General features: G+C 42.0%; 1 protein-coding gene across 1 annotated transcript; it reads left to right on the top strand.

Annotated features, from left to right (window-relative positions):
- Nucleotides 1–13,466: 13,466 nt before the first annotated feature.
- LOC117357880 (collagen alpha-1(XXI) chain-like) lies at nucleotides 13,467–395,380 on the top strand. The gene is made up of 33 exons (XM_033939103.1): nucleotides 13,467–13,588; nucleotides 84,501–84,621; nucleotides 103,254–103,805; nucleotides 110,720–110,888; nucleotides 140,166–140,382; nucleotides 143,717–143,890; nucleotides 154,448–154,525; nucleotides 157,744–157,752; nucleotides 158,084–158,167; nucleotides 160,632–160,685; nucleotides 187,159–187,212; nucleotides 187,930–187,983; nucleotides 229,862–229,915; nucleotides 231,771–231,824; nucleotides 237,624–237,677; nucleotides 240,805–240,858; nucleotides 242,904–242,957; nucleotides 244,306–244,350; nucleotides 252,538–252,591; nucleotides 257,232–257,243; nucleotides 266,969–266,986; nucleotides 283,534–283,537; nucleotides 294,280–294,299; nucleotides 299,160–299,213; nucleotides 316,543–316,614; nucleotides 318,073–318,108; nucleotides 326,089–326,133; nucleotides 340,649–340,681; nucleotides 357,099–357,245; nucleotides 357,339–357,393; nucleotides 365,925–366,125; nucleotides 382,581–382,658; nucleotides 391,024–395,380. The coding sequence occupies exons 2-33, from the start codon at nucleotides 84,534–84,536 to the stop codon at nucleotides 391,209–391,211; spliced, it is 2,865 nt and encodes a 954-aa protein (XP_033794994.1). The 5' UTR covers nucleotides 13,467–13,588; nucleotides 84,501–84,533; the 3' UTR covers nucleotides 391,212–395,380.
- The last annotated feature ends 153,168 nt before the right edge of the window (nucleotides 395,381–548,548 follow it).

The following is a 548,548-nucleotide window of genomic DNA, read 5'->3' on the forward strand; positions in this document are numbered from 1 at the left end:
AGCATGTTTACAGTGCTGCGGCGGCTGCTGGAGGCAAGAGTTTTGTTGACTGCGGGAAGGGAAGGGAAGGGGGTGGCGGCGGCGGCAAAGGACTAAGGTAGCCTGCCAGACCGCGAGAAGGGTGGGCTGAGAGGAACCCGGGACCGTGGCAGAGGCTCGTTGCACAGTGTAAATACAGTTGCTCAGTGTGAGGCTTCCTTCACTCTTCCGGGTCTGCATTCCGACTCCTCAACGCGCCAGCCTGAGCCGGCTTAGGCGGTTGAGGGTGGAAGGTTGTGGTCGGAGTTGCTAGGCTGCAGCGGATGTGTGAGTTGCGAGTGTGGGGCCTGCAGCGGCGCGAGGTGGAGACGGAGAGCAGGCTGTGGTGACGTTGTAGGCGCGCATGCGCACTCGTATTTTCGCGACGGACCAGGGAACACGTTTTTTTTTTTAGTGCGCATGCGCGGCCTATCATTTTATAATATTAGCTTTAGTAAGCAAATTACCTGTTGAATCTTTGATATGTATAATCAAATCTCTTTGTTTTCTGCCTTTGAGATAGTTAGCTAAAATTCTACCAGTCTTATTAGATGCTTCATAATAAGATAATTTTTGTAAGAATATTTCTCCCCTAGCCTTTATGCATAACACCTCATTATATGTAAATTTCAGTTTAAACAGCTCATTAACAGTATCAGAATTCTACTTCACAATTAATTTGTATTCAAGATCCTTAATGGGTTTTTCCTGCTGCATAATAAGAGCTTCATTTTTCTTTCTAATTTTAGCAGTATATTGAATAGCCTCCCTTCTGTCTTCCCCCCCTAAGCAAAATGATCTGCCTCCCAGCACACTCCTCCCCCCGAAGCAGCTCCCTTTCCCTCTACCCCTCCAATTCCTCCCTGACAGTGTCTCCGTGGTCCCCCTTCTGTCTCCCCTCCCAAGCAAAGCTGTCTGCCTCCCAGCACACCCCTCCCCCCAAAAGCAGACCCCTTTCCCTCTACCCCTCCAATTCCTCCCTGACTGTCTCTCCGTGGCCCCCCATTTTTTCTCCCCCCCAAGCAAAGCTATCTACCTCCCAGCACACCCCTCCCCCAAAGCAGACCCCTTTCCCTCTGGCCCTCCAGTTCCTCCCTGACTGTGTCTCCGTGGCCCCCCCTTCTGTCTCCCCCCCCAAAGCAAAGCTGTCTGCCTCCAAGCACACCTCTCCCCCAAAGCAGGCCCCTTTCCCTCTCATGGTTGCCTTAAACACATCCCAAAGTACAGGTGTGGATGACACCGAACCAGTATTAGTGTGAAAATATTCATCAATAGCGGTGTGCATGTATTTAACAAAGTCAGCATCCATCAATAAGGCAGCATTGAATCTCCACAGAGGGGGAGGGTTAGTGGAAATATTAAGAGCTCCTTTTACTATGCTGCATTAGGGCATTAATGCGCGGAATAGCGCACGCTACAATGCCACGCGCGCTAGATGCTAACGCCAGCATTGATCTGACGTTAGTTCAAGATACGTAGCACAGGGTTAGCGTGCGCTAATCTGCTGCATGCATTAAAAACGCTAGCACACCTTAGTAAAAGGAGTCCCAAGAATAAATTCAAACAAAATATCACCATGATCAGAAATTAGAACACCTTCTTTTTTTTCAGTTCAATAAGTTTTTATTGAGGTTTTGAGTATAAAGGAGTACAAAAAGGTAAACAGAACAACAAGAAGAACTATCACGTTTTCAAAGTTACAAGCATACAGTACGCAATCGGTAAATAAGCAGGCAATTTATAACAAGTTATACATCGTGAATACGTACATACTACACTACATCAATGAAACTGTTCAGCATATGACAACACATATGACCACATTCGCTTAAATGATGATAGAGACAAGCTATCTTTTCCCGCAATCGATTTTTCATATTTAGCATACAAGCAGACAATATTCCACCATTCATGGTAATTAAGAGTGGAAAAGTCTTTCCAATGTGATAAGATGGTTTTGATAGCAATCAATAACAAACAGTGCATAACTTTGATACCACCTTTATCTAACTTTGAAGTTAAAGCCACACCACCCAAAACAATAATGGAATAGTCAAGTGCATCCGTAATAGGTAGTATGTCACAAATGGTGGACCAGACTTTGGACCAATAAGGTTGTAAGAAACTGTAAGAAAATAACATATGATTTAAGGTACCTACATGAGAGGAACAAGACCAACATAGATTAGAAACATTGGATGAGACTTTAGACAATCTATATGGGGTCCAATAATAATAATAATAATAATAACTTTATTCTTCTATACCGCCATAATCTTGCGACTTCTAGGCGGTTTACAATCAAGAGAGCTGGACATTCAGCGAGTTACAGTGTGCAGATAGTCAGAGGAAATACAGAGTGCAGAAACAATTAGGAAGCAAAATTGTAGATATACAATTTGCTGAGCGAGAGTATAAGGTATACAGATTGGAAGAAATTTCCAAGTGGGCCTGTTAGGAGAAGGCCATGCAATTCAAAAAGTACAGCAAAAATTACGATAATAACAATTTATATATGTCACAAAACCAAGAGTTCTATGTACAATTCTGAAAATACAGCGAAAATTACGATATGATAATAATAACAATTTGTATATATCTCAGAACCAAGAGTTCTATGCGGACTTAAGAGGGGAGAGAGGAAAAGGGTAAGAGGTCGGGAGGACCGTTATTGAGGAGAGAGGGAAGAGCAGGTCAGTTGTTTAGGTATTTCAGGAACAGGTGTGTTTTTAGGTGCTTCCTAAATTCCTCGTAGTGTGAGAGAAGGTGATCATGGTGTTTTTTCAGTTTGCAACCTTTAATTGGAGGGGAAATGAAGTTTGAATGTGTGCTTCTCTTATGTTTGTTGGTGGAAAAGGAGAAAAGGTCAGTTATGTATTTGGGGGCTAGTCCATATAGCACTTTGAAGCAGAGGCAGGCGAATTTAAACTTTACACGTGCTTCCGTCGGCAGCCAGTGCAATTGTCGGTAATAAGGTGTCACGTGATCGAATTTTTTCAGCCTGAAGATGTCTAAGCGCAGCATTTTGCATCATTTGAAGTCGTCGTATATTCTTTTGGGAGATTGCTAAATAGGCTATGTTGCAGTAGTCAAGTTGACTTAGGACGAGGGATTGCACTAGGATTCTGAATGCTGACGTATTGAAATAAAATTTAATGGATCTGAGTTTCCCAGAGAGTGAAAAAACCCTTCCTGATTACGGAGTCCACCTGGTCTTTCATGGTTAGGCATTGATCCAAGTATCTTTAAGGTGGGATGAATAGGGTAATTGAGTTCGTTGATACATAGTGAGGTTTTGTTGTCAAGCGAGTGAGGAGAGGCAATAAAGAATTTTGTTTTTTATGGATTAAGTTTGAGCTTGAAATCTATCATCCATTGTTCCATCTCATTTATGGCATCGGATGCCTTGAGAATGGTATCCGAGATAGAGTTGATGAATGGGATGATGATCATAAAATTATCTGCGTAACTGAATAATTTTATCCCCAGTTGGGTTAGTCGCACGCCCAATGAGGACATGTAGACATTGAAAAGCAATGGGGAAAGTGGTGACCCTTGTGGCACCCCGGATGAGTTGCTCCAGGTATCGGAGTGATCATGGTTGAAGCGTACCTGATAGGTACGGGAGGTAAGGAAGCCACGGACCAGTTTAACACCTCATCCCTGATTCCGATGGCGTCTAGGCATTGTAGCATTTTCCCGTGGTCTACCAGATCGAATGCAGAGCTCATATCGAATTGCATGATCAAGGCGTTGTGGCCCTTGCTAAATAATAGCGCAAATAGTCTAAGATAGCGGCAATAACTGTCTCTGTACTGAATAAAGGTCTAAAGCCGGATTGAGTTTCATGCAGGATGGAGAATTGATTAAGATATTCCATCAATTGGGTGTGAACAAATCCCTCCATGATTTTTACAATAAATGGGATAGAAGCTATAGGTCTGTAGTTGGTTATTAGAGCTGAAGATTCTTTTCGGTTTTTTGGGATTGGGATTATTATTATGTGACCATTGTTAGTGAGGAAATTCCCATTTTTTAGGTTGTGGGCTAGGTAGTGTAGCAGTGATAGTTTAAATTCTAATGGCGCCGCTTTCATAATCTCCGGGTAGGCAAGTGTCCAGGACGCAGTGAGATTTAGAGTATTTGTTGTATAGTTTGGTGTAGTTATTCCATTCTAAATCATGAAAGGAACTCCAGATCAGTGGCGTACCTAGGGGGGGGCGTGGGGGGCGGGCCGCCCCGGGTACCAGCCCTAAGGGGGTGTTCCCGGCCTTGCCGTCCAGTCCCCCGCCACCCCCGAAGGACCGCTCGCCCCCCTGGCCTCCCCGCACCACCTATGAACAGCCGCAGCAGGATCAAAGAGTCAGCGTCAGCATCCCTGCGCTGCTTCCTGCGCCGCGATCCCGCCCCTCCTCTGACGTCAGAGGAGGGGCGGGACCGTGGCGCAGGAAGCAGCGCAGGGATCGCTGACGCTGACTTCGCGATCCTGCTGCGGCTGTTCATAGGTGGTGCGGGGAGGCCAGGGGGGCGAGCGGTCCTTCGGGGTGGGTCGGGGCATCAGGCCTTCAGGGTGGGGCGGGCGGGCAGGCAAGCAGAAGGGGTGCAGGCCTTCAAGGGGGGCAGGCAGGCCTTCAGGGGGGTGCAGGCCTTCGGGGGGGGGGTGTAGGCCTTTGGGGGGGTGCAGACCTTCAAGGGGGTGCAGGCCTTCAAGGGGGGAAAGGCAGGCAGGCCTTCAAGGGGGGGACAGGCCTACAAGGGGGGAAAGGCAGGCAGGCCTTCAAGGGGGGGGGGACAGGCCTACAAGGGGGGGGACAGGCCTACAAGGGGGGGACAGGCCTTCAAGGGGGGGTGCAGGCCTTCAAGGTGGGACAGGCAGACCTTTAAGGGGGGACAGGCCTTTGGGGGGGGGACCATGATTTAGAAGTACACGGAGGGAAGGGGGTGTTCAAAGAGACATGCATATGCCAAACTTTGGGGGGGGGAAGAAATAATGGGTCTGAAAATAGAGGAGAGGGAGAGAGATGATGGACCATGGGATTTAGGGAGGGAAGGAACAGAAAGGGAGAGAAATTGGACACAAGGGATGGTGTGGAGGAGGGATAGAGATACTGGATAGGAGGGTAATTAGGAAAAGAAACGGAGAGATGGTGGACTCTGGGATGGTGGGGAAGGAGGGAGAGATGCCGGATGAAAGGGTATTTAAGAAAAGGTGGATCTGTGGAGGGAGATGAAAAAAAGGAAAGATACCAGACTTCCTGGGAAGGGAAGGGAAATGGAAAGGGAGGACAGAGTTGGCAGATGGATGGTTAGCATGCAGAAAGAAGGAGACCCTGGCAAGCAAGTTATCAGAAGAAAACCAGAGCCTTGGACCAACAAGATTTGAAATATAACCAGACAACAAAAGGTAGAAAAATTAATTTTATTTTCTGTTTTGTGATTATAACATGTCAGATTTGAAATGTGTATCCTGCCAGAGCTGGTGTTGGACTGCAAACGTGAGCTAGGATTTAACAGAAAGAGGAAAAGTCCTTTTTGTTTCTTTATTTTATTTACACCACAGCGCCAGTGTGGTTAGGAGAAGCCAAAGGGGGTGAAAAAGCTATAAAACCCACCAGGAGTTTTGAAAAAAATCACCCAACTGGGCAGGAAAATCGAATTGAAAAACCAATTCAATAGGGCTGAATCGAATCAAAATTTTTTTTTCCTGTATCTGGCAGCATTAGTTTGCGCTACTGTCTTAGACTTTAGGACCTGGGATTGGGGAGAGATGGCATCCTCAGTACTTTATAATGCAAGTGAAACGAGGATTTGGTCAGACTTTTGAAGGGTCTGCAGAAAAAAAATATTGTATAGGCCGGGGACATGAGACAGCAGGAAATGGGAACTTTTCTTCCTTCTATTTTTGTGAATGGAAAGGCTGAGGATGTCAGAGAGGTCAGTTAAAATATGTGCTTTATAAGAAAATATAATAATGTGTTTTATAAAGTTTATAGCATAGCTGGCCTACCCAGTGAGGTGTTCCTAGTGGTGATGGTGGCAGCGTGTCAATGTGTTGAGAGGAAGAGGTGGTCTGGGAAATTCTGCTGAGCAAACTCCGGGTCCATTTCCACCCCCCAGTTAGTCCACTCCACTCAACTGATTCACACACTGAGTGGGTCTTTGGATGTTGTTTTGGGATCTCTTCCAGTGGTTTATCTCCTTCTGGTCCAAGGAAGGAAACTTTGTTATCCTTAGCATTGACCTACAGAATATGTTTGTAACAGCGCTGCTTGTGTGGCATTAGGCTATGTAGTGATCGAAAGAAAAAAAACAGACCTTTGCACATTTTTGCACTATATGGTGGGTGTATGAGGAGATTCACATTTCCTGCACAGCTAAGTCCATGTGAAGTTACCTTGTGCTGTATTTGACATCTAGCAAGGTCTCTGTTTGAAAGGAAAGATCTAAACTTAAAAATGAAGTGGCCAGAAGTTATGGTAAAAGCAGATAGTGTAGCTGGTTTTAAGAAAGATTTGGACAAATTCCTGGAGGAAAAGTCCATAATCTGTTATTAAGACATGGGGGAAGTGTCTGCTTGCCCTGGATCGGTAGCATGGAATGTTGCTACTCTTTGGGTTTTGACCAGGTATTAGTGTCCTGGATTGGCTACCATGAGAATGGGCTACTGGGCATGATGGACCATTGGTCTGACCCAGTTAGGCTATTCTTATGTTATGTTCTCATCTGTAGGGGCCTTTGTTTTCACTTCTTATTTTAATGTATTTTTTTTCTGGGAACTTATCAGTGTTTTTTATAATGGGAACAAAAATGGAAGAGAATTAATGTGTGTGGAATGGGGGGTAACTAATTTCTTCAGCTAAATAATTCAATCCACTTCAAACAGACATAGGAGAACTTGTGCACCATTCACACACCCTCCAACCAAAAACGTCAAAAGAAAAAAAACTGTTCGACAACCTCCTAGCCATTCGAGCTGCAACACTCGACCCCCAACTCTACAACCAATTGATATCAACCACAGACTGCAAAACCTTCAAAAAGAAATAAAAACCCTTCTATTCAAAAAACACATAAAACCGAACTAACACAATCAGAACTGTCCCAAGCATCACCTGCAACTACTCCATATGTACTTCTAATGTCATGACAATTTAGACATAATTTATGTTATGTTATGTTTGGAATAATGGTTACATATATGAGGTTCAATAAAAGAAAATTTTCACTGCCTGTATATATTCTGACCATTTATTCCATTTCATGGTTATTGCAAAAAAAAATAAAAAAAATTTTTTACATGGGGGGGGGGGGGGGGGTGTCAAAAAATGATGGGCCCCGGGTGCCACATACCCTAGGTACGCCACTGCTCCAGATCATGTCTGTTGGTATTTCATTGTCTTGTAAGTTAGCTATTTGGTGAACACTAGGGGTGTTTATTAGGCAGTTATTTCTTACACAGTTATTTCTTAGGTTTTTAATTTTAAAATCAAAATGTAGCGCTAGGTCTTTCGCAGAGGGTGGTTTCATGTTTTGCATAGGTATGGTGTAGCGGGTGGTGTCAAATAGATTTGTGATTAGGTTGAACAACTCTTTTGTGTTGATTCCTTATGAACCAGTGCAAAATAGGTTGATTTTGGTGGAGTAGAACGCTTTATGTTTGTCTTTTATCAGTTGTTTGTAGGTTTTTATGTTGGTTCTCCATTTGTTTGCGGTTTGCCAGTTCTCCTGTTTTTTTCCAAATTCTTTCTAGTCCCTTCCAACTTAGGCAGACTATTATAAAATACCTTCCACATGCCTGAAGGGCCTTCTTGATTCGCCTGCACTCAAATTCTGTCCAGTCTAGTCAATCACGAATTCAATAATATCAGATTTCATGAAATGTCTTGTGTTCTATGTATCTTTGGATTGGTTATAAATTTAGAAAAGCAGGGGTTTCTCTTATGTATATCCCTCTCATTCTATAATCTATCTATCTAGCCTTGTGTAAAAAGAACATTAAAAGGATGTAAATTATTTAGAACAAAGCAAAAGAAACTCGGATATGTGAAATACAATAATATTATAATATGCTACACTTTCACAAAAAGTATGTAAATGTCATAAATCAGTGTAGGCAGCGCTGCTTTAGTTTCAGGAGATGTGTGTTTCAAAGCCATTCAATATTATTAGATATTGCATTGACTTCCATTCGAGGCAAGATTATTATTCAAACTTGGCTGCATTTGTTATAAGGCATTATACAGTCTTGTACCTAATTATCGCCCGGGGTTCCTCTGCTGTATTGCTGATGATGTAATCAGCAACGCAGCCGAGGAACCCCGGGCGATAGAAGGCTACGAAGCAGCCTGTCTAGATTGCTGCCGACACTGCTAGTTTGTTATAAGGTATTTATTTCAGGCTCGTGGTTCGAATGGGAGAGAGAGATGGGCCGGGACAGGAGGGGGGGAGCACTGTGTTCACAGTGACTAGGGCTTATTTTCAGGGGTAGGGCTTATATTAAGACCTACCCCAAAATCATGCTAGGGCTTATTTTCAGGGTAGGTCTTATTTTCAGGGAAATATGGTATTTGCATCCCCTACTGTAAAAGGCTGTATACAAGGACTGTTCAAAAAGTATCAGACCTTAATTTTTCTTGCATAAATGAATAAAGCTAGGGAGGTGTGGTTTGGTACATGTATGTAGGCAACCCTAATGTGCATGCTTGAATTTTTTCCCACCTACAGAAGCTGTCAGTCGCCGGCAGACCACCGATGAGTGAGGAAGTGTAAGTGAGCGCCGTCAGATTTTCATTTTTGACAAAATGACAGAAAAAGTTGAACAATGCTACTGCATTAAATTTTGTGTAAAGCTTGGCGATTCCCAAGTGGAAACAATCTGCAAGATTCAACAGGTCTTCGGGGACGAAGCAATGGGCACCACACATATAAAAGAGTGGTTTAAGCGCTTCAGAGAAGGCCACACATCAGTGGAGAGTGAAGCACTTTCTGGTAGGCCCTCAATATCCACAAATGAGATCATCATTGACCAGTGAGACCCCTGGTGATGCAGGATCATGAAATCACGATCAGAGAACTTGTAAATGAGGTTCTGCGTCACCTTCGTAACGCTGTGAGATGCAAACTGCCAGACCTATGGGCAGCGGATAATTGGCAGCTCCATCATGATAACACACCTGCCCATTCTGCACATTTGATACGGAGTTTCCTGGCCAAACACAACACGTCTGTGATTCCTCAGGCTCCCTACTCTCCCGACATGGCTCTGTGTGACTTCTGGCTTTTCCCCAAGCTAAAAATGCCCCTTAAAGGGACCAGATTTCAGTCAAGAGAAGACATCATGCAGAATGCGACGGACCAGTTGCAAGAAATCTCAAAAGAGGCGTTCCAGCGCGGCTTCCGATTGTGGAAGAACCATTGGAAGAAGTGTGTGGCAGTCCAAGGGGACTACTTTGAAGGAGATTAATATAAGATTGTTGTCTCTGAATATGAGTATTTTTAATGAATAAAGATCTGATGCTTTTTGAACAGTCCTCGTATATAAGTGATTTTTCCATAGAATTCTTATCAGATATGTGGGATAAGAGCTTCATAAACAACAGGAGTTAACACAAGTGTATTACACTGAAGCAGTAGCTCGGCTCGACACTGACAAAGTTGTTGAAACATGGATTCATGTTGGAAGGGTTGTAATTAACTTTACAAAGAAATTTAGTTAAGTCATTTATAAATTTTATCTCAGTAGAAGTTTATGTTTTATAATTGTTATTAGTTTTATAACTTACATCAAGTGTAACAAGAAATAACATTTGATTTGGAAAACATCACTTGATTTGCTATTAATATAATCTAAAATTCATTAAATTTAACCACCCTTCCCCTCCCTATCACATCAACAATATTCATTTATTATATTACAATATACATGTTAATAAGATATCAAAAAAGACCATCCCACCCACCCATTCCCATCCCCTCATTTAAATTATCTTATTAAGGGAAAATGTTTATTATTCATTGCAAAAGTCTGTTAATGGTCCCCAAACCTCTCAAAATATATCAAAATATCCTCTCTGTATGGATAATGTTCTTTCCATTATATATATATGACATACAGAACTCCACCAGAAACTGTAATTTAATCTGCTCTGATTTTTCCAAGAATGTAATCTGTTGAATGGCAACTCCAGTCATAACAAGTAAAAGCACATTGTTTTTTGAAGAAATTTGACTTTTCGCTCTCATTGACATGCCAAATAAAATATGTCAAGGCCACCGGATTTTCTAACAACCTATTTATTTGGCCCCATATCGATTTCCAAAATGTCAATATAAATGGACAATAGAATAAAAGATGATCTAAAGTCCCAGCCTCAAAAGACGGTGCCAACATCTATTCGAATTAGAGCTATCTAATTTTTGTAAACGAACAGGGGTCCAGATAGCTCTATGTAAAAGAAAAAAACAAGTTCGTCTCATAGATGCAGACACTGTACATCTCATCCTCCAAGACCAAATTCGTGTCCATTGAAACGCAGTAATTTGATGCTTGATCTCAATGCTCCAAATGTCCCGAAGATATTTTTGGATTTTTTTCACAAATCTAGATATTAATTTATACCACTGTGTGGCCTGGTGTCCCAGAAAATCTACCTGAAAGCATAAGAATTCCAAGCTATAGTGGTTATTGAGATTTCTCCATTCAGGGAACCCCGCCTGAATGGCCTGCTTCAATTGCAACCATCTAAAACTTTGTGATTTACTAAGTAGAAATTTAGATGATTTATTGAAAAACCACATTACATAAGTAAGCTAATAAGATGGACTGAAATTGAAAAATGCTGGATCAGTGAAGAGCCAAGCTGTATGAGTCAAATTTTATTGTCTCTAACAGCATTCTGAAGATCCTGGTAAACTGCAAGGATATATTTTATTGTTATAAAGTGTTTGTTAATCTGGTATGATATGAAATTACTGTCTATTTGCGGTGCATTTGAAGGTATTCAATTGTTTATATGCACAATTTCCATTGCATGCAACTGTGAGGGGACATGGATCTGGGAGAGGCATGGGTGGTTTTGGAGCATGCCTGGCACTTTATGTGCACGTCTTACTTTTGGTTAAGTGTGTGGGATAGGCACAAAGGATCCCTAAATAGAAAGAGGATAGTATCGACACAAAACTCAAAAGATTATCAGACAAACAAGTATAATTTCATTTATGATACGCAGAAGAGATGCTTACGTGAGCCCCAGCAGTGGGGGAAGTAAAGTTGATGCCGGATGGACTTCTAAGGTCTTTGTCCCATATGTGGCAAGACAGATCAGGGCGGGCTGGAGTTACTTTTAATGGTGTATCTGACATTGGATCAATGTGGCTGATGCTGGAAGAACTTCTATGATCTGTGTCCTGTATATGAAAAGATGGATTAGGAGCAAATATGCATATTTTATACTACATTCATATCAACTGAGTGCAGGTTTTGCTTATCATGGGGCGAGAGGAAGGGAGGACATCTTATAGAGGAACTTAGCAAGTAAAATGAATACTCATAATTAAAAGAAGCCACCGCTGCCAATTCCTCCCTACCCCACTCCCGAAGCCTACCCGGCCACATGGCACACTCCATTCCCTCCACCCCTCTCCCGCCGCAGCAACAACAGGGACAGACCAAGCCAGGCACATGCAGCGACTGCACGCAGCCAGCCCACAAGCCTTCCCCCTGACGTCAATTCTGATGCCAGAGAGAAGGTTCTGAGCCAGCCAATTGCTACCTGGCTGGCCTAGAACCTTCTCTCTGATGTCAGAATTGATATGGGAGGAGGAGGCTTGTGGGCTGGCCGGTGCAATCGCTGAGTGTGCCTGGCACATCCCTGTTGCTGCTGCGGCGATGGTGAATGAAGCATGTTGGGTAATGGAGCATGTCGGGTGGCAGGGTCAGCTTCGGGGGCGGGGCATGGAGGAATCGACGGTGGCGGTAGCTTGAGCAGGGGAGGGGCAGGTATGGAGAGAGGAAGAAAAAGTTGGGGGGAATGGAGTGTGTCGGGTGGCAGGGTTGGCTTCTGGGGTGGGGAGTGGGGGCAGGCAGGGAGAGAGAGGAAAAAAATATTGGGGGGATAGTGTCGGGTGGCAGGGTTGACTTTAGGGGTGGGGCAGGGAGGCAGGACAGAGATAGATGTTGGTTGGGGAATGGAATGAGGTCTGGAGGAGAGAAAGCATGCAGGAGGCAGAAAGAAAGAAATATTGGATACACAGTCAGAAGGAAGTGAAATCAGAGACTTATGAAATCACCAGACAACAAAGGTAGGAAAATTATTTTATTTTCAATTTAGTGATCAAAATGTGTCAGTTTTGAGAATTTATATCTGCTGTCTATATTCTGCTCTATATTTGTCTATTTTTTCCATAGTTGTTACTGATTGCATATTTTAAAGTCATCTGCCTTGACCTGTTTGAAAACCCCCTCAATATAAATGATAATTAACATTTTCTCTTTGTACAGTATGCTTTGTGGTTTGTTTTTTTTAAATTTTGTGGTTACCATTATGTATTAATAAGATTATATTGTGTGAATATAAAAATTGGATGGAAGAAACTGCATTACAATTAGTGCTATTATTATGGGGGTGGAGTCAGGGGTGGAATTTTGGTGGAGTCGGGGGCGGAGTTTGTGCAGTTCTGGGGTGGAGCTTGGGTGGGGTACTCAGTTGGTATTTGTTAGGCTTAGGGGGTACTTGGCTTGAAAAAGTTGAGAAACACAGATTTTTACATGTTACTAAGTTAACCAGTGTACCTGCTTGTGTCTACTACTACTATTACTATTTATCATTTCTATAGCACTGTACATTTAACAAGTAATAGACGGTCCCTGCTCAGCAGAGCTTACAATCTAATTTGGACAGACAGACAGGACATATACAGTAGGGTCGTGGAGTTAAGCGCGTGGAGTTAAGAGCATCACTCTGACTTAATGGGGTGGGACAGTAGAGTGGGCAGACTTGATGGGCTGTAGCCCTTTTCTGCCGTCATCTTTCTATGTTCTATGTTTCTATGTTTCTAACTGAGAACATATACTAGTATTCTATAACAGCAATTCCACATGTAATTTCCACTATAGATTTCACGCTCAGTATGTATCATCCAGCTGCCCAACTTTGGAGAATTGCCTGCTGTAGTATTAGTACTAGTAGTAAACAATTTCATGCTTTACAAAAGAGGAAAAGAGTCAGGCTATTTTCTAGTACAGAAGCAATATTTGGAGTCAAAATAATATTTAGCCAAATGTTAATATATCTATTCAGAAATACACAGCAGAAGAAAGGAAGAATTCTAATGTTGTTCTTCTATGAATTAGAAGCACTAGATGGCGCTAATGATGTATTTTGAAGTTGATGGATAGTTTTACTCTGCTATAAGAAGAAGGAACAGGAGGGAGAGATTCCCAGAACAGGCTGATGAGAGACAGGCTCACAGCACTGGAGGGGTTTCAAATTTGATTTTTTCTATCCATGAACAAACAGAAAGCCATCTCTGCTGCAAAAGCAAAACTTCTATTTAACAATAAGTTTACCAGGTAAGGATATGATTTCTTCAGCTTCATCAAAACTTTACATATAATTGGGTTTAAGCTGTTCTTAGACATCCTGAAGCCAGAAGAATCAGAGAAAGTTGCCCTGAAGTGCTTGGTTTTTTGTTTTTTGTTTTTTGATAGTTTCCTTTAATGGCCAGCAAACTGTATAACTCTGCAGTGCAGGACCGGAGCAGGTGTTCTCCATGTAACCTGGGCTGCAATAATTCAATTTTTGCAGTGGTGAGCATAGAGTAATTCTGTGAACAGTATTTTTTCCCCCTTGTTTCCTTATCTGTGTTAAGCCTTACAAGCTCATACTCCTGAAATTTTCCTGAGTATCTGGATTAGTGTAGCCTCTATTCATTTGGGGGAGTTTGGGCACCACTGTTTTGTACTGTGGCAAATCAGTTTTTCTCAGGTCTAATGAAAACGGAAGAAAAGATATTGATGTGCATTTTAACTGCACATAGGTCCTTTGTACTGCAGCAAGATGCAATTGTAATGGTTTACAGCTGCTTATGAAAAAGAGGAGCCCAGTTGATAAGTGCTTGATTTTAGCATGGTAGCAGAGAAGTTTGACATCCTCCTGCAGAACAGGAAAAAACAGAATCATCAGTATGGAGAACAGTTCTCTTATTTCACAAATTCTCTTGTAGATGATCAGATTAATTTAATGGAACCAGAGTCTCTATGCTGCTAGGAAATGTGTTTATACTAACTTGAAAACTTTGCTGAGGAATGTGTTGGACAAATAAACTATTCCCCTCAACCTCCCATTAGAATATATTAGGTGAGAAATAAATGTTCTACAGGACAAAGCAATACACATCATCATTTTAATTTAACTTTGGTACCTTCCCTGGGAATTATATATAGCTGACTGGTTCCCTAAAGCATCTCCATAATCAGTCCAGCTAAGCCCAAGAAGACTCGATAAAGAAAGAGTGGAGAGTGCATGGGTTAGATATATTATTTTAAGCTTTTGGCCAAAATTTGGTTACTATGTTGCTAACATAAACTAAAAGGAAAACAGTGTCATACTGTTTCAAAATCTGCTCAAGTGTATAGCATTAGATTAGAAAACACAGAGCAGGCACTAATCCCAGCATAACAGATCTGAGTTCTGGTGAGTGCAGAGACATGCTAATAATTTTCATATACAAACAATTACTACATCAGAAGAGGCTATCCAAACTATTTCTCTGTTTCTTAGTAGATCTGGAGAACTGTTGTCATGAAAAAAGTTGTATCTCTTAATCCTGTTGTCTTAGTGTTTTCCCCTCAAAAGGCATGTTTGGATAGTTTGATGAGGGCTGGAGATGTGCCTTTTTCAAAGTGCTCCTACAGCACTACTCATTGTCCAGCAGAGGCCGCCATAGTAGTAGCAGCATCTGTCTTTTCCTCTTTGGGCTATGAATGCACCATTTACACAGTATACTCAAACTGATATAATTTTAAAATAAAAATGAATTGTCTTAAAAATATATAAGCAAGGCTAACCCCCCCCCCCCCCAGAAAGTACTTAGTGGTCCATTGCCTGCCACAATTGACTCATGGTGCACAAGTATTAACAAAATGGCCCAGGCTCTGCACACCTCAAATGCCCAATTGGATCCCCAGATTCTATATAGGTTGTCAACATTTGTGCACCCAAATTTGACCATGCGGGATAGATGCGTGCAGAAATTAAGTAACAAAGTGTTAACTATCAATAATTGAAGATGATTGGAGTACCCTACTTGCTATTCTATAGCATTGATCAGTGACGTAGTAAGGAGGGGCGGGGGGGGGGCAGATTGTCCCAGGGGTGCCCATATGGGCACACTGATGTGACAGCTGGTGCATCAGGGGTTGTGTAATCCCTGTTGCTAGCTGTGTGACTGAGAACTCCCCGCTTACTACACACCACACTACACATATTGATTGATACATTTTGCTACTTCTTGTGGCTACAGTGTCTCTCCCCCGCATCCTTTTTGTAGGGTCAGGGAAGATTGTTGTTTTTTTCTTGTTTGGGTTTCTTCCTTTTTTTGAGTTTTTGTGATATCGATATATTGCATATGTGGCAGAGGACAGGTGTTTAGTGAGCCTATAGTTTCTGTACAGGGATTTGTACCATTTTGATTGTTGCATTCTTTTCTTAACCAGAGATGTGTTCTAAGGGCTGATGCAATATTTATAATGATGCCTTTTCGTAGACTCTGGCCAGTTGCAGGGGCATGGCTATTGTGTGCTCACCCTTAAGGATAGCTCTGTATGCACTAGCACCTTTTCCTAGAAAAGGAGACTGAGAGGGGACATGATGAGAAACATTCAAGATAATGAAAGGAATAGACTTAGTAGATAAAGACAGGTTGTTAACCCTCTCCAAGGTAGAGAGAACGAGAGGGCACTCTCTAAAGTTAAAAGGGGATAGATTCCGTACAAACGTAAGGAAGTTCTTCTTCACCCAGAGAGTGGTAGAAAACTGGAACGCTCTTCCGGAGTCTGTTATAAGGAAAAACACCCTCCAGGGTGTCAAGACAAGGTTGGACAAGTTCCTGCTGAACCAGAACGAATGCAGGTAGGGCTGGTCTCGGTTAGGGCACAGGTCTTTGACCTGGGGGCTGCCGCGTGAGCGGACTGCTGGGTGCGATGGTCCACTGGTCTGACCCAGCAGCGGCAATTCTTATGTTCTTAAAAAAAAAAAAAAAAAAAAGCAACTCTACATGAAAATAATATGGGAAAATATAATATTGTCAGTATTGGGTATTTAGTTAGGGTTGCCAGATTTTCCAAATGGAAAATATGGACCCTAGACCTGCCCCCCAGGCCCACCCAGTTCCATCCATCCCCGCCCCATTATGCCCCAGTCCCACCCCCAATCCTGCCCTAGCCCTGCCCCCTGCTGCCTTCTCTCATCAGGCAAGAGGGCAAACGGTGATTTTTTGGAAGCTTTTCAAAACCTGGACAAAGTGCTGGGTTTTGAAAAGCCGTCTGGACTCCTGGACTTGTCCTCATAAGGAAGACATGTCTGGGGAAATCTGTCCGTTTGGTAACTGTAGGCTTAATGTTCATTGAGAACTTTTATTGGGCTAATAATCGCTGGGTTTTACTAGACGGCACTAGAGGCTTTTAGTGTGGGCCGGTGAGGTAAATGCTCTGATACTCATAAAAATTCTATGTGTGGGAGCATTTGCCTCACCAGCCTGTGCTAGAAACCTCTAGCGCTGTGTAGTAAAAGCAGCCCAGTATTAGGTGAGAACATTATCATGCATTTTTCATTTTGTGGCATGCATAAGAAAAGCCATGCTAGGTCATACCAGTGCTCCATCTCGCCCAGTATCCTCTTTCCAACAGTAGCCAATCCAAGTCACAAGTACATGGCAGAAACCCAAACAGTAGCAACATTCCATGATACTGATCCACGGGAAAGCAGCGGCTTCGCCCATATCTGTCTCAACAGCAGACTATGGACTTCTTCCTCCTGGCAATTGTCCAAACCAGAATTACAGATTTTCAGAAGTTTGCAGTAAACAACATTTTTGTTTTATTTCATTTATTTCCTAATCAACTTTGCCCAAATTATTAGCAGTTGTTACATGAGATTGCTTTTTACCAATGATCCAGATCCATTTCTGTTGTTTCAATGACCTTATGGAATCTGTGCAATGCATTTCATGCTTCTCTCTTGATGAGCTGTCCGGTATTATTCACTCGCATTCATTTCTGTGGAGATTTTAATCTTTAGTAATAAATGTATTACTCTGGTAAATATAGACTTTGGAATACATACTGTGTTTCCATTTACCCCTGGACAATCAAAAAGACAGGTCATCCAAACCGATAATCAAAACTGGTTTTAGACGTACAGTATCTAAATCCAACTTAGGTCTTTTCACAGCCTCTGTATGCCCAGAGTGAAAAGGGGTATTTTTGGAGGAGTGGATAGGGCAGGAGGTGGGCCGACCTAGACTTAGTCATCTGGCAGCCATAATCAAAAATGTTTGACAGGTTGCCAGACAGAACTGATACGTTTTGATTAGACCAAGTCGAAACAGGTATAAGTTCCGAATTGGGCTGCTGAGCTGTTTGTGGCTGCCGCAATCAGCTCAGCGGCCCAGTCAACCCGTCTCCCCGCACCTGTAATGATCCCTCCCCGAATATTCCCCCAACAGGAGGAATGCCCAATCCCTCCTGCCAGACACCCCCCTGCGAACCCCCACATTATTGATCACACTCTTCAGCAGCAGGAGGGACGCTCAATCACTCCTGCTGCCCATCCTCCACCCCCCCTCCCCAAACACCCAGCACGATTAAACTCTTCACTGGCAGGAGAGATGCCCAATTATTCCTGCCAGCCACACCTCTGAACCCCTGCCGGACCTCCCAGCCCACCTCCATACTAAAGATCCAAGAACCGTTAAATTTCAAAATTATTGTGTTAGGAGGACAAGGCCTCACACAACCCCTAACGGAGCCCAACACTCGTTTACTTAATATTCTACTGTTTCTGACTATCCAAAACATTTTACATTGCTGGAAGAATTTATCTATGGTAGAATTCATAGTATGGTGGAACACAGTTTGTATTACTAGCAAATTTGAAAGCGTAAGAGCAGAAAAACTTCACTCCAATAGATCATACCTTTAAATCTGGAGTTTGGTCCAATCTTACTGTAATTTAGACCATTGACAATCTGTATTTTAGATCGTATGTTATAAAGATTATACTGATCATCTCTTCTTAATTATTATGTGTTGCTCATTGGAAGTTCTCTTATATGTTTGTATGTCTGCATGCTTACCATTTACTGATAATGCGTGTACTGGTTTTATATATCTGCTATATACATTTTATACATATAATATGCATGATTTGTACAGTTGATTTGTTTTATGTTTTAGCCAATATTTGTATACTTTGTTTATCTATTTTAAACTTAATAAAAATACTTGAACTTAAAAAAAAAAATTACAAAGACTAGGGGACACTTGATGAAGTTACAGGGAAATACTTTTAAAAACCAATAGGAGGAACTATTTCTTCACTCAGAGAATAGTTAAGCTCTGGAACGCATTAGCAAAGGTTGTGGTAAGAGCGGATAGCGTAGCTGGTTTTAAGAAAGGTTTGGATAATTTCCTGGAGGTAAAGTCCATAGTCTGTTATTGAGAAAGACATGGGGAAAGCCACTGCTTGCTGCTTTTTGGGTTTTGGCCAGATACTAGAGACCTGGATTGGCCACTGTGAGAATGGCCTACTGGGCTTGATGGACCATTGGTCTGACCCAGTAAGGTTATTCTTATGTTCTTATGACTAGAGATGACTGTAAAAAATATAGGAGCTCTTTTACTAAATTGTGGTTAAATTTGCAGATTCTGTGGCAAAACATGGGACTTTACTGTGTGGAAGCTGCATATGTAATGCATTTGGGGATTAATAATAGGAAGGAAGCTGGGAGGAGAGAAGCTGATATGCACGGACGGGGAGAGGGACCTTGGGGTGATAGTGTCTGAAGATCTAAAGGTGAAAAAACAGTGTGACAAGGCAGTGGCTGCTGTCAGAAGGATTCTGGGCTGTATAAAGAGAGGCGTAGTCAGTAGAAGGAAGAAGGTGTTGATGCCCCTGTACAGGTCATTGGTGAGGCCCCACTTGGAGTATTGTGTTCAATTTTGGAGACCGTATCTGGCGAAGGACGTAAGAAGACTTGAAGAGGTCCAGAGGAGGGCGACAAAAATGATAGGAGGCTTGCGCCAGAAGACGTATGAGGAGAGACTGGAAGCCCTGAATATGTATACCCTAGAGGAAAGGAGAGACAGGGGAGATATGATTCAGACGTTCAAATACTTAAAGGGTATTAACGTAGAACAAAATCTTTTCCAGAGAAAGGAAAATGGTAAAACCAGAGGACATAATTTGAGGTTGAGGGGTGGTAGATTCAGGGGCAATGTTAGGAAATTCTACTTTACGGAGAGGGTAGTGGATGCCTGGAATGCGCTCCCGAGAGAGGTGGTAGAGAGTAAAACTGTGACTGAGTTCAAAGAAGCGTGGTATGAACACAGAAGATTTAGAATCAGAAAATAATATTAAATATTGAACTAAGGCCAGTTACTGGGCAGACTTGCACGGTCTGTGTCTGTGTATGGCCGTTTGGTGGAGGATGGGCTGGGGAGGGCTTCAATGGCTGGGAGGGTGTAGATGGGCTGGAGTAAGTTTTAACAGAGATTTTGGCAGTTGGAACCCAAGCACAGTACTGGGTAAAGCTAAGAAGAAAAAATTAAAAAAATTTAAATTGAATCAGGTTGGGCAGACTGGATGGACCATTCGGGTCTTTATCTGCCGCCATCTACTATGTTACTATGTTACTATGTAATGCTGCACCATGTTCAATTTGCAACTACCAAACAATACTTTTCTTGGAACAGCAAGGAAGCATTTAGCATCTCCTGTTCCCACACTAACTGCAAAAGTTCTGATTAGCGTGCAGTATTTTTCAGTGTAATAACCATAAAGGCCCTGATTCTGTAAATAGCGTCTAACTACTAGGCAACGTTTGGCATGGTTGTCAATCAACCGCTAGGTGCTGTTTATAGAATCGCTCCTAGCGGCACCAGGAGGCACTGAATCCTTAGGCACGCTGCCATTTAGGCCAGGGTTTTCTTGGCCTAAATGAGTGTGCATAAGGACGCCTTCCAGTGCCTAAGTCATTCCATGCCCAAACTCTGGTCTGAATCTACCCCTAACCGTGCCTACTTGCCATGTAGGCACTGGTAGGCGCCTCAAGGTAGATGTCTACCTTGAAGTGGTAGGCGCCTACTGAGTTAGGCACCTACTAGCAAATTAATTTTTTAAAATTGTGTTTAATTGGCTTTTAATGGTGCTTTCAATTAGCAGCACTCTAAGCCAATTAAAAAAAATTAAGTTAGGTGCCAAGGTCGGCTAGACATACCAATCTAGGTGCCTAACTGTAGGTGGCTTTTATAGAAACAGGGTCAAAATGCTTTCCAAACCCATTCTCTGTCCATTAAATGGCCCCTAAAATGGAAAGCACTTAGCCCTGGTTTACTATCCGGTAACTGCAAAACTATTGCAAAGGCCCTTAATACAGTTATATATACTAGCACAGGGCTGCCCAATTCCGGTCCTCAAGATCTACAAGCAGGCCAGGTTTTCAGGATATCCACAATGAACATGCATGAGAGAGATTTGTCTGTACTGCTTTCTTGGTATGCAAATCTCTCTCATGCACGTTCCATTGTGGGTATCCTGAAAAACTGGCCTGCCTGTAGATTTTGAGGACCGGAATTCTATAACTTTCTGCACCCAGATTTAGGCTTAATGTACAAATTTGCACATGCAATTTATAGAATAAGATCAGTTGTGCACAAAACTTAATATAGTTCTCTCAATCTTTGACTACTGCAATGCAATCCTGCTGGACATTCCGAAGTACATGATCACTCAGATTCAAATGGTACAAAATGCAGCAGCAAGATTTCTACTGCGAAAAATCGATGCCGATGAGCGCCATCCCACTACTGAAAGAGTTACACTGTCTCCCGATCGACAGCAGGGTGAAAATCAAGATCTTGCTGCTGACACACAAAATCATTAATCTAGCAGTCAGACTACATTGCCAAATGCCAGCACGTACCCTGTGCTTAAGCCAAGAATACCTGCTGGAAGTATCCTCCTTCAGAGACATCAAATACAAAAGCGTCAGGAGAAGAATATTCTCAGTAATGGTTTAAAGGTGGTGGAACTCCCTTCTGAAGGAATTAAAACTAGAAGAGGACACCAGAAAGTTCAAGAAAGGGATAAAGACCATCCTCTTCAAAGACTACTCTAACTAATAATTCAACATAGAAGAGATAGCTGGATAGTCCCCACTAGGAACATGATAGGGTGAACACAGTAGAGACACCCAGAATTGCTGATGATATGATAAACAAACAAAATATAGATAACTAGAATTATCAGGATGCATGTAAATCTAAGATGAACATAATACACGATACTAGTATTATAAGTGTATATACATAGGATGATTAATTAGTTTCTATTGAAAACCATCTCAGAAAACGCTAACTCTGTATTGTAACTCCATTACAGAAGCTCATGTAAACTACTCTGAACTGATTCCCCAATCATTGGTAGTGGTATAGAAGCTTTCAATAGTCAATTATCAATCAATCTAAAAATTTGCTGTTATTTGAAGTTAACAACCAATTATTGGCTTTAGGTGATTTTAATCACTCACAACTTCTGGGGGGCAGGAACATGGGAGGGACATGGGCACCTTAGGGACATGATTGGAATGAGGCATGCAGGTTATAGAATAGTAGGAGTTATGTGCCTAACTGCGAACAGTTAGGTGCCAGAACTTAATCCAGCCTTTGACATGTCGTAGAAATATGACACTTAGGACTCCTTTTACTAAGCCGCGTTAGGGCATTAACGCGTGGAATAGCATTGAGCTGGCGTTAGTTCTAGCCATGTAGCGCGTGCACTAAAAACTGGTTGAAGCTGAATTTCTTTATGGGTCTGATATAAGGTATATATCAGTATTAATCATCAAACCCATCTTTTTAGTCAAAAGCCGCCGTGATGTGGTCGTGTTTCCTCAGTGAGTAGATAAGTCTTAGCGCTATGTTTTGAATTGTTTGTAGTTGTTTTGTCATGGTTGTGGGGCAGTAGTTTAGAACAGTGGTTCTGAACACTGTCCTGGAAGACCACCAGACCAGTCGTGTTTTCAGGATAGCCCTAATGAATATGCATTGAGCAGATTTGCATGCCTGTCACTTCCATTATTTGCAAAACTCTCTCATGCATATTCATTAGGGTTATCCTCAAAACCTGACTGGCCTGGTGGTCCTCCAGGACAGGGTTGGGAACCACTGGTCTAGAAGACCTAGGACTAGGAACTGGACCAAGAGCTGGAATTGTGTTCTTTTGAAAAATTTTCGAACTTGCCTCAAGTTTCTCAAGACCGCGAATGATTTTTGTATTGTTTTGTTGATTTGTGGTTGCATAGTACAGCATCTGTCTATTGTTTTAGAGTAGGTTGTATGGGGTATGTGATTGAGTTTATTACTAGATTTGTTATGGTTGGGTTTTTATTATTTTCGAGGAGAATGAATTTTGTCTTGTCTGGGTTCAGTTTCAGTTTGTGATTTTTCATCCATGTTGCTACTGCTTCAAGTGTCCTGTGTAGTGTGTCTGTCATGGAGAATGTTGTCTGCATAGTTATAGGAGGTTAAGCCTAAATTTTCCAGGCAGGTGCCGAGGAATGCAATGTGGAGATTTAAGAGAGTTGGGGGATAGTGGAGATCCCTGGGGTACACCACAAGGGTTGGACCATGGTTCTGAATTTTCTTTGTTCAACTTTACTCTGTAAGTTCTGGATTATAGGAATCCTTGAAACTATGTGTGAACCTTGTCTGTGATTCCTATTATATCTAGTATTTGAGTAGGATGTTGTGGTCCACCAGGTCAAATGCTGCAGTGAGATCCAGTTGTATAATTAACATTTTTCTACCTGTGCTGAGGTGTTGTCCAGCTGTGTCTATGAGGGAACCCAGTAGTGTCTCTGTGCTGTAGTTGGTTATGAAGCCAGATTGTGTAGGGTGGAGTATGTTGTGGTCTTCTAGGTAGTTAGTGAAGAGTTTGGCTACCAGGCCTTCCATTAGTTTGACAAAGTGGTATTGAGGCTCTGGGTCTGTAGTTGGATGGTTGATCCATTGCTCCTTTAGGCCTAAATTCTCTATTACTGCGTTTAACTTAGGCGTGCTTTGGACGTCGGATATAAGTGAATAATCATGGAGTTAAGGGTCTTAATTAATGTTAATTGGGTAATAGACGACACATAGACGTCCCTAGGTAGTACATAAGGAACTAACGTCTATCGAAAGCATAGTCCCGTCTGCAGCTCTGGACGTGGGCGTTCCGTGGGCGGTCTATGGGCGTGCCAAGTGGGGACGCTGGATAGGCGCTACTTGGGCGAACGCGTGCGTCTAACTCTCGTGAATTATGTAGACGTAAAAAACCCTGGTCTAACTTGGATTTCAATGCCGTTTCAACTATCGTAATTGCGGCTCTTTGTTACACGCGAGGCAGACGTCTGCTGTATTTTGTATCAATAATTCCAATAGTAAATTTCAATAGGTATGTTTCATCTTTTCTCTGTCCTAATAAATAGAATGACACCATAACAATGGAACACATTATATTGCATGGATAACAAACCACATTTCAGCCCAAACCATAATATAATATTCCCATGGCTTTTACAACCCCCTTTTTTGTCTCAACAAACAGCACTGCAATCGGCTCTCTTTTGAAAGCAAAGAAAAACCAGCACACATTATCAGCACTTAAAAAGAGAATAAACAGATACACACCTTAACATTCCAGCTTCCCTCATTGCAAAATGGAGGTGTTCAGTTGCACAAAACTGACCTCATTGTGACCTCATCAATCTGCATCTTCCAAAGTAATATGCCACAATTAAAAGACGTGGTGGGTGTTGAACCCACAACCTCTGGATGTTAGCAGCATAGGCTGGGCTCCTAACTGATAGAGCTACAGCTGTTTGACTGAGCTGTCTGTGCTTCATTAGGTATCATATCAGGATGAACTCAAATAAGTTTAAGCAAAGGAATGCCTAAAGATTTGGAACGTTTTCAAGTAGAAAACAAATATGAAATATGTATTAAAGAATTGCAGCACAAATAACGCCTAAACGGAACAGATTATTTACAGTCCTATATGCATTAGTACAGTGCTCAGAATGAAGATTAGCGTGTAAGAAAAACAGAGCTCCACCTCACATGCATTCAAGCACACTTGGGAATATGGGTTTGGGGCTCAGTGAAAGCAGCGCTTTTAGCCATTGAGCTAACACTCTTTTGTCTCAGCCTACTATGACATTATAGCTAAACTCCTTTTCCCTTAGCACTTCACTAAGATATGATATGACAAGGGAATGAGAGGAATTGGAGGTGTGGGTCAGTGAGGAAAGGCACTCTCTACCAATCGTGCGGCCTTTAAGGGTTCAAATCCCAGCCTGTATTTTACTTGTGGCGTATCAGCTTTCCAGGTGCACTTTGATGATGGTTTCCACTTCTTATAGGAGTTGAATATAACATTTCTCCATTTAAACATGGCATACGTTGTTAGTTTTGATCGTGGTAAAGTATACATTTCTGAAATGGTGAAGAAACAATAAGCGGTATAAGCAAATCCAAACTGCTATAAGCGCAAGAAAGCATTTGTAGCTCAACACGCTAATGCTCCTTTTCTGAGCTTTGCCATCTAAAACTCCCCGGTTTGACTCCCACCTTTGCTCATTTTAATAAGGTCCTCGTTTTTTCCTATTAGATCTTATAACATTTCCCTTTGCAGGCAAACCTATTTTCAACTTACCATGGCTCGGACATCCTACGCAGTGATGAGAGCACATTAACCAGGCGATCCACAAATGTCATCTTGCTGCTTATCACTGCTTAGGATGTCCGAGCCATGGTAAGTTGAAAATAGGTTTGCCTGCAAAGGGAAATGTTATAAGATCTAATAGGAAAAAACGAGGACCTTATTAAAATGAGCAAAGGTGGGAGTCAAACCGGGGAGTTTTAGATGGCAAAGCTCAGAAAAGGAGCATTAGCGTGTTGAGCTACAAATGCTTTCTTGCGCTTATAGCAGTTTGGATTTGCTTATACCGCTTATTGTTTCTTCACCATTTCAGAAATGTATACTTTACCACGATCAAAACTAACAACGTATGCCATGTTTAAATGGAGAAATGTTATATTCAACTCCTATAAGAAGTGGAAACCATCATCAAAGTGCACCTGGAAAGCTGATACGCCACAAGTAAAATACAGGCTGGGATTTGAACCCTTAAAGGCCGCACGATTGGTAGAGAGTGCCTTTCCTCACTGACCCACACCTCCAATTCCTCTCATTCCCTTGTCATATCATATCTTAGTGAAGTGCTAAGGGAAAAGGAGTTTAGCTATAATGTCATAGTAGGCTGAGACAAAAGAGTGTTAGCTCAATGGCTAAAAGCGCTGCTTTCACTGAGCCCCAAACCCATATTCCCAAGTGTGCTTGAATGCATGTGAGGTGGAGCTCTGTTTTTCTTACACGCTAATCTTCATTCTGAGCACTGTACTAATGCATATAGGACTGTAAATAATCTGTTCCGTTTAGGCGTTATTTGTGCTGCAATTCTTTAATACATATTTCATATTTGTTTTCTATGAGTTAAATCAAACTTCAGAGGGCTTGGACAGGTGTTGAAGAATGATCCAGTTAGGGGGGGATGTTTTTGGTGGGGGGAGGGTGTTCAGCATGAGAGAGAACAGGTTGCATTAACTATTAGACAATGGGCTGCACATAATAAAAGCTGAAGCAAAATATTGATATGTAAAGGCAAGGCTAAAGAGTTACCAGGTGTCCTGGCTGAGAAATGAATATAACCTATTTGCTAACCTTACTCAAGACTTGAACCCCCTGATGTATGGACGATGAAAAAAAGCAATGCCTTAAGGCATAGAGCTATAGAGGTAACTTTGTTTAGAACATAGAGCTTAGAGATGTGAAGGAAATGACTACAACGTCACTACAGCTGTATATTGCAAAACCACATCCAATGCACATCCAATTAGATTTGAATCCTAACGGTTTCTATGACGTCCGCCGCTAATGAGGCGTGCTTAGTATATAGAAAGCTTTGGCACAGCCATTTTGCCTATGTAAGACCCCCTCATGTGAGTTGGTGTTTGTGGTGTTCTGTTTCCTCAATGATGAAACTTTGTGCTATGACTTGCCTGTTCTCCTTTATACTCCCTTCTGCCTTTGACACTCCTCCCCTCCCCCATTATCTGTATTTCCTTAGTTTATGGATTTTTCTGGGTGTTGGTGTGAGGGATTGTTGGGGACTTAAATTTTGTGTTAAGTGTGGAGGGGAATAAATTGTTAGGGAAAAGAAGGGGCCAGGTCAGGTTACACACAGATGCCCACACCCACCACTCTCCCTGCTTTCATAATGTCATTGTCTGCCCCACCTCCATTTTCCATAGTAGCAGAGTACACCAAAAAGAAAGAGCAGAGGGGGCCTACAACATTCAATTAACTCCATGTGGAATGGATGGGAACCTTTGTTTAAATATGGGAAATATGTCATCAACCAAGGCAGCTACTGCACCAGATGGGATACATATTAATGAGATTCTTAAGTTGAATGCAGGAGAGGTGTCTAGATATGGCCAGACTTGGAGGAGGGGGGAGCAGAGATATGCTGGATAGTAGTCTTGAATGAGAAAAGATAAAAGCAAGAGGTGGAGGATGTCATGGAGGCAAGGAGAGATTAGGGATGCAAGGGTATTTGCTAACAGAAAGGGTGAAAGGTTGCCACTGGGGATGGAAGGAGATTAGGGAGTAACACTAGGTTTTGAGGTGGAATGGAGAGATGGCATGTAGGTTCCAGCCCTCTCCTCCCCTCCCCTGGTATGCATCAAGGAAAATAACAAAAGAGAGGGACAGATGTTGATGCATAGGGAGCTAGGTTGTGAAAGGTGGGATAAGAGGATTGTAAGGGATAGCGCTAATGAGCATGCATGAGAGACCTGCATCTAATGGAGGTGTCAGCCATCAAATCTACCACGATGCATATCCATTAGGGGTATCCTCAAACCCTTAACTGGCCTAGTGGTCGTTCATGACACTGTTGGGACATACCTCTGTAAACCACATGATACAGCAATGTAGCTCTGGGAAGCACCTAACGAATACAATATAAGCTGAAACACAAACACACTGTCAGCTATATATGTTTCATTTATTTGATGGATTTTATTGTAAAACATAAATCCATTGACTTGCTGTTGTACATAATAGATGGAAATATGCATAATATAGGATGCAACCACAAAAAACAAAAGGGAACAAGCCTGAAGAAGTATTTAATACCTTATTTAACTCAGATGGTGCTCAGAATCCACGGATGGAATACAAAAAACTCAGGATGGGGAACAAACCCCTAAAGAGATTGGTCATTGAAAGTGCTTCATTCTGTTTAGCATGTCCATAACATAGGTGAGTATTCAATGATTCCAAAAAATATACTTTCAAAACGTGCAAGCAAACTTAACTTAAAAGTCCATACAGCGATGGTCCGGCAGGGTTCAGACGCGTTTTGCCAAGGAGGCTTCTTCAGAGAACCCGCTGTGCTGTGTGCAATTAATTATTAAATGCTTCCTGGTTCAAAGAAAAAAGTTTTTCATTTCCTGTGACAAGGATGAAGTCAGGCAAATGTCCAGGCTGCCAACAGATGGCAACGGGTTGCACCTTAAGATGAAGTCAGGCAAATGTCCAGGCTGCCAACAGATGGCAACGGGTTGCACCTTAAGATGAAGTCAGGCAAATGTCCAGGCTGCCAACAGATGGCAACGGGTTGCACCTTAAGATGAAGTCAGGCAAATGTCCAGGCTGCCAACAGATGGCAACGGGTTGCACCTTAAGATGAAGTCAGGCAAATGTCCAGGCTGCCAACAGATGGCAACGGGTTGCACCTTAAGATGAAGTCGGCAACATGGCTCCTGGAGAGCTACAGATCCTTGGAAGGGTGTAATAGTTATTATCCAACTATGATGCCCTCGATGGGAGTTGAAGCTGATGAAGATTGGCACTCAGGCCAGGATGCTATCTGGATGAAAGATCTGCAGTGACTGAACCGTGATATAGAGGCTGTGGCGTGTACATGCAGAGGAGGTCCAGCGGAGCCCCAGGGTCCATGCGGCATGACTGGCCTGGGAGTGTTCAGAGGACATAGTGGGTCCTAATGGCGGTCCTTTCCTTTTCCCTTTCCCCGGCCACGGCCTCGACTCCGGCCACGGGTGGCCGGGGGGGAACCTTGCCTGGTGGGAGCCTGGCTGGAGGAGGTCTGGGAGGTGGATTGAGGTCCAGGATCCCCATGGGAGGCAGTCTGGGTGATGAGCTGGGGGAGAAGTTGTGAAAGAATGCCACACATGTTCTCCAGCGCCCGGCGAGTCCCTGCCTGTTCTTCCAGGATTGCAGTCTGCACAGCACGTGTTGCAGACTGCTCGGCCACCAGGGAGGCCAGGTGCTGGTTCATTACATGTGTGGCTTCTTTTATCTCAGCCACCTCCCTGATGAGCAAAGTTTGTCTTTGGTGGAGGTGGTTACCCACCTCCACCAATTGACGGTGGAGCTCATCAGGGGGGGCCTCCAGCTCATCACCCTGATGGAAGTCTTCCTCCCCCAGGGCTCCAACCTCATCCACCTCTTCTTCCCCCTCCAACTCTTCCCCCTCCTCTACTGCCCTGTTGTCATCGTGGGGATGAAGGGGGGGCGCCGGTGCAGCTTGTGTAGCAGTGTTCTGAGGAGGAGGGGTGGCGTATGATGTTCCAGCCACTGCTTCCTCCTCCTCCTCCTCCTCATCCCCTTCATCCCTAGCAGCAGCAGAAGGAGGATGGGACGCCTCTGCAAAAAGACAAGAAAATACACATTGGTATTAGTTGAAAGCGGTAACATCTGAGAACATCATTTGAATTGCATCACAGGTCACAATACTGTACATCTGGTCATTTACAAGGTATTATGCAGGCTAACATATGGAACATTAGCAACGTATTCCACATGTTAGGCTTCCAAGAGTATCAAAACAGGCAATGGCTTTTATTATATTACTATGAATTGCATTGGTTGTATAGTACTGTTGTAGTTTAGAAAGATATAAAATATGAGTAAAAACACCAACAAGTCAATGGCTTCTATGTAAAGTGATGTTACCTTGGTGCCCCAGGGAAGTATCAATGGCTCCCACAACAGGACCTATTCCAGGACCCACTATGTCCATCACCTCACTCTCCAGGACAGTCAGCTGGAGGTTGCCGCAAGGACCCTGCGCATTAATTCGTTCCTGCTTCCGCCGGACCTCTCTCCGCAGGGCACGCCACCGTTTTTTCAGAGCCTCTATATCACGGCCCTGATGGTATACAGCATCTATGTCACTGCAGATTCTTCTCCAGATAGCATGCTGGCCTTCTATCCCAATCCTATCAGCTTCCCTCCCAAAGAGGGAATCATAGTTGGCCCCAACTTGGGCCACAAGGATCTGCAACTCTCCATGCAAGAAATTCGATTTTCGCTTTGAAGCCATGTTGCAAGGTGTAGCCATCTTTTCAGGCTACTTATAGAACACGTTCAAAAACACCCCCTGTACAACACCCAATGAGGTGTGATGGGCGTGGTTAGGAAGCGGGCTAAGGAACCGCACCCGAACGGCGCCCAATGGGCATAGAGAAAGTTTTCCCACCATGATGACGTCTCACGCTACATAGGCGTGCATGAGTATAAGAAGGTCCAGGTGAGCAGCGTTTCCTTTCTATACTATCCTATCGCTTATGCAGATGTTTCAGACTTTACTCTGTCTTAGTCTTTTACATTTCTTTCCCTATCTCTGCCTCCCATTTCCCTCTATTCCACAGAGCCATTAATACTGGCCATTCTAATATGTGGTTTTATCTTTTCTAGAAGCAGCTCAGATAGTAAGTCCAGGTGAGAATGATATTTTGTAAGCTACTTTGAACTATCATAGAACTAAAGAAACTAACCAACCAAAAGTGACTTCTCTTTATGGCCTTTCATTGTGTGCTATTGTTTATACTAGTTATTTTATTTCTGATATCTCCTACTCTCCATTCCACAGGGCTGATAAAAATGACTGAGAAGACTGATAAAGACCATACTGGTATATATTTTGCTGGTACACAAATGGATATGTAAGTAAAATGGATGTGTTCATACATCTGAGAGGGTTTACTCAGAGTTAAAGTTAATTCTTTGTAGAATCTAATTACAGGCAAATTAAAATCAGGTGAGGAATGGTTCTGTGTACTAACTCATTGATAAGAATAGGTCGGGTATGTTGGGGGGGGGGGGGAACACTGCCATTCAATGGATATCCAATCAACATGGTTCAGGTGGAAAACTCCTAATGAGTGCCTAATGGCTGCCATATTTAATAAGGATTCTAAAGGTATGTTAGCAGCTCTGTTACTTCTAGGTGTGTGTTCTGCCACAACTTCAGTGTTTAATTTAGGAGACATAGGTCTTTGTTAACAGTTTCTCTGTATTCTTCATTTCAGACCAGAGCAGCAGCTCAGCACACCAGTTTGCACCTAGCCAAACAGTTGTAGGTGAGAATGATATATGGTAACCTTTATTTGCTTACTCTTGAGTCACTCTTCACACAGGTATCCTTAATGACTTTCAGGAACAATAGTAAATTGATAATGTTGGCCTCATAGAACACCATGGCACGCATTCCTGCTGTTATATGCACACAAACTTTTTGTTTTCAGTTAGTCTATTCCCTCACATGAGTTCTAAACAGTAGCAGTGGAGGATTACAGGTGATACTAACCCACACCATCAGCAAGTTAAGGTTATTGCCTTAACACCTATACCACAGTGACATCTAAACAGCTCAACATATATGAGGTTAACACATTGCTTCAGGGAAGGGAGGACCTTGGGGGTTGAACCCCCCTGTTTGTGAACGTTGTGTAAACCAGCTTCTCCTCTTTTCTGTTTTCAGGTGTCTTAGACAGGCAAGTGCAGTATTGTCAGATGGAGTTTTTATAGTACTGAGAGCAGTGCAGCTGTGAGCATCTTTGTGGTTTCCACACCTGAACCAGGAGGATAGATTGAGGTATCTGGCCTTTACTTCCATCACCTTCCGTGAAATGAAGAAAAACCCACATGTCTCATTTGGATTCTCCTGGTGTGGAGCCAACTCTTACTAGAAATAACCCTATTCCTTAACAACAAATCTACCAGAGTGACTTATATTCTCTTCCTTATGTAGCCATTTACTTTGGAACAGGGACTGGCTTACTTTGCACATCATAGCTGAGATGTTGTCATCTACCTACAGTTGCATATACCCTTGCATTCACTTACTTTTTTCCTAGATTCTGCAATGATTTGACATCAAAGTGGCTAGCAGGTAATAGAATGAATGACAGACCCCAATAAAGATTGTCAAACTTTCTATATGTCACCTTGTTGTTATATTGAAAAGGGCCCATTCAGCAGTCCCTCCTGAACCCCTATCTACCTTGGACTCTGTCCACTAAACTTCTGATGCTACAAGGTTAAAACCACACAGGAAAGTTTAAACCATAACCAACTTTTTAATTAAAATATAAACTTTTTAAAACTTGGAAAACTTTTTTTTTAAATAACTATTTACATACACATAACACAGGGAAAGAGGGTGGGTGCCCCCCAAGAGCAGCTTGAGCTACCTCAGGCGAGGGGGGCAGAAGAGGTGCAGTCATTGAGAGGGTGTATGGCTGCTGGCACCATGCCCTCTTTCGGCTATCAGCCGCAAGAGGGCATGTTCCATCCTCTCCACACACCCTCTCAATACCTGCACCTCCTCCAAGATGGCAGAGTAGGCTGCCATCTCCCTGGCCACCCCCTCCTGAGGCTGGTCGGGCTGCTCCTGGGGGGGAACAGCAAGGAAAGGGGGTGGGATGGGAACAGGAAGGGCAGGAGAGTGAGGGGAAGGGCTATGGGTGGGGGAAGGGGAAGGTCCAACAGGGGATGGTGGTGGTGGTCCTGGAGGTAGTGGTGGGGCAGGCGGTGGGGGTCCAGGGGGCAGTGGTGGGGCAGGCAGTCCAGGGGGCAGTGGTGGGGGCAGTGGTGGAGGTCCAGGGGGCAGTGGTGGGGGCAGTGGTGGAGGTCCAGGGGGCAGTGGTGGTGTGGGCGGTCCTGAGGGCTGCCAGGCCTCCTCCTCCTCCTCCTCTATCTCCTCCTCTATCTCCTCCTCTTCCTCCTCCATCTCCTCTTCCTCCTCTTCCTCCTCCATCTCCTCTTCCTCCTCTGCCGAGGACCAGGGTGGGGCTCCCTCCATCACCTGCGGGGCCTCCTGAGGGGGTGCCTGCGCTGCTGCTTGACAAGAGAGAAATAGGATACAGTCAGATATGTCCACAACACTTTTGAACATGACATTATTTACTACGTTATTTTCTTCAAATGCTAATAACAGGATGCAAAGCACCTACTCCACTGTAAACATCAAAATGTAGCGTAAGTAAGTGAGGCAAGTAGAACACCATAAAGCCATTGTGACATGATATCACAATAGCAGCTTTACTGCAGATTTTATGATTAAGAATGGTTTACAGCTACTCAAGCATTTTCATCTATTTATTCTGGTGATCACAAAGAAACACACACTGGACTCATTACTCACCGGCTTGTGCACGCATTTCCTCCCTCACCCCCTCAAGGAAGGCCCGCTCCTGGCGCCTCAGCAGTCGCCCCCTTTTCCTGAGATCCTCAACCTGGATAATAGAGAGAAAGAAAGAACAGAGAGGGAGGGATATGATGAGTGCCATCTAGCACTATGGCATAACATGTTTACTTAAGTATTGACCTCTATAAGCACAAAAAATGGAGTACACTGCCCTCCAAGAGCCCCTATCCGCTTTGGTGTCTGCCTCCACCCCCTTCTGCCACATGTTTTACATGAATTTATTCACCTACACCAGCATTTCCCCTTTCTGTGCTGGAGGCATCGCTATCTCTCTACTGTACCTGGGACAGTGGGGGGGGGGGGGGAGGGGGTGTGTGAGGTGACATGGACAGCATCACAAGGAGGAGGTGGGATTGAACTCACAACCCCAGGGTGCTGAGGCTGTAGCCTATCAGCACTGCCCCACATTACAGCATGTCCTGGTGAGCTTACAATCATGCAGCAGGGGCAATAAAATAGTTTGGTCAGAAGGAGCAGCGTGGCTTGAAACCCCTGACGTCAGGGTACTGACGCTGTCACTTTAAACGTCATGCCACTATCTCCCTAGACCAGCAGATTGATACAGGAGTGTTTAAGGTATTTGAAATGACATAGCAGCACTTTGGGAAAGTTGATGTCAAGATGTTTCGATTACAAATGTGAAGCTTGTGACCCAAAAATTAGTTGTGTGCATGTTGTGAATGGAATAGATGCCTTCTAGGAGCTGAATTTGTCATTTGAAATCCTACTACTGCTCCTTTGGGATGTGCTTTAATTTCAGTATTCAATGTAAAAGATTTATTATGCACAATTGTAGTTTTTAAAAGGAATCAAAATTTACCCACAAAAACATGAACAATTTGATTGAGACAGGTTTCCATCATTACATTTTACATGATTATTTGTGAGGGCCTGACTTGGAATACTTACTTCCCTGGGACAGGAGGCTCTACGATTGTAGCGCCGGGTCAGGCGGCTCCAGGAGTCCCTGAACTGCAGGTATGACCTGCGATGGCCTGCCACTCTAAAATAGTGGTGCTCATGTACCAAAAAGAGCCTGGCCAGCAGCCTGGAGTCCTCTGTTGAGAAATTTGGCTGTCTCCTGGCAGCCATTTTAGGAGAAATAACTGCGTATGAAGAACGGGCGATTCTATGACGTCACAACGCATAAAAACGCGATGACGTGTTTGTGCCGCTTGGGCGTGCTTGCAGCAGCCGCTCCGCGTTACATCAACACTATAGATTATATCCTAAACCACGCCGATATAGCTGTTATACAAAAAAGTACAGCAGAACGCTTAGAAGCTTACCATGTAAACCTAATGAAACTTCACCTCCCCCAAACACAATGACAATTTGTAAATTAAATAAATGAAGATTGGGAAGTGAGGTTCACATATTTTAGCTTAGCTATGCATGGGTGGGTGGAAAAACAAAATCATATTCTGTTTTTGGTAACCTTAGTCAGGACTTGAACCCCTGACCTTTGGGGAAGATACAAGCAGTGCTTTTAAGCACTGAGCTATGTTGGGGACTTGGGAATGGGTGTCTCCAGAAATGGCTATAGGTACAAGCTTTGAGAAAGGGTAATCATTGCAAGTATTTACAGGTGTATTTGATCTATGCACACCCAATGACTGTGCAAATAGATTTCAAAATTGTAACGGTTATGACGTCAGACGCTACATCGGCGTCGAGAGTATATAAGGATCTTTAAAAAATCATTATTTTGTCTCCTTTAGACTCCCGTGCGTTCGTGCTTCTGGTGGTTGATTTGTGATAGTGTGACTTTGTACTGTGATTGTATTGTTTCTCCTTTCCCCCATCTTCTCCCTTTTGTTGTGTACTTGTCAGTTGTGTCTTTGGTCTGGTATTGGTTTGAGAGATGATTGATGAGTTTGAGTTTGTCTTACATGTGGTGGCCCATGATAGATTGCTGCGCAGAGGAAGGGGTCTGGTGGCGGCCCCGGCCCCAGCCCTGGCCCTGGCCCCGGCCCCGGGGCGTGGGCAGGTTAGAGGTAGAGGAAGAGGTCCGGCTGTGGCCCTGGGGCGTGGCCAGGTTGGAGGCAGAGGCCCAGGCCGACGCCGACGCCAGGCCCCCAGGGTATATAGGCCCAGGGCAAACTTCCTTGATATGACAGATGAGCGGTGTATTGGTCTCTTTAGATTTAATCGGGAGACCATAGTTCATCTCTGTGAGCAACTGCAGGTGGATTTGGAGCGCACCACTCTTAGGGGACATTCCCTTCCAGTTTATGTACAAGTAACTACAGCCCTGGGGTTTTTGGCTACAGGAACCTTCCAAAGGCCCCTGGGAGCTGGGGCTGGCATCAGTCAACCGTCTGTATCCAGGATAATCAATAAGTTTTTGGAAGTCTTTTTAAGGCGTATTGCTATGTATATCCAGTTTCCAATGAGTGAGGCAGAGCGGCAACGCACAATGAGGGGTTTTGCTCAACTGGCACGTTTCCCCTCTGTCCTGGGAGCTATAGACTGCACACACGTAGCACTCAGACCACCTGCTGAAACTGAAAGGCAATTTAGGAACCGGAGGGCATATCATTCCATGAACATGCAGGTGGTCTGTAGTGCTACCATGGAGGTGACAGATGTGTGTGCCAGCTTTCCAGGGTCCTGCCACGACGCTTATATCCTGGCCCACTCTGGCCTAGGTGGCAGGTTCCAGAGGGGTGAAATCCAAGGTGGATGGCTGGTTGGTGAGTTAACGTACTACTGCAGATAAAGCTTTGCTACATTAACCGCCTTTCTCTCATTTTACCACAGGGTCATGGCTAACTTTGGAGGTGATGCAGAACAATGGACAACAGATATGTGCCCCTTTTCTAATATTGTTTCTCCTTGCAGGTGATCGTGCCTATCCCCTGAGGACATGGTTGATGACCCCAATTGTGCGTCCCCAACAGCCAGAGGAGGAGCGATATAACCGGGCCCTGAACACCACAAGGACCATCGTGGAACGTGCGTTTGGGTTGCTCAAGTCCCGCTTTAGATGTCTACACCGCTCAGGAGGGCAACTGCTGTACAGGCCCGACAAGGTGTCCAGGATGTTTGTTGCCTGCTGCATGCTACATAACCTAGCGCTGAGAAGACGGATGCCAGACCCTCCTGAGCCGGTCCAAGACAGTGACGATGATGAGGACATCCAAGCTAGACGCAGGCCTCTACCTGAGCAAGAAGAGCGTAGGAGAGGGCAGGTGGTCAGGGACAACCTAATAAGAGCCCATTTCTTGGGATAATGGTGAGTATATTTATGTGAACCCCAAACAGCTTCTCTCTCTCTGTCTGTCTCTGTCTCATGTGAGTGAATGTGATGATGCCTCTTTCTCTAGGCTGAAGTTAAAGTTCAGATGTCCCTGACCAGCAAAGCAAGAAGTTATTGGTAGCAGCTCAAGTATTAAAGGTAGAATAATAGGTAAGCTATCTTTGTTTTTGGCCTCATTCACTATGTTGCTCCTGTATATCATTCCATTAGCAGGCTTTATGATGAATTGCCCACATGTCAAATAGCTAACAGCTTTCATACTCTTGTTGCAGGTTGGATGTCCAAGACTTTCATCGTCACCATACAAGGGCATCGTAATGTGCTTCTCGATGGCCTGGTATGAGCTAGCAGTTTAGGACCTCTTGGTTTTTTGTTGTTTTACCAACAACAAATTGTATATCGACACATGCTGGTGTTAGGTTAGCATGTGTGTTGATTGAACACCCCCTTAGTTTTAGGTATAAATGACATCTATATTGGGAGCTCAGAGAAAGCAGATTGGATGAGTTATACTGCTAAAATGTTAAAACTATGGCTATCAGAAGCCTATATGCTGCTCAGCTTTCCACACCTTGTAGGAGTTAATGATGGTATGGGTCTACAAGTTTCTGTGTAGAATAAGACTAGCACCCCCCCCCCTCCCTTCTCCATGCTGGTACTTCAAGTTCAACTGAAGCTATAGGATAACTGTAGGTATTGTAACAGTTTGAGGTGGGGGACTTTTCCAATGTATTAACATGCTTCCCCTCTTTGCAGGTGTTCGGGCCCAGCTGATCTCCTCCTCCTCCTCATGTGGCTAGCATCTCATCGTGAAGCTGTTCCTGTGATACGGGCGGATCCTGTGACGTATTCCTGATACTTGTGCATAGGTAGGTATGAGACATTTGTGCTCACTTCTACTAACCTTCAACATTCCAACCAGTGTGTGTAGGTTATTAGCTCACATATGGACTCTGTAACAAGGAGGATGGCTTTTATTTCCCTTGCTTCTCTGGCATAAACCTCTGGCCTTTATTCTCTGACCTCCTTACTTTCCTGTCTTTTTCCTACATCCTGCCTTACCCTACCATGAGCAAATCTTAATATTTCACATGCACTGACATTGTACCCTTTCCTCCTGTAGGCTGGGAGTTGATTTGGACCTAGGAGGGGCTTACTCTGTATACCGGTGTAGCTGTGATCCATCTCAGCAAACTGCAGTTGCATGTGTTACAATTTCACACTGCTTTTCTGGACTTTTGAGTGTCAATGAAATGACATAATATTCTACAATAAAAATCTTAAACCACTTAAGGATGTTGTGATTACTTACCAAAGGAATGCCATTATTGTAGCATATAGGACGGCGAATGTTAAGCGCCTAAACGGAATAGATTCATTCAGTAGTACAGTTCGGTTTTAACACCCTCAACTCCTTCAGCTGACACAATACTCATTTGAATAAAATTACAAGATACACACCAATCACATCTCATTTTCATCTGAAACAGCACATTAGCAATACCAGATACAAAACATTTGAAAAGTTGAATTTGTGTGTGATCAAGACAGCACTTTTGAACTATGTATTCAACCATACTTGAGAATATGGATTTCGAGTCAGTGAAAGCAGTGCTTTAAACCATTGACCTACCACTTTTTTGTGTCAGCTAATTGTGATATGATAGCTAAGCTGATTATACCTTGGCACATCACTAAGGTATGCTATGACAGGGGAACCAGAGACACAGGTGTAGGTCAGTGAGTAAAAGCACTATATCGATCATCTGTAGGTTGTGAGTTCAAGTCCCGGCTTGTCTTTTACTTGTGGCATATCTACCTTCCAGGTGCACCTTGATGATGTCACAATGAGATCAGCATTGTGCTGCTTGCTACTTCCTCTTCCTGTGAACTGGAAGCCACATTCAGGTTGAATCAGTGTTTTGATTCTGTTTCTTGTTGTGACGAATGAGCTGATTGTTGCAATGTTTTAAGACCAGGAGAGTCTTCTTTTAAGCAACCTCTCTGAAATAATGTCTCTGGCAAATCGAAAGAAAGCTTATTGCATGACTTAGGTGCCTTTTCTACCAGTCTTTGTGGAACCTAAACGAAGTTTATATGAGGTCTATATGGTGTTCAAAGTCCTATCCTTTCCACTTCCCTGGGACATGAGGCTCTTCTGTTATACCACCAGGTCAGGCAAATCCAGGAGTTTCTCAATTGCAGATATGACCTGTGATGGCCAGGCACTACAAAGTAGTGATGCTCGTTTGGTAGGAAGAGCCTGGTTTGGCTGTGTCCTGGCTGCCATTTTATAGGAAATAACTGCATGTGAAGAACAAGTATAGAAAAAAACATCGATGACGTATATATGCCTCATGAGCGTACTTGAAGCAGCTACTATACTCTACATCAATACAGTTCATTACATGCGCAACGACGCCGATATCGCTGTTATACAAAAATGTACAGCAGAACGCTTAGAAGCTTACCATGTAAACCTAATGAAACTTCACCTCCCCCCCAAACACAGTGACGTTATAAATTAAATAAATGAAGAGGTTCACATGCTTAGCTATGCATGGGTGGGTGGAAAAACAAAATCATATTCTGTTTTTGGTAACCTTAGTCAGGACTTGAACCCCTGACCTTTGGGGAAGATACAAGCAGTGCTTTTAAGCACTGAGCTATGTTGGGGACTTGGGAATGGGAGTCTCCAGAAATGGCTTTAGGTACAAGCTTAGAAGCTTACCATGTAAACCTAATGAAACTTCACCTCCCCCCCAAACACAGTGACGTTATAAATTAAATAAATGAAGAGGTTCACATGCTTAGCTATGCATGTTTGGGTGGGTGGGTGGAAAAAAAAAATATTCTGTCTTTGGTAACCTTAGTCAGGACTTGAACCCCTGACCTTTGGGGAAGATACAAGCAGTGCTTTTAAGCACTGAGCTATGTTGGGGACTTGGGAATGGGAGTCTCCAGAAATGGCTTTAGGTACAAGCTTAGAAGCTTACCATGTAAACCTAATGAAACTTCACCTCCCCCCCAAACACAGTGACGTTATAAATTAAATAAATGAAGAGGTTCACATGCTTAGCTATGCATGTTTGGGTGGGTGGGTGGAAAAAAAAAATATTCTGTCTTTGGTAACCTTAGTCAGGACTTGAACCCCTGACCTTTGGGGAAGATACAAGCAGTGCTTTTAAGCACTGAGCTATGTTGGGGACTTGGGAATGGGAGTCTCCAGAAATGGCTTTAGGTACAAGCTTTGACAAGGGGTAATCATTGCAAGTATCTACAGGTATATTTGATCTAAGAACACCCAAGGAACGTCCAAAACTATTTCAAAATTCTAACGGCTTCTATAATGTCAGATGCTACTTTATGGTTAGGGTTAGGGCTACAGTTAAGTAGCTTGGTAGCTCAGTTAGTAAACAAGCTGTACCAGTTATCCATAGGTTATGAGTTCAACTCGCAGCTTGTCTTTTACTTGATTATAACATGAGGGGTTTATGCTGCAGGAGGGTGTTGCAGGGGTGTCTAGGATGACACAGAATAGTCACTTGCATTTTCTACAATGCATTTGAATTTCTTAAGATGAAACCTTAGTGAGCCGGGGAGCAAGGTCACCGCAGCCTCACACCTCAGATGAAAAGGTTAATTTATGAGCGATCTGGGACAGTCTTCAGCGACTCGGAGCCCTCCTCCCGCCTGGCCAGAAGGAGGAAGCTTTGGCGGTGGTGATTTTGGTGGTGAGGGAGGGAGGGAGGGAGGGAGGGGGGGAGTCACCTGGCTGCTGCATCTGCACTCCTGCTGGCCACAGACCTACTGATCACAGAGCAGAGATCACAGAAGCACGCAGGTATGTGCGCATGCGTGGCTAGGGTTTATATATATACACGTATCACATCTAATTTTCATCACAAACACATTAGCGAGACTATACACAATACATTAAAAAGTTGAGCTTGGGTTTGATAAAATAAACAGCATAATTTTGACTCTGTATTACATTTATTGAACCATACTTAAGAATATGGGTGTTGCATCCGTGACAACAGTGCTTTACACCATTGAGCCTCAACTGACTGTGATATGATAGCTAAGTAGAGTATACTTTAGCACATTACTAAGGTATGCTATGACAGAGGAATTAGAGACACAGGTGTAGGTCAGTGAGTAAAAGCACTATCTCGATCATCTGTAGGTTGTGAGTTCAAGTCCCGGCTTGTCTTTTACTTGTGGCATATCTACCTTCCAGGTGCACCTTGATGATGTCACAATGAGATCAGCATTGTGCTGCTTGCTATTTCCTCTTCCTGTGAACTGGAAGCCACATTCAGGTTGAATCTGTGTTTTGATTGTGTTTCTTGTTGTGAAGAATGAGCTGATAGTAGGAATGTTTTAAGACCAGGAGAGTGTTCTTTGGAGCAAGATATCACTTCTAAACTATCCTCTCTGAAATAATGTCTCTGGCAAATCGAGAGAAAGCTTATTGGATGAGTTAGGGTGCCTTTCCTGCCAGTCTTTGTGGAAGTTATACGAAGTTTATAAAAAGTCTATATGGTGTTCAAAGTCCTATCCTTTCCACTTCTAATAGGAGGTGAGTATGACATTCCTGTATAGCTTTCTGTATAGCTTTCTGTATAGCACACATCTACTGGTTCCCACCTTCCATTACTGATAATGTAAGTTCAACACCCACTCGGTACGTTTCATTTTCTAGTTTTCCTTTGAAACATAACATATTTCTTTTCCTTGTATTAATGGTAAATTGTACAATTCTGATACAGTGTTTTAGTTATGTTTTTCATCATCCTATACTTATCAATGCTGAATGTGTGATAATAAAGAGTATATATAAAGTATAATTTTTAAAAAAAAAACAAATAACAAAAAACAAACCCGTACTCACGTCTATCACGGGTCCATGAAGGACGTCTATTTTGTGCGACGAGGGACGTCTATTTTGAGGGACGTCTATTTTGCGCAACGAGGGACGTCTATTTTGCGCACGTCTATTTTGCGGGACGTCTATCTCACGCCTAAATATAGTTAATTGTTATTTACGTTTACCGGACGTCCAAAGCACGCCTAAGTTAAACGTACTAATAGAGAATTTACTCCTTAGGGTCTTTTAGGATCGGGGTGACAACGATTTTGCTGAGGTCTTGCAGAAAAAGGCCATCTGCGAGCATGGTTTGTATCCATTGTAAGAGGTACTGGAGGATTTTAATAGGTATGGAGGACAGTGGTTGAGGTTGCAAGCTGCGAGGCTGTATTTTTGTAGAGCTTGTTAAGGTCGGACCATTGTATAGTGGGGAAGTGGGACCAAGTTCTGTCTGCTGCAGCTGACTCTTTTTCTGGGGGGGGGGGGGGGGGCATTGCGATCTCTTCTAGGTAGTTGGGGTTCCGGTGATTTTGTTATTAAAGTATTAGGTTAAAAGGGTGGCTGAGGGGGGAGGGGTGTCGTTATTGGCCAGATAGGGTTTGGAGTCTCTGAGTTCTTTTAGTATTTGGAATAGGTTTTTTGTGTCTTGGGTTTCTTTGCCTATTAGGTTGGTATAGTGTGTCTTTCTTTTTTCTTTTAGTTGTAGCTTGTACTGTTGGTTTAGTTTTCTCCATGCTGTTTTCGTGGGTTTTTGGTTATTCTTTCTCCATTTTCTTTCTAGTTGTCTGCATTGTCTTTTGAGTAGGAGTAGTTTGTTATCGAACCATTTGTCTGATCGTCTGCTAATTCTGGTTTTTTGTTTGTACTGGGGCTAACTTGTCTAGGGTAGCTGTGCTTAGCCTGCACCATTGTGAGATGAAGTCCTTGGGGTTGCATTCTTGGATTGTTGCGTCTGTTTTAGTTCAGAATTCGGAGGGGTCGATGTATTTACATGAGTTGTAGGTTGATCTTTGGGGGTTTTAGTTTGGTTTTGTCTTGGGCCCAGTTGATGTTGAAGGAGTATGCATAGTGGTCAGACCAGAGGGATCGAGACCACTTTCCATTTGATGTTTGAATCTCTGGCAGTAAGGGCTGTTGGGTCATGAAGGCTGCGATGTCTAATTAATACCATAGAGATATTTGAAAAGTCTCAATCATATCCCCCCTCTCCCGTCATAAGTGCTCATGCCTGCATATGGGCCAAACTGTGGACTTATAATAGTATTCTATGATGCCAATTCCATATAGAACTGCAAAGATAGAATTCATGCTTAGTGGGCATCAGCCTCGTGCCTACATTTTTAGTACAGTACTCTTTCTTGAATCTATCACTACGGGGAGAATGTGAAACAGTGGTTAAAGCTACAGCCTCAGCACCCTGAGGTTGTGGGTTCAAAGCCACGCTGCTCCTTGTGACCCTGGGCAAATCACTTAATCCCTCCATTGCCCCAGGTACACTAGACAGATTGTGAGCCCACCAGGACAGACAGGGAAAAATGTTTAAGTACCTGAATAAATTCATGTAAACCATTCTGAGCTCCCCTAGGAGAACAGTATTGAAAACAGAAATAAAAAGTGCTTAATGTGGTTTAGTAATAAGGTGTTCAAAAAAACAAGAAAAGCTGTTATGCTAATAAAGCAAACTAAACAACCAGAGCAAACCCCCAAAATATTCCCCAGATTGGAGAGAAATGTGTTAAACTTAGCTTTGTAGACAGAGGAGTGATTTATCAGTCTGGTCCCACTGACAATGGCCAGTATTTCGCTAGGGGACACTCAATGAAGTTACAGGGAGATACTTTCCAAATCGATAGGAGGAAATATGTTTTCACTCAGAGAATAGTTAAGCTCTGGAATGAAGCTACTATTTGGGTTTTTGCCAGGTACTTGTAACCTGGTTTGGCCACCGTGAAGAGGGGCTACTGGGCTGGGTGAACAATTGGTTTGATCCAATAAGGCTCTTCTTAGTTGCTGAATCAGGGTGCACGAATGTCAAATATTTTTCGGAGCACACAAACTCCTTTACTCTTAGGGCTCATTTTACTAAGGTCCGCTAGCGTTTTTAGCGCACGCAGGATTTTAGCATGCGCTAAACCCGCGCTACACTTCTAGAACTAATGCCAGCTCAATGCTGGCATTAAGGTCTACGAGCGCGGCGATTTAGTGCACGCTATTCTGCACGTTAAGGCCCTAAAACACCTTTGTAAAAGGAGCCCTTAGTGTGAGAACCAATAAATATTTGGTCTCTGTACACCCTGATGCAACAACTAGCAAAACGCTAGCCACCATTGGTAGTGGGACCAGACTGATAATGAACCAAATCAACCAAATCCCTCCTTTGTCTACAAGGCTAAGCGCTTGTTATATGGTTTAAGAATGACATATTATGTGAAATTGGTGGGGGTTTTTTTCAGCCAGAGAGCATAATTAGCACCAATTAGAACAAAGCTCTGGAATCCTTGGCTTTGCGTTCATGATTGCATGTTCATCAGCCAATACGTGCATTACGGTCCACAGATAAGATGTGCTTAGATGTGCCATCTTTGGGTGTGGTGAGGTTATCAGGGAATCTTAAGACCATGTTAACGGTGCAGGGGTCGATTTGTTGGAATGTGCTACCATTTGACGTAAGTGAAGCGTCGAGCATTCTACAGTTTAGGAAGATGTTAAAAACTGTGCTGTTTGAACGTACTTTGTTAAATGAGCTTGAGTTCTGGAGATCTGTTTGCTCGACAGTTACTGAGAAGATATTTGGGCTAAGGTTTTATTGTGTAGCTTATTCTTGATGTTAAGTTGTTTTTTTTTCTGTGTGTTTTTGATTATTTTGTGTTTTTAAAAAAGTGTATGTTGATGTTCGTTATTTAAACGTTTGTATAAAATTATGAATGTGTATTGTTTTGTTATTTTGTACTGTTTTGCGTGTGTTCTTGATGGTCTTCTGAGACTTTTCCGCCTCCCTTATTATGTAAAAGATGATTCATCTAAAAAGGGAGTTTCATTTTCAGTCCTGTGCGGTTTGGCTGCTCTTTAAAACCACCATCACTTTGGTGGTTTTAAAGATCGTTTATTGCAATACTTGGACATCTGGATTAATACAGCTAAGGTTTTGTCATTTAATAACAAGGCTCCTGAGGCAGGCCCTCTTGGGCCGAAACACGATCGTGTCGAGTCTGTATTTTAATAAAAGGATTGAGTACCATCTAGTTTCCTTCGTTGCTGTTTTCGTACCCTTCAAAGATATGATTCAACACATTTCTTTCCAGTCTGGAGAATTATTTTGGTGTTGGTTATGGTTATTAAAAGAGCCCCATAAAGGGTAAAAAGAAAGTTGTTAGTATAACACAGTGAGGGAAGGTCTCTATAATGTGCAATATATACTGTATAATACCATAGCAGTGCAAAATGACTAATGTGTAGATTATAGCAGTCAGGTTTTGCATAATGTTTTATGACAATTTCTTCAGGGATGAGTGCCATTTAAAAATTAATTGGAGGAAACCATTTGGCATTTAACAGTCATGTTGGCATGGAAATATAATAATACTGTAATTCTAAACAGCTTTGGGGGCTCACAGTATTTGTTAAATATGTAAGAAATATGAAATTAATCTGCAGTGACGGGAAGGCCATGTAACCACAAACTTTGATTTCTTCATTAGAACTGTAGGCCACCATGAAAAAGGTTGTTGTTTTTAGCCTGAGTGAGCTCTCTTTTGTGAGTCTGTCCTCTCCACTGGAAAATATGTCTCAGGATGAGTGAACCAATACCTTTCTGTAGGTGTGTTTGGGTTTGGTTTTTTTTGGGTTTCTTTTTCGGGACGGGGGGGGGGGGTGTCATAGCTCATTACATATTGCAGTGGTCTCAAACTCAAATTCTTTGCAGGGCCACATTTTGGATTTGTAGGTACTTGGAGGGCTGCAGAAAAAAATAGTTAATGTCTTATTAAAGAAATTAACTTCAAGTTTTTCATCAAGGTTATCTAAGGTTATCTAAGGTTATCAAGGTTATCTAAGCGGTTTAACAATCAGGTACTCAAGCATTTTCCCTATCTGTCCCGGTGGGCTCACAATCTATATAACATACCTGGGGCTATGGAGGACTAAGTGACTTGCCCAGGGTCACAAGGAGCAGCACGGAGTTTTGAACCCACAACCTCAGAGTGCTGAAGCTGTAGATCCAACCACTGTGCCACACATTATTTTTTTCTGCGGCCTTCCAAGTACCTACAAATCCAAAATGTGGCCCTGCAAAGAACTTGAGTTTGAGACCACTGCAATAGGTAATGAGCTATGAACCCCCCCAAAAACCCCCCAAAACAAACCCCAAAACACACCTACAGAAAGGTATTGGTTCACTCATCTTGAGACATATTTTCCAGTGCAAAATTGTCATGTCTTATTAAAGAAATGACAATTTTGCATGAGGTAAAACTCTTTTTTTTTTTAAATTTCTTTATTGATATTTTGAACTTGACAATGTATACATTTGAAAAATCGAAAAAAAAACCAAAAACAACTATATGAAAATACACTATTAACATCAGAAATATTACAATAAAAATTTTAAATCCCTTCTTAACCTATAACAGTAATGATATTATATTATACTCATCAATATTATAGAATATTATGAAATTTATACCTCTAAATAAATAATACACCCCCCCACCCTGGATGTGCAAAGGAATCTAACATAAAGAAAAAGGAATCACTTTAATTATAATGTGACAAAATTAGTTAATGGACCCCAAATCCCCTTAAAGGATTTAACAAACCCTAAACGCTCTGCTATAATCTTTTCATATTTATATGTTGCACATACAGTTGCCCACCAAAAACTAAAATTAATCCTATCATGATTTTTCCAATTAGATGTGATCATTTGATAAGATCATGAATAGGCGACTATTATTTCTATCCAAAGTGGGTTTATCATGCAGAATCGTTCCAAAAATTATTGCTTCATATGTCAAAGGAATAGAGGATTGAAGAATATTATTAATTTGCCCCCAAATCGACTTCCAAAAGCCAAGTATCAATGGACAAAAAAATAAAAGATGATCCAAAGTCCCAATATCAATATGACAATGCCAACATCTATTAGATTTAGAACTATCTACTTTATTCAACCTTACTGGAGTCCAAAAAATTCTATGTAATAAAAACAACCATGTTTGTCTCATAGATGCTGACATTGTACATCTTAATCTCCAAGTCCAGATTCGTGGCCAACGAGAAACAGAAATATGCTGTTTTAACTCGATACTCCAAATATCTCTAAGACTATTTTTTGGTTTTTTATTTAAAAATCCAGAAATCAATTTATACCACTGGGCAGCCTGATGTCCTATTAAATCTGTTTGGTAGCAAAGGATTTTCAAGCTAAAATAAGTTTTTAAATTTTTTCATTCAGGGAACCCCATCTGAATAGCCTGCTTCAACTGCAAGCACCTATATTGTTGAGTGTTTGAAATACCAAATGAATGCTGCAGTGGTGAAAACTCAAGCAGATTACCATTAGAAATAAGATCATCTAATGTCCTAATATTTGCCTGCATCCAATTCTTCCAAACGATTCCAGCACCGCCTATTTGAATCTTGGAGTTTAACCATAAGGACTGTAAAGTAGATTTCATTATTGGTACCTCTGTTAATTTATCAATAAATTTAATAGTTTTCCAAGTATCCAATAAAATTATATTGTCCTTAGCATATTTATGAAATCTGATACTTAATACATGTGGAAGTCTCATAGGGGACACCAAATTCCGTTCCAAATATAACCAATCTGGTTGATGATCAATAAGCTCAGGGAGGATCCAATACATACCTTGACGCAATATATAGGCTTGATGGTACCTATAAAAGTTTGGAAAATTTACCCCACCCTCCACAATTGATTTTTGCAATGATACTAAAGCAATTCTTGGTTTTTTCCCAAGCCAAACAAATTTTGTCAAAATATTATTTAATTTTTTGTAAAAGGACTCTTGAAAATAAACTGGTAACATACTCATTTGGTAACAAACTATAGGCAAAATCATCATCTTTACTATTTGCACTCTCCCCCACCAAGAAATATGCAAAGGATTCCATTGCTCACACAATTCTGTAACTTTTAGTAATAAGGATTTTTCATTTACCTTCATTGTTTCTTCCAATGTACTTTTTATCCAAATTCCTAAATATTTTATTCCATCTTTCTTCCAACTAAACTGAAACGAATCAAATAAGCCTTTTATACAATGTACATTTAGTGGAAGAATTTCTGATTTATTCCAATTTATTTTATAACCTGAAAATTTTCCAAATTTATCAATCAAATCCAATAAATGTGGAATGGTTGACTCCGGATTTCTCAAATGAATCAAAATATCATCTGCATAAGCAGAAATTTTATATTCCCGACCTGCATAAGGAACACCTTCTATCTCCTTTGATTGTTGAATAGCTAAAAGTAGAGGTTCCAAAACAATATCAAATAACAAAGGAGATAATGGACAACTCTGTCTAACTCCCCTTTCTAAAAAGAACCTTTCTGAAAAAGTATTATTTATATATAATCTAGCAGATGGGGAGCTATACAGGGATTGAATCATTTGTATAAATCGAGAACCAATACCAAACCAATCCATTGCTTGATACATAAAAGTCCATTCTACCCGATCAAATGCTTTCTCTGCATCTAAAGAAACAGAGAAAGCCGGATCTTTCATATCCTTTGTTAAATGTAAAATATGAAAAGCTAATCTGGTGTTATTTGAAGAATGTCTTTGAGCAACAAAACCTGTTTGATGCATACCAATAATATAAGGGAGAGCCTTATTCAAACGCAAAGCCAATATTTTAGCTAACAATTTCCCATCAACATTAATCAAAGAAATAGGCCTATAGTTTGAAACCAACATGGAATCTCTGTTTGGCTTAGGCAAAACTATTGTTAAAGCTTCTGCCATAGTACCTGTAATACAACCTTTATTTAGTTGAAACTGATATAATTTGAAAAGATGGGGTAACAAAATAGTTTGAAAAGAGTTAAAAAATTCTACCGTATATCCATCACTTCCTGGAGCGGATCCAACTCTAAGGGACTTTAAAACCCTCTGAATTTCTTTTTGTGTTATAGGTGCTTCGAGATTTTCTTTCATATGAACAGGAACTTTAGGGCCATTAATCAACTTTAAAAATTCAAAACCATCTTTCTCTTTATTAAAATAATGCTCAGAAGAATACAAGCTTTCATAAAATTTCAAAAATTGTTATAAAATATTTTTAATTTGAGAATGAATTATTCCATTATCATCTGAAATAGCCATTATATTAGCTTTCCTTTTTTTTGCTTTTAAATAGTTAGCTAGTAATCTTCCCGCCTTATTTGAGGTTCCATAATACAATGCCTTATAGGACACAAACTCCTTTCTAGCCAATTGTGATGATATCTCATTGTATCTAAATTTTACTTTTAGCAAATTCTGATAAATACTTTGTTCCCATTTTTCCTTTAATTTAATTTCCAATTTTCTAATATTTTGTTCTAAAATTAAAAAATCTTTATTTAGTTGTTTTCTAACATATGCTGAGTACGAAATTATGTGTCCTCTCAAGGTAGCTTTAAAGGCATCCCATAAAATTTCCTGAGGCGTTTCTTCTGATTCATTAAACTGAAAAAATTCACTTATTTTTAACTTAAATTTTTCTATAAAATTGGAATCTGCTAGCAATGTATTATTAAACCTCCAAACAGGTCTATTATTTTCTTGTTCATCTATCTCAAAATCAATCCAAATACCCCCATGATCTGAAAGTATAATTGAATCTATATTCGCCTTCTTAACCTTCTGTACTAAATTATCTGAAATGAAAAAATAATCAATTCTAGAAAATGATTTGTGAACATGGGAATAAAATGAAAATTCCTGATCATTGAAATGAAAAATCCTCCAAATATCTTTTAAACCACAAGAATTTATCAAATTATCTAATCCTAAAGATTTTAAAATTTTACTAGGCTTTTTATCTAAAATAGGGTCCATTACTGCATTAAAGTCCCCTGCCAAAATTAAATTGGAGGAAGATGATGGTAAAATTATTTGTTGAAGGTTTTTAAAAAACTCAGATTGATTCAAATTAGGTGCATAGATATTGAACAGTATCAAGGTATCTTTCCCTGAGCTCATTTTTACTTGGACCCAACTTCCGAAAGGATCCATAGATAACATAGTAAAAGTAGCCATACATTTTTTATGTATCAAGATAACCACACCAGCTTTTTTGCCTACAGCAGGGGCAAAAAAACACTGTTTAACCCAACCCCCTTCCAGCTTACTTGATTCTAATGCAGATAAATGAGTTTCTTGCAGGAAATAAATATCTGCCCCCTGTCTTTTAAGAAAAGATAAGGCTTTCTTTTTCTTTATAGGGTGATTGAGGCCATTAACATTCAACGAATACATTTTAAAATACATTTATATTTATATTTATTTTAAGGAACCAAAGAAAATGACCTGAAAAGATTTTAATTCTTATATATAAATTATCCCAATTATACATCCAATTACCCTCCCTTAAAACCCCTATATACCCTCCCACACCCATCCCCCATAACAAATATAAGTGAATGACAGCACACATAAAGACCAGGAAATCGAAAGAAATCCCCAACCAGCAAACTATCAATTCATACTATAATAAAATCTTAAAATAATGAATTAAATTAAAATCATTACTTAAAATTACCATAAAATGAAATCTTGAAAATAATAAATTATATTATATAACTAATATCATTTTTCATTATAGACATTAAAACTTATTATATAAAATTTCCAACTTATCCAAACAAAACAAAAATCACAAAAATTAATAAATACCAAATATAAAAAACTAAATGAATAAATTACTGCTGTTTTCTTACTTTAGCTACAATTTAGTGAGATGTTTACAAAGTTAAGCATGATTTCATTTTCCTTACTTTTTCACTCATTAAGATTTTTGGATCTATGACTTTGGACTAAAGTATTGATTAAGAAAAGTATTGCTTTATTATTTTTACATATGTCTATTACATATTGTAAAGTCTTTATCAATATTCTATACAAGAAGTTATTTCTTGATCTGTTTAGTGTTAGATATAAATAAAGAATTTTAAAAAAACAAACAAAAAAAGAAAACAACAAAGTTAAACATGTGATGTTTTGCCAAAGTTTGATGCATAATGATTACTTTTGTTAGTTTTTCTTTCCTTATGATGATGATTTTACAGATTCTGAATTTGTGCACACTTATGGTCAGTTCTCTTTTTTGATAAGGTCATAGGAAAAATTTATTTCCGGCAATTCTCCCATGTAGATCATCATGGTGTAAGCAATGCCACTCTGTGAATCTGCTGACAGCTATTCCATTGACAGCTAAACTTTTCTACAAGTAATTTGCAGTGATTTGTGACTTCCGTTTTAGAGATCTGACCAGTTTTCAGACAGTTCTATACAGTTTTTCTCTCGATCTTTCAGATCTTGCCTTGACTTCAAAAGTTCCATGTAATGTTTACCCCCTAGTGTTTCTGGCACTGAAATGATAGCAGGAAATGTTTAGAGCTTCTTTTTTTTGTGGCCTTTCCATACTTCATTAGTGTGAATTATCTTCATTTTCAAAAGCTTGGACAGAAGCATAAGGAAGCTTATAGTTGTTGAAAATAGACGGAATAATCAGAACCTGCAACATTGAAAAGAAGGGAGTATTTCTACAACTATAGCAGAATTAGAAAACGTACAGAGAAGGGCAACAAAAATGATCTAATCTAATCTAATATTTGTGCATCGCTCATTACCATGCGGGCTCAAGGTGACTTACAGAGAGAAAAGGGTACATTAGGACATGGTAGGGTCTTGAAGGGTGGAAGGAAGAGATTTAACATGAAAAGGAGAGAGGAAGGGCCTAGTCATTAACAGAAAGAGGGTGCTGAAGGTTCAAGTAGAGTTCAGTTATTAAAGAGAAGGGTCTTCAGTTTCTTCCAAAACAAGGTGTGGTTGGGTTCTGTTCTGATTGTTTCTATGAGGTCATTCCAAGTTTTGACTCCCAGGAAGGTGAGCATAGAGTGGAATATTCACCTATATTTGAGATTTTTGATTGAGGGGAGGTTTATTTGTTTCCTGTTAAGAACCATGCCTCAGAGAAGAGTTGGGTAAGAGGGTCGGCTGAGTATCCATAGAGTATGTGATGTATAATGCAGGATGTTTTGAATGATAAAAGGGATGGGATGACTTTCCTGTGAGAAAAGGCTAAAGTAGTTAGGGCTCTTCAGCTTGGAGGACAGATGGTTCAGGGGAGATATGATAGAGGTCTATAAAATACTGAGTGGAGTGGAAAGGGTACATTTGAATCACTTGTTTACTATTTACACAAATACTAGGCAAGGGGGGATACGATGAAGCTACTAAGTAGTAAATTTAAAACAAACCAGAGAAAATATTTCTTTACTCAATGTGTAATTAAACTCTGGAATTCATTGCCGGAAAATGTGGTAAAATTAGCACTGCAGGATTTAAAAAAGTTTGGATAATTTCCTAAATGAGAAGTTCATAGGCCATTATTGAGATGGCATCTACTTTAGACATCCTTTATAGAATTTGGCCCTTGGTTTCTTATATACTGTACATGCAAAATTGATTTATGTCCATTAATCTATGAGATGACAAAAGTAAAGCCAATTTGTGCATGTCAGTGATTTCTAACCTGCATAATTTTTTTTAACAAAATCATGTGAAACAAACAGGAAAAAAAAATGTTTCAAAACGGGAAAGGTTTCCACATTGTTTCCTCTGTGCACATCGTGGCACAAACTAGTAAAATACAGACAATAATAATCTAATCTAATCTAATCTAATCCTTAGGTTTGTATACCGCATCATCTCCACGTTTGTAGAGCTCGACGTGGTTTACTCCTCCTCCCACCAATAATCATAGAAAAATACCACAACTGTCTTTTACATATCAATAACATATCTACCATCATTCTCTAAGGACTTCGCCAATAGGTGCCCCCTTGGCAAACATAGGCTGTGCTTTATGGAGAATCATGATGACATCAGCAGAAGAGGAGAGGTTTCATTTTGGCATGAAGGGAAATTCTATAGTCTAGGCATCCACATTTAAGAGCCCCATGAGCACATAAATGTCCAGAATACTAGCATTTATGTGCATAAGTGTACACGTACCTGGGAAAGTGCCAGCGGGATACCTAGAGACATAGAAATATAGAAAAATTAAGACAGATAAAGACCATGTGGCCTATCTAGTGTGCCCATCCATGCCATATACTATCCCTTTCTCTCCCTTAGCGATCCAATGTTTTTGTCCCATTCAAGTTTGCTCAAATTCAGATACAGTCTTCATTTCCACCACCTTCACTGGGAGGCTTTTTCCACAAATTCACCATCCTTACCATGAAGAAGTATTTAGGTTACTCCTGAGTCTGTTCTCTTTCACTTTCATCCTATACCCCCTTATTCCTCAGCTTCCTTTCAATTGAAACTAACCTGATGTGCACTTATGTCACAGAGGTATTTAAACATCTTTTCTCATCTCTCTCCCCCTCCCCCTCTTTCCTTCCAAAAGTCATATCCAACTGCTGATTAGATTGTAAGCTCTGTTGATTAGGGACTGCCTCATACTCGTTTAGGGCTGGATTCTGTTTAAAGCCTGTTTAAAGCTTAGCCCTGTATGATATTAAAGAACAGAAACTTAGGGCTCCTTTTACAAAGGTGCGCTAAGCTTTTTAGTGTACGCCAAAGATTAGCACGAGCTAACCATGCGCTAAATGCTAACACGTGCATGCTAGTCTATGGACGCATTAGCGTTTAGCGCACGGGTAGATTTAGCACACGCTAAAAATGCTTAGTGCACCATTAGAATTTTATTTTTACAGAGCAAATTTATTTATAAGATTATTCAGGCAATGCAATACATTTTAATTACAATTTAGGAATCTTTGAAATGTGCCACAAGATAAAATATTGTTATAGAAGTGCCTAAACAGTGCCTAAGTTAAGTGTTTTAATTGGCCATTAATAGTGTGGTAATTGATGTGCCATTAAAAACCAATTAAAAACTAATTAAGACAAAAACGTAGGCGCCAATAGGTGCCTACATAAAAAGGCACCTGAATCGTGTGTATGCAGACGCTTACTGGCGCCAAATGTCAAAAGAGGCATGGTTATCGGTGGGGTTGATGTTCGGCACTGCTAAGTGTGATTCTATGTTGAAGATAGGCGTCAGAAATGTAGGCCTGAAAAACTCTGGTCTACATTTCTGGCGCCTATCTTCAATGTAAACTGCGATTCTCAAAATGGTGCCATAGTTTGAGTGACTGTTTTTGAGAATCTGGGCCTTACTGCTTACAAAATAGATGGCGGTAAGAGCTTACACGGTCAATTTTTTTTTTAACAGCTGCACACTAATGTCAACCTTAGCTCATGGCCATATATTCAAAAAGTGGGAAATCAGCCATTTACTGCTGCAGTAAAAATGGCCTTAGTGTGAACATAAGAACATAAGCAATACCTCCACTGGGTCAGACCTGAGGTCCATCGTGCCCAGCAGTCCGCTCACGCGGCGGCCCAACAGGTCCAGGACCTGTGCAGTAATCTTCTATCTATACCCTTCTATCCCCTTTTCCAGCAGGAAATTGTCCAATCCTTTCTTGAACCCCAGTACCGTACTCTGCCCTATTACGCTCTCTGGAAGCGCATTCCAGGTGTCCACCACACGTTGGATAAAGAAGAACTTCCTGGCATTTGTTTTGAATCTGTCCCCTTTCAACTTTTCCGAATGCCCTCTTGTTCTTTTATTTTTTGAAAGTTTGAAGATTCTGTCCCTCTCTACTCTCTCTATGCCCTTCATGTGTAGGAAAAACTGATGCAAGGATGCACAAGGTCACTTTCTACCACAGCACAGTAAAAAGACCCCATTTTTATTTAATTGTTAGAGTTCATATGGGAACAATTGATTTCAAAATATCATAGCTATAATAAATAGGATGAAGGTAATTTTTTTTTTTCATAAAGATATACTGCAATTAGAAAAACTGACACAGCCCACTGCTTTGATCCACCTTTTGTTTTTATTGTTTTTTTTTTCACACCCATATGCTTCACAACCTTTGTTTAATTTACTCAGGATCCAGTACATTAGTTTTGTTGGAATGGTAATGTTGCCTTAGTTGCCTTCACAACAAGAAAAAAAAAATCCTTCTCTGTTTCGTAGTTAAGGATGTAGCATATTTATCAGCTCAAGAAAATGAATGAATAAAAAGTCATTTCCCCCCTCCCCCCCTTTTACAAAGCCATGCTAGTGGCTGCCGCTGCAGTAACTTTCCTGAAGCACATAGGGATTTAAAAGGCTTCAGGCCTTTTGCCTTATGGCAGCCGCGAGAGTTAGTGCCTTTTCCTTTTGTAAATTCTGATTTTAATCAATTGTGATTGCTGCAGAAGATTTTAGTGAACATACATAATTGGAATGCAAGGAAAAGATAAACCTAACAGAAACTTGTAAACTGTTTATATTCTTTGATGTCTTTCTCGGTCACTCAGTGGATACATGAGTGATGTCAGAGAACAGAAGAAAGGCAGATGTAGCCCTTTTCACAACAGGGAGAAGCAGGACAAAACTTTGCAGCCATAGATGATCCTAAACTAACATGATCCACATTTGTAATACTTAGATTAACATTCAATATGTGGATTTTCTGCACAGGAAGTATTCCTCCCCTTTTATGAAGCCATAGTAGGTTTTTTTTTAAAATCGCAGGTCGCAACGGTAAAAGTTCAGACGCTCATAGGAATTCTGTGAGCATTGAAGCCTGTGACAAAAAACCTTAACGTGTCTTCATAAAAGGGGGGGGGGGGGGATAATGAGATTTTCATAATCTTCACATTACAAAGAATGACAAATGAGTGGAAATATGTCATAGTCCTCCATGATATTGTGGATTGCAATTTGTTGGTCCATACTGGTTTTGTGCCCCTGGTTTTAATAATGGAGAATCAATAGAATCAATCTTAAAATAAATGCTAAATCTTGAATCTAATGTGAATTGGACTTTTTTTTTAACGTTTATTACTCATCTTTTCAAAATCTAAACTCAAGGATAGTTACGTATTTAAGTCTATGAGTTATTTCCCTGCTCTGTAATTGAGACATGAGGGTGAAATTACTTGCTTAAAGTCATTGTGGAGAGTTTGTGACACAGTGGTTAGAGCAGTACACACCAACGCCAGAAAAAGTATTTTAAGGCAAAAGAAAAGCCTCAGACACGGAGAGGTGTTCCCACTTTCTTCCACCCAAGCGTCATTGGCAAAAACTTTCACATATAACTTATTGCTGGCAGGTGGGAGCCTCAAAATAGTCAGAACTTACTAGAAAAAAACAGGCTAGTTAGAAAAGAGCCAGACCGATGATCGTTTCGTGACTTTTAAGCCACCGCTTCAGTTCTGTGACACCAACACTCCAGACTATTGATTCGCAGAGTAAAACTCCTGCCTGCTACCACAGAGTTTTACTCTGCGAATCGATAGTTCCAAGTTTATTAAATATTTGATTAATCACTTATTAACATTCTAAGCGATGTACAAAGTATAAAATATTAAATTACAATAGTTGAAGGGAAACAGACAATGTAAATACAACTGACAAGACAAATTAATGATACAGAAGGAAGGGAGTAGGTAAAGAAATACAATTTTTAAAAAACATATATGGGCAAAACATATATGGAAACATATATGGAAACATATATGGGCAAAACAACATTAGGGAGGGGGAAGAAATAAAAAACAGAAAGTTTAAAGCATAGGGCTTAGTCTGGAGCATTGGTGTCACAGCCCTGAAGCAGTGGCATAAAAGCCACAAAATGATCGTCAGCCTGGCTCTTTTCTAACTAGCCTGTTTTTTCTAGTTAATTTTGACTATTTTCAGGCTCCCACCTGCCAGTAACAAGTTATATGCAAAAGTTTTTGCCAGTAATGCTTGGGTGGAAGAGAGTGGGAACACCTCTCTGTGTCTGAGGCTTTTCTTTCGCCTTAAAATACTTTTTCTGGCGTTGGTGTGTATTGACCTAATGGAGTGATTCGTTTTCTAGTAAATTGTATATTTTCCCTCCATTCCTCTTTTTTGTTATTTGTGTTCTGCAGTGGTTAGAGCTACTGCCTCAGCACCCTGAGGTTGTGGGCTCAAATCTCTTGCTGCTCCTTGTGACCCTGGGCAAGTCACTTAATCCTCCCATTGCCCCAGGTACACTAGATAGAGTTTGAGCCCGCCGGGACAGATAGGGAAATATGATAAAGTACCTGAATGTAAAACCACTTAAGATATAAGTGGTATAAAAAGAAATAATGTCAGTGGGAGAAACTAGGTTTTCCTAGTTTGTAACCCGCTTTTCTAACCATAAATCCTCTCTATCAGTAAAATGGATTTACTGTATTAGGGCAGGATCATGTCTAAGGTCCCTTTTACAAAGCTGCGTTACCGATTTTGCTGCAGGCCAAAAAGGGACTTAGATATTTTTTTATTATGCCCTTCCACATGTTTAATAATTATGTATGTATTTTGTAAGCGCTATTCCGGTTTATGCAGGTTAGAAATGTCATAAATAAATAAAGTAAAGCTTTGCAAGAAGAAGATCATTAGAGACCTCCCAAAATATGACATTGAAAATATTCCATCAGACTATTTGATAAAACTAGAGAACAGATTTGCCTGTCTTGATACAGGAGATAGAGAGCCTGAAGAGTTATGGAACGACATGAAAACCGTAATTAGTGATGAAGCTAAAAATAAACCTCAAACACTCCAGAAGAGAAAGAACGCCAGAAATCACCTTGGCTCTCAGAAGGGAGAGTATGGCACAGTAGGTAAAAGCTACAGCCTTAGCACCCTGAGGTTGGGGGTTCAAACCCATGCTGCTCCTCGTGACCCTGGCCAAGTCACTTAATCCCCCCATTGCCCCAGGTACATTAAATCAATTGTGAGCCCACCAGGATAGACAGGGAAAAATGCTTGAGAACCTGAATAAATTAATATAAACCATTCTGAGCTCCCCTGGGAGAAAGGTATAGAAAATTGAATAAATAAATAAGAAACCAGAAAAGTAGCAGAACAAAGAAGACAAGCAAAACTTTCTGGTGATAGAGAAAAAGTATCACAAATGAACCAAGTGTTTTAACATCAAGTTCAGCAAGACAAAGAACAATATCTAAAGGATATTTGTCAGAAAATCGAATTGGAACATGTAAACAGAAAAACCAGATTAGCGTGTCAGGAGGTTAAGAGATTGTAGCAGAAATTCCAGCCTCAAGTGGGGATGCTTAAAGATGCCAATGGAATGAAACTGAATGATCCAGAAAGCATTAAAAAGAGATGGAAAGAATATACAGAAAATTTATATAAAAAACATTGGGGAAATTGAACCAGAAACTGATGCTGAAGAAGAATCAGATATTTAAAAAGAAGTCATAGCAGCAATTAAAGCTTTATTAAAAAAAAAACAAGTCACCTGATATTGATGGCATTCCAACTGAATTAATCAAAGGCTCAGAAGACACTATCATGGCCTTCACCTGACTGTGTCAACAAATTTGGAAGGAAAAAACATGGCCAACTGATTGTAAAAGATCACTGTTCATACCCATACTGAAGAAAGGGGATGCCATGGACTGTAACAACTACAGAACAATTGTATTAATTCCACATGCCAGCAAAATATTGATGAAAATATTACAACGAAGGCTACAATCATACATTGAGCAAGAATTACCCAAAGTTCAGGTTGGTTTTAGAAAAGGTCGAAGACAAAGAAACATTGCCAATGTTAGATGGATATTGGAGAAGAGCAAAGACTACCAAAAGCCCCTATACTTTTGCTTCATCAACTACAGCAAAGCTTTTGAATGTGTGGTTCACAATAAACTGTGGAGAACTCTAGCACAATTGGGAATACCCAAACACATAACTCAGCTGATAAAGAGCCTCTATGAAAATCAAACTGCAGTGAGAGCAGAATATGGCAACACTGATTGGTTTCCAGTAAAACATGGCATCAGACAAGGATGCATTTTGTTACCTTACCTGTTCAACCTTTACAGCGAAGCCATCTTCAGAAAAGCAAAGTTTGAAGAAGAAAGCATTGGTTTCAAAGCTGGTGGTTAAAATATAAACAACCTGCACTATGCAGATGATACAATGCTCATCACTAGAAGCAAAGAAGAATGCTATATCTACTGAGAAAAGTCAAAGCTGAAAGTCATAACATGGGATTAGAACTGAACATAAATAAGATGAAGATCATGAACACAGAAAATAATGAAGATTTTGAGCTTGAAGGAGAAAGAAGTTGTAAAGGATTGCAATCTCCTGGGCTCTTTCGTAAACAAAGAAGCAACTAGCAGGGAAGAAATACTCCATAAAATAGTGCTTGGTTACTCTTCAATGAAGGTTCTCGACAAAGTATTCAAAGGCAAGGAAATATTACTCCACATGAAGATCAGACTTGTCCACACACTCATTTTCTCAGTAGTCAATTATGGATGCGAAAGCTGAACACTACAGAAACAAGACAGAAAGAAGATTGATTGACTCATTTGATTTTTGGTGCTGGAGAAGGATTGTATGGATGCCACAGACTACCAGAAGAACTAACAAATTGATTCTGGAAGAGATCAAACTGGTTATGTCACCCAAAGCCCAAATGATGAAGTTACGACTGTCTTATTTTGGTCACACTGTCAGAAGAGAAAGATCATTGGAGAAGGACATCATGTTTGGGAAGATTGAAGGACCCAGGCAAAGAGGGCAACCTGCAATCAGAAGGCTGAACATATTGAAAACAACCATGGGGATGACGCTGGACCAGACTAGCATAAAACTGATTTCTTTTTAGATCTGCAATTCATCAAATTGCTAGGACAATAACATGAGTTGATGGCACCTAATACATACAAGTTTATAGTAGAGGTCTGTATGGGAACGGGGATCGCGGGAATCCCCTCCTAACCCATGGGACTCCCATGGGGACCCCCCTCTAGCCAACGGGACTCCCATGGGGATGGAAGGCTTTGAAAGCAGGCTTCGTCCATATAATATAATGGACACGTCAGCCTTAGTAAAAGAGGGGGTTTATAAGTTAATTACCTGAACAGAAAACAAAAAAAGGGTTTCTCCAAAGAGATTCCACAAGGAAAACAGCAGCGCAAACACAAAAGAAACTGTGGAATTGATGATCTTGTCAGAAGTAATTGCTGCTTTTTATGGGGATGGGCGGGATGGAGATAATTCCTTGCGGGGATGGGTGGGGACGGAGAAGATCCTGACGGGTGTCGGGTGGGGACTGAGAGGATCCTGACGGGGATGGGTGGGGACGGAGAGCATCCTGGTGGGGATGGGTGGTATTTCTGTCCCCGCGCAACTCTCTAGTTTATAGCCCTTGATGGAGACTGCCCCAACTTTGTTAGTTGGGCTGAGAACTTTACAGCAGCTCCTTGTATGTATTCATATCTCTGTCTGTTTCTAGATAGGTATTTGTTGCTATTTTTGAAGTTGTCTTGTTCATCTTTTTAACAACTAAGTTTTCTAAAAATTAACTTGTTTTTCTGCTGTATCAAGATATTTTTTAACAGCTGATTAATGGGTTTGTTGGTCTTGGATATAGAAATCAGAGGGAACCCTTGTAGACTCTTAAATTCCCTGACAATGAGAGCAATAAGGAATTTATGTAAACTAGCTTGAGGTTCCATTTTCCAAGCAGTATTTGAATTTGAATTCCATAATTAGATCCTTGAATTGGCAACTTTTCCAGAATCTATCCTTGTCGTGATGAGCTGTCTGGTTTCTTAATTTGCCCAATCTATCTTTTCTTGTACAGCCAGCCATACGTTTCTTACTAATGTAGCATTTCATGCAGAGTTCTATACTATTACTGCCTTCAGTTTTGGCCCTAGTAACTAATTGCTAGAGCTATCTGGCAGAAGATCACTTTGAACTGGGAATAAATCCAACAGGCAGTGGAAGGTGCCAGAATAAACGTACAGACCTTTCAAATGCTGGAGCTAGCCTTGAGAGTTCGTCTGCTGAAGAGCTGAAAGAGCCGATGCGTATGTTTACTGAGCCGTGAGCCTGAAATTATCCAGTAGGCACCCCACATAAAGAAATTACGCTTTTACTTCTGAGGTATCACTTTGTTGTACGTCATTCTTTCATTGTATTTGACTTTTACAAAAATTGTAAGGGGTTCATGTGCCATGCTGACTTGTAATTTTTCCAAGTCAATTGTGCAATATCCTTTACTTTTGATAGGGTTATTTCTCTGAACAAAATGTGGATTTCTACGGTGCTTTTTTTAGTCAATGCAATCCACTTAATGGTGCTATCCACTGCAGCTGAAAAGATTGTGCAGCTCAGCCATTACTGCAAAAGATTTGCATACTGCAAATCATTTTATATTGAACCACAGAACTAACAGCTTCCACTTTTGGATTTCATTTAATTCCCACTAGGCTTTTAAGGCTGTTACATTGGTTGCCAGTAGAATATAGGGGCAGGGCCAGATTAGCAGTTTGGGCCTCTTTTATCTAGCAAATTAGCATGGGCTAGCGTGGCATATACAGGCGGTCGGCGGTGCACAGTCCCAGTCATTCACGGTATTTTCCGATTGTGACCGCTGACCAGAAGAGGACAGCTGGAGAGAGCAGCCGGAGCGCCGGCGAGTGAAGGAAATCACTTTCTGTATACTCTGACCGCCTCTTCCTGCACTAAAGTCAGGCCTTACCAATCAAGAGATGCTTTGACATACAGTATTTTTTGGGACCAAACTTTTCAAACCACCCTCGTTCTTCTATCACTATATGGAGGAGAATCTTGTGGATGGAGGAGACCTGCCCAGTGTGATGAATATCCATAGACCTAGGTTCTACCTCTTTCAGTGGTTAAAATCTGATAATGCATTAATGATGCCGTTTAATCTCTCACTTTTACACATCTCTATTCCACAAGAAAACATAACAAATCACATTACTGCTATCTCAAATAAAAGAAGACACCAACGAACCCTTAAAAAAAGAATAAGGCAAGTAAAACCCATCAAAACCAATACCGCTACCAAACCTATCACACCCACATCTGTCCCCTGTGCATACCTTAATACTAGATCTGTCAGGAATAAAGCCTTCCTAATTAATGATTGGATCATTAACAAGCAAATAGCCTGCCTTTTACTAACTGAAACATGGTTACTATCAGAAGATGATCCAATAATAATTGACCTCCTTCCAGACAATTTTAAAATCCTTACGCTAAACCGCGTGGGAAAAAAAGGAGAAGGTCTAGCAATTATTCTTAAAGATGGATTTGAGTTTGAACTATTAGATTCCAAAATGAGTGACCAACTAGAAATTCTAGCCTGTAAAATTAGCAACCGTCATCTAGAAGAATCCCTATCATGCATATTATTCTATGTCCCACCAAAAAGCTGGCCAAAAGCCAAAGAAGACTTCTATGCATTTGTCCTAAACAATTCACTCGGTTCTTCTTACAATATCATCGCAGGAGACATAAACTTACACCTAGATGAAGAGTACAATGCAAACGCGAAAGAGTTTAAAAACTTTCTATCCCTACTCAATTACAACCTCCCTCTACCCACACAAACACATGAAAAAGGCCATCAGTTAGATTTGGTAGCCATGTCCACAAAGGACATCCCAAACCCTGCCATCTCTATACGTAAAGGCACTTGGTGTCATGATATCTGGTCTGATCATTTTACTTATTATTTCAAGCTAATCTGGTCTTATTCTAAATCTAAAACACGCCCAATAATAAAAAGAGAACATCACACCAGAGGCTATATTAATCCAATAGATTTCTGGTCACAATATGAATTGCAATCAGAGATAGAAGAAGGAATCGATTTCTGGGATCACTGGATGACAACCAGTGATCCCCTATACGCAATAGCAAAAGCAATGCAAATAAATATAACAAATGGTTTGACACCGAACTTCTAAAACTGAAACAACTAGCTAGACGACTAGAAAGAACTTGGAAAAAAACAAATGGAGAGCTAACATAAAAATCTACAAACAAATGATAAAAGACAAACATAAAGCATTCTACTCAATTAAAATCAACTCATCTTGTAATGGTTCACAAGGAATCAATACAAAAGAGCTATTCAATCTGATCACAAATTTATTTGACACCGCTCGCTACACCACACCCACACACAACTCTAAGTTACCCTCTGCAAATGACTTAGCACTACACTTCGATTTGAAAATTAAAAACCTTAGAATTCATTGTTCAACAAACGACCCTAGTGATCATCCGATACCTATCACCCAAGGAAATGATACACCGGCAGACATGATCTGGAGCTCCTTTCAAGATTTAGAGTGGAACAATTACAACAGACTATATAACAAATACTCTAAATCCTATTGCGTTCTGGACTCATGCCCCCCAGAAATCATGAAAGCGGCACCTTTAGTATTTAAACTATCGTTGATGCAATATTTGGCTCATAACCTAAAAACTGAGAAGTTCCTCTCTAATAATGGCCACATAATAATAACCCCAATTCTAAAAAATCGAAAAGAATCTTCAGCTATAATGTCCAACTACAGACCAGTAGCATCCATTCCATTTATTGTAAAAATTATGGAGGGATTGGTACACACCCAACTGATGGATTATCTGGATCAGTTCTCTCTCCTACATGAAACTCAATCCGGTTTTAGAGCGTTATTCAGTACTGAGACAGTAATTGCGGCTATTTTAGACAATCTGCGCCTACTGTTTAGTAAGGGCCTTAATGCCCTGGTTATGCAATTCGATATGAGTTCTGCCTTTGATCTAGTAGACCACGGGAAACTGATGCAATGCCTAGACGCCATTGGTATCAGGGACGAGGTGCTGAATTGGTTCCGTGGCTTCCTTACGTCCCGCACTTATCAAGTACGTTTTAATTATGAACTTTCAGATACCTGGAGCAATCCATCTGGTGTGCCACAAGGGTCTCCGCTATCTACATTGCTCTTCAACGTCTACATGTCCTCACTAGGCATGCAGCTAACCCAGTTAGGGATAAAACTATTTAGTTATGCAGATGATTTTACGATCATCATCCCATTCGTTAATTCTATCTCTGAAACTATTCCTAAAGCTTCAGAAGCCATAAACGTGATGGAGCACTGGATGACAACCTTTAGGCTCAAACTTAATTCAGAAAAGACAACTTTCTTTGTTGCTTCGCCACATCCGCTTGACACCAAATCACCACTATGTATCAATAATCTTAATTACCCTATCCAACCTACCATAAAGATACTAGGTGTAACTTTGGATCAGTGCCTAACCATGAGAGACCAGGTGGACTCCTTGATCAGAAAGGGATTTTTCACTCTCTGGAAACTCAGATCCATTAAAGCTTATTTCGATATAGCGGCATTCAGAACCCTAGTCCAATCCCTCGTACTGAGTCTACTTGACTACTGTAACATCACCTATTTAGCAATTTCCCAAAAGAACATGCAGTGTTTACAATTGATGCAAATTGCAGCGGTCAAACTGATCTTTGGGCTGAGGAAGTTTAACCACGTGACACCCTACTACCGGCAGCTGCATTGGCTGCCAATGGAGGTGCGCATAAAGTTTAAATTTGCCTGCTTCTGCTTCAAAGCACTACACGGACTTGCCCCTAAATATATAACTGACCTTTTCGTGTTCTCAGCCAACAGACACAAGAGAAGCTCACATTCCAACTTCGTTTCCCCCCCAGTGAGAGGTTGTAAACTGAAAAAACATCATGAACATCTTCTCTCGCACGAAGCAGCATCATGGGGTAAAGACCTAGAACAATTGCTTTCGCCCACTACTTATGAGGAATTTAGGAAATGTCTGAAAACACACCTGTTCCTAAAGTATCTAGACAACTGATCCTCTCTTCTCTCTCCCCTCTATAGCGATTAACTTGTTCTATTGATCACTCTCTCCTCAAAAATGGATTTCCTGTCCTATTAACCCTCTTTCTTCCTCCCCTCTTAAAGTCAATCAATTTGTACCTTTGATTAATCTTTGTAAACCACATAGAACTTCACGGTATTGCGGTATATAAGCTGTTATTATTATTATTAATGATGGCATATTTCAGGTGAACTCATCATTTGCAGCCAAACTGAGGAGTACCTGTTGACTTACATGATGAGGACAGGATTTATATATTTATTGTGATTTCGACAATCTTCTGCCTGATAACACTAGAGAAAGAAAGAAACAGTGAATAGAGAGGAGGTCCTAGGGATAGTTGACAGCACAGGGAAGCAGCACCAGAGCCAGGGAATAAGAAGATTAGAAAAAAAATCACCAAAGTTTCCAAGTTTCCAAGTTTTATTAAAATGTATTTAAACGCCTATCAGAAATTCTAAGCTTTTTACAATAATTAAAATAGGAGGGACGAACTAAGACAATTAAACAAGACATAATAATGACGTACAATAAAAATGAAAGGTAAGTAGGGAGAATTACAATGTTTAAAAGTAAAGTAAAGAGGAAATATTCCTATTGCTTTAATAACAGAAAGGAAAGATAAATTAATTTAATTTTAGTAATTGAAAATACAGTAAAACCTTGGGATTGCAAGTAACTTGGTTTGCAAGTGTTTTGCAAGACAAGCAAAACATTTGATTAAATTTTAACTTGATATGCAAGCAAGGTCTTGCAATACAAGTACATACATTATACACACATCACATCATCACAACTGAACCGATGGTTCTCTCTCTGATGCTGCGGGAGTGTAGGGACTGTTCTAAACGAGTCGTCTGAGTTTCCATTATTTCTTATGGGGAAATTTGCTTTAATATGCGAGTGTTTTGGATTACAAGTATGTTTTCAGAACAAATTATGCTCTTAAACCAAGGTTTTACTGTATGTCAGTTTTGAGTATTTACCTCTGCCGTGTCTATATTGCACTGTACAAGGGGTATTTTTTAATCATGATTAATCGTGCAATTATAAATAATGGAGTGCTTTTCTGCTTCCACATTATACTTTTATTGTTAATCTACTTAGGGCTCCTTTTACTAAGGTGCATTAGGGCCTTAACGCACGGAATAGTGTGCGTTAAATTGCTGAGTACGCTAGACCTTAATGCCAGCATTGAGCTGGCGTTATTCTAGAAGCGTACCATGTGATTTAGTGTGCGGTAATTTTGTGCGTGTGCTAAAAATGCTAGCACACCTTAGTAAAAGGAGCCCTTAGGCTCCTTAGCCCTTAGGCAAATTAGGCAGTATATAAAATGTTAATAAATGATGAACAATAATTGTAGAATTAGAGTTGTATTGTTCTCTCTTTTATTTCCCATCCTCTTCTTCCTTTGACATCCCTTTCCCTTTCCCTCTGTTTTTCTCCAAATTTTTTCATTCTGTTTCTCTGTTTCCTTGTCTGTGCTTGAACTGCCCTATTCTCTGTTACTACTATAAACTGTTTAGACTTTTACTTATATAAGGGATATATCTAATAAACTGAACCTCTTGATACCTTGAGCTTAATTAAACCTGTTCACTTTGTGGTAATTCTGTAAGGAGGATGATAGTAACATAGTAACATAGTAGATGACGGCAGATAAAGACCTGAATGGTCCATCCAGTCTGCCCAACCTGATTCAATTTCAAGTTTTTCTTCTTAGCTATTTCTGGGCAAGAATCCAAAGCTCTACCCAGTACTGTGCTTGGGTTCCAACTGCTGAAATCTCCATCATAACCTACTCCAGGCCATCTACACCCTCCCAGCCCTCTGCAGCCCATCTTCCCCCAAACGGCCATATACAGACACACAGACTGTGCAAGTCTGCCCAGTACTGGCCTTAGTTCAATATTTAATCTTATTTTCTGATTCTAGATCCTCTGTGTTCATCCCACGCTTCTTTGAACTCAGTCACTGTTTTCCGCTCCACCACCTCTCTCAGTAAAGTAGAATTTCCTAACATTGCTCTTGAATCTACCACCCCTCAACCTCAAATTTATGTCCTCTGGTTTTACCATTTTCCTTTCTCTGGAAAAGATTATGTTCAACGTTAATACCCTTCAAGTATTTGAACATCAATATTTATCTACCAAGAACATACATAAATGATTGGAACATTAGCAAATACATGCCCATGTGTGCATATGCCTCTGCTCAGATAGCCACTAAAATGACACCGGCCTACAATGGTGTGTACTTTGAAGGTGGGCATACATATGGTTGGAGTATGGGTGAAATACACAATTATGCAATTGAATTCTAGAATACCGTAATATAATTTGTGCACATTTATTATAGAAATCTAGGAGTGAGAATTTATACCAGCTCTACGACAGATTTAAGTAAGTCCAATAAATACTCAATAAAAAAAAATCTCTATGTAAATATCTATAAAAACAAAATACTCAGTGAATAACAGTGAATAATAGTGCTCAGTCACATTAACACCAATTAGCACCGGCAACAGTGAATCAAGTAAGGTGTTATGAGATGCATCATAGCAGTCCCTTCCTGCCTCCTAAAATGTTTAAAACAAATCGCTTGAAAATCAAAAAGAAAATACTTATCTTGTTATGATCTGATCATGTATAGTTCAGCTGGAGTGCAAGCTTCGTGAGGGTAGCGCTAACGTCATAGGCAGCAGATTCCATTGTCGGAGCTCACCCAAAAGTGAAACTCAGTATCCAAACTCAATCACCCAACAGGTCAAAGTTCACAAATCCCAACTTCAAAAACAGTCATTCTTCCTATGGTTTAAGTTAGTGCCTAAAATTAGAGAATGACATGGTGACAAAACTCATCACCGTTCCGTCCCTGCGGATAACTGCGGGAAACCATCTTCATGTCATTCTTTAAAGAGAGAGGGAAGAATCAGAGTATGAATGGCCACAGCCACTGGCCCACAAGCTTTGCTTTGAAGAATGCTGGTGTAGAAGGACTGAGGTTGAACCAGACACTACAGAATGACAGTCTCTGGTATCCAGAGCAGATATTGTGATGTCATAATGCCTCATTCCACCAGTGCCTAAGAGCCAATCACATCAGTGATGTCACAATGGCTTCATTATCCTTGGCTCACATAAGAATCAGAGTATGAATGGCCACAACCACTGACCCACAAGCTTTGCTTTGAAGAATGCTGGTGTAGAAGGACTGAGGTTGAAATAGATACTAGAAATGGGATTATGGGATTATTTCCCGCGGTTATCCGCGGGGACGGGAACAGTGATGAATTTTGTTACCGAGTCATTCTCTACCTAAAATGTAAGGATATGCTTGCACCGCTATACATATAGAATGAAAAGTAGGTACTACTTTATAGAACTGCCTTCTTTATGCTGAGCACTATTAAAAGTTTCTATTATACGACTACAAGCCTTATAAACCATAAAGCTGATATTCAAGGCTTATAAACCATAAATCTGATATTCAAAAGAAATTATCTCTAAATTCTATATATGGCGTTTTGAGTTGTGCGCGCAAATTTGGGCATATCCTAATTTGCAGGTGCAACTTAGTTGAGCAACGAGCCAACTAGCGCCCATAATTCACTTCTTAACCTCAATTATTAGCATTAATTGGATTTAATTTAAATTTATGCATGTAAGTTTAGGCACAGGATCTGCATGTAAATAGTATTTGCAGCAGCAGAAAGTAGCCAAGGAAATGGGAGGGCGTGGGCAGATCGGGGATATTCCTCACATTTACAGGCATAATTACAGAATAAGTGGCATGCATGCCTATCTTTCAGCACAAAGATTTATTCCATATTTCTGTTGGTGCAAATGGCCACACCTAAAGTTAGGTGCGGTTTCTGGGCATAAGTGCTATTCTATAAACCATACCTAGGGCTCCTTTTACTAAGCTGCGTTAGCATTTTTAGCACACACAGCATTTTAGCGGGTGCTAAACCCGCGCTACATGGCTAGAACTAACGCCAGCTCAATGCTGGCATTAAGGTCTAGTGCGGGCGGCAATTTAGCGCACACTATTCCGTGCATTAAAGCCCTAACGCGGCTTAGTAAAAGGAACCCCTAATGTTAGATGCTATTTATAGAATAGTACTTAAGCATTTTTTTTTTTGGGGGGGGGGGTGATTTTTTTAAGTGCTATTATGGAATTCAGTCCTATACGTTCACTGTGTTCACTGTTTTTCCAAAATTTGTAAGGATAGTATTAGGCCTAATATCAGATTGAACAGCCTGATACTATTTATATATGAATGGTGTGCTGACTAAATCACACTACACAACTAAAGCTTACTGTATAAATCTCAGGTTTTTGTGCTGAAAGCAAGGACTCCTCTGTAAGAGGTTCCTAGTCAGCCAACCCCTAATTCTGTAATCTTGGTGTCATCAGCCAGGCTCAGAATTGATTGAACAGTTTCTTTAATAAATGAAGCAATAGAAACAGTCAGATGGATTCATATCTTCTTACTCTACCAGCATATCAGAGTTACGTTGGGAGTGTCCACCTTGTGGAGATGACACCGTTCTCCAGACTTAGAAATAAACCTAAGCTGTGTTAGACGTTAGAACTAAAGGGTGAAAAAAACCTGGTGGGAGAATAATGCTATACTCAAGTTCTCATCTTGCCATGTGCTTTGCAATATGGTCACTGCTCTCTCCCAGACTGGAGAAGAAGGAAGTAGGGGTAGGGTACAAAATAGCCATTTTGCGGCTACTGTATATGTGTTGATTGAACTCTTGGTATATTCAGTGCAAACATCTATATTGACAACAGCACTGAATATATGAGTTAGGTTAAATGCCACAGCCAGTGTTTATTTTGGTCACTGCACCTGATGAAAATTGGGCCTCTGGGCACTGCCTAGCCAACCTTTCGTGTTGCACATAAGGCCTGAAGTGACTTCTATTACAAGGCACTATGGACTTGTCACACCAGTTTCTGCCATGCAGCTGTATGTGAGAGGTCAGGGACTATATATTTAATTCCCTACTGTGTACTGGTACAAACTAAGTTACAACTTTGTACATGAAGTTATTTCTTATCTAGGAAGAGCATGACAATTATCTATTCTTTAGTTTCTCCATGTTGGAAGCAGCTGAAGTCTCTGCTTTAGTCTTTTCTACCAACCAGAAAACCGAATATGGCAACAGTTGTTTTGTTTTGATTGGCACTGTCCATCTCTGTTTGGCAGTAGCATTAAAAAAACAAAAACAAACAAAAAACTTACAAGCATAAGAGCTGGCAAAGCCATAAACAGCCAACATTATTTGCATTTTTTTTAAATTATCATATGTGCCATATTTACAATACTTGATGTCCAGGAAGAGGTAAGCAAAAAAGCTTTCTGCCAGCTAGCTGTTCAATTGAATATCCATGTCTCACTGGACTTCTCCTGGCTATCAGAAACTATGTGGATTCCGGCTGAATATCAGCTGGGTCCTGCAAAAATGGAGGCTACAGCTCCTCCTTCTCACTCTCCCAAACATAGTCTGACCACCCCTCTCTTCCAGTCCTTTCCCCTCTAGCAAAGCTCAATATTCCCTCCTGGCCCATCCACCAAGCCATAGCAGACCCTCCTCACAGGCCTAACTGAAGAGACCTGGTGGTCCATTGGTGGTTAGGACAAGAGCAAACCCGCAACTGTTCCCACTAAAAATTTGTATTGAAAATGGGTTATTACCTCTAGCAGTAGCTATGTGTTATTATGGCTAGAGGCTGACTCCTACCACCTATCATGGGACTACTACTAGAAGTTGTGGCCAACAAGAGCCATGAGGGGCAGAAGTGAGTTGAGTATGCTTCTGCCATGACCACAACTAGACCACCAGGCCTCTTCAGGTAGGCCCAGATGGGCCTGCTATGACTTGGTGGATCAGATTATGATGCTATGATGGGGATTCAGACTATGTTTGGGGGGGTGGGTGGAAAGTTAATCAGATGTCTTAGGGAGGGCCATGATGGGGGATCAGACTATGTATGGGGATGGGTGGAAGGGGAATCAGACTTTGCTTGAGGGGGTGGAAGATGTGGGCAGAACAGCTTCAGGCTGGGACCAGGAAGTTATATAAGTGCCAGCTGATATTCAGGGCCAGCTCCCATATAGTTAACCAGACAAAGTTAGGACTACTTTATATATGCTTTAAAAAGGAGGATACCTGACTCTGCCCCATTCTGCCCCCCCCCCCCAGCTGAACCTTCTGTCTCCTTCCCTGAGGTCTGGAGAGCCTCTGTGCATGCACTGTCATTGATGTGATGACATCAAGTACATTCGCACGTGCAAATGATGTCATCTTGTCAACATTTGCACATGCACAGAGGACCTCTAGATGTGGCTCAGAGCATGGGTACTTCCAAAACCCCTACAAATAGCTGGGTTTTGGAAATCCCTTCGGGCACCAGGACAGTCCTCTAAAAAGAGGACATGTCTGGGTTTTCCTGGATGTCTGGTAACTCTAGTTTTATATGACATCTTATATGCCTGGCTAGCTATACAGGTATTGGCACTAAATACGCTGGCATTGCATAACTCCCAGCAATTCCACTGCCCCTCACCTGCCCACTTTCTGTCCAGTATGACCAATTAGTGCTATTAGTGGCATTGTCCAATTAAGGGAAAGAGATTGGGACTTGTATACTGCCTTTTTGTGTAGTTACACTACCGAGGTAAGCCCAGTCCTCCTTCTTTTTGTGTAAACCTCGAGTCCAGACGAGCAGGTAGCTAACACTTAAGCTTGCCTCATGACAAGTGTAAATGCCAACAGCCAGTTTATCGTAGGCATTCATGTATTACCATAGTAAGATTGGAGATGCACACACACTTTTCTGACATTGCCCAAAACTCCTCCACAGCGTTATCATCTTGATAACTATACAATGTGGATCTACACCAGGGATCTCAAAATCCCTCCTTGAGGGCCGCAATCCAGTCGGGTTTTCGGGATTTCCCCAATGAATATGCATGAGATCTATGTGCATGCACTGCTTTCAATGCATATTCATTGGGGAAATCCTGAAAACCCAAATGGATTGCGGCCCTCAAGGAGGGACTTTGAGACCCCTGATCTACACATATATGAAGCAGCTTTGCAAAACACCTATTTATACACATTGGTCATTCACATATGGAAATGCTACTGTTTACATATGAAAAAGCTGCATAAAGCTTCTAAAATGACTTCAGTAGCATATTTGTGTCTTACCATGTGTACTTACTGCTAATTTACAGAGATATAACTAGCTGGCAAAAGGTGTCCATGTACTTTGCACCAAAGTTCCAATAGGCGGTGGAGGAGGAATCACACAGCACAAAATGAGAGGTTTGAAAGACATTTTAGTGTAGGCGGTATTGAAGAAGGTGGGGAAGAAACGCAGATGAATCTGGGGGTTGTATTTTGCCCTCAGTTTCTTTCTTTCTGTTCAGCAAACATAAGAAAGACATCTACATTGAGTTAAACATTTACCCTCCCTTTTCCAAAAGCATAGATAGGTTTTTAGCGCCGACCTTGGTGGTAACAACTCCTGCACTCATAGAATTTCTACGAGCATCGGAGCTATTATTGCCGTGGCTGGAGCTAAAACCATACTATGGTTTTGTAAAAGGGCTAGGGTGGGGGGTGGGATTCATTTCTAACATTAGGGGATGTTTGTTCTTTTCCTGCTGAGTCTATTTGATTATTTGTAAAGAGTTGTAAACTTGTGATGTATTTTTGCTATTTTTAATCTGAATTTGTGTATGAGAATATTGTAGTCCGCTTAGGTTATAAGTGGAATAAATTTTTTTAAAGAAATAAACAAACATACAGTTAACAAAACAGATTAACTACAAAAGATTTAAAGTATGTTTTGAATAGCACCGGGGGAGGGAGGGGAGGGGTGGAGGGGGTCTTCCACTCAAGCAAACGATTATGCAGTGGTTCCTTTGTAGAAATAACAGAAAGTTGATCTAGAAACCAAATATTACACTCCATAAATATAAAGTGCCACATTCAATGCTACAGGTCAGATATTAATGAACTTGCATTGCCATTCTACATTTTGCTTATCATTGTATTATGGTAAATCTTTAACTTCTGGATAGCTGTTTGTTTTCCAGGCGTGAAGTTGAAAGGGTACAGCACTTTCATTATAGCATTTTCCACATATATTATAATGAAAAACAGATGGTAGTCTTTCCACTTCTATTATCCATTACAAATTACAATCAAGTTACTTGGATAGTTTTCAATATAGCTGCTTTTAAACTTTTTTATCTGGCCTCTGTAGATCTTCCTAAGGGGCCAGTCATAGTCCCGATTTATACTTTCTTATGAAAACTGTTAATTCTATCATACTTTGTGGAAAAAAAAAGAGAGAAACCGAAGCCACTAGAACGTGGGTTGCTCTGTTTGTCAAGGCTAGAGACAGCGAAGGAATTGCCAACTGGTACACACCATTTCACTTCTGCTGTTCTCACACGGAAGGACCAACATTTTATGATCTCGTCAACGGAGTGTGATTTTCAGGGGAAATGTTCATTAGGCAAAGAAGTTTCGCAGTTCCAGTAAAAGCAGATCTCTAACTTGTAAGGGAAAACCCACAGACTTTGCAGCTTACCATGTGTGCAGGAAAGATCCACAAGGAAAAGCACATGGGGAGATTAAAAATCAACACCCCTGCAAACTTCCCTTCCCACAACTGCTGGAAGCTAAGAAGCTAAAAGTACTGTGCTGTGAACAGTGGCGTAGTGAGGGTTGGGGTGGGGGAGGCAGTCGACCCCGGGCACCATCTATGTGAGGGCGCAGGCACCCGCCCCCTGCTCCTTCCCCACCTGCCACTGCCATGCGTGCACGTCGCTTTCCTTCCCTCGTGTAAGGTGTTGTAGGGGGGTATTGCAGCAGGTGGAGGCCTTACAAACCGCCAGGTCCCAGGTTCAATGCCCTCATAGGAGGTTCAGAAGGAAGTGAAATTAATGACAATGAAAGCCAAGAGTGGTTGTATAAATAATACATTGTGCAGAAATAGGCTTAATATTACAGAAAGGCAATGTTTAGAAAGATACATCAAGCAAATGCTGGGTTACTAGTGAATAGAAAGAGATAGAAATAAGCTTTAAAAATACAGAGTGGATTTAGAGACTGCTTCTGTGTGTGTGTGTGTGTGTGTGTGAGAGAGAGGACAGTTTACCTGCATTAATGTGTGTCTGGATAGGTGAGAGGCTGTGTGTATGAGAAGACAAGGAGATGAGCAAGAATCCAGAGAAAATAGAGAGAGAGAGGGAAGGGAAGGGGTAAAATGCAACCTTGCGGATCTCAACCGCTCGTCCTTAAAAATCTTCATTTATTGACAGCTGAGGTTTCAGATTTCATGTCTGCAGGTTCACATTTTAGCCCCTCATTCCACCGCTGTAACTGCTGCCGTTTATGACCCCACAGATCTGTGCTGACAGTCTTATTAATAATAATTAATCTGAGGAAACACTTCAGCTAAGGGAGGTCTGAGTTTTACCCCCAGAGCTGTGACAGGAAAATATATTTCTGCTTGAACCCAGCTCAGCAGGCTCAATCTTCCTCCCTATGCTGAGCCTATAAGTGGCAAAACTTTTGCTATGAAGTCCGTGCCACTTATAGGCTCAGCATAGGGAGGAAGAAGCATTAGGGTCATAGAAACATAGAAATAGACGGCAGATAAGGGCCACGGCCCATCTAGTCTGCCCACCCCAATGACCCTCCCCTACCTTTTTCTGTGAATAGATCCCACATGTCTATCCCATTTGGCCTTAAAATCAGGCACGCTGCTGGCCTCAATAACCTGAAGTGGAATAATAATCCAACGATCAACCACCCTTTCAGTGAAAAAGAATTTCCTGGTGTCCCCGTGCAGTTTCCCGCCCCTGATTTTCCACGGATGCCCCCTTGTTGCCGCAAGATATCTTCTTCCACCTCGATGCGGCCCATGAGATACTTGAATGTCTCAATCATGTCACCCCTCTCTCTGCTTTCCTCGAGTGAGTACAGCTGCAACTTATCCAGCCGTTCCTCGTATGAGAGATCATTGAGTCCCAAGACCATCCGGGTGGCCATTCTCTGGACCGACTCCAGTCTCAGCACATCCTTACGGTAATGCGGCCTCCAGAATTGCACACAGTATTCCAGGTGGGGCCTCACCATGGATCTATACAATGGCATAATGTCTTCAGGCTTACGGCTGACGAAACTCCTGCGTATGCAACCTATGATTTGCCTTGCCTTGGATGAAGCTTGCTCCACTTGATTGGCAGTCTTCATGTTCTCACTGACGATCACCTTGTTCTGCTTCAGTTCTTGTTAGGATCTCGCCATTAAGGGTGTAAGTCTTGCATGGATTTTGGCTGCCCAGGTGCATGACTTTGCATTTTTTGGCATTGAAGCTGAATTGCCAGGACCTAGACCAGCGCTCCAGTAGGAGTAGGTCGTGCATCATGTTGTCGGACATTGAATTTATGTCTGTTGTGCTTTTGCCCACTACATTGCTTAGTTTGGTGTCATCGGTGAATAATGTTATTTTACCTCGCAGCCCTTCTGCCAAGTCTCTTATAAAGATGTTGAATAGGATCGGGCCCAGGACCGAGCCCTGCGGCACTCCACTGATTACCTCCGTCATTTCGGAGGGGGTGCCGTTAACCACTACTCTCTGAAGCCTACCTCCAAGCCAGTTCCCAACCCATTTCGTCAATGTGTCGCCCAATCCTATAGAACTCATCTTGCTCAGCAACCTGCGGTGTGGTACGCTATGGAATGCTTTACTGAAGTCCAGGTATACGATGTCCAGGGACTCCCCAACATCCAGCTTCCTCGTCACCCAGTCAAAGAAGCTGATCAGGTTGGATTGGCAGGATCTCCCCTTAGTAAATCCATGTTGATGGGGATCCCGTAGATTCTCCTCGTTCAGGATCGTATCCAATTGGCGTTTGATTAGAGTTCCATTAGTTTGCACACTATTGATGTGAGACTCACCGGTCTGTAGTTTGCTGTGGAGTTTCTTGTGGAGTGGAATGACGTTAGCCGTCTTCCAGTCCAACGGGACATTACCCGTACTAAAGGAGAGATTGAAGAGCGCGGATAGCGGTTCCGCCAAGACATCACACAACTCCCTGAGCACCCTGGGGTGTAGGTTGTCAGGCCCCATTGCCTTGTTAACCTTAAGCTTTGACAGCTCGCAGTAGACACCGCTGGGTGTAAACTCGAAATTACTAAACGGGTCATCTGCGTCAACCCTTGTCTGTAGCTGAGGGCCGAGTCCTGGCGCCTCGCGGGTGAAGACTGAACAGAAGTATTCATTTAACAGTTGGGCTTTTTCTGAGTCCGCTTCTACATAGTCTCCGTCTGGTTTCTTAAGACGTACGATCCCGCCTGAGTTCTTATTTCTGTCACTTATATACCTGAAGAAGGATTTATCTCCTTTTTGGATGTTCTTCGCTAGAGACTCCTCCATGCGGAATTTGGCCTCCCTGACTGCTGTTTGACGGCTTTTGACTTGGCCAGATAGACTTCCCTAGAGTCCTGTTTCCCTGATTGTTTGTAAGAGATGAATGCTTTTTTCTTCTCCTTGATGAGGTCTGAAATCTCCACAGAGAACCACTGTGGCTAATTGTTCCTTCGCCGTTTACTTACTGATTTTACATAGCGGTTTATTGCTTCTTGTATGGTGGCTTTCAAAGTCGACCACATTTCTTCCACGTTATCGGTTTCTGCTTGGCTTTGTAGCGCCTGGTGAACGAAGTCTCCCATTTCTTTGAAGTTTGTGTCCTTGAATTTGAGGACCTTGGTCCGTCAGATCTAAAGTGTCATGGATGTCTTTCAGAACCATGACCTATGCTGAAACTAAACATGGCAAAACTTTATTATTTCATAAGTAGCCTAGAGGTTAGAAACATAGAAACAGAATATGACGGCAGAAAAGGGCCTACGGCCCAACAAGTCTGCCCACTCAAATAACCCTCCCCTCTAAGTTCCTCTTTGAAGTGAGCCCATAAGTTGATCCCATTTGATCTTAAAGTCAGTCACATTACTGGCCTCAACTACCTGAAGTGGAAGATCATTCCAACGGTCGACCACTCTTTCGGTGAAGAAATACTTCCTAGTGTCACCATGGAATCTCCCACCCCTGATTTTCAGCGGATGCCCCCTTGTCGCCGTAGGGCCTGTAAAGAAGAAGATATCTTCTTCCACCTCAATGCGGCCAGTAACATATTTGAACGTCTCTATCATGTCACCCCTCTCTCTGCGTTGTTCGAGAGAGTAAAGGTGCAACTTACCTAGTCGTTCCTCGTAAGGGACATCCTTGAGCCCTGAGACCATCTTGGTGGCCATTCGTTGAACCGATTCCATTCTTAGCACATCTTTCCGATAGTGTGGCCTCCAAAACTGTAAACAGTACTCCAGATGTGGTCTCACCATGGACCTTTACAGCGGCATTACCACCTCGGGCTTTCGGCTGACAAAGCTTCTCCGGATTCAACCCAGCATTTGTCTAGCTTTAGATGAGGCTTTCTCCACCTGATTGGCTGCCTTCATATCTTCACCAATGATTACTCCCAGGTCTTGTTCTGCCACAGTTCTGGTTAAGGTCTCACCATTCAGAGTGTAGGTTCTGCATGGGTTTCTGCCACCAAAGTGCATACACATTTTGGCATTGAAATTCAGCTGCCAAAGAGTAGACCAGTGTTCCAGAAAAAATATGTCCTGTGTCATAGCGTTGGGCATGTTGCACAATTTAGCATCATCGGCAAATAATGCAATTTTACCCCGAAGTCCCTGAGGCAGATCCTGTATGAAGATATTAAATAGGACTGGGCCCAGGTCCGAGCCCTGCGGTACTCCACTGTGCACTTTTCAGAGGGGGTACCGTTTACCACCACCCTCTGATGTCTACCACTGAGCCAGTCTTTAACCCATGCAGTTAATATTTCTCCTAGCCCCAATGAACTCATCTTGTTCAAAAGTCTACGGTGTGGGACGCTGTCAATAGCCTTGCTGAAGTCCAGATACAACACATCTAGGGACTTTCCTTTATCTTTTGTTACCCCGTCGAAGAAGCTAATCAAGTTGGATTGGCAGGATCTCCCCTTTGTAAATCCATGCTGGTGTGGATCCCTCAGTCTCTCGTCGTCCAGAATCGTGTCTAATTTGTGTTTAATCAATGTTTCCATAAGCTTGCACACTATTGACATGAGACTTACCGGTCTGTAATTTACAGTGTCTAACCTGCATCCCTTTTTGTGGAGCGGAATGACGTTAGCTGTTTTCTAGTCTAATGGAACTTTTCCCGTGCCCAGGGAAAGATTGAAGAGCGTGGCTAATGGTTCTGCCAGGACATCTCTCAATTCCCTAAGCACTCTGGGGTGCAAATTATCTGGTCCCATGGCTTTATACACTTTGAGTCTTGACAATTATTGGTAGATGCTGTTGGTGGAAAATTCAAAATTCCTGAACGGGTCTTCTGAGCTCTCTCTTGTATGCAGCTGTGGGCCAGATCCTGGTGCCTCACAGGTAAATACTGAGCAGAAGTATTTGTTCAGTAGTTCAGCTTTATCGGGGTCTGATTCTGCAAAGTTGCTGTCAGGTTTCCTTAGGCGCACTATCCCGTCTGTATTCCTCTTTCTATCACTAACATATCTAAAGAAAGATTTATCCCCTTTTTTAATATTCCTAGCTAAATCTTCTTCCATCCTGAGTTTGGCGTATCTGACTACCGTTTTGACAGTTCTAGATTTTTCTAGATAAGCTTCTTTGTCTTCTGGTCGTTGTGATAGTTTGTGGGATACAAATGCTCTTTTCTTCTGTTTTATGAGTTCTGAGATCTCCGCAGAGAACCATTGGGGTTTGTTATTTCTCCGCCGTTTACTCACAGTCCTTATAAAGAGGTTGGTTGCTTCCTGTAGGGTAGATTTCAAAGCTGACCACATGACCTCCACATCATCTGTTGTGTCTTGGGTTTGCAGCGCCTCATAGACAAAATTTCCCATGCTCTCGAAGTCAGTGCCCTTAAAGTTAAGGACCTTCATTGACGTGTTCGACCTCGTGGATCCTTTCCTAAGGTGAAACCACACCATTTTGTGGTTGCTGGAGGCCAACGTCTCACCTACCGAAACCTCTGTGACGCTATCTCCATTGGTGAGTATCAGGTTGAGAATCGCCTGATCCCTGGTGGGCTCCAGAACCATCTGTTTGAGTCTTGCCCCCCGTATAGATGTTAGCAGCTTTCTGCTGCTGCTGGTTGTGGCTGAAACCTTGTTCCAGTTTATATCTGGCATGTTGAAATCCCCTAACAGTACAGTGTCTCCACGCAGAGTGAAGGTCTCAATGTCTTCAATTAATTATTTGTCTATGTCGTCCTGTTGTTTAGGAGGCCTGTATACAATGCCCAGATACAGGCATTTGCCACTTCCCCTGTCAAGGTTCACCCAGAGGGACTCCCCTGTATCCTGACACCTGTGATTCTGGTAACTTTGATTTCTTCCTTGATATATAGTGCAACTCCTCCTCCGTTTTTACCTTCTCTGTCTCTGCAGAGTAAGCTATAAACCTGGTATAGCCATATCCCATCCATGGGAATCCGTGAACCAAGTTTCAGATATTGCCACCACATCTAGGTCAGCACTCCTCATTTCCGTCTCCAATTCCAATATTTTATTGCCTAAAATGCGGGCATTGATGTACATAACCTTCCATACTTCGTGTATGCCCGGTCTGTGCGAAGATTTTCCCGCTTGACTTAGTATTCCCTTTAATTCCCTGTTTGAGTTAGTTTGTCCCTTCTGAGTTGGTGTGTCCCCTGCGGTATTGACTGCGGCGTAAGTACTTACCTCAGACTCAATAATGGAGTGTTTACTTACCATACCAGGATGATTACTTACCTTACCAGGATGAGAAAGGGTTCCCTCCCCCAACTCACCTAGTTGTCTTGGAGCCTGCTGATCTGGATTCAAGATCACGTTGAACCAAGCAAAAATACATTTTCCTGCCGCAGCTCTGGGGTAAAATGCAGACCTCCCTTAGCTGAAGTGTTTCTTCAAATTAATTATTATTAATAAGACTGTCAGCACAGATCTGTGGGGTCAGAAACAGTAACAGTTACAGTGGTGGAATGAGGGGCTAAAACGCAGACCTACAGATATGAAATCTGAAACCTCAGCTGTCAATAAATGAAAATTTTTAAGGACGTGCAGTTGAGATTCACGAGGTCCACATTTTATCCCTTCCTAAGAGAGAGAGAGAGAGAGAATCCAATAGAAAATAAGGGTGGTCAAGGCTCTGGAGAGAGGTTAAGGATTTTAACTTGTTGCATTTATAAGTTTGAGAATTGTTCTAAAAATAAAATCTATTGTTATTAAGTACCCATATCTTTTTGTAAACTGTTTGAAACAATGGTAAATAAGGTGTGTAGGCATGAGAGACTGGAAAAGGAAAGAGAGAGAAACTAACCCTTATAGACTGCAGTTACTGTTTTCATTTTCTGCTTTTGAGTGATTTGGTTTTTGGCAGCAGCTCTTGGTGTAATACACAGGCATTTGTTGTTACCTTCATTTTTTGCGGTACATTGTATACCTTATTTAAAATGGACCCCTAACGAAGGCGTGTTGTCCGAAACACGGACCGTGTTGGGTCTCTTGGTTGGTAAAAAGGTTTTTTATTACTGCATTTTAACTTTGGTACAATAAATTCTTGCCTGCATCGTGTACATTGTCTGCAGTTTTTGTTTGGTTTTCCTATCATGGTAGCAGGGCATGGTAGATAGAGGATGTTGCAGTAGTCCAATAGACCTAGGACTAGGGATTGGACTATGAGCCTATATTGCTCTTTGTCGAAGAATTTTCTGATTTTTCATAGATTGTGCATGGTTAGAAATGCTTTCTGGGTGGTCTTGTTGATTTGGGCCTGCATTGTGCAGCATCTATCTATTATTACTCCTAGGAGTTTAAGGGTGGGTTGTATAGGGTATTTGGAGATGTTTAGTTCTAGTTCTGTGATGGAGGGGTTTTTGTCCTTTTCGAGCAGTAGAAATTTTGTTTTGTCTGTGTTCAGCTTCAATTTGTGGTCTGCCATTCATTTTTCCACTGCTTGTAGAGTTTTTTCCAATTTTTCTGTGGGGTCAGGAGAATCGAACGGTAGAAGTATGGTGATGTCGTCAGCGTAGCTAAATGAAGTTACATTTAGGTTATCTAGGGTAGAACCAAGGGAAGATAAAAAGAGGTTGAAGAGAGTAGGTGAGAGTGGTGAGCCTTGAGGGACTCCATAGGGGTTGGACCAGGGTTCTGATTTATGTCAAACCCCGGGTTCTTGCCGATGTTGCAAGCCCCAGGAAAATGACCAAAACTCCAGTCCCACGTGTCCCTTGCTACTAAGGGATCCTCCAGGTCTTACTTTTAGGCATGCATGCAAGGAATACAGGTTTCAGTCAAAATGTGAAAAAACCAAAAATAGCTTTATTTCAGTAATGGTAACATAATTCAAAAACATTCAGGCATCAGCCTTGAAGTGCAGTATGCAGTCACAGCACCTGACATCAAACTCATAAAGGTTTCAAAAACAAAACTCAAATAACACTGTAATTACCAACAGTCCCTGCTTCTAGGCTTGCAAAGCTTATGGGTCTCAGTTCTCTTCACCAGAGCAACAGTGTTTTAAATCAATATTCTTTTATCCAAACAGTTCATTTGTATGTTCCAAAAATCATTGATATAGCACAAGTCTTCAATAGCACATGTACGTTTCCCTTCTCTGCAATAGTGCACTTGGAATTAGCCACAGCTGAGAGAAAACAACGTGCTGGCTCAGCTTGGCAATCAGCCAGGAAGTACAAACACTCATACCACGTTATATAATTCAGGGCTTTAAAGAAAACTTCTACATTTAAGTTTTCAGGGAGAGTTTTAAAACTGAAGTTTCTAAACTTTCAGACGCCCTAGCAGCACAGAGAAATGAATAGCATGAGAAAACATCCAGGTTTAAACTCACTATATTTCCATAGGCAATGGCTGAGTTTCAGTGCTTGCCTGGCTTGCCTGGGTGTCCATTGCTTCCTCCTCTGGCTGCTCCCAAGGCTCCCTGATATGAGCTGCATCCTCTGCTTCTAGCATGGGCCAGTCTGAGAGAGTCTGGCTCTCTCCAGCTTCATACTCTCCTGGGTGTTCCTCTCCTGGGTTCCTCGTGAGTCTGACTTCCCTTGGCTGCTTCCCCCTCTCTGTTCCCAGCAGGCTCATTATATCTGGTGGAAAACCACTCCCCTTCTGAGACTGTGGGGGAAGGGTTTTCCACCCACTGACTTGCTTCCTGCTTTCACAAACGGGATACTTTCTAGCCCTGGTTTTAACTGGCTGTTCAAATTTCCTGAGGTATTTAACAGTGTCAGGATGAGGTTTGCCTAGAGTGAAACTTTCACCCTTATCCTGACCTGTTTCTGTTATTTCCATTTCCCAGTCAGAGCTAGAGTCAGCTTGATTAATTAATTGGTCAGTCACCTGATCCGCTCTCCTGCACCTAGGTGGCTTGTGCACATTCCTGCTCACTGGGACAAAACCAGGAACGGATCCGGGTTTATTGTGGGTAAGACCCGAAATGGACCTGGGTTTATCACATTTAACATCGTTTGACTTTACTCTATATGTTCTGGATTTAAGGTATCCTTGAAACCAGTTATGTACCCTGCCTAAAATCCCTATGGCTTCTAGTATCTGTAGTAGAATGGTGCGGTCAATCAGATCGAATGCTATAGATAGATCAAGTTGAATTATCAGCATCCTTCTTCCTTTGCTGAGGTGCTGTCGGGCTGTGTCTAGTAGGGTTACTAGTAGAGTCTCCATGCTGTGGTTGGATCTAAACCCCGATTGAGAGGGGTGGAGAAGATTGTGGTCTTCCAGGTTATTAGTGAGGTATTGTGCAACTAGTCCTTCTATTAGTTTGACATATATTGGTATTGAAGCAATGGGTCTATAGTTAGCAGGGTTATCTATTAGGCCTTTGTGATCTTTCACAATTGGAGTGATTATGATTTCTCCTAGGTGCTGCGGGAATTGACCTTCAGTGAGTGTAATTTGGATCCATTGCATGAGGCTGGCTCTAAATTTGGGGGTGGCATTGGTTATCAGATAAGTGAGACAGTTGTTCAGGTCGCATGAGGTTTGGCTGTATTTTTTGTAGAGTCGATTCATGTCTGTCCAGTGTACTGCTGGAAATTCGGTCCAGATCCTGTCTGCTGCAATGGCTTCTCCTATTGGAGGGTTTGTTATTATCTCGTCGAGGTGGGGGCGTATGTTATTGAAGATAGTCCTGATCGTTGTAATCTTGTTTTTGAAGTAGTCTGCGAGTTGAATTGCTGTTGGTGGGTTCTTTTCTTGAGCTGCTAGGTAAGGTTTGGTGTCGGTGAGGTTTTTTACTAGCTTGAATAGTTTTTTTGAGTCTATAGAATCCAGGCCTACCAAGTTGGAGTAGTAATCTTTACTCCATTTCTTACTTACTTTCGAAAAGATCTTAAAACCCATTTATTTAAACAATATAATATACATTATTGATTTTCATATTATCATGTACTTTTTATCTGCACTTATTTTAGTTGATATTCTGTTATCCTTATTCATTAGTTTTAATGCTTGTATTAGTTACTCTGATTTATTATGTATGATGTTATTATTATGTTGTATGCTGAACACCTAATTGTGTAAACCGTTATGAACTGCTGGTTAGGCGGTATATAAAAATAAATAATAATTATTATTACGTAGTGTTATTTAATAGTAAAGATGTTTCAGTAAAATTCTGACCTGAAGTTGCAACAAAATAATTTTGTCTTCTCTGGGTTTAATTTTCGTTTAAATTCTAACATCCATGTTTCAATGACCTTAAATATCTCTTCTACTTCATTTCTAATGGATTGGATTGAAAGAGTAAATGGCAAGATGATGGTAATATCATCTACTGTACTTAACTGAATATTTTTAATCCCAGAGAAGCTAATTTTGAGCCCAGAGTAGACAGGTACACACTAAACACCCAATTTAATTTAAGCCAATTATGAAGTGCTAATTCTTATTATTGACACCAATTAAGCTTTTTTAAAAAAAATAGAATCAGGGCCTTAGGCCCAGATTCTGTAAACGGCGCCCAGATTCAGTGAAAACAAGCCATTTACATGATGTTTTAAAGTGATTTTCAAAGTGCCTACCAGTCCCTAAAAAAACTGGCGTCAGAATTGCACTTCCGTAGGCACTTTATGGCGCCCAATGCCACTGTAGGCATGGCTAATGTTGGAAGTGGTGTTAGGTGCTATAAGGCACCTACGGAGACACGATTTGTGTCAAAGGTAGGTGCCAGAAATCTAGGCCTGTAAAACCCTGGCCTATATTTCTGGTGCCTACCTCTGCCAGAGGCGTGATTCTTTAAATGGCACCGTCATGTGAATAACATGTGATCAGCTGCCGCTCTTGTGGCAGCTCGCAGTACTACAGGAAATGTCATGAGCAGCCGCAAAAAGTCACGGCAGCCATTTTAGAAGGCAACCACAAGGAGGCAGAAGAAAGAGGGCTGCACTCCTGTCACAAATATTCCCGCTGGACCATCAGACCTTGGTAAGCCCCAGGGGGGGAGGGGGTACCTATACATGTTGGAGTGAAGGGGGGCAGGGGCATTGTGGAGTTCAGCTGCCACAACAGGACCATTCTCCTGCCTCAAAGACACCCCCCCCCACTGGACCCGGTACTTAAGTAGGCCCTTGGAGGGAGGAGGAATAGTAGGATTGGAAAGAAGAACAAAGGGTTGAGGCCTGTAGAGAGGAGAGACTCTTGGCTATGGGTTGGGAGAGGAAAGGAGGAAAGGTGCAGAGACCTTTGAAGGGCTCGAGGGAGAGAAGCTAGACCTTGGGAAGGGAAGAGAGTGAGAGACCTGGAATATCTCAAACCCCCTTCTCTACTCATTATGGCTCTGTAAATTTTAGGTCAGACATTTAGGTTCTTTGCTTTGAAAAGGTTGCCAAGCCCTGCCCTAGAGCAACAAATCAGTACCATTGATTAACCAGCAGTTCCTTAGTGGGTTGAGCACAAGATAATCCAATGTTGAGTAATGTTCCCAATTCTCAAATGTACTTCTTCCACCTTTTTGTGGAAGACTGCTACTATACTAAATTGCAATTTGTATTTTAACTGGGAAATTATGTAAAAATACATTTCTTTTTCTTGCCATCATTGCAGCTACTGTTTCAAGCATAATATTTGTCCAGATTTTTAGTTATTAGTCTAATATCTCATCTTAAAGCCAATTCATGATCTCACCAGAGCTATAGTAACACAAAATTCATTGGCCTTCATGAAGGTCTTTTCTGATACATGAAAATATGCTTTCCTTGCTAATTTCCATATTCTTTCAGTTTAGGGCATACAATACTGGAACCACTATATACATGGCACAGAGCATAGCGTTACTGCAGACTCTCATAATCCTCCTGATTCAGGACTACGTTTCATCTGAAGATGCGGAAATAAGATCAAGTAAGTTGTCCTGATCTGCTTCTGTGGTTGGTGACTTTCAAGTTATAGAAATGGTTATTTTAACAGCCCATAATAATAATTAAAAAAAAAATAAAAAAATTCTAGCATAGGATTTGTTGAAGAAACAATGTCAGATTGTGGCTGAAGGTTTGTATATCATAGCTTTAACTAAGCAAAGTAATTATTTAAAATTTAGGACCTGCTTTAGTATATAACTATTCATAATTGAGAAATGATCAGATACAAACAAGCACCAAACAAATATATAACAACCACAATATATATATATTTTTTAATTTCTTTATTCACTTTAAAGCCATAAGTAAGTGCAAAATAAAATACAATCATATGATTCTATAAGAGCACTTAAATACAATTACAATTATAATCTATGACAAAAATTGAAAAATCCATTCCAACCCGCCCTCTCACCCATCCACCCTGGACGTGTATGACCAAAGAAAACAAACAAAAAAAAACTCTGTGGAGTGACGATGTTCCTAAATGGACATTATTTGAAAGTGTCAAAGTTCCAAAGGTACACTGAAATCATCCACACGAAATAATTCCATCCACATAAAAATAAATCATCCACATAAGAGCCTTAAAGGACCTAGTCCGCTAGGGATACAGGACCCAACATGGTCCGCGTTTCGACCCCTGAAGAAGATTTTTTGTCGAAACGCGGACCATGTTGGGTCCTGTATCCCTAGCAGACTAGGTCCTTTAAGGCTCTTATGTGGATGATTTATTTTTATGTGGATGGAATTATTTTATGTGGATGATTTCAGTGTACCTTTGGAACTTTGACACTTTCAAATAAAGTCCATTTAGGAACATCGTCACTCCACAGAGTTTTTTTTAAATTTCTCTGGATTTTCTTCTTTGTGGATATTTTGGGGTCAATTCCTTTTGTTTTTTTTGCATGTATGACCAAAGGGCATTATCAGCAACCACAATATAAGAACAAAATAACATGGGGGATATGTATATACCAAACCAACTTGAGTATCTCCTCCCTCCCTTTATCAACTTCTGTGGGGTTAAAAAGAAAAGCATTGTTTAGATAACAATGCTAACAAAGAAAGGGAGTGTACCCCATACCCCTTAGATCATTAACTTTAAAAAATATTAAGAACTAAAGTGCACAGTCTCCGTGATAAAGATCGTAATTATACAGGTAGCTGAAACTGATGTTTAGCTTAGTGTGTCAAACATTTTAAATTCCAGCACACCAAACAGAGCCAAATGTTTATCACGGCACACTAAACGGAGCAAATGTTTTTTTGTAAAGTTCAAAGAAGAACAACCAAGATGATAAAGGGAATAGAACAATACCTCCGAGAGATATGTTAAAACGTTATATGATGGAAATACTGGAAATTTCAGAAGAACTGTTGCCACCGTTTACCCAGGTTTATTAACTACCTACATGAAAAGAAGAAGGACAAGACCAAAAACTACAAAAATTACAAGATGATCAAGAGCCACTAAACATTTCAATGATGTTGGAACTTTCAGATAGAGAAATGGCGACACCAGCAACATTACTTCTTACAGTTGCCTTAGCACCAGATAAAAACTGGCTGCTGAGACTTTTCTTCAAAAATAAACTAAAATAATTCTTGAGATATAAAATACAAATGTTTCCAGATCTGGCATGAGACACTCAAAAAAGTTGTTGTGAATTTTTGATTTTAAAACCTGGAGTTATTGCTCTTGGAGCAACCTTTTTTCTTCATCACCCATGTAAATGTGTGATATTGTATCAAAGGCAAAAATATGTTTTCTTTGATCCTACCCAACTGACAACCTTTTTGTCGGCTGCATGCCTGAAAGCAGGGACAACATGAGTGCTTAATGTTTAATTTGGACACTTTCCTCATTTGATTGAATTCCCATAGACATCGTATATTTAGATTTCCAAAAAGCCTTTGACAAGGTACCCCAAGAATGCCTACTTCGGAAACTGAAGAACCATGGGGTGGAAGGAGACATACATAGATGGATCAGGAATTGGTTGGCGGGTAGGAAGCAGAAGGTAGAAGTAAAGGGCCACTACTTGGACAGGAAGAGGGTCATGAGTGGTGTTCCGCAGGGGTCGGTGCTCGGACCGCTGCTATTCAATATATTTATAAATGATATAGAAACAGGGACGAAGTGCGAAATAATAAAATTTGCAGACGACACCAAACTATTTAGTGGTGCTCGGACTAAAGAGATCTGCGAAGAATTACAAAGGGACCTGAACAAACTAGGGGAGTGGGCGATGAGATGGCAGATGAAGTTCAATGTAGAGAAATGTAAAGTATTGCATGTAGGAAGCAGAAATACGAGGTACAGATATACAATGGGAGGGATGTTATTGAGTGAGAGTACCCAAGAAAGGGACTTGGGGGTAATTGCGGACAAAACAATGCAGCACAGTGCACAGCGGCCACTAAGAGAGCGAATAGAATGCTAGGTATAATCAAGAAGGGTATTACAACCAGAATGAAAGAAGTTATCCTGCTTTCGGGCAATGGTGCGTCTGCATTTGGAGTACTGCGTCCAATACTGGTCGCCGTACCTTAAGAAGGATATGGCGATACTCGAGAGGGTTCAGAGGAGAGTGACATGCTTGATAAAGGGTATGGAGAACCTTTCATACACTGAGAGACTGGTAAAACTGGGGCTCTTTTCCCTGGAGAAGAGGAGAATTAGAGGGGATATGATAGAGAATTACAAGATCATGAAGGGCATAGAGAAAGTAGAGAGGGACAGATTCTTCAAACTTTCAAAACTACAAGAACGAGAGGGCATTCGGAAAAGTTGAAAGGGGACACATTCAAAACCAATGTTAGGAAGTTTTTCTTCACCCAACGGGTGGTGGACACCTGGAATGCGCTTCCAGAGGGTGTGATAGGACAGAGTACGGTATTAGGATTTAAGAAGGGATTGGACAATTTTCTGAAGGCACGATGGACCTCTGGTCTGACCCAGCAGAGGCACTTCTTATGTTCTTATGTTATGTTCCTGTTTTCTTCTCCTTTTTATTTCTCTGACTTATATTTAGTAATGCTCGCTGATCACACTCCTTGGATCTATGAATTGAGGACTTGAGCTGAAGTTAAGCTTTATTTTCTTAAAAATTTCTTGATTGTGGTTATATATATAACTGGTAATGCTTTATTCTTTAATTAACTTCATCTTTCTGTACAAGTGGATACTTGATATGTTTAAGGAAAATATGATAAATAAATATTAATAAAAAAGAAAAGCACTGTTTAGATAACAATGCTATCACAGAAAGGGGGTGTACCCCATCCCCCTTAGATCAGTAACTTTAAAAAATATTAAGAACTAAAGTGCACAGTCTCCGTGATGAAGATCCTAATTATACAGGTAGCCTAAACTGATTTTTAGCCTAGTGTGTCAAACATTTTAAATTCTGGCACACTAAATGGAGCAAATGTTTTTTTGTAAGGTTCAAAGAAGAACGACCAAGATGATAAAGGGAATAGAACTCCTCTCTTATGAGGAAAGACTAAAACGGTTAGGGCTCTTCAGCTTAGAAAAGAGACGGCTGAGGGGAGATTGAAGTCTACAAAATCCGGAGTGGAGTAGAACGGGTACAAGTGGATCGATTTTTCACTCCGTCAAAAATTACAAAGACTCGGGGATACTCGATGAAGTTACAGGGAAATACTTTTAAAACCAATAGGAAGAAATGTTTTTTCACTCAGAGAATAGTTAAGCTCTGGAATGCGTTGCCAGAGGATGTGGTAAGATCGGAGAGCGTAGCTAGTTTTAAGAAAGGTTTGGACAAGTTCCTGGTTGAAAAGTCCATAGTGTGTTATTGAGAAAGACATGGATCGGTAGCATGGAATATTGTAACTCGTTGGGTTTTGGCCAGGTACTAGTGACCTGGATTGTCCACCGTGAGAACGGGCTACTGGGCTTGATGGACCATTGGTCTGACCCAGTAAGGCTATTCTTATGTTCTTATTATAATTGAAATTATAAAATTGAAAAATAATCAAAAAACTAAATTTCAGAGTTATTTAAAGTTCTTTGAGCTACGTATAAGTACGGTAATTGTAACAGTGGTGAAACTAAAGAAGATAGAATAGAATTTCTAATCAATGCAATGGTTGAGCTTATTTTTAAGTGCAAGCTAACTCAAAACGTGGCTCAATTATCGACAAGCAAATACGCATTTCATCATCCACCATCTGCAGTTCTCTTTTTTCAATTTAATTTCTGTCAAAGTTGAAAATCCAAGTTCGCAAAGATAAGAAGATCCAAACAGTAACAAAGCATTGATTGTTTTGTTGCTCAAGTTAAGATAATTACTACATGAAAAATAAAAATAAAATTACTTGCTGTTAGTTTTCAAGGACCAATCATGTCAAAGAATGATGCTGTAAACAGTATTCATCTGGACAGTGAGGAGGACTGAATATATGTGGAGAGTTGTTACTACCACTGGCTCTACAGTTAGCAGCAGTATTCAACCAATATCCATGTAGCTACAGTATGTGATTTTAATTAGGACAGCCTTTTAGCTGAATATCAATTATCTGTGGAGTTAGGCTGAGTACTCACACACCACCCTTGACCTGCCCTGGCACTAACTAAATAGTGCTGAGGGGTTTTGCAAGAATTTTCAGTAGCATTATTTGGACAGTGTCTGAGTTTATATAAATGTTAGATCCAAAAGGCTTTGGAGATATAAAAAAAAAAAAAAACAACCAACAAACTTACAAAGAGTCAGAGACAGTGCAACTATTTCCAGTGAACCTCTCAGGCAAATTCTTTTCAAGCTAACAATCAATGGGATTCTGGAAAATGTCTTTCTTTTATCCACTGTTGTTTTATTAATGATGTTTTTTTAAATCACTATCTAGCACAGTATTTGATGTAATGACATTTGTGGGAGTATTTAATATTACGTTAAATCTTTTCTGAATACTGGAAAGAAAGAATATTTTCTTTTCTTAAAACAAACCTTTCCACTCATATTCTGAATGTTTTCCAAATCATTACTGACTACATTTATCTCTGATGTTTTGGATTTCTGGGGCCAGATGCACAGAGCTCTAGCAATTCGGTGGAAAACAGCAGGTTGGGAGCAAGTTTCATTTTCCCGGTGATGCTCAGCTCAAATAGCATGCAAATTATATGCAAATTATATGCAAATTTGCCGTGGCCGCCTGTCCGATTGCTGGCAGGAGGGTGCCCAAATCCTCCTGCCGGAAGATGCCCCCCCCGATACTACCGATCACCGGCAGGAGGGTGCCCAACCCCTCCTTCCGGAAGATGCCCCCACTCCCCCCGACACTACCGATCACCAGCAGGAGGGGCCCAATCCCTCCTGCCGGAAGATGCCCTCCCTCCACACCCCTTCCCCGCGCTAACAGCCCCCAAAACTCCCCCCCACCAAACTAACCTTTAATTGTTGGCCAGACGGGTTTTGCCCGTCCAGCCTGCAGGCTTGCTTCGTCGAAATGAGGCGGGCCTGCCCCTTCCTGGCCCATCCCGCGAAGCCTAAGGCCTGATTGGCCCAGACTCTAGAAGCCTGGACCAATCAGGCCTTAGGCATAGCAGGTTCGCCCATCCCCACTAAGCCTAAGGCCTGATTGGCCCAGGTTGATACTGCTGATGGACATTGTAAATGAACTATGAGGGTTATTCCATAAATAATGCACACTTTTTTAATTTACATGTTTTATTTCTTTTTTTCAAATATTTCTTTACATTCCTTCCAATATTGTCTCCCTGCTTTGCAATGACCAAGTCCCAATGTTCGGGAAGCTTCATTATTCCATCCAAGATGCCATTTTTGTTCAGTTGCCGAATAGCTCGAGTACCGGTGGAAGAAAGCTCTTCCAGAGATGCACAACAATGTCCATACATAGGTTGTTTCAACTTTGGAAAAAGGTCGAAGTCTGGTGGACTAATGTCTGGACTGTAGCGAGCATGAGGTAACACCTCCCAGCCGTATTTGCGTAGTTTTTCAATGATGAATGGAGAGCTCCATTTTCCTCACGACCAAAAAAATTTCGACGAGCTCAATCAAAAGTCAAAAAATGATGATTTTTGCTTATGATCATGAAGGCATCATCATCACAGACAAAGTTCCATGTGGAAGAAGTGTCACAGCAGTGTATTATCGTGATTTAGTTTGCAAAAAATGTGCAGAAAAATGCACAAAACTTGACCTCAGTTGCTCTTGGCTGGGCCACTCATTCTTCACGACAATGCTTGTCCACACATAGGGAATGTCATCATTGAAAAACTACATAAATATGGCTGGGAGGTGTTATCTCATGCTCCCTACAGTCCAGACATGAGTCCACCAGACTTCGACCTTTTTCCAAAGTTGAAACAACCTATGCGTGGACATCGTTTTGCATCTCTGGAAGAGCTTTCTTCTGCCAGTACCTGAGCCATTTGTCAACTGAACAAAATGGTGTTTTGGATGGAATAATGAAGCTTCCCGGACGTTGGGACTCAGTCATTGCAAAGCAGGGAGACTATATTGAAGGATTGTAAAGAAATACTTGAAAAAAAAAATAAAACATGTAAATTAAAAAAAATTACTGCCTCTTTTATAAAGCCGCGCTAATGGCTGCCACGCGGCAACAGCCCCAAAGCCCTTTAAATCTCTATGGGCTTTGGGGCCGTTAGTGCAGGGCAGCCGCTAGCGCGGTTTTGTAAAAGGGGCCCTTAGTGTGCATTATTTATGAAATGACCCTCGTATTTTATAGATCAAACAAAGCACCTCCTTAAATTAGTCACCCTTATTTTCTATCTAACTTCTATTATTCTATCCTATCCATCTATATGTTTCAACATTTACATCCTACTAGTCTTATAGCCCGTTACATTAACGGGTGCTAGAATACCGTATATGTGAGTGTGTCTGTCTTTATTTCTTTTTTTCTCTCTCTCCTTCTGTATTTCTGTCTTTCTTTCTGTCTTTCTTTTTCCTCGGCTATCCACCCATTCTCCCTTCCTTTTACCTTCCCTGTGTTCACCACCATCCCTTCACTGCTCCCCTTATCCAGCAGCAGCCCTTCTCCCTTTTTTTAATCTCTCCCCTGTCCAGCAGCACCTCTTTCCTGTCCCCCTGTCCCCCTGTCCATCAGCACCTCTTTCCTGCTCCCCCGTCCAGCAGTAGGCCTCCCTTCCTTTTTCTTTCCCCTAGCACATCTTTCCTGCTCCCCATCAAGCAGTTGGCCTCCCTTCCTTTTTCTACCCCCCCATCTCTTCCCCTGTCCAGCAACACCCCTTACCTCGCGTCTGCCCTCTGCCGACAGCCACCGCAGTCTGCAGGTGCCGACAGCCGCCGCGGTCTGCAGCCGCCGACAGCCGCTGCGGCCTGCAGACGCTGATAGCCGCTGCAGCAGACAGCCTCCGCACTGCCTGAAACCAACATCCACCTTGGGAGAGAGAGATGCGTGGAAGCGCGCATGCGCACTCCTACCTGCAGGGACCTACAGTGCACGGAAAACGGGAGCACGCAGGTCAGAGTGCGCATGTGCGGCTTAGGCTTTTATTATATTAGATTCTGTCTCTTAAAATGTTTTATTGCATATTCTGCTAACATTGTAAGTAGTATATTATGCCATAATGTAGACTTTTATTTGAATATTTTTTATTGCTGCAATTGTCTATTGCCTATGTCCAGCATATTCTTGTGGGTACTGCCTTGGGTAAATTTCTTCATAAAGACAGCAAATAAATCCTAATCAAAATAATAAAATAAATCAACTGAAAACACAGGAACCTCCCTTGATTCTAGGCATCCTTTGGGGCTACCCCCAAGGATCTATCAATTTTCTTAGCAATCTCCATCATATCTATGTTTGACTTTCCTCCACAGTTGAAATTGTTCAAGTCACTTCTTTATCCTTTCTTCTTCTATTCATCACTAACTGAAGAAAGCGCTGCTGTACAATAACTCATGGTTGCAGGCTTTCAGGAGTTGTCAGACATATAGGTGCTCATTTTCAAAGCCGTTAGATTTACAGGGCCTGATTCTGTATAGGATGCCAGTATCGACGGCCACCGATCGCGTGTCAATCATGCACCGATGTCCTATGCAGAATCGTTCCTACACCCCTGGACAGATGCCCAAAACGTAGGCCAGCATTTTGCAGGCCTACATTTCAGGTGTCTGTCTCACGTCTATGGGGATGCATTCAGATGCTTAAGCCCGCCCAAGGCCACTTCTGGTGAAGCTAAGCCTATGGTTCACCTTGGGCATGTTGAAGCGTTGCTAAGCGTCTCCGTAGATGCACTCCAAAGGACCACAATGTGGGCGTCCTGCTTCAGGGAGAGTTTTTTTTTAAACCTACATCCCGATTGGCTGCCTGATGGTGGTAGAACGTCTACCGTCACCTGCCATTGGGACACGCGTTTTAGAGAATCAGGCCCACAGTGTTTCACAGTGACATATGGAGCTTTGTAAGCCAATGTGCTTTGAAAATGAGCCTCACAATGATTTTGAAGTCATTTTATACAAACAAGCAGTATATCTTGGGGCTATGATTAGGTGGCCAGTGTTTCATGTGGTCCATAAACAACAGCTGTTGTTTTATGAAATAGACATATTTATGAGATTCTCTTTTATTCATATCTTTGTGTGCTACTCAGGGTACATAAGCTTCCGAAACTGTTTTTATTTCTTCTTCTTTTTTTTTTTAAGTCTCTCTAAGTACAGGGACATAATCTTCTTCAAGTAGTTTTGTTCAGTCAAGCAGTACATTTTCGGCTATGATTAGTTGCCTGATGTCTCTTGTGGTCACTGAATAAGAGCTGTTGTCTCCATGACAGACATTTTTATGAGATTCTGATTTCTTTTTCACTGTTCCATGTGATATTGAGATTTTAAGTTCCTGATGTTTTTGTTTTGGTCTTTATAGTGCTACATGCCTGCGTCTAGTTTTTCTCACTCAGAACATTGGTCTCTGAAATTGCGGAGCGCCTCAGTGATTTTCTCTGTCCCCTTCACTGGTCAATGCTCTATTGAATTCCTTAGGATCTCTACCCCTGCTCAAAACTGCATGCAGAATTTTGGGTACTGGCCCAATTCTCACATGCAGTTTAATTGAATAGCAAACCAGTTAGCACAGATCACTGGGCACTAATAATCAATTATTTATGCTAATTGGCAGCAATTAGAATTTGCGTGCATCTTACTAAGCGTATTCTACAAAGATGCGTGTATCTGAAAAGAGGAGCGTAGGCAGGTAATGGGCGTTCCAAGAATTTGCACACACCATAAGAACATAAGAATTTGCCGCTGCTGGGTCAGACCATTACAGAATACACTTGATCCGCATCTTACTTACTTACGCGCCTATTACCAGTACTGTGCATTTTGTTCATTCTAGCTTTACACACATAAGGCTCCTTTTACTAAGCTGAACTAGCGGTTTTAGCGCGCGCACTAGACACTAACGCCAGCATTGAGCTAGCGTTAGTTCTTGGCATGTAGTGCGGGGTTAGCACGCGTGGCAATGCAGCGCGCTAAAAATGCTAAAGCACCGCAGTAAAAGGAGCCCATACTGTATGTTAATTCTAGTTATCTGTACTTATTTATCATAATCTAATTTTTCTGGATATATCTTAGTGTCCACCCTATCATCTCCCTGGTGGGAAGTTGCTAATTATTTCCTCTGTGTAGCTACTCCCCCTGTCTGTTGCTTTATTAGTGAAAGTAGTCTATGAAAAGGATGGTCTGTATCCCTTTCTTGAATTTTCCGGTGTCCTTTTCTATTTTTAATTCCTTCGAAAGGGAGTTCCACCATGTTGGAGTCATCACTGAGAACTTTCTTGTCCTCACGCGTTTGTATTTGATGTCTCTGAAGGAAGGTATTTCCAACAGATATTCTTGGCTCGAGCACAGGGCGCATGCTGGTGTATGATTATATAGTCTGGATGCTAGATATTGCGGTTCTGAGAGATAAATTATTTTGTGTGTTAGTAGCAAGATCTTGAATTTCACCCTATTTTCAACGGGGAGCCAATGTAGCTCTTTCAGTAGTGGGGTGGCACTCGTCTGCCTCGATTTTCCCAATAGAAATCTTGCTGTTGGATCTGCATTGTCATGCATAGGTTTGGGTTCAGTCATACTCCTAGGTCTCTCCACCCCCTCTGTGGATGATTTTATGGTATGCCGTTCAACATTAGTTGGTATCTTGAGCTATTTCCAACACATTTGTTAATTAGAAGTAGTTCCATTTTTTCTTTGTTTGCTACTAGTCTGTTGTTTTTGGAACCTGATAGATGCAGAATATTTGTTATTGTATTGGCTCTTTCATATACCGTATGATGCTGTTAAAAGCCCTCATTGAAGCCAAATGCAAAATGGTTTATCTGTGTAACTTTAGAAGGTACCCAGATAAATTGTTTGCTTTAGAATTTTTGCCCCTCCCCTAACCTTTCAAATACATAATTTTTGACTGAATAAAGCAATATATAGCTAAGGTTCTGAAGATAAAGAGAGATAAAGTGTAACAGGATTAGAGGCATGTCATTAGGGGGTCAGACTATTTCACTTATCAAGATGACCATTATAGGACAGGAGAGAATGGTGATCATCCCCCTTCAGCAAAGGTCCCTAGAACCATGAGTGAAGATGAATAAGGGCTCGTGAAGGAAGGGTGACCCTGTCCTAGACATGGGAATTTCATGCAAAGGGGATGAAGTTTAAAGGGTTAGGGCTTAAAGGGGGTTAGCCTTTTCCTAACCCACCAAGGATGTGTACTGTAATGGGAAAGGAATGCACCAGCCTCTTTAACTTGGTCCCTGAGAACATTGGCTCCCTCTACAGGTGTAATTTACTTTCAGACAAGCTGTCAAACTAATGCTTTGATTTGCATATATTTGCGTGGAATGTTACTCATTATCTCATGTGTTACACATAAGAACATAAGAATTGCCGCTGCTGGGTCAGACCAATGGTACCATCGTGCCCAGCAGTCCGCTCCCGCGGCAGTTCCTAGATCAAAGACCAGTGCCCTAACCGAGACCAGCCCTACCTGCATACGTTCCAGTTACGCAGGAACTTGTCTAACTTTGTCTTGAATCCCTGGAGGGTGTTTTCCCATATAACAGCCTCCAGAAGAGCGTTCCAGTTTTCTACCACTCTCTGGGTGAAGAAGAACTTCCTTATGTTTGCACAGAATCTATCCCTTTTTAACTTTAGAGAGTGCCCTCTCGTTCTCTCTACCTTGGAGAGGGTGAACAACCTGTCTTTATCTACTAAGTCTATTCCCTTCATTATCTTGAAGGTTTCAATCATATCCCCTCTCAGTCTCCTCTTTTCAAGGGAGAAGAGGCCCAGTTTCTCTAATCTCTCACTGTATGAGAACTCCTCCAGCCCCTTAACCATTTTAGTTGCTCTTCTCTGGACCCTTTCAAGTAGAAACATAGAAACATAGAAAATGATGGCAGAAAAGGGCCACAGCCCATCTAGTCTGCCCACACTAATGGCCCACCCCCTAACTACCTCCATGAAGAGATCCCACATGCCAATCCCATCTTTTCTTAAAATCTGACACGCTGCTGGCCTCAATTACCTGTTGTGGAAGATTATTCCAGCGTTCAACCACCCTTTCGGTGAAGAAATATTTTCTGGTGTCGCCATGAAATTTCCCACCCCTGATTTTCAATGGATGCCCTCTTGTTGCCGTGGGTCCTTTAAGGAAAAAGAGATCCTCTTCCACCTCGATACGACCCGTAACATATTTGAACGTCTCGATCATGTTTCCCCTCTCTCTGCGTTCCTCGAGTGAGTACAGCTGCAACTTACCCAGTCGTTCCTCATATGGGAGATCCTTGAGTCCTGAGACCATCCTGGTGGCCATTCGCTGAACCGACTCAACTCTCCGCACATCTTTTTGATAATGCGGCCTCCAGAATTGTACACAGTATTCCAAATGGGGTCTCACCATGGATCTGTACAACGACATTATGACCTCGGGCTTACGGCTGACGAAACTTCTACGGATACAGCCCATGATTTGTCTAGCCCTAGATGAAGCTTTCTCCACTTGATTGGTATTCTTCATGTCTTCGCTAATAATCATAGAAACATAGAAGATGACGGCAGAAAAGGGCCACAGCCCATCAAGTCTGCCCACTCTAACTACCCCACTCCCTTGAATTTACCCCCCTAGAGATCCCACATGTGTATCCCATTTCCTTTTAAAATCTGGCACGTTGCTGGCCTGAATCACCTGAAGTGGAAGTTCATTCCAATGATCGACCACTCTTTCGGTGAAGAAGAATTTCCTGGCGTCGCCATGAAATTTCCCACCCTTGATTTTCAGCGGATGCCCTCTTGTGACCGAGGGTCCTTTAAGAAAGAAGATATCATCCTCCACCTCAATACGGCCCGTGATATATTTAAACGTCTCTATCATGTCTCCTCTCTCTCTACGTTCCTCGAGTGAGTATAGCTGCAATTTATTCAGCCTTTCCTCATACAGGAGGTCTTTAAGTCCCGAGACCATCTTGGTGGCCATTCGTTGTACCGACTCAACTCTCAGCACATCTTTTTGGTAATGTGGCCACCAGAATTGTACACAGTATTCCAGATGGGGCCTCACCATGGATCTGTACAACGGCATTATAACTTCGGGCTTCCGGCTGATAAAACTTCTACGGATACAACCCATCATTTGTCTTGCCTTTGATGAAGCCTTCTCCACTTGATTGGCAGTCTTCATGTCTTCGCTAATGATTACCCCCAAATCACGTTCCGCTTTGGTCCTAACCAAGGTCTCACCATTAAGCATTGTCACAAACCCCCTTGCAGTCCAGGGCTGGCGTGTGACAAACACACAGATTCGGGCGCGTCCCCTTCAACTAGGGGTACCTTCAGGATTTTTAGGCAGCCCCAGACAACAGTCTAGGCCCCTCGAGATATAGGGTAAGTACAAGGTTTCACCATATCACCAAGCAAACGAGTTCTTTAGGAAAACATAAAGTGGTTTATTCTGACCTCCAGGTCAAAAGATATGCAACAGCAAAACAATATCACTTTGCAGGTCATCGAACAAAAATAGTAAATTGGCAAAAATCAAACTTACAGTACATTTTCAAGCAGACAAGAACTCAGTAGGCAAAAATCGTCACAGCACACTCTGTTAGCAGTTCAGCTTTTCTCACAGCTCCTACGTGCAGGCATAAATCACACAGCTGAGACGGTTAATCTAATTAGCTCCCTGCAACGGGAGTCACAGTAACTTTCCTACAGTTCTAACTGCACTTTAAACAGTTCAGCCTGCATCTGGTTCACAAACTTGTCTTTGAATGCATAACTTGATTCAGACTTCAGGCAAGTATTATTCTCCAACTTCTTATGCTTATACAGCTCAATATATATATCCCCTTCTTCAGGTTTAACTTGGGCAGCAGAGAGGAAAAAAAAACGAAATGCCAAAAAGAAAACACAAAGCACAGTTTCCCTGTTGCTGCATTCTTTCATTCAGAATTCCATACCTTCTAACTGGCCTTCTACCCTAGGGCCAGCTACTTCTATCTCCATGCCTTCTACCTGGTCTGGCACTGGATAGTTTGAAGGGGTTAAGACTTCCTCCAAATCCTGCATGGGATAATCCAGCATGTTTTCCTCTGCTGCCCTGTTCCACAGCTCCTCTCCTGCCTTGGGCTGTGGGAGTGACTTGCCCTCGTCACTCGCTCCTCCCTCCTGTTTGTCTCTGCCTGCTTTTAAACAGACCAGAGCCAATCCCCTTCAGCCTGTAGCGGGGGATGGGTTTTGGCTCAACAGCAGTTTTCCTCTGCCTGGGGTTTTCAACTGCAGCTACTTTCCTTGTGGCTTCTTTAGCTGTTCTAAAGCCCGGAAGCTGCTGTTGCCAACCTGCCTGCCTCTGTTCCAGCTCACTATCACTTTGATTATAGGGGCAAGGGAGGTCAGCCTCAAGTTGAGCGCCAGAATCAATCTGGTCCATTCTTCTGCACTTAATCCTATCAGGGACTGGGCTAGTGCTGGTGCTGGGTTTGTCACAGCATGTAAGTTTTGCATGGATTCCTGCTGCCAAGGTGCATGACCTTACATTTTCTAGCATTGAAGTTTAGCTGCCAAGTCGAGGACCAGTGTTCCAATAGAAGTAGGTCCTGCGTCATACTGTCTGGTAAAGTGTTTTCACTTACTATGTTGCGTAGTTTGGTATCATCGGCGAATAATGTGATTTTACCCTGAAGCCCCTGAGTCAGATCTCCTATAAATAAATATATTGAAGAGGATCGGGCCCAGGACCGAGCCCTGCGGCACTCCACTGATCACCTCTGACATTTTTGAAGGGGCACCATTCACCACCACTCTCTGGAGTCTACCGTTTAGCCAATCACTGACCCATGTAGTTAATCACCCCCAAGTCACGTTCTGCTACAGTCCTTGCTAGGATCTCATCATTTAGGGTGTAAGTCCTGCATGGATTTTTGCCACCAAGGTGCATGACCTTGCATTTTTTGGCATTGAAACTTAGTTGCCAAGTCTTTGACCAATGCTCCAGCAGGAGTAGGTCCTGCGTCATACTGTTGGGCATTGAGCTTTTGTTGGGCACTGTGCTTTCATCTGTTGTGTGGTTGCCTACTATGTTGCATAGTTTGGCATCATCGGCGAATAATGTAATTTTACCTCAAAGCCCCTCAGCCAAGTCTCTTACGAAGATGTTAAATAGGATCGGGCCCAAGACCGAGCCCTGCGGCACTCCGCTGATCACCTCCGTCGTATCGGAAAGGGTACCGTTTACCACTACCCTCTGAAGACTACCTCTAAGCCAGTCCCTAACCCATGCGGTTAATGTTTCACCCAGTCCCATCGAACCCATCTTGCTCAATAACCTGCGGTGTGGGACGCTATTAAATGCTTTGCTGAAGTCCAAATACACGACGTCCAGGGACTCCCCTATATCCAGCTTTCTTGTTACCCAGTCAAAGAAGCTGATCATATTTGATTGGCAGGACCTTCCCTTCGTAAAACCATGTTGATGGGGATCTCATAGATTCTCCTCGTTCAGGATCGTATCCAATTGGTGTTTGATTAGTGTTTCCATAAGTTTACTCACTATCGATGTGAGACTCACCGGCCTATAATTCTCAGCCTCCGACCTGCATCCCTTTTTGTGGAGTGAAATTACGTTAGCCATTTTCCAATCCAACGGGACTCTTCCTGTACTTAGGGAAAGATTGAAGAGCGTGGATAACGGTTCCACCAGGACGTCACTCAACTCCCTGAGCACCCTGGGGTGTAGTTTGTCCAGTCCCATAGCTTTGTTCACCTTGAGTCTTAATAGCTCCTCGTAGACACTGCTGGGTCTTCCGAGTTTTCCCTCGTCGGCAGCTGAGGGCCGGATCATGGCGCCTTGCAAGTGAAGACTTAGCAGAAGTATTCATTTAAAAATTTGGCTTTGTCGGAGTCCGATTCTACATAGTTCCCATCGGGTTTCCTAAGGCGTACTATCCCATCTGTGTTTCTTTTTCTGTCACTAATATACCGGAAGAAGGATTTATCGCCCTTCTTGATGTTCTTCGCAAGGTTCTCCTCCATTTGGAGTTTGGCCTCCCTGACTGCCGTTTTGACCGCTTTTGACTCGGCCAGATAGTCTTCCTTGGATTCTCGCTTCCCCGATAGTTTGTAGAGGATGAACGCTCTTTTCTTCTTTTTTATGAGGTCTGAGATCTCTTCAGAGAACCACTGCGGTCTATTGTTTCTACACCGTTTACTTACTGATTTGACATAGCGGTTGTTTGCTTCGTGTAAGTACTGTGTCCTTCTTCAAGTATGGCGACCTGATCTTTTATTTAATAAAAACTACATCAGTGTATTACTGGCAGATAACTTGTCTTAACTGTCAAATAATTCACATTAATAAAGCATATTAAATGGGAGCTAATATAAGGTAACACTTTTTCAATGGGTTTCCCTATTTTTGAAAACAAAGGAATGCTTATACCAATTTTTTCAAAAAATCATGCTGCCAGAAAAAAGATGCAAATCCCTGAGTCTAAAAGTACTTGTCATACCATTGTCTCCAGAAATGTGTCCTTTACTTGACTTTAATTTTCTTTGGTTTTCTGTTTGGTTAGACTTTTATTACATATTCCCCCAGATTCCATATAGGTCATCCAAAGTTGGGTGCTGCAGTTTGCACAAGAATCTGAGATCTGCACAGCTTAATGAGGTAAGCCTCTAACCGGTGGAGAAACCCGAACTTTGTTTCTCCACCGGTTAGAGGTTGTAAATTTAAAAGTCATCACCAACATCTTCTCTCACATCAAGCAGCATTATGGGGTAAAGATCTAGAACAATTACTCGTGCCTACAACTTATAGGGAATTCAGGAAACGCCTAAAAACACATCTGTTCCTGAAATACTTAGGAAACCAACCCATACAATCTTAGTCCTCAACAAATGATCTCTAGAACTGTTAATCACTAAGTCTGAACTTTGTTTATTCCACTCAATCTGGAACATCTTTAATCATTGTAAACCACATAGAACTTCATGGTCCTGCGGTATATAAATTGATATTATTATTATTATTATTATTAATGGGCACCAATTGGTCACTTAATTAGTGCTTGATTGAAGTTGTATGCGGATCTAGCCAGTCTATAAAACTTAGGGCTCCTTTTACATAGCCGTGTTAGCGGTTTAACCTGTGTAATAGAGCACGCTAATTTGCCAGCCGCGCTAGCCGCTACTGCCTCCTCTTGAGCAGATGGTAGTTTTTTGGCTAGCGCAAGGGTTAGCACGCGCTAAAAAGTTGCGTGCAATAAAGCCGCTAATGCGACTTTGTAAAAGGAGCCCTTAATATAAATACTATATATAATATAAAACTTACCACCTAATAATATAAAACTTGCCACCTAATTTTTCCCACACACAACCCAAAATAGGATGTGCCCATGGGAAGGGAATGTATAGGTTATGGGCATTCCAAAGTTAGAATAGTGCCTATCTACACCTAAATTTAGGTGCCCAACTCACACCTGTTTTTATCAGGCATAAGTCCGGTTCCCTCTGTTACATTAATATTCTATAAAACAGTGTCTCACAAACTTTGCAATACTAAATTGGGGGCTGCAGCCCATAAAAAGTGGATACCCTTTTGCTCAGAAAATTTGTGTCTACCAAAGAAGTATAAATGTGTATATTTAGGGCTCCTTTTACTAAGGTGCACTAGCGGTTTTAGCTTGCGCTTAGTGTTTAGCGCATGCGACATTGTAGTGCGCGCTAATGCCTCCATAGAGCTTGCATTAGTATTTTTCATTTAGCGCATGGCTAGCGCATGCTAAAAAATGCTAGCGCACCTTAGTAAAAGAAGCCCTTAGTTTCTCTGGGGGAATTTTTAAAACATTTTCACTTTGTTAGATTTTCAAAGTCCATATTGGAAAATTACTTGTGTTCTTTCCTCTAAACTAGGCCACCATAACATCTCCTTAGAGGCCCTTTCTCAAAGTGGCTAAAGCGGCACTAATTTCAAAATGAATTAAAAAGGATGTATCTGAGGAGGAAGGATGTATAGAGGAGGAATAGTATGGTTGTAGATTGCATTTCAAGTTTCAAGTTTATTTCATTTCTTTGATTACTTCGCATAGTCCAAATCCAATGCGATTTACATAAGTTCAAAAATTGAATAAAATTTTAAAAACCAACAAACATAACATTTACTACTAATACATTAATATATGTAAGGAGGGAAGCGGTTGACAGCGATTGACATAAATACAATTCTAAAAAAAATAAAATAAAAGTAAAAATAAAAATAAAACCAGGGGAGGGTCAAGACACAGAAGGTTGGGGAACAGGTGCCTGCTTAATTCTATTAGATCGTCTTCCTGAAGTTATTATAGGTTATAACAAATCTATTGGAAAGCATCCTTGAATAGCCAGCTCTTTAGGAGACTTTTGAACTTGCTCAGTGCTTTTTCTTCACTTATATTAAATGGCTATTAAATCTATGAGTACATGTTTCCAGGTATAGTTGACTGTGGGCATTTGAACATTGGGCAGTTCTCAATAATAAAGTAAGTGCATGCTTCCTATGAAAATTGGAGCTGGGACTGCAGACTACAAGCAGTCATAAACTTTATATAGATGAAGATGGTTGGAAAACTGCATCCACAGTGGTGATAAAATGAATACAAAGGAGCTGTGCTAAAACGTGGCCAGCACTATTCCCACTATTTACCGCAATCCTGCATGGCAGTAAAATAGCTGATTTTCCACAATTCCCATTAGTGTGTGGCCATTCGAGTGTGAGCACTTACTGACACTTATTTTCTAGGCAGAAGGACTCGTGCTAACCGATTAGCACAGTCCACCCCTACTCTCCATCCTAGAACGCACTCAGTGCTAAAAAAATTAAATCTATTTTTAGCACATGGAAAGTACAAGTTCTAAAACTACCACAAGAGGCCAGAGCATGACCTGAGGTAGCGGTTTTTAACCTGCAGTAAGTATGTATTACTGCTTACCACAGCTTAGTAAAAGGGCCCCTAAATGATTATTGCATCACTTACTTAAACATAAATGTGATGACGCTTACTATGTTAAAACAATTGTTTTGCTTTAATTTAATTTAATCTTTTTTTTTTATTTCCAGGTTGCCGAACTGCGCCATCCGACTTAGTTTTCATCTTAGATGGATCTTGGAGTGTTGGCCCTGAGAATTTTGAAATCGTAAAAAAATGGATTGTTAATATTTCAAGTAATTTTGATATAGGGCCCAAATTTACTCAAGTTGGGATCATCCAGTATAGTGACCACCCTACACTTGAAATTCCACTCGGAAGTTATGATTCCAGTGACGACCTCCTGAGAAGAATGGAACTCATAGAATATTTAGGTGGAAACACTCGAACAGGAAATGCAATAAAATTTGCAGTCGAACATGTTTTTGCTAGAGCCTTACGACCTCTGACTAAAACGGCAATTGTTCTTACGGATGGTAAGTCACAGGATGAGGTAAAAGATGCCGCAGAAGAAGCAAGAAAAAACAAGGTGACTTTGTTTGCCATTGGAGTGGGTTCCGAAATAGAAGAAGGTGAACTTCGAGCTATTGCGAACAAGCCTTCATCAACTTACGTATTTTATGTTGAAGACTACATTGCAATATCTAGAATAAGAGAAGTAATAAAGCAAAAGCTATGTGAAGGTACAGTATAATATTTAATATTTATTTACAGTGTGGATAGTAAAGTTTCATTGAATTATTGTACTAAGTGGTATGAGTAGTTTATCTGATATTCATATTGTCTTATTAAAGATATTCTCCAGTTTCTAGTGTTAAAATGCCACTTTATTTATTATCCAACCTTTGAGGTTTTATTGAGATGTGATTAAGAGGTCTGCTTATCAAAGTGTACTCAGTAATTGCAATTAGTATATGCTCTTAGGGTCAGATTCTATACATTGTGCCTAAAAACACATGTCAGTGCCAATTAGAATGATGCTTAGCACAATTCTACAAGGTGTGTGTACCTTTTATATAATCGCACTTAGTGCACCCATTTAGGCCATCCTTAGGCCTAACTTTTAGGAGCACCCTGATCTGCCCTTGGCCACACCTCCTTTTCAAATTTGCACGCTGCAACTGGCGCATACTTTTAACAGAATCATACTTTATGATTTGTACATGTAACTCTTAATTAGTCTCAGCATCAATTATCAGTGCTGATTAGACCAATTAATCAACTGAATTGTGCGTATAATTCAGCTGCATGCACAACTGTAGGCGCCATTTACAGAATTTGGGGGTGGTGTATAAATGTGGTAACTATTACCACACTGGCATGACAGCTTGTGCCAATTTGTGCTAATTCATATCCTGTGTTATGGGGCCGAAAATGAGTGAGTTATGGGTGAGAATGGAAGTGGATTGCCCATTGTGGTTAATACATGGTACGTTACTGTTGTCACTCGTACAGTTAGAATGGGTGAACTTACCTCTTGCTGAAGTGGAGGCTATAAGTGTTTCTGCATTAATTGAGAGTACAGTTAGGACCACCAGTAAATAGTGCCCGAAGTTAGGTGCTTTTTACAAAATACTTGCTTGGCGTGCTTCTTGCACCTAACTTGGGAGTGAGCACTTATGCTTGCTAAAAGCTGGTGTAAATGGCAGCTCTTTTGCAAGGACATAGGAGTCTGTAGGTGAATTTGTCCCGGTCGTGAGTTGCTTGCAGAAGGATGCCAATCACATCTTTCAGCTACACCTCCTTCACCAGTGTAAACAAGCAGTATATCTTGGGGCTATGATTAGGTGACCAGTGTTTCATATGGTCCATAAACAACAGCTGTTGTTTTATGAAATAGACATATTTATGAGATTCTCTTTCATTCATATCTGTGTGTGCTACTCGGGATACATGAGCTTCCTAAACTGTTTTTATTTTTTCTTCTTTTTTTTTTTTAAAATGTAATTCCCTCTTTTCCTTCTTCAAGCGAGTTGAGAAGGTATATTCTGATCTGCTATGTTTGACTTGGAGATCGAGCGAATCATATGTAATCTATAAAAGCAGAATTTAACAGTATTGTTTATATGTTCATGATAGGAAAATTTGTCGTCAATGATGACCCCAAGTATTTTTAAAGATGTTACTAAAGCAAGATGGATGTTGTTGATGGTGAAGGGAATACTCAAATTTATCCCCTGTTTCACACAACCTTAACTTGAAAGGGGTATTCAAAAGTGGTAATTTCTACTCTTCTCTGAGCTGAAAAGCCTATGTAGATCATGGACTATGCTAAGGTCTGGAAGGCTTTCCAACTCTGGTGCACCAAAGATAATTTAGAGCCTTTCAAAGCTCAAATTCCTGTGATCCTAGCATTTCTGCAGGCCAGTTTAGATAAATGCCTGGCAGTGACATCTCTCAAAGTGCAGGTGACAGGCATCTCGTGCTTCCCAACTCAAGTGGAAAATATTTCGCTAGTGTCTCACCCAGATGTGACCAGATTTTTTGAGAGGACACTCTGGTTCCGCCCTAAGATATGTCAGCCCTTCCCAGCGTGGGATCTTAATATAGTCTTGAAGGGCCTTTGATGAGCTCCATATGAGCCTCTTCCTGAGGCATCCCTTCTGGATCTCAAGGTAATAGCCTCAGTGAGAAGGGTCTCAGAATTGCAGGAACTGTCGTGCAGAGAGCCTTACCTCAGGGTCACAGAGGCTGGGATTTCCCTACGCATAGTACCTTCCTTTCTACTTAAGGTTGTTTTAGCCTTCCACATCAACCAAGAGGTTCATTTACCCAGTTTTCAGTCTACGGATTCTGTTAAGTAGGATAAGATATTGCAGAGACTGGATGTAGAGAGAGCTACTTCCTGGCGGTCTTTGAACAGCTCTCAGTACCATCACTGATCTCTCTGCTGGTTGCCACCAACCCTGCTGGTCCCACTGCTGATCAGACACCTGCCCCCCTCAGCTTTACACTCTACCAGTTCTTCCAGCTGCCTCATCTGGGGCCACCGCCAGTCTCTCACTCCCTGGCCTCTTGGGTCCCCACCACCTGGATCCTTCTTTACTGGTCCACCACTGGTTATCAAGCCTGAGCCATTACCTCAACTCCAGTAGCTACTCAGCTCTTTTCTACCAGTGTATAGGTCCTTGCAGACCCTCCCACCACTGGGCTTTCTCCTGCTGCACTAGTTCCCCCTGTTACAACTGGTCAACCTGGCCACTCCACTCCACTCCACTCCACTCCACTCCACTCCACTCCCCTCCCCATCCCCCATCAGTGGCAGTCAACAGAGGACTTACTGGGAGTTAGACCAGAGGTCAGCAGCATCCTCCTGAGCATTACCCAGCTCACACAGGAACTTCTTGCCTTCTGAGCGCTCTCTGTGGGAGCTGTTCTTTTCAGCGGCACAATTCACTCAGGGTGAGTGGACAGCTCCCAGCAGCCCTTGCAACTCTATGCAGATTAGCTCTTCTCTCATGCTCAATGAGCTCCACTGCTTGGGCTCCCTCCTCTGGCCAGTGACAGGTACTCCACACTGTCATAATATAATGAAGATGAATTTAATTTATAGGAAGGAATAGTATGTCATGTTGTAATTTTGTAAACCGCTTTGAGCTAACATTCTTTAGTATAAGCAATATAGACATTTGTAATAAAGATATAAATTGTAATAAACAATATCCTCTTGATATTTATAGGTTGATTTGAGCCAAGAGAGTTATTTTAAATTTAATTGGTACTAGAACCTACCTGGGTACCAGCACTGCATATATGGGCACTTGGCAGCTTCTGGAATTTATCTGGGTACCACCGATATTCAGTGTATTATCTGAATAACTAACAAAGGGCCCCTTCAACAAAGCTGTGGTAGCAATAGTGATGCTGTCTCAGTATATGCACCAAAGCCCATAGGAACTGAATGGGCTATGGTATATTTACCGTGGCAGTATTGCTACCACAGCTTTGTAGAAAGGGTCCATAGATAGGAAAATGGTTTGGTTTTTTTGTGTTACTATACATTCATTTAGTTATTCAGGTACTGTCATTGATTCTTTGTGTTGCTCAAATAATTTTTCAGTCTGCCTCAAGTCTGATCCCAGACCACCCAGGACTAACTAGATAGTGCCACGTTGGTCTAGACCAGGGGTGGTCAAATCCGGTCCTTGAGGGCCGGAATCCATTCGGGTTTTCAGGATTTCCCCAATGAATATGCATGAGATCTATTTGCATGCACTGCTTTCATTGCATATTCATTGGGGAAATCCTGAAAACCAGACTGGATTCTGGCCCTCGAAGACCGGAGTTGCCCACCCCTGGTCTTGACTTTCAGTGGCACTAGCTGGCTAAGTGCCACTAAAATTCTGGGTATGACCTAGTCAGCATGCTTTATCTAGGCAGGAACTTCTCTTGCCTGGTTAACTCATTTTAAAAAGTGGGACTTATACTTTTCCTCCCATGTGTATTTATTTTTTTAATCTGTTATTTTCAGCATTTAAGATGAGAGGCATTTATTTTCTGCTTTCTAATTAGTTCTTCCTCTAACATGTGCAAATGGGGCCTGCAAGGAGCACCAGCATTTTTGTATCCATTCCAGGGAATCATGCCAAACTGCCATGTACACTATATTTTTAAAGAAAGTTTTGATTTAGAATTAGCCAAAAGGCACACAGAGAAAATGTGCCATTATTTATACTAGAATTTGAGCACAATGGAAAATGTCCAACCCCCGCTGACTTTTTGATCTACTTTGGAAAAGACAGATATGATTTAGAGAAAAAGATATTCTCTGGTGATTTATTGCTACAATATGAACTTCCTTCAGTACTGTTTGAAAGTTACTCAGAACATGAGATGAGTTAAATCATACCCTACCAGGACTACAAATACACCCAATCAATCGGGACAGTTAAAAGTATCATACAGATAGTGATAATATGGTGGGGACACTGTCCTATACTCTATGAACCTCCCTTGTTTCAGTAACTGAAAGCAATTATAGGCAGCCAACAGACACTAATCTTTGGTGCTGAGCAATTTGGCGATGTATTTATAATTACAGCTCATTGCTTTTTAAATAGATACACATGAGATAAATGACTAGTTCCACTTATCTATACTGAGTGTGTTTTTTTCCTGCCTCTGTTTGAAACCCTCTAAACTCAGTTTTCAGCTCCAGGACAGAGTTGTGCCAGACCCCCCTTGTGCACACGGGAAGACATCTTAAGTAAATTTGCACTCTGGCTGCAGTAGCAACCTCTAGACCAGAGATCTCAAAGTCCCTCCTTGAGGGCCGCAATCCAGTCGGGTTTTCAGGATTTCCCCAATGAATAGGCATTGAAAGCAGTGCATGCACATAGATCTCATGCATATTCATTGGGGAAATCCTGAAAACCCAACTGGATTGCGGCCCTCAAGGAGGGACTTTGAGATCCCTGCTCTAGACCGTCTTCCCTGAGTTTACGACATAATTCCCAAAGAATGATGCCATCATCATTGACAGCAGAATAAAGCATAGCCTTTCTGGGAGCCTCCTTGGCTGTCTTTACTCATTTCTAACTTCCTGAACAAATCTAAAAAGATGTTGGAGCTCCCCCACACTCCCCCCTCCATCCATTGAAAACAATTAAAGTGCTTGCAGCTGCTCAGTCTCCTGCTAGAACACCCTGCCAGACTGTCTGAACTTTGTTAGGAACAACTCTCAAACAGTGACAGTCATTTTTCTTAAAAATAATAATTTCATATACCGTAATGTTCCAGTTTGGCTCCCTGAATTTCATAGCCAGAATTGCTGTTAACTCTTGGGTTCCTTTTTATACTCATGTTTTTGTTGATTAAAATTTAATATACTGCCAAATCTTTAACATAGGTTTCAGCGGTTTACATAGACACCAATTGGGCACATAAAAATAAAAAAGGAACACCATATAAAAATAGAAAAGCACACAATAGGAGTTAAGTTTTCCTAAAAGAAGTAATTTTTATTAAAAGACAGTGATTTTGGTCAGGGAATTCACAAAAGATTCTGGTGATAATGGGTAAGAGAGAGAGAGAGAGAAAAAGGTGGTCTGTTTCCTCTGTCTGGAAGTAGAATAATGGAGCTGGTGGAAGGGAGAGGCAGCAGCTCAGTCTCCTATTTCCTGTTTGCCTTCATAACTGGTCTGGAGCTGGAAAAGGAGGAAACCTGTTGCCTATCTTTAGCATCCATCAGTCATAGCAGAGGACCACCTAATAAAAATTCCATGGTAGCGCTTCTGAAACTGTACTGTAAGGAGTTATTCTTGAGGGAACCAGTAGTTACTTTATAGTAACCTTTATTCCCTCTCTAAGGGTATAAATCATAAGAACATAGGAATAGCCTTATTGGGTCAGACCATCAAGCCCAGTAGCCCATTTTCACGGTGGCCAATCCAGGTCACTAGTACCTGGCCAAAACTCACTCTGGGTCTGTTTCTGTATGGAGAGATAGGTTGCCAATTTGAGTTCCAGGAGTGAATGAAGATCTACGCAGGAACCATGTTTGACTGCCTATATGGTCGGCAATGGCACAGTGGTAACTTCACAACTAGCACTTGAACATGGATAATTGGGGTCTCCACAGAGTGCTAGGCACGGCTTTAGCCACCTTGTTGGGGAGCCTGGATGGACTGTAAGGGTCTTCTGCTGTTATTTACTGTGTGTATCCAAAGGAATCCAGCCATGTAAAGGTGAAAGAAGAAATGAAGTGCAAAGTAATGAAAATAGATTCAATCATTTGGAGTACTAAATACCAAAAGGGCCTTTGAGGAGTCAGGTAGTCAAGATACAGATAACCTGTTCTGCTTCCTGTAAATCTGTAATCTAAACTTTTACCAACTGAACTTTTTTTTGAATTGACAAAAACTTTGCCCCCTAAAGACTTTTACATTGGAATACCACATTATAGAGCTCATCCCTGCAACTAAAATTAAGGCAAATCCATTTATACCAACTAAAACCTAGTGTAGATACCTGTGGATCTATAACACTGCATGTAACTCATAGGAATGCTCATGACCTGCTCATATCCCTCCCTTGGCCTTGCCTCCTTTTGAGATATACATGGTAAAATTTGCATGTACAACTTTGGAGAATATACTTAGAAAGCTGTATACATACATTCTAATTAGTGCCAATTAGTGTTGATAATTGCTTGTTATGTGACAATTTTTGGCTCTGATTGTCTTGTTAACCAATTAAGTTGCATGTTCAAATCAGCAATGCACACAGATTTGCGTGCACAACTTTAGAATATGGGGGTTTGGGCTTTGTCATTTGTTGATCATGATGCATACTCTTTGGATAAAGTACACACTACTGGAGGGAGTTCGATAAATGGCACCTAAAATTGCGTGCTGAAAAAAATTGAGCACTGAGCACTATTCTATAAAGGGAGAGTATCCTTGGTTAGGATCCAGTGCCTAACTTTTTGGTGACAAAAGCGGATATGATGAAAATTCCTGTAAACGACAAAGAAAACAACATGAAATTAAAATTTTCTGACTGACAATCCCTTCTAGCTAGTAAGCAAAATATTACTCTAGATCTGTAAATATCAATATATTTATATATTTATTTAAATTAATTTTTTTTTCTTCAGAATCCGTTTGTCCAACAAGAATTCCTGTGGCAGCCCGGGATGAAAAAGGATTTGATATTCTTCTAGGTTTAGGGATGAAAAAGAAAAAAGCTGTTACAATTGAAGGCTCCTCACCTAATACAAAAGCTTATGAAGTAACATCACTGGTCGATCTAACTGAACTTACAAGGTACGTGATTTAATTATGTTTCATTACTGACAATGTTTTCTAATAGATGGTCCACAAAGTACAGAACTTTATGGTACTAAAGTGTGTTTTATTTGCAAATTATAGGAGAACATATATGTCAGTTTGAATGTCAACATCTCTCATCAATAACTGTAAGCAAGAATTCAGGATCTGATGGGTCTGTCAGAGAAATTTGGTCACATCAAGCCTATTTCTTATATATTTCAGATATTCTTTGGCTATAAAGATTATATAGTACTAGATGGAACCTAAGCATAGTACCGGGCAGAGCTTTAGGTTCTGGCCCAGCAATAGCTAAGAAGAAGGAAGATTTAAATTAAGCCAGTAATTTAAAGAGTGGGTAGGGTTGGGCAGACTGGATGGACCATTTGGGTCTTTATCTGACATCATCTACTATGTTACTATGCTACTAAATGATTGGCTGAGGACAACTGTGGCACCTTTATGTAACAAGGATGATACAACAAAGTCATGTAATTACTAACTTAAATTGAAGTCTGCAATATGATTAAGTAAGAAAGAGATTAATAGAGTGTGTGATAAGTATATTGAAATGAATCTGGACCAAATCAATACTGTCAGACTAACCTATTGAGTTTATTTAAGAAGATTACAAAGGATAGATACATTGTTGAACATTTGATATTAGCATGTTGAGGCGTCTATTGAGACCAAGCCCAGAATATCATGTCCATGTCCATTACATTTAAATCCTGGAGATTTGTGCCTGAATTGTAGTATTCTATATGCTATGGGGCTCATAATCGAAACAGAAAAACGTCTAAAAACCGACCTGAATTGGCACTTGGATGATCAGTAACAAAAGCTGTCTAAGTGCCATTTCAGGGTTTTAGATGTATTTAAAAATGACTTAGGCCCTCACAGTGCTGCTGAACAACCAGAGCTAAAAGGGGCATTTTAGGAGGAGTGGTGAGGGTAGGATTTGGGCAGGACGTAGGCCATCCTAGACTTAGTTGTACTGCATGTATAACCGAAGGTTTTACAACACTATCTAGCGGAACTTGGACGTTGTGACTTAGGCCATCTAAAACCAGGTCTAGGTCCACAGAAAGTATCCAAAGTAACAAGATAACCACTGCAGACACAAAGCACAGACCCCCACACACTCCCCCAGTGATCACTGACCCCACCCCCATAAAAATCGTAATAACAGCTTTACATATCTGCCTCCAGAACATCAGCACCTGGCAGCCTGGCATAGGAAAACCTAGTAGAGCTGCACAGAGGTGGCTTAAGTGGTCTTGGGGGTGGGTTAGTGAACCATGGAGAGGAGGACCCAGGCCCATGAGCCACTCTAATCACTGCATTCATGGTGAAAAATGTGCACCCCCCTAAAAACCCCAAAACCCTTTTGTACTTATAAGTGGCTGCTGCAGCCATAAGGTCTATTGGGGTGGTAGATAGGTGGGTCTAGTAGATTCTGGGGGTGTTTTGGAGGGCTCACCATGACCTATAAGGTAGTTGTAGTTAGATGTTTCTGTGGCACCCTTTTTGTGAAGTTCATAGCAGTGCCCTGTAAGGTACACTACTACTCTGATGCCATGTCAGGGTGTCCAGTCCATCACTCTTCTGGCCCCTCCCCATGCCGAAAAGGTCTTTTTCTAGGCGTTTGTGACTTGGATGAATTTTTGGATGAAAATGAGGTATAAAGATGGACGACTTAGTGCTCTGGGTGATCAGACAGCTGGATGTAAAGTTGGACAATTTTTGAAAAAAAAAATATGCTGGACTTATTTTTCGAAAATGGACCTTTTCCTTTGTCCGACTTTGGGTGACTTGCGACTTAGGCCATAATGGACTTAGATGTTTCATTTGATTATGCCCCTCCATGCACATAAGTGTGAGTCCCACCCATGCTCTACCCAGATTTGGCCTTTGTATATGTCTAATTTGATTTATTAACTTTATATTTCGCCCAATACAAAATGTTAAAGAGCAGTTTACATATAATCAGTGATTTATAAAATAACTAAAACCAAATATTTAAGTAATACAGTGAAACCTAACCAATAATAAGTAAATCAAAATAATATATAAAAAAAATCATTAACATAAATCAGATATCAGAAAAAGTTAAGGATAATAGCCAAGTCTTTAAAGTTTTCCAAAAAGTCAAAAAACCAGCCAAGCCAGAAATAATGGTAGGCAACGTGTTCCATTATGAAGGGTCAATACCAGAAAAAGCCATATACCTGGTAAAAATTAATCTCACAGTTCAGAGAGGGAAGGTTCAGCAGACAACATTGAGATGAATAAAGCACTCGGCTATGATCTTACTCACTAAGCTTGCCACTGAGATAACACGGTTGCTGAAATCAAAATGCTTTAAAAACTATGCACAACTTAAATAAGATTCTTGCAGGAATGGGCAGCCAATGTAACTCCTTTAGCAGTGGCATAACTTGATCATTCTATCTCTTATAACCTGCGTTAGGGTTGTTTTTTTAAGGCCGGCTGCTGCAGTAAAAGCTTAGACACTCATAGAATTCCTATGAGCGTTGGAGCTTTTATTGCAGAGACCAGCGATAAACAAACCCTAACAACTTGATAAAAGGGGGCTCCAAATGAGCAGCCGTATTTTAGACCAACTGGAGTCTTTTCAACTGAACCATGGGAATACCCAAATAAATAAATAAATAATTATAATATAGTACAATAATCCGATCTACTCATGACAAGCATACTAATTTTATCAGAGTTGCTCTTAGTAGTTGCAGTCTCTTTTGACAAATCAATTTTAATTGAAAATAACATGATCTCACCACCATGTTAAGTTGTTTATTAAACTTTAGGGCTGAATGACTATACAAGACCAGTGTGACAATTTCATTTTTCAATGAAACAGGATTGTCATCCAATTTAGGAGGAGTTTGCAAGAGATGGTTTCTTCTAGACAGCCACAGATCTATACATTTGTCAACATTAAGAAACAGATCCTGATCTTGGTGGCACTTCTCTAGCGAGTTCAATTTATTATTCAAAACAGATATAACATCAGCTTGATCCTCCTTCATAAACACAATTAATTGGATATCATCAGAAAATAAATGAAACATGCAGTCCCATGTATCTAACAGCTTGGCAAGAGGAACCATATGCAAATTGAAGAGCATGGGAGAAAGGAGTAACCCCCGTGGAACCCCTCTTTTCAAAGTCAGTTTATCGGAGCAACTCTGGTTCCAGTGGACAATCTGTGTTCTTACAGAAACATAAGATTGAAACCACTGGAGATCACCTTTCCGACGTCCTTTTATTTTTAATACTGTAACGTTTCTACTGACTTCCCTTTTGTATCCAGTGTTGTCGTTTTCATTGTTCTTAATAGTCTCTGTTAGTTTCCCCTTCTAATATAATAAAACCCTTACCCGCACATGCATAGTTGAAATGGTGTGATCCCTGCTGCCGTGATTCCTGCTTCCATGGCCGTGTTCTATGTGCAGCACGTGTGCAGCGGTAGAGTCTGTGGTGGTTTGATTTGCGGTGCTTAAGAGGAGCCTGCAGCGCTGATTTTACCCATTGCCAATGTCGCTTCCTGCCAATGGCTGTGTGAGACCTGGGAGGAGAGGGGGGGATGAGAAATGCTACTGATGGCTGGCTTACTACAGGACAGGGGGAGAAGGGAAGGGGTGCTGCTGAATGGGGGAGGGAAAAGGAAGGGAAAAGGGCTACTGCAGGACAGGGGGAGCAGGCAAGGGATGGGTACACAGGGAAGGGGGATTGCTGCTGCTGCACATGGAAGGGTGGAATGCTGCTGCACGGGGAAGTGGGGGAATGCTGCTGCTACACAGGGAAGGGGGAAATGCTGTTGCTGCACAGGGAAGGGGCGGAATGCTGATGCTGCACAGGTAAGGGGGGAATGCACAGGGAAATGGGGGGGGATAGGGAAAGGGGGCCAGGGAGCAATCTTGGTTTGCTATGGAGGGAGACAGAAGGGGGCCATGGAGAGAGACAGAAAGACAGGCAGGCAGAGCACGAGAATGAAAGACAGACACAGAGAAAGACAATGGGCAGGGAGAGAGATAGAAAGAAAGAAAGACAGACAGACAGGGGGCCAGAGAGAGAGAGACAGACAGAAAGAAAGAAAGACAGACAGACAAAGAGGGCCAGGGAGAGAGAGAGATAGAAAGAAAGAAAGAAAGATAGATAGCAGGGGGGAGAGAGACAGAAAGAAAGGAAGAGACAGGGGCAGGGAGAGACACAGAAAGAAAGAAAGAAAGAAAGAAAGAAAGAAAGAAAGAAAGAAAGAAAGAAAGATAGACATGTATTCTAGCACCCGTTAATGTAACGGGCTTAAACACTAGTATATTTATATTTTTGTAAAACTTTTTTTTTAATTGAAATTTTATTGAAATTTTACAAATACAAAAGAATAAGAATAAAACAAAACAATAAGCTGCAGATACCAAAATATACATAATAATATGCAAAACATAGTATAGTTAATATATAAAGTAAAGTTAATTGGGATTTACATGAGTCCTTACATATTCATTAAGAGGGGTCCAAATTTTTGTGAATCTGGCTATGTTATTTTGAATGTTATTATTTCTTCATACTTTCTGATGACACAAAGGTGATTCCACCATTCGTAAAAATTAAGCCTAGAATTGTCTTTCCAATTGGAAATAATATGATGGATAGTTAAGGCAATCATGAAAACAAATTTTTTTTTATATAACAGTGGTATTGATATATCTGGATTAGAGGAATGCAATATGATTGATTTATATGACATGGGCAACTCATTAATATTCATGTTTAAAATTGAGCAGATTTTGGACCAAATATCTGACCAGTAAACTTGTAAGTTAGGGCATTCATATAAGAGCTCTGACCAACAGAGCTCTGAAGTCGCATGTAACACTTTAGCCATTTTAATAGGGGTCCAGTAAGCTTTATGCATAATGAAAAATGTAGACTGGCATATGGATGCCGACATAGGTCTAGCTGAGAATGTCCAGAAAGATTTCCAATCTATTACTCTTGGATTTTCATTTAGATCTGTTGCCCAATTATTATCAAAGGAAATATCTTTTTCTCCCAAAACTTTTATGTAAACCACTTAGACTATTCAATAGGCGGCATATCAAAATAAAATAAACTTGAAATTTCAATGGATACCAAGCTTGCTCAGCAATCCCAATAGCTTAGAATGGGAAATGGTATCAAAGGTATATGTGAAGTCAAGTTAGAGCCAAAGCACATCATAGTCCTGGTCTTCTTGACAACAATAGATGTTAACAAAGTCTCAGTGCCTACCTGTAAAATACTCATTATACATCCTTCCTCTCCAGTAGTGGATGATCTAGCAAAATGTTTTAATGAAAAGTTTGCCACTATAAGAAACTCTTTTCCATCATCAGTTTCTTACAATTCTCTGGTGACCAGCGACACTAATCTTATCACAGTAGATAGAAACTGGACAGCTTTTCAGTATGTATCTGAGACTCAGGTTTCAAAACTGTGTCACAAATTAAGATCTTGTAAATGTGTCTTAAATCTGTTTCCTTCATACCTATATGAGAAAATTCCCACTCAGGCTAATTCATCTCTCACTAGACTTATAAATTCTGCCTTATTATCAGGTCTATTTTCTGCTCTGTCCCCTTTACTGAAAAAAGCTGATTTAGACCCATCTTCACCTTCTAGCTATGGACCTATAGTGAATATTCCTCTCCTAACCAAAATGTTAGAGTCTATCATATCTGCTCAGCTTTCATCATACTTAGAGAGATTTTCTATTCTTTTACCTTGCCAATATGGTTTCAGGTCCAACTTCAGTACCGAATCTCTATTGGTCTCAATTTCAAAGGTTCAGTAACTACATTCGTGTAATAAGTTTGCAATTGTTACAATTTGACCTATCTGCGGCCTTTGACATCGTTCACCACAATATTCTGATTTACCAACTTTCTGAGATAGGCATTGATTCTACAGTCTTAGATTGTTTTTTGAAATTCTTAAGATCTCGCTCATACATTGTTAATATGAATGGCACCATGTCATCTTCTTGGAAGCTATTATGCGGAGTCCCGCGGGGACCACCTCTGTCCCATATTCTTTTCAACATCTACATGTCTACTCTGAAACTTTTCCATCTATCTCCCTTTGAAACATTATATACATATGCAGATGACATCTTTGTCCTTCTTGAGACAGATTCGAATCTCACTAACCTCGCTGAGAATATAATAGCGTGTATAATGAAACTTCAATCTTGGGCCCTTAATGTACAAATGAAGCTGAATGAGTCCAAAACAAAACTACTTTGGCTTGGCCCAAAGTTAGATCAGTTACCTTCATACATTTCATTGCCTTCCGGATCTTCACTGCAGATTGAATTCTCAAGTAAAGTTTTGGGTATCATTATAGACTCAACACTTTCAATGACCATCTGAATTCTCTGGTACAAAAATGTTTCTTTAGTCTCCATATGCTGAGGAAAGTGAGATCCTGTTTCCACCAACAACATTTTGCTGTCCTTGTACAATCAATCATTCTTTCGAGGTTGAATTATTGTGATTTGGTCTATTTAAGTCTAACCAAGAAAAGTCTTCAAAGACTTCAGCAGATCCAGAATACTGCGGCTAGATTGATCTTTGCAAAAAGCAAATTTGACCATGTTTCCACGCTTTTGGTAAAACTTCACTGGCTCCCAGTAATCTCTAGGGCAGTGATGGCTAACCTTTTTGAGCCCGAGTGCCCAAACTGCCGCACAAAACCAAAGAATTTCCTCAAAGTGCCAGCACGTCAATTAAACCTTAATAACAAGATTTTAGTATCTAAAAACTCTTTATAAAGTTGCCTGAACTATGTAACATCATTTTTAAAGGTTGGAATCTTTGTATTGTCAGAGAATCAATTTGATTCACAATCCTTTGGTTTTCATTTCAATTTATTGGCAATTTATAATGTTTTAATGATTTCATTCAATTTAATGAATTTAGGAAGAATTAGATTCAGTTACACAATATATTTTAAATGTATTATTCACATAACATGTCAAATGTATCCTGAGTAAAAAAAAGATAAACTTCTTAAAACTGTTAACTGTGTCAAGACTCGGTGTGCATTCCCAAAGAGTCTATACATGTTTTTTTGTAAAATTTACAATCAAATTAGAAAATGTTAAATCATTACATTTTTAATAATATGATGTAAAGAAAACAAAAGAGCTTTCAATTAAACCAACCGTTTTTATTGGAAATTCCAGATTGGAATACAACAGGGCCATGTAAAGTCCCTTTTTTAAATAACATCTTTAAATAATATTTAAATAACTTAGAAAGTGTCTTAACTGCAAACTGAAAACACTGCTTCATGTAAACATATGCATTGGGCATGCTCTGAAAAAAATTAATGTGATTTTTGTTGTTGCATGCATGCTGATAACTTGTCAATCCTTGGCTCATAGTGCGTTAATTTCAGAGCAACACATGCAGCACTCATGTCAACCGTTAATCTGTTTCTAGCATCAGATTTTATATGATTCAAAGCCGAAAACAGCTGCTCACAAGCATAGGATGACCCAAACAAAGTAAGAGCAATCCCAAGTGCTTTCATGGACTTAAAATTGTCTGGCAGAGAATTCCACGCTTTTAGGATTTCATTTTCAGAACTGGTAGCAGTGATTTCATTTGTCACCCTTTCACACTCAATACGTTCAAGAGCCGCACGCAGGTCATTGAATTTACTTTTCCAGATAGAGCTTTCTTGAAATTCCAGTAGCTCCATTTCCAAATTTTGAATATCCAACCACTGTAAACAGGAAAGATCAAGATCTTCAAATGTGGACTTTTCTGGGGAAGTTATAAATGAAAGGGTTGTCTCCATCTTACGGACCTGAGAAAATCTTTTACTAAAATTCTCCTTTGCTTCGGCTACAATGGTGGAATATGCTTTGTGGATTTCCTGGTGTTTTTTATGACTGTCCACAAATGTTGTAGAATTATCCAAATGTATTTTTAGGTTGGGAAAATATTTTAGCTGTCCACTCTCAAGGTCTTTTTCAAAAACATGCAATTTTCTCTCAAAAGCTTTGATGTCACTAAACATGCTTTCTGCTGTTTTTCCCATGCCTTGTAATTTTTTGTTTAGTACATTAAAGTGGTTAGTAAAATCTGTAAAGAACATGAGGTTGGCAAACCAGGCCATGTTGGTGAGTTGAGGATAGTCTTCCCCCTTTTCGTTCATAAATAGCCTAACTTCTTCCAAGCAGGCCACAAATCTCTCTAACACTTGTTCTCTGCTCAGCCACCGGACTATTGTACATCAGTAAAGTGTTATATTGTGCCTGAACCTCATCAAGAAGGGCTTGAAATTGTCGAAAATTAAGAGCACGCGCCATGATGAAGTTCACCATTTTTGTTACATCTTTGAGGACATCGTCAAGTTTTTTGCTGCTTTCTTTGGCGCAGAGAGCCTCTTGATGTATTATGCAGTGAAATTGAATCAGTGGATGTTTTGCTTCCTTAGCAAAGAAATGAATGAATCCTGATGTTGTCCCCACCATGCTAGGTGCTCCATCGCTAGTAACTGAAACTACTTTTTCTGGACTTATGTCTAGTGATGAAAAAGCCTCCATCACAGCATTGTAGATATCTATCCCTTCAAGTTTCAAGTTTATTAGGTTGCTTGTTAAATCGCTTAATCAGATTTCTAAGCGATGTACAATAAAATATACATGTAAGGAAACAACAACATTACATACAATTTCAATTATAACGTAAACAAAGGATAAGAAGGAAAGAAATACATTTTTTATAGTAAAGAAAGAACTTACAGGGAGAACACATAAGGAGTTTTACCAGCTCTTCTCTCATGATGTCACCAGTAGCATAACGCAAAATGAGCGCTAGTCTTGCATGGTTAGTAATATCTGTACTTTCATCCGAGCACATGGAGTAGAAGGGTGCTTTTTGTAAGTCGCAAGTAAGCTGTTGACTAACATCAGCAGCCATTCGCAGAACCCTATCTTTTGCAGTATTTCTGCTTAGCGGCATCTCAGAGATGCGCTGCACAATTTTATCCTTGTTTTGGAAATCATGGAAGAGTGAATTACTCCCAGTCAAAATTGCCTTTTTGATAAAATCTCCATCAGAGAGGGGCTTACCATGTTTTGCCATGCACAGTAAAATTTGAAAGCTGGCAACTGTAAGATGATTAGTTTTTGAAAGATAGTTGCTAAAACTAAGAGACTGGGAGTGATATTTCTTTAATTTTCCTACAAGGAACTCTTTTCTTTGAGCTAAACCAAGTTCAGCAACACTGTTATGGTTGGTCTCAAAGTGACGTTTCACACTTGATGTGCGAGACACAACACTTTCATTACACATAATACACAATGCTTTCCCACTGCGTTCAATCACTCCATATGTCTCTGTCCAGGCCTCTTGGAATGGTCTTCCACTATCTGTTTTTGCTTTTTTTGCTGTACTCATTTTCTTTGTTCAAGACTTCAAGTCTACAAAAAGATAAAATTTGTATAATAAAAAAAATCTAATAAAGTGCTGTATACAAATCCGTCCCCATAAAAAAATATGTGATTGGGGAATTTTACTAATTGTAGACATCCGTTTTGGTCAAAAAATATACTGTCCGGGTGAAAACCGGACTTGTGCAACCTGAGTGTATGGGAAAAGGACTTTTATTTTTCATTATTGGAGCCTTTGTTATTTTATTATGATGTTTACAAAAGCACTGTGAAGGGCCACATATACACTTTATTGTTTTTTGCTATATTGAGTTTTCCATAAGGTACAGCGCAGAGGATTAGTGTGTTGATTGTTCTCAGAGAGCCCAGCCCTCCTCTTAGCTTACTGAACTTCTCTATGCAATCATCATAAGCAGCTTTTTTATTTCCTCAAATTTAGCATGTCCCCCATGGAAGATACAGAGGAGCACATTATTAGACACATTAACTTCCCCCCATATCCTCACCTCTCTAGCATGGGAGCACTAGGAACTGTTTCTGATTACAGATGTCACATGTGGAGTCACACTACAGCCTCACTGAGTTCCTGTGACAGACTCAGTGTGAAGCGTCTCTTCCTCCCCCCAATTCCCCCTCACACACTGCCTGGCTCATAGGATACTAAGGGGAAGACAGGCAAGCTAAACATCCACTCACAGGACTGCAGCCAGCACAGGAGGATGGGCCGCGGCCCACCGGGACAATGCCCGGTCCTCCCAATGGCCAGTCCGGCCCTGTTGCCAGGTGAGCTGCAAAGCAGACACCGGCACACTCGCCTCCCGCCGCGCCGCATATCTTAATTGCGGACTAGAGAGTTGCGCGGGGACAGAAATCCCACCCGTCCCCGCCAAAGTCTCACCCGTCCCCACCCGTCCCCGTGAGGAATCCCACCCGTCCCCGTGAGGAATCCCACCCGTCCCCGTGAGGAATCCCTCCATCCCCACCCATCCCCACGAGGAATGTCCTCCGTCCCCGCCCATCCCCGTGAGGAATCCCCTCCATCCCCGCCCGTTCCTATAAACTTCAGAAATAGTTATTTCATTTAATTATGCTACTGAATTAAAAGCTCTGGTAGAAACCCATTTACAAATAAGCAAAAAGACTTTATTAATTTGGAAATATTAATTGGGAAGAATACACACTTTGTAAACGGGTTTCTACCAGAGCCTCTTTTGTTTATAAATTTTTATCAACACAACTAATATACTACTTTATCCTGAAGCAAAAAAAAAAAAGAAAAAAAGAAATAGAATTCTTTTCCTACCTTTGTTGCCTGGTTTCTGCTTTCCTCATGTTCTCATTCAGTTCCTTCCATCCACTGTCTCTCTTCCTTCTGCATCTTCCATTTGCTCTGTTACTGTGCCTCCCCCTTTCTCCCCCCTTCCAAATTGGTCTGGCACCCATTTTCTTCCCTCCGCTCCCCCCATAGTCTGGCATCTCTGTCTTTTTCCCTGTCAGCGTCTTCTCCCCACTCTCTCTTCCCCATTTCCTTTCAGCGTCCTTTTCCCCCATCTTCCCCATGTCCTGTCAGCGTCCTTCTCACCCCCCGTCTTCCCCATGTGCTTTCAGCGTCCTTCTCCCCCCCTGTCTTCCCCATGTCCTGTCAGCGTCCTTCTCCCCCTTCTGTCTTCCACAAATGCTTTCAGTGTCCTTCCTCCCCCCCACCCCGTCTTCCCCATGGCCTTTCAGCGTCCTTCTTCACCCCTTTGTCTTCCCCAGTGCTTTCAGCGTCCTTCTCCCCCCTCCTTCTCTCCCGCCCCGGGTGCATTACAGCCGGCCAGGTCCCCTTACTTTTGTGGCGCTTCTGCGACCGACAGACCGACAACAGCCCCGGTCTGACAAACCTCCATGCCCTTAACCGCGAATCTAAATTTCCTTCTTACAGCTGCTGTAAGAAGGTAATTTAGATTTGCGGTTAAGGGCAGGGAGGTTTGTCGGACCAGGGCTGTTGTCGGTCGGTCAAGGAAGCGCCACAAAAGTAAGGGGACCCGGCCGGCTGTGCTGCACCCGGGGCGGGGCGTACCGCCCCCCTCTCTTGGTAGCCACTCGAGCCGCGAGGCTACTCCTCCTTACCTACCCTGCCTGCAGCACAGAGCCGAACGGAAGTCTTCCCGACGTCAGCGCTGACGTCAGAGTGAGGGAGGGCTTTGTTTAAGCCCTCCCTCCCCTCCGACATCAGCGCTGACGTCGGGAAGACTTCTGTTCGGCTCTGTGCTGCAAGCAGAGCAGGAAGGGAGAAAAGCCGCGCGACTTAGTACATCCAGCCCCGCAGGAACCCCGTGACCCTCGGAGGCATCTCCACGGGATCCCCGCGACCCGTGCAGCTCTCTGTTGCGGACCTTCCCGCGTGCCAGCTACAAGGCCTTCGCGTGCCACAGTTGGCACGCGTGCTATAGGTTCGCCATCGCTGCTCTAGGGTATACTTTAAATACGCCTGCCTAACATATAAGATCTTTTATGGCATTCTTCCTCCTTTAATTCCTCTATCTTGGAATTCTGCGAGACCTGATATTACCAGATCTCTCTAAAAGCTTAAATTATCTTTCCCCTCATTAAAAGGCGTTATCTATATTGGAAAATTAGGGAAATCGCTTAACTTTAAAATTACTGAGCTTTGGAATAATTTTCCTGTTCAGCTGTGTAACTTGGGCTCTTTCTAATTATTTCAAAAACATTTGAAAACTTGACTATTTTCAAAAATGTAAATTTCGCTGCTCTCTATATAATCACTAATTCTTATTATATTTCCATTTCTTCAAATTTTTGTAAACCGTGCCAAGCTCTATCTTTATAGAGAACCATGGTAAAAGGGCGGATCAAGAAAAAATTGGGCAAAGACAACGGTGGAACATGCATGGTCCCTACTGAAAAATACTATCACGGAAGCACAAAGCCTCTACATTCCGCGGATGCCCAAAGTCAAGAAAACCAAAGGCAAAAGAGAACCGGCGTGGCTTACCAAAAAGGTGAAGGAAGCCATAAATGAAAAGAAGGACTCGTTTAAGACGTGGAAACGCACAAGAACATCTGAAGCTTGGATCACACATAGAGATGATCAGAAAAAATGTCACAAGGCGGTGAGGGTTGCCAAAAAGGTCTACGAGGAGAAAATAGCGCAAGAGGCCAAAAATTTTAAGCCCTTTTTTAGATACATAAAAGGGAAAAAACCTGCACGGGAGGTGGTAGGACCGCTGGACGACTTGGGAGGAAAAGGGTGCGTCAAGGATGACAAACAAATTGCGGACAGACTGAATTCCTTCTTTGCGTCTGTCTTTACAAAGGAAGACACAGCAACAATACTGGATGCAGTGAAAGTTTTTCAAGGGAGTCGCAGAGGAAAGCCTCACCACAGTAGAAGTGGACTTGGACCAGATTTACCACCAGATAGACAAACTTAAAAGTGATAAATCTCCTGGACCTGACGGAATTCATCCAAGAGTCCTAAAAGAACTGAAATTTGAAATCAGACAACTATTGCAAAAACTTGCCAACCTATCATTCAAAACAGAACAAATACCTGACACCTGGAAGATAGCGAACGTTAGCTGATATGTAAGAAAGAATCAAGAAGAGTGCCAGGCAACTACAGACCTTTGAGCCTCACGTCTGTCCCTGGAAAGATGGTTGAGGCGCTGATCAAAGATAGCATAGTCCAGCATCTGGACACACACGACCTGATGGGAACCAGTCAACATTGGTTCAGGAAAGGGAAATCATGTTTGACGAACCTATTCCAATTTTTTGAGACAGTGAACAGACAAATTGATAGTGGAGAACCGGTATATATTGTATACTTGGACTTTCAGAAAGCGTTTGACAAGGTTCCACATGTAAGACTTCTCAGGAAACTACAAGGCCATGGAATAGGGGGAGATGTACTAAGATGGATAGGCAAATGGCTGGCGAACAGAAAACAGAGAGTGGGCATAAATGGGAAGTTCTCAGAATGGGAAAAAGTGACTAGCGGTGTCCCTAGGGCTTGGTGCTTGGACCCATCTTATTTAATATTTTCATAAATGACCTAGAAGAAGGAATATCCAGTGGAATCATCAAGTTTGCAGACGACACAAAGCTATGCCGGGCAATCAGATCACAGAAAGACAGCAAAGAACTCCAATCAGTTGGAGAAGTGGGCAGACAAATGGCAGATGAAGTTTAATGTGGAAAAATGCAAAATAATGCATCTGGGCAGAAAAATAAAGATCACAAGTATAGTATGTTAGGTGTAACCTTGGAAAAGACCAAACAGGAAAGGGACCTGGGTGTACTGATAGATAGGACCTTGAAGTCGGTGCAATGTGCGACGGCAGCAAAGAAAGCAAATAGAATGCTAGGCGTGATAAAGAAGGGTATCACGAGTAGATCAGAGAAAGTTATAGTACTGCTCTAGAGCCATGGTCAGACCGCACCTGGAATACTGCGTCCAGCATTGGTCTCCATACCTAAAGAAAGATATAAAACTGCTAGAGAGGGTGCAGAGAAGAGCAACGAAGCTAGTGAATGGTATGGAGAACCTGAACTACGAGGAATGACTTAGGAGACTGTGATTGTTCTCCCTCTAGAAGAGGAGACTGCGAGGGGATCTGATCGAGACTTTCAAAATACTGAAAGGATTCGACATAATAAAGCAAGGAAAGCAGCTATTTACAATGTCCAGTGTGTCACGGACTGAAGCTGAGGGGGGACAGGTCCAGGATGAATATCAGGAAGTTCTGTTTCACACAGTGAATGGTGGACATCTGGAATGTTCTATCGGAGGAAGTAATTGCAGAATCCACCGTTCTAGGATTTAAGGGTAAACTAGATGCACATCTCCTTAGGAGTGGCATAGAGTGACACGGGTAAGGGTATATTAGGTGCACATCTCCCTTTGGAAGCATACAGTGATATGGGGACTTAATCTATGCTGGATCACCGGACTTGATGGACCCAGGTCTGACCTGGAGATGGCAACTCTTATGTTTTATGTTCTTATGTGGTATATTAGCTTAAGGTTTAGTTTAGTTTAGATATGAATATATTTACAGCAGGGCCAGCTCAAGGGACTGTGGCATCCTGATGCAACTCTTATATCGCTCTCCTCCCCCCCAACATGTGATCCATTATCGCCACCTCTCTCTTAAGTCTCCCCCTCCTGCTGGACCAGGTGAGGAACTGGCTCAGGGCACTAATGATAAAGGACATAAAAATCCCAGTTCAGCATCTATCCCTCTAGAATTTTGAAGGTAGACTGGATTGACAATTTGGTGCCCTTTAACACCAGCAACCTGGGTCAGGGCCTCATCTAGTCCATAGGTTGAGCTGATTTACAGAATAGCATTTTGGCAGAATTTTGATGCACACTTTTTCACTCATATGCACATAGAACCAGATTTTTAAGGGGCGCGTAAAGTTAGACACCTTTTAGGTGCCTAACTAACCCTCTCCTTTACTAATGCGTAGCATGGATTTTAGTGCCGGCAGCAGCAGTAACTGTTACGATGCTCATAGGAATTCTCTGAGCATCAGAGCAGTTACTGCCACTGCCGGCGCTAAAACCCACGCTATGTGTTACTAAATAATAATAACAGTTTATATACCGCAGGACCGTGAAGTTCTATGCAGTTTACAATGATTAGAAAGATGCTACAAATTGAGTGGAACTTACATAGTTGGAGATTAGTGGCTAACAGTTTAAGAGATCAGTTGTTATGGGAGAGATTGAGATGGGAGATTGCGATAGGAGAGATTGTGCAGTAAAGGAGGGGTTAATTGGTAAAATCTCCTTAATAGGTTCAATAATTGGAAAAAAAATAAAAAATAATTGGACTATAGGTGCCTACCCAATTCTATCAAAGGTAGGAAACTATCTCATGGTGTTTAGCGGTGTCTAATACCTAAGTGGATGTTTCTATAGGCAGAGCGAGACTTAGGCACTACTAAGCGGAATTCTCCAAAAGCTTAGGTGCCTGAAATGTAGGCCTGTAAAATCCTGGCCTACATTTCCAGCGACTAAGTTTTTACATAGGTGCCGCTAGACGATATTCTGTAAACGGTGCCTAAGCATGATTGACACACAGTTGGCACCATTTTTCTAGGCGTCATTTACAGAATTTGGGCCATAGTGCTTGATTCTATATATATGCAACTTGTAGAATCATGCTTAGCATTGCTTATGCATGATAACTTCTCGGCACACCCATTTGGACCAGCAAAAAACAGGCCTTCAAAGGAAAGAGGCCAGATAAAACCTGGCAGAATGCTAGGCTGATTCTAACTCTTGAAGGAAGAGGACATGAGAGCAATTTACTCTGAAGGGATCTAAGAGTGCATGTAAAGGTATAAGGAGTCAGTAGCTTTATAATGGCAAAAATGTTATTAAGTGGGTCAGACATTAACAGAAAATTAGAAAAAAGCTGCATCTGCTAACAGTGGGGGAAGAAGGAAAGGAAATTGTATAATCAAATGGTAATTCAATTTAAAAAGAGTTTGTCTTATCAGTTTATGTCAAGGCAAAACTGTCCAAGACAATTGTTTAGGGTGGTAAAAGAGTTATTAAATGGGTCAGAGATGAAGGAAGTGATGTTGGATTTGATGCCATCTGGGATTCATTTCGCAGCTATTTTTGATACAAAAATTTCAGTTCTTAGACAAAATGTCAATGGAAAGGACATATAAAAAAGGAAGAGATGGAACTAAGAGATCGAATGGAAAAGAGAAAGACTTATCATCTGTTGTCTAGTGGGAAGAAGGTTGGTTAGGATTCAAGTTAATAATGCATGGTTACACTTTGCAACCATGCATTATTAGATTGAATCCTAACCAACCATTGCAACTTGTGAAAAACAGAAGGGAACACTGGAGTTGAAAAATCATTTAAACTGACAAGAGGTGTTCAGAACCAGATGGTAGGAAGCTCACAAGCAGGTACTCGCCCCTGAAATGTGGTTTCACAAGTCTATCATTGCACCTTTTTTTCTTTAGTCAGTAAAAGTTTTTTTTGTTGTATGTGTGTTGTGTATAAGAATCAAAAAGTATTCATATGAAATAGCTTCTACTATGTCTTCAAAGTGAGAAGAATGAAATATTACTTAACTTGACTTGCAAGAAAGAATGGAGTGTGACTGAAGCTTTCACTGCAGTGGGTTCTGATGCGTTTTGCCAGAATGCCTTCCTCAGAGAACCCACACACACTGGCTGTAAATCAGTGAGAGAACTTCTTCCTGACAAGAAAAGAAGAAAAGTGCCATTCACAAACTAAACCAACAAAAGAATTTCAGTCCAAACTTTTGACGTTGTCGGTGGATGCCTTACACTCCTCTCATAGCTACTGCTCTTCCGGTTCGATGACATCACCCACAGCTGATCACCTGGAATATATTTCAACTGACTGGTGAATCATTTGTGGAGAAATGCCCACCATTCAACCTCGCTACCATCTGCCAATGATATATCCAAGCTTGCTCTTTCTTCCATAGGAAAGCAAACATGTCCCCCCCTCCCCCACCGATGTAAACTGGAGGCTTCCAAGACCACATATTTCAAATCATCCAACATGTGAGAATGTATTTGCCAGTGCTGTATGAGTGGTGCCCCCAGATCTCCTTGGCATATTTTACTCAAATGTTCTATAATACGAACACAAATGGTCCTTGTAGTGTGACCTATATAAAATAGTTGACATGGGCAGGAGATCATTTAAACAACCCCTTCAGTGCTGCAGTCAGTACATTGTTTCAAAATATAAGTTTTCCACAACCGGGAATTTCCATAGCATCACATTTACAATGTCCCTTCCAGACACTGAATCAGGTTGCAAGAATTGAAAAGTGGTCACTTGTTCCCTCAGATTTCTCCCCTTCGAATAATTGAATATAGGCCATGAGCTCATATCCTTCATGGAATTGCAAAACATGCCAGTGGGATTGTATGATCTTCTTGATTCGGAACGCTTTATACGAATATGGTAAAGTGCACAGCAATTGGAGTTCCACAAAACCACTTTGCAACAGATATTATATTATGAGAGAAATCACATCTTCTTTAAGAAGAAATTAAACATATGGCTATTATCACAGACTCTTAGGCTTGTCAGACATAGTCTTTTCAAATTCCAGCAGATTGAAAACCACACAACTTACTTTTTGGGGTTCTTCAAAATAAAAAATGTTTGTTAGGATACTTAATGGACATGAATAGCTTGGTAAATGATACAAGAAAAATGTCCAGAAGTTAGAGTTTACACAGTAATCACTGAAAAATCTGAACACATTAAGGTTTCTTCATCTACCACACCTAACAAAAGTATTCTTTGGAAAGGGATTCACCTTGGGTGTTTCCTGTACTGGTATATGTAGAATTTGATAAAGACTTACTCTCTTTACACCCACCTATATGCTCCCACAGGAATTCTTCTCAAACCACAGCAGAAGAGCTCCAACTGAATTCCTCTCAGAGATCAACTCTGTGCCAAGAGCTTGTGGGACATGTAGCAGCTAGAAATATCATAGCATACTTTTGGAAATGCTGTCTGGATGTGAAGTGATTTTGATGGATATCTTTCCTACTCATTGGTTGACTCCAAGTTTCTTTATTTTTTATATACCGTCTATCAAAACAAGTGTCTAAATGGTGTACGATATAAAAAGATTGTAGAAAACAATTAAAATAGATAAATAAAAGCAATATTTTATCAAATATTAAAAATACTATACAAATTCACATTGACGTACTTTGAACAAAAGGGAAGTTGGGGAGGGAAAGGTTGTTTAAAATACATTGAAGTAAAATTAGTAATAAAGGAAGGTAAATGGGGAGTGGTAAAACATTATGATGGGGATTGCTACAGAAGAAGCGTTAGATGTTTCAAAGCTTCACAAGAATTAAAGGTTTGAGAAGCAGAAGCTGGTACTAGAGAGTAAAGGCATCTTTAAAGAGAAAAATTTTAAGTTTGACTTTAAATTTTTCAAGAGAATATGTGAATTTAATATATGAAGATAATATCCCTCCACCTAAGTCCTTCACATTAGTTAAAAGATAAACATTACATCCCTTACAATTGATGTCCATATGCCATGCAATCCCAATTCATATAAAATACTCTTTTTTTTCTTATTCTTCTTCTAGCTGGACATATCCATGAAGACTCATAGCTTCACCCATCCACTTATAATCTCATTTATTTATTATTATATGAGTTTGATATACCACATTTGCATAATAAAGTAGTTTACAGCAGTAAACATTAAAGTGGAAGTGGGGAGAAAATAAAGAGAAAAAGAAAAAAGGAGAGGGTATGGATGTGAAGGAGGAGAGGGGGTAAATAACAGGGAGAGAAAAAGACAGTGGGAATGAAAGGAATTGAGGAAGGAGAAGATAGGTTGATTTGACATTTCTTCTATCAGCTATTCAAGATAGAAGTGCCAAAAGCTAGTTGGAATAACAAGGCTTTAATAGTTTTTTTGTATTTAGGAAAGGAGGTTTTGGTGTAAATATGTGAAGGGAGAGAATTCCAGACTTGTATGCCAAGGTAAGAGAAGACTATAGCCATAGCAATATCTAGTTTAAGATGAGATAGAAGGGGAAGTGTTAGAAGATCCATATGTGAAGAACAAAGAAAGTGAATGGATATGTAGGGTGACAAAAGTCTCATTAAATATGATGAGTTCAACACATTCTGACCAATATTTAGCCAGCCAGGAATGGCTCCCAGATAGCTAAGTACCACTAAACCAGCTAACTGCTGATATTCAGTTGGAGATAGCCGTTATCGCCCACTGAATATCCCATTCAGCGGATAGGCCAACATAGCTGGTCACCGCTAATATTCATAAGAACATAAGAATTGCCGCTGTTGGGTTAGACCAGTGGTCCATCGTGCCTAGCAGTCCGCTCTCGTGGCTGCCCCCAGGTCAAAGACCAGTACTCTAAATGAGTCCAGCCTCACCTGAGTACGTTCCAGTTTAGCAGGAACTTGTCCAACTTTGTCTTGAATCCCTGGAGGGTGTTTTCCCCTACTCTCTAGGTGAAGAACAATTTCCTTACGTTTGAACGGAATCTATCCCTTTTCAACTTTAGAGAGTGCCCTCCCTACCTTGGAGAGGGTGAACAATCTGTCTTTATCTGCTAAGTCTATTCCCTTTAGTATTTTGAATGTTTCAATCATGTCCCCTATCAGTCTCCTCTTTTCAAGGGAGAAGAGACCCAGTTTCTCCAATCTCTCACTGTACGGCAACTCCTCCAGCCCCTTAACCGGTTTGGACTATAATATAGAACAATCTATAAAAATATTGGGAGTGACTTTGGATAAACATCTTACATTGGAACAACATACTGATTTATTATTTAAGAAATGTATTTCGGTGCTCTGGAAGCTTTGCACCATTAAGAAATATTTTGATGAAGTTTATTTTCATTTGCTGGTACAGTCCTCTATCTTAAGCATTCTTGAATACTGTAATATTATATACTTAGGTGCTTATAAGAAAATTTTCAAAAAATTGAGAATTGCATATTACTCCTTTTTATCAGAAACTCCATTAGCTGCCGATAGAGTCTAGAATTCTGTTCAAATTTTCATGCATTTATTATAAATCAGTCTTTGGTATGTCACCAGGCTATCTTGTTCCTCACTTCTCTTTGACCCACTCTAATAAGAGTACACGCAGAGTGCATTTGTTCACATATCCCTCCATAAAATCCTTTCGTTACAAGAAGTTCCTTGAGAGAACCCTCTCGTTTCAGGCTCCTAAACTGAATTTATGGCTTGGAAAAATTATGTTAGAGGTTCCTTCTTATGCTAATTTTAGAAAACTGCTAAAGACACGATTATTTGATAGGTTGGTATCTTAATTTAATCTGTTTTAACTTTTAATAAGCTCTTTTCATTCAACTTGTTGTATTTCATCTTTATTGTATGTATCAATTTTATTTGTTGTGAACTGCCTAGAACCTTATCGGTATGGTGGTATATAAGAATAAAATTATTATTATTATTATTATTATTATTTTCTGGACCCTTTCAAGTAGTACCATGTCCTTCTTCATGTATGGTGACCAGTGATGGACGCAGTACTCCAGGTGAGGGCGCACCATGGCCCGGTACAGCGGCATGATAACCTTCTCTGATCTGTTCGTAATCCCCCTTCTTTATCATTCCTAGCATTCTGTTTGCCCTTTTCACCACCGCCGCAGCACATTGCTGCCGCACATTGTGTTCATATAGACCCACCTAAAAAGCAGATCTCTTTGGCAACTAGACCTTAGCTGACCAAATGAATGAATATTGGCTTGGCCAGCTAAGTCCACAGCGTCAAAACATAACCTGGAAATTCAGTGCCGGTGGCTGGATATGACCCTGGCATTGAATATTCAGGATCATAGCCTACCACAAGAGGTAGGCTGCCTCTCACAGTCTGTTTATTGGGATGATGGGCTTTATAGCCAAGGAGAAGAATCGTGTACTTGGGATGGGTTTTGACAAGGAGCCAGAGTTCACTTATTAGAAGTAGAAAAAATATAACTATAGCAATGCATGAAATGGAGAAGCTTAACTGCTGCCGACTTAATTAACTGTAATCATTTAATGGCAAGCCATCATGAAAGGCATTGCATATATATATATATATATATATATATATATATATGTATATATACACAGTACAGCTTATTGCTCTGCCATTTGGGTGCCCAGTTTTTTAGTCTACCAGGGTCCTCCTGCAATTTCTGAAAATCCTCATATTGTTTAATAACTTTGAATAATTTTGGGCTCCTTTTATGAAGGTACTCTAAGCATTTTAGCACACGCACCGGATTAGCACGCGCTATAGCTCACTAGCCAAAAATCTACCACCTGCTTAAAAGGAGGCAGTAGTGGCTAGCACGCAGGGCAATTTAGCAAGCGCTGTTCCGTGCATTAAGGCGCTAGAGTGCCTTTGTAAAAGGAGCCCTTTGTGTCATATAAAAACTTTATTGCCTATCTTGTCATTCCCATGGGGCAGAGTCAGGCTTGTCACTCAGTATTGGTGTGTCTTGCATTGCACATATTTGAAAGGGGAGCATATAGAGGGGTGAATTCAGGGAGAAGCATGGACAGGGCTCATACTTCAGTATAGTATGTAACATAAATAATACTTTATGTAACTCATGTATCTTTAGCATTTAGGTGCCTACTTTCCTGTATAGAATAGGTTTCTATCAAGATCTCTCTGGGTGTCTAATTGAAGATGCTTGTTTTAAAATTGCTTTTCATGAATTGTAATGGGAGAAGCAGGATTTGAACAATGGCTTCTCTTGTTCACAGCCCATTGCTCTTACAATTAGGCTATTTCTTGTGGCATCCTTTCATATCTCTGCCTAGCTATATATATAGTTCTGAAATATTCTGCTTCATATTGTATAATGCAATGACACTATGTTGTTCAAGTTCTCTTTCTTTCTTTCAAGTGTAGTAATAACTAGAAGTCCTAGTAGAAAAGCAGTTGTCTATGGAGCTCATTTTGAAAAGAGAAAAACATTCCAAAAGTGGCATAAAGGGGCAGATGGATGTTTTTCTCCTCAAATCCTTCCAAGTCGATAATTTCAAAACCTTTCGTGTCAAAGATTTTCTATGCAGTTTGTCAGTAGTTTGTCAGTAGTTCATCTAAATTTCAAGGGGGAGGGTGTTAGAGGCATGGTGTGGGCAGGGCTAGGATGGGCTTATGACTTGAACATTTTTCTGCCTTGATTAAACATTTGAGAATGGGTCCAGGGCACAATTTGGACAGTTGGGGCTAGCCCTAAGTCAAAGGTGCCCAAACTGATCAGATGACCACTAGAGGGATATAAACATGACCTCCCCTCCACACTCCCCCAGTGCTCACTGATCCTCTCTCACCCCCCAAAGATGTAAATGAAACAGAACATACCTGCCTGTTTAATAGATTCAGAATTTATGGCCAGTCCTAGTAGAGCAGCAAGCAGGTTCCTGGAATAGCCTAGTGGGCAGTGTACTCAACCCATAGAGAAGGGGAATCGGACCCATATCCCACGCTAACTATTACCCACCAAAATCCATCCAAAACCTACCAGACCATCATAAAGGCGCTATCTGCAGGCATCAGAGCTATTGTTGTTGTGTACAGTTGGGTCCAGTAAGTTTTGGATAGTTTTTGAAGGGCTCATCATATAAATGGATTGTGATGAGATGTGTACCTAGGTCTTTTTATATGATGTTCACTGCAGTGCTACCTAGGGTGCCCCACTACTCTGCTGGGCTGTCTGTGTGGCCAATCTACTAAAAATGCTGGCCCTCCTATATCCCAATGGCGTCTTTTAGGCATTTTTCTTTGGACTTTTTTTATTGGTACAAAAAGATAGACACACTAAGGGTTAACGCATAGAAATGGCCATTAAAAAAAAAAGAAAAAGATGTTTGCTATTTTGAAAATGGTCATTTTCTCTACCTGATATTTAGATGCACTTCCAAATACTTCTAAACTCGGATATAGCTGTCATATCAAAAATGTCCCTCTAAATGGGAACCTGGAAGGCTGCTAGATATTTGGACAACTGTTTGATATAGGAAGGAGGATTACTTGTTGTGATCTAAATTGGTGTTCTTATATGCTCATCTACCCAAAATGTTGAAATATTTAGGAAAAAGGCAACAACAATTCATCTGGATGAATTGAATCCCGGTGGATTCTTTGACAAGTGTGGTCTCATCTCCATTGGATCAAGGTATCATTAAGCTTCAGGCTGCGGCCTCCTCAGTCACCTCTTCTTAAGACATATAATATACCATTGGGTTTTCTGTGTCAAAATCATGTCTGTGTGTATGGCAAGAAGTGAAGGAAGTGATGCTAGTATTGTTGCAGTCCTTAAGGAAGTGATGTTCTTTGTGAGACAAAGTTTTCTTTATCTGGAGTCTACAAAGGAGGACGGATTATTTACAGCAGAAGTGGCAGAAAGTTCAGGGACAACATTGTTCTTCTGTGTTAGGCCCAAGGTATGGAAGCACTTTCTCCAACAGGAATAAGCCGTGTTAAATAGAAAAACATTCTTAATCAGCCAAAAGTTAGGCTTATTCTGGACTCTGTTCGAGTCCTTAGAGTTTTTTTATGTTGGAGATGTTTGATGAAGTTTCATTCTCTTCTAATGATTTTCAAAATAAATTATAACTTCATGATGACACTTTAAGGGAATATAAAACTAAATTTGATATCCTTTAGTCCAGTGGTCTCAAACGCGTGGCCTGCCAGGTACTTATCATAATCACAAAAGTAAAATAAAATAGTTTCTTGATCATATGTCTCTTTTGCTATAAATTACAATATTATTATTAAGACATAGCCAAAGAGTTTAACCTCATACAAAATTGTCATTTCTTTAATAAGACATTAACTATTTTTTTTCTGAGGCCCTCCAAGTACCTACAAATCAAAAATGTGGCCCTGCAAATGGTTTGAGTTTGAGACCACTGCTTTAGTCTCAGTTTTTCAGATTCATATTGCTCCCTGTGACCCTGGGCAAGTCCCTTAATCCCCCATCTCTCTCAGAGTGTGAGCCCCTCAGAATGTGAGCCCACCAGGACAAATAGAGAAAAATGCTTGAGTACCTGAATGCAAAAACATTTAAGCCAGTGTATCGCAAACTGTGTGCCTCCTGAGATTTCATGTGTGTCACGGCACACTGGGCAGGAAGAGAGGCTCCAGTATCTGTGTCAGCTGACTTGCAACAGCCTCCTACAAGTGTGTTTGCCTGGACTCCTACCGTCGCATAGGCCGGGACTCCTGTCTTTCTCGTCTTCTCTCCCCACCCCTGGACCAGCAGTGGCCACTCAGCTGCCATACAGCTGTCACTAGCATAAGTTTAGACGCGGTTTCATCAGGCAGCCTCGAGGCCTTTGCAAGGTTGGCCCGCTTCAATGATGTGAGGCAAGCCAGCCTAGCAAAGACTCCAAAGCTGCCTGATGAAACCACGGCTAAACTACTGCTAGCAACAGCTGAGTAGCGAAGTTAAAAGCACACAGTGAGCTGCTGCTAGGCTAGAGAGAGGAGAGGTATTGCTAGAGAGGGAAGGAGGGATGGGAGAAGGGGTACTGCTTAACAGGGAGGGCAAGGGAAGGGAGATGGGGTGCTGTTGGACAGGGGGAGGAGGGAAGGGAGAAGCAGTGCTGCTGAACCTGGCAGAAGAGGAGGGAAAGGAAAGATGTTACACACTGGAGGGGAGGGTGAGATGGTGCATGGGGAGAGAGCATGTTGGGTTGGGGGGTGGGAAGGAGGGATGCCACTCGAGGGAAGAGGCAAGGACAGAGAGAGAAAGCATGCAGGAGGCAGAAAGTGGGCTCATGGAGAGGGCAAGATGGATTGGGAGGACAGAAAGGAAAATAGGCACACTTAGGGAAGGGGGAGAGGGCAGAGAGTGAAAAGTTCGACTCATGGAGGGAGGGATAGCGAGAGAGATGTTGGTTAGGGGAGGGAAGGAGGACCGGAAGAGAAGCATGCAGGAGAAAGAGAGAAAGAAATGTTGACTGGTGGAAAGGAAGGAGAAATGTTGGACTGGGAGGGGGAACAGAAAGGAGGAAGGGAAGGGAGATGGACTGCAGGGGCAGAAAGGAGGAATGGAGAGAGAAATGTTCAAGGGAGGGGGGGAGGAAGAGAGATGACTAAAGAATGGGAGAGATACCAGACCAGGGAATAAGAACATAAGCAATGCCTCTGCTGGGTCAGACCAGAGGTCCATTGTGCCCAGCGGTCCACTCACGCGGTGGCCCATCAGGTCCGGGACCTGTACAGTAATTCCCTATCTATACCCTTCAATCCCCTTTTCCTTCAGAAAATCATCTAATCCCTTCTTGAAACCCAATAGTGTACTCTGTTCTATCACTTCCTCTGGAAGCGCATTCCAGGTGTCCACCACCCTTTGGGTGAAGAAGAACTTCCTAGCATTGGTTCTGAAACTGACCCCTCTCAATTTTTCTAAATGTCCTTTCGCTCTTGAAGTTTTTGAAAGTTTGAAGAATCTGTCCCTCTCCACTTTTTCTATGCCCTTCATGATCTTGTAAGTCTCTATCATATCCCCTCTAAGTCTCCATTTTTCTAGGGAAAAAAGCCCCAGTTTCTCTAATCTTTCAGCATATGAAAGGTTTTCCATACCCTTTATCAGTCGTGTTGTCCTTTTCTGAACCCTCTCGAGTAGCCATATCCTTCTTGAGGTATGGCGACCAGTATTGGACGCAGTACTCCAGATGCGGGCGCACCATCGCCCGATACAATGGCAGGATAACATCTTTCATTCTGGTTGTAATACCTTTCTTGATAATACCTAGCATTCTGCTCGCCTTCTTTGAGGCCGCTGTGCACTGTGCCGACGGCTTCATCGTTTTATCAACCAGTACCCCTAAGTCCTTCTCTAGGCTACTTTTACCCATGAAAGGGAAGGAGGGGGAGTCTGGTGGCACAATAGAAATAATAGTAGTAGTAGAGAGAGATGCCAGATTATGGGAAGGAGAAGAGAGAGATGCCAGACTAGGTAGGGAGGAAAGAGAGAGGAGGGGGAGAGAGATGTCAGACCATGGAAACGGGGCAGGAAGGAGAGAGAGATAGAAAGGGAAGGGAAGACATGTAAAATATATATTTTGAGAAAAAAGCTGAAAAATTGAATGTTAAGTTAATGCCAACGATGGATGCAAAGCAGAAAGTGAAGATGGAGAGAAAAATAGTCAATGAATAAGAAGGCACTTGAACCATAGTTAAAATCACAGAAAAATAAAGTCACCAGACAACAAAGATAGGGGAAATGATTTTATTTTCAATATAATGATTGAAATGTGTCAGTTTTGAGAATTTATGTCTGCTGTGTATATTGTGTGTGTATATGAAAAATGAAAGGAAAATATTACATTACAATTAGTAAAGGGGGCAGGATCTGGGTGGGTTTAGAGTTGAGCCTGGGAGGTCTGTGGTTGGGGTACTTAGCTTGAAGTAGTTGAGAAACACTGTTGTGGGCAATCAGCCAGCGCCAGCACATCTCCTTCTCACCCACCCTCTTCCCTGTTGGCACCCCCTACTGGCATCTCAGGACCCATCTGGAAGGCCTATGTGCATGCGCTGATGTTGACGTGATGATGTCACGCATGCGTGTGATGTCATCATGGCACATCCGCGCACTTCTGTGTGCCTTGAGCTGTGACCACTACCTTTAGTGAGCCCTGGCTCGAGAAAGTTTGAGAGACACTGACTTAGGCTATACGTGGTATATAAATACTAAAAATAAATTACAAATAAGTTTCTCTATGATTAAAGATAACACAGTTTTAAGAGCTAAAGTAGAAAATCTTGAGACTACCAGTATACATTTTACGACTGTTGAATTTCCCTATGTTCTCAGTTATTCCTTCACTTGAGATACTTTTTTAAAATGCTTTTTTTTTAAAGGCACTGCAGTTTCCAGCTGAAATAATGCTACTTAATTCCAATCTATTATTTTCCCCAAATAAGAATAAAACAGGGATAAGTCTCAAGATGGATGAACATCCATGAACAGTTAAAATGTGTGTTTTAAACCACAAACATTGAATGGAGTAGAATTGATCACTGATATCTTAGTGAATTTTAAAAATGTGCCGCTTTCTGTAAGGTCTATTTTAAGCATGTATTCCAAATATCAACCTGTTCTGACACTGTAGTTGTCACTTCATCCACATGTGGATAGTCCAAGATCGCTAAGAAATTCTCAGCAGTCAGCTTTTTCTAGTCTCTGATCTCCTTCCAAACTCTGGGAGGTGCCATTTGTTTCAGGTGGTGACTTAGAAAGAATTTAATTAGAAAATGGTCTATCCATGATAGGGGTTTAATTTCAATACTGCAACCTGCAATACCAGCCAATCATGCTCCCAAACCTCCTTTCTATAAGAGTTTCCCCCTGCACCCCCCCCCCCAAGATCTTACCCTTCTTCCATCCCACATTCCCCATGAGCACCCCTTTGTAAACCTCCTGTGGCTACCTTAGGGTTTGTGGTAGTTTACTGGATAGTTGGGACAGTAGCGATCACCTAAACACTCCTGCCATTGTTGGCTCTGTGGTCAAAATGACTGCCATGACCAGTGGCATAGCAAGAGTGAGAGGCACTTGGGGTGGTGGGGTCCCTCCCCCACCCTCTTTTCCACCCCCCATTCCCATCCACTCCTTTTATGCCCCCTCCTACCATGCAAGCTCCTCCCCTCATACCTCTGTAACGTTCGTGGCATGAACGTCAACCCCAACCTGCTGCTCGTGCCAGCATTGACTCTTCCTCTGATGTCACTTCCTAGTTGCGGGTCTAGGAAGTGACGCCAGAGGAAGAGTCGACACTGGCGTGAGCAGCAGGTTGGGGTTGCTGCTCGTGCTGCAAACATTAAAGGGGTACGAGGGAAGGGGCATGTGTGCGGTAGTGGGGGGGAGGGGCAGAAAAGGAGTAGGGTATGTGGAGATGAGGACAGGTGCTAGTGCCACTACCAAGACAGTGCCTGGGGTGGACTGCCTCCCCCTTACTATGCCACTGACAATGATCCCTTCCAACAGTGCTGTGAGAGGTCCTGGCAGCCATTTGGAACTCAGCTCCATTTTGATTGCTTCTGTCTCAAATATATGCTAGATTATCAGAGATTGCAGGGGTCTACAAGGGGGCAGGGGGTCCAAGATGGCTGATCTTGGGAGAGGGGTTTGGGGAGGACGGTTCAAGAAGGAGGCAATTCTTTGGGTACTTCAGGATGAACTAACTTGAAATTTAGTGCACTACCCAGTTGCTAACTAGGCAATGGACTGAATTTTGTACCTGGATGCCTGTATTTAGGGCATGGACAGAGCACAAATATTCGGTGTTTTTAATCATATAGACACAATCACTAAATATCAGGGCCTAATTCAACCACAGACTGAATAGTATCCCCCCTGTATGTTTAATGCAACAGGAAGTGGGCCTACTTTGCATCCACATAAAACCTGAAATTTATCTGGTAAAGACATATATAAGAACTTAAGCATTGCCATACTGGGTCAGAAAAGAGGTCCATCAAGTCTACTATGCTGTTTTCAATAGTGGACAGTCTAGATCAGTGGTATTCAGCCCATTCCTCAGGGACCACCTGGCCAGTTGGGTTTTCAGGATATTCACAATGAATATGGATGACAGAGACTTTGAAAACCCAACTGGCCAGGTGGTCCCTGAGGACTGAGTTGAATACCACTGATCTAGAACACAAGCATCATACAAGATCTCAAAAGGTAGAAAGATTCCATGCTACTAACCCTCTAGAATGAGCAGGGATTTTCCCCAAATCTACGTCCCTCCAGGAATTTGTTCAAACCTTTTTTAAACCCAGGTGTGCTAATTGCTTTATCATATCCTTTGGCAATGAATTCCAGAGCTTAGTGATGAATTGCATGAAAAGCCATTGCCAAGGGATGTGGTAAGAGCGGTTAACATAGGTGGTTTCAAAAAAAGGTTTGGGCAAGTTCCTGGAGGAGAAGTCCATAGTCTGTATTGAGACAGATATGAGGTAAGCCACTGCTTGCCCTGGATCGGAGCATGGAATGTTGCTACTATTTGGGTTTTTGTCAGGTTCTTGTGACCTGGATTGGCCATGAAGATAGGATACCGGACTAGATGGACCATTGGTCTCACCCAGTAAGGTTATTCTTATGTTCTATAGTAATTCTACCTATATATGCATATATGTACTTTTCAAAAACAAAAAAAGAGGTTTCTGTAACAATATTATTATTATTTTTTGAGCTGTTAAAATGTGCATTTTCTTTATTAGGAATGTGTTTCCAGAGGGGCTTCCTCCTTCCTATGTATTTGTCTCCACGCTGAGGTTCAAGGTTAAGAAAAAGTGGGATCTATGGAGAATCCTGGCTCTTGATGGAACACCACAAATAGCAGTTACCCTAAATGGAGAGGATAAAACATTGCTGTTTACCACCACGAGTCTGGTTAATGAAACTCAAGTGGTCACATTTAATTCACCTGGTGTAAAGGTAATAAGCTACTTGCTACTTTCTTGAAATACTCACTGTTTGTCTGAGATATAGATGTGGTAAATCCAATAGAACAGAGCAGAATGAACCTGGTCTTCAAAACCCACTTTAATAGCAACCAATAGTGAAAAACATACATAAAACAGTCTCGTCAATCATAAAATCATCTGGCAAATCATGGACTCGATGCGGACCGTGTTCCAGCTAAACCGCCTGCATCAGGAGTTCCTATTAGTTACAAACCAAAAATGAAAGCTAGATCCATGAGGATAAAATTATAGCAGAACAGTGTTGCACAATGATCCTACTTGAGAGGAGGAACAACAGAAAGTGGTTGAGCCAAAACACGTCCGCGTCGAGTCCATGATTTGCCAGATGATTTTATGATTGATGAGACTGTTTTATGTATGTTTTTCACTATTGGTTGCTATTAAGCGGGGTTTGAAGACCAGGCTCACCCAGTTCTCTTCTATTGGATATGCTGCTACTTGTGCAGAGGTGACTGTCCCCTTTTTTTGGTGTTGGTTCTCATTGAGATATACAGATGTGAAACATGATACCACCTGAACAGCGGTCATGATGTTCACACCAAATCATTTTTAATTAAAAGAATGCTAGGAGAAAAATAAACTCTTAGAGGAGCATAATAATAAAAAAGTCTAAGTCCCTTTTTGGCCTAAGGCCCTAAATGCTGAAAGTAGTAGCAGGGAAAATGTCCATTCTCAAAGAAACCGTCCAAAATGAGGTTTTTTTTAGAATGGCCTACCTCTACGTTCAGCAGTTTAATCCGGTTGGCCCAGGCGCCTAAGGCCCCTCCTATGGGCGGGGCCTTAGGCGCTTGCCCAAATCAGGCCCTAGGCCTGCCATTCGTAGGATGACGTGCCTGCCAGCCGGGCTTGGCACCCGTCCGTCCAACTTACCGTAAGTTGAGGGGGGTGTCGGGGTTTGGGGGGTGTCGGGGAGTCACGGGGTTAGGGGGGCCATTCGGGGGCTGGGGGGCAATCGTGGGTTCGGGGGGCGGTCACAGGGGCATGTGCCATGGGCAGGAGGGCCTGGGGTCCCTACTGCCCATATTTGAGGGAGTCGAGGGGGGGTTTCATGGGCTCATGCTTCGTCAGGAGTAGTTGGGCTTCATTTTACCAGTATTGTTGGGATTTGGGGATGGGGAGTGGGGGGTGGATCACGATTGCGGCAGGAGAGATTGCCATGATTACGATCTCTCCCAAACTGCCACGAACCGCGGCAGGAGAGATTAAGCATGTCTCCTGCTGCAATCGTTGTGGTGCGGGTTGGGCAAGTTGCCCCTATTTGGAACTTATACCTGTTTTGACTTGGTCTAAGTCAAAATGTATAAGTTCCAACTGGGCAACCTTGTAAAGTTATGGTTATACCTGCTGTACGACAGTCTAGGTCGGCCCTCCTCCCGCCCTTTCCCCTCCTCTAAAAATGTCTCTTTTCGCTCTAGGCGTTTAGAGGCAGGTTAAAGGCCTAAGCGGGTTTTAGATACATCTAAAACCAGCTTTGATTATCAGTATTTGGACGATCTGGCTTTTTGATCATCCAAGTACCGATTTAGGCCACTTTTTGAACGTTGTTTGTTTTTTGTTTTGTTTTTTAAATTATGAGCCCCATACTATTTCAAACTTTCCAACAAAAGAAGGGGATTGACAATCACAGGGATTTATCTAGATTTCCCATGGGTGAAAATGTGTCTAAGTACTTTGAAAATGAGTCTCTAAAACTAATAAATTAGTGCTAATTTTCAGCCTATACACTGACATTGCAGCTAGAAACCCAGAACATAAGAACATAAGAATTGTCGCTGCTGGGTCAGACCAGTGGTCCATCATTCCCAGCAATCCGCTCATGCGGCGGCCCTCTGGTCAAAGACCAGCACCCTAACTGAGACTAGCCCTACCTGCGTACATTCTGGTTCAGCAGGAACTTGTCTATCTTTGCTTGAATCCCTGGAGGGTGTTTCCCCTATGACAGACTCCGGAAGAGCGTTCCAGTTTTCTACCACTCTCTGAGTGAAGAAGAACTTCCTTACGTTCGTACAGAATCTATCCCCTTTCAATTTTAGAGAGTGCCCTCTCGTTCTCCCTACCTTGGAGAAGGTGAACAACCTGTCCTTATTTACTAAGTCTATTTCCTTCAGTATTTCCTTCAGTATTTCCTTAATTTGAATGTTTAAATCATGTCACCTCTCAATCTCCTCTGTTCGAGGAAGAAAAGGCCCAGTTTCTCTAATCTTTCACAGTACGGCAACTCCTCCAGCCCCTTAACCATTTTAATCGCTCTTCTCTGGACCCTTTCGAGTAGTACCGTGTCCTTCTTCATGTATGGTGACCAGTGCTGGATGCAGTACTCCAGGTGAGGGCACACCATGGCCCGGTACAACGGCATGATAACCTTCTCCGATCTGTTCGTAATCCCCATCTTTATCATTCCTAGCATTCTGTTCGCCCTTTTTGCTGCAGCAGCGCATTGTGCAGACGGCTTCATCGACTTATCGATCAGAACCCCCATATATCTCCAAATACCGCCCTGGACATCCTGTATTCGTGCATGAGATTTTTGTTATCTACATGCATCACTTTACACTTATCCATGTTGAACCTCATTTGCCAAGTCGATGCCCATTTCTCCAGCTTGATTATGTCATGTTGCAGATCTTTGCAATCCCCCTGTGTCTTCACTACTCTAAATAACTTTGTATTGTCCGCAAATTTAATCACCTCACTCGTCATACCAATGTCCAGATCGTTTATAAAGATGTTGAAGAGCATGGGTCCAAGCACCGAGCCCTGCGGCACCCCACTGGTGACGCTCTTCCAGTCCGAGTATTGTCCATTTACCCCCACTCTCTGTTTCCTATGCTCCAGCCACCTTAAAGCACTCTGCCATTTTATAGATGCCTAGTTGCAAGATATGAGTCTAATACACCCCTTTTTCAGATAAGAAAATATATTTATTATTTATTTATTTTAGCATTTATAGACCACTGCCTAAGTGGTTTACATTCAGGTACTCAAGTATTTCTCCCTACCTGTCCCGGTGGGCTCACAATCTGACCATAGACCTTCTATATACAACAAAATATCTCATTTTATGTATACTTAATTTGATTTTATTGATATATCACCTATTGAAAAATAATTTATGTTTACAATAGTAAGAATAAATATACAATTAAACATACTTTAAATGTTAGGATATATGGAAGATTGAATAAAAAAATATCTTGACTACATATGCCTAAAAGTATTGAATGAAAATAATGCACCGGTAATGTATGTTTACTTTCAAATTAATTTTATCCCCATGATTTCAGATGCTATTTGATGGATCCTGGCACCAAATTCGACTTTTGGTAACAGAAGAAGATGCAGCTTTGTTCCTTGATGACCGAGAAATTGAAAAGAAGCCTTTACTCCCTGTTTTAGGTATTTATATCAGTGGAACAACCCAAATAGGAAAATACTCAGGGAGACAAGAAACAGTACAGGTGAGTATAAAAATGTGGTTGCATAGTAACCACAGTCTCAACTGTATTAGTTCTTTAGTAGATTAGAGCATATCATACATGGATTGATGTCACTTAAAATTCAAATTGGATTTATTTTGCATCTTCCTTCCACATAGGCATAGATCTACCTCAGTTCTGCCTATTTCTATAATTTATATGGTAGAATGAAAAATTCAGATTCATGCCTCGAAAATGACATTGAATTATTAGGGTTGTGCATTCATTTGGAACAACAAGGAAAAATGGCAGTAATATTTCCCATGGTTTTTTTTTTAGATTTTTAACCTCCCACTTCCACTTTTTCTAGGTCATCACTAATATATCCTTTAGCTCAATAATCCACACTTTTTATCAATGGATGGATTATGCCACCAAGTTGACCACCGACTCATAGCAACACGCGCAATGAGGCATCCACCCTGTGATGTTTCACGGCAGAATACAGGAGCGGATTGTCATTGCCTTCTCCCGTGCAGTGTGCGGCTCTACTATGTCACTGCGTTTATCAATAGGCACCATTATTGAGCAAGAAGGCAGAATATTTGAGCAATAGTGAGCACTACTAAAAACATTGCCATGGGAAAATAAAAGCCTAGTGCAATGAAAAATTGTTTAAATTACACGAGAAACAAATCAAAACATAAGAACATAAGAATAAACTTACTGGGTCAAACCAATGGTCCATCAAGCCCAGTAGCCCGTTCTCACGGTGGCCAATCCAGGTCACTAGTACCTGGCCAAAACCCAAGGAGTTGCAATATTCCATGCTACCGATCCAGAGCAATCAGTGGCTTCCCTCATGTCTTTCTCAATAACAGACTATGGACTTTTCCTCCAGGAACTTGTCCAAAACTTTCTTAAAACAAGCTATGTTATCCACTCTTACCACAACTTCTGGCAATGCGTTCCAGAGCTTAACTATTCTCTGAATGAAAAAATATTTCCTCCTATTGGTTTTATAAAGATTTCCCTGTAACTTTTGTAATTTTTGACGGAGTGAAAAATCGATCCACTTGTCCACGTTCTACTCCACTCAGGATTTTGTAGACTTCAATCATATCTCCCCTCAGCCGTCTCTTTTCCAAGCTGAAGAGCCCTAACTGTTTTAGTCTTTCCTCATACGAGAGGAAAAAATGCTTGTCTTGCTTGCCCTCCCAAATTATTCCAAATCACTAAGGTATATAAAATGTTAATAACAAAATCTGCTCCTATTCATTTCTGTACTTCTATTACACATACACATTATGGCCCCTTTTACAAAACTATGGTGGCATGTCCTGACGCAGCAAATGTGATGCAGCCCATAGGACCTGAATGGACTGTGTCATGTTTACCATGTGGGAATTGCTACTGTGGCTTTGTAAAAGAGGTCTTGTTCTGTTGGATTCGTTGCTACTTGCTAGTGGGCTCATAATCCAAGTTTTGCAGCTGGGACCATGGAAGCTTAGATGACTTGCCCCAGGTCATAAGGAGCTGCAGTGGGAATTAAACCCAGTTTGCCAGGATTAAAGCCCACTGCAGTAATCATTAGGCTACTCCTCCAGTGGATCTAACGCTCACCCACTTCCTTATAAAATATTAATGCAGTTTTGAAAAGGTAGCAAACAGGAGAAAAAAATCTGCACAGTCAAATCAGGAGATTCACACTGGCTCCCAGTACAAGCACGCATACAATGCAAATTCTACTGCACCCTATTCAAAGCCCTACACGGAAATGGACCAAGCTATCTGAGCAACCGCCTAAACAGGAAAAACACATCCAGACTAAGGAGAACTCATGCACACTACCTCCCCCCCCCCCACTTCAAAGATATATAAAGCAAAAAAATGTACGACGGACTATTAGCGACCAGAGCAGTGAAACTAGACCGCCACCTCTCCACTCTGCTGCTCGACTTCCTGAGGTAGCTATTGTGAAACACGACTCATGTTGAGGCTGGCACTTCTACTGCACATTTTACTTCTTTCATCAGCCTCCCCGTCACTTGTACAACGATGCTTAATATTCTTACACCCTGTCAGTCTAGTTGCCTTGGGGTACTTGACCTGTGATGATCGTTCTGTTTATGTGGAACTGATTTCCTGATGTCTGTTGATGCTTCTTCAACAAGCACATCTAGAATATTTACATTTGTCAGTCTTGGGTATCTTGCAGTACAGTGGCATATGTTATTTATAATAAGCATATCTTTATCTGTCGTCATTTACTATGTTACTATATTGTTCCTTGGGTGCAGGACTGTCATCAATATCAACTCACAAGCTGACTGCAGATGAGTTTGCGTTTTATTTTGCTTCAAAAAAGCAAACGAGATGCTAGGAATGATTAGAAAAGGGATGGTAAATAAGACTATGAATACTATAATGCTTCTATCGCACCACTGGTCACTTTATCTCAAAAAAGATAAATCAAAATTAGAAAACATTCAAAGAGTGACCAAGGTGATAAAGGGGATGGAACTCCTCTTGTATGAGGAAGGACTACATAGTTTTGGGCTCTTTAGCTTGGAAAAGAGGTGACTGAGGGGAGATATGAATGAAGTCTACAAAATCCTGAGTGGTGTAGAACGGGTACAAGTTAATCAATTTTTTAACTCCATCAAAAACGACAAAAACTAGGGGACACTCGAAGTTACAGGGCAATGCTTTTAAAACTAATAGGAGGCTTAGTTATGCTCTGGAACATATTGCCAGAGGATGTGTTAACAGTGGTTAACATATCTGAGTTTAAAAAAGGTTTGGACAAGTTTGTGGAGGAAAAATCCATAGTCTGCTATTGAGACAGACATGGGGGAAGCCACTGCTTGCCCTGGGATCCATAGTATGGAATGTTGCTACTATTTGTGGTTTTGCCTGGTACTTGTGATCTGGATTGGCCTCTGTGGAAACAGGATATTAGGCTAGATCAGTGGTTCCCAAACCTGTTCTGGAGGACCCCCAGGCCAGTTGGGTTTTCAAGATAGCCCTAATGAATATGCATGGAGCAGATCTGCATTCCTGGCATCTCCATTTTATGCAAATCTCTGTCATGCATATTCATTAGGGCTATCTTGAAAACCCGACTGGCCTGGAGGTCCTCCAGGACAGGTTTGGAAACCACTGGGCTAGATAGACCATTGGTCTGATGCAGTATGGCAGGGGTGTCCAATGTCGGTCCTCGAGGGCCGCAATCCAGTCGGGTTTTTAGGATTTCCCCAATGAATATGCATGAGATCTATGTGCTTGCACTGCTTTCAATGCATATTCAGTGGGGAAATCCTGAAAATCCGACTGGATTGCGGCCCTCGAGGACCGACATTGGACACCCCTGCAGTATGGCTATTCTTATGTTTATTTATTCTACATTCGCTATACAGCTGCAACCACACAGGAAAGAACTAAACGGTTTACAAACTAAAATTTTTGGGGGAAAAAGAGGAAAAGAATGGCATCTTGTAATTAAGAAAGAAGCGTATCATTCACACTAGACAAAAAACGCCATCATGTAGATGAGAAAGAAACATATCACTCACATAAGACACAGGGTAGAGTGTAGAGAATTGGCTAACAGAACAGTGATTCTTCATGGAATAACCTGAATGTTCTTATGCTATGTTCTCTGCTAAGCTCTGCATGGATCCTTGAAGCTTCAACAGCTGCATGTTATTAGCCACAAACTGTGGCTCCCTCCTCCCCTACACACACATTTCTTCCTCTTTTGCGGTATAAATCTGATCTTCTCTCAATCTAATTACTACCTCAGTAAAGCCTACTGCCTGTCATAAGGATCCCTTGCCATCTCAATGGATTAAAGAAATGTACTTGGACTACTCTTCATTGAATTTTTCATAGAATCTTGTTTCTGATCTTCGGACGCAGACAGTTGTATAGCCTGCAGTGTAAAGGTCTCATCGTGATATTTGCCGTTTTTGTTTGCAGTTACACATGCAGGAAGAGTGCAATTGTACGCAGTTTGAGATCTGCCTCTGGGAACAAGGAAACTTTCTTTTGTTCTGACTGTAATTGTAATTTGGATTGAACTAATACTGAAATCAAGGCATGAGCTAAATCCAAAATCCCTTGCCATCCTTTCCCCTTTGTTTGATTATAATCAATTATTGGAGTGAATCCCACTGGTAAAAAAATATCTGCAGGGTTATTGCCCCCTATGATATGTAGTTACCTTGGGCATATGGAGCTCTGAAAAAGCCCCTGTAAGAGTGCCCTCTCTATAAAAATTTAAGATATATTACTTCCTTATGTGTGAATGCACTTATGTGCATGTGGCCTTTGTGCAACTGGTGAACACTGCCAGTATCTATAAAATATTTGCAAACATTTAATTTATCTAAGCATAGTTATGGGAATCAAGTTTAACAGAGCTGGATTTTGTTTAGGAACAAATATTCCTCTTTGCCTGGTAGGAAGGGAGATTCTTGGCATTAGTGTATATGTTTTATGATGTCTTTTTGTAGAAGTGAAAAAGACTTGGCCCATTTTGGCCTTTTATACTAACTTGACTTTGACAGATTTTGCATGAATACATTTTATGCATACACATCCTTTAAAGCTTTCCAACATATGGAATGTTGGAAATAATTATCCAAAAGAAAGCCTTCCCTATCTCGCTGTCTGGAGGCAAAAAAAAAAAAAAACTTTCCAAATGAGAGGTGGAAAAAGGGGAGTTTATAAACAGGTTTAATCAGCTGAAACAAAGAGCTAATTGGTTATAGCACTGTTCTCAAACATTTCAGCCCCTCACTGGCTATATTTAATTTAATTTAATTACTTATTGTCTGTGTAACCAACAAAAGATTCAAGGTGGATCACAAATACTGAAAACGCATTCAACAGTAATCGCAATCATAGGCATCGGAACGAGGGAGGCCTCAGGGCAATGGCCTCCCCAAAAACTGGCCGTCAGAAGAGCCAGTTATGCTTCTACTCCCCCACCCACCTCCTCCCGGCCACTGTTAAGTGGCTGTTCAGTGTCACTGTAGAATGAAGACTTCCAGGTCAGGCCTGCTCATTGACGCTGCGCAGTGGCTGACCGAAGATTTAAAATTACGATGACCGGAAAGATAGGCGGGGGAGTCATCGTGCTGCAGGATCCTGCTGGGGCTAGGACAGAGCTTTTGGGCCCCCAAACAAAATGCATTCTGTTTCCTATGATTGCAGTAATACACTCTGCAATATTACAAACAGCAGCTAAGCAATCTAAATTTAAATGAACATAGCACATACATTTATGGACCCCTTTACTAAAGTTTGCTAAGCGCTAACAACCTAATCATATATCAGGGCTGCCCAAATCCGGTCCTCGAGATCTACTTGCAGGCCAGGTTTTCTGGATATCCGCAATGAATATGCATGAGAGAGATTTGCCTGCACTGCTTTCTTCGTATGCAAGTCTCTCTCATGCATGTTCATTGTGGATATCCAGAAAATCTGGCCTGCCAGTAGATCTCGAAGACCGGACTTGGGCAGCCCTGCTATATATGGTACTCGTAATTGCATGCACAAATATGGGCATGCACCCACTTTACACATGCAATTTAATTAACAAATGCACGAATTAGCACTGATAAATCAGTTATAATATGCATGTCTCTTTAGGTGCCGGGATCCATGCATAAGTTTTACATGTGGATCAGAAAAGGAGGCATGGCCAAGGGAACAGCATGGGCAGATCGGGGGCATTCTTGGAATTTATTCACAGTGCATGCCTAATTTACATGCCCAAATTTATACAAGGATTCAGTTGGTATAAAACCTCCCTCCCAAAACTGGGCATGGATTGCGGTATCACACACCATAAATGCCACTCAACTCTGAGCGCTGTTTATAGAATGGTGCTTAATGCTAATTTTTATTGATGCCAAAATTTGGGCACTATGTATAAAATTTAGTCCTCCATGTGAGTTTAATCCATGGTAACAAATTAAATAAATAAATAACTGGGTACCAGAAAATAGGCGCTGTTAGGGGTGGATTGTGGGTGGATCTTGGGCATGTTTTGACTTAGCATAAATAGAGTGTGCCTAAGGTTTCAACAGCTACCAGCACCTAAGACCACTTTAGACGCCGCCAGGTGTGATTCTATAAATGGTGCCTAGTTTATGATTGACACTTGAACTCCTCTGTACCATTTATGGATTCAGGGTCTATGTGCATATCTCTGGAACTTATGTAGACACACTTTATGCCAGCTCTATGGCTGATAAAAGTGCTCATGCCTAAGTTATGGAAGCTTATTTTCAATCATGCTAGTATTCTGTAAGGGAAAGAAGGTCCAAGTGCTCCTTTTTGCTTTACCATAGAATAAAGCCCATGTGCACATTTATAGCATTACTACTATGGAATAAACCAAGGGAAAACCTGAAACATTCAGGAAGAATGGCACGTGCCTCTTTCACTGTTACAAAAGGCCTTTTCTAGTCATAAAAATGGTTTCTCATATGGGATTACTTGCATGTGATGCTGATTCTAAATCTAGGTGTAGCTTTCTGGATTTATCATAGCTACATTGAATCCTGTATAAATTTCAGAGGCCTAACTCAGGCTTTTCAAACATGAAGGATTAAAGGTCTGACTGAATAAAGAAAAAAAACGAGAGAAAAGATCCACGATTCCAAAGGAAATGGAGAAACCAAAAGCAAAAGAAACTGTGGAGAAGATGTCTTGTTGCAGGCTTTATTCAATCAATATAAAACAATCCACATATGCATGAAAATGGTGAAGGGGACCTTGATTTATTTATTTTTTATTAATTAATGTATTTATAATTTCAAAAAGAAGGGGACCTAGATTTAGAATCAGCATCCCATGCAAGTAATCCCATATGAAAAGTCATTTCTGTGCAAAGAAAAAGCCTTATGTAACAGTGTAGTAGTCCCTGACAGATTTTCAGAGGCCTGTGTTCATGAGGAGCTTGCTAAACTAAAGGTGGATAAAGCGATGGGGACAGATGGTATACATCCGAGGGTACTGAAGGAACTTAGGGAAGTTCCGGCAGCTCTGCTGGCTGTTCTTATCAATGCTCTCTAAAGTTGAGAGTGATACTGGATAAATTATTACTTATAATGACTGGTGTTGCCATTCAACAAATTACATATAATTGGAAGGATTGGAGTAGATTAAATTATAATTTTTGGTGGAACTCTTTATGTAATATCTATAAAATGGAAAGATTTATTGCAATACAGCGGGGATATTTCAGGAAATTTCAGGATGTGTGAGAACCATTAACAAAATATTGCACAGATTAGTTGACATTGTTTCCCTTAAATTTATAAGTTTAATAGTGAAGGGGGGAGGGGGGAATATTTTATTATTACATATTGTATAAGATAATGGAATACATAGTAGGGAGTGGTGGGAAGGGGGGAGGGATAAGAGTTTATGTATTGTACCAATGATAGTTTTTAAGTGATGTATTTATTGTTATTTTGATTGAACATATATAATACTTATTGTGTAATTTTGAAAATGAATAAAGAATTATTAAAAAAAAAAAAAAAAAAAAAAGAGAGTGATACTGGAGGACTGGAAAAGGGAGATGTGATTCCTCTCCACAACACTGGAAATAAAGGAAGAAGTAGGGAACTACAGGCCAGTGAGTCTGACTTCTGTGGAAAGTAAATTAATGGAAACAATTTTAAAACAAAGAAATAGTGATGTTTCTGGAATCTAGTGAATGACAGAACTCAAGGCAACATGGATTTACTAGATGCAAGTTTTGACAGACAAATCTTATCAATTTCTTTGACTAGGTGACCAGAGAATTTGATAGAGGGAGAGCGCTAGATGTGGTGCATTCTGAGTTTAGCAAAGCCTTTGACAGGGTTCTACACAGCCATCTAATAAATAAACTGAGTGTCCTCTGTTTGGGCCCTAAAGGGACAGAATGGGTCAGGAACTGGCTTAGTGGAAGGTGACAGAGGGTAGTGGTCAATAGAGATTGCTTTGAGGAAAGAGATCTGGTGTGCTGCAAGGTTTGGTTCTTGGGCTTGTTCTTTTTAACATTTTTGTAAGTGATATTGCTGAATGGCTGTCAGGTACGATTTGCCTCTTTATGGATGATACCAAAATCTGCAATAGAGTAGACACCCCTGATGGTGTGGAAAACATGAGGAAGGGCTTAGTGAAGTTTAAGGAATGGTCTGAAATTTGGCAGCAAAGATTTAATGCAAAAGAAATACAAGGTCATACATTTGGGCTGCAGAAATCTGAGGGAACGGTACAGTTTAAGGGATGAAGAACTTTTGTGAATGAAAGAGGAGCAAGACTTGAGTGTAATAGTATGTGATGATCTTAAGGTGGGCCAAACAGGTTGAAAAGTCCACAGCAAAAGCTAGAAGGATGCTTGGGTGCATAGAGAGAGGAATGGCCAGTAGGAAAAAGAAGGTATTGATGCCCCTTTATAAGACTCTGGTGAGACCTTATTTTTAATACTGCGTACAATTCTGGAGACCACACTTTCAAGAAGATATAAACAGGATGGAGTCGATCCAGAGGAAGGCAACTAAAATAGTCAGTGTCTTCATCTTAAGACATAAGGGGACATATGTATATTTTGGAGGAAAGATGGGAGAGGGGAGATATGACAGAGACATTTAAATACCTATGTGGCATTAGGCATTAGGCGAGTCACTTTCAGTTGAAAGGAAACTTCAGAATGAGGTTACGAGGTGATAGGCTCAGGAGTAATTGAAGGAAATACTTTTTTACCGAAAGGTTGGTAGATGTATGGAATAGTCTCCCAGTAGAGGTGCTGGAGACAAAGGCTTGTGTCTGAATTCAAGAAGGTATGGGACAGGTACTTGGGATCTCTTAGGGAGAGGAAGGGATAGTGGATGCTGTGGATGGGCAGGCTGGATGGGCCATTTGGCTCTTATCTGCCTCATGTTTCTCTGTTTCTTCCCTTTACTGTGAGCATAAAACCTATAACATTTTTTTTTGAACGGGGTGGGTCAAAAAATATAGACAAGTGATGAGCAGCTGCAGAGAAGGGATGCTAAAACAAACAGTAAAGTGCTAGACAACTGGCACTAATAGGGTAGTTTTTCTCAAGTACCTAATTTCATTTTAGTTTAATATGTTGTAAACCGCTTAGGTCAGTAAAATGCAGGAGCAGTATATCAAATCTTAAATAAACATAAACTAATATTTCTACAGAGAATGATATTGATTTTTGTGTCTGATATAGCATTCTAGCACATCATATAATGTATGTGCATTAAAACTGGGCACAGTAACAATTTTTCCAGTAGCAACAATATTTGAGTGCAGAATGGTATTCCAGGACTTGTATATATGTAGTCCATGCCAGTCCAAGAGCCAATAAATTTTACTTTGTGCACAAAATATAGCTGCTAATGTAGACCTAATGTAGACACATGCTTCCGGTGTGTTCTCCCATGATAGTGCACAATTTTTGCATGAAACTTACCTCCCCTTTTACGAAGCTGCGTTAGGCATTTTTTTTATCGCTGTCTATGGCGGTATTAGCCCCAACACTAATAGAATTCCTATGCGCGTCGAAGCTAATACCACTGTGGTTGGTGACAAAAAAAAGTCTAATGTGGCTTCGTAAAATGAAGGGTTAATTTGCATATTATTTGGTTACTGTATTGGTGAACCAAATATTTTCATTGTGCGTCTGTTAGGAATCCATGCATTAACCAACTCTAATAATAGGTTACTAAAGTCATCCCTTAGGGAAAAAGTAATCAACTTAAACTATTTAATTATTTAGGCCTGGACTCTCGAACCAGCACCGCTTTACTAGTCACCAGTAGACACTCATACCTTGATTACAAATGCCATCCAAATGTCATTTTTAACTAAGATTTGAGGCACATACCAGTGCCTATAAATTGGCACCAGAATTGCACTTACATAGGCACTTTAGGCCGCTGAACACCTAAGTAGGCATTGCCAATGCCAGAAGTGGCATTAGGTGGCCTAAAGTGCCTACATAGGCACAATTCATGTGAAGAAAGGCGTCAGAAATGTAGGCCTGGAAAACCCTGGTCTATATTTCAGGAGTATATCTTTCATGTCGGCACAATTCCAAAACTGGTGCCGATGCTTCACTGAGACCTGATCGGCTACTGCTTTTAAGGCAGACACTGATATCAATGCCGGTTTGAGAATCCAGGCCCTATTGACTTGCTATACCTCATATATTATTCAAGGAACAGAATTGTATACATAAATTAAATCATGACATTATTTTACTGTTAACTCTGGCTATTAGTAATTATGTTTGTTTTTTAAATCATTGGCCGCTGTGGTAAAAGCTCTGATACTCATAGGAATTCTATTAGCATTGGAGCTTTTACCACAGTGGCCGGCGATAATAAACCCTAACCCAGCTTGATGAAAGGGCACCAAAAATAACAATCATGAACAGAAACTGAATAGAATAATAAAGAAGGCCATTCTTTAGTGTGAATTGCAAATAAAGAAATATTATCAAGAATTGAAATTATTTTAAACAGTTGTGTTTCACTTGAAATAATTAAAATTAGATTATTATGATTTAAATTACAGTTTGATCTCCAGAAACTAAGAATCTATTGTGATCCAGAGCAAAATAACAGGGAAAGAGCCTGTGAAATCCCAGGAACTGTAAGTACACCATTAAAATCTCTGGCTGTTAATATATTTTATTTTATTTTTTTTATTTTTTTAATTAAATTGTCAGTCTCCCTTTATTAACATATGTTTATTATTATACTATGTACATCGCTTAGAATGTTAAATAAGCGATTAATCAAATATTGAATAAACTTGGAAACTTATAAGTATGTACTATGAAGAAGGAATGGGCCTGTTGAATCTGACTTACACAGCTCATGTTGTCCAAGTTCTCTATGGCCAAACTTGTTGAATGTTAGTAGAACTATATAGATGTGGATTAATATGCTCTCATGTAACTATGATTAAGGAAAGGGCAAGTCAGGTGAGAAATTGACCTTAAACAATTTGGTTACTGCTCATTTTCAGATTCAGGAATTTTCAGCATTTTTATTTTACAGACACGTGGAGGATAATTTTATAACAAAGTACCAGGGCTAGGCGTCTATAGAGATACCTTCTAAGACCTCTTTTATAAAGACAAGTGCCTACTTCTAAGTATAAAATACTAGTGAATGTGGCAAAGAGCTTGCCTACAATTTAAGCACAATCATTTATACCTGCTCAAGAATCTCTGTAAATAAAGGTGCGTAAGTACAAATGCTTTCCACACACCACTCAAAGCTTCACTCCCTGCACACCCGCTGGCAAAATATGCATCATCATGTCATGGTGCATATTTTTATACTAGTTGGCCATGAAACACCACAGCCCAGCTCCTTTAAGAAGTTGCCTGATGGCCCTGGGATGGATAAATAGCACCGCTCTTGAACTGGCATTAGTTTTACAGTGTTCACCAAAAGCAGAGTTATTCAGTTTACTTAGCTTTGCATGCACTTGCATGCTTTGTATCTCATTATTATGTATCCTGTGATACCTAATATTAATGTGTGTTACAGTAATATGTGTTATTGCTCTTTATTTAATACACATTAAGGGGTAGATAGCACATGTTATGGCCATAACATACCCTAGTAGCTATCCCAGTTAATTTTAGGTGAACATATGTATCTTATTGTAAACTAGTCTTATAGCCCGTTACATTAACGGGTGCTAGAATATATGTGTGTGTGTCTGTCTTTATTTCTTTCTCCCTCTCTCCTTAGCCGCTTTCTTTCTTTCTGTCTTTCTTTTTCCTTGGCTGTCCATCACCACCCCTTGCCTGCTCTCCCTGTCCATTCTCCCTTCCTTTTACCTCCACTGTGTCCACCACCATCCTTCACTGCTCTCCTTATGCAGCAGCAGCCCTTCTCCCTTTGTTTTACCTCCCTCCTGTCCAGCAGCACCTCTTTCCTTCTCCCCCTGTCCAACATTAGGCCTCCGTTCCTTTTTCTTCACCCCCCCTGTCCATCAGCACCTCTTTCCTTCTCCCCCTGGCCAGCAGTAGGCGTCCCTTCCTTTTTCTCCCCCACTCCTTCTTATCTCTATGATACACTTACCTTGCTCTGCCCCTGATCAGAGGTTCCCGACAGCCTCCCAGTTGCACCCATTTGAAAAGTTTCCTCTGCCGCATCCCGCACCCCTCCTGACGCGACTCCCGCTGTCTTTCTTTCTGTCTGTCTCTGTCCCTGGCCCCCTTTGTCTTTCTGTGTATCTCCCTGCCCCTATGTCTTTCTTCTTTTCTTTCTGTCTCCCTTCCTCCCCCTGTCTGTCAGTCTAAAGCAGCATTCCCTCCCCTCACACCAGTTCCCTGCAGCAGCATTAGCGTTTCCTCTACCCCCATTTCCCTTCCCGCGTTACAGACTACGAACCTGGCGATTCCATCATCAGAGACGCGGTAGAGCAAATCAGGGCAGTAGAAGGGCCCGAAGCAGCGTGTGAAGACTGCTGCACATGCTGCTTGAATCGCCAAGGTAGTCGGATCCATGGGAAAGGAAGGGGGGGGGGGGACGGCAAAGGACTCGGGTCCCGATCCGGGGCGGAAAGTTGCTGGGCTCCTCGGTGGGGGCGCTGAGTGGCCGCGATCCCTCTCCTCCGAGACTCCCCCCTGCCCGGCTGCTTGCCCGCTGGCCCACTGGAGAAACGGAGATTGGCGGCTGGCTGCGGTCCTGGCTTGTGGAGGCATCGGCGGCTGGTGACGTAAGTGTGCATGCGCACTCCTACCTAAGGTGCCCTACATCTCACGGAAAATGGACGCACGCAGATGGGAGTGCGCATGCATGGCCTAGCATTTTATTATATTAGATGTGCATTGGGCAACATTAAAGGGGTAATTTTTTAAAGTGTTTCCTGTTTGTATGTGACCATAGAGATATGGGGAGTGTGTGGTGCAGTGGTTAGAGCTACAGCCTCAGTACCCTGAGGTTGTGAGTTTATATCCCTCATTGATCCTTGTGACCCTGGCCAAATCACTTAATCTCCCCATTGCCCCAGGTACACTAGATAGAGTTTCCCTATCTACCAGGACAGATAGGGAAATATGATAAAGTACCTGAATGTAAAACCACTTAGGCTATGAGTAATATACATGTAAATAACTTCTTATAAAATACTGACTGGTGTAAAAGGATGCACCATGAAATAATGGTGTTCTTTTTGTCAGTGGCTGTGCATAGGGGTAGAGTTTAGACAGAGCATGGACGAAGTTCACAAGGTTATAAAACATCCTTAATATATGCATATCAAACATTGATAAATTTAAAGGAGCATTAAAAAGCTTCCATTTATAGAGATGCTTTTATTCTATAACTCGGGATTCTTTCACAATCTCAGAAAAGGCAGCTCTGAATTAACTTTTCCCTACCCTTTTGTGATGTCCTAAATTGTATTCTTTTCTGATAATATTGTATTTCACCCTCTGTCCTCTTGTTTCCTATTTGTCTGTCGGTCTTGTCCATGACTTGGCTTTTGTTAATTATTTTAATTTTGTTCCCCTCATTTTAATTGTACTGTACATCGCCTAGAATGTTGATAGGCGATTAATCAAATTTTTAATAAAACCTTAAACCTTAGTATATGTGCATAAAGATGCACCTTCACTCATATTGGCTTTGCAACCAGTATAAGTGATCACACCTGCTGTGAAGTCCAGGTGAATTGTCTGTCACATATGCTATTAGAGAAATAGATGCCTACTTGTCTTTATAAAATAATTTCTAGGGATGTGCTTTGTTATAAAATTGTCCTCCATGTGCAAATATGCTAGTATCTCAATGTAAAATTAATTCATTTGCGGAGGCTGATATAATTTTTTTTGTTTTGTTTTTCAGAATGGAGAGGTACTGTAGATTATAGTATGCTTGGTCATTTTTACTCAGACTGAATGTAAGGTAGTGTATGCCTTTTTCTAAAGATTTCCTCCATCACTGGTAGCAGGTAATTTTTTCATATCTGTATATCAAGCATAAATTTGCCCACCAGAATGTAAAGTTAAGACGGTAACTGGAAAAATAGAGATCTTTTTTTCTTTATGTTTAATTTAATTTGATCTCCTGTTTTTTTTTTGGATATTTAGTCTAAGTATACAGCTTCGCCTACTCAATTTTTTGACTTAGTCTGAAAGTTCATATAGCCATAAATTTGCATATTAACATTGCTTTCTTCTAATAGTGCATGAATGGTCCAAGTGATGTAGGCTCTACACTTGCTCCCTGTATGTGCCCTCCTGGAGAACAAGGACCACCAGGCCTTAAGGTCAGTAGTGAAATGGCATTTTAGAAAAGATGTCCAACTCTCCCTAGCTGTCCCTTCCTCTCCTCCCCAGGTGCAGCAACACCTCTCCCTATCTGTCCATTCTACCTCCTTTTCCTCTCCCTGGATCCAGTAGTACCTTTTCCATTCTGGCCCTTCCACCCCTCCCTCTCACCCTGGGTTCAGCAACACCTCTCCCTGCTGTTCCTTCCTCTACTTCCTGTCAAGCAGCACATCTCATTCCCCCCACCCTGGATCCAGTGACTTTCATCCTCATCACTGCTGGTAACAATACCTCTGCAATTACAAAAGGCTGCTTTGGGGCCTTCTCTGTGACTTGCCCCTCTCATGTGGAAACAGGAAGTGGTATCAGAGGAGGCAGGGCACACCACAGTGAAGGCCTTGAAGCAGATTGTTGTAATTGCTGTGGCAAATTAGGTTTCTGGACCATGCGGGCAGAGGAATGAAGAGGGAGAGGGAGAAATGCTGGCACTTGAACTGGTTTGGTGCTGGTAAGGCTTAGCCTTTCCAAGTCTCTCATACAGGGCACCTATGCATGTGGTGCAGGACTTTCTCCCTTTCTCCCATTCCTCTTGCTGCTAGACTATGAAAAACAACAAATGAAATGTTGTCAGCCTCTCACTCAAGGGTGTTGCAAGGCAACTGCCAGGTCCTGCCCACACACTCTAGACAACTCCCAATGCAGCTGCCCCAACCTTCATGAGTTATTTGGTGACGAAACTAGCTCATACTTCTTGGCAACCCCTTGCCACTCCAAAGAATAGTATGACCCATGCCTCCAGTTCAAGGCAGTAACACCCATGAGTGACCCATTTCTCATCCCCAACTTCTCTTGTGCATGTACTCAGAACCAAATCTGCATTAAGACTCAACTTGCCCATTTTTGGTGCACCCACCCAACTCAGCTGCAACCATTCAACTCCCAAACTCCCATTAACCCCTCATGCCCACACCAACAATTCTCTACTCTTCCCCCAATCCCCTTGCACTCCTATCCACTTCCTCTCTACTTCCCTACAACAACCTCTCTTCCAATCAGAACTCTCCTTTCTTTTCCTCCCCCATCTCCCTATCCCCTTTATCTCCTCCTTCCAATAACTGTACCATTTACCATCAGTGCCCTGGCTCAGCTAATATTATTTACCCACCAGTCTAAACTGGTAGGCATCTCTTATAATTCTGCATTATAGCACATAAAGGCCAAAACTTAACTAAGCTGAATTAAGCAGCTAGTGTAGGTTTTACTATAGGCTGCTATCAGAGACTCTGATATTATTGCTTATTATCCTTTTAAGACTCTGATATTATTGCTTATCATCCTGCTAATAAGACCTGGTCCAACACTGTTCTTTCCCGTGCAGTTATATCAGCTTTGCAATACTAGTTCCTGGCTATATTATTTGTCTGAATGCTCAATATTCAAAGCTGTTTTTTTTAATATTTCCGGTGTTAGTCTTTTTGATATAGCCTTAAATCTATAACCCTACTCCCCACTGCCCACCAACCTAGGGGTCCTTTTACTAAGGCGTTCTAACTGATTTAGCGCATGCTAAATGCTAAGGCACTAAAACAGTTAGCATGCCTTAGTAAAAGGACCCCCTAGCCAGCAGATTAACCATTCCCCCAACTGTATCTATGTCATCCTGTTTAGATTGTAAGCTCTTTCAAGCAGGGATGGTCTTCTTTGTGATGTTGTACAGTGCTCTTAAGTATGGTAGCACTATATAAATAATCAATAGTAATTGTAGTACATAAGAACATAAAAATTGCTGCTGCTGGGTCAGACCAGTGGTCCATCAAGCCCAGCAGTCCACTCCCACGGTGGCCTTTAGGTTAAAGACCAGTGCCTAGAGTCTAGCTTTACCTGCGTACGTTCTGGTTCAGCAGGAACTTGTCTAACTTCGTCTTGAATCCCTGGAGGGTGTTTTCCTCTATAACAGCCTCCGGAAGAGCATTACAGTTTTCCACCACTCTCTAGGTGAAGAAGAACTTCCTTATGTTTGTATGAATCTATCCCCTTTTAACTTTAGAGAGTGCCCTCTCGTTCTCCCTACCTTGGAGAGGTGACCAACCTGTCTCTATCTACTAAGTCTATTCCCTTCATTATCTTGAATGTTTCGATCATGTCCCCTCTCAGTCTTCCTCTTTTCAGTTTCTCTAATCTCTCACTGTACGGCAACTCCTCCAGCCCCTTAACCAGAATCTCTTCAACAAGTGAGATTTTTCCTGATTTGAATTTTCTTTTTAATTTTGACAACTAGAATATATTAGCTTAAGAGAAAAAATAGATATTTCCCATGAAAAAATCATGTGGGCTTATAACGAATGTCTTATGGAATAATATTTCTGTGACTTGGAGGTATGACAGAATATGGCTTAATTTATGCTAATTAACAATGCGCTTTCAGTGCTGCATCCATACTGATTTAGAACTGTTTTTTCCTAGGGAGATAATGGACAACCTGGAAGTCCTGGACAACCTGGTCCAGATGGTAAGCCTGTGAGTACTAAAAAGCTTAGTCATATCATGCAAAATCTACTATTTTATTCAGTTTTATTATTCGGTGAACTTTGCTTCAAACATCAATAAAAGCCTCCCACTATTTTTGATTAGAGAAATTTAATAATAAACTAGGCAAATTCTGCGCTGAGACTAACCCCCTCTTTTACTAAGGTGCGCTAACCGATTAGCACACGCTAATTGAATTAGCGCACGCTAAACGCTAACAGTCCATGCACGCATTAGCGTTTAGCGCACGCTAAATCGATGAGTGCGCGCTAATCGGTTAGCGCACCTTAGTAAAAGAGGGCCTAAATGTTAATAAATCTGCGCCACGCTGATCAGCAGGACAGCTAACCGGACATGTAAGACCTGCCTTTATCTCTGTGGGTTGAATATTTGGTTAAAGTTAACCAGTTATAAAGGCAGATTTTGCATAGGCCTTTTAAATCAGAAAAGACATCCTTAACTTGGAGCGTTCACAATGTCCTGTATGTTTTACAAAAGGATCTATGAACGTGGAGTTTATTTATTTAATTTTCTATACTGTTCTCCCAGGAGAGCTCAGAATGGTTTACATGAATTTATTCAGGTACTCAAACATTTTTCCCTGTCCGTCCCAGTGGGCTCACAATTTATCTGATGTACCTGGGGCAATGGGGGGATTAAGTGACTTGCCCAGAGTCACAAGGAGCAGCGTGGGTTTGAACCCACAACCCCAGGATGCTGAAGCTGTAGCTTTAACTTCGGCACCACTCTAGAAATCAAAATATAGTAAAAGTGAGCCAAGTATAGAAGGACAATCAAGCCATTGTGACATCACTGATGAGGTTGCCTCTTAGGCATGGGTGGAATGAGGCATTATGATGTCACAATACCAGCTCTGGTTATCAGAGGCTGAAGCTTTTCACACTATTTACTTATTGAATTTTCTATATTGTTCTCCCAAGGGAGCTCAGAATGGTTTACATGAATTTATTCAGGCACTCAAGCATTTTTCCCTGTCTGTCCCCTTGGGCTCACAATCTATCTAATGTACCTTGGGCAATGGGGGAATTAAGTGAGCTGCCCAGGGTCACAAGGAGCAGCGTAGGTTTGAACCCACAACCCCAGGGTGCTGAGGCTGTAGTTTTAACCTCTGTGCCCCACTCTCCCCTTATTTTGCAGCAGGCCGGTGGGAACAGTCATTCAGCCTAAAAACATACATCCCCCCAAACAGAATGGCACCTACCACATGTCAATCAAAATTAGGCACCATTTGTAGAATCATGCCTAATGGCGCCTAACTCGACTTTTAGGTGCTAGTAAGTTTCAAGTTTCAAGTTTATTAGGATTTTATATACCGCCTATCAAGGTTATCTAAGCGGTTTTTACAATCAGGTACTCAAGCATTTTCCCTATTTGTCCTGGTGGGCTCACAATCTATCTAACGTACCTGGGGCTATGGAGGACTGAGTGACTTGCCCAAGGTCACAGGATAAGTGTTATAATGTAAGGCATGAGTATATTAAACCAGGGTTTTCATGGCCTAATATACTGGCGCATAACAGATACCTACTGATGCCTAAGCCAATCCATGCCCAAACTCTGCCCCTAACCATGTCTACTTTTTGTGTAGGTGCAGGTAGGTACTGGTAAGCACCAATTGAGTTTGGTTCCTATTGGCTAATTACATTTTAAAAAATTGTTTTTAATGATACTTTCAATTATCAATGTCAATTAAATAATTTTGCAAAAAAAATTAAGGCCCTCTTTTATAAAGGTGCGCTCAGCGTTTTAGCGCGGATTTAGCGCACGCTAAATCAACATGTGTGCTCACCGCTAATGCGTCCATAGGATAACGTGCACGCGTTAGCATTTAGCGCATGTTTAGCGTGTGCTAATAGTTAGTGCGCACTAAAAAGCTTAGTGCGCCTTTCTAAAAGAGGGGGTAAGTTAGGTGCCTAACCTGGTAGTTGCCCTGATCTAGGCACCTATCAATAGACGCCTTTTATAGAGTCAGGGCCTAAATGTATCCATGCTAATTGTGAATATGTTTTTCTATGCGGTAACTACAAGACTGTCATGTTGGAAAAAAGAAACTAAACTAATAATTCCTTTGAATTCCGTATGCTAAAAGCCTTCTACTAGGAAGGAGTCCATAGTGAGTTGCGGTCCTGCATCACCTGAGAGAGATTAAAAATGATTATATCGTGACGTGGGTTTGAATTTAGATTATATTACCTTATTCTGAGGATTATGTTTTCTTTCATGCTTATTTGCTGGAATGAATTATATTAAACTTATTAAAAAAAATTATTATTATGCATTTAGGAGGTTAGTTAAAATCTACTTGATTGAACTTTACCATTGTAATTAGACATGAATGATCACATCTTAAATTACTTGTTGGATTTGACTCTGGATATTCTCCCAGAATTATATCATCAATTTCTGCCCCTTTTTCTGTAATCCACCTTGAGCCATTCTTGGGTTAAGTGGAATAGAAGTGCTTATGTTAGATAAGATTAGAATAGAATAAAATCTTTGCTCTTACAGTATATTATTTTTTGCATCTAACACAATATAAGTTGAAAACTTTACAGCATTTCAGTAAAAGAGCCTCTTAACTTTACATTTTATTAAATAGTATTTGGAAATAAATTGGTGAATATTTTAAAGAAACGATCCAGTATAAACACTGCATAATGAAGTATAAATATTGTCGCTCAGAAACTCACATATTTTATAGATATGTCAACTGTCTATGGAAAATGTAATAAACTTTTTGAAATTAAATTCTCTATCACCAAGATTATTAATTGTGCCTGTTCCAGGAGAAAATATCCTTTTCTGTACTTCTAGAAATGTTCCAGGTTTTGCTATTTGGTTACTTGGAAACCTTTTGGCAATATGATTTTGTATAATAGATTGCTGATATTGTTTTGATAATTTTCATTTGGATGCTGATCTGAAATTTGACAGGTAAAATTTAATGCTAAGAAATGCAAAGTCATGCATTTGGGCTGCAAAAAACCCGAGGGAACGGGGTGAAGAACTTTTGTGCATGAAAGAGGAGTGGGTCTTGGGTGTAATAGTATGTCATGATTTAAAGGTGACTAAATAGGTTGAAAAGGTGACAACAAAAGCTAAAAGGAAGCTAGGGTGCATAGGGAGAGGTATGGCCAGTAGGAAAAAGGAGGTACAAGTTTGATGCCCCTGTATAAGACTCTGTTGAGACTTCATTTAGAATATTGTGTACAATTCTGGATTCTGCACCTTCAACAGATATAAACAAGATGGAGTTGGTCCAGAGGAAGGCTACTACAATGGTCAGTGGTCTTCATCATAAAAAGTATAGGAACAGACTGAAAGATCTTAATATGTATATTTTGGAGGAAAGGCAGGAGAGGGGAGAAATGATAGAGATTTAAATACCTAAATGGCATAAATGCGCATCAGACAAATCTCTTTCAGTTGAGAGGGCATAGGATGAAGTTAAGAAGTGATAGCCTACCAGCGCCTAAGTAAAACCATGCCAAAAAACAACCAGTTGCTCAACCAGTCAAACTGCATCAAGCAAAAAGTAAACAAAAAAAGCAGGGCTGGGGATTCACCCAAACTCTTGAAGAACTTGACAGTACTGATCTGAATTTGATTGGTTGAGCAGCTTCTGCCTGCTGCCTGCTCAACCAATCAAATTCAGAGCAGTGCACTCAGGCCCTTCATGGGGTTGGGTGAATCCCCTGAAGGCCCTGACCATATGCTACTGGGGCATAGGATGTAGGTGAAAGGGAATAGACTCAGAAGTAACCTCAGAAAATAATTTTTTTTACAGAATTAGTAGTGAATGCATGGAATAACCTCCCAGTGGAGGTGGTGGAGATGAAAAATGTATCTGAATACAAGAAGGGATAGCAGATGGCATGATTAGGTAGACTGAATTGGCCATATGGTCTTTATCTGCCTTTAGTTTTCTTTGTTTTTTTTCTCTACGTTTTTATTTGGGAGGTCACAGTTTGGATTTATTTTAGGGGTGAAAAAAAACCTAAGATTAAGACAATGACTACCTTAATACCTTGTATTTAGCACTGACTTAAAGAGACACTTATAAAACTTATGCATGCCTCTCAGCTGGTATAAAATCCAATGCTGTAAATTTTTTACATACACATGTATTCTCTTTGTAAAATGTAGTTTGTAAGAAAATATTCCAGGTGTATACTTGATCTGCCAAGGGTAGTTCATGAAACTCAGATAGGTAATAAGGACAGTGCACTAAAAATGAATCATATTCTAGGTGTGCACTCTTTCTAAACATTCATATTGCCAACTTTTCAGTAAGAGGGGAGTCCAAGAAAATGCAAAATGGAAATTATCTATCCAGGGAAGAGAGGAAGTAATAAGGTCTTTGACAGCAGAAAGAAATGGACGTAATAAGATCTAAAGTTTGACCTGCAGCTTGATGAAGACCTGGATCTGACAAAAATGAGAGAAATTATCCTGAGAAGTAGAAATATAAATATTGAAATTACCCATTATAAACAGTGGTGAAGAGTCAAAAAGATGTGTGTAAAGAATATCTTGTAAAAGTAGATGAAGTGACTGGTGGGGACAGATAACCCAAGGAAAAACATGCAGGGCTAGAACCCAGGATCCAGAATGAAAGACCCTCAAGTAGTGGAGACCAGTATTCATGTAGAAATCAAAGAGAAAGAGTCATAGAGTGATCAATATTTTCACCATCATGATCATGGAGGTGATTGGACAAAAGAAAGCTGCAGTTTGATGGATAAGCGAGATGTAGGTAAGATAGGTCAGAGTCAATCAACCAGGCACAATAAGTTCATGTTCTTTTTTTTTTTTAAATTCTTTATTAATTTTCAAACTTTGACAGTATATTACAATTAATATAACTTTAACAGATTGCATAAAATACACTATATTACATACATTATTAAAGAAAACATCCATTTTCCCCCCTCCTCCCAATTATTAATGTATTAAATCATATTATTTATTACAATATTATATTTAAATATTTTTAAACTCTTCCAAATATAAGTTCATGTTCTAACCCCCAATGGGCATGCAAATTTGGGTGCAGATGGCAGATCTGCAAAGGGACCTAACGACGCTAGAAAAATGGGCCAAAAAATGGCAAATGAACTTTAACGTAGGGAAATGCAAGGTCATGCATGTAGGGAAAAAGAACCCGATGTTCAGCTACAAAATGGGGGGGATCACTGCTAGGGGTAAGTAACCTTGAAAGAGACCTGGGAGTGATGGTAGACACATCTTTGAAGGCGTCGGCACAGTGCGTCACAGCCTCAAGAAAAGCAAACAAAATGTTGGGTATCATTAAGAAGGGTATCACAACCAGGACAAAGGAGGTCATCCTGCCACTGTATCGTGCAATGGTGCGACCGCATCTGGAGTACTGTGTCCAGTACTGGTCGCCGTACCTCAAGAAGGACATGGCGGTACTTGAGGGAGTCCAGAGAAGAGCAACTAAACTGATAAGGGGTATGGAAAACCTCTCATATACTGACAGACTGAAAAAGCTGGGGCTGTTCTCCCTGGAAAAGCGGAGACTTAGAGGAGACATGATAGAAACCGTCAAGATCCTGAAGGGTATAGAAAAAGTAGACAGGGACAGATTTTTCAGATTATGGGGAACCACAAATACAAGGGGGCACTCGGAGAAATTAAAAGGGGACATGTTTAAAACAAATGCCAGAAAGTTCTTTTTCACCCAGAGGGTGGTGGATACATGGAACGCACTTCCGGAGGCTGTGATAGGCCGGAGCACGTTACAAGGCTTCCTAGAAGGTTTGGATAGGTTCCTAGAGGATAAAGGAATTGAGGGGTACAGATAGGAGTAGCGGTAGGTTATAGGGATAGTCTTGGACCATTGCTCAGGCAATGGGCCTGATGGGCCACCGCGGGAACAGACCGCTGGGCGAGATGGACCTCTGGTCTGCCTCAGCGGAGGCAACTTCTTATGTTCTTATGTTAATAAGCTAATAAGAGGGGCAAGATGGCGTCTGGAGCAGGACGCTGAGAGGAGCACTTCCCTCTTCTGGGAGAAAATTGTCTTCATTTCACCATTTAAACGCTATATTTCATGCCTAAAAGAAGAGGAAAAACGAGAGGTATCCCTCTACCGACACCAAGGCAGACTGTGATAACAGCATTCACAGTCCGTCCTTCCATGTCGGGCGTCTCCGCTGCCGTGGAGAGGGAACTCCACAGCTTGGACAGCGAGATGTCTCTCTCGCTGAGCCCACGAGGACCGCATACCCCTCCCATTCCCGGAGAATCTCGTTGCAGCGGAATTGGCAAGAGGGCTCCCCCGGAGTGTGGGGGGAGGCTTATTCACTCTCCGAAGTGAACCCAGAAGTGAAACACACAGCAGACACGCTGACTCCGACGTCGGAGAGGCAGCGTTCTGGGGGAGAGGAGCCGTTGGTAGCCAGCGGCGGGGAGGTTGTAGGAGTCCAGAATTCCATCGCTGGAGCAGGAGCCATATCAAAGCCGGCCGGTATCCCCCTCCTCGGACCGTTGGTGAAACCACAGGCTGTTACCCTGGATTCTATTTGGACTGCGATTGAGAATCTGCACCTGGTATGTTCTAAATTTGTTACTATAACTCAGAACTCTACTTCCAGGATAAGCTCCTTAGAAACTATTACCCAGCAACACCAAGTGGACTTAAAAAATCTAGATAAAGTAACAACAGAGACTAAGAATTTAATTGCCAAACAAACAACAGATAAAATGATGATTTTGAGGAAGATTGAAAACCTGGAGAACCAGCAAAAGAACTTAAATTTGAGGATTCTTAATTTTCCGGTTGCCAAGTTTATGTCTCCTCAAGAACTGTTTAAGAACTTTATGTTGAATGTTTTAAATGTACCTGAAGCAAGCCTTCCCCCGATACAAAGAATTTATTACTTAAAACAAGTGCAGAAAGAAAAAGCTTTAGTGGATGAAAATGCTCAATTAGATGTTTCCACTATTCTGCAGACTTCTGATATTGAAACTCAGGGAAGAGCAACTTTATTGGTCTCGTTGGTATTTCTTCAAGATAAAGAGATGTTGCTGAAATTATATTTTAATTTAAAGCAGATTACCTATTTGGGGGAAAGGGTATATATATTTCCTGATGTTTCGAGGTGGACGCAATCTAGGAGGAAAGAATTTCTGTCATATAGATCAAAGGTGATTGCTCTGGGGGCAAGTTTTCAGTTGCGATTTCCTTGTAAATGTTTTATTTCCTATCAAGGAAGTAAATATATTTTCTTTGAACCTGCCCAATTAGGTTTTTTCCTTGAAGGTAAAGGTATCTCCACACAGTCCGAATGATACAGGTTAATAATGGCGTTAATTTATTTTGGATAGGATAAGATCTGGCTGCTCTATTTCTTTATTTCTTTATTTCCATTTTTCTTTTGTATATTTCCCCTTTCCTGAGGGGTTTTATTTCATCTTGTCTCTTCTCCCTAGGTTGTGGACTGTATTACATGATTTATTTTGAATGTTTAAATTTCAATTCTTGGTTTGTATTATGACTAAGAGAGTATTATATTTCTGTATTTCTTTAAACATCTTTGTATATAGGATGTATTAAAATGATAAATAAATAAAAAAATAAGCTAATAAGACTGCAATTTTGAGTTACATGTACATATGTCGAATCCACTATTCTAAAATTTTGTAGTCACCCAGACAGTTCCCAGAGGACATTTCCCACACACCAATTCACACCTGGACAATTCCCATATAAGTTGATTCCCACCTGAACATCCCCACCCCCTCAACAGTTAACCCCCCACCCCCTCCTGTCGTTACTGCTCTGGACATGTCCTGCTCTGCTCTGGATGTGACTGTGCTTTGTACAGCCCCCAAGTGTTAGGGTTAGAGAGAGACTCCAAATATGTGCAGTCCCTCAGTGTTAGTGTTCAAGGGAGACCCCAATTATATGCAGCCGCCGAGTATTAGGGTTAGGGGGAGATCCCAAATATATGCAGTCCATGAGTGTTAGGTTTAGGAGGAGATCCCAAGTGTTAGGGTAAGTTTTATTTTGTGGAATGAGTGCTACTTTTTTAAAATATTGAGTATATGTCTTTCAATGGAATTGACCTAGGTGGTAATTTTCCAGGTAGGAATTGGTGGGTGGGAACTGTCCGGTGGAAATTGTCTGGGTGGTTACTGACCCTGAACCCTAAAATTTGCACCTAAATTTCATAGTGCCAAATCCAAAGGGGTGTGGTCATGCGAGGGACATGAGCAGATCTGCTGGAAAAGGGAATAGAGGGGTATAGATAGAGGATTACTGCACAGGTCCTGGACCTGTTGGGCCACCGCGTGAGCGGACTGCTGGGCACGATGGACCTCAGGTCTGACCCAGTAGAGGCATTTCTTATGTTCTTATGTTCTTAGATCAGGAGTCATTCCAAAAAGGTAGGCCTTATGGGGTCAATATTCAGCCATCAACAGAGAGAATTCTGCATATCGCTGATGGTGTTATTCCTAGATATTCAAAGCTGGGACTTGTGCAGGCTTTGGCTTTGAATATCTGGTTATTTTTAAGCTTGCCAGCACATAGCTGCATAACTCAATACAGTGGTACCTCGGTTTACGAGTGCACCGGTTTGCGAGTGTTTTGCAAGGCGATTTGCGAGCGCCCCCCCCCCCTGCGAACCGGCACCCTCCCCCCCGCGATCCGGCACCCCCCTCGCTGCCATCGGGCACCTCCCCGCCGCCATCGGGCACCCCCCCACCGCGACCTGAGGACCCCCAACCCACCCGAACCCTCTTCTTACTTTTCTGTAGCCTCCGCAGCGGCACCGGCATCAGCATGTCCTGTGCATGCCGGTGCCTGAAGATCTGCTTCCTGTGCTGGTCCTGAGAGTTCACGTCGAACGTGAACTCTCACGTCGAACGTGAACTCTCAGGCCCAGCACAGGAAGCAGATCTTCAGGCACCGGCACACGCACAGGACATGCTGATGCCGGTGCCGGTGCCGCTGCGGAGGCTACACAAAAGTAAGAAGAGGGTTCGGTTGGGTTTGAGGGACCTCAGGTCGCGGTGGGGGGGTGCCCGATGGCGGCAGGGGGGGAGCGGATTGCGGGGGGGAGGGTGCCGGTTCGCAGGGGGGGCCTTCGGGGGGAGCAATGCCGGGTCTCGTGGGGGGGGGGAGCGGCGCTGCTGGCCTGGGGGGGGGAGGGGGGGAACCTATCAAAGCGAGTTTCCATTATTTCCTATGGGGAAACTCGCTTTGATAAACAAGCATTTTGGATTACGAGCATGCTCCTGGAACGGATTATGCTCGTAATCCAAGGTACCACTATATCTCTTAAGCGACCATGGGTTACCATATAAAAATAGGACATAACATAGAAACATAGAAATAGACGGCAGATAAGGGCCACGGCCCATCCAGTCTGCCCACCGCAATGACCCTTCCCCACCTAACTCAGTGAATAGATCCCACGTATCTATCCCATTTGGCCTTAAAATCAGGCACACTGCTGGCCTCAGTGACCTGAAGTGGAAGATTATTCCAGCGGTCAACCACTCTCTCAGTGAAAAAGAATTTCATGGTGTCACTGTGCAGTTTCCCTCCCCTGATTTTCCACGGGTGCCCCCTGGTTGCCGTGGGACCCATGAGAAGGAAGATATCTTCTTCCACTTCGATGCGACCCGTGAGATACTTGAACGTCTCGATCATGTCTCCCCTCTCTCTGCGTTCCTCGAGTGAGTAGAGCTGTAACTTATCCAGCCTTTCCTCGTAAGGGAGATCCTTGAGACCCACGATCATCCGGGTTGCCATTCTCTGCACCGACTCTAGTCTCAGCACATCTTTTCGGTAATGCGGCCTCCAAAATTGCACACAGTACTCCAGGTGTGGTCTCACCATGGATCTATACAATGGCATAATGACCTCAGGCTTACGGCTGACGAAACTCCTGCGTATGCAACCTATGATTTGCCTTGCTTTGGAGGAAGCTTGCTCCATTGATTGGCAGCCTTCATGTCCTCACTGACGATCACCCCTAGGTCACGCTCTGCTTCAGTTCTTGTTAGGATCTCGCCATTTAGGGTGTAAGTCTTGCATGGATTATGGCTGCCCAGGTGCATGACTTTGCATTTTTTGGCATTGAAGCTGAGTTGCCAGGACCTAGACCAGCGCTCCAGTAGTAGTAGGTCGTGCATCATGTTGTCGGGCATTGAGTTTTTGTCTGTTGTACTCTTGGCCACTACATTGCTTAGTTTGGCGTCATCAGCGAATAATGTTATTTTACCTCGGAGACCTTCTGCCAAGTCTCTTATGTAGATGTTGAACAGGATCGGGCCCAGGACGGAGCCCTGTGGCACTCCACTGATCACCTCCGTCGTTTAGGAGGGGGTGCCATTCACCATTACCCTCTGAAGCCTACCCTCAAGCCAGTTCCCAATCCATTTCGTCAGCGTGTCGCCCAATCCTATAGAACTCATTTTGCTCAGCAACCTGCGGTGTGGTACGCTATCGAATGCTTTGCTGAAGTCCAGGTATACGATGTCCAGGGACTCCCCAACATCCAGCTTTCTCGTCACCCAGTCAAAGAAGCCGATCAGGTTGGATTGGCAGGATCTCCCCTTAGTAAATCCATGTTGACGGGGATCACGTAGATTCTCCTCGTACATACTGTTATGTGGTCCCATTTATGGCTGCTTAAGGGCGGAATATCAGCATTTAAGTGCTGACCCCACCCCCAATGACCCCAACAGAGCCGACTTTGGATTCGGCGTAAAATGTGATATTCAGTGGCACTTAATCATAAATGCTACTGAATTTTAGTGGACAGTCCGATCAAGCAATTTAACTAAGTCAGCGGCTGGCTAAATCACTTTGAATATTGGACCCTATTTTAAAGAATACTATCAATTGACCCCCAAATTCTATAAAGTCTGCCTTCGACTTGGTGGACCATGGAAAACTGTTACAATGCCTAGATGCAATTGGAATCAGAGGAGAGGTACTGAACTGGTTTCGAGGCTTCCTTATATCACGCACCTACCAAGTCCGTTTTAATCTCGATCTCTCTAACACATGGAGCAATCCATCTGGCGTGCCACAGGGATCACCACTATCCCCTTTGCTCTTCAATGTTTACATGTCCTCATTGGGTGCACAACTGTCCCAGCTGGGGATAAAACCATTTAGCTACGCTGACGACTTCACGATAATTATCCCATTCACCAACTCTTTCTCAGAAGTCACCCCCAAAGCAACAGAAGTTCTAAACCGGATGGAGCAATGGATGACTGAATTCAGACTAAAATTAAACTCAGAAAAACAAAATTTTTCATAGCATCGCCACACCCACTTGACACTAAAGCACCAATGTGCATCAATAATCTTAGTTATCCCATTCAACCCACTATGAAGATATTGGGAGTAACACTGGACCAGAGCCTGACCATGAAAGACCAGGTAGACTCCTTGATTAGAAAAGTCTTTCTCACCTCTGGAAGCTTCGGTCCATCAGAGCTTACTTCGATGTCTCATCATTTCGAATTCTAGTACAATCCCTTATACTGAGTCAACTCGATTATTGTAACATCGCCTAGTTGGCACTCCCCCAGAAGAATATGCGGTGGTTAGACTTCTTTGTGGACTGAAGAAGTTTGATCACGTAACACCTTCCTACCGACTTCTACATTGGCTGCCGATGGAGGCACGTGTGAAATTCAAGTTTGGTTGTTTTTGCTTCAAGGTACTTTATGGCTTAGCCCCTAAATATATAACAGACCTTTTCTCTTTCACAGCCAACAGACACAAGCGAAGCTCTCACCCAAACTTTGTTTCCCCACCGGTTAGAGGTTGTAAATTTATAAGTCTTCACCAATATCTTTTCTCACATCAAGCAGCGCTATGGGGTAAAGACCTAGAGCAATTACTCGTGCCTACTACCTATAGGGAATTCAGGAAACACCTAAAAACACATCTGTACCTGAAATATTTAGGAAACCAACCCATACAATCTTAGTCCTCAACAAACGATCTCTAGAACTATCAATCACTAAGTCTGTACTTTGTGTATTCCATTCAATCTGTAACATTTCTAATCATTGTATACCGCATAGAACTTCACAGTCCTGCGGTATATAAATTGTTATTATTATTATTATTATTATTAATAATGTTAAGTGCCTACTTTGGTGCACCTAGCTGATACAGGCACCTAACCTAATTGATTAATAGGCTTATTTATTACTGATAACTGGCACTTAACACATCATACAGGGGGATGTCTCGGGAGGGTAGGGGTGGCAGCAGGAGGGATTGGGCATCCCTAATTCTAGGATGTATCAGGGTGGTGGCAGCAGGAGGAATTCAGCACTCCTCCTGCTGTGGACATTTGGGTGTGTGGGGGCTTATCCTGCTTGCTTTTTGTCTTTGTGGGGGGTGGGGGGAGAGTGGACTGGTTCCCTGCTGTGGCCACTAAACTGATCATGGCAGGGATATTCCCATGTCACAATCGGCTCAGTGGCTACGTCTATTTGAAATGTAGACTAGCATTTTGTTGGCCTACATTTCAGGCACCTATTGTGGCCCTAGGGAGACGACTAGGACCGCCTAAGCGCCTAAGCTCACCTAAGGTCACTTACGGGTGAAACCACACTCACACCTAGCCTTAGGCAAGCTTACACAGCCCTACGTGCCTTACTAGGCTCGAAAAAACACCTGCAATGCAGACTGCCTGCCTTGGGGTGTTTTTTTTTAAAACATGCATCCCAATTGGCTGGTTAGACAGCGGTAGGACGTCTACCGCCGCCTTCAATCGGGACACCGTTTATAGACTTTCTCCCTGTGTGTCTAAGGTGCATGCATTTAGGCCAAGAAAACCTTGGCATAAATACAGTGCATCTAAAAATTAGGACACCTAACATCTAATGCCACTTAGGCAGTGCTAAGCCTGATTCTTTACAGCGTGCCTAACTTTCATAGAATCATGCTTAACACTGAACTAGGTGGTACTGATATTTTAAGTGACCTATATACCGTATTTTCACGCATATAACGCGTGCGTTATACACAATTTTTACAAACTGTGCATAACCTTGCACGTTTTACGTTTTTTTTACATAGTTCTCCCCCCCCCCCGACGTCCGATTCACTCTGCAGGACCGCTCGCACCCCCCCGACGTCCGATTCACCCCGCAGGACCACTCGCACCCCCACCCCGAAGGACCGCTCGCATCCCCACAGCCTCCCCACTCCCCCCCCATCATGGAGAAGCTCCTACCGTTCTCCTGCTGCTTCCTCTGCCGGCAGTCCCGGCCCTTCTGTGAGCCCTGCGTCTGAAATGCTTCCTCTTCCGGCGGTCCTGGCCCTTCTGTGAACCCTGCGTCTGCGCTGCTTCCTCTTCCGGCGGTCCTGGCCCTTCTGTGAGCCCTGCGTCTGAAATGCTTCCTCTTAAGGTGGTCCCGGCCCTTCTGTGAGCCCTGCGTCTGCGCTGCTTCCTCTTCCGGCGGTCCCGCCCTTTCTCTGACATCAGAGAAAGGGCGGGACCGCCAGAAGAGGAAGCAGCGCAGACGCAGGGCTCACAGAAGGGTCGGGACCGCCGGAAGAGGAAGCATTTCAGACGCAGGGCTCACAGAAGGGCCGGGACCGCTGGCAGAGGAAGCAGCAGGAGAACGGTAGGAGTTTCTCCATGATGGGGGGGGGTGGGGAGGCTGTGGGGGTGCGAGTGGTCCTTCGGGGTGGGGGTGCGAGCGGTCCTGCGGGGGGGGGTGAATCGGATGTTGGGGGGGAGGGCATCAGGCTTTCAGGGTGGGGACAGGACTTCAAGTGGGAGAGGAGAGTCGGGGCGGGCCAGAGGAGAGTCGGGGCGGCCAGAGGAGAGTCGGGGCGGGCCAGAGGAGAGTCGGGGCGGGTGAAAGGAGAGTCGGGGCGGCATGCGCGGTATACGGGTGTGCGCGGTATATAAAAATTTCTTTCCATAAATTACAGTTTCCCGCGCGCTATACCCGTGTGCACGTTTTACACGGGTGCGCGGTATATGAGTGAAAATACGGTAGATTCAGGCTCTATGTGCATAAACTGCCATAAATTGGGCACCAGCATTTACATCAGCTTTTGGCAGGCATAAATGCTGGCATCCAAAGTTAGCATTTACTCACCTAAGTCTGCTTTTCCTTATCTTATTGTAAATTTTGTTATGATTCTATATATTTCTTTAGTTGACAGTGCTATAATTTTATTTAGTTGTGTAAATTTAGTTGTGTAAATTGTTTGAAACTATTGTATTGATTTTTGTTTTAGCTTTATAAACTGCTTTAAAACTGTTATATTAAGCAGTATATTAAGTCATTAAATCAAATTAAACCAAATTAACTTCCTACAGTTAGGCACAAGCATTTATGCAGTCATTAAGTGAACATAAGTGCTCCTCCTAATGTTAGGCTTGTAAATATTGATTTATGCTAGTATTATATCTAATATAATCTAATCTAAACCTTAGGTTTGTATACCGCATCATCTCTACATTCGTAAAGCTCGACACGGTTAACAAGAGTTAGGGTAGAAAGGAACTCCAGTGGAGGGAAGAGGCAAAATGAAGAGAAAATTTATTGGACTAGAATAACCAGAGGGAGGAGGAGTTACATTTTTGAGAATAACCAGTATAGCTTGGAATTCATGTTTTCAGATGGACTTCCTGGGACACCAGGCTGCACAGTGGTATAAATTGTTAGCTGAATTTGCAAATAAGAAATCAAAAACTGGTCTTAGGGACATTTGGAGTATTGAGATTATATAATCAACTTATCAAAATTTTAGTTACCACCTCAGGTACGTCCAATTTCTATTATCACCATGCTCCTCAGAGTGCCACACTGGATCTATAACTATCTTGATTATAGTGTGGTAGCTATCCTCATAAGAACTTATATACGGTGCAATTTTCCATTAGGTGAACTAATATTTTCATTTGGACATTCTAAAGTTGATTATATCTATTTATATCCATTTATGAATAAAGTGCTGGTGCCAATACTCTTAACTTCATAATAAACTTATTAAAGTGCCACTTAGCTTAGAACAGTTCTTCCTCAATCCCCACCGACGTGTTTCATTCTTCCTCAGGGTCGGGGAAGGAGAATGCTATGAAATTAACAGACTTTGTTAATTCTCCGTATAAAACTAAGCAAGTAAAGCAAAGATTTAAAATACTGGCTTACCAGAACAGTTCCAAAAACTTTAGCGTTTAACTCAATCCTTAGTGTTCTCGCCGGGACTACAATATGACCGCGGCGTTCTAGGTGGAGCTAAAGAAGGGAAATACCCCATGATGTACCAAGGTGTCAGCCAATCAGTTACAAGATACAGACGTGTTGAAAACAAAACTCTGAACTATCATACTGCTAGAGTCATCCAGTCACTCGTCAGATTGAGCCCATGAGGAATCATAGTGTTCAATTCGAACATCCACCGGAGTTCTTTAAGATTTAAAATGTGCTCGATATTACCACCCTCCCACCCGACATGGATTGTTTCAATTATTCGCCATCTAAGGTCTGTGATTTTATGCTTGAGCAAAGAGTATTATATAATGGCATTTTGGGCTGGAATCTATAAATGGCACTGGTATTGGCAGCCTCCTAAGAAACGGCCGCTGATCAAGTGTCAATCATGCGCCGTTTGTAGAATCGCAGCTGTTTTGTAAAACAGGCACCTTATATATAGGCCAGAATTTTAAAGGCCTACATTTAAGGCACCGGTCTTGTGCCTACGGAGGTGCACAGAGATGTCTACGGATGTTTACCGAAGCTTAAGTAGTAAATGTATATTCGATACGTATTGTAAAATATAGTTATTAGCAGGGATTCATTCAGGCTGCATACAAAAGAAACACTGACGTCACATAGAATCTAAAGAAAATCAAAACAATAATAATAAGACGGAGAAAAATAAACCTCAATTGTGAGAGGTTGGGACTACACAAGTGCCCAGCCCTCAACACAATTTGCTAGTTGTATTACCGAAGCTTAAGGCCATTTCCGGTGCAAACCACACCCCCTCCGGCCTTAGGCATTCATAGGCATCCTATGTACCTCTGTAGGCACAAGACCGACACCTTAGAATGGCGCCTTCAATTTCTTTTAAATATGTGACCCCTGATTGGTCAATTAAGCAAAGGTATGGTGCCTACCGCTGCCTAACAGCGCATTTTCTACAGAATTTGGGCCTTTATGTATAATTGCCATTATAGAATGCATGTTTAATATATACCATCCTGGTGCTTAACTTTAGTTGACCTTTTGAGAATTATGTTTATGTTTATTAAAAACTTTATATACTGCATAACAACCTAAAAGGATTTTTGTGGTTTACAATGTATAGTGTACATTCTTTAAGAAAAGGATGCACTATTTTTTTTTATAGAAATAGGCTTATTACAAATGTACAGTACTTAGAACTTTTTAAAGAGAGAGAGAGTGTGTGTGTGTGAGAGCTAGGGAGAGAGAGCACAAGTTTGTCTTTGTGTGTTTATATACCTGATTAATCTTTTCCTGCACTTTCCTGTGTCATAATTTGGTCTGTTTGTGTGTATTTATTTGAAGGCCCATTTCTCATAGCCTGTGTATGTTCTAATCCTATCAAGCCAACTAATCCAGTCAGATAGGAAGACATCCTGTCTACCTACACAGATATCACCAAGGGTCAGAGTTGCTTCTCTGTATCTCCCAGAGGCCTTTGGTTAACTCTCTGGGTAGGCCCTGAATCCTCAGTTAGGCTAACTTTCAGGTTAGGCCCTGAATAGCACAACATCATGCTGACACTATGTTTGTGCTTTGCTTCTTTAATGCATGTTATCAAGTATACAATATCACTTGTATGTCACACAGATAACGGTGTCAGGTCAAAAGCGCGCCGGGACAAAGGCGCGCCCAGACAATTGAGCGCAGCGTGGAGGCGCGCACTGCTCAAAATTAGTTTTTAGGGCTCCGACGGGGGGGGTGTGGGGGGGAACCCCCCCACTTTACTTAATAGACATCGCGCCGCGTTGTGGGGGCGTTATGGGGGGTGTGGGGGATTGTAACCCCCCACATTTTACTGAAAACTTAACTTTTTCCCTGTTTTTAGGGAAAAAGTTAAGTTTACAGTAAAATGTGGAGGGTTACAACCCCCCACACCCCCATAACGCTGGCGCAATGTCTATTAAGTAAAGTGGGGGGGTTCCCCAACAAAACCCCCCGTCGGAGCCCCTAAAAACTGTAATTTTCTTCGGTGCGCGCCTCCGTCTTGCGCTCAGTTGTCGGCGCACGCCTTTGTCTTTCGCGCCGTTGTCTATGAACCCAGATAACAATAGAGGGGTGATATTCAAAAGGGTTTTACAGGGCAGGCAAAGCTTCTAACTAAAAACCCCTACTGATCTGGCCAGCCACTGACATTCATTGGCACTTAAGCAGGTAGCGTTGCTATCACTGCTAACTGGCCAGCCCCTAAACAGTTAGGATAGGGCCAGGCCAGGGGCGAAACCAGGGTGGAGCATCAACTTGGCTAGTTAGCGGAGATAACTCAGTCCACTAACAGGCTGTGTATACAGTAAAGTTAGAACATAAGAACATACAAATTACCATACTGGGACAGACTGAAGGTCCATCAAGTCCAGTATCCTGTTTCTAACAGTGGCCAACCCAGGTCCCAAGTACCTAAGTAGTACAACAGATTTTATGTTCCTTATCCTAGGAATAAGCAGTGGATTTCCCCAAGCCATCTCAATAATGATCTATGGACTTCTCTTTTAGGAAATTATCCAAACCTTCTTTCAACCCCGTCTTAAATTAATGTACTGAGTAAATTGGTCACCTGTCTGAATGTCTGCCAGTGTCCAGTTAACTTGAATTCAACACAGGTTTGCATAAAATAGCTTTGATTTCACTTATAATCCCAATGCTAAAAATGTTCGACAACCCGTTTCACTACAATTATCGATAACATTCTGCTTGTTTCTTGGAATGAATTTTTTTGAGAACTCAGCTAGTGGCTCTTGTAACACGAGGAATCATAGCCCCATGACTCACTCACTTCATCACTGGTCTCTATATTAGAATTCTTTCATATTCCATCTTTGTGATCACTCAAAATGTTCATTACTTTACAGGGATCCAAACCTGAGTCGTGTCCTGCCTGCCTGACATTTCTGCCTAGATATTTCACCGTCACCTTTAATTTTTTGTTTCTAAAATTTCTTAACTGCCTATAACTAAGCGGGTTACAGCATAAAACATTCACAATGATTCAGAGGACAACACATAGCAGCACTTTCATTACAAACATTTAGCCCACTAAAACCAACAGGAACTTTCATTAAGATTACATATCATCAATCACTAATAAATCAAGAGAATAATTCATCGTTCAAATTCCTCTTTAGATGTCTTCCATCGACATAACATCAAAGGAAGGCATCTACATACAATTGTGTTTTTAGCATTCGCTTAAACTGTAATCGATCCAAACATGGTCAAGACCAAACTCATCTTTTTCCCTAAATATGCCTCTTCCCTTCCTCCATTCTCTATTTCGGTGGATAATACTGCCATCCTTCTTCTCTCGTCGGCATGCAACCTCGGGGTAATCTTCGACTCATCTTTTTCCTTCTCTTCGTATATCCAATGGACTGCTAAAACTTGTCGCTTATTCCATACATCATTAAAATCCAGACTTCTCCTTTCTGAGCATGCTGCTAAGACCCTCATCCACACTCTCATTACTTCTTGCCTGGATTACTTCAACTTGCTTCTTGCAGGTCTTCCGCAAAGCCCTCTCTCCCCCCCTTCAATCTGTTCAGAATTCTACTGGGTGCCTCATTTTCTGCCAGTGTCGTTATGCTCACATTACCTCTATCCTCAAGTCACTTCACTGGCTCCTTGTCTGCTTCTGCATACAGTTCAAACTCCTCTTACTGCCCTACAAGTGTGTTCTACTCTGCAGCTCCTCAATATTGCTCCTCTCTTATCTCTCCCTTTACTTTGCCCCTGGAACTCTGTTTGTCGGGCAAGTTTCTCTAGTCTGTTCCCTTTTCCTCTACTGCCAGCTGTCAACTCCATCCCTTCTGCCTTGCTGTACCATATGCCTGGAACAATCTGCCTGACTCGGTACATCTCTGGCAGTATTCAAATCCAGGCTAAAAGCCCACATTTTTGAAGCTGCATTTAAATCTTAATCACACCGACTTGTAAAGCACCATATTTGTCTATCATCCCCTCTGCAGTTCATAGAAACATAGAAAAAAGCAGCAGAAAAGGGCTATAGCCCACCAAGTCTGCCCATTCCAAGTATCCCCTCCCCTGAATTTACTCCCTTAAAGATCCCATGTAAGTATCCCATTTTCTCTTAAAATCCGTCACGCTGCTGGCCTTTATCACCTGGAGTGGGAGTCTGTTCCAATGATCCACTACTCTTTCGGTGAAGAAGTACTTCCTGGAGTTGCCATGAAACTTCCCTCCCCTGATTTTCAGCGGATGCCCTCTGGTGGTCGAGGGTCTCATGAGCCAGAAGATATCATCCTCTGACTCGATGCGTCCCGTGATGTACTTATATGTTTCAATCATATCTCCCCGTTCTCTTCTTTCCTCAAGTGAGTATAGCCGCAATTTTTTAAATCTTTCTTCAAACGTGAGATCCTTGAGCCCCAAGACCATCCTGGTGGCCGTTCGCTGAACCGACTCGATCCTCAGCACGTCCTTTCGGTAGTGTGGTCTCCAAAACTGAACACAGTACTCCAAGTGAGGCCTCACCATGGCTCTGTACAAAGGCATCATAACTTCAGGTCTCCTGCTGACGAAACCTCTGCGGATACACCCCATCATTTGTCTTGCCCTGGAGGAAGCCTTCTCCACTTGATTGGCAACCTTCATGTCCTCACTAATGATCACCCCTAGGTCGCGTTCCGCCGTGGTCCTAACCAAGGTCTCACCATTTAGTACATAAGTTCTACGCGGGTTTCTCTTACCCAGGTGCATTGTCTTGTATTTTTTAGCATTGAAGCCTAGCTGCCAAGTAGTTGACCATGGTTCCAGCAACAGTAGGTCATGTGTCATATTATCAGGTAATAAGCTTTTGCCTACTATGTTGCAAAGTTTGGCGTTGGCGGCGAACAGTGATACCCTTCCTCTAAGTCCTTGCGTCATATCTCTTATGAATAAGTTAAATAGAATCGGGCCCAGAACCGAGCCCTGCGGCACTCCACTGATCACGTCCGATGCTTCGGATGGGGTACCGTTCACCACCACCTTCTGAAGTCTATCGCTCAGCCAATCCCCAACCCATGTAGTTAGAGTGTCTCCTAATCCTATCGATTTCAGCTTGTTCAGTAATCTTCGATGAGGGACGCTATCAAATGCTTTACTGAACTCCAAATATACCACGTCCAGTGACTCTCCGGCGTCCAGTTGTCTAGTAACCCAGTCAAAAAAGCTAATCAGATTAGATTGGCAGGATCTACCCTGGGTGAACCCGTGTTGGTGTGGATCTCGCAGTTTTTCTTTGTCTAGGATTGTGTCAAGATTCTGTTTGATCAGTGTTCCCATGAGTTTACACACTATAGATGTGAGACTCACTGGTCTGTAGTTTGCTGTCTCTGTCCTGCAGCCCTTTTTGTGGAGTGGGATTACGTTGGCGGTTTTCCTGTCCAAGGGGACCCTTCCTGTGCTTAGGGAAAGATTGAAAAGAACAGATAATGGTTCTGCCAGGACTTCCCTTAACTCCCTGAGCATTCTGGGGTGTAGGTTATCCAGTCCCATGGCTTTGATTACTTTGAGTCTTGATAGTTCGTCATAGACGCTACTGGGCGTAAATTCGAAATCTTGAAACGGGTCTTTCTGGTTATCTCCCGTCTGCAGCTGTGGACCAGCTCCCGGCGCTTCGCGGGTGAACACTGAACAGAAGTATTTGTTTAGTAGTTCTGCCTTCTCAGAATCTGATTCCGCAAAGTTACCGTCCGATTGCTTCAGGCGTACTATCCCATCTTTGTTTCTTTTCCTGTCACTAATATAGCTGAAGAAAGATTTATCCCCTTTCTTAATTTTCCGTGCTAGCTCTTCCTCCATTCGGAGTTTGGCTTCTCTGACTGCTGTTTTGACAGCTTTAGATCTGTCTAGATAGTCCTCTTTCTCCCCCTCTCTGCCTAAATGTTTGTAGGTGATAAATGCGTCTTTTTTCTGTTTAACTAGGTCTGAAATTTCTTTATTGAACCATTAGGGTCTTTTGTTTCTCCTGCATTTACTTACTGCCTTTATGTATCGGTCTGTTGCTTCGTGTAGGATGGACTTCAGAGACGACCACATATCCTCCACATTGTCAGATATTGCTTGTTTATGTAGCTCCTGATGGACAAAATCTCCCATGCGGTTGAAGTCTGTGCCTCTAAAGTTGAGAACCTGACCCTCTTGGACCTCTTCATCCCTTTGCATTTCCATACATGAAGTTCATATATTTATTCACCACTTTTGCCCAGTGTGTCTGTCATAATTAGATTGTAAGCTCTTTTGAGCAGGGACCGTCTCTTGTGTGTTTAATGTACAGCACTGCGTGCATCTGGTAGCGTTGTAGAAATAATAAATAATAGTAGTAATTACTTTGCTCAAACTTAGTGAAAAAAGCATGCAAGTTTAATTATATATATATTTTTTTAATTTATTTATTTATGGAATTTTATATTATTACCAAGCATGAACATCTTGTACAGAAAAGTATGATCAAAAAACAAATTAACAAAATTCCCAAAATTGGAGTACACAGTTAAACTTAAAATAAGAATACATAAACTAATTTGATCGCACACTAGTCCTCAATAATTGGATCCAAGATTTTGAGGAGTAGAGCAAAATAAATCAAACAATTTATCAAGAAAAGCCATATGTCTACTACAGTACAGAGAGTTAACCTTCCTTAGGCGCAGCTATTCCTTTCTCAATACGTTTCATTGAGAGAAAACTTATCAAATGAGATGGCTCTGTAAAAATATACTTCAAGGATGAGTATCTAACTACACATTTACATGGATATCTCAAGAAGAAAATACCCCCTATTTGAGTCACTCCAAGTTTCAGGATTAAGAATTCTCTTCTTCTCTTTTGAGTCTCTCTGGAGACATCAGAAAATATCTGAATATGATGTCCCAGGAAGTCCTTGGATCTATTTTTAAAGAAAAGTTTTAGCATCCAATCCTTATCTGGAGCCAAGGCTACAGACAGCAAGAGAGTGGCTGGAACAGCCAATTCTCTATCTGATTGTTCCAGTATTGCGGAAATGTTCAATGGTCTATCCGGGATTCCTCAACTTTTTCTTCTTCTTTGGATTGGGATTTGGCAGGAAGATAATATACTCTTGTAAGAGGAGATAAAGAGCTTTCAGGGATTTCCAATATTTCCATAAAGTAGAAACATAGAAACATAGAAGATGATGGCAGATAAAGGCTATAGCCCATCAGGTCTGCCCACTCTACTGACCCACCCCAAGTCTACTCTCCTAGGGATCTCACTCCTGGTGACAGGTTCCCTTGGCTTAACCCTCTAAGGGATCCCACATGGGCATCCCATTTGCTCTTAAATTCTTGCACGCTGTTTGCCTCGATCACCTGCACCGGGAGCTCGTTCCAAGGATCAACCATTCTCTTGGTGAAGAAATATTTCCTGGTGTCACCATGAAATTTCCCGCCCCTGAGTTTGAGCGGATGCCCTCTTGTGGCTGAGGGTCCTTTGAGAAAGAGAATCTCTTCTTCCATCTCGATACGGCCGGTAATATACTTAAGCATCTCGATCATGTCTCCTCTCTCCCTAAATTCCTCGAGTGAGTACAGCTGCAAATTTTTCAGCCTTTCCTCGTACGATAGATCCTTGAGCCCCGAGACCATCCTGGTGGCCATCCGTTGCACCGACTCTACTCTCAGCACATCTTTTCAGTAGTGTGGTCTCCAGAATTGCACACAGTATTCCAAATGAGGTCTCATAACGGTTCTATATAATGGCATTATGACTTCAGGCTTCCGGCTGACGAAACTCCTGCGGATGCAACCTAACAATTGTCTTGTCTTAGATGAAGCCTTCTCCACATGATCAACAGTTTTCATGTCTGCGCTGATGATCACTCCCAAGTCTCGTTCTGTTGAAGTTCTAGCTAAGGTCTCATCATTCAAGGTGTAAGTTCTGCATGGATTTCTGCTGCCGAGGTGCATGATCTTGCATTTCTTAGCGTTGAAGCCCAGCTGCCAGGTCGAGGACCAAAGCTCCAACAAATGTAGGTCCTGTGTCATACTATCGGGTAACGTTTCACCATTTCTCGAGAAGTTGATAAGATCTTAGGAAAATTTATAAATCTCAAATTGTTAGCTCGACCATTGTTCTCCAGAGCTTCCAATTTCCTCCTAAGAATTATATTATCTTTAACCAACAACTCTTGACTTTGTTTTAGTGATATTAGCTCTTTACTTGTGTTTTGTGTCTCTGTTTTTAACTGAGATATGTCTTATTTTATCAATTTTATTTCTCCTTTCTGTTCTTTCAATTCTTTGTCCAAATTTTTAATTTAAGGGTTTAAGGAGTTTCCTAAATTCACTACCAAGTCTCATAATGCTTCAAGTGTGACTTCTGGGGGTTTAATAGGAGAAATGAGATGTACTTGTGTAGTATTAAACTGTTCTGAGATTAGATTTACCTCAATGAAGTCTTGTACTCCCCTGACCTCAGTTGTCCCGGTCGCAGGTCCTGGCAGAGAGAGCATGTCACTCTGAGTTGTTTCAATCGGCAAGCCTTCCATTACATTGGCCTCTGGAGACAAGAGAGCTACCTCTTCGGGTGCATTCTGGTCCCGTGGAGAGCTGGCTGCCTGCGGCATCGGTTGAAGGGGTGGCGTCCTGACGTCAGGGCTGAGAGTAACATCGAGCCCTGAGGTTTTCACCACCACGCTACTCCCCGGCGGTGTCCCAAGCGGGCTGGCTCCCGACGCTTCCTGCTCCTGTTGTAGACGCGAAGAAGATCATCACTTGTTACCGAAGGGGCTATTGATCGCCGGGAGGCACCACCAGCGTTCTTGCCCGTCTCTTCGGCATAATTGTTGCAGGTAAAATTGAGTCTCAGCGGCGTCCTCACTGCAGCAGAGATACAGCGGCCATCTTGGATCTGAGTGTCGCAAGTTTAATTATATTTAGCTTAGACATAGAAGAACCTACTGATGATATGGGTCAGGTTCCATAAAACCCACCTGCTGCATCAGGGTACTGTTCTCTGAACAAAATAGATCCATGCTTCTCCTCCTCGATAATTGTAGTGAAACACGCTGTCAAACATTTTTAGCTTTGGGTTTGCAAGGAAACTTTTTCATGGGCCCCTACTATTAAACCGACTGAGTTTAAAATTTGAGGAACATAGCTGTGATATCAAGGGCTCCTTCTACAAAGGTGTGCTAGAATTTTTAGCGCACGCACTGGATTAGCACGCGCTATATAGCGTGTGCTAGCTGAAAAACTACCGCCTGCTCAAGAGGAGGCGGTAGTGGCAAGCGCACGCAGCATTTTAGAGTGTGCTATTCCGCGCACTAAGGCCCTAACGTGCCTTTGTAAAAGGGGTCCCCCAAGTTTCAAGTTTGTTAAAATTTGATTAGAGCACTTATCATAATCCTAAGCGATGCACAAAAATAAAAATGGGTAAAATTCAGAACCTACAATCATATTGATTACTTACAAAGGACAAAATAAACAAACAAATTTCATTGGTCCTTAGTTAGCTTGATTATTGTAACATCGTCCATCTTGCCGGAGCTCAAAAAAATCTTCACAGACTGCGTATAATACAGAACACAGCAGTTAGATTAATTTTTGATCTAAAGAAGTATGATCATGTCACCGATTTCTATCATCAACTGCACTGGCTTCCGGTTGAAGCACTGATTAAATTTAAGTTCGGCTGTATTTGTTTTAAGGCACTAACAGGTCAAATCCCAGAGTATCTTTTGGAATCTTTCATCATTACAAATTCTAAACATTCTAGAAAATCTCACTCACTATTCTCATTTCCTTCTGCAAAGGGATGCAAATATAAGAAATTTCAGGAACGATTGTTGTCTTTCCAGGCAGCCTCATGGATTAGGAATTTGACTCATATATTTACACTTTCAAATTCATATCAAACAATTTTGACGTGCTTTAAAGATACATCTTTTTATAGAATCTTTTGGAAGTTAGATACTGGTTGTTTATTCATTTCTATTGCTAATCTCTGTGAACTGCATAGAACTTAATTTGCGGTATATAAGTGAGTTTTTATGTTATGTTACAATTGTAATAGGACAGAGGAACATTAAAGGCAAAAACAGTAGGATTGGAAAAATTATCATAAAGATTGCATTGGCTCATATACTCAGATACTGAGTTACTAGACATGCTCTTCAGTTGCACCCTGTACAACAGAACTGCAAGATTCTGGCAAATCATTGTGTCCAAGATTTCTATTTCTAGCTATCTGAAGAATATGTATTTGTAGCAGATGAGGTACAAAAATATTCCAGATAACAAAAACTTCTGAAACACACAGGATATTCTGCAGACACTTGTTCTAACAGTGGAAATATTTTGTCAAATACTGTTTGATGTTAGTTTTTAATGCTTCATAAATCCACTGTGATATGCCACAAATGTCTAAGAAAACCATAAAAGCATTAATGTGTTTCCCTTTCAGTGTTTGATGTCAAAAGTAAATGATATCCTGAACTATGTCAACTATTTTTTTTATATATTTTGACTTGATGTAATGTTCAGAGAACTGGTGAATATTCTCGAGTTTACAATTGATTTTTGAAATGTTTTCTTTCTCATCTTAATGTCCTGGATGGCTGATACACATAAAGACTAGCTGAAATAATGACTGAGACATTTTTACTTAATATTTTGAAAACCAAAAGCAATATTTTAAATTAGACTTTCTTTTCTATTGAAAGCTAGTGCTATTTCTTTAGAACTGGAGAATATGAATAGAATATGAACAGGTCCAGTAGTAGCTGTCCCTTTTTTTTGTCCCTTCCAAGCAGCTTCCCAGCCTCCAACAGTGGCTTTCTCCCCTCCCAGCAGCTGTCGGTACTTACCAGCGCAGCGATTCAGGAAGGCAGCCTTGAGTCCTTTGATGGGTCGTGCCGCCTCAGAGGCGGCCGCGACTGAGCAAAATCCCCAAGGCTGCCTTCCTGAATTGCTGCGCTGGTAAGTACAGCTGCTGGGAGGGGAAAAAGCCACTGTTGGAGACTCTCCATGATCTCCCCGACCCTGTGTGGACTTCAGCTTGTCGATCTTGCCGGCCCTGCGTGGACCGGCAGGAAACTGCAGATGTCGATCTCGAAGAACAGTGTACTAGTTGATCCCTTTCCTCGTGGTGTCATTGACTGAAAATACAGACTGCCTTAAATGATAAATCAAACATTAACCTTGTTCAAATATTCTTTTCTAAGGGATTACAAGGAATACCAGGAAGTCCAGGTGCCACAGGATCCCCAGGTATACAGGTAATTTATGATTGATTTTCTTAAATCTGACAAACTTCACTTAGAAAAACCAAGTAACAAAGGATACAACACATTTGGTTGAATTTGTAAGCTAGAAATTCCTGCCCAAATGAAGCCCGCCATGTTTTAAAGGGCCAGGCTGTTGAATATAAAAGAAACCTATCCCTAAATCTCTTGTTCAAAGGCTACCCACCTCTACACCATCCTTAGGAATCTCCCTGGTGGCTAGTAAGGGGTAGGAGCGATTCACTTACACCCCCAGCAGATACCTGCTGACTTCAGATTAATAGTTTCAGCCCCCTAGCAGTAGTCTTATAGCATTACCAGTAGTGGATAAGGCTGCCAAATATAAAAAAAGGCATCTTAACTCCCTAATGGGGGTGGGGGTAGGGGGGGATAAGGCCACCATTTTGAATTCAGGAGCTGCTGAAGCTGGAGTATCCAGGGATTATTCCTGTCCCCATCCCTAATTATCCAGCGGGACCAACCCTAGTAGGTGCTGGGGTTATCATGTGTGGGGGATATTTGAATATGAATTGAGAAGTGTAAAGTCTTTGAACTGGGGATCAGGAGGGCTCTTTTAAAATGCACCAGTCCCTTCAAGTTGCTCACTAGGAGCATCAGGTCACATGCATGCAGTCCAATGCACTTGGGGAGGAAAGAGAGTAAGTTAAATATTTATTAATTGGGATGCATTCCTTATTTCTTTTTCTTTAGGGACAACGTGGTTTGACAGGCTATAAGGGTGACACAGGAAGAGATGGTAACAAGGTAATATATAAGACCATAAGAGTAGCCATACTAAGTAGCAGCATTGTATGATACCATTCCCCCATGTCTGTGTCAATAACAGATTATGGACTTTTTCTCCAGGAACCTTTTTAAACACAGCTATGTTAACTACTGCTGCCACATCCTTTGGCTATGAGTTCCAGAGATTAACTACTCTTTGAGTGAAAAAAAAAAGTCCTTCTATTGGTTTTAAAAGTAGTTCCATGTAACTTCATTGAGTGTTCCCTAATCTTTATAATTTTTGATAGAGTAAAAAAAAAAAAACTTCACTTGTACCCACTTTACAACACTCAGGATTTTGTAGACCTCAATTAGTCACCAGATATGACAGTAGCCGGGATCATGGAAGGACACAGAGGAAATTTGCAACTTACAACTGGTCCTCTAGAAACTGAAACTGAAGATCATTTAGAAAGAGAGAGCCCAGCAAAGAAGCAAGATGGTGCTGGTGAACTTGAGCAGCGAGAAGATGAGTATCCTGAAGCCGTTATAGAGGCCTTAATAGAACATGGGTTTACTGTGGAAGAGCCAGAGGAATTTGAAATCAGTAGTACCCCAAGAGATCAATTAAGTGATGAGGGTGAAATAACAATTACTTTAGAGGAGACTGAAATGAATGCAGACACTTTAGAACAACATGAAGGTTATTTTGTTGAAGAGACACAGGCATACATAGTTGAGGAGTCTGAAGAAAGTAGAAAAGAAGGATCAAGTACACCTGTATATCTCCAGGATGAAGAAAATGAAACAACTGCAATCAGTCAAGCAGAAGAAACAGGGGAAAGTAGCTTTAAGGAAGGACATGTGACCAGTGAAGAAGAGCCAACCCAGTAAGCAGGAAGAAAGCAGCAAAGAGAAGGACTGTAGAGCATTGAAGAGAATGACATATCCTCATAATATATGTACTAAAGCTTAATTTAGATTATGCTTTCAGGCTCATCCCATATAGTAGACACTCTTTTCCAAGACTACTGATGTCAATAAATTTGGCAACCTATAAAAAAAAAAAAAAATAATAATTAGTCACTTTTCCAATCTGAAGCTTTTCCTCATATGAAAGGAGCTCCATGCCCTTTATCATTTTGATCGTACTTCTTTGAACCTTTTCTAATTATGCTTTGGGGCTCATGTTCAAAAAAGACAGACGTCCAAAAGATGGCCTACACCGACACTTGAACATCTTACTAGTCAAAACGTCCAAGTGGATATTTTCAAAATTGACTTTCTAGACACCTTTCTGGTCATTTTACAAAATGTCCAGGGTAAAATATGGATGTTTTGGGTTAGACCTGTTTTTAAAATGAATAAGGGTAAAAAATGTGCTTAAGGGATGAAAATATGTCCCCCAAACACTACCCCAGTGGTCAGTGACCCCCTCCCATCCCCCAGATATCTGCATAAAACAATAAATATCTGTCTCTATGACAGCTGTAGATACTATGGCCTGTCCTAGTAGAGCTGCAAGCAGATCTCTGGAGTAGCCTGGTGGACATTACAGTGGACTGCAGAGAAGGGGGACCCAGACCCATATGCCACCCTAGCTAGTACACTTGTGATAGAAAGTGTGAGCCCACCCACTGTACTGCCCTATAGGTGACATCTGCAGGCATAATGACTGTTGGGGGTTGTAGACAGTCGGGTACAGTACATTTGGGAGGAGTTTTGGAGGGCTCGCCATATAATATAATGTACAGGAGCTGTGGTGAGATGTGTAACTGCACCCTTAATGTGAAGTTTGCAGCAGTGCCTCCTAGTGCGCTCCACTGCTCTGCTGGCATATCTGTGTGGCCAGACCATTAAAAATGCTGGCCTCTCCTACATGCAAATGGCTTATTTTGCGCATTTTTAATTTGGATCCCATTTTTTTGATAATGGCAAAAAAAGTTAGACATCTAGCTGCCATATTTTTTTATTTTTAAAAAAGAGAGGTCTTGCAGGTTTGAAAATAGACATTTTCTCCACCTGATTTTTGGATGTTTTTCTCAAACATCCAAAGTTGGACTTAGAATGCAATACTCAAAGTGAGGTTGCACCATGGAGGAATACAAAGGCATTATAATAGTCTTGGTCTTATTTACTATCCCCTTCCTAATAATTAACATCCTGTTTGCTTTTTTTGCCCACTGTTACACACTGGGGAGAAGGCTACAGTCACGTATCTTATATTCCACTATTGCCTAATAAGGTTTCAGCATATTGTCTACAGTGACCTAAAACTTTTTCTTGGGTGCTAACCCCTAAGGTGGACCCTAGCATCTGGTAACTATTATTTGGATTATTCTTCCCAATATACATCACTTTGCATTTGTCCACATTAAATTGCATCTGCCAATTCTATGCCCAGTCTTCCATGGTTTTAAACCGCGGGTTGAAAGCGGGGCTGCACTGCGAGTTAAAACCATGGAGTCGGGGAAGACAGCAGGAGAAGCAGAATCGGGACAGAAAGCAGGATAAGCAGAATCAGGGCATGAGAAGCAGAATCGGGGCAGAGAGCAGGAGAATCGGGGCAGAAAGCAGGGTTTTTGCACAAGCGACTGGTCCTCAGCAGTCTCTTGTTTTTTGATCGGGCAGGCCAGTCAGTGTTCCTGAAATTGTTTTGTGAATCGTATCCTTCCTACTTTGCACGCTGTTCCCCCTCTGCCTGAGGATGTCCTCAGGCAGATAGACAGGCTAAAGAGCGACAAATCACCAGGTCCAGACGGCTTTTACCCACGGGTACTTAAGGAACTTAGGACCGAAATAGCAGAGCCACTTCGACAAATATGCAACCTATCCTTAAAAACTGGAGAGATCCCAGAGGACTGAAAAATAGCAAATGTCACGCCAATCTTCAAGAAGGGTTCGAGGGGCAACCCGGGAAACTACAGGCCGGTGAGTTTGACCTCGGTCCCGGGAAAGATGATGGAAGCGCTGATCAAGGACAGCATCTGTGAACACATCGAAACCAATGGACAGCTTAAATCAAGTCAGCATGGCTTCTGCAAGGGTAGGTCATGCCTCACTAACTTATTACACTTCTTTGAAGGGGTGAACAGACAGGTGGATAAAGGGGAATCCATAGACATCATTTACCTTGACTTCCAAAAGGCCTTCAATAAGGTACCACACGAAAGACTGCTTAAGAAACTATGGAACCACGGGGTACAAGGGGAGGTCCACCGATGGATCAAAAACTGGCTGGCAGGCAGAAAACAGAAGGTTGGCGTGAAGGGTCACTATTCAGATTGGAAATAGGTCACGAGCGGGGTGCCGCAGGGGTCGGTGTTGGGACCGCTCCTTTTCAATATATTTATAAATGACCTGGAGGCGGGAACAAAATGCGAGGTCATTAAATTTGCAGACGACACCAAACTATACAGCAGGGTTGAAACACTGGAAGACTGCGAAAATCTCCAAAAGGATCTGACGACACTGGAAGAGTGGGCCAAAAAGTGGCAAATGAGCTTTAACATAGGGAAGTGTAAGGTCATGCATGTAGGAAAAAAGAACCCGATGTGCAGATACAAAATGGGGGGATCACTGCTGGGGGTAAGTAACCTTGAAAGAGACCTGGGAGTAATGGTGGACACAACACTGAAGGCATCGGCACAATGCGCCACAGCCTCAAGGAAAGCAGACAAAATGCTTGGAATCATTAAGTAGGGCATCACGGCCAGGACGAAGGAAGTCATCCTGCCACTTTATCGCGCAATGGTGCGCCCACATCTGGAGTACTGTGTCCAGTATTGGTCACCGCACCTCAAGAAAGACATGGCAGTACTCGAGGGAGTCCAGAGAAGAGCAACTAAACTGATAAAGGGTATGGAAAACCTCTCATATACTGACAGGCTAAAAAAGGTGGGGCTATTCTCCCTTGAGAAGCGGAGACTTAGAGGAGACATGATAGAAACCTTCAAGATCCTGAAGGGCATAGAAAAAGTGGACAGGGACAGATTTTTCAGATTATGGGGAAGCACAAGTACAAGGGGGCACTCAGAAATTGAAAGGGGGCAGGTTTAGAACAAACGCCAGAAGCTGTGATAGGCCAGAACAAGTTACATGGCTTCAAAGAAGGTTTGGATAGGTTCCTAGAGAACAAGGGAATTGAGGGGTACAGATAAGGATTAAGGATAGGGATAGGAGTAGAGATCTATATATATAAAATCGGAGGTATGTATGTGTGTATGTATGTGTGTATGTGCCGCGATCACGCAAAAACGGCTTGACCGATTTGAACGAAACTTGGTATGCAGATCCCTCACTACCTGGGGTGATATGTTCTGGGGGTCTCGTGGCCCACCTGCACACGTGAGCGGAGCTACAAACATAAAATCGGAATTCACCCATTCATGTCAATGGAAAATATGTAAAAAGCTGCCATTCTCACAGTAATTCAAAAACGGCTTGACCGATTTGAACGAAACTTGGTATGCAGATCCCTCACTACCTGGGGTGATATGTTCTGGGGGTCTCGTGGCCCACAACTCTATGTTGCTTGCTCAAGGGTGGGTTCACCCAATAATTTATATGTTCTTGCTCCAGGAGGTGAAACTAAAATTGTTGTTTATAATCACGTTTTGCGTTAGTTGTATTGTATTCATTTTGTCAAATATTTCACATTATAATTTGAATATTGTACTTTTTATTAAGCTGTAAAAAAATAATTTCATTCACCACTATAAAGTATCTTTATTTGAATCCATTTACAGTGTTATTGCTATAATTAAATACCCGTGCAACGCCGGGGCATCAGCTAGTAGATTATAAAAATAGTCAAGGATCACTGCTCAGGCAATGGGCCTGATGGGCCGCCGCGGGAGCGGACCACTGGGCGCGATGGACCTCTGGTCTTACTCAGCGGAGGCAACTTCTTATGTTCTTATGTTCTTATTTGCATGCACGGATTGGATTGGATTGGAAGATGATCGGCATAGAGGTTAGTGAATTGGGTCAGAGGAAAATTGGATCGATACATGATCGCAAACATGATCGATGGGCTTATTGAATCTAGCCCTTAGAACTCAAACTACAGCACTATCCCAGTGATTCTATATACTCCCTCACTCCCTCTGTCTACCACTCAAATATATAACACAAACTCAAACTCCATCTCCTCCACCCTATTTACTTCCAATTCAAAATAACCTTTAATCACACCAATCCATACCACTATAGAGACCTCGCATTCCACTGACTCCACTACCATTACAACCCTTGTGTATGTTGACTCATCTAGAACAACCCCACCCAGATATCATCTCCTTCTCCTACTTCATGACCTATCACATTATTAAAGGTACCATGTTCATCACTTTCCTGCACAGCTCTGAATAGTTCTGGAGAAATCTAATCATTATTTCCAATCCCCTCTGACTCTCAAGATCTGTCACTAGCCTCCAATTCTGGCAAACAGAACACAACATACCTCTCTCACCCATAAGTGCCTAAACCACCTACATGAGAGTCTCATGTATTATCTACTTTCCTTCTTGTACTATTCAACCTAGCTACTGACCACCAACCAACTAACACCTCCAACATGGTATCCTACATATCACAATCATTCTAGTCCCATACATTTATATTAATGCCAAGTCAGTAGCCAACAAACTCCTACTAATAAATGATTTGATTTCTGCCAACATCGCAGGCCTCGCCATCTTCACAGAAACCTGGCTAAGAGAGTCTGCAAGGACTTCCAGTGATGTCGCCAGCAAGATGGAGGGCTAGAGTGGTAGCTCTGACCATTGTAATTGAATAGCCTCCTTTCATCCACATGGTTGGGCTTTGAATTTGCTTTACTGTATTCATACAGAGCTCTGTACTATTGTTGCGAGTGACCATGCCATCTAAAAAGAAGTCTAGGGATGGCAGGCAGCAAAAGAAGGAATTGGAGAAAAGTCGCCTTTGCCATGTGCACGGGGCTTCCAGTATGTCTGTGTACAAGCCGTAGAGTGCATCAGAAGAGGAGTTGGAGTGGGGAGTCTCCCCTAGACTTCGACGTACAGAGAATTTGGCTGCAGTCACGAAAGCTGACCTCTAACTGTAGGCTTCTTATATTAAGAATGAAGTAGTGGCTGTTAAAGGCAAGATTAAGGAAGCGATAAAGGAAATAAGAAAAGACTTTGCTGACCTACTGAAGCAGGTGGAGGAAAATGAGAGACAGATTGGAGATCAAGAGGAAGCGGTACATGATTTGAGCTCTGTGGTGAGTGAGGTACAGAGAGAACTGCAGAATTGCTTATCTAGAGTGGAAGATCTAGACAATAGATTGCGTAGACATAATGTCTGCGTATGGGAAATTCCTGACATGGAGGAATATAAAGATGTCACAACAGTGGTGCAAGAGATTTACAACTACTTACTTGCCCCAGAAGGGGAGAAATCTATGACTTCTGCTTATATTTTGAAAGTGGATTGGTCCTCTAGGACCTTGGGCCCTAAGAAAAATGACTATCCCAGAGATATAATCGCCTGTTTGCATAATCACAATGATGAAGACAAACTATTTGGGATTTTATAAAAAGACTATCAAGAAATTGAGAATTATTCAAAACACAGCTATACGATTAATTTTTGGCTTAAAGAAATTCGAACACATCACACCATATTATAGGAAATTACATTGGTTGCCGGTTGAGGTGAGAGTTTTATTCAAACTTGGCTGTTTGTGCTACAACTAATAATTAATGTATCTCACTACAAACTAATGTGCATACGCTGTCAAATAAGCATGTTCACACCTTCAATGGTAGTGCAGAGAAGACTAGGGGTCTCAAGTGCTCACAGTCAAGGGTTTGAGATTCATCTCATTACCAGTGACTTATGTCGTAAGCTATCATCGGTCCCGTCTAAGTTCTCTTTACCAATGAATGGTGACTTTGTATAAATATATTATTTTATTATTTTGTCCTTTTTTCTTTTATGTTAATAAATATTTTATCTTAAAATGCATATAGAATTAAATGCTGGATTTAATAAATCAGTCTTGTATCTTTAGATTGAACTTCAAAATTACTTAGCTTTTTTTCTCTCCCTTTTAAAGCCTACGGAAGATCTCCGTTTCGCTCCCACTTATTTACACGGGGCTTCGTCAGGAACTTGCCAAAAAGGCCACTTTGTGTCCCTTCGGTTACGTTAAATAATTTCTATGCTGCAGGGAGACTCATACTTCCCTGCATGCTCGCAATTCTAAGGGCAGAGAATAATAATATAATATATTTATACAAAGTCACCATTCATTGGTAAAGAGAACTTAGACGGGACCGATGATAGCTTACGACATAAGTCACTGGTAATGAGATGAATCTCAAACCCTTGACTGTGAGCACTTGAGACCCCTAGTCTTCTCTGCACTACCATTGAAGGTGTGAACATGCTTGTTTGACAGCGTATGCACATTTGTTTGTGCTACAAAACTATATTTGGTATTGCACCTACCTATCTTTTGAAACATTTTGATCTCTTGGACAAAATTTGTTTCACTCATAGAACGTCTTTGTTCTCATTTCCAATTCTTAAAGGATGTCAATTCAAAAGATATCTTGATAAAACATTATCATTTCAGGCAGGTCTTTGGAATAAAACCTTAAGTGGTTTACTTTTGGAACTCTCTCTCTTATCAAATATTTAGAAGATCGTTGAAGACTCATTTATTTGACAAGTTTGTTTAAATCTTAGTGGCTGACAATCCTTATATTTGTCTGATGTCATTTCACTGCATACTATGCAGCTTCTCTTTGATGTAAACCGCCCTGAACTGCAAGGTAAGGTGGGATATAAATAAAGCTATTATTATTATTAAAAACTCAGGAATCAGGTGTTATTATGTGGAAATCTCATAAAGTGGAAATTTTTCAGGATCTCTTCTCTATCACGCTGCAGAGAAGGCGGGAATTCTGACCTGTTCTAATATCACTGATACAGATCCTTAGATATCATTGGATGTTCTCATTTGGACTCATGATCAATGGGACTCATATAAGAGTGACTACGATGGCTGAGGATATAAAGCTGCTGGAGAGGGTGCAGAGACGAGCAACAAAACTGGTGAAGGGTATGGAGAAACTGGAATACGAGGACAGATTTATAACACTAGGATTGTTCTCCCTTGAGAAAAGGAGACTGCGTGGGGATATGATCGAGACCTTCAAAATACTGAAAGGAATCGACAAAATAGAGCAGAGAAGATTATTTACATTGTACAATTTGACACGGACTAGAGGACATGTAATGAAGCTGAGGGGGGACAGGTTCAGGACTAATGTCAGGAAGTTCTGCTTTACTCAGAGAGTGGTTGACACCTGGAATGCTCTCCCAGAGGAGATTATGACAGAATCGACCATCCTAGGCTTCAAGAGCAAACTAGATGCATATCTCCTTAAGAGAGGCATATAAGGATTTGATGGACTATAAATTACGCCAGGTGTACACCTGGCAGGGCCTCCGCGTGTGCGGATCGCCGGACTTGATGGACCGAAGGTCTGATCCGGAGAAGGCAGTTCTTATGTTCTTATGTTCTTATGTTCTTATACTCCGCAAGGAGGGCCTGGTGGCTAATGAGGATTTGACCTCGGGCAAACTCATTGCCCAAAAATTAGAGAAATATCGATGGCAAGTGGCTCCACAGTGATCTCAGAAAAGAAGACCCAATGTACAGGGGAACAGCTAACCAGGAGGACAGATTGGATATCCCTAACACCTGACTTGGGGTATCGAGAGAGGATATGCTTCTGGATGCATCCTGAACTGTCCACGAGGAAAGTGCATTACCTTGTTAAACAATACTATGTGCATGAAAGTGTGTGTGAGGGAGGGGTATTCTGATCAGGGGATGTGTGTTTTATGGATATGGGCATTTGGAATGGATTAGGGGGAGAGAGTGTGTGATGGGGGGGGGAGGAGAGGATCGGTTGAGTGTGATGCTGTCAGGATAATGGGGAAGGAGGGAGTTAATAAAATATGATATTGCAGTCTTAATGTGAAAGGACTGAATATGCCACGCAAGCATTAACTACTTTTGAAAGAGATGAAACAATTACAGATTGATATATGCTTTGTACAGGAGACACATTTTCTGAAAACAGGGGAGAAACTGGTTAACTATAGGGAGTACCCAGTGAGGGTATGGACATCCAATAAAAGGGAAAAAAAGAAAGCAGGTATGGGAATTCTATTTGCAAAACATCTGAAGGTGATACTTGACAAGGAACGGAGGGATGGGGGGGGGGTCGCTGGATAATTTGGATGGGTACAGTGAACAGGGTTTTAGTGACTCTAGTAAATTTATATGCCCCAAACTCCAAGCAAGGACAATTTTTTTAATGAAGTATTGGCCAAAGTACTGTCGGTGAAAGTGGGACATTTGATAGTGGGTGGGGATTTTAACCTAGTAATGGATCCTAGATTGGACTCTACAGGGGGAAGTGGGGAGCATCTCATATATGACAGGAAAAGATTGCAAAATTTTCTGGAAGTTCTTAATATAGTGGATGGGTGGAGATCTCAACACTGGCAAGATAAAGACTATGGGGTTCATAATATAAAAAAAAAAAAAACATCTAAAAAGTGGCCTAAATGGCTACTTGGACGATCAAAAAGCCTGATCGTCCAAGTACCCATAACCCGGCCCATATGCCTAAGGCCCCACCCACAGGAGGCCTATTCTGGTTGGCCCAGGTGCCTTAGGCCCTACCTGTGGGCGGGGTTTCAGACACCTAGGCCAATCCGGTCCCATTCTGCAGCCAACTGGCCTGCCGGACGGGCGGGTTTGGCACCAGTCTGTCCGTCCAACATTTTACAGGTATGGGGGGGTAGGATTGGGGGTGGGGGGGGTCATGGAGTTGTGGGGGGGTCATGGAGTTGGCGGGGGGTCACGGGTCGGCGGGGGGGCAATCGGGGGTTTGGGGGGGTGGCATTGGGGGGGGTTGTGTTGAGGGCAGAAGGGCCTGGGATCCCTCCTGCCCATATTGTAGTGGGGGGTGGGGGTAGGGGGTCCACCTGGGCAGGAGGGGTTGGGCTCCCTCTTGTCTGATCGTGTAGGAGGGCTTGGGCTCCCTCCTGGCCTGATTGTAATCGGGGGGGTGCCACGGGTGCCTGGGGCAAGAGGGCTTTGAGCTCCCTCTTGCCCCGATGTCGTCGGGGAACATCAGGGTGCTGCAGGGCAAGAGGGCTTGGGCTCCCTCTTACCCCGAACGTAATTGAGGGGGGTTCTCTCCTGCCCCGATGTCGTGGGGGCGGGGGTTGGTGTGGATTCTGTAACCGGTGTTGTTTTTGACAGACACCGGTTACAGAATCCAGCTTTTAGGCGAAGGACTGGCTCCTCCTTCGCCTAAAAGCCCTTGTGTTGGACGTTTGGGGCTTAGGCGTTTTTTTGGTTCATTATGGGTATAACTGTAGACGTCTTGGGGGTATAAGTGTAGACGTAGTGGTGGTCTGGGCGTTTAAACAGCTGAATGTAGAGGCAGGCCATTATCAAAAAAACCTTCATTTGGATGTTTTTTTTGATTATGGACTTTTTCCCTGCTTCTACTTTCAACGTTTAAGGCCTTAGGCAAAAGGGGACTAAGACTTTTTTTTTAATTATGCCCCTCTATACTTACTACTGTCCAGTGTATAATATTTATACTTTAATTGATATGATATGCTTAGATAAGAGTTGGGGGGGGGGGGAGATCCTTGACAATAAAATTGAAGAGATTGTATGATCAAATCACGTCCCCATTTGGCTAGATGTGAGTTGGAGAGATCCACGTCCAGGAGATAAGTATAGAAAACATAATGATAGCCTCTTAAGAGACCCCCCCTGATGGTTCGGAGGGTAGAAAAGTCCAGTATGGATTTCTGGGACATAATAGTAGAGATCATATCTTTCCCACTATTACTAGGGAGAGTCTTAAGGCGGTCCTTAGGGGGAGTTAATTTCTATCACTTCCCATAAGAAAATAGCTAGACTGGCTGAGAAGCAGAAATTACATAAAACATTGGCATATCTGGCCAAGCAGCATAAAAGGAGCCAAGGGTGAGAGGAGGCCTAGCTAAGTATTCAGGAGACCTGGTCTACATTGCAGAAGTTGGAAGATGAGGGTATTAAATTTAAGATGGAATGTCTTCATCTTTAATTTTTTGAATCCAGCAATAGAGCTGGCAAATTACTAGCTCATCGCTTAAAAATTCAGGAAACCCAATCCAACATTATGTCTATTAGGAACAAACCAGGCAAAATCCTTACTGATGAGGACCGTATTAAATAGCGCTTTTGGGAATTTTATCAAGAACTCTATACCCCTGAGCAACAAGGGTTAGACTCTAAAATCGAGAAGTACTTGTCAGATCTCGGTTTGGCATCCGTGTCTGAGTCTGATGCACAAGGGCTGGACCGTGATGTGACTGTGGAGGAAGTACAAAAGGTGATTCATAATCTTAAGCCAGAGAAATCTCTGAGGTTAGATGGGTTCATGGGTTTATTCTATAAAAAAAAATTCTGTTCACTGGTGGCACTTCTCCTGGTGAGGATATTTAATTCCCTGCATGATGGGGCGCAGATGCCCTTTTTCTTGTGCTCTTCCCAAAACCGGACAAAGATATTACTCAGTGTGGTAGTTATAGACCTATTTCTTTCTGGGAATTGATACCAAGATACTAGCCCACATACTAGCGGATAGATTGTTGATATTTATACCTACCCATATCCATCTGGATCAGGGGTTTTTATTGGAGGGAGGCAGGCAGCTGTTGGGACTAGATGGGTAAACCTAGTGTGGCAGGCACGTAGAGAGGGGTCTTCTTGGGTGACAGTGGCGGTGGATGCAGAAAAGGGTTCAATCATGTGGATTGGAAATTTATGGTTGCCGTTCTTCTCTGTATGGGGATGGGTGCCCATTTTATTTCCTGGATTCTAACACTCTACAACAGCCTGCTGGAATGTGCCAAAATTAACAGGGGCCTACTCCTCTCCATTTGAGCTTAAGAGAGACATGAAACAAGGTAGAATATCATCAGCGAACAAGGAAAGTTTATATTTTATGTTGTTAACTTTCAGACCCCATACCCAGTCAGACTGACGGATCTTCTGTGCTAGAGGCTCAATCACCAGAGTGAAAAGTAGCACTCTCACTGCTACTTTTCAAAAGAAATTAAAAACTTCCTTCTTTGAAAGCATATGCACCATAGGCAACTAACTCGAAATACCTAATGTCACTAAATCCCAACTCAACTCAAGTGTTATACCAGTACAGTTATAGAAACTCTATTCTCCCCTCAACATTACTCCATTCATAAATCTTCCCTCCTCAGACTGCTAAGATGTAGTTAGTATATACAGTACATTCTGTAGTTCCTTATATTGTAAGTCACCATGAACATATTTAGGCATAGCGTGACTCAGAAATACTAGATTAGATTAAATATACATTCTTTTGAAAACTATTCCTAATGGATCTTGAAAAATATTTGAATTTTCTCCATGTGTGATCAGACACTTACAGGGAAACTTAAGAAAAAAAGATCCACTGATTGCCAAAACCCACAGTTTAAGCAATAGGAAGATTTTACTTTGTCATTGAGTTGGTCTGGACACATCTGGAAAAACTGACCATTAAAAGATACATTTTCCTAACAAAGTAGCCCTTTTAACAATACTCTTTTGAGAGGATGCCAGGAACTTAGTAAGATCTGAATTCAAATTATCCAGTTCACCCTCCTGACTTTCCTCCTCTAGGGAGATAATATACATTAGAAATTTATTCATCATTAATTGTCAATTATAAAACCTCTCATAGACAGATTTTTAAAAATTCCATTGTTGACAAATGGTGAATAACTGGAAAATTTAATAATCTTAAGCGCAAAATCCTGGAAACATTTTCTAAAGATTCTATTTGCAAATGTATCATCAAACTGTCCTTAGCACAAATGGCTAGGGCAGATTGGCAAGTTACCAACTGAGTCTCAACGTTCTCCAACTTATTCTCTATAGATTCAATTCTAGTGTCCTGCTCTTTAAACTTGATTACTATTTGCTCAGAAAAATGACTGAAACGCAAAACATTCTCACTCAAGTTTTTATACACATTAATAAAAGCTGATATCCTGAGACAAAGTTAGAGCAGAATCAGTCAACAGTTGATATTTAAAGGCAACAGGAACCAGTACCTTAACAGCTGAAAAGCCTTCAGATAACTTAGATCTTATAATCTTGAACTCAGGAAAGCAGGAAAATCTTATTACGGCTTCAAAATAGTCAAGTTTACTAATCAAAGTAGCACTCTTTTTAAGCTTTGACACTCTTTGACTAATCTATATATATAAAATCGGAGGTATGTATGTGTGTATGTATGTATGTGTGTGTGTATGTGCCGCGATCACGCAAAAACGGCTTGACCGATTTGAACGAAACTTGGTATGCTGATCACTCACTACCTGGGATGATATGTTCTGGGGGTCTCGCGGCCCACCTGCACACGTGGGCAGAGCTACAAACAGAAAATCAGATTTCACCCATTCATGTCAATGGAAAAAATGTAAAAAGCTGCCAACGCAAAAACGGCTTGCCCGATTTGAACGAAACCTGGTATGCAGATCCCTCACTACCTGGGGTGATATGTTCTGGGGGTCTCGCAGCCCACCTGCACACGTGGGCGGAGCTACAAACAGAAAATCAGATTTTACCCATTCATGTCAATGGAAAAAGCTGCCAACGCAAAAACGGCTTGCCCGATTTGAACGAAACTTGCTATGCAGATCCCTCACTACCTGGGGTGATATGTTCTGGGGGTCTCGCGGCCCACCTGCACACGTGAGCGGAGCTACAAACAGAAAATCTTATTTCACCCATTCATGTCAATGGAAAAAATGTAAAAAGCTGCCATTTTCACAGTAATTCAAAAACGGCTTGACCGATTTGAACGACACTTGGTATGCAGATCCCTCACTACCTGGGGTGATATGTTCTGGGGGTCTCACTGCCCACCTGCACACGTGGGCGGAGCTACAAACTGAAAATCAGATTTCACCCATTCATGTCAATGGCAAAAATGTAAAAACCTGCCAACGCAAAAACGGCTTGCCCGATTTGAACTAAACTTGGTATGCAGATCCCTCACTACCTGGGGTTATATGTTCTGGGGGTCTTGCGGCCCACCTGCACATGTGGGCGGAGCTACAAACAGAAAATCTGATTTCACCCATTCATGTCAGTGGAAAAATTGTAAAAAGCTGCCAACGCAAAAACGGCTTGCCCGATTTGAACGAAACTTGCAACACATCTTCCTTTTAAGTTTAAGAGCTTGCAAATTCCAGTGAGACTTGCATTCTCTATCACAATCAACAAATCACAGGGACAGACTGTTACATACTGTGGAGTGGATTTAAGATCCCCCTGTTTTTCCCATGGTCAACTCTATGTTGCTTGCTCAAGGGTGGGTTCACCCAAGAATTTATATGTTCTTGCTCCTGGAGTTGAAACTAAAAATGTTGTTTATAATCAAGTTTTGTGTTAGTTGTATTGTATTCATTTTGTCAAATATTTCACATTATAATTTGAATATTGTACTTTTTATAAAGCTGTAAAAATATAATTTCATTCACCACTATAAAGTATCTTTATTTGAATCCATTTACAGTGTTATTGCTATAATTAAATACCGTGCAACGCCGGGGCATCAGCTAGTATTGTATCTAAAACTGATCATCTCTCATCTACTGTTTAAATGGGAGGCAGCTTGTTCAGTACGGTGGCGTTGGCCAGTGAAAGCTAATCGGTCCCCATTGACGGGGTGCATGTGAATCCGGCAGGAGAACAGAACCGTTTCTCCTTGCCTTGTTTTCACCCTCCCAATCCCTCAAGCGGAATGTGGTTCTGGGAGCGCTAGAATTGAAATGAGCCCCTCTCCCGCTGTTGCCTCGAGTGATCCTGGCCAGGGGAGGGAGGGTGGGGGAGGTGGAGGTGATCCTTTTCCATCTCCGCTGTCCAGGCCGTGATGCTAGTGTGAGAATTAGTTTATCATATGTAATCCTGCCCTGTGCTTATTGTGTTGCAAGCTTCTTTTGTTTTCTCTCTGCCTTTTCTGAAGTCTTTTATTCTGCTTTCAGCTCTCCTTTTCCCTCTCTTCTAGTTCAGCAGTAGTTTCTGTATTATTTTGGCAGATTAAGAGCAAGGAGAGTCAGGGCGGCAAGAACAGGGCGGTTTTTACTTTTTTCAGGGCTGAGGAAGAAAGGACGTGAGCGGAAAGGAAGTGAGCAACTGGTCCCCAGCAGTCGATTACTTTTTTGATCGGCCAGCCCAGTCGGTGCTACTGAAAATGTTTTGTGAACCGCAACCTTTCCTACTTTGCATGCCATTCCCCCTCATTTGCATGCATGGATCGGGTCGGGGTCATAAAGGGCTCACAAACCGATTGGTACCCAATCGGTTTGCTTAGTGAATCTAGCCCAAATACTTCTCTGGTCTCTGAGGATACTAGCCTGACTCAAGACTCTTCAACTGTGATACAAACATTGCATCATGTGGCTTAGAAGGTCTTAAAACTAACTTTCAATTAAACTAAATAAAACAAAGAATCCTTCTCTTCAAATAGGGTTGATAACTGGACCCAGATTTACCTGACAGGGTTGATGCAATCCTGGGTTTACTCCCACTGTATGCAGGAACTCGTTGCTCTGATTTCCACATTGCATTACCTAAGAAAAACATGACTACAAGTTCCTGAATGCAATGGGGTAAAACCCTGTTGGGTGAATTTGAATCCAGTAGACAACCCTATCTTTAGACTGCCCTAGATTTCCTCTATATCCTTGCAATTCACAAAGTTTCTATTGTTAGTCTTAAAGTGCATGTCGTATATGCACAGCACCTGCTCCTTCAGCCTTCCTTCTTGGTAAACCCCTTTCCACAATGACTACCCTACCCAGTCCTCGCTATTCATTGCTTACAACATTAGCATAACTAAGGTTTTCTTAATAACACTACTAGTTTTCCAGTCCTTATAACAGCTGTCAGGGAGAAGGGCTGTTCTTACAAAGCTGGCTATGTTCCTTTCAAAGTATTCCCTCAGATTTGCTTTACAACATTCAACTTCTGTCCCTTATTTGCCTGGTTTATATTCCTTCTAATCCATTGAATAAAGTACCATAAACCCCAATTTCATTTTCAAAAATTCCTATTGTCTTAAGGTAGAAAAAGGCCTCCGACATAGAGCGTATATATCATCTGGTGTTAATATCCAGCTTTTTAAACGCTCTTGATTTTAATCATTGGCCGAAACCACCATCCTCCCTTTCCTTATTTATTTACTATTTTCTTTTTTAATATATTTTCTTTTTAGCACAAATCTATTGTTATTAGGAGGATCCCAAAATCAGGAACAAACTTCTAGGCAGGATTATGTCAAAGTTCTTCAGACAATCATTCATCCCTTGTTAGGTTATATGGCACTTTGCAGACGAGAAAAACTTATTGAAGTCAAAAAGTATTAGTACTTATCTGAAATATTGCATTCAGCAGTAAAAAAGTTCAGACCTTATTTGCCTGGGCCAGCATGAACCTAAACCTTTAGCTCTAATGGCTTCCTTTCTTCCTCCTGAGTTCCAGTCCTATCTTATTCAAATCGTAATGCAGAACAATAAAGCATGCAACCCAAATTAGAGAAATTCTGTGGCTTACTAATTTGATCCCTTCCCAGTTTTTTTTCATGAAACAAATGTCATACAATAAAACATGAGTTAAAGCCTTTTCCAGGGTTATAAACAAAATATTTATCAAATGTTTACAGACTCCTGAGTCATATGATATCTTAATGGCCCAAATGGAAAAATGTTTCAAAATGGGGCTTCTAGAAACTTCAGATCGAAGTAGGTGTTCAACCACTATCCCAAACTTAATTCTCAGAAAAACTGCTTTTATTGAGAAAAATAGCTAGTGTTCATTTCCTACAGTCAGATGTTTGCAATCTAAAGTTGAACTTCACTCAGGAATAATTCAATTTAGCATGAAAATAAATTGGCAAGTTAATCTGTCCACCCCCGGTAGTGACTGTAAAAAGCTTTGGGAATCCTGACATTTGGACAAAAACAATGGAAGGAAAAACCCATGAACAAGTAGAAGTTTCCTATTTAAATAGTGTCTACCAAAGTTGTTGCCAATAGTTCTTGCTAGGGATTCTCTGTCCTTGAACTTCTAGGACTGCCTATTCAGCACAGCAAAGGTTGAGAAAAGTTGGCGTGGCCTCAATAATGTCACTTTTCTTCCAAACTAAATCATGCATTTCCCTAAAATATCTGCCTCTTTATAAGTGACTGCTGAACTCTAGAGATGTGAATTTATCCCCAGATTCTATACAGCAGTATTCTTCAGTGCACGACCTGGGGGTCAATGGAGGCACCTCGAAACCTCTGGGGAGGCCTCCATTGACTTTCAGAGGGAGGAGGGTTCCTGCTGCTCTGCCTCACTACCACATTTAGGGTAAAAAGTGGATTAGGAAAGATTGTCATACTTGGACTTTTTTTAGGCGATGGCTGATTTAGGTGCCATTTTTAGAATCATCCCCTTAGTGTTTTGCACATGCTAATCGTTAGTGCATGCTAATACAGTTAGTGCCCCTTGTTGAATTCCTTCCTTAATGTTCAATGAGCCAATCAGCGCTAATAATTCACCACTAGCAAGCAATTATTGGCACTAATGGACACAAATTAGAATTTTCATACATAACCTACTAAGTGTATTCTATAAAGTGGTACACATAAATTCCAAGGCCATGGGTGGGAAATGATCAGGCTGTGGAAATTCCTACAAATTATAAACACTCTTATAGAATATGCCCGATCTGCGCATAATTTAGGTAAGGGCATTTACACCAGGTTTTAGTTAGTGTAAATGGTGGCACGTAATTATTTGTCTTGGGCCTGACAATTACTTGTATTTTATAAACTGCACATAACTTTAGGTGTGGTTTATAGAATAGCGCTATTGGCACCAATTTTTTCAGCACCATATATAGAATCTAGGTACATATTGATGATGTCACACTGATGCCAAGATTGTGCATCACACACATCTACTTCTCTGAAACACAGCCATTGTGAGTAGTGTATCTCTTTTTTTCTTAATCTTTTGGAAAAATTAGGTTTAGTATGCAATAAATATATATATATATTTTTTTTTTCATGTGCTTTGCTTGAGTAATGCATTAATAAACATATTTTGACCTTTATATCAAACTGGAGTCCTCTTTTAACCCAAAAAATAAACCCCTGTTTACCTATATGTGGATGCCTCACTGACACCTAAGTCACGTCCACCTAACTCGCATGCTCAAAAGTAGACCTAGTTTTGAAATGCCTACATTTTAGGCATTAGGTAGGCATGCACGGACGGGGAGAGGGACCTTGGGGTGATAGTGTCCGAAGATCTAAAGGCGAAAAAACAGTGTGACAAGGCAGTGGCTGCTGCCAGAAGGATTCTGGGCTGTATAAAGAGAGGCGTAGTCAGTAGAAGGAAGAAGGTGTTGATGCCCCTGTACAGGTCATTGGTGAGGCCCCACTTGGAGTATTGTGTTCAGTTTTGGAGACCGTATCTGGCGAAAGACGTAAGAAGACTTGAGGCGGTCCAGAGGAGGGCGACGAAAATGATAGGAGGCTTGCGCCAGAAGACGTATGAGGAGAGACTGGAAGCCCTGAATATGTATACCCTAGAGGAAAGGAGAGACAGGGGAGATATGATTCAGACGTTCAAATACTTAAAGGGTATTAACGTAGAACAAAATCTTTTCCAGAGAAAGGAAAATGGTAAAACCAGAGGACATAATTTGAGGTTGAGGGGTGGTAGATTCAGGGGCAATGTTAGGAAATTCTACTTTACGGAGAGGGTGGTGGATGCCTGGAATGCGCTCCCGAGAGAGGTGGTGGAGAGTAAAACTGTGACTGAGTTCAAAGAAGCGTGGGTGAACACAGAAGATTTAGAATCAGAAAATAATATTAAAGATTGAACTAGGCCAGTTACTGGGCAGACTTGTACGGTCTGTGTCTGTGTATGGCCGTTTGGAGGAGGATGGGCAGGGGAGGGCTTCAATGGCTGGGAGGGTGTAGATGGGCTGGAGTAAGTCTTAACAGTGATTTCGGCAGTTGGAACCCAAGCACAGTACCGGGTAAAGCTTTGGATTCTCACCCAGAAATAGCTAAGAAGAAAAAAAAAAAAAAAAAAATTTAAATTGAATCAGGTTGGGCAGACTGGATGGACCATTCGGGTCTTTATTTGCCGTCATCTACTATGTTACTATGTTACTATGCAATTCTGTAAATGGACATATATTTTGAAGCTACGCCCATGCCATACCCACTTCCACGCCTATCCTTTTAGACACGACTTTTTCCGTGAAATTGTTGATGTCTATTTTGAGAATCGCATCAAGTGTTTGGACATCTAAGTTCTAATTGATGCTTATTAAAGTCATTAATTGGACTTATCCACTTTATTTGGATGCCTAAGACGAACGAGCTAGAAACCCTTTACAGAATTTTCCCCTAATTGCTCCAACGCTGCCCCAACTCTCATAGATTTCCTTTGAGTATTGTAGCAGTAACAGAGTATTTAGCACTCCGGGCCACAGTAGAAACCTCTACCATGCTTAGTAAAACAGGGCCTAAGTACAGATGATACCATTTTTCTGTGCTTTCAAATTTGAGGCCAGGGGGGGTTGGGATAATGGAGTTCTACAAAGGAATTATAGAAACAGAAAAATGAAAGCAAATAAAGATCTCCCTTAACCCCTTCTGTAAAAGACTGTCCTAAATAAGCTCTTTTGGAAAACCTAGGCATGCCTGGGAGCAGATATGAATCTCAACATTTATAAATTAAGACATTTTTGTGCAGTCCTTTTCTGAAATGGGGAGTACAGTAAATTTTGGTCCTACCCAAGCCCTGCTGGAGCTTCTATTGCTCTTGGGTTTACATACTGTTAGGATACAAGTTATTTCTGACTTCTAGAAGACAGACACTTTTTCCTGTTATCTGGCTATTTCCTGTCATCCAAAACATGTTTGGATGCTATTTTGAAATGAATTAGGATTAGAAAATAGAACAAAGCCTCTTATAACACTTTGTGAGAGCTTGCCAGTCATTGACATATTGCAAGTTGTCATGAAAGTGGGGCTGGCATTTACAGCAAATGGATGACCACAGCTGTAGAGGATCCTGTCACACAGTAGAATATATTGTTCATGTCCCCATTTTCTTGTTTCCTGCTGCATTCTGTCACCATATGTTACACAAACAGAATTAAAGGTCAATGATCCCTTTATGATGTTGTTTTAAATCTGCCACTCCATAATTTCATCAGGTTGCCCCTAATTATTACAATATTGTCTCCAGTCCTTTCATGATTTTATACAGCTGTGCTGTAATTTTCCTCAGCTGTAAATATTCCAAGCTGAAGAGTTCTAAGCTTTGACTTTCTCCTCATAAGGAATTTGTACTATAACCCACATCACCCTTCACCCTTGGGTGCTAATTTTAGAAGCCCTATTCGTGATTTGCAAGCGTAAGTCCCGTCATTCTAAAACTGGGTTTTCTACTTGTATCTTAGTTACACATGTAAAAATTGCTGAGGAAAATTAGAGTACAGCTGTACAAAATCATGAAAGCAGAGGAGAAAATAATACAGTAATTGCGGGCAATCTGCCGAAGTGACAGGCTTAAAAGAAAATAAAACAAAAAAGGAATTATTTCTTGGTAATTGTACTTATTGACTTTTATTTCTGTTTAAATAGAATGCAACAGGAAGGAGGGATGTGCCATTTCATGTTGTGGGCAAATGAAAATGAGCAGAAAAAAAATTGAATTTTATTTTTTCATTTGCTGACAATAGTGACTATTATTCGTGGAAGAGTGTGCTCATTTCAGATAGTCAAGCATGTGCAAACCATTGTGCTTGCACAAAATAGTGCACGCTATTTATGAATACTGCACATGATTTACAACAGTGCACTCTAGTTGTAAAATGTGTGTACTGCTGTATATTTTAAAAAACTATCCTCCCCCGCCATGTTAGGCTTTTTTATTGCTGTCTATAGTGGTAAAAACTCCAACGCTCATAGGAATTCTATGAGCGTCTGAGTTTTTACCACCGCAGCCAGCGATAAAAAAAAAGCCTAATGCGGCTTCATAAAAGGGAGGGGATGTACTCTTTTCAAAAGAGAGTGAACGTTTAACAACATTGCTGCTGTGACAACATAAAAAACAAACGCACATTCCCGGAAATGACATAGTCACATAATCCCCACTGCCCCAGGTACATTAGGTACATTAGTTAGAGTGGGAGCCCGCTGGGACAGGTAGGGAAAAATGCTTGAGTACCTGAATAATTAGTAATCTGCATAGAATTGTAGCAACGTTAGGAGTCGCCCCAGCACCTTCCACAAAACACTTAGACAGCTCATCGACCGTGACCTCCTCTCCCAACTCAGAGCTACAGTGCTGTTTCCTTTTGGCTTGGTTGCTGATTGTGTCTCTTGTGATTTGTTCCTACAATAAAAATATATTAAAAAAAAAAAAAAAAAGAATTGTAGGATATGCGGAATATAAATTATTTTTTTTTTAAAGTCATGAAACAATGATTTTCTGGCCACACCCCCCTAACAGGAGACAAGAAAACAGGGCTAAGGGCAGCATATTCCACAATGTGATAGGATCTTTTATACCTGTAGTCATCCTTTCACTGTAAATGCAGGGCCTCATTTCATGGCAGCTTGCAATGTGTCCGTGATTGGCAGTATTTTAAGAGGGTTTTTTTCTATCTTTTAGAAGACAGGGATAACTTTTATCTTTAATTACTTTTTGAATCCAAGAGGCTTAAAGATGATACAAGGAATGCAACTCCTGCGTACCCACAGCACCACTGTTGTATCAAGAGATTTTTAAAACAAAGCAGGAATGCGATTCAAAACAGCCTGCAGCCAATACATGAATGACGTTTTTTAAAAAAGTGTCAAAACTGAAACTCCCAAAAGAGACAAATATACTTTGTCAAAACAATATACTCATTTTTATAAAGTGATATTTAAGTTGAATGAGGAAAGGAAACCTGAAAGCAGCCTTAGTATAGTAGTTCCATTTTATCTTTGTTTCAAAACTATTCATTCATTATGTCAGAAATAATATGCTCACTCTCCCATGGGTACTCCTCCTCACATACCCCTCCATCACATTCTCATAACCACTAGTCTTGCATTGATAAGAAATAAGCAATGATTTGGAGAAACATGGCCTGAGCTTTACAAGAGAGCCAAACAGTAACATAAACATTTCCTCCCTGGATATCCTGGAGGCCATCCTCTTCATTCCAGTGAAACTATCCACTTTTAGACCAGTCAGGGCTTCAGACTAGAGAATGTCACGGTGACAAAATTCATCACCGTTCCCGTCCCCGCGGATAACCGCGGGAAACCATCTTCATGTCATTCTTTAAGGAGAGAGGGAAGAATCAGAGTATGAATGGCCACAACCACTGACCCACAAGCTTTGCTTTGAAGAATGCTGGTGTAGAAGGATTGAGGTTGAGATAGACACTACAGAATGACAGTCTCTGGTATCCAGAGCAGATATTGTGATGTCATAATGCCTCAATCCACCAGTGCCTAAGAGCCAATCACATCAGTGATGTCACAATGGCTTCATTATCCTTGGCTCACATAAGAATCAGAGTATGAATGGCCACAACCACTGACCCTCAAACTTTGCTTTGAAGAATGCTGGTGTAGAAGGACTGAGGTTGAGATAGACACTACAGAATGACAGTTTCTGGTATCCAGAGCAGATATTGTGATGTCATAATGCCTCATTCCACCAGTGCCTAAGAGCCAATCACATCAGTGATGTCACAATGGCTTCATTATCCTTGGCTCACATAAGACTCAGAGTATGAATGGCCACAATCACTGACCCACAAGCTTTGCTTTGAAGAATGCTGGTGTAGAAGGACTGAGGTTGAAATAGAAACTAGAAAATGACATGGGATTATTTCCCGCGGTTATCCGCGGGGACGGGAATGGTGATGAATTTTGTCACCGTGTCATTCTCTACTTCAGACATCATACTCAGAGGACTTCCTCAAACAAGGATCCAGATGCATTCCAGCTCAGACCTCCATAGATGGGATATCCATAGTCACATACAATCCTATGCCCCCTCCCCCCAGTTCCATAGTCACATATCATACATGACCATATCACAGAAGCCTACATCAACTCACATTGGCTATCAGTCCAAGAAAGAATACAATTCAAATTCTACTGCATGTTATTTAAAACCCTTAACGGAGACAGCCCGTCCTACCTGAACAACCGCCTCATCCCAGCATCCACAACCAGACACAGAAAAACGCATTCCCCATTCATACCCCCCCCCCCCCCCGATCAAAGAAGTAAAACGATCAAAACTACATGATGGCCTCCTGGCCACTCAAGCAGCAAGACTGGACAACCAGATCTCCAACCTTCTGATGTCCATCCCAGACTACAAGACATTCAGAAAAGAACTAAAAACTAAACTTTTCAAGAAATTCCTGAAACAGCCATAACCTCATGTACTCTCAACAACGCTAAAATTGACAAAGGATCTACCCTTTACCTTCATAACAAGAACAATTATGCTCCCACTGAAACCCCAGTTTACAAATCTTCTGTTAAGCCTCCTTGTTCCTAACTACCAAAGAAATATCAAAATATCTACTCTTTACCACTCTAGCAAATCTATTGTTCTCCCATTGTAACCCTGTTTATAAATCTTTTGTAAGCCGCCTTGAACCGCAAGGTAATGGCGGAATAGAAATCCCTAATGTAATGTAATGTAATGTAATACCACAAGCTTCACAATATCTCTCAGGCATTACAGCCATCCACTCCCAAATTTAAGAAATGATTCTGCCAATCAAAGGGAAGAATAGGAGGTTTAATAATAATAAACTTTATTTTTATATACCGCCCCCTACTGCAAAGTTCTAGGCGGTTCACAACAAAGAGAACTGGACAATCAGTGAGAATACAAATCATAGGAAAATACAAAAAGATCAGATTACTATTAGTTAATAAATTTTTCAAATGAATTTTCAATAATTTCCTAAACAGATGGTAAGACTCAGTCAGCGGTACAATCTTACCCAGCCAGTTGTTTGCTTTTCCTGCCTGATAAGCAAGTATCTTATCCAAATATCTCTTATAACAGCAACTTTTATGGATGGATAAGCAAACAAATGACTGTTCCAGGTTGATTTAATCGTTTTATGAAATTCAAATTGAGAGGTTGGAGCTAGACCGAACAATGCAAGCACATTTGAACATAATTCTTGCCTCAACTGGCAGCCAATGTAATTGAGGGTAATAAGAGCTGACATGATAGTGTTTTTTCAGACCAAAAATTAACCAGACAGCCGAGTTCTGCATTACTCACAATCTTTTAAGAAGCTTTTTAGAAAATCCCAAATATATTATATTACAATAATCGAGAATAGACAGGACTGAAGATTGTCCTCCATCCCTTTACTGACCGTGGGTTAAACCGCATCCCCACCTACATTTTTGCTATCCAAAAGCACGTTAACTTCTGCTGCATGTTTCAGAAACCATGATGGGCCTCAAAACTGTGCAGCTATGGTGCAACCCCCTTAAAAGTGGGCTCAGGGTTAGTGTGGCTGTGAGGCACCACGATCAGTGTTGGGTCCGATTCTGTTCAATATATTTGTGAGTGACATTGCTGAAGGGTCAGAAGGTAAGGTTTGTCTTCTTGCGGATGATACCAAGATTTGTAACAGAGTGGACACCCCGGAGGAAGTGGAAAACATGAAAAAGGATCTGAACAAGTTAGAAGAGTGGTCTAATGTTTGGCACCTAAAATTCAACGTGAAGAAGTACAGAGTGACGCACTTGGGGAGTAGAAATACAAGAGTATGTGCTGAGAGGCGAGAGGCTGATATGCATGAATGGGGAGAGGGATTTTGGAGTGATAGTGTCTGAGGATCTGAAAGCTACAAAACAATGTGACAAAGCGATGGCTGTAGCCAGAAGGATGCTGGGCTATATAGAAAGAGGCATAACCTGCAGAAGAAAGGAGGTGTTGATGCCCCACCTGGTATACTGTGTTCAGTTTTGGAGGCTATATCTGGCTAAGGATGTAAAAAGACTTGAAGCAGTCCAGAGAAAAGCAACGGAAATGGCATGGGGTTTCTGCCAAAAGGCATACAAGAAGAGATTGGAAGATCTGAACATGTATACTGTAGAGGAGAGGAGGAACAGAAGAGATATGATAGAGACATTTAAATACTTGAAAGGTATTAATATAGAAATAAATATTTTCCAGAGAAAGGGAAATGGTAAAACTAGGCACAATTTACATCAAAGGTGGGCACCGGAAATGTAGGCCTGGAAAACCATGGCCTACATTTCTAGTGCCTACCTTTGCTGGAGGCATGCTTCTGTAACTGGCACTACCATGTGATGGACGTGCGATCGCCAACAACAGCGCCGGTTAGAGAATCCGGCCCTAAATTCACAGCAAATGACAAATCTGCTAAAATAGGAAAACAAACACATGCGTAAGTTCATCATACCTTAAGATCTCAGGAAGACAAGCTCCAGCCCATCCCATGCTTGACTCTAATGTATGTATAACTCGGCATTTTATATACAGTGCTAGCCTTCATCTGCTTGGAAAGCTCCTGCTGTAAAACTTTTGCCATGGCTTATGGACTCAATTAATGTAGCTGGTGACAAGAGTTTGCCAGCTGCAGCTAGAACCTTCTTTTGTCTATGACTGCTGCTGGTTTATTTTCTCCTTTTCATTTAAAATTATTTATAACCCGCCTATCCACAAATCTAAGCGGGGAACAATAATCACATACAAAATCACAATAAAAAGTACAAACAAATACAGAACAGCAGAAAACTGCAAAAAAAAAACCCCAAACAAACCAAAAAACCTACTCTAACTCACACTGTCACATGGCTAGCACCCAAAAAGCGCTCAAACACAATTTTAACCCCCTTTCTAAAATGCCAAAGAATGTTCAATTGGCTCAACAACAAAGATAAGACATTCCACAGCGCCGGGCCCTGCACAGAAAACACCGATTTGCAGTTCCCCATAAGCCTCACAGCTGCTAATGACAGAATTTCTAGTTTCAAACTATCTGAAGACCGTAGCTCACGCAGACAATACCACTGCAAAAGAGAGCAGACGCCTGACGCGCAATTATGCCGAAGCACCTTAAACATCACACAAAGAACCTTAAATTCGACCCGCATACCAACTGGAAGCCAGTGAAGCTCTCGAAGTATCGGAGTAATGTGATTGAATTTCGAAGCCTGAACAATAAGGCGTCCAGCAGCATTTTGTGCCAACTGCAACGCACGCAAGACACATTTAGGCAAACCTAAATAAATGGAATTACGATAGTCAAGTAAAGGTGTTATCATCAACGTGGTAACAGTTCAAAAATTATCATCAGAAAGATAATCACGCAACCTCCGCAATAGACGCAGCTTGAAAAACATGCCAGATATTACTGCCTTAATTTGGGCCCTAAAAGACCAAAGTGGAATCAAACACAACCCCCAGATACCTACACTGCCTTTGCACTGGAATGACCTCACCTGCAAGGGAAATCTCAGATGGACACGATACCAGGTTCTTCCTGTGATCAACATATAACACTTCGGTCTTAGCGACGTTTAACTTCAGTTGATTTTGAAACTTGTTTCCTTTCCCCTTCCTGACTTAATTACATATAGCTTTCTAAACTACTCTGATAGTGTAAAGATGGTATATAAAATACCAAATTTAAAAATTTTGAATAAATTAGCTGAGTGTGTAAGTAAATCCATTAGAGCAAGTACGACAGGAGAGAGGCAAGTGGGTGATTGGGTAGGTGTGGAAGAGGCAAGAAAGTGAAGAGACTGGAAGGACTATAGACTGTGGGAGGGGACCCGTGATTGTACATGTGACATGTCTTCAAAAACAGCTTTTCTCATAGGATCTTGAGCTAATATTTTCAAAATAGGGGATGCTTATTAAAACTTTAGGACTGAAAGATTAGAAGAGGCTTTCTTGAAGCTAACCTTCTACAGGAACATGTTGAACATATTGCAATCAGTCCTATAGAAAGTAATGGGAGCTACACACAGCTACATTTTGGGCTTGTATATGCACGCTAATTCCCAATATTTGAAGGGGTTTAACTGGGCAGGAGAGGCTTATTATGCCTGATTAAATCCCACTGAGCTGGCTGGCCACTGATATTTGGCAGCACTTAACTAGGTAGTGCCACTGAATACTCCCACTAACTGGCCATTCCTTAACCAGCTAGGTTAGACATGATCCGGGGATAGAGTTTGGGCAGATCTACGACTTGTCTGGCCCTAACTGTATGCATTGAGTTAACCAGGCACTGGTCTGAATATTGGCTAATGCCTGCAAGTCAGTTCATAAGAACATAAAAATAGCCATCTAGTCCAGTATCATGTTTCTAAAAGTTGGGAGCTGCATATACCTGTCATTGAAAATTAGTTTATCCCATGGATGTAGGCTTACAAACCACACTACTGTAAGCTGCATATTACCTCTAAATATTTAGGCCTGTGAGCTAAAGAGATAGACAGATGAGGTGCACATTCTTACATGTGCAAATTATATTCTAATGATAGGGTGGATCGAATCAGTGGAGGAGGAGGAGGAGTATACATTAAGGAGGGTCTTGAATCAACTAGACTAAAAAATTGTATAGGACACAAAACCCACCTTGGAACCCCTACATTAAATGGGTGTTTCTGAGCATGTCTTTGGGTGAAGTAGAGAATATTAATGTACAATTTAGCCAGCTCATCCTCTTGCATGCTCCAAATATTTTTTTCAGGCTATAGGAAAAACATTATCTTGCTGAACATCTTCTGAATATCTGTTTTTATGACAGTTGCTATATTTTATCTACTAATTATCCATTTGGAGCCAAATAACTGTGGGTGAATCAAACGCTGAGTCAGTGCGATGGGAATTTGGTTCACAAGATAAAATCTCTACACACGAATATATTTAGCAACCTCCTGCATTAATGTATAATAAATGCATTCAAGATGAGAAATCATTTCTGTTGAACTCGTATCATTTTGGTGTGCATAGTGTGAAAACAATTATTATGTTTTAATTAAACAGATGTGTTAAGTACTGCGGGATAATCATCAGTGTCTTATACTTTTAATTGTTTCAATTGTTAATCATTTGTTCTCGATATGAAATGTATATCTGTAAAAAGGCAATATGTAGAAAAGGATGTTTTTGTGTCCCGGAGGAAAATGTTTATTGCATCTGGTCTAGGATAATAAAATCCATGCTTCCACAACATCTTAAAAAAAAAAAAAATCAATGGCAACTTCTTACTAATTCTCTAGACCATTCATTTTTTTCCCTTTAATTCCAAACCTCTTCTCTCTACACTCTTTTTTTTTGTGACCATAAGAAATACACTATCTGAGAATTTTAAACATTCAAAATATCAGTGATCATTGCCATTGTCCCACTCATCTTTTTACCCTTTCCACATTTATGGTACATAAGTTCCATCTCCCACATGCTGCAGGAAGGGCATTTTCCAACCTCTTGTTCTTCTGCCCACACACTTTCCAGTTTTGTTTTGATTTTGATGCATTGAGGCGGTAAAGGATGCATTTAGTCACTGCTTTTGTAGGACAACACTGACATGAAACCAGTGCAGTCAATTATATTCTCACAGCCACTAAGATGTTTGCTTTCTATTTTTTAATTAAGATTTGAATATGTCTTTTAAACAAGTGGAGGGGCATAACGTCTAAGTCCATTTTCGTCCAAGTCGCAAGTCATACAAAGTAAAAAATAGCTTAGGACACATTTTCAAAAAATATGTCCAAATTTTTTTTCATTTCAAAAATCGTCTAACTATACGTCCTGCTGATCTGATCGTCCAAGCCGCTAAATCGTCCATCTTTATACCACATTTTCGTCCAACTTTTCGTCCAAGTCAAAAACGCCTGTTGGACGTGGGACGGGTCTGCAAAGTGATGGACTAAATAGTGGGGTACCTTACAGGGCACTGCTGTGAACTTCACAAAAAGGGTGCCATGTCATCATCTCACTACAGCTTCCTTATAGATCATGGTGAGCCCCCCAAAACACCTCCAGAATCCCCTAGACCAGCGATGGCGAACCTATGGCATGCGTGCCAGCTGTGGCACATGAAGGCCTTGCAGCTGGCACGCGGGAAGGTCCGCAATAGAGAGCTGCACGGGACGCCCCCTAGGGTCGTGGGGATCCCGTGGGGACGCCTCCGAGGGTCGCGGGGTTCCTGCGGGGCTGGATGTACTAAGTCGTGCAGCTTTTCTCCCTACCTGCTCTGCTTGCAGCACAGAGCTGAACGGAAGTCTTCCCGTTTGGCTCTGTGCTGCAGGCAGGGTAAGTAAGGAGGAATAGCCTCGCGGCTCGAGTGGCTACCAAGGGAGGGGGGCGGTCTGCCCCGCCCCGTGTTCAGCACTGCCGGCCAGGTCCCCTTACTTTTGTGGCGCTAACCCGACCCACCGACAACAGCCCTGGTCCGACAAACCTCCCTGCCCTTAACCGCAAATCTAAATTACCTTCTTACAGCAGCTGTAAGAAGGAAATTTAGATTTGCGGTTAAGGGCAGGGAGGTTTGTCAGACCGAGGCTGTTGTCAGTCTGTCGGTCGGGGAAGCGCCACAAAAGTAAGGGGACCTGGCCAGCTGTGCTGCACCCGGGGCGGGAGAGAAGGAGGGGGGAGAAGGACGTTAAAAGCACTGGGGAAGACAAAGGGGTGGAGAAGGACGCTGAAAGGCCATGGGGAAGACGGGGTGGGGGGGAAGGACACTGAAAGCATTTGTGGAAGACAGAAGGGGGAGAAGGACGCTGACAGGACATGGGGAAGACGGGGGGGAGAAGGACGCTGAAAGCACATGGGGAAGACAAAGGAATGGAGAAGGACGCTGAAAGGACATGGGGAAGATGGGGGGGGGGGGTGGAAAAGGACACTGAAAGGCCATGGGGAAGACGGGGAGGGGGGGTGGAGAAAGACGCTGAAAGGCCATGGGGAAGACAGAGGGGGGAGAAGGACGCTGACAAGACATGGGGAAGATGGGGGGGGGAGAAAGACGCTGAAAGGAAATGGGGAAGAGAGAGTGGGGAGAAGACGCTGGCAGGGAAGAAGAAAGAGATGCCAGACTATGGGGGGAGCGGAGGGAAGAAGATGGGTGCCAGACCAATTTGGAAGGAGGAGAAAGGGAGAGGCACAGTAACAGAGCAAATGGAAGACGCAGAATAAAGAGAGACAGTGGATGGAAGGAACTGAATGAGAACATGAGGAAAGCAGAAACCAGGCAACAAAGGTAGGAAAAGAATTCTATTTCTTTTTTTCTTTTTTTTTTTTGCTTCAGGATAAAGTAGTATATTAGTTGTGTTGATAAAAATTTATAAACAAAAGAGGCTCTGGTAGAAACCCGTTTACAAAGTGTGTATTCTTCCCACTTTTTGCTTATTTGTAAATGGGTTTCTACCAGAGCCTTTAATTCAGTAGCATAATTAAATGAAATAACTATTTCTGAAGTTTATAGGGATGGGCGGGGACGGAGGGGATTCCTCACGGGGACGGGCGGGGACGGAGGACATTCCTCGTGGGGATGGGTGGGGATGGAGGGATTCCTCACGGGGACGGGTGGGATTCCTCACCAGGATGGGTGGGAACGGGTGAGACTTTGGCGGGGACGGGTGGGATTTCTGTCCCCGCGCAACTCTCTAGTCCGCAATTAAGATATGCGGCATGGCGGGAGGCGAGTGTGCCGGTGTCTGCTTTGCAGCTCACCTGGCAACAGGGCCGGACTGGCCATTGGGAGGACCGGGCATTGTCCCGGTGGGCCGCGGCCCATCCTCCTGTGTTGGCTGCAGTCCTGTGAGTGGATGTTTAGCCTGCCTGTCTTCCCTTTAGTATCCTATGAGCCAGGCAGTGTGTGAGGGGGAAGTGGGGGGAGGAAGAGAAGCTTCACATTGAGTCTGTCACAGGAACTCAGTGAGGCTGTAGTGTGACTCCACATGTGACATCTGTAATCAGGAACAGTTCCTAGTGCTCCCATGCTAGAGAGGTGAGGATATGGGGGGATGTTAATGTGTCTAATAATGTGCTCCTCTGTAAAAACCTCTGTATCTTCCATGGGGGACATGCTAAATTTGAGGAAATAAAAAAGCTGCTTATGATGATTGCATAGAGAAGTTCAGTAAGCTGAGAGGAGGGCTGGGCTCTCTGTGAACAACCAACACACTAATCCTCTGCGCTGTACCTTATGGAAAACTCAATATAGCAAAAAACAGTAAAGTGTATATGTGGCCCTTCACAGTGCTTTTGTAAACATCATAATAAAATAACAAAGGTTCCAATAATGAAAAATAAAAGTCCTTTTCCCATACACTCAGGTTGCACAAGTCCGGTTTTCACCCAGTCAGTATATTTTTTGACCAAAACGGATGTCTACAATTAGTAAAATTCCCCAATCACATATTTTTTTTATGGGAACGGATTTGTATACAGCACTTCATTAGATTTTTTTTATTATACAAATTTTATCTTTTTGTAGACTTGAAGTCTTGAACAAAGAAAATGAGTACAGCAAAAAAAGCAAAAACAGATAGTGGAAGACTATTCCAAGAGGCCTGGACAGAGACATATGGAGTGACTGAACGCAGTGGGAAAGCATTGTGTATTATGTGTAATGAAAGTGTCGTGTCTCGCACATCAAGTGTCAAACGTCACTTTGAGACCAACCATAACAGTGTTGCTGAACTTGGTTTAGCTCAAAGAAAAGAGTTCCTTGTAGGAAAATTAAAGAAATATCACTCCCAGTCTCTTAGTTTTAGCAACTATCTTTCAAAAACTAATCATCTTACAGTTGCCAGCTTTCAAATTTCACTGTGCATGGCAAAACATGGTAAGCCCCTCTCTGATAGAGATTTTATCAAAAAGGCAATTTTGGCTGGGAGTAATTCACTCTTCCATGATTTCCAAAACAAGGATAAAATTGTGCAGCGCATCTCTGAGATGCCGCTAAGCAGAAATACTGCAAAAGATAGGGTTCTGCGAATGGCTGCTGATGTTAGTCAACAGCTTACTTGCAACTTACAAAAAGCACCCTTCTACTCCATGTGCTTGGATGAAAGTACAGATATTACTAACCATGCAAGACTAGCGCTCATTTTGCGTTATGCTACTGGTGACATCATGAGAGAAGAGCTGGTAAAACTGCTGTCTTTGTCTGGAAGAACACAAGGGATAGATATCCACAATGCTGTGATGGAGGCTTTTTCATCACTAGACATAAGTCCAGAAAAAGTGGTTTCAGTTACTAGCGATGGAGCACCTAGCATGGTGGGGACAACATTAGGATTCATTCATTTCTTTGCTAAGGAAGCAAAACATCCACTGATTCAATTTCACTGCATAATACATCAAGAGGCTCTCTGCACCAAAGAAAGCAGCAAAAAACTTGACGATGTCCTCAAAGATGTAACAAAAATGGTGAACTTCATCATGGCGCGTGCTCTTAATTTTCGACAATTTCAAGCCCTTCTTGATGAGGTTCAGGCACAATATAACACTTTACTGATGTGCAATAATGTCCGGTGGCTGAGCAGAGGACGAGTGTTAGAGAGATTTGTGGCCTGCTTGGAAGAAGTTAGGCTATTTATGAACGAAAAGGGGGAAGACTATCCTCAACTCACCAACATGGCCTGGCTTACCAACCTCATGTTCTTTACAGATTTTACTAACCACTTTAATGTACTAAACAAAAAATTACAAGGCATGGGAAAAACAGCAGAAAGCATGTTTAGTGACATTAAAGCTTTTGAGAGAAAATTGCATGTTTTTGAAAAAGACCTTGAGAGTGGACAGCTAAAATATTTTCCCAACCTAAAAATACATTTGGATAATTCTACAACATTTGTGGACAGTCATAAAAAACACCAGGAAATCCACAAAGCATATTCCACCATTGTAGCCGAAGCAAAGGAGAATTTTAGTAAAAGATTTTCTCAGGTCCGTAAGATGGAGACAACCCTTTCATTTATAACTTCCCCAGAAAAGTCCACATTTGAAGATCTTGATCTTTCCTGTTTACAGTGGTTGGATATTCAAAATTTGGAAATGGAGCTACTGGAATTTCAAGAAAGCTCTATCTGGAAAAGTAAATTCAATGACCTGCGTGCGGCTCTTGAACGTATTGAGTGTGAAAGGGTGACAAATGAAATCACTGCTAGCAGTTCTGAAAATGAAAACCTAAAAGCGTGGAATTCTCTGCCAGACAATTTTAAGTCCATGAAAGCACTTGGGATTGCTCTTCTTACTTTGTTTGGGTCATCCTATGCTTGTGAGCAGCTGTTTTCGGCTTTGAATCATATAAAATCTGATGCTAGAAACAGATTAATGGATGACATGAGTGCTGCATGTGTTGCTCTGAAATTAACGCACTATGAGCAAAGGATTGACACGTTATCAGCATGCATGCAACAACAAAAATCACATTAATTTTTTTCAGAGCATGCCCAATGCATATGTTTACATGAAGCAGTGTTTTCAGTTTGCAGTTAAGACACTTTCTAAGTTATTTAAATATTATTTAAAGATGTTATTTAAAAAAGGGACTTTACATGGCCCTGTTGTATTCCAATCTGGAATTTCCAATAAAAACGGTTGGTTTAATTGAAAGCTCTTTTGTTTTCTTTACATCATATTATTAGAAATGTAATGATTTAACTATTTTCTAATTTGATTGTAAATTTTACAAAAAAACATATAGACTCTTTGGGAATACACACCGAGTCTTGACACAGTTAACAGTTTTAAGAAGTTTATCTTTTTTTTTACTCAGGATACATTTGACATGTTATGTGAATAATACATTTAAAATATATTGTGTAACTGAATCAAATTCTTCCTAAATTCATTAAATTGAATGAAATCATTAAAACATTATAAATTGCCAATAAATTGAAATGAAAGCCAAAGGATTGTGAATCAAATTGATTCTCTGACAATACAAAGATTCCAACCTTTAAAAATGATGTTACATAGTTCAGGCAACTTTATAAAGAGTTTTTAGATACTAAAATCTTGTTATTAAGGTTTAATTGACGTGCTGGCACTTTGAGGAAATTATTTGGTTTTGTGCGGCAGTTTGGGCACTCGGGCTCAAAAAGGTTAGCCATCACTGCCCTAGACTCACTTACCTACCACCCCAATAGCCCTTATGGTTCAGGAGCCACTTATATGCCAGTACAAAAGGGTTTGGGGGTGTATAAGGTAGTGCTCATGTTTCAGTATCAATGCAGTGATTACAGGGGCTTATGGACATGGGGCCTCCTCTCCATGGGTCCCTAACCCACCCCCAAGATGGCTTAAGATGCCTCTGTGCAGGTCGACTAGGATTTCCTATGCCAGGCTGTCAGGTGATGATGGTCTGGAGGCTGAATTTTAAAGGTGTGATTAATATTTTTATGGGGTGGGGGGGGGTCGTGATCACTGGGGTAGTGTGTGGGGGTCTGTATTATGTGTTTTCAGTGCTTATCTAGTTACTTTAGATGGGTTTTTGTGACTTATACCATGTTTTAAATGGTCTAAGTCACAACATCCAAGTTCCTTCGATCCTTTGCTATATAACTTTCGGTTATACATACAGTAAGACTAAGTCTAAGCTGGCTCACATCCCGCCCAACTCCTGCCCTCGACACTCCTCCTGAAAAGCCCCATTTAGCTATGGTCGTTCAGCGACACTGTGAAGGCCTAGGTCATTTTAAAATATGTCCAAAACCCAATTTTATTATCGGCACTTGGACATATTTTGACAATGTTCGTCCAAGTGCCAACTTAGGCTGTTTTTTGGACATTTTTCTCTTTTGATTATGAGCCCCATAATATGTAAGTCTGGAGCAAAATATGTGAAGATCAATAGGTAGTGCCTACAGATCATAGCTGTTATTGCTCTAGAAGCTAAAAGTCTACTTTTTCGAGGCTGCTTTCAACTCCTAACTCCCACTCACCATAAGATACCTATGTCCATCCTACCATTCTCTCTGCAAGAAACTCCCCAACCCCTATCTGTCCTATTTGTTCTTTCTGTTCTAATTAGATTGTAAGCTCTTCTGAGCAGGGACAAAAGAACATAAGGCTAGCCTTACTGAGTCAGACCAATGGTCCATCAAGCCCAGTAGCCTGTCTTCATGGTGGTTAATCCAGGTCACTAGTACCTGGCCAAAACCCAAGGAGTAGCAACATTCCATGCTACCAATCCAGGGCAAGCAGTTGTCTTTCTCAATAACAGACTATGGACTTTTCCTCCAGGAACTTGTCCAAACATTTCTTAAAACCAGCTACATTATCCACTCTTACCACTTCTTCTGGCAACGCGCTCCACTATTCTCTGAGTGAAAAATTGGTGTTAAAAGTATTTCCCTGTAACTTCATCGAGCTCCCCATTATCATCAACACTCTTCAACCTTTACATAGTCACATTTGGCACATGCTTAGACAAACAAGGTATAACGTCATACATATGCAGACGATATCACCATCCTCTTGCCTTTCCACCAAACCACCCCCAACACAATGAACAAACTACACATTGCATTAGAAACAGTGCCAAAATGGATGAGAGACCACAAATTAAAACTAAACCAAGACAAAACCAAATTCTTACTTCTAGAAAGAAACAAAACCCCAACCATAGCAAACCTAGATATAAACTCCATCACATATCTCTTACAACCCAACCTAAAACTGCTGGGAATAATGAGAGACAAAGGCTGCACCACGCAACTTCAAATCAGCAAAACAATTCAGAAGGCATTCGCAACCATGCGTAACTTAAGACAAGTCCAAAAATACTTCAACAACAATTCAAATTCATAGTACAAGCGCTAATCCTAGGACTCCTGGACTACTGCAACATACTTTACCTGTCATGCCCCGCCAACATGCTAAAACAATTACAAACAGTCCAAAATACAGCCCTAAGACTAATATACTCGCTGAAAAAATATGACCACATTACCTCAGCTCTCCAAGACTCACACTGGCTCCCAGTACAAGCACACATACAACACAAATTTTACTGCACCCTATTCAAAGCCCTAAATGGAAATGGACCAAGCTATCTGAACAACCGCCTAATCTGGAAAAACACATCCAGATCAAGGAAAACTCAAGCACACTTTACCCACCCGCCAATCAAAGGCATGCAAAGCAAAAAAATATATGACGGTCTACTAGCCACCAGAGCAGCAAAAATAGACCACCACCTCTCAAATCTGCTGACCACAACGCCGAACTACAAAACGTTCAGGAAAGAACTGAAAACCATACTATTCAAGAAACCGTATCGACCATTCCCAGATCCCGATGCATACTATTGCTATCAACCTTGCAATCTCCGTGGGAATGCCCAGGCTAATTTCTTGTTGCAAACCGCCTAGAACTGAAAGGTATTGGTGGGATAGAAGACATTAATGTAATGTAATGTCTAGCTCAAACGTCCAAATTGTGCCCAGTGATGGTGCCCTCTCTACACCATGGTTTTTCCACCTGTCTACAATGTCTCTAATGTCAGCAGCTCCTTACTAAACCATTTGTTCGGTCTTTTTTGGGAAATAACACGTGTTGAGAGTTGTGATATAGTATCTAATACTTTCATACCATTCTGATTCCAATTTATATGATCTGGGTTATCCAAATTATCCAATAGACACGGTGAAACTTCTTTCCAGAATTGTATCAAATTTACCTATCCTCTAGTGGTTCTCATGATCTATGTGGGCTGATATCTGGTTTAGACATTCTCCATTGCAACACAAATTTTAAACCAAAATGATCTGTTCAAATGACTGGATTCCACACAATATGCATCTATATATATTTGCTAATATAGCTAAAAGATAGCTTCCTATATGAAATGTTTCAAATCTTGGTAAAGTAAAACCTAAAGATGCCAAGAAATAAAATGCATACTCAAGAGTTCTTGCAATACAGCGAGGATGTTTCAGGAAATTTCAAGATGTGTGGGAGCCATTAACAAAGTATTGTACTGAGTACATGACATTGTTTCCCTTAAATTTACGAGTTCAATGGTAAGGTGGGGAGGGGGGTAATTTTATAATCACATATTGTACTTGATATTTGACTATAGGATAGGAATGGATGGGAAGGAGTGGGGATAAAGGCATATTATTTGTATCAATGATGATTATTAAGTGATTTATTTATTGTTAATTTGTTCAAACATATTGTCACACTTATTGTAAGTCTGAAAATGAATAAAGAATTAAAAAAAAAAACATACTCATTTACTTGTATAGGTTTATTTCCATTTTCAAGGTGTTTATTGATATCCCCTAACAAGAAACAATTGCTAAATCTTAGAACATTTTGTACTATATAATAAAAGTCCTTCTGAACCTCCCACCAACTCCTCAACAGAAACATGAAAGGAGGTGAATAGTGATAGGGGTGGGGTTCTACCACCAGAGCATAATATTGACTCTTCAGATGTTACAGGTGAGCCAACCTTCCTCTTTTGCTAAAATAATTAGCTAAAATAATTTATTTATAGGATTTTGATGTAGCAGCATCTGGCATCTTCTTCCCTTTCAGTTATTCTGTTATTTTGAGGACATGTTAAAAGCGTAATATAAATGGTTTAAATAAATGAATGGTTCATAGACAACGGCACGAAAGACAAAGGCGCGCCCAGACAATTGAGCGCAGCGCGGAGGTGCGCGCTGCTCAAAATTACTGTTTTTAGGGGCTCCGATGGGGGGTTTTGTTGGGGAACGCCCCCACTTTACTTAATAGACATCGCGCCGGCGTTATGGGGGACTTGGGGGGGTTGTAACCCTCCACATTTTACTGTAAACTTAACTTTTTCCCTAAAAACAGGGAAAAAGTGAAGTTTTCAGTAAAATGTGGGGGGTTACAACCCCCTACACCCCCCCCCGACACCCCCACAATGCCCCCACAACGTGGCGCGATGTCTATTAAGTAAAGTGGGGGGGGGTTTCCCCCCACACCCCTCCGTCGGAGCCCTAAAAACATTAATTTTGAGCGGCGCGCGCCTCCGTGCTGCGCTCAGTTCTCTGGGCGCGCCTTTGTCCCGGTGCGCTTTTGACCTGACACCTAAATGAATAAAGAAAAAGGGGGAAAAAGAGAAGAATAGATAGAAGTACATAGAAATATAACTTTAAGAGAGAACTACAATAGTTCTCAGCCCAACCAACCAACTTCCTAAATTCTGAGTGTTATTTTGCCACTGTAGCTGAAAAGAGTGTTATCTTATTTTGTTAAGTGTCAATTTGCAGAAACAAAATTCTATGTTTTGACATTGTTTCAGATCATTGATTGAACCATATCCATGTCATTCTCTTTTTTCTTGGGCTGAGAACCTTTCAGCACCCCCCTCATAGATATAAACCTTTCCTTTTTTTTTTTTTTTTTTAGTTCAAATTTTTTTATTGTAACTTTTACAATACAAAATTAAATCAAATACATAACAATGAGTATGATAAACTCTCTCGCACCAAGCAGCATCATGGGGTAAAGACCTAGAACAATTGCTTTCGCCCACTACTTATGAGGAATTTAGGAAACGTCTGAAAACACACCTGTTCCTAAAGTATCTAGACAACTGATCCTCTCTTCTCTCTCCCCTCTATAGCGATTAACTTGTTCTATTGATCACTCTCTCCTCAAAAATGGATTTCCTGTCCTATTAACCCTCTTTCTTCCTCCCCTCTTAAAGTCAATCAATTTGTACCTTTGCTTAATCTTTATAAACCGCATAGAACTTCACGGTATTGCGGTATATAAGCTGGTATTATTATTATTATAAACTTCCAAAGGGCGTACTGCAACACAGTGGTCACTCTACACAATTCTTTATCCCTATGGATGAAATATCAAGATGTCAAGAAAAGCATACTAAAGAGAAGGAAAGAGAAAAAGAAAAGGGAAAGATGTGGAATAGAAGCAAATTAGCAGAATGGTCAGCTAGGTGGACTGTGTGAACCTATCAAGGAATTTCCAAGGTGACACAACAGAAGGAGCATAAGAAGACAGTCTGGAAATGTGACACTTTTCAACAGCATATTGTTCATGTTTATTGTACAAACATAATGAATTCCACCAGAAGGTGTAGTCCAAGTGGGAGGCTGATTTCCAATTCTTGAGAATATGCATGATGGCAGTTGCAAACATAGTATCAATCAGCTTTGAAGGGCAGTCAGTGTCAACAAAGCAGGGGTGCTGAGAATGAAACATAACAATGTCAAAAGGGGTTCATAGACAATAACGCGGAAGACAAAGGCGCACGCTGACAACTGAGCGCAAGATGGAGGCGCGCGCCGAAGAAAAAGACTGTTTTTAGGGGCTGCGACGGGGGGTTTTGTTGGGGAGCCCCCCCCACTTTACTTAATACAGATCGTGGCGGTGTTGTGGGGGGTTTGGGGGGTTGTAACCCCCCACATTTTAGTGAAAACGTAACTTTTTCCCTAAAAACAGGGAAAAAGTTAAGTTTTCAGTAAAATGTGGGGGGTTACAACCCCCCAAACCCCCCACAACGCAGCACGATCTGTATAAAGTAAAGTGGGGGGGTTCCCCCCACATCCCCCGTCGTAGCCCCTAAAAACAGTCTTTTTCTTCGGCGCGCACCTCCACGCTGCGCTCAGTTGTCTGCTCGCGCCTTTGTCCTGGCGCGCTTTTGACCTGACACCTCAAAAGGTCTTCCAAATGCTGGTCCAGAATGGCCAAATAGCGCTACAGTGAAACATGTGGTCTAAAGTGCTGTCAGGACCGAAACAGTGCCAGCATTTAGGATCAGGTCTCACTTTAGCTTTCCACATTCGGTGAGGGGTCCAGACCGCCTGCCATATAACAAAATATAGGGATTGTGACACTCTGGAAGAGAGTAGCGGGCGATTGGTTTTAGTCCAGTATAGTTTCCAATTGATGTCTGAGATGGGAGAGGTCAGCATAGACTCCCAGTGAATCATGACTTGAGATGAGAAGGTATATTGATGATCTCGCAGAATTTTATAAAAAACAAAAACAAAACTGAAGCAGCTCTCCTATGGGCAATGACCAATTCGCTCCAGTGTTGAAACGTATTCAAAGTTGGCAAATGTGCAAAGTGGGGAGTTATAGATTTAATGGTTGATGACAATAGATTCCATTGAGAATGGCAGTTCTTAATCAGAGGGAATTGAGCACATAAAGAGGAAAAAGGAATTATCTTGTCTTCACAAAGTAATTGTTCAACAAACCATATTCCGGCATTTTGCCATTTTTTCCACAAGACCGGTTTACCCTAATGCTTGAGTTTTGAATTATTCCAAATAGACATTTTAGAGCTGTTGTATAGTGAGTATTCAGCCAGACCATCCAGATATCGGATGGCCTGTTGTGTTGCACTCAGAAGGGTGTATTCCTTTAATTGTTTGGGGATGTTCATAGTATAAAGAGCATATAAAGGATTTGGATGACATATACAGTCAAACCTCGGTTTACGAGTAATGCAGTTTGCGAGTGTTTTGCAAGATGAGCAAAACATTCTCGCAAATCATGCCTCACAAACCGAGCATTGACTCAATTTGCGAGCCCCCCCCCCTGGGAACCGGTATCGCCCCTCCCTACCCCCCCCCCCCAGTGCGATCCGGCATCCCCCGTCCACGTGCACAAACACAATCCCTTATCCTGATCTGGCACCGGCACCAGCAACAATGCACAGGACATGCTGGTGCCGGTGCCCGAAGATCCTGCCTCTTGCCTGGGCTGGGCCTTGAGCATCTGCGCATGCTCAAGGCCTTCTGGCTCCTGCTCTCACCGAGATTTTCCGAAATTCTCAGAGTGAGCAAGAGCCAGAAGGCTTTGAGCATGCGCAGATGCTCAAGGCCCAGCAAGGGCAATAAGAGGTTTTTTTTAATCATTACATCCACCTGCTCCTGCATGATGCATTTAAAAGAACACATTTCTTTGATTAGTATTTCAATTTGCGAGTCCTCATGCTTCGCCACCATTTTGTCTAGCGAACTTAACTCGGTTTTAGGCCTCATCGCTTGGCTGAGTAGTCGGAGTGGAGTCTCCTTTTGTGTTTTTCGACGGTGACATGAAGGGATGATGCCTGATCAGTGCCAGTTATAAAGGAGCACAATTCAGCTGGAATAAGCCACGATAATCGAAGAAATTGGTGTCGGTGTGAGCTTCTACTCCATGTGTCTGCTCTCTGTGCTTAGCAGGCTCCAACCCTCAGATATAAACCTTTCTAATGGTGTGATATACTTCTTGTGCTATCTGTGTTGCCATATTTATTTGTGTTGAGACTTAAGTGAATTAAACTAAACTAAACTAAACCTTAGGTTTATATACCGCACCATCTCCGTAGACACAGAGCTTGGCACGGTTTACAGGATTTAGGATGAGAAAGGAACTCCCGTAGAGGGTTTAAGGATTAGGTTTAAGAGGGTGAGGATGGGTGGGAGAGGCCAAAGAGGGGGAAGTGTTACAGTTTGGAGAATAGCCAGGTTTTTAGGTGTTTGCGGAAGAGTTGGAGGGAGCTTGAATATAAAATGTTTCTAGTTTCCTCCCTGAGAATTATCCCCTTTAGAGCTTCCACACATTGGAGTGCACAAGGGGCATATGTCAGATCTGCTGGTCAGTTCAGCTGAAGTTTCTTCTTAGCCTTGCAATGAATCCTATCTTTTACCAGAAATATATGATTTTAGTGATCAATAGGGACATTTTTCTAATATCCTTATTTTTTTTGTTGTATTCTAGGGTGATAGCGGGCTTCCTGGTTTTCCGGGACATCATGGCCAGCCAGGAACAAAGGTTGGAGATGCATTTGAAATGAACACTGTAAAATATAACTAATATAAAAGTAACCAACAAATCAGGGGCCTTTTTACTAAGCTGCGTTAGACGTGAACACACTCCTAATGCAGCAAAAATGACCTAATGCAGGATGCACTAAATTGTCCAGTGTTACTTTTGGCTTTTGCAGGCACTAAGGGGCTCAAAATCGAAAGAGAAAAACGTCCAAAAACCGGCCTAAGTCGGCACTTGGACGAACATTTCTCAAAAACGTCCAAGCGCCGATAATAAAACCGGGTTTTGGATGTATTTAAAAATGACCTAGGCCTTCCTAGTGCCGCTCAACATCCAAAGCTAAATGGGGCATTTCGGGAGGCATGTCGAAGGCGGGACGTGGACGGGACATAGGCCAGCTTAGACTTAGTCGTACAGCATTTATAATCGAAAGTTTTACAACAGAGCTTAGACAGACCTTGGACAGTGTGACTTAGACCATGTAAAACCCACCTAAAGTCACCAGATAAGCACTTCAAACACATAACACAGACTCCCACACACTACCCCAGTGATCACCAAACCCCCCCATAAAAATTTTATTCACAACTTTAAATTTTATCCTCCAGATCATCATCGCCTGGCTGCCTGGCATAGGAAAGCCTAGTTGTCCAGCCCAGAAGCAGCTTAAGTCATCTTGGGGATGGGTTAGGGACCCATAGAGAAGAGGATCCATGCCCATCAGCCCCTGTAATGACTGCATTGATACTTAAACATGTGCACTCCCCTATACACCCCCAAAACCCTTTTTTACTGGCATATAAGTGGCTCCTGAAGCCAAAAGGGCTATTGGGGTGGTAGATAAGTGGGTCTATGGGATTCTGGAGGTGGTTTGGGGGGCTCACCATGCCCTATAAGGGAGCTGTAGTGAGATGAAGACATGGCACCCTTTTTGTGAAGTTCACATCAGTGCCCTGTAAGGTACCCCACTATTTAGGTGACATGTCTGGGTGTGCAGTCTATCACTTAGCAGATCCCTCCCACGTCCAAAAGGGCTTGTTCTAGGCGTTTTAAACTTGGACGGAAAGTTGGACAGAAATGTGGTATAAAGATGGACGATTTAGCGGCTTGGACGATCAGATCGGCAGGATGTATAATTAGACGATTTTCGAAAGTAAAAAAAAGTTGGTCATCTCTTTCGAAAATATGTCTTAGGCTCTTTTAAATTTTGGACGACTTGCGAGATGGACATAAACGGAATTAGACGTCCCTTTCGATTATGCCCCTCCACGCGTGTAGTATTGATTTTTCTTTTTTTTAATTTTGTTAAGGGAGCATGTCCGGGATGGAGAATGGGCATGGAAGCGGTGAACAATTAGCACATGCACAGTGGCACTTACTAACTGGTTACTCCAGAGTTAATGCAGGAGCCCTTACTGCCTCTTAGATGAGAATCAGTAAGAGCTTCTGCTTTATTTATTTATTTTTTTTATGGCCATGGGTTAATGGAAGCACTAATGCAACCCACAAATGAAGCAAATGCAAAATCGGGTTTTGCATGGCCGCAGAAGAAATGAGCTTAGCTCATGGGAAAGACCCACATAAGGGCACACTAAGCCCATTTCTTAGCGTTGCTTAGTAAAAGAGCCCCTTAATTCCTGACCCATAACTTCTACTTAGATAGACAATGTGAAGACTACACCACAAAATTTTCTTTTATAAATATTTTAATGAGTTTTGTATTTCATTCAACAATATGACATACCTTTATTATACGGATAACATTTTATTTTTCACTAAAATAGTTTATGGAATGTGATTTTTTTATATATATATATATATAATAAAATAACTCCTTCCATAATATTTTATCTCTTAGGGTGAAAAAGGGTTCAAGGGAGATTTAGGAAAGCCTGGATTTTATGGCAAAAAGGTACGTTTATGTAAGCAACATTTGCAGGTTGTGACTTGTTAGCCCAGTACTTTATATAGCTGGGATCTAGCGTAGAAATTGCATTTATTTATTTAAAAATCACATAAATTCTAGGTGGTTTATATAAAACATAAAAAATACTAATCATAAACATAACTTATAACATACAAACAATTAATTTTATATTGTCCATTCTCTCTGTTAGAGTTATAATGGATTTGAGATTGTTAAATAATTACATGCTTGTCACGATCACAATATAGGTCTGTATTATTTGAAACTACTGAACTAAGATCCCCCTTTCTTAAAAATTGTCCAATCTGATGCATGCATGCACAGGCACTCAAGGACACAAGTACACACACAGACACAAATACAAGTCTCTATAAGGTTTGTCCAAATGTGGGTGTCTAAAATTTAGCGCAGATCCCAGATCCACACTCAAAATAATTAGTTAAAGGGCTCTACTGATTTAATTAATGGAGTTAACAAATACTTAATTGGCACTAATTATGATTTGCCTGCAGATCGGCCTGAGTGCTTAAAGAGGATCATGTAACTCCAAAGGGGATGTTTGTCATGGGAGAGTCATTTGCAAGTCAGGGGCATTCACAGAAGATGTGCACAGTATTACATAATAGCAGTGACGTGCGGTGAGAGCTCTCAGGGGATTCAGTGAATCCCCCAGCTCTACAGCCCTGCTTGTTTATCTTTTCGTTTATTTTTTGCATGATACAGTTTGATTTGTTGAGTAGGCAGTCTGCTCAACCTGTCAGACTGCCTCAAACAAAATGTAACCCCCTTCCCCCCAAAAAAGAAGGGCTCTTGGGATGTGGATTTGATTGGTTGAGCAGCATCTGCCTGTTGCCTGCTCAACCAATCAAATTAAGAGCAGTACCCTCAAGGCCTTTAGGGGGTGGGGCGAATCCCCTGAAGACCCTGACCGCACACCACTGCAGAATAACAGGGATCTGCTCCCGACTTGTATGCCAGGATTTATACCAGGTGCCCAAAGATATGGAATAAGATTGAGCACTGATTTTTTTTTTCATCGCCATTTATAGAATTTCCTCATAATGTGCATGGTGTACACTTTTACTGTGGACATGCATATAGGTGGGGTTCTGGGGGAACATGGACAATGCATCTAACCCGCAATAAGTATACACATTGATTATAAAATATGATAAATTAGGTGCCTACTTGTAAAATAGAGACATGGGCATTTAAACCAGCTCTACACAGTAGGGCTGCTCTAAGTGACCATGCTTTAAATTAAGGTACATTATTGACTACATTGTCTTCTGCAAAATAGCTCTGCTTCAAAGCCTGCACTTTCACATGATACTCCTGCACAAAGGCCTAGATTCTACAAATTATGCCATTAGGAACTCTACCAGCACCTAAGTTAATTGTTTTAATTGGTTATTAACGGTGTGGTAATTGACCATGCTATTATAAACCAATTAAAAACAAAGTAAAAGAAAAAAAGTAGGCACGACAAGGTGCCTACAAAACACGGCACCATAATCACATCTACGCAGATGCATAGTGGCGCCAAACGTCAAAAGAGGAGTGGTTATTGGCGGGGTTGATGTTCAGCACCACGAAGCATGATTTTACATCGAAGGTAGGTACCGGAAATATAGGCCTTTAAAACCCTGGTCTACATTTCTGGTACCTACCTTTGATGCAGGCTACAATTCTGAAAATGATGCCATAATCTGAGTGACATACGACTGGCAGTGGCATAGTAACAGAGGGAGGCAGGGGCGGACTGCCCCGGGCACTGTCTTGGTAGGGGTGCCAGCATCTCTCCACCCCCCCATGGCCATGCTTGCGCTCTCTGTTCTCCGCCCCCCACGTACCTCTTTAAAAATCTTCGTCAGTGCAAACAACTATTGTAGCTTGCTGCTCGTGGCTGGCCTGGCTCCCTCTGAAATTACTTCTGGGTCATGGGGCCCGGAAGTGATGTCAGAGGAAATGCCAGCATGAGCAGTAGGCCAGAGAAGCTGCTCATGCAGGCGAAGGTTTGGATGTACAAGGGTGGGACGAGAGGGTGCGAGTGTGGTGGGAGGGGGGGGAGGGGGCAAAGCAGCAGAGGGAAAGCAGAGAGGAGGGCATGGGGGGTGCCACCGCCCCCACACCGGGCGCCCCTTACCCTCACTGTGCCATTGATGACCTGCGCTGTTTTTTCAGGTGTCTGCCGATTACAGCACCACTTTTAGAATTTGGGTCAAAGTGTTTATAAACCTGCTTATCAAATTCAAATGGAGACTTCTACCATGCTCACCCAAACACCACTTCCTACACTTTGTGCTCTCAACTCTTCTGTATACCAAAATGTATGCTTCTCAACCTTAATAGCTACCTGTTCCAAAGTAATAGCTTCAGTGACCTCCTGTACAACCCTAATCCTCTGCCCCTCTAATTCTACCCATCATCAGCCCCCTTAAAATCTTTGTGCCCCAAATCTGAAAAAAATGTTATTTTGTCAAAGCTACCCACAAGTGAATTCTTTCCTTTCTAGCTAAAAATTTATTCTCTATCAATCCATACTTCCTCGCCCACTAAAAAGTCACTAAGGGGGTAGTTAACAGGTATTAAGTCACTTTATTTGCCCCTTAACATGACAAAATTTACTGTAGTAATATTTGTTACCATGGGTTACATAGAAATGAGATGAAAAAATGCAAATGAATGTGTTGCATCCTTTCCCATGCAAATACCCTAAGGCAACAGGCAGTGATACACTGCAAGTCATACTAGGGCCACAGAATCATGGTAAAATAGTATTTCACCTCTCAGGTGCATAAAGCTGGAAAGCTGTGACTTGAAGCTTCCTGGCAGGCAGAACAAGGTCCTCCTTAGATTACCACCCTGAACCCCCCTCTCCCAAAGTGGAAGTACTTCCACTCCCACCCACACCTCAATAAGGTGGAAGCTCCCTGACTCCCACTCACAACATGCCCCCTTAGCTCTAAAGGGCTACCTGTAGATGCGTTGTTGGTCCCAGGGGTAACCAGAGGGAAAAAAAAGAAAGAAAAATGTTCAAATCTATTTGAAGGGAGATTAGCCAGTGTCTGTAGTTTTAAGAATTTTTGCGTCAACTTTAGAATTCTGAACAGCACAGCTCACTCCAGGAAGTGTTCTAATCTGCCAAGGAGAGCAGTTGAGTTGTGTTGGTTTGTGGTGTAAGATGTCCATATAAAATTTGTAACTTTGATTAAGTTAAGGTTTTGTGGATTTGAGTTGAGATATTAGCTTATTGTTATCTCAAGTGTTGTGACTTGATTGGTCTTTTTAAGAAAACTTACTTAGGTGAGAGACATTTTATAGGAGATATCAGCATAAGTATAATATAAAGGATATGTGGTTTGCTGATTAAAGTGAATGTGGTTAAATACTTCCAATGGTTTTAAGATATGCTGAGAAATTGTTTGGTCTAATTGATTGATCTTTATAAATAAAACCTGCTTAGAAAAAAATAATAATTATACACTAGTGCTGGCAGAGCTGGGCACTGCAGTTGTATTTACAGAACACTTGAAAAAAAATTGCATTCAAGTTTAATTAAATCTTGGTTATTGGTTTGTTAATGGTTTGACAAAAACGTGGGTGGGAATAGCATTAGGGAAACAATCGTTTTATTTAAAGGGCTCCTTTTATGAAGCTGCGTTAGCGGCTTTAGCTCGCACGACTTTTCATCACGCTCTAACCCCCGCATTAGCCGGAAAACTACTGCCTGCTCAAGAGGAGGCGGTAGCGGCTAGTGCAGCCGGTGGTTTAGGGCGATCCTACCAAGAGTGTGAACTCTTCCCCCCATGCAATCCGCTAAGAAGATCGACTGTCGGCTCCGGGCGGCTTTCCCGCAGAGGAGAGAATCCTGCATTCACCGTGGGCCTCATCTGGGGCAGCCTCCTGGAGCGGCTGGGGCACGGGCAGTGTGTCTGGGAGGGAATGCATGGATGGGAGAACATCGCAGGGGAGGAGACATAGGCATCCTGGGACTGTCTGCCAAGTCTCTTCCCTGAAGAAGCCCTTTCTGGAAACGTCAATCGCTCCTCCTAAACTTACTTGCTCCACTTCATCACTGACGCTGAAACCGTGGATTGAAGACAAAGTTTTATTTTATTTTTCTGTCCAGCTTATGATTTATCTTTAATATTATCTATTGTTTTGCCTTTTGTCTTTGTTTTGTTCTATTTCTATCATTTAAATTTCTCCAGAATTCTACTGTTCAACGGCTCCCCCTTCTGCTTCTATTCCTTTCTCTCCTCTCTTCTACCTTCCAAAGTATTTAGATCAATGCTGTCTTGTTAAAATGTTTATTTTATTTTTATTTTTCCTCTAACTCTACTTTTCACTTCTCTATTACCCTCCAGGTACTTTAGTTAGATTGTGAGCCTTCGGGACAGTAAGGGAATTTTTCAAGTACCTTTCTTATTTCTAATCTTAATGTATATTTTTTGTAAACCGCTTAGAACCTAACGGATGTAGCGGTATATAAGAAATAAATTACATTACATTACATTACATTACATTACATTTAACCCTTAACACACCTTCGTAAAAGGAGCACAAAGTTTAGATAGGAAAAATATATATATTCAATTAGAGAGAGGTTTTTTTCCCCCCTTTTAGTATTGTAAAGATAGGGAGCAGGTGAGTTCTTCAAGCAAAACCGTGAAGAGAAAGGTACCCACTGCAAGAAAGACAAAGCTGAAAGCCAGAAACATACTTACTTGAAATCATCTGGTGGAGAATCTGTAAGAGGAAAAGAAAAGAAACACAAAGTATCAATTTAAGATTAGAGACTATTTAGTTGAAACAAATTTTAATATAGATTCATTAGAGAATTAAAAATTTAAATACTTATCTGATAAATTGATCTTGGAAAGTGGAATTCTTAAAATGATTGTTTAGAAAATCTGAAATAATAACAATAGTGCAAAGTTTATATAAAAAAAAAATATTGCACTTATCCAATGAGTTGTTGTTTTCTCTTATCTATTTATTTCATCCCGGTATTAAATTTAAAATGTTAATCTGTTCCATCTCTAAGGAAATTTTATTAAACCCTCGGCTAACACGACTAGATTGTTGAGAATTGCACCTTGAGGAAGCCACAGGTTACATTTTGGTAGTACCAATGCTCAGTTGCTCCTGCTTAATCCAATGCCTTCCACAAAATGACATCCCTAGCAATGAACCTTGGATAAGCTGTTTCATTTGGGCCCTCTTTTACTAAGCTGTGGTAGAGGGTTCTACCGTGGCCTGGAGCGCTAAATGCTCCGATGCTTTCCAACGCTCGTGGGAATTCTAAGAGCATCAGAGCATTTAGTGATCTGGGTCATGGTAGAAACCTCTACCGTAGCTTAGTAAAAGGGGGTTTAATATTTATGGTTTGTTGCTGGCTTGTATGAATTATTTGTGTAAAGTCTCTTTTTCCTTTGATTTTTCTTCTCTTTCTTCCTCTCATCTCTTCCTTAATTTTGCATAATTCTATCAAAATCAGTGTTTTAGTTCTTCTGAAATGCTGGAGTGATTTTCTTCTTTTCTCTTTTATCATTGTAATGTTTTCTCCTTTTTTATTCCTTTCCTGAAAATTGCTAACAAAAACACAAATGAATTAGATCATACTGTTTTTCAATTGGCACAATTTACATGTAAATTAAAATGGAAATATAAAATGAAAATATTATGTATCTCTAAATAATTGCCCATCTGTATAGCTAATTATAACACTAATGTTAACTGAAAATAATCTCCCTATTGTATTGTCATTAATTTTTGTAGGGTACTAAGGGAGACAAAGGAAGTGTGGGCTTTCCTGGTCAGCCTGGGCGTTCTGTAAGTATAAATTACAGGAGACTTCAAGGACATTTAAAAAAAAAAAAAAATTCACATTGTTTGCAACCTGATTTATCATAGCATTTTTCAATAAGGGGCCCTTTTACTAAGCTATGCTAGGTGCTAACATGCACCTAATGCATCTAAAAATGGAGTACTACAGGACATGCTCAGCCATCCAGCAACTACACTAAAATCTGTATGCTCTGAAAAATAGATTAAAATATTTTTTGAGAAGGTGTTTTGGAGCAGACGGTGGCCATTCTTGAACTAACCATTTAGGGGGGAAATTCATCAAGAAGTGTTAGGGTTTAATGCACCTTAACGTGTGTTAAGGGAATTAGCACATGTTAAACATGTTAAACGCTAAATGGAAAATTCTAACTAGTCTACCTAAATGTAGGTGCCTACATCAACATGCCTAGCTTAATTGGTTAATAGGCTTAATCAAAGATCTGCAAAAATTTAACTGCAAGAATCTGCAGCGGCAGCACTGCAGCAGAAGCAATCCTACTCGCTGCTGCCCCTGCTCTGTCAGTGACAAAAATAGCTGCCGAGACTTCCAGGGGCAGTCTTGTGAAGCTATGAGTAGCCTCCTGTGACTGCCCCTGGAAGTCTCAGCAGCTATTTTCATCGCTGACAGAGCATGGGCAGGAGCGAGTTGAACCGCTCCTGCTCCAGTGCTGCCGTTAGACCACCAAGGAAACAAGGTAGGCTTGGGGTCTTTCCTTTGTGTCCAGGAGGGGTTGGTGGTGCCTGTTCAGGGAGGGAGGAGGAATGCTGCCTTTTCTTGTCAGGGGTGGGGGTTGCACTGAAGGTATTTTTTAAATTAAAAACAAAAAGAAAAAAAAAATAACATCCGTTCATTGCAGGGGCGCGTGCTGCTGGTGGGGGGAAAGTCTCCTCATTCAGGGGGGAGAGGGGTGCTGGGCTGATGGCAATGGGGGCAAAAGCCGAGAAGGAGCATCAGTAGGAGGGAGAGTGATAGGAATAGTACTTCAGGGGGAATTCAAATATAAACTGAGACCCCACAAAGCAATCTGGATAATTGGGCATCCGGATGATTAGAGTTCGGATAATCGACGTTCCACTGTATTTGTTCTGGATCATGAAGTACAGCATTTGTTAAAATGTTTGGGCCTTCAAGTCAAGCAGTCCTGTTAATTGCCATGTATGTATTTTTAATTGTTTTATTGTATCTGTATATTTTTGTAATCCGCTTTAGATGTGGGCGGACTAGAAGTGATAATAAACTAAACTAATTAGAACCGATAATTGCACCTAACACTTCATAATTGGACTTAATTGAAACGTGATTCTGTAAGAAATAGGCGCCTAGTCCAAAGTGTCTACTTAGAAGTGGGTGTGGTCAGGGGGCAGAGCATGAGTTCCTTTTTATGAATTAGACACACGCACTTAGGGCTCCTTTTACAAAGGTGCGCTAGTGGTTTTAGCGCACACTAAAATGCTGCACGTGCTAGCCGCTACTGCCTCCTTTTAAGCAGGCGATATTTTGTTGGCTAGCGCGCGCTATAGCGCACGATAATCCTGTGCGTGCACTAAAAACACTAGCGCACCTTTGTAAAAGGAGCCCTTAGACTAAGAAAACCCTGGTAAAAATACAGTGTGCCTAATTTTTAAAGAATTGCGCTTATCACCATACTAGTCAGCACTGATTTTTTAGGCAACTTATATAGAATCGAGCCCTTAAAAACCCATAGGTATAAAATGGGCTTTAGAATTTAATGCTTGCTAATTCCCTTAATGTGCATTACAGGTGCATAATTCCCCCCCTTAATGCATCCACATTACTGCGAGTTAACTAGTTAGAATATGAATGCCACATGAGCCCTTACCAGCTACAAAATGGGTGCCAGTGAGTACTCACACACTTTTTGAAAATGGCTGCATGCTAATGGCAGAATTAGTATGGGTTTGGTCATTCCCAGATCAATTTCTTCTATAGTAAGCTTTCTGTTTCTGCCTGTTTAGTATTCTTAGATCTTTTCCCTCACTCTTGCTGGTATTGCAAATGTAGAGTTATGGTAACCTGTTGGGAAACGACAAAACGTGGAACGTGCTGTGAGAACTATTTCAAATAAATCCTCAAACATTCTTAAGCATTTTGCTCTTAAACATGAGAAATGTAGACTTGAAAAAAAGTGACTGGACTTCATGACCAGGCAGAGAAATTCAGTTATAGTGCGACAGACACTCCATTCCCCACTCCACTCCCCTCATGAGAGTTCTTGGAGTTCTTGTAGGTTGCTTCATTAGCATTCTTTTGCTACACCTCCCATTGTTCAATTCCTCAATTGTCTTCCTATTAACGCAGAAAATAGAAAATCAGGTATTTATACAGCCACAGTACAAAGAAAAAAAAAAGCCTAAGAGGGGCATTTTTGATAGGACGTCTAAGTCTGACTTTGGACATTTTGAGAAAGATGTCCAGAACTCCAGTATAGACAATATTGATTTCCAAAACTGCAAGACGTCTATCTTTTTCTTTTTTAATGACTTATCAAGACATTTTGGAATCTCCTGTGGCACACCCGGAATCTCTTCAGGGCACATCACTGTGCCCTGGCACACAGTTTGAGACGCACTGGTCTACATGGTAACCCGGACATTTTGTTAAAAGTTTGATTATCTCTTCAGAATGTCCAAGTCTTAAGCCCACCTAAAACACACCTCTAACAGATCTCCTTAAGATTTAGACACACTGGGGAGACAGTGAACAGAAAGACATCTAGAAGGTCTGTTTTGAGAATGCTCACTTGAGAATGCTGGTTTATACTGTCTTTTGGACATCTATCTTTTTTGAAAATGAGTCCCTTAGTGTATGGGAAAGACCAGCGTAAGGTCACGCTAAGACTACTTTTTTGCCACAGCTTAGTAAAAGGACCCCTATATACCTGGTTAGTTTGAATAGGTAAATACTGGTAAAAATTGAGCATAACCCTTCATAAATCATTCCTTTACTGTTGTTGGGTTTTTTTTCAATCTTTATTCATTTTTGAACTTACAATAAGTGTGTCAATATGTTAAAACAGATTAATAATAACTATATCTTTTACTGTTTAATGTCTGAATTAAAATATTCACAGTTTTCTGATTTTTATTTTAGGGGGAACCTGGAATTGATGGAAAAGATGGCTTTCCTGGAAGCTCTGGTTTAAAGGTATGCCCACCTTTTTTTTCTGCAAACACGTTAGATACAGAAAACATTTTGGACTTAGATGTCAAATAGTTCTGCTATAGTAGTAATGACTAATGTCCTATCTAAGAAACACTAGAAAACAGAGAAAAAAGTTGTTTTACTTTTGGTATTGACTTGTTAAGTATGACTTAACAGTTATAAGAAGGATAAAACTGATGCTTTAAAAAGGAATTATAGGGGCTCCTTTTACTAAATGGTTTTAAGTCTTAATTCATACTTAGGGCCTGATTCTGCCACTGTGGTCCAGATGCTCTAAAATCGCTGTTAAAATACTGTGGGTTGCTGTGGGACCAGTAAATAGTCTGATTTGAAAACTGCAATTGATGTTCAAACAATTTTGAATGCAAATGAGTTTCCTGGAGTTCCACTGTAATCCCATCCAATCAGTCATTTGAGAAAGTGACTGATACATGCTCACAGCCGGTAGGGGAAGTCCTGAAAAGCTGAGCACCAGGAGAAGCCCTGAATCAGCCTCCTGCTGCTCAGCTGTTTGGAGCAGGAAGAGTAGTTCTTTTTGTTTTGTTTTTTAATGGGCATAGAGGTGTATGTGTTACACACACACAACATCTGTGCCCATTAAAAAAAAAAAAAGTACCAGGACCCACCTCTGATGACGGCCTACACCCCCAAACTTAAAAAATAAATAAATAAATTGACAGGAGGGAAGTCCACTCCCTCCTGCCTCAACTACCCAGGCTCCTCACACTCCTGACTGCCCACTTTTATATTGAATATAGGCAGCAGGGTTGCCCACTTCCTCCTGCTGCCAGGGCCTCCCATGAGCCCCCGCCACTCCATTCCACCATCTCCCCACAACCCCATACCTTTTAGATGAAAATCTGGCAGGAGGGATGCCCACACCCTCCTGCCACAGGGCCCCCCGTGAACCCCTGACACCCCCTTACAACCCTTTACCTTTTAGATGAAAATCCAATAGAAAGGATGCCCACTCCCTCCTGCCACCTTTGCAACCCGCGAATCCCCGACACCCCATCCAGAACCCCAAACACCCCCTCACACAGACACAACCCTATATTTTTTAGATGATAATCTGGCAGGAGGAATGCCCACTCCCTCCTGACAGCAGGCCTGCCTCTTCAAAATGGTGGACCTTCCCCTTCCTGGTACATCATGGGATATACCGGGAGGGGCCTAAGACTGATTAGCCTAGGCACCTAAGGCTCCTCCCATAGGAGTGGCCTTAGGCACCTGAATCAGAGTCTTAGGCTCCACCCAGTGCATCCCAGGATGCACCGGAAATGGGCCTTAAGCTCTGATTGGCCAAGATACTAAAGCCACTCCTATAGACCAGCATCTCCCATTTTTCTTTCTTTTGCCCTCCATTGCCACTCCACTCCATACTCCAGCATATGCTCTCTCTCTTTCCTGTCTCCTACACCCTGTGATCCAGCATTTTCCTCTCCCTTAGTCCCCTCTCCCACATGGTTCAAGATCTTCCTCTCTCTCTCCCATCCCTCTCTATGTTCAAATTGTTGCTGTTAGTCTATCTGGGGTTACATCGAGACTCTTCTTTTTATTTGCTTAATGTATTGCAATGTTATGTGCCCTCAAGATCATTTTGTTTAGCAAATGCTTGTGCGTTTGTTGTATCAAATTTAAAACATTTTGTATGCAAATTACAAGAACTGCCTCATTTTCTGTAGCCGGCTCTTCAGAATGGAACAAATTGCCCCTAGCACTGAAGCTACAACTGAATGTGCCATCATTGAATTCAATACTAAAATGTCATTTATTATGCCAAACATTTGATCTACCATGATTTGTTTATGCCTCATAGACTCTTCTCCCTTGCTATCCTTGTATTTGTTGGTTAAATTTTTCATTGTGTATGTCGTTTTGTAACTTGCTTTGGATAAAGGTGGGCTATAAATAATAAAATATAAACATTATAGAATTTGTGTTCAGCATGCTACATCAAGTCACCTAGTCATCAAGGCTCCCAGTTATAAAGTCACCCTCTATATCACTATGTGCTTATTTTGCAGGGTGATGATGGAAAACCTGGTCCTCCAGGTCATGACGGACTTCAAGGACCACCTGTAAGTAGCTTGAAGTAACTATTTATAGCAAGACTGGAAAATGTTATTGCATATAGCACTGAAACAAAGAAAAACATAGAAACATAAAAAAATGGGCCAGATACCTTAGGCCACCCATCGCTCCCATGGGAGCACAGTATAGAAATTTAAATAAATATTACATTGGTTAGGGCTGTGTTGTTGGCAGACATAAAGCTAGAAAGGACATCTTTCTTAAGCTTAAACATTTGCGGTAATGTGGCTTCCAAAATTGCACACAGTACTCCAGGTGCGGTCTCACCATGGATCTATACAGTGGCATAATGACTTCAGGTTTACGGCTGATGAAACTCCTGCGTATGCAACTCATGATTTGCCTTGCTTTGGATGAAGCTTGCTCAACTTGATTTGCAGACTTCATGTCTTCCCTGATAATCACCCCTAAGTCTCTTTCTGCTTCAGTTTTTGTCAAGATCTCGCCATTTAGGGTGTAAATCCTGCATGGATTTCGGCTTCCCAGGTGCAAAAATGCAAAGTCATGCAACTGGGAGGCCGAAATCCATGCAGGATTTACACCCTAAATGGTGAGATCTTGACAAAAACTGAAGCAGAAAGAGACCTAGGGGTGATTGTCAGGGAAGACATGAAGTCTGCAAATCAAGTTGAGCAAGCTTCATCCAAAGCAAGGCAAATCATAGGTTGCATACGCAGGAGTTTCGTCAGCCGTAAACCTGAAGTCATTATGCCACTGTATAGATCCATGGTGAGACCGCACCTGGAGTACTGTGTGCAATTTTGGAAGCCACATTACCGCAAGGATGTGCTGAGACTGGAATCGGTCCAGAGAATGGCCACCAGGATGGTCTCGGGACTCAAGGAGCTCCCATACGAGGAGCGGTTAGGGAAGTTGCAGCTCTACTCACTCGAGGAACGTAGAGAGAGGGGAGATATGATCGAGACGTTCAAGTACCTCACAGGTCGCATCGAGGTGGAAGAGGATATCTTCTTTTTCAAGGGTCCCGCGGCAACAAGGGGGCATCGGTGGAAAATCAGGGGCGGGAAACTGCACGGTGACACTAGGAAGTTCTTCTTCACCGAAAGGGTGGTTGATCGCTGGAATAGTCTTCCATTTCAGGTTATTGAGGCCAGCAGTGTGCCAGATTTTAAGGCCAGATGGGACAGACATGTGGGATCTATCCGCAAAGATAGATAGGGAGGGTCATTGGAGTGGGCAGACTTGATGGGCCGTGGCCCTTATCTGCCGTCTATTTCTATGTTTCTATGAAAATAAAATTTTTAGGGTATAAGTTTTACCTCGCTTCAAATGCTTTTATTTTACAGTAGTTTTTTGGTTTATTTCTGTTTTCAGGGGATACCTGGTAGCCCCGGTAATGAAGGTCAAACGGGTCCAAAGGTTAGTGGAAACTATACAAAAATGAATTTAAATGCTTGGCATACGTAGGTTTTTTTTTTCACAACCATGATATTTACATTCTTGCAAAGTGAATCTTAGAAATGTTCATTATGGGGAACATTTTCAATTAATGTATGTATTTTGCAAGACATACACAAACATAACACTTAACATACTGCTTCCCCCCCCTCCCTTTTACAAAACCACAATAGTGTTTTTTAGCACTGGCCAGCATGCTGAGTGTCGGGAGCAAAGTGGAGCATTCCGTGCGCCGGCCAGTGCTAAAAACCACTATCGCAGTTTTGTAAAAAGGGGGGATAGTAACATAGTAAATGACAGCTGATAAAGACCTGAATGGTCCATCCAGTCTGTCCTATAATTACATGCATTACAATTTCATGATTAAATTGTCTTATTTTCTTTATTTCTTCTGAGCCACAGACCTTAGAAGTCCATCTGGTAGTGTCCTTAGGATCTAACTACAGTTTTTCTCTCCATGTAAAGACTTTTTACCTGCTATTTATGAAAGTCCAGTTTGCACAGGTTATAGGACTATGCATGCATTAGCATTGAAGACATGCTGTACATGTACAGTAGGACACCAATTATCTGGACTAACCTTGGCAGTCCGGATAATGGAAAATCTGGATGACTGGACATTCCTTTTGGAGTGTATGGATATGAGGGTTAGGTAGTGTTTGAATGTGGTTGGGGATGATAGGTTGGTAGTATGCAGTTTAGATGAGAGGAACTGGAAGGGAAGTGGAATTGCAAGGGGAAAGATGATTGGTTAGTAGAATGGTAAAGAGGGTTGATTGGGGAAGGCTGCTGTGAGGAGTTTTGAAGAGCTTGGGGCATTTAGGTGGTATGAAGAGACTCTTTTGTCCATCTGATTGCTGTGAGAGTGACTTTCACACGTGCGCAGAGCCGGTAGGGAAAGCATGAACAGCTGAGAGGTAAGGGAAGTCCTGAAAGCAGCCTTCTGTCACTTGGCTATTCGGGGCACAATATCTGCCACATTAAAAATAAAAAGAATAAAAGCTCCCCCCTCCACCGATGAACTGGCACCGACACTGGAAACTGACTCCTCCCCCACAGCAGTGTAAATGGCAGGAGGAATGCTGGCCCCCCCAGCCAGAAAAAATTGGCAGAAGAGATGCCCACTCCCTCCTGCCATGGTGACTTCCCCCTCTGTGAAAGAAAATTGGCAGAAAGGATATCCACGCCCTCCTGCCATTTCAACTCTTCCCACCACCTCCCTGTGCAAGATATGTTTAATTATAAGTCGTTGTTTGATATTCAGCTTCTCTTGCTTATTGTAAACTGCAAGGATCCATATGCTGATCGGAGAGCACCAGCAGCAGCAGCTGAAACCGGTGGAGCAGGCAGAAGGAGGAGGGGAGACTTGCAGAGCGAGGCAGGAGGCAGAAGGCAAGAGCAGGAAGGAGACAGAGCTAGGGGTAGCGGCGAGAGTTAGCTCCGCCCACCCCCACCGCGTCGGCGAGGTCAGAGCCCAAACTCCCCCTTAAAAGGGGCGGAGCCAACGGATCGAGGCACTCGCTGATCGGAGAGCACCAGCAGCAGCAGCTGAAACCGGTGGAGCAGGCAGAAGGAGGAGGGGAGACTTGCAGAGCGAGGCAGGAGGCAGAAGGCAAGAGCAGGAAGGAGACAGAGCTAGGGGTAGCGGCGAGAGTTAGCTCCGCCCACCCCCACCGCGTCGGCGAGGTCAGAGCCCAAACTCCCCCTTAAAAGGGGCGGAGCCAACGGCGCCCAGCCGTTCAGCGCGCGGCGAAGGCGAGCGGTAAAGGCGCTCGCCTTAGCGAGAGCGCCTTTGCGAAGGGCCTTGCAAGGGACGAGTATCTACTATCAAGAACACCGAGGAGGACTGAACGGTAAGGAAGCGACAAACACAAAAGGTAAGGAAGAGACAGACGCCAAGGGAACAAACCCACACATACAATCAAGGTGAGGTAGAGCGGAGACAGCACACACAAAAGAGACAGCAAGGCAAGCAACATAAGGAAGCAGCAGGCAAGGGACACAAGCACACACAAGGGAAGCAAGAAATGGAAGCCCAAGGAAGTCAGAAGGTGAGCTTTCCGGTCTTCTGTATCGGCTGCAATATGTATGACTACCTCCCTTCGGGGATCCAGGCATACATTTGCAATCGATGCATGGAGATGGATAGCTTGAAATGTCAGGTAAGACTATTGGAAGGAACAGTGATGGAACTCGAAGACAGAATCCGAGCACAGGAGAAGATTCTAGTGGAGTACAGCCCAAACGAAGAGGTCAAGGAACTAGAAATGTTCATAGAGGAAGCTCATCAGCACCACGTAGAGATCCCAGGGCTGGAAAACTGTACTCAGGAAACCGATGTGAGGAGAGAAGACACCCATGTAAACATAGAAGAAACCGAAGACGAGGTAGGAGACAACCGCACATCAGGAGGAATAGTGAGAGCACAGGAAGACATCGCCCCATCCAAAGAACAGGAAACAATTTCAAGAGTATCATTGGAGGAAGAAGACTGGCCCTACTCCAAGGACGTGGACCTACGCCCCCCAAGGAACTCCCGAATAAAGAAGATGGGGATCATCGTAGGCGACTCCATTATACGACATGTGGACAGCCACACCGCAGGAGGAAGAGAGGACAGAGTCGTCACCTGTCTGCCTGGAGCAAGAGTGAAGGATGTGACCAACAGGATCTCCAGGATCATAGATGGCGCAGGGGGAGAGGACACCGCTGTGCTTATCCACATGGGAACAAATGATGTGAGTGGGCGGAAGTATGACAGGGAAGAGCTGAAGGGCCAGCTCCGCTCACTCGGAAGACAACTGAAGATCAGGGAGGTGAAGGTGGCCTTCTCTGAGATCCTCCCAGTACCAAGAGCGGATGGAAAGAGACAAGGGGAATTGCAAGTAATCAACGCCTGGATGAGACGATGGTGCGAAGAAGAAGGCTTCGACTTCGTGCGCAACTGGACGGCGTTCTGGGGAAAAAGCAAGTACTACAGAAGGGACGGACTACACCTCAACAAGGAAGGAGCAAGAGTTTTGGCAGGCAACATGAAGAAGGCAATCGAGAAGGCTTTAAACTGAAAGATAGGGGAAAGCCGACAGTCGACCACCGGTCGATGGCACGGATAGCAGGATGCCCCGACGAAGAAGCCAAGGAAAACTACTCCTACACAAGAGAAGACGACCTCACAGCCAACAAGGGAGAAAAAGCAGGAAGGGACAACTCAGACACAGGAGGGGACGACCACACAGCAAACAAAGGTGATAACACAGGAGCAGTAAAGGATATCGTAATTGAAACTACAGGGACGGCCAAGAGTAGAAGGTCCAAAAAGGTAACACGAAGGGAACTTAGATGTATGTATACGAATGCTAGAAATCTAGGTAACAAAATGGGGGAACTAGAGACAATAGCAAGACATGACATATTGGATATCATTGGCATAACAGAAACATGGTGGAATGAAGAAAACAAATGGGACATAGTACTATAGGGATACAAACTGTATAGAAGAGATCGAGTAGGGCAGAAAGGTGGAGGTATTGCTCTATATGTTAAGGAGGGAATAGATTCTGTTGAAATAGTTACAACAGAAATGAAAGAGAAGCTTGAGTCACTCTGGATCAAAATTCCTGGTCAATATGGCGCAGATACGAAAATTGGCCTTTACTATCGTCCCCCAGGACAGGCGGAGGAAACTGACTCAGAAATGATGGAGGAAATCAAACAAGAATGCAAGACAGGCAATATAATTATATTGGGAGACTTCAATTTCCCAGGGATAGACTGGAAACTAGCAACCTCCAACTGCGGCAAGGAGGCCAAGTTCCTGGAGGTGCTAGGGGATTGCTTCCTGGAACAAATGGTAAAAGAGCCGACAAGAGGCAACGCCACCTTGGACTTGGTCCTAAATGGCCTCACGGGACCGATAACAGAAGTGGAAGTCATGGTTCCACTGGGAACGAGTGATCACAATGTAATCAACTTTAAACTTGACATCGGGAAAGGGAATCATGCCAAAACCTTAACCACCACCTTGAACTTTAAAAAGGGTAAATACGATCGCATGAGAGCCATGGTAGAAAAACGACTCGAGAAGATGGTGGACAAACTCGAAACGGTAGATCAGGCATGGTCCCTACTGAAAAATACTATCACAGAAGCACAAGATCTCTACATTCCGAGGATTTCCAAAGATCGGAGAACAAAGAGCAAAAGAGAACCGGCATGGCTTACCATAAAGGTGAAGGAAGCCATAAAAGAAAAGAAGGACTCTTTCAAAAAATGGAAATGCATAAAGACAACCGAAGCCTGGAACAAACATAAAGATGATCAGAAGAAATGTCACAAGGCGGTGAGGGATGCAAAACAGGAATATGAGGAAAAAATAGCCCAGGAGGCCAAAAACTTCAAGCCCTTCTTTAGATACGTGAAAGGGAAAAAACCTGCAAAAGAGGCAGTGGGACCCCTGGACGACCAGGGAAGAAAAGGGTACATCAAGGAAGATAAACAAATTGCAGACAAACTAAATTCCTTCTTTGCGTCCGTCTTTACGAAGGAGGACACCTCAACAATACCTGAAGCGGAGAAAGTGTTTGCAGGAGAAATAGAAGACAGCCTCACCACAGTTGAAGTGGACTTAGACCAGATATACTATCAGATCGACAAACTTAAAAGTGACAAATCCCCTGGACCGGATGGAATTCACCCGAGAGTCTTAAAGGAATTGAAGGTTGAAATCGGAGAGTTATTGCAAAAACTTGCAAACCTGACAATCAGAACTGGACAGATACCGGACGACTGGAGGATAGCGAACGTCACCCCAATTTTCAAAAAAGGATCGAGAGGGGAACCGGGCAACTATAGACCTGTGAGTCTTACGTCTGTCCCCGGCAAGATGGTTGAAGCACTGATCAAGGATAGCATAGTCCGGCACTTGGACGCACACGACTTGATGAAACCCAGTCAACATGGATTCAGGAAAGGGAAATCATGTTTGACGAATTTACTCCAATTTTTTGAGACCGTGAACGAGCAAATTGATAGTGGGAAGCCGGTGGACATAATATACTTGGACTTCCAGAAAGCGTTCGACAAAGTTCCACACGAAAGACTTCTCAGGAAAGTACAAAGCCATGGCATAGAGGGGGATATACAAAGATGGATAGGCAAATGGCTGGAAAACCGAAAGCAGAGAGTGGGCATAAATGGGAAGTTCTCCGACTGGGAGAAAGTGACTAGTGGTGTACCCCAGGGCTCGGTACTTGGGCCGATCCTTTTTAATATTTATATCAATGACCTGGAGGAAGGAACATCCAGTGAGATCATCAAGTTTGCAGACGATACAAAACTATGCCGGGCGATCAGATCGCAGGAGGATAGAGAGAAACTCCAGAGTGACTTGTGTCGGTTAGAAACATGGGCGGAGAAATGGCAGATGAAGTTCAATGTGGAGAAATGCAAGGTAATGCATTTAGGCAATAAGAATAAGGAATACGAGTATACAATGTCAGGTGCAACTCTGGGGAAGAGTGAACAAGAAAAGGACCTGGGTGTACTGATAGATAGGACCCTGAAGTCGTCGGCACAATGCGCGGCAGCGGCAAAGAAGGCAAATAGAATGTTGGGCATGATAAAGAAAGGAATCTCGAGTAGATCGGAGAAAGTTATAATGCCGCTTTATAGGGCAATGGTCAGACCACACTTGGAATACTGCGTCCAAAATTGGTCTCCTTACCTAAAGAAGGATATAAAACTGCTGGAGAGGGTGCAGAGACGAGCAACAAAACTGGTGAAGGGTATGGAGAAACTGGAATACGAGGACAGACTTATAACACTAGGATTGTTCTCCCTTGAGAAAAGGAGACTGCGTGGGGATATGATCGAGACCTTCAAAATACTGAAAGGAATCGACAAAATAGAGCAGAGAAGATTATTTACATTGTCCAATTTGACACGGACTAGAGGACATGTAATGAAGCTATGGGGGGACAGGTTCAGGACTAATGTCAGGAAGTTCTGCTTCACTCAGAGAGTGGTTGACACCTGGAATGCCCTCCCAGAGGAGATTATTGCGGAATCAACCGTCCTAGGCTTCAAGAGCAAACTAGATGCATATCTCCTTAAGAGAGGCATATAAGGATATGGTGGACTATAAATTACGCCAGGTGTACACCTGGCAGGGCCTCCGCGTGTGCGGATCGCCGGACTTGATGGACCGAAGGTCTGATCCGGAGATGGCAGTTCTTATGTTCTTTTGCAGTATACAAGTGAAATGTTATGTACGTTATGTAAAATTGGCAGGAGGGAAGCTTACTCCCTCTTGCCAATGGAGGCCCCTCCCAAACCATCCCCTCCCTTCCCCATCCCCCACCCCCCCAAAAAGGTAGGGTGGAAGCCCACTCCCTCCTGCTAACAGAAGCTCCCCAGAACCAGGCAGGATACTCCCTCCTTCCACTGGATGCTTGCCCAAATCCCCACGTACCTTTTTCCATTGCAAGCAGGGATTTGGGCAAGCATCCAGTGGAAGGAGGGAGTATCCTGCCTGGTTCTGGGGAGCTTCTGTTAGCAGGAGGGAGTGGGCTTCCACCCTGCCTTTTTGGGGGGGTGGGGGATGGGGAAGGGAGGGGATGGTTTGGGAGGGGCCTCCATTGGCAAGAGGGAGTAAGCTTCCCTCCTGCCAATTTTACATAACGTACATAACATTTCACTTGTATACTGCAAAACCATATGGATCCTTGCAGTTTACAATAAGCAAGAGAAGCTGAATATCAAACAACGACTTATAATTAAACATATCTTGCACAGGGGGGTGGTGGGAGGAGTTGAAATGGCAGGAAGCATGGTCCTTCCACCTTCAAGGCCTGCCGATCCAAAATGATGGGCCTTCCCACCTCGGTGCATTATGTGATGCACAGGGAGGGGCCCAAGGCCCTGATTGGATCAGATGCTAAAGACCCCCCAAGAGGAGGGGCCTTAGGTGTCTGAGGCAATCGTGACCTTAGGCTCCCCCCTCAGTAGACGCCTCTACAGAGGGAGAAGTTTAAGGTCCTGATTGGCTCAGATGCCTAAGGACCCTTCACTTGGGAGAGTCCTTAGGTGTCTCAGCCAATCAGGGCCATGGGCCCCTCCCTGTACATCACATGATGCACTGAGGGAAGGCCCACCATTTTGGATCAGTGTGCCTTGAAAATGGAGGGACTTTACTTCTCTCCTGCTTGCAACGGAAAAAGGTATCGGGGGTGTCGGGGGATCATCCGGTGGTAGGAGGGAACGAGCTTTCCTCCTGCCAATTTTATTTTGTGTGGGTAGGGAGTCGCCAAGGCAGGAGAGAGTGGGCATCTCTCCTACAAATTTTCTTTTGCATAAGAGGGAATCGCTGTGGCAGGAGGTAGTCGGTATCCCGACTGCCATTTTTTCTGGTGCAGTGGGGTGGGGTCAGCATGGCAGGAAGGAGTGGGCATTCCTCCTTCTGTTTTCGCTGCCGCAGGAGGGGGCGAGGGTGTCAGTTCTTGATGCCGGTACTAGTTTATCAGGGAGGGCTGTCATTGGGGGGGGGGGTGTCTTTTTTTAATGGGGCAGATATTGTGCATGTGTAACATACACAGCATCTGTGCCCATTAAAAAAAGTGCTAAGGTTAGACAGGTAAGAGGCTAGTCTTGACCAGTCACTTTTTTGTGTGCATCAGGAAGCCATGATAGAGTATCAATTGCTCTGCTAGTTTACATGGCATTTCAATATTAATGAGTTTATTTGCATGGTCAGATCGGGGAATGAGCGATCAGGTAGAAAACCACACGGTGAGCTGTTTGCTGCATCGGGTCGGCAAATGTGATCATCGCTAAAGCTGTTAAAATAGGTTTAGCGATGATCACTGGTTTTAGTAAAAGGATCTCTTTATGCATTGACTTAACTGGGCACTGGTCTGAATATTGGTCAGTGCCCGGTTAACTTCCAGGTCAGTGCAATACTCAGATATTGAAAGCCTTGAGCCACACATGCCCTGGCATTGAATATACAGGATTAGTTCATCCCATGGATGTGAGCGGCTTATAAGCTATTTACTATTGTGGTCTGAATATTAATCCCGTAGTTTTGAAGTATTGTAGGACAATTTATTTCATGATAGCATCAATTTACCTGAATGTTTTGTTATCTTGCAGGGTGAAACTGGACCTCCAGGTCAACAAGGAGAAAAAGGTTCACCAGGGATTCCTGTATGTTTATATACTTACATATTTCCAATTATTCTACTCTGTGTGAATTAATTTAATCAAAGTGAAACAATTCCCTTTTTACATGACCTAATTCTTTTTTCTTTTATCTATCACTAGAAACCTAATTCTTGGAATGATATCAGTGTAACAACTATTATGTTATACATCTGCCAATACCACCGTATAAAACCATATTACAGAGAACCAAAAAATTAATCAAACTAAAGTGATTTTTTTAACTTGATGACTAAGTTAAATAATTTTACATCAGCCTTATATTGACCATCTTCAACCTATCTATGGACATGTTTATTTATCCCATTACTTCCCAATTTCTCCTTGCACTTTCTGATGGAGCAAAGAACATGCTTAAGTACTTTTCACCATAGGAGGTTTCTGATGACTCTTGTTTCCATAGATGGAAAAAGAGTTTTGATGACATATTAAGAAAGCTGAATATTCTTTTTTCCTCCTCATTGTTTCCAAGTGAGTAATTAGCCATTCTTCCACTAGAAGAATGAACTACTGGAATATAAATTCATAAAATGACTTAATTTGATGGTGTTTCCCCAAATAATAATATATCTACTTTTTTGCTTTGTTTAGGATTGCTCATATTCTCCCTCCCCTCCCTTTTTTTTAATAAGCCATGGTAGACGTTTCTACCATGACTTTGGGTGCTAAATGCTCAGATGCTCAAATAATTCCTATGAACGTTAGAACAGAATCAGAGCATTTAACACCCTGGGCCTCAGTAGAAACCTCTACCGTGACTCAGTAAAAGAGGGCCATTGTGATCTACAGGCTCTGTGTACTAACCTTTTTCTCCCCAAAACACAGAATGAAACAGCCTAGAATAGCAGGCCCAGTGAAAATAAAGTTGTTTTCATCAGGATCTAATGTTATTTCTGCTATATATTATCAAAAATAAATTCTATACTGTACGAGGTCTGTTCAAAATGTTCCAGGAAGTTTGAACTGCATGCCAAAAATAAATTGTTTTGAGATGTTTCTAGGTGGCGTTGAGTAGCTTGTTTTCCGTTTGTTGATACCTGTTTTCGTCACCGAGCTACAGCAGTTTTTGTGAAAGTGTGTTTTCGTGATCGGCTATTTTTCATCATGTGTGACCTCAATGAGCAGTTCTACAGCGTGAAGTTCTGTTTAAAATTGGATCAGACTGCTACAGAAACTTATGAAATGTTGAACGTGGCTTATGGGGAACATGTCATGAGTCATGGAAGATGTTTTGAACGCTTCAAAAGTGGTTGTGAATCAGTGGAAGACGATTTGCGAACTGGAAGACCATCATCAACTGATGATGTTGATCATCAGTGCTTACTAATCGGCAATTAACTGTTAGAGAATTGGCAGAGGAATGCAACATCTCCATTGGTTCATGCCACAACATTTTGACATAGAAGTTGGGAATGTCTTGCATTGTGACAAAGTTTGTTCCATGGCTGATGACCAACAACCAGAAGAACAACTGCAAAAACGTGATGACAGTTCTTCCCCAGTCACCTTACTCTCCTGATTTGGCCCCTGCTGACTTCTTAGTTCCTGAACTTAAATCCACGCTGAAAGGAAAGCAATTCAACATCATTGAAGACATGAAGCAAAATTTAACACAGCAACTTTTGGCGATTCAGGACTGTTTCCAGAAGTAGAAACGATGTTGGGAAAAGTGTATAAGTAGGGAAGGGGAGTACTTTGAAGGGAACCCAATGGAATAAGTTGTAAGATTGTTTAATAAATTTTTATACAATCAGTCATGAAACATTTTGAACAGACCTTGTATAGCACCACTTAAAGGGCCCAGTCCTTTCACATTTGAACTTAAAAATTATGTCCAAAAGGATTTGTTGAATAAGGTGATTTAGCAAGACATTTTACGCATTATCTGTCTGTGGGAGAAGCTTAGAGACTGATTTTCAAATGATTTACCAGTTAAAATCAAGTCTTAGCTCTGAAAATTATGTTTGAAAACCTGACCTCAGATATTTTCACAGGCAATTCCATTTTTCAAATTTAGGGGCCATTTATTCAAGCGAGCTAAAATATGGGCTTAACATGTTGTAACACAGGATTTTACCATGGGCTTGCAAAAATCACTCCGTCCAAAAAAAGGTTCCTTCAAATTTGGGTAGGAAGTATAATAAAGTTCCAAAGTCCTAGGGCCCAGAATACTGTCCTTTAGGAGGGGTAAAACTCAGTTTCTGTATCAATGACTCCAGGCAAGTAGAGGATAATAGAAGGGGGGGGGATTGGAAGGGATGGAAAGTTGTTGGATCTTACCTGAGTTGTTGCCAGTTCCACCCCCCCCCCCCCCCCAGAGCACAGGCCTGGGGAAATCCTACTCCCTCCCCCACAGCGGCCCTGACCTGGATAGGCCACTATTGGAAGCAGAATACCGTATTTCTCCATGTATAGGCCGCGGTCTTTACATGGGTTTTACAGTCTGCTGCAGTGGGTACAGCTTCCTTATATGGGGTGGCCTATCTAAAGACATCGTAGATAAGCCACTCCATTAGTAGATCAGCCGTGGTACTAGTGGAATCCCCCGTACCTGTAGCTCCCTTGCTGTACGGCTGCCGGCTGCCTCCTGCAATGTTGCAGCCAGCGGTGCAGGGCAGGAGCGATCTTTTCAGCATCCAGCCTGGCCCTGCGCTGCTTCCTCAATGCCTGTCGTCAGTTCTCGCGGGACTCTTAGATAGGGTGCGGCTAGTAACATGGGGTGGCTTATCTAAGAATTTTAAAACCTACATTGGCATTTCCTGCGGCCTGAACAAAGGGGCGGCCTATACATGGGGAAATACGGTACTGGGCCTGATGGACGTTTGGTCTGTCTCAGTATGGCAACTCTTATGTTCTTATGACTGTAAAGAAAAGGACTTAGAATCAAGTCCCACTTGAGCTCTTTCTGTTGTTGTTATTGTGAGCCCTGCAGAAACAGAAAAATATCTATTGTATCTAAATATATAGGCTGCCTGCAAGCCTGAAGTGGTGTACATTCAGGTATAATAGGTATGTTGCTTTTGCTAGAGGGCTCATGGGCTAACAATTAGAAATTAAGAGTTAAATTGGGCTTTGAAAATGAGTCCTTTGGCTCAAATTAGAGAATGACACAGGGACACATTTTTCCCCGTCCCCGCAGGAACTCATTTTCCCGTCCCGTCGAGTTCTTTTCCTGTCCACGCTTCATTCCTGCAAGCTCCGTCCTCATTTGCACAAGCTTCAAACACTTTAAAATCCTAAGTAGCAACATTCTAGAGCTCAGATTGTGATGTCATAATACCTCATTCCACCAATGCCTAAGCTCTGTTCTCATCTGCACAAGCCTCAAACACGTTAAAATCATAAGAGTACGAGGTTTGTGCAAGTTAAGGCAGAGTTTACAGGAATGGAGCAGGGAGAGGGACAGCAATAAAACTCGTGGGGACGGGACGGGGAAAAATTTGTCCCATTGTCATTCTCTAGTTCACAGTCCATTGCACAAATCGCTAGGCTTCCCCCTCTGCTTTGCTTGGATGTTTGTTGGGCCTTTTTCAAAGAATGCTTCCATACAGACATTCATGTCGCTTGTTTTCCCCAGTTTGTAACTTTGATGTTCCAGTTTATAAATAGATGTTCATGCTAGAAGTTTCTAGAATATGGATGTCTATCTCATATATTTTCATGATGTTTTTCCTGTTCAAAAATATATGTGAGAAGAACGCCTCTTTTTGGATGGTCTGACAAAAATGCCCCTCCACATATTTTATTCAGATTCTCATTTATACACATGACATAAACATTTCCATTTTGGTTGTACTATATGTCTTATTTATTACTGTTCTTGTTAATAGTTATTTTAGTTGGAATTTGTCAACTTGTTTTTTGAATGTAAAATTGAATAATATATCTTGGATAAAAGAAAAACATTGAGTTGAGAAGGCTGAGAACATTGATAATTGTACATTTCTGAAATCGCCAGGAGCTGTGAAAGGTTAAAGCCTCAAACTATTAATGTCTGTCATTACAATTGGCTTACAAATGTCAAAATCAGATGCACGTGTTTAACATTAATTTGCTATTAAGCTGGACGTTTTGAGCTAAGGTTTTCAATTACTCGCCAGTAGATTCCCACCACTAATGTGATTTCCAAATTAGCACTGTCTGCATCATTTTGCAGACCTAGGGTCTGTGGGCTGTGCATGCCTGATAACTAACCATTACCAGGAATCTACTTTAGAAGGCAGTGTGCCGCAGTTGATTCTGATGTGCCCGGACAAGATGGTATGGAGGAGAGGTGCCAGTGCTGGTTGACTGATTATAGGATGTGCCTCTCATGGTGAGAAGCATGTCCTGTTGGCAGTCAGCCGGCGCAGACGACTCTCCTCCTTGCCGGCTTCTCTCCTACTTTCCCTCCTCCAGGATAACCCCTCCCCCAAAGCGACAGGTTCAGGGCCGCGGACATATTAGCCTCCGCCTATGTGCAAACATCGATGTGATGACGCCACTCCAACATCCACGGACTTCTGGGTGCCTTCCAGCCAGGGCACTGAGTTTAGTGTGTCGCCAGCTGAAAGGTTTGCGGGCACTGCTCTAATCCATCTGTAGACAAATCATCTAGCCAACCATAGTGCATTTGGAGTGCAAAGAGTCTTTTAGGGGTTGGGGGAGGGGCTAAAGTATTTGGCTCAGACTATAGGTTTTGTTCTGGAGTACTACCTATCTTTGTAAAGGGATAGAAAAGACTATATAGAAACATAGAAACATAGAAAATGATGGCAGAAAAGGGCCACAGCCCATCAAGTCTGCCCACTCTAATGACCCACCCCCTAACTTCCTCCATGAAGAGATCCCACATACCTATCCCGTTTTTTCTTACAATCTGGCACGCTGCTGGCCTCAATTACCTGTAGTGGAAGATCATTCCAGTGATCAACCTACCCTTTCGGTGAAGAAATACTTCCTGGTGTCGCCATGAAATTTCCCACCCCTGATTTTCAACGGATGCCCACTTGCTGCCGTGTGTCCTATAAGAGAAAAGATATCTTCTTCCACCTCGATACGGCCCGTGACATATTTGAATGTCTCAATCATGTCTCCCCTCTCTCTGCGTTCCTCGAGTGAGTATATTCAAAAAGGGTCTCAAAGACAGGTGTCAACAAGAAGGTTTTAGATACACAGAAGGATGGGACAATATATGGAAAACAAAAGGCTTTACTGTAATGATGGGCTACATTTTTCAAGAACAGGAAAAAGGATCCTTGAGGAGAAATTCAGACAGTATTGGGTTGATATTCAAAACATTTTAACTGGCTAGAAATGGCTCCTGGCATGTTAAATTGCTTGTTTGGAGCTAACAGGCCATATTCAGCAGCAGTTAGCCGGATAGTGCCACTGAAAATGAAAATGCCAATTCAGAACCAGCTATTTTGGAGGTATTCTGGAGGCAGAGTCAGAACTTGGCCGGTTAACTGTCAATATATAGCACTTAACCAGCCAAGGTAACTGTATAAATAGGACTGCTAAGACATATAGGTGACAATAGGAAGCAGAGGCATTCAGGAAATCACCCCTAGCAAAAGCATGACAGTGGAGGGAATGATAAAGTTAATAAAACAAACCATCTAAACAGTTCATTCATTAGCAACAAATGGAAAGCAATGAGCACAAAATGCTCGCAGTCTAATCAAAGATAGTTTAGGATTTGCAAGTTCTGATGTCTGAGACAGACTTAGATATTGCTGCTATCACAAAGACTTAGTTCAATGATTCCCATGAATGGGGCACAATAATATTGGGCTATAATCTTTTTTAGGAAGGACAGAAAAGACTGGAGTGGAGGAACAGCACTTGTGTGAAAAACAATATTAAAATGGCTGATGCTGTATGTATGGAACCTGAGGAAAAGAAGAAGTGAAATGGATCATCCTGCAAAGAAAAGATGAAGCCTGTATCTACAAGGGTGTTGTCTACATACCACCATGATGGACAAAGATCTGATTGAAGATATGGTATCTATTTGCATAGATCTCATACATATTGTGGAAATCCTGAAAACCAGGCTGGGTTGTGGATCCAAGGACTGGATTTAAGGCCCCCTGGTCAATGCATTGAATATGGCAAGGACAGCTCAAGATTAAGTATGTATATTTTGGGCAGCTTTGGTTGACCATGCAGGTCTTTATCTGCTGTCATCTTCTATGGATGTTTTCACCTCAGAATACCACAGTGGATCCTGTCAACCAAATGGTCTCAAGCCACAGGATATCTGTCTACTCCAAGTCACCTCAAACCTCTGTCACTCCCTCCAATGGTGGTTGGTTCCATACAACCTTACTTGAGGTCTTCCCTTTCAGCTCCATAGCCATCAAACCTCACCACAGATGCTTCCATACTAGGCTGGGGTGCTCATATGGATGGCCTCCACACTCAAGGAGTCCGGTCTCCTCAAGAGAAAACTCACCATATAAATCTCCTCGAGCTCTAAACAATCCTCAATGCCCATATGACATTCAGGACTGACTCCTTCTGTAGGTAGTCCTTATCCAAACTGAAAATCAAGTTGCCATTTTTTTATTTAAACTGCTGGAAGTCAGTCTGTGGTGTTCCTCAAGGCCCCTATCTTATCCCCCATCCTATTCAACCTATTCATGAGCTTGCTCAAGGACTACAAATTCAAAGAAGGAGAGTAGCTATTCACCTATGCAGATGGTATTTTCCTACTTATACAACACCTATCATTCTCAAACGCTCCAGAAAAAGTCTTGACAGAAATAATCAAAATATGCACTTGGTCAACAAAAAAACAGACTCAAGTTAAACACCACCAAGAACAAACTGCTCTGGTTCCACACACCTATGAAACTACTTCCAATTCCCTGACTCTATCATCAGGAAACAATCTCACGGTGCACAAAATATTGAAAGTTCTAGGTATAATTCCTGACTCTACACTTTCCTATTCATCACAACTATCTAACCTGTGGAAGAAAACTAACTACAGCATGAAATATCTTCAGCTAATCAGACCTCTTTTTTTAACACCACTTTGCTATTCTGGTCCAAATGCTCATTCTATTGCAGCTTGACTATTGCAATTCATTATATATTGAAATAAACACTAGAGGGGGGGCGCTATTGAGCCGAGAGACAAGATGGCTGCATAGTATCCTCTCTCCTCCTACGATTTCTGGAATATCGATACGGAGCAAGATTTAAAATTTACTTTTTCTAAGTATCTCTAGCTCAATCTCTCTGTGAGATGTCTACTTCTAAAGCCTCTAAATCTGAGACCTCTCCGAATTCCGGTTCTAAACGAACGAAGCATGATCCTCCTTCACCGGAAAAATCGTCTATCAGTAAGCCAGCTTATGCCTCCTCCGATGCAGTCTTAGATGAATTACGTGCTTTGAAAGAGTTAATAACAAAGCAATACGACATCACTTGTGAAATGAAAAACGATATAACTTCACTTACTGCCTCCTTTGCTGCTTGCACAGCACGTGTCGACACACTAGAAAATAGGGCAGACATGGCGGCACTCTCCTTCACACAATTTGAAGAACGTGTGCAACAAAGATTTAAAAAGTTGGATCAAGATTTTGAGGATCTTTGTAACCGCAATAGACGGAATAACATTAGAATCATTGGTCTAAAAGAACAAGCCGAAGGAACTGACATGATCGGATACCTAACTAACTTTCTTCCAAAAATACTCAACATTACTTCTGACCTCCCGCTGCAGTTCGAGCGCGCACATAGAGCGCCATCTTTCTTGAAACCAGGATTAACCAGACCAAGACCGATTGTGGCAAAGCTTTTGAAATACCCGCAAGCGCTACAAATCCTCACTGCTGCTAAACTAATAAAGGATCTATCGTTTGAAGGGAAAAAGTTTCTAATTGTTCCTGACCTTGCACAAACCACAGCGCGGAAGCGCAAATCTTTCCTTGAAATGAGAGCGCGTCTCAAGTCTATGGGCGCGAGATACGGCTTGCAATACCCAGCCAGAATGATTGTAACCATAAACAACTCGACGAAGCACTTTGAATCCCCGGAGCTGTTACAGTCATTTCTGGATAATCTTCAAACACAAGGCATGTCGTCCGCTTAAAATTTTCTCTAATCTGCTTCCTGAACTACTTGACTTCTCAGTTTAATGTACTTACTGACCCTCGAAGATTTTCTTTCGTTTCCGGCTGCACGTGGACCAGCTGTTAATGGCGCTAGTGCTCACCGACTGCTTCAACTCCCTACGCTGCTGACTGCTATACTAACTGACTTTTAATCCAAGTTACTGCCAAGTTACTGCAGCTGTCTACTTACTGGACATTATAATGGGCAGTGAAGCGACAGCCTTCCCCAGCGGCAAGAGCAGCGGAGCGCAGCGCGGCAAGAATCAACACGGCGAAACACTAGGCAGCTGCAGACATGGCGTCTTTCAAAGCAACCCTCAGCAGAAGAGATTTGGTGGAGAGAGTGATCGGTGCGGGTAGGGGTCGTAGCCATGGCGCTACTAGGTGGTCTGCCACTGCCTTGCGGACGGACTTCCATTACTTCTTTGCAATATTTTTGCTTGCACTGTGGTTTTGTTTCTTTGTCTGCTCTTATCAAAGATAGCAATGTCTTAATCTGAATTTCCTTTTTCTAATCTGACTGCATTGGTTGATAGACCTTGAATATTGCTCACACTATACTGTTGCTTCCTTGTAATCTAAAGGTCTCTCTGACTATATGTCTAGATTTTTTTTTGAGCTACTTTTTCTTTTTGCTCCATAACTGTTTTTGATATGTCTATATGGAGAGAGGACTCCTATGTGCCACGGAGTCTCTCTTGGTGAATGGAACCAATCTTTTTTCTCTGTTTTCTTGGCTGGACCTTTTTAGTCCTTATGCCTGTTACTTTTGCTAGAGCATGTTGCTCTGTGTTACAGAGGTTATGTGTGTTAGTGTGTTATAGTACAGGGCGTATTGCATTTTTTTCTTTTCTACAATCTATTTCTGAAGGTTTTTACTTTTCATCAGTATTGGAATATAATGCTTTCTTAACTTTATGTCACTGACAAAACAATCCCAGGTCACTGTTGTCTCCTGGAATATTAATGGACTGAGAAATCCCATTAAAAGGAAGAAAATACTACTACACTTAAAAAGAAAAAAACCGGATATAGTCATGTTACAAGAAACTCACCTCTCATCTACTTCTATTCTAACCAAATCCTGCCCTTGGATTGAATCTGCTATTGATTCTCCATCCACTGGGAGAAAAGGAGGAGTCTCTATCCTATTCTCAAAATCTTTCAAACCCCACATTATTAAACAGGAGATAGATCCTAATGGTAGATGGATAATTGCTCAAGTAGAAGTCCATAATATCACCTTTTTATTGATAAATGTTTATGCGCCTAATGGGGATTCTCCGGAGTTTTTCTTAACTCTTCTTACCCACATTCAGTCCTTTGATCCTCTACCGATTATTTTAGCAGGAGATTTCAATATTCCCTTTGACCTACATATTGATAAACAATCTACCACTAAAATAACTCCGCTTAAATCTCATATATCTTTTCATTCGCTTATTTCGCAATTGCATCTTATGGACTCTTGGCGAACCCAGCACCCTTCCGCTAGAGAATATACCTATCATTCAATACCTCACAATAGTTTTTCACGACTAGACTACATTTTCATATCACAGCATCTCATCCAATCATTAATCAACTCTTCTATATCACCGATACTCATATCTGATCATTCTCTAATTTCCTGTGTTTTAACTTGGGCTCCTGATCTTGTTCCTAAATCCCCTCTATGGAAAATGCCAATTTCACTTATGGAAGACGACCAGACTGTGCAACATATAAAAACTTTTATTAGTACCTATTTTAAACAAAACCCCTATTCAGATACCAATCCTTTAATCACATGGGAAGCTTTTAAGGCCTCGTTAAGAGGGGAATTTATTTCTCTTGCTTCCCATAAACACAAATTGGAAAAATCCGCTCTGACAGATTTAGAAAATTAAATTTCAACATTAGAAAACAAATTTTCCATTACAAAAGATCCTCTACAGTATAATACTTTATGTCATCTCAAATATCAATATAACTCTATCCTTTCTAAACAGGCTGGAATGCAAATTTTTACGACCGAAGCTGTATATTATGCAGAGGGAAATAAGAGTGGTAAGTTACTAGCCTCCTACCTAAAAAGGAAAAAGCATAAAATTCAGATTCCCGCCATCCAGAATAGTGATGATATAACCGTAACCTCCTTCACTGAGATTTTGACAGAGTTTCAAACTTTTTATGAAAAATTGTATCAGTCTGACTCACCCTCCGTGTCGTCTTCCTTATCCTCCTTTCTACAGGGAATTGAGAAACCCAATTGGTCAGCAACAGATGTACATATCCTAGAGAAACCTATTACTCTAGAAGAATTACAGATCGCTCTGAAACAACTACCATCTCATAAATCCCCTGGAGCTGACGGAATTCCAGCGGAATTTTATAAGATTTTCCAGAATGATTTAATATACCATCTACACCATCTATTTCAGTTCCTGACCCCTGAAAATGTCATAAATTCACGTTTCTCTGAAGCCATTATTACTGTCTTACCAAAACCTAATAAAAACCTTGTTCTGGTACAAAATTACAGGCCCATTTCACTATTAAACGTGGACTACAAATTATATGCGAAGATTCTAGCCAATAGGTTAAAAATGCTAGTACACAAAGTTATCCACCCAAATCAAATAGGCTTCATGCCTGGTAGGCTAATTGCTGATAATACTAGATTATTTTTTCATCTGGCACATATTGCGGAACATTCTAAGCATCCTATTATTGCCCTTTCGCTTGACGCCGAGAAGGCTTTTGATAGAATTGAATGGAATTATCTTTTTTCTATCTTAAAATGGTTTGGTGCTCCCTCTTCCTTTATTAACATGATCAGAGTTCTATATGCTGATCCTTCTGCTAGAATTATTGCAAATAATACCCTCTCTACATCCTTTCGACTACATAGGGGAACTAGACAGGGATGTCCTTTGTCTCCCTATTTATTTAACCTTGCGCTTGAACCCCTATTACTTCACATTAGACAGAACCCGAATATCTCAGGTATAGTATGTAACTCCTTTGAAGTAAAGCTCTCTGCTTACGCAGACGATGTGTTTTTGTACATCTCTAATCCTGAGACATCTATAAAAGAACTTCTTCGAACCATTTCAGATTACTCCTCTTTCTCAGGATATAAGCTCAACCAAGATAAAACAGAATCTTTCCCTCTTAATCATTATTCCAACTCCTCCATGATTAAGCCCTATCAGCTTCAATGGACGCCCACAAAAATAAAGTATCTTGGTATTGAACTCACCACATCCATTGAAGATACTATAAATATCAACTCTCAACATATCCTTCAACTAGTCAAGACTCTGATTCACTCTTGGCATCCGTTACACTTATCATGGTGGGGCCGTCTTGAAACAATTAAAATGATGTTAATGCCTAAAATAAACTATATTTTACTTATGATTCCATCGCTTTTCCCACCTGTCTTTTACAAAAAACTTGACTCACTCCTGTCCTCTTTCCTTTGGAAAAATAAACAACCACGTATAGCCCTCCAAAAACTTAAGAGAACTAAAGACAAAGGTGGTGTTTTGTTCCCTGATTTTCTTATATACCATAAAGCATTCATCACCCACCAAGGTCTTTACTGGTTCACAGAAAGTGATATATACTCACCAATATGGTTAGAAGTGGAAAAACAAGCTATACAACCACTTCCTCCCTCAACTTTATTAACGACTTCTACAATTAATCTCCTCAGTCCCATTTTAAAACAGACGTCACAATGCCTACTAGAACTTGACTCCCAGCTAGATCATCCATATCTCCGGTCGCTGTCACTCTCCTTGTGGTTTAACACTCATATTCTTATAAATAAGAAACCTTTTCTATGGAAGGAATGGATAGATAAGGGTATCTTGTGCCTTTCTGATATTTTGGATACAGACTATAAATTGCTCCCTTTTAATGTTCTCCAAACTAATTTTGGCCTTCCTGCTTCTTCTTATTTTAAATGGTTGCAACTTAGACATTGTATATCTGCTATCCCCTTTTTTGATTCTCTTCATTCCCATATACCAACCTTGCCTCAAATAGCTTCACAATATTTGACAACAGGCCATGTGGCCTCTAGATTATATAAATTATTATTAATGAACAACATACCATCCACTCTAGTGCTTAAGGAAATATGGGAAAAAGACTGTAATTGTCAAATTGACACTAAGTCCTGGTCTCTTTTATGGTCTAAAACCATAAAAGCAGTTTCTTCAGCCAGTACATTGCAATCTATGTACTTCTTGTATCATAAAGCAATATGGACTCCTTATAAACTTAAAACATCTGGCCTTAGTTCTTCTGACATTTGCTGGAATTGTAAATCATACCCTGGTTCCATCATTCACATGTTATATGAATGCTCTTTTACTTATTCCTTTTGGTATGATGTATGGACTATTATGCAATCAATTTTCCATTTGAAACAAGAATTGTCTTTTTCAATAGTAATGTTTAAATCTCAATCTCCGCATATTCTTCTTGTAGAACAACATAAAAAATTATTTGATATTCTATTGATATTAGCGCAAAAACTAGTCCTTTCAAATTGGAAATCATCCGATTTACTCCATGTTCATCACTGGTGGAATATGGTTTTGCAACATCAAAAATATGATCTGCATCTATATAGGAAAAGAGGTCAGTCTCGAGCTGTAACAACGAGATGGTCTCCTTTAGTTGCATATTTACAAAATGTATGTACCTGAGTTTCCTAAGCTTAATCTTGCCCTTTCCATTTTGTAATTGTAAATGCAATTTGCCACTGTACTCTGTACCTTTTTCTTTTGTTCTTGTTATCTGATTTTTGGAAAACTAATAAATCTTCATGGTAAAAAAAAAAAAAAAAAAGAAATAAACACTAGATAGCTACAACGATTACAACTGATTCAAAACACGGCAATCAGGCTAATATTTAGGCTCAAGAAATTCAATAGATTATCAGACTATCACAAACTTCATTGGCTACCAATGTCTTCCCAAATTGAATTCAAAACCTCTTGCATCTTAAACCATATATGCCAGGCGTGTCCAATGTCGGTCCTCGAGGGCCGCAATCCAGTCGGGTTTTCAGGATTTCCCCAATGAATATGCATGAGATCTATTTGCATGCACTGCTTTCAATGCATATTCATTGGGGAAATCCTGAAAACCCGACTGGATTGCGGCCCTCGAGGACTGACATTGGACACCCCTGATATATGCAATAGCAACTCTTTGGAGGCATCAATTCATATCTTTTCCGAACTCCACTTTACTTCGACAAAATAGCCAATATTGCAGTGATGATCCTCCCCTCACTCAAAGGGGTAAAATATAAAAGAACTTTCAACTCCTTGTTCTCCTATATTGCCTACCAAAAATCTGGAGTAGTCTGCCTACCTACTACTTTAGGTAGTAGGAAAGAATTCAACTACCTAAAGTTCAGGAGAAATCTAAAAACTTACTTATACAACATATCCAAACCTCAACAGCAACAACATACTCAGACTCGCCAGACCCATACTCAATAACTAGATTTTAATGCCTAGAACTCTGATGGACTCAGATTGCAAAAAACAACTCAAAAGCTTTTATTCTTCACAGAGTACTCCAACGACCAATAGCACAAACCAATGACATTAATTCTGACCGTAACCATGATCTCTGCTCAAACTCTGCTAAAGTACAGTAATTTTGCTCACCTTGATGACTGTCCATGTGTTGCCTCCTGATTGTGCTCAACTACGATTGAAATTTATAATGTGTAACTGCTAAATGTGTATCCTTGGTTGCTTATATTGCTTCCTGATTATGCTTAATAATCAACTGAAATGTATAATCTTGTTGCTAGTATATCTAATCTAATCTTCCATTTGTCAGTCACACAAACCTGAACAAGCTCTAGGTGACTAATCAGGAGGGGAAAGGGGAGGGGGAACAGGGAAGGGAGAAGGGAGAGGAAATAAGGGGGGGGGAAGGACAAGAGGAGGGGACTGGGTAGAGGGAGAGGAGCTAAAACAGTAGAGCAGCTAAAACAGTAACAAAAAGCATTAGTTATTGAAGAAGTGTGGTTTCAGTTTTTTTCAGAATGTGGTGTAGTTGGTCTCCTTCCTGGTTGCTTCATAGAAGTCATTCCATGTTTTTATTCCCAGAAAGGTTAGCATGGAGTGGAAGATTTGCTTGTAGTGTACTATATCTATTTCCTATGCATTTTAATTGGTATGACTCATCATTGTATATTCCCCATCAGTGGCGTACCAAGGGGGGGGCAGGGGGACGGTCCGCCCCAGGTGCACGGCCCAAGGGGGTGCACAGCTGGCCACTCACCATTGCCATCATCAGAAAGAAGCCAGCGCCGAGTTCTCCCTCCCTGCTTCTCTTCCCCGCGAGCCGACCAACTCTGGCCATCCGACGTCAATTCTGACGTCGGAGAGGATGTTTTGGGCCAGCCAATCGCTGCCTGGCTGGCCCGGAATGTCCTCTCCGACGTTAGAATTGACATCGGGCAGCGAGAATTAGTCGGCCCGTGGGAAAAGAAGCAGGGCGAAATCGGCGCCGGCCTGTTTCCGATGGCCAATGGCAGCCTTTCCCCGGTGGTGGTGGCAGCAGTATGTTTCCCAATGGCGGTGGCATGGAGGAGGGCAGGGAGAAAGAAAGAAGGGGGGGGAGACAGGGAGTCAGAAAGAAAGAAAGGGGGGGACAGGAATCCAGAAATAAAAAAATGGGGCATAGGGAGAGAGAGAGAAAGACAGACATACAGAAAGAAAGGGGGCATGGAGAGAGAAAGAAAGAAGGGGACAGGATGAAACAAAGAAAAAGTTGGGGGAGGGAATGAGGTCTGGAGGACAGGAAGCATACAGGAGGCTGAAAGAAGGGAAGAAATATTGGATGCACAGTCAGAAGAATAAAGTGTAACCAGAGACTGATGAAATTACCAAACAAAGATAGGAAAAATTATTTTATTTTCAATTTAGTGATCAAAATGTGTCCGTTTTGAGAATTTATATATGCTGTCTATATTTTGCACTATGGGCCCCTTTTACTAAACTGCAATAGAAGTTTTTAGCGCAGGGAGCGTTGAGAGCAGCATGGGGCATTCAGCGCAGCTCCCTAAAAAACGCTATCACGTTTTAATAAAAAGGGAGGGGGTATATTTGTCTATTTTTGTATAGTTGTTACTGAGGGGACATTGCATAAAGTCATCTGCCTTGACCTCTTTGAAAACCCGTGGAATATAAATGATAATTAACATTTTCTCTGCGTACAATGTGCTTTGTGTTTTTAAAATTTTATTGTTGGTAGATCATTTTGACTTGGCCACGAAGGTAACGGGGAGGGAGGGAGGGGAGCTGCTGAAAGACATCTAGTAATCCTTGCAGGCTTGACTGTGCAGGGAATTATTTTTGTAAAATCATGTTTTGTTATGTGACTGGCATTATTTAGACTTTAATTTCTATGAATGAATAGAATGAAAATGATATAAAACTACTTGCTTGTTTTTATGTGCGTGCGCTAAAGGGAAATGGGGAAGAGAGAGTGGGGAGAAGACGCTGATTTATAAATTGACAATTGTACGGAATATTGTTTCTTTTTATACTTTAATATAATAAGCTCAATATAAAACAATTCAAGGCTTGTGTGGATGGAATCAGGTGGTTTGTGGGGATGAGGACTGAGCTTACGGGGATTAGTCCAATAAAATGGTATTTTCTTATTTCTCATTATTTGTTTTATTTTTATTTGTTAATTTGTAAAGTGGTGATTGTTATGTATCAGTTTTTTCAAATTTACATCTACTGTCTTTATATTTTGCACAGTATTAGAGGACATGTATTATTGTTTTTGTGGTGTGGTGTTGCATTGTATGCAGAGTCTGGTTTCTTGGCAGTTCAGTTTAACTTTTGTCTACGTATTTCTATTTTTAGTTTGTGATTATTCCATATTGGGCGAGGGTGTATCTGTCTGTGTGTATGAAAGGGACATGACTTTCTGATAGCATCGACTGTACAGGATCAATTGACTGTGCAGGATCTGGTTTGTTTAGTTTTACAATGTATGTGTTGGTGTTCTAGTGCTCACTGCAGTGTTTAAGATGCTGCCTTTTCCTAGGTACACTCTCGTTGTGCGATATGTAGATTGTTACTAAAAATCATATTTTTCATATAGATGGGGGGGGAATGATGGGCCCCGGGTGTCACATATGCTAGGTATGACACTGTTCCCCATGGGTTTTCTTGTTCTGTAAATCATCTTGAACCTCTGTAGGTATAGTATAATCCACAAATTAAAGATTAGATTAGACATCCATGTCCCTTATTTTGCCCTGTTCATAATTTGGAAACTTCAGTTTATAAAATGGATGTTCATGCTGTTATGTTATTTGCAGTCTCATATCAATTTTTACAATCAGGCTGTTACAGCAGTAATCAGAGTGTGACATTTCCAGTACATGGATGTCCATCCCACATGTCTTTTGGAACAGGCTGTATACTGTTCTAAAATACATGTGAGATGAACCTCCATTTGTGATTACTGGCCGGGATGTCCACATTCTTAGTTGAACATCCTTTCTAAAATGCCTCACCATGTTACTATCTCTGGAAGCATTTCTGATTTCAGTACAAGACAGCTTGCTAATGCCTTTATTATGCTGGGTTATTAGTTTGGGAGGGAGACATGGTAATTATAGATAGAAGGGCATGTTTTCAACCCTTTGTATATAGTTTGTTCAATAGGATGAGGGGGGTCACTGCAACATGTGTACAATTGCAGACACAGGGGAAGCAGAGGGTTATCTGAGCTAATAGGGTATGGCAGACAAGTGTTTGTGAAAAGAAGAGTCTATAAAATATCTATGTCTAAACAATGGAAGTTGTTCATTATTCAACGTAAAATTGAAACTATCATCCATTAGGAAATGAAAGAATACATGTAAGACCCGACATTAATGCAAATGTGTTAATACCCATTCGTGACTCTATGATTTATTTTCTTAGATTCTGCAAATGCATGTGTTCTTAGTCACATTCTCTATAAGTTGTAAGTAATTGATTCTATAGCTTTTTTTTTGTATGAATGTAATTTGGAATGATTTATAAAACTCCACAGTGAATCCATCACCACCTGGAGCCCTGGAGTGGATCTAACTCTAAGGGACTTCAACACTGCCTGAAGTTCTTTCAGTGATATAGGCACTTCAAGATTTCCTTTTATATGTTTGGGAATTTTTGGTCCCTTAATTAATTTTAAAAACTCTAACCCTTCCATTTCTTGTCTGAATAAAGCTCAGAAGAATACAAAGCTTTGTAATATTTCAGAAATTGATTATAATATGTCCAATTTGAGAATGAGTTTCACCCTTCTCATCTTTAATAGTCACAATCTTTACTTTTCTTTTTTTAGCTTTAAGATAATTAGCCAATAATTCTCCCGCTTTATTCGAGTTTCCATAATACAGAGCTTTTCGAGAAAACAAATCTTTCCTAGCTAGTTGAGAGGAAATCTCATTATATTTATATTTAGCTATTAAGAGGGCCTGTAAAGTAATTTGTTCCCATTTTGAGGCCAAATTCTTAATATCTTGTTCCAAATTAGAAAATTCCATTTTAAATTGTTTCCTCATATGCGCCGAATACGAAATGATTTGCCCTCTCATAGTAGCTTTGAAAGCATCCCACAATGTTTCTAAAGAGATTTCCTCTGAGGCGTTAAGTTGAAAATATTAATTCATTTTTATTTGAAATTCCTCAAGAAAGTTTGAATCTGCAAGCAATGTATTATTGAATCTCCAAACAGGTCTACTACAATATTTTTCGGCAAATTTAAATTCAATCCAAACTCCAGCATGATCCGACAAAATGATTGGGTCTATGCTGGATTTCGTTACCTGCTGAGTTAATTGATCTGAAACAAAAATGTAATCTATTCTTGAAAACGATTTATGCACATGGGAGCAGAAGGAAAATTCCCGAGCATTAAAATGAAGAATCTGCCATATGTCTTTCAAGCCACAGGACTGTACTAAATTATCTAAACCCAATGATTTTAATATCTTACTGGGTTGTTTGTCCAGCAATAGATCCATAACATTAAAGTCCCCTGTTCCTATTAAATTAGAAGTAGCCAGTGGCAGAATAAACTGCTGAAGAGTTTTGAAAAATTCTGCCTGATTTGAATTAGGGGCATAAATATTAAAAAGCGTCAGAAAATCCTGAGCTCATGTGCACCTGAATCCATCTTCCCATGGGATCTGCTGAAATTACACTAAATGTAGCTGAGCATTTTCTATTTACTAGGATAGCCATCCCAGCCTTCTTTCCCACTGCAGGAGTGAAAAAACTATGCTTGACCCATCCCCCTTCCAACTTGGCCAATTCACTAGCAGATCAGTGAGATTCCTGAATAAAATATATGTCCGCCTCCTGCTGTTTTAAAAAAAATTGAGTGTTTTTTTTTCCTCTTAATCGGATGGTTGAGCCCATTGACATTTAGAAACATAGAAACATAGAAATATGACGGCAGAAAAGGGCCAAGGCCCATCAAGTCTGCCCACTCTATAGACCCTCCCCTTAATATTATACAATGTTTTACCCTGACCCACTTAGGGATCCCACATGGGCGTCCCATTTATTCTTAAAATCTGGCACGCTGCTGGCCTCGATTACCTGTACTGGAAGCTTGTTCCATTGATCAATCACTCGCTCCGTGAAGAAATACTTCCTGGTGTCGCCGTGAAATTTTCCGCCCTTGAGTTTGAGCGGGTGCCCCCTTGTGGTTGAGGGGCCTCTGAGAAGGAAAATGTTATCTTCCACTTCTATACGTCCGGTGACGTATTTAAACGTCTCAATCATGTCTCCCCTCTCCCTGCATTCCTCGAGAGTGTAGAGCTGCAAATTGTTTAGTCTTGCTTCGTACAAGAGACCTTTAAGCCCTGAGATCATTCTGGTGGCCATCCTTTGGACCGACTCGACCCTCTGCATGTCTTTGCGATAATGTGGCCTCCAGAATTGCACGCAGTATTCCAGATGAGGTCTCACCATGGTCCTGTATAATGGCATTATGACTGCAGGCTTTCTGCTGACGAAACTTCTACGGATGCAACCCAGCATCTGTCTTGCCCTTGAGGAAGCCTTCTCCACCTGATTGGCAGATTTCATGTCTGCACTAATGATTACTCCTAAATCTCGTTCTGCTGAAGTCCTGGTCAAGGTCTCCCCGTTCAAGGTATAAGTTCTGCATGGGTTTCTGCTACCCAGGTGCATGACCTTACACTTTCCAGCATTGAAGCCCAGCTGCCAGGTTGAGGACCAGCATTCCAATGTACGCAGGTCCTGCGCCATAATATCTTGTAGATTGTCCTCGCTTACCATATTACAGTTTGGCGTCGTCGGCGAATAATGTTACTTTACCTTGAAGCCCTTGAGTCAGATCTCCTATGAATATGTTGAAGAGGAGTGGACCCAAGACCGAGCCCTGCGGCACCCCGCTGGTCACCTCCGATGTCTCAGAGAAAGTACCGTTAACCATCACCCTCTGAAGTCTGCCACTCAGCCAATCATTGACCCATGCCGTCAGAGTCTCTCCTAACCCCATCGATTTCATCTTGTTTAACAGTCTGCAGTGTGGGACACTGTCAAAAGCTTTACTGAAGTCCAGGTACACTATGTCTAGTGAATCTCCTTCGTCCAGTCTTTTTGTTACCCAGTCAAAGAAGCTGATGAGGTTTGATTGGCAGGACCTACCCTTGGTGAATCCATGTTGATTGGGGTCCCGTAGATTCCCTTCGTCCAAGACCGTGTCCAATTGGCGTTTGATCAGTGTTTCCATGAGTTTGCATACTATCGATGTTAGACTCACCGGTCTGTAATTTGCAGCCTCTGTCCTGCAACCCTTTTTGTGTAGAGGAACGACGTTAGCTGTTTTCCAGTCCAAGGGGACTGTCCCTGTACTCAGTGAGAGATTGAAGAGCACGGCTAACGGTTCTGCCAGGACATCACCTAACTCCCTGAGCACTCTTGGGTGCAGATTGTCCGGTCCCATGGCTTTGTCCACCTTGAGTTTTGTTAGCTCAAGGTAAACCCCGCTGGGTGTGAATTTAAAATTCCGAAACGGGTCTTTTGTGTTTGACTGTGGCTTCAATTGAGGGCCGGACCCTGGCGCTTCGCAGGTGAAGACCGAGCAGAAGTATTCGTTTAGTAGTTCGGCCTTTTCGGGATCCGATTCTGCGTAATTCCCGTCCGTTGTAAAATTTTAACAGAATGGCACCATGCACAATAAACCAAAATTATATTTACCCCTATCAGCCCCTTTAAGCCATTACACATCTAAAACTCAAGAAGAATCCCCTTTCCCCCTCCCTCCACCCAACCCAATAAAATTTCCCCCACGTCCAGGATCCTAAACTAAAGCCTCCTCTCTCCCCACCTCAACCCAACCCTTAATGGGAGCGTGCATAACAACTAGCAACACCATCCTCCCCTAGGCATTCTAAAACTGCTTCCCCTTATTCAATAATTAATAGTAACTAAATTATAATTTTAATTATCTAACCATCACCCTATACTAATAATGTTATTAAGCATTGAATATTCAAGTAACAGTATACAAGATAAATAAATTAATCATGTATCCCAGTTAATTAAGAAATAAAACAATTCATGAAACAATCCCCTGTTCTGATCTCAAAATAATTACCATATTTCATATACATTCAATACAAAGATTGTTAATTTAATGAATTAGTCATTTATTTATTTTATAATTATTTATTAAATTTTCAAATGACATAACAAGTAATAATTTGTACAGAAAGTAAGTTAGTAGAGATATGACCTATAACAATATAAATCATAAACTAACCAATTAAAATTAAAACAGGAAAAGTCTTCCAACCAACTCAACTCAAGTCCTCGAAATGTGGATCCAAGATTTCTTAAAGCGAGCTAAAGAAATATTATTAGAAGATAAATTACAGACAAACTGAGATAAGGCAAATAAATTAATTATGGAGCTGATGGTTTCTCTTTATCCAGTCTGGACATAGCCAGAAAAGCTGTTAACTGTTGTGGTTCAAAGAAAACATATTTAAATGAACGGTAGCAAATACACTTATACACTTGCAAGAATGTCGCAAGTAAAACGTTGCTCCCAGTGAAGTGACTCCAGGTTTCAACAAAAAAAATTCTCTTCGCCGTCTTTGAGTTTCTCTGGAAAGGTCAGGAAACATTTGTATTTTTTTAACCGAGGAACTCTTTCTTTCTGTTTTTAAAGAAAAGTCTCAACAACCATGTTTTATCCAAAGCGAGAGCTACAGTCAAAATCATTGTTGAGGGTACTACTGTTTCTATTTCTGAAGTTACTAACATTTCAGATACATTCAATGGTGCTTGATTCGATACGTTAACTTGCGTTTGAGCCCCTTCTTTATTTGGCAAGTAATACACTTGAACAAATGGTGGTAAAGTTTCTTCTGAAACTTGTAAAATTTCTATCAGATATCTCCTAAGCATTTCCCTAGGAGTAACCGAAGTCAATCTAGGGAAATTAATTAATCTTAAATTATTATTCCTAGAATTATTTTCAAGTGTCTCAATTTTCTTCCATAAATTGATGTTGTCTTTAATTAGGAACTGCTGAACTTGTTTAGTCATAGATATTTCTTGATCAAGCTTTTGAGTAGTAGTCTTTGAAATAGTCACTTCCGTTGACAAATCTTTGAGCTCTCTAGAATGTTGAATCAATTTCCTTTCAATGTGTTGGAAATTGGGACTAATAGTCTTGGTGAAATTTACAATCAAATCCCACAGTGAATCTAAAGTCACTTGTGCTGGTTTTTCAATAGTAGGAAAACTTTGCTGAATGCTAAAGTGCTCACCGTCAAAAGAAGAAAAGTTCCCCTGGTTAGGTCCTGGCTGGAATCTTTCACCTCCGGTTGCATGACCTCCCCCAGCTTCTTCTGCAGCTGCTCCCTGAACAGAGAGTACTGCCTCAGTCTCCCATGATGACCCTGCTGCCTCATGGGGGAGTACTTCCCCCATCTCCGGGGTTTCCTCCACCCCTGGGGAACTGGCCAGCCGGGGACAAGGAGGTGGAGCTCTCGGGTCGGGGCTCAAGGTAGTCTGAAGCTCTGGAGAGACAACGCCGGTCTCGCCCCATCCGGTGCTCTCAACGGGCTTGCTCCCGACTCAAGCAGGGTTGCCTCCTGCAACCACCGCAACATCTCTTCAATTCTGCCGAAGGAGGGCACCTCGGAGCGCTGCGAGGCGCCAGCAGCATTCCTGCCCCTTCTCTTAGGTAAGAAAACTTGTGATTCGCAAGAAAAGGAAAAAAAGGAGTGGAGCGGTCAGAAGCGTCGCTCTCAGAGCGTCTGCACCGTGGCCATCTTGGATCGAATTCTTAAAAAAAAAAAAAAAAATGAATTAGTCATTTAAATTAATTGTTACCTTCATAAAAGAAAGGAAATACCTCGGGAACTACCAGTTTCACCCCAAATAGTATTTCTAAATTATCCAGTTAATAACATTAAAACCTCAGTATGAATGAAATATATTGTTAGGTCCATACTCTCATATAACAGTTAACAAGTAATCAGGAAAAAAGCAAAGGACAGCCTTGAAAGTATTTTCATTCTGCATGCATCAAAACTACATGCCTCCTGATTTCTGTACAGAGCATCTGAAAAGGAAGTGACCTACAAAACCCTTTCAAAGAGATGGGGCTAATTTTAGCAACTTGGAAATCTGGGAGATCACAGCACCTTTCTTCCCAATTATCTTAGGATGATACTTTGGATCCACAAACAAAGTTAGCTTGAATCTTCCTGCTCTACTTGCACCTCCTTCACCCTCTTAGCCAGTCCAAGTCTGGCCCGTTAGCCGTTCTGTGCCAGTCCAGGGATCTTGCTTACATCAGACTGCTACTTTGGTTGTAATACAAAGATGTTCACCTCATATTCCTCCATCAACTTACGAATGCCAGCTCCTTTCTGCCCAATAATGTACCAGTGAAGGTCAAAAGGGACATCCACACTGACAGTGATTGGGAGAAGTGTATACAGTGCAGCACGGGCTCCTTCGCACTCCTCCTTTCGTCCTGAGATATGAATGATGTTGCACTTCCGGGGTGTTTGCTCAGGCCCCAGGTTAATGTCGCCATTCGCCTGAAGGTGCATTTCTCTACTCCTACGCTGACGACATCCTCATCCTCCTCGAGACCGACTCGAACCTCTCTAACCTCGCTGAGAACATATCCACGTGTATTACGAACCTCCAATCCTGGGCCCAATCTGTACAAATGAAACTGAATGAGTCCAAAACAAAACTACTTTGGCTCGGCCCAATTTCAGATCATTTACCCACCTCCATCCCACTACCTTCCGGCCCCACTCTTCGGCTTGAGTTTTCAAGCAAAGTCCTAGGCATCATCTTAGACTCCTCTCTCTCCTTCAATGATCACCTCAACTCCCTGGTAAAAAAATGCTTCTTTAGCCTCCATATGTTGAGGAAAGTAAGATCCTGCTTTCATCATTCTCATTTCGCCATCCTCGTTCAATCCACCATCCTCTCTAGACTGGACTACTGCAACTCCATCTATATAAGCCCAGCTAAGAAAAACCTCCATAGACTTCAGCTAATTCAGAACGCCGCGGCCAAGCTTATTTTCGCAAAAGGCAAGTTCGATCACGTCTCCCCACTCCTCTCCAAGCTTCACTGGCTCCCAGTATACTCCAGAGTCCTCTATAAATGTGCCTGCATAGCCTTCAAGATTCTACATGGCGTCCTTCCTCCCGTTATCCCACTCTTTTGGAATTCCTCAAACCTGCTCTCTACTAGATCCTCCCAAAAACTGAAACTATCTTTCCCATCTATAAAAGGTATATCCCGCGCAGGAAAACTTGGAACATCCCTCCCCTTTAGAACCACAGAACTCTGGAACAACCTCTCATCCCCACTCAGAAATTCTAGCTCCTTCCAATCCTTCCGCAAACACTTGAAAACTTGGCTCTTTTCAAAAATCTAATCACCTCCCGTTCTCTAGTACCCTGTCCCTCTCTATCTTCTCAGTCCCTCTCCTATATCCCTTCTTTGTAGTTCCTTTCCTCTCAACCTCTGTAAACCGTGCCGAGCTCTGCGCATGCGGAGATGGTGCGGTATACAAACCTAAGGTTTAGTTTAGTTTAGTTTCTGAACCTGGGTTGTCCTCTCGCTCAGGGAACTTGATCTGTACATCATAGTCTCAGGTGATCTGTTGATCTTTGCAGTCCTTCACCCCCATGACAACATGATAGAACTCCTGCAGGAACATACACTCCACCACTACCTGAGCCTCCAGGTCCTCGATAATCTCCTCAATACACCTCTTGGCAGCCACAACACAATCCTTGGCTCCCATTAGCGCGACAAGAAACATTGGACTCCGAGCACACAACCACCCACAACCAGAGTGCAATGAAAACCGCCGCGCAAAGCCCCCAGACACCCATGCCGATCAGAGTAGGTGGTGGCAAAAGCCCGATGAAAGAAACCACGTGCACCCGCTGAAAGGCCGACACTGGCCAGCACGCCATGCCCCAATTGGCCACAGACCAGCACACGCACCCGAGAGCCCCACACCACAGCCCCCACCACACCCCGACCGCAAGCAACTGCACGCCCAAAGCCCAATGCCTCCCACCTCACCAGTTTTGGGGACTTTCTCCATTTATTGGTCAGTAGGGTTACCATTAGCGTGACCTTGTTACTTTGCACACCAATTCTGGGGAAGCTGACAATCCCGCACCTATCGAATATTACTGCCACCTTGGCCAATAAGGATAGGTTCTGACTGCTGGCTCATCATCTCCACCACTGCCTGGAAAGCTCGGAACTCCTATCAAACACTCCAAACAAGGCCTCGGGAGCCCTCAAATTCCCTTCGGACCCAGAGTTCCTGATGTACTCTCTTACTCACATATTGCAGCTCACTACCTCATGACTTCCAGTCAATAATATGCTCTCCGTCTTTCAAAGTGTTCCAAGCCTCATTCTGGCAATTCCTTCCATTATTAATTTGAGTCAACTGAAAATTTAAAACTACACATTTTGCAATGGCTTCACAAACGTTTTGAAGCCAAATTCAAAAATCAGAACAGGTGGCCATACAAAAATTTCCAAAGATATAATTGAAATATATTCACTGAAATGAGCCTTACCCTAAAATAAATAAATAAATAAAACTGTAGTCCAGAAAGACCACACAGTCTATGCCATCACTTCCAGGAATTGATTTTAATATTCCTGGAGCTTTACTGGGTCCTCGTAATTAGTGGTATGATTATTATGAGTGACCTTTATAATTGCTGGATAAAATAAACCATATCTGGCTCCCAGTTGCCTCAACTGTGAGCAAGCTGAAGAAACTGCTTTCTGGCTGCTGCCGTAGCTTTTGCAAAGTCTGGAAGAAATAAAATCTTGGACTCCTGCCAATTCAGATTTCTGGACTCTTTAGCTGTCTTAAGTATCTCCGTGTGGTATCTGGTGTGCGGGTGGAGGCTTATGGCCTTGGCCCAGAAGTGAAGTGTCGGAGCTGTGCTCCTATCACTGAGGGTTCACACTGAGAGCGCCCTATAACATCATATAATGTGACATGTTCTTTGACATATTACACTATATTTGGTTTGCAAGTTGTGAGCCAAGTTAGGCACCTTGAGCTTCCCCCTCACAGACCTTGATGTGACTTGGTTGCCTTCCTTGTTTTTTCTTTTTTTAAGTATCTCCGAGGCTTGAGGAAATCTGAGCAGCTTAAATATTATAGGTCGTGGACCACTTTGTCTGCTATTTCCCCTTGATGATATCCAGTGTGCCCTTTCCAGTTCTAATGGATGTCTGAGATTTAAGGTAAGCAGTTTAGGAATAAAATCCTCTAGGAACTTAATAGGGTCAGGCCCTTCAGCCCCTTCCAATAATCCAATCAGTCTGATATTATTTCTCCTAGCCCTATTACTCAGATCTTCCAGATCCCTGGTTAGACACTGTACCGTCTTGTAGTCCGACTGGCACTGCACTAAGCTGGTTTCAGTGGCAGTTACATGCTTCTTTAAAGTCTCCATTCTTGTGTTTGCGATCTGCATCTGAGCAGACAGAGTCACCACCTCCTCTTGAACCTTAACAAGGACATTTGAGTTTTCCTGTAGTTTTTTTTAGAGTTTTCCACCAGCATGTCTTTAATCTCCTTCATTTCCATCATCAATTGTTCAAGAATCTCAACAGTCTTTAGGAAGTGGAACTTTAGATGGTGTAGGAGGATCATGTCTAGTGCGCTTAGCTGATCCAGTAGCTCCAAATGCAGTATCCAACTTGGTCTGCCTCGTTGCAGCCATATTTTACCAAAAGCAGTATTTTTGGAGAAGAAAACAGTCCTTGAATTGCTGATAAATATTCAGTAGTAGCCTCAACGGGGAGAGCTAAGCAGTTACACAGCCATTCACATCGCTGCCAAGTTCCAGAATCCATTGATTCTATAGCTTTGTGTTTTGATCCTGTAGCATGTTATTGACTCCTGTAGCATGTTATTGACTCTGTAATGTACGTATCTCTGTTCCTCCTGGGGAGGACGGGCTATAAAAATGAATAAATAAATAAATAGGTGCTTATGGTACCTAACACCACTTCCAGTGTTAGCTACACCTACAGTGGCATAAGGCACCGTAAAGCGCCAATGAAAGAATGATTCCAGCGCTGATTTTTTAAGCACTGATAGGTGCCTTGAAAATCAGGTTAAATGTCATTTAAGTGGCATTTTCACTAAGCTTGAGCATCTATCAGTGCCTAAAAAACAGGCACTGTTTAGAGAACCTAGGCTTTAGTCTAGCGAGTTTCCAGTTTCTTCGTAAGCTGTTTTTTCCTACGATCCGAAAAAACTGGAAAATCGCTGGGCTAAGTGTATAGCCCTTGATGGAGACTACATTGTTTAACTTGTGTTTTTACCAAACTTTTCAAACTACCATAGTATTGTAGGACCTGGCCCACATGCACATGGCTCTGGCTGCTACCATATAGCTGCCAGAGGCATTGTATGGAAAAGATGTCTACATGCTGTCCGACATGGTCTTTCTACTGCATATTGCAACATTTTGCGACCTTAGAATTTCATGGTTCTAACTGTACCGAAAGTTGGCTCGCTTGTAATCCCATGCATAGACTAATTTCTGTACATAGAACCATGTAATTTCTTATGAAATTAAGGAACGGTTAAGTTGCAATAAATCCTCGTGAGTGTTGTAACATCTACATGTCAGATAGAACCCGGAAGTCATCGGAGTTAAAAATACTGAAAATTGTCACTTAGAACCCTGTAATTCTAAGGTCGTGATTTATTGCTGCTACTGGAACCTATATAGAAGATGCTATATAATTAGTACCACAGATGATCACTGTATGGCTAGCACCATACATTTACGGCCTCTGTGCAACTATTGCTGCATATGTATTGCCATTGCCAGAACCCAGGTACATATTGTTCCCTGCAGGTGCTATACACTACATTTCACAACCAGGGGGCCTCATTGCCACTGAAGCCAACAGATGTATGGGCCATCTGCTTCTTGGCCAGTAGTCAGAGATATGTCGATGTGGCTCATACAAGTGCTGCCCTGGTTTTGTATTTGTGAAAACATTGGTGTTAATGATGCTGCAGATGTAACTTGTCTAATCATAACTCAAATTTCCTGAGTGTAAACTGTAGAGATTTGTCAGTCAGATAATATAGTTCCTATTACCCCTTTTCTTATGCCAAATTTCTCTTGAATGGAACTACACTACTTTCCATTAATGATCCTCCAGTTCATGTGGAGTTATCCATTAAAAAGAAAACTCTGCAAGGAAAGAACCATTTTCATAATTTCCTATGAAACCCTCTTTTCGTCTAGATTCAGAAATTATATATCTTATGGCAAGATGCCTTGTTGTGCAAATATTACAGTTGCAGAGAAAAGAAAAGTTGTTTCTATGGTTATACTAAGTTGTCTGGAAAACAGTGTTGAGACTCAAGCCTCCTTTTTCCTGAAATGCCTATAACTAAATAATAAAGCATAGAGTCTAGACAAAAATATTTCATAAATGGAAGACTTCTTACTACCATAAGTTACCATTAGGTCATTTTGAACTGGAGCATAAGTAAGGAATTGTAATAAATATAAATACAACAATACAAAAAGGGACAAAAGAAATATTAACTCTTTTTTTTTCTTGACTTGACAATGATTTTTTTCACTAGCTTTTGAAGGCTAGAACCTTTTCTCCTCATGTCAGGATAATATGAGCAATATAAGAATGTATATAAGTACAGAAGACAAACACAAATAGGGCTGGGGGTGTGGTAGAACCTGATCGTTTTTCAGAGGATTGTGATTGTGAGGAGCTAGCTAAACTACAGGTAGGCAAAACAATGGGGCTGGATGGTGTACATCCGAGGATATTGCCATTCTGAGCTCTTTGGGGACAATGGGATAGAAAACGAATTAAATAAATACATAAATAGGAGGAATTTAGGGAAGTTCTGGTGGCTTTCCTGGCTGACCTTTTCAATGCTTCTCTAGAGTCGGTAATGGTACCAGAGGACTTGAGAAGGGCAGATGTGAATAGGGAACTACAGGCTGGTAAGTCTGACTTCTGTGGTAATTAAATTAATGGAAACACATTTAAAACAGATAATAGTGATGTTTTTGGAATCCAGTGATATGGATTCATTAGAGGCAGGTCTTGTCAGACAAATCTGATCAATTTCTTTAACTGGTTGATCAGTGAATTGGATAGAGGGAGAGCGCTAGATGTAGTGTATTTAGATTTTAGCAGAACCTTTGACTGTGTTCCACACAGGCGTCTAATAAATAAACTTATTGCTCTTGGTATGGGCCCCAAAATGACAGACTGGGTCAGGAACTGGTTGAGTGGAAGGTGACAGAGGGTAGTGATCAATGGAGATCGCTCTGAAAAAAGGGCTGTTGCTAATGATGTGCCTCAAGGTTCGGATTTTGTGCCTCTTCTTTTCAACATTTTTGTAAATTGTTGAAGGGCTGTCTGGTAAGATTTGCCTCTTTGCAGATGATACCAAAATCTGCAATAAAGCAGACACACCTGATGGTATGAATAATATGAGGAAGGACCTAGCCAATGCTTGAAAAATGGTCTAAAATTTGGCAGCTACGATTTAATGCTAAGAAATGCAAGGTCATGTATTTGGGTTACAAAAACCCAAGGGAACTTTTATGCATGAAAGAGGAGTGGGTCTTGGGTGTGATATTATGTGATGATCTTAAGGTGGCCAAACAGGTTGAAAAAGCAATGGCAAAAGCTAGAAGAATGCTAGGGTGTATAGGGAGAGATATGGTCAGTATAAAAAAGGAGGTATTGATGCCCCTGTATAAGACTCTGCTGAGACCTCATTTAGAATATTGTGTACAATTCTGGAGAGTGCACCTTCAAAAAGATAAATAGAATGGAGTCAGTCCAGATGAAGGCAATTAAAATGGTAGGTGGTCTTCATCATAAGGCATATGGGGACAGACTTAAAATCTCAATATGTATATGTTGGAGGAAAGGTGGGAGAGGAAGATATAATAGAGATCATAGGCATCAAAATGAGGGAGGCCACAGGAGCCATGGCCTCCACAAAAATTGGCAGTCAGTAATGGCTCTACTCCCCCACCCACCTCCTCCCGGCTGCTGTAATTTTAAATCTTCAGGCAACTACCACGCAGTGTCGCAGCAGAATGAAGACTTCCATGGCAGGCCTGCTTGTTGATGTTACGCGGCAGCTGCCCGAAGATTTAAAATTACAGCAACCAAGTAGGTGGGGTATATGGGAGCTAGAGAGAGAGGATGTGCCATAGGATCATGCTGGAGCTATGACAGAGCCTTTGTGCACCCCAAATGAAAAAACGTTCTGCTATCTATGACAGAGATGTTTAAATACCTATGTGGCATAAATGTGTATGAGGCAAGTCACTTTCATTTGAAAGGAAGTTTCAAGTTTATTTAAAATATTTGATGTAATCGCAGTATCCAAATCCAATGCGATTTACAAAATTAAAAATAGGAAAAAAAAAAAAAATTTCCAACAAACAGGACATTAAAAACAATTATGACGTAAAAACACTGATGAAGAGGAGGGGGGGGGGGGAAAGAAAAAAAAATGGATTAAATACAATTCGAAAATAAATAAAAAGGATGGAATGAGAAGGCACAGGTTGAAGTTAAGAGGCGATAGGCTCAGGGGTAATCTAAGGAAATACTTTTTACAGAAAGAGTGGTAGATTCATAGAATAGTCTCCCAGTAGAGGTGGTGGAGACAAAAACAGTGTATAAACTCGAAAGGATGAGACAAGCACATGGGATCTCTTAGAAGGGATATAGTGGATGCTGTGGATGGGCAGACTGTCTCTGTCCCTGGCCCCCTTTGTCTGTCTTTCTGTGTATCTCCCTGCCCCTGTGTCTTTCTTCTTTTCTTTCTGTCTCCCTTCCTCCCTCTGTCTGTCTGTCCGAAGCAGCATTCCCTCCCCCTCCATTTCATTCCCCCCACACCAGTTCCCTGTGCACCTGCCCCTGTGTCTTTCTTCTTTTCTTTCTGTCTCCCTTCCTCCCTCTGTCTGTCTGTCCAAAGCAGCATTCCCTCCCCCTCCATTTCCCACCCCCCAAACCAGTTCCCTGTGCAGCAGCATTAGCATTACCTCTACCCCCCTTTCCCTTCCCACGGTCCCGACTACACATGGCGATTCAACTACACCCGGCTGTTAAACTGACCCGAGTCCTTTGCCGCCTCCCCCTTCCCTTCCCGCGGGCCCGACTACACATGGCGATTCAAGCAGCGTGTGCAGCAGTCTTCACACGCTGCTTGGGTCCTTCTACTGCCCTGATTTACTCTGGCACGTCTCTGATGACATCATCAGATACACTGCAGAGCAAATCAGGGCAGTAGAATTGCCCGAAGCAACGTGTGAAGACTGCTGCACACGCTGCTTGAATCGCCGGGTAGGTAGTCGGGCCCGCGGGAAGGGAAGGGGGGGCGGCAAAGGACTCGGGTCAGTTTAAGAGCCGGGGCGGAAAGTTGCTGGGCTCCTCGGTGGAGGTGCTGAGCGGCCGCGATCCCTCTCCTCCGAGATACCCCCCTGCCCGCCCGCTGGAGGAATGGAGATCGGCGGCTGGCTGCGGTCCCGGCTTGTGGAGGCATCGGCGGCTGGTGACGTAAGCACGCATGCGCACTCCTACATCTCATGGAAAACGGATGCATGCAGGTGGGAGTGCGCATGCGCGACTTACCATTTTATTATATTAGATATATATATCTAATATAATAAAATGGTAGGACGCGCATGCGCACTAAAAAAATCGTGTTCCCTGATCCCGTCGCGGAAACACGTTTGCGCATGCGCGGGTTTTACGTCACCGCACTCTGTTCCTCCTCCACCATGCCACGCCAGCCATGCTCGCCGCCAGCCTCGAGCTCCTGGGGGCCCCATGTCCGGCACCGGCCTCGAGCTCCTCGGGGCCGGCGGTGCGAGCCGCCCAGCCGGTGCTGAGGCCCCGCCTCCCGCTTCCGCCCTATACGCTCTTCAATTCCTCCAGGCAGTGGCAGACCAAACAGGACCGTTCGGACACCAGGGTTCTACACACTCTTGGAACCCAAACTAATGTTTACAAAGAATTAATTTTTAAGTTCAGCAGACCCCAAGGTAATGTTGTGGCCGAAGTTATTTTTTAAGTTCTAAGCCGCTGTGCAACCCCCCCCCCCAACTGGAGATCGCCGCTCTCCCCCCTCCCCCCCCCAACTGGAGATCGCCGCTCCCTCCCGCTCCCACTGTGCAAACCCCCCCCAACTGGAGATCACCGCTCTCACCCCCCCCCCCCCCCCAACTGGAGATCGCCGCTCTCACCCGCTCCCACTGTGCAAACCCCCCCCCCCCCCCAATGGGAGGATGCGCCGCAGCAAAGTGCTGCACAGGTACTGGAGGGGGAGAGACATATCGCTTCTGCACCGGTACAAACATCCCTCCAGCGTTGGCACTCGCTGCACGTTAAACAGGCTGCTTCGGGCTTTCTCCTGCAGTTGAGTCCCTTTGCCGCGTCACTAATACGTCATCAATGACGCAGCAGATAGACTCAACAGCAGAAGAAAGCAGAAGCAGCCTGTTTAGCGTGCTGCGGCTGCCAACGCTGGAGGGAGGTTTGATATTAAAGTCTTGCTAGGAGGGTCGCAGAGTCAGCGGGGGTTGGGCTGGGAGGGGAGAGAAGCGTCTGCCTCGGGTGCTTCAGGCAGCAGCAGCGTTTACAATTCGCTGCTGTTGCCGGCTTCAGGCCTTCCTCTCTGGCCGGTCCTGCCTAATTCCTGTTTTCATGAAGACAGGACCGTCCAGAGAGAAAGACCTGAAGCCAGCAACAGCAATGAATTGTGAATGCTGCTGCTGACCAATTAAGTAGTTAAATGAGGAAAGGGAGCAGAGGGGGAGAGAATGGCTTGGAGGGAAGGAGGAAGGTATGCCAGACCAAGGCAAAAGGAAGGAGGAGATGGAGAGAGAGAGAGATGGAAATAGAAGAGAGGGCAGTGAATGGAAGGGGCAACAGAGAGGGTGAACAGTATTCTAGCACCCGTTAATGTAACGGGCCTACAGACTAGTATATTTATATAGATACACATGAGAATACACAAGACTCCCGTGTATATACAAGCACACACACGACTCCCCAAAGCTGTGTGTGTGTATATATATATATATATATTTATTTATTTATTTATTTATAAACAGTACACACATATAGAATGCATGTGAGGAACCCTATTTCAAATTTATACCATACACTTATTTTAAAGGAATTGCAAGGAGTGGTGTAAGATCTTTCATATAAACAAAAGTATTAAAGGAAAGGCTGTCAAAGAACCAGAAAACTAAATATTTAAATGAAATGAATAAATGTGTCCTTAAATATAAAATGAAAATACTTCACTTTACAAAACAGGAGCACAAAGGATTAGAAAGACCACAATAAATTAAAACAAATCTAATTTAAAATATACAAAATCACATCTGATTGCTCCTTCAAACCCTGTTAGTATTTTGGCAGCAAGGAGTTTTTTTTCTGCCTGGAAATTGCTCTAAAACTTATGGAACATTTTTAATCACCCTACTGTCACTTAAAGAGACAGAACACCAAAAAATCTGAAAAAGAGTGGAAACCCTGGTGGCACATTGAGAAAAGAGCAGAAAGCAAACCCAGAGCCAACAAAGAAACATGACTGCAGATAAAGGCCAAATGGCCCATCTAGTATGCCCATTCGCAGTAACCATTATTCTCTTTCTCTCTCCAAGAGATCCCATGTGCCTATCCCAGGCCCTTTTGATTTTAGACACAGTCTCTGTCTTCACCACCTCTTCTGGGAGACTGTTCCATGCATCTACCATTCTTTTTATAAAAACGTATTTCCTTAGATTACTCAGGAGCCTATCACCTCTTAACTTTGGCCCTGCAGACTTCAAGCAGAACAAGAAGTAGAAAGTCTCTGCTCTCTTAAAATCCAAAATCTACACCCACTAATATGATTAGAGATGCTGTGGCAACACAAAACAGATTATTCCTTAGTCTGCAAGTGACTGTATGATCCTTCTACAATCTACAAGGACACACCACTTAGGATCTCAATAGACCCTTGCACTTATGCATTTATTTATTTATTTTTATAGCCCGTTCTCCCCATGAGCCCAGAACAGGTTATAAGGATACATATACCAAGTTTTCAGGAACAGAGATATGTACATTACAGAGTCAATAACATGCTACAGGATCAAAACACAAAGCTATAGAATCAATAACTTACAACTTATAGAGAATATGACTAAGAACACATGCTTTGCAGAATCTAAGAAAATAAATCACAGAGTCACGTATTGTAGGACTGATTGTGATCAACTGATGCATTTTTTCTATATTTCCTCTGCATTTTCTCTTCTAAAATTATAAAAACAACTTTTAAAGAAACTGGCTACAGATGGGCATGCACACATTCTCATCCTTCACTGGCTTGTCTGCGTGCAAAATTGTTTTTGACGTCAAATTAGGCTCCCTGTAATAACCTCTTAAATTAATTAGTTGACCTTGCTAATGAGTATAGGGGCCCTTTGCTAAAAGGTTTTAAGGCCTAACATGTGCTTAGAGTGTGGGAAAATGCTTACCATACAACATGTTAAACTATTTTCTGGTACTTTGCCATTTCCCATACACTAAGCATGCATTATTATTATCTTTTTTAAAAATATATATTTTTTCAAAGAGGGTGTGCCATAGGCAGGGAATGGAAATGGAAGTGTTATTCAGGTACTGTGCTATGATTAGCGTGTACTAATAGAATAATACAGACAACCACTTAGCACCTCCTACTGCAAATAGGAGGCTATAAATGTCCTGTTTCAATTATCTGAAGTTGCTATACACTAATGACAACATCAGTGCATGACCTGCAAATGAAAAAGGCAACAACTAGAAAAGCCTTATTTTACTGACAAATTAAATATGGGCTTAGCAGACAGGAAAATCCTGCATTAAAATGCACTAAGCCCATTTTTAAACACATTTTAGTATAAGGGACCCATAGAAGGGCATTTTTGAAAAGTCATCTGAGTCAAAGTTGGGACATGCCACCCATAAATATCCCAAAACACTTACCTATCTCACAACTTGGATAAGTGTAAAGTGATGAATGTAGGTAACAAAAATCTCAAGCACGAATACAGGATGTCTGGGGCGGTACATGGAAAGACCTCCCAGGAAAGAGGCTTGGGAGTTATGATCAACAATGTGTGGCGGCGGCAAAGAGGGTGAACAGAATGCTAGAAATGATAAAGAAGGTGATCACGAACAGATCTGAGAAGGTTATCATGCTGCTGTACCGGGCTATGATGTGCCATCACCTGGAGTACTGCGTCCAGCACTGGTCGCCGTACATGAAGAAGGACACGGTACTACTTGAAAGGGTCCAGAGAAGAGCAACTAAGATGGTTACGGGGCTGGAGGAGTTGTCATACAGTGAAAGATTAGAGAAACTGGGCCTCTTCTTCCTTGAACAGAGGAGATTGAGAGGGGAAATGATTGAAACATTCAAGGTACTGAAGGGGATAGATTTAGTAGATAAGGACAGGTTGTTCACCCTCTCCAAGGTAGGGAGAACGAGAGGGCACTCTCTAAAATTGAAAGGGGATAGATTCCGTACGAATGTAAGGAAGTTCTTCTTCACCCAGAGAGTGGTAGAAAACTGGAACGCTCTTCTGGAGTCTGTCATAGGGGAAAACACCCTCCAGTGATTCAAGACAAAGTTAGACAAGTTCCTGCTGAACCGGAACGTACGCAGGTAGGGCTAGTCTCAGTTAGGGCGCTGGTCTTTGACCAAAGGGACGCCGCATGAGCGGACTGCTGGGTACGATGGACCACTGGTCTGACCCAGCAGTGGCAATTCCTATGTTAACCAGTTTTAAACAGGAAAAACATCCAGATTTTCTCTTTGAAAATGGCTGTGAGATGGACATTTTTATGTGGAGAACATCCAAAATGAATGGCCATTTTCCAAAATAAAATATCCAACTTGTGAATGGCAAAAAAAATCTGTCCAGCATCATTTTGAGGAAAATGGTCACTGAGATGTCCAGGCAGAGCAGAGGAGCAACCTAGTGGTTAGTGCAATGGACTTTAAACCAATGGATTCTAGTTCAAATCACATGATAACTCATTTGTTTTGTAATTATGAGCCCTCCAGAAACAAAAAAATACTTTGCAGGTGGCTTATATATATAGGGTATAGTAGGTATATTTCTGTTTCTGAAAGGCTCACTATTTTTAAAAAAACTTCAGTTAAAGTGAGATTTGAACCAGGGTCTTTTGATTTAAATTCTATTACACTAACCATTAGGTTATTCCTCATAGTAACATCTTGCTTTGGTCAGAATGCCTGTCATAGAGCGTGATATTCTTTTCTAGTTTCAGGGAGAGGGAGGGAGACAGTAACCACATAATGATGGAGAGGCCATGCCATAATCCTTTAAATAGTCAGCTGCTTAATCAGAGCACTTTTTACTCTGGCCATAATTGAAACAGGTCTAAATCTAAGACTTCAACATTTCTTTCTGTTCAATTATAGCTGCTGGACATCCTATTTTTGGGCCCTCCCTAGTCCCACCCTTCTTCCCACGTTAGTGTTGAACTTATTTTTTTTTCCTTTCCAAAATTGTGATTTGAAAATTTTTGGCAGATAGATGAGGTTTAGGGGTATTTTGTGATGTTTATATGCTTTGAAATAAGTACCATGTAACTTATTTGAGTACAAATGGATCTCTTGGTACAGACATGAACCCCTTTTGTGAAAACATTCTTGGTAATAAGCAAATTATCTAATATGGTCTCACTCCTCTCAGACTTTGATGATTTTTACTATTCTTTCATTCTGTTTCTTGGACTCTCACAATGGCAGACAAAACATTGACTACAAACTGTATATTAACACCAGATGTGGAGCGTAGATGGGAATTCCTTTTTGGAAAATTTGACGTGCAACTGCATTTTGCTGTTTCCAAAATATTTTTCCAAATATTCTTGGAAGCAATATTTTGCAAACAAAATTAAAGAATAAATTAAACTGCAAGAAAAATAATGTGCTTCAAAATGTTCACTTGGATTACATACATTGAAAGATTACTTAAGTAATCCACATCTGCAAAAGAATTCCAAGTAAAATAGCTTAGCTATTTAAAAGAGATTATTACTTGTTTCAAGTGATAATATAATAACTTATATAATGAACTAGTGAAATGCAAAACTTAAGTTTCTTGTTTTACAACTTGAAATGGGGGGGAAAAACCCCTAAAATGTCACAACACTTTTCATTTCATATAATTGAAACGAAAAGTACCAAGAAAAGTATGGAATCTAATCTAATCTAATCTAAACCTTAAGTTTATATACCGCATCATCTCCATGAGAATGGAGCTCAACACGGTTTACAAGAACTTAAAATAGTGGGTAGAGAAGAAGAAAAAGGATTATATGAACTTATGTGTAGAAGGGGGGAGAGAACGGGGGGAAGGATAGAGCTACAATTTGCTGAAAAGCCAGGAATAACTTGTAAGGTTCATGGCTCCACATCATTTTCATTTTGGTTGGGCTGAGAACTTTTCAGTGGCCCCTCCTCGATGGTTCCAATAGCACTTCTCCATTTCCTGCTTTCTCTTTTCATTTTCTTTTTTTGTTAGGAATTCTATAAACAAGGTCATTGGAACCACACATATACAACTCCAATTACTGCTACTACTATTTATAATTTCTAAAACGCTGAAAGGCGTACGCAGCGCTGTACATGTGCATTTAACATATAATGGTTCCTTCTCAGGAGAGATTACAATCTAATTTAGACAAACAGGACATATAGGGGTTGGGGAGTTTCTCACAGAGAGAATGGTAAGACAGACAGAGGTATCTTATGGTGAGTGGGAATTAGGAGTTAAAAGCAGCCTCAAAAGAGAGTTTTTAGCTTGGATTTGAATACTGCTAAAGATGACGCTTGATGTAATGACTCAGGCAGTCTGTTTTAGGCATACGGCACAGCAACCTTAGATTTACATCTCCCTCTAACATTACATTGTTAGCTAACCCTAAGAATAAACCTTTTTGGTAGTATGCTTGTAGAGGAGAGGTCAGATTTTGGTAATATTATAGGAAGAAGTGACAGACTTTAGCTGTTTGTTGTATCTGAGCTGAGAAGGAGAGAGAGAAGTCAAGCAGACAAGACAGGAAGAATGAGAGTGTTATCCACAGAAATAGAGAATGGGGGGGGGGGGGGAGTGGGTTTAGGTTGAAAGATAAGAAGCTCGATCTTAGCCATATTCAGTTTTAGGTGGCAGTGAGACATCCAGGCAGGCAGACATGGGGCGTGGCCTTTGGTATATGGTCAATCAGAATATTAGGTCACTCCCAGTGCATTCCAGAATGCACTGGGAAGGAGGCCTAAGACTTTGGTTGGCCCAGGTGCCCAAGGCGCTCCTAGGGGTTACACTGGGAAGGGGAAGGCGGCCAGAGGGTGTAGGTATCCATATGGCCTGCCGTACTACAAAAACTAGGATGGATGTGGGGGGGGGGGTTGCCAGCAGAGTGGGGAGGGGGGGGGTTCATGTATGGGGGGGTCATGGGTTCAGGAGGGAGCCCTGCTGGCAGAGGGACGAGGGCCATCCCTCCTGCCAGGGGGGGTTCAAGGAGGGTTCGGGGTGGTGGTGGCAGGAGGAATTGGGCATTTATCCTGCCATGGACAGTGTCGGGTGAGAGTTTGGGGGTGGTGGCAAGAAGAATTGGGCATCCCTCCTGCCGCGGACAGTGTTGGATGGGGGTTTGGGGGGTCTGGCAGTAGGAGGAATTGGGCATCACTCCTGCTGTGGACAGTATTGAGTGGGATTCAGGGATGGCGACAAGAGTAATTGGGCATCCCTTCTGCTGCAGACAGTGTCAGGGTGGTTCGGAGGTGATGGCAGGAGGAATTGGGTATTCCTCTTGCCGCAGACAGTGTCAGAGGGTTTGGATGTAGCAGCAGGAGGGAGTGGGTAACCCTCCTGATGGCTGACTTGCAGTGGGGCTTGGGGGTTCCCTGCTGCAGCTGCTCAGCTGATTGCTACAGAAAGATTTTCTTACCGTGATCAGCTGAGCAGCTGTGTCTATTTGAAATGTAGGCCAGCATTTTGCTGGCCTACATTTCAGGTGCCTATCATGGCCCTAGAGAGATGCCTAGGGCCGCTTAAGCTCACCCAAGGCCACTTCTGGGTAAAACCACACCCATGCCCAGCATCCCTAGGCACCTCCCTGCACCTATGACAGATGCTTACAGTGTAGGCAGACTGCCTCAGGGTTGTTTTTTTTTTTTTTAAGAAAACATGCATCCCAATTGGCTGATTAGACAGGATAGGGCACCTACCACTGCCTACAATTGGGACACTGTTTATAGAATTTGCCTCTTAATGTTTACATGATGCAAGAATTTGTGACGCTTGATGCAGGTGAGTGTCCACCAAAACTTTGGATAAGAAAAGAGTCTTGATTTGATTAAACTTTATATTGCCTGGAAGACATTATGTCAGATCCCTATTCCTTTGCTTTTTTGTTTCACATGCGTTTCATATTTGTTCTGGATTTTAGAATAAGGTATATTTAGACTCCTGATGCAGGCTTCTTTGCGAAACATGACTGAATCGAGTCCTTTTTATTTTATGTCCTTGTGAATAAAATAAACCTTTATGATTTGATAAGAAGAACCTCTTTTAATTAGTGTCTGTGGATAAAAGACTCCTCCTTTATATATACTGGAGGCTTTTTGAATGATCATATCTTACATACTTTGACTTTCTGAATGACTTCTGCAAATCATGAAAACAGTACAACTTCAAATAGATATACAGTATACCTCAAAAATATTTTATCCAAAAATCTGTTATTATAAAGAAGTGACCTTCTGATTGAATAGTATATCGCTAAATCAAAAAGGAACTTGCCAACTTCTTCTTTAGTCACGTGAGATAGCAGCTATGCCCTAATGATCAATCCAGAGATCTACATTAAGCACTAAATAGCCCACCACAAAGTCCACAATTATAAATAGGTAAATATGTATCTCAATAATTAGTGAAAACGTATCCTCAATGTGAAGAAATAAGCATAAGCATAAGGAATTTGCAAAAACCATTACAATGCTTCCCTTAAGCTCTAAAAGCGAGACAAGCTCACTTAAAGCTGCACACCATCATGGGATATGTTGTGTGTGCCTAAGTTAAATGTGAATCAAAGTGCACAAAATCTTATAGGACTCATGAAGAGCTACTTAGTAACATTTAATTAATTAATGTAGTAAGAACAACTTCTTTAGGGCAAGTGTAGCTTCATCAACCCTTTGAATAATTTTTTCAATAATTCTCAGATTTCATAAATCTAATACATTTTTGAATCCACTTATCTTAGCATTTTGCAGTTTAATTAACTGAAGACATCTTCATCCTTGGAGACATTCTGCACCCACATGAATTCATGTTTCGCATTATTAGCTGAGTAATGAGAGTCTCCTTAAAGCAATGTCTCAAAAATGATATCTGTGGCTTTATTAAAAAGGTTGATGACACTATTCTTGCCCTAAGGAAGAAGTTGGCAAGTTCCTTTTTGATTTAGCGATATGCTATTCAATCATTAAGGCTCCACCTCAGAAGGTCACTTCCTTATAATAAAAGATTTTTTGATAGATATTTTTGAGTTATATATCTATTTGAAGTTTGTACTACTATATATATACCAAAATATCGCCGATTTTGTAATCATGAAAATGACATACATGCATACATGAGTGTACATATGTATATAAATGCCCAAATTCCACATACAAATATTTTACAGGTAGGCCTACACATAGGTGGGTCTGGGCAGATCATGGGCATGACTCACTTTTACACGTGTAACTTACAAAATATTATAAGAAGGAGTGGCCCTAGTGGTTATGAGCTACAGCCTCTCAGCTCCCTCAGGTTGTGGGTTCAATCCCACATTGCTCCTTGTGACCCTGTGTAAGTCACTCAATCCTCCATTGCCCAGGTACATTAGATACATGTATGAGCCCCACCAGGGAAAATGCTCGAAGTACCTGTATGTAAACCACTTAGACAGCCTGATAGACAGTATGTAAATAAACAAATACATTGCACACATATCTCTGACATTTAGGTTGCAAGCACTTACCTCAGCTTTGGCTGGCATTATGGCCCAAATTCTGTAACCAGCCCCTAATGTTAGGCACCTATTTCGGAGGCGCCCATCTAGATAGGTGCCTATCTAAATCGAGTAACAAGCTCAATTAAGCATTTCGATGAGCAATAATTGAAACTTAGGCACCTATCAAGAAGGAGCGATTCTGCAAAAAGGTACCTCTAAATATTTAAACGACCTTACCAAAATAATAGGCACTATGCACGTTAGGCATGGGCGTGGCTACATGTTAGGCGCCTTGTTGCAGCATCGCTGCTCTTAAGTGTGCTTAAGCGCTCAGCTAGGCGCCCTAACCTTTAATTGTGCCTAGAGCTGGTCTATTTCTGGGGCGCCTCCAAAATAGGTTCTCCGCTCATGCGGTGATTCATTAAACAGCACCCAATTTTACTTGAATCACGCTGAACGGTGCTTAAATAGGTGCCTAACCTTTGGACGCTTCTTAAAGAATTTGCCCCTTTTGTGATCATGCGTAAATTAAAGTGCATATTATCAAATGCTTTCTGGATATAGGTCTGAACTTCCTTTGTTAGAGAAACCAATTTTAGTTAGTTTGGTTTTTTCTTTCAGAATCCCTGACAGTGTAATTTGTTACTATATAAATTTATTTTTAGACTTTCACACTCCTATTCCTTGAATTATTATTGTCTCTGCATATAAGATTGTGGTAAATGATTATATTGATCTTTAAATGTATAAATAAATGCTACATTAATTCCTGACTTATAGAACTATATGGTTTTGTTTTAATAAAGGGTTACAATGGGGCCCTGAAGGTTTAACTGGTCGAGCCGGAGAACCTGGACTCAAGGTTACAACAAAACACCTTTATTGAATAAAAATAAACAGTTGTTATTCTTGCTTTAACTATTCCTATCATGCAATGAATGAAGACAATGGCCCAGATATTCAGAAATACTGATTTATACAGTGACAGAATTAGTATGGCTAAGTACCCTATCTGGATAGCTGCTATGGTGGAATGCTAGGGCAGAGTGAAAAAAATAAAAAAGCTTTCTAACCTTAAACTCACTATACCTATGCACATAGTATTAGCGTAGTGGTCTCAAACTCGCGGCACCGGGGGCCCACATGCGGCTCGCCAGGTACTATTTTTGAGGCCTCTCAGTATGCTTATCAATCATAAAAGTAAAATAAATCAGTTTCTTGATAATATGTCCTCTCTAGCTATAAATTACAATATTATTATTAGACTTAGCCACAAAGGAAAGATTTATAAACTATAAAGAGTTTTTACTCATACAAAATTGTTATTTCTTTAATAAGACATTAACCTATTTTTTTTCTGAGGCCTTTCAAGTACCTACAAATCCAAAAATGTGGCCCTGCAAAGGGTTTGAGTTTTGAGACCACTGTATTAGAGGCAATACTTGGGTATAATAATTAACGAGAAATTGATTAGATTCTTCAAATGGGGACCCAAGAAAGTCATGGCAATCTAACTCAAGTCAACTTTCTTGCTTTACTTCTCAGCTATTACACTGGCCAACACTCATTTTGGTGCCTCAAATGTCAGACCTGTTTCCGGGTATATTTGACCTGCTGATTTCAAAAAGGCACCAGTTTTCTCCTATAAGCTTTAGTTTTTGAGATACAGAACATGTGCCATATACCACTCTTCACTCTGCTCGCTCATTAAAAAATCTGGATATTTTAATGTAGTGTTTAAATTAATATCTTTAAGCATGAAAGAAACATTAAAAATAAAAGTGTACATACATGAAAATCTACTTATTTCATACCAAAAGCACAAGTTTATGATATAAATTTCCCAGTCATTCGACACACAAGAAGATCCTTTTGTAAGACTTCCAAGAGTAGGATCTGCCAGGACAATCCCGCACAAGATTCCAACAATAGTCTACCATCATGTGTGCATCCCATCTTCCTTGGTATCTGGGTTCCATTGTTTTTATGTCTTGGTGAAATCTTTCACTTTGCTCTTCGCTTAAGTCACCAAAGTTCTCTGGAAAGTGATCTAAGTATCTGTGCAGATAACTTTTAACACTCATGTTACAGCCAAGCCTGTTGAAATGAAAGAGCATACTGTATCCTCTACTAATTGTGTGCAGTTGTCTGCATTCTTGTTGCCAAGAAAGTTTTTCACAACAAGAACAAATGAAGACCAGGCACATGATTCAATTTCATTCATTGATGCTATGAAATGTGGATCATTTATAAATTGTCTGATCTGTAGATCATTGAAATTCTGCCTTCAGTTTTTTCCATGGTAAGTCCAAGCAACATAAGCGCTATGTATTCAATGCACCCACTGTCTTTATTCAAAGCCTTTACAAATTGTTTCATCAGGCCTAGTTTTATATGTAGTGGTGGTAGTTTTGTTTGGCTCTACTATCCCAAAGGCATAAAAAACAAGGATATTTTGTGTAGCCATTTTGTTGACCAAGAAGCAAATTAACCATCTTCAAGTCTACACAAATCACCAATTGATTTTTCTTGATAATTTATCTTTTTCAAGACCAATTTTCTTCAGAAAGTTTCCGATGTCATTGCAGACTACTAAGTTGTCTTTGGTAAAGAATGGAAGCAAGTTCTTTTCTCTCCTTTGATAAAATATAATTTTTGTTCCAGGCCATATATAAGGAACTAGTGCTAATACGATCTATCTAATGCAATTTTCTGAATCACTGCCCCAAATAACACCAGGAACAGGTCAAAACCCCAAGGCACCAAGTAATGGGTTTTTTTTCTTGGCCTGTGTTATCACACATAACACTCCTGGCTTTCTTTCACCATTATTGAACCTCTCTATTGGGACTCTCTGCATATCCTGTTTCAGTAGTATCCTTCAAGGTTACTCCATACCAAACCATCTGCTCCTGGGTGACTGTCGGCTTTCCCTCAATCTCAGTTTAAAAGTTACTTGATCTACTTTTATAAACGTTAGCACCAGCAGCCTGGCTCCATCTTTTTGGTATATGCTCCCCCTTTCCCAGAAGGTTGCCCAGTTCAAATTAAAACCCTCATTCCTGCACCATCGTCTCAACCACTCACTGAGACTTCAGAGCTCTGCCTGCCTCTTGGGGCCTGGGTATGGAACTGGGAGCATTTCTGAAAATACTACCCTGGAAGATCTAGATTTCAGCTTTCTACCTACTATACTACTATTTATCATTTCTGTAGCATTGAAAGACGTACCCAGCACATTTTAACATTCAATAGACAGTCCCTGTTCAGAAGAGCCTAAATTTTACTTCCAGAACCTCCCTCACACATTTTCCTATGCCACTGGTATCTTGGTACATATAGATATCTATCTATAGATATCTATATAGATAGATATCAGTGGCATATCTATATGTACCAAGACAGTCGGCTCCACCCCAGCACTATCTAAAATCCTATCTAAGTGATGTGTGAGATCTGCCACTTTTGCACCAAGCAGGCAAGTGACCAAACAATCCACACGCCCAACAGTCACCCAGCTATCTATATGCATAATGACCGAATCACCAACTACAACAGCTGTCCTTCCCTCCTGAGCAGAAGCCCCTGGAGACACATCGTCAGTGTAAGCAGATATTGCATCCATTGGTCTACAAGATTATTTCCTACTTCACTAGGGTGATGCTCTCCAAGACACAATGGCTGCAAGACTGGAGATAAGACTTCTCTGCATCTTCCCTTTAGGTCTCCTCTAAGTACTTCTCTTTCTCTCTCAGCTCCTTCAAGTCTGCTACTCTAGCCTCAAGGGAACAGACTCGTTCTTTAAGAGCTATGAGCTCTTTGCAGTGAGTACACATGTATAACTTTTCGCCAACTGGGAGATAGTCATACAGTACCTGGAAGACTGAGCTTCGCTTGGGCAAGTAGTGTTAATGATGATAATGGTGTTCTTGTTTTAGTTTTATATTGTTGCTATTGCACTGTAGTATTTAAGTTTTCATTGTTTTCTGCGTGAAAACTAAAGATCTGTTTATAGTTGAGTATGATAGGTGATTCATTTTTGTTAAGTTGTACAGTTTGTGAAGAGAAGTAGGTAAAAGCAATAAATGTTCCACAGAATAATATAAAGGTGTGTAATGGGTTTAGCTAGGATGTAGAGATTTTAAATGTTTTAAGAATGATGTGTAGGTCTGTAGGGTACCAACTAAACTGTGATGGAAGTATTTTCATACAATTTGTCCCTATAGGCATGCTGGAAGATGTTGTCAGGCACACTAGAAGCATATTGGAAGGTGTATGTTCTCTTACGTGAAACACAGCAGAAGTACAGTGCAAGTTTTATGTCATCTTAGTACAAACAGTTTTTGTAGTCTAAAGTTGTTAAGGTTGTTGACATGCGCAGTGGTGGTAAGCAGTCACAGAGAACATATAACTGTGAAGAGTTAAAAATGATAAAGGTAAAAAAAAAAACAGTGCTTCTGTGTAAGGTGTTCCTATGTATAAAAAAGGGGCAGACAGCTTCTCTCTGTTAGTGTGTGTGTTGTATTAAATTTACATGGATGGTAGGCAACAGTTTGTATGATAGAGCAAAAATCATGTTGCTTTTTTAAGGGTTTTTAAACGGAAAAAAAGGATGTAGTTGGTGGCTCCTGTAGAACTGTGGTGTAGGCACATATGTGCTGAAAGATGGTGCTGTGTTATTATCTGATTAATTTTCCTTAGGGTGTGTGTTGAAATCATGGTTTTATCAGTCTAACTTCTCTGCTGTTTGTCTGCGAAGTGCCCAGGTTGTGTATTAATCTAATTCCCTACATGAGAACTAAGTTCAGACTTGTTTAATTTTCCTCAGGTTGTGTCCTGGAATCATGGTTTTATCAGCCTTTGTGAAATCACAATCTAATTTTCCACAGGTTGTGGCTTTGATTCATGCTTTAAGTGCCCAGATTGTGTGTTGAAATCATGGTTTATCAGCCTAACTTCCTTCCTGTATGTTTGTGAACTGAATTGCCCTTCTGTGTGTTTGTGAAGTGCCCAATCTCATTACCTGTCTAATATTCGCTCCTTTGTGTTTGTGAACTGCGGATTTTTTTTTCAAGTGCCCAACCTGATGGTTTTATCTGCCAAACTTCCCTCCTGTTTTTTTTCCTCAGGTTGTGTGTTGAAATCTTTCTCAGTGTGTTGTAAGCCTCATTCTGGTGCTTCAATAGCCTGACAAACCTCACTTCTGTGTTCCAAGCCTCATTCTGGTGTTCCAATAGATTTTATCAGTGCATTCCACACCTCACTCTGGTGCTCTAGCAGTCTTTCTTAGTTCATTACAAGCCTCATTATGATGCTGATCCAAACGTCTTTTCAAATTCTCAAAATACCCCCCTAATGAATTTTTCCAAACGTGACACCTACTGTAGCTAAATCACTTTCTCATACCCTAAAATGTAACCTCTTCCTACTTGAGAACTGGGTTGGCCACTGTTGGAAACAGATTACTGGGCTTGATGGACCTTCGGTCTGTCCCAGTATGGCATTCTTATGCTCTTATTTTCTTAACATTAGTAATATTATCAGGCATTTCAAAAAAGCACTTGCCATTGATTGATTGCCTCATCTTGTTTTCATTTGAACAAAAAAGAGGTTTTTTTTAAACATGATTGATACTGTCTGACAAATCAAAGTATTTACATTTTCAAATATTTTATACTTGATACTCATAAGAACAAAAACAATTTAATTGTCTTATTCACAGGGCAGAAAAGGTGAGCCAGGAAACCAAGGAAGTCCAGGATCTGTAGGAATGAAGGTAATGCATGCACAGGTTTCTTTTATAAATATTTCAGAAAACATATACCACATTTCATCAAATGTTTTATGGATTTATAAACATCATAGTGCATTTGGGGAAACATTTTCAAAGATTTAGTCATGTCTACCTTGGCTTATATTCTAAAGTATGTGTGTACCATTTTGAATTTGGCACCCTAATTGCAGGAGAAAAACTGGTTCCCTCCTGCCAGTGAAGATTCTGGAAGGCCCATTAGAGTAACATACAGTCTGTAAAGGTTCGTGCTGCTTCTGGGTAGGGGAGGACTGAGGCAATAATTAATTCAAGGAAACAATAAGGCAGACAGTTTGCAGAGGCCAAAATAGCAGAATAAATACTTTTATGGAGAGCACTGAAATGTCATATCCTCCAGTTATTAGAGGAGAAGGAGAGGATAAAAAGGTGCGGGGGGGGGGGGGGGGGGGAGGTCTACTATACCAAAGGCCAATCATATTTGGAGAAGGGGAGGTTTCTCTGAGCTTAACTGACCATTTCACCTTGGACAGCTCAGGATTAGGAAACTTCATATGAAAAGTACAGTCTGCACTGTAAGGGCTACTCTGCTTTTAACGTGACTGTAGTTATATTAGCATGTTTGGTATATCATTACATTTTTACTTTAGGATTTACAGTTGGACATAATGTGGTGTTAAAATCAGCAAGTGACTTGTGTTAACCATATAGTAGAGGATTTCAATCCATTCCTTGAGACACACCTACCCAGTATATTTTTAATGATATCCAGAATAAATATGTATGAGATAGATCTACATACAATGGAGGCAGTGCATATAAATCCAGACTGGGTATGTGCCAAGAACGTCTTAATACATTGACTCAAGAATTTACAACTCAATGTAGGCCATTTGTATATAACAAACCATTAAGGGACCCACAGCATGATTGCAAACCTTTTTCAGAGTGTTTGGTATTCAATTGGTTCTTCAGTGTGGGCCATTCACTAGTGTAAGAAAACACAAAGCAGAGATGGCTAAACAAATAGGGATGTGGTCAGCAGGCACTGAGTCAAAACACAGTCGTGTCGAGTCAGCACAAAATGAGTTAAATACTTTTCATTTTGGTCTGTGGTCCACATCTCTGTTTGTTCAGCCATCTCCGCTTTGTGTTTTTCCATCTCTCTCTTTCTCTTTATGTACTTGCTGAGAGTCTCTCCTCTTGCCTTGGGCACGAGTGCATGATACAGAGTTCATCGTATCACATATAGAACTGTTCTCTTATTGGATAAACTGGGCACACAAAGGCTTGCTGGAATAGTTGTGAACATGGACAGTAGATAATCCTTTGCTAATTAAGACCAGATTGACCAGAGTTGGCCAGATTGTAATTGTCATTAGTTGTGGTAAGGGATGAGTGTCCTATAGATGATATGATAAAGAGATAAAGAGACTTATGACTTTACTCCTCATAAGAGCTGGTACTCAATAACCTCCTCCCCTGACCATACCTGATCACCTACACCTTCTCATGCACAGTTGCAACTCAAGTTGGATTTGAGGTCTGATGCTCCCAGGCTGCTGGAATAATACTGTATGTAAGATGGCTCATAAACAAAGTTAGATCTCCAAACACAAGTGTGGAAGGATCATATAATACACAAACTACCCCTTCTACTCAAAAAAACACACTCCAAAGAAAACAGAGAATAAAGTGGAAGCAAATAATCAACTTTCTGTCAATGCAAAGGCTTTACCCCTGAAATATTTTCCCACTTATGTTTCACTCATTACGGTGTTTGTGGGAGGGGCTCTGAGGCTTTTTCCTTTGTAACCTCTCATATTGGTTGGCTTAGATGTTTGTAAAGCCTTTGCATTGACAGAAAGTTGATTATTTGCTTCCACTTTATTCTTTGTTTTCTTTGGAGTGTGTTTTTTTGAGTAGAAGGGGGTAGTTTGTGTGTCATAAACAAAGTTATTCATTTACCAAGGTAGTTAGTAACCTATGGTATTGTGATACCACAGCTTGGTGACTCCTATGATGATTCTCCTTTTACCACAGCTTGATATCCCCCCCCCCCTCTTTAATAGAACACATTCAATTTATTTATTTGATTTTTAGCCCGTCCTCCCAAAGGAGCCCAGAACGGGTTACAAAGTACATCCATAATAATCCAGACAGAGCAGAGGTGACAGTTTACATAAATTACAATATAGATGACAGTTTACATAAATTACAATATAGACATGACAATAAAACATATGTACTAAGTAGCATCTGGTGAAATTAAGTGACATAGGTGCGTTGACTGGGTGGCATTTCAGGGTGAATGACTTTAATTCCAGGGGAGATCTGGGAAATTCCAGACCAGTAAGCCTGACTTCAGTGTCAGGCAAAATAGTGGAAACAATTATAAAATAAATGGGGAATGGACACTAGTCAAACCGCTGCAAGGACAATCAGTTTATTGAGGTATTAACAAATTTAATATGTTATACATGTGTACTTGCAATTTTAATTTTAAATTTGTTGATACTTCAATAAACTGATTGTCCTTGCAGCGGTTTGATTAGTGTCCCTTCCCCATTTCTTTTGGTTTCCATAGTTCCATAGTGGGGTTGTATTTTTCCTTTTTTCCTTTGTATTGTTTGATACATTGGAAACAATTATAAAAAATAAAATTGTGGAACACATAGACAAACATGATTTAATGGGACAGAGTCAGCATGGATTCAGCCTAGGTAGGTCTTGCCTCACCAATTTGCTTGACTTTTTTGAAGGTGTGAATAAACATGTGGATAAAGGTGAGCCGGTTGATGTAGTGTATCTAGATTTTTAGAAAGCTTTTGACAAAGTTCCTCATGAAAAGCTCCTGAGAAAATTAAAGAATCATGGGATAAGTGGCAAAGTTCAGTTGTAGATTAGGAATTGGTTATTGGTTAGAAAACAAGAGGGTAGGGTTAAATGGTCATTTTTCTCAATGGAGCAGAGTAAACAGTGCAGTGCTGAAGGGATCTGTGCTGGGACCGGTGCTATTTAACTTATTTATAAATGATCTGGAAATTGGAATGACAAGCGAGGTAATTAAATTTGCAGATGACACTAAACTGTTCAAAGTTGTTAAAACGCATAGAGATTATGAGAAATTTGCAGGTAGACCTTAGAAAATTGGAAGACTGAGCATCCAAGTGGCAGATGAAATTTAATGTGGACAAATGCAAAGTTATGCACATTGGGAAGAATAACCCAAATAACAGTTACTGGATGCTAGGGTCCACCTTGAGGGTTAGCGTCCAAGAAAAAGATCTGGGTGTCATTGTAGACAATACAATGAAACCTTTTACTCAATGTGCAGTGGTGGCCAAAAAAGCAAACAAGATGCTAGGAATGATTTAAAAAGGGATGGTTAACAAGACTAAGAATGTTATAATGCCTTTGTATCGCTCCATGGTATTACCTCACCTGGAATATTGCGTTCAGTTCTGGTCTCCTTATCTCAAGAAAGATATATAAAGGGGATAGAACTCCTCTCGTATGAGGAAAGACTAAAAAGGTTAGGGCTCTTCAGCTTGGAAAGCAGATGGCTAATGAGAGATACGATTGAAGTCTACAAAATCCTAAGTGAAGTAGAATGGGCACAAATGGATTGATTTTTTACTCTGTCAAAATTACAAAGACTAGGGGGACACTCGATGAAGGTACAGGGAAACACTTTTAAAACCAATAGGAGGAAATATTTTTTTTCACTCAGAGAATAGTTAAGCTCTGGAACATATTGCCAAAAGTTGTGGTAAGATTGGATAGCATAGCTGGTTTTAAGAAAGATTTGGATAATTTCCTGGAGGAAAAGTCCATAGTCTGTTATTGAGAAAGATATGGGGGAAGCCACTGCTTGCCCTGGATCAGTAGCATGGAATGTTGCTACTCTTTGGGTTTTTGTCAGGTACTAGTGACCTAGATTGGCCACTATGAAAACAGGCTACTGGGCTTGATGGATCATTGGTCTGACCCAATAAGGCTATTCTTATGTTCTTGTCACTGAGTGGATCCCTAACGAAGCTAGTGCAAAACATGTCTGGTCCAACCGCTAAGTCCACCAATATGTAATTAAGGTTGACTACTGCCATTATAAGTAAAAATATCAAATACAAATAAAAATAAATATTAACTTAATTTATATAAATAATTATTTAAATATAGAGCTTGAAAACAAACAAAATGCAAATCTTTGAGCCGCGACAAGTGAGGATTTAACACATAATTCTCCCCGTGAAAGACTGTATACATGGGACGGTGGAGTGGAGTGGAGTGGAGTGGACGGTTTCTGAAGTCTTCGGCAAAGATAGAATGTAATGTGTATGAAGCAAGAAGAGTTGAAATAAGGATATTTATCTTAGAGTTATTTGAATGAGTATTTAGACTGGACGCTCCAAGTTGAAATTTCATATTAGTCATTTCGCTTCAGATTGAACAATATTTAGGTGCAAAAATTTATACTTTATATACTTGAAGAAAAACCTAGATTTTGGGCCTAAAAACAGGGGTGTTGGTTTATATTTGATTCTTACTACTACTACTTAGCATTTCTATAGCACTGTTAGACATATGCAGCACTGTACATTAAACTTGGTTTTTTGTTTTTTTAAAAAAATCTTTATTAATATTTCAAAGCTAAGAAAAGTGCAAAACAATATACATACATATAATAACAATCATAATAAGAACTTATAATCAAACAATGATAATACAGAAAAATAAAACCCCCTCCCCCTTCCAATTTTTCTATCAGGGAACAAAAACAAACAAAAGAGATATCCCCCCTCACACCCTCCCCTGAATGTGTGTGCTAAAACATCGGTAAAATAAAATAAAAGACAACTATAATGAAGCAACAAAAGACATCAATGGACCCCCAAACTAACAAATATCTTATTGAGCCCCAGGATGTCAGCTTTCATCTTTTCATATTTATAACATAGGCATATATTTGCCCATCAAAAAGTAAAACTAAGGCGATCACAGTTTTTCCAATTGCAAGTAATCATTTGCATGGCTATCCCGGTCATAGTAAGGAAAAGCCGACATTTATATCAGTCCAATGGGGGTTTACTATGTAATATTATCCCACTTATGACTACATCATATGTCAATGGAATCGATGATTCAAGTATGGTATTAATCTGTCCCCATATTGACCTCCAGAAGTTGAGTATCAAAAGACAATAGAACAACAAATGATCCAGTGTCCCTATGTCTAGATGACAAGTGCCAGCATCTATTAGACTTAGAACTATCTAACTTTTGTACTCTAACAGGGGTCCAAAAATATCTGTGTAACAAGAAAAACCAAGTTTGTCTCATTGAAGCTGACGCTGTACACCTCATCTTCCAAGTCTAAATCCGTGGCCATTGAGAAGCAGAAATCTGCTGCTTAATCTCAATGCTCCAAATGTCTCTCAGACTAGTTTTTGGTTTTTTGTTCAAATATTCCAATATTAATTTATACCACTGGTGAGCAAGGGACATTTGACGCTGGCGCACTCATAAGCTCAAGGTGTGAAAAATAATAAAAAACATGCAAATTGAGGCTAAATGCAAAGGTTTTGTTTCCAAAATATAATTATTATTTTTATTTGTTCAATCATGACACCAAAAGAATAAAGCATAATTGCGTTAGCCGTTGCATTAGCGGGAGAACATTATAGTTGCCAAAAATGCTGGCCTTCTGATAACGTGCTCAGTTTACTCAGTTTACTAAGGGGAGATCCTGCCAATCCAACCTGATCAGCTTCTTTGACTGGGTGACGGGAAAGTTAGATGTTGGAGAGTCCCTGGACATCGTATACCTGGACTTTAGCAAGGCATTCGATAGCGTACCTCATTGCAGGTTGCTAAGCAAGATGAGTTCCATAGGATTGGGCGACACATTGACGAAGTGGGTTGGGAACTGGCTTGGAGGTAGGGTTCAAAGGGTGATGGTGAACGGCACCCCCTCTGCAATGGCGGAGGTGATCAGCGGGGTGCCCCAGGGCTCTGTCTTAGGCCCGATACTATTCAATATCTTTATAAGGGACTTGGCAGAAGGGCTCCAAGGTAAGATAACATTATTTGCCGATGACGCCAAACTAAGCAATGTAGTGGGCAAAAGTACAATAGAAAAAAATTCAATGCCCGACAATATGATGCACGATCTACTCTTACTAGAGACCTGGTCTAAGACATGGCAGCTCAGCTTCAATGCCAAAAAATGCAAAGTTATGCACCAGGGTACCCAAAATCCATGCAGGACTTATACCCTTAATGGCGAGATCTTAACAAGAATGGTAGCAGAACGGGACTTAGGGGTGATCGTCAGTGAGGACATGAAGGCTGCCAATCAAGTGGAGCAAGCTTCTTCCAAGGCAAGACAAATCATAGATTGCATACGCAGGGGTTTCGTCAGCCGTAAGCCTGAAGTCATTATGCTTCTGTATAGATCCATGGTGAGACCCCACCTGGAATATTGTGTGCAGTTCTGGAGGCCGCATTACCGTAAGGATGTGCTGAGGCTGGAGTCGGTCCAGAGAATGGCCACCCGGATGGTCTTGGGACTGAAGGATCTCCCGTACGAAGAACGGTTAGATAAATTACAGCTATACTCGCTCGAGGAGCGCAGAGAGAGGGGAGACATGATCGAGACGTTCAAGTATCTCACGGGCCGCATCGATGCAGAGGAGGATATCTTCTTTTTCAAGGGTCCCACGGCAACAAGAGGACATCCGTGGAAAATCAGAGGCGGGAAACTGCGTAGTGACACCAGGAAATTCTTTTTCACCGAAAGGGTGGTTGATCACTGGAATAGTCTTCCACTTCAGGTGATTGAGGCCAGCAGCGTGCCTGATTTTAAGGCCAAATGGGATCGACACGTGGGATCTATTCACAAAGTAAAGGCAGTGGAGGGTCATTAGGGTGGGCAGACTGGATGGGCTGTGGCCCTTATCTGCCGTCAATTTCTATGTTTCTATTATATACTTTTGGCTCAGTGTGACATCATCAGTTTGACAACCAATAAAAATCAACAAAGGAGGTGTTTAAAATTAGACAAAGAAAAAAGTTTCAAAGGTGCTGAAAAGTTGTCAGCCTTAGAGGAAAAGAGGGCTCTCCCTAAGTTGACAGTTTCAAATTTCATGGATCTAGCCCACAGAAGCCTTCCTATGTTAGAGAAGGAGTCTCTCTGACTTAATTATTTCCAGATGTTGTTTTAGAATTTCTTTAGGTTGCAAATATATATATAATATGTTTTTTCAAAACCCATTCTTTTGTTCAATACACAGCCATACAATCATTCCAGGGGCCCCCATTCATTCATTCATAACTTGATTCATTCATATCTCGGCTATTCATATTTAATGCATTTTATATCTTAGTTTAGGACACGTTATCTTCTTAAAGCACATCTGGTATCAATTAACACCACGATGCTGAGAACAAAGACTTGGACACAACTGATCACAAAATAGATTCTAAAGACAGAGAAGATATAGAAAAGACAGCAATCAAAATGGAGTCCATGTATCTCTTAATTTCTTTCATGATCTAGCCTAATAGCAAAGTACATAAAAAGAATATTATTATACTTTCCCTTAGAACCTAACGGATGTAGCGGTATATAAGAAATAAATTACATTACATTACATTATATTAATCTGTAGTGTGTTTTTCTGGCCTTGGCTACATTTATATTCAGATTTTTATTCACCAGTTTGTCGTACGCTTCTATTGGGCGTGGCCTTAACTGACGCATATGCTTGTATCTAACTAGAATTACCCAGAATCATACGAAAAACAGGCACTTAATACTGCACTATCAAGTTCTGATATCCATTCCATTACCGTCCCATAAACATCGCCCCCTACTTGCCACGAGCCACTACTCCTCACTGGGTGGCCTGATGTCCTAAGAAATCCATCTGGAAGCATAGGCCTGGCAAACTATACTGATCATTTAAATTTCACCAATCAGGGAACCCCTTCTGAATGGCCTGCTTCAACTGCAACCATTTATAAACTTGAGACTTTGCTATGCCAAATGGTTGTTGCAGTTGTGAAAAATCAAGCATTCTCCCATTTGATATCACATCTTCTAAAGTACGTATACCTGCCTGCATCCAATGATTCCAGATGATCTTAAACTCACCAATTTGAATATTGGAGTTCAATCATATAGATTGACACGTGGATTGTTGTATTGGTATAGATCAGTGGTGTCAAAGTCCCTCCTCGAGGGCCACAATCCAGTCGGGTTTTCAGGATTTCCCCAATGAATATGCATGAGATCTATTTGCATACAATGAAAGCAGTGCATGCAAATAGATCTCATGCATATTCATTGGGGAAATCCTGAAAACCCAACTGGATTATGGCCCTCAAGGAGGGACTTTGACACCCCTGGTATAAATATTAGCTTGTCAATAAATTTTAATGTTTTCCATGTATCACAAAGAATACTATTGTCCTTATAAATCCTTGGCATCTTGATATTCAAAATATGGCATAATCGCAATGGGGACATGAGTTGCCATTCTAAATAAAGCCAATCTGGCAGATGCTCCAAGACTTCAGGAAGGATCCAAAACATACCCTGACGCAGAATAAATGCTTGATGAGATCTATAAAAATTTGGAAAATTTACCCCACCTGCCGCAATTGGTTTTTGTAAAGATACTAAAGCAATTCTAACAGTTTTACATTACATTAGTGATTTCTATTCTGCCTTTACCTTGCAGTTCAAGGTGGATTACATGATCTTAAGAAGTACATATTGATAAGATATTAAGAAGTACTTAAGGAATAGTTTGAACATTTTCTAATTTGCTAAGGAGTAGTTGGTAATGCAGGAGGAATTCGGAACATTATTGGTTGTGTTAATTGGTTTTATGTATTTTTTGAAGAGTAGGGTTTTTGTTTCTTTTTTGAAGGTTTTGTAGTCTGTGGTCGAAGTCAGAAGATTGGTGAGTTGTCGGTCCAGTTTCGCTGCTCTGGTGGCCAGTAGGTTGTCATACATTTTTCTTTGTTTGACATTTTTGGTTGGCGGGTGTGTGAATATTGTGTGGGTTCTCCTGTGTCTGTTTGAGGTGGAATGAGTTAGTCTATTGTTCCAGTAGATAGGGCTGTTTCTGTTTATAGCTTTGACTAGTAGGCAATGGAATTTGAAGTGTACTCTGGCTTGTATTGGGAGCCAGTGTGAGTCGTGGTATGCCTCTGTGAGGTGGTCGTATTTTTTCAACGAATAGATAAGTCTTAGGGCTGTGTTTTGTATTGTTTGAAGTTATTTCATCGCTGTTGCTGGGCAGGGGAGATAAAGTATGTTGCAGTAGTCTATTAGGCCTAAGATTAGTGATTGAATCACGAGTTGGAAATGTTTTCTGTCGAAGAATTTACCCAGCCAAATAAATTTAGTAAGAATATAATTTAATTTTTTATAGAAGGACCCTTGAAAATAAACTAGCAACATACTCATTTGGTAACAAACAACAGGCAAAATCATCATCTTGACAGTTTGGACTCTTCCCCCCCCCCCCCCCCCCCGCTCAAGAAAGATGTAGCGGGTTCCAATGCTCATGCATTTCTTTGACTTTCAGCAATAAAGATTTTTCATTTACTGTCATTGTGTCTTCCAAAGTTCTTTGAATCATAATACCCAAATATTTTATTCCCTCTTCCTTCCAAAGGAAAGGGAATGGATCAAATAATCATTTTGCACAATGTATATTTAATGGAAAAATCTCCGATGTACTCCAATTTATTTTGTATCCAGAGAATTTACCAAACCTATTTATCAATTCCAGTAAATGCGGAACGGTGGATTCGGGATTTCTCAAATGAAGCAAGATATCATCTGTATAAGCAGAGATCTTATATTCATGACCTGCATAAGGAAACCCCTGTATCTCCTTTGCCTGCTGTATTGCCAACAACAAGGGTTCCAAAACAATGTCAAAAAGCAAAGGAGATAAGGGACACCCTTGTCTAACTCCCCTCTTCAGGCAAAAACGTTCAGAAAATGTATTATTAATAGATAATCTGGCTGAAGGGGAACTATACAAGGTTTGAATCATTTGAATAAAACCTGATCCTATACCGAATCAATCCATTACTTGATACATGAAAGTCCATTCCACACGATCAAAGGCCTTCTCTGCATCCAAAGAGACAGAGAAGGCCAGATCATCCATAGTTTTTGCTAAATTTAGCATTTGAAATGCCAATCTGGTGTATTGGAAGAATGTCTTTGAGCAACAAAACCAGTTTGGTGCATACCAATCATATAAGGGAGAGCCTTGGCTAACCTTAGAGCCAATAGCTTAGCCAGGAGTTTACCATCTACATTAATTAAAGAAATAGGTCTCTAGCTCGAAACCAAAAGGGGATCTTTATTTGGCTTGAGCAAAATAATGGTTAAAGACTGCAATTGTACCTGAGATACAACCTTTAGTAAGTTGTGATTGATATAAATTTAAAATATGAGGTAAAAGAATAATTTGAAATGATTTGAAAAACTCCACCATAAAACCATCACCACCCGGAACGGATCCAGCTCTGAGGGACTTCAACGCTGTCTGGATTTTCTTAAGTGATATAGGTTCCTCAAGACTTTTCCTTATATGCTTGGGAATTTTTGGCCCCTTAATTAATTTAAAAAATTCTGACCCTTCAAGTTCTCTATCTGAATAAAGTTCAGAAAAATATAAAGCTTTATAAAATTACAAAAATTGTTTTAAAATATTTCCAATATGAATATCTGTAATGGCCACAATTTTAATTTTCCTCTTTTTTGCTTTAAGGTAATTAGCTAATAATCTTCCCGCTTTATTCGAGTTTCCATAATACAGAACTTGTTGAGAAAACAAATCTTTCTTAGCCAACTGTGAGGAAATCTTTTTATATTTATATTTAGCTTTCAAAAGAGCCTACAAAGTGATTTGATCCCAATTCGAGGCCAATTGTGACTCAAAATAATTTGTTTCAGATTAGAAAATTCAATTTTTAATAATTTCTTAACATGTGCTGAATACAAAATTATTTGCCCTCTCATTGTAGCTTTGAAAGCATCCCAAATAGTTTCTAGAGAGATTTCCTCCGAGGTATTGAGCTGAAAATACTCATGAATAGATTAGAAAGAATAATTGCCATGCAGCAGGGAAATTTTAAGAAATTTAAGGTTATTTGGGAGTCATTAACAAGATACTGTAAAGATTGAAGTTACTACTTAGAATAAATATTAATTTTTTCTCTTTTGTTCATACACGTCCAGGGTAGGTGGGGTGGGTGGGAATATTTTATGATTTCTTTTGCTTATGAATAACTGTTGGGTATAAGAGAGGGGATATTTGATGCGAATTTGAATTTGATGATATATTAAGTGATGTAAAAGTATAAATGTTTTATGTGTTACACTGTATTATGAGTTTTAAAAATGAATAAAGATTAACAACAAAAAAAAGAATACTCATGCATTTTATTTTGAATTTCCTCAAGAAAGTTTGAATCTGCAAGTTTGAATCTGTATTATTGAATCTCCACACAGGTCTACAAAAATCTGACCAAGGATTGGGTCTATACTGGCTTTTACAACCTGTTGAATTAACTGATCTGACACAAAATATAATCAATACGTGAAAATTATTTATGAACATGTTAGCTAAAAGAAAATGAAAAATGAAAAATCTTCCATATATCCTTCAATCCACAGGCTTGCTCCAAGTTATCCAAACCCAATGACGTCATCTGCCTATTAGGCTGTTATCTAATAGTGGATCCATGACAGCATTGAAGTCTCCGGCAATGATTAGATTAGATGTGACCAATGACAAGATTATTAGTTGGAGTTATTTAAAGAAGTCGGCCTGATTTGAATTAGAAGCATAATTGTAAAAAATCATCAGAGTATCATTATCTAAAGTCATATCCACATGAAGACCATTGGATCAACTTGTACATTACCAAACACAGCAGAGCATCTTTTATTAACCAAGATAGCCATGCCAGCCTTTTTGCCACTGCGGGAGCATAGAAACAATACTTAACCAATCCCCCTACCAATTTAGAAGCTTCCAGTTGCAAAAGGTACATCTCTTGCAAAAAAATAGATATCCGCCTCCTGCTGCTTCAAAAAATTTAGAACTTTTTTCCTCTTAATAGGGGGATTGAGTCCATTAACGTTTAAAGAAAAAAAATTTAAAAGTATTTTATTTGATTAATACCTATTAATAAATAACCCCTCAAAATCACATTAACCAGATATCTCCGTAGTACTTCCACACACATCCAGGGCCCTAACCAATAATCCCCCCTCCCTTACCCCCTCCATTTAAATAATGTGAAGACTTGGATGCAAGCATTGGATTGACAATCCCCAAATCCTCCGTCCTGCCTTGTTATCATTCAAAATCTAACCCAAGATCAATTTGATAATAATTCCATTCTCATATCCAATAATTAAATTCCCACATTGATAAAAATTACCTATACCAAACCAAAGAACTAACAAGTAATCCTATTACTTTACAATTAACCCAATTGTAGTATTCTTAGAAATTTTATTATACACCCTAAGATCCCTAGATAGATAAATTAATTTAAATAATAGTGTAATGCTGAATCTCTCCTTTCAAATATGGATACTTATACAATGAATCATCAACACATAAAAATTTAAAATAATCTAAAATATTGCATCTACCTTTTCCTTTGACATTCTGCAATTTTAAATCATATAATAAAATAATTTATTCCTTTGACCCCTAATACAATAATTAAAAAGAATTATTAATCAAGTTCCATCCCCCAACCAGTTAAGCTAATACCTCACATAATAACGTATACCCTATAATATTCCAATTATGATTCTAAAAACAATAAATGCCCCAAAGAATACCCCAATAAAAAATAAGCTCCTTTCAAAAACTTTCAAAACTTTATATAATGTAATTTCCCAAGTTTTAAACTTTAAGAATTATGTTTTAATACAAAATATAAACTCATAAATGCATATAAATGTAGCATCGAAACACCCAATGAGATTTCAAATTTTAAAATATAGTAAAAATTCAACTTAAACACTATGTGCTCCTTTTACTAAGGTGCGCTAGCATTTGTAGCGCATGCAGGATATTACCGTGTGCTACACCACGTGCTAGGCAGCTAGAACTAATGCCAGCTCAATGCTGGCATTAGCGTCTAGCTCGTGGCAATGTAGTGTGCACTATTCCGCTCGTTAATGCCCTAATGCAGCTTCGTAAAAGGAACCCTATATCCTGATATGTCTATAGCAATATTAGAATAATTCCTTAATAATAACTTATATTAGCATATTTATGTTTGTAAAACTCTATTTAAAAAATAAAATTGATAATATAGTGTAAAATTAAGTAAATATTCCATAAATAGTCCCATAGATTAATTTCTACATATTCTAATAGTTAACAGTGTCAGATACATTTCCAAACTTGGTCTTCATGGAAAGCTGGACTGCCCATAAACCCCTTGCAGGAAATTCTAACATTAATAAAGATGATTCTTGATTTAGATCCATACACATTCTTTATAGCTCATAGAACCTAAATATAGATTAATATATTCTTCCAAGGCATTCAGATCCTCATAACTCACAGTTTTATTATGATGAGTAACTTTCATGAGTGCAGGATAGAACAGTCCATATTTAGCTCCTATTTGTTTTTAACTGCTCTCTCAAACTCAGAAACCTTTACCTTTTATTTGCTGTGTTCTTCGCAAAGTCAGGGAAAAATAAGAGTTTTGAGTGTTTCCACTTAATGCTTTTTGTTTGCTTGGCCATATTGAGGATATCCATAGTGTGCTGAAATCGTAGAAGTTTAAAAATTACTGGTCTAGAACTCTGAGGGTCCCAACCCGAGATGAGATACAATGGGCTCTGGGGGTAAAAATTATAGAATGTGGGTTATAGTGACTGAATATTGCCACTACCCTTAGGGGAATGTCTTGTTCCACCCCAGTTCTGCTTCAGCACACATGTGGAGTGTCAGGAGCATTTAGAGGGAATTTTCAGCTGCACTATCCACAATGGGGGAAATTCTATAAATGTCACTCAAAATTAGGTATTGAAAAAAATTAGTGCCCAATGGTATTCTCTAACAGGTGTTCTAGGATTGGTGCCCTTTGTAGAGCTCCGCATAATATCGGGATTCACTCTCAGCTTTGGGCATAAGTTACACCAGCTGAAACAAAATATAAATCTTTGTGTGAAAGTTGGGCACCAATCCCCCAAATTCTATAACACTGTGGCCCAGATTCTCTAAATGGTGTCATTTTTTGAAGGTACTCTTAGACACCCAAGCTAAGTGAAAAACGCAATTTAAATGAAGATTTAAACTGATTTTCAAGGCACCTACCGGCACCAGAATCATGTCTCTGTAGGTACTTTACAGTACCTAACACCACTGTAGATGTTGCCGTAAAGCACCTGCGGCAGAAATGTAGGCCTGGAAAACCCTGGACTACATTTCCGGCATCTACCTTTGCCAAAAGCTTGATTCTCTAAACAGCGCTGTCGCATGATTAACATACAGTCGGCGGCTGCTTTTAAGGCGGCCACCAACAATGGTGCTGATTAGAGAATCCAGACCTGTGTGCATTTGGGGGGAATGCCCCTGACCCGCCAGGGCCGCCATCAGAAATTTCTGGGCCCCTTACTGAGCAATCCTATTGGGCCCCCCCACGCACCCCTCCCCCCCCGACGCCCTCCCCCCCTTCTTCCATGGGCCGAATACACACATACTTTTCTGCTAATGCTCCACCTAAGCCAGTCCCGTAAAATCTTCTCACATCCATTGGGTGATTTGGCATAGAGGAGATATTCATAAAAAGAACGTCCGTCAAGATCTTTACTCATAGACTGTGCCATTTGCTTTAAATCATCTTCCATCATTAATCCAAATTGCACAATTCTTTCTCTGTCTTTGTCCTGAATGGCATCTGGCCACATTGCTGGATCCTTCCAGTCAACAAATTTATGAGCAGGCATGGAGAACGCATTTTTAAACAAATATAGTTTATCCTTGTACTCCTTATGTAATTTTAATCATCTATGGATATGTTTGTATGTTTATTGTTCAAATGGTTTTATTTATTTCCCCAAATTTATTTTTGTTATACGCATTGAAAATATTTGATATTGCGTTTAAATCAAAATCTCAATAAACTTGAAACTTGAAACGAGTGCCCATGAGATTGTGGGAGGGTTAAATACTCAAAACTTAAAAGAATAACAATTTACTTAAAGTTTTTGCTACGCCAGCTTTCTGGTATCTTTACATACAGTGGCGTACGTAGCATATGTAACACCCGGGGCCCATCATTTTTTTGGCACCCCCCCATCTGTAAGAAAAACATGATTTTTAGTAACAAACCACACGTCACACATGAGTACCTAGGAAAAGGTAGCATCTTACATATTGCAGTGAGCAGTACATCAATACACCCATTGTAAAACTAAACAAGCCAGACCAGCACAGATCAATCCTACACCGTCAATCCTAACAGAAAACCATGTCTTTCGAACACACAGAACACAGAAAACACCTTCGCCTAGTATGGAATATGTCATCACAAATTAACCCCTCACTCTTTTACAAAACTGTAGTGTGGATTTTAGCCACAGTGGTAACAGCCCTGACGCTCATAGAATTCTGAGCATCAGAGCTGCTACCACCACGGCTGGCGCTAAAAAACGCTCCACAGTTTTGTAAAAGGGGGGATAAAATAGAAATACACAGTTTCAACGCTCTAGCTCAGAGGTGCCCAAACTTTTTGAGCTTGTGAGCTACTTTAAAATGACCAAGTCAAAATGATCTACCAACAATAAAATTAAAAAACACAAAGCACACTATACGCTGAGAAAATGTTAATTATCATTCCTATTCTGGGTTTTTTTCAAAGAGGTCAAGGCAGATGACTCTATGCATTGTCACCTCAGTAACAACCATACAAAAATAGACAAATATACCCTCCATCCTTTTTATTAAACCACAATAGCAGTTTTTAGCGCAGGGAGCTGCGCTGAATGCCCAGTGCTCCTCTTGACGCTCATAGGCTCCCTGCGCTAAAAAACACTATTGCGGTTTAGTAAAAGGGGACCATATTGTAAAATATAGACAGCAGATATAAATTCAGAACTGTGCATAGTAAGTGAAGGGAAGTTTTTATCTGGGAATTTACCCTGTTAACTATTAAGTTATTTGGGCAAATTCCTTTGAAAACTGTGGTAATACTGCCTCCACTTTGCTAAATTTAAAATAAAATCATTTTTCCTACCTTGTCTGGTGATTTCATGAGTCTCTGGTTGCACTTTCTTCTTCTGACTGTGCATCCAATCTTTCTTCCCTTCTATCAGCCTGTATGCTTTCTCTCCTCCACACCTCATTCCCTCCCCCAACTTTTTCTTCCTCTCTCCCTGACCTTTCTTTCTTTTTTTCTGTTTCTCTTCTTTCCTTCTGTTTCCCTGCCTGTTCCCTTTCTTTCTTTCTCCCTGCTGTTCCCCAAGCCACTGCCACTGCCACTGCCGCTGCCATCGGGGAACAGGACCCACCAATGGATAACAGGCCCCAAAGCCGACGCCGACGCCGACGCATGCTCTCCCTGCTTCGGGCCGATCAGTCTTCCTCTCCCCAACGTCAATTCTGCCATCGGAGAGGAAGTTCCGCCCAGCCAGGCAGCGATTGGCTGGCCCGAACTTCCTCTCTGACATCAGAATTGACGTTGGAGAGAGGAAGACTGATCGGCCCGATAGATTAGATCGCCAAGACAAAGTGAGTCCTGGGTGATCGACTCACTTTGCCTTGGCGAGCTGCTGGCACCCCTGCCTTAGAACACTGCCTAGGACCCTGAGGGAGCCCGGGCCCCCTGTCAGCTCCGGGCCCCTGAATGCAGGACTGGTAGTACTGCCCTGATGGCGGTCCTGTGACCCGCACATGCTCCTTCCATGGTCATGCCCCCTTTTCAGATCTGTGCAGAACACTTAGGCGCTATTCTATAAATTGCACATAAGTATGTTTTTGCATGGATCTGCTTTTTCTGCCCCATTTCAGTGCCTTGCATCTGATAGAACACTTTTTCTGTGCCTTAGCAGCATTTAACATTTGGCACCATATATAGAATTTCTCCTATTTCACAGATAGTGGACATGTATATTTAGTAGCTCCTGCTCAATAGTTAAGACTCTGAATTTTGATCCAAATATTTTTATAGAATTTTAAATGATAACTAAGTTTTAGGGAATATGTGTATTTTAATGCACAATACATTTGTGGTACTTATGAAATGTTATATTACTCAGGGAGAGAAAGGTGATCCCGGCCTTTCAGGTGAACCAGGGTATGCAGGCTTACCAGGAATGACAGGAGTCAAGGTATAGTATTGATTTCTATTTTTTGTTCTCTGTAATGCGCTGTGAGGCATATTTATTAAATCATTCTAAGCAGCTAGTGCAAATGTTAACTTATAAGTATAATAAGGGCTCTCCTGCAGCATTGCCATGATTTGCATCTTCCTCTGAGGCACCCACCACCATACCTATTCAAATCTTTGCTGGCCGTGAGCAGCATCTCTTACCTGCTGTTCGCACTGGCCTCATCCTTCCATCTGACATCACTTCCTGGTCCCTGAAAACAGGAAGTGACATCAGGTAGATGGATGAGACCAGTATGAACAGGAGATATGAGATGCTGCTTGTGGCCAGCAAACATTTGAACAGGTACGAGGATGGTAGGGGAGGGGTGGGGGAAGAGGAAAAGTGCTGGTGCCATGGCCAAGGTGGTAACCAGGGTGGTCCACCCCCAGCCTCCCATACTACACTGGCAGTCTAGTAGTGTGATCATTCTCTACCAACAAAAAAGTAGATGCCCCCTCAAGCAATGACCCAACCCTTAACACAAGCTCTCATTTTTCAGTGAAGACTTTCCAAAGATTAGCATCCCTTAATCTCACTCCTCCAAACCCGACAGTCATAGGTGCCTCCTTTAATCTCCTCCCTCAGACAAGGGTTCTCCTTCCAAGCCTCTCCCCTGAGTAAAGCCTTTTCCAATGACCACCAGCCAAATTTCCTCCCACTCCTGACCCACTCCCAGGGCTTACCTTGGCGAATACTTGGTTGTCTACTGAATAGGGCAGGATATGTCCCCCTCCTCTGTAGTCACATGTTCATCTTAGTTCAAATTAGCAGATATAACCCCTATCAGTGGTCTTGTGATATTACTGCTAGGGGGTCAAACTGTCAATTGCTCCTTATATGGCAATCATGTGTCAATCACACATCAACATCCTAAAGAGAATTGTATCTACATCACTGAACAGATGCTTTAAATGTAGGCCAGCATTATGCACGCCTAAATTTAAGGCGTCTGTATTCCACCTACGGATACGCTTAGGGATGTTTAAGCGTGACCAAGGTCACTTCTGGACAAAACCACATTCGTGCCCTGCCTTGGGCGTGCTTCATCGTCCCTATGCAGCTCCATAGACACGTTACGGACACCTTTAATGTAGGCGTCCTTTCTCAAACAATTTTTTTTAAAAACATGTCCTGATTGGTTACCAGACGGCAGTAGGATGCCTGCAATCGGGATGCGCATTTCAAGAATCGGGCCCATTTTGTATGCTGCATCTGGAGTTTAAAACAAACACTGACCACAGCAGTAAAATATTGATCTGATTATTTTTATGCAATTAATTTAATTAAAGTGGGCAGATGCAACTTTATTTTCCTTTTTACAACTGGCTGCAAGGATTCAAAAATAAAAATGCTGTTGTCTATTGTATAAAACCTTCTTAAATTGTATATTGACAGTATCTCAAACTTGCTTTACAGGGGAGCAAAGGAAGTCAAGGTGAGAGAGGGATCCAGGTATGAAATTAATTTTCATTTTCACATAAAAAGGTAATTTATAATGAAATTAATAATAGATAAAAATGAAACCTATTCACAAATAAAGCAACAAGATACTCTAGTACATTTAGGTGCAAATTCTATACACAGCCTCCAGATTGTAGGCAGTGGTAGGCGTTCTACCACTAATCAGCCAATCGGGACTCACCTTTTCTTAAAAAAAAAAACCTGAGGCAGGCCGCCTACACTGTAGGAATCTGTCATGGGTACAGGGAGGTGCCTACGGATGCTTAAGCTTGCTTAAGGTTGGGCGTGGGCGTGATTTCACCCAGAAATGGCCTTGAGTGAGCTTATGCAGTGCTGTGATAGGTGCCTGAAATGTAGGCCATTGAAATGCTAGCCTACATTTTAAATAGAAGCAACCGCTAAACTGATCGCAGCAAGGAAATCTCCCTGTCGTGATCAGCTGAAAGTCCACGGCAGGGAACCTCTGAATGGCACAGCAAGTTGGCTGGCAGGAGGGATGCCCAATCCCTTCCACTGCTAACCCCGAACCCCCACATGCTGCTGTCTGCAGCAGGAGGGATTCCTGATCCCTCCTACTGCCACTCCCGAAACAACCCTCAGTAGGAGGGATGTCCAATTCCTCCTGCCATTATCCCCCCAATATTCCCAGCAGGAGGGATGCCCACTCCCTCCTGCTGGCACCCCATGAACACATGACCTTCCAACCCCCCTGAACCCCCCCAAACCATCAGTCTAAAACCCCACCACGACATCCCCCAAACTCTGACACACCACTCCACAAAGCACACTCGGACACCTCCATAACTTTTTCAGCAAGGCAGGCCGGAAGGATACATAGTAACATAGTAACATAGTAGATGACGGCAGATAAAGACCCGAATGGTCCATCCAGTCTGCCCAACCTGATTCAATTTAAATTTTTTTTTTTTTTTTCTTCTTAGCTATTTCTGGACGAGAATCTAAAGCTTTACCCGGTACTGTGCTTGGGTTCCAACTGCCGAAATCTCTGTTAAGACTTACTCCAGCCCATCTACACCCTCCCAGCCATTGAAGCCCTCCCCTGCCCATCCTCCTCCAAACGGCCATACATAGACGCAGACCGTACAAGTCTGCCCAGTAACTGGCCTAGTTCAATCTTTAATATTATTTTCTGATTCTAAATCTTCTGTGTTCATCCCACGATTCTTTGAACTCAGTCACAGTTTTACTCTCCACCACCTCTCTCGGGAGCGCATTCCAGGCATCCACCACCCTCTCCGTAAAGTAGAATTTCCTAACATTGCCCCTGAATCTACCACCCCTCAACCTCAAATTATGTCCTCTGGTTTTACCATTTTCCTTTCTCTGGAAAAGATTTTGTTCTACATTAATACCCTTTAAGTATTTGAACGTCTGAATCATATCTCCCCTGTCTCTCCTTTCCTCTAGGGTATACATATTCAGGGCTTCCAGTCTCTCCTCATACGTCTTCTGGCGCAAGCCTCCTATCATTTTCGTCGCCCTCCTCTGGACCGCCTCAAGTCTTCTTACGTCTTTCGCCAGATACGGTCTCCAAAACTGAACACAATACTCCAAGTGGGGCCTCACCAATGACCTGTACAGGGGCATCAACACCTTCTTCCTTCTACTGACTACGCCTCTCTTTATACAGCCCAGAATCCTTCTGGCAGCAGCCACTGCCTTGTCACACTGTTTTTTCGCCTTTAGATCTTCGGACACTATCACCCCAAGGTCCCTCTCCCCGTCCGTGCATATCAGCTTCTCTCCTCCCAGCATATACGGTTCCTTCCTATTATTAATCCCCAAATGCATTACTCTGCATTTCTTTGCATTGAATTTTAGCTGCCAGGCATTAGACCATTCCTCTAACTTTTGCAGATCCTTTTTCATATTCTCCACTCCCTCTTCGGTGTCTACTCTGTTACAAATCATGGTATCATCTGCAAAAAGGCACACTTTTCCTTCTAACCCTTCAGCAATGTCACTTACATACATATTGAACAGGATTGGCCCCAGCACCGAACCCTGAGGGACTCCACTAGTCACCTTTCCTTCCTTCGAGCGACTTCCATTAACCACCACCCTCTGGCGTCTGTCCGACAGCCAGTTTCTGACCCAGTTCACCACTTTGGGTCCTAACTTCAGCCCTTCAAGTTTGTTCAACAGCCTCCTATGAGGAACTGTATCAAAGGCTTTGCTGAAATCCAAGTAAATTACATCTAGCATATGTCCTCGATCCAGCTCTCTGGTCACCCAATCAAAAAATTCAATCAGGTTCGTTTGGCACGATTTACCTTTTGTAAAGCCATGTTGCCTCGGATCCTGTAACCCATTAGATTCAAGGAAATACACTATACTTTCTTTCAGCAACACTTCCATTATTTTTCCAACAACTGAAGTGAGGCTCACCGGCCTGTAGTTTCCTGCTTCATCCCTGTGACCACTTTTATGAATAGGGACCACATCCGCTCTCCTCCAATCCCCAGGAATCACTCCCGTCTCCAGAGATTTGTTGAACAAGTCTTTAATAGGACTCGCCAGAACCTCTCTGAGCTCCCTTAGTATCCTGGGATGGATCCCGTCTGGTCCCATCGCTTTGTCCACCTTCAGTTTTTCAAGTTGCTCATAAACACCCTCCTCCGTGAACGGCGCAGAATCTACTCCATTTTCTCGTGTAACTTTGCCAGACAATCTCGGTCCTTCTCCAGGATTTTCTTCTGTGAACACAGAACAGAAGTATTTGTTTAGCACATTTGCTTTCTCCTCATCACTCTCCACATATTTGTTCCCAGCATCTTTTAGCCTAGCAATTCCATTTTTTATCTTCCCCGGCTGGCTGGCTCACCTCTTCAGAATGGCGGGCCTTCCCTTTCCCAATGCATTGCGGGATGCACCGGGAAGGGGAAGGCCCACCATTCTCAAAAGGTGGGCCTGACGACCGGAGGGAATAGGCATCCCTCTGGCCGGTCCTACTGAAAAAGGTCTGTGGGGTCTGGGTGGGCTTTGGGAGATGGGGAGGGGAGTTTGGGGGGGTGCCAGCAGGAGGGAGTGGGCATCCTTCATGTAAGGGATGTTGGAAGGGTGCTGGAAGGAGGTATTGGGCATCCCTCCTTCCACAGATGTTCCCGGGGAGGAGTTTCCCTGCCACAGCCGCTGAGCTGAATGTGGCAGGGGGATTCCCTTGCTGCAATCAGCTAATGGTAACACAATTCTATAACTTGTGACTGTGACATGGGCACCGGTTACACAATCGGGCAGGTTAGGCATCTGTCCATTAGGACAGACATGATTCTGTATAGAACGCCAGTGTGCGATTTTCAGCTGACACTTAGGCGGTGGCTGCATCTTATATAGAATTAGCCCCTTACTGCATAAAAACAAAGGCCTCAAACTAGACCCATGAGTGGATTTTTTACTAGACTCATGAGTGGATTTTGTTTGAGTTATTTTTTTTTTTATATTGACACGATCAAAAAGTGGTTTTGTTTTTGATTTAGGGGTCTTTTTGCTAAGGTGAACTAGTGGATTTCGCATGCACTAATGATTAGTGTGAGCTAAGTGCTAAGAAGTCAATTTGGGGAATTTTCAAATAATAAAAACAGCCCGAAAACTGCATAAACCAGCACTTGGATATCCTAATCACCAGGATGTCCAAGGTTAGATTTTCAAAACCATCTTATGTTCTTATCTTTCTGGATTTTTTGCGAGGCATCCCAGCTGCTGTGTGTTCAGAGTTTAAGTTTATGTTCTTTTGACAGTGGGAACTGACAATGAACAATCTACCAGAGCCAGGAGGATGAAATCAAGCCTTCTTTATTTCAATCCAGAACGAACAGTACATCCTGATTGAAATAAAGAAGGCTTGATTTTATCCTCCTGGCTCTGGTGGATTGTTCATTGTCCGTTCCCACTGTCTTTTTTCTGCATAAGGGTGCTTCTTCCTGTCAATAATAACAGTAATCTTTATTTTACCTTTTCCATTGTGAAGTATATGATAATAATAATGCTTCCACATTTTGGGGAAATACAAATTAATATAGACATGCTAGAATACTTGTTAAAAGAGTAATACAAGAATAGGCATAGAAAAAAATTGCTTCTTAAAGCTAAAATTATATCAGTTGAGTCTAAGTGGAGCAAGACAGTTCTGCCCAATTAAACCAATGCGTTTAACAGTGGCTGACCTGTTCAAGGAAAAATTTCCATTCTGATCCTCAGTTTATTTCTCTTGTCTGTAATTCCAGGGTGATAAATGCACAAAGAAATTCAGTATCAGAAAATCCCATACTCAAGAAGTGATGTCACCTACAGAGGGAAGCATGACTTTTGGGGTGCCTGACTTATGAGTACCCATATGAGCAGCTTCTAAGAGTCCTCCACTCTTCCCTGCACTCACTAGGATTTGAGTCAGGGTTGTCTAGGCCGACAGAAACACAGTGCTGTGGGTAGGGTGGTCTTTGGAGCATAAGGAAGAACTTAGCTGCTCCAGGAATTGCCTGTGAGAGAGGATGGAAGAGCCAGTATCCTCTCACATAGGCATTGCTCGGACCCTGCCTTATGCTTTTAGATATCTCCCTTTTGGATGCTGAGAAGTCCAGCACTAATGTGTAATGGTGCCCAAAGGATGACACCTATATTGTGGTACCTATTATCTTGTACCCAAATAGCAGTGCCCAAAAGTCCTGCTTCACTTCCAGAGAATGGTAGCCTGAAGTAGATGCCCTATGGGTATAAATGCTACCCCCCCCCAAAAAAAAAAAAATAATCATAGAGAAAAAGCCAGTGTTAATAATGATCTTTTCTAAGAAATACCTTACAATAGCTGACTACCATTTTGTTTTGGAGAAATTGACTATTCAGAGGGCAGCAATGAAACAAGCATACTCCAGAACTGAAGGAGCCTACTTCTCGAGTCACAAACATTGGCTAAGTAGCCAAGTGCAATTGAATAATAGCAGTTAGCCCTGGCCAAGCAATTTAACTAGTTAGTGTCCAACTAAATTGCTCAAATGTTGTGCCTATGGGCCCTGATTCCATAAACAGCGCCTATATCGTAGGTGCCATTGAGCGCGATTGTTAATCATCCGCCAGGCACCATTTATAGAACTGCATCTAGCAGCACCTAAACATTCTTAAATGCTGGGTAAGCATTGAATTCTTAGGTGCACTGTCATTTAGGCTAGGATCTTCCTGAGAGGTTGAGATGAAGTAACCTATCCAGAATGGCAGGTATAGTGCTAAATAACGGCTGGGGGAGGGACTTGCACAGAAAGGCAGTTAGAATGCTAAACAAATTCTTGGTAGAGTAACACATACACAGCAACAATTTCAGCACTAACCACTTTACTGGGCAGACTGGATAGCTTTACTGGGCAGATTGGATGGGTCATACTGGTCTTTATTTGCCATCATTTTCTCCGTTAAACTGTGTAACTTCGTGGATGCATCACTCCATCTTTGCCTTTACATCTTTCCTGGAGAATGACACAGGAACAAATTTCCCCGTCACTACGGGATCTCTCTATTCCTGTCCTCATCCGCACAAGCCTCAAACACTTTAAATTCATAAGTGTTCGAGGCTTGTGGGGTTAAGGCAGAGCTTGCAAGAATGGGACAGGGACATAACTCACGGGGATGGGATGGAGATAGTGAGATCCCGTGAGGACAGAGACAAATTTGTCCCTATGTCATTAGTAGAAGAAGGAAATAGGAAGATAGTTAACTGGACCTCGCTATTTGAAAGCACTCCTTAACTGGTTAATTCTCTATGTATGACTCATTTGTCCAAATTGCTAACAAAGGAAGTATAATTGTGTGCCTTTAATTATTGTTCTCAACAGCAGAACAATGAGTCACTCAGCCTACCCACTTCATCTATTGAAAGCTGTTATGCTTTAATTTTAGTACAATTCTTCTTGGTAGCAGGATAAATGGTCGCTTGAAAGACAGGGATTCATGCTGCAAAGCCTTTACTCATATGTTACAGAGGCACCTATGATAATTCATGCAACCCAAGTTACAGAACACATGTGACATCATTCTGCAGATGTCAGAGAATAACAATTATGGAAAATCAGTGCACTTTCTTCAAAGAAAAAGGATGGGGCAATGTTATGAATTTACACTGCTCGTATTGCTGAATTTTCGTATTGGTTTTCAAAGTACACATACTTTTACTTTGAAAACTGATGGCAGTAAAAATACTCAGCATGTATATTAAAAGTGTCTACCACTGTTTGTACCCAGTGATCAATCGAACCACAAAAGAATCTTCTAAATAGATCTCAAAATCCAAATGGATAATCACTCAGGGAGAACTAAACTCTCTTAAACAATCCTCATTTAATCATAGGCCCACTGCTGGAAAAACGCCAGAGAGAAAAAAACTCCTTTACATTCAAAATTTTTTTTAGCAATTACTGCTCAAGAGCAGTCGTTTATCTTTCAAGTCCACTGCCTCTTCACAAATCCATCGATGATCGTTTTTCACTGTTCTCCAGATCAAATGATGGTTGTAATCCAAAGATTGCAAAATCCTTTATAATGTCCTCAAGAGTTGCTAAGTTCAATATCAAATTATTTAATTCTCAACAAGAGACCTTGCAAGACCTTGTTTCATAAGAACATAAGAATTGCTGCTGCTGGGTCATACCAGTAGTCCATCATGCTCAGCAGTCTGCTCACATGGCGGCCCTCTGGTCAAAGACCAGCGCCCTAACTGAGACTAGCCCTATCAGCGTACGTCCTTCTTTAGCAGGAACTTGTCTAACTTTGTCTTGAATCCCTTGAGGGTGTTTTCCCCTATGACAGACTCCGGAAGAGCATTCCAGTTTTCTTCTACTCTCTGGATGAAGAAGAACTTCATTACGTTTGTACGGAATCTATCCCCTTTCAACTTTAGAGAGTGCCCTCTCTTTCTCCCTACCATGGGTCACTGCGTTAGGAGGATAACCTCTCTCAATATCGAAGCTGCTCAGTTGAGTACTGGGTACAAACAATGGTAGACATTTTTAATGTACATACCATACTTTTGAGTATTGTGTCTTCCCCTCCTTGGATTTTTGATACTGAGTAAAAATACTCAGGCACACAAATCTACTTTACTGTTGGTACTTTTTTCTGAGGAAAACAACATGTATAATTTTGGAAGTACAAAATTATGCACATTCTTGCAGTCCTGGTTCTAACCCATTACTGGAAACATTTCTGCTTTTGTATACTTGTCTCGTCCACAGGTGGAAGGAGGTTTCAAATAGTCCACTTGCTTGGAAAAACATGGGCCTCCTTTTATGAAACTGCGATAGCAGTTTCTAGCGTGGGGAGCCGCGCTGAATAGCCCACGCTGCTCCCGACGCTCATTGAGTTCATATGAGCTTCGGGAGCAGCGCGGGCCATTCAGTGCTGCTCCCCGTGCTAGAAACTGCTATCGCAGTTTCGTAAAAGAGGGGGATAGTTTTACTCTTGGAAATCAGTTTTAAAATTGCCCTCTTAGTGATCCATGCCAGAGCCAGATGGAGGACAGAAGAGAATAACATATGTATTAGTTAAACTTGATGACTATTTTGACAGGGAAATAATTTATATATTAATTAAAAGGGTTGAAATAACTGATAGGTCAACCATTCAGAAAATGTGAACTGTAACCAGTGATTCTCAGGAACTTTAAGCCAGTGAATAATGGTTTTTTGCTTCCCCCTACCCATGAATTATGATTTTATCTTATTTTGTTGCTATGGATACTATTCTCATTAAATAGGCACTATTTTGTAATTATCAACATTTTATGATGATGTATGCTTAATAAATAGACTCTTTTAATCCCAATGGGATCTATTTACTAGCCTTGTGTGAATGCACTGTGCTAAATAGGCCTCATAATTTATCCAGCTTAATATTAGCAACTTTAAATCAAGTGTTTTTGCATGCTCAATTTTTAAACTTGTAATGATGAATAATATCTTTTTATTAAAGGGATCAAAAGGAGAAAATGGAGGTCCAGGCATTCCAGGGCAAAAGGTATGAAATATTCATTTAAAAGCTTTAAACAATTGCCACCTGTAAATATGACCTAAAATAAATTTATCTTTTTTTTGTTGCCTTTCTCACTGTATATTTTGTAGCATGGATTGCTGCATCTTGAAAATTAATAGTGAACTACTTTGAATAAATTGATTGATTTTTGATATCTCTGAATAGAATCAGTATTCATAATGTTTAATTGATATAACTATTTGCCTTACTGTTCAAGAACCGTCGTTCTCACTTTGTTTCACTAGCATTGGCTTGCCTAAATTCTTTATGACGACTACTTAATTATTTTTTAAAACACTTATATTCCACTTCGTCCATAGCTCCTAGCAGGTTGCAATAACAATACATAATCTAAATAGCTACATGTTTAACATTTAATAAAATATACCAAATTAAAAAAATTTACGAATCACATACAGTCAGTTCTTGTTATTCACATGTTCACAACGCGTGATTTCGCTTATCTACAGTTGCATCAGTTGTAGCCAGTATTCCCCATTCGTTCTGCTGTATTCGTGTATTCATGGACCAGCACTTTTAGAAACAGCTTTTTTGCTTTCACTTTCACCTTCACCTTGCGACCAGGCTTTGCTTTCAGATATGGCCCCCAAGCTTCTGGAGAGAGAATTCCAGTGACCGTACTTCAGGTGCTGTCCCATGTAGGAACCTAATCCTATTTTTCCAATAGGTTCCACTGTTCACTTTCCGTGGTTTTGAAGTGCAATGTGTACTGCTGGAAACTAATCTCTATTTTCCCATAGACTCAACGTTTTGTTATTTGTGATTTCATGGTTTACAAACATTTTCGGGAGCTGTATACCTCGAATAATGAGAACAGACTATAAAACTTCATGTCATAAATAACAATTGAGAGCTAGTCCTCGCCTCTACTCAACTCTTATGAAAATGCCTTCTGAAATAAATAAACTTTAAGCTGCTTTCTAAAGGTATGAATCAATTTTCCATAAGTCAACAGGCAATGAGTTCCATAAAGTGGAAATGTAGAAGATCTAAGACAAAGTAGCAGTAGCACAGTGAGGGTGAGAGGTGCCCGCGGCGGTTGGCACCTTTCCCCGCCCTCTTCTCCACCCCTTGCCACATGTGTACACCCCTTCCCCTGTATCACTTTAACTTTCCTGGCAACTTGCTTCCCACATCGGCTCTCCCTCTGACATCACTTCCTAGGTGTGTGACCCGGAAGTGACATCAGAGGGAGAATCAGTGCTGGTTCAAGCAACAGTTGGAGTTTCTGCTTATGCCGGCAAAGAGCTAGAGGTATGGTGGGGGGAAGTGAATGCACACGTATGATGGAGGGAGGAGTGGGAAAGAGTGGGGGTCGGAGAGGAGGGTGGGGACTGGCGCCCCCACCATGATGGTACCTGGAGTGGACCGCCCTCCCCCTTGCCAAAGTAGATTGACAGCACAAAACTAGGTATTTCCAAAAGTAAGTTATCCACAGATCTTAGAGCTCTAATAGGCTTATACTTATATACTTTTAAAGTAATAGACAAAAACTGAAGGTGCTATATTTTGCAGTGAGACCCTGTGCTAAAATAGCTTTACTTGTGGTATAATAACCTGTCTTAATGGTAGACCATATTGATGATAATTTCCCTTCTAATTATTCAATGGTTACACATTTCTAGCAACAATAAAAATGAAGAAAGAATTGGGATAAAAAAGGACCTTAGTATATTACATAGAAACATAGAAATAGACGGCAGATAAGGGCCACGGCCCATCCAGTCTGCCCACCCTAATGTCCCTCCCCTACCTTTGCCCTGTGAATAGATCCCATGTGCCGATCCCATTTGGCCTTAAAATCAGGCACGCTGCTGGCCTCAATCACCTGCAGTGGAAGACTATTCCAGCGATCAACCACCCTTTCAGTGAAAAAGAATTTCCTGGTGTCACCTCATAGTTTCCCGCCCCTGATTTTCCACGGATGCCCTCTTGTTGTCGTGGGTCCCTTGAAAAAGAAGATATCTTCCTCCGCCTCGATGCAGCCCGTAAGATACTTGAACGTCTCGATCATGTCCCCCCTCTCCCTGCGCTCCTCGAGCGAGTAAAGCTGCAATTTGTCAAGCCTTTCTTCGTATGGGAGATCCTTGAGTCCCGAGACCATCCGGGTGGCCATTCTCTGCACTGACTCCAGCCTCAGCACATCCTTTCGATAATGCGGCCTCCAGAATTGCACACAGTATTCCAGGTGGGGCCTCACAATGGATCTATACAATGGCATAATGACTTCCGCCTTACGGCTGACAAAACCCCTTCTTATGCAACCCATGATTTGTCTTGCCTTGGATGAAGCTTGCTCCACTTGATGGGCAGACTTCATGTCCTCACTGACGATTACCCCCAAGTCTCGTTCTGCTACCGTTTTTGCTAGGATCTCGCCATTAAGGGTATAGGACTTGCATGGATTTTGGCTGCCCAGGTGCATAACTTTGCATTTTTTGGCATTGAAGTTGAGTTGCCAGGTCCTAGACCAGCGCTCCAGTAGGAGTAGGTTATGCATCATGTTGTCGGGCATTGAATCTTCGTCCGTTGTGCATTTGCCCACTACATTACTTAGTTTGGCGTCATCGGCGAATAATGTTATCTTACCTCGAAGCCCTTCTGCCAGGTCCCTTATAAAGATGTTGAATAGGATCGGGCCCAAGACTGAGCCCTGTGGCACTCCACTGATCACCTCTGTCATTTCGGAGGGGGTGCCGTTTACCACTACCCTTTGAAGCCTACCTTCAAGCCAGTTCCCAACCCATTTCGTCAATGTGTCACCTAATCCTATAGAACTCATCTTGCTCAACAACCTGCGGTGTGGCACGCTATCGAATGCTTTGCTAAAGTCCAGGTACACGATGTCCAGGGACTTCCCAACATCCAGCTTCCCCGTCACCCAGTCAAAGAAGCTGATCAGGTTGGATTGGCATGATCTCCCCTTAGTAAATCCATGTTGACGGGGGTCCCGTAGATTCTCCTCATCCAGGATCTTATCCAATTGGCGTTTGATTAGGGTTTCCATTAGTTTGCTCACTATCGATGTTAGACTCACTGGTCTGTAGTTTGCTGTCTCCAGCTTTGAGCCTTTCTTGTGGAGTGGAATGACGTTAGCCATCCTCCAGTCTAACGGGACGGTGCCTGTACTAAGGGAGAGGTTGAAGAGCTCGGATAGTGGCTCTGCCAAGACATCACTCAGCTCCCTAAGCACCCTGGGGTGTAGATTGTCGGCCCCATTGCTTTGTTAACCTTAAGCCTTGATAGCTCATCATAGACACTGCTGAGCGTAAACTCAAAGTTTCTAAACGGGTCAACTGAGCCAACCCTTGTCTGTAGCTGAGGGCCAAGTCCTGGCGCTTCTCGGGTGAATACTGAGCAGAAGTATTCATTTAATAGTTGGGCTTTTTCCGAATCCTTTTCCACATAGTCTCCTAGTCATCCTGAGATGTACTATCCCGCCTGAGTTTTTACTTCTGTCACCGATATACCTGAAGAAGGATTTATCTCCCTTCTGGATGTTCTTAGGACCAAGTGGAATTTAGCCTCCCTGACTGCTGTTTTGACGGCTTTTGACTTGGTCAGGTAGTCTGCTCTAGAGTCCTGTTTCCCCGATTGTTTGTAAGAGATGAATGCTTTTTTCTTCTCCTTGATGAGGTCCGAGATCTCCTCAGTAAACCACTGCGGCTTGTTGATCCTACGCCTTTTACTAACTGATTTAACATAGCAGTTTGTTGCTTCCTGTATGGTGGCTTTCAGAGACGACCACATTCCTTCCACGCTATTGGTTTCTGCTTGGCTTTGTAGCGCCTGGTGAACAAAGGAACCCATGTCTTGGAAGTTTGTGTCCTTGAATTTGAGGACCCTGGTCAGTGTGGTAGATTTAGTAAAACCTTTCCTAAGATTGAACCATACCATGTTGTGGTCACTGGAGGCCAATGTCTCATCCACCGAGACCTCTGTGACACTTTCTCCATTGGTAAATAGTAGGTCAAGTATTGCCTGATCCCTTGTTGGGACTAATACCAGTTGCTTGAGACCAGCTCCCTTCATAGAGTTTAAGAGCCTCCTGCTGCTGCCGGAAGCAGAGGTAAGTGTATCCCAATCCACATCAGGCATGTTGAAGTCTCCTAGCAATACTGTGTCCCCACGCAAGGTGATATTTTCTATATCTCCGATTATTTCCATATCCAGGTCATCCTGTTGTCTTGGGGGTCTATAGATTACGCCAAGATACAAGCATTTGTCCTTCCCTCTGGCCAAATTAACCCAAAGGGATTCCCCAGTGTACTGGACATCTGAGATTCTTGTGACCTTAATGTCATCTTTAGTATATAGAAACATAGAAACATAGAAATTGACGGCAGAAAAGGGCCATAGCCCATCGAGTCTGCCCATACCAATGACCCACTCCCTGATTTTTACTCCCCTATAATAGAAACATAATGCTACACCTCCTCCCATTCTGCCCTCCCTGTCCCGACGAAGCAAGTTGTAACCCGGTATGACCATGTCCCACCCGTGGGAGTCTGTGAGCCAGGTCTCAGTTATTGCGACCACATCCAGGTCGGCATTCCTTATTTCTGTTTCCAATTCCAGGATCTTGTTTCCTAAACTGTGTGCGTTGACGTACATAGCCCTCCATGTTGTATTTTTGTTACGTCTCAATGGGGATATTCCTGCTTGAGCTACTTGAACACCTTTAGCATTATTTGCATTATTTGTGCTCTCCTTAGACCCAGAACTACAATGTGCACTCCCCATATACCCAGAATTACAATGTGTACTTCCCCTAGACCCGGAATTACAATGTGACCCATAAATATGATGTGAACCACCCCCCGACTCGAAAGTGTGTGTACTCGCCCCTGACCCAGAATTTTGGTGACTACTTACCTTAGCCTCAAAAAAGTTTTGACAGTTTAGTTCGCCAGGTATGTTGTTTGTGCATGTACCCTCCCCCGACTTACCTAATTTAAAGCCCTGTGGAGTAGGCGGGCTAGACGGTATCCAAGGACATTCTTCCCTCTTCTGGTCAGGTGTAGCCCGTCGTGTCCCTGTAGCCCTTGCAAAGCTTCTCCAAGGTGTAGAAACCCAAAGTTCATCTCCTTGCACCATCCTCGCAGCCAGTCGTTCGCCCTCTGTATTCGATCCTCTCTGGCTCTGCCTTGCCCCTCACTGGGAGAATCGAGGAGATTCTCACAGGACCTATGCAGGCTGTTAAGGCTCAATTATTGGTCCTTATAAAACAAAACAAAACAAATCCCCATACCAAACCATAAATTTCAACAATGCTTACTTTCACAAAATACACTATTATTCATCACAAAACCATGATTTGTATTTCTTGTGGTTGAAAAATACTCATAGTAATTTAATAAATAACGGCAGATAAAGATCTGGATAGTCTGCCCAAATGTACAAGCTCTATAAATTAATAATATAATTTAAATGGTCCCTTTTCTTAGATATTTCTGGGTCAGAAACCCAAAGCTCTGCCCGGTAGTGTGCTTAGGTTCTATTGAGGTTTCTGTCAAAGCTCACTCCAGCTCATCTAAACCATCCCAGCCATTGAAGCCCTCCCCAGCCCGTTCTCAACTGAATGGCCATATACGGAACACAGAACGTGCAAGTCTGCCCAGTACTGGCCTTAGTTCCATCAATATATACCCATTATTTTCTGATTAGAGATCCTCTGTTTTCTTCCCATGTGTGTTTGAACTCTGTCACCCTTTTCCTCTCCACCACCTCCCTCGGGAGCACATTCCAGCCATCAACCACTCTTTCCGTAAAGAAGAATTTTCTAACATTACTCTTGAGTCTACCACCCCTCAACATCAAATTATACCCTCTGGTTTTACCATTTTCCTTTCTCTGTATAAGATTTTGTTCTACGTTAATACCCTTCAAGTATTTGAATGTCTAAATCATATCTCCCCTGTCCCTTCTTTCCTCTAGGGCAGGGGTGTCCAACCTGTGGCCCGAGGGCCGCATGCGGCCCGTGAAGTATTTTGTGCGGCCCCAGTCGAGGGCAGCAGTGTTTTCCTCTGCTGCCCTCGGATGTTTACCATCTTGCTGGCTCCCTCCTCTGTCTTGCTGCAGCGTTTGCGCGGTCCCAGAAACATTTTTTTTGGCCAATGCGGCCCAGGGAAGCCAAAAGGTTGGACACCCCTGCTCTAGGGTATACATATTCAGGGCTTCCAGTCTCTTCTTATACGGTTTTTGGGGTAAACCTCCTATCATTTTCATCACCTTTATCTGGACCGCTTCAAGTCTTCTTATGTCCTTTGCCAGATATGGTCTCCAAAATTTAACACAATACTCCAAGTGGGGCATCAACACCGTCTTTCTTCTACTAGTTACGCCTCTGCGCCTCTCTCTATAAAGCCTAGTACCCTTCTGGCAACAGCCACCGCCTTGTCACACTGTTTTTTTGCCTTTAGATCTTCGGACACTATCATTCCAAGGTCCCTCTCCCCATCCATGCATATCAGCCTCTCACCTCCCAGCACATACAGCTCCTTCCTATTTATAAAAATTACTTCAAACAAAACAAAACAAAAAAAATCCCCAAATGCATTCCTCTGCACTTCTTTGCATTGAATTTTAGTTGCCAGGTATTAGACAATTCCGCTAACTTTTGCAGCTCCTTTTTCATGATTTCCACTCCCTTCATGGTGACTACTCTGTTACAAACCTATCCTTCTAATCCTTTGGCAATGTCGCTCACAAACATATTGAACAGGATCAACCCCAGCACTGATCCTCAAGGGACTCCACTACTCACCTTTCCTTCCTCTGAGAGAATTCCATTAACCACCACCCTCTGGCTTCTGTCCATCAACCAGTTTCTAATCTAATTCACCAATTTGGATCCTAACTTCATCCTGTCAAGTTTGTTCAAGAGTCTCCTATGAGGAACCGTGTTAAAGGCTTTGCTGAAATCTAAGCAAATTACATCTTGCATATGCTCTTGATCAAATTCTCTAGTCAGCCAATCAAAAAATTCAATCAGATTCATTTGGCATGATTTACCTTTAGATTCTGTAATCCATTAGATTCTAGGAATTTCATTATCCTTTTTTCACCAATGCTTCCATTATTTTTCCAATAATCAAAGTGAGGTTTACCGGCATATGGTTTCCCACTTTATCTCTGTGACCACTTTTGTGAATAGGGACCAGGGCCGCCATCAGAAATTTCTGGGCCCCTTACTGAGCAATCCTATTGGGCCCCCCACGTACCCCTCCCCCCCCGACACTCCCCCCTCCTTCCATGGGCCGAATACACACATACTTTTCTGCTAATGCTCCACCTAAGCCAGTCCCGTAAAATCTTCTCACGTCCATTGGGTGATTTGGCAAAGAGGAGATATTCATAAAAAGAACGTCCGTCAAGATCTTTACTCATAGACTGTGCCATTTGCTTTAAATCATCTTCCATCATTAATCCAAATTGCACAATTCTTTCTCTGTCTTTGTCCTTAATGGCATCTGGCCACATTGCTGGATCCTTCCAGTCAACAAATTTATGAGCAGGCGCGGAGAACGCATTTTTAAACAAATGTAGTTTATCCTTGTACTCCTTATGTAATTTTAATCATCTATGGATATGTTTGTATGTTTATTGTTCAAATGGTTTTATTTATTTCCCCAAATTTATTTTTGTTATACGCATTGAAAATATTTGATATTGCGTTTAAATCAAAACCTCAATAAACTTGAAACTTGAAACGACTGCCCATGAGATTGTGGGAGGGTTAAATACTCAAAACTTAGAAGAATAACAATTTACTTAAAGTTTTTGCTACGCCAGCTTTCTGGTATCTTTACATACAGTGGCATACGTAGCATATGTAATACCCGGGGCCCATCATTTTTTGGCACCCCCCCCCATCTGTAAGAAAAACATGATTTTTAGTAACAAACCACACGTCACACATGAGTACCTAGGAAAAGGCAGCATCTTACATATTGCAGTGAGCAGTAATCAATACACCCATTGTAAAACTAAACAAGCCAAACCAGCACAGATTAATCCTACACCGTCAATCCTAACAGAAACCATGTCTTTCGAACACACAGAACACAGAAAACACCTTCGCTTAGTATGGAATATGTCATCACAAACTAACCCCTCACTCTTTTACAAAACTGTAGTGTGGATTTTAGCCACAGTGGTAACAGCCCTGACGCTCATAGAATTCTGAGCATCAGAGCTGCTACCACCACGGCTGGAGCTAAAAAATGCTCCACAGTTTTGTAAAAGGGGGGATAAAATAGAAATACAGTTTCAACGCTCTAGCTCAGAGGTGCCCAAACTTTTTGAGCTTGTGAGCTACTTTAAAATGACCAAGTCAAAATGATCTACCAACAATAAAATTAAAAAACACAAAGCACACTGTACGCTGAGAAAATGTTAATTATCATTCCTAGTCTGGGTTTTTTTCAAAGAGGTCAAGGCAGATGACTCTATGCATTGTCACCTCAGTAACAACCATACAAAAATAGACAAATATACCCTCCATCCTTTTTATTAAACCACAATAGCGGTTTTTAGCGCAGGGAGCTGCGCTGAATGCCCAGCGCTGCTCTTGACGCTCATAGGCTCCCTGCGCTAAAAACCACTATTGCGGTTTAGTAAAAGGGGACCATGTTGTAAAATATAGACAGCAGATATAAATTCAGAACTGTGCATAGTAAGTGAAGGGAAGTTTTTATCTGGGAATTTACCCAGTTAACTATTAAGTTATTTGGGCAAATTCCTTTGAAAACTGTGGTAATACTGCCTCCACTTTGCTAAATTTAAAATAAAATCATTTTTCCTACCTTGTCTGGTGATTTCTGGTTGCACTTTCTTCTTCTGACTGTGCATCCAATCTTTCTTCCCTTCTATCAGCCTGTATGCTTTCTCTCCTCCACACCTCATTCCCTCCCCCAACTTTTTCTTCCTCTCTCCCTGACCTTTCTTTCTTTTTTTCTGTTTCTCTTCTTTCCTTCTGTTTCCCTGCCTGCCCCCTTTCTTTCTTTCTTTCTCCCTGCCGTTCCTCAAGCCACTGCCACTGCCGCTGCCATCGGGGAACAGGACCCACCAATGGATAACAGGCCTCAAAGCCGACGCCGACGCATGCTTTCCCTGCTTCGGGCCGATCAGTCTTCCTCTCCCCGACGTCAATTCTGCCGTCGGAGAGGAAGTTCCGCCCAGCCAGGCAGCGATTGGCTGGCCCGAACTTCCTCTCCGACAGCAGAATTGACGTTGGGGAGAGGAAGACTGATCAGCCCGATAGATTAGATCGCCAAGACAAAGTGAGTCCTGGGTGATCGACTCACTTTGCCTTGGCGAGCTACTGGCGCCCCTGCCTTAGAACACTGCCTAGGACCCTGGGGGAGCCCGGGTCCCCTGTCAGCTCCGGGCCCTTGAATGCAGGACTGGTAATACTGCCCTGATGGCGGCCCTGATAGGGACCACATCCTCTCTTCTCCAAACTCTAGGAACTACTTCTGTTTCTAAAGATTTGTTGAAGAAATTTTTAAAAGGAACTGCCAGAACCTCTCTGAGCTCCCTCAATATCCTGGAACCCATCTGGTCCCATTACTTTGTCCACCTTCAGTTTTTCAAGTTGTTCATAAACACTTTCTTCCGTGCATGGCATGGTATCTACTCCATTCATGTGTATAACTTTGCCAGACAATCAGGATTTTCTTCTGTGAACACAGAACAAAAGTATATCTGAAAAAAAATTTGTCTCCCTTTTTTTACATTTTTAGCCATTTGTTCTTCTGCTTGTGCTTTTGCCAGACATATCTCTTTCTTGGCTTCTTTCAGTTTCACCTAGTAGACCTTTCTGTACTCTTCTTGATTTTTTTTATATTTCACAAATGCCAACTTTTTTGCCTTTATTTTCTCTGCTACTAGTTTCAAGAACCATATTGATTTCCTTTTTCTCTTGTTTTTATTTTCCTCACATGAAGGTCAGTGCCATTTTTATAGCTTCTTTCAGCTTAGACCACTGTTTTTCCACTTCTCTTATGTCTTAACAGCTCTTTCTTCAGGTATGCTCCCATTTTAATAAAGTCCGTACGTTTGAAATCTAGGAATTGAGTTTTGTGTGGCCGCCCTCCACTTTAGCTGTTATATCAAACCAAACCTTTTGATGATTGCTATTTCCCAGGTTGGCAACCACTCGACTATTAGAGGACCAGATCTAGTATTGCTTTTCCCCTCATGGGTTCTGTCACCATTTGTCTGAGCAGAGCCTCTTGAAGGGCATCCACAATTTCCTTACTTCCTTCTGATTCCGCAGATGGAACTTTCAAGTCTGCATCCACCTGAGTAAAGTCACCCAACAGATATCCAAACTTTTGGATATCTGTAATCAGATCTTTATCAATTTGTTGCAATTGAGTTGGAGGTGTATAGACTACACCCACGTAGATAGAAGTTTCATCTTCTCTTTTCAGAACGATCCATGTCGCTTCTTCATCTCCCCAGGTCCCCTTCATTTCAGTTACTTGGATATTGATCTTTACATAGAGAGCTACTCCTCCACCTTTTTGACCATCTCTGTCCTTCTTGAAAAGATTACATCCCAGTATATTTGCATCCCATTTGTGGGAGTCACTGAACCATGTCTCTGTGATGGCAACAATATCCAGGTCTAACATAGAAACATAGAAATAGACGGCAGATAAGGGCCACGGCCCATCAAGTCTGCCCACTCCAGTGACCCTCCCTATCTATCTTTGCGGATAGATCCCACATGTCTATCCCATCTGGCCTTAAAATCTGGCACACTGCTGGCCTCAATAACCTGAAGTGGAAGACTATTCCAGCGATCAACCACCCTTTCAGTGAAGAAGAACTTCCTAGTGTCACTGTGCAGTTTGCCGCCCCTGATTTTCCACGAATGCCCCCTTTGTTGCCACGGGACCCTTGAAGAAGAAGATGTCTTCTTCCACCTCGATGCGGCCCGTGAGATACTTGAATGTCTCAATCATATCTCCCCTCTCTCGATGTTCCTCGAGTGAGTAGAGCTGCAATTTCCCTAACCGCTCCTCGTACGGGAGCTCCTTGAGTCCCGAGACCATTCTGGTGGCCATTCTCTGGACCGATTCCAGTCTCAGCACATCCTTGCGGTAATGCGGCCTCCAGAATTGCACACAGTACTCCAGGTGCGGTCTCACCATGGATCTATACAGTGGCATAATGACTTCAGGTTTACGGCTGACGAAACTCCTGCGTATACAACCTATGATTTGCCTTGCTTTGGATGAAGCTTGCTCCACTTGGTTTGCAGCCTTCATGTCTTCCCTGACAATCACCCCTAAGTCTCTTTCTGCTTCAGTTCTTGTCAGAATCTCGTCATTTAGGGTGTAAATCTTGCATGGATTTTGGCTTCCCAGGTGCATGACTTTGCATTTTTTGGCATTGAAGCTGAGTTGCCAGGACCTAGACCAGTGCTCCAGCAGAAGTAAGTCATGCACCATATCGTCTGCCATTGCTTTTTTGTCTGTTGTGCTTTTGCTCACTACATTGCTCAGTTTGGCATCATCGGCGAATAATGTTATTCTACCTCGGAGCCCTTCTGTCAAGTCTCTTATATAGATGTTGAACAAGATCGGGCCCAGGACGGAGCCTTGTGGCACTCCACTTATCACCTCTGACATTTCGGAGGGGGTGCCATTCACCACCACCCTCTGAAGCCTACCCCCAAGCCAGTTCCCAACTCATTTGGTTAATGTGTCGCCCAAACCTAAAGAACTCATCTTGCTCAGCAACCTGTGGTTTGGCACGCTATCAAATGCTTTGCTGAAATCCAGGTAGACGATGTCCAGGGACTCACCAACATCCAGCTTCCTCGTCACCCAGTCAAAGAAGCTGATCAGATTTGATTGGCAAGATCTCCCCTTAGTGAATCCATGTTGGCGGGGATCCTGTAGATTCTCCTCGTCCATGATCCTATCCAATTGGCGTTTGATTAGGGTTTCCATTAGTTTGCTCACTATTGAAGTGAGACTCACTGGTTTGTAGTTTGCCATCTCTAACCTGGAGCCTTTCGTGTAGTGGAATGACGTTAGCCGTCTTCCAGTCCATCGGGACGTTACCTGTACTAAGGGAGAGATTGAAGAGCGCGGATAGCGGTTCCGCCAAGACATCACCCAACTCCCTGAGTACCTTAGGGTGTAGGTTGTCAGGCCCATTGCCTTGTTGACCTTGATTTTTGACAGCTCACAGTAGACACTGCTGGGTGTAAATTTGAAATTACTAAACGGGTCTACTGATTTAATCCTTGTCTGCCTCTAACATCAGGACTTGCAGGTCATTAATTTTGTTGCTTAGACTGCGAGCATTTGTGGTCATTGCTTTCCAGTTATCTGTCAGTGGCAAACTCATTTTTGTATAGGTTTATATTTAGTTTCACTTCCTGTTACATTGCTAAGAAATGAGTTGCTAATATTGTTTACATTGCTATCTTTACTACCATCGCATACTGTCTTTTGCTGGGGGTGGCCTCCATAATTGTATTTCCTACATACACCACTCCCACCTTCTAGTCAAAATGTATAAGTTCCATCCAGGCAACCTTGTCAAACTTTCGATTATCTCTGCCGGATGACTAAGTCAAGGTCAACCCACATCCTGCCTACCTCTCGCCCTAATCACTCCTCCAAAACAGTCCCTTTGAACTCTGTACATACAGCGAGATTCAGAGGCCTAAAAAGTCTCTCGATATGTCCAAAAAAATGGCTTCGATTATCGGCACTAGGATGACCTGTCTTTTAGGTTGTCCAAGTAGCGACTTAGGCCAATTTTTGGACATATTTTTCTTTCAATTATGTTCCTCATATTGTCTAAATTTCTCAGCAAGTATTCTTTTTCCTACTATAGTAAGATGTAACCCATCATTATAGTCTCTTGTCTTTCCATTTATTTCACCATCCACCTATGTACCTAAAGCCTTCTTGATGGCACCAGGCTTTGAATCACCTATTGAAGTCCTCTATGTTTTTTACTCTTTCCTCTCCTTTTCCATATGCAGGCAGTACTTCTGAAAAAGCTACAGTCTTTACAAAAGGTTTCAAGCCCTCACCAAACTCCCCAAAATCTTTCTGCACTGCAGTTGTGTAGTAGTTGACTAGATCATTTGTTCCCAGATGGATAACAACATCAGTGTTAGAATTCTTAGTTTCTTCCTTAATTATAGTCAGTATTTGCCTGGTACTCCTGATAACTGAGGATCCTGGAAGGCATTTTACTATTTTGGTCTCCTCACCCTGTGTTCCAAGATTAATGCCTCTGATGATGAAATTCCCCAGCAGCAATAGTTTTCTGTTTTGGGCGTTTGTATTTGTGCTTAGAGTGTGTTTTCTCTCTCGAGTTACCTCCACTGATTCCAGACCCACCTCAGTTCTGTTTTCTTGAGTATCGCAATGCACTAGTGGAGCAAAGGAATTCTGTAGAGGTAATATTTGTGAAGATGGATGTTTCTGTGTAACACATCGCAGTCTTCCTGAGCCTACTGTGATCCATTTATTCCTGGGTTGTTTTATTCTTTGAGGCAGAGGTGGTAAGTTGGTATGATTTTGTGGAGTGATGGAATCTGCTTTAATTGTATTCAATTCCTGCTTAAGTTTGCAGAGCTCCTCTTTAATACTAGCAAGCTGAAAGGTAGATGAGGTAAGCCATAAGCATCCAAATGGTGTATCTTGGAATTAAAGCAACACAGTGATTGCATAAATTGTGGCATTCATCTTTATAATTATGTGTCCTTCTTAAAAATGCCCAATTGGGAGTCAGCAAAGCTTCATTCCAGATGCCCAGTGGAGGCTTTCAATTTGCTACTATTAGCTGTTTTGAGAAGAGAGTATGACTGAAAAGCTCTGTCCCTGAAGCAGTATGGGACAGATTCTGGAAATGGTACCGTTATCAGTGGCTGCCTACAAAAGCAGTGCCGTTCACGTGTCAATCACATTATGGTGCCATTTCCTGAATTGCAGCCAAGTCAAAAGAAGGCACCAGAAATGTAGGCCAGTGTTTTACAGGCTTACATTTACAGTGCCTACCTGTGAAGAGAATTGCATCTACAGAGGCACGTACTGGTGCATAAGTCCACTTCTGGCACAAACCATGCCTAGTTTTGATGTAGGTACTGACAGGTGCCTCAATAGATAGGACTTGGACAGTGTTATTTATAGGTGCCTGAAAGGGCTTACATTTTTTTAAATTACTTTTTAATTTGTTTTAAATAATGCAGTCAATTACTGTGCCATTTATCACCAATTAAACCAATTAAATTAGGTGGCTGTAGGATACCTACCACTGCCTAATTCATGGCACAGTTTTGAGAATCAGGTCCTAAAAGTCTGTTGAATAATGATTCTAAAGTATTCCTCTATTCAGTTCTGGTGATTATCAGTGTGTTAGTTTTTTGCTTAATGATCAGCCTCCATTTTAGCATAACACATTTTGATAAATCTTGTTAATTATTTTTTTTCTAAAGGGAATAGATGGTTTGAAAGGATCCAGAGGAGAGGTATGTTTTCTTTCTATTTTTAATATGGTAAAAAATTATGCTTATGAATTGTGCAGACTGTGGCAAAAAATCCCTCCTTGATCATCACACATTTAGGGGACGGGGTCATCAATGAGCTACTGTTAAGTTGGATTATTTTATCACATCGGGTTATTTTATTACAAGGGGCAAATTATATCACAATGATAGAGTACATCAAACTGGAGGGTGGTTGCTGTATATGTTAAATGGGGTATTGACTCAAACAAAATAAACATTCTTTTTTTTTAACTCTTTATTAATTTTTCATTCAAAACTCATTGCAAAATTTCAAAGAAGAAAACCCATAATAATATACCAAAAATCCTTTTTTTCCCCAAAACGTCCTAAACCCCTTATTAAAACCCCCCTGTTTTCCCCCCAATTTCCTATCCCCCATATCATATGATTGCTTGAAGACATATATTTAGACTAGCAGCCAGAACCCTCCCCAAGGCAACATAATTAATTACTTCCCCTTATAAAATTAAAATTAATCAACCCCTATAGACTAAAATATTTCATAAATACCTGAATAAATAAATAAATACTCATAAGAAGTGAACAAATAAATAAAAGCATATAATAATAAAATAAAGTACATTCCTTATATATGTGAAATTTTGCAATGAATTTTAAAATGTTTTCTTTAAATGTCAATGGCCTCAATGATCCTGTTAAGAGGAAAAAAACACTCAATTTTTTAAAGCAGCAAGATGCGGATATATATATGATACAGGAAACTCATTTGCTGGGGAATCGATGAAGTTGGAAAGGTGGTGGGTCAAGCAGTGTTTCTTTGCGCTGGCTGTGGGAAAGAAAGAGGGGGTGGCTATTTTAGTGCATAGGAAATGTTCAGCTGTATTTAATTTTATTTCTGCTGATCCTTCAGAAAGGTGGGTTCAGGTGAATATGACCTTGGGAAACATGCTCTGATGCTATTTAATATCTATGCCCCTAATTCAAAGAGAGGTCAGTTTATATAGTTTTGGATCTAAGCATTTTCCTGACTTCCACTAGTATCTTAACTAGTATTACCCCTACGACTCCTGAAAGAACCTAATTCAAATCAAGCAGAATTTCAAAACTCTTCAACAGGTACTTCTGCCACTAGCTGCCTCTAATTTAGTGCTAGCTGGGGACTTCAACAATGTTATGGATCCATTGCTGGATAAACAACCCAGTAAGCTTTTGAAATCAATGGGATTGGATAATTTAGTTCAATACTGTAGATTAAAAGATATCTGGCGGATTCTCCATTTTAATGCTCATGAGTTTTCCTTTTCCTCCCATGTTCATAAATCATTTTCAAGAATAGATTATGTATTTGTATCAGACCAATTAGTTCAACAGATTACCAAAGCTGGCATAGACCCAATTGTTTTATCAGATCATGCTGGAGTTTGGATTGAATTAAAATTCGAGGAACAAGATTCTAATAGACCTGTTTGGAGATTCAATAATGCATTGCTTGCAGATTCAAACTTTATTGATGAATTTCAATAAAAAATGAATGAATATTTTCAAATTAATGCCTCAGAGGAAATCTCTTTAGAAACAATATGGGATGCTTTCAAAGCTACCATGAGGAGGCAAATAATCTCATATTCGGCGTATGTTAGGAAACAGCTTAAAATAGAATATTCTAATTTGGAACAAAATATTAAGGTTTTAGAGTCCCAATTGGCCTTGAAATGGGAATAAACTACTTTACAGGCCCTCTTAAAGGCTAAATATAAATACAATGAGATTTCCTCTCAAATGGCTAGGAAAGAGTTTTCTCAACAGGCCACGTATTATGGAAACTTGAATAAAGCGGGAAGAGTATTAGCTAATTACCTTAAAGCTAAAAAAAGAAAAGTAAAAATTGTGGCTATCACAGATGAGAATGGGGAAATTCATTCTCAAATTGGAAATATCTTAAAACAATTTTTGAAATATTATAAAGCTTTATATTCAAGTAAAGAACTTGAGGGTTTAGAGTTCTTGAAGTTAATTAAGGGGCCTAAAATTCCCGAGCATATAAAAGGAAATCTTGATGTACCTATATCAATGAAAGAACTACAAGCAGCGTTGAAGTCCCTTAGAGTTGGATCCTATTACCTCATCTATTAAATTTATATCAGGTTCAGTTGACTAAAGGTTGCATTACAGGTACTATGGCAGAATCTTTAACTATAGTTCTGCCGAAGCCAAATAAAGATCCTACGTTGGTTTCAAATTACAGGCCTATTTCTTTGATTAATGCAGATGGAAAACTTCTGGCTAAGTTATTGGCTTTAAAATAAATTGGAGTAAATCGGAGGTTCTTCCACTAAATGTACATTGTCCAAAAGGATTATTTGATACATTCCCTTTTCTTTGGAAGGAAGAGGGTATAAAGTATTTATGTATTTGGATACAAAAAACATTGGAAGAGACAATGAAAGTAAATGGAAAAACTTTATTGCTGAAGGTTGCAGAAATGTGTGAGCAATGGAACCCTTTACATCTGTCTTGGTGGGGGAGAGTTCAAACAGTTAAGATGATGATTTTACCTGTGGTATGCTCCCAAATGGGTATGTTGCCAGTGTTTTTTCAGGGGTCCTTTTATAAGAAGTTAAATAGTATGGGACTCATAATCGAAAGAGAAAATCGTCCAAAAACCGGCCTAAGTCGGCACTTGGACGAACATTTCTCAAAAACGTCCAAGTGCTGATAATAAAAACAGATTTTGGACGTATTTCTAAATGACCTAGGCCTTCATAGTGCCGCTGAACGACCAAAGCTAAACGAGGCGTTTCGGGAGGCGTGTCGAGGGCGGAGTTGGGAAGGACATGGGCTGGCTTAGACTTAGTTGTACAGCATGTATAACCGAAAGTTTTGCAACAGAGCCTAGATGGAACTTGGACGTTGTGACTTAGACCATGTAAGACATGGTCTAAGTCACAAAAACCCACCTAAGGTCACCAATAAGCACTGAAAACACATAACACAGACCCCCACATACTACCCCAGTGATCATCAACCCCCCCACCCCCATAAAAATCTTAATCATAACTTTAAAATTCAGCCTCCAGACCATCATCACCTGGCCGCCTGGCATAGGAAAGCCTAGTCGTCCAGCCCAGATGCAGCTTAAGTCGTCTTGGGGGTGGGTTAGGGACTCATCGAGAGGAGGACCCATGCCCATAAGCCCCTGTAATCACTGCATTGATACTTAAACACGTACACTCCCCTATACACCCCCCAAACCCTTTTGTACTGGCATATAAGTGGCTCCTGCAGCTATAAGGGCTATTGGGGTGGTAGATAAGTGGGTCTAAGGGATTCTGGAGGTGGTTTGGGAGGCTCACCATAACCTATAAGGGAGCTGTAGGGAGCATAAGACATGGCACCCATTTTGTGAAGTTCATAGCAGTGCCCTGTAAGGCACCCAACTATTTAGGTGGCATGTCTGGGTGTGCAGTCCATCATTTTGCAGACCCCTCCCACGTCCAACAGGGCTTATTCTAGGCATTTTGGACTTGGACGGAAAGTTGGACGAAAATGTGATATAAAGATAGACGATTTAGTGGCTTGGACAATCAGATCGGCAGGACGTATAATTAGACGATTTTTGAAACGAAAAAAAGTTGGACGTATCTTTCGAAAATGTGTCTTAAGCTGTTTTTTTTACTTTGGACAACTTGAGAGATGGACGTAAACGGACTTAGATGTCCCTTTCAATTATGCCCCTCCATGCTTACTAAATTTATTTGGCTGGGTAAAACTGCGAGAATTGCTTTAGTATCTTTACAAAAATCAATTGCAGCGGTGGGATAAATTTTCCAAATTTTTATAGGTACCATCAGGCCTATATACTGCGTCACGGTATGTTTGGATCCTCCCCGAGTTCATGGAAAATCTTCCAGACTGGTTATGGTTAGAATGGCAACTCCTGTCTCCATTGAGATTGTGTCACATTTTAAGTATCAAGTTACCTAGGATGTATAAGGACAACAGAATTTTATTAGATACTTGATAGATATTAAAATTTATTAATAATTTAACACCTATTCCAATTCATAAATCCACCTGTCAGTCCCTTTGGCTGAACTCCGAGTTTCAAATTGGCGGTTTAAGATCCTCTGGAAGCATTGGATGCAGGCGAGCATACGTACTCTGGATGATGTAATATAAGAGGGAAAGTTGCTTGACTTTTCACGACCGCAGCAAACATTTGGTATTGCTAAGTCTCAAAATTATAAGTGGTTGCAGTTGAAGCAAGCCATTCAGAAGGGGTTCCCTGATTGGCAAAATCTTAAAAATCAGTATAGTTGAGGATTCCGGAACCTGGAGGCTGGAGGCTGGCTAAAGACTAAGCTCCCTCCTCTGAGCATTTAATACAATAATTTAATATACAATAATTATTCTTTTTGGCTTGTTTGTGGGAAAATCTTCAAAGATGACATCTACTAAACAGAAGATACAGGAATTATCAACAAAGTCTATAGGGAAAAACAAAAGATTGAAGGAGGATCCACAGACATCAAGTGGAAATTCATCATCTATAGATGCATTGAATGTTATAGACATTATAGACAAATTGGAAAACATAAATTTGACTCTGATGGAGATGAGAAAGGAAATGAATCAGATGGACAGTAAACTGGATATAATTACCAACAGAATTGATAATATGGAAATCAGAGTAGGAAAAATAGAACAAATACAACAAGAAAATAAAAAAGATCATGAAATGTTAAAAGTAATGCAGAAGAGAATGATAGATCTTGAAAATCGTTCTAGGAAACAGAATTTGAGAATTATAGGATTAAAAGAAGGAAGTGAAGGAAAAAACATGATTTGCACAAGGCATTTGCATGGAAACTTCAAATAAAAAGTAGCTCCAAAAATGTAACGTATGATTGCCATACAGCAGGGACATTATAGGAAATTTAAGGATGTTTGGGAACCATTGACAAGATTCTGAAAGGAGTGATTGTTGATTTTGCCCTTTGAAAATATACATCCAGGGTGGGGAAATACTTTTAATTTGAGTACAATTGTTGAAAGATATATGTATTTGTCATGAAATATAAGTTGATAGAATTTAAGTGCTGTTAAAGTATAAAATGTCTGTATAATATGTTGCACTTATTTTTAGCTTTAAAATAAGCTTATATTAAAGATTTATATATTAAAAGGTTTATATATTAAAGGTTTATATATTTAAAAAAATTTCATTCTTTTTTTATTTATAATTTTATAACTTTTCATATTACAAGACAGTCAAGAGTGGGATTTTACAGTCAATGACCATTTAAGAAAATAAAAATCATTATTTAATCAACAAAATTCCTATCTAGCCCACATTAAGAAAGGGCTAACTCCCTTTATTTAACAAATAATCATAATAAACATAATAATCAGGAGTTCCCTCTAACAACAGGGGGAAAACTCTACCAACTTTCAGGTGAACTTAATAATTTAACTCCTCAAAAATATAACAGTTACTAAATCTTATTTGGTTCATTTACATTCAGGAAACTTTCCAGTTGAATTGGATCCCAGAAAATATAATCTTTTCCCTTCAATTGCACAAGGCATTTGCATGGAAACTTCAAATAAAAAGTAGCTCCAAGAGCTATTAATCTGGATTTTAATAAAAGAAAAGCTCTCCTCTTCATCTGGGTAGGTCTTGAGACATCAGGAAATATTTGTACCATATCTCCACAAAATTTTACTTGTTTATTCCGAAAATATGTCTTCATGATTAAACTCTTATCTGTCTCATTAAAACAAGTAATTAATAATGTAGACCGGTTGGTTATAGTGTCTGAGGAATCCTCCAGGAATTCGGTAAGATTTAAATCAGTTGTAACCAATTGGTCTACTCCTTTCTCTAGACTTAATTTTTTCTTTTGTGGGATATAGTAACAATTAGATATAAGTAAGGAATCTGAATTTGGCAATCCCAAAACTTCCTTTAATTACTTACGAAACAATATTTCTGATGAAATAAGATGAGTTTTGGGAAAATTAACCAATCTCAGATTCCTAGATCGAAGTAAATTCTCCATATTTTCAAACTTTGAGTGCATTAATTGTGAATCTTTAATAGCAGAGGTAGATACCTGCTGCAATGTGGAGATTTGAGTCTCCGAGACCCCCAGTCGCTTATCTAAAGTTTTTAAATTTAGGTCAACATTTTCAAATTTCTGAACCACTAGAAATACTTTAAAAACTCCCTCCCACCCCAATACAAGAACAAAAACCAAATGCATTATTTCAGACATATTGGGCTCCTTTTACTAAGCTGCGCTAGCGGTTTTAGCGTACGCTAAATTGCCACATGCGCTAGACTCTAATGCCAGCATTGATCTGGCATTAGTTCTAGCTGCGTAGTGTGGGTTTAGTTCACGCTAAAATTCTGCACGTGCTAAAAACGCTATCGCAGATTAGTAAAAGGAGCCCATAGTGAAAATCATATTGAACTTATTGATCAATGAAAACATCAAAATATAATACCCATCCACCCACCCACCCACCCTCCCTGGATGTGTAAATCAAAAAAGAAATCAGGAGAATAAACCAGCTAATCATCATTAACAAAATTTGTCAATGGACTCCACGTTAATTTAAATAACTTATTATTACACAACATTTCTGAATTTATTTTCTCATATTTGTAGCATAAACATAAAGAGTCCCACCAAAACGAGAAATTAAGTCGATCCCAATTTTTCCAGTTTTTGGTAACCATTTGCATGGCTATCCTAGTCATGTTGGAAAATAATATACTTTTATACTTGTCTAAAGGAGGTTTAGGTGGCAACAATACCACAAATAACCACCTCATATGATAACGGAATCGAAGACTCCAAAATCAAACTAATTTATCCCCATTTTGATTTCCAAAAGAGTATCAAAGGACAATAGAACAACAAATGATCCAGTGTCCCTACTTCAAGATGACAATGCCAGCATCTATTAGACTTTGAACTGTTTAACTTCTGCAAAGAACTGGGGTCCAAAAAACTCTATTTAACAGAAAAAAAACAAGTTTGGCCAAATCTGTGGCCATTAAGTAGCAGAAATCTGCTACTTTATCTCAATGCTCCAAATATCCTTTAAACTATTTTTTGTTTTTTTAATCAAATATTCCGATATTAATTTATACCACTTGGCTGCCTGATGCCCTAGCAAATCTATTTGGAAACATAGGCCCGGCAAGCTATACTGATTCTTTAAATTTTGCCAATCAGGGAACTCCTTCTGAAAGTCCTGCTTTAACTGCAACCACTTATATTACATTACATTAGTGATTTCTATTCTGCCATTACCTTGCGGTTCAAAGGCGGATTACATTCAAACTAAAACAAGAATTACATTCAAAATTTGAAGGAATAGAATAAGCGATGACATAAAATTTTTAATGTAATAAAACATTGGGTAAAGAGTTACCAAAGGGAAGTGGAGGTCTTTAGGAGATAAGAATAGGGTGAATTATGGGGATTTAGATAACGTTTGGTAGATAGAAGAGTATTAGAGAGTTCTAAGGGTAAATAGAGTGTTAGATGTTGGGTTGGGATTGGTTGTGCTGGATAGGTTTTATGTGTTTTTTGAAGAGTATGGTTTTAATATCTCTCTTGAAGGTTTTCTAGTTTGTAGTCGAAGATAACAGAGTGGTGATTTGTCTGTTCAGTTTAGCTGCTTTGGAGGCTATTAGGTTGTCATAAAGTTTTTTTCGTTTGACATTTTTGGATGATGGGTGAGTGAATAGTGAGTGTGTTCTTCTGTGTCTGGTTGAGGAGGATTGATTTAGTTGGTTATTCCAGTAGGTTGGGCTTTCTCCGTTGATAGCCTTGTAAAGTAAGCAGTAGAATTTGAAGTGCACTCTTGCTTCTATTGCTTGAGACTTTGCAATGCCGAATGATTGTTGCAGTTGTGAAAAATCAAGCATTTTCCCATTTGATAACACATCATCTAAAGTATGTATACCTTCCTGCAGCCAGTGCTTCTAGAAGATCTTAGACTCGCCTATTTGAATCTTGGAGTTCAACCATAAGGATTGACATGTGGATTGTTGTACTGGTATACATGTTAAATTGTTAATGAATTTTAATGTTTTCCAGGTGGCACAAAGAATACTATTGTCCTTGTAGTTTGGTGGCAACTTGATACTCAAAATATGGCTTAACCATAATGTGTATACAACCGCAAAAAACAGAGAGGAAAGATTCAAAAATATCACTTCAAAACAAAAGCACCACGCAAGCAAGAAAGCTAGCTTATTACTTAAGCGAAAGAAAAGCATCAGACAAACGGAGAGGTGTACCCACACTCTTCCACCCAAGCATCATAGGCAAAAAACTTTCGCACAAGTTTAAAGTTAGCAGGCAGGAGCAAAAAATAGCCGAGAATGATTAATGGTAAAAACCACTGAACACAACAGGCCAGGCCAACGATTGTTTTGTGGCCGGTAACCACTGCTTCAGGGCTTTAGCGCCAAATCCAGGCTATCAATACACAAGTCCTAACTGCTCTTTCAAAGCAGCAGTTAGGATCTGCGTACTGATAGCCTGGGCCCTTTCACCTCCACAAAAGTGGTTTTCTAAAGGTGGTTGAGCGGTCACCTCATTGGCAAAAAACCTTCAACAAAATTGAAAAAAGCTCTATGCTGTGCTATGGAAGACACAAAAAGATAGAAGAAAAATGTTTCAACATATCTTCAGCTGATCGGTACACCGATGGTGGCCAGCGTTTCTCAAATCTGCTGCCTCAGGGTGTGACTCGACCGATCAGACTTTAAAATGGAATGCTTCAATAGCACAGCACAGAGCTTTTTTCAATTTTGTTGAAGGTTTTTTGCCAATGAGGTGACCGCTTAACCACCTTTAGAAAACCACGAGGGCCCTTGTCTGAGGCTTTTTCCTTCTGTTTCAATTTCTTGCAAAGCCTATGCTGTTCTTATATCATATCACTTGACCTCAAGCATCAATTGTAATTGAAAGTGTTACCATATATTATCATTGAGTCATTTTGGTCATAAGTACTAGGCTGACATCGTATTTTATCTCTGTTATTTTAATTTCAGTGCTGTTAAATGTATATATTTTTATACCGTTTTCGTGGTAGTCCTATTATTAGATTTCAGTTTTCTGATTTCAAGTTTACCGGTACCTCATTTATTGCATTTGTTTATGTTTGGTCATTTTACTATTGTTATGTTGTCAAAACTGTAATTTTTATATTAAACTGTACCTACTGTACACCACCTTGGGTGAATCTCTTCATAAAGGCGGTTAATGAATCCCCATAAATGAATAAATAAAATTGGCTGCCAATTCAAGTTCTGGTTTGTTTTAAAGTGACTTCTACAGTTTTAATAAGCTCCGAAGTTTCAGCTCAGAGTATTTTTCATACTATTTGCATTTGTATCTAAACAGTCATGGCGCTGGCATCACTGTTTATTTGAATTTGATTTAAAAGAGTTCTTGACTTCTCTTTCCCGTTTCAAGCAACTAAGCTTTGGAATGCTTACCCTTTATATTGGAGCCAAATTTCTTCCTAAGTCTTCATCAGGCTATGAAAACTTTTTTTATTTTGCAAAGTATTATGTTAACTATAATTAAATATTGCTTAGTATCTGCTTTTGTTTTAAGTCTTTAGTTCCTCATGCATGAATTAGTTTCAGTTATTGTATGGTGTTTGAATTTAACATCAGGAATTGGCTAACTAATAAATACAGAGAATAGGATAGACTCTGAGTAGAATAGACTAAATAAGTACAGTGGTACCTCGGTTTACTAGAGCACCGGTTTACGAGTGTTTTGCAAGACGAGCAAAACATTCGCAAAATTGGCACCTCGGAAACTGAGCTTGCCTCGATTTGCGAGCGGTGCCCCCCGCGATCCAGCACCCTCCCCCCCCACCGCTATCTGGCATCCCCCCGCTTGCGTCGCACCCCCCCCCCACTGCAATCTGAAATCCCCCAGCACCCACCCGAACACGCTGCTTACCCCCATCTGGCCACCGGCACCAACGCACAGGACATGCCGGTGCCGGTACCCGAAGATCTGCGTTGTCTTCTTTGCTGGGCCTTGAGCATCTGCGCATACTCAAGGCCTTCGAGTTCATGCTCTCTCTGAGATCTCCGAGTGAGCACTTATGCTAGCCAAAGTCTAGCGTAAGTGCTCGGGGCCAATTACTTTTAGGTGCAGAAATTCAAGTATTCTATAACCACTCATCTACATCCTGGGAATACCCCTGAATTACTTATATATAACACTCCGTAATGCACTTTACTGACTGAAAAATAGACTAGCCCAATCTCCAAAAACTGAAGCAAAGTTCAATCCTTCTAAAGAGGAGGGGCCTCAGATCCCCGTGCACTGCCAGCAATATGCTTTTAAGCTGCACTAGAAAGGGAAACTACCTCATCGGCCTCCCTCCCCCTCCTGCCTGGTGTTCCAAAAGTAAATGTTCAAACAAATGACCCTGCCTGAGCTAAGTTTGTTATTTGTTTGAACATTTACTTTTGGGAACACCAGGCAGGAGGGGGAGGGAGGCCGATGAGGTAGTTTCCCTTTCTAGTGCAGCTGATAAGCATATTGCTGGCAGCGCACGGGGATCTGAGGCCCCTCCTCTTTAGAAGGATTTAACTTTGCTTCAGTTTTTGAAGATTGGCCTAGTGTGTAGAACACTGATCACTGGTCTATTTTTCAGTCAGTAAAGTGCATTATGGAGAGTTATATATAAGTATTGAGTTTGTTCTCTCTGGACCCTACATATTGAATTTTTTGAATACCCCTGAATTACCCATGCTCCTCACCTGGCCATGCCCCCTTTTCAGATTCAGGTACTAGAAGTGATGCATACCACTTTATGGAATGTGCCTACAAAGTTGTGCACACAATTTCTAATTACTGCCAACTAGCATCAATGATTAGGTGTTAATTGCCAATTAGCAACTTGACTTGATAAATTGCATGTGCAAATTGCCTGTGCAATTTAGGATGACATATATAGAAATTGGGCCTTAGTGCATATCATCCTGGCACATAATATTGGGTGACCTTTACTGAATTCCCCCCATGACTTTTTAACATTTGCAAATTAACTTTATATGTGTTAATTCTGTCAAAGGCTTTTCTAAAATCTAAATATATCACATCTCTCGCACTCCCTGTATCCAATTCTCTGGTCACCCAGTCAAAGAAATTGATCAGATTTGTCTGACAAGACCTATCTCAAATGAATCCATGTTGCGTCTAGTCCAGTAATCCACAGGATTCCAGAAACTTCACCATTCTCTGTTTTAAAAGTGTTTCCATTAATTTATTTACCACAGAAGTCAGACTTTGTCCTTACTTCCATTTTTGTGGAGAGGGACCACATCCACTTTCTCTAGTCCTCTAGTCCACATCTGCCTTTCTCTAGTTATCTAGTCCTCTGGTACAATTCCCAACTCTAGAGACTCTAGAGCTACCAGAACTTCCCTAAGTTCCTTTAGCATCCTCGGATGTACACCATCTGGCCCTATCTCTTTGTCTACCTTTATTTTAGTTAGCTCCTCACAAACACAACCCTCTGAAAATCGATCAGGGTCTATTGCTCCTTTATTCCTATTCAAATTTGTCTTCTGTGGTCCAGCTCCTGGCACTTCAGCCATGAACACAGAACAGAAATATTTGTTAAGCAATTCAGCCTTATCTTTATCAGCTTCTACTTATTCCTCACCTTCACCTTTGAGTCTCACAATGCTACTTTTGCACTTCTTCCTATCATTAATATATCTAAAAAATGTCTTGTCTCCCTATTTTATCGTGTGAGTTATTTTTTCTTCCATTTGTATCTATGCTTTCCTGACTACACGACCAGCCTCTCTTAACTTTTCTAGATATTTTTGCCTGTCTTCCTCTTTCTGCGATCTTTTATAGTTTATAAAAGCTAACCGCTTATTCCTTACCTTCTCAGCTACTACTTTTAAGAACTAAAGTGGCCTTCTTTTCCTCTTACATTTACTTACCGTATTTTCGCAGATATAACGCGCGCGTTATACGCGTTTTTACCTACCGCGCATACCCCTCGCGCGCTATATGCCTGAGCGCGGTATACAAAAGTTTTAAACATAGTTCCCACCCCGCCCGACGCCCGATTCACCCCCCCAGCAGGACCGCTCGCACCCACACCCCGAACGACCGCTCGCACGCGCTCCCACCCGCACCCGCATCCACGATCGGAGCAAGAGGGAGCCCAAGCCCTCTTGCCCGGCCGACTCCCCGACGTCCGATACATCCCCCCCCCCGGCAGGACCACTCGCACCCCCACCCCGAAGGACCGCCGACTTCCCGACAATATCGGGCAAGAAGGGAGCCCAAACCCTCCTGGCCACGGTGACCCCCTAACCCCACCCCGCACTACATTACGGGCAGGAGGGATCCCAGGCCCTCCTGCCCTCGACGCAAACCCCCCTCCCCCCCAACGACCGCCCCCCCCAAGACCCTCCGCCCGCCCCCCAGCCGACCCGCGACCCCCCTGGCCGACCCCCCACGACCCCCCCACCCCCCTTCCCCGTACCTTTGGTAGTTGGCCGGACAGACGGGAGCCAAACCCGCCTGTCCGGCAGGCAGCCAACGAAGGAATGAGGCCGGATTGGCCCATCCGTCCTAAAGCTCCGCCTACTGGTGGGGCCTAAGGCGCGTGGGCCAATCAGAATAGGCCCTGGAGCCTTAGGTCCCACCTGGGGGCGCGGCCTGAGGCACATGGGCCCAACCCGACCATGTGTCTCAGGCCGCGCCCCCAGGTGGGACCTAAGGCTCCAGGGCCTATTCTGATTGGCCCACGCGCCTTAGGCCCCACCAGTAGGCGGAGCTTTAGGACGGATGGGCCAATCCGGCCTCATTCCTTCGTTGGCTGCCTGCCGGACAGGCGGGTTTGGCTCCCGTCTGTCCGGCCAACTACCAAAGGTACGGGGAAGGGGGGTGGGGGGGTCGTGGGGGTCGGCCAGGGGGGTCGCGGGTCGGCTGGGGGGGCGGTCGGAGGTTCTTGGGGGGGGCGGTCGTTGGGGGGGAGGGGGGTTTGCGTCGAGGGCAGGAGGGCCTGGGATCCCTCCTGCCCATAATGTAGTGCGGGGTGGGGTTAGGGGGTCGCCGTGGCCAGGAGGGTTTGGGCTCCCTTCTGGCCCAACTACACAAAGGTACGGGGAAGGCGGGGTGGGGGTGTCGTGGGGGTCGGCCAGGGGGGTCGCGGGTCGGCTGGGGGACGGGCGGAGGTTCTTGGGGGGAGCGGTCGTTGGGGGGAGGGGGTTTGCGTCGAGGGCAGGAGGGCCTGGGATCCCTCCTGCCCGTAATGTAGTGCGGGGTGGGGTTAGGGGGGTCGCCGTGGCCAGGAGGGTTTGGGCTCCCTCCTGGCCCGATATTGTTGGGGAGTCGGCGGTCCTTCGGGGTGAGGGTGCGAGTGGTCCTGCCGGGGGGGGGGTGTATCGGGCGTCGGGGGGGGGGGCATCAGGCTTTCAGGATGGGGACAGACCTTCAAGGGGGGACAGGACTTCAAGGGAGGACAGTGCACGGAAAGTCAGGGGGGGTGAACGGAGAGTCGGGACAGCGCACGGAAAGTCAGGGCAGTGCACGGAAGTCAGGGGGGGTGAACTGAGAGTCGGGACAGCGCACGGAAAGTCAGGGCAGTGCACGGAAGTCAGGGGGGGTGAACGGAGAGTCGGGACAGCGCACGGAAAGTCAGGGCGGGCGAAAGGAGCGTCGGGCATCATGCGCGGTATACCCGTGAGCGCGGTATACAAAAGTTTTTGTACATGTCATCGTGATTTCTGCGCGTTATACCCGTGTGCGCGTTTTACACGGGTGCGCGTTATATCCGCGAAAATACGGTACTTGCCTCACAAAAAGGTTTGTTGCCCTTACAATCGCTCTTACAATTGTTCTTCTGGTGGTCCATGGCACGCCTAAAATCCTCCAGCACCAAAGCTCAAATGAGTCAATCTTCTTTCTGTCTTGTTTCCGTAGAATCCAGCTTTCAGCTTTCGCATCTGTAACTAACTACTGAGAAAATGAGTACGTGTAGAAGTATGATCTTCGTTTGAAGTGTTACCTCCTTGCCTTTGAATACTTCATGTACTTTCTCGAGAGCCTTCATTGGAGAGCGACCAAGTGCTATTCTGCAGAATATTTCCTTCCTGTTAGTTGCTTCTTTGTTTACAAAAGAGCCCAGGAGAATAAAATCCTTTACAACTTCTATTCTATTGCATTCAAGTTCAAAATCTTCATTATTTTCTATATTCATGACCTTCATCTTGTTTTTATTCAGTTCTAATCCCATACTTTTGGCTTTGACTTTTCTCAGTAGATACAACATGTCTTCTTTGCTGCTGGTGATGAGTGTTATATCATCTGCATAGTTCAGGTTGTTTATATTTGAAACTGACACATTGAGCGGAAGGTTTCATTGTATTGTCTACGATGACACCCAGATACTTTTCTTGGGTGCTAACCCCCAAGGTGGACCCTAGATTTTGGTAACCGTGATTTGTGTTATTCTTCCCAATGTGCATCACTTTGCATTTGTGAATAGATGCAAGGGCTCATATGATGCAAATTATCATAGCACTGTGAGAAAACCTGTAGCAGGATCGTGCATTTTACAAACAAACAACACTATGAGGTGGTCAATGTCACCAGGATGGTCCAAACTCCCACAGCAATGGACCTGGGTACCACGACAGTACAAATGTTTCCAGCAAAACAATGTGGAACCAATCCCTGGACTCCCAGAAGTTAGAACGATGATGTTTATTAATGCAAAATTAAAATACAATGCACAGTATAATAAAAGCCAACAAATTGCTTCAAATGATAAAGTCACTTGCAATTTGTTGGCTTTTATTATGCTATTTTAATTTTGCATTAATAAACATCATCGTTTTAACTTCTGGGAGTCCAGTCATTCTAAAGTATCAGTGGGGTGAACACCACAACAAAAATCTGTATGTACCAACATATACATGTTTATGTCTGCCATTTAGAATAAATTGTGGCATCAGGTAAGGATGCATCTTGTCACCTTATCTGTTCAACCTGTACAGTGAAACCATATTCAGAAAAGCAAATTTAAAAGAAGAGAGTATCAGTTTCAAATATAAACAACCTCTGTTATGGTGCCGAATCCAATCAGCTGTTTTCGGCGCCATCATTGAAGGCAGGTCTTCAGGACACAGGCCAGTGTTAGAGAGGCTTGGAAAGTGTTTGTCCACGTGCTGGTTGGGAGAAAAAGACACATCAGGGCCTGCCAGAAGTATGTGCTCAATGAGCTATTTGGAACATGGCTGAAGGAAGATGATTTATCCCTTTAGAGATCAAGAGTTTGACCAGAAATATCAATTAAAGTTAAGTTCCTGATTTGATTGTTTTATGAATCAGACTGGTTGAACATGTATTATACGATTGGAGGGGGTAGTTGACAAATGATTGATAAGACACCCAGAGAATGGGCCAGCATGCGCTGCTCTGTTGTGAGCTGGGAAAGGGGAGTCTGTGATCATTCCACTCTCCAAAAAGAGTATCACACAATAGTTGCGTGATTTACTCAGCCAACACATAATAGAGAGTTTTGAAAGTAAATGTAAAGCTGATGAAAAATGAGTTTTTGAGACTGTATACCTGCTCCACATTTGCTTTTTGTCTTTTAATGTATTTTTGAACAGGCTATATATTGGTACATCTTGTTCTAAAATGCAGTACTTGTAGTAGAACTTGACAAGTCCATACCTGGATATCTCAATTCTAATTTGGATATGTGTCTAAAATATGTGTTCACATATTATAACCCCAAATAATCGTATTTTAACAGTAGGAAATATTAACTATATATAAACATTCAACAATATATGTAATTATGTAGTTGTATGTAACCTTTAAATCAGGGGATTTTATTTAAGGTTGTCAATCAGATAATCTATTTTGGTTCCCAGTCAATCAGATAATCTGTTTTGGTTCCCAGACCCTATAGGGCCTTCATCCTTTGCTTAGACCCTGATAAAAGTCCAGATTATTTCCAAAGCTCTGATTTCCAAAACTAGTCTGCTTTATTCACATAGAAACCATTTACAAGTTGTTTTTCACAGGAACAAAAAGCAAACAGTTCTCACTTTAACATGGAAAGCAAACCAGATGTTTACATTTTATAAATCCAATACCAAAGTGGTGGGTTTCAAATTTTGTACTTTCCATTCAACATCCTGGAGAGAAATGTATTACTACTCATAGCATTGCATATGTTGCAGATTTTATTCCTTTTCCTAGTACTGTATATTATTGACTTAGAGCTCTGGGATAAATAGTTTCACAGTCCAGTAGAAAAATCATTGCTACCTACTCTGTCTTCAAAGCTAAGACTATGCTTTTATTTATTTGGGGTTTAGAAGGGTGACTCTGGAGAACCTGGACTTAGAGGCTTTGATGGGCAAAGAGGAGAACATGGTACTGATGGTGTCACTGGAGCTCCAGGTCCAAGAGGAACGAATGGAGAGAGAGGACCTCCAGGATTACCTGGACCAGAAGGAAGATCTGTAAGTACACTATATAATGTGGTAACTGAAATTATTATACTATTATTTTGTTAAATGTAGGTAACATTCTTGCAATTTTAATATCTAACTTAGGGAAGGGAATTTTCTGAAGAGTTCATCAGACAAGTTTGCAGAGATGTGTTGAGAGGTATGTTTGAAATTTTTCTGTCAAGAAAAACAGTAAAGATGATGTGATGTTCAATTCCTTTATTCTTATTGATTAAGACTTGACATATATGTGTTTTGGCCACTATGGCCTGCCTCAGGAGTATGAATCTTGAACTTATGAATAAGATTAATTAGTATCACCTATATTGGTAGCCTTCTTGTTATTATTCTTAGAAAAAGATGAAAAGATAAAAAATAAAAAAAACTTTGTCTAATCAATGTACCAGCCAATCAGAGCTTTAGGCCCCTCCCCAGATGAGCTCCCAGGGGCCTTAAGCAACCTGGGCCAATCAGAGCCTTAGGCCCTTCCCTGGTGCATCCCAGGATGCGCTGGGGAGGGGAAGAAGCACCATTTTGAAGAGGCAGGCCTGCTGGCTAGAGGGAGTCTCTCAGAACAAAAATAGAACCCTATATAGAGTGGAGGTACAACTATAGAACAAATCTGAAAATCCTCCCTCACCCCAAGGCGAAAAAATGATCAGAGGAAAGAGATGAAGCCCACCTATGGCACCTTTTTCCTTTTGGCCCCCAGATTAGGGGATAGAGATGAACTTTAACCTTAACTGATGTGTGTTTTTTCTTAATTTGTTTTTCACACATAGCACTTTTTGTTGTGCACATTAATTATTCATACGGAGAGAGCCCGGGGATGTTTCGCAGTTAACACCTCATTGGGTGTAAACCCGCGGCAGCTTGTCCCTGGTTTTTCCAGGGGTTGCTGTGTGACTGAGGGCTCTCCCGTTAACCACTAAAATTTATTGAGTAATTGGGCTATATGTGCCATAGGTGGGCTTCATCTCTTTCCTCTGATCATTTTTTCGCCTTGGGGTGAGGGAGGATTTTCAGATTTGGGCTAGAGGGAGAAGGCATCCCTCTGGTCGACCTTTGTGAACAAGGTAGGGGGGGGTGCCGGGGTCATTGGGGCCACAACGGCAGTGGTGGAGGAAGTAGGCATCCCTCCTGTTGCCAGGGGAGGGTGGATGCACATGTGTGTCAGGGGTTACTTTACAAACTCAACTGAGAGAAGTTATCTCGCAGCTTTGCTAGACTTCATTCAGCTAAAGTTAAAGCTTTATGTTCACTGGTCCTCAGCGGGCCACCACGCACTCAAAAATTCTCATTGTGCAGGGCTTTACGCTCCCACTCGTCATTGGAACCAGCACACATTATCAATTTTTTAAATATTTTTAAATAGCTAAGTGTAAATACTAAAAGTACTTAGCTTTTAGTAAGACGCTGTGCAGGGTTTTTTTTTTCTTTACACCGACATGTTTCACCCGTGTGAATCGATGGGCTTTATCAAGGTTCCCACTCCCTGTGAAATATAAAAACCAGAAACCTGAGCTTCCACAATGTATCGTACTTACTAGCAGTCATTCTCCAGCTAAGCATTATTCAAATAAAACTGATATCCCATATTTCCCCTCTCACCTCTTAATAACATTCAGCCAGTGGCGTACCAAGGGGGGGGGGCGGGAGGGGCGGTCCGCCCCGGGTGCCAGCCCTGACGGGGTGCTCCCGGCCTTGCCGTTCAGTCCCCCCCCCACCCCCGAAGGACCACTCGCCCCACTGACCTTCCTGCACCACCTGTGAAGCAGCCCGCAGCGTCAGCGATCCCTGAACTGCTAGGGCGCTGCTTCCTGCGCCGCGGTCCCGCCCCTCTTCTGACATCAGAGGAGGGGCGGGACCGCGGCGCAGGAAGCAGCGCCTAAGCAGCGCAGGGATTGCGTCACGATCCTGCTGCAGCTGCTTCATAGGTGGTGCAGGAAGGTCAGTGGGGCGAACGGTCCTTCGGGGGTGGTGGGGGGGGGGACTGAACGGCAAGGCCGGGAGCATAGGTAGTGCTGCTTCATAGGTGGTGCGGGGAGGTCAGGGGGGCGAGCGGGCAGGCAGGCAGGCAGGCTTTCAAGGGGGAGGGGGTGACAGGCAGGCAGGCAGGCCTTCAAGGGGCGACAGGCCTTCAAGGGGGGGGACAGGCAGGCTTTCAAGGGGGGAAGCAGGCCTTCAAGGGGGGACAGGCCTTTGGGGGGGTGTGCAGTCCTTCAAGGGGGAGGGACAGGCCTTCAAGGGGGGGGCAGGCAGGCCTTCAAGGGGGGGACAGGTCTACAAGGGGGTGGGACAGGCCTACAAGGGGGTGGGACAGGCCTTCAAGGGGGTGGGACAGGCTCTAGGGGTGGGGTGCAGGCCTTCAGGGGGGGTGCAGGCCTTCGGGGGGGTGCAGGACTTCGGGGGGGGCAGCCCTTCAAGGGGGTGCAGGCCTTCAAGGGGGTGCAGGCCTTCAAGGGGGGGGACAGGCCTACAAGGGGGTGGAACAGGCCTTCAAGGGGGGTGCAGGCCTTCAGGGGGGGTGCAGGCCTTCGGGGGTGTGCAGGCCTTTGGAGGGGTGCAGACCTTCAAGGGGGTGCAGGCCTTCAAGGGGGGGACAGGCAGGCAGGCCTACAAGGGGGACAGGCCTATAAGGGGGAGACAGGCAGGCAGGCCTTCAAGGGGGGGAACAGGCCTACAAGGGGGTGGGACAGTCCATGTGAAGTTACCTTGTGCTGTATTTGACATCTAGCAAGGTCTCTGTTTGAAAGGAAAGATCTAAACTTAAAAATGAAGTGGCCAGAAGTTATGGTAAAAGCAGATAGTGTAGCTGGTTTTAAGAAAGATTTGGACAAATTCCTGGAGGAAAAGTCCATAATCTGTTATTAAGACATGGGGGAAGTGTCTGCTTGCCCTGGATCAGTAGCATGGAATGTTGCTATTCTTTGGGTTTTGACCAGGTATTAGTGTCCTGGATTGGCTACCATGAGAATGGGCTACTGGGCATGATGGACCATTGGTCTGACCCAGTTAGGCTATTCTTATGTTATGTTCTCATCTGTAGGGGCCTTTGTTTTCACTTCTTATTTTAATGTATTTTTTTTCTGGGAACTTATCAGTGTTTTTTATAATGGGAACAAAAATGGAAGAGAATTAATTTGTGTGGGATGAGGGGGTAACTAATTTCTTCAGCTAAATAATTCAATCCACTTCAAACAGACATAGGAGAACTCACGCACCATTCACACACCCTCCAACCAAAAACGTCAAAAGAAAAAAACTGTTCGACAACCTCCTAGCCATTCGAGCTGCAACACTCGACCCCCAACTCTACAACCAATTGACATCAACCACAGACTGCAAAACCTTCAAAAAGAAATAAAAACCCTTCTATTCAAAAAACACATAAAACCGAACTAACACAATCAGAACTGTCCCAAGCATCACCTGCAACTACTCCATATGTACTTCTGATGTCATGACAATTCAGACATAATTTATGTTATGTTATGTTATGTTTGGAATATAAGAAAATTTTCACTGCCTGTTTCTATTCTGACCATTTATTCCGTTTCATGGTCATTACAAAAAATATTTTTTTACATGGGGGGGGTGTCAAAAAATGATGGGCCCCAGGTGCCACATACCCTAGGTACGCCACTGCATTCAGCCACCATTGCGTCAAAACGAAATGGCGGGCCGGCTTCCTATCATGTGTTTTAAAAGCTCCCGCCCCCAACGTCAGCATCTCCACGAAACCCGGGGTGATGACGTCAGACGCCGGAGTCAGTCCCTTTAAATGGTAAAATTTAACTAATACATTTAATAAAATGAATTAATGGATGAAGTGGAGGGCATAAACCCAGACCAACAGATCTTATATCAACGAGGCCCACTCCAACTCGTTGTTAAGTCCGGTGGGAACGACAGTATTTAATCGGTAGATCCACCGCTGTTGGAGAATCATTGATAACATCGATATGAGTGAGCAGGAAGGGGATTGGGAGCGGAGACTTAATATGCTAGAACAGCGGTGGATCTACCGATTAAACAGTGTCGTTCCCACCGGACTTAACAACGAGTTGGAGTGGGCCTCGTTGATATAAGATCTGTTGGTCTGGGTTTATGCCCTCCACTTCATCCATTAATTCATTTTATTAAATGTATTAGTTAAATTTTACCATTTAAAGGGACTGACTCCGGCGTCTGACGTCATCACCCCGGGTTTCGTGGGGATGCTGACGTCAGGGGCGGGAGCTTATAAAACACATGATAGGAAGCCGACCCGCCATTTCATTTTGACGCAATGGTGGCTGAATGTTATTAAGAGGTGAGAGGGGAAATACGGGATATCAGTTTTATTTGAATAATGCTTAGCTGGAGAATGACTGCTAGTAAGTACGATACATTGTGGAAGCTCAGGTTTTTGGTTTTTATATTTCACAGGGAGTGGGAACCTTGATAAAGCCCATCGATTCACATGGGCAAAACATGTTGGTGTAAAGAAAAAAAAAAACCTGCACAGCGTCTTACTAAAAGCTAAGTACTTTTAGTATTTACACTTAGCTATTTAAAAATATTTAAAAAATTGATAATGCGTGCTGGTTCCAATGACGAGTGGGAGCGTAAAGCCCTGCACAATGAGAATTTTTGAGTGCGTGGTGGCCCGCTGAGGACCAGTGAACATAAAGCTTTAACTTTAGCTGAATGAAGTCTATCAAAGCTGCGAGATAACTTCTCTCAGTTGAGTTTGTAATATATGACAGTGTCTTCATTCTAATATACCTTATCAGAATAGTGCTGGTGTCTACATTTTAAGGGGTTACTTTACGGCATTCTCTCTACCTTGGAGAGGGTGAACAACCTGTCTTTATCTACTAAATCTATTCCCTTCATTACCTAGAATGTTTCGATCATGTCCCCTCTCAATCTCCTCTTTTCAAGGGAGAATAGGCCCAGCTTCTCTAATCTTTCACTGTACAGCAACTCCTCCAACCCATTAACCATTTTAGTCGCTCTTCTCTGGACTCTTTCGAGTAGTACTGTGTCCTTCTTCATGTACGGTGACCAGTGCTGGACGCAGTATTCCACGTGAGGGCATACCATGGCTCGGTACAGCGGCATGATAACCTTCTCTGATCTGTTCGTGATCCCTTTCTTAATCATTCCTAGCATTCTGTTCACCCTTTTCGCCGCCGCCGCTCATTGTGCAGACGGCTTCATTGACTTGTCGACAAGTACTCCCAAGTCTCTTTCCTGGGGGGGGGGGGGGTCTCTCCAAGTACCACCCCGGACATCTTGTATTCGTGTATGAGATTTTTTATACCGACATGCATTACCTTACACTTATCCACATTGAATCTCATTTGCCATGTCACTGTCCATATCTCGAGCGTGGTTATGTAACGTTGCAGATCTTCACAGTCCCCCTGCGCATTCACTACTCTGAACAACTTCGTATCATCTGCAAATTTAATCTCCTCACTCATCGTACCCATTTCCAGATCATTTATGAATATGTTGAAGAGCACGGGTCCAAGCACCGAGCCCTGCGGCACCCTACTGGTGACATTCTTCCAGTCCAAGTATTGTCCATTTACCCCCACTCTCTGTTTTCTATCCGCTAGCCAGTTTTTAATCCACGTGAATATTTCACCCTCTATTCCATGGCTCTCAATTTTCCAAAGTAGTCGTTCATGCAGAACCTTGTCGAATGCCTTCTGAAAATCCAGATATACAATGTCAACCAGGTCATCCTTGTCTATCTGCCTGTTTACTCCCTCGAAGAAGTGCAGCAAGTTCGTCAAGCAAGATCATCCTTTGCTGAAGCTGTGCTGACTGATCCTCATCAGATTGTGTCCGTCAAGGTGATCAATGATGTGGTCTTTTATCAGTGCCTCTACCATCTTTCTCAGTATCGAGGTCAGACTCACCGGTCTGTAGTTTCCTGGATCTCTGTAGTACTGAAAGACATATGCAGTGCTGTACATTTTAACATACAATAAACAGTCCCTGCTCAGAAGAGCTTACAACCTAATTTAGACAGGATATTTCAGGGTTGGGGAGGTTATAGTGGGTATAGGTATCTGACAGCAGCAGGGTTGGAGAGATTATAGTGGGTATAGGTATCTGACAGCAGTAAGGGGGAGTTAAATGTTGAAAGCAGTTTCAAAAAAGTAGGCCTTTAGCTTGGATTTGAACACTGCCAGGGACGGAGCACGACTTATTAATTCAGGCAACCTGTTCCAGGCATACAGTTCCGCAAGAAAGAAGGGATGGAGTCTGGAGTTGTCAGTGGAAGAGAAGGGTACAGATAAGAGGAGCTTGCCCGATGAGTGGAGCTTACAGGGGGGGGCATAGGGTAGATGAGTGAGGAGAGATATTGGGGGGGTTTCAGAGTGAATGCACTTATAGGTCAGCAAGAGGAGTTTAAACTGTATTAGAAAATGGACAGGGAGCCAATGAAGCGACTTGAGTGAAAATAGCGGCATTTTCAATGGATTAAAGAGGCAAGAAACAGGTGCGCGAGAGGCCCGAGAGAAGTACGTTGCAGTAGTCTAAGCGTGAGGTGATGAGAGTGTGGACAAGGGTTTTGGTCGTATGTTCAGAGAGAAGAGGACGAATTTTGGTAATGTTATAGAGGAGGAAGTGACAGGATTTGGTGGTCTGTTAGATCTGAGAATTACAATTAGTACTATTATTATAGGGGTGGAGTCAGGGGTGGAGTTTGGGCAAGTCAGGGGCTGAGTTTGGGCAGAGGTACTCGGCTGGTATTTGTTAGGCTTAGGGGGTACTTGGCTTGAAAAGGTTGAGAAACACTGCTCTAAGGAATACTGCAGTGAATTTCACATTAAAAGTCCCAGGTACAGATGTCCCTATAACTTGCATATATTATATGGTGAGCCCCTCCAAAAACCTACTGTACCTACATTAAGATGACAGCTCCAGGGTAAGGGCTATTGTTGTGGTGTACAGGTGGGTACAGTAAGTTTTTGGTTTGTTTTGGAGGGCTCACCATACAATATAAGCAAGTTATAGAGTTTCAAGACAAAGTTAGACAAGTTCCTCCTAACCAGAATGTACGCAGGTAGGACTGGACTCAGGGCACTGGTCTTTGACCTAAGGGCCACCGCAGGAGCAGACTGCTGGGCACGATGGACCACTGGTCTGACCCAGCAGTGGCAATTCTTATGTTCTTATGCCATACATTACACCAAGGACCAAATAAAAAATAGCTCCCCCTCTTGTCAGTTACTGGCCAGTTCCAAGAAGCAGTCATTTATGATGTCTAAGAATTCTACCTCCCTAGCACTCCCTGAGTGAGGTAGATGTGAATTGCTTGTTTACCTTTTCTAAAAATAGAAGAGCTAGGAGGGCATGCAATGAAGCTACTAGTACATTTATAACAGTGGTCTCAAACTCAAACCCTTTGCAGGGCCACATTTTTGATTTGTAGGTACTTGGAGGGCCTCAGAAAAAAAAATAGTTAATGTCTTATTAAAGAAATTACAATTTTGCATGAGGTAAAATTCTTTATAGTTTACAAATTTTTCCTTTTGGCTAAGTCTTAATAATAATATTGTAATTTATAGCTAACGAGACATATGATCAAGAAACTGTTTTATTTTACCTTTGTGATTATGATACTGAGGGCCTCAAATTAGTACCTGGCGGGACTCATGTGACCCTGGGGCCGTAAGTTTGAGACCACTGATTTGTAACAAACCAGAGAAAAGATTTCTTTACTCACGCTCTGATTCTATAAACGCACCGAACATGTAGGCACCGAGGAGCACAAGTGTCAATCATATACTAGAGCCATTTATAGAATCATAACTACTGGCTCCAAAAGAGTCTTAGGCGCTGGTAGGCACTGAAACCTTTGGTACACTTTATTTATACCAGGGTTTTCTTGGCCTAAGTGGATGTGCCTAAGTTAAAACACACCCAATAATCATCCAGAATTCACCCCTAACCACGCCTTGGAGTAGACTTCTGATTTAATTGCTTTTTAATAGCAATTTTCAATGAATGGCATTTATTAAAACTTATTAAATAATAGTTAGGTTCCTAGATTGGCTAATCATGCTGATTTAGGTACTTAACTTTAGGTGTCTTTTGTAGAAGCAGGGTCTCAATGTGTAATTAAACTCTGGAATTTTTTTTGCCAGAGATTTTTTTTGCCAGAGATTTAGTAAAAGCAGTTAGTTTAGTATGGTTTAAAAAAAGTTTGGCTAATTTCATAAAAGTCCATAAGGCATTATTAATATGGACTTGGGAAAAGCAGCATAAGATCTATTGTACTCTGGGATCTTGCCAGATACTTGTGATCTGGATTGGCCACTGTTAGAAAGAGGATAGTGGGCTTGATGGACCTTCAGTCTGTACAGTATGGCAATGCTTATGTTCTTATATTCTTATATGGTTAGAAACTAGAAGGAGCATAGTTGGGGTTCACTCTTACATGCATAAAATAAATGGATACAAATTACTTGTAAATTTCCCACATCTAAGCATGGACATTTATACCAGCTCTATGGCTAGCATAAGTTCTTTCACATAACTAAACATACAAGTTATGCTAGTGTTCTTTGTAGTAAAATAGGTTCTTGCTATCATTTATATAATAGGCTTCATATGTTAAATCAACAAAAAAATATATTTAAGAAATTAAAGTAGAAATATAACTTTTCTGATTTATTCTAGCTCAGCTGCCATCCTTACTTCATACTAGAAGAACACAAAATTGTGGTCACTGTCAGTCCCAGCAAGGTTCTCCTGGTCCGCCTGGCCCGCCTGGCTCAATTGGTTCTGGAGGCCCCAGGGGAGCTCCTGGTCTACCAGGAAGAGATGGCCATACAGGACCTATAGGACCTCCTGGGCATCCAGGCATCCCTGGATTACAAGGTAGGCACTCTTTTCTCAGAGTAGTAAAATACAGACTATTACCGTTTGGTTTTTTTGTTATTTTTGTTTTGTTTTGTGTTTGCTTCAGTCTTCTAATCATAAAGACCCTGATTCTGCAAAGTGCATCTAAAGTTAGGCCCAGTTTGGATGTCCAAGATAGGTGTCCTTTGTAGAATCATGCTCAGCACTGTTTGATGTCCAAATTTTAAGATGTCTTTTAGAGAATCGGGTTATATATAGATTGCATACATAACTTCATTTGCAAAAGCTTAAAAACAGATACAGACCTTAGCAGGGCTTCTACTTCATTGCAAATGGAGGTGTGCAGCTGCACAATGCTGACCTCATTGTGAGATCATCAAGGTGCACCTGCAAGGTAGAATGTCACAATTAAAGTATGTGCTGGAATTTGAACCCTTGACTTCTGGAAGATGAGCAGAGTTTTTACCCATTGAGCCACAGCGGCTTCCTTTCAGTCATGGGGGTTCCTACCATGAGATCTTAGTGATCCTAGCTATGTGAAGGTGAAAATACCTGACAAGATCACAACTTAGCAGATCCTAAGCTATCATATCAGATGTGAGGAAGAAAGACATTAGTGGAAGCTGCTGTGGCTCAATGGGTAAAAGCCCTGTTCCTATCTTCCAGCGGTCATAGGTTCAAATCTCAGTGCATATTTTAATTGTGGCATTCTACCTTCAGGTGCACCTTGATGATCACACAATGAGGTCAGCATTGTGCAGCTGCACACCTCCATTTGCAATGAAGTAGAAACCATGCTTAGGTCTGTATCTGTTTTTAAGCTTTTGCAAATGAAGTTATGTAAACTAAACTAAACCTTAAGTTTATATACCGCATCATCTCCACGGAAGTAGAGCTCGGCACGGTTTACAAGAACTTAAAAATGAGAAAGGGTAGGAAAAGGTTTACATAAGTTTATAAATTGAGTGGAAAAGTAAGGGAAAAAAGAAATTACATGGTAGAGAAGAGCCAGGTTCTTAGTTGCTTGCGGAATAAATGGAGGGAGCTCAGGTTCTGCAGCGGGATGGTAAGGTCATTCCAGAGACATGTGATTTTGAATAGAAGTGATTTTCCCAGTTTACCTGCGTGGAGAATACCATGTAGGGAGGGGAAGGATAGTTTTAATTTATGGGCGGTCCTGGTGGAGTCAGGGCACGAGGAGTTGAAGGAAAGTGGGAATAGGGAAGGAAGGATGCCGTGAATAATCTTAAAAGCCAGGCAAGAGCATTTGAATTAGATTCTGGAAATCACTGGGAGCCAGTGAAGATTGGCCAGGAGTGGGGAGACATGGTCAGATTTATGTTTTGCAAAGATCAGCTTGGCTGCTGTATTCTGAATAAGCTGGAGTCTTTGGAGGCATTTTTTTTGATAAGCATAGGTAAATGGCATTACAGTAGTCAAGTTTGGAGAGGATGATGGATTGGACAAGGACAGTGAAATGTTTTTGGCAGAAGCAGGGTCTTGCTTTCCTTAGCATGTGGAGGCTGATAAAGCATGATTTTGTCAAGGAGTTGACGTGGTCATTGAGGGAGAGAGAGGAATCAATAATGACGCCAAGGACCTTGCTTGAGAACTCAAGGTGTAAGGCAGCGCCTGAGGGTAGTGCGGAGAGGGAGGGCAGGTGTTCTAATTTTGGGCCGAGCCAGAGTAATTTTGTTTTTGATTCATTTAGTTTCAACTGTACCGAGAGGGACCAGGAGTGGAGTCTCATTATGCAGGATGTTATGTTATCGTGGAGGTTGATGAGGTTCTGGTCTGTTTCAAGAAGGACAAGGATATCATCGGCGTATGTGTAGATTGTTTCAAGGGGGGAAAGCTGGAAGAGCTTCAGTGAGGACATATAGATATTAAAAAGGATAGGGGATAGGGGTGATCCCTGTGGAACACCGCAAGAAGGAGACCAAGGAGAGGACATGGTGCCATTAGAGTTGACAGTGTAGGAGCAAGAGCGAAGGAAGTTTGAGAACCAATTAAGAATGGTGGAATCAATTCCTATCTCGGAAAGTTGATAAAGTAGTATGTTGTGGTGAACAACATCGAAAGCAGCAGAGAGGTCGAATTGTAACAGAACAGCGAATTTGTTTCGAGAATGTAGTTGTTGCACCTTTGATATTAGGGAGACAAGGAGGGACTTGGTGCTGAAGCTAGGTCTAAAGCCATGTTGATAGGGGGGAGAATGGAGAATCTCTCTAGGTAAGAAGATAGCTGGGTAGCGACTATGGACTCAAGCAGTTTGGTTAGGAGGGGGATATTTGCTATGGGGCGGTAGTTCGATGGTGAGGAAGGGTCGAGATCAGCTTTTTTCAGAAGAGGGGATAAGGCAATGTGTCCCATTTCTGTGGAGAACAGGCCAGATAGTAGGGTAGTGTTTACAAGATTGGTAAGGGAGGAGATGGCCTGCGCAGGAATGTTATCGTAAAGGTAGGATGGGAAAGGATCTAGGATACATTTGCAGGATTTCAATTTGAGACAAAGTTTAGAGATCTGGGATTTGGAGGCTATTTCGAAGGCAGTCCAGGATCTATCAGCAGGGATAGGGTTGGAGTCATTGGGAGGTAGAGAATTGTAAGAGATGGTTGGGGGAAAGAACTTCTTATGGTAATGATCTTTTCGTTAAAAAATTTGGCTAGGTCGTTTGCGTATGGGGGAGAGAAGGGGAAGGTGGAGTCATTTTTTGAGGTTAAATTACGCCAGATGTTGAACAGTGTACTAGTTTGTTTTTTTGATCTGGTGATTTTGTCACCATAGAAATTTTTCCTTGCTTTTGTCAATACCGTGTTGTAGAACTTGATGTTGTCTCTCCAGGATTGTCTGTCAGAAGGGGATTTCGATTTTTTCCATTTACGCTCCAGTGCCCGACATTTCTGCTTCAATTCCCTATGATATGGAAGATACCAGGGAGCTTTGCAGGAGTGGGAGATAGGTTTAGTAGAGAGAGGAGCGAGAGCACGGTAAGTGGATTCAGAAAGGGTTACCCAGTTGTGCCAATTGGAATCAGGGTCGGTATGGTCAGGAGAAGGAGGGAGATGGTTGAGAAATTGGGACCAGAACAGTTCACTCATGATTTTTTTGCGGTAGGTGATATAGTTTGTAGCTCGGGGAGGAGTGCCCAGGTGGGACATGAAAATGGGAAGGCAGGCGGAGCCAAGAAGGTGATCAGACCAGGGGACATGTTCCCAATGGGCATCTTCAGCAGAAGTTTTGTGTTCAGTCAGGTCGAGGAAGCTGATGATGTCTAGAGTATGCCCCTTATCATGGGTAGGGGTGGGCGGAGGGGCAGTGAAACCGAGGGAGGTGAGGAAGTCTTTGAAATCGGTTGCATCCTTGTTGGTGTTATCATCTAGGTGGAGGTTGATATCGCCAATGATCAATAGTCTTTGGAATTTTAGGAAGGCCCTTGTTATGGTCTCTAGGACGAGTTCGGAGGATTTGTTCCAGGGGGTGGGTGGGCGGTAAAGTAGCAGAATGGCTAATGGGTAGGGATGGAGTTCGTCGTTGACTAAGGCTAGCAAGAATTCTAGTGATGTATGGCTGCCCTTTTCAAGGAGCTGGACATCGAAAAAGGATTTGTAAAGCAGGGCCAGGCCTCCTCCCCTCCGGTTGGTTCTGGGTGAGAAGAGACCATAGTAGCCAGGAGGGCAGAGTTCGTTTTGTGTGAAAGAATCATCTCTTTCGATCCATGTTTCTGTGATGCACAGGAAACCAGGTTCGAAATCTCTGAGTAAGTCTTTTAGTATTTGGGTCTTGTTTTGGGCTGATCTGGCGTTACAGTAGAGAATTGGGACTGGGGTGAGAGAGTCCGAGGTATGGTTGGGTAGATTGGCATGAGAAACAGGCTTTAAGGAGGAATGATTGACTCCACGGTGTTTTGTGAAAGGATGGGATCTGGTTCGTATTAGTATGGGAATTTTAAGGCCAGGGCAGGTGCTGTTGGAGTATGTAGAGTCGGGGAGGTGGGGGAGGGGTTTTGGGCAGTGAGAAATGTTGGTGAGTGAGCATAGTAGGAGAAGGAGGAGCCAGAAAGGTGGTTTCATGATGGGAAATGAGGATAAACCCACGAGTGGGGGTTGGATTTGCCAGGCAGGTGGGGGAGAGTTTGGTTGGGTGAGGACAGAGGGAAATGGGAGAGGGACGAAAACTGAGGAAGAATTTGCACGCAATTAGAAAGCTAATGAGGTACTGACGGTGTGGGACTAACAATAGCTAGTAGTGAGATACAGACTGAGGTGGGGCTAAGCATATGAACTAGAAAGCTAGACACAGGGATGATGCATAGATGGGAGACAGTGATAACAAGTCTGTGCAAGCAATAGCAGACTATACTATACATGCAGTACTGACTATACATGCAGTAACAAATTTTACATGCTATAACAGGCTATAAATGTGATAACGGGCTATAGATGCAGATTGTGCAGGATATAGCAGGTTATGGTGCAGTTCATAACAATCTATAACGAGCAGTACATGCAGTTTATAGAACATGCAGATTATAGTACATGTAATGGGTAGAACAGGCAGAAGATAGTATTCGCAAGATGTTACGCAGCCTTAGCCGGCGCGCCGAACATCTGCGAGCCGAATCACTTGGTGTGATTTGTGTGGTTTTGCTAACCCAGGGGGGCGGAGCTGGTTCACACGCCCGGCTGCAGGGGGGGCAGTTTCGGTGGAAGCTCCGTGCAGGAGCTGGTCCCGACTTTGAAAACGCTGCCGAATGCAGCAAGAGGGAGGTCCGACGAGCTCTGTGAGGGAGCAAGAAAGAAAAGCAATTGGGCAGTACTTAGCAGATTAAACAGATTAAACTAAAATAAAATTTTGCAGAACTTAAACGAAGTCAAACCCGAGCCCCAGTGATTCTACAGGAGGGGGCTTGCTGCCAACGACCGGCGCTTAAGCAGGGTCGTGGAGTTCTCCTTTCCCGGCTGGCTGTGGGGGGGGGGGGGGTGCTTTCCTTGCTTTCAGTAATGAGCTGACTGGAACACTGTATAGTCAGAAAAAAATGGTAGCTTTTTAGTAAGAAACCTAAAACTGTGTTTTTTTTCATATGCTCTGCTTCAGCTAATGGATGTTTCCCTTTAATTAGCAAATGACATTGCTGTTTGTCCACAAAAATAGAAAGTTCTGCATGCAATATATCTGTTTTGATGTGCCCTGTTTATGTGGTGACTTATTAAATGTATTTTGAGCTTAATAAAGCAAAAATAAAAACCCATAGAGCTATTTAGCAGATCACATTAAGGACGTCCAAACAGTGCCTAAGTTCCATCCATAGAACTCACATCTATCTGAAGCTCAAACTATGCTCAAAAGTAGACCTGGTTTTCATTCGTCTAAAATGTAGGCATGATATGGATGCCCTAAGTTGCTCAGCGTTATGTAAATGAATCGAAGGATGTCCATATTGAAGCCTCACCCAGATGATGCCCATTTCACGCCCAACGCCTATTACGTTAGGTGTGAGTTTTCCCCAATGGACGTCCATGAAATTGTGGATGCACCTACAAAGTGACATCCACATCCTTTGGACATCCATGTGCCAATTATCGCTTGTTAAGACCCTTAAATGGCTCATTAAACACTTATCCCCCTCTTCTACTAAACTGCGCTAGCGGTTTTAGTGCGGGTAGCCACACTGAATGTCCCGCGCTGCTCCCGATGCTCAATGAGTTCCTATGAGCGTCGGGAGCAGCGCGGCTCCCCGAGCTAAACCTGCTAGCGCGGTATAATAGAAGAGGCCCTTAGTTTGGACGCCTAAGTCCCTCTCAGCATTAGGCGTGATATAGGTGCCCTTTATAGAATCTGGGCCAAACTGTGCTTTCTGGAAATAAGCAAAAATATTATCAGTAAAACACAAGAAACTCTGCTCTTCTCTTAATGACTGGCAGTGTTTCTCTATTATATCCCTTTAATCATAGATCTAACCCCTTGACCTAAACGTGGCATGCTTTGTTTCTTATACTATGATATTTTCTAGGTGAATGGTGATGTGATATTCTGATTCTCATGAAAAAAAGTACAGTCTTGCCAAAAGTTCTCCCTATTTGAGAAAACAAGTCCAGGCAGTAATATGCAGTAAAATTAATGGTTGTTGTTATGCTACATTATATTGGCATAAATTGAAATAGAGGATTTGATATAAATTGCTATTAATGGTTTACCTCTAAGTGCATAATTTGGCACCAAAGTATTTGGTGGAGAGCATTTTGCCACATGCTCTGCTTTGGCAGTTGCATCCTGTCGACCGTGCAGATGTATGCATTCCAACTGAGAAAGAATCGAAGTCGTAAGTATCCAGGGACAGTATATTTTCTTGTATAGGTCCCAGGGAATGGAACAGGCTTCCATTATACATCCGCCAGCAGAAAAATATGCAGAACTTAAAAAAATTACTGAAAAAACACCTTTTTGGCAAATTGAAGTATGGAATTTGAATTTTGTACTTCAACTTGTATGAAAGAGTGCTGGTCGCTTAATCTGCTTTTTTATCATCTGTAATTGTTTGTTGTACGTGTATTGCCATAATGATGATTATGTATGTATTTGCTGTGACCCGCTTTGGAAAAGGCGGGGTGCAAATAAATAAACTATAAACAATAACTATAAGTTGTTGCCATGCATAAGTCTGAAATGGACACCATTTTAAGGCTGTCCACAGATGCTGGCATTGCTCTAGTTCAGGGGTGTCAAACTCAAATCATATAAGGGGATGAAATCTAAAAAGTCGCGGGCCACATTTTTTCTTAAGATACCCCCTACTTTACTAATACACAGTGTGGGCCCCAGCGCTGGCAGCAGTGGCAACTGCTCTGACGCTCATAGGTCTTCTATGAGCATCGGATCAATCACCGCCGGTGCCAAAACCCATGCTACGCATCAGCAAAGGAGGGGGTTAGTAGAAGTTTAGGGATACAACCTCTCCAACCCCACACCGACTATGTGTTACATGCAAAATAAATAAAAAAGACTTTTCCTCTCTCTTTTAGGTCCTAGTTCATGCTTGCTGACAGGATACACATTTCAAATCTGACATATTTTAATCACAAAATAGAAAATAAAATTATTTTTTCTACCTTTTATTTTCTGGTCATTTTGCTTTTGGTCCCAGTTTCTCTTTCTGATTTTGTCTATCTTCTAATTCTCTTTCCAATGTCTGTTATCCATTTTTTTCTCCTCTTCTCTTTTGCTCCAGTCCCTGTCTCTAACATATTGATTTTTGCCTTTCAACTTTTCTCCTATTTTCTTTGCCTCTATCCACTCAAATCTCGCCCTCTTTCTCATCCTTCTCCTTTTTAAATTTTCAGCTACCTATCCATTTTCCATCTTCTCTTATTCTGTGGCTTTCCTATCACTCCTTTACCAGCCTCCTATTTCCTCTATCTTTCCTCCTCTCCTCTTGGTTTAACATTTTGCTCCCTCTCTTTTCTGTTGTACTTCTTCCCTCTCCCCTTGATGCTGAACAATGAGATGAAAGGGGGAAAAAAAAGAGATGCTGCATCTCTCTCTCCTTTTCACCCCCATCCTAACATTTCTCCCTCCCATCTCCAGACCCAACTTCTCTCCCTTTCTCTTCCCAACTGCCCCCATCCCATCTCTCCCCCTGTCTGCCTGCCTGCCTCCCTCCCTCCCCCCAGTTCCACCATTTCTCCCTTTCTCTTCCCAATGATTCTCCCTTCAAGTATCTTTTTCCCTCTTCCTCCACACCACCCCAGATCCAACCTCTCTCCCTTCATCTCTCTTTCTTCTAAGCCCAGCATGCCTTTCCCTCCAGCGCTGGTTCCTCTCTCCTCACAGCCCAGATTGCCTTTCCCTCCAGCGCCAGTCCCTCTCTCCTCACAGCCCAGCATGTCTTTCCCTCTAGCGCCGGTCTGATGTCGCCACCAAGCCAAAAAATCTGCTGGCCTCAGCAATTCAGCAATGTTGTCCGTGGCTCTCCCTCCTGAGTTTCGCCTTCCGCGGTCTGTCTCCAATGATGCGCAGCTTCCTGTTTCCACCCGGGTGGACCACGGCAGACAGAAAGCTGGAAGGGGAGCCACGGACAACACTGCTGAATCGCTGCCGAGGCCGGCAGACTTTTCAGCATGACAGTGACATCTGACCGGTGTGGAAAAAAAGACACACTGAGCTGTGAGAAGGGGAAGTTTGGGAGCATTGTCGCGGGCCACATAAAAAAGGCCAGGCAGGCCGGATTCGGCCCGTGGGCCTTGTGTTTGACACATGTGATTTAGTTGAATAATCACATGACCAGGCTTTGGGATATCTGCTACACTGTAATAAAAGTTAATGCTCTTTATGAGAAAGTTTGATAGGATATGCTGGTCCCTTGAGTACTTGGGTTATTAGGATTGATGAAAATGAAAAACTGCACCACCCACCCACCCCCACTCCCTCCAAGCACTGAGGCTGTGCCAAGTTCTAAAGAGCTTTAAAAAGTCTCTGAAAACTCACCTCTTTTTTAAGGCATTTTCTAAAACTGGTAGCACTGTGATGATGTTGAAATTGTAGGGATGTTTAATTTGTTACTGAAACAGCAAAAGAAATTGATCCTATTCTCTCCACAAAGAGAACACATGAGAAAACAAGAAATTGTGGAGAGTCGATGTCCAAGCTGATGGCTTTATTGAAACAAACAAGTAATCCACATAAATACATCTAGGGCTGGAACCTTTAGAAACATAAAGACCCTACATGGTCCGTGTTTCGAAACTATCGTCTTCTTCAGGGGGTCCCTGCTGGTCCTAAAAGTGAACTTGAGGATTAAAACAAAGTGTCTCTTCCTTGAAAGCGATGCATTTGAAATAATAGAGTTGTGCTCCAAGCTCCCAGCACAACTCTGTTATTTTGAACGCGTCGCTTTCAAGGAAGAGACACTGTGTTTTAATCTACAAGTTCACTTTTAGGACCAGCAGGGACCACTGAAGAAGACAATAGTGTCGAAACACAGACCGTGTAGGGTCGATATGTTTCTAGAGGTTCCGGCCCTAGATGTATTTATATGGATTACTTGTTTGTTTCAACAAAGCCATCAGCTTGGACCGACTTTCCTCAGTTTCTTGTTTTCTCTAATTTGTTACTAAGCCTATGACAGTATTGTTTTTACTTTGTATGCAAATTGTAATCCGCTTAGATTTTAAGCCAGTGTCTTGCAAACTTTGTGAAGCTGTGGCACACTAAACATGGTGCCCATGGCTCAAGAGCATCTGGAAGTTTGTGGACGTGCAAAGTAGAGAATGACACGGGGAAAAAATCTGTCCCCGTCACCGCCCCGTCACCGGCCCACCATCCTCTGCACCGCCCCGTCACCGCCGATCCCTTCACCGCCCCGTCACCGTCACCGCCATCCCTTTCACCGCCCCGTCACCGCCACTGCCATCCCATTCACCACCCCGTCACCGTCCCCGCTGCATCCATATAAGCCTTTTTCCTTTCACTCCCTCCTTCCAATTTGAGCCGGGAACACTAGCGATCGCACGGTCCCCGCGGCCACTACCTGCCTGCCCGGTCCATCCTGGTGTTTGGCCGGCTCTCTCCCTTCTCCTCACCTTGGTTTGTGGGTTTTCTTTTTCGGCAACCTGCGCGCTTTCCCAGGGAGCCGCACACGCGCGGCTGCTCAGTGTTCGATCTTCTGCTCTGCTGCAACTTCCTGTTTCCGGTTGCGTCAGAGCAGAAGATCGAGGCTGAGCAGCGGCGGGTGTGCGCGGCTCTCTGGTAGCGTGCGGGTCGCCGAGGAGGAGGATCTGCGGACTGGGGTGAGGAGAGGGGAGAGAGCTGGCTGGACACTGGAATCGATTGGGCGGGCGGGTGTAAGCTGCGGGGACCGCGCGATCCTTCATGCCTCACGGCGGGGGACAAGACCATTCACCGCCCTGCGGGCGGTGAATGGCCTTGTCCCCGTCGCCGCAGCGACTGCTAGTTTTCTTCCCCGTTTTCGGCGGGTGACCCGCGGCTAAAATGCGGTGGCCGCGGGTAAACCGCCACCGTGTCATTCTCTAGTGCAAAGGCCCTCAAGATAGGGCCCTGAGCTGCCAGTGGGGGGTGCTGGAAGGGAAGAGGTGCAGAGAGAAGGAGAAGCACTGGCGCTAGCTGACTGCCTACAGTATGTGCCTGTCATTGTGAGAAGCATGTCCTATAGGCAGTCAGCCAGCGCTGGAACCTCTCCTCCTTTCCGGCATCTCGCTGCACACCTGAAATCTCAGACGGCACACAGTTTGTGATACACTGTTATAAGCGGAATAGAAATTTTAAAAATAAATTTCCTTTAGGGTGCATTGCATGAAAGTAGTATATTAACACACTTTCACAGCAGTGGTATAGCCAGAAATGAATCTTTGGTTGGGCCTGAGCTTAACATGTGGGCACCATGCAGTACAGATTTTGACACTGGTTCCGGTTCTCATTTGCTTATGTTGCTACCAGTGTCTGGGTGAGCCTAACTCTAAATTGGAGAGCCTGTGGATCGCTGAGACCCATAAAATGAAGTCCAAGATATATAGGGGGAGGGGGAGAATTGTATAAACTGCTCAAAATTTAAAAATGGTGAAAAAAAAAATGGTGGAAAACACAATTTTATAAATGGTGCTCTGGGATGAGCATCCTTTATAGAATAGGGCTTAGAGCTGATTCCTGCATTTTAAGTTGAGTGCAGGTAGGTATGTCAGCTGAAACCTGATGTAAATGCCTGTGCCCAACTCATAACAAACAAAGAAGACCCAAAATTTCCACAGGAGAAAAAGGGCAACCCAAACAAATGAAACTGTGGAAAACCAATGTTCTTGATGCTTCTTTTATTCAATAAATACAATGTCCTTATTTGTTGCTGAAGGACCCAAAACGGGCCGTGCCCAATTCATGGTATTTTGGGGCGTAAATAATAATAATAATAATAACTTAATTTTTGTATACCGCCATACCCCGAAGAGTTCTAGGCGGTTCACATAAGTTAGAGAGAGATTACAAGTGGGTACATATCAAGTTGATCGTAGTGTTGCAAACAGCAAAGCGAGAGAAGTTACAAATGGTTAAATATCGAATTGAGTCATAGAGTTGCGAACAGCAAGGAGAGGAGTGGGGAGGAGAGGAGGGAGAAGGGGAAGGGGAGTGGATCACAGCGGGGGGAGGATTGAAAAGGGGCATTAGGGGTCTTGGTCTCGGAATAGGTGAGTTTTGAGTAGTTTTCTAAAGTCGAGGTAGTTGTAGGCCTTGAGGACCATTTGGGCTAGCCAAGGGTTTAGTTTGGCGGCTTGGAAGGCGTAGGTTTTGTCAAGGAATTTTTTTGAGTGGCATAGTTTTAGGGAGGGGAAGGCGAAGAGTTGAATTTTTCAGGAGTTCTTATAGTTGTGGTTAAGGGTGAAGTGAGCGGTGATGTAGCTTGGGGATAAACCAAATATTGTTTTGTAGAAAAAACAGGCGAATTTGAATATGATTCTGGATTCTAGTGGGAGCCAGTGGAGTTTGTGGTAGAAAGGGGTGACATGGTCCCATTTTTTCAGGTCAAATATGAGGCAGACAGCGGTGTTCTGGATCATCCTTAATCTCCTGATGGTTTTCTTTGTAGTGATATTCTGTAACACCGTGTGCAAATTTTTGCAGTACCCCCTTTTGAGTTTTATACTTTGAGATTTAGGAGCTCGATATTATAGAATAGTGCACAGGCAGATGCATTCACAAATCCAAACTAGTGCCAATTAACTTCATTGTTTTTTAAGGTTATGTTGCCTAGGGAGCTCATGAATAGGTTGTAGAGTATAGGGGAGAGGAGGGATCCTTGGGCAACACCACAGAATGCCTGCCAGCTTTTTGAAACTATATTGTCTTTCCGGACAAAGTAGTTCCTGTTCTGTAAGAAGTCTCTGAACCAGTTGAATACTGTGTCCATAATGCCAAGCTCACTTAGTGTGTTGAGGAGTAGTTTGTGATTGATGTAGTCAGACTGCGGAAATATCGAATGTCCTTTGCCTAATAATTGCTTGACTTTGCTAGTTAAGGTTAGCAGTAGCAACTCTATGATCTGTTGTGGATGGAATCCGAACTGAGTGTGGTGAAGGCATGATTGTTTTTCGATATAGGTTGAGAGTTGTTTGCTTACATGAGTTTCTAGGAGTTTGGTGAGTAATGGGATGCCGGCTAAAGGCCTGTAGTTTTCCAGATTTGTTAGATCAGTGTTTGAGGTCTTGGGAATTGGGGTGAGTGCAGTTTGACCCATCTGGATTGGGAGTTGGCCATGGTGAAGTAAACCGTTCACAAGGTGAGCAAGCGTGATGACCAAACCGTTCAGAAGGTGAGTGAGCAATTCTTAAATCAAGCAACAGTCCTACACCTCCAATCCTAACAGGCATACCCTGTTTCAAGTAACATGTCTTTGGGGAAATCCATATGAGAGTACAACTTTGTGGCAGAACTTGATTTATTGCTTGATTTAACAATTCACCAGCGACGCAGCAATGGATTAATATGAAGCTAAGTATTTGTGAATTTTCTGCGACTTTTTCTAACTATAAAGACTTAATATTTTCCCAAAGTTGGCCAGAGACTGTTTGCAATTAAGAATATCATTTATGAGATGTGGAGTTTTTATGACCAATGACTGAAGGTGTGCTTCCTGTATTGGAGCATATGCTGATAACAGTTAAGCATTATTATTGCTGAGGTCTTTTTCCTCCACTTTTGCAATTGATTGCAGCAGCTAGCTCTCTTGACCTCTTTGGAAGTGAGTACAGATTGATAGCATTTTGATATTGTGCCTACTCATTCCCTTAGAGATTTGTGGTAATTGAAATCACCCATTGTTACTGTGTTACCCAGTTTGTTAGCCTCCATAATTTCTGAAACATTTAAGCATCTGTCTGTTCATCCTAGCCAGGTGGACAGTAATATACTCCTATCACTATCCTTTTCCCTTTTACACATGGTTCCTGTATAATTTTTAGTCTATTCAATTCAAGGCCCTCCTTAACATATAATTCTATGCCTTCCTCAATTTGATCCACCCTATCACTTCGATATAATTTATAGCCTGGCATGACAGTGTCTCATTGGTTATCTTCCTTCCACCAGGTTTCAGAGATGCCTATTTTATCAATCTTTTCATTTAGTGCAATATATTCTAACGGCTGTATCTTGTTGCTTAGGCTTCTGTCATTTTTATACATACATTTCAAACAATGCTTGTCATTCCTATTGTCAATTTGCTCAGCAGTTGGCATAGATAATGCAGTCTTTAGAATCAGCCTGCCCCTCTATTTAAGAACACCTGGTCTACTGTAGTCTCTATTGCAACCTCACTATTGGGATGTCCTATCATCCCTGTTTTGGTGATATCTTTTTAAAGATACATTGTTCTGAACCATGCTCTTTTGAGCGACTGTCGGCCTTCCTCTCAGTATCTAATCTAAAAGCTGTTCTATCTCCTTTTTAAATGTTAATGTCAGCAGCCTGGTTTCAGCCTGATTAACATGGAGCCCATCTTTGTGGAATAGGCTTCTCCTTCCCCAGAATGTTTCTGGGGCAATAGGGGGATTAAGTGACTTGCCCAGAGTCACAACCCCAGAGTGCTGAGGCTATTGCTTTAACCACTGAGCCACACTCTTCCCAGAGATTGGACCTGTTCCCTGAGTGCTAGCAGCCAAATATGCACATAGGACTGCTGATCAACTGGATGATAATAAAACATGTGATAGTGCAAAAGACTGGAACACCCCCCCCCCCCCTGCTTCTGGACTGCTGCCTGCATCTTAATATTGGTGATTTCTTTAAGTGATTTAAGTGATTTCTTCTTCAAGTCCAAGGTACAAACCATCCACAATAATCTTAACACCACCACCAGCACCAACCCCCCACCAGCATACTCCCAACCTAACCCCAACCTCTACCACTCTATCCCAACTTCACATGGCCACCCATGCTGAGGTTCTTGAAACCCTGAGAGAACTCAAGCCCTCTGGCACCATCCTCGACCCCTGCCCATCCAGCTTCCTACTATCCACTGAAGACACCATGGCGGAATCTATCCTTCCCATCATTAACTCCTCCCTCTCCACAGGGACAGTACCTCTCAGCTAGAAGTTGGCTATTATCAAATCCACACTCAAAAAACCCACCCTCAACCCCAACGAACCCGGCAACTACCGGCCAATCTCCAACCTCCCATTTGTCTCCAAACTCCTAGAATGAATAGTGCTCCGCCGATTAAATCCTTTCATAGAAAGAACAACCGTCCCTGTCCCCCGCACAATGTGGCTTCCGAACAGGCCATAGCACAGAGTCAGTACTCCTGGATATCATAGATGACAGCTGGTCGATACTCAACAAAGGCAGCAATGCTCTACTGGTCCTACTTGACCTCAGCGCTGCCTTTCTTGTAACCTGTTCTGAGCTGCTGGTAGGACATGATAGAAATCTAATTAAATAAATAAATAAAGTTGCTAAGAGAGTGGGACTATGTATACTAAGGTCCCCTAAGATTGCCAGTAATATGGTAGGCTATGGTAATATTTGCTTTTTATTATTTTGTAATGTTACTGGTAAGTTCCCCTCTAAGGATCTAGTAGACTATATTTCTAATTACTTGCTAATAGAGATGCCCTATGCAAGAGAAAGGAATATTGTCCCTCAGCTGGTGAGTTCTCCAGAACCTCATTATTGTCTACTGCTAAGGAATGTCAACTTCATGCAGGGTGCTCCAATAAACCAGGCTTATGCGGTTTACATTGCCTGGTTATGAATCATTGACTTCTCCGGCTGGCTGGCTGCCTGGTATTCCCTGCTGACTTCCTAAGGAGGTTGTGGCCAAGTCCAACTCTGCTTACACAAGGATTCATAAGAAGTGCAGCAAGAACACTGATCCACATGCTCCTCGAACAAACTTGATCATCTTAATGTTCTTGTTTTTCACAGATCGCTGCGATGACAGATTTATCTATGGTATTTGCACATATGTCATTAAATATGTCAAGAATTTATGTGTGCATTTGCTTGTTTAACATTAACATTGTGCCGTATTGGATAGAGAGGTCTATTCCCATGAAACATTTAGTCATAGCTAGAAAGTCTCTATGGATGAGGTCTTGGCAGAAGTTAAACCAATTAATGCACTATTAAGTGCCTTTACTATAGTTTATAAAGTGTCATGTATACTAATATGACCCCATTTTATCTAGCTGCATTAGGGTGTTTTATCGCAGGCTGTGATGGTAAAAGCTCCAACGCTCATAGAATTCTATGAGCACTGGAGATTTTACCGCAGCGGCCAGTGATTAAAAAAAAATCCTAATGCAGCTTAATAAAAGGGGGCCTAGAATTTTTGTGCCTACTTTTTGGACTTCTATCTCTTTGAATCTGGATGTACTAGATGTAATAGTGATACGCATTGGACAAAATATTTCCGTTCATTTGGCTGTTATTTCTGGGTTTTAGAAATATCAATTGATCATTTAAAAAATTTGAAGGTGTTAAATTGATATTTTTTTTGTGCACTAAAATATTTAAGCCATATTAACAAATTAATAAAACCACACAAGCCGGCCGGTGCACTGAATGCTCTGCGCTGCTTGTTAGCAATATCTCTGTTTTGATAATATTGTTAGAAAGATCAAGGCTTACATTTCAGAAATTATATTTACTGTGTCTAATTTTAATTTGTAATTAATAATTCTATGACCTACGTTTTGTAATAGAGGTGCAATTAAGCAACCCATAGGTATTGTGTTAACAGCAGGAGCGAAGCCAGACCTGCCATTTTGGGTGAGCCCAGATTTAATCTTCTTATCCCTACCCCTGTACAAATATGCAATTTTTAAAATCTTCTCTTCAGTCCAAGCATCCATCCCTCATCCCTTACATCAACTCTGCTCCTACTTCTTTCTCCCTCTCCTCTGCCCCAAATCAGCATCTGTTCCTCTGGAAGCCCAAGGCCTGGCATCTGTCCATCTCTTTCTAAGGCTCCTTCCCCCCACTCAGGTGTACCTTAGAGATGCTGCAATTCCTAAAGACAACCTTCGCTAGCTCTTCAGGCTTCCCTCTACTGTGTCTCTGCCCATGAAGATACAGGAAGTGACATCATTGAGGGCAGGGCCACAGCAGAAAGAAGTCTGCAGGGCTGGTACCAGTTGCCTAAAGATATTACTGGCAGTGATTCCTATGACTTGCACTGGGGATGGGGCTCAGAAACAGACAGAGAAGAGGGGGAGAGGGGAGGTGTTTTGGGGATTCATGGGCCTCTGAGTAAGTCTGAGGCAAAAAATGGGTGATCCTGGGCCCATCCAGGCACACCTGTGGTTTACAGGTTTTTTAATCTCTTTTATTCTCAAGTAATTTCGAAAATAATATGAATATATACTGTCAATATAAAAATTATGGTACAACCTTTAAATATTTGTAAAATATCTTGTTCAAATCTCTTTATTTGAAGGAACATAAAAATGTTTGTATGTTTGTTTTTAGGACAACCTGGAAATATCGGCGAAAAAGGTAATAAAGGTATTGGAGAGCCTGGAATACAAGGTCCTCCAGGTTTACCAGGTAAGTAATGTCATCTATATTTGGTAAATCACCTGCTATCAAACACGCTTTGTTTAAGAGTAGTAACAGTCAGTGTTCACTTCACAGAGATAACCAATCTCCAGTGTCTGCAGTCAGACCTCAGAGCAAATCATAAGGAATAACTCATATGCAGACTATCATTGATCATATATTATCGCAAGGGAACGGTTCTAGTGAGCAATTTGGCTGTTGTTGACTGATACTCTATAGAACAATAACATCTAAAATTGTTCTATAGAGTATCAGTCAACAAGTCAAAATTGCTCACTAGAACCGTTCCCTTGAGATAATATATGATCAATGATAGTCTGCATATGAGTTATTCCTTATGATTTGCTCTGAGGTCTGACTGCAAACACTGGAGATTGGTTATCTCTGTGAAGTGAACACTGACTGTTACTACTCTTAAACAAAGCGTGTTTGATAGCAGGTGATTTAGTGTGATTTACACAGTTTTTTGTAGTGTTTTTGATCTATATTTGGTAATACATTAAAATCACCCCAGTGCATTAAAGTACATCTTCATTCCTCATGCAGTTGTACTACTTTTTAAAACAGATTTCAAATATATTTGAAAGTAGTTTTGCTGAATTATATAGAATAAAACAGTTTTTAAAATGGTATTTTCACCCAGTTCCATAGTAATTTTTTTCTATCGGGTATTAACATTTTTATAAATTGCCTCAAATAGAATATTAAACAACACTGTTTGAGATCCAGAAAAAATCTCTATACTACTTTGATCTCCACCAACATGCAACATAAGCTCCCCACATCCCTTACTGTTCTTCTTTCAATCATTTCCTCTCATTCTGAATCCCCTCCATCAAATATGAACCTCCTATTCCCCTTTTTGAAACCAGCCTCCTGATATTCAAAATGATATAACTGGCCAAAAACAACCACTGAGTAGTTAAATAGCATTTCACTGACTAAATGCAAATATTCAGTGCAAGACCATGTCCACTCCTTGGAAACCGACCTGTGGAGTCCCGCAGGGATCACCCCTATCCCCTATTCTCGTCAACATCTACATGTCTTCCCTGAAAATCTTCCATCAATCTTCCCTTGAAACAATCTATACTTATGCTGACGACATCCTTGCCCTTCTCGAGACAGACTCAAACCTTACCAATCTCTCTGAGAATATAACTGCCTGCATAACGAAACTCCAATACTGGTCCCTCTCTATTCAAATGAAACTGAACAAATCCAAAATGAAACTTCTCTGGCTCGGTCCAAAACTAGAACAGTTGTCCACCCTCTTCGCACTGCCCTCTGGCGTCACGCTGCAGCTTGAGTTCTCGAGCAAAGTTCTAGGCATCATCATCGACTCTTCTCTTTCCTTCAATGACCACCTCAACTCCCTGGTAAAATCATGCTTTTTCAGCCTCCACATGCTGAGGAAAGTGAGATCCTGCTTACGCCAACAACATTTTGCCATCCCTGTTCAATCCATCATCCTTTCCAAACTAGATTACTGTAATTCCATCTACCTAAGTCAAACCAAAAAGAGTCTTCATAGACTTCAACTAATTCAGAACACTGCGGCCAAGTTGATCTTCGCAAAACGTAAATTTGACCATGTTTCCCCACTTTTGTCCAAACTCCACTGGCTTCCAATAATCGCCAGGGTTCATTTTAAATGTTCCTGTCTAGCTTTTAAAATCCTACATGGCATCCTCCCTCCTCTAATCCCTCTATCTTGGAACTCCCCGAGTCCCGACAACACCGGGCCCAGCCAAAAATTTTAAATATCCTTCCCCTCACTAAAAGGTATCCTCTATGCGGGAAAATTAGGACAATCTCTCTTCTTCAGAATCACAGGGCTTTGGAATAACCTTACTACCCCACTGCGGAATCAGGTCTCCTTCCAACTATTCCGTAAGCACCTGAAAACTAGTCTTTTCACAAAATACGTAACACTCTCCTCCCCCCCTATACTCAATCCACCAAACTCAATGTGTTATTCTTTTCTTGTATTAAGCTCTTGTAAACCGTGCCGAGCTCTATATTCATGGAGAGGATGCGGTATATAAACTTAAGGTTTAGTTTAGTTTAGTTTAGTTTAGAGACAGCTGATTATCTCTGCTGTTTATTCATGGGTAACATATAACAACTCATAAATCCAAACTGGTAGTATTGTATAAATTCCATTCTCAGAGGAAAAAATATTGCAATCTAGTCCTCACAATTCCACTGAAAATACTTAAATTGTATAGAGCCGTCTATGCTTCTTCATAGAAACATAGAAACATGATGGCAGATAAAGGCCAAATGGCCCATTTAGTCTGTCCATCCACAATAACCATTATCTCTTTCTCTCTCTGAGAGATCCCATGTGCCTATCCCAGGCCCTTTTGAAATCAGACAGTCTCTTGTCTTCACCACCTCTTCTGGGAGACTGTTCCATGCATCTACCACCCTTTCTGTAAAAAAGTATTTCCTTAGATTACTCCGGAGCCTATCACCTCTTAATGTCATCCTATGCCCTCTCATTGCAGAGTTTCCTTTCAAATTAAAGAGACTCGACTCATGTGCATTTACATCAGTGATTCCCAACCCTGTCCTGGAGGAACACCAGGCCAATCGGGTTTTCAGGCTAGCCCTAATGAATATGCATGAGAGAGATTTGCATATGATGGAAGTGATAGGCATGCAAATTTGCTTCATGCATATTCATTAGGGCTAACCTGAAAACCCAATTGGCTTGGTGTTCCTCCAGGACAGGGTTGGGAACCACTGATTTACATTACATAGGTATTTAAACGTCTGTATCATATTTCCCCTCTCCCGCCTTTCCTCCAAAGTATACAGATAGAGATCTAGTCCCCATACGCCTTATGATGAAGACCACATACCATTTTAGTAACCTTCCCCTGGACCGACTCCATCCTTTTTATATCTTTTTGAAGGTGCGGTCTCCAGAATTGTACACAATATTCTAAATGAGGTCTCACCAAAGTCTTATACAGGAGCATCAATACCTCTTTTTTCCTACTGGCCATACCTCTCCCTATGCAACCTAGCATCCTTCTAGCTTTCGCCGTCAATTTTTCAACCTCTTTGGCCACCTTAAGATCATCACATACAATCACATCCAAGTTCCGCTCTTCTGTCATGCACATAAGCTCTTCACTCCCTAATCTATACCGTTCCCTCGGGTTTTTGCAGCCCAAATGCATGACCTTGCATTTCTTAGCATTAAATTTTGGCTGCCAAATTTCAGACCATTCTTCAAGCTTCACCAGGTCTTTATTCATGTTATTCATACCATCTGGCGTGCCTACTCTATTGTAGATTTTGGTATCATCCGCAAAGAGGCAAATCTTACCCGACAACCCTTCAGCAATATCATTTGTAAAAATGTTAAAAAGAACAGGCCCAAGAACAGAGCCTTGAGGCACACCACTGGTAACATCCCTTTCCTCAGAGCGATCTCCATTGATCCCTCTGTCGCCTTCAACTCAACCAGTTCTTGACCCAGCCCATCACTTTGGGACCCATCTCAAGGGCACTCAGTTTATTTATTAGACATCTGTGCGGAACACTGTTAAAGGCTTTGATAAAATCTAAATACACCACATCTAGTACACATCCTCTATACAATTCTCTGGTCACCCTGTCAAAGCAATTGATCTGATTTGTCTGACCAGACTTACCTCTAGTGAATCCATGTTGCCTCCAGTCCTGTAATCCACAGGATTCCAGAAACTTGACCATTCTCTGTTTTAAAAACAGCATTAATTTGCTTACCATAGAAGTCAGACTAACTGACCTGTAATTACCTATTTCTTCCACTTTTGTGGAGAGGGACCACATCCGCCCTTTGCTAGTCCTCCAGTACTACTCCTGACTATAGAGACTCATTGAAAAGGTCAGTCAGCCGAGCTACCAGAACTTCCCTATGTTCCTTCAGCAACCTAGGATGTACACCATCCAGCCCCATTGCTTTGTCTACCTTTATTTTAGCTAGCTCCTCAAGAAGACAACCCTCTGAAAATTGTTCAGGATCTATTACTCTTCCATCCCTATTCACGTTTGTCTTCTGCGATCCCGCTTCCGGTGCTTCAGCAGTGAACACAGAACAGAAATATCTATTAAGCAATTCAGCCTTTTCTTTATCAGCTTCTAGATATTCCTCCCCTTCACCTTTGAGTCTCACAAAGCCACTTTTGCACTTCTTCCTATCACTAATATATCTAAAAAATGTCTTGTCTACCCGTTTTACCTTGTCAGCTATTTTTTTCTTCCATTTGTATCTTTGCTTTCCTCACTACAAAACCAATCTCTCTTAACTTTTCCAGATATTTTTGCCTGTCTTCCTTTTTCTGCTATCTTTTATAGTTTATGAAAGCTAATCTCTTATTCCTTACCTTATCAGCTACTACTTTTGAGAACCAAAGTGGCCTACTTCATTGGCTCATAAATTAATCTTATTGTGAACTAATAATCTTTAAGTTATGTTATAAATTCTTATCAAACTTATCTGTAGAGTCCTGGCAGAGCCTTTAGCTTATACCAAGAAGTTGAAAACTCCAACGCTGACATGCATGTTTCATATGCAAAATATTGCTTCAGAGCACGGTAATTATAAATCAATGAAATTTTAGACATGGCGAGCACCAACGCTGAGGTTAACGTTGGTGCTCGTGATATGTGAAAATGCATACGGCAAGAAATGTTAAAGCATTTTGTGGTAAGTGATCATTTAAGGCTAGATTCTATAAATGGTGTTCAAGATTTTGTGCCGAAAAAAACCGGTGCTGAACGGTATTCTATAAAGGGTGCTCTGGGATGGATGCCCTTTATAGACTAATGCATAGCGCTAGGATCCAACTCTCAACTTTGACCACAGTGGTTAATGCTAGAGCCTCAGCACCCTGAGGTTGTGGGTTCAAACCCACACTGCTCCATGTGACTCTGGGCAAGTCACTTAATCTCCCCATTGCCCCAGTACATTAGACAGATTGTGAGCCCACCAGGACAGACAGGGAATACCTCGATAAATTCATGTAAACCATTCTGAGCTCCCCTGGGAGAACACTATAGAAAATTCAATAAGTAAATAGTGTGAAAATCTTCAGCCTCTGATAACCAGAGCTGGTATTGTGACATCATAATGCCTCATTCCACCCATGCCTAAGAGGCAATCTCATCAGTGATGTCACAATGGCTTGATTGTCCTTCTATACTTGGCTCACTTTTACTATATTTTGATTTCTAGAGTGGTGCAGTCACAGTGGTTAAAGCTACAGCTTCAGCACCCTGGGGTTGTGGGTTCAAACCCACGCTACACCTTGTGACCTTGGGCAAGTCACTTAATCCCCCATTGCCCCAGGTACATCAGATAAATTGTGAGCCCACTGGGACAGACAGGGAAAAATGCTTGAGTACCTCAATAAATTCATATAAACTGTTCTGAGCTCCCCTGGGAGAACAGTATACAGAATTGAATAAATAAATCCCAGGATGTAAGTTAGGCTCAGATCCCTAGTATTCTGTAATACTACACACATCTTTAGTGAATGTCTCTGACCATGCTCCCTTTGGAGTTGGATGCTAAAAGATTTGCACGCAGATCTTTAAAGAATAGCACCTAGTGAGATGTGCACGTGATTCTTATTGTTGCCAGTTAATGCCATTAATTGGCTGTTAGCGCCCACTATTGCTAGTTAACAGCTTGTTGCCCAATTAATTTCCATGCACAACTTGGGTGCTTGTCCAATTTTGGCCACCATATATAGATCCAGGTAGTTAGTGCATGTGATGTGCAGATTTATTTATTTTTCTTGCTGGGGGCATACCATGGGCAAGGAAGAGTTAATCAGCAGGCACTAATGTGGATTTGCTCCCTGGTTGATAGTAACAGCTCATGAGCCCTTAGGTCAGGGGTAGGGAACTCCGGTCCTCGAGAGCCGTATTCCAGTCGGGTTTTCAGGATTTCCCCAATGAATATGCATGAGATCTATTTGCATGCACTGCTTTCAATGCATATTCATTGAGGAAATCCTGAAAACCCGACTGGAATACGGCTCTTGAGGACTGGAGTTCCCTACTCCTGCCTTAGGTCCTGGTTCTATAAAAGACACCTACAGTTAGATACCTAGATTGGCGCGCCTAGCTGATCTAGATGCCTAACTTCATTTTTTAATTGGGTTATTTGACGCTGATAATTAAAAACACCATTAAAAATGATTTTTAAAAAAATTAATTCGATGTAGGTGTCTACACTGAGGTATCTACTGGCAATTAGGCGTGCGTAGGGATAGATTTGCTGTGAAGTTTGGGTGTGGATTGAGTTAGTTACTGGTATTTTAGGCAAAAAAAAAAAACCAACGGTCATAATATACTGGTGCATATGTTGTACACACCTACCAGTGCCTAAGTCAATTTAGCCTATCTTTGATTGGCAAGGGGTAGGTGCTGTTTTCCTAGGTGTCTTCCGAGTTAGGCGCTATTTATAGAATATGGCCCTTTAGTGCCTCCTAAATAGGAGATGGCAAGTGCTCCCTCATTCATTTTTTTCCACTGCTGTAAACAGTGGTGAGTTTTTGTCAGGTACTTGTGGCCTGGATTGGCCTCTGTGAAAACAGAATACTGGGCTAGATAGACCATTGGTCTGACCCAGTTTGGCTATTCTTATGTTATTAGGGGCCGATTCTATAAACAGTGCTTTATGTTAGGTGGCGGGAGGCTTTGCACTGCCACCTAACGTAAGTGACTCGCATCCTTAAAACCCACTTAACAACCCATTTAAATAATAAAAAAAAATATATAGCCACCTACCTGCGGCTCCTGAAGTGGCATCCTAATCGTGGCTATGGAGGTGCCTCCCGGTGCCTATGGCCAAAATAAGCAATGGCCCACGCTGGAAATGCTGTTAGGTGCTGGCAGGTACCTCTGCAGTTGCAATTCACGTGAAAGGGAGGCCCCGGAAATGTAGGCCTTCAAAATCCTGACCTATATTTCCGGCGCCTATTTTTTTACGCAAGTCGCGATTCTGCAAAGGGCGCCCTCACACGATTGGCATGAGCTTGCGACTAGAAATAGGTTTAGAGCAGGGGTCTCAAGGTTCCTTTAGAGCAGGGGTCTCAAGGTTCCTCCTTGAGGGCCGCAATCCAGTCGGGTTTTCAGGATTTCCCCCAACGAATATGCATGAGATCTATGTGCATGCCCTGCTTTCAATGCCTATTCATTGGGGAAATCCTGAAAACCCGACTGGATTGCGGCCCTCAAGGAGGGACTTTGAGACTTCTGGTTTAGAGTATGTGAAAGTTCCATGTTAGCATGTGCTATGCTCATGTCTTAGCACCCTTTAGTATAGTGAAACACACTTTCACAAGAAAAAGAGAAAAGAGCAATGTCATATATAAATGTAGGCAGTGCTGCTTTAGTTCAAAGGAGTATGTTGCAAATGAACTGGAGGAAAAGCCTCAGACAAATGCCCTCCCACCACCCCAAATGGTGGATAAAGGTGGTAGGGTGGTAACCTCACTGGCAAAAACCTCCGTCACACTCCCAAAATAGAAAAACTATGAGCAGGGCTGTCTATGCATAGTTGATAGAAGAAAAAACTTTCAACTTATCTCTGTTGATCGGTACACCGACGGTGGCCAGCGTTTCACTAACTTGCTGCCTCAGGGTGTATCACAGTCCAATCAAAACTTTTATGCAGGACGCCGTAACGTCTCTTCTGATCAAAAAGACGTCCTGCATAAAAGTTTTGATCGGACTGTGATACACCCTGAGGCAGCAAGTTAGTGAAACGCTGGCCACCGTCGGTGTACCGATCAACAGAGATAAGTTGAAAGTTTTTTCTTCTATCAACTATGCATAGACAGCCCTCCTCATAGTTTTTCTATTTTGGGAGTGTGACGGAGGTTTTTGCCAGTGAGGTTACCACCCTACCACCTTTATCCACCATTGTGGTGGTGGGAGGGCATTTGTCTGAGGCTTTTCCTCCAGTTCATTTGCAACATACTCCTTTGAACTAAAGCAGCACTGCCTACATTTATATATGACATTGCTCTTTTCTCTTTTTTCTTGTGAAAGTGTGTTTCACTATACTATTGATTTTTCACATATCCGAGTATTTTGTGCTATATTTTTAGCACCCTTTAGTAGACATAACCCTATATATTTCCTTCTATTCTGTCTTTATTTATTCTAGTCTATAAACATTCCTGGTTGTTACGGTACATTGCAATATAAGCATAGTAAGGTAGATCTTTGAATGTACTCTAGATTAGTGTATTTTTATAAAGAGAGATGAATTAACATTTGCACAATTTTGTCTATCTATTCATTTATAATTTTATTTCTCATTGAACGTCATATTAAGGCCCTGCAGGTCCTCCTGGAATAAGCAAAGAAGGACAGCCTGGTGAACCTGGACCTCCAGGTAGACAAGGAGAACATGGAAGTCCTGGAACACAAGGACCAGCTGGACCACCTGGAATTTGTGATCCTTCTTTATGTTTTAGCACAATTGTAGGAAGAGATCCATTCAGAAAAGGACCAAACTATTAATCTCTGATTCTAGACTCTGTAAGATGTATATGGTGTTTCGGTGTTTCCAGTCTTTCATGTCTCAGGAAGATTTCCATAAAAAAAAAAAAAAGTTATTTTCTACACCAACAGAAGTACCTCTGGTTTTGTAAAATTGATATCTGAAATGAAATATACTGTATGCCTTTTAAAGGTTTTCATTAATGTGCCTTGTGAATTCATAAATATGAGAGCATATATTGAATCTCAAGAATTTTGTCATAGATGGTTGTCTGCTTACATGATATCAGTAAGGTTAATTTATAGCCTTACACTTGGTAGTGGCTGATGGTGCAACTTTAAAAGTTTGTTTTCATGTGTTATGTCTAAGGTTAGGTCTTCCTAATTGAGGAAAATTGTTAGACAGTGCTTAGGGAAATGTTTCCCAATCAACCCTGGAGGTACAGCTAGCTGGTATGATTTTCAAGATAGTCATAATGAATGTGCATGAGAGATATCGTCCGTTCATGTAGGTGTACTGTATCTCATGTGTATTCATTAAAAAACTGAACAGTTATGTGTGCCTCCAGGACAAGGCTGGGAACACTGACCGACGGGGTCTTTTACTAAGTCGCGCCAGTCAATTTAGCTTGCGCTAAATGCTAACACGCCCATTAGATTCTATGAACGCGTTTGCATTGAGTGCACGCTAATTTGGCTAGCGCACCTTAGTAAAAGCCCCCTCAGTGCCTGACTAGAGCACCAAGTTCCCTCTTAACGCTCCCATGTTTGGCTGTTGCTGCAGAACAGGTTCTAATTGAAGCCAATGTTCTGTGGTGCTATCAGTCACTGTAGCAAGGAGCTGAGAACTGGGTCTAGGACAATTCAGCGTGGCTATTTCAATGTGGCCCTTTCATCGCAGCCATTTCAGCATGGCGGTTTCACTGTGTCCGTTTCATTGCTGAAGTTGCCGTTCCATCGAACAAATGTTGTGGTGGAAGAGGGGGCATATCAAATAAAACTTGCCCCCCCCCCCCTACTGGTGCTTAAATCACAATTTGACGGGTGAAAGAAGGCTTCTGGGGCAGGCTCCATTGACCCCCCCCCACTGGTGTTTCAGGCCCAATTGCTTCAATGTTTGAAAGGGGACAATGCCGCCCCCTCACACCCCCCACTAGTGCTTCAATAAAGTTACCTGAAGGCTCCTGCTGCTGCTGGAAGTGCTCCCCTTGTCCCACCCCCCGCCTCCACTGGTGCTTCAATAAAGTTATCTGAGACAGCAAGGGGACAACATCTGTCAGACTCCTCAGCTCTTCAGATAAGCTGGATGGGGGCCAACTCAGCACGATGAAACGGCCTACTCTTAAAGGGCTGCAATGAAATGGCGGTGATTAAATGTCTCACATGACGAAAAGGGCCACGATGAGCTGGCCACACTGACATGGCTTTGCTGACTCATCCCATTCCGCTCAGAATTAGTAAGCCTTTAAACATGGTCAGTTTATAATTCTTGATTATGTAGGGTGCCCTGCTGGTAGCTGTTGGAAGATAAATTACTGTGAAGTATTTCACATTAGCTCAGTTTTAGTATTTGATTTTGCTAGAAGATGTTATTTCATGTGTGTGAATTGCATTGACTATAATTGCCTAGTCAAGCTTTTCCTTAATTTTCTAGGAAATTTGTATAGAGATGATAGAAATTTTCCAACATTTCCTTGAAGTTTATTCCATACAGAGTATCTTTAATATTATCACAGATCAGACATATTATAGTAAGTCCTTTCTAAACTAATTTTGATAATTAGTATAAATAAGCATCAAGCAAAAACATATCATTCCTAAACATCAAAAATGTCTTATTATTTGATTGTTAATTAACGTACTGCACTCTACAGCTGCCTTTACATTTGGTTCATTACACCATAGAGCAAAAATCAGAAATGAGAGTCAGTAAGTTTACAAACCTTGAGAGGTTCTTTGTCTTGCAAGCAATCTTAAGTCACATTACTTTTTTTTTTTCCTGAAGAAATTCTATGAGCGTCGAAGCATTTACCATACCAGCTCGCGCTAAAAGCCTCTAGTGCAGCTTGATAAAAGGGGCCCTAAATTTACTGTTCAGAAAGCTAAATATTAATATAAAGATATTTTCCTAGAAAAGATAAATTGCACAATGAAACATAGGGCTCAATTCACTCAAGATAAATTTTGCCTCTGGAAGGTGAGTAATGCAAAAAAATAAATTTTTTTAAAAATATAAATAGCAGCTGTAAAATGTCAATTATAGGACATGTTCATCTAAAAGAAAATACTTGTCATGAGGTGTAAATTGATATTCAGAATACAGAGGAGGAACCATGTACTAACACCCTGAACTATGCCTACATGTATGCCTTCAAAGAGCTATTTACCCAAATATATATGTGATGTTTCATCATTTCTGTAACCCTCAAACTTGAGTATATTTATTATTGGTGTGCATGGCCAAAAACATTTGGATAGTCATCGTTGTCTTTAAAATAAAAATATTTGTGGCTTTTGTATATTTTATTTTCATGTATGGTATATGGTTTTTTTTTTCCTGTTACACTAAGGTGCGCTAGCCGATTTAGCATACACTAACACGTCCATAGAATATAATGGATGCACTAATATTTAGCGTGTGCTAAATTGGATAGCGCGCCTTAGTAAAAGGACCCCTATGTCAAAAGTGGGAGAACACTGAGGAGTATGTGATATCGTCAACAACAAACTAGTCCTCTGTATACAAAGTCAATGATAAATAGTCCTTAAACATTGATGTATATAAGAGAGTTCTTTATCACAAAACCCAATATTATTGATATATGTATCTACATGTATAACATGGTTTATGTCTTTTTAAGGCTAAAAGACCTCAAGCGTTCACAGCTGTCTGGATCTGGAAATTATCCTACCAAGACAACCTATTGTGAATGATCATTGGTCTTAATTGCCTTTCTTTTATCTCTCTTTATTTTAATATTTTAATTTTTTTAATTGTTTTTTTTGGTCTTTTATTATATTTTGTTATATTTTATTTGCTAAGACCTAAAGTGAGGATGATCTGTCAGCGACTACTCAGGATGGAATTACTATTTTCAACTCATTGCTCATGTTAGTGTTTGTCAAGGCTAACGTATTTAATACAGCCTGTAATACTTAGGGCTCCTTTTACTAAGCTGTGGTAGCGTTTTTTAGCGCACGCTGCAGTTAGCGCCCGCTAACCCCTGCGCTACGCAGAAAAACTTATGCCAGCTCAATGGAGGTGTTAGCGTGTAGCGCACGCGGCAATGTAGTGCACGCTATGCGTCTGCTAAAACCGCTAGCGCAGCTTAGGGCTCCTTTTACGAAGGTGCACTAAGCGTTATAGTGCACGCACAGGATGAGCATGCGCTAGCCGAAAATCTACCGCCTGCTCAAAAGGAGGTGGTAGCGGCTAGCGTGCGCGGCAATTTAGCGTGGGTTATTCCGCGTGTTAAGGCCCTAACGCGCCTTTGTAAAAGGAGCCCTTAGCTTTTGAAATCCATCTGTTGTGGTAGTGCTGGAAGCACACAGCTATATTGGAGAGCTGTAGAAATGGCTTAGCTGGTGTTCACAAATCGTGGCTGAGTCTCAAATACTCTTGTATCTTCAACAAAAACAGTGGAGAAAAAACCTCAAAAACTGTATGCAGCAAATTTCATTAACATTGTGACAAGCTGCTTTAATACTATGCTATAATAAAATTGTTTTTACTTTTTCCCTTCTTTTCGATTTAATATTGCAGTTCATTTTTCCATAAACCTTTTGTCATTACTAATCGTTTGGTTCTTTTAAAATACGTAACCCCCTTGGTGTCATTGCTTTTTTCAGATTTTGCTTTTGCAAAGTTTCCAGGTCTGCTCATGAAGGGCGGGTTGGCGTAATATTTGATGAACTTATTCATCAGTATATCCCTTAAAGTCTTTTAGATCTTGTGCCATATTTTCAATATTTAAATCCAAATGTAATGTGCACTTCAGTTTTCTATCCCAAGATTGTCACAATACCAATATTAATAAGAAGGAAAAAAAAGTAAAAACAATTTTAATATATTCTGAGAATTGATATTGATATTGTGACAATCTTGGGATAGAAAACTGAAGTGCACATTACATTTGGATTTTAAGACTATCACAGGCTTAAAAAACTCCACTTACATATCTTGCAAGAGAACATCCAACTAGTATGTACACTGCCAAAAATTAAAAAAAAACCCACACTTACCCCCTCTTCTACTAAACCGCGCTAGTGGTTATAGCGCGGGGAGCTGTGCTGAATGGCCCGCGCTGCTCCCGATGCTCATAGAGTTCTTATGAGCGTTGGGAGCAGCGCGGGCCATTCAGCGCAGCTCCCCGCGCTAAAACCTCTAGCGCGGTTTAGTAGAAGAGGCCCCTAGCTGTCGGTTGAATTCTTCAAAAATTCCCTGAAGATCAATGCTGATACCATCACATTTCTCAATGCACTATTTTTTTTTTTTTTTTTCAATCAAACAAACTTCTTCAGCTGGAAAACTGAGCTGAAGAAGTTTGAAAAAAAAACAACGTGTTGAGAAACGTAATGGTATCAGCATTGATCTTCAGGGAATGTTTGAAGAATTCAACCAACAACTAAGGCCCTCTTTCGCTAAGCGTTTTAGTGCGCACTAAATCAATGCGTGCGCTAACCTCTAATGCGTCCATAGGATAACATGCACGTGTTAGTGTTTAGCGTGTGATTAGCGCACGCTAATATTTATCACGCGCTAAAAGGCATAGCGCACCTTAGTAAAAGAGGGAGTAAGTTTTGATTTTGTTTTTTGGCAGTGTGCACACTAGTTGGATGTTGTCTTGCGAGATACGTATAGTATTTTGTGAGTTGAGTTTTTTAAGCCTGTGATTGCATTAACATTTATCTACACATGCAGTATTCTTCATATGCTTTAAAGATATCTAACAAGATCCTCAGATGTGCCTCTCATGAGCTGTAGTTGTGCTATATAAGATGTGTACACTTCGAATCTTCATTGGATCTAGCGATATTTTTTTTTTTTGGAACTTATTGATAGCGTTAAGGCAGCTTGTCACAATGATAGTGAAATTTGCTGCATACAGTTTTTGAGGCTTTTTCTCCACTGTTGTTGTTGAAAATACCACATGCTCCTCAGTGTTCACCCACTTGTAACATAGTAACTTTCATTGAATGTTACTGTAACAGTTTTACAGTTACTATACAGTAAATTATTGATATGTTTCCCTCTTTCCCCCCCCCCCCCACACACACACATGTTTTTTTGATGAACATTGAGAACAATTCTGTAAGAGGGCACCTAGGCTAAGATGATAAGAAGGCATTTATTTCAAGCTTATTCTTTGAAGAAAACTAGATGCCTTTTATTGAATACTACTGAAAGTGGCAGAAAATACACTGATATGTATGGTGCAATCATATATACCAGTCTTATAGCTAGTTCACATGCCCATGCCAAAGTACATGTGACCATTAATAGAAAAACTGAAATTCACCATTTCACCCATGTGGTAAAAATGGCCTTAGTGAGCGGGAGTGACCCACATAAGCGTATGCAAAAGCCATGTTTTACTGTAATTTGGTAAAAGGGCCTCCTGGAAAGTTAGTTACAACAGCTCCCTTTTTAAATGTTTTCATGTAATATCTAAAAATAACCTGTGATGGGGCAATATTATTACAGAAGAGCTATGTAAGAAGATCAACCTATTTCAAGACCATCTTATAAAAGCAACATGATTTAATTTTGGAGTTAAGGAGCACTTAATTGTCAATCATAATGATTTGGGCACCCATCTGGCTTCTTGCTATTCTGTACCAATGGGATGCTGATTCTAGAAAGTCTACATAAGGCGCCGATATTGGCACTGAGGCCCAAATTCTGTAACCAGGGCCTAAAGTTAGGCACCTATTTCAGAGGCGCCTACCTAGATAGGCGCCTATCTAAATTGAATAACAAGATCAATTAGGTTTTTTAATCAGCGTTGATTGAAACATAGGCGCCTATCAAGAAAGCGCAATTCTGTAACAAGGCGCCTCTAAAAATTTAGGCGGCCTTCAAAAAAATAGGCGCCATGCATGTTAGACATGGGCATGGCTACATGTTAGGCGCCTTCTTACAGAATCGCCGCTCTTAAGCGTGCTTAAGCGCTCGCATGGGCGCCTAACTTTTAATTGCGCCTTGAGTTGACCTATTTATTGGGCGCCTCCAAATTAGGTGCCCAAATAGGTGCCGCTCAGCGTCATTCACTAAACAGCACCCAATTTTACTTGAATCGCGCTGAACAGTGCCTAAATAGACGCCTACCTTTTGGGCGCTTCTTATAGAACTTGCCCTTGATTGTATAAAACTTAGGCGCCCTTTATAGAATTGTGCTTAGTGTTGATCAGCGTCCTAACATTTAGGCATCCCCAATTTATACTAGGGTTTTCTTTGCCTAAATTGGATCCCATGCAACTGAAAAAGGGGTGTGGCTATGAGAGAATCATGGCTTTCACAAATGATTTGCTGTGCTACAGATTGGTGGGGATCTGCTCCCTTCAGTTATTCCGCAAACAACTGAAAACCTGGCTTTTCAGCAAATTGTAGCTCTATCCTTCCCCCCTTTCTCTCCCCCCTTCTACACATAAGTTCATATAATCCTTTTTCTTCTTCTCTACCCACTATTTTAAGTTCTTGTAAACCGTGTCAAGCTCCATTCTCATGGAGATGATGCGGTATATATACTTAAGGTTTAGATTAGATTAGATTAGATTAGATCTGGACCCAATTTGCAAGCCAGAGCTTAAGTCCTTTCAGCTGACGTAAGTCCTTGCATCCATAGTTGAGTGTGGAATTTGGTGCTCAGTGCTATTCTATAAAGAACACTTATCTCAGAGCAACCTGTATAGAAAAACCACATTGGCTTTATGCATTTTTTGTTTGTTTGTTTTTGCTGGATGTTATTTTGGCACTAAGATGTCCTTTTGAAAATATCCCTCCTAAATAGGAACACTTAAATAGGTGCCTACTTTCTCATTTAAAGTAGGTGCCTACTTTCTCATTTATAAAACTATCCTTCAAAGGGCGTTCTTTCCCTCAATTTTGTTAAGGTCAACATGTATCTTTATTTTGAAAATGTTCCTAAATCCTGTATTAGGTGAATCGAGTCCATTGTTTCTATGTAAATTTCATGCAGTCTTCATGAGCTTCAAATGAATTTCTTGGGGATTCAGGTTGATTTTCTATCGCTATATTTGTTGCAGCTTGCTTGACATTCTGGGAAAGCTTATCATTTGTACATATTTTGTGATACAAAGATTAAGAATAATAATTTTTTTAAAACCCTTTAGACCAGTGGTTCTTAACCTTGTTGGAGGTACTGAACCCCACCAGTTTCATATGCGTGTTCACCGAACCCTTCTTTATTGGAAAAATAAAATATGATTTTTACAAATTCAAAACATAAGTATACAGTGAGGGAAAAAATAATATCAATTTTGAAAACAAAAAAGTTCTCCTATATTTCGAATAATAATAACATAATAATGAAATTTACTGCAAATCAGTGTGACTTCTGCTGTTGATTGATAGATCAAGAAACCGAGTATACGATCTGTCTTGATCAAAATCACTGAATAACTGATAGATGATTGAACGTGACCGAAGCGCTATATGAGTCGGAGGTGTGTTTTGACTTCCGCCAAACCCGCGAGACTGACTCACCGAACCCCTGGGGTTCGGTCGAACCCAGGTTAAGAACCACTGCTTTAGACTGTATCAGTTTTGATCAGCTACAAGAGGGATGTAAAAGTTAGGCATTTCATTACCAAAACTGGTTCATTAAAAGCACAGTTTTCCTGATGAGTCATTCTGTTACTGAATACATTGCATTAATTATTAAGGAATGAATATTCCTGAAGTTCCCCTTCTAAGAACACCTAGGGCTCCTTTTACTAAGCTGCGATAGCGTTTTTACCGCACGCTAAACCCGCGCTACGCGGCTAGAACTAACGCCAGCTCAATGCTGGCATTAGCGTCTAGCGTGCTAAAACCGCTATCGCAGCCTAGTAAAAGGAGCCCCTAAAGTATATCATAACTGAGTTACTCTGCAAAGGTAATTTTTGCTCTGAAAAGCATTGCTTAATAGAAGTTGGCAGAATTCAATAGAGAATTTTTTTTTTTAAAAAAACTGGATTCATTATCTTTGGGTGGGTTACAGGGAGACTATTTCTTGCTCGTTCATCCTGCAAAGAAGAGACACTTTTTGGTCCTTATTACTGCACAACAGGCTGTAGCACAATCTAATTACAAAATTTTGGGGATGATAAATTCTTGCAATTATTATATTGGATTCTGTTGCCTGTGTTATTTTTATTAAGATGAATAAACTGTTTCAAACTGACTGCTTCTGTTGAATTTTTGCTTTGGCTTAAGAAAGTGTTGCTTGTTCTCCTGTGTATAGAGGTTCTCTTTACATTCGTGTACTAAATCTATCAAATGCTACATAACCATGAAGTAGATCTTCTATTGTGGACCACCATACCTGCATATCACTTGCTCAAATAGCATTTGGGCAGACATGAAGGAAGAACTTTGTCCAGTCTGTAAAGGAATTCATGACCAGTAATGATACTCATATCCTTCTTTGGAGTTGGGTCAATTTACAACCAGTGCCAATCTTTCTCTGCTAGAGCAAGAGAATGATGGGTCTCCTACTAGGACATGTTTTGCAGGGCATGGCAAGCAATGTCCCATATATTCTTGTATAATTTCTTTCATTCGTGGTTACTGAGATGCGTTCCTTACATGTCAGTGGTGGCCACATCTTGGTGTCCATGATGAACTCCCTATTTTCCATCTGCTAAAATCATACACACGTTTCAAGCCTGTAATAAGTACCTACTGTTACCTGAATGTCCATCACATCAATAGCAGGTGGTATATAAGAAATTTAAAAGAAATAGCTAGCAGATAAGCACTTCAAGATCCACCCAAAATCTACTAGCCCTAACTGTACATATGCCTGCAAATGTCACCTATATGATGGCCCAGTAGATTTTAGGTGGGTTTTCATGGGCTCACACACTCCACCACCAGTGTAGTAGTTAGAGTGGGATATGGGCCTTGGTCCTCTTCTCTGCAGGTCACTGCACTGACTACCAGCCTACCCCAGAAATCTACTTGGATTGCCCAGAAGCTTTTTCATTTACATTTTTGGAGAGTGAGAGGGAGTCAGTGACCACTGGGACCATGTGGAGGGTTGTGATTACATCCCTCCAATGGTCATCTGGTCACCTTTCGGGCGCTTTTTGTTAAAACAGGGCTAGTTCCAAACGTCCAAATTGTGCCCTGGACGTATTCTAAAATGTTTAATTATGGCAAAAAAAAAAAAAAATGTCCAGTTCATAAGCCTACCCTAGTCCAGCCCAAACTATGCCTCTAACAAGCCCTTTGAGATCTAGAAAATAGGTTTTGAAAATAGTAAATTGGAAGGGTTTGGTGAGAAAGACATCCATCTGCCCCTTTGTACCACTTTTTGGATGTTTATCTTTTTCTACCTGAATGTCAAATTCCTCAGCACCACACCATGGACAGGATCCATCCTAATATATCCCAGACTGATGTTCCACTGTTTAAAGCATTGTGACCTCAAAGAAGTCAGTCCATTTGCATTTTCTTCCCTTCTCTGAAGGCCGAAGATTTGTAGATCTGGAGACCGTACCTTCAAAAAGGAAATTACCGCATGCTACACCACACGCTACGCTTCTAGAACTAACGCCAGCTCAATGCTGGCGGTAAGATCTAGCACGCGCAGCAATGTAGCGCACGCTATTCCGCATGTTAAACCCTAGCGCGGCTTAGTAAAAGGAGCCCTTAGAGACCTTAATATGTATACTCTGGAGGAAAGAGGGGATATGATGAGACATTTAAATATCTCCATGGCATTAATGTACAAGAGGTGAGACTTTTTCAAATGAAGGAAAACTCTGGAAGGAGAGGGCATAGGATGAAGTTAAGAGGTGATAGGCTCAGAGAGAATCAGAGATGAAAGCTTTTTAGAAAAGGTTCCCTTACTACAATATGATTTAAGGCAGGGTGATCAAACACTATATAATGATGGTGATAGCAAGCCCACTAAGGCACTGACTGTTTTGCAAAGCCCATGCTTCAGTTCCACAAGCTGGATCACAAGGGAAGAATCAAACACTCTGTATCTTAGGGCTATTAAATATGAGAGGCTATTTTCTTCTGCACATTTTTCTGGCTACCAGGGATTTCAAAATGAAGGATCTATTGGAGTCCAGCTGTTTGTGATGAGGAAAGGACAGGATTGATGCTCTTAGAATACTGAAAACATCCTGATATTCTGGTGGCCAGTCAAAGCTCAGTTCTGTTTAGTTATTTAGGGCTCCTTTTTCTGTACAGCGCTAGGGATTTTAGTGTGGGCCAGCGAGATAAGTGCTCTGACACCCATAGAATTCCTATGAGTGTTGGAGCATTTACCTCACAGGCCCACGATAAAAACCTCTAGCGCCGTTTAGTAAAACCCAGCATTATTTATTTCCGTATGCTGGATATAATTGTCACCAACTCTGAAGAAATAAGCACTGTGATATTAGATAATGGACATATTCCCTTCTAAAGCAACCCTGATAAAAGCATTTTTTCATTGTTTCCTGGCTGTGGAAAACTGAAGGGAATAATTGCAATGCTGAATTCTTCATCCCTGACATCTTCCATTTTATTCCAAATTAAAATTTATGGTTATTTTAATTTCAATGAAAACTAATATCCTGGCTAAATTTCAAATACAAACTCTGAATTACAAATGCTTTAAGACTGATTTATTACTTCCATGTTCCTTGTACTGTTCAAAAATTCATTCTTATTGGAGAAACATTGTCATTATTTCACCTTGTCTGACTCATCACATTGCTCAAATTTTCTCTTGACTTCAAAACTTTAATTCACATTTTCTATCTCTTGTACAAAAACTGGGCAACTGAAAAGTGGGCCAAACTGCAAAGACAGAATTGGGGCAAATATGATATGAAAGATTTATTCAATAGGGGGTCCTTTTATTAAGGTGCGCTAACTGATTTAGCGCGTGCTAAAGATTAGTGCATGCTAAATGCTAAGGCATCCATTATCCGCTAATCTTTAGCGTGCACTAAATCGTTTAGCGCACCTTAATAAAAGGACCTCTAAGTTAATAAGTTGCAATAAAACATAGCATATTACTGTAGCTTAAGTGATCGTGAGAGTCACTCTAACCAATGATAATGCAGAACTGGAGGTTAATGATTTCCACAGACAAGGAATAAAGCAACTGGAATAAATCTTGAAAGCCACATTATTCTATTTCCCAGGAACATTGAACTGCTAACACAGTTACAAATTCTAAAAATTAATAGTGATGACCAGGGGATCCATTTTACACACAACATTCTGTGGTGGTCAGATTTAAAAAAAAAAAAATATTCTGGGAGCTCATTTTCAAAACAGAAAAATGTCCAAAATGCAACACAAAGCGCCAGATGGACGTTTTTGGCAGCAAAACGTCCAAAGCGCTATTTTTGAAACCCATCGTTTAGATGCAGTTTTCTATGCAGTGAATCTAAATCTTAAGGGGCCATGTTTTGGGTAGGACTAGAGTGCTGCAATGGTTAGAGCTACAGCCTCAGCACCCTGAATTTGTGGGTTCAATCCCTGCACTGCTCCTTGTGACCCTGGGCAAGTCACTTAATCTTCCACTGCCCCAGGTATATTAGATAGATTGTAAGCCTGCCAGGACAGATAGGGAAAAATGTTTGAAGAATCTGAATGTAAACCACTTAGACTACATAAGAACATAAGAATTGCCGCTGCTGGGTCAGACCAGTGGTCCATCATGCCCAGCAGTCCGCTCACGCGGCGGCCCTCTGGTCTAAGACCAGCGCCATAGCCGAGACTAGCCCTATCAGCGTGTGTCCTTGTTCAGCAGGAACTTGTCTAACTTTGTCTTGAATCCCTGGAGGGTGTTTTCCCCTATGACAGACTCCGGAAGATTGTTCCAGTTTTCTACCACTCTCTGGGTGAATAAGAACTTCCTTACGTTTGTATGGAATCTATCCCCTTTCAACTTTAGAGAGTGTCCTCTCGTTCTCCCTACCTTGGAGAGGCTGAACAACCTGTCCTTATCTACCCTTCTATTGCTCTATGGTACAGCTGCAACTTGAATACTGTGTTTAGTTCTGGTCATCGCATGGAGAAGAGATGGCTCAGGGATGATATGATAGAGGTCTATAAAATACTGAGTGGAGTGAAAAGGGTAGATGTGAATCATTTGTTCACTCTTTCCAAAATCACTAGGACTAGCGGGCATGCGATGAAGCTACTAAGTAGTAGATTTAAAACAAACCAGAGAAAATATTTCTTCAAACGTATAATTAAACTCTGGAATTTGTAGCTGGAGAATGTGGTGATATCAGTTAGCTTAGCAGAGTTTAAAAAGAGCTTGACTAATTTCCTAAAAGAGAAGTTCATAGGTTATTATTCAGATGACTTGGGGAAATCCACTGCTTATTCCTAGGATAAGCAAAATAAAATCTGTTTTACTACTTGGGATCTAGCTAGGTACTTGGGACCTGGGTTGGCCACTGTTGGAAACAGGACACTGGGCTTGACTGACCTTTGGACTGATCCAGTATGGCAATTTTTATGTTCTACTCCAAAGTTTAAAGGACCTGTAGATCAGCAACTTAGACCAATAGCCCAGTTAGGGAATATCTCCTACACATCTGGGGGAGCATCATTGAGTCCCGAGGTTCAGATTTCACTGAATCAACCCACAGATGATGATGTTTGCCAGTCTACTGATCCTAATGGGTTAAGTTAGATAGTGAACATTAGACAGTGCCACCATCAACTCCCTCAGGTAAGTTATGATTGCCTGCTTTGAAGTCGATTGTATTTGACCCAATTGCTGATTTGCCTGATCGCTCATTGGAAGAAGGCTATATTTCTTTGATTGGCATTTGACATATTGTCTCTAGGCCTGAGGACTTGTTGAAAGGCAAACTAGTTCAATTTTGTGTTTTTTCTTCTGATGTAGTAGTTCATATTTCAGACATAAAAATTTTGACAATTTCAGTACAACTATGTATTTGTACAAGTTTCAGCTGTTAAGGATAACCTGACCTTGCACCATAAAATTGAATCTTTAGAAAATTAATTACATATTTTTCAATTCTCAATTTGAGTATAGTTCTTAGATATAATTTTTTTGGGGGGTGATAATATTTTTGTCATAGTTTATAATTGTAATTGTATTTAAGTGCTTTTATTGAATTATATGATTGCATTTTATTTTGCACTTACTTATGGCTTTAAAATGAATAAAGAAATTTTTTTTAAAAAAAGAAAATTAATTACATTTAAATAATGTGCAGTTTATAAATTTTCCAGTTACAGCTTTGATAGCTACATTTCTACTGAGGAAATATTTCAGAGAAAATTTAAAATAGACGAATCTGACTCTATTCCTCTACTTATATGCCTGTTTCAGAGAGGAAGCTTTCTGAAATAACAGCCAGTATGATGCCAGACCTTGCCCCTGGGGATCTGACAGCCTTCTTAGAAGGCTGTCATGAAATTATTACTGAGCAGCTTTCTTGTTGACATTTGCTACTGAAAAAGATAAACTAATGATATTAAAAGCTTATTTTAAGTTTAGAAAGGAATTGTTCTGTGGACAACCCATCCAAATCTTTCCAGATGTGACTAGAATCACTCAGGAATGACCGAAACAGTTTCTACATTTGAAACCCAAGAGTTTGGCCTTGGAAGCTACTTTTTTTCTTTACTTTCTCTGCAGGTGCTTAGTGAACTGTAAGGATAATAAATATATTTTTATGATCCTTTGCAATTGGAAAGAATTATTATGGAATGGGAAAAGGATTACCATTAGGGGGATAAAAATTTAGGCCCTCTTTTACAAAGGCGCGCTAAGGGGCTCATAATCAAAAGAAAAAAACATCTAAAAAGTGGCCTAAATGGCTACTTGGACGATCAAAAAGCCTGATCATCCAAGTACCCATAATCAAAGCTGGTTTTAGACGTATCTAAAACCAGCTTAGGCCTTTCCCCTGCCTCTAAACGCACAGAAAGGAAAAGAGGTGTTTTTAGAGGAGGGGAAAGGGCGGGCAGTGGGCGGGAGGTGGGCCGATCTACACCTAGGCGTACAACACGTATTACCAAAACATTTGACAGGTTGCCTAGTCGGCACTTATACATTTTGACTTAGACCAAGTCAAAACAGGTATAAGTGTCGAAAAGGGGCCGCTGAGTTGATCGTGGCTGCTGCGATCAGCTCAGCAGCCCCAGCAACCTGCCTACCCCCTACAGCAATGATCGCAGCAGGAGAGATGGCTCATCCCCCCTGCCGTGATCCACCCTTCCCCTCCCCACCCCGACAACGATCAGGGCAAGAGGGAACCCAAGCCCTCTTGCCCCGGCGGCACCTCGACTCCCCGATTACATTCGTGGCAAGAGGGAGGCCAAGCCCTCTTGCCCTGGCGGCACCCTGACTCCCCGATTACGTTTGGGGCAGGAGGGAGCCCAAGCCCTCCTGCCCCGGGCAACCCTGAACTCCCCAATGACATCGGGGGGTTGGGGATCACAGGGCAGGAGAGCTTGAGCTCCCTCTTGCCCCGATGTCGTGGTGGTTGGGGGGTTGGGGTGGTTTCTGTAACCGGTGTTGTTTTTGACAGACACTGGTTACAGAATCCAGCTTTTAGGCGAAGGACTGGCTCCTCCTTTGCCTAAAAGCTCTTGTTTTGGACGTTTGGGGCTTAGGCTTTTTTTAGATTGATTATAGGGTATAAGTTTAGACATAGTGGTGGTCTGGGCATTTAAACAGCTGAACGTAGAGGCAGGCCATTATCAAAAACACCTCCTTTTGGACGTTTTTTTTATTATGGACATTTTCCCTACTTCTACTTTCAACGTTTAAGGCCTTAGGCCAAAAGGGGACTTAGACGTTTTTGATTATGCCCCTCCACGCGTTTTAGCACACCTTTATAAAAGAGGGGGTTAGTTTTGGGGCTAAGATAGTAATTAATTTTCTTCACTTGATTTACTTGTTCTTTTTTTTTTTTCTCCTTAATATTGTTCTATTATCTCCTCTTGACGTGGACTTTTGGATGATATTTCTTTTTGAAAAATGGGGTTGTGTAATCAAAAATTGAACTGGGAACCCCAAGAAGCAAACTACGAGTCAGGAATGTATCACAATATAGAAGAAATGTAAACAGAAATACATTTCTTCTAGTACTGAATTCAATGCAAAGATATCCCACAGCTAACATATTTTACCTAATAAATTCAAAATAAAACACTTTTTTCCTATCTTTGTTGTCTGTGCATTTTATTTTTGCAAACATGTTGATCTCAGTTTCTCTTTTCTACTTTCCTGTCTGCCTTCTGCTCTCTTTCTAGTGGGCACTATCCATTTGTCTTTTCTCCGTTTTATTTCTGTCTTCATCCGTTTCCTCACTATACTGTCCTGGACATATTTCCTCTTATTTTTCCACTCAAATTTCATCCTCTTACTCTTTAGTCCTCTTGCCTATTAATTTTCCATCTCTTCTTTTCAGCCCCTAGCTCTCTTATCTTACTCATTTCCTGGCCTCATGTTCTGTTCTTTTACCCACTCTCTATTACAACATTTCTACCCTCTGTGCTCACCATCCTCCTTTCAATTGTCTTCTTGAGAATCGTCATGGTCTCTCCCACATAGTTCCACCATGCAAGCATTTCCTTACCCTCTCTTTTCCTATATACTTGTAGTCTAGCATCTACTCTCTCTTTCTCCAGCTACACTGGAAGCCCTGCATCCTTCTGTTCCAGGGTAACTATCCTGCATGTTAGAGGACTGGGAGGGAGTGAGGTTATGTGGTGTGTGGTGCAGTGGTTAGAGCTATAGCCTTGGCAGCCTGAGGTTGTGGGTTCAAATTCCACACTTCTCCTTGTGATCCTGGGCAAGTCACTTAATCCCCATTGCTCCAGGTACATTAGATAGAGTGGGAGCCCGCCGGGACAGTTAGGGAATAATGCTCGAGTACCTGAATAATTTGTAATCCACATAGAATTGTAGGATATGATCAGGGAAGGGAATGGAGCTTGGAGTTTCATGACAGGGAATGAGGAATCAGAGGCTAGGGAGTAGAACTGGGGGTGAGGGCAAAGGGAATCTGCAGTTTTATTTTTTGTTGTTCTGTGAGTCCCAGCTGATATTCAGTTGGCACCTGCATAGCTAAGTGTTTGAAATTAGGACAATCAGCACTTGGACACACACGACTTGATGAAACCCAGTCAACATGGATTCAGGAAAGGGAAATCGTGTTTGACGAATTTACTCCAATTCTTTGAGACCGTGAATGAGCAAATTGATAGTGGAAAGCCGGTGGACATAATATACTTGGACTTCCAGAAAGCATTTGACAAAGTTCCACACAAAAGACTTCTTAGGAAACTACAAAGCCATGGCATAGAGGGAGATATACAAAGATGGATAGGCAAATGGCTGGAAAACAGGAAGCAGAGAGTGGGCATAAATGGGAAGTTCTCCGACTGGGAGAAAGTGACTAGTGGTGTACCCCAGGGCTCGGTACTTGGGCTGATCCTTTTTAATATTTATATCAATGACCTGGAAAACGGAACATCCAGTGAGATCATCAAGTTTGCAGACGACACAAAACTCTGCCGGGCAATCAGATCGCAGGAGGACAGTGAGGAACTCCAGAGCGATTTGTGTCGGTTAGAAAAATGGGCGGAGAAATGGCAGATGAAGTTCAACGTGGAGAAATGCAAGGTAATGCATTTAGGCAGTAAAAATAAAGAATACGAGTACAGAATGTCAGGTGCAACTCTGGGAAAAAGTGAACAAGAAAGGGATCTGGGTGTACTGATAGATAGGACCCTGAAGCCGTCGGCACAATGCGCGGCAGCGGCAAATAAGGCAAATAGAATGTTGGGCATGATAAAGAAAGGAATCTCGAGTAGATCGGAGAAAGTTATAATGCCGCTTTATAGGGCAATGGTCAGACCCCACTTGGAATACTGCGTCCAACATTGGTCTCCCTACTTAAAGAAGGATATAAAACTGCTGGAGAGGGTGCAGAGACGAGCAACTAAACTAGTGAAGGGTATGGAGAAACTGGAATATGAGGATCGACTTAAAACACTGGGATTGTTCTCCCTTGAGAAAAGGAGACTGCGTGGGGATATGATCGAAACCTTCAAAATACTGAAAGGAATCGACAAAATAGAGCAGAAAAAACTATTTACATTGTCCAATTTGACACGGACAAGAGGACATGAAATGAAGCTAAGGGGGGGCAAGTTCAGGACTAATATCAGGAAGTTCTGCTTCACACAGAGAGTGGTTGACATCTGGAATACTCTCCCAGGGGAGATTATTGCAGAATCGACAGTCCTAGGCTTCAAAAGCAAACTAGATGCATATCTCCTTGAGAGAGGCATATAAAGATATGGTTGGCTATAAAATAAGCCAGGTGTATACCTAGCAGGGCCTCCGCATGTGCGGATCGCCGGACTTGATGGACCGAAGGTCTGATCCGGAGATGGCGCTTCTTATGTTCTTATGTTCTTAATTCACTTACTTAGCTACGTGGGCGTCAGCACTTGTATAACTGCAGACGTTTCCAAGTGCCACCCCCTTTACTGCCCCTGGTATGTCCATTTTTTTTTAATGGCCAGTCAGAACCAATATTCCATCAGCACTGCCCAGTTAAGGAATTATTAAGGGCTCCTTTTACTAAACCACGTTAGCGTTTTTAGCATTATAGCGAATGCTAAACCCGCACTACATGGCTAGAACTAATGCCAGCTCAATGCTAGCGTTAAGGTCTAACGTGGGCGGCACTTTAGCGTGCGCTATTCTGCACGTTAAATCCCTAACACGGCTTAGTAAAAGGAGCCCTAAGTGTCGCTTAATATCAGTGGTTGGGCGGCCTTGTGTGATTTAAGTGGGCAGGAGCCTCTCATTCCTGCTTAAATCACTTTGAATATTGGCTCATATAATTTTTGCACATTTTAACCCCCACCTAGGCATGGTCAAAGTACTGGTTTATGCATATATCAAATGTGAATAAGGCTTGTAAAATGAGAGCATCACTGAATATACAGTAAACAGTATATTTATTTAAATAGCATGGCTAGCATTAAAAAACATAACATCAACTAAGTTGCTGAATATCGATCCCATCCTTTCTTCTACCAGTAACATAGAAACATAGAAGATGACGGCAGAAAAGGGCTACAGCCCATCAAGTCTGCCCACTCTGCTTACCCACCCCCTGTCTATGCCCTAATGACCCAATTTTCTTATCTTGACCCTCGTAGGGATCCCACATGGGTATCCCATTTATTCTTAAAGTCTGGCACGCTGTCTGCCTCGATCACCGGCACTGTGAAGAAATACTTTCTGGTGTCGCCATGAAATTTTCCGCCCCTGAGTTTGAGCGGGTGCCCTCTTGTGGCCGAGGGTCCACTCCTGAGAATGTGTCAAATCAATACAGGTAAAAATCTGCACACTGAACAACACCTTTTGTGAAGATGAGTAATAATCGCAATAACCCATGTCTCGATGCAAAACACTGTTTTACCCAAAGGAAATGGATTTGGTTATTACTTTCAATGAACTGGTGTACTTTAGAATTTTTTTTTTTTTCATAAACACAAAAATTGGAAAAACTTCAGTACATCTTGCCCTATATTTTTATGAATAGTCAATCGATGGCAGATGTTTTGCTAGCTTTTTCTTCCATTGTCTCAATGCTGACTACTTGATGCCAATGGAGCACTCTTAATTGAGAATGTGCTTCAAGATTTTCCATTATGCTTTTCTGTTATACTGTATATGAACATAGTGGTATCCAAGAACTTCTATTAACTTCGGTCTCTGAAGCCCAAACCAAGTTGAAGATAGCTGTTATTAACTCATAGTTATTTGTATGGACCTTCAGACCGCAGCCGGGCGCTGAATGCTAGGGGTTGCTAACCTCTTCGTCGGTCCATCTTTTATTGAATATCATTAAAATTTAATTTAGTTTAGTTTTTTTAAATCTATATCTTTTTCTATACTTAATTATTTTCAAAGTCCAAAGAAAGCCACTTAACTTTATAGTGGACTATCCTGCCTTCATTCACCTCTCCCGACATGCATGTTTCAGACAAAACTTTTCTTCAGGGTTGAGGGGAAACATTTGAGGGAGCCAGTCGCCTTGAGCCGACCTAGGTATGAGCGATGTAGAAATAGAAGATTAGATTAGATATACTCCTTCCCATGCACTGAGGCCAATTGACACGAACAGACTGGTTCTTTCATCTACCAAACTAGCCCATTATGAATCTACAAGAAAATCAGCTTTTACTTTTTCATCTAACCTTTTCTATGGAATAGTTTACCACCTCTGATCGCGATGGAACAATCCTTTCCCAAATTTAAGTCTCTTTTAAAAACAGCTTTTAACTGTTCCCTTCGGGAAGACTAATCTTAATAAGTTGATACAATTGGATTTTATGTATGATTGGTTACTTGTATGAAAGTAGACTTTACTATAATTTTATGGCGTTCCTTTCTTCTGTACTTTGTTTTTAAATTGTAAGCCACCTAGCCCTTTCGCACTGATGGGATATCAAATGAACAACAGACATTACCATACACATTTATTTATACAGTATATTTATTTGGATTTAGTATATCCTTTTTCAGTGCTTCTTAATGATTTGCATGATCACACAAGATGCAATATTATGCCTGCCAACAAAGGGAACGGTTACCATAGCACCTTGCCATTCAGCACACAGCAATTCCCATGTGAAAGGATGCTTGGAATGGGCATGGAATTAATGGGGTCTGCATCTCACAGTTAACATTTAAGGCACAGATAGTGCATAGCAGTTAATGACACCTCAAAAACATACAGGACTCCTTTTACTATACCGAGTTAGAGGTTTTTATTGCAGGCCAGTGAGGTAAAAGCTCTGATGCTCTTAGGAATTCTAGGAGCGTCAGAGCGTTTGCCTTGCTGGCCCACGGTAGAAATGTCTATTGCAGTTTAGTAAACACCAGCAATAGCTAAGTAGATCATCTTAGTTGCCATGCAGTTATGCGTGGTAACAAAAATGTTTTCAGCAATTAATACAGAGATTTTGCAATTACCACGCATTCATTTTGGTAACTGCAAAAACTTAGCACAGCTCAATAAAAGAGGACCAAAGGGATTTCTGAAACAAAAAATATCCAAAAATAGGATATACTCTGCTCCTTCTTTCCAGTCTCTTAATAGAGGATGAGCTGTACAGCACAGAAAAAAAATAGAACAAACAAGTCACCCAACTCCTCTATTCATGTGGACAAGATGCTGAAAATATGTAGTGATGCCATAGAATGAGTTACCATGAGCAAAAGTACAGATATTGTTTAGTTTGCGTGACATGTTAGCTTGAGAAAGAGCATCAACATGAATAATATTTGCAACAGAAGTAAATCTCAGTAAGATGAGGAAATAAGTGGTGCATCAAATATAAATCCCTCTGTGGTCCTGAAGCTTATCTATGCCCATAGCCAGTAATAAGATGCACACGTAGAAGCAATGTTTCAAGCTGTCTTCTTTGGTATTAGGTACTCAAGTATTTTTTTACCTATGAATTTTGGACCAAATTTCAAAAGCAAAGTATATCTGCTTTCCCTTTGAAACTTGCAATGGGTAGAAAGCATCCTCTGATTGTGCACTTATTTTTAGTATGTGTAGGATTTATAAGGAAAAGAACATATGTACTTGTAGACTTAAAAATACAGGGGTCAGTGCTCAGCCAATATTTCCACTCAAGTTCAACTGTTGAATATGTGGTTCTAAATTTACCCCTTCTTTTACTAAGGTGAGCTAATTGAATTAGCGCATGCTATACGCCAACGTGTCCATAGGCTAACATGCACGCGTTAGTGTTTAGCGCGTGCTAATTCGATTAGTGCGCACTAATCATTTAGCGCACCTTAGTAAAAGAGGGGGTTAATTGGACAAGATAATTGTTAAAGTTTGAGACTGTGGTGAAATCAGTTAGCATGGCGGGGTTTAAAAAAGGCTTGGATAAGTTCCTAAAAGAGAAGTCCATAGGCCGTTATTGAGATGGCTTGGAAAAATCCACTGCTTATTCCTAGAATAAGCAGCATAAAATCTGTTTTACTCCTTGGGATCTAGCTAGGTATTTGGGACCTGGGTTGGCTACTGTTGGAAACATGATATTGGGCTTGATGGACCTTCAGTCTGTCCCAGTATGGCAATTGTTATGTTCTTATGTTTACTGCTCAAGCTGCTCTCTCTTGCCTTCTCCCTGCTCTCCTGCTCCTGTAATTCAACTCAGGTGACATCACTTGCACCACAAGATTTAATCTCTACTACCCCAAGGTGCCTGTGTCGGGTGTGTTCATCAAGGACCATAACCAAGGAGCAGGTTATGCTCCTTGTGTGCTCCTTTGGGCTCCTTGAGCCCTCTTTGGTCTTCTTCTGAACCAGCCACTTTTTAAACCATTAGTCTTCTATTTGACCTTTTTTTGTTTACTGTTACTCCTGTCCTTTAATGCTAATGGTGACTTATATACCTCTATATCTCCTATTGGATTCAAAGCAGTTTACAAAAGGATCACAAAAATGTACAAAGAATGAATAACAACAAAAGACTTGAGATTATGGATTAAGAAAAGCCCATATTTCAAAGAAGTAGGTTTTCAGCAATTTGCAAAATAAGTAGTAAGTAGGTATACTGTACAGTAGTTCTAATTTCTGTTGAAAGATCATTCCAGATTTTAGCTCCCAGGTATTGAATGGAGCGTTCATGATGATGCCTTTTATATTTGACATAGGATATAGCAAGACCTTGCTCCTATTAAGTCTCAGGCAGCCTGTGTTGTGAAGTATGAGGGGCTGCTGAAAAGTTCTCAGTCCAACCAAGAAGGGAACGATGTGGCGCCATGAAACTTACAAGTTATTCCATACTTTTCTTGACATTTTTCATTTCAATGTTTTCTCCTATGACAGGCTCCGGAAGAGCATTCCAGTTTTCTACCACTCACTGGGTGAAGAAGAATTTCTTTACGTTTGTATGGAATCTATCCCCTTTCAATTTTAGAGTGCCCTCTCGTTCTCCCTACCTTGGAGAGGGTGAATAACCTGTCCTTATCTACTAAGCCTATTCCCTTCAGTATCTTGAATGTTTTGATCATGTCTCCTCTCAATCTCCTCTGTTCGAGGGAGAAAAGGTCCAGTTTCTCTAATCTTTCACTTTAAGGCAACTCCTCCAGCCCCTTAACCATCTTAGTCGCTCTTCTCTGGACCCTTTCGAGTAGTACATGTCCTTCTTCATGTACGGTGACCAGTGCTGGATGCAGTACTCTAGGTGAGGGCAAACCATGGCCCGGTACAGTGGCATGATAACCTTCTCTGATCTGTTTGTGATCCCCTTCTTTATCATTGCTAGCATTCTCTTTGCCCTTTTCACCGCCGCTGCACATTGCGTGGACGGCTTCATCAACTTGTCGATCATAACTGCCAAGTCTCTTTCCTGGGAGGTCTCTCCAAGTACCGCCCCAGACATTCTCTATTCGTGCATGAGATTTTTGTTACCTACATGCATCACTTTACACTTATCCATGTTAAACCTCATCTGCCATGTTGATGCCCATTCCTTGAGCCTGATTATGTCACGTTGCAGATCTTCGCAATCCCCCTGTGTCTTCACTACTCTGAATAACTTTGTATCGTCCACAAATTTCATCACCTCACTCATCGTACCAATGTCCAGATCGTTTATAAAGATATTGAAGAGCACGGGTCCAGCACCGAGCCCTGAGGCACCCCACTGGTGACGCTCTTCCAGTCCGAGTATTGTCCATTTACCCCCATTCTCTTTAGTAAGATCTAAAACCACTAATTTGGGAATTGGTGCAAGAACAATCTCCGAGCTATTTACAGGATAATGCCCTGCTTCTATAACTGAATTTATGAATATATGAGGGATGTTCAATAATTTATCTACCTGAGTATGAACATCTAACATTCCAAGAGACAGGATGTCAGGAGAGTCCTCGTGCAAATCAAGTAAGAAACTGCTAAATTTGGAACATAATTCAATGATAAAATTTCTCACAAAAGAAGGGAAAAAGCCAAAGGAGATCCATGAAAGCATGACTGCAGTTTATGGCGAGTCTGCCCCATCATCCTACAAAGTAAAAGTTTGGATCAAGCAGTTTAAGTGGGATAGAGAGTCCATTGAAGACGACCCTCACACTAGATGGCCTCTGGAAGCAACTTCCACAGGAATGTGCAAGAAAGTAATTTTGTCAGACAGACAAATTAAGGTTTCCTGAATAGCTTAAGAAATGAGCATCTTGGCAGGTTCACTTTGAAAAATAATTCATGAAAAGTATTCCATGTCCAAAGTTAGTGAAAGATGAGTTCTAAGAATGCTGATGTCATGTCAGAAGGCCCCGAGGCTCCAGTGCTGTCAGGGGAACTTAGAGATGCTTCGTGAAGACCAAGTGAATATTTTTCATCGTTTAGTGACTGGAGATGAGACTTGGGTCTATCAAAGAGATCCTGAGTCCAAAATGGAGTCAATGCAGTGGAAGCACAAGTCATCCCCCACTCCACAAAAGTTCAAAGACAGAAAAATCTGCAGGCAAAGGCATGGCAACTGTCTTCTGAGATGCTGAAGGACTTTTGCTTCTTGGCTTCATGCCACATAATCGGAGAGAGTTACGCCAAATGGTTGCTTTGCAGGAGTCAATCAAGGAGAAAAGCTCCCAGCAGGTGTGCAGCTTCTTCACAACAATGCTCCAGTGCACATGTCATGTCATTTACAGGCTGCCATCCAAGAAAGTGGGTTTCAGCATCTGAACCATCCACCTCTTTGTATCTAACTACCAGTGAAAAGCTTTCATGTTTCCCTTATATACAGTGGTGCCTCGCATAACGGACGCCTCGCACAGCGAACGCTGCGCACAACGAACTTCAGGTCTTGCTTCCCACAACGAACTTCGTTTCACACAACGAAGTCGCCCGAGCTGCATCCTTCCGCGCAGGCACTGCGCTTAACTGCCCTCTCTCCGCCTGGCTCCCATATTTTAAACCCCCCTGCCGCCGCTGCTGCATATTTTTAAGCCTCTGCCGCCACCGCATATTTTTAAACCTCCCCCCGCCGCCACATATTTTTTAAAAAAAGCCACCACTGCTTCAACTTTAATCTCACCCGCTCACTCGTAACTGGTGGTCTAGCAAATTTCCCAGCCAGAAGCGCAGAGATCAAGAGCAAGCCTTCTGTGCTACTGCCTGGGCCTGCGCTGATCTCTGAATGGCTGCAGTCAGCTCTCGCGGGACTCACAAGAACTAACTGCAGCCATTTGGAGATCGGCATGGGCCCACACAGGCGTGCAGAGGAATTGCTCCTGATCTCTGCGCTTCTGGCCTGTACGCCACTGGCTGGGAAAGATGGGAGGAATTAAAAAAGGTACCGAGGGGGGATGATTAAAAAGGTACTGGGGAGTATGTGGGGGGTGATTATAATACACAGCAAGGATCAACAAAACCCCTGTCTCCCCTCCCCTTCACATATCCCCTCTACTATCAAGAAAATTGAATAAGCCAAATTATTATAGAATGCTACACAGAAATATCATGCTAACAGAATACCACAGTCACACATAGCAGGAATAAATTTATCTTTTTTTATGTCATCTTAGCATATTTTATGCTACAGAACGAATTATTTTTTTTAACATGTATTGTTATGGGAAAACGCGTTTCACATAACGAACTTTTCGCATAACAAACTTGCTCCTGGAACCAATTAAGTTCGTTGTGTGAGGCACCACTATATTGATTTAGCCAACATTTGCTTATTTCTGATCTGAGGAAGAAGGGGTTATCTTCAAAATCTAATCATAAACTACATTACATTAGTGCAATAAAAAATGTATTATTTTCTCCCCTTTATGCTTTTGTTTTATTTCTACATATAATCTAAGTTGTCAGGGAAAGGAGGAAGGCTAGAAGTGGAATATAAGACTGAAAGGTGCTGAGGAGCAATAGGTGGACCATAATACAGAAAAGACAAAAATTCTAAACAAATATTTCTGTTCCCTGCTCATGCTTTGGTGCTGGAGAAGGATTTTAAGCATGCCATGGACCGCCAGAAAGACTAACAAATCGATTCTAGAAGAGATCAAACCAGCTATGTCACTCGAAGCTCAAATGATGAAGTTATGACTGTCTTATTTTGGTCATACTATCAGAAAGAGAGAGCACTGGAGAAGGACATCATGTTTGGAAAGATCGAAGGAACCAGGCAAAGAGGACGACCTGTAATCAGATGACCGGACACATTGAAAACAACCATGGGGATGATGCTGGAGGACCTTTCCAGACTAAGCACAAAACCGATTTCTTTTTAGATCCGCAATTCATCAAGTCACTAGGACTTGAGCACGAGTCGATGGCACCTAACAACAACATGGAAGTCGACCTTGGAGAAGGACCAAAGATGGCTAGGAAGTGTACATATGGGAATAAAGCAGATACCACCTGTTCACAGAAGCAAACATGCATATTCTGAAAAGAGACAAAGCTATGGGACTTGGATGAAACACATCCCAGGATACTGACAGAGCTCAGAGAGGTTATTATAGGTCTGTTGAAAAAGGGCCTAATAGATTTTGAAGATGGGAGTTGTTTCCATGGCAACTGGAGAAAGATAACTGTGGTCCCTGTGATGAAAGAGTTAACAGAGAGGGAATTGGAATCTCAGCTTATTTTACCTGCAGTGCCCCACCCCCCTGTGCTCACACAAACATCCTGTTACTATGAAAACTTGTACGAACTGAGGGGGCAGGATGCCATTTGAGTTAAAAATAATTGATGGAGGACTTGCAGACTTTGTGTTGATTTCTACCTTGGAACTTTTATGACACAGCTACCACTCAGGATCAACTATAAGAGAAGGGGAATGTCTGCCTGATAGAGGTGAGGATTTGGATAGGGCCATTGCATATGTGTTGGGGGGGGGGGGAGGAAAGGAGTGGAATAGGTCTTTATCCCTTGTCCATGAGCACCTCCATTTAAAATCAAACCTTGGTGATGGATGTGTGATGAACTTAAGGTGGCACAGCAGTGTGATAACCTTGTGACTAAAGTCAGAGGAATGATAGGTTGCAGAAAAAAATTAAGAGAGATGATATAAAACCCAGGGTATACTACTACAGAAGGTGATATCATACTGAAACATAGTAATAATAAATGATTGCTGAAAAAAAGATCAAAATGGCCAATCTAGTCCTCCATGTTCCAATTCATTCCTTTTTGGTAAATGTGTACGTAAAATTTCCAAATGCAACTCAACTTCTTATTTGCTTAAGTTTTCCGCCCAGTCTCTCAGTCCTCTTTTCATATTTATCCCGAGCGTGAACAAACTCCATCGCAGTGTTGGCTTTCGGGTGCCTCACAGTTTAGTGTTGTAACTGCAGCTCTGTGCATACTACTCCCAATAGGTTTCATTTCCATTCTCTTGCCACTGTGGATCATGCCACAAAATCAGCACTGTGGGATCTGGAGCCCCTTATGATCTCAGCAGAAATTATTGGCTCCAGTAAGAGGCTGGCATGAGAAGCAATGAGGTCAAAATAAAATAAGAAACAGACAAAACAAATAACGTAAAGAAAATCAAACACATATGAGCAGCACGTTTAGAAAGAATACTGTTACATTTGGCGGAAGAACAGAAAAGACATTTCTAAAAGCAACAGTACTAGCTGGGATCTTTAAAATCTAAGCTTACTTCCTTCAGTCTATGTTCTAGTTGTTCAAACCATTCCCCCTCCCTTCCGCCCCTTACAAAGCCACGCTAGCTTTTTTTAGCACCGGCTACCGCGTTAGCAGCTCCAACGCTCATAGAATTCCTATGAGTGTCCGAGCTGTTACCGCCTCAGCTGGCGCTAAAAATGCTAGTGTGGCTTTGTAAAGGAGGGGGTTTATGAATTTGAAGCTGATTCTGAAAGGAATTTTAGAAGAGAGTGTGTCAGAACAAAAAATAGGTTTGTTTCCAGTAGGAATCAGTGCATGCCGTAGCCCCAGCATATGTTATCAATCGCAAGACCTCATTTTGTCAAAATATTTCATCAAAATAAATGAACGTATTTACTTTGTAGCAACTGCACCTTGAATTCTGTGCACAGTTCTGGTCACCGCATCTAAAAATAGATGTAGAGGGTCATTTTTGATAGGGCATCTAAGTTCGACTTTGAACATTTTGAGAAAAACATCCAAAAATCTGGTGGAGAAAATGCCCATTTTTGAACCCACAAAACAACTTTTTTTTTTTTTTTTTAAATAGCCCAGCTAGACGTTTTGTCCAGTTAGACACCTGTCTTTTTTTCTCAAAAATAGCCCGGATATGTTGTCTAGCTAGACATCTACTTTTTTTTTGTCATCGAAAAAAAAGTCTAAATTAAAAATGTCCAAAACAAGCCATTTGCATGTAGGAGGGACTACACAAATATGCCAATAGAGCAGCGGGACTGCTATGAACTTCATATTAAGGGTTCCAGGTACACATCTCACCATAACTCCTGTAAGCTCTTCCGAGAAGGGACCATCTATAAATATCAAAATGCACAGAACTACATTTGACTTTCGGCACTATATAAGTGATAAGTAGTAGTAGTAGTAGTAGTAGAGTTCTCCAAAACTCCCCCCAAACCTACTGTAACCACCTGTCTACCACCCCATTAGCCCTTATGCCTGCATGTGTCACCTATATGGAGGTACATTGGGTTTTTGGTGGATTTTGGTGGGCTTGCAATTTCTACCACAAGTATACTAGTTAGGGTGGCATATGGGCCTGGGTCCCTGTCTCTGCAGTCCACTGCACTGCCCACCAGGCTATTCCAGAGATCTACTTATAGCTCTATTAGGACTGGCCATGGTATCTGCAGCTGTCATAGAGACAGATATGTACTGTTTCATGCAGATATTTGAGAGGTGGGAGGGGCTTAGGGACCACTGGAGGAGTGTGTGGGGGCCATATTTTCATCCCTCCAGTGGTCATCTGGTCAGTTTGGGTACTTTTTGGCCCTTATTCATTTTAAAAACAAGTCTAGCCCAAAACAACCAAATTGTGCTCTGAATGTTTTATAAAATGTTTGTAATTCGAATTATAAAATGTTTGTAATTCGCGGATTGTCCAGCCTTCTTCGATGTGAACCGCCTAGAAGTCTTTTCCACTGTGGCGGTATAGAAGAATAAAGTTATTATTATTATTAAAATGTCCAAGTGCTAAGCCCACCCTAATCCCACCCAAAACATGCCTCTAATGTGCTCCCTTAAGATTTAGACACACTGGAGACAAAATAACCAGAAAAATGTCTAAAAAGTCAGTTTTGAAAATGCCCACTTGGACGTTTTGACTAGTAAGACACCCAAGTGCCAGTTTATGCCTTTTTGGGGTGTCTTTCTTTTTTGAAGATGAGCCCCATAGCGGAATTAGAAAAGGTACAGAGAAGAAGGTTCATAGACAAAAGCGCGCGCCGACAAAGGCGCCCCGAGACAACTGAGCGCAAGGCGGAAGCAAGCGCCGAAGAAAAACAGTGTTTTAAGGGGCTCTGATGGGGGGTGTTCGTGGAGAACCCCCCCCCCACTTTACTGAATACAGATTGCGGCGGCGTTGTGAGGGGGTTGGGGGGTTGTAACCCCCCTCATTATACGGGAAACTTCAGTTTTTCCATGTTTTTTAGGGAAAAAGTTAAGTTTTCAGTATAATGTGGGGGGTTACAACCCCCCAAACCCCCCACAATACCGGCATGATCTTTATTCAGTAAAGTAGGGGGGGTTCCCCCCCACACCACCCGTCGGAGTCCCTTAAAACACTGTTTTTCTTCGGCGCGGGCTTCCACCTTGCGCTCAGTTGTCTGGGCGTGCCTTTGTCGGCGCGCGCTTTTGACCTGTCACCAAGAAGAACAATGAAAATGATAAAACAGATGGGATGATGTCTCTATGAAGAAAGGTTAAAATGGCTAGGGCTCTTCAGCCTGAAAAAGAGAAGGCTCAGGGTAGATATGATAGAGCTCTATAAAATACTGGAGTGGAGTGGAACGGGTATATGTGAATTACTTGTTTTAATTGAATCTGCCAAACAGACATGCTTAAGTATGTGAACAAAGAAAATATTACAAAGCAACAGGATATTCTACCTTATCAAGGCAGATACTCAAAGGAAACAGAAAAGGCAACCAGGTGGTACTCAATGAGTCTTCATAGACTAAAGGGGAGTGTGTGGCGCAGTGGTTAAAGCTACAGCCTCAGCAACCTGAGGTTGTGGGTTCAAACCCATGCTTTTCCTTGTGACCCTGGGCAAGTCACTTAATACCCCCATTGCCCCAGGTACATTAGGTAGATTATGAGCCTGCTGGGACAGACAGGGAAAAATGCTTGAGTACCTAAATAAATTCATGTAAACCATTCTGAGCTCCCCTGGGAGAACAATATAGAAAACTAGCTGATGACCCGGGTATTTAATTATAGCAATAACACTGTAAATGGATTCAAATAAAGATACTTTATAGTGGTGAATGAAATTATTGTTTTACAGCTTAATAAAAAGTACAATATTCAAATTATAATGTTAAATATTTGACAAAATGAATACAATACAACTAACGCAAAACGTGATTATAAACAACATTTTTAGTTTCACCTCCAGGAGCAAGAACATATAAATTGTTGGGTGAACCCACCCTTGAGCAAGCAACATAGAGTTGTGGGCCGAGAGACCCCCAGAACATATCACCCCAGGTAGTGAGGGATCTGCATACCAAGTTTCGTTCAAATTGGTCAAGACGTTTATGAATTACTGTGAGAATGGCAGCTTTTTACATTTTTTCCATTGACATGAATGGGTGAAATCTGATGTTCTGTTTGTAGCTCCGCCCACGTGTGCAGGTGGGCCGCGAGACCCCCAGAACATATCACCCCAGGTAGTTGGAATTACTGTGAGAATGGCAGTTTTTTACATTTTTTCCATTGACATGAATGGGTGAAATCCGATTATCTGTTTGTAGCTCCGCCCACATGTGCAGGTGGGCCGCGAGACCCCCAGAACATATCATCCCGGGTAGTGAGGGATCTGCATACCAAGTTTCGTTCAAATCGGTCAAGCCGTTTTTGCGTGATCGCAGCACATACATACATACATCCGATTTTATATATATAGATAGATTGAATAAGTAAATAGTGTGAAAAGCTTCAGCCTCTGATAACCAGAGCTGGTATTGTGACATCATAATGCCACATTCCACCCATGCCTAAGAGGCAACCTCATCAGTGATGTCACAATGGCTTGATTGGTCTTCTATACTTGGCTCACTTTTAATATATTTTGATTTCTAGAGTGGTGCAATGGTTAAAGCTACAGCCTCAGCATCCTGAGGATGTGGGTTCATACCCACACTGCTCCTTGTGACCCTGGGCAAGTCACTTAATCCCCCCATTGCCCCAGGTACATTAGGTAGATTGTGAGCCCGCCGGGACAGACAAGGAAAAATGCTTGAGTACCTGAATAAATTCATGTAAACCATTCTGAGCTTCCCTGGGAGAACAATATAGAAAATTCAATAAGTAAATAGTGTGAAAAGCTTCAGCCTCTGATAACCAGAGCTGGTATTGTGACATCATAATGCCTCATTCCATCCATGCCTAAGAGGCAATCTCATCAGTGATGTCACAATGGCTTGACTGTCCTTCTATACTTGGCTCACTTTGTAGTTTGATTTCTAGAGTGGTGCAGAAGTTAAAGCTACAGCTTCAGCATTCTGGGGTTGTGGGTTCAAACCCACGCTGCTCCTTGTGACCCTGGGCAAGTCACTTAATCCCCCCATTGCCCCAGGTACATTAGGTAGATTGTGAGCCCGCCGGGACAGACAGGGAAAAATGCTTGAGTACCTGAATAAATTCATGTAAACCGTTCTGAGCTCCCCTGTGAGAAAGGCATAGAAAAGTAAATAAAAATAAAAGATATTGAGTACCACCTGGTTGCCTTTTCTGATTTCTTTGAATAAAGAAAATGTGTCATATGTAAATAAATCTTGACTTAATCCAACATGCCTACAAGTTTACAAATTTATTAAAATTTAATATTCCACCAAATCAGGCTTAAAGGTGGTTTACATATTAAAACAAATGGAGATACATATAAATATAAAAATAAACAAACATACAAATTACAAATATACACAAATGGCGGACTAAAACAGGAACAAAGGAGAAAGGGGAAGAACTACAATATTTGGATAGAAAAGAAAGGAAGGGGAGACTTAAAGGCCGGCATTGATGCCAGTAAAAAAGTATGTACAGCATTCGTAAAAGGACGATCATAGGTCAAAGGCGTCTTTGAACAAGAATATTTTCAAATTTGATTTGAAGGTGTTCAGTGAAGTACTTTCTGTTGGAACACAAGCACAGTACCGGGTAAAGCTTTGGATTCTCGCCCAGAAATAGCTAAGAAGAAAAAAAAAAAAAAAAAAAATTTAAATTGAATCAGGTTGGGCAGACTGGATGGACCATTCGGGTCTTTATCTGCCGTCATCTACTATGTTACTATGTTACTATGTAGTTTGGGGCTAGGTTCCGCAACATAGGGGCGGTCATAGAGAAAATGTTAGTTCACAAAGTGTTAATGTGTTTTAAAGATGGGAATGAAAGCAGATTTTGATTAATTGATCGGAGGGAACGTTGCGAAGAATGTGGACTTAAGAGTCTATTAATGAAGTCCGGTTGACCAGAGGCTCTAGCTTTGTACGTAATGTGATGTTCTACTGGTAAAGTGGGCATTAATCAATAAGGGGGTAACATGATCAGACTTTCTTGTATTGGTTATAATTTTAATGGAAGAGTTCTGAACAATTTGTAAAAGTGTGTGCCATTCTGGTATTGCACTACTTTTACACACATACAAAATATTTTTTTTTTAATGTATGTATGAAAAGTGAGTTTTATACATGGAAAAAGTATATAAAATTACCCCCATAAAAGGCTGGAAATTAATATCTTTTTAAATAATAATGAATTTTACTAAGAATATGAGTGTAAGAATCTGTGGGGTCTTTTTAGGGCTCCCACACTAATGACCATAAGGTAATGGCAAAAGGAGCATGTGGTCATTACTACTACTACTATTTATTATTTCTATAGCGCTGAAAGGCATACGCAGCGCTGTACATTCTAACACACAATAGGCAGTCCCTGCTCAGAAGAGCTTACAATCTAATTTAGACTGGACATTTCAGGGTTGGGGAGATTATAGTGGGTATAGGTATCTGTCAGCAGTGAGTGGGAGTTATGAGTTAATAGAGAAAATGGAAAATATGACAATTTTACTACTGGAAAACACTTGCGTATGATACGATTTTTTGACTTTCCATCTGTAAAGAGAGGTGTTTATAAACGATTTCTTAGTAAAAATTTAGTATATTTGGCAGATATGTGGGACAAACAAGTTAACACATATATCAGTCTCAACCTCTTGTCTAGTCTTTAGAAATCACTGAAAAGCCACTTTGGTAAATATTTTGATTAATTTATTATGATCATACTACAAATTGGTTAGTATGTTTTAGCTGTTAACCGCAAGGTAGCCACGGTATATAAGGATTTATGTAATGTAATGTAATGTAACTCATGCTTTAAATGGCCTCGGCATGTGGGGAAGCCCTGATCTGTTTAAAACAGTTGCACATAGATTTAAATTCTAATAGGTTTTTCAACTTTGACTTCTGTTACCTGTTTTCCCATACACATTAGCAAATATAGTCAGAGTGTTTACATATTTCCAACTACAGGTTTACATCCAAAATATTGGATTGTAAAAGGTAAGTAACTGACAAGTCTTACAAAAGGAGCTTCTTGTGCGTCAAATGACTGGAAAGTTTTTGTCATAAACTCGTGTTTTGGGTATGAAATAAGTAGATTTTCATGTTGTACACTTTTCTTTTAGTGTTTAATATGTTTCCTTCGTGCTTATAAGATATTAATTTAAACACTACATTAAAATATCCTGAATTTTTAATGGGTGAGCAGAGTGAAGAATGGTACAGGGCACATTCTGTATCTCAAAAACTAGAGCTAACAGGGGAAAACTGGTGCCATTTTTCGAATCAGCAGGTCAAATCTACCCAGAAACCCAGGTCTAACATTTGAGGCACCAAAATGAGTGTTGGCCAGAGTAATCATTAGAACTCAGTGCCCAATGAGTATTACAAACGAGTTGTTTGTGTTGCTGTGGCTTCTCAACCCTATTCCTATGACAGTCCACCTTATCTCCAAAGAATATGTTCATCTTTTTTTTTTCAAGTATTTTTCTTAAAAAAAATATATATATATAATTGTTGCAATGCTTGTCTCTTTATGGGATCCTTTTACTAAGGCGCGCTAACTGATTTAGGGCTCCTTTTAGCAAAGCGCGCTACGGGGGTTAGCACGTCGGACATTTCATCACGCGCTAACCCCCGCGGCAAGCCATAAAACTAATGCCTCATCAATGGAGGCGCTAGCGACTAGTGCGGCAGGCGGTTTAAAGCGCGGTATTCCACGCGTTAAACCCCCACCGCGCCTTGATAAAAGGACCCCTTAGCGTGACTTAGTAAAAGAACCCCTGTGCTATTTTGAATACTTTTGACACTCATACAAGCAATCATGTTCATCGTTTCGAAATCATTGGACAGCTTAAGAAATACTGACTCATTTTCTTTCTAATATTTAGCATTTAACACATATCACTTAATAGATCCCTAGCAATATATTTACCAAATATGCTGACCAATTCATGCAAACTTTGTGTTAGGTTTGAATTATTTTATTGAGCATAAATTCTTTATTTAACACTTGATTAAGCAATGTTACTACTACTCATTTCTATACTGCTACATAGTATATGCAAATACCTTCTCTGTCCACTATGGGCTCATGGCTCACAATCTAAGGTGCTTTTTGTACCTGAGGCAAAGAAAGCTAAGTTGTTTTGTTGTTTTTATTCATTTTTAACCCGCTTTTAATAGAGCGGCTCACAATAAAACACTCACAATAGTTAAAGACATCAACATACGTTATACAAAACTACATCAGTAATTCAGCGGCCAACGCTAACATCATCACTCTAAAACTCAGTGCCCACGTTTCAAATTGCAAAACAGAGTCAAAAGGAACTGCAGTGGGACTCAACCCCAGTTTCTCAGGAGCACAGCTCATGTATTAACTATTAGACTACTCCTCCACTCAGAAATATGGAAGCACAATAACATCGGGATCTGGACAGTCCCGACCATCGCCCATCCTCCTCTCCCCAACCACTTGCCCCATTACCCCTTCTATCAAAATTAGCACGCAGTCTCCAATTATGGTGAAAATAGCCACAGCTCTGTTTATTGCTCACGATAACAAATAACATTATCAACATAATATTCAAATAACTTAACATCAATTAACCAAATCAAGCTCCTCCCGAGCTACCAGTTACATAGCATTATATTGCCCCAACCCCGCCACAGTAGCAAGAGTCTGAGGGGTGGCATGACCACATGCCCCTTTAACCAGGTTGCCTTACCCCAAGGCTCGGCTCCCAGCCAGCCCACCACTCATCGCCGGATGAGACTCAGCACCCTGTAGCTCAGGAGAACCGCCCTCTCGAGCCACCATTACCCCAAAAGCACAGTTGAGTGGATGAGAAAAGCTGCCCTGGAGTACTGCCAGAGGAACCAGGTCATCCAAGGTCCTAGCTTTAAAGCCTAGCCCCCGCCTTCCCCCATGATGCCGACCCCCTTCCCATCCAATCTCGATGCGACCTCCTGGAAGGAAAAACTTACCACCCAATGGCCCTCTACACTCACTGCTCCCCCCCCTTAATTACCTGCCTGTCTCAATGGGCAACACATGGGCGTCCCAGCCCCATGTTACTTTCCGCCCAATGAGACAAGCATCTCGGGCTACACTTTATTTGAAGCAATAACAAACAAAACACAAAACAAAACAAATCCGTCTTAGACCACAATAAAAGGAAAAGGGCAAGAAAAGACAAGATCTTTGGCCATTAACATCTGCCCTCCCTCCCCCTCCTCCCCAAATTCAAGAAATCTTTAATTCCAGAAAAGTCCTTAATTGCTCAAGCTGAAGGAACACACATTTTATTCCCACATATTTTATCAAATATTTACAGGGATAAACCAATAAAAATGTAAATTCCAAAGGGATAAGGTAATAAAAATGATGCTCCTAATGAGAAGGCTTCCTGCCTCAGAGCTTAAAAAGCTTTCCTATTCCCTTTCATCTGTTTATTCTTCAAAAAATGATGTAGTTTTAAATCAATTATTCACTTAGAGCCAAAAATTGTCAGTCTTATAATTAACTCTCCAAACAGACATCCATTTTTCAAGTTTTCTTTATTGAGTTTTCTTTATTGAGCCTCAGCCCCACCACTCCACCGCATCAAATAACTTTCATAGCAGTGAGCTTTATGTGGAAATATCGTCATTGGCTCACTATTGGAGATTCTGAAAGTAGAACTTCAGATCAGAACTGCATTTAGGTTTTCCTCATAAACAAAAGATACCAATAATGTTGCTCAGCTGTAATAGCTATACTACACTATACAAGTAAAATTCAACGAAATGCGTTGGCAATGGGGATTGAGACTTACCTAAACTAAGTATTGTTATATCTTATGATAAAAGAACATAAAAAGGCTAAAAAAGAAAAAGCTATAAATGAAAGTACACTAAGTTAATTATTACAAAAAAATACCAAGCTAGCTTTAACAGGATCAATGAGGATGCAAACCACTTGAAGTTAAGCTATTTGGTGGTGGTCTGAAGATCCTTGAACGCTGAAGCTTTGCTATATGCTATAATAGTGAATGGTTGATGTATGAGTTGGATTTTCCTATCTTTGAATACCGAATTTAAGAATTTATGACAATGGCTCTCTAAAAATCATCATTCGTTTATGTTTCAAGTAAAAGCAGATATATTAAGGTCCCCAATTCTTTCTTCTTGATCTTGATCTTTATCTCCTGGTTGACCACTTGATACTCTTCTTGAATGAATATAATATATTTAATTCAAAGGAGGAATACCATCTGAAGAAAACATAAGCACATCAATTAAATATCTCCTAAAAGCATCCACAGGTCAAGTTCCAGGAGTCTTAGGAAAATTCAAGAGATTAACCTTCTTTTTGTGGATAGCTACATATCCTTGTCCAAAGTTGCAAATATATCATGCAAATATATATCTGATCTCAGCCTTAAGAGTTGAAATCTAAGCTGAAAATTCATTCTTAGCTCCCTCTAAATTCCTTGAAAGTTCTTCTATTTTACTCACAAGAGCTGACACTTCTTTCGAAGATGTTGCCACTGTTGAGTCCAACTTCTGGAGAGCTAAACAAATGTTCTCTAGCTCCAGTGACAGGGTGGTTAGGATAGGCTGAAGTGAGCTTCAATGGCAACTCCAGTAGTGGGAACCTAAAGTGTATGGCCCAGAAATATTTTTTTTAAAAAGACAATTTAACCATGAATATATAATACATAGGACTATTGGGCAGACTGAATGGACTGTTCAGGTCTTTATTTGCTGTCATTTACTATGGGCTCATTTTACGAAGGCATGTTAGGGCCTTAATGCGCAGAATAGCATGCGCTAAATTGCCATGTGCACTAGCCGCTATGCCTCTTTTTGAGCAGGCGGTAGAGTTTCAGCTAGCGCGCGCTATAGCATGCGCTAATCCGGTGCATGCTCTAAAATGCTTAGCGCACCTTCTTAAAAGGAGCCCTATGTTACTTGGTGCTGACCTGATGCAAACCTCCCAAAATATTGTATGTAAAAACAATCAAGCTCCTTTGCTTTGGAACCTGATAAAAACTAGACACTGAGATTATATTTCCATTGGACTGGCGCAACGTCATTTTAGAAAAGTCGTAGAAGTCAGAATAAAGAAGTTTTTGCCAAAATATGTAAAGCCTGTGACATATTTTTCAAGTAGATTGTAAAATCAACATACTGTATCTACATCCTCCAACCAAGACCTCTTAAGCCCCAAAAATCTGCAGAGTAGGGCCCCTTAGGCTTTTGTCTATTTGCCTTTTTTTTTTCCATGGCAGGGCAATCCCATTCCTCCATCCAATTTTCATAATCATCTTCCCTTCCAGGCACAGGAGGTGTGCTGGAAAAAGTGTTTAACCTCTTATAGATAGTTTTATCTCTTTGTCTTTTGATTATTTTCTAGAACCTTTCCTAAAGCTAGAATAATAGAGGCAGTGTCACTAGAATTAGTTTCTCTGAGACTGAGCATTGGTTTAATGTCAGCTAGGGGGGTGGGTCAGTAGAGTGGACAGAATTGATGGGCTGTGGTCCTTTTTTGCCGTCATTTTCTATGTTTCTATCTCGCTGATTTAAGAATTCTGCAAGTTCCTTCTCTGTTTGTTCTGAAATGCCACTAGTTTCCTTCGCTACCAGAATTTTCCAGGGTGTGGCCTGGTGTCTGGGGGAGTGTCTGGTACAATTTTCTCTGAAAGTGTCCTAGGGGCTGTGTCATGAGGGCATACATACAAGACTAGCAGTTTTTCCTGTGTGGAGTTTCTCATCCTAACTAGGATTTGTATACCTTCTATTTTTATGTTTCTCTCCAGTTCAGTCTGAATTTCCTGGGAACTAATTGACAAAGGAACCTCTTGTAACAGAATCAATTCCCTATCCTAAACACCAATTTAGTAAAGTTTGCATTGCTATCTTTACAATAATGTCCAAAAGTACACATCAGTTTCTATTTCAGACCTTTTCTTGTGTTTATTTTCAAATACCTAATCCCACAACAGTGAAAAATTATTCCACTGTCTTACCACACCTCATTCAAAGTGATTGCTTTATTCAATTTTTAGGTCCTCAGTGGGCCACCACACACTCAAATCTTTTCATTGTGCGAGGCTTTATGCTCCTATTCGTCATTGGACTACTTATTTACTTTCAATTTTTATAGAAAATACGTTTTAAATATGTAAATGCTAAAGGTACTTAGCTTAGAGTTTTGACGCTAGCCGGGAGGGTAGAAACATCCGTCACCAACATGTTTCGCCCATATTACTTAAGGGCTTTGTCAAGGCACCCTCTCCCGTTCTCAACTATTATGCTTCCACCATCCGTCATCCGTCGGAGACACGATGGTGGAAGCATAATAGTTGAGAACGGGAGAGGGTGCTTTGACAAAGCCCTTAAGTAATATGGGCGAAACATGTTGGTGACGGATGTTTCTACCCTCCCGGCTAGCGTCAAAACTCTAAGCTAAGTACCTTTAGCATTTACATATTTAAAACGTATTTTTTATAAAAATTGAAAGTAAATAAGTGGTCCAATGACGAATAGGAGCATAAAGCCTCGCACAATGAAAAGATTTGAGTGTGTGGTGGCCCGCTGAGGACCTAAAAATTGAATAAAGCAATCACTTTGAATGAGGTGTGGTAAGACAGTGGAATAATTTTTCACTGTTGTGGGATTTTGTTGCTGAATACCCTCCATTCTAGAATTTGCATTAAAGTGCCTGGTGCTTCATTTTATTTTCAAATACCTGTCACAAAGGTGGTTAAGAAATGATCATGTGTAGTTGTGGGGCAATTCTATAACATTAGTGTTAATATTTATGCACTCAGTTTGTTTAAAGTATTGGCATTTTTTAGGCCTGTTTTCTTTTTGATCATTTTATTCCTTATTATTCATTCTCTTGGAAAATATTTGATGGATCCTGCTATTCGGGGACTACAAGAGGGAAAAAATTAATTTTGATGTGAATAATTTTTCTTCTTTCTTATCCTATTTTCCAGACAAGCTTGATTTACGTGGAATAAGATTATATATATCTAATACATGAAAAAATAATGACATTTGCAGATGTATGTATTCGGTTCATAGACAACGGCGCGAAAGACAAAGGCGCGCCCAGACAATAGAGCGTAGTACGGAGGCGCACGCCACTCAAAATTACTGTTTTTATTGGCTCCGACGGGGGGGGTTTTGTTGGGGAACCCCCCCACTTTACTTAATAGGCATCGCGCCGGCATCATGGGGGGTTTGGGGGGTTGTAACCCTCCACATTTTACTGTAAACTTAACTTTTTCCCTAAAAACAGGGAAAACGTGAAGTTTTCGGTAAAATGTGGGGGGTTACAACCCCCCATACCCCCCACAACGCCCCCACAACGCGGCGCGATGTCTATTAAGTAAAGTGGGAGGGTTCCCCCCCATCGGAGCCCTAAAAACAGTAATTTCGAGCGGCGCACGCCTCCGCACTGCGCTCAATAGTCTGGGCGCGCCTTTGACCCGGCGCGCTTTTGACCTGACACCATGTATTCACATAACTTCGTTACTGCCAAAATTCCACCCAAGATCTATTCTGTATATACCTGTGCAACTTACCTAGCAGCTATTTGCAAGGGAGTGTATACATTGGTGTATTGTGAGCAGGACTCTCATTTATGTGCATAGCTTACAGAAAATTGTAAATCATGGACACATGATGGCAAATAAAGGCCAAATGTCCCATCTAGTCTGCCCATCCGCAGTATCCATTATCTCTTTCTCTCTCCGAGAGATCCCACATGCCTATCCCAGGCCCTTTTGAATTCAGACACAGTCTCTGTCTCCACCACCTCTTCCGGAAGACTGTTCCACGTATCTACCACTGTTTCTGTAAAAAAGTATTTCTTTAGATTACTCCGGAGCCTATCACCTCTTAACTTCATCCTATGCCCTCTCATTGCAGTTTCCTTTCAAATGAAAGAGACTCGACTCGTGCGCATTTATATTACGTAGGTATTTAAACGTCTCTATCATATCTCCTTTCTCCCGCCTTTCCTCCGAAGTATACAGATTGCGATCTTGAAGTCTGTCCCCATTCACTTTATGATGAAGACCACATACCATTTTAGCTTTCTGTAGCTCTTTGGCTGGTGCTACATGTTCATGCCTCAATGCTAGTTAATCTAGTGCTCTATAAAGGATATCAGGCACTAGTATGGACTCCTACCATATGCTCTCCAGCCGCCAAGGTTTTGTAGAATTGCTCTTATTCATTTTATTAGCAAAGCAAAACAAAGAAAAATCCAATGGGTCTGCAGTAAAACGCGAACACCAAAAACAAGGAAAAAGCAGGAAACTTTTTTGAAAGTCTATGCAAAATTGTAATCCATAAAAATGGCTTTCATATACATGGAGAACGTACCCAACACGGTCCATGTTTCAGAGAAACACTCCTTCCTCAGGGGTCCAGGATGTCCCATGTATCACATATAGACAGTCATGCGGAGAACAACATTGTGGTATAAAATAATCAAAATTTTAGAATCGGAGGCAAGATTCCTGCACCTTGTTCATTTTATTGGCTGATAGATAATTTGCTTTGGTATTGCATTATTATGTATGCCTGATGTAAACCTGTTAGATTAGCACAGGTAGGTGAGTTAAAAATTATGTTAAAGGAAATGACTAATCATTAGATTACTGCAACTCACTACTTTCAGGTCTTCAGCTCTGCCATCTTTCTCCCCTTCAGTCTGTCCAGAATTTGGCTGCACGATTCATATTCCATGAGAACTGCTATACTCGCGTTACCCCTCTCCTAAAGTCACTTCATTGGCTTCCCATCTGTTTCCGAATACAATTCAAACTCCTCTTACTGACCTACAAATGCATTCACTCAGCTGCCCCTCATTATCTCTCTTCATTTCTCTCCCCGTATGTCCCTCCTCCCCTGCAAGCTCCACTCAACTGATAAGTCCCTCCTATCTGCTCTTCACCTCCTCTGCCAACTCCAGACTCTGTCCTTTCTGTCTTGCTGTGCCATATGCCTGGGACAATGCCTGAATTCCTACGGCAGGCTCCGTATCTAGCAGTATTCAAGTCTAAGTTAAAAGCTCACCTCGAGACTGCTTTCAACTTCTAACTCTTCTCACTCTTCTGCATCCCCAACCCTATAAGTCATGTCTGTCTGTTCAAGTTAGATTCTAAACTCTTCCATGCAGGGACCATGTATTTAATATCAAAATGTACAGTGCTGTGTACACCCTTCATTACTATAGAAGTGTAAAATAGTAGTAGTAGTAGTAGTAATATTTTGGTTAGTGTAAATATAAATGTTTGGTATTTTTATCTTTGCCATTCTTATATAAACCAGATATTGTGTGGGTGAGTTGGCTCTATTTCAGCTTCGATCCATGCTCTTGCCCTTAAATCACAGCTGTCCTAGTGCTTTTGAATATTATCTGAGTCATCATTAAGCTCTGGTTTGACCTGGTTTTGGTTATGTGAGAACGACATTTTTAAAAAAAGTTTTATCTAAGAATGATAAAAACAGATGTTTGGAGCACTCAACAGAGGAAATAAATCCTTTATCTTTCCTCAAGCCTATTACCCAACACAAGAATAACTTCCAGCTATCTGGAACACAGCCCTATATTTCTAACAATGAACAGTATACAAACATAAGCAGCTGCGGCCTGTCAAATGTTTCTACGGCCCCCTTTTAACCCACATGTCCTTCTCTTCTGTGCCCCCTCTCCATTTTACACTGCAGTGGAAAGGAATGCAGAATCATTCTGGAGGGAAAAAGCTGTAGTTTTCTTTGTAATTCTTGATATTAAACACTATGAAGATCTCTACTAAATCAGGTTAGAAGCAATTTTACAGTATAGACACTCACATTTAAGCATGCATTGCACATGTACTGCTACTAATCATTTCTATAGCATAGACACGAAGGAAGCCACTGCTTGCCCTGGATCGGTAGCATGGAATGTTGCTACTATCTGGGTTTTTGCCAGGTACTAGTGACCTGGATTGGCCACCATGAGGACGGGTTACTGGGCTAGATGGACTATTGGTCTGATCCAGTAAGGATATTCTTAAGTACTAGAGGTACACAGCACTGTACATAGTATATGCAGGTACTTTCTCTGCCTCTGGTGGGCTCACAATCTAAGATTTTTTGTGCTTGGGGCAGTGAAAGGTTAAGTGACTTGTCCAGGGTCAAAAGCAGTTGCAGCAGGAATCATACCTAGTTCTCTGGGATTAGGGTTACCAGACGTCCTGGAAAACCTAGACACGTCCTCTTTTGAGAGGACTTGTCCTGGCTCTCTGATGGACTTTCCAAAAACCATCATTTGTCCAGGCTTTGGAAAGCCCCGACGAGCTCCGGCCACATCTGGAGGGCCTCTGAGCATATGCAGATGATGTCACACATATCTGCGCATGCTCCGGACCCTCCAGACACGGCTGGAACTCGTCGGAGAAGAGAGGAGGCTGTGTGGGGGGCAGGGCGGGGCCGGAGGCTGAACTGGGCAGGCTTGGAGGCTGAACTGGGTAGGGTTGGAGGCTGAACTGGGTGAGGCTGGGGCAGAATGGGTCAGGGCTGGGGGCAGAACAGGTGAGGTTATGTGTCTGAGGTTTTGCCGAAGAAAATATGGTAACTCTACCCAGGTAACCAGTCTGCTGCACTAACCATTAGGCTATTCCACTTACATGTAAAGGGTTCTTGTGTTCGCATACTCAAGTACGTGCTAGCAGAATGTCTAAGAGCTATTCTGCAAATGCCTGCTTAACAGAGGAGAGTGTGGTGCAGTAGTCAAAGCTACAGCCTCAGCACCCTGAGGTTGTGGCTTCAAACTCACACTGCTCCTTGTGACCCTGGGCAAGTCACTTAATCCCCCCATTGCCCCAGGTACATTAGATAGATTGTGAGCCCGCTGGGACAGACAGGGAAAAATGCTTGAGTACCTGAATAAATTCAAGTAAACCATTCTGAGCTCCCCTGGGAGAACGGTATAGAAAATTAAATACATAAATATAGCATCAACTTATATAGCATGCGTTTACAAGAGGGTATGCTTAGAAACATGATGGCAGATAAAGGCCAAATGGCCCAACCAGTCTGCCCATCCGTAGCATCCACTATCCACCCCCACCTCTCCCTAAGAGATCCCTTGTGCCTATCCCATGCTTTCTTGAATTCAGACACAGTCTTTGTCTCCACTACCTCTTCTGGGAGACTGTTCCACACACCTACCACCCTTTCTGTAAAAAAGTATTTCCTTAGATTACTCCTGATCCTATCACCTTAGCTTCATTTAAAAAAAAATAAAAAATTCTTAACTGTCTATAATTTGCATATGATTTTTATAACTTTTTATATGATTGTTTTTACAAAAAAAAATCATATTAAAAAAATAAGAAACATACAGCATATATGATACAAACAATAGCAGCAGTTCCTTCATATCAGCCATATTTTACGGCACTCGACAGAGTATCAATAAAAAAATTCATAACCCAGAAAAGACATGTATTGAAATGCTTCTACAAATAATGTAGTTTTCAGTCTTTCAGAACTACCTTTCAAATGAAAGAAACTCGATTCATGCACATACTGGCATAGTGAGGGCAGTTGGCATCTGGGGCAGTAGTGCCTGACATCACTGCGCCTTGTGCCCCCCACTCTTCCCCACCACTTGGTGCCCCCTTACTCTTCTCCACCACTTGGGTATCATCCTGCCTCAACATACTTGTTGAAATGTTCGCTAGCATGAGCTGCATCTTCCATCCGCTGCTCACGCTGGCCTTGACTTTCTTCTGATGTCATGTCTTGGTCCCGTGACCTGGAAGTGACATCAGAAGGGAGTCAAGGTCAGCATGAGCAGCAAGTGAAATATGCTGTTCACACTGGTGAACATTTCAAGGGGTACAAAGGAGTGGAGTGGAGGACAGGCACTGGCTCTGGCATTCCTGAGGGGTGGAAAATGGGCAGACCATATGCAACATTTTTTATAAGTAACTTACAGAATACTCTAAGTTCAAGGCATCCTTGTCATGTTTAGGTACCCATACTCACACCTACTTTATAGCTGTTATAACTGTGAGCACTTAAATGTTAGGTATGCTGATACAATATTTGGTTAGCACTGTAAGTTCTGTTATAGGATAGGCACCTACCACATGGTCTTGGAGCACCATAGTGGAATATATAAAATTGCTCCCACAGCCCACAGAGGACTGATGGCCTGGCAAGAAGTGAAGTTAGTGTAGTAGAAGGGGAATTCCAGAATTTAGGGAATGTGCTTAGGTAGCTGGGAAAGACCGCAGTGCTTCCAGAAATATTACTTGTCCATGGAAATTGAGAGAAAAGGCTCAGTTTTCTTCCCATAAGTTGGTCAAAACCAGGTGCAAGGAAGATATGCTAGGTACAAAATTTACAATGTGAGTCCATCAGGGATAGAGAAAGTCCCCACATATAAATAATCTGCTTTGGTTGTATCACAGAAAGGCAGCATATTAAATCCATGACCTATTTTAGAAATACTGGGGCCTTTGTATATGAAACAATGAAGAACGTTAATGTAGTGAAGGTGTGCACCTTTCTGGGAGAGGAAACAAAGAGTGAAAAATTCAGATCATGTGCTCAAGCTAATGGAAGGGAATATGGATGGAAGACAAAAAATTTGGGCATTAACCAAAAATGGGAACTTCATTAGTCTGTTCTTGAGCAACGGACTACAAGTATACAGATTGAGATCTTTAAGTCTGTCCCCATATTCCTTATGAAGATGTACATGGTATGGGCAAGCCAAAGAGAGAAGCTGTAACATTATGGGCTCCTTTTACAAAGGTGTGCTAGCGTTTTTAGTGCATGCACTGGATTAGCGCAAGCTATAGTGTGCGCTAGCCATAAAATTACCGCCAGATCAAGAAGAGGCGGTAGCGGCTAGCGCACGTGGCATTTTAGCGCATGCTATTCCACGCGTTAAGGCCCGAACGCAGCTTTGTAAAATGAGCCCTATGACCTCAAATGCTCTTAGTCCATGCAATAAAATTCCAGAACTATAGTAGCTATTATTATTCTGAAATTATGGTTCAATGAATCCATTAATGACATGGCCAGACCAAGTTATTTTAAGGAAGAATGGGGAATACACAACAAGGGGAGGAATATCTTTCAATTTTTTAAAAGTGACTGAATTGCAGGGAACTTTAAGAATGGTTTTCACTGAAAAGTCAATCATCCATCATTTTGTAACAGTCAGGACTGCTCAAGGGACTGTGGTACACTGATACAACTTTTGCTTCAGTGCCCTCTCCAGTGTTCCGCCCTCCTATCAGCACCTCCCTGCCTTGGTACCTCCCTCTACACACATCAGCTCCCTTATAGACAGTTAGACCAACCACATAAATCCAACTTACCCCAGAGGTCCCAGGGGTAATGGGAGTAGAATTTGATCCCCACTCATTCGTGCCCTGATAGCTGCCTTCTTAAAAATGATGCTACTAGGAGTTTCAAGCTTTCATATAAGAGGAAAAAAACCCTTATATGACAGCTTGAAAATCCTAATGGTAGTAGTAGTACTGTGAGACTACTGCTAAGGGTAAGTGACACCATTTTGAAAAAGGCTCTAGAACAGTAGTTCTTAACTCAGTCCTTGGGGCACATCCAACCAGTTAAGATTTAAAGATATCCACAATGATTAAGCATTAAATAGGTTTGCATGCCTTTCCATAACTTCCTTCATGTCTGTATCCAGTATCTCTCCCTCACTTTCATCATCTTCCCTTACTTGCTTTATCTCCCTCTGTCAGTTACAGTTATTTTATTTGATATACTGCCATTTTTAACAAAAAAAAGTCAAATCAAAGCGGTTAACAATAGATAAAAAATCAATGGGAAATAATTAAAATCAACACAACAGGGAAATGTACACTGTACAATTAACAATACTAGAAACAAAATGACAAGGGTGGGAAAGGTTTACAATATCAAGAGGTAAGAACAAATAAGGTAAGAACAAGAGAGTAGGTTAGAAATGTAAGAGGAAGAGAGCAAAGGAAGAACTAAACTGAAGTGTTAAGAACTAGGATCAAACACCAGTTTGAAATAATAGGCTTTCAAGTGTGATTTAAATGATTTAAGAGATTGTTTCTGTGTACAAATATAATGGAAGGGAGTTCCAAAGCGTTGAAACCATTACAGAGAAACTAGAATTTCTGTAAATATATAGAAAAAGCTGCCTAAATGATGGAATGGTCAGTAAAGATTGATTGGAGGAATGCAGCTCCCTTCAAGGAGAATATGGAATCAAATGAGAAAATAAAAATAGTGGAGAACTAGATTCCAGAATCTGAACATAAGAACATAAGAATTGCCGCTGAAAGAAATAGGTAGCATGTGCTCAGTTTTGAGAAGTGGAGTAATATGGTTGAATTTTGAATGACGGTAGAGGAGCCTGAGTGCAGTGTTTTGTACTAGTTGGAGTTGATGCAGTTGGTACTACGCAAGTCCAACAAGTAATGAATTGCAATAATCCAATCGAGAAATAACTAGTGAATGTAGAAGGATTTGTAAAGAACTCCAATCTAACAATGACCTAACTGAGCAGAGCTGACAAAGCCGTAGAAAAGAAGATGAAACTACTTTTGAAATATGCAAGTGGAACAAAGTGGAGTCCAATGTGACACCAAGGATTTTAATTGAAGTTGAGTATGGCAAAGGATTATGTTTCAAATTAAAGGTATGACCAGGAAGGTTCAATGTGTGATTAATTGGAGAAAAGATCAGGGAAGAAGTTTTTTGAGAGTTGATTTTCAGCCTATTCAAGAATAATCATTGAGATCATTAGAATTGAAAGGATGCAGTAACTGTATATCGTCAGCATAGATGAAAAAGGTAAAGCCAAGTGCCTGTAATAGTAGTGTTAGGGGAGCAAGAAAAATGTTAAAGAGAATAGGCCCAAGAACAGAACCCTGCAGTACACCAGATAAGAGTAGGTGAGAACTGGAAACAGTACCAGAATGAGAAACAGAGAAGGTCCGATCTGTTAAGTAAGAATTAAACCATGAGAATGCAGTACCAGTGATGTTGAGGTCCTTCAATCGATCTAGCAATATTGTATGATCAACAAGGTCAAATACCGCTGACATGTCCAAGGAAAAAAGTAGGATGTCACGATTATCATCTAAAACTGAATGCACATAATAGTTAATCCAAGGAGAGAGTACGCCTTGGAATTATGTTGATAGAAGCCTGTCTGGCACTACACCCCCCAGAAAGAAAACAATGAAGGTGACTGATTGATGTTCAATCTCATTTATTGAATAGAAAGACCCAGCACGAACGTATTTCGGCCCTAGACGAGCCTGCCTCAGGAGTCTGAATCTATGATGAGATGATATTTGTGTGAGTATTCAGTCTTCAATGCTTATTTCTGTATTTCAATATGCATATACTTAAAAATTAAGGAAAAACAAGCGTCAACCTGTAATACCCCTCTATTACTGCCTGTGATGTGCACCGCTCATAGTGTGGAATCGAAAGTGGAAGTGTACGGATGTCATTACACCCCCCCATGAGGCTACTCCAGACATCTGCTTGCTGCTCTACTAGGATTTCCCATACCAGGTTTGATTAAGGTAGAAAAGCATCAAAGTCATAAGTCTGCCCTAGACCCATCCACACCACTCTAACACACCCCCTTGAGATTTAGACAAATTACTGATCAACAGCATAGATATACGTCTAGAATATAGGTTTTGAAAATAGTGAATTGGAAGGGTTTGGCAAGAAAAATGTCCACCTGCCCATTTATGCCACTCTTTGGACATTTTTTATTTATTTTTTAATGAGCCCCAAAGGTATGGTTTAATAGTTGAAAGCCAATATGGGGATTTAGCTAAGGGCAATCTTGTCTCACCAATCTGATACTTTTTTTGAAGGGATAAATAATCATGTGGATAAAGGTAAGCTGGTTGTTAGTGTGTATCTGTAATTTCAGACAGCATTTAACAAATTACCTATGAAATACTCTTGAGGAAATTAAAAAGTCAAGGGACAGGAGGCAATGTCCTACTGTGGATTAACAATTGGTTAAAAGAGAGGGTTAAATGGTCAAACTTTTCAATGCAGAAGGGTAAATAATGAGGAATTAAGTTTATGAGCTATTCATAGTAAACCAAAAAGGAATTAAGTTTATGAACTATTCATAGTGGATTTACACCTCTGGATAACTTGGACTAAGAAAATTGAAATGACATTTGAGAAAGGTATTTTTTGAAATTAATATATGTTCTTTCTCATCCTGAATATCATTTTGGTAAATAATGAGGTTCCCCTGGGATCTGTGTTGTGACTACTGCTTTTTTAAAAACACAGTTATAAATGATCTGGAAACAGGAATTGCTGTTGACACAAAGATATTCAAAGTTGTTAAATCACAAAAGAGTTTGAAAAATTACAAAAGGACCTAGTGAGACTGGAAGACTGGTAGTACATTTAAAATCAATAAGAGTATAAACTATGGAATTTGTTGCCAGAGAATGCTGTAAAAGTGGCTAGTTTAGGGTTTAAAAAAAGGTTTGGAGAAGTTCCTAAAAGAAAAGTCCATAAACCATTATTAGGGTGGACTTGGAAAAACCTGCTGCTTATTCCTCTGATAAGAAGCATGAAATCTGTTTTAACATTTTTTGATTTTGCCAGGTACTTGTGACTTGGATTGGCCACTGTTGGAAATAGTATACTAGGCTTGATGGAATTGCAGTCTGTACTAATATGGCAAAGTTTATGTACTCCCTGTGCTCCCAAAAGTCAGATCTGTGGTTATCCTGCAGCAGAAATAGTTTTGGAAAACAGTTACTCTGCAGAGAAAGCACAGTTACTTTCCTGTAACAGGTGTTATCCGAGGACAGCAGGTAGTTATTCTCACGTGTGGATGATGTCATTCTGCAAAGCCCCAGCATGTACTGTACATTTGAAAGTGTGCTGTCACTTTAATAATCTTCAGCGGGCCCGCACCAGTCATGCGTTAACTCCCCTACATCTTCCCGCATCTTCCGGGACCTCCAGTTTAGTCACAAGCTAAGAAGCCAATAAGGAGAGGCGGGAGGGCAGTATGAATAACTGCCTTCTGTCTTCAGATAACACCTGTTACAGGGAAGTGTGCTTTATCCAAGGACAAGCTGGCAGGATATTCTCAGGTGTGGGACTTCATAGCTGCCAGGATCATGCCTCTGAGAAGATAGTATAATCAACTACCATAGAAACATAGAACATGACGGCAGAAAAGGGCCATGGCCCATCTAGTCTGCCCACACTAATGGCCCACCCCCTAACTACCTCCATGAAGAGATCCCATCATGCCAATCTCATCTTTCTACCATGAGCCTGGTAAGACCAAGCGGGTCAGAGAGACATTTTGTAAAACAGCAAGGCCATATTAGCTGTCTTACTCAAGAGGTAAAATTTGCCTCTTTATGGATGATACCAAAATCTGTAATAGAGTAGAAACCCCTGAATAACATGAGGAAGGACCTAGCAAAGTTTGAAGACCGGTCCGAAGTTTGGCAGCTTTGATTTAATGTTAAGAAATGCAAGTTCATGCCTTCGGGCTGCAAAAACCCAAGGGAATGGCACTGTTTACGGGTTAAATAACTTTTGTGCATGAAAGAGGAATAGGACTTGGGTGTCATAGTAAGTGATGATCTAAAGGTGGCCAAACAGGTTGAAAAAGTGATGGCGAAAGCTGGAAGGATGCTTGGGTGTATAGGGAGTGGTATGGCCAGTAGGAAAAAGGAGATATTGATGCCCCTGTTTAAGACTATGATGAGGCCTTATTTAGAATTCTGGAGACTGCACCTTCAAAAAATATAAACAGGATGCCATATCCTGATGCTGGTCCAGAGGATGGCTACTTAATGGTATGGCGTATGGAGACAGACTTAAAGATCTCAATATGTGTACTTTGGAACCTTTTGATGCAGTAATTTTTTGTGCTGAGTGATCTTTACGAGCATTTGAATTTAGCCTGGTTTATTTAACCAGATAATTTTCTTCCTTAAGAGATGGAGGTAGTGGATGCTGTGGATGGGCGACTGGATGGACCATTTGGCCTTTATCTGCCATCATATTCCTGTGCTCGTGCATTTCAATAGTTTGATTGTGTGCATTTTTATTTTGGTTGTTTTGTTTTCAAAAATAGTCCTAAAAGATAGACACTCTGGCCCTGATTCTCCAAAAGTGCGTCCTGATTTTAGGCAGCTGTAGGCGTCCTACAGCTGTCTAATCAGCCAATCGGGATGCACGTTTTTTTAAAAAAATGCTCCCCAGGCAGGCCTGAAGGCGCCTCCGGGAGCCTAGGGAGACCCGCAAGACGCCTAAGCTCGCCTAAGGGCCTTAGGCGAACCTAGGCGGCCCTACGCGTCTCCCTAGTAGAGGAAGAAACGCTTAAAATGTAGGCCAGCAAAATGCTGGTCTACATTGTAAGTAGACGCAGCCGCTATACTTATTGCGGCAAGGGATCTCTCTGCCACTATAAGTATAGCGGGCCGCGGCCTGTCCAATCGCTGGCAGGAGGTCAATCAGACCTTAGACTTAGTGGGGATGGGCAGACCCGCTATGACTAAGGCCTGATTGGTCCAGGCTTCTAGAGCCTGGGCCAATCAGGCCTTAGGCTTCGGCGGGATGGGCCGGGAAGGGGCGGGCCCACCTCATTTTGACGAGGCGGGCTTACCGGCTGGACAGGTTAGTTTGGTGGGGGTGGAGGTTTGGGGGTTGTTAGCGCCGGGGGAGGAGGGTGCGTCTTCAGGCAGGAGGGATTGGCCACCCTCCTGCCAGCGATCGATATTGTCGGGGGGGAGGGTGTGTCTTCGGGCAGGAGGGATTGGGCACCCTCCTGCCAGCGATTGGTAGTGTCGGGGTGGGAGGGAGATCGGTAATGTCGGGGGGGACGGTCAGTAGTGTCGGAGGGGGGGCATCTTCTGGCAGGAGTGTTTGGGCAGCCGCTATACTTATTGCGGCAAGGGAGCACATCTCAAACAAATGGTAACGGAGCCCACTAGGGCCCAGGCGATCCTCGACCTGGTACTCACCAATGGGGAAAGCGTCTCAGAGGTCTCAGTAGGAGATACGCTAGCCTCCAGCGACCACAACATAGTATGGTTCAACCTTAGGAAAGGCTTCCCTAGACCAAACACGAAAACAAAGGTACTCAATTTCCGGGGCACAGACTTCGCACGCATGGGAGATTTCGTCCATCAGACGCTGCAGGACTAAGCAGAGACCGATGATGTAGAAGCTAAGTGGTTAACACTGAAATCAACCATACATGAAGCAACTAGCCGCTTCATAAAATCAGTAAATAAACGACAAAGAAACAATAAACCCCAATGGTTCACCGCGGAGATCTCGCACCTCATTAAGGAGAAGAAAAAAGCGTTTCTCTCCTACAAGCGCACGGAGAAAAGAGAGGCAAAAGTAGAATATAGGACCAGGTCTACAGCGGTCAAAATGGCAGTTAGGGAGGCAAAACTTCAAGTGGAAGAAATTCTGGCAAAAAACATTAAAAAGGGGGACAAATCCTTCTTCAGGTATATTAGTGACAGAAAAAGGAACACAGGCGGGATAGTATGCCTTAGAAGACCGGACGGAAGTTACGTGGAAGCAGATTCCGATAAAGCCGAACTACTGAATGAATACTTCTGCTCAGTCTTCACCTGTGAGGCACCGGGACACGGTCCGCAGTTGAAGGCAACACAAAGCACAGAAGACCCATTTCAGAATTTCACACCAGTTCACACCAGGTGAAGTTTACAGTGAACTGGCAAGACTCAAGGTGAACAAAGCCATGGGACCAGACAATTTGCACCCAAGAGTGCTCAGAGAATTGAGCGATGTCCTGGCGAAACCGTTGACTGAGCTATTCAATCTCTCCCTAAGTAAGGGGAAAATTCCCCTGGACTGGAAATTAGCTAATGTCGTTCCTCTGCATAAAAAGGGTTGCAGGGCAGAGGCTGCGAATTATAGACCGGTGAGTCTCACATCAATAGTATGCAAACTCATGGAAACACTAATTAAAAGCAAATTGGACACGATCTTGAATGAAGGGAATCTTTGGGATCCCAGTCAGCATGGATTCACCAAGGGTAGGTCCTGCCAATCCAATCTCATCAGCTTCTTTGACTGGGTAACAAGAAAGTTGGACTTGGGAGAATCTTTGGACGTCGTGTACTTGGACTTCAGTAAAGCTTTTGACAGTGTCCCACACCGCAGGCTGCTAAGCAAGATGGAATCGATGGGGTTAGGAGAGACACTAACTGCATGGGTCAATGATTGGCTGAGTGGCAGACTTCAGAGGGTGGTGGTTAATAGTACCCTCTCTAAAACATCGGAGGTGACCAGTGGAGTGCCGCAGGGCTCGGTCCTGGGTCCACTCCTTTTCAACATATTCATAGGGGATCTGACTCAAGGGCTTCAAGGTAAAATAACACTATTCGCCGATGACGCCAAACTATGTAATATAGTAAGTGAATGCAGTTTACAGAATTATATGGCGCAGGACCTGCTTACATTGGAAAGTTGGTCCTCAACCTGGCAGCTAGGCTTCAATGCTAAGAAATGTAAGGTCATGCACCTCGGAAGCGGAAATCCATGCAGGACGTACTTCTTGAACGGAGAAACTTTAACTAGGACTTCAGCAGAACGAGATTTAGGAGTAATCATCAGTGCAGACATGAAAACTGCCAATCAAGTGGAGAAGGCTTCATCTAAGACAAGGCAGATATTGGGTTGTATCAATAGAAGTTTCATCAGCCGAAAGCCTGAAGTCATAATGCCCTTGTACAGGGCCATGGTGAGACCTCATCTGGAGTATTGTGTGCAATTCTGGAGGCCACATTACAGTAAAGATGTGCGCAGAATTGAATCGGTTCAACGGACGGCCACCAGGATGATCTCGGGGCTCAAGGGTCTCTCGTACGAAGAGAGACTGAACAAATTGCAGTTCTACACTCTTGAGGAACGTAGGGAGAGGGGAGACATGATCGAAACATTTAAGTACCTCATGGGACGTGTCGAAGTGGAAGATGATATTTTCTTTCTCAAGGGACCCTCGGCCACAAGAGGGCACCCGCTCAAACTCAGGGGCGGAAAATTTCATGGCGACACCAGAAAGTATTTCTTCACAGAGAGAGTGGTTGATCATTGGAACAAGCTTCCAGTGCAGGTGATCGAGGCAGACAGCGTGCCAGACTTTAAGAATAAATAGGATACCCATGTGGGATCCCTACGAGGGTCAAGATAAGGAAATTGGGTCATTAGGGCATAGACAGGGGGTGGGTAAGCAGAGTGGGCAGACTTGATGGGCTGTAGCCCTTTTCTGCCATCATCTTCTATGTTTCTAAGGGATCTCTCTGCCGCTATAAGTATAGCGGGCCGCGGCCTGTCTGATCGCTGGCAGGAGGCCAATCAGACCTTAGACTTAGTGGGGATGGGCGGACCCGCTATGCCTAAGGCTTGATTGGTCCAGGCTTCTAGAGCCTGGGCCAATCAGGCCTTAGGCTTCGGTGGGATGGGCCGGGAAGGGGCGGGCCCACCTCATTTCGACGAGGCGGGTTTACCGGCTGGACAGGTTAATTTGGTGGGGTGGAGGTTTGGGGGTTGTTAGCGCCGTGGGGGTGGAGGGTGCGTCTTCAGGCAGGAGGGATTGGGCACCCTCCTGCCAGCGATTGATATTGTTGGGGGGGGGGGATCTTCTGGCAGGAGGGTTTGGGCACCCTTCTGCCAGCGATCGGTAGTGTCGGGGTGGGAGGGAGATCGGTAATGTCGGGGGGGGGCGGTTGGTAGTATCGGGGGGGGGCGGGTCGGTAGTGTCGGAGAGGGGGGCATCTTCTGGCAGGAGGGTTTGGGAACCCTCCTGCCAGCGATCGGACAGGCCGCGGCCCGCTATACTTATTGCGGCAGAGATATCCCTTGCCGCGATAAGTGTAGCGGGCCGTGTCTAATCTAACCCGATTCTCTAACCAGCGTCTGTAACATGGACGCCGGTTACAGAATCGGGGTTTTAGTGTAGGCCGATTCTGAATAGGACGCCTCTCCCGGGCGTCCTATACAGAATCAGGGCCTCGGTGTCTTGCGGGCCTCGCCTTCAATATAGGCGGCCTGCCTGGGGAGCATTTTTTTAAAAAAACGTGCATCCCGATTGGCTGATTAGACAGCTGTAGGACGCCTACAGATGCCTAAAATCGGGACGCACTTTTGGAGAATCAGGGCTTCTAAGCTCAAAAACATCTAGAAAATGGTCATTTTCAAAGCAAAGAAACATTTTTCTTATTTGAAGATAGTCATTTTCTCTATTGGATTTTTGGACGTTTTTCCCAAAATGTCCAAACTCATACATAGACATCCTATTTGTGTTAGTCAGCTAAAAAAAACCCACCAAAAACAAACAAACATATTTAATGCCAAAGCCCAGACAAGTCCTGGCATTGAATATTCAGGTGGGCAGCAAAATGCTCACTGCAACCAGCTGAATTTTGGGGGTGGGAAGTGGGGTATATTTTTATTTATTGTACTCTGCTTAGTAATTATAAGTGTTTTTTAAAATATTGACTTGGATTGGCCACCGTGAAGACAGGCTACTGAGCTAGATGGACTCTTCTTATGCTCTTATATTCTTAACTTATTCAGCTCCAAACACAACTGTATAAACATATCCCTCCCCACACACACACACACCTCACAGCCCCTTTCCCACCCAGCTAGTCAGAAACATAGCTAAACATCAATATCAGATTCACACTTGGCCAAACACCAATGATTTCCGCGTTTCACGTGTCAAATCCAAAATCCAACTTCTGTATATGTAGCATTGCAGACCACACCAGCTCCCATACCTTCTTGTAGCACCACCAGTGAACCAGAGATCTGGAGGGGCATTTCGATATGACACCCAAATCTGAATATGGACATATTGAGGAAGATGCACAAAAATCAAGAACCAAAACTGCCCATTTTCAAAACTGCAAAATGTCTTGGCCATTATTCAGAAGTGTGTCTATCTTTTTGAGCCATTTTTGAAGAACATAAAACAAGCCATTGGAATGTATGAGGGGCAGCTGTTTTAGTAGACTGGCCACACACACGTCTCAGTAGAACAGTGGGGCACCTTAGGGGACACTAGTGAATTACACATAAAAACACCCAGGTACATATCTGCGTGTCAAAGCAGCTCCTGATTGGTGAGGCTCGACTTTAGTGCAGGAAGAGGCGGTCGGAGCATACTGCGAGTGATTTCCTTCACTTGCTGGTGCTCCGGCTGCCCTCTCCTGCCTCTCCGGCTGCCCTCTCCTATCTCCCCCACTAAAAACCGTATTTGCGGTTTTTCAGCATTCGCAGGGGTTCCTGAAACGGAACCTCCGCAAATATCGGGGGAGTACTGTACAGTATAATCCATCTAGAAAATAGATTTCAAAAATGGCAAATTGGAAGGGTTTGACAAGAAAAATGTCCATCTGCCTCTTTATGCCACTTTTTGGACATCTTTCTGTTTTTTGAAAATAAGCCCCATGCTCTCATAAAACAAATTATGTTAGTTCATATGTGTTGGGGGGGGGGGGGGGGGTGTTATCTGATGCCAACAAACCAAAATACACTTGTACGCTAATAAGAACATCAAATATAGAAGTTCAGTGCAATAAATACAAATATCAAATTCAAACAGAGGGTTGGAGTAAAGGGCCATTACTCAGACTGGCAATGGGTCACGAGCGGAGTTCCGCAGGGGTCGGTGCTGGGACCGCTTCTGTTCAATATATTTATTAACGACCTGGAGGCGGGAACAAAATGTGAGGTTATTAAATTTGCGGATGACACTAAATTGTACAGCAGGGTCAAAACCATGGAGGACTGCGAAGACCTCCAAAAAGATTTGACAATGCTGGAAGAGTGGGCCAAAAAGTGGCAAATGAGCTTCAACATAGGGAAATGCAAGGTCATGCATGTTGGGAAAAAGAACCCGATGTTCACTTACAAGATGGGGGGATCACCACTAGGGGTGAGCACCCTTGAAAGAGACCTGGGAGTGATGGTAGACACAACATTGAAGGCGTCGGCGCAGTGCGCCACAGCCTCAAGGAAAGCAAACAAAATGTTGGGTATCATTAAGAAAGGTATCACGACCAGGACGAAGGAAGTTATCCTGCCACTGTATCGTGCAATGGTGCGCCCGCACCTGGAGTACTGTGTCCAGTACTGGTCGCCGTACCTCAAGAAGGACATGGCGGTACTTGAGAGAGTCCAGAGAAGAGCAACTAAGCTAATAAAGGGTATGGGGGGCCTCTCATATACTAACAGACTGAAAAAGCTGGGGCTTTTCTCGCTGGAAAAGCGACGACTTAGAGGAGACATGATAGAAACCTTCAAGATCATGAAGGGCATAGAAAAAGTGGACAGGGACAAATTTTTCAAACTATGGGGAACCACAAGTACAAGGGGACACTCAGAGAAATTGAAAGGGGAGAGGTTTAGAACAAACGCCAGGAAATTATTTTTCACCCAGAGGGTGGTGGATACATGGAACGCGCTACCGGAGGATGTGATAAGCAGAAGCACGCTACAGGGCTTCAAAGAAGGTCTGGACAGGTACCTGGAGGACAAAGGGATAGAGGGGTACAGATAAGAGTAGAGGTAAGGTTATAGGGACAGGATTAGAGGTAATTTATAAAATTAGTCAGAGACCACTGTTCAGGCAGTGGGCCTGATGGGCCGCCGCGGGAGCGAACCGCTGGCGAGATGGACCTCTGGTCTGCCTCAGCGGAGGCAACTTCTTATGTTCTTATGTTCTTATATTCTTATGAATAACTAACTGTGAACATTTAGAATTTGATCATTCAGATACTGGATGTGTTGCTGCAGTGTTTAAAATGCTTACTGCAGTTTTCCCATTCAGCACTTGTTGAAGTTCAGTCACTGTTCTTCCCCAATCTCCAAAGCAGAAGCATATTTCGCAATGCTTTATCACCCAAAATAATCTAAAACACTATGGCCCTCTTTTACAAAAGTGCTAAATCAACGCATGTGTTAACTGCTAATGTGTCCTTAGGATAACATGCATGCTTTAGCATTTAGCGTGTGATTCACGTGCGCACCTTAGTAAAAGAGGGGGGTATGACCACCCCTTTTCCAACATGCTACAGTGGTTACACATTGACAACAAAGAAATTATTTTATATACCTAAAATAAAAAAATGGCTTGAGAAATGATTGTGTGGGTAAAATTAAATATGTTCAAGTCCTTACCTCCACTTTCCCACTCATGATTTTTTTGAAGCATTGGTTAGCTATTTGGTTTTGTTTCTTTCTGTAATTAGAGGGAAGATGTAATCACAATTCACTTATCTCTGTCATCCTGGCTCACAGAATGAAATCAAAGCAGGACTTCGAGTCAAATCTGATCAAATTCAAAGTTCTTCAAGTTTCAAGTTTTATTATTTTTTTTTTTTAATCTTTTTTCCTTTTTATTTCTCTCAACAAGTGTACAGTATTATTACAATTAATTCACATAACTCACTTGACATTCTTACACAATATTATTATACATGTTTTAATTCCCCCCACCCCCCCCCCCCCCCCACACACATGTATCTGGCCAGTTTACAAAGCTAAAAAGAAATAAAATAAAATAGTAATTGTATATATATGGGGGAGGAGTGAACATTAAAAAGACGATAAGAACTTACATGAATTTAAGGGTAATAAGGGAAAGGAAAGGTCGATAAGTACATTGTTAAAAACAAAATTTAAAAGAAAGGGAAGAGGGGGGATATGACATCAGGGATAGGGTCGCTTCGTAAAAGCGGTTGAGAAGATTTTACTGGCTTTGGGAAAGGAGGTATTTAGAGGTTAAGATATGCATCTTGAAATAAGAATGTTTTTAGTTTGGTCTTGAATTTAACGAGAAGATTTTCATGACGGAGTTGAGGTGGCATGGCGTTCATAAGGTTGGAGCAACTACAGAGAAGTTAGTTTTCCTAGTTTAGTAGAATTCTTTGATGGAAGGAACTGAGAGGATTAAAATGAATCCAGGCCTCACTCAGGCAAAGGTTGATGCAGTGGGATAATCCAGACCACGCTCAATGAATATATTTTTAATATAAACTAGGATTTTCATCGATAGTCACATGTAGGAGTTAAATTTAAAAGGCATTTCAGAGGGTAAAATAGCATTTAACCTGCAGAAATTGTCATTTCTAAAATTACCCAGAGAACAGTAAATGCATATATACAGTACACTGGATACATATACATTTATTTGGCCTAAGTGAAGATGTCCCTGGGAGCAGGATAGGGGAGATTTTTAGAATTGTGCAAGTAATTGTTTAAGATGTAACTGCAGTATATTTTAAACACATTACCCTCCCTCAGTGTCCCTGTTTAAAATAAATTCTGAGGATTGAAATGGTTGGAAAAAATTAAAGATTTATTGCTTTAAGATGCTTCATAATGGCTTGAGCTTAGAAGATAGAATTGGTACCAAACTGTGTTTAGGGAATGGGGAGATTCCAAGTGTTCCATGGAACAATTACTGTTTACAGTTTGGTGGCTTTTTCAAACTCATTCTCAATGGTGCTGGAAAATGTGAGAGCACGAAGCAGAGAAAAGAAAGTTGTTCATGTGTATTTTTCTAGCACTGCTGCTATCACAGCTGGACAATCTCATGTACTTTTCCATGCACATATCTAGAACAAAAAAAAAAATAAATAAAGAATTAAAAAAATATGTAATTTTCTTCTTTCCCTTCACTGGCTCGCAACCTGTTGCCAGGAATATGACAGAGGAAGCAATGTAACTGGTCTTTCCCATAGGACCAACATTAAATGGAAGAGTAGCCCTAATGGTCAAAGCAGCAGGCTGAGAACAGGGAAGCCAGGGTTCAGATTCCACTGTGGATCCTCGTGACCTTGGGTGACTCCCTTAAACTTCCAATAGCTCAAGTACAACCTTAGGAGCCTGTTTACTAAAACGTGCTACGTAGTCTTCTTATTAGTACTGGCGCCCTGAGTAGGCTCGCACTTCCTATTGGAAGCTAAGCAGGGTTAGGCCTGGCTAAGACCTGAATGGGAGACCACCTGGGAAGACCAGGTACTATAGGCTGAGGGGCCCCATGTTGGGCACCAGTAACATAGTGGAGTCACACACTGCATGGGAGAAGGCAATGGCAAACTACTCCTGTCCTGTGTTGTGAAACATCACAGGGTGGATTCCTCACTGTGGGCTCCTTTTACTAAGCTGCGATAGCGTTTTTAGCGCACGCTATTCCGCGTGTTAATGCCCTAACGCAGCTTAGTAAAAGGAGCCCTGTGTGTTTTGCCATAACTTGGTGGTATGATCCATCCATCCATTAGTAATGGCTACTTTGTGCTAAACATCACATGCGGGTTGACAAGGAATAGGGTGGGCTATGGGTAAAACCAGCGCATTGCAGTTAGGGCTCCTTTTACTAAGGTGTGTTAGGGCCTTAACGCGCAGAATAGCGTGTGCTAAATTGCCCCGTGCGCTAGACCTTAATGCCAGCGTGGAGCTGGTGTTATTCTAGAAGTGGAGCGCACAGTTTAGCGCGCGGTAATTTTATGTATGCGCTAAAAACGCTAGCGCACCTTAGTAAAAGGACAGTAATTGAAACTTGTGGAGCAGTGTGTGGCGCAGTGGTTGGATCTACATCCTCAGCACCCTGGGGTTGTGGGTTCAAACCCCGCGCTGCTCCTTGTGACCCTGGGCAAGTCACTTAATCCTCAATAGCCCCAGGTACGTTAGATAGATTGTGAGCCCACCAGGACAGATAGGGAAAATGCTTGAGTACCTGATTGTAAAAACCGCTTAGATAACCTTGATAGGCGGTACATAAAATCCTAATAAACTTGAAACTTGATAAATAAAAAGTACAAAAGAAAAAAAAAAGAAGAAGAAAGAAGTACAAAAACTTACCACACTTTAATAAGCCTTCTTCTTAGCTTGCAAACATTCCCGGGACAGGGGACGGGGACAGGCTGCAACTCACCTTCAAGCTCTTACTGAAAAGATGAGAGCTAAATCCTAAATAATGATAATTTTTCAATAGAAGGATCATTTTATAATACGATGCCTAACTTATTTAGCAGGTATGCTTCATTAATTACATTAATTTTCTAAGGAAAAATATGCACATACATAAGAACATAAGAAACGCCTTCATCGGATCAGACCTAGGTCCATCTAGTCCGGCGATCCGCACACGTGGAGGCCCAGTTAGGTGCTCTCTGTTGGAGATCCGGATTTCCCGTATCCCCCGATATGATTTGCAAGAAGGTGTGCATCCAACTTGCGCTTGAAACCCTGAACACTAGTCTCTGCCACAAGCTCCTCCGGGAGAGCATTCCAAGCGCTCACCACTCGCTGTGTGAAACAGAACTTCCCAACATTTGTCCTGAACCTGCTGCCACACAGTTTCAGGCTATGACCTCTTGTCCGTGTCACATCTGAAAATGTCAGTAATGCTTCTTCCTGGTCTATTATGTCAAATCCTTTTAATATTTTAAAAGTCTCTATCAAATCCCCTCTCAATCTTCTCTTTTCGAGGGTGAACAGTCCCAGTTTTCTGAGGCGTTCTTGGTAGCTCAAATTCTCCAAACCTTTGACTAGTTTCGTGGCTCGCCTCTGCACCCTCTCCAGTAGAGTCATATCCTTCTTGAGGTATGGAGACCAGTGCTGGACACAGTATTCTAAGTGTGATCTGACCATTGCTCTGTAAAGTGGCATTATGATGTCCTCCGACCTACTCGTGATCCCCTTTTTAATCATGCCCAACATCCTGTTTGCTTTCTTTGCTGCCGCAGCACATTGAGCCAATGGTTTTAGGGTTCTGTCTATCAGGATCCCCAAGTCCCTTTCTTGTTCGCATTTGGCTAATGTCACACCCAATATTCTATATTCATATTCTTTGTTTTTCTTTCCCAGATGCATCACCTTGCATTTGTCTATATTGAAATTCATTTGCCACTTTATCTCCCCGTATTTCGCCTTTTGAAATGAGCTCCCCAGAAAGTGCACGCTCACACACACATTTATGTGGAAGCTGGAAGGTTTGATTTGTGGACATTCTAAGTATTGTTCCAGTGGGGGATTTTTTTTATTTTTTTATTTTATATTCAAGTTTCCTAATTTTATATTCAACTTTCCTTTATACTGACCCCTGATGCAGGCATTTGTGCTGAAACACAGCCCATGTTGGGTCTATTATTAAAGAACTCGTGTGTCCCATTCTATGAGGCACTTGGTGCTCATTTTTGTTCACTGGTTTATTTTAGGTACATATTTTGTAACATGTTCACATTTATTTATTTATTATTTATTTAAAAATTTATATACCAAATACAACTATGCGGTTTCCATATCACAAAACAAGCAATAAAGAGGAACTGGAGAAAAAAAATACAAAAACGAAAAAAAACAATAACCTCCAGTGAAAGCGCTGAATCAAATGCTCAAAATGCTGCAAGACTCCCAGCGTCAGTACACTGCAGAGCCCTGAATAAATGATTTTTTTAAAATCATGAAACGTTGGCTGTCGGCAATTCTGAGAGGAAGTTTTACTGGTGCCTGCATTACACAGGCAAGTCTGTATGCCATTAAGCAAGGGTTGTCCAACCTGTGGCCCCATGAAGTATTTTGTGCGGCCCCGGTCGAGGGCAATGCAGTGTATTCCTCTGCTGCCCCCTGCTGCCAGCTCCCTCCTTTGTCTTGCTGCAGCGTTTGCGCATTTGTGCGGCCCCAGAAACATTTTTTTCGGCCAATGTGGCCCAGGGAAGCCAAAAGGTTGGACACTCCTGCACTAAGCAAAGATAAGTGATGCCTGCACTTTTTAAAATTATTTATTAATTGCGCTACCGTTCAAACCACTTCAACGGGGTTGCCTATGATAGAATGTTGGAGGGGAGCTAATGAGCTATTTAAGCTCCGCTTCACAGCTCCAGAGCAGTGATTGCTCTGCAGCTTCTGAGGCAACTTCCCCAGCACTGAAATGACCTGAATTCATAAGACATAAATTGGTGAAGTTTTGAGCATTTGATTCAACGCTTTAACTGGAGGTTATTGGGGGGGTTTTTTGTTTCCATATGGGGAGAGTGTGGTACAGTGGTTAAAGCTACAGCCTCAGCACCCTGAAGTTGTGGGTTCAAACCTATGCTGTTCCTTGTGACTCTGGGCAAGTCACTTAATCCCCCCATTGCTCCAGGTACATTAGATAGATTGTGAGCCCACGTGGACAGGCAGGGTAAAATGCTTGAGTACCTGAATAAATTCATGTAAATTGTTCTCAGCTCCCCTGGGAGAAGGGTATGGAAAAGTGAATAAATAAATACCACATACATAAAATCTTATTTCCCTATGATTATCACATTTAAGATAGACATATCTAAACAACATCATAGGAGGCAATTCTAATTCTAATCTAATCAGGATTTCTTGATCACACTTTTCCAGTACAGATTGAAGGCGATTTACCAGATAACAGGTCCATGTAGCAGCATTAGGAAATGGTTACAACACAGTAAATAAGAAGGCTATACTGTTTCAGAGGGGAAGGTTACATTGTTGCAGGAGGGAAGCGGTTATATTGCATTATGGACTGCTGCATTGTTGGGGAGAGAGCCTAGACCAGGGGTGCCCAATAGGTCGATCGCGATCGACCAGTAGATCCTGAAGGCAACACGAGTCGATCGCGTTGCCTTCGCGTTCTACTGGCTTCCCAACTCAGAAGTGCCGAGCTGACCAACTTCCCCCACCGGAACTTCCTCTCCGACTTCAGAAATGACATCGAGGAGAGGAAATCTGGTCGGCCCGATGTATCTGTGTGGGGAAGCAGGCAGAGCTTGGGGCGGCCAGAATCAGTGCAGCACCTCCTCGGCGTGCTGGCGCTGCCGGTAGCTGAGCCAGCAGCAGGGCTCCACGTCGGTCTCGTCGAGGCCCTAGAAGGCGAACTCCTCCTTGAAGAGGGGTCCGCACAGGTCGGCCGGGCAGTGCAGTTTGCCCTTGCGGTAGTAGTTGAGCACAAAGCTAAAGAGTCCCGGGTGCCAGTCAAAGAAGGCGGGTGCCTGGCAGGGCGCTGCGGTAGGTCTCGTGCCGGGTGCCCCCAACGTCTAGCACCACCCTGTCTGCGCCGTCGCCCCGGGCCAGCTCTTCCTTTGGGCTGGGCTTGCGGGGGGCTTTGCCCGAGGACTTATAGCCCCGGCTCGAGGACACACACACGGAGTTGAGCATCGGGGCAACAGGTGCGGCCTCCGATCGATGCACCTCTTGCTCCTCAATCCGGCTGTCAGTGACGCTCAAATACCCGGTGGATGGCAGCGAAGAGCAGCCTCTGCTCTTCTCGTTGTTTTGCAACTTCAGTGCCATTTGCCTGGCTGCAGCGAGACCCTGCTGAAAGCCACAGTCAAACTCCCCCCCCCTCCTAAAAAGCAGCGAAGAGACCGATATGGAAATACATTGCCTCTTCCTCCCAGTCCAGCAGCTTTACTGTGTTTTTGCCATTTCCACTCTCTTGGAGCCAGCTCCTTTTCCCTGACATCTGATCCCCGCTCCCTATAGCCCAGCATCACCCTCTCTATGATCCAACAAACGCTTTGTCTTTGCTACCTCCAGCTGGCCTTGGACCTTTCTGCCTACAAAGTAGCATGAAGCACGATGGTCCCAAGCTGGAAATGTGGTCGACATGACATGCGCCCCACCCCATCCACTGCACCCCAGCCAAGCAGAGAAGGCAATGGGCAAGACAATGGCAATGGGCAAGTTTTGAAGCCCCGGCCTACGGCCTTCCTTGTGTCCTATGTGGCTGCACTGCTGGCCCTGACAGAAAGTTATGACAGGCCCCTAGGGCTGGCCTGGAGGAATTCTGACTCTATGGCAAAAATAGCAAGTTCATAGGGCCACAGACCAGGGAAGGAGGGAGGTAAGTAGGGAGAGCTGCTGTTGGACTCACAATAGGAGGTGAAATGGACAGAGAGAGGGAGATACAGAGCAAGGAAGGGTGAGAGAAATGCTAAGCCCTGCATCCAACCTTAAAAAAAGAATGGAAAGGGGGCAGGGAGACAGAAAGAAAGAAAGGGGAGGGGGCAGGGAGACAGGAAGAAAAAGTTGAGGGAGGGAATGAGGTTTGGAGGAGAGGAAGCATACAGGAGGCTGAAAGAAGGGAAGAAATATTGGATGCACAGTCAGAAGAAAGTGCAATCAGAGACTAACAACAAAGGTAGGAAAAATGATTTTATTTTCAATTTAGTGATCAAAATGTGTCCGTTTTGAGAATTGATATCTTATGTCTATATTTTGCACTATAGCCCCCTTTTACTAAACTGCAATAGCGTTTTTTAGCGCAGGGAGCCTATGAGCATTGAGAGCAGCGCAGGGCATTCAGCGCAGCTCCCTGCGCTAAAAAAATGCTATTGCAGTTTAGTAAAAAGGGAGGGGGTATATTTGTCTATTTTTGTATAATTGTTCCTGAGGTGACATTGCATAAAGTCATCTACCTTGACCTCTTTGGAAAATCCACAGAATATAAATGATAATTAACATTTTCTCTGCATACAGTGTGCTTTGTGTTTTTTTAAATTTTATTGTTGGTAGATCATTTTGACTTGGTCATTTTAAAAGTAGCTCGCAAGCCCAAAAAGTGTGGGCACTCCTGGCCTAGACACTAGGTTTGATTGGGTGACTAGAGAATTGGATCAAGGGCATATGCTAGATGTAACTTACTTAGGTTTCAGCAAAGCCTTTGACATGGTTTCTCATAGGAGGCTCTTGAACAAACTTGATGGGCTGAAGTTAGGACCCAAAGTGGTGAACTGGATTAGAAACTGGTAGACAGACAGATGCCAGAAGGTGGTGTTTAATGGAATTCACTCGAAAAAGGGAAAGGTAAGTAGTGGAGTCCTTCAGGGATTGGTGCCGGGGCCAATCCTGTTCAATATGTTTGTAAGCGATATTGCCAAAGTTGAGTCTCTTTAATTTGAAAGGAAACTCTGCAATGAGAGGGCATAGGATGAAGTTAAGAGGTGATAAGATCTAGAATAATCTAAGGAAATACTTTTTTACAGAAAGGGTGGTAGATACATGGAACAGTCTCCCAGAAGAGGTGGTGGAGACGGAGACTGTGTCTGAATTCAAAAGGGCTTGGGATAGGCACGTGGGATCTCTTGGAAAAAGAAAGAGATAATGGTTACTGTGGATGGGCAGACTAGATGGGCCATTTGGCCTTTATCTGTCATCATGTTTCTATGTTTCTATTTCCCCCATGCTTAACTGCTGGCTTTGCAGATGGTACTCTACTGCACACCCCTATGAAAAAAACTCTTGGGTTGGCTTATCAAGCAATCAGGAGAAGAATCTTGACAAGCAGTAGGTGTCATGCCGCAAGAACCCGGCCTGGAATTAATGGCAAGCAATGCAATTGTCAGTCATGGCTAGTTTTCTTGTGCCATTGGGTGTGGATGCCACTGCTAGTTGTATGCTAGAATAATGCTGACAGTGTAACCTCTCTTGCAGTGCAATGTTTTCAGTTATGTGGTTAGTTTGCTTAATTGGAAATCAAATCATGAATAATATAAACCAAGTTGAAAGAGCCACCCCAAATTCTGGCAATAACTTATTAGTAGAGTAATAGAATTTCCTCAAGTCAATCAAGAACTGGGCAGCTGTTCTTTTAACATGTAAACAGTTCCAGACCATTTATTACTTTTCCAAGCCTCAAGATAGTTTGGTACCATAGCGAGACAAATGATGACTTTGTGATTTCTTAGGTGGAAATGGTATATAAAGATCTGGTTCATTTTTTTTTTTTTTTTTTACATTAATTGCTCAGCAGGGAGGGTGAAGTAAGATGTGTTAAATTATTTTTGCTTTTGTACTTATCTGCTAGTATACCCCATCTCATTGAACCAACATTATTTTAACTAGACAGGCATTCTTCCCTCCTTGTTCAGTAAGTACCGTGTTTCCCCGAAAATAAGCCCTAGCATGATTTTCAGGATAGGAATTAATAAAAGCCCTACCCTCAAAATAAGCCCTAGTTAGATCGCTTCCCCTGCCCCGCCCCGTCAAACCTCCCATCCATCCCACTGCGCACCATCTTTCCATCTCTCCCTCTCATCTGAACCCTGCCAACCCTCCCACTGCGAGACAACATACCTCCCTCCAAACAGCAGCGTCGGCAGCATTTTAAACAGGCTGCTTCATAGTTTTCTTCCACCGGGTCGTACCTTCTGCCACATCACTGATGATGTCATCAGCGATGCGGCACAGGGAAGGCCCCAGCAGCCTGTTTAGAGTGTTGATGAAGCTGCTGTTTGGAGAGAGGTTCTGCTACATGGAGGGGATGGGAGGGAGGGATAGAAAGATGATATGCAAGGGTTCTGCTGCACTGATGGGAGGGAGGGAGGGATAGAAAGATGCTGCTCAAGGGTTCTGCTTCACAGGGTGATGGAAGGGAGGGAGGAAGGGATAGAAAGATGCTGGAGAGGAAAGGCACAAGGGGATGGGTGAGAGGGGAGGAAAGATGCTGCACATGTGAAGGAGAGAAAGGAAAGAGGATTGGGGTAGAGGAGAGGAAGGGAGAGATGATCATTGTACATGAAAAAATAAGACATTCCACGAAAATAAGTCCTAGTGTGTTTTTTGGATCCAAAGTTAATATAAGACACTGTCTTATTTTCGGGGAAACACGGTAAGTATTTGGGCTGGCCCAGTGGGTCAGGAACAAGTGCTGCTCACTGGCCTGTGGAAGGTCTGGGCTTTATTCTCAGATCAAATATTTTGTTGGTAGGCTGGGAATGCTGCAGAGGAAATATTCACAGCTGTTAGGGAAGGGAGCAACAGCTATCTTTCAATAGTAATTCTTAGTGGTTAGACATAGGGCCATAGGCAGCGGAACACTTTTATGTTTGGGGGGGACCCAAAATCTCTGTCCTAGACCCACCCAAGCTCCACCCCAGACTTCGCCCACCATAATAAGAGTACTTGTAAATGCCATTTCTTCCATTCATTTTTCATATACTGTACACACCATATAATCTTATTAACAATACATAATGGTAACCACTACATTAAACTACACAACATTAAACTACACACCTAGCATATGTGACACCCGGGGCCTATAATTTTTTGGCAAATCCTCCCCCCCATCTGTACGAAAACATGATTTTTAGTAACAAGCCACATGTCACACATGAGTACCTAGGAAAAGGCAGCATTCTACATACTGCAGTGAGCAGTACAACATCAATACAACCATTGTAAAACTAAACAAGCCAGACTAGTACAGACCAATCCTACACCGTCAATCCTAACAGAAAACCATGTCTTTCGAACACACAGAACACAGAAAACACCTTCGCCTAGTATGGAATATGTCATCACAAACTAACCCCTCCCCCTTTTATAAAACTGTAATGTGGATTTTAGCCACGGTGGTAACAGCTCTGACGCTCATAGAATTTTGAGCATCAGAGCTGCTACCACCACTGCTGGCGCTAAAAAATGCTCCACAGTTTTGTAAAAAGGGGATAAAATAGAAATACATAGACAAAGGTTAAATTGAACCAGCAAGAAGCTGGACTCTACATACAATGCAACACCACAGAAACAGTGACACATGTCTCCTAAAGCAATAAATAAATAGAAAATTTTTGTTCTACCTTTGTCTTCTCTGGTTTCTGCTTTCCTCATCTTCTTGTTACTCTCTTCCTTCCATCCACTGTCTCTTCTCTCTGCATCTTCCATGTGCTCTGTTACTGTGCCTCTCCCTTTCTCCCTCCTTCCAAATTGGTCTGGCACCCATCTTCTTCCATCCGCTCCTCCCATAGTCTGGCATCTCTGTCTTCTTCCCTGCCAGCATCTTCTCCCAACTCTCTCTTCCCCGTTTCCCTTCAGCGTCTTCTCCCCACTCTCTGTTCCTCATTTCCCTTCAGCATCTTCTCCCCACTCTCTGTTCCCATTTCCATTCAGCATTTTCTTCCCACTCTGTCTTCCCCATGTGCTTTCAGCGTCCTTCTCCCCCTCTGTATTCCCCAAGTGCTTTCAGCTTCCTTCTCCCCCTCTGTTTTACCCTGTTTTCCTCTCCACCCCACCTTTTCTTTCTTTCACCCTCCCTGCCCCTTACCTTCATGGCGCTTTCTCCCCCCCCAGCCTGTATAACAGGCCCGGTCTGACAAACCTCCCTGCCCTGTGGCCGGCGATGTCTAAACTGCCTTCTTACAGCAGCCGGAGCGTTATAGTTGCATATGGCTGCCGTAAAGGTCGTCTCTGATGCAACTTCTGGTTGCGTCAGACATGACCTTTACGGCAGAAACACGCAGCTTCAACGCTCTAGCTCAGGGGTGCCCACACTGTTTGGGCTTGCGAGCTACTTTTAAAATGACCAAGTCAAAATGATCTATCAACAATAAAAAATTTAAAAAACACAAAGCACACTGTATGCTATTCTGGGGTTTTTTCAAAGAGGTCAAGGCAGATGACTCTATGCACTGTCACCTCAGTAACAACCATACAAAAATAGACAAATACCCCCCCTCCCTTTTGACTAAAGCACAATAGCAGTTTTTAGCACAGGGAGCTGCGCTGAATGCCCAGGGCTGCTCTCGACGCTCATAGGCTCCCTGTGCTAAAAACCGCTATTGTGGTTTAGTAAAAGGGGGGCCATAGTGCAAAATATAGACAGCAGATATAAATTCAGACACATTTTGATCACTAAATTGAAAATAAAATCATTTTTCCTACCATGTCTGGTGATTTCATGAGTCTCTGGTTGCACTTTCTTCTTCTGACTGTGCATCCAATCTTTCTTCCCTTCTTTCAGCCTGCATGCTTCCTCTCCTCCAGACCTCATTCCCTCCCCCAACTTTTTCTTCCTCTCTCCCTGCCCTTTCTTTCTCCCTGCCTCCCTTTCTTTCTTTCTCTCTTCATGCCCCCTTTCTTTTTCTCTGTTTCCCTTCTTTCCTTCTGTCTCCCTGCCTACCCCCTTTCTTTCTTTCTTCCTGCCCTCCCCCAAGCCATTGCCGCCGCCATCAGGGAACAGCCCTCCAAGTCACCACCATCGGGTAACATGCCCCAAAGCCGCTGCCACCCCAAGCTCTCCTTCCCTGCGTCGGGCTGACCAGCATTCCTCTCCCTGACATCAATTCTGCCGTCGGAGAGGAAGTTCCGCAGAGCTAGGCAGCAATTGGCTGGCCCAAACTTCCTCTCCGACGGCAGAATTGACATCGGGGAGAGGCAGGCTGATCGGCCCAGTAGAATTTTCTGGACCTGGCCGGCTGTGCACCCCCCCTAAGGCTGCACCCGGGGCGGAACTCCCCTCCCCCCGCCCCCCTTGGTACGCCACTGACTACACACATCACAGTCGTTTTCCCCTCCCTACTCCTGCACAGCATTTCTTCCTCTCTTCTCCACCCCCATATGCAATGTCTACTTCTCTTTCACTGTCCACCATCTCTCTCTCTCATTCCCTCCCTTGCTAAAAGGAGTAGGGAGAGAGAGAGAGAGAGGGATCCAGGGTGTCTTTCTCCAACTCCCTTTACTGCCATATCCAACATTTCTCCCTCTCTTATACCCCAAACTGTATGCAACATTTTTTGCCCCTGCCCACCAACCCCATGCCCAACATTTCTCCTTCTATCACCCCTCTCCAGCACCATGCCACAGCTTTTCCTTCATTCCCTCCACCACCATCCATGTCCAACATTCCTCCCTCTTGCATCCCTTTCCATCTGTCCCACTATTCCCTCTCCACCTCAACCAAAATTTCTCTCTCTCAACCTTACTCCTCTCCCACCATGTCCAACAATTCTCTCCCTCCCAACAATTTTCCTTTTTTTCTTTCCCCATGTACACCATCTCTTTTCCTCTCATACCCATTTTCAACAATTTTCACTTTCTATTCCCTCCCCCACCTCAGCATCTCTTTCCCTCCCTCTATCCTATGTCTCATGGTCAAGCCCCCTCCCTACTGTGTCCCATGTTTGTGCCCCTTCTCTCCCTTCTGTGTCCCAATATGTTCCCTTCTCTCCATTCTGTGCCCCAAGTTCATGCCCCTCCCTCTTTCATCATAAGTTCACACTCCCTTCCTTGTCTCAGTGCACCCTTCCCCTCCCTTCTGTGTCCCAATGCACCCCTCTCCCTCTATCCCTCCCTTTTGTGACCCAACACACCTCTTTCCCTCCCTCCCTTGTCCAAAGTTCATGCCCCATCCTAAGGGTGTAAACCTGTGTTCTGGCCAGCTCTAAGACATCCAAGTAAGCCTCCTCCTCCTTCCTTCCAGCTGCACTTCTTTCTTCCCAAAGCTACAGCAGCAGCAGAGTATGGCCAGAGATCCTGGTGTGCTGGCTGCACGGCCTGCTACCAAAAGGTGTGTGACCACACAGCTTAGAGGGAACATTGCTTTATTTCTGTTCACTTTTTATCTAATCAAATTTCTATCTCCTTTTCTCACCCCGTAGCCTTCACATTTCTCATCCTCCTATTCCCTTTTATCTGCTTCCTATTACCACATTTCTATCCAAATATACTCATTCTGCTCATTCATCTCCTTGATAACTCTCCCACATGGATCTACCATTTCTAGCATCTCCCCTCCGTGTTGCTTACTCCACCCTTGTAATCCAGCATTTCCTTCCTCTCTTTCTTTCTCTCCCCTCTACCAAAAGTCCAACATATCTCATTTCTGGCCTTCTACTCCTTCCTCCCAAGTATGACATCTCTCCTCCCAACCCCCTTCCAGCCCCCAGTCATATCCCCTCTGCCTTTCCCTGTCCATCTCTCCTCTTCCTCCTCTGCTCTCCCTGAGTAGTCCATCTTTCCTCCCCCTTCTGCTTCCTCTCCTGAATCTCCTTCCCTTTTCCACCAAATCCTTTCCTCCTCTGCTCTCCCTGAGTAGTCCATCTTTCCTCCCCCTTCTGCTTCCTCCCCTGAATCTCCTTCCCTTTTGCTCTCTCCACCAAATCCATCTCTCTCGCTCTCTCTCTCTCTCCATTTTGCCCCTCCAGAAAAGAGCGACTAAAATGGTTAAGGGGCTGGACAGAAGATGCTGGCAGCGGCAGTGCATCATTGAGAGTCATTTTCTCCGCCTGACAACCTTTGCAGGAACTGTGGAGTACACGCCTGTGGGAAGGAAAAGATGGGGAGGATTCGCGGGCCGGCAGGAAGGCTCCCAGGAATGCCACCTGTGTAAATTCACCATCAGCCCCATTGCCACCAGCAATTTTTTGGGAGGCCATGGCCCCTGTGCCCCCCCCCCCCTGTTCTGGCGCTTATGCATAGGGCCCATGCTAGCAGCATTCCAGAGGGACCTGAGAGAAAACTACAACAAAAGGGATTAAAATAGCAGATAGCAAAAAATAAAGATTCTAGATTTTCTGTGCTAGATTTTTTTGTTACAAATAAGCCGAAAAACTATAGAGAAAAAGAAATAAATTGTCTGCCCACAAAAAGTAGTACAGGTTTAGCAAAACTAGAAAGATAAAGCTTATAAAAGAAGTATACTTTTAAAAACAGCAACCAGACAACAGGATTAAAATTTTTTTCTTTTTAGCACTCAGATGTACCAATTGTCTTATCCCCCAAATTCTACTTCTAAAATATTCTGCTTTAAAAAAAAAAAAAAATCAAGTCATTTTCCATTTAATATCTTATTTATTTATTTTGGCAATTTATATTCCACTTAAACCAAAGTGAATTACAGTACAATAAAAAAAAACCATAAAAATTAAAAACAGACATACAATTTATACTTAACTGCGAGTGAAAAAAGGGTGTCTCAAGCTTTATACAGAAAAAGCTTGCAATATGCAGTAGTTTATTAAGATATTTTTAAACTGAGAAACATTAGCACTTAATCTTAAATGACCAGAAAGCATGTTTCACAACAGTGGCACTGCAGTAGAAAAAGCAATTGCATGAGTCACGACATAATGGGTATCTACCACTGATGACAAAGATAGTAGCTTTGCATTTTCAAATCTAAAGGCGCCTTTTACGAAGGTGTGCTAGCGTTTTTAGCGCATGCATCGGATTAGCGCTAGCCGAAAAACAACCGCCTGCTCAAAAGGAGGAGGTAGCGGCTAGTGCGTGTGGCATTTTAGCACACGCTATTCCGCGCGTTAAGGCCCTAACACACCTTCGTAAAAGGAGCCCTAAATTACTGATTTAGGGCTCTTTTCACAAAGCTGTAGTGGAGGTTTCTACCGCGGGCCGGTACGATAAATGCTCCAGTGCTCTACTAGGATTTCCCATACTAGGTGCTGCTGATTTAGAGACAGGTATGTACTGTTTCATTCCGATTTTTGGAAGATGGAAGGGAGTCAGTGACCAATGGGGTAGAGTGGAAGGGTCATAGCCTAATCCCCCAAGTGGCCATCTGGTCAGTTTGATACCTTTTTTGACGCTTTTAAAACAGGTCTAGCTCAGAACGTCTCTTTGAGAGTGCTTTCAACTCCTAACTCCTTTCACCTTGGGTTCTGCATCCCCAACCCTATATGTCATATCTGTCTGTCCAAGTTAGATTGTAAGCTCTTCCAAGCAGGGACTGTCTATAAATTTCAAAATGTACAGCACTGCGCATGCCTTTCAGCGCTATATAAGTGATAAATAGTAGTTCCATCCAGGATATCTCAGGAAAGGTTCGATTTTACTGCAAGACGTCCAAGTCTAAACCAGCTCTAGCCCATCCAGAACATTCCTCCAACATACCCCCCCTCTTTAGATTTGGACACAGAGCAGCTAGCATGCCTCACAAGGTATCTAGAAAGATGGTTTTGCAAATTGGCACATGGATGTCCTGGTGATTAGGATGGACAAGTGCCGATTTATGATATTTTGTGGACATCTTACTGTTTTAAAAATGCCCCTAATGATGCATTAATATATTTTTTAAAATGATAAAGGAAGGAGCCAGTGTAGCAGTGCTAACAAAATAAGCCCCCCCCCTTTTACCAAGTGGCATTAGAGAGTTCCACATGGCAACCGCACCAAAGCCCATAGGGATTTAAAGGATTTTGGTGTGGTTACCACGACAGCCTGTACTAATCACTTTAGTAAAAGGGGGGGGGGCTAAGATTTGAAATAAGCAGACTTGTGATGTGTGAGATAAAAGTAGATTGCTGCAAAAACATAAAATTTTAGACATAATATACCAAGACAACCACACCCTCACAGCCAAGGATAAAATTGGGGGTTGAGAATTTAATGGGCACAAGGAGAAAATAGGTATTATCAAAAATTTGATCCAGAGAAGACAACAAACCAGGTAACATAAATACAGAACTCAGGTTGTCGTTATTTGGGCAGCCTCTTTCATCTCAATATATATTTCCAGCTCCAGTGAATTATTTCTATGAGTAACAAACCATATTTCATATCACATCCTGAACAGGTGTTGAGTGAAGATCTGCTAAGGGGAAGAAACACTCCATTGGAATATCTTACCTGCTGGTGTTGAGACTTAGGGAAAAGAGGCACTTCTAGAAAAAGATAATCCAGAACTCAGCTGTTCCTTGTCCTGAAGAGGTGTTGATTGAGGATCTGCTAAGGGGAAGAAAACTGTATTAGAATATCTGGAAGTGACATCAGAGGGAGAGCTGACGCCGATGCGGGTGGCAAGTTGGTGATGCTGCTCGCACTGGGAAAATTAAAGAGGTATGGAGGAGGGGACGGGAAGGGACACATGCGCGGCAGGGGACAGAGAAGAGAAGAGGGTGGGGGAGGGACTGGAAATAGACCTTGGTATACTACTGGCCTTTCTCAGTTAATGGGGTGGAGGGAACTACATAAGGTAGAACATGTATGGAAAAAGTCTTTGAATGTGGAGGATTGTGAATTCTTCAGAATAAAATTGTCAAAGTATGTTTTATTTAATTCTATGGTGAGAGACTCTTGTTATTCTAACAAAATTCAGGACTTCTTAAATAGACTAACCCCCTGTTTTACTAAGGTGCGCTAACTGATTAGCATGCGCTAATCAAATTAGCGTGCGCTAAATGCTAACATGTCCATAGACTAACATGCACGTGTTAGCGTTTAGTGTGCATTAAATCAATTAGTGCGCGCTAATTGGTTAGTGCACCTTAGTAAAACAGGGCCTAAATGAGTTATTTGAAACTGAAGTTTTAATATGATGAAGGAAAGGGATGAGGTCTGATGTACAGATTGATGTACAAGAATTTTCACAATATTTTGTGAATAATATTACACTGTTATGGAATCAGTTAGGAACAACTGTGACAGATGGGCTGAGTAATGATGTGATGCCCAATATGTGTTTTTCAAGTTTTTCTGAGGTAAAAGTGTCCAAGGTCATGTCTATTGTGAAGAAATTGAGGCCTTCAAAGTCCATAACTGACCCCTGTTCATTGATGGCATTTAGAGGAATGGGTGAGTCTGTTTAGTCCTGGCTTGGCCAGAATTGTGAATGTTTCATTGTAGAAAGGAGGTTTTCCTGAGACATTAAAAGTAATAATAATAATAATAACTTTATTCTTATATACCACCACACCCAGCGAGTTCTAGGCGGTTTACATCAATTAACAAATGATCTGCATTGACAAGCTTGTTTACAACAAGTTACAAGCAGATTTACAACAAATTACAATCAGATTTACGATAGATTACAACAATTTACAGCAGTCAGCGAGGAAGTTACAGCAGTTTACAGTAGTCTGCAATGAAGGGAAAATGTACAGCAATTTAACAGAAATTGCAGCTTTGATCGAACTAGACAAGGGAAGTAGAGAGAGGGACAAGGGAGGATCTGGTGAGGGGGAAAGGGGGAGGGGTGGGGCCGGTGTTATGTGGGGTGAAGGGATTAATTAAGGGTCATGTTTGCTGAATAGGTAAGTTTTTAGTAGTTTTCTGAAGGCAAGGTAAGTGGGGGCCTCGAGTATCATCTGGGCTAGCCATGGGTTCGACTTGGCTGCTTGGAAGGCGAGAGTTCTATCGAGGAATCTTTTGAGAAGACAGTGTTTTGGCGAAGGGAAGGCGAACAGTTGAATTCTGCGCGATGTCCTGTTGTTGCAATAAAGGTTAAAGTTGGTATTTAAGTAACTAGGAGAAGTAGCAACAATAAAACCTTTAATGAAGGCTGGGAAGTTAGGTCCTTTATAACTGAGTAGTTATAGGCCAATTTCAACATTCTATGTTGAGTAAGATGATAGAAAGGGTTACTTTGCAGCAATTGGATGAGCTTCTTGAATTGTCAGGTGGATTGAGACCCTTCCAATATTGTTTTCAGAAGGGGCATGGAGTAGAAACCTTGTTGATAGCTACAGTTGATGAGGTCAGGAGAAGAATTGATGGAGATGTGACTTATTGTCTGGGGGTGGAGGGGTGGCTGGGTGGTCCGGAAGGGGGTGGAGGGTGCCCGGCAGGAGGGACTGGGAATCCCTCCTTCCGGTGAAGAGTGCTTCGGGGGAGGTGTCTGGCAGGAGGGATTGGGCATCCCTCTTGCCGGTGAAGAGCACTTCAGGGAAGGTATCCAACAGGAGGGACTGGGCATCCCTGCTGCCGGTGAAGAGTGCTTCTGGAGGGGTGTGTGGCAGGAGAGATTGGGCATCTGTCCTGCCAGTGAAGAACGTGCTGATTGGGGAGGGGTCCGGCAGGAGAGATTGGGCATCTCTCCTGCTGCGATCGTTACGGGTATGGGGGGTGAGGGGCTGCTGATCTGATCGCGGTAGCCGTGATCAGCTCAGCGGCCCGATCTGGAACATAGGCCTGTTTTGACTTCGTCTAAGTCAAATGTATAAGTTACGTCTGGCAGCCTGTCAAATCTTTTGGGATATGACTGCCGGATGACTAAGTCTAGGTCGGCCCACATCCCACCCACCTCCCATCCTAGCCACTCCTCCAAAAATGTCCCATTTAATTCTGGGCTTACAGTAGCACTGGAAAGGCCTAAGCTGGTTTTAGATACGTCTAAAACCAGTTTTGATTATCGGTACTTGGACAACCTGTCTTTCTGATCACCGACTTAGGCCGGTGTTTGGACTTTTAAAAAATTATTATTATGAACCCCTTAGTTGTAGGAAGGTTATAAATGTATTCATTAAATAAATAAATACTGTACCTGAATGCACACTGCTTCAATAGCCCTCAGCAACCACTGGGAGTTTAAGGAGGTGTCATGACTTAATCCCTTCAGCGGTCAGCTGCATCTTTTAATAACCTGGACATGACTGAAACAGGTCTAAATTAGGATGTCCTTCTTTTTAGGCTAGGACATTTCTTCCCATTCAGTAATTGCTGTTGGAAATCCTGATTTCGGGCTCTCCCCAGTCTTGCCCAAAACATTCCCACAACATGCCTCCTTGATATGTTGTACTTCCCTTTTCAAAATCTGGATTTGGACATTTTAAGCACACGGATGTCCATTTGTGAATTTTGAGGTGTCCATGTGTTTCGAAAAAAAGCCCATAGTCACAGAATGAGTAAAACAAATCCAGCACCATGGTGAGGGATGATGGTAGCTGAATACTTTGCAGCATTTCTCCTATTTTATTTGTAAATGCCATGGCATTTAGTTCTGAAATAAATATTTCTGAAATAGATTCTGCTATGTAGAAAATAAGCATGAAGACACAGAGGGGTCTAACCGATTTAGGGCTAACCGATTTAGAGCTCCTTTTACTAAGGTGCGCTATACGTTTTAGTTAAATATACATGCACGCTAAACGCTAACACACCCATTATAAGTCTATGGACTTGTTAGCGTTTAGTGCACGCTAATAGTTAGCGCATGCTAAAATGGCTAACGCACCTTTGTAAAAGAGGGGGATAGTGTGCGTAGAATGCTAAGGCATCTATTATATTCAATGGGCATCTTAGCATTTAGCATACGTTAAATTGGTTAGCGCACCTTAAAAGAAGGACCCAGAGCCAGCTATCAAAATATATTTAGGTTTTCTTATAATACACAGCATTGCAAGTGAAGATTTGTGTCATTCTATAAAAAAAAAATAACATGTTCTTTATGTTACTAATAAATTCAACATGATAATATTTGTTTGTTTTTTTATTAATGTTTTCATTAATTTTGAATTAAATATAAAATAGAGTACATCTGGCTAGAAAGTACCTAAACAAATGCACATGTTGTCTATCATTAGCAATAAATGTTGACTAGTATTGTATTATTGTGTGAATTAAATGCATATATAAACAGTAATAAATGTTGACTCTGGAATGTGTTGATTTTTTTTATTATTATTAAAGTTTTCAGTATGCTTCACTGATATATTAGAAAATGCTGCAAAAGTACTTAAAAGACATTACACCAAAGCAGCTATAATCTATCGATCAAAACAGAGAGCCACACTGTACCACACCAGTTATGTGAAAAAAGCTACCACAAACAATTTAATGGTAAATAAGGCGTGTCCTTGGTGTAGGCAATAAATAGAGTATTGTTGGAGCCACTCCAGCGCTTAACCATGAAGGCTTATATAAGAAGGAGTTATAACTCACTTCCAGCGGCACACCATCATAGGGCACGTCCATATGCAAAAATGAACAGTGAGAATGAATAAATGCTTACAAAATCAATAACATCAAGTTAAGGTGTGTTCATATCTTAGACACGGTTCATAGACAACCCCGCGAAAGACAAAGGCGCGCGCCAACAACTGAGCGCAAGACGGAGGTGCGCGCCGAAGAAAATTAGTTTTTAGGGGCTCCGACGGGGGTTTTTGTTGGGGAGCCCCCCCAGTTTACTTAATAATAATAATAATAACTTTATTTTTATATACCGCCAACAATCTTGCGACTTCTAGGCGGTTTACAATATAAGAAACTGTTTACAATAAAAGAAACTGTAAATACAATAAAAATAAAGAGAAACTTTACGTACAGCGAATTGAAGAGTATAGCAGTGAATATCTCGTACAACGAATTAAAGAGTATAGCGGTGTACATCTGATAACATTAATAATGTTAACGTCAGTTTGTGTGTTGCAAGGCCAGGAAGTGCCAAGTTGTTTACACAGAAGTAGAAATGTTCCGTAAGTTGAATAGAGTGTTCATATTTAGTGACTGGGGGTTGGGTTAATAGTTTGCAAGTTCAGGTATGTGGTGATATTACGAGGGGGGTTGATGTTCCGGTTCGTTGCCTAGGTATTTCAGGAATAGGTAGGTTTTTAGGTGTTTCCTAGAGATCGCACCGGCGTTGGGGGGGGTTTGGGGGGTTGTAACCCTCCACATTTTACTGTAAACTTAACTTTTTCCCTAAAAACAGGGAAAAAGTGAAGTTTTCAGTAAAATGTGGGGGGTTACAACCCCCCACACCCCCCACAACGCCCCCACAACGCAGCACGATCTCTATTAAGTAAAGTGGGGGGTTCCCCCCCACACACACACCCCCGTCGTAGCCGTAAAAAGTGTAATTTTCTGCGGCGCACGCCTCCGCGCTGCACTCAATTGTCTGCGCGTGCCTTTGTCCCGGCGCGCTTTTGACCTGACACCCTTAGACACAGTGTGGCACTCTGTAGGGACCAGCCCTCCATAGCAAGAAAATGAAACAAAGCACTTAGGCCTTCTTTTACTAAGGTGTGCTAAGCATTTTAGCGCACGTTTAGCGCATGCTAAATCAACATGTGCGCTAACCGCTAACGTGTCCATAGGATAACATGCACGTGTTAGTGTTTAGCACGTGATTAGCGCGCACTATTATTTATTGTGCACTAAAAGCATAGCGCACCTTAGTAAAGGAGGGGGGTTAGCTTAACGCCCTCTTTCACTAAGGTGTGCTAACCGATTACTGCACACTAATCGATTTAACGCGTGCTAAACACTAACGCATGCATGTTAGTCTATGGACGCGTTAGCGTTTAGCGCACACTAATCGATTTAGCGCGTGCTAAACACTAATGCATGCATGTTAGTCTATGGACGCATTAGCGTTTAGCGCACGCTAATTCAATCAGCGAGTGCTAATCGGTTAGCGCACCTTAGTAAAACAGGGATTAAGTCTTCACTTGGTTTAGCTACAGTCATTCAAGTAAACCTCAATAAAGGTTCAATCAGGCTTGGTTTCTGGGACTCGGTGTGCCCATTCTTCAGGAACCCAACGCTAAGCAGGAGAGCTAGTAAAGAACTCCGCCAAAATTCAAGCCGGCGTTTCAAAGTGTAAATGCTAGGAGGAGGAATATATAACTCCTTCTTATACAGCCTTCATAAGCACTGGAGGGGCTCCAATAGCACTCTCTTTATTGCTTACTCTGACACGCTGAGGACATGCCTTATTCACTATTTAATTGTTTGGAATAGCTTTTTTCACATAACTGGTGTGGTACAGTGTGGCTCTCCGTTTTGATCGATAGATATATCTGCTTTGGTGTAGTGTCAATGAGATATTAAACTTGTACAAATATTAAAGCAGCAAAGCTCCTTGGAGCCAATACTTCATCAGTTTTGTGGGACTCAAGTTTTGCTGAATAGCAATGATTTTAAAAGAGAGTTTGGGGGTTATTTAGGGTCAAAAATATTTAGAATGGCTCAAAAAGAAGGATGAGTTAGATATAATATAAAGTTCTTCTCATTGTCCAGGGTCTGCCTCAAAAGGAGTTACTCACATGTGGAGGGGTATTTTTGAAAAAAATCCCCATCTAAGTCCAACTTAGACATTTCTAGCTGAACATCCAAAGTTGTTGGAACAAAAATGGCCATTTTCAAATAGCAAACAGCTGGACATCCAAATAATTCTTTTTTTTTTTTTTTTTTTTAATCGTCTACTTAGACATCTTGGCCACTAGAATGTCGAACTTTATGCCCTATTTATGATCAGAAAAACATTCAGGTTGGAAACATTCTAATCCTGACCATTTGGACGTGGATGGAGCCACCATAGTAATGAACTGGTCACATAGACATCCCAACAGAGCAATGGGAAACCTTTGTGAACTTCACATAAAGGGTGCCAGCTGCATATCTCACCATTGCCCCCCTTATAATTTAGGGTGAGCCCCCCCCCCCCAATACTTATTATACCTTCCTGTGCACAACCCCAATAGCACTTATGGCTGCAGGTGGCACCTATATGGCAGTATAGTAGGTTTTGGGTGAGCTCACATGTTCTACTATAAATGTAACGGATAGAGTGGCTTATGGGCCAGGGTCCTCCTCTCTATGGTTCAGTAGCCCACCAACCAGCCTACTTAAGACATCTGTGTAAGCTCTACTAGGCTTCCCCATACTAAATGCTGCTGTTTTAAATACAGATATGTATCTTTTTGTTCTCAGTTTTGTGTGATGGAAGGGGGTCAGTGAGCACTGGGGTAGTGTGGGGATGTCATACCGTGATGCATGCAGTAGACATCTGGTCAGTTTGGGCACCTTTGTGGCACTTCTAAACAGGACTAGTTCCAAACATTTAAGTTCCATCGAAGATGTCTTGCAAAATGTTTGATATTGCTGCAAGACATTCATGTCTAAACTGCCCTTGAGACCGCCCAAAGCCTGTCCATAACACACCTCCACTAGCCCACCTCATGGTCTGGATGCACAGAGGCTGGAATACCTCACTACATACAGAAAGACGGTTTTGATTATCGGCACCTGAACGTCCTGGCAATTGGGACATCCAAGTGCCGATTTAGGATGCTTTTTGGATGTCTATGTTTTTTGATTATGAGCCTCATTGTTTTTTTATTTACTGCCTTAAACCAAAAACCCTGGACATCTGCAGCTTTTGACCATGGTGTTCTAATACAAGATCGTATAACTTACCCTCCCTTTTTCAAAGCTGATGTAGCAGCTGCCACATGGCAAATGCTGTGATGCCTATTAAATCCCTATGGGCATCAAAGTAATTACCACAGCAGTAGTCACTACTTTGGGAAAGAGAGGGAGGAGATGGTACACAGAGATGGAGTAGCAACATTCCCTGCTACTGATCCAGGGCAGGCAGTAACTTCCCCTTTCTCAATAACAGACTATGGACTTTTCCTCCAGGAACTTGTCCAAACTTGCTCCAGAGCTTAGCGTAACTAATCTCTGAGTGAAAAAAAAGAAAAATTTCCTCCTATTGGTTTTAAAAGTATTTCCCTGTAACTTCGAGTGTCCCCTAGTCTTTGTAATTTTTGATGGAGTATTTGCATTTTTGTACTGTCATCTTAGTTTTTTTAAGTCTCCCATATGTTGGTAAGCTTCTCCCACAGCACTAAACAACACTTTTTTTTTTTTTGGTTTACTGGTTTTATAGCACTTGATTTTTGGCCAACAGCATGTTTCTCGAGCTGAGTTATCTGTCAACAGAACTTTCAGCTCTTCTACGGAAAACTTTTCTTTCCTTTTTTTCCAGGGGAATTTGTGCCCTCATCGCCCACTGGAATTTCTCAGCTAAGTTTCTCCATGTCACAAAAATACATGACCAGCTGTAACTGTCTGTTTTTCTGCTCCCACACAAACAAAACATGTGACAATATGCAGTTTGTATCCTTCCAAACATACAGTAGAATATTCACTGAACTAAGATTTCATGACAAAAAATTATTTTATAGTTCCAAAGCTACATGTTTATTAGACACAAGCAAAACGCTGAACTAGTAGTTTATAGTTCTAAACCCCATTTATCACTTGAATATTTACCTAAAGAAAGCATTCTGAAAGTCTGAAATGGTCAAAAATTAATCCAGAAAGGTAAATAAACAAATACACTTGAGATTTTGTTTTCCTTATTTTTGGATTATTTTAATTATATATTACATCAAGATCTAATATCTAACATGATGAAAAACAGATGCATGCACTTATTCCAAAATCATGATAGTTATTGCCAAAGTTTGATTAACCTTTGACCCTAAACATGTGAATTACAACTGTAAGACTGAGCCAAATACAATGCTAACCTGGTAGGGGGTAAATATCAACATGGGTTTTACCACATTTTACCACAAACTATGCTATTATAGCACAGGGTCTCATTGCTAAAATAGTATGACTTCTGCTAAAGTAACCTGCCTTAGTTGTTAAAACTGTGAGATGCCTGCCACTGTACTATACTATATATTGTCCTACTTAAAACACTTTTCAAGTTTTATTTTTTGTCTTTGGAAAATTGAAACATTTCAGCAAGACAATATACTTAGATTGGAAGAGATGGAAAAGATAAGCAGTAAACAAAGCTGGAAAATAGAATTTAAAAAAAGAGTTATTTTATAATTTAGATTGTAAGCTCCTTCAAACAGGGACTGTCTTCTTTATGACTATCTCACTATCTCTCTTCACATATCTCCCCCTATGATTCCCCCCTCCCCCCCATGAGCTCTGCTCAGCTGGTAAGTCCCTCCTATCTGTGCCCTTCTCTTCAACTGCCAACTCCAGACTCCATCCCCTCTGCCTTGCTGCACTGTATGCTTCAAACAAGCTGCCCGAATCCCTACGGCGGGCTCCGTCTCTGACGCTATTCAAGGCCCAGTTAAAAGCCCACCTTTTTGAGAGTGCTTTCAACTCCTAACTCCTTTCACCTTGGGTTCTGCATCCCCAGCTCTTTGGGCTCCTTTTACAAAGCCACGCTAGGGCCTTAATGCGCGGAATAGCGCACGCTAAATTGCCGTGCGCGCTAGCCACTACCGCCTCCTTTTGAGCAGGCCGTAGATTTTCAGCTAGCGCGTGCTATAGCGCACACTAATCCGGTGTGTGCGCTAAAACGCTTAGCACACCTTCATAAAAGGAGCCCTATATGTCATGTCTGTCTGTCCAAGTTAGATTGTAAGCTCTTCCAAGAAGGACAGTCTATAAATGTCAGAATGTACAGTGCTGTGTACGCCATTCAGTGCTATATAAGTGATAAGTAGTAGTAGTGACTCTCTACAGCACTGCATACGTTTGGTAACACTATGGAAATAATTAATAGTAGTAGCAGTAATAGTAATTATAGGGCCCCTTTTACAAAGCTGTGGTATCCTCCCGCAGCAAATGCACCGACGCCCTTTCAATTCCTATGGACTGCAGCTTCCAACATAATATAAACGATTCAAATATTACAAACACAAAATAAAATACTGTACATCACAAAAACAAAATAAAAATTGCATAAAATGAATATTATACCTAGCAGCAATGTTTTAGCTAAAAGCTAAACAGCAATCAGGGCAATGACAAGACAGCTTTCATAAAAATTACAGAAAAATCCCCATAACATCTCCATCATCTGCAGGATGAGAAACAGCAAGGCATTTGTATGGACTGAGCTGTGACAATGGGAAACTCTGGTGACCTATGAATGGGATAAAAGAAGTTCAATACCATTAAGTTCTAGCTACTTAAAGATTGCTTCTTTGTATTAGTTACTGAAAAACTCCCCCCTCCCTCAAAAAAAAATATTGCCTTAACCATTTTTGGCTAATTGTAGACTTTGGAAATCCGCTTCATTCTGCATCCCACAGTAAACCCTTTCAAACTTCGATAAGCATATGCTAGTGCTTAATGTAAGCCCTCCCTCTTTGATTATCAGTTCTCACTCTCTTCACCTTACCTTACAAGTCAAAGGGAGAATGTTTCTAAAAAGAGGGAAAAGTTAGTATAAAATATAAAATTCATCCTAAATAAAAGATACTGGTTTTAAAAGTTTTTGTTAGTTTATTTTTACAAATCTAGCAAAATGTATATATCTATATAACTTTAGAATAAGATTCCATATAAAATCTTTCTCCAAGAATTTAGTTCTTTAAAATAATTTTTTCCTCCCAGGGTCCAGGTGCAAATTCTTTTTTTTCACAGGGTTCAGGTGTTCTTTTTTCCTGCAGAGCCGTTGGGTACCAGCGCTTCTTCTTCCTCTCTAGAGATTCAGCTTCAATAAATGGAGTACCTACTCCCTAACTTAAAAAAAAACAAAGGAAGCAAAACCCTATAACATCCTGAAAATTATATTTGTTTCTTTACTTTTGACTAGCTACCCAGAGAAAAAAAATGGATAATTAAAGTTTCCCTAAACTTTTTCCCACCCACAATGTATCTTAATCTAAGGGCTTATCTCCAAGGTTTTAAATCAAATGGTTATCTAAACCAAAATATTTTAGTGACAGAATTCACTCCAATTCACAACTGTTTTTTATAAATAACCAGAACTCATCAATAAATGTTTCCTCAGCACTACTTCTTACAACGTCAAAAAGATACTTTCTATCCTGTTTTTTAATGTTAACCAGGACAAAATTAATTTAACTGGTACTACATTCCATTTAAATACAAGAGCTCTGCAACTCAACACAAAAGTGACAGAAAATCACTGTATGACATAACCAAACACAGCCCTTGCCACAAAAATAGGCCAGACTTGAACTTAATTAACATTGGATCTTTTCCAGATAAGCCCCGCCACTAATGGAAAAAGTGGACGCGCCGAAAGTTAAGCCCCGCCACCTTTTGCCAGCGCACACAACCTTAACCAGTGAAGTTCTCAGCACAACGGCCCCACAACGCGGCGCGATGTGTATAAAGTAAAGTGGGGGGGGGTTTCCCTCCCACGCCCCCCCGTCGGAGCACCCAAAAAAGATTATAAAAAAGAGGATATGAAACTTAACATTATAAAAAAATAGGATAAACTGTCGACCATTTTTTTAAGGGCTTCGACGGGGGGCGTGGGGGGTCCCCCCCCCCCACACACACTTTACTTTCTACAGATCGCGCCTCTTTTTATAATTTTTTTTGGGTGGCGGGGGTTAACTTTTTGGCGGGGCTTATCTGGAAAAGATCCTTAACATTAGCCAAAAATCCACTATAAAATTTTTTAAAAATCTTTTTCTATTCTCAGGCAACCAAGACCAACCCGTCTTCCCGACTGATAACCCCCCAACTGCTCTCCCTGGCAGTTTTAGAATTCTCCCCAGCACTACTGACTTCTATATGAGGTCACCAGACCTGTTGCAGACATCAGCAGTCTAGAATTCCAACAATCAGTCATGCAAACATAGCATTATCTTTGCTGGACAACAACAACAAAAAAAACTTTTAACTTTAAAATATTAGAGGAAAAAAAAAACCCCTCTGTCAGGTCTCTCCTGCCCTGGGTCAACTATAACATATTTATTTTGTAACCTATGGTCACATTAATAAAAGGACCCTTCAATCTGATAATTGTGGGACAGTCATGTGGGATCTCTTAGGGAGAAGAGAAGATAGTGGGAGCTGCAGATGAGCAGCTTTTATCTGTCATATTTCTATGTTTCCTAAGTATTGGAGCAGAGATTGGCGGGAAGAAGACACCTGGATAAGGGCTCCTTTTACGAAGGTGCGTGCTAGCCTCTACTGCCTCCTCTTGAGCAGGTGGTAGTTTTTCAGCTAGCACGTGCTAATCCGGTGCATGCGCTAAAAACGCTAGTGCACCTTCGTAAAAGGAGCCCTAAGTTTCCTATGTTTTGAATAGCATTTGTCAGCCTCTCTTTCTGTCTCTTAAGCCCTATATGCTCAAAAGTCTTTCTTTTAGTATTGATTGCTCAAAAAAACCAAAAACAAAAAGGTCTAGATTGTTATTGGTTAATTGGGGCTTAGGGTTACCAAAGGGCTCCAGAAAAAGGATGTAAACCCCAGATGCCTCAAGCCAGCCGCCTTTTTCTGGAGCCCTATGGCAACCCTAAATCGGGTACTTCTGAAAACTGCTACATTCTGATCTTTATTAATTGCTTCTTCTGCTGCTTTTTTTTTTCTTCAAAAAATATAAATTTATTTTGGATTTGCTTTCTGGAATATAGCTGTCTTTTCTGTCTGTGAAACTATGACATAAAAGAGGCCAAAATATCTGTCTTTGTCACTAAAATAGTTTTGAACAAGTAAATTTGGCCCATGCGTGAGTGTTTATATCTAGGCCTGGGCTCAGGTACTTCACAGTTGACCTGCAAGGGTTTTCACAGTAAATTCAAATTTATCAACATACCTTATCATTTTCTGTTCTAAATTTATTGAGGGTTTAAGCAGATTTTCTTCATTTATAATCTCTCTCATCCTGCCCCTCACACTCCTCACCCATAGCATGCAGATCCTACATAGTAGACAAGTGGTTAGAGCTGCTGCTTCAACACCCTGAGGTTGTGAGTTCAATTCCCACTGACTCTGGGCAAGTCACTTAACAGTTCATTGCCCCAGTTACAAAATAAGTACCTGTCTAAAAAATTATGTAGACTGTTTTTATTGTAACCACACAGAAAGGCAGTATATCAAGTCTCATCCCCTTTACCTTCCAATCAGCACTATTAATACCCCTCAATCAAGTAATTTTGCTGATTGGTATTCATTATTCATAGTACCAAAGCATCGTTCTAACTCATTCCATCCAATCAATATGACCTAATCCTACAACAAATCATCTGGATACTTATAGTTTGCCCCATCTATCTCAATGTTGTGCTACGAAACGGGGGCATAACCAGCAGTCCACCTTTTGAGGGGACCCAAGAATTGACCAGGAGGTCCATGCATTTCTTCTCTGCTCTCTCCCTCCCCCATTGTTAAAAAAAATCTTACTTTTGCTAGTAGGATCACCCAAGCCCCACCAGCCAAAGGGATCCATTGCCCAAACCACCTCCCCCACACCATGGGTGTGCTTCAGATGCTGATGTCAGCACTTCCATGTATAGTTAGTTCATGCACAAATTGAATATGTGTGAGGAGTGCCGGTGTTGGCATCTGAAAGCACGCTGCTATCTTCTACACAGCTCAGACAGCACTGGGGAGGGGGGTGAAGGGAGTCAGGCTGTGGATCTCTTTGGCTGCAAGGCTTGAACATGCTCGACAGATATTCAATGGTGCTAAAGTTTTGCAGGAGACCTGAGCTCGAAGTCAGAGAACCAAGCCTCCCCTCCCATGGCCATTGTGATTACGCCACTACTGTTCAATTAGAGCATTTATAGTCCACTTAACCAAAAGTAGTTCAAGGCAGATAATAGCACAATCAATTTTATAAACATTTTCATAATTCAAGCAGAAAGACCTCCCTTTAAAAACAAATTAAAAATGCACTCAATCGGCAAATCTCTATAACACTAACCCCACCCATCCCCCTTTTTACTAAGCCATGGTAGAGGTTTCTACCACATCCCAGAGCACTAAATGCTCTTATGCTCATAGAATTCCTCTGAGCATCAAAACAGCATAGGAGCATTTAGCGCTCCGGGCCACGATAGAAACCTCTACCACAGCTTAGTATAAGGGGAGGAAATTTCTGAAATAACCATGTTTTCACAGATTACCTAAAACGCTCATAATTTATTGTAACTCTAATATTCATTGGCAAGGAGTTCCAGAGTTGAATCATAAGAGCATAACAATTGCCATACTGGGACAGACCGAAGGTCCATTAAGCCCGGTATCCTGTTTCCAACAGTGGTCAACCCAGGACCCAAGTACCTAGCTAGATTCCAAGTAGTAAAGCAGATTTGTTCAACAGTTTTGTTTCGTTGGCATATACTGTAGATTTTGACAGATTTTGAGCTCATTAAACTCAAACAGGAATTGGCTGCAATTTAGGAAGCTTCCAGGACTATACAGCATTGAGGCAGAGAATAAAACAACCCACTTCTAGATGGGTTAGTTGACTCAGACAGATTACATCCAGTGACACAGAAGTATCCACCCTCCCATTTGTTTCCACTACAAAATTTATTTGGTGCATTGGGGCGCTATGATACTCAAGAATTAAGATGTGAGGTGTAACCAGCTAGAGCCAAAAAGAACTCAATTCAGAGCACTTCTTTAAAACACTAACAAAATAGCTTTTATCATAAAATTCTATCTGCTAGGGGACTCCATAATCAGAACTTGAGAACGCAGTCAATGAATCCCAACAAAGTAAAATGTCTTCCAGGATCATCAGTTATCAGGAATATAAAATAAATACTGACTGCAATCAGAGAAGCAAACATGGACTCTAAAGTTGATGTTATAAACTACTTGGAACAAATGACTTGGCCAAAACTTAAGAACATAAGAACACTCATACTGAATCAGACCAATTGTCTATCTAACCCAGTATCCTATTTTCACAGTGGCTAATCCAAGTCACAAATATCTGGCAGAAACTCAAATAGCACATTCCATGCTACCGATCCCAGGGCAAACCATGGCATAGTCCATGTCTGTCTCGATAGCAAACTGTGGACATCTAAACCTTCTTTTAAACCCAACTATACTAACCATATTTACAACATTTTATATCAATTTCATTCAGGACACAAAGCATTAAATTTCATAAGAATAGGCTGAAATTTGTGGAAGATACAACAAAAAATATTTTGGTGTGATTTTTTTCAGTTCAAAGTGTAGATCTTTTTCTTTGGTGCTGACTTTTTTTAAAAATTTATATTTTATTGCAATTTTAATATAATACAAAAGAAAACTCTTGCTCAAGAAAAGCAGAAGGAAACATCAGAAAAGGAAATTGCAAAATTAAACAATCTTCAAAAAACAAGGCATTCAAACCTATCTTCTGTAGACCACAAAACTTGGAGGGAAGGTCATGATAGAGTGAAGAGAAACTCAAATCAGGTGTTTAGAGAATCAGGAATAGGCTTAACAGCTAGGTCCCCTTTAACCATTTTGCTGTTCTAGAATTGCTAAACATTCTCAGCCACCAAATTCCTCAAGTCCAGGAAAGCCCGTAACTGTTCAGGTGAGTAAAAAACATATTTCACTCCCAAATATTTCACCATGTGTTTGCATGGGTAGGCCAAAAGAAACTTTATTGTTTCAATTCTCATAGACAAAAACAATTTCCTCTGCTCTTGTCTGGTGATGTCAGGGAAAATCCAAACTTTTTCCCATAAAACAAAGTTTCAAGGCTATGAAAATATAGGGCTCCTTTTACAAAGGGGTTTTAGCACGTGCTACACGCTAACGCCTCCATAGAGCTGGCGTTAGTATTTTCCATGTAGCACGGGGTTAGTGCACGTGGCATTGTAGCACGCGCTAAAAACGCTAGTGCACCTTCGTAAAAGGAGCCCATAGTCTTAATATTGCATTGACATCTTGTTCAAATACAAAAGAAACTAATAAAATAGCTCTTTCAGGAATATCAGATAATGTGGTTTCAAACAAATCAGCGATGCTTGAAAGTTCTCTTGGACACAATTCATCTGGCTCTCGGGCAACTCCCATTTTTTTCTTCACAGGTAAATAGAATATACAATTCACTGGCGGTATATGTTCAGGGGAAAGCCTTAAGACCTCAACCAAATATTTTTTTCAGCATTTCTATAGATGTTACTCCCAGAGACTTTGGCAAATTCAAAAAGCAAATATTCAGTCTGTGATTGTAATTTTCTAATTATAATTATTCAACTTTCCTTTTAAACAGATTATTATCTTTAACTAGTTCAGACATTAAAGCTTGAAAACCTTCCACCTTTTCATTGACCTTTTTCAAAATTGTATTATTTAAAGATTTTCCTAGTCCATTCACAGTACTCACAAGAGCTTCAACCTCTCGGGAAGTCTTGGTGACTGATGTGTTCAGCTTCACAAGAGCCTTGCAAATGCTCTCGAGTGTTACCACTGATGGTCTCACCAACTGAGTGCCTGCATCCATGTTAGCTCCCAGTTCTCCCTGCTTCTGTTGACCTCTCGCAGCTTCAGCCCCTTGAAACAAGGTCTCCTCAGCAATGGTAACCACCCTGGGCTCCCTGAACTGATTCGCAAGTGAAGTAGGGTGTGGTGGATGAATAGCCACAGGAGGGAAGAGAGAAACCTCTAAGTCTAGGTCTTCGGCTACTCCTCCTACCGAAGATAATGCAGACTGCCCTCCTATTTCAAAACAGGGATTCCTGGTGGCGGCAGCGAACTCTAATATCAATTGCTGCGCTGGGGAAGATATCCTCCACAGAGGAGTCATTTTGGACGATCCACTTCCACTTAGAATGTGGCATCCCAGCCCAAAAGGTAATATTTTCAGGAGCACTGGAGGTCATGTTAGAAACACCAGCACCTTGCTGCCGCTGTCTTGGACCCATCCTCCTTACCAACTCACCTATCAGGAACAAAGTTTGAAGGAGAGATTAGGTTAAAGCTATACAGAAAATTAGCCAATCAAATATAATCTGGAAAGCAATGAGCACAAACTTTTGATGAAGCCATCTGCACAATGTGTGGCGGTGGCGAAAAGGGCAAACAGAATGCTAGGAATGATAAAGAAGGGGATCATGAACAGATCGGAGAAGGTTATCATGCCGCTGTACCGGGCCATAGTGCGCCCTCACCTGGAGTACTGCGTCCAGCATTGGTCGCTGTACATGAAGAAGGACACGGTACTACTCGAAAGGGTCCAGAGAAGAGTGACGAAGATGGTTAAGGGGTTGGAGGAGCTGCCTTACAGTGAAAGATTAGAGAAACTGGGCCTCTTCTCCCTCGAACAGAGGAGATTGAGAGGGGACATGATTGAAACATTCAAGGTACTGAAGGGGATAGACTTAGAAGATAAGGACAGGTTCTTTACCCTCTCCAAGGTAAAGAGAACGAGAGGGCACTCTCTAAAGCTAAAAGGGGATAGATTCCGTACAAACGTAAGAAAGTTCTTCTTCACCCAGAGGGTGGTAGAAAACTGGAATGCACTTCCGGAGTCTATCATAGAGGAAAACACCCTCCAGGGATTCAAGACAAAGTTAGACAAGTTCCTGCTAAATAAGGACGTACGCTGGTAGGGCTAGTCTTAGTTAGGGTACTGGTCTTTGACCAGAGGGCCGCCGCGTGAGTGTATTGCTGGGCATGATGGACCACTGGTCTGACCCAGCAACGGCAATTCTTATGTTCTTATGGTTTAAATAACAAAGATTGGGATCTGTAAGCTCTGATGTTAGAGGGAGACTTGTACATACATTGTTGTTATCACCAAGATTTGGTTCAATGAATCCCATGAATAGAACAAAACCATATCAGGCTATAATTTTTTTAGGAAGGATAAAGATGGCCACACGGGTGGGGGAGTATTGCTGTATGTGAAAAACATTGTTTAAGCAGCTGAAATACAAAGGGCCTGGAAAAAAGAGGAAGCAATATGGATAATCTTGGAAAGAGAATATGAAACATCTATCCACAAGGGTATCATCTACAGACCTCCAACACAAATGGAGAAACTGTACAAAGATCTGATTTTAGCTATCCAAAAGTCAGGAATGAAAGGAAATGTGCTGCTGCTGGAAGATTTCAACCTGCCATGTGCAGACTGGAAAGTCCCATGTGTGAAATCAGAAAGAAATAGAGAGATCGTAGATGCCGTTTAAAGTGCTCTACTCACAAAAAGAAAATGGTGATGAAACCCAGGCAGGAAGGAACAATGCTGGAGAAAGTACTTTCTAACATCCAGGTAGGAGCCCATCATCACATGGCATGGCTTGATATAACAGCTAAAATAGAGTGCAGTCACACAAAACTCAAGGTCCTGATTTTCAAACATGCTGAATTTATTAACATGGGAAAGTACCTGAATAAAGAGCTCACAGAATGAACAGACAGGATGGGAGTACATAAAGTGGAAACACTGTGGTCCCAAGTTGAAAGGAGTTATAAGAATGGCAACATATTTTTTATCAAGGAAAGTAAACAAAAGCAAGAGAAAATAAAGAATCTGTTATACTTCTCCAAACAAGTAACTGAAAAATAAATAAAAAAGAGGCAGCATTCAAGAAAAACAGAACATAAAAAGAGGAACACAGAAAAGATTACCAGGTTACACTCAAGGAAGAAAAGAGAGATATCTGGCTGGCAAGAGACTAGGCAGAATTAAGAATGGCTAGAGATTGTGGAAATAAAAAATGCTGAGAACTACTATGTGGAGAGTGAGAAGGAAAAAGATGTGGAGGGACATTTTCGATATGACGTTCAAATCCAAGTTTGGATGTTTCACTAAACATGCACAAAATTCCAGTAGTGTACATGACCATTTTCAAAACAGAAAAATGTCTATCTTTTTGTTTCAAAAATGGCTATTACTCAGATGTGCTTGTCCTCAGTGTGTCTATCTTTTTGAACCTATTTTTGGAAGAACCCCCCCCACACACACACATCCAAAAGAAAAAAAATACACAACAAGCCATTGGGATGTAGGAAGGACCAGCATTTTTAGTAGACTGTCCATATAGACATCCCAGCAGAGCAGCGGGGCACTTTTTAGGGCACTGCTGTGAATTTTACATAAAAAGGCCCAGATACACTATAAGGGGGTTATGGTGAAATGTATATGGTGAGTCCTCTCAAACCCACCTAAAATCTACTGGACCCAACTGTATACCACACCAACAGCCCTTAAGCCTGTAGGTATCACCTATATGTAGATATAGTGGGATTTGGGTAGATCTTGTAAGGTTCACATACTCCACCATAGGTGTAATAGTTAGAATGGAGCATGAGCTTGAATCCCCATCTCTATGGTTGACTGGACCAGTGTTTCTCAACTCAGTCCTGGAGTACCCCCTTGCCAGTTAAGTTTTCAGGATATCCACAATGAATATGCATGAAATAAATTTGCATATAATGGAGGCAGTGGATGCAAATCAAGTTTATGCATATGTATTGTGGATATCCTGAAAACCTGACTGGCAAGGGGGTACTCCAGGACCAAATTGAGAAACACTGGACTAGACCACCCGCTAGGCTACGCTAGGAATCTGCTTGCTTCTCTATTAGGGCTGGCCAGTGTTCATCTGGTCAGTCTGGACATCTTTTTGGCATTTATTTGATATTAAAACAGGTCTAGCCCCAAATGTCTAAATTGTGCCCTGGACATTTTCAAAAATATTTGATTATTGCAGAAAAAACATCCAAATCATAAGGCCACACTATTCCCACCCAAGTCATGCCTCCAACACACCCTCTTGAGATTTAGACACACTGCAGACAATCACCATAAAAATCCATCTAGAAAATATGTTTCAAAAATAGCAAATTGGAAGAGTTTGGCAAGAAAAATGTCTATCTGCCACTTTTCTGGATGGTTTTCTTTTTTGAAAATGAGCCCCATACTAAATTAATACTTCTGTGATCAAGGAAGAAGATCCTGGAGAAGGACCAATATTGGCTAACAAAGATGTTATACAGTACTTCCCCGATATTCACGGGGGTTCCGTTCTAGGAACTCCTGCAAATTTCAAAAAAACACAAATATGGTTTTTCATCTGATCGAAGGCAGGAGAGGGCAGCTAGGGTGCTGGCGGGTGCTTAAATTGTACTTATGAAGCCGGGCACATTTTCCGACCGCCTCTTCCTGGTAGTAAAGTCATGGGTATACCAATCAGGAGCTGCTTTGATACGCCAGATAGCGTGTCAAAGCAGCTCCTGATTGGTGTAACCATGACTTTAGTACCAGAAAGAGGTGGTCGGAAAATACCATGAATTACTGAGTCCGCGATTTGCAAACCGTGAATTCACGGGGGTTTACTGGGAATGGAGCAGATATCTTACTGTTCACAGAAGAAAATGTTTGTGAATAACTTGAAAAATTTTTGAGCTGAGAGATATTCTGGTGCATCCTGCATAATCGTAACGATTTTCTTAATATATCCTCTGTGTTTTAGAGATTTTGTGAGGTCAATTTTCAAAGCAATTTAGGTTGGTAAAAAGTATTTTATTGATGTGAATTGCCTGAAAATTTGTAACCCTCAATACAGCTAAAACCCTCTATATGTATTGTTCCAGGAACATAGAAGCATAGAAAAACATGTGGCCTATCAAATGTGCCCAACCATACTATCTACAATTATTTACTCTCTCTTAGTGATCCTATGTACTTGCCTCATGCTTTATTGAATTTGGATATAGTCATTGTCTCCACCATCTTCACCAGAACACCATTCCATACATCCACCACCTTTTCCCTAGAGAAGTATTTTCTTATCTTACTTTTCAGTCTATCCCCTTTCTCTTTTATCCTAAGCCCCTTATTCCACAGCTTCATTTCAAATGAAAGAGATTCACCACTTGTGTATTCCACAGAGATATTTAAATATCTCTATTATATCTCTTTTCTCTTTCTTCCAAAGTGTGCATATTGTGATCTTTATAGGCAGCATCATGATACTACTGAAGTACTGTAAAGCTGCTATAAGAGGTTGTAGCAGCCATTTTTGTAAAGACAGCGTCTGGAAAAGGAGGGAGTGGGGTTGGCTGTTGCTTCCACACCCAGTTGGATACCAGGAACATCAGGTAGGCTTGAAGGGGGATTATCTTGAGCTGGGGATATGGGTTAGGAATGGGAGAGTGTATGGACCTGCAGTGGGAAGTGGGAGGATCTTCTCCTGTTGAGGTTAGGTTTGAATAGGGGGGGGGGGGGTCACATTGAGTTTAGAAGTGTTCTTATACCAGACTCAAATAAAATTTTTCCCTCACTTTCCCATCATCTAGTGCCCTAGACATAAAAAATGGCTCCCAGATTTTTTGGAACTTAGTCTAATTACTTGGGTGTCACCCAGCTCTATATGTTTCTAAGACCATCATTGCATCGTTGTAGCTGGGTGCGTCAATCATAGAACTGACATAAAGGGCATGTCTTCCCATAAATTTCCAAATTAGGTGGTGCCAGCTTCACCCCCCACTGTACCACTCTAGAAATCAAAATGTAGTAAAAGTGAGTCCAGTATATATTATGCAGAAGATTGTTTTATAACCAGGGCCTACTCTGTAATCAGGGATTATGCCAAAATATTAACTTAGATCAGGGGTGCCCAAATGGTCGATTGCCATCGACCAGTAGATTGCAAAGGCAATGCGAGTCGATCGCGTTACCTTTGTGATCTTTATTTCCTTCCTCCCCGAGCCGGGCTAGGTGTGTACAAGGCCAGACCCACAAGACTTCACCTACGACGTCAATTCTGATGTCGAAGAAGTTCCGGACCAGCCAATCACTGACTGGCTGGCCTGGAACTTCCTCTCCGACATCTGAATTGACGTTGGAAGTGAAGGCTTGTGAACCCGGCGCTTGTACATGTCAGGCCTGGCTCAGGGAAGCAGGGAGAAATTGGCGTGGTGGCTTAGGGGGAGGAGGAGGGGGGAGCGGCAGGGAGAGAAAAAAATAATTGGGGAAGTGGAGAAATCGGCGTGATGGCTTGGGGGGCAGTAGGAGAGAGAAAGAAGGGCAGGCAGGGGGAGAGAGAAAGAAAGACAGACAGGCAGTGGGAGAGAGAAAGACAGAAATAAAGAGGGGGCAGGGGAAGAGAGAAAGAGAGACAGAAAGAAAAGGGGAGGGGGCAGAAAGAAAGAAAGACAGAAAAAAAGAAAGAAATATTGTATTTACAGAAGAAGGAAGTGCAACTAGAGACTCATGAAATTACCAGACAAAAAAGGTAGGAAAAATGATTTTATTTTCAATTTAGTGATCAAAATGTGTCTGTTTTGAGAATTTATATCCGCTGTCCATATTTTGCACTATTGCCCCCTTATACTAAGCCGCGATAGTGTTTTTTAGCGTCGGGAGCTGCGAGAGGCATTCAGCGCAGCTCCCTGCGCTAAAAACCGCTATCACGGTTTAGTAAAAGGGAAGGGGTATATTTGTCTATTTTTGTATATTTATTACTGAGGTGACATTGCATACTTTAAAGTCATCTGCCTTGACCTCTGAAAAAAAAAACAAATAAAAATGATAATTAACATTTTTTCTGCTTACAGTGTGCTTTGTGTTTTTTTTAAAAACTTTTATTGTTGGTAGATCATTTTGACTTGGTCATTTTAAAAGTAGCTCGCAAGTCAAAAAAGTGTGGGCACCCCTGACTTAGATTATAAGAAAATGTTTCTGTACTTAGAGATGAATGATACCTCAATCTATTTGTAAAAATATATTGCCCTCTAGTGTGCAATTTGTATGTTTCATATTATCAGAAAAGTCTTTATCAAGAAACAAAAATAAAACAGGGTTAAGCACGTGAACTTTGTTTTATAATTTTGTTTTAAATTTTTTATTGTGCACAGATAAGCATGCGAAAACTGCCTGTATTCTGTAGTGTTCAATCATGCCAAAAATATTGGTATATTTGCAACCTGTTACCTGTGAAGAATAGAAAATTTGGAAATCAAATATTTTCATACTTCATTTATCTTGTTGTTAGACCTATTTATCCTTGCATTGAATTATTATAAGAGAAGATATTTCAGATTTAGTTCATACCGTTTTCAGTTGTAGCTCAAGGGCAGTTGTATTTAGAGGGGAATTCATCAACCTGTGTTTGGAACATAAGAACATAAGCGATGCCTTAGACCTGAGGTCCATTGTGCCCGGTAGTTCACTCATGCGGCAGCCCAACAGGTCCAGGACCTGTGCAGTAATCCTCTATCCATACCCCTCTATCTCCTTTTCCAGCAGGAAATTGTCCAATCCTTTCTTGAACCCCAGTACCGTACTCTGCCCTATTACGCCCTATGGAAGCGCATTCCAGGTGTCCACCACACATTGGGTAAAGAAGAACTTCCTAGCATTCATTTTGAATCTGTCCCCTTTCAACTTTTCTGAATGCCCTCTTGTTCTTTTATTTTTCGAAAGTTTGAAGAATCTGTCCCTCTCTACTCTCTCTATGCCCTTCATGATCTTGTAAGTCTCTATCATATCCCCTCTAAGTCTCCTCTTCTCCAGGGAAAAGAGTCCCAGTTTCTCCAATCTCTCAGTGTATGAAAGGTTTTCAATACCTTTTATCAGATGTGTCGCTCTCCTCTGAACCCTCTAGAGCAGTGATGGCTAACCTTTTTGAGCCCGAGTGCCCAAACTGCCGCACAAAACCAAAGAATTTCCTCAAAGTGCCAGCACGTCAATTAAACCTTAATAACAAGATTTTAGTATCTAAAAACTCTTTATAAAGTTGCCTGAACTATGTAACATCATTTTTAAAGGTTGGAATCTTTGTATTGTCAGAGAATCAATTTGATTCACAATCCTTTGGTTTTCATTTCAATTTATTGGCAATTTATAATGTTTTAATGATTTCATTCAATTTAATGAATTTAGGAAGAATTTGATTCAGTTACACAATATATTTTAAATGTATTATTCACATAACATGTTAAATGTATCCTGAGTAAAAAAAAAAGATAAACTTCTTAAAACTGTTAAATGTGTCAAGACTCGGTGTGTATTCCCAAAGAGTCTATACATGTTTTTTTGTAAAATTTACAATCAAATTAGAAAATAGTTAAATCATTACATTTCTAATAATATGATGTAAAGAAAACAAAAGAGCTTTCAATTAAACCAACCGTTTTTATTGGAAATTCCAGATTGGAATACAACAGGGCCATGTAAAGTCCCTTTTTTAAATAACATCTTTAAATAATATTTAAATAACTTAGAAAGTGTCTTAACTGCAAACTGAAAACACTGCTTCATGTAAACATATGCATTGGGCATGCTCTGAAAAAAGTTAATGTGATTTTTGTTGTTGCATGCATGCTGATAACTTGTCAATCCTTGGCTCATAGTGCGTTAATTTCAGAGCAACACATGCAGCACTCATGTCATCCGTTAATCTGTTTCTAGCATCAGATTTTATATGATTCAAAGCCGAAAACAGCTGCTCACAAGCATAGGATGACCCAAACAAAGTAAGAAAAGCAATCCCAAGTGCTTTCATGGACTTAAAATTGTCTGGCAGAGAATTCCACGCTTTTAGGATTTCATTTTCAGAACTGCTAGCATTGATTTCATTTGTCACCCTTTCACACTCAATACGTTCAAGAGCCGCACGCAGGTCATTGAATTTACTTTTCCAGATAGAGCTTTCTTGAAATTCCAGTAGCTCCATTTCCAAATTTTGAATATCCAACCACTGTAAGCAGGAAAGATCAAGATCTTCAAATGTGGACTTTTCTGGGGAAGTTATAAATGAAAGGGTTGTCTCCATCTTACGGAACTGAGAAAATTTTTTACTAAAATTCTCCTTTGCTTCGGCTACAATGGTGGAATATGCTTTGTGGATTTCCTGGTGTTTTTTATGACTGTCCACAAATGTTGTAGAATTATCCAAATGTATTTTTAGGTTGGGAAAATATTTTAGCTGTCCACTTTCAAGGTCTTTTTCAAAAAATGCAATTTTCTCTCAAAAGCTTTGATGTCACTAAACATACTTTCTGCTGTTTTTCCCATGCCTTGTAATTTTTTGTTTAGTACATTAAAGTGGTTAGTAAAATCTGTAAAGAACATGAGGTTGGTAAGTCAGGCCATGTTGGTGAGTTGAGGATAGTCTTCCCTCTTTTCGTTCATAAATAGCCTAACTTCTTCCAAGCAGGCCACAAATCTCTCTAACACTCGTCCTCTGCTCATCCACCGGACATTATTGTACATCAGTAAAGTGTTATATTGTGCCTGAACCTCATCAAGAAGGGCTTGAAATTGTTGAAAATTAAGAGCATGCGCCATGATGAAGTTCACCATTTTTGTTACATCTTTGAGGACATCGTCAAGTTTTTTGCTGCTTTCTTTGGCGCAGAGAGCCTCTTGATGTATTATGCAGTGAAATTGAATCAGTGGATGTTTTGCTTCCTTAGTAAAGAAATGAATGAATCCTGATGTTGTCCCCACCATGCTAGGTGCTCCATCGCTAGTAACTGAAACCACTTTTTCTGGACTTATGTCTAGTGATGAAAAAGCCTCCATCACAGCATTGTGGATATCTATCCCTTGTGTTATTCCAGGCAAAGACAGCAGTTTTACCAGCTCTTCTCTCATGATGTCACCAGTAGCACAACGCAAAATGAGCGCTAGTCTTGCATGGTTAGTAATATCTGTACTTTCATCCAAGCACATGGAGTAGAAGGGTGCTTTTTGTAAGTCGCAAGTAAGCTGTTGACTAACATCAGCAGCCATTCGCAGAACCCTATCTTTTGCAGTATTTCTGCTTAGCGGCATCTCAGAGATGCGCTGCACAATTTTATCCTTGTTTTGGAAATCATGGAAGAGTGAATTACTCCCAGCCAAAATTGCCTTTTTGATAAAATCTCCATCAGAGAGGGGCTTACCATGTTTTGCCATGCACAGTGAAATTTGAAAGCTGGCAACTGTAAGATGATTAGTTTTTGAAAGATAGTTGCTAAAACTAAGAGACTGGGAGTGATATTTCTTTAATTTTCCTACAAGGAACTCTTTTCTTTGAGCTAAACCAAGTTCAGCAACACTGTTATGGTTGGTCTCAAAGTGACGTTTGACACTTGATGTGCGAGACACATCACTTTCATTACACATAATACACAATGCTTTCCCACTGCGTTCAATCACTCCATATGTCTCTGTCCAGGCCTCTTGGAATGGTCTTCCACTATCTGTTTTTGCTTTTTTTGCTGTACTCATTTTCTTTGTTCAAGACTTCAAGTCTACAAAAAGATAAAATTTGTATAATAAAAAAATCTAATGAAATGCTGTATACAAATCCGTCCCCATAAAAAAATATGTGATTGGGGAATTTTACTAATTGTAGACATCCGTTTTGGAGTCACACTACAGCCTCACTGAGCTCCTGTGACAGACTCAGTGTGAAGCTTCTCTTCCTCCCCCCACTTCCCCCTCACACACTGCCTGGCTCATAGGATACTAAGGGGAAGACAGGCAGGCTAAACATCCACTCACAAGACTGCAGCCAGCACAGGAGGATGGGCCGCGGCCCACCGGGACAATGCCCAGTCCTCCCAATGGCCAATCCATCCCTGTTGCCAGGTGAGCTGCAAAGCAGACACCGGCACACTCGCCTCCCGCCGCGCCGCATATCTTAATTGCGGACCTTCTCGCGTGCCAGCTGCAAGGCCTTCGCATGCCACAGCTGGCACGCGTGCCATAGGTTCGCCATCGCTGCTCTAGAGTAACGCCATATCCTTCTTAAGGTACGGCGACCAATATTGGACGCAGTATTCCAGATGTGGACGCACCATCGCCCGATACAACAGCAGGATAACTTCTTTCGTTCTGGTTGTAATACCTTCTTGATTATACCTAGCATTCTATTTGCTCTCTTAGCGGCCGCTGCGCACTGTGCCGTCGGCTTCATTGTCATGTCCACCATTACCCCTAAGTCCCTTTCTTGGGTACTCTCATTTAATAACATCCCTCCCATCTTATAGTTGTACCTCAGGTTTCTGCTTCCCACATGCAATACTTTTACATTTCTCAACGTTGAACTTCAACTGCTATCTCATCACCCATTCCCCTAGTTTGTTCAAGTCCCTTTGCAATTCTTCACAGGGATTTAAGTTGCATCATTTGTCCTTTAAAGCAACTTAAATAGCCCTAACACAACTTGTCTTAAACTACCTTGGTGGTCACTGTGGGTTGCATGGTAATGAGATGCAAAACATGAAATGCATGTTTTGCATGTTTTGCATTCCATCAGTATGTAAACATCACAGCGTGACTTATTCCATCAGTATGTAAACTTCACAGCCATGATTTATTGCTCCCATTTGGAGCTTAAAGGGGCCACAATTCAATTTCTGGACTTTCCTGATTAAGCCCCCACAACCTTATGAAGCTCCCAACCTTCATTAATCCCCCCAAACCCATACCTACAACTATCTGGCCTGGTGGTCCACTGGTCCCAGGACAGGAGTTGCTCCAACCCTCCTGGCATTGCCTGTCAAAATGATGCCAATAGCGATAGTTTTGTGCTACTACTGATGGGGGCAACATTCTGACAGGTGGCATTGTGAGGGAAAAGTAACTGGGGATCGCTTCTGCCCTGGCACCAATAAGCCATCAGACCAGACAGGTACAGGCATAGGAATGGGGTTGGGGGAGTTATAGACAATGGGGGATTGATCAGGACTGGAGATTTACATTGAGGGGTGGGTGCTTTCATCTGGTGAGTGAGTGAGTGTGGTACTGAAATCCCTCAGGTAACTGAATCTGGCAGTAAAACAAGGCATAATACAAGTGATTTTTTTTTTTTAACCATACTATGATGAATTCCCAGCTCAAAGTTGATGCTTCTTTGTCCCCAGAAGGCTTTAAATCTAAAGATTAAATATTTGGCTGGCAAAGGTGAACATTTGTGTAGCTGCTGCTGTATATATGCCCCAGTATTCAGTGCTGGGCCGTATCTGGGTACAATCACTGAAAATCCATGTATGTGTGGATGGCTGGCACTTTTAGCTGGACTGGTGAAACAAAACAAAGATAAGACCAAGTTTCATGTGGTCTGATTTTGTCCGGTTACCTTAAGCTAGGATTACCAAATTTCCTCTTTAAAAAAAAGAAGACATATGGTCCCGCCCCGGTCCTCCCCAGCCCCCGCCCCATTCCACCCCCAGCCCTGTCCCCACACAAGCCTCATGTCTTCTTCACTGAGCTTTGGGCCATGTCTAGAGGGCCTCCGCGCATTCATGTCAACATGTGTGCATGGGTGTAATGTTATCACATCGACGTCTACACATGCACAGAGGCCCTCCAGACATGGCCTCAAGCTCGGGGCCTTCCAAAACCTGAACAAATTGCTGACAAATATCTTCCTACTTGGGGCCATGACACCAATAATGCTACATGACATTCATTCCTATCAGAGTACCTGGCTTTAGTCACACGTGCAGAAAACAGATAGATCCTATGGGGATCATAATAATAATTAAAAACATCATCCAAAAAGTGGCCTAAATCGGTACTTGGACAATCAAAAAGACAGATCGTCCAAGTACTGATAATCAAAGCTGGTTTTTAAACCAGCTTAGGCCTTTCCCCTGCCTCTGAACGCCTAGAGCGAAAAAAGGCATATTTGGAGGAAGGAAAGGGCGGGAGGTGGGCAGGAGGTGGGCCGATCTAGACTTAGTCATACAGCAAGTATAACTAAAAGTTTAATGAGGGATAATAGAGAAAGACGGCATAAAGAACTTGAAAAAGTTCAGCCTATAGAAGAATCTAATGGAAATAGGTGGGGGAAAGCAATCAGACAAGAGACACTTGAAAGAAAAGCACCCTCCAATTGAGAGTACCTCATCTAGTGTGCCAGATGGTAGGACCAATAAAATAGTAATAATGTTATACAAGATTTAGTACTGTTATGTCCTAGAGTGATGGAGCTAATAATAGTACAATATAGTAAAACATATTAATTAGCAAGGCGTCAGCACATTGCAGAGTAGAAAGCATAAACAAAACAGAATAAAGTGAGAATACAGTGAAGTATCCACTATAGAAACATGATATAATACAAAAAGTCAGAAATAGCATTAACACTGGAATTCGCACATCATTCAGATTGTCCAAATAACACACACCAACTCACATATAGGGCTCCTTTTACAAAGGTACACTAGCGTTTTTAGCGCACGCACCGGATTAATGCACGCTACCCGAAAAACTACCACCTGCTCAAGAGTAGGCGGTAGCGGCTAGCGCGCGCGGCATTTTAGTGCAAGCTAAAACCGCTAGCACGCCTTTGTAAAAGGAGCCCATAGTGGCAAAACAACAAACAACAAACAAACAATTAACAACAAACAATTTAATGACATCAACATTTTCCTATACAGTGTAGCTTAGTCACAAAATTCTGGAGCTACTCGGTGTCGAACTAACTCCTCCTCCAAAATTCTCCCCCATTCCCCAATTCCCTTTCAGTAAGACTTGCGGCGCCGCAGAGTCTGGCCGCCACCCATGGCGGTGTCGCACATGAGCAGTTAAACAAAATTAGTCACCAAATCTGTTACATAGCCACACTGATCCATAATTTTTTCCCCACGTATACTTTTTTCCACCAACAAAACTGCGACCAACCATACCTACCCACACCCCCACCCTTCATAAGCCGCCAAGAAACAGACCCAAAAGGGAAGGGAAGGGTGGGACAATTTTCCCCACCAACCTAACCTTCCCCCACTGTTACATAGCCACACTGATCCAAAATTGTTTCCCCATATACTTTTTTCTGCCACGTGCGGAGACAGCTTAGCTAGTCACCCCCCGTCACCTCCCCCCCCCCCCACACACACACAAAAGCTGTGGCCCCAGGGGCCAGTACAACAGGCTTACAACAAATCCTGCACTGAACTCAAAAAGATATCAAGCCCAGTGTCAGACAAATATACCCCATCTGCCCTATACAACCCCGGGCAGTCAACAGTAAGTAAATCATGGCACAAAACTAAACCACCCATCATACCCAAAAACCTGGAAACTTTAGAATTAATTCATTTGCGTAGATACTCAATAGCTGCCACCTTCCAAGCATCTCGCCAAACCAACCGGGGAATGATGCAAGACAATGAGGCAGACAGCAAGTCTTACTTCATCCGCCAAATAAGATCCACCCCTCTTGTATAACATAAGTCATTACCCCCGACAAGAAAAACAATCATTTGAGGTGAGGAAAAACGGCGAGCTTGCAGTAAAGTTGGAATAAACTGTTCCCATAGCATGTCTCTCAAGCCCAGCCAGCGTATGCGGTCTCCATAATGCACCAGTCCTAGGTTCGGTCCCCAACGAGACTCCTTTGCTCGTCACTGTGCCCAAAATACATAGGAATGGCCACAGAACCATACGCAATTATCAGGCAGCAAAGCATCTGTAGGAGAAACTGAAGCAAAACAAAATTAAACATCAGCACTATCCGGCATATCTCGCACACAATGCTGATAACAAGCAGAACGCCAGCACCCGATTCTGCATAACAAAGACACAGAAGCTCCCTGTCGCGCAGCATAAGACGCCTCCCCTATTGGAAAGAATGTGTTCCAAAGTGCAGCGGATCACAGCAAATCGCCGCCAAAGACATTCTGAACACCGCACCAAATTGATAACGGGTTAATGCTGTGCCAGTTGCATGAAGAAGCCAAAATAAGCCCCCAGTAGATCACACTGCCACATACACCTGAGCACAAAGCACTGGACACAAAACCCCAGCCCCCAGTGCCCGTAACAACACCCACACCACTGCACCCAGTTGGTGCGTCTTAGACCTACGAATGCGCAAATGCAAGCACTGTCCTTGCAAATCCACATCAGATATTTAGTGTTCAAAAAGTTTTATTAAGTTTCATAAGGCGTAATGCAAAGGAAACAAAACATAAACGCAATTACAGAGTACATGGTCATATTTGTAGTACAATATACATTCAAGTCAAATACAAGTAAGCAACAAACAAAAGTATGCAAAAACATTATGGGTATGCCAATTTCCGAGCAGTGATGTAAATGACATAACATCTTTAAGCAGGAACATCACTAACTGATATCAATGAACTAATACAAGATTACATTTTCAAACAGTATTGATGAATAGGAGACCAAATAGTTTTATACTTGCTAAGGGCATTCATTTTTTCAGCTAGCACTTGTTCATATTTACCATGAAGACACAAGGAGTTCCACCAAGTATGATACTCAATTTTATCTAGATTTTTCCAACAAAAGAGTACATTTTGGATTGCTAAAGACAACATAATTGTCAAAAGGTGTCCCTCGTATTTATCTAGCTGTGCTTGCAGACCATGAGACATAAATATAAGAATTTTGATATTGAGTGGTTCAACTATGTCTAGGATATTGCATATAGTGTCCCACACTTTAATCCAATAAATGACAAGGTGTTTACAGCGAAACAACAAATGCTCCAAAGACCCATCTTCACTGTCGCATGACCAACATTTAGAGGAAGAAGAGATATCGATTTTGTGAGATAAAGCAGGAGTCCACACAGCTCGATGTAACAAGAAGAAGATGGACTGTAACACTGAAGCGGATTTTATGGATTTATGTAAGGTCAACCAAACATTGTTCCAGTCAATGGCATCAGAAGGTAAATTCAGTATATATAGCCATTTTACTTCTGAAGAGAGAGGTGGTTTGTCCTCTGACAATTGAATAACCTTGTACCAGAAGGAGGCCTTATGGGTGAGCAATGAGGGCTTGTCAAGGAATGAACGTAGGCTTGGTGTGTCCCCAAGGACCTGCAGGTCAGGAACAGCCGCCCGCAAGCAGTGTAGGAGTTGGAGCCAGGCATAATGTTGATTCCTAGGAATATTCCATATTCTGGAGAGGTCCTGGAAGGACAGCCAACCGTCAGCATTTGTCAAATCCTTTATTGTCTCAATACCAGCTCTTTGCCAAAGAGGCCAAAGGAAGGGTTTTGACTGAATCAGAAATCTCTGATTATTCCAGATGGGAAGTTCAGTGGATTGATCCCATTTCAGAGACATGTTAGATTCGAGGACCTGGAGAGCTATCTTATATGACCGTAAAATTTGATCGTTTTTATCTTTACGGGATACAGAGTGACCAGGAAGGAATTTCAGTCGTGACGCTCCATACAAGCGAGTTTCTAATTCAATCCAACTTGGTATCTCTGAAAGACTATTGTCAATATGACCATGAAACCAGTGCCGTATGATAAAAGCGCTGTGATATTTGAAAAAGTCTGGGAAATTTACTCCACCATCTTTCTTAGCCAATTTGAGCTTGTTAAGAGCTATACGAGGTTGTTTTTTGTTCCAGATGAATTGCGTGAGGAGAGAATCCACATTGTTGTAAAATGAACGGGGCAAAAGGCACGGCAACATATTTAGGACATAATTAATTTTTGGTACAATCATCATGCGAATCGATTCCAATCTACCCCACCAAGATAGTTTTAATGGGAACCAGGCAGTTGTTGCCAGACGTACTATCTGTAATAGGTAATCAATATTGAGTTGAATGGTTTCCTCCAAAGTGGGTCCAAAAAACACTCCCAAATACTTCATTTTAGTAGCAGACCATTGTACACCATATGATTCTACAACTGGCTTAGCCTCTGGACAGTTAATAGGCATAACCACTGTCTTAGACATATTCAGTTTGTAACCAGATAGGGCTGAGTAATGACGGATCGTGGAGATTAGATGAGGAAATGAGGCTGGAGTGATGTATAGGAGTATATCATCAGCATATGCTGATATCTTGATCTCCGATGATTTGTTTGTGAAACCCTCTATGAATTTATTTTCACGTATAGCTATCAATAAAGGCTCCAGAGCCAGGTCGAACAGCAAAGGGGATAGTGGACACCCCTGTCTGGTACCTCGAGTCGGATGAAATACAGAAGATAAGGTTCCATTTATAAATGTTCTGGTTGAGGGAGAGGAGTATAGTATCTTGATCTTCTTGATGAATTCTTCAGAGAAGCCATACCATTCCAAGGAACTAAAAAGAAATGACCATTCCACACGGTCAAAGGCCTTTTCGGCATCCAGACCCACCGCTATAAGATCTTTTGTATGATCTTGGGATTGAGATATGATATGTGCAAATGTTCTGGAATTATCGGTTGCAAACCTTCCAGTGATGAAGCCACTCTGATCTGTCTTGATGAGTTTGGTTATGACTCCCTGTAGCCTAGTGGATAAGAGTTTGGCATAAATCTTCGCGTCCACGTTTATGAGAGACAGAGGTCTGTAATTGGACACTGAACGTGGATTTTTATCAGGTTTAGGTAGAACAATGATATGAGCTTCTGTAAACGAGCCACAAACTTGACCTGATTCAATGAGAGATTGAAGGAATTGAAGATAATAAGGATTAAGAACATCCTGGAATTCTTTGTAGAATTCTACAGTTAGGCCATCCGGCCCTGGAGCCTTACGAACCGCCATGGAGTCGATCACTTGAGAGAGCTCTGAGATAGACAGGGGTTCATCTAATTTAAGGTTGTCTTCGTGAGAAACTGTAGGATGGGGTAGTTCTTCCAAAGACTGTGGAATAGGTTCATTCTTATCCAATTCTGAGGTGTACAATGTTTCATAAAAGCTTTTAAAGGCTTGAGATATGTCCTGGTCGGTAGTTAATATTTTACCATTATCTAGTTCTATGGCCGTGATGTTTTTCTTGTCAATTTTTTTTTTGAGATATGTGGCTAGTAAGTGACCACATTTGTTGTTGTCTGCAAAGTATGAGGCAGATTGAAGAAACACGGAATTTGCAGCTGATTTACTTAACATGGAGTTATATAAAAAACGAGCCTTCGCTAGTTTATGAAGAGTACTGACATCTGTTGGATCCCGTTGATGAACTAGCTCCAGCTTCTTGATATCATTCTCCATCTTCAAGGAGGTAGCCATCTGTCTCTTCCGTGTAGTTGCTGCGTAGGATATAATGATTCCCCTAATGTAGGCTTTGAAGGCATCCCAACACGTAATCCAAGATGTATGCTCCGGTGAGTTGAAAGAGAAAAATTCCTCTATTGCTTTGCGAATGGATATTTTAAATTGAGGGTCTTGTAGAAGGGAAGAGTTAAATCGCCATTGTCTATGTGGAGACTGTTGTACTTTACAGGTGATCTGCAATGATATGGCTGCATGATCTGACACTGATATGGGTAAAATTTCTGCAGAAGTAACGGAGTCGCATAGCGACCTATTGAGTAGAAAAAAGTCTATACGGGAATAAGACATGTGTGGGTTAGAGTAAAATGTGTAAGCGCGGTCAGATCCATGATTATGTCTCCAGATGTCAGTCAGGTGAAGCTCTGAAATCATATGTTGGAGAGCGAACCATGCTTTGGTTTTTTTGTATCTATACTGAGAGCGTCTGTCAATTTCAGGGTTCAAGACCATATTGAAATCACCGCCCAGGATCAAATGTGAATCCGAATCCATTAGAACCGTTGAGGTAATGGTATTAAAGAAATCAGGAGTGTCAGTGTTTGGGCCATACAAGTTGAGTAAGAGTATCTTATGCCCACCACATTCAATGGTTACCTTAACCCATCTACCATGCAAGTCATGAGAAGAGGACGTAACAGTAATGTCTGGTGTGTTACGGACCAGAGTCAGGACTCCACCTTTTTTATCAATAGCAGGAGAATAGTATGCAGGTAAAGCCCACCCAAAACGGACTTTGTCAGAAGCCACACCATCTAAATGTGTCTCTTGTAACATGATGACATCAGGTTTCATTTGGTCTAGGTATGCTAGTATTTTCTTCAGTTTAATCAAATTATTCAGCCCTTTAGTATTCAGAGAAATGATATTAAGAGACATGGAAATTTTCTCTGCGAGTAATTGAAAGATTGACATTAACCTGCTTCAAATAGAGATCTAAACATTTCATTTCATATGACACACCGCAAAACCAGAAAAAGAAAAAGGACATGTTAGCATACCTTGTGAGCTGCATCTGAATAGGACCAATATACCTAAGAATTGACCTAAAGTCAAACATAACCATACCTATGTGCACTGTGAGAGTGTAACAGCAGCTGCTACTGTGGAGCACCCATATCACGGAGCAGTGTACTGTATGTGCAGGAAGCATGTATTACAATGCAGCTAAATAATTTAGCATCAAATGATAAGTTAATTCCTGCAGCAATAATAATAATAAAACATATTTAACAGAACATTAGAGAACAATTGCAGACAGCAGACATCATACCATATACAGGCAGAGATGAGACATTCTGGCAGCATGGCAAATACATTCAAACCTGATGAATTGGTGTAGGAGACTGCAGTTCAATAAAGGCAGCTAGATCTTCCGGATTAATGTAATCTTTAGTTTGATTATGAAGAGTAACTCTCATCCTGGCCGGATATAACATACCAAATTTAGCATTAAGCTGCTTCAATTGTGGCCGGTATGAGAGCAGTTTCTTTCTCTTTGCTGCAGTGGTTTTGCTCAGATCAGGCAGGAAGAGAATGGTGGCTCCCTCGTGTATAATAGGGGCTCTTATTTTTGCCCGCTGCATTACATCCAGCACATGTTGATATCGGAGAAGTTTAAGAACCACAGGGCGAGGATAACGGTCATTCGGATTCTTGGATGAAGGCACTCTGTGTGCCCTTTCTATTTCAAATTCCCTAGGAAAGGTAAGGTCCAGAAGTTTAGGTATCAGCTCTTCCAGGTGTCTGACCAGATCTCGCTCATGTGACCCTTCCTTGAGCCCCAAAAGACGAATGTTGCAGCGACGAGATCTGTTATTGTTGTCCTCCAGCTCTGACTCCAAGGCAGCAATTCTCCTAGTCTGGGCTCTCAGTTCAGCCACGTGCTGAGTGGTGGCATCCATCTTGTTTTCCAGGGTTACTACTCGAGTTTGCAGCTGAGAAAAATCATTAGTGAGGGTTGTTAGTTTTTCATTGATCTCTTCAGTAGCTAATTTAGTGTCAGAGACCAGGGATTTTAGTTCGCGAAGTTCGGCGAGTATTTCGGAGGCACTTCCGGTTTCGGGTCCCGGCAGCGGCACCTTCGATGGCGACGGGGGGTCCGGTTTATGTCTCTTGCTGATCTTTTTATCAGCCATTTCTGCCCTTAAAGAATAGCGATTTCGAAAGTAAAATGTTTAAACTTGCCTGTGTTGTAAAATTTAGCGCGTTTGTAACCGCGAGTGCTGCCTAGCAACGTTCGATACTCGATCGGGTGCAGGAGCTCCACATTCAAGCAGCCATCACACGTGGGCTCAACAGCGCCCCCCCTCACATCAGATATTTAAAAAAAACAGTCTTCCCCGCAGCTGAAGTGGCCGGGACAACCAGCTCACTAATACTCATGGCTGCAAAAAAGGCGACACTAAAGGCCACCCGAAATAGACAGACTTCAAAGGCATCAGAACAAACCCTAGGCAAGACATCCCAAAACTGCAACAACAATGCAGGAGAAATAGGCAAACGCAAAGGCCTTGGACGCCGAGCACACCAGGAACACTGAAAGCCTTGAAATAATTTTCACACCAAAAACGCAGCACCAAGGATTAGCATAACCCAATAATTGGGACATAAATGCCACGCTCGCTAACGAAGAGCGCATGAAACCTACCGACCACCCATGCTGCCGGGCAAAACCCAAAAACTGCACCATCAAAGGTACTGAAAAAGGCAGACCTCCACCAGAAACAGGATCCGCCAAAAATAGCAGAACATGACAGCCAGAGCAATAGGATTTCCAAGTATTCGCAGCAGCTCCGTTAAGAATCCAGCACTCTGCTCCAAAGCTCCACTGGCATCACAGTAGGTTCCTTGTCTGCCATGGGGACTAAAACCCAAAAACGAACCCACTGGAAATGAGATAAAGCATCGGCAATCTCATTAAGCAAGCCGGGAAAATGCTGAGCAGTCAGAGTAATATTTAAATGCAAACAACAGAGCACAAGAAGATGCAGTAACTCTACAAGCAATAGACAATGAGCTGATTATAGAAACATAGAAACATAGAAGATGACGGCAAAAAAGGGCTACAGCCCATCAAGTCTGCCCACTCTGCTTACCCACCCCCCTGTCTATGCCCTAATGACCCAATTTCCTTATCTTGACCCTCGTAGGGATCCCACATGGGTATCCCATTTATTCTTAAAGTCTGGCACGCTGTCTGCCTCGATCACCTGCACTGGAAGCTTGTTCCAATGATCAACCACTCTCTCTGTGAAGAAATATTTTCTGGTGTCGCCATGAAATTTTCCGCCCCTGAGTTTGAGCAGGTGCCCTCTTGTGGCCGAGGGTCCCTTGAGAAAGAAAATATCATCTTCCACTTCGACACGTTCCGTGAGGTACTTAAATGTTTCGATCATGTCTCCCCTCTCCCTACGTTCCTCAAGAGTGTAGAGCTGCAATTTGTTCAGTCTCTCTTCGTACGAGAGACCCTTGTGCCCCGAGATCATCCTGGTGGCCGTCCGTTGAACCTATTCAATTCTGCGCACATCTTTACTGTAATGTGGCCTCCAGAATTGCACACAGTACTCCAGATGAGGTCTCACCATGGCCCTGTACAACGGCATTATGACTTCAGGCTTTCGGCTGACGAAACTTCTATTGATACAACCCAATATCTGCCTTGCCTTAGATGAAGCCTTCTCCACTTGATTGGCAGTTTTCATGTCTGCACTGATGATTACTCCTAAATCTCGTTCTACTGAAGTCCTAGTTAAAGTTTCTCCATTCAAGAAGTACGTCCTGCATGGATTTCCGCTTCCGAGGTGCATGACCTTACATTTCTTAGCATTGAAGCCTAGCTGCCAGGTTGAGGACCAACTTTCCAATGTAAGCAGGTCCTGCGCCATATAATTCTGTAAACTGCATTCACTTACTATATTACATAGTTTGGCGTCATCGGCGAATAGTGTTATTTTACCTTGAAGCCCTTGAGTCAGATCCCCTATGAATATGTTGAAAAGGAGTGGACCCAGGACCGAGCCCTGCGGCACTCCACTGGTCACCTCCGATGTTTTAGAGAGGGTACCATTAACCACCACCCTCTGAAGTCTGCCACTCAGCCAATCATTGACCCATGCAGTTAGTGTCTCTCCTAACCCCATCGATTCCATCTTGCTTAGCAGCCTGCGGTGTGGAACACTGTCAAAAGCTTTACTGAAGTCCAGGTACACGACGTCCAAAGACTCTCCCAATCCAACTTTCTTGTTACCCAGTCAAAGAAGCTGATGAGATTGGATTGGCAGGACCTACCCTTGGTGAATCCATGCTGACTGGGATCCCGAAGATTCCCTTCATTCAAGATCGTGTCCAATTTGCTTTTAATTAGTGTTTCCATGAGTTTGCACACTATTGATGTGAGACTCACCGGTCTATAATTCGCAGCCTCTGCCCTGCAACCCTTTTTATGCAGAGGAACGACATTAGCTAATTTCCAGTCCAGGGGAACTTTCCCCTTACTTAGGGAGAGATTGAATAGCTCAGCCAACGGTTTCGCCAGGACATCGCTCAATTCTCTGAGCACTCTTGGGTGCAAATTGTCTGGTCCCATGGCTTTGTTCACCTTGAGTCTTGCCAGTTCACTGTAAACTTCACCTGGTGTGAACTCAAAATTCTGAAACGGGTCTTCTGTGTTTTGTGTTGCCTTCAACTGCGGACCGTGTCCCGGTGCCTCACAGGTGAAGACTGAGCAGAAGTATTCATTCAGTAGTCCGTCCGGTCTTCTAAGGTGTACTATCCCGCCTGTGTTCCTTTTTCTGTCACTAATATACCTGAAGAAGGATTTGTCCCCCTTTTTAATGTTTTTTGCCAGAATTTCTTCCACTCAAAGTTTTGCCTCCCTAACTGCCATTTTGACCACTGTAGACCTGGTCCTATATTCTACTTTTGCCTCTCTTTTCTCTGTGCGCTTGTAGGAGAGAAACGCTTTTTTCTTCTCCTTAATGAGGTGCGAGATCTCCGCGGTGAACCATTGGAGTTTATTGTTTCTTTGTCGTTTATTTACTGATTTTATGAAGCGGCTAGTTGCTTCATGTATGGTTGATTTCAGTGTTAACCACTTAGCTTCTACATCATCAGTCTCCGCTTGGTCCTGCAGCGTCTGATGGACGAAATCTCCCATGCGTGCGAAGTCTGTGCCCCGGAAATTGAGTACCTTTGTTTTCGTGTTTGATCTAGGGAAGCCTTTCCTAAGGTTGAACCATACTATGTTGTGGTCGCTGGAGGCTAGCGTATCTCCTACTGAGACCTCTGAGACGCTTTCCCCGTTGGTGAGTACCAGGTCGAGGATCGCCTGGGCCCTAGTGGGCTCCATTACCATTTGTTTGAGACGTGCTCCCTTTATGGAGGTTAAGAGCCTCCTGCTACCGCTGGTTGTTGCTGAAAATGAGTTCCAGTCTGCATCAGGCATATTGAAGTCCCCTAGCAATACAGTTTCTCCTCGTAGAGTGATATTCTCTATGTCTTCAATTAATTCTGCATCCATGTCTTCCAGTTGTCTTGGAGGTCTGTATACCACACCTAGATACAGGCATTTTTCTCTGCCTCTTGCCAGGTTTACCCAGAGGGACTCCCCGGTGTACTTGACATCTGTGATCCTGGTGGTTTTGATGTCCTCTTTAATGTATAGAGCTACCTCCACTCCTAACCTGCCCTCTCTGTCCTGACGAAGTAGATTGTAGCCCAGTATAGCCATATCCCACCCATGTGAGTCCGTGAACCAAGTTTCAGATATTGCCACCACATCTAGGTCGGCTTTCCTTATTTCAGCCTCCAATTCTAGAATTTTGTTACCTAAACTGTGTGCATTGACATACATGGCCCTCCATATCTTGTGTTTGCTAAGTCCCTGTGAGGCGTATCCTACCCGAGTCGGTGTGACTCCCAAAGAACTGTTTGCAATGTGGGTACTTACCTTGGACATGGAAGCGGAGTTTTGACTCACCTCATCAGGATAATTCCTTTCTGCACTAATATGTGAATGGGTACCCTCCCCCGACTTACCTAGTTTAAAGCCCTGTGAAGCAGGCGGGCTAGTCAGTGTCCGAAGACGTTCTTGCCCCTACTGGTCAGATGGAGTCCGTCTGGTCCCTGAAGTCCTTGTAGCGCTTCCCCATGGTTTAGGAATCCGAAGTTCATATCCTGGCACCATACCTGTAGCCACTCGTTCGTCCTCAGGATACGTTCATCTCTGGCTCTTCCCTTGCCTCTAACTGGGAGGATCGATGAGAAAACCACCTGCGCTCCTGTCCACTTCAGCCTCTCACCCAGTGCTCCAAAGTCTCTGGTGATGGTCTCCGGTGTGTTCCTGGCAGTGTCGTTGGTTCCTATGTGGACAAGAAGCATAGGAAAGTGGTCTCGGGGCGTGAGTAGTCTATCCAGACTGGCGGTGACATCTCGTATCCTGGCTCCAGGCAGACAGCAGACCTCCCTAGATTGCATATCCGGTCTGCAAATTGGTCCCTCGGTGCCCCTCAGCATGGAATCCCCGATGACTATTACTCTGCGCTTCTTTGGGGGGAGCCGGTCAGTTGTCCCTGGAGATGGAGCTGTGTGTTGGGCCTGCTCCTGTTCCTCATCGGCAGTTCCTTCCTGAAGAATCTGGAATCTGTTCCGCAGGGCGAGTTGAGGGGTTGATGTATAGCTGCCCTGTTTGTAAGAAGAAGGAGAAGATGAAGAGATTGAAAAAGGGGGGGTGTCTCCTATGTTTGCCCGTGGAGGAGGTCACCAGCTGCCAGGAGTCAGTGCCGCTAGCCATTTCCTGTATCCCAATTGTTGGTTTCAAAGCTGATGATTTGGGTGTCTCGAGGATGGACTCATCATTGGCCTGCTCGGTGATTTGGGACAGCTCCTGGACGACTCCGTCGATGTAGGCCTCGTCCTCTCGGATGCTTCTCAGGCGTATCACCTCCTCCCTGAAGCTCCTTAGTTCCTGCATGAGATCTCCATCCAGCTGCGCAGCCTCCTCTGTCTGTGTAGAGACTGTAGTGTAGCCTGCACCAACGCTACATTGTCCGAAAACAGCACCACCTTCCTGTGCTGCAACTGGTCACCCCAAATCATAATTGCTACCCAAACAAGAAACAATTCTAGAAAAGCTATATTAGCAACCCACCCACTCTCATGCCACCAGACTGGCCAAGGCTGAGCGCACCAAACTCCCTCAAAATAGGCCCCAAAACCAAAACCTGCAGCAGCATCAGTAAACAGGCGTAAATCTAACGATGAGACTGCCTCCTGCTTCCCAGGGCCAGATTAAAGGGTAGGCCCAGGAGGCACATGCGTAGGGCCCGGAATTGTCAAGCTTTCCCTCTGCCGCAATCTGCCCTGTCGGAAACGGGAAGTTACGTCAGAGGGCAAACTTCGGGGCAGCCGCCGGCAGCTTGTGAGAAGAGCTGTCATGTCGGGGCCCCTCTGAAAAGGACAATTTTGGCTTTGGGGGAGAAGCAATCTCTTGCCTTGCTTCCTCCCCCATACTCTTCAGCTTTCCCTTCCCTACTTGCCGGAACTCCTCATCTTTCCCCCTTCTCGGCTGTATTAGCAGGCAGGGCCAGCATTTGGGGGGAGCAAGGAGAGCAGCTGCCCTGGGCCCTTGCCTTCTTTTTGGGCCGCAATGGTTGACTGCTTTCTCCCTGTTTCACCGACGAGGCGGCCCACAAACCTTCCACCCCTCCTCCTCCCCCCCCCCCGATATCAATTCTGACATCAGAGAGGAAGTTCCGGGCCAGCCCTGGAACTTCCTCTCTGACATCAGAATTGACATTGGGTGGGAAGGCTTGTGGGCCCGTCGCATCGGGGAAGCAGGGAGAAATCATGGCAGTGGCTGGGCAAAATCAGCAGCAGCAGTTGAGGCATTGGGGGGCGGGTCGGAAAGAGAGAAAGAAAGAAAGGGGAGGGGGCAGGAAAAAAGAAAGAAAGCCTGAAAGAAAGAAAGAGGGGGCAGGGAGAGAGAAAAATAAAAAAAGAAAGGGAAGGGGGCAGGGAGAGAGGAAGAAAATGTTTAAAGTTGGAGGAGGGAATTGAGTGTGTTGGGTGGCAGGGGGCAGGCAGGGAGAGAGGAAGAAAAAGTTGGACTCATGGAGGGACAGAAAGAGAGATGTTGGTTGGGATGAAGTCTGGAGGAGAGGAAGCATGCAGGAGGAAGAAAGAAAGGATGCACAGTCAGAAGGAAGTGCAACCAGAGACTCATGAAATCACCAGACAACAAAGGTAGGAAAAATGATTTTATTTTCAATAATGATCAAAATGTGTCAGTTTCTTTAAATTTACATCTGCTATATTTATATTTTGCAGGGAATTATGTGTCATTGTTTCTGTGGTGTTTCACTATATGCAGTGTGACAGGGAAGCTCCTGGCACAGTGAAAACTACTGCTAAAACTCCCCAGAATGCAGCACAGGGCTCTGTAAAACCCGGCCTGGAGCCAGGACAGCTGGCTCAGCCAAGAGAATGCAAGCCAAGACAGGTCCCAGCACAGCTGAAGAGCCAGTTAGGGAAGGCTCTGAAAACCACTAATTTCCCCTATCACTCCTTTCTCCAAGTCAGGGAAAAACCTGAGACCAATTTGGAGAGGGGTGGAGTCAGAACCGGGAGTTTGTCTTATAGGCAAAGTCAGTTGGGGTGGAGAGAGAAGGCGGACACAGCTGACTCTGATGAGAGAAGCCAAACCACTCAAGGAGGTTCCAGGTCACGGAGGGTGCCTAAGCCCCAGCATGATCGTATGACAGGAAGCCAGCACCTAAAGAAAGGTGGTACAGCACTTGGGAGGTACAGTGACTGGCAGCTTAAACCCCAGAGAGAAGGGCTGGGAAATTATCCCCAGGGAAAGGCTGCAGGCATTTTGGCAGACCTGCAGAAAGGGGGATGGGATGCACAGACTGGGAGAAATGAGGAAATGCTAAGCCAGAGTTCCCATGAGGGTGAATGGGAAATGTGCAGTGTCCCGAGTGATAATGTAAGTGAAGAGGACATGGACCTGGGGGTATACAGTATGTGAAAGTCCTCAGCTAATCTCATGAAGAACGTTCTCCAATTGTTTCTTTGTTTTACCCGGAAGCCAGAGCATTGCTGGCAGAGCTAATTAGGTGAGAAAAACTTGTCTGAAGATAAAGAGAGCTGAGAGGTGAAAAGGCTTGACACAAGCCGTGCTCAGCTATAAAGCCAGAAGGTGTTGGGGTCCAGAGAGATCAATAAATCCCAGTGGGGATACGAGCCGAGGAAGGCATTGAACTGATGCAATATTTTGAGTTTATAGTATTTTTCCTTTTGATAAGGAAGGGCAATCCAACTCCTCAGTAAAACCCCTAAGACTCACCTGGACTGTGATATAATAGCGTGCAGGATGCACCCAAAGGACTCTAACAAACCAATGTGAATGTTTTCTTTTTGCTTCTGTTTTCTTTTCTTTGTACTTTGGGACACTAATAAACCTGGTACTGTTTTTCAAGGAATCCGGTATCCGGGTCTTCCTTTCACCACCATATAAAAGGCGTCCTAAAATTCTTGCTTGTGGTCCGAGCCGGAGTTTCCCACCTACTCGGGGACGGGCCTGGCCACAGCAGTTTGGCTTCTAGGCGGTTCAATTTAATCTTTATCTACAAATTTATATTTTTAGTTTATGATTACTTATTCCATACTGGGTGAGGGTGTATCTGTGTATGAAAGACATGGTTTTCTGTTAGCGTTGACTAGCCTTGTTTGGTGAAATGCATCGGGCATGGTTCTTGGGAGCATCTGGAATAAACCTGATTTGAATCTCCTTATTGTCTGCCGACTTTTGTTTCATGTTGGATTCTTTGGTGGACTGCTTGCCTTGTTGTTTCGTTACACGTTACCATACATGGAATGGTACATACTAGAGGAGTTACAGTTTTGGTTGTTTATACATACATATGGGTTATGGTTGGTCGACATAGAGTGAGGCAGTTGAGAGGCATTGTAAACTTGGTTGTTAATATAGACTTATATTTTGGATAGTATTACTGCTTTATAATATATTTCAACACTTTTATATACGTATGGAAAAGGTTCAGAGTTAAAGTCCTGGGTAATTAGGTGGGAAGGGAAGGAAGGGGAATTTGTTCAGAGATGTTTGGGGGTGGTATAGAAGAAAAACTGTGCACTGGTATGCTAATCTTTGTTTGTTTTGAATTAATTAAAAAAAAAGAAAGAAATACAAGTGGAAATAAAGAAATAAATAAGAAAACAGATAAATGGGGGTGGGGCAAGGCCAGGGGGGCCCAGTGTACTTGTGTGCCTAGAGGCCCTCGAAGAATTAATCCTGCCCTGCTGCTGCCACACACAAATACCATTAAAGCTCTGCAAAAACTGATACCAGAGCTGAAGATCAGCCTTAACACTCGCAGTCAGGCGTACCCTAAAATGCTTTTTAATAAGACCCTTGGAAAGAATGGCCAAACAGTGAGAAAAAACACGACCCATTGGAATCACTCTAGACGCAAAATTAAAGTCTTGCAAAGTCAACTTAGACTTCCCCAAAGCCTCCCCAATAGCCATATGCAAAGCCTGCATCTTAGCCAAAGGTGAGCGAGATTCCATTCGAATAGAATCAAGTTTCACGCCCAGAAAAACTAAGGAAGTAACAGGCCCCTTCGATTTTTCCAACGCCAATGGCACGCTCAAACTCTTGGTCACAGCCTGAAATGCTGCCACCATCTCAGCACACTGATTAGAACTCGCTGGACCCCCAAACAAAAAGTCTTCCAAATAATGAACAATACATTCACAACCTGACACCTGCTCTGTAACCCAATGCAGAAAAGATGAAAAGGCCTTAAAATTAGAACAGGACACAGAACACCCCATTGGCATGCACTTATCAAAATAATAACTATTTTGGAACTGAAAACCCAACAACTGAAAGGAATCAGGATGGACAGGAAGTAAACGAAATGCAGATTTTGCGAATAAGGCCCCAAGACCCTAACTGCGCAGCATAGACACTGCCACATCAAAAGAAGTATACTGCACTGAACAGAACAAAGGATCAATAAACAAATTCACACTGCACTCCAGAGGAAAAGACAAATTATGAATCAGCCTATACTTCCCCATTTTCTTCTTCGGTATCACGCCCAAAGATGACACCACAAAATGCAGTAAGGAACGGACCAAAAAAAGACCATCAATCCTCAAACCCAACTCCTTCCTTAACTTATCCTCCACCGCCACATGCAATTGTACTGAAGACACATTATGACACAAATGTGAAAGGGGGGGGGGGGCATCAAAAGGAATAACAAAGCCCAAATGAAAACCTTCCCACAACAACTGCGCAGCATCCTCCACCAGATAAAGTTGCAACCAAAAATCCAAAACTGCCAAATTAATGGGCAAAGGGGCTTTAGCTATGTACTCTACCCAGCAAATATCCTGAGGGCCACACTCCTGCACCCCGGCCTCCCCCGCCACTACTGGCACACCGAAAGGCTGGGTGGGAAACAGCACACTGACTGCAAAGGTGCCGATATTTACAGGATGCCCGCTCACACTGCCTAACATTGAACTGGAAACAAAAGGTACTGGGTCCACCTCAACCAGCCAATGGCCCAGCACCTCCCCACCTGGCCTATGAACCCCGAGGAAAAACGCTGCACTGTGGGAGCGGAGACTCCACTCGCAGAGGCTCCCCATAGAACCCAGACCCAAAGGAACCACTGGGACGAAAGGACTAAGACTGGGCTTGCGTCATCTCCCCCAACCATAAATCCACATCCCGATAACCCCACGCCCAAGATTTGTCTGCAAGACTTTTACGAAACTGCTCATCAAAGTTTAACCATGACCAACCCCCATAAGTCTGATAAGCTCGCAATATCATATCTGCATAACGGAACAAACCCATGTCCTCTTTGTCCTCTTTGTTTTCAAAACCTGGCACTTTGTCCAGGTTTTGAAAAGCTTTTTCTTTGGGACCACGTCAGGAGAGCATCTGTGCATGCGTGGCTGCCCTCCTGATAAGAACAGGTTGAGGGGGTGGGGATTGGGTGTGACTGGGACAGGGCTAGGAGTGGAATGTGGGCAGAACTCAAGAAACTAGCAAAAAAAAAAAAAATCAAAGAAATACTATAATACTTTAAATAAAAATAAAATCAGTTTCTGGTGGAAATTTAAGTTTAACTTGGCATGCCACACATGAGTACACCCACACTTTGCCCACCACATATATAGTAGTTTGGAACAGTTTATGGTAAGGCATAGCTTGGGGTATAGTATTAGTTAGGCCTATTTGTTATAGTAACTCTCAAGCACCCAGAAACTACATTTATCCTGCATCTATCAATCCCCATGGGTGCCAGTTAACTGAGTCTACTGTATTCTTATTTCCAAACATGTTTATCAGTTCAATATTTAAAACACTCTAACCCATAATGTTCTGCTTTTATTGCCAGAATTGTCAATGCAAATCAGAGCAAAACAAAATATATGTGATACTTTGGGATTATGTGTTTAGGTAATTATACCAAATATCCACTAGATGGCAGAAATATCATGCTATAAGAAATAATTCTAACATGGATTAATCTCAGATATATTAAAGTCAAAGACTATGGGCTCCTTTTACTAAGGTGCGCTAGCGTTTTAGCGCGTGCTAACCATGTGCTAAATGAAAAATACTAAAGCAAGCTCTATGGAGGCATTAGCGTTTAATGCGCATGCTAAAACCGCTAGCGCACCTTAGTAAAATGAGCCCTATGTGTAATGCACCATGAATTTTCACAAACTTACTATGAGTTTCCTATTTAATATTTTAAAATAATTATTATTCAGTTAAGATTGGGCTAGTGGTTATCTAGAGGGTGTGAACTGAGGTTGTTGTTGTGGTAGACTTAGAAGTAATGTTAGGAAATTCTTTTTCACTTCTTTTTCATGGACAAGATGGTGGATGCCTGGAATGCTCTCCCAAAGGAGATGGTGGAGATGAAGATGGTGATGGAATTAAAAAAAAAAAAAAAAGTGTGGGATGAACACAGAGGATCTCTAATTACAAAATGAATGGTATTTAGGTAAGTTTAAGCGGGGTATAAGCTTTTAACCTCCCTTTTACAAAACCGAGATAGCGGTTTTTAGCACAGGCCAGCACGCTGAATGCGCTGCGCTGCTCCTTTTTTTTTTTTTTTTTAAATCTTTATTCATTTCAAATCTTAAATCAAGTACAATATTGACATTTATCAATTAAGCATTCAAATACACTTGAAATCCTATAATTGATCATCATAATATTATTTATTTATTTATGAAAATGATTTGTTTCAATTATAATCAAAAATACCTACCCCCCTATCCCCCTTAATGTCTTAAAATTTTATACAGGGAAGAATATTTTTAATCTTTACAATAATCTATTAATGGCCTCCATACATCTTGAAATTTGTTATAATTTCCTTTTTGGACAGCTAGTGTCCTTTCCATTTTATATATATGGCATACAGAGTTCCACCAAAAACAATAATTAAGTCTATTCCAATTCTTCCAATTGTAAGTGATCTTTTGAATGGCAACCCCAGTTAAAATTAGCAATAACTTGTTATTATTAGATGAGATATGTTTCTTAGCCCTCATTTCTATACCAAATAAAACTGTGTCATATGATAATGCCACATGATTTTCTAATAGGGAATTAATTTGATTCTCTATGAGTGTCGGGAGCAGCGCAGCACATTCAGTGCGCCGGCCTGTGTTAAAAACCGCTATCGCGGTTTTTTTAAAGAGGAGGTAAATAAATCAAATAAACTAAGGCCAGTACTTGTATGTTCTGTATTCTGTATATGGCAATTTGGTTAAGGATGGGTTGGAGAGAGCTTTGATGGAAACTCCAGTAATTAGGAATATGAGAATAGTGCTGGTCAGACTTTTACGGTCTGTATACCACAATGACAAGATGGTTTGGATAGGCTAGAATGAGCTTTGAAGGCAACTCCAATAGCTGTGCTGAGGTAGAATTCTAAGGTCTATGTCCCAGAATTTTCAAAGATGAAAAGATAATTTAATCACGAATTCATAGGATGTGTGACTATTGGGCAGAGTGGATGGACCATTCAGATCTTAATCTGCTGTCATTTACTATGCTACTGTGTATGTTATCATCTGCAAATTAGAAGATAGAATGGTTCCTCGGACAAATAATAAGATGTATGCAGTTTTACTGTACAGTTGGAAACCACAAAGGAGAAACTTACATAAGATGTGTTTCACTTGTGCAGTAGCATATTTTGGAGAGGGTCCACCTGTCTGTTCTTAAAGTACATAGGAAACTGATTTGCACAATCTCTCCCACAATAACTGATCTCTAGAGCTGTTAATCAATAGATATTAACTATGTTAATTCTACTCAATCTGTAATATTTATAATCATTGTAAACCGCATAGAACTTCACGGTCCTGCGGTATATAAACTGTTATTATTATTATTAGTTGTCTGCCTGTCCATTAGTTGTCTGTCTGTCTGTCTGTCTGTCCATCCATCCATATGAATATAGTGCTTTGAGAAGCCAGGAGGTAGCACTGCTGGAGAAGAGAGATGGCAGGCACAAGACTGAGAAGAACTTGGTTGTTGCAACGACAGCGGACAGAGGTTCTTAATCTCTACCTGCAGAGGAAAAGGCAGCAGCAACAAAGAGAGCCAGAACAGAGACGGCCAAGGGGAGATACGATCGAAGTCTACAAAATCCTGAGTGATGTAGAATGGGTACAAGTGGATCAATTTTTTACTGCATCAAAATTTACAAAGACTAAGGGACACTCGATGAAGTTACAGAGTAATACATTTAAAACTAATAGGAGGAAATATTTTTTAATTCAGAGAATAGTTAAGCTCTGTAAATGCATTGCCAGAGGATGTGGTAAGAGTGGTTAATGTAGCTGATTTTAGAAAAGGTTTGGACAAGGTCCTGGAGGAAAAGTCCATAAACTGTTCTTGAGACAGAGATGGGAGAAGCCAAGTTATTATACTGTTGCCGAATTCTCCAACATTTTCAATATGACATCCGAATCCGAGATTTGAAGCTATGCAGAAGATGCATAAAAATCCAGCAGCAAACATGACTATTTTCGAAAGAGGAAAACGACTTTATGTTTCAAAAATGACATTTTTCAGAGTGCTTGTCCTCAGTGCATCTATCTTTTTGAACCATTTTTGAAAGAAAAAAAATCACCTCAAAAAGAAAAATGCAAATAACAAGCCATTAGGATGTAGGATGGGTCAGCAGTTTTAGTAGACTAGCCATACAGACATCCCAGTAGAGCAATAGCGCACCCTAGGGAGCACTGCAGTGAACTTCACATAAAAAGGCCCAGGTACACATCTCACATTAAACCTCTTATAATGTATGGTGAGCCCTCCAAAATCCACCCAAAACCTACTGGACCGAATTGTATACCACAACAATAGCCCTTATGCTTGCAAGTATCACCTAATAAGTAGGCATGGTAGGTTTTGGTGGGCTCACACCTTGTACCACAAGAGTACTAGTTAGAGTGGGGTATGGCCTGGGTCCCTTTTTCTGCAGTCCACTGCATTCCAGAGACCTACTTGCTGCTCTACTAGGACTGGCCATAACATCTGAAGCTATCATACAGGCTGGAATGTAACATTTCATTTACATATTTGGGAGGTGGGAGGGGTCAGTGACCACTGGGGAAGTGTTGGAAGGGGTCATGCTCACATCTTTCCAGTGGTCATCCAGTCAGTTTGGGCACCTTTTTGGCACTTATTCATTATTAAAACTGTTCTAACCCCAAACGTCCAAACTGTGCCCTGGACATATTTTTAAATTTTTGATTATGGTAGAAAAACATCCCAACCGACAACAGTGGAGGTTCGAGAACAATGGTGTGTGCAGTGCAGTGAGTTTCTGTACTTCTACGTTTTATTTCCCGAGTTACTTTGAATCATCAGTTTCTTAATTATATAAGAAATTATGATCGTGAGTTAAAAAGGCTCCTGAAGAAGGCCGCATTGGCTGAAACACTTGCGTGTCGAGCCACCGCCCAAAACTATCTCCACTGTTGTCTGTTGGTTCTAATTGTGTATGTGGAGGTTTCTCTCCTGGTTTTTGTTTTGAGAAAAACATCCCATCCTTAACTCTACCCTAGTCCCACATACACCATGCTTCTAACACGCCTCTCCCCTTGAGATTTTGATAAACTTCAGACCAACGGCATTGAAATCCAGCTAAAAAAATAATTTACAAAAACAGCAAATTAGAAGGGTTTGGTGAGAATTAACATCCATCTGCCACTTTTTGAATGGTTTGCTGTTTTTTTGTTTTTTTTTCAAATGAGCCCCAGAATGTATCTGGATTTTGAGAAAATGTTTGACAAAAGTCCATCATGAGAGACTCCTGAGGAAATGAATAAGTCATAGGCTAGGAGGCAATATCCTATTATACTGTAGAATGAGATATAAAAAGGATGGAGTCAGTCCAGAGGAAGGCTACTAAAATGGTGTGTGGTCTTCAACATAAGGCATATGGGGACAGACTTAAAGATCTCAATCTGTATACTTTGGAGGAAAGACAGGATGGGGAGATATGATGGAGACATTTAAATACCTACATAATATAAATGTGCATGAGTCAAGTCTCTTTCATTTGAAAGGAAACTCTGCAATGAGAGGGCATAGGATGAAGTTAAGAGGTGATAGGCTCTGGAGTAATCTAAGGAAATACTTTTTTACAGAAAGGGTGGTAGATGCGTGGAACAGTCTCCCAGAAGAGGGGGGTGGAGACAGAAACTGTGTCTGAATTCAAAATGGCCTGGGATCTCTCGGAGAGAGAAAGAGATAATGGTTTTACTGCGGATGGGCAGACTAGATGGGCCATTTGGCCTTTATCTGCCATCATGTTTCTATGTTCCTATGAGAACTGGTTAAAAGATAGAAAACAGCAGGTCTACCGGTAAATAGTCATTATTTTCTATGGAGAAAGGTGAATAGTGGAACACCTCAGAAAACATATAACTTCCTTTGTGTATTGACCCTTAAGTTTTTTCCTAATAGACATACACTTGGGAAAAATCCTTTAAACATCTGGAAAAGTGTATGAATAATGGTTCTTCCAAGCAAACAGTTGTGTCAATTCTTTTTGGAATATTATAATCGCTTACATTTCAAAATCAATATTGCCTATGCTATAGATGTGCATTACATGACTATTCAATTTTCACTGTTAAGCAAACATTCTTATTTTTTTCTTTTTTATCCTACTTGATTTCTATGAGCTGTAGTTGAATAAACTTCTTGCTTATACTTCACAATGCCATTATAGAAAGAACATGGCTGTTGCACTTTGAAAAATTACAGATGAATTATGTTAGGAAAGGGAGTTACCTTGGAAAGAGATATTGAGGTTCAGGCAAACTACAGTATAAAGGATTATACATTATGTAATACAGAAAAGAGAATAGTCTGAGAACACAACAAAACTTTTATTTCAATTTTGCAAAATGTGCAGGGTCTCTGAGCTGTTTTTATCTTAAAATGAGACTATTTCCATGATATGCTAAAGGCAGTGAATAGCTTTTAGTTATACATCCCAAACTCGAGAGAATAGACAGTTATTTTTCCTCATAGAAAATAGTGAAAAAAAAGCCCATACTATGTCTGCCCAGATTATTTCCATTTCAGTGAACTTTGAGATTTATTATTCCTTAAGGAAAATGCTGGCCTTGGCTTTGCCTTTGTAAATATTTACCCATTTGGAAAATAAATCGTTCTACGAACCTCAACAAATGTCAGTATTTCCTTAATGCTTCTAGTATGACAAAATATAGGCCAGTATCGTATTAACAGTGGAATCACACTATCAAAGAAGATACTGCTACTGGATTTTCAGGAGACAAACTGAGCGAGAATGGTTCTTTGTCTGGGAAGGTGGGCATGTTGAAAATGGTCCTTCTCTTGAGAAATGAGTTTGAAAACGGAATCATGTAGACCAGTGGTCTCAATCTCAAACCGTTTGCAGGGCCACATTTTGGATTTGCAGGTACTTGGAGGGCCACAGAAAGAATAGTTAATTTCTTCTTATTAAAGAAATGACAATTTTGCATGAGATAAAACACTTTATAGTTTATAAATCTTTCCTTTTGGCTAAGTTTTAATAATAATATTGTAATTTATAGGTAAAGAGACATATGATCAAAACAATTTTATTTTACTTTTGTGATTATGATAAACATACCGAGGGCCTCAAAATAGGACCTGGCGGGCCGCATGTGGCCCCCGGGCCGCGAGTTTGAGACCACTGATGTAGACAGTGTCTTTGACTGTACTTGGTAACATGAATATTCTCCAAAAGATTACCAAAAACACAATTTAAAATGAAGACTTCTTTTAGTTTGCACACAGGAAAAAGTGGGGAAGGGGCACTGTGCATCAGCCTTTAGAACAATCGATTTATTAAGAGTTCAGTAAAACCTTGGATTACAAGTAATTTGGTTTGCAAGTGTTTTGCAAGACAAGCAAAACATTTTATTAAATTTTAACTTGATATACAAGCAATGTCTTGCAATACGAGTACATACAGTATACCCACATCACAACTGAGCCGATGGTTCTTCTCTTTTTGACGCTGCAAGAGTGTAGTGACTGTTCTAAACGAGCGAGGTCTTGTAATAAGAGTATGTATAGTATTTTGTATTAAAGTTTTTGGGTTGTGGAATGAATCGTCTGAGTTTCCATTATTTCCTATGGGGAAATTTGCTTTGATATACAAGTGCTTTGGATTACAAGCATGCTTCTGGAACAAATTATGCTCGCAAACCAAGATTTTACTGTATATATTAAAAAAATCTCACAAACATATAAAATGACACAAGCCTAAATTAAGAGTCCTTAATCCTTTTCAGCTGGACCCCAACACGTTCCGTGTTTCGGCTTCTAAAAGAAAGCCTTCCTCAGGGGTATGCTTGTGATTCAGTAGATAGAGCTGTTATACTGGAAATCTAAAAAGGATGGCTCTAAGTTTGTGTAGAAAAGATTTGGAACGCTCCCCCCTCCCAAATCATTCAATATCAAATGTTGCAACAAAATCCACATGCGAACAGTATATTACAAACATGATGAAATATTTACTGTAATCAAGAATGTTACTTGCTCTTGAAGAAGGAAATAGCTTTAATGATATCTATTAGGGTAAACAAATACAAACTGCCTTGGTACCTTGTCATTTCAGCGGCATCCCAAACTAACAAATATATTTTAAATCTGGAGGCCAAAGGACTAAATTAAATTAAAATCAGATCTTACTTCCACTCATACTACTACTAATTATTTCTATAGCGCTACCAGATGCACGCAGAGTCACAAAGAGTAAGAAAATAGTCCCTGCTCGAAAGAGCTTACAATCTAAACAGGCAAGACAGACAAACAGGATATTATGGGTACAGTTAAGGGGAACAGTTAATCTGCTGGCTGGGTTGGAGGGCAGAGGTGAGTACAGGACAATCAAGCCATTGTGACATCACTGATGAGGTTGGCTCTTATTAGTGGAATGAGGCATTATGACATCACAATCTCAGCTCTGGTTACCAGAAAGAGAAACTTTTCACACTACTACTACTATTAATAATTTCTATAGCGCAACCAGACGTATGCTGTGCTATAAAGAGTCACAAAGAAGATGACAGTCCCTGCTCGAAAGGGCTTACACTCTAAACAGCCAAGACAGACAAATAGGATGTCATGGATACAGTTAAGGAGAACAGTTAATCAGCTGACTGGATTGGAGGGCAGAGGAGTAGGGTTAAGGATTGAAAGCTATATCAAAAAGGTGGGTTTTCAGGGATGGGAAGAGCTTGACGGACAAACTCGGGTAATTTATTCCAGGCATAGGGAGCAGCTAGATGAAAGGAACGAAGTCTGGAATTGGCAGAGGAGGAGAAGGGTAACGTTAAGAGTGACTTATCTGAGGAACAGAGTTCTCTGGGAGGTGTATAAGGAGAGAAAAGTGAGGAGAGATATTGAGGGGCAGCAGAATGAACACACTTGTAGGTCAGCAATAAGATCTTGAACTGTATGCGATGGCAGAAAGCAAGCATTAGTGCTGTAAAATCTTTAATACCTCAAGCATTAAAAGACTTTTTTAAAATGATGCCTAAAGCATATGTATTACTGGAAATGGCAAACACTGCTTCAACAAAATCTTCCAGTAACTCAATCCAAGTGACTCAATAAAGGTGCTCAATGGCACAGTCTGTTTCCTCCCCAGTGCTTACCCCTTCTGATATCTTCAAAAGGATGGATCATGTCATTGGAATAAAGAAGCATCTGGAGTCAACAAGTACAATTTTTGGAAAATGGCCTTTAAGGGTCAAGAGTGAAAGGTCTAGAGTCCCATTAGTCCCCCACAAATGGCAAAGTATGTGTAAGGAAGAATTAGGCTTGGATAGTAGATTCCTAGGCATGGTGCTGATATTTCTTTGTAAAAATGGGATGAGATTATGTGTGGGTAAATTTTAAAAACTATTTCTTTCACCAGGTGGGGGAAGGGACAGGATAGCATTCTGCTGATCATTAGTTAGTTTGTTTATGTATTTGTTTATTTATCTATTAGGGGCCCTATAACTAAAGTTTGGTTCTTTCCAATAGACATTAGGGTGCACAAAGGCCTGGATTTGATATACGCCACCAGACTGGTCGAGAGCACACCAATATGGATTTCCTATCCCAGGTGGTGGATCCTGAGGAGACAGGCACTCAACCTGGCTTGGTTAAGCTGAGGGGGAGGATATGTGAGGAAGTATATGGGGCATTGCCACTGGCCTTGCTGAAGACTCCTTTACATAGCTACAGCCATACTACAGCTGATACTTTGTCCCAAGGGTGGGAGAAGGGAGGAGAGGAACATAAGCATTGCCTCTGCTGAGTCAGACCATAGGTCCATCACGCCCAGCAGTCCGCTCCCGCGGCGGCCCCCCAGGTCAGGGACCTGTAGCGATCTATTACTCAAGGGCGTTTTGTATTGTATAGTATCCCTCTAATTATACCCCTGGATCCCCTTTCCCTTCAGGAACTCGTCCAATCCCTTTTTGAAACCCAAAATCGTACTCTGCTCAACCACCTCCTCTGGAAGCGCATTCCAGGTGTCCACCACCCTCTGGGTGAAGAAGAACTTCCTAGCATTTGTTCTAAATCTATCTCCCCTCAATTTTTTTGAGTGCCCTCTAGTTTTTGCTGCCCCCGCCAGTCTGAAGAATCTGTCTCTCTCTACCTTCACCATACCCTTCATGATCTTATAAGTTTCTATCATATCCCCTCTAAGTCTCCGCTTTTCCAGGGAGAAGAGCCCCAGCTTCTCCAGCCTCTCAGCATGTGAGAGATTTTCCATGCCCTTTATCATTTTTGTTGCTCTTCTCTGGACCCTCTCGAGTATCACCATATCTTTTTTTAGGTACGGCGACCAGTACTGGACGCAGTATTCCAGATGCGGTCGCACCATTGCCCTGTACAGCGGGAGGATAACTTCCTTGGTTCTGGTAGTGATACCTTTTTTGATAATGCCCAACATTCTGTTCGCCTTTTTCGAGGCTGCTGCGCACTGTGCTGCCGGTTTCATTGTTCTATCCACCAAAATCCCCAAGTCCTTTTCTAGGTCGCCTTTTCCCAATGTTACCCCCGCCATTGTGTAATTATACATCGGGTTTCCTTTCCCTATGTGCATAACTTTACATTTCTCTACATTGAAGCTCATCTGCCATTTATTTGTCCACTCAGTCAGTTTGTTCAGGTCCCTTTGGAGTTCTTTACACTCCTCAACAGATCTAACCGTACTGGAGAGTTTTGTGTCATCCGCAAATTTTACAACTTCACACTTTGTCCCTGTTTCCAAGTCATTAATAAATATATTGAATAGCAGTGGTCCCAGCACTGACCCTTGTGGGACGCCACTTGTGACCCCTTTCCAGTCAGAATAATGTCCCTTTATTCCTACTCTCTGTTTCCTGTTTGCTAGCCAGTTTCTGATCCATCTGTGTATTTCCCCTTCCACCCCTTGGTTCCACAGTTTCTTTAGAAGGCGCTCATGAGGTACCTTGTCAAAGGCTTTCTGGAAGTCCAGGTATACTATGTCTATGGGGTCACCTTTGTCCAAATGTTCGCTTATCCCCTCGAAGAAGTGCAGCAGGAGGAGACCAGGAAGCAGCCCATAGAAAACATAAAAGCCAAGGCAAGGAAGAGAGAGAGGAGCACAAAGGAGGCCAGAGAGAGAGAGAGAAGTGGGTCACTTGAAGCTATTAAAAGCCATGGATGGAGGTAAAACCGTGGGGTTTAAAAGAAAATAGGATTTTGTTTTGTTTTTTTTCATTTTCTTTTTGATTTACTTTTTAGGCTGGTCAGAGACTTGACCAGTCTGTTATTGGAACTCCAGCAGGGCCAGTGTTTGGGGCAGGGCAGCTGTGTATTAGGACATGGGATTTGCCATACTGGGACAGACTGAAGGTCCACCAAGCTCAGTATCCTGTTTCCAACAGTGGCCAACTCAGTTCCCAGGTATTATGCCAGACTAACAGCAGAGAAGCCCAATACTGAGGTTGGAAGTTTTGGGTTTTTTAAAAAACTTATCACTGTTCTCTGACTGCAAAGTCACTATTGTTGCATGTAGAATAAAGTTTTTGTGTTACCAATTCCAACTGCCTCCTGACTAAACCCAAGCCTAGCTCAGATAGCTGTTCTCACAACCCCCTTGTCCTTGCATTTTTGGGGAGGAGTACATAAGCAATTCACATTTATCTGTTCCATTCTACTTAGTGTTTTGTAGACTTTGGGCGTGGTTGAATTTTTATATAAGGTTCTTTGTCTATGGTTTTCTGTTTCCCATTCTAATGTAACTTTTTTGTTGTAGAGTATATTGCGTTCTATTGTTTGCAGCATATCATTTGTATGTTGTATATCATTTTTATCTGAATGGTTTTTAATATTTTAGCTAATACCCTATATACCATTTTGATAGGTTTCTTTTCAATCTGAATGATGATAAATAAAATAAACACCATCTTGATAGTATGCTTATCCATATACATTTTGTAGCACAATTTTATAAAAGCACTTTCCGCATGTAAAACATGCTTTATACAAGGAAAATGTTTTACAAAATTACCCCATAAACAATAATATAAAAGGAAAATCCTTTCTATAATTGGTAACATGTAGTTATTGGTTAGAATGCTTATTCTGTTAGTAGGTGTGAATTAGTGGTTTGAGAAAGCATAGCTGGAGGGCAAGAAGCAAAGAAAATGAATCTGACTTAACAAAAATCATATGCTTCAGGGAAAGCAGAACGTGGAATATGATATCCTTCCTGAAAAAAAAGGGGTCCAGGTCTCATATGCTCAATTTATCTGTTATGACCTTGTGACGGAAAATGAAGAGATGGGCTCTGACAGTTTATTTAATAATAAAGATTAAAAATATAAGGAAAGCATTATCTTATTCCAAACCCTGGAGGTCAACAAAGTTCCACAGATGAGAACATTTAGAACATGTTATTGGTTGATATTTCAAAACTTTAAATGTGGTTTAAACTTCTACACAGGAGTTCTAAAACATATGAGAAGAATTATCGAGAAGAATCTAGTTTAGAACAGAATTTTGTGCCTAGTGAAAAATGGAGGTTAAGGTCTTGTCTAATTCTTTATTTGTTCTGTGAATATTTTTTAACCGAGGCGAGCCCTGTTGGAGGGATGAATCTGTATATAAAACCAAGGATTGGATAGGATGAGATATTAGAATTTCATGAATGGTAATTAAAAAGCTGAAAAGGAATACTCAAAATGAATGAAGAAAACTATTCAATAGATGTTTTGACGACCCCCAGATAAAGAGGAAGAAACTGTAACAAGTTAACAAACTAAATTACATACAACACCCCCCCCACATACACCACCAACACATATACACACACCACACACACGCATGCAACACACACATGCAACACAAATACAACACACGCACAACACACACGCACAACACACACACAATACATGTGCAACACGCATGCACAACACACACGCAACACACATATGCAACACCCCCCACAACACACACACCATACACACACCACAAACACACACACAACATACACCAACACACACACACACACACACAAATCTGTTCAAGGTTTTATACCTCGTATTTCTTTTTAGATCCACAGTTCATCAAGTTGCTAGGACTCAAGCAACCAAACAACATTTTAAAATGAGCAGTTAAAAAAATAAGAAGAAAGCAGCAAAAGTGGAAGAATCCTTGCCCTTATCTTTTGAAATAATAGAATTTTATTTAATGCATTGTAAGAAATATATTTGCTAGGATAAAAAATGATAAAGCAATTATAAAAATACAGCTGAATTGTTTGACTACTCATTTTTGTATGATCATTTGAAGTGTATGCTTAGAAAATATCTAGCCACCCCACTTTTTAGACGGGGTGTGTGTTGGGGGTGGAGTAATAATTGCTAACGTATTTGAAAGGTGGAATATCAACAATTAAATAAACTTGGAAACAAGAGATTAACACATAAAATTTGTGACTTGACATGCTTTCAATGGAAAAACTGTACACTATTTTGCCATAACACATGTTAATTTAAGACAACATGGGCTACAATGATATTATTATTTAAATTGAATAATGCAGCTTGCGTTAAACTTCACAAACTGCATTATTCGGAGAACGACTTCTGAGGTTGGAGTTAACTGGGACTTAAGAAAGTTTTACCTGATGTGTAGTAGCTGTGGCAGGAATGATTCCCAGTCAATCCTGTCTTGTTGGATACCATTTATGTAATTGTGCTGGTTGACCCCCTAGCAGTAGTCTTATGGTTTCCATTAATCTGTCTTCTGGTTTGCCTCCTACTTCTCCCATTGCACCTTTAAACCCATAAACGGCACCTTCGCTTAGGTGCTGGTAGGTGCCCTACCAGTGTCTAAGTTAAGTCCAAAATGCTGTTTAAAAGTGGACTTAAAAGAAATTACAAGGCATCTACCAGCGTCTAAAAAAATGGCATCAAATCACACCTACTGATGCCTAATGCCACTGTGGGCATAGCTAACAGCGGAAGTAGAGTTAGGCGCCAGTAGATACCTCCAGAGGTAGAAAAATAGAAAGGTAGAAAAATAGAAACATGATGGCAGATAAAGGCCAAATGGCCCATCCAGTCTGCCCATCCACAGTTACCATTATCTCTTCCTCTCTCTAAGAGATCCCATGCTTTCCTGAATTCAGACATAGTGTTTGTCTCCATCACCACTTCCGGTAGACTGTTCCATGCATCTACATTCACATAGATTACACCTGAGCCTATCGGGGGGGGCCGAGCGGGGATTTGGGGGGCAATCATGGGGGGGTGCAACGAGGGTAGGCGGGCCTGGGATCCCTCCTGCCCATATCTTAGAGGGGTGGGGGAAGGGAGTTTCACCGGGGCAGGAGGGCTTAGGCTCCTTCCTACCCCGATGTTGTCGGGAGGGGTGGGGAGTTGCCAGGCAGGAGGGCCTGGGCTCCCTCCTGCCTGATTCGATCAGGAGGGGGGGGTGGATCACGGCAGGAGAGATTGACTATCTCTTCTGCCGCAATAGCGATCCCAGGTGCTGTTGTTGACGGCACTTAGAGATTATCGCGGCAGGGGAGATGAGCCATCTCTCCTGCCGCGATGGTTGCGGTGGAGGGTGGTCAGGTTGCCGGGGCTGCTGAGCACATCACGGCAGCCGCGATAAGCTCAGCAGCCCCTTTTTTAGCACTTATACCTGTTTTGACTTGGTTTAAGTTAAAACGTATAAGTGCCGACTAGGCAACCTGCCTAAACCTTTGGTTATACCAGCTGTATGACTATGTCTAGGTCAGCCCACCTCCTGCCCTTTCCCCTCTTCTAAAAATGCCTCTTTTTGCTCTATGCGTTTAGAGACAGGGGAAAGGCCTAAGCTGGTTTTAGATACGTCTAAAACCAGCTTTGGTTATGGGTACTTGGATGATCAGGCTTTTTGATCATCCAAGTACCCATTTAGGCTACTTTGTAGACGTTGTTTTTTTTTTTATTATGAGCCCCTTACTGTATATCCCACACATTCAAAAATCTGTGCGGGTTACAAAAAATATACATAATATACTCTAAAAAACTACAATCCTTACAACTATATCACTTTACACTCAACAAAAAGCCTCCTGAAAATACATTACATTTGTGATTTCTATTCCGCCTGTGCCTTGCGGTTCTAAGCGGATTACAATTAAAAGAGATCAGGACATTACCGAGAGAATTACATTACAACGATTTAAGTAAATTACATGTTGTGGTATAGAAATACAAGTATAAGATATCTGGATTTATCGATAGAATAACTTGACAGGGTTCAAGTGGTTACAAGGTTCAGTGGGGAAAACAATATAGGCAACTGAAGAAAGATACCTAACTTTGAAGGAATCAGTTAAGTGGATACCTAAGGGAGATGCTTATTTAGGAGTTTGGATATTTTTGGTAAATGAGGTTCAAGGGGATGACTAGTGTGTTATTTGCTGGGGAGAGTGCATGTGCGTTTGGGGAGGGGAATATTAAGTAAGGACGTGTTTTTTGAAAAGAAATGTTTTGATTTCTTTCCGAAACACTTTGATGTCTGTTGTTTTGATCATCAGTTTGGTGATGGTGGGGTCAATTTTCGCTGCCTGAGTTGCTAGAAGGCTGTCGTAAAGTTTCTTACGTCGGGTACCATTATGAGGGGGGAAGGTGAAAAGATTCTGAGTTCTTCTTGATCTGGGTAGTCGGTAGCGGCAAAGACGGTTGTTCAGGTAATTGGGGGCCATACCATGGGTTACTTTGAAAAGTAAGCAGTAGAGTTTGAATTGAGTTCTTGCTTTTATCGGAAGCCAGTGAGAGTCTACATAGGCGGGTGTGACGTGGTCGAATTTAATGCATCTTCAGGCATTTGCAAAAAGATAAAAATGTTGGAATCTGATGGACTGTTTCTGGAAGAGCATTCCACAATTGAGGGCCTGCCACAGAAAAAAAAAACACCTCGAAAGTGGATAGGCCCCTTACTTAATTGTCATAATGAGGATACTTCCAACAACTGCATGGACTGAGATCACAAAGAGCAAAAAGGCTTATAATTATCACCGCAGACAAACAATTGGAAGCCAATTCAAATCAATTAAGAAAGGGGACACATGCACTATGTGGAATGCCTCCAATCATCTGCACTGCCACATTCTGGGCCACCTGTAAGGCCCTCAATGATGTCTTAGGCAGCCTACACAGTAGAGCATTGCAAAAATCAAGATGAAGCAGTACAAAACATTGCAAAGCCTAACGAAAATGGTGAAGGAAAGAAACCTCATAGTTTCAGCACTAAACAAATCTTAAAAATTACATTCCTTACTGAGAATGTGATAAAGGGTGGGTGGTTGGGGGGGGGGGTTATTATATCACTAGAATATTATATGGTAGAGATTAATGTGCTATTGTGAAATAACTTGTATAGAATATTATTTTGTGGACTTGCTGTTCAATTTGAAAATGAATAAAGAACGTTTAAAAAAAAAAATTACATTCCTAACTACTGCAGCAATCTGACCCCCAAATCTAATAACACACCTAAGCTTTTTATTTCATATTGCACTGGAACCTGAACCCCATCATATACAATACAAAGACCAAGGGGGAGGCCAATGTCCCAGATGCTGACAAACACAAAATCTGTGTTTTTGAAACATTGAAACAGAGACAGTTCATTGTCATCCGATCCATAATGGCATAAAAACATAAGAATTGCCATACTGGGACAGACTGAAGGTCCATTATGCTCCGCATCCTGTTTCCAACAGTGATAGACCAGGTTCCCAAGTTCCTAGCTACTTCCCAAGTAGTAAAACAAATTTTATGTTGCTTATCCTAGGAATAAGTGGTGGATTTTGCCAAACCATCTCAATAATAGCCTATGGATTATCCAAACCTTTTAAAACCCTGCTAAGCTAACTGATTTCACCACATTCTCTGGCAACAAATTCCAGAGTTTAATTACTCATTCTGTGAAGAAATATTTTCTCTGGTTTGTTTTAAATCTACTACTTGGTAGCTTCATTGCATGCCCCTAGCCCTAGTATTTTTGGAAAGAGTGAACAAGTGATTCATATCTACCCTTTCCACTCTACTCAGTATTTTATAGACCTCTATCATATCACTCCTGAGCCGTCTCTTCTGCAAGCTGAAGAACTCTAGCCACTTTAGCCCTTCCTCATAGGGAAGTCATCCCATCCCTTTTATCATTTTCGTCAACTTTCTCAGTACCTTTTCTAATTCTGCTACAACTTTTTTGAGATGCATTCAAATAAAAAGTCAGTAAATATAATCCTTGCTCACAGTCATCAGGAAACTTGAAAATACTTTTGAAACCAATAGGAGGAAATATTTCTTCACTCAGAGAATAGTTTAGCTCTGGAACGCATTGCCAGAGGTTGTGGTAAAGGAGGATAGCGTAGCTGGTTTTAAGAAAGGTTTGGACAATTTCCTAGAGGAAAAGTCCATAGTCTATTATTGAGAAAGAAATGGGGCAAGCCATTGCTTGCCCTGGATCGGTAACATGGAATGTTGCTACTCTTTTGAGGTTCCAGAATCTTTTGTTACTCTTTGGGATTCTGGAATCTTGCTATTCTTTAGGATTCTGAATGGAATGTTGCTACTCCTTGGGTTTTGGCCAGGTACTAGAGACCTGGATTGGCCACCGTGAGAACAAGCTACTGGGCTTGATGGACCATTGGTATGACCCAATAAGGCTATTCTTATGTTATTAGATTTGAAATAGGCCAAAAAGTTTCCACCTTTGAAATACTAAGAGAGAAACCCTTATGAAGAGTGTAAACTGCTGCCCACTTGAACTTATCAGGAACAAAATCCATAGCCAAAGAACAATTAATAATACCCTCCACTGAAGGAGCAATCTCAGCCTTCAAAGACTTAATCACTCCTGGAGCAAACACAATCAAAGGACAATTGGCATTACTCATAGACTCAATAGCTTGAACTACATTCACAGTACATATTGGTAAAAGCTCAATCTAAACTTTATCAACTTCAAAGTTATCATTCTGAGCCACACCCTCACCCCCCAAAAAAAAATATTATTGCCCAGACTCACTGACTTTGTAAAAAAAAAAAAAAAAATCTGCAAACTGATCACAAGTTGGAAATCATTTCTTATTCAGAATAGGTGTAACCAAAGAATTGACAATCATTACATTACATTACATTAGAGATTTCTATTCCGCCATTTCCTTGCGGTTCAAGGCGGATTACAAAAGAATTACAAAAAACGTATTACATGAAGAAGATATCTGGAGATCAAGAGTAGATGAGGTTGCTTTGGGGAATCAAGAAGGTATTGTGAAGTGGGAAGGAGCTAGCGCTATTAAGTCGTTTGCAGGAATTTCTTGAAGAGTAGAGTCTTTATTTCTTTTCTGAATGTTTTCTAGTCTGGGGTCGTAGTTAGTAGATTGGAGATTTGGTTGTCGAGTTTTGCTGCTTGTGTGACTAGGAGGCCATCATATAGTTTTTTCCATTTGACTTCTTTGATTGGAGGGTACGTGAATGGAGTGCGGGTTTTCCTATGTCTAGTTGATGTAGTTTGGATGAGACAGTTGGTCAGGTAGGTTGGGCTGTCGCCGTTTATGGTTTTAAAAAGTAGACAGTAGAATTTGCTGGAATTGGAAGCCAGTGTGAGTTGAGGTATGCCTCTGTGATGTGGTCATGTTTCCTCAATGAATAGATAAGTCTCAATGCTGTGTTTTGGATTGTTTGTAGTTGTTTTAACATTGTTGCTGGGTAGGGGAGATAGAGAATGTTGCAATAGTCTAAAAGACCTAGGACTAGGGATTGTACTAAGAGCCGGAATTGTGTTCTATCGAAGAATTTTCAAACTTGTCTTAAGTTTCTCATAACTGCAAATCAAAAACAATTACTTGGATCCTGAAGGAGCCGAAGCTATCTTTTCATCAAAATATTTCTTAGTAGTCATAATCAAGTTCTTACATCCAGCTAATGATACTCCATACAATTCCTGTGTAAATGAATCAGAGCATTTCCTCCATTGTCACTCTAATTTTCATAACTCTCTCTTGGCTTGTCTTACTTCTGCAGAGTACCAAGGGCTATACTTCCTATCAGTACAGTTTGGGGTGGGGCTAATTCATCTAGGACTGACTCCAAAGAATAATGCCACTCCACTACCACATCCGACAGCGGCTTATCTTCACCCACCAACAACCTAGGAATCCATAGATGTTTTAAATCTCCACTCATAAGAAAGACGTTTACACCTCTTAATTTGTTTCTGTTGTACAAATGAAGACATCTCTAATTAAATCGTAAATGATACATATTTATGATCAGACCATGGGTCTGGTAGAGCAATTGGCTCACGATTGATTTCAAAAGAGCATCTTTTCTGCACGAATATCAAATCTGAGATGTATCCTTTGCACATGGATCACATCAGACACCATCTGTTCCCAACTCATACTAGACATTAAAAAATCAAAATCAGTCACACAATCATCAATTCACACTCTATCATAATGAAGGTTAAAATCCCCTAACACAACAGTGTCCTTACCTTTCAAGAAAGCTAAAGAATGTCACCTGTTGTAAATTCAAATACTTAGTTCCATCTAAGTCTCTTAGGAACTATGATTACATCAAATCCACTAAGTTTGTGGATCAATTATCCATACAATCCCGTATTTTATTTTTGTATGGACCTTCTGACTGCAACTGGGCACCGCACCACCTCAGTTGCTAAACTCTTCGTCAGTCCAGTTTTTATTAATCTTTATTTATTCTTTTTTGTTTTTTTAACATTTCTTTGAATATATAAAATCATCATTTCTTTTTAATACTAATTCAATTAGAAAGAGGAACTTCACTTATCTTAATAGTGATCAGTTCATCCTAATACCTCTCCCGACATGCATGTTTCAATGTTAGAAACTTTTCTTCAGGGTCGAGGTCACGTAAGAGGGAGCAATTCAGTCAAAATCTATCAAGGAACAGTCAACATGATATAAAACATGATAAAAAAAATAACGTACCAATAATTTCAAACTGGTTTAAATTGAAAACAAGCATTCAATATTACCTTCCACCACAAACACATTAGCCTGTATTAAAGTCAATGCTTCCTGTGCAATCACTAAAACCTCACCCCCTTTTAATCCTATTCTTGGCTGAGAAAAAAAAGAAACATAAGATGGAAGAACAATTTGAGCTACAATAACCATATCTGAATTTAACAACCAACTTTCAGTTATACAAAGTACATCTATATAAACTACAAAACTACATAACATAACATAAGAATTTATTTCTAGACCACCATTACCGTAAAGTTCAATGCAGTTTACAAAAGACTAACCCCCTCTTCTACAAAGCCACGCTAGCGGCTGCCGCGTAGCAACAGCCCCGATGCCCATAGAGATTTAAAGGGCTTCGGGGCTGTTGCCGCACGGCAGCTGCTAGCATTGCTTTGTAAAAGAGGGGGTAACTACGATACATAAATCTACTACTATTTATTATTTCTAAAGCACTGAAAGACATTTTAACATACAATAGACGGTCCCTGCTCAGAAGAGCTTACAATCTAATTCAAAATAAAAAATACATCTATATCAAATACAAAATCACAAATAGTTTACATTTTGTTATGCACTAACCTAGCATCCTGAAGTATAATATGCACTTGCCTAACTAATAATGAAACATGTTGCTTTGACAACTGCAAAGTACAAACAACTTGCTTTAAACAACGTAACACCCACATTCAACTCTCTATATCTACTTTGACCTACCACCACAGGGATAGATAAAAAGCATATTATTTCCTTCCTCTCAAGTTACCAGAAGCACCCCCCCCCCCCTAAAATCCTCTACCCTAAGTCACTGCGCAAAGGAGCACATCTTTAGTGTATAGGGGTCCTGGCTAAAAACTGGACAGGACCTACTTAAGGTCTGGTGACCATGGACCAGCACTGAACATCCAGGAGTAATTTAGCAGGTCATCTATTTAGTCAAATTTTATTTTTCCTGTACAAGTGATTCACTTGGTTGTTATTAGGAAAACTGTTCATTAACATTCCCCCCCTCCTTTTTACAAAACTGTAGCGTGGTTTTTAGCGCCGGCCACAGCAGTATCAGCTGTGATGCTCTTAGAATTCCTATGCGCTTCGGAGCTTTTACCGCCATGGCCAGTGCTAAATACCGTGCTATGGTTTTGTCAAACTGAGGGGGGAGGGGTAATCGAAGTAAAAACACATAAAACCAGTTGTAACAGAAGTTTTAACACCCCCCCCCCCCATAAAACCAGAGCAAGGGTGATCGGTCCGACACTAGCAGAACTCATGGGAAGAAAGCATCTATGCCTGCAGAATATCACTTCCTTAATGAAAGGTGGCTGTTGCAGCCACGAGCAGGAGCGCTACTCCACTCCACCATTACAACATAATCTAGACTGCATCGGCTTACCAGTGCAGCGTGCAGGCATGTGCACCTGTGAGGCTTTACAGCATAGCAAGCACTGGATTGAATAATTGACTACTTAGTGGAAGACCATGGCACCAAATGGAGCGTATACAAGATGATTTCAAGAGGGGGTACAGCAATTGTGGGCACCCAAATGGTGTGCATGTGGATGGGCGACACGTGCACCTTTATAAAACAGGATGTCGTTCGTCCAGCAGTTGAATCATGGCTGAAAAACTGGGACGAGGGCTCCGCAAAAGCTTTTTACCAGGCAAATTCCAGATGCTTGCATGGGAGGTCAGACAGCAGTACAATGTTCTCTAAGGGGTTGCCAGTTTACAGTCATTTGCCTACAAAAAACCTGGCGGAACATCTGCACTTGAATGAATGCCATTTATCACCAGAACTGTGAAGTGGAAGATCTTAAGAAAAGTACTTTTCTTCTTCAATTATAATTCCATCAAATGTAACTATAAAAGACAAGTTAAAAAACCCCCCACAAAAACCGCGCTAAGACAAGAATCAAAGTCAATATCATAGTTTAACAAAGTATTTACAGTATTTGTTGAATAATAATTGCCACTACGTTTTCAAGGTGTCTAACCTCAATGATCTGGACAATTACTTATTAGATTTTTGATATGCTGCCTTTCTGTAATACAGGGCTCCTTTTACAAAGCTGCGCTAGCGGTTTTAGCGCGCTTTTAGCGCACGCCAAATTGCCATGCGTGCTGGATGCTGATACCAGCATTGAGCTGGCGTTAGTTCTAGCTGCATAGTGCGGGTTTAACGCGCGCTAAAATTCTGCGTGTGCTAAAAACGCTATCGCAGCTTTGTAAAGGGAGCCCTCAGTGAAAGCAGTTCACATATTATATAGTTTTCTTTGTTTTCCCTGTCTCTAGTGGACTCACAAGTGAAAGTTTGTACTTAGGGTAATGATGGATTCAGAGCTGGATTCTCAAAACTTACCAGTAGAACCCAGTGAGTTGATGTAATGCCATAGTGGGAGCGACTTTTATTTTATGGGCAATTCTCAGCATAATAGCATGCAAATTTTATGCACTCTATTTGCGCATAGAATCACCAGTAAAAAGTGGGAGGAACTGTGCCTGGTGCTTGCTCAGAAAAGCAATTACTAAGCACAGCTCCTCCCTTCTGTCAAAGCTGCTCTCCCTGCCGTGATCAACTGAGTCGCAGGTCTCCCCAAGTCCTGCCGGCTCAACTGATTAACTAGCAGGGAGAGCAGCAGAAAGAAAAGTCCCCCTCACAACAAAACCCCCCTCACCCGCCGCTGTCCAACCCCCCCACCCCACAATATCCTGTACAAGATCGGCAGGAGGGGATGCCAACTCTCTCATACCGCTGCTGCCGCCACTGGAGTCCCCTGTCACCATCCCCAACAACCTGCTGCTCCCCCCATACATTTATGGGGGGAGAGGGGGTGGAAGTGGGCATCCCTTCTACTGCTGCTGCTGCCACCACCACTGCTGGGGTCCTATGAGAGAGACCTTAGGCGTCTAGGCCAATCAGAGCCTCAAGTCCCTCCCCGGTGCATCCCAGGATGCACTGGGAATGGGAAAGCCAACCATTTTTAAGAGGCAGGCCTGCTGACCTGATGGAGTAGGCATCTCTCCAGCTGGCCTTAATCAGAAAAGTGCAGGGGTGTCGGAGGATGTCAGGGGGTGGGGACCCTGGTGGCAGGAGGGAGTGGGCATCCCTCCTGCTGGGAGTATCAGGGGGTTGTTGGGGATCATTGGTGGCGGGAGAGAGTTGGCATCCCTCCTGCCGGGGGTGTCGAGGGGGTTGTTGGGGATGGGAACTCTGGCGGCAGGACAGAGTGGTTTCCCTCCTGCCATCCTTCAATTCTGGGGTCTTTTTAAAATTATTTTCAGGGGGGGGGTGTCTGAGCTGTTAAGCCTTACTTTCATGTTAATCAGCACTCAGGCATTGACCAGAAAGTAAGGCTATGACAGCTCAGACTCTGTTGGAAAAATTTGTCTGCAAATGTGGCACAATGAGGTTAGGAAATCACCCGGCGATGATAGAGAATCGTCCAGAGTGCTTCTTTAAATATTAATAAGCCAATTTTGTACTACATTTGCATGGCAGAGTCGGAGACTGCTAGGAAGCTCAGAAAAGACTGTTCTGATAATCAGTAGATAAAATACAGGCACGCTGAATCGTCTGGAACTAGTTTAGCAACCATCGTTAAGAGCATGGTAAGTTTTGAGAATCTAGCCCTGTCACTTGCTCAGGGTTATAAGAGGCTGCAGTAGGAATTAAACCTGGTTCTCAGCCCACTATGCTCACCATTAGGCTACTCCTCCAATTACTTTTGCAAACTTCTCAGAGGATAACTTATGGTTGACACCAAGAATCCTTGACCTGGTCTCAATGATTTCTACCTGGTGAATGTGCTAGCTTATACCAAACATCGGAAAAAAAAAGAAAATGTTTCTTGTCCACCAAAGGAACCATTCTCTCTGGACAGTTTTTAAAATCTTGTCTCAGTAAAACGAATGTTGCTGATGCTTCCAACCTTTTACAAAAGCCTTTCTATTACTGAACATTAGTGTATGCACACCACTTTATTAGTCATCCTAGGAAGATGTAATATTCCTTACTCTTGCTGTTCCAGGACATTCTCTTTTTCTTTAAAGTCTCTGCTATTTTACTGAATGTTTTCACATTTTTTGACAGCAATAAGTAGTTAAATCAGTCTGTTCTCCAGAACTGTATTTACTTAATTTCACTAACCTTGATTCTATCCCCAAAATTCTCGAATGGCTTTTTTTAAGCTAGTAATTACTATCGTTAAATCAGAACCCATCTGTTTAAGTTCCTTAACTATTTTCATAAATTCTGCATTAGTTGAAGGAGTATCCAATCCAGCTTCAAGCAGCCGGGAGTCAGTGCCATTGGTATATTATTACTGTGCCACTAAGCCCTCCTGCTGAACTGGAGAGTGCACAGTAGGTTTGGTCAATCGATCTTTGTCTTCAGCCTTTCACCACGTCTCGTCATCATCTTGCTCACTGTGGTTTGTTGAGTCTTACCACTTCAAGCCGACATCAATATATTCCACCATTCCAAGTCATGAAAAGTGTTAAGAAAGGATAGGTTTTTTAAAGTAACATTTTGCATTCTAGTAATTCTCTTAATATTTCTAGAAGATTTGTACTGGAGGAGACTCCATGTGTGGTTGTGCAAATTCTTTTAAAAACCTCCCAGAATTGAATCACCACATAGTGCTGTCCATATATTACGAAATGATCAGTAAATAAACCTATCATCATGAACAGGGCAGAGTGTGAGAAATTGCTAAACTATTATGGATATATCATACTACTTTTTCAATACCAGCTGACCTTGTTATATCTGAAGACCTTTCTTTAAAGGTTCAGCCCACTTCCTGCGCTGCTCCCTGTGACCCTGGGCAACTCATTTCATTTTCCACTGCCACAAGTACATTAGATAGATTGTGAGCCCACCAGGACAGATAGGGAAAATGATTGAAGTACCTGTATTTAAACCAGTGGTCTCAAACTCAAACCTATTGCAGGGCCACATTTTGGATTTGTAGGTATTTGGAGGGCTGCAGAAAAAATAGTTAATGTCTTATTAAAGAAATGACAATTTTGCATGAGGTAAAACTCTTTATAGCTTATAAATCTTTCCTTTAAGTCTTAATAATAATATTGTCATTTATAGCTAAAGAGACATATGATCAAGAAACTGTTTTATTTTGCTTTTGTGATTATGATAAACATACCGAGGGCCTCAAAATAGTACTTGGCGGGCCGCATGTGGCCCCTGGGCCACGAGTTTGAGACCACTTATTTAAACCATTTTGAATGTGGTTGTAAAACAACAAAAAGACAGTATACAAATCCCAATCCTATAACAGCGGTACCTGGAGTGACCCGTTTCCTTACAACGCTTTACCCCCCTCCCAACATACCTTTCCCCTATCTCAAGGAGACAAATACACTTTAGTTGGTAAAACACCTGGCCGCAGCCCTGTTTATTGAACAGTAAACATATTCATATAACATTTTAATATAATTAAATATATATAAATTAACAGCCATAAATAATACATTAACAATAACCCAGAACAATGGTATCACCATTGTGACCTTGATCCCGAGCTACCATCAGATGTAACTGGCCCCCGACCCCGCCATCTAAGCAAGGGTCCGAGGGGTGGCATGTCCCACACATGCCCCATTATGCAGGGTCATCCGACCCACCAGGCACAGCTCCCAGCCGGCCCACCGCTCATCCCTTGATGAGCCCAGTAGCCAGTAGCTCGGGATTCCGCCACAGGCCTGTAACCAGCTACAGGCCCCCCCACAAGAAACAGAGCTGCGGCTAGGAGACCAACACTCGCTCACAATAGGAGGCGAAGTCGTCCAACAACAAATCCCAACCAATATCTGACAGATGGACCCGATCCCTGTAGTACAACCCTGAACAAGACACATCCACCCAGTCGTGCCTAATCTGAATACCGCCCCAAGACTCCACCCATCGACCCACCTGACGATTAACCTTAGCGAGCCCCCTGGTCCGCTGGCCAGGAATAATATCAGACCAGACCAACCGCGCCTTGGGGAACCAACCCTGAGCCACCCCCATATCCCCAATGACCATGTCAATAAGATGTTTCCTGCTAAGGGCATCGACATCATTGCCCCCCAGGTGAAGGAGCAACAGATCCGGACGATGAGGACGCCGCCGAAGATCGTTCAGCAGAGGGAGCAACTGGTGCCAGCGCATGCCCCTCTGCCCCCACCAAGAGACGAACACTCCGCGACGCCCAAGGCCCAAGTGTCGACCGCCGGGCTGGACAACGGCACGCTCCCCAGCCCAATGGACGAAGGAATGCCCGATAATCCAAACAGACAGGGCCTGCTGCACAGCACCTGCAAGGCAAACCCCGCAAGTAAGTCACAGACCACCAAACCAGAAAGTTAGTAAGAAGGGAGCCATGCAGTGACCCCCCACCCAAACCCCCACCACATAAACAATCCCCAAACAAGAAACCCTCAACCATTCCACCGCCCAGGACATACACACAACCCCGAACTCCCCGCTAATCCAATCCGCCCAACCGAGAATCACCACGAGCAGAACCCGACGGACGAATATAACCACGATACGCATCAGACGACCACCTACCTAGCTGTCGAATGACCGCCTCAGGAACCCCCGCCGCAAACGCACTGGTAGCCGCCCCAATGCGAAAGGAATGAGTGCCGTAACTAGCCGGGTCCTCACCACACAAACCCAGAGCTAGACGCAACACCGCCAGGAACTGATACCGTGAGAGAAGAGCGCCATCTTCATGCACCAACAACGCCAAGGCAGATTGAGGACGGACCACCATATAGGCATCCAGAGATCGGACGGGGCACGACGTACAACCCTTCACCTGATGCAGGATCAACGTGCGCCCCCTGCCCAGCTGATCCGACTTAGAACGAGCAATGAATACTTGCAACGTGTTCCCGGAGATACACACCTGACTACGCAGCAGGCCACGCAGACCCCGAACATCCGACGGATGTACAAGCAGCTCACCCACACGCAGCGCTCCAAAAAAGGATAAGGAGAAAGCAGCCCGAAACAAGCACGCCTCAAAACCAGAGCTCGTCACCCGTGGCAAAACATTGACAAGATTAACCAACAATTGGCAGACGGGAGTCAGGCACCCGCGGAGCCACCCTCCCCCAGGCCGCCAACATCCGACGCGGCAAAAACCCTGATGAAGGGCAAGACCAACCAAGGGCCCTGCAAAAGAATGCGAAGCCCGCAAGATGACCCGCCGCCGCACTCCGGGAACAGCTCCGTAGCTGAGATGAGGCTAGGAAGTCCGCCAGCAGTATCTCAGACACAGGTCCAGGAGTCCATCCTCGAGACTGAAGAAAGCCGGACACCGTTACAAAACCTCGATTGTACCGGGGCCACATAGACAGAGCTACGGAGCGTTGTAATAAGCACCAGATCCGTTCTCCACCAGGCTCCACAAACGCTCCAGCATCTGCGATCCCACCATCTTCGCTTCCGGCGCCAGCTGCCGAAACTGCAAAAAGCAAAAACGAGAAAGAGCATCAGCAAGTCTGTTTTGCACCCCAGGAACGTGACGCGCCCGAATGAACAGGTTAAGACGCAAACAGCGCACGACAAGCTCGCGCATCAACGCAGACACCCGTAAGCATTTTGCTGCCTGCTGGTTGACCACTTCAACCACCCCCATATTGTCACACCAAAACATGACTCGCCTATTCCGCAACCTGTCCGGCCATAACTCACAAGCCACCAGCAACGGAAAAAGCTCTAGCAGAGTGACATTACGGGTAAGTCCAGCCTGCCGCCAAGCCTCCGGCCAAGCCGCCGCGCACCAATCGCTCTGGAAATAAAGACCGAAACCAACACCACCCGCCGCGTCAGATTGCAGTTCTAGATCCAAATTAGTAACCTCTGGCTGTTGAATGGGGAGCGATCCATTGAAGTGCTCAAGAAAAAGGGACCACATCCGCATATCAGCCCGAATCCCAGCTGAAATCCGTACAAAGTGTCTGCGGTCTCATACACCAGCTGTCGATACCGCCAAGCAATGGGAAAAGGGGCGACCCATAGGCAAAACCCGACAGGCAAAGTTAAGAGACCCTAACAGAGACTGAACCAACCGCAAAGTAGGCTTGCGAGCACCCCGCACCAGTGAGAGCAAATCCAACAACTGTCGTACCTTACCCTGCGGAAGCCGAGTAACCATCGCTACAGTGTCGATCTCAATCCCCAAGAACGTGAGACACGTGGTAGGACCCTCGGACTTATCAGCCGACAACGGAACCCCAAATTCCGCAGCCATGTCCTCAAAAGTGGTCTTCAATAGCATGCAATCACCTGAATCCGCACCCCCTACAAAAAGAAAATCATCCAAGTAGTGAACTACTGAGTCCCTCCCAGCACGCCGAACCGTGACCCAGTGCAAAAAGGAACTGAACAATTCAAAAAAGGCGCAGGAAATTGAACACCCCATAGGCAGACATCGATCAAAATAAAAGGCTCCCTCAAACTTAAAACCCAATAATGGATACGAGGACGGGTGAACTGGCAACAACCGAAAAGCCGATTCAATGTCCACCTTCGCCAACAAAGCCACAGGGCCTACCCGACGAATGAGACAGAGAGCACTGTCAAAGGACGCGTAGCGCACCGAACAGAGGTCAAGCGGAATGCCGTCATTCACCGAACGCCCCGCCGGCCTGGACAAGTTGTGAATCAAACGATATTTGCCCGGCTCCTTCTTAGGTATGATTGCCAGGGGAGACAGCACCATCACCGGAAACGGGCGATCGCGAAAAGGCCCCGCAACCCGCCCCAGCTCGAGTTCCTCACTCAACTTCCGGCGGACCTCCACCCGAAGTTGAGAAACAGAGGAAGCGTTGGAAGCCTGTACATTAGCTAAAGGCAGCACATAAGGTATCACAAAACCCTCACTAAACCCCCCCAACAGAACGTCCGCTGCCCGAAAATCCCGATACTGAGCCAGCCATGGACGCATGGCACCCACAACAACCGGGGTGGGCAACCCACGGGACCCAGACTCACTTAGCCGGGGCAGGAGGCAATCCGGCTCCCTTCTTGGGGCACTTGAGAGCCGAGTGACCCTGTCCGCACAGGGAACAGGCGTGTCGGAAACGACAGTCGGTAAAGGAGCAGACCGATTTATTAAACTGCCAGCAGAGGCCTGGACCTCCCCCGACACCCGAACCTCTGGGCGGACGAAAGGAACGCACCCCCCCTGCCGTCTGCGGGACCCGCTTACCCAAAGTTCCAGGACCCGAACCTCCCGGCTTTGCCATATGGGTGAGCCAGAGATTAATGTCCTGCGTGCCCCAGGACATGTGCTGGTTCTCCTCCATTTTGCCACGGAACGCTTCGTCATAATTCAGCCACACCCAACCCCCGAAGCGCTGACACGCATCCAAAATGGAGTCCGCATACGCCAGTAGAAGACCATAATCCTGGGGTCTCTCCCTCCCCCAGACACTGGCTAACCGCAAGAACGCGCGCGTCCAGTTGAGAACATTACGCGAAACCGCACCCACCTTGGGTTTCCCACCCTCCTTCTTACCCTTCTTCTTCCTACCGCGAACCCAACCTTCCATAAACTTAAAGATGTCTACACAGGTACGCCTCCTAATTTTACGCTGCAGGGACCGCGGGACCTTCTCCCATAATTCCGACAACGCCACTAGCGCAGGAGCCTCCCGATCATCACCCTCATGCACCAGACCCTCACTCGCCACCCGCTGATAGGACCCAGAAGAGGAAGACGACAGTGAAGAGGAAGAGGATGTTAAAGAAGAAGAAGAGGACGAAGAAGAATCCCTGCCCCTACGGCTCTTCCTACCCTTCCCCTTCTTCCTCCCCCGCTTACCCCGGATATCAACCCCAGCCCCTAGGGCCATGTTACCCTCAGTCCGGTCATCTCCGGGTCCGCGTCCGCCACCAACTGCTTCCGAAGTGGCGCCATCCACAGCAACCACCATAGCAGGACGCTGTGTGGTCTGGTCAGGCTCCTCGAGGCTCATCCGCACGGCTCCAGCACATCCATCACGAGCAGGTCCAGCAGTAGATGTCCCAGCCACAGCAACACTTCCAGCGGCGACAGCCTGTGGGAAGAAATCCGGACAGGGGCCAGCAACCTGAACAGCAGGAGGGTAAGTTAGCCCCGCAGAACCAGCAGCCCCACCATGGATCTCAACCCCCCTGAAGCCACTAGACCCTCCAGCAAAACCCGTACCCCAGGGCGACGGAGGGACCATACCCAGAAAAGAAGGGGGGACCGAAGCCCACGGGCCCATCACCCAAGGAAAACCCCACTTGCCCCACGGGGACCATCCGCCCGCCATACCCCCATGCGGGTCACTAGCTGCACCGGAAGTGGAAGGGCGAATGGAAGCCTCTGGGAACCCATTCCCACAGTCCCCACTCCCACCGGAGGGAGAAGCCCCCAAACCACGCCGGTCCTCCACCAGCACCTCAGCCACATCCCCCGCCCCCTGAGTCATCATCCGAGGATCCGCAGCAGCAGCAGGCAAGGCTCCAACCGCAGCCCTCCCCACCAAGGCCCCACCACGCGATCGCAACCCAGGAAGTCGGCCCCTACCCCTGCGGGTCGAACCCGCGCTCCCTCCAACAACAGGCACCTTCCCCACCACCTCCAGTGCTATCGCCATTCGGGCGGCCGAACGGGAGCGCCTAGGAGGCAATGTCCGACCCCCGCCCGCAGCCGCACTCACCGAAGCTGTGTCCCCTTCGTCGAAGGAGTCGCCGGCTAAAGGGACAGCACCGCTGGATCCGCGGCGGCGGTAGGAGGTGCGCGCGCCATCTGAAAGGCAGGACCGACCCACATACTGCCACCAACGATCACGCTGCAGAATTCGCCACGACCTGGACAGGTAGGCCGTGCTCGCCAGCACAGACACGACACGTGGAGCTAAAGCTGCCTCGGGGGACCTAAAACCGTTAGGGTCCTCCGAGAGCATTTCTTTTAGCCCCTCCCACCCACAATCCCCTTCGGCCGCGACAAACCAATTGGGGAGATCCCTCGACCACGGACCACCCCGGACGCACTCTCTCCTATCCCTCGACCTACCCCAACCCCACCTCTAGCCTAACAAGCCCACGGGCGACTCAGCGGGCCACCCAGCCCCGCGTTAAGGTCGCCCGTCGAGACTAGCTCTTGGGCTTTTTTATTCTCCTCCCCCCCCCCTTCTCTTCTACTCTTTTTTTTGAACCTCAGGTTGGTTATCTTATCCAGACAGCTTTGTAAGATTCAGCACTATTTTGAAGACAAGCATTTTGCTTTGTTAATTCAAGTTTTTATTTTACCACACCTGGACTATTGTAATAGTTTGGTTTTTTTAATCTGTTTGCATTGTTCTGTATTTTTCTGACGGCACAAAAAAAAAGTGGAAATTCACTGGACTAAGTGTATAGTCCTCGATGGGACTGCCCCAACTTTGCAGCTTGGGCTTAGAACTTTGCCGCAGTCCCTCGTACCATAGCATATTTCTGCTGGCTTTTGTGGTAGAGGTTTTTACCACAGGCTGGTGAGGTAAATGCTCTGATGCTCATAGAACTCCTATAAGCTTCCGATCATTTATCTCGCTGGCCTGCGGTAGAAACTTCTACCGCAGCTTTGTAAAAGGAGCTCTTAATGATATACTATCAATAGGAAGCAGAAGTATGCAAATTCATTTTTGAGTTCTTTTGGAATTCTGTAGTGCATACCAGTAGGTCTTCATGATTTGCTGCCCTTTGAACTGTTAATTTGTTCTAATACGTCCTACAGTGATGTCTTTCGGTTCCTCCAACTTATTATCTGGTGTGGGTCCCCCAACAATCTCTTGAGTAAAGAACAATGTAGAGAATTCTTTTATCCCTGAATTTCTTCTTCATATTAGGTATCCTATATTCTTTGTTAAAAAAAATTTCCTCTCCACAACTGTTATCCAGCTACTCGCTGGTGTCCGACCATGTTCAATGTAATATGTATAATAGTTAATTCTTATACTGCAACCTATGTTTAGTTTTTCTTCTAACCACCTTGTACCTGTAATCACTGACCGCTCAGTGACCTCTAATCTATTTATTTACTGTAATTCGCTGATTGTACAGCTATTCTTCATTGTGAACCGATAGAAGTCGCAAGATTATGGCGGTATAGAAAAATAAAGTTATTATTATTTATTTCTTATCACTATGACTTTGTTTCCCCAGAGGATCCTATTTAGTCCATGATCATCAATGATTCATCTGACTCTCTTGCATTTGATATTCTTAAAAAGCTTTTATCATTAGTTTATGCCTGTCAAACTTCTTCTTAAACTTCTTCTTATACTGGCGTACTCATTTCTTGCATGTACCTTGCCAGTGTTTGAATGTTTCCTTTTTTCATCATTTTGATTCACTTTTCCTTTTTAAAAGATGTGTTTTTGTTTTAATACCTTCTTTCAAAGCATCTTTTTTTTTCTGTTCTTGTAGTTGTTTTGTCTTCATCCAACTTTAATATGTGAAATACATTTTATTGCTCTAGGTGCCTACCAGTTTGTAGTAGGCACCTAACTTCCAATTAAGTCCAATTGATACCAATTATGAATTAATTTCCAATTATTAGCTCCGATTTAGCTTATTTTTCAATTAGATTAGGTACCTACATCAGTTAGGTGCCCCTAACTTTAGGCAGACTTTATAGAATTTGGGAGCTAGTGCATGCATAGTTCTTAAATTATGTTTTTAGAATTCAGTTTTTAGTCTTAGTGCCCAGATATTGTTATTGGTCACCCAGTCGTACTATTAGTTTCTAGATGTTGTTTTATCCATCTAATTTATGGAAATGTACATATCTTATTTTTAGACTGAGTGCTTGAAGATGCAGGGTGAAACTATCTTTCACTGCAGACATAGGCGTTGGAATGGAGGAGGCCACAGGGATCCTGTGAGCAGAGAAACACTAACTGAGATGGCGGCCTCAGCACTCTCAAGGGAGCAGCATCTTGCTGTCGGCCAGCATACCTGCTGGTCAGTTCTCTCTGCTGCGTTCCTTCCCCGACATCTACTCCTCCCTTTGCGGGTCTACCATGAATTTCTTGTAACAGTTGCCAGGCGGTGGAACAGATTCACAGCATCGCTCTGCTGCCGTCTTCTCTCCATTGCCCTCTCTGACCACATCCTGTTTCTACTGAGGCAAGTTACAGTGGAGAGAAGATGGCGTCAGAGCGACGCTGTGAATCTGTTCTGCTGCCCGGCAACTGTTACAAGAAATTCAGGGTAGACGCACAGGGGGGGAGGGGGAGGAGTAGATATTAAGGAATGGATGCGGCAGAGAGAGCCGACCAGCAGGTATGCTAGCCAGCAGCATGATGCCGCTTCCACCAAAGTGCTGCCTAGAAATAAGGCCCCTCTCAAGAAATTTCTGATTCAAGGGAGGGGTAGAAGTTAGAAAAGGAGCGATATAGGATATCTTAGAATTGGCCAGAACACATATATACATCTTTGGGAGGGGCACAAACTTGGGACACAGAAGGGAGAGAGGGAGTGCATCAGGACACAGAAGGAAGGGGGCATAAATTTGGGACATAGAATGGAGGGAGGGAAAGATGCTGAGGTGGGGAGGGAATATAAAGGGAGAATTGTTGAGAATGGGTGTGAGTGCGAGGGAAAGAAATGGTGTACATGGGGAAAGGAAGAAAAAAGAGAATTGTTTGGCATAGGGAGGGAAAAAATTGTTGGACATGGTGATGGGAGAGGAGTGAGGTAGAGAGATGAGAGGGAGAAATGTTGGATGTGGTGGTGGAGAGGGGACAGATGGAAAGGAATGCAAGAGGGAGGAATGTTGGACATGGTGGTGGAGGGAATGAAGGAAGAGATGTGGCACAGTGCTGGAGAGGGGTGATAGAAGTGGAAATGTTGGGCATGGGGCTGGTAAGCAGGGGCAAAAGATACTACACACAATCTGTGGGATAGGAGAGGGAGAAATGTTGGATGTGGCAGTAGAGGAAGTTGGAGAGATGTACCCTGGATTTCTGTCTCTCTTTCTTTCCCCACACCTTTTGCAGCAAGGGAGGAATGAGAGAAAGAGAGATGGTGGACAGCGAGACAGAAGAAGACATTGCACATGGGGTTGGAGGAGAGAGAAAGAAATGCTGGGCAGCGTGCTTTGTGTAGTTTAATTTTGTGGTTACCATTATGTGTTGTAAATAAGATTATATTGTGTGTACTGTATATGAAAAATTAATGGAAGAAATGGCATTTACAATTAGTTCTATTATTATGGGGGGTGGGGTGGAGCTTGGGCATTCTGGGGTGGGGTCTAGAGTGGAGCTTTAGGGCCCCACAAAAACAAAAATGTGTTCCCCTGCCTATGACTGCATATACAAAGGCTGCTTGACAAGATAAAATCAGTTGATCAGCTTTCTCTAAACAATTTTCAACCAAAGATGAAAGAGGCGAATTGTTGGGCATAGGGAGGGAGAGAGAAATATTGGACATGGTGGTGGGAGAGGAGAGAGGTACAGATGCATGGGGAAAGGCAAGAGGGATCTAAGTTACATACAAATTTAATTTGAGAATGGTTTTAAAAATGAAACTTGTTCTTAACCCAGGGACTGCCTGTACAGTTCAAATTCCTCTTACTGGCCTACAAGTGCATTCATGTTGCAGCCCCTCAGTATCTCTCCTCACTTATCTACCTCTCTCCAAGTTCCCCCCTCTCCCCTGACCTTCCTACCTTCCTATCAGTACCCTTTTCTTCCACTGCAAACTCTGTCCTTCTATCTTGCTGCGTCACATGCTTGGAACAAACTCTCTGAGTCATTATGTCTGGCTCTGGCTCTGTCTCCAGCAGTATTCAAATTCAAGCTAAAAACCAACATTTTCGTGGCTGCTTCCAATTCCTAACTCTCACTCACTCACCGTAATACACCCATGTCCATCCTTTCATTCTCTCTGCAAGAAACTCCCCAACCCCTACATGTCCTGTCTGTCAGTCCATATTGGATTGTAAGCTTTTCTGAACATGGACCATCTATTACATGTTACATGTATAGTTGTGTGCACCTTTCAGCATTACAGAAATGATAAATAGTAGTAGTAGAAAGTAGTGAAGGTGAAAGGGTGGGAACTATGTTGGGGCCCTCTTTTTGTTCTTTGTTGGAATGGTTGGTGGTAGGCTCAGTCTTGGTGGGGGCACCAGCATCTCTCCTCCCCCTGGCAATCGGGGGCCTCATAGATGCACTCCCTTCCCCTGTACCTCTTCAAGTCTTTGCCAATGGCAAGGAGGAACTCCACTCAATGCTCATGCTGGCCCTTGAGGCCTCTCTCTGACATCATTCCCTGAGGAAATGACAGAGAGCAGGTTACAACCTGCACGATCAGTAAGGGGGCATTCCTGCTCACTGCTGGCAAAGATGTAAAGAGGCATGGGGGATGGGAAGGGGGAGTGCATCTAAGAGACACCGTTGCCCCATCGCCAGAGGGGGTATGCCAGTTGCCATACCCACTCTGTTCTGGGTGCCATGCTCCCTGGTTAGGTAGAACCCACCATACCCCGCTTGGTGTTCTTGCTGGAATGGTGTTTGACTGCAGAGCCCCTCTCATTAATTTTGTGAGGGTGGGAAATACTGTGGAGGGGCTACTAAGCCCTACTTTTTTTTTTTTTTTCTGGAGGTGGGAGGTGCTATGTTGGTGTTGATGAGTCTCTCTTGTAGTTTGACACAGTTACTGAATCCCCTGTTGTAAATATCAACACTGGGCACACAAATGTCTGAAATTATTTTTTATACTAAAGTACTCGTATAACAACAACAATTTATTATTTCTGTAGTGTTATCCGGTGCACGCAGCACTGTACATTAGACTTGCAAGAGACCGTCCCTGCTCTAAAGAGCTTACGAACTAATCCAATCCAATCTTTAGTTATATATACCAATTCATCCCTCAAAAAAAGGGCTCGACTCGGTTTACAAGATTTCCTAGTTTTAATAAAGAGTATGAATAATTTCTATTCCAAATAATAATTTGGGATAAATAAATCCATCAGAGATTTCTGAAATAAATAAGTTTTTAACATTTTCTGAAAGTTGTTAATTGAGAAAGTAATCTAATCTAATCTCTGATGGAAACTCATTCCAAATTTTTGCAGACATAATTATGACAGACACACAGGACCAAAAGGGGGAGACAGGACATAATGTTTCTGTAGGATATTAGAGGGGGGCTGATGAGGTGGATTTACATAGGACAAAAAAGGGGAGTCTGAACTAGAGGTCTGCATGTGAACGGGGATTATGGGAATCCTGGGTCCCCCCTAGGTCCACGGGACTCCTATGGGGATCCCCCCTAGGTCCATGGGACTCCCGCGGGAATGGACGCTGGTTCACTGGGGTTCCCACGGAAATGCCAGCCTACCTTTGTTCCAATGTTCCCTCTAAGCTTCTTTGATCCCTTAGCACACCAGTTGTACATCCACCAATCAGGAAGACAGAGCTGGAGCTTGATGGCCAATCATGAGCACTTCTTTGTAAAAGTGCTCCCAGATTGGTGGATGTGCAGAGCTCTCCCAGTAGTGAGCCTTGGCGTGAGACCTTCCCTCAAGAATCTTGTTGGCTCAAGCCTGCCACCACTCACTGCGGCTGTGCAGAGGAGTGCGGGAGAGACTGGCCAGCATAACTGTGCATCTCCGGAACCATACTACCCTGCATTAAACTGCTTCAGCCCAGCAGGTACCAATATTAAATATGTAACAAAAAAAAAAAAAAAAAAGCAGAGAGGGAGATAATTGTTGCACCAGGCATCTTCTTTTTGTTCATCAAATTCTGCCTTAAATCTACTTCTTTGGCCTAGCATTTTGTTGATATGTCAACCCCACCCGACTGGGGAGAAGAGGGGAGGGGCATTGGTTTTATACCTGCTCAGGCAGATGTCTGACTTTGTTTTGAATTTTCTGTAAAACTCAATTAAAACTAAAATCAAAACTGTCAGAATTGCTGCTTTTTATGGGGACAGGTAATTTTTTTAGGGGGGGATGGAGGGGATTCCTTGTGGGGACGGAGGAGATTCTGGTGGGAATGGGCGGAATTCTGGTAGAAACGGGCAGGATTCTGGTGCGGACAGGTGGGGATGGGCAGGATTCTGGCGGGAACGGGTGGGATTTCTGTCCCTGCGCAACTCTCTAGTCTGAACTTAGTACACATGTAGGGAATTAGAGGAGGCTGAAGAAGTGGTAGGGAGCTATAGAGGGGTGACAGTCAAATATGTTGGTAGGATTAGGATTTAAACGCAACCTCAAATAACTCCCAAAATATAGTTTATGCTACATAATTGCAACAGTAAGTTTTTAAAAATCTACCATAAGAATTGCCTCTGCCGGGTCAGACCAGGGGTCCATCATGCCCGGAAATCCGCTCCCGCGGCAGCCCCCCAAGTCCATGACCTGTAAGTTTTCCCTACCTAACCTAAAACGTCCATACCCTATTGCTGCAGAATCCTGAAAAATTGGAGGTTGTGATTACAGCGTAGCATGTAATACTGTGGAATATCAGTGCATCTAATATAATAAAACGGTAAGCCGCGCATGCGCATTTCCTATGCGTGCATGTTTTCCGTGAGCTGTAGCACACATAGGAAGTGCGCATGCGCGGCTTATGGTCTGGCCTCATAAGGCAAGACAAGTTGATGTCGGCCGCGACGGCTGCTGGCCGCCCGAAACTCTTTCTCTCTCTTCCTCCCCCCCCCCAGGCGGATGTCGGCTGCGGCGGCTGCTGGCCACAGCGGCTGTAGGCCGTTAACATAAGTAGGCCATGGAGTTCAGCAGGAAGGTATGGGAGGAGGAAAATACTGCACAGGGACGTGGGGTGGGAGGGAAATGCTGCAACACACGGAAATGGAGGGGCAGAAAAGGGGTTGATGGACAGGGGAACATGTGCTGATTAACAGGGAGGGGCAGAAAAATGAAGACAGGGGGAATAAGGGGAACAGGAAGGAGGTGATGATGGACAGGTAAAACAAAGGGAGAAGGGCTTCTGCTGGATAAGGTGAGCAGTGATGGGATGGTGGAGGACACAGGGGAGGTAAAAGGAAGGGAGAATGGACAGGGGGAGCAGGCAAGGGGTGGTAGTGGACAGCCAAGGAAAAAAAAAAAAACCCAGATAGAAATACAGAAAGCGGCTAAGGAGAGAGAGAAAAAAATAAAGACAGACACACACACATATATTCTAGCACCCGTTAATGTAACGGGCTATAAGACTAATATATAATAGAAACACAGAAACTATCAAATGCAAAATTATTCATTTTAAACTCATATCATTATTTTGCAGGGAAGGGGTGTCACTCCTGAGCAGAATTTATTTATTTATTTGGTTTTATATCCCATTCTCCCAGGGGAGCACAGAATGGGTTACACGTTTACATACATATTTAAAGTATTTTTATACAAGGTGTTGGCAAACACGGCATGACAGGGATAGCAAAACAGTCAACAAAGCATGGCAAACCACAACATAATATAGCATGGCAACCATTGTACAGGCAGCCCGTTTTACGAACATCTGACTTACGTTGGACTCATAATTATGAATGGGGGTCTGGTTCTACCTTCAGTGTCCCAACGCATCCTTCTCCCTCCCTCCTGAGTCCCAATGTGCCCCTCTCTCTTTCCCCCCTTCCTCCATTCTGTGTCTCAAGTACACTCTCTCTGGCAGGTGTTTACCTTCTGGCCGGCTCCCTCCTCTTTCCAGCCGCAGTCATTTCTCTACACAAAGCTGCGGGCAGCAGCTCCTATGCGTGTGTCAGTTTGGGAGTCATCTCTTATCCAGAGGAGTTTGGTTTATGCCGCATTTAGTTGCAGTTTGTTTTGAGTCATCCAGCTTTTTATTTCCGACAGGCAGTCGTGTAGTTTGGAGATTTGAGCTTCTCAGTTTAAGCCTAGCGGTAGGTACAGTTGGATGTCGTTGGCAAACGAGTGGATCTTTATTTGGTATTTTAAGGCGATGTCTATCACTGGTCTGATATAGAAGTTCTTGTGCATGAGAAACCAACTTGTGTATGTGACCAACTTCTTTAAGCTAAGTACCCCCTAAGCCTAGCAAAACCCGAGTACCCCCACCCAAGTTCCACCCCAGACCCACCCAAGCTCCGTCCCTGACTCCATCCTCATAGTACTGTAATGCAATTTCTTCCATCCATTTTTCATATACATACAATATAATCTTATTAATACATAATGGT

This window comes from Geotrypetes seraphini, chromosome 3 (genome assembly GCF_902459505.1).
Source record: "Geotrypetes seraphini chromosome 3, aGeoSer1.1, whole genome shotgun sequence".
Classification (NCBI taxonomy): Eukaryota; Metazoa; Chordata; class Amphibia; order Gymnophiona; family Dermophiidae; genus Geotrypetes; species Geotrypetes seraphini.

Bases quoted from the DNA above. Each gene is read 5' to 3' on its own strand.
- LOC117357880 (XM_033939103.1), top strand. From the start codon at position 84,534: ATGGCACAGAGCATAGCGTTACTGCAGACTCTCATAATCCTCCTGATT. The intron at 237,678-240,804 runs GTAAGTATAAAT...TTTTTATTTTAG, and splicing joins CTGGTCAGCCTGGGCGTTCT to GGGGAACCTGGAATTGATGG. The intron at 244,351-252,537 runs GTTAGTGGAAAC...GTTATCTTGCAG, and splicing joins AAGGTCAAACGGGTCCAAAG to GGTGAAACTGGACCTCCAGG.